This window comes from Alligator mississippiensis, chromosome 9, assembly GCF_030867095.1.
Source record: "Alligator mississippiensis isolate rAllMis1 chromosome 9, rAllMis1, whole genome shotgun sequence".
NCBI lineage: Eukaryota > Metazoa > Chordata > Crocodylia > Alligatoridae > Alligator > Alligator mississippiensis.
The window spans coordinates 57,806,068-58,382,783 of record NC_081832.1 but is presented as its reverse complement, the minus strand read 5'-3'; the positions used below and the strand labels follow the sequence as shown (position 1 = coordinate 58,382,783).

Here is a 576,716-nt window from a genome sequence, read left to right as displayed (position 1 = left end):
TTTTCTCAAAAAGCTTTCCCAGAACCAAGGTAAGACTAACAGGCCTACATTTTCCTGGGTCCTCCTTCCTCCTTTTTTTGAAAATGGGGACCACATTTGCTCTTTTCCAGTTCTCTGGCACCTTGCCAGAGCACCACGAGTGCTCGTAAAGCTGTGCCAGGGGTTCCACAATGACCTCTGCTAATTCCCTCAGCACTCTGGGGTGGAGATCATCAGAATCTGTTGATTTGAACATGTCCAGTCCCACCAGAAGTGCCCTGACTAGGTCCTCTCTGACCCTGGTCCTGGCTGTGCCTCCCTTAGGACCATCGGGGATCCTGGTAGGGGGGGATGACCTGGTCCTTGCTCAGAAAAATGAAGGCAAAAAAATTGTTAAATAGGTTAGCTTTGTCATCTGGTGAGACCACCAGATTTCCAAGTGTGTCCTGCAGAGGCACCACATTACCCGGAACCTTCTTTTTACCCCCTATGTATTTAAAAAAAGGATTTCTTGTTATCCTTAATCCAGATTGCTAGTCCCAGTTCCATCTCCATCTTGGCCTTCCTAACAGCCCCCCTACAATCCTGAGCAACAGAGGTGGTGATCCCTGGTGATGGCCCCTCCCTTCCATTGGGTGTACGCCTCCTTCTTAGCTTTGAGACATTCCTAGATGCTTTTGGTGAGCCATGGTGGCTTTTGAGCACTCTTGCTCCCTTTGATTCGTGTTGGAGAACATATGCTTACCTTCATGGGGAGAGATGAAGCCCATCCCACCCGAGCATGTCTCTCATCTTGAAGTATGGGTCATGGTCCAAGAAGCCGAAGCCTGCCTTCAGTATGTACTTAATGCTAAGTTTTGTAGTATTCAAAGGTGTTCTACTGGTACTTATAGAGTTTTCTTTTGTACTTTCACACAATTGTCAGAGACAGCCCTTTAGTATGCACCCTCAGGGCATGTCCACACATGCAAGCATGTGCATTTGCAGCAGCTGAAATAGAAGTGGTGCAAATTTGAGCCAGGGCTTTTTGCCTCAGTGCACATGCTCAGACATGCACTTTGTTGTGGAGCAAATTGTGCCACTTGGGGCAAAATAACCCTGCCTGGCTCCTCCCAGATCTGCAGCCAGGGGGAGCTAGAGCCCGAGGCCAGCATCTGTGCTGTCCCCAGCAGTATAAAAAGCTGCCCTGTCCTGGCCTCAGCAGTACAAAAACCTGCCCTGTCCAGCAGCTCAGAGTTACTTTACCTCAGGAGCTTCTGGGGCCCAGGCAATTGATATCTGAGGACACTAGCCCCTTGTGTCAGCTAAACTGCTGAGGCAGCATCCCAAATTCATTTTTTAAAATACCCCAAAATCCACATTCTTCCACAATTACAACAAAAGAGAGATAGAAAGGAGGATTGATCATATGGGCAATGTTTTATTTTTATATTTACAATGTTAAAGACATTTGGAAGCCTATCAGTATCTCTAGCATCGTAATAAAATAAATCCTAAATATCTATATGTTTTAATGTTTGCTTTTGGTTTCCTTATCACATGGCGGATGTATGATGGGGGGGATGTGGGGTTTGCAGGAGGGGGTGGGAAGGAGAGTGGGGGGATGTGGGTGTGTGTGGAGGGATGTGGGGGATGTTAGTCACTGTGTGGGTAAGCGTGGGGGGACTGTGGGTGTGGGGGATGCTTAGGAGGGGTGGGTCCCCTACATGAATGCTGCATGCCCCTGGCAGCTGGTGGGGCATGGTGGCATTGGCAGTAGTGGGAGCATGGTGGCAGTGGTAAGCAGGGAGTTCCCACAAACACTGCAGGCACTGTCAGCAGTGGGGGGAGGGTTGGTGAGTGGTGAGCACCCACACACACCACCGGCAGTGACAGTGGTGGTCAGTGGCAATTGCTGATTGCCTGTAGACACCACTGGCAGTGGGGGCTGGCAAGCAGCAACTGCCTACAAGCACCACTGACAGTGTTGGTGGCACCTTTTTTGTGGGGGTGCACTGCCATGTTCAGGGAGTGCACATGCACTCCCTACACATCACCAATGGTCCCATGCCCCCCACAGGGCAGAGCCTGCCCCCCACAGCACATGGACTACCCTGCCTGCAGGGTCCCAGGCCTCTGCAAGGGTGACAGTTCTCCCCCCACACCCCTACTGGTCTCCAGCCCCCTGCTCATTCCCCTGATCTTCTCCAGCCTCTGCAGAGAATAGGCTCTCTGCAGGAGAGCAGGAGAACAAGCAGGAGGCTGGAGAGAATAGGAAAATGAACAGGAGGCTCATTCCCTCCAGCCCTGATGGTTCCCCCTGCTCCCCATTCATTTCCCTGCTCCCCATTCATTTCCCCATCCACCGTTCATTCCCCCTGCCCCTGTTCATTCCCCCTGCCCCCTGTTTGTTCCCCCTGCTCCCCATTCATTCCCCTGCTCCCCATTCATTTCCCTGCTCCCCACTCAATCCCCCTGTTCATTCCCCCTATCCTCTGCTCATTCTTTCAGCTCCCTGCTTTCTCTCCCAGCCCCCCCAACACTCACTGGCAGTAGCAGAGAATAAGGAAGAGGCTGGAGAGAGCAGGGGAAGTCTCCAGCTTATCTCCAGGGGCTTGTCTCTAGCCTCCTGCTCATCTCCAGCACCCTGCTCCTTCCCTTGCTTGTCTCCAGCCTTGGGAGGGAGCAGGAGGCTGGAGACTGCCCTGGAGACATTCCCTTGCTGTCTCCAGTCCCCTGCTCCCCCAAGGCTGGAGACAAGCAGGGAAAGGAGCAGGGGACTGGAGACAGCTCCATAGGCATCCCCCTGCTGTCCCCTGCTCTCCTGAGGCTGGAGACAAGCAGGGGAAGGAGCAGGAGGCTGGAGACAGCCCTGGAGACATTCCCCTGCTGTCTCCAGACCCCTTCTCCTTCTCCTGCTCCCCTGAGGCTGGAGACAAGCAGGGGAAGAAGCAGAGGGCTGGAGACAGCCACAGAGACATTCCCCCGCTGCCTCCAGCCTTGGGAAAGCAGGGGAATGTCTCTGGGGCTGTCTCCAGCCCCCTGCTCATTCCTCTGCTGTCTCCAGCCTCCAGAGGTCTCCTCCCACCTCCTTCAGCTCCCCAACCCCCTGCATACCTGGCAAAAGCTGGGTCAGGTCCCTGCAGCTTGCACTGCCTAGCAGGGGCAGGCAGCATGCTTCAGGAGCAGGGAAAGGGCCAATCATAGAGATGCTCTGGCACTCTGTCAGAGCATCTCTAGAGGACTGAACCTCCAGTTGCCTGACCAGTTTTTTCCCCTGGGGTTTTTGTTTAACCTGTGGATATACAGGAGTCTAATTTTCTCCCTCCACTGCAAGTTTTCAGTGCATGGAACATTTTTTTCATTCCTGTACGTTCCTCTTGCCCTACCTCAAAGGGGTTTGAGATGAGGCAAGAGGAACATGCTTGCTTGTCTGGATGCACCCTCAGTGTGCTTCTTCATTGCTTCACATTTTCAGCAAATGGACCACATGGCTTTGTGGTAGCTCCTGATAGTATAGCACACATGTGGTTATTGCTATATAGGTACACACACAAATTATATTGTGAAATGGCTGTGATAAAAGAGAAATATAAAATAAAAGATTATATTTGCTATAGGAAAACAGTTAATTTGAATGATTTTAAGCCTGCCCTCCTTCCAAAGTTCAGATAAGTTCAGAGGCAGAGTTTTGGTGGGGGTTCATCTCCAAGAGATACATGTTTATAAATTAAGGAAAAATGTTCTTTGTGTCTGAGATAACTTTGGTACTTTACCCTTAGGAAAGACAGTTTCTTAATTGGATTACATATTTTTTGACCTTGGTTCAGTGCAGTCTTACCAGTGAATCTCTTTTGCCTAGAAGCATGTTATCTATAGGTTAATGGAAGAGGTGCTGAAAAAAGATAAATACTAACAGCAAGGAAGAAGGACAACAATGAGAAGACACTACATGAGTTTATGTCTTGAGTTCACTAAAGTGTAGGTGCTGTTTGACAATGTAAGTAATAAAGAAGCTTTTGATGGAGAAGTCTCACTGCTTCTTGAATAAGGTTAACAAGTTCTTTCATTCTACCGCTCCCTAAGAAACAGAACAGATTTCATTCTAGCTTTAGATGCAGAACTTGCAGCATTTCTCAACAATTTTTTGCCTACTGTTTACATTCAGTCAAATGATAAATTACTTGTATTTCATTAATATATAACAAGCTTGAAAGCCCCACTATGCTAAACAATGTACCAACATACAGCACAAGATATTCCCTGCTCCATAGGGCTTACCATCTAATAGACAAGTTAGACCAAGGGTGGTGAGAGGTATGTAAATAAAACCAAATAAGCAGAATGAAAAGTTTCTAGTCTATTAGTTTCAAGCTTCTCACCCTATTTTTTTTTAATACACATGCTATTAAAATAAAACTAAAATCCACCCCAATATTTTTTTTTTTTATTCCACTTAATTCTGGGGTGGGATTTTGTTTGATTTATTTGATTCTTGTTTACATTAAATGCACTAGAGGGCAGGAGTCAGAGGAAGGAAAGAGGGAGCTGGAGCCTGTAGCCAAGTAGCAGGTAAGAAAAAAGCTTTCAAAGGAAAACCAGGAGGAAGCAGTCAGATCAATGAGCCCCGTTGTAATTGATCCTGCTAAGTCTAGTTTCTCTGCCCTCAGCCTTAGGGCTGGCTCCACCTTAGAATTCACTGAGTTATTTGAACCCCAAGTAGCTAAAGGGAGATTGAGGGCACTGTGTATGTCTTAGCACCAAGGAGAAAAATGGAACATTTCCTGTTCACTTCTGCTGCTATGAGGGTGAGGTGAAGGGGTAAGCCCTTGTTAAGCCTCACCTTTGTTCCTTTATCTTGGTGCTATCCTACCTGTTGAGACTGTTTTACCTCTATTCTGGCTTGAGTCTCTACCTTTTTGGATCAGCTGAAGAGGGTTTTTTTTTTTCAGTCAGTGATGTACTGAATAAGTACTTAAGCAAGGATGCTGGAGTTTGGTTCAGAACTGGATTATATCAAAAGGATTTATGATGGCTTTTTCTCCTCAGGAAAGTAATGAACAAATAAATTAATAAAAACCCTAAAAGTTTGGCTTCAAGCACATATCTGAATTATACTAGGACAGCAGGATATGGCGTTTCTCTTTTACAGTTTTGTTTCTAAAAACTCTTTGATATGCTACAAGAGGTACATGCAGGGGAAAAAAAAAAAACATTCCCCATTGCAGCATGGGGGCAAAATTATACCTCTGGATATCCAGGGATCAAAAAATACCCTAGACAAAAAAAGTGGAGCAACCGGAGGTTCAGATCCTCCACAGAGATGCTCTGGTAGCCAGCCAGAGTGTCTCTTTGGCTGGCCCTTGCCCAGGTGCTAAAGCACACTGCCTGCTCCTGCAAGAGTCAGCTGCAGGGAGCCCCATGGGGGGTGGTAGCCCCTGCGGGGACTATGTAGCCTCTGTTGGGGGGGCTATAGTCCCTGTGGGGGAACAGTCCATAAGCTGTACAGGGGATCTGTGCCCTGTAGGGGGTAAGGAACCTACCCCTCCTGAGCAGCTCCCCCCACAGTCCCCCACAATCCACCCACACCTACCCACACACCCCACATCCCTCCACAACCACCCACATACCTCCACCCTTCTTCCCACCCTGCTTCTGCAAACTCCACATCCCCCAGCACATGCCCTGTGTATCCAGCTTCCAGACAGGATGAGACCTGCTGACAGGAGCTTTGCCTGCAGGGTCAGCTGTCCCCACATCCTGGTTAGTGAAAGGATCAGGGGGAGCTTTAACTGCTCTATGGTAAGAAAACCAAAGGCAAACAGCAAAACATATAGGTATTTATAATTCATTTTATTATGATTATAGAGACACTGGTAGGCTTCCAAGTTGATTTAACACTGTAGATATATCAATAAAACATTGCCCAACTGATCATTGTCTGTCTGTCTGTCTGTCTGTCTCTCTCTATATAGTGTTCTTTTGTTTTAATTGTAGAGGAACATGGGTTTTGGGGTATTTTACAGAGTGACATTGGGATTTTATCAGAGATTTTTCAGTTTTCAAATAGGGAGCACTAGAATTCCTAATAGGGAGGCAAATGTCAGGACCCAGGCAGAGGAGCCTGCCCAGAGCTGTCACCTTGGACCCAGCTGGAGGTGGCTGACCTTCTGGCCAGTTGAGGCCAGGAGGGCATGTTTTGACAGTTCAAAGCAGACCACCACGCTGGGAACATCTTTCAGGCGATAGCTACCCAGATGGCCGGGCAGAGGCCCACATTGCAGTAGCGCTGCACAAAGGCCAACTCTGCAGCCACAGCCCACTGGCAGCTGGCCCAGAGGGGCAAATGCCTCTACTGGTTGTGCAGTCCCCATCCAGATCTGGCAGGTGCACAGCAGGTCACAGTCAGGCAGCAGCCCCCACTGCCAGACTGCTGCAGAGGGTAGAGAGCGCAGGGAACTCTCAGGGCTGCTACAGCAGTCCAGCTGGCACAAGGGGTAGTGTACCCAGGTACCAATTGGCTGGGCCCCAGAAGCTCCTGAGAGTGAGTAGCCCTGAGCTACTTGCCAAAGAAGGTTTTTGTTCTGATGGGGCCAGGGCAGGGCAGCTTTTCACACTGCAGGGACAGGAGGAGTTGCTGGAGGCTGGCAGGTTCCTGCTTCAGTGTTCTGGGCAGCAGGGAGGGAGGGGAAGCTGCAGCATTGGGGAGAACAGAGGTCTGCTTACTGCTCACTCTCATGCTGCTCGAGCAGGACAGGGGAGTGAGTATGGATGGAAGAGGGAAATGGGGAGTGAAGGAGCTCACTACTCAAAGCCCTGCCAGGCAAGCAGCTATAGACAGGAGAGGGAATCAGCAGCAGACAGACTCAGAGAGCTGGTGATGCCATCTCTGCTCCCTGTCCCCCCCCTCCCCTCTCTTCCTATCGGCAGTGGCAGCTGATTCCCTCCCCTTTGCAGTGCTGTGAGTCAGGCAGATGTCGCTGATCTCACCCTTCCCCTTGCCCTGCCAGCAGAGGTGCTGGGCTTAGCCACGTGAGAAAGAGCAGGCAGGGGGGAAGCTCCCACATGCACACACCCAACCCCCCCACACACCTGATGTGCTAGTGTCTCCATTCAGCATGTACAAAACCGGTGGTGATGTGGTGCTGCAAGACCTGGGCTGGCTCTCAGAATGTATAAAGCCCCGATCTCGCAGCACCGTATAGCTGCCAGCTGTGGCTGCACTATGTGTCCATTCACAAAAAAGTTCCCACGCTTTTTTCACCCAGGGTATTTTTTGACCCCTGGATATCCAGGGGTCTAATTTTGCTCCCACATATTTTTGTTCCCACACATGCCTCTTGCAGTGTCTCAAAGGGGTGTGAGACACTGCAATAGGTATGTGCGCATTCATCTGGATGCGCCCTCTATTGATATTGATTAAAGTATATAGAGAAGTCATTTAATTTACTTGTTTCTTAATAACATGTTATTGAAACAATTATATTTTCACACAAAATACTTTTTGGCAAGGTAAACAGGCTTTCAGTGGAAAAGTAAGGCAGTCTTTGGTGGAGACCTGAAGAATATAATTTCTGAAATGATTGATTCTGATATACTGCAGCAATAAGGCTTCAGTTTATCAAAACAGCCAAGCATGTGCAGGAGACCCTACTTAGCAAGGCACTTAAGTGTCAGCTTAAATCCCATTGATTTAAAATTATAAAAGTACATGTAGAAGAACTTTTAATTAAGGTTGCCAAACTCTTTCCAGTCTAAAACTGTATTTAGATGCTTTTAACTTTGAAACATTTTAACTCTTTGGGTTGAAACATTCCAACAGGCAGATAGTTCTTGGAAAGTTTCAGCAAAAATGGGCCAGCTATATCTGAGGATAAGGTGAAGGGAAATACCTTCTTTTGGCCAAGTTAAAACAAATTCTGATAACTGTTCCATTGAGCAGCTCCAGTGCATAATAAAGATTTAAAATTTGCTTGTAATTTAGCTTGGTATTAGGCATGCAACCTTTGCTACCTATCAAATGAACCTTTGCTTTGTAGTTATAAATTTGGAGCAGAGCAATGCAGAGCAAGATTTGACTGCCTTTGATTGGTTCACACAACCTTCTTTTGGGATGCTTGTGCATATGTATTGCAGCACAGTCTATAAAAAATAGTCCGGTGCTTCCAGTTTACAATACACAGTTCCTATACTCACTACCTATTCAGTACACAAAATGAATGGTGCACAGGGAATGAATCAGAGTAATGCAGCTAATGAGACCATTATCTGTAGAGCCCTTTTCTCATTTGCTATGGAAGTGGAAGGTTGGTAGTGAATAAGGAAAATATCTGCAGCAAGGAAAAGGATGGTCTGACAATATAGGCAGTTGAGTGTCACACTAAAAAATGGATTTCCTTTCAAGTTACGCGATGACTTCTTTGATGAGCCTACACAAATAATTTAAAACTAGACTTTCAAAGGTGGCTATTAACACTGTGTTCCTCATTTTCAAGACCCTAATATAAGGCATGTCAGGTCTGACTGGTAAAGTACTGAGAATGACAACTGAAACAAGTCAGTGAGAGTCAAATTCTGTACCAATAAACTATTGTAAAAATGCTGTTTTCTGAAAAAATTAAACTGGACATCCCCATGTAGTGTACATTTTAAAATGAGTATCTTCATGCCTCACTTGCCCATCTATAAAATGAGAATAATTATAAGCATATCAAGTCCTAGGGGTGTATGGAAGAATAGTTCATTAAATGTTTTTTAAGTACTCGCATGCTACACTGATAACTGCCAGTGAACAGCCAATAGGGAAATTAATAAGTTTGTCTTCGGGATACAGTGTGATTAGTGTGTGGTAAATAAGGCATGGAACCACACACTGATTGATGAGGATAAAACAAAATATTAAATATCTGCTCATTCATTAAGCACCATCTGCCCAGTGCATTGAAAAAGACTGAGATCCTGTGAGTAAAAACAGTGTGTGATTATATAACAAAAGTTGTATTTTAACACAAACACAAAGAGATTTAATTAAGGCTTGAAATTAAGGAGAAACTCTAATTCTGGCATTTCCTGACATCTAAGTGCTTAACATTTTAATATAGTTCTACCAAATGTGTGTTTTTTGTACAAAATATATGTATTGGGTTGTGTTTGCAGGTGTATTTATATATTGTGTATACCTATGCATATGTACACTGTCTATATGGAAGTGATATCTGTTAATTTCCCAGCTAAATGCTTTATTTTCACACGTATATTACATATATTTCTATATTCTTAGGATTTATTAGTTAAAGTACATGTGAAAGAAACAATTAAAATGGTTTGTCATGACCCAGAATATCCAGTAGCCATTCTACAGCTATTCTTTATGAAGCTGCAACTGCTTTAACATCTGAGTAATGTTACTGTGGTAAAGAGTCTCATTGAACTGAGAGAGGATGTTCACATCACTGAAGTTTATTCCCATGTAAAGAATGAGCAAAATTGGGTGGTACGCTCAGGAAAGAGAGGGTTAATGAGACCCACAATTAAGTTCTGCTGTACCATGGATAAACACATCTTGGAGGACATTTGTAAAAGGCATGTGATTTAATCTGCCTTAAAAAAAAAGAATAAAACTAGTGTAAAAAGAAGTTCCTATCTAAATTACTTCTTCTGAAACACAACATGCTTAAAAATTATTCAGTGACAGGCTGATTTGAAATTAGGAAGTGATATGGTTGCTTGTGGTATTTCCCTCTGAAGTATATGTGAGAGGGGAAGAGAAAGCCCCTCCCCCTCCCCACCCCCATCTTATCCTGTGCCCTCCCTGACTCACCTTGTGCCTTCCCCGACTTGCCCAGGTACTCACCACAGGTGAAGCAATGAGCAACAGCTGCCAGGAGATGCTAAGATGGCAGGCTCAAGCACAGCAGTTATGGAGCTGCCTGAGCCTGCAAATCAGCAGTGAAAGGGGTGTGGCCAGATGGAGATGCAGACAATTCAAAAGGGAGCCAGGGCACAGCTGGAGAATGCCAGAAGAAGAGAGAGCATGACAATGAGGAGATGCCAGAGATGTTGCCGGGAGAAGCCTAGGGACAGCTGCAGAGCGGGGTACTGGGGAAGCTGAGGCATGCGTGGGAGATGCTCTGGGAGAAGGGTCTGGCCAGGCTACTGGGCGCAGTGAGGAAACTCCAGCAGCAGGTCATGGAGCTTCAGGAGGAGGCAGAAACCCCATTGCAGAGCATGGTAAGAGGGAAGCATGCAGTATGGGGGCCAAAAGGAGAGGGCTGAGTGTTGCAGCAGCACAGAGCCCACTTGGGGCTCATGAAGATAGGCAGACACCAGGGGCCACACAGGATGGTGCGATGCAGTGGCACAGGACCACAGTGCCATGACAGCCTAAGGCTGATCCAAGAGGGAAAGCTGTGTGGAGCGGACAAGGCCGATGACAAGAGTGGTGCTGGGAGTGGACCAGATAACCCAGCCTCAGTTCAGATGCAGCCAAGGTGGAAAGGGGCAGGGGCCCAGAGGAGGGCCCCACAAGATAACCACCAGGGGCACAGCAGGGAACTGCTGAGCCCAGCAGGAGAAATTTAAACAGGGAAAGAGAAAGTCCCAGCTGGGACCTGTAGCACCTGGGAGGCGAGACCCAGGGCACTGTCAGCATATGCTAATTATTTTATGTTCCATTATCATTGTCCTTAAGTCCTTTTTGGTTGCCATTGGTGTTACCCCTAAGATCCTGTTAACTCAAGATTGAGGTGAGTATTGTTGCAAAGGCCTGAGTCCATAGTCAAAGGATGTCCTATGAGGAAAGGACAGCCAGGAGGTTGGCACACTCAAGGTGTAGAACACTGCAGGTGAGAAGACATCACCTACAAGCAAAACCTCCAGAGATCAAGGGTCATCTTGGCCATGGATGTGGTAAGGGTGGGGGAAAGGGGAGGCTAAAGCCCCACGAAGAAACCCAAGTGTGAGATCCCATGGACCACCTGCGGGGAACTGTCTCCCAAGAGAAACATCAAAGGCATGGCAGGATAGCAGGAGCAGCAATCAAATCACATAGGTAGTGCCAAATTGGGATCCCACGCTGAAGATGCTGGGGTGCAAGGCACCAGTCAGAAAGGGGCCTAAGCCCTACAACACCTACCAGCCATAGTATAGGACATCAGTTTTAAAGTTAATTTAAAATGCAAGTTCTCTGATTTAATGTAGAACCTAATAACCTGGACCCAGCACATCAAAAAGACATTTTTGCAATATGAATGGAGAGATCATACATGCTTCTAACAGAAAACTGAAAGAGGACAAACCTTTTGTTGTTACTAGTTGTGAAAAGGAAAGGGTGCTTGTACATGCCACGGGAGGGGGGGGGGGTAATACAGTTTATTTCTTTCTCAGTTGAAACACTGGGTTTTTAAGAACCCACTGTTTCCTTCATTTCAGTTTAGGAAGAATTAAACCAAACTAAACCCCCATGGTGTGTACACAAGAGTGGGGGCCCAATCCTTGGAGTTTACCTACTTCTCTGGTGGTGGGGGGAGGAAGGGCAAGCTGCCAGTGGGCTGAGCACCCCATGAGCTGCATGGGGCCTTGTGATTACCTTGGTGGCTGCAGGGAACCTGATGCTTCCCTCCATGGTGGCACTCCCCAGGTGGTATCCCCCATTGGCACCTGGCCTGGGCAGTCCTGGGGGGTGCCACAGCCACAGAGGGAAGCACTAGGTCCCTGTGCAGCTCAGGGAGGTAGTCAGGCTCCAGGAGAAAATAATAATAAAAAAAGTTCAGGCTCCTTGCACTTTTTCTTTTTTTCTTTCTTCAGTCGAGCCTGCCTGCATGGGTTGCTGCCAGATCGCACAGCCCCTAAGTTGTGTAGGGCCCCGTGCTTCCCTCCATGGCTGTGGCGCTGCCTGGGACTGCCTGGGATGGATGCCAGCAGGTGCATGCCACATTGGAGGAGAGCACCAGAGTCCCCCACAGCTCAGGGTCTGTGCGATCCGCTGGTAACTCACGCCATCCCCACCCCTCCCCCCCACTGCGGGAGAGGCAGCACCGCTGCACCATCCCTGTCACCTTCCCGCTGCCTGGGACTGCCCAGGAATGGCTGGCTTGCCCCTGGGGCAGAGTGGCAAGGCAGCAGGAGGGTGACTGGGTGTGGTGGTGTCAGGAGATGGTGGTGGGAATTGTTCATGGGCCACTGGAAACCCAAGCTTCCCTGAGCACTTTGGCTTCCAGCACCCCATGCACTGTTGCACTTTGTTAGGTAGCAAACTAAAACACCTCGGAGGTGCAAGGTTGCTACATTATGAAGTCATTTAAAGTGGAATACGCTATTGAGCGTGCAAACAGGAACGCAGTTAGAACGGAATACGTTGCTGAGCGTGCAAACAGCAACACCATTGAAGTGGTGCAAAAGGGCATTTAAGCTGCTTTAAAGACCAATTTTTTGGTGTGTACAAAGGCCCAAAATGCATAATCGAAAAACTTATTTACACCAGAAATTCTAAACTATTATATTTATGTGACTCCGGATAGTATTTTCTAAGTGGTTTGAGAATGTCTTCTTTAATCTATGTCAGTGGTTCTCAACCTTTCTAGACACAGAGGACTCTTTATTGGACTCAAGACACCTCACAAAAATGCCTTAGTTTTCATTCAGTTTTTGAAATAATTAAGTAATGCTTCTGCCACAAATAACTCAGACCACAGAAGGTCAGAATGTTTTTAATGCTATGGATTCCTACTAGAAATCTTTGGGTTTAACTTGCAAATCATGTTTATACATGTATCAATACTAACTTTGTGTGGCACCCTGCAACACCCTTGAAAGGATCTTGCAACACCCTGGTTAGGAATCACTGGTCTGTGTGATATCCTCCATGGCCTTTGGCATGATATCTGGAAAATGCTTATCCAAGTAATGTACCAAATTATTTGTATTTAGCCTGAATAAATCATGCCCTTTTTGTAGACACAGAAAGGACAAATGCACTTTCATATATTTTGACTAATAGTAAAAAAAACATATAAACAAAAAGAACCCCACCCTCTGAATGAATGAACATCTGTTAATTAGAACATGGATTTTGCTAGGAGACTAATAATATACTAATAACTCTATTATTCTTTATTTTATTTCCTTATGTTCAACACATTACCTTATTTGTTGTTGCTGCTGCAGCATCTGTATTCTTATAAGTCAATACCACAGCTTATAGACCATACTTTCTAGAGCAAAGCCATTAGCATCAGTAATTTTAGAGCAAAAAATAACTCTGATATTTGAACATTTTCTGAAAACATGAAATATGTTAAAGCAAACTCTAGTTTTAAAATATTCAGTTTGGTAGACAAAGGGATGTCTAGACTGATTCATAAAAGGGACTGATCTGATGTGATACTGAAGGTTGTCATTTCCAGAAAAGGAAGATGAGGGCCAGAAGAGCTTAGAAGATGTGTCCCACTGCCACATTTTATTTAAGATGAGAATCAAGAGGAAATAGAATATTAGAAAGTTAGGTCTCTGATGGGCTATTTTAAAGGGATTCTTTGAGCTACGTTTGAGAGTATGTCTTGTCCTTGACTATTCTAAACCTGTTCAAGTACCAGGCTTATATTCTCTAGCAGTGATGGATTCTCAAGTTGCGGAAACTATTCTTATATCTATTTTTCAGAGGTAAAAGAAAGTGTTGCTACAAGTGTGATAAATATGTGGCACACAGGAGTGCTGGAAGACACTAATTCAATTTCCTGGCCCTTGTCACATGATGTGGGTAGTTACAAAAAGGGTGTATATTATTTTCCTTCATACAGCAAAGACTTGTATCCAATAACTGCAGTGACAAGTATTACAACAGGGAACTGCAATCTGACATGAAGAATGAAGTGAAAAACTACAAATCATATGGGCAAGAAAAGGGTGAAGACGATGCAAGCCAAAAGAAAGAAGCGAGGAAGAGAAAGAGGAGAGGCATGGGGTCTAGCATACCCACTTGAAGGCCATGAGCAAACTGCGATCATTTAGGCTGCATCCCCATGAGTGGGAATGTGCATTTCCCTGGGGACAAGTAGCGATGGCTACTTGTCTCCAGGGAATGCCCATGCTACTTATTCCCAGGTAATGCCCATGCCACATTCACTCCAGCGTGTGGGAGGTTACCAAGGGTGGAGTAGAGGAGGCTGGGGCTAGAAACTGTGCTGTCCCAACAGCCTTACCTGGGATCCTGGGGGCCTTGGGGAGCTGCAGCTGCAGTGCTCCTGCAGCAGGGAGCCTGGCTGGCAGCTGGAGTGTGGCTCTGGCTGGCTAGGCTCTGGCTTTGAGTGGTGCATGCTGCCACCATGTGCACCACTTCACTTTTTTTGATGAGGGTTTTTTGACCCTGGATCTCCTGGAGTCAAGAAACCCCACCCACACTGCAAAGTAGCAGGATGGGAAATGCCTGCATTTGCAGTGTGTGGTGCTGCATTACAGGTCTGCAGCATCACATGTATGTCCGTGCTTGTCTGGATGTGGCCTTAAAGGTCCATGCCCATTGTCCTAGGATAAATTCTGAAAAAGGTTTCTGGGATAAGAAGTGCTAACAGTTTGTCCCTGGGCACCACAAATTATGCCTGAACTGTTGTTCCAGGATTATATCATTGAATCAATGACAAAAAAGTAGCAGTGCATTCAGCTGCTCACTAAATGTCCACTGGAAAGGCAATGTATATGCATGCCAATCCCAGGTCTTTTGTCTTCCAGGACAAACACAGGCACAATTGGTCCTGGAACAGATGCACCAGGCGTCATCGACCTGATGCGAGAGCTCTACCACAGATGTACCATGACAGTCTGTACCACTTATGGAGAGACCACAGAGATCCCACTCTGGTCGGGGGTGAGACAGGGCTGCACCCTCAGCCCCATCATCTTTAACCTAGCCATGGAACAGCTCCTTCGAGCTGTGGCAGGCGGCCCCAGTGGGCTTGACCTGTATGGCCAGAAGTTGAATGTCCTGGCCTATGCTGACAACCTCATTCTCCTCGCCCCTGACACCACCCAGCTGCAGCAGATGCTGTATGTGACATCCAAGGCAGCTAGGTGGATGGGCCTGTGCTCCAACGTCACCAAGTACGTCTCCCTGCACATTGACAGCAGGCAGAAGAGCCACGTCCTGGACTCCACCTTCATGATCCAGGGCCAGGCGATGAGGCACCTGTGTGATGCCAAGGCCTACTGCCACCTGGGGATGCCCACTGGCCACTGGACCAAGCAGAGGCCAGAAGAGACCATCAACAGGATCGTGCAGGACACCCACAAGCTGGACTCGTCCCTGCTGGCCCTCTGGCAGAAGATAGATGCGGTAAACACCTTCCTCATCCCCTGTGTCATGTTCATTCTGAGAGGCTCGACAGTCCCCAAGACCCCCCTCAAGAAGGCGGACGCCGAGATCCAGCGACTGCTCAAGAAATGGTGGCACCTGCCACTAAGGGCCAGCAATGAGGTCCTGCACATCCCCTACTAGCAAGGAGGTGCCAACGTCCCCTGCATGGGAGACCTCTGCAAAATGGCAGTGGTCACCCACAACTTATGCCTCCTGACCTGCCTGGATGCCACAGTAAGAATCATTACTGCCAACGCCCTCGAGGAGACCACCCACAAGAGGATCACGAGACAGCCAACTGGACATGACTTGGCCACGTTCCTCAGCAGCTTGATGGTCAAGTATCTAGTCGGTAGCACCCTCCCAAGAGTCTTTGCTTTTCCAGCTGCTCTCGGTTTCAGTGTAGAAGTGGTTATCTCCTTTTGTTTCTCTGATCGGCCTATTGTTTTCTCTTTTAATAGAGACCTTTTTTTTCTGACCATCCTATTGTTTTCTCTTTTATAGGCCCATAGGACCTCAGTCTGTCGACTGATGTCAGGGACGAGTCCCAACTGGAGGTCCATGCACCCATGTCCTCGTCTGCCACAACTTGGTGTTTATAGGAGTAGATTCAGTACCTGGGCGTGTAGTTTCAGGTGGTTGTCATCCACTGTCCTGCTGGCCCTCCAGGTTGCTCTCAAGTTCTCCTGCAATGTTGCTCCACCTGGCTCCTCTCCTTCTGATCCTGCGCTCTCCCCTCCTGCCTGCTCCGGGCTCTTCTTTATAGAGAGGTTTGAATTCCCATCCCCTCCCCTTCAGAAACACCTGGTTAAGGAGTATTTCTGCCGGGCTCTTTGGGGCTTTGGGGCTGGGGCAGCTGCTTCTACCTTTGGCCAGTGCTCCTTTGCCCCCTGTGGCTCTCTCTCTCTCTCAGTGAGTTCAGCAGAGATGACGGGGACTTTGTCTTGCTGTGGAGCTGAGCCTGCAATGCCATGCGCCGCCTTGGGAAATGCATCAGCTGCACATGGACCTGGACCAAGGAGCTCCGGGAGCTGGGAGTTTCCCTGCACACCAACCACGTCACCGTGACGCCCCGCACAAGGACCTTCCTGGAGAGGTTCCTGAAGGATGCTGCCTAAAACAAGTATGCCAGTGACCTGAGGGCCAAACCTGACCAGAGCAAAGTCTTTGACTTCACCTCGAAGTGGGACTCCAGCAACCACTTCATGTCCAGCAGGAGCTTCATGCACTTTGCAGACTGGTGTTTCCTCCATCAAGCCAGCCTCAACTGCCTGCCTCTGAATGGAGCCATCCGCTTCAGCCACCGGGACAACAGGTGCCAATGGTGTGGCTATGCAGTAGGGACCCTCCCCCACATGCTGTGCAGCTGCAAGCCGCACACCAGAGCCTGGCTGCTCCGCCACAATGCTGTCCAGGTGAGGGCCATCCCAGCTGCAGAGGGGGAGATCTCCGTGAACCGCACCATCCTGGGCTGCGAGAGCCAGATGTGACCCAACATTGTCATCATGAACAAAGAGGCCAAGAAGGTCGTGATTGTGGATGTAACCATCCCCTTCAAGAACCGGTTCCAAACCTTCACCGATGCCCAGGCTTGCCAGTGGGAGAAGTATGCCCCGCTGTCTGACATCCTGAGGGGCCATGGCTATGATGTGACGGTCGACGTGCTCATCGTGGGAATGCTCGGAGCCTGGGACCCCAGCAACGAGAGCATCCTGTGTGCCTGCTGCATCTCCTGCTGCTATGCCAAGCTGATGCGCTGCCTCATGGTGTCCGACACCATCCGTTGGTCCTGTGACATCTACGTGGAACACATCATGGGCCACCGCTAGTACTCCGACCCCACCAGACGAACTGCTGCTGGACCAGACCCAGAGGGGACCACCTGAACCCCCCTCTGCAGCAGATGGACTTCACTTTGAGAGGGTTCTTCAGCAACGGATGACCCTGTTCCACCCAAAGAGGACCCCCGTGATGAGACCCTATATGGAATGAGACATTTCCTTTGAACCACTTCCTCCACCATTGCGGACCATTGTAACGGGTTTGTGTGTATCTATCTTCTTTCTCTCTCAGCGTCGCAAACTCCCTCCCTCCCCTTCCCCCATCCCCCCTTCCCCTACGCCCAGGCTTAGTTGGTTAACATTGTATTTTCTGTAACTTAGTTGTGTTCCCCTCCTCACCCCCATCCCTCTAAGGTTAGTCCCTCACTTGGGCAATCTGTATTTCCCTACCGGCTTTGTCTTTTTTGGATTCACAATCCTAAACATGTACCAATAAAAGTCAATCTGTTCCTAGCCTAAGAGAGATCTGATAAAGTGATTTGTAAAAACTGAACAGTGAAAAGGATAAATAATATACCACCCAGCTAGCTAATTATGGGCTTGGAGAAGCTGAACCTAAACTTCCAGGGCATCCTTTTCAGTCCCAGACTCACAGAGTACTTGCACAGAACTCACACACGCTGCTCTGCCAAAGAATATATAAAATAACAAAATATTATTGTTCTCACTCATGCAATTCACAGTGCTTTTCATTTTCCCAATTCCCTTTATAGAGCCATCTGCTGCCATTGGTTCTGGCTCATGTGGCACAACCTTGTGAGGCTAAGTTTTGGCTCTTTGACTTTTCCTCTATACTATTCCAGACACTGATTCTTCTAGAAACTTTTCTAAACTTAAGATGAAAAAGACCAGTGAGGTCAACTATCAAGGTGAGCCATATAACTAAACAAGGAGGTACAACATTCATGTCCTAATCATACTTGTTAAGTTATGAAGAACAAATTTAGCTTCTATAAAAACCATCAGTTCCACCAGCTGAATTTTCTAGGAATCTTTCTGATGAGTCTCTCTCTAGTGGTAATGCTCACATTCTTAGAAAACAGGGTATTTTAGAAACCATTGTACTGTAATGCTCTATCCAGTAAAAGCACAAGCACATGAACTTATGTTTAACTTACCCTCTATTATAATGCGAATGAACACAGAAAAAAATATTAAAACCAGTCAAAACACATGTGGATTACTCAAATACCTTTCACTTTTTGTTTAGTCAACACAATTACTGTATTTTCTCACATACAACACCCCCTCAACAAGCTACACATCTTGCTTTTGAAAGGCAGAATGAAGAAAAAAGAAATTATCTTTCCTTTAAAATACTGCTAAGTATCAGCTTCTGCTAGAACTGCCAGGGGGAAGTGAAATTGTCTCTAGACCAGGGGTCGGCAACCATTTTGGGTGTCAAAAACACCTACAACCTCAAATTGAAAGATGCTGGTGTGCCAGAGGCAGACAGCGGGGGGCCACAAGTGGCCCAATCCTTGTTGGGGCAGTGCAGCCTTCATCTCTTCCCCATCATCTGGCCTAAGGTGTGCATGCACCTGCTGCCAGCAATGAACAAAGCCAGGGCACTGTAGACACCAGTGCAGCCACTTGCAGCCTCTGGGCTGCCTGCCACAGCTGAACTGGGCTGGGCAGGCCCCTGCCACCTGCCATGGAGCCCAGGCAGTGGGGAGGCTGCAAGCATCTGGCCTGAGGTCTGCAGAGCCCCAGCCCAGCTTATGGCTGATGACAGGTGCATGCATGCCTCAAGGAAGAAGGGGCTGGGGCTGTCATAACAAGGATCAGGCCCCTTTTGGTTCCGCTGCTGTCTGCCCCAAAGCACGTGTGCCAAGCAAAATGCCTTCCCATGCTGCACTCTGGCATGTGTGTCAGGGGTTGCCTACCCTTGAGCTAGACCCTCTTTGGGTCCTGAAACTTTGTTTTTCCTCTGGAGAAAGAAAAACTGCTATTATTGTATTTCCTCACTTAAAATGCACATCCCCAATATCTAGTAGCTGGATTTCAGTAAAAAGGTATACATTGTATGTGAGAACATGTGAATCTGAATCAAAATTTGTAATAGTGTACTTTGCTGCCTTCTGAGGGAAAATATTAATTCCAAGGATTTGAGTTCAGCAGTATTAAGTGTCACACACATAGATGCTCAGTTCAAACCCTATCAAGGGAGTTAGATACATTCAGGGCCAGAATAACCCTTTAGTGGGCCCTAGGCAAACAGACTTGTGGGCCCAGTCCATCAAGACTCCCCTCCTCACCTTGGTGCTGCCACCCATGGGGAGCCCAACACATTTCAAAGAGAAGGAAGTTGGGGTGGGAGGTGTGTGTGTGTGAGGGGGCATTAAGAGGGTAGGATTGTGTGCGTTTGGGGGATAATAAGCTATGTTGAGCTGTATATGTGGGAGGGGGGCTGTAGGGGGTCAGGGTGTGGGTATGGGGGTGTGAGGGAGTGTGGGAGGTGTGCAAGCCCCCTGCACACTCTCTCCCCCATGGCTCACAGCCCCTGCCACCAGGAGCAGCAGCCCTTAGAGCACTCATGGCCTGGCAGGCACTGATGCCCCATCACACATGACTCTGGCCAGTGCTGCAAGGTGGTGGTGAAGATCACAGCCCCGTCCACTGCCTCTCTCACTGGGCTTCATGCAGCCCACATGCAGATCTGTGCTCCTGGGGAAGTCATGCAGGCTGCAGCCAGCTGCCTTCCCCACCTCCTGCTTTCCAGGACTTGCAGGCAGGGGTAGGGAAGGCAGCCAGTGACAGGCTTTCCCAGGTAGCGCAGAGCTGCACATGCCCATGAAACGCGGCATGAGAGAGGTGGGAGGAGGGGCTGTTCTCACTCCCATCATGCAGCGCTGGCTGGAGCTATGCCCAGGCCTGTGCAGGGCACGAGTGTCCCTAGGGCTGCTGCTACCAGCACCGGAGGGTGTGTGCCATGGTGGGGGGAGTGAGTAGGGGGCTCTCAAACCCCACACCCTCCCTCACATCCACACCCTGACCCCCAGCTTTGTGCTCCCTCTGCCCCCCTGGGTGTGACCTCTACGCTTCTGCCCAGCTGCAGCCCACCTTCTCCCCACCCTCTCCCTGCTTGGTGGCTGGAGTGTGTCGGATGCTGGGGAAGGCATGTAGACCCCTGGGGTGGCAACAGCAGCAGCCCTGCCCAGAAGCTGTAGACTGGCCGGGTCAGGCCATTCTGCAAGTCTGGTGGAGGGGAGGGGAAGGGAAAGGAAGTGGACGAGGCCATTCACGCTGCTATCGCAGGGGGAAGCACTGGGCTCCCCACAGCTTAGGGCCCTAGGCATGTGCCTAGTTTGCCTATGCATTAATGTGGCCCTGGTTACATTATCACCCCAGAAGTGAAACAGGCTAGTCAGAGCTGCAGTGACTACATAAGGTTTGATTGGTAATCAATCTACTGATGGTGATCTCATGGTTGGATCATACCTAATATTTGGATTTTTGTCTCCTGGATCTACAGTATCCTTGTCATTCATCCAGGATACTCACATTTCTATTTATAGACTCAATTATTGCTATTAGGGGAGGAAATAAAACTGGTGAGCAGTAGACTAACTGAATCAGAGATGCATAACTTCTTACAAGTCAGTATGCATATGATTCAGTTAGTCTATAAGGTGCATCTCTATCCTGCCTTGCATGTGTGAAGAAGATATAAGAACTTTTTCTTGGTTGGATTTGTTATTTTGGCAAAGAAACATTTAAAACACTCAGGAACAGACCCCAAAGACCAGAATTAGTTCGTAATGAGAAATGTGCATAACAGAAGCTGGAACCAGAAAGCAGTCTGCAAAGCTGTGATAACTTTGCTAATGTGGACTACAGTTCCCAGGAATCCCCACAGGCTGTGGTACAGGGGAAGAAGGAAGAGGAGGCAAGCAGGCTGGAGAGAGGTGTGTGGCTGTGGTGAGAAGAGGACAGTGTTTGCAACCTCTGGCTGGAGATCAGTTGGCTCTATATAGGAGTGCACAGTGGAGCTTGAAATCCCACTGGCTTGGTCAGCTAGGACAGTGTGGGCTGGACTCAGATGTGGTGGCTGCAGACTGCTTCTGTCTGAGCACTCTGGGACTGAAGTCTTGATTGGGGGCACCTCCAGAGGTGTTGAGGAAATTAAGTACGGGGTGTGTATTATCACAATTGTCAATGTTCCTTTACCTTTTATCTGTCCCCTCCCTGTGGCCCATTGGCTTGTGATCCTAACCCCTATGATCTTCTATATAAAAATTGGGAAACTCCCTCTGCCCCTCATTTCTTGTGGCAGTTTTTGGGGCTGTGGGATTGACACAAGTTTTACTTTCATCCTGTTGATATCCAACTCTGCATCCCAACACATGACACCCTTAAGAAACTGCAAGCAAGTTAAACCAAAGCTTGTTTGTTCAAGGTCATGGAAATGATGGACTATGTTGTTCTTGACCTGCTGGCAGAATAGGTCACGTTAGTATTGAATAGTTTGGTACTTAGCTCTGGGCCTCTTGTAATCCATCATTATTTTGAAAAGAAAAAAAAGACCCCCAACAATCCCTTGTGCTATGTTATGCTGAAAAAGTGAGATTGGTAAGAAAAACAAAAGAAAGTTTATTTTAAGAATGCTTTGGTAATGGAATCAGGGTTCAAAATGACAATTCTAATAACATTTCCCATTTTGTTTTAGATTTTCCTCAGGCTCTGGTAAAATAAATAAGGAAAACAAGATTATGTGAGAAAAGGAAAACTAGGGAAACTAATAAATAAGAGACAAAGGGGAGTAAAACCAACAACAGACTACAAAAACCTGAGAGTAACAGGGCAACAAGCATATTGAAATGCTAAAAATGTAATCAGGGTAGCCGTGACTGTAAAATGTAACACTTGGTAGCTGTGTTGGTCTGAGACAAAAAGACATACAAAAAACTAGAACTCTTGGTTCCAAAATGATACCTTTTATTAGACCAACTGGAAAATGGCAAGAAAATTGTCCTTTTCTGCAAGCTTTCGAGATTAAAGTCCCTTCATCAGGCTCTGGGAAAAGTGTAGATGGTACAAGATGGTAAAAAGTCCCCATAGGTAGGAAATAAACTTCATTTTTGCACAGAGGGAGATGAAGATGGAAGTTTAAAATCCAAAATTGGCTGAAACAACAAGGAAGTTTTTTTGCCTCCCTGCCTGCCATCTGACACCTCCAGGGAAGGAATTCTACCTGATCAACACATCAAAGAGCTACTCAACACAGCTCACAAAGACACTCTCATGGACCCAGAGGGACAGACTTCCCTCTTCAGCTCCCTTTGTACAAAAATGAAGTTTATTTACTACCTATGGGGACTTTTTACCATCTTGTACCATCTATACTTCTCCCAGAGCCTGATGAAGGGACTTTGATCCTGAAAGCTTGCAGAAAAGGACAATTTTCTTGCCATTTTCCAGTTGGTCTAATAAAAGGTATCATTTTGGAACCAAGAGTTTTAGTTTTTTGTATAAAAATGCAATGACATTAATAGGAGGATTTTTGTGCTATGGATTAGAAAGCATTTACAAAGGCAGGTAAAAGCTCATTAACTCAGGGTGGAAGCACAGAGAAATTATCACCTGTCTCAGGTATAGGAATGAGCGTGGATGTTATCCCAGTGTTTTCAAAGCTGGCCCCAAATGGTTTAATTCGATATTAAGTTTATATCATAAAATCTGCATACTGGAAGTTACCCAGGATATAGGCAAAATGGAAGAAGATTAATCAGCTCTTGAAATCAGACTGCTCCCCCCACCTGCTTCATCCCTCTTGTATGACTTGGGCTAAGTGGAAGTCCACCTTCCTCATAGAACCTAAGGCAGCTCAGCAGACATCGGGTGAAAAAACTGTTCACCAAGTTAATTTCTGAAGGGAAGGGAAACCTTTATCTTGTGAGGGACAGCAGGTTTTTGTTTTAAGGGTCTGAGGACTTTCATTGGAAGTCCTCTCACAGGCCAGGATAAAAACAGGGTACAAAATAAAGTGGATTTATTCCTCAATGTATAAATGTGTTTTCAAAGAACTCCGGGGTGTTTGCAACACCGTGTCCACCAGAAAGAGGAATAAGCCCTCTAGGAAGAGCAAACTGATGGCTCCATTAGTCAAAGTGCTAGGTTTTTAGTTTCTGTATGTTTATTACTTTCATACCTGGTCAAAATGATTTATTATCCAATCTCCATATTTTATTATTTTGTCTTACATAGCTTTCACTAAAGTGACTGACCATAATTCTCTGAAGTCCTTCTAATAATAAAAGAAGTCTGTTAATATGATTTTCTCCATAGACCATTAATATTCATTATACCTGGATATCATAAATGATTTATATACTATAAGTGAAAGAAAGAAACCTACAGATTGGTCTGCAAAGGAGATTTTCAGGTATCGTTAAGAGTGCCACATTATGTCTCTATTATGCCAATTGACTCGCTTTGACTTAAGATCCTGAGGATGAAAATGAGTTTCAAGCACAATGCCAGTGTTTTGTTTTGCTTAATTATATATGCAACTGGTTATATGTATTATATATGGCTACCTTTATGCAGATCTATTTGAATGACTGCAGTGTAATAAGTATACACACATAAAAGTAAAGAGATTTATATTGTTGAACATATAGAGTGAATACCTGGTCCCATTGACCTCATCCATAGTTTTACATTTTCAAGATTAGTGTTTTACAATCATGTGAAAATTTCTTGGGCTGGTTGATGTACTTGCAAAATATACTTCAGTATGCTCCAGAATATTTTGAGCACATAAGATATCTATTCTGGCCCACTCTTGATTTGTTTTGCAGTCAGAGTTTCAACTTCCCACTGGGATAGCATGTTTTAGGTCTTCTAAAGATTTTCAGACATCTTCAGAAAAGACTAAAATCTGAATGTGATTCCCTTCCTTCCCTCTAGTCCACTAAGAGTTCAGTAGATTTTTTTCCTTTCTTTGAAAAACAACTTTAGTACAGTACCAGACACAATGGGCCTTAAATGAAAGAAATATCATTTAAATGTAGGCCAGGGAATCCCAGTTCCCCCATTGAGCAAATACACTAACATTATAGTCCTTTTAATGTCATGAAAGATATGAATTAGTGCTGGAACTGGGACAAGGCAATGGTTTATCAGAAAGGAATATGCATTTATATGAATGTTTTGCTTACATTTGATTACAACTAGTAAAATGTTAAAATGAACCTCAAATTTGAAATATCTGGCTTGGGAGGAAATGCACTGTAGTGCTTCATGGCTACATCTAGGAACATAAGAGAAACCATTTCCGGAGTCTGTAAAAAAAACATTTCTCAAATGCTATCTTCTTTGACTTTCTATTTATTCACTATATTTCTTAAATTGGGGGAAAAATAAAAACATGCTATAGTAATTGCCATCTGCATGTCTGTGCAATCAAAATAAAATAAAGTGCACTTCTAGAAGCCAACTCCCCCCTCAACATGCCAAGGCACTTGATCACAACAGTCTTTTTTCTGGATAGTAACAAATACTTCAAGGGTTTGCTGGCCTTCACATGTATCACTTTTTCCTTTCATGGAAGTCCTCTAGGTCCAACATAACAGATACATCTCCACAGTTTTATATAACCTATGTTTATAGTATTTGTATGATTTGTTTCAAATATACTTTTAATACATTTTGGGCACCTATATGTGTGCTGGACATCTGCTCACTAGCATGCAATTAATGGAGTCTGCTGGAGGCATGCTAATAAGCACTCTCTAGTAGCCTCTGCACTCACATCTGTTCAGAGTCCCCACACTTCAAAATGGCAAGGGCACTTTAACTAAAGCTTGTCAAATGAGTTTTAGTTGAAGCACTCCCACTGCCATTTTGAAGCGTGGGATGCTGAATACACATGACACTGTGGGCACTTTAATTAGAGTGGCTCTCGGATCCACTTTAATTAAAACCCCACTCACCCCTGCCACTCCAGAGCACATGCATAGACGCCCTTTATTTTTTAGAATACATCTAGAGATTATTTTCAATATATGTGGGAGGCATTTGCAATCAACAACATTGGGATTTCAGTAGTACTATTTTTCCCCCTTAAAAAAAAATTCCTGAGCTTTATGTAAATATTTACAAAATCCCTGACATTTGTCTCTAGAGTTCTTCGTATGGCTCTCAATACCCACAGAACAAGTAAAACCACAGAAGCATGAATGGATTCACTGTGTGGTAGGGAGTTATGGTATGGAGTTCCCTTATTTTATAGAGGGGAAACCAAGGCTAGGATTTTCAAAGCTGCATAAGTACTGAAGTAGCATTACATTTCAGTACTGTTTGCTACTTTTAAAAACTCTATCCAGAGAAATTAAACAACTTGCCCAGTGTTACACAAGAAATACATAGTTCACTCAGGAATTGAATCCACATCATATGAATCTCAGTCCACTGCTTTAAACCACAAGATCCCTTTTACTATTAGGTATTGTTGGAAAAAGCCCAATATTTTATTTTCATGAAATCAGATCTACCAACTTCTATGAGATGGGTACACAAGAATTCTAACTACATTTCTTCTGCATTAGCAACAGGTTAGAGCCTTTGAGCACAATGGCCTGGAAACTGAACATGTGCATTTGGGATCACAGAGCGATACATTTTTTGCTATGACTTATGACAACAGTATTGAGAAGTCTGGAAGGAAGGAAGGACTTTTAACAACTTTATTTCACAAAAGATCAGGTACAGAAAGCAAAAACCACACCAAAGAGAAACCATTCCAGGCCATTCAGAACATCACACCGTGACAAACACCTTCGCAGTAATACACATCTTGTCTAACATGTTATTTATATATATAGCCCTTGAGAAATGAACAATTCCACCCTTCCCTGTCCCATAGTACACGTACAAAAACCTTCAACTTCTCACCCCGAGAAAATAAACAAAAGCAGCTTGGTGAGGGCCCAGGGCACGGCACAAGCCGGAAGCCACAGTCCGCCACCATGTCCGCCCGGTCACCCAGACCGGTCATAACATCAGAGCGCGTATTTGAGACGGCCGTCCTCCACGTGGCACACTGCTCCCTCAAGGGCCCAGAGTGCCTCGAAGGTGGGCACTCCCTGCCGGAGCACAGCGTGCTCAAACTCCAGCGAGAGGCGCGCCTGCACTAGGAGGCCGAAGAGCCGTGGGGCATCGTCTGAGCCGGTGCCAGCAAGCTGGTTACGGCGGCTCTTGAGGACGGCCATCTTGGCCTGGCCCAGCAAAAAGTTGGCCAGGCAGATGGCGTCCTGCTCGGCCGCCCGGTAGGGGTAGGAGCATATGTAAGTGGTCTCTGAGAGGCTGCTGCCCAGCGCCCGCAGCGGCAGCTCGAGGGTGGCAAAGAGTGGCCGCAGGCGGGGACAGTCCAGGAAGGCGTGAAGGAGATCCTCCTCCACGCCCCCAGGCGCAGGCCATTGAAGCGACTGGGTCAAAGTGGGACGCAAACGTGCCAGTGGCTAGGATGTCGTGCAGCAACCGCCACTGCAGGTCGCCAGTCTTCTTGGCAGTCAGCGGCTTATACAATGTGCGCCATGCTGGGTGGGCCGGTGGGGAAGCCGGTGGCCCCAGGCACCATCGCCATGGTGTATCGGGGCGGCCCGCCAGCACCTGAGCATGGCAGACACAAACCACCCAGGCATACAAGCTTCTACGCGATAGAGAAGCAAAGGGACAACCTGTGTCACTACCGGGAGGCATGGGGAGCCACAACAGAGTGCCCAGCCCACCGGCCAACTCCGCGGCCACAGCCGGGGTGACCAGCAGCGAAGGGAAAGCCTCGCTTGCGGCATCCGTGGCCCGCGGGATCTGGCGCACACGGAGATGTTCGTCCAAGGCGGCCACCGCCACCGGCAGGAGGGCGGCGCGGATGTCACGCAGGAGATGACCCATGGTGCGGATGGAGCGCACACCCAGCCGTGCGGCCAGCGCCTCGGGCGAGAGCCAGGCTGACCGAGCGGGGTCCAGGAGATGGTGCAGGCAGAGGACACGCGCCTGGATGAGGGTGGCCATGAGGCTGGCAGAGGCCAGGCTCGGCACGGAGCCCCACAGGGCTGAGTTGTGCACCAGAGGCTCCCTCAACAGCTACGGGAAACACAGTGTCCGGGCTCGAGGCTGGAGGTGGAAGGCGGCCTGCCAGGCTCGTACCACACTGCGATAAAAGGCCGGAAGCACCGCCCAGGTCAGGAGCGTGGGTGTCAACAAAAAGAGCTCCTGGTCAAAGCCAAGGGCGCCAATCCTCTGCAGGAACCGGCACGCCAGTTGTTGCCATGGCAGCTGCTCCTCGCTGTAAAGCAGTCGCTGAAGGGCCTGCAGGCGGAAGGCCGCCACCCTGCTGGCCAGGTCAACCAGACCCTGGCCCCCCCTCGGCAACAGGCAGGTGAAGGACGGCTCGTGGGAGCCAGTGGCGCCCATCCCAGAAAAAGTCCACCAGGTTGCGCTGGAGTCTCTCCAGTAGATCCAGTGGGGGGTCGAGCACGGCGCACCGGTGCCACAAGGTCGCTGCCGCCAGGTTGTTGATGACAAGGACGCGCCCCCCGGTAGGAAAGACTGGGCAGGCGCCAGCGCCACCGCTACCGCTGCAGGCGGGCCTCCACCGCCTCCTCGAGGTCGTCCCAGTTGCGCGCCATGAAGGTCGGTGGCTCCAGGAACACGCCCAAGATCTTGAGGCCCTCGCGGTGCCATGTGAGCCCCCCCGGCAAGTCTGGGGGGGGGCGTGCCAGTCCATGCGCCAAGCAGCAAAGTATCGCTCTTGGCCCAGTTGATGCGGGCGGAGGAGGCGCGCTCATAGGCACGCTGGCAATCTGCCAGGGCCCGCACGTCTTCCTGAGTGTTGAGGAAGATGGTGAAATCATCCGCATATGCCGACAGCCGGAGAGGAGGCCTAGCGGATGGGCCGGTGGCCACTGGCAGGGCCACACCACTCAGGCGGCGTCACAGCGTGTGCAGCAGCGGCTCGATGGCCAGGGCGTAGAGCATGCCCGACAGCGGACACCCCTGACAAATGCCCCTCCATGCGGGGAACAGAGCACAAAGCACACCATTCACCTTGAGCAGGCTGGAAATGTCTTGGTACAAGACCCGGAGGGCCCCGGTGAAGAGGGGCCCAAAACCAAAGGCCTCCAGAGTCCGGAAGAGATAGGCGTGGCCCACCCGGTCAAAGGCCTTCTCCTGGTCTAGAGAGATGAGGCCGATGTCGAGGCCAAAGAGCTCGCTAGCTATGAGTAGGTCACGCAGCAGGAACAGGTTGTCTTGAATGGTCCTGCCCGGCACGCAGTAGCTCTGCTCGGGCCCGGTGAGAGAGGCCATGACCGTGCGGAGGCAGGTGGCCAACACTTTAGCCAGGATCTTATAGTCCGCGCACAGCAGGGAGACCGGCCGCCAGTTCTTCATGTAGCCCAGGTCTCCCTTCTTGGGCAGCAGGGTCAGCACCGCTCGGCGGCAGCTGATCGGCAAGACCTTGTCGGCAAGGCTCTCCTGGAAAACGCACAGGAGGCTGGGGCTGAGGAGAGGCCAGAAGGTCTTGTAAAACTCAGCAGGCAACCCATCAAGGCCCGGGGCTTTGCCGGAGGCGAGGCTGGCCGTGGCGGCCGCCAGCTCTTCCAGGAACAAGTCCCGCTCAAGCTCTCCGGCCTCCAGGGCATCAAGACGTGGTAGGCCCTCGTGGAGTTCCTGCGTGGCCTCGGGGCACGACGGCTCAGCCGCAAACAGGTCACGATAGAAAGCGACAGCCTGTTTGCGTATTTCGCCGGGCTCTGTAATGACCCGGCCCTCAGGAGTCTTGAGATGGTCCAAGACTTTGCTCGCTGCCCTCCGCCGCTCCAGGTTGAAAAAGAAGCGGGTCGGGGCGTCAGTTTCCGCCAGTTCCTGGCAACGGGCACGGATCCTCGCACCACGGGCCGCGCTCTCCGCCAAGTCGTGCAGACATTTCCTGCGGAACCGGAGGCTCTCGCTCAGTGCTGCGTCGCTGCCAGCGGCCAGCAGAGCAGCCTCGAGCTCCGCCACGTCCTCCTCCAACTCCCAGATACGTCGGCGCGTCTCGTTCGCAGCCAGCTGGGTGTACTGCTGGCAAAAGGCTCAGATCTGTACCTTGCCCACGTCCCACCACAGCTTCCAGGAGGAGTGGCTCGATCTTGCAGCCTCCCACCTCCTCCAGAAGTGGGCAAAACAGTCCCGGAAATAGGAGTCCTGAAGCAGGCTGACGTTGAAACACCAATAAGGTGCCCGTGCACAGGCTCTCCCCGGCAGGCTCAGTTCACTGAAGGCTAGGTCATGATCTGACAGACCCGAGGGAGCGATGCAGCTGCTGCGCAGGAGTGGCAGGTGGTGCCTGGTGACATAAAGGCGGTCGAGGCGAGCCATGGTGACACCATCGGCACCCATCCTGGCCCAGGTGTACTGGCGCGCATCAGGATGCAGGGCTCGCCAGATGTCCATGAGGTCTGCCCCCTCCAAGGCAGATTGCAGCTTGTGAGCGGAGGGCAGGTGGGGCTCAGGCCCTGTGCGGTCGAGGCGCGGGGCAGTGGTGCAGTTGAAATCCCCACTGAGGAGGAGCAGGTCATCATCCTCACTAGCATCGCGCAGGAGGGCAGCCAAGGTCTCGAAGAAAACGACCCTCTCCTGACCATCGGAAGGCGCGTAGATGTTGATGAGCAGCAGGCGGTGTTGTGCGAGGGTGACGTGGACGGTCAGCAGGCGGCCGGGGATGACCTCCCACGGCACCTCCGCGTCAAGCTGCAGCTGTGGTGATAAGAGAGTCGCGACCCCAGCGCTAAGGTTGGTGCCATGGCTCAGGAACACCTGTCCTCGCCAGGCAGCCCACCAGGCCGCCTGGTTGAATCTGTCAGAGTGTGTCTCTTGAAGGAAGGCGACGGCCAGCCTCTTCTGTCGCAGGAGCTCCAGGACGGCTTCGCGCTTCACCGAGTCTCGACAGCCGTTGATGTTGAAGGTGCCAATGGTTGTGGCTGCCATGGATGTGGGTGTGGGAGAGGAAGAGCAAAGCAAGGTACAGGTGGAAGAACGAGCACCCAAGAGCAGAGCAAGGCAGTACAGACAGGTCAAGGAAGGCCTACTGTGCCCCACTCTAGTCGAGGGACCCACCCAAGTCCCACTCAACTCTCACCCTCTGGGCAAGCTTCTCCAAACGGTAAGCCATCTGGCGTGTGCCCAGATCCTGCTGCATGAGCTTGGCAGCTGCCCTGGCACCCTTAACAAACACTTTGGGGTCTGCGCACCACTGAGTGATGTGTCCTGCTACGTTCCTCTGCCCCTTAGTTAGCTTCAAGAAGGACAGGAGTCCCCCATAGTCTGGAGGGACCCAGGGGGGCTCCGCCAGCTTGGGGTGGATGTTGCCTAAGGAAGAGCGGCGAGTCCGCACCCCCGGCGGGAGCTCGTCCGCAACTGCAGCATCGACACCCTCTATGTCTAGACACATCAGCTGCCTCTCATCGTCCGAGTCAAGGACCGGCTCCACGAGGGCATTCCCTGTCTTCTTGGGGGGAGAGAGGCCATCCCGCTCACGACGCCTCTTGCGAGACTCAGTGAGCTGGACCTCCATCTCGCCAACTTCTCCATCTGATCCGCCAGGCTGGGGCATGACCAAGGGGGTAGCAGACTCTCCTGCCACCCCCGAGGCCAGGCCACCAGAAGAGAGGCATTTGCCACCATCCCCGCCGCCGCCCGACTCCGGAGGCTGGGGGACAGGCGAGGGGAGAGGGACCCCTGAAGCCCCCTCCCCCTCCGCTAAGTCTGCCCTGCCAATGGCTATGGCAGCCAGAGAGGGGCCAGGCTCTCTAGTGGGGGGGTCCCTCGGCACTGGCCGAGGAGGGTCCTGACAGGGATAGGGCATCCTGAGAGGCACCCTTCATCTTCTTCTCTTTGTCCTCCTTCTTCTTCTTCTTGGTGGTAGTGGGCAGCTGCCCCTGTGCTGGGGATGGGCCAGACTGCCCCGCCCCCCCCAGCCAGCAGGACCCCCGCTCTGAGGGCAGAGGGCACCACAGACGGGGGAGGCGGCGGTGTGGCCTGGGTTGTAGCACCAGCCTCTCCACTGGATGATGGTTTCACACCAGAGCCCCCAGTCCCCTGAGATGGAGTAGGGGTGGAAGGAGGCTGGGAGGAAGAGCTCTCTGCCTCCCTGGGCCTGCTGCATGCCCCAGAAGTCAACACACCGTCTCTCGGCGCTCCCGCAGGTGGCGATGGTCCGGCCGCCTTGCCCTGAGGGCACTGAGCAGCCAGGTGGGAGGAGCCACCGCACTTAAAACATGTAGTCTCTCCCACAGACAAATAGATAATATACCTCCGACCTTCAAGCATGAGGCTCAGGGAGCGAGGTAAAGACTGGGGGCCCTCCTTGAGGAGCATAAAGACCTGCCTCCAAAAAGACAGGATGTGCTTCCGCTGAGGGTCCTTGCTTCCCATCGGCAGCCGGCGAAAAGGACTCGTAAGAACTCCATAGGCCTCGAGTCCCCTGGCCAGCTCCCGATCAGAAACATGTGGTGGGATGTTAGAGATCACCACTATCACTGCCTGAGTCTCTAGGGGCGTGACAGGGTAGTGGATGCCCGCAATGTCTAGGCCCTCAGCACACACCCTGTCAACCAGGGCAGGCGTGCTCAAATAAATCATCGGGACCGTGTTCACACGACCCGCATAGCGGATGGTACGCCATCCCAGGAGCGCAGCCAGAGCCTCCATGCAAACCTCGAGCCCCACATGGAGAGGGGTATGAACCCTCAGGCCATGCATCAGTGGGAGGTCCCGAGAGACATCCTCATGCCAACTGCCAGGTGTAGGAGCAGCCATCCTCACTAGGACAGGGTTAATCTGCAAAGCAAAAAAAAAACTAAGGGAACGAAAAGAAAACTTAAACACAGGAGTTCAAGGCCAAGCTCCCGGGAATGTGGCCAAAACAGAAAGTGAAGATAAGCCACTGAAAGGGAGGGAGGGATTTGGGGGATTAAAAAAAAAGCATGGATAGAACGAAAAAAGAGGGGGGGGGGAAGAAAAATGCACCCCTCAAGCGGCAAATGATAATAGAGACCTCCCCACAAAGGGGGAGGAGGGCGGAGGGGAAAAAAAGCGGCAGGGGAAGGAGGGGGGGGGGTTAAAACAGCGAAAAGAAAAAAGAAAAGGAAAACTAAGGGGTGAGGGGGGGATGGAGGGTTAATTAAGAGCACCTCTGGAAGGCAGGCTAATGGAAAAGGTAACTCCCCGTAACAAGCAGACAGAAAAAAGAGAAAGAAAGGGAAAGAGACAGTAAAAGAGAAGGCTGCAAGAAGCGTCTCACAGACAAAGAAACCGGAAGCAGAGGGGGAGGGAAGAGAGAGGAGAGAAAAGTGAGGGAAAAAGCTGCAAAAAAGCAAGAAAAGAGTCAGAAAGCGAAATAAACAGAGGCTAGAGACCTTTAGAGAGGTGGGAGTGAAGGAAGAAAAGAGATAGGAAGCCGGGGAGTCTTACGCTCGGGATCGCCCCACGCAGCTCCAAGCAAGCCTGGTCCAAAGCGTCCAAAGCGGAAGGAAGGAAGGACTTTGACTTTTAACAACTTTATTTCACAAAAGATCAGGTACAGAAAGCAAAAACCATCAAACCACACCAGAGAAAAACCATTCCAGGACATTCAGAACATCACACCGTGACAAACACCTTCGCAGTAATACACATCTTGTCTAACATGCTATTTATATATATAGCCCTCGAGAAGGAAGGAAGAAAGAAAGACTTTTGACTTTTAAGAGACCTTTATTCCTGGGAGGGTGATAACTCGGAGCCAGTAAAGAGCATGTACAAGTACGCCCGAATCTCTGGGCCTCATGGACAAGGCCTGGGCTCATGGCCTGCAAGGCCTGCCCGTACACTCTAGATAAAAAAAAAAACAACACAACGAACATTAGGACTATTTACAGTATTTACAGTTCTGCCAGCGGGGACACCCATGGAGGCCTCCGGGGTCGACCCGCATAAACAAAAGTCCAAGGCCTCGGCCCGCTTGACGCGTCTCTGCAGCTTGAGCAGCCAGTGGCATCACAGTATGAGGATCAGGCGTCCCGCCTCGGCTCGGCACAGCGCCCCCTCGAAAGAAAGAAAGAAAGAGTCAAGTCCAAAGGTTTTTTCCCCCTAAGATGCTAATGAGGAAGATTTAAAAAATCTATCAGTACTGGGCTTTTAAGCCATACTTTAGTTGGAAAGAATTTTCATTTGACATTAGCCATAAAACCATGTAGCGCTACATGCTTTTACCTTTTGCATAATGTTTGAACAGGTTTTTGAACCATTAAAGAGGAGGGAAAAAAGAACATTAATAACCTCAATTTCTGCTCAGTGTCATGTTCAGTATTTTTATTAGATTCAACAACAGGCTCTTGCACAAAATAGAACTCTAATATTTTTGTAGGTTGTAAAATAATTATTACTGCTGCAGAAGGTGATCCTTTTCCTTTCAGACTTTCATTCAACATGCTTGTTGAAGCAACATGAGCTTTAACTCTTTGCTGTGGTTTAGTAGTGAGGCTGAAAACCTTTTGGCTTTCATATGTGCACCTCTCCGCAGCCTTTGATACAGATCACAAAGTACTGCTGACCTACTTAAAAGATGGAGAATGATGAAGCAGTGTTATGGCTTAAATCATTCCTCTCAAGCAAGAGCCAGAGACTGGAAATGGCAGTTCCTTTTCATCTTCTTGGGCCTAACAATGGTCTAAGTCAATGGAATCACTCCTGTTGATTTCGCTGTGCTTTGCATCTGGACGCAAGGGTTGTTGCTTACAATATTTCATAAGAACCAATATTGCACCCTCTCCTTTTCAATACCTGTCTGAAATGGGGAGTGGATCATTTTGAAAGCATGGGGGTGTGTGTGTGTGCGTGCGTGCGTGCATGCGTGTGTTGGGGAAAGGGGTGTTGCAGTAACCAAAGGCAATAAGGAAGGAAAGGAAAAAAAGAAAAAAGCTACTCAACTTGACTCAGAGTCAAGAAAGCCAAGTACACCATGCATAATTATGGAATTCTGACCATGCGTGGTGCGTTGAAAATGTGTAGCTATCAAGTCTTGATATAATTTAGATTGAACTAGGTAACAGCACCCTATCAAAGTCTGATTCTTCAAATGATACCCCCACACCTTCTATTCCACACATGCTTTACAGAAATTGATAAAAGAAGTCAGCCTGCCTTAGATTCCCAAGGGGAAAAAAATGGTGGTTTTCTATAATAAAAATGTCTCCCTTGCTCTCAAGGCAAACATGACTTTTTGTAATTACTTTTTAAAGTTCTCAGTGGGTCGCAACGTACACATTTATGATATTCCATTATTCAAACCGGCAAAGAGGGCATTATTTAAAACTGGCATCCCTTTAGATCTAATCCTATATTGCTTATTAAGGAAGCTCTCTACTGACTGCAGTGGGAATTTTGTCTGAACAAAGATGGCAGAGTCAGGTCCCTGAATACAAAATGATGATGAGTAAAGTGTGCTATTCTAGATTTACAACAAGTTATTTTGTCCTGTTAGAATTCAATATTTTTTTTCTATATTGACTTCATTGGGAGTCAGGGTTGTTGATGCTTATTTGCTGAAAAGTAAAATAAAGACTTTGAAATGCCTATTTGCTTTGTAGTGAAAAATCATAATCTAAATCTTGTAGAAGGAATCTAGACATTTGTACAAGGGGAATAAGCCTGAATATAACTATTTTCATGAGGATAAATTGCTAATATTGTATACCGTGACCAGACTGAGTCCCCAGTGGCAGGCGTGTCACCCCCTGGTGGCCATGTGGTTTCTGTCCAGCTCCACCTCTAACATAGCACTCCCTAATTGCTTGCCCACAATTCCTTGCTCTTACTGAAGATTAAGTAAGGGAGGCTGCCCACAGGTCTTAGAGTGAGCCTTAGTCCATTTGAATCAGCACTGGGCCTCCTCTAGATCCCAATAATTTCAATACAGCCTTTAAGTTCAATGGGCACTCAGCCTGCCTGTGCCCCTGCAGGGCAGCTGTAGCTTTAGGGGCTACATGAATATCTGTGCTCCTCTGGGGCCCTACGGGCTCAATGCAAGCCTCTGTTTCTCCTCTATACCACACTCCAAGCCTCATGGGTGTTCTCTTTGATGTTGTCTATACACTCAGCTCCTTTGGGCCCTTATGTGGTCTCCCTTTGAACTCCTGGAGCCCTGGTCCCACATGAAGCCCCTCCTCTGAGCTTGTAGATCTTCTGATCTGACTCTCAGCCCTTCTCTGGGTTTAGGGACCCTCTAATCCAGTTTATCCTACTCTCAACTTGTGTACCCTCTGGCTCATCTCAGCCCTTCTCTGGGCACATAGACCCTCTGGGTCCAGGTCTCAGCCTTTCCATAGGCTCCCAGACCCCTACTTGAGTCCCACTCTCAGTCTGTGGGCTCCTGGGTTACCAGTAGGGCTGCGCAAGGCTTTGGACTGCACTTGGGATCCAGGGCCACTTCAGACACTTCGGCATCCGAAGCAGCATGCCTGGAGTGAAGCACTGGCGTATTCAGGCTTTATGAAGTGGTTCGGAGTTTCCAAAGCACTTCAGAAAAGCACTGGATGCTTCAGACAAGCTTCAGAGGCTGAAAGTGAGTTAGAAGAGGGAGGGGGAACGGGGGAGGGAAAGAGAGCAGGGGGGAAGACTGACATGTGTAGGTGGCCAGTGAGAGGGATTTCTCTCTGGCTGCCTTTCCAATGACAGTGTCTGTGGGGAGGGCCCTAGGAACAGCATAAGAGCCTCTGTTTGGAGGCATGCTGTGCCTTTTGTAAGCTTGTTCTCTCTCAGGAACTGCATGAGAAAGGTACCCTAGCAGACACAGGTATCTCAGCCTGGTTACTTTACTCAGTAGTTGAACTTGCCTGCTCCTTTTTGTAGTTAGAAAGGATTGGGTACAATTTAGCTTAGCTTAGTTTAGCTTAGCATCTCTTAGTACTATTCAATTCATTTCTTTCAATTTATATTTGCTCTTTTTTTGTTGTTGCAAACTTTGAAAAAAAAAAGTTGTGTTTTCCCTGCCAGCGTGATCCATCACTGTGCAGGGAGGCACACAGATTGCATGCACTCACACACACACACACACACACACACACACACACAATATAAAGAAGAAAAATCAGATATTCATAATGGAAGAAAACAGACAGACAGCACACACTTTTTACATAGCTCTTAACACTGAAGCAAACAATCAAAGATGAGTCCAGTGCACTCACGCAACAGAGGGAATAAAACACACAACACCAAAGGAGTGACACACACACACAGACCTTTTGCAGCACAGGAAGATTAATATGAAGTGTGCTGAAAAGGCAGGTGCCAGGTCTTCTGGCAGGGGAGGGAGAGGGGGTAGGGGGGGAGCTAGAGCTGCAAGCCGCCCTGCCACGGACACATTGTCTTCCCAAGCAGCCATGACATCAGTGCTGCCAGTGGAAGCAAGTAGGTGGGAGCAGTGTCTGCACCTGATGTCCCTGCACCTGTATCACCTCCCCTCAGTCCAGAAGTAGGCACCAGGAGTGGAATCGCTTTCTCCTCCAACCCAATGTCATCTCTCAGCCTGAGCCTCCCACTGCCAGAGGAGGAGCTGGAACTAGGGATGCTGAGTGCGCTGGCTCAAGCAGTTCTGTGGACTGAAGGGGAATCAGAGTTTGTGCTCCACACCCCTCAAATTTCCCCTAGACCCAGGTCTCCTCTGGAAAGAAGCACCTTGGAGGAAGCTGGGGTTGTGGAGGCAAGTGGCTCAGCTGAGGCAGTTCCTCCTGCTGTTGAGCCTCAGCCGGCTGAGGAGTGGAATAAGGCAGGATCTTCACCCTCAACACAGAAGTGAGGGAGTAGTGTAGCATGGCAGCATTTTGAGCTGGCACATGATCTCAGGTTTGCCATCTGCCAGCACTGCCAAAGGCACATGAGCCATGGCAAGGATTTGAGACACTTTTCCACCATGGCAACACTGATGTACGTGAGGAGGCACCACCCCCTTGCCCTTCTTCCTGTTCAGCCTGGCACTAGTGCGAGACTGCTGAAAGGGAAGTCCCCTGCTCGCTCCAAAGCCCCCTTCCCCCCAAAGCAGAGGCAGGTCGCCCGGGACCAGTGGGGGAAAGGTGGACAGAAAGCGGGACACATTACCAAGGTGAGCGAGATCACCCAGAGCATTGGGGAGATGCTTGCTCTGGATAGCCAGCCCTTCTCCCCAGTCGAGCGGCCAGGGTTCAGGTGGTTCATAGCACTTCTGGCCCCATCTTACAAAGTGCTCGCATGCATCACCTTTAGCAGGACAGTGGTACCCTCGCTTTATGAGGCATGCAGGGAGTACTTGAGGGAGGAGCTGCGCAAGGCAGGGCCGCAGATATCCTTGCTCTTCACCTCTGACATCTGGAGCAGCTGGGGTGGTGATCACACCTACCTTTCCCTCACAGGGCACTGGTGTGATCAGTCAGACTGTCTGTGGGCTCTACGGCAAGCCGAGGTGCTGGATGAGTCCCACACGGCAAGGGAGATCATGGGGGGCATGAACCGCCTGGCACAGGGGTGGCTCGTTGGGCAGGCCAAGCTCACCTGTGGGTTCATGGTCATTGACAATGGGGCCAATATGGTGAAGGCTGTCTGTGATGCCAACACAGGCTGCACCTCATAGTGAGGGCTGCCTTGCAGGGGGACAGGGCTGCTGGTGATGGTAGCACCACCACTACTGCTACAAGCCAGCTGATTTTGAAATGCAGGAAGGTGGCGTGCTACTTCCACCGCAGCATCAAGGGGGGCAAGATGCTGCGGGAGAAACAGGCAGAGCTGAGCATCCCGCAGCACAGAATCATACAGGGTGTGGAGACTCTGTGGAACTCCACATACCTGATACTTGAGGGGCTGGTGGAGCAACAGAAGGCCATCCATGAGATGGCCTTGTTTGGGGAGATTGGGATCAGTGTCCTTCTGAACAGAGCTGAGTGGGGTACCATCTCCCAGATGTTGGTGGTCCTCAAGCCCTTTCTCGAGGCCACTGAGACCCTTAGCACTGGCGATGCTCTCCTCAGCCAGGTGATCCCCCTAGTGAGGGAACTGGAGAACCAAATGGAGAAGTTCCAGGGGATCAATGTTCCTGGCTGGGGCAGGCTGCTATCACCAGAGGTGCAGGCACTGGTGAGGCGGTTGAAAGAGGGCATCAGGAGACGGCTGGATCCCTTGCAGTCCAGTACAGTCCACATAATGGCGGGCATGTGTGACTCAAGGGTGAAGGGGAGCATGTGCACTGGCAGCCCCAAAACCCTTGATCACTGGACACAGGTGCTGGTGAACAAAGTCAGGGAGGCCAAAGTGCAGAGGTGAGGGTATGTGGAAGAGGGGGATCCATTTTCCCGTGCCAGCACTCCCAGCACCAGCACTGGCACCAGCCAGTCTCCTCCATGCCAGCCACTGCCAACATGGGCCATGGGTATGGCTTTAATGCTGGGGTCCAAACGCACCAGACCTCAGCCTTGGGCAGGTAGCACTGATGCTTCGGTGGCTACCTATCTCACTGAGGATGTGGAGTCACTAGACTGCAACCCCTTGGCCTGCTGAGCAAGCGGCAGCCAGATGTGGCAGGATCTGGCCACGGTTGCCCTGCAACATCTGTCCTGTCCACCAACTACCGTTCCAAGCGAGAGTGTGTTCAGCATTGCTGGGGATGTTGTGACACCCCACCACACCTGCTTGGATCCTGCTTTGATGGAGCAGCTGGTGTTCTTAAAGGTGAACCTCCCACTACTGGGGTTCCCCAAGCTCCACCAGCAGATGGACTGAATGCCACCCTCCTAGCTCTGCCTGCACCCATTTACTTTTTTGAGTTTTTTAAAAGCTGAGTAATGCCCCTCTCTCAGCTGGAGGGTGCACTAACTGTATCATCAGCCAGAAGGGGAAGAATATGTCCCTGATGAACTCATTCCCCTGCCAGGATGAACTTAGAGGTATGGGATTGGGGCTATGGGAAAGGAGGAGGCCCCAGTTCCTAGGCATGACCACTAAAACTGCACTCTGCCAGGGTAGGGAGGCTTGGTGGGACTGCTGATGGCACAGCAGTCCTGTAAATGCCAGGAACAATGATCCCCTGGTGAAAGGCAGGCTTTGTGGCCTCAGCAGGGGCCACCATCCCTGCAGTTTTCAGCCTGCTGCACCTTAACACACACAGGGTTATCTATGTCACAAGTTTTGCCTGTCAGCAGCTTGAGGTGTAGTTTCCCCCAAACCCCAGCATGTATCTCCTTGAAACTTGGTAGGCTTTGTGGCCTCACCAGTGGCTACCACTCCTACAGTTTTCACCCCCCTGTGGTGTAACACATACACATGACATGAGCCTTGCTTTCAAGAATTTGGGGTGCAGTTTCCCCCATACGCCTAAACTTATCTCCTTGAAGCTTTGCAGACTTTATGCTCTTAGCAGGGGCTATCACACCTGCAGGTTTCATTTAAATCAGACAAGAAACAACAAAGGTATAGATATTTCATTATTCCCCATTATACCCTATGGCTGGGTCTCCTAGGTGGCTCCAAAGCTTCAGAGCCGCTTTGGCTGGATCAAAGTGGGAACCCGATCTGGAGCTCTGGATTGGATCACTGAAATCTGAAGTGGCTGGCTCTGAAGCCGGATTGAATACCAGCCTACTTGCATAGGCCTAGTTACCAGTGTTTTAAATAAGCCCTGAGCCTGCCACAGCACAGCTCAAGGCTAAATCACCAATGCCACTTAAATAAAAAATAAGCATCTCAGCCCTCTGGCAGACACCTCAAACCCTCTCTGGGATTGACAGGAGGAACTAAGATGTTAAGCTGAAGCCAGACCCAGAGTAAGGTAAGGGAGAATGAATACCTCTATGGGAAAGGCAGCATGGGGATACACAGTGGGGGTAAGGGAGCTACCATCAGTGGTGAGTCCAATAAACCCTGGGGTTCTCCCTTAGAATGATGATCTGGGTTAATGACTGGAAAGCCCAGAAGTGAGGAAGCCCTTTTAATGAGTTAAATGAGGACCAGAGTCAAAACAGACTTAATCAATCTGTGAGATACAGAAGAATTAATTATAGTGAAAGCTGAGAGGCTGGTTCACAGACCAGACAGAACAGGGATAAGGGTTATAGGAACTGATTAATTGAGAGTCAACAGACATATTTATGGAACACTGAGGAGGTTGAGGAAATATAAGAAGAGTGATTGACAAGGCACCAGGAAACTTATTCATTTATTAAATATAAATAATGATGTTACACCTGATAATGGATGGAATGTAAATATGTATGAATTTACGTATCATGCTCAGTAACTAATAGACCTGGAATAAGGCCAGAGCTGAGCATGGATTAACTTGTTAATTGAGTAGTGAGGGAAAACAAATCAATTAAATGCTTATAGTTACCTGGAGGCAAGGGTAAAAATAAGGGCCTATTATGGAAATATCCGGTGGCAGCAAACTTCTTGGGCAATGAAGTAAAAACTTAGTGGGTGCTGTGAATCTAAGGAATGAGCTATTAGTGGTTGCTTTTTGTGAGCAAGAGACTAGAATAACTGGTCAACAATCACTATATCACATTTACTGTAAGGATGAGGCTGAAGGAGATCGCGGGCATGTGCCTGCATAGGCATGGTAAGGGCAGGGTGTAGGGAAGGAAGAGCCCTGTGAAGAAAACCCTTGCTTCTATCCCTAACACTAAGAATAACTGAAAGATCCCTTTTTCTTTTTCTTTGCATTTTCGAACATCAAGGCACGGTGGGAAAGCATTAAGGGAAACAATCCAAAGTGAAGAGGAATAGTAGGTGACCAGTCACCAGCAACTACAAAACTTTTGCATGTCCCTTCATAGGTGGATTCTTCCATTTAATTCATGCCCCTGTACTCTGCAGAATTATAATTGATTTTCTTATGATACCTTGGACTTTGGGTTTAACTTCAGATTTCAACTCTAAGTGTCTTACTATGCTAGACCTTGAAAAAAATATCATTCTAAATAACCTAGAGGGTCAAATAACATTTCCTAGCAGAAAGCTAAATGTTAGGACATTTGAAAAAGAGCTAGAGATTATATGTTGGAATACAAATATGTAAACATACGTATGTATATTATTTCAAACCACCAATGTAAACATAAATGCAGTCTGTGATGTGCTGATAAGATAAGCAAATATTAAATTACCAATGTGTTCTGACAGCATTAAATAAGAATGTTGTTAGTTATACCTCTTTGTTCAAAGTGAGGTACAAGCACTCACTTCCATAAGGATAAGTACTTGGAAAAAGTTACATAGGACTCAGAATAAAAAGGTACAATATCTGCTGTAGTTTGTGATTAATTCCAGGATGAAGGTACATAACCTTTTGGAGAGTGATTCTAATCATCTGCTTGGTTAGCTGCCCTACTAACCCAGTTTTCCCAACTTCAGTTTTGGAACACACTTTACTGGTTATTACTGACCTACCTAGTCTCAAACAGAGCTCAGCTTGGCCCACTTTCTCAGTATCATCCTGCTTATACAATTTTGTGTCTGCAACAAAGTACATTTTTATATGTACTCGGAGGGCAGCGCTTTAATTAGAGCAGCTCCAAGAGGCAGCGTCCCCATGAGCATTTGCCGAGCTTTAGTTCAAGTGCCCTGCCACCATTTTTAACTGTGGGGATGCTGATACACAAGACGCAGGAGGCTGCTGGAGTGAGGTAATTACCACGCTCCAGCAGAATCGATTAATCGAGTCTGCTCCAAAGCACTCTAATGACAGCGTGTCGGAGCAGCCCCTGCACTCATGTACGGGCACCCTACTGTTCTGTTCCAAGCAAAGGATTCCAAGCCAGAAATGCCTGAATTCCGATCCTAGAACTGACTTCCTCTGGGCATCTGGGCAGGTCACATAACTCATTTTTTCCAGCTATAATATAGAAATAATAAATACGGAATCTACCTCACTGGACTGCTGTGAATATCCTATAATATTTGTATGGCACCTTAAATATTTAACTGTAAATATTTTTCTAGCTGTACAAACAAAGATTCAATTTCTCCACAAATACCTTTGTAATCAATAAGGCTGTGCAAGGAAACAGGAGGGGGGGAGGGAGGAAGTGCCTGATAGTTTTTGAATTTTCCCCAAATTATGTATATGACAACAACCTTTACATACACAAGATCAGTGGTGTAACTAGGATGGGGTGACTGGGATTGCCAGAAAAAAACCCTGTAACCGCAGCTACACAATCACACTGGTGATGCAGTGGCTACCAGAAATCATTACTGCCCCTGCATGTGACATCTGCCCCAGGCACCAGGCTACATCATTCCCCCTGTGTACATCAGGTCAGGGCTCTTGTGCATCAGATGCATTCATGCTATGAGTTTCAGGCAGGATGATGTTTTCTGTTCATTTTAACTGAAATACTACTATGCCTCTGCAATGAGTGAACACCATTAGTGAAGAGTCTGCACAAGGAGCATTTCATTTGTCTTGTCAGAGTGGTACAGGGAGGTGTTAAACATGGTGTTGCATGTTAACTGTATGAGTAGCAGCTGATGAACTCTCCTAACCTCTTGAGCAAATGAATTTATCAGCGGTGTTTCAAGACCTGTAAAACAAATTGTAAGGTAACTCCTGTTTTGTACCTTTAGGTAGATGACATGATATTGCTGCCAAACAAAGCTTACAAGCTGCCATACCAGCTGGAAATACTTCTGTTTAGTATAACGTGTGATTCCGAACAGCTTTTATGGTTATGACTAATTCAGTTTAGGTTCATTGTAAATTAATGCATTGGGACAGCCAATAGTAAAGACATTAAATGAATGAAATGGCTATGGAATTGTCAAAATTTCTCCCTTAGCTTGCATTTAAAAAGACAATCTCAGCTACACAGGTCTCCTGTCAGAGGTAGACTGTTATGTGTAATACAGCCAAACACTCATAGAATTTCTGTAAGAAGAACTCCATGGAAAACAAAATTGTAAAAGCCACAAAATAATATAATGTATATGGATTTAAAATGTAGTTGATTACACCAGCATGACAAAAGGGCTAACACTAATTAGGCAAAAGTGCCTCCCATTAAGCAAAAGCCTGTCCAAGTAGGTGGGCTTTGCAATGCACTTGAAGGTTGGCACGTTCCAAGTTTGCAGAAATTCTCAGGGATCACATTAGCTTCTCTGCCACAGCTCCGTAGATAGAGATGGTGCCTGGGACACAATACACGTCTTAGGAAACCCAGAACTGACCTCTTGTATACAGGACTTTACTGGACCAATTAGGGTATATTTAACTCACCTGTTTGGATTTTGGTTAAACACACAGAAATTAAGGGGAGAAACATTTCTCAAATAATTTACATTTTTCTCTGCCTTCTGATAGAAGAGGTTTTTTTCATTAGGACTAATTGGGAAGAAAATGTAGCCTTTGAAGTGGGGGGAGCTAGATACTGATTTTGGCTGGTTATATGTCCAAATTTTCTTCTGAGGGATTTGGAATCCCTCCTTTAACTGTATTTAACATGCCCAAAGCACTATTTGTGGTGTGAGGTGTACTTGGTAGCTGTGTTGGGCTGATACAAGAAGACGCACAAAAAACTAGAACTCTTGGTTCCAAAATGTTACCTCTAATTAGACCAACTGGGAAATCTCAAGAGAATTGTCCTTTTCTGCAAGCTTTCGGGATCAAAGTCCCTTTGTGAGGCTCTGGGAAAAGTATAGACGGTAAAATACGGTAAAAAGTCCCCATAGGTAGGAAATAAGCTTCAAATGGACTTTTTACCACAGATGCCACACACACTTCATTTGAAGTTTATTTCCTACCTATGGGGACTTTTTACTATTCTTTACCATCTATACTTTTCCCAGAGCCTGATAAAGAGACTTTGATCCCAAAAGCTTGCAGAAAAGGACAATTTTTTTGTCTCTTCCCAGTCAGTCTAATAAAAATTATCATTTTAGAACCAAGAGTTCTAAGTTTTTTGTATATCTATTCGTGGTGCAACACTTTTGCATGGATTTTAAAAACCACAGCCTGTATAAAATAGGTCATACATAATGCATTCTAAAAACATACATCTGCATGGACTATTCTTGTTTTCAGACTACTTAAATAATAGCAAGCAATTTAGGCACAATGGGAAATTCACATCTGAGCCCATTTTAATTTCATTGGTTTGGAGACTGGATTTGAATTCTCAAATTCTAGCCCTTGATCAGATGTCAGATCGGCTGGGTTCTGCTTGAAGGCAAGATGTGACTTGACAAAGTTTTGCCTGATATTTCAGTTCAAAGTGAAGGAATTTCATAAGAGTGAACTCAGATTCATTCCTAACTAGTAACATTCAGTCCCCAAACCTAAACTCCAACCTAAACAATACGAACAACATGCTTTTAAATCCTTCTGTACTTGTAATATGAAAGGCCAGATTCTGTTCTTTGACTTGAATAGAATTGTCAGAGATTTATGCAGAGCAACAATGGAGTTTGCCCCAAATACCAGTATGAAAAATGTAAATAGGAAATAATTTTACTCAGTGATTGCAAAGTAGTTCTTACCAGAGTAACTGGTTCTAAATTAGTAATATGTGCATGCTTTCAGCTATTGTGGAGTCTTATCTCCTTTTTTTTTTTCTTGCCTTATAATTTCTTTGTTTTCATTTGATTTTTGTTTGCCTCTTTCCTGGAGCCTCAAAAATCCCATTTGAATAAACTGTACCCAAATATTTTGATATTTTCCCAAACAACCTAAATATCTTCTTCTCAGTGAAGTTTTCTTAAAGGCATTTATTTTGTTCCAGCTGATTCATCTCTGTTTTATCCTGCCTCCCTCTCTTCCTCCTCTCCACCCCCATCTTCTAAGGCTTTGTGAAGACTAAGCAAATGCCTAAAATTTTGAGAGAGATGTCCATTGGCTTTTCATGTAGTTACTATAACTGTTCAGATGAGGTTCTTTTTCCTCCCACAAAAGGTTTCAATGGAACTGAAAAAAAACCCTAAATTTCCAAAGAAAATTTCTATTTCTAATGGAATATTGATCATTTTTTTTGCTGAAAGGCCTGAATTTCAGTTATAGGAGCATTTTATTTTGTAAAAAAAAGTGAAATTCTCTTAAGAAAGCACATGCTTTCTTTGAAACAAATAATTTTCAAGATCCAGCTTTCTACTGCAAAACAATTTCACTGGAAAGCCTTAGATCAGTCTGGATCAATAACTTGCTACAATAAACCTCTAGTTCACTTAAAATTCAGAGCACTTGAAACTTCTAAAAAACTTTAAGAATCTTAAGGAGGTACCAATCTAGGGAGAAGCAAGAGATAAACAAAGTGAGGAGCAAAGAGGAAATGTAATGCTTTTTTGTGAGTTATTGGTTTTTCCTGAAACATTTCTTATGTTAATTAAATTACTATATACAAATTTATAGGCTAGGGAAAATGTGTGTCATTTTTGTTCAATAAAACTCACACCCGCCTTCCTAATTGCAAAGGAGGAATCCACCTTTGCTCATCTAAATACTAGGGCTGTGTGAAGCTTCGGGTGGTGATTCGTTTTAGAGGAGATTTGGCCTGATTCAGTGGCTGACTCTCTGAATCCACAAGGAATCAGGGGACCAAGTTAAAGGTCTGAATTGATTCAGAGCTCTCTGAATCTTTGGAAAAGATTTGGAGAGCTCTGATGATTCGGGCAGTCCCTGGTAGATTCGGGCAGTACCAGCTTGGAGTCCCCAACTCCAAGCTGGTAAGTACTAGGGGTGGAGACTCATGGAGAGCCCCTCATAAAATGGAGGGCAGTGGGGATTGTCCCTCTTCCTGGCAGCACCTGGTGGGCACCAGGGCTTTTTTCCCCAAAGAGCTGAGAGCTGGGGCAGGCAGGGCAGCCATTGCCAGGCTGAGGGGGGATGAGCCTGGCTGATTCAGCAATTCAGATTCGTATGCGGCCAAATCGATTTGGGACGGTGATTCATATCACTGTCCCCCGAATCAGCCAAATCCAAATCCAAAGCAAATACTAGCTGCTTTGCACAGGCCTACTGAATACCTCTGTAGTGCTAGGCCTCTGGAGAGCATCTTGCACAAACCTATCCCCAACTTCAAATAATATCAACTGCCATACTGAGTATACCATTAAGCAAAAATGCTTAAATGAAGAGAATTTATTAATCTTAACCTATTGCCAATGAAGAGCCCAGCTATAGTAGTAGTAAAGAACTGAAAATTGTAGCCTCAAACCCTTTAAGTAATGGAGTAGCTAATAGATTTTTCATTAGTGAGCAAGATATCTTTATATATTAAAAATGCATTTCACAAAGTTCCACTTCCTGGCATCCAGATATAGTAAGACACAGTGACAGTACTGTGTTCAGGAATTTGAGCCTGACCATATTTGTGATATCTGCTTAAAATTCAAAAGTCACTAAATCTGTCTCTGTCATCCTTCTGACAAATTACACCACGTTTTGTTCATTTAAGACTCTAGCTAGAAGACAGAACAAATGTGTTTCTAATAATATCTTGAAAAAGAACGTAGTAGAGGGACTCTTCAGATCCTCCCCAGTACTATATGTACCAAATGCCGCAGCAAAAATACAAGTGTTGACACACTTAGCTAATGAAATATAAGTTAGATACCAATCCCTACAAGACTTTGATTTCTGTAGAACCTGAAAATTAACTCTCACAAGTCTGAACCACTAAATTTAGACTCACATGTTGAAACTTTTCCCTAACCCACCCCATGTGGGTGGATATTAAAATCTGAGAGTTTGTTTCTTGGGATAACATGAACTCCTCTTTAGAACTAATCAGTTCTCACTTCCTTTCCAGTCTGTCATCTTTCTCATCTCCCCCTTATAGAATTAGCCCTTATTCTAGACATGCTAATATAAAGGTATTACACACTTTTTTGTAATGAAAAATCATGTGTACAGCACTAGAACAAAGCTTGGGAAAACCCACCTATCAGACAAGATTAGGAGCCTGTGGTGGGTTTAATTAAAGTCAATGAAGAGATCTTAAAAGAAAATTGAGGAGAAAAAGAACACTGAGAACTTCAAAGCGCTACTTTTGTTCTGATTTGATTTGAAAAAATAAACAGCTCAGTCCCAAAGAACACACAGACAAGCAGTTTCCAGACATCCTCTCATTTCAAGCCTATACAGCCAAGTGCCAATAAGATTTCAAGATTCCCCTGCTTCCAGAAGGCAGAAGAGAGACAGTGTCATGTTCTGCACTTTTTACTCACGTGAACAAACTTGGATGAAGTCCAAAATTAAATTAAACATAACCAGTAAACAACCTCCCTACCCCTCTCAAAATGATCCAGGGTTATTTCTTTATCTTAAAGGTCTTGACTGCATTTCAGATAGCATGTGCACAGAGCAAATAGCCAAGCTAAACAAAAAAACACTTTTCCTTTCTAAAATTCAAATGGGCAGTTTCCAAGGAGCGGGTGGAAACTGAGTGTTGTGATACTTGCACAGAATCAAATGATGGAATTATAGTCTCTTGTCACTTCGTGTGAACAGTGTTCAGCTTGCGACAAGTTATTTGAAATGCCTTTTGTAAATGCCGTTTTTATACTCCCTTGACCTGAGCTGGGAGTCTATTTCACTCTCTGATGAAAGAATAATTTGTAATAAAACATATAATCATTTCTCACATCAACCCAGTCTTCCCAACCATCGCTTCGTATTTTGCACACCTACTCACTGTGCCCCTTTCTGTCCCCACCCCCCTATTTTTGAGTATAACACCCAGACCCTGAAATCTCTGCCTTAGAAATGTGAAAAACAACATATTCCTTGACAATGTGACTCACTCCAGTGTCTTAGCCTCATTAGTAGGCAAGGCAGATGCCCAGCTACCAGTGTTCTCTGCAGCACATTACATTTTTATATAATACCTAGTTTTATATATATATATATATAGATATATAGATATATATATCTATATATATATATATAAAGTCTTGCCTTGGGAAGTGGGCATTAATTATTGGTCGGGCATTAGTAAGTAAGATTCACTTGTAAGCACACGTGCCTTGTTTATTTTATCTCACTGTGCGGTTTTCTTTTTTAATCTTGTCATGAATTATGCTTACTTAGAAGAAAGTAAACCCCCTTTGGGACCTTTCCCCTGAATGTATTGCATATTGCAAAATGTCAATGACAGAGCCTCTTACAGTGTAGCAGTTGACAGTCTGCATGCTTTAATCAGGCTAAAAAGTTTTAATTATACTGCTGGAGGCATCCTATTAACATTTGTTTTCTTTAATAAGGACTTAGTATGGGAGATAAAAAAAAGGTAATGCTTGCAGTTCACAGGAGAGAAAGAGGAGGGCACTCCTTGGCATCTTAAACACTGACAAATCTAAAAATGATCTTTGTGGAACAAAGCTATAATTTATTTTCCTATATAGCAAAGAAGAGAAAAATCATATGCTTGCTCCTATTAATTATAATCCATTTGGACATTGTAGCTGTTCTAACAACAGCAAGACCTTTAAATAAAATTCTTCTCCTCACCCATTTCCACTGAGTCTGTCTGCTGGCATTTAATATTGAGAAGGGGTAGCCCCATGTAGTTGGAACAGTGCACCTGAACAAATACATCTATATGAACAGGACAGTGTCTTGGCCTATTTAAACTCACCTTGAACAATGACGAGCCAGGGGATTTAAGCTTGGGAACTGGAGCATCAAATATGAAATCTCCTCAGACGCCTGCTTCAGGAAAGAGTATTCTGCAAAATGATTTCACTTTGCAATGCCTGTTGGTCTTTGAAACAGATTAAAGAAGAGCTTTGCTGTCATTTGTTTCAGTGAGAGATTTCTCCCCATTAAAACGGTAACATGTATTCTGAAGGGAATCTAATTCAGATTTAAATACAGTCCTAAGATTACCATTTTACCCGCAACTTCAGATTATTCTTGAAATGTATTTCATGAGAGAAAATATTAGTAATAGCACTCCCAAGAAACTTGATCCCCTTTACCTGCTCCCATTCTGCATATGACAAAGAAAAAAATGAGGTAGAAAGTTGCACCGCGAGAGCCCTCCTACCACCCAGTACCTCTTTTTCTCTAGTGTACCTGAGGTAGTAGATGGCACTCTCCAAGCAACTTTCCTCTCTCCTTTCTGGGTTAGATCCATGCAGAGCAGTACTAGGTGGGCAGGGCTGTGTTTCTTTGCATAAAATTAGATAGGAAGTTCAGATGACAAGCCAGGACCTCAAAGTGCAGAATCTGTCAGGGTCATACCACTGTTTATCTGGAATTTTTTCTAGGCAGATACCAGTTAAACCTGGTGTGCCTGACCATGCTACAGAAGGGGTTATTTTCTGCCTTGCTAAAATTTCCCTACTGTTTTCAGTTATTTTTCATTTCTTCTCATAAAAGCAGTATTTGCACAGTGCTACCATTACTGAGTACTGTTTTACTCTGTCTTCCACAACAGGAGTATTTCAGGGATACGAAGTATTATTCCTAGGCGATCAATGAAGTCTTTTGGTTCCTTGCTAGGAGAAAATTCCTATATAGATACTTTTAAATATATAATCACAAAATAAAGTAACAGGCAACTTAAATGACTTTGCATTGCTGTCCAACCACAGCAAAGATGGGATGGCCATCTGATTACAACTTTGGATTTAAAAAAAATTCAGATTTTATCAGCCACAGATTTTGTGTGAGACCTTGGGGATATTTCTGAAAACATTTTGAGAGACTGTAGATGCAGCTAGCCCGCTAAATTCAGATCCAAAAAGGAACTAAAATACAATTAGGTGCCTACATCTAAAACCACTGTCTTCAAAATCCCCACTCAGTTGTCACCTAATCAGGTGCATGCAGTAAAGATAGTGTGACCAATTGCATTGTTCTCCAAGTGAGATACCTCTTAAACCAACAGACATGTAGCCACCTCTGTGCTGTTCCTCAGGCAGCTGTATTAGCACTGGTGAATCAATTAGCCTATGTCCATTCTAATTAGCCCAAATTAGGATGCAGGCTGCAGCACAGAACAGTACGCTTGAAGGTGCTGTTGCCAGGCATAGTAAACTTTGCACATAGATGTGGTTTTGTTGGATCAGACTCTCCACAAAATGGAGTGGCAGCCACTGCTTATTTTTAAAGCACACCCAGATGGGTTAATGCTGAAGACTGTTTTCTTTTAAAAACACACCTGTAGGAGGAGCCAGAGCCTTACTATTACTCAATAGCTCAGTAATTAAAGCATTCACCCAGGTTCTGTTTGACAGGATTCAAGCCCATCTTCCACATTCCAGGAAAATGCCTGAACTACCAGGATATCACCCTGGGGGATAGGAACTCTCACTGTTATATCACTTTGCATAAAAATTGAAGTACCCCAGAGACAAATCTTGAGAGCAGCCATAGAGGACGTCCCTGGAGCAGCCTTACCACAGAATTTCTGGGTCTAGAACATGCAGGGAGCACTAGTTAGGCAAGACAAGGTCAGAAGCATTCTTGCCAGGGTGTAATGCTGCTGTGGTGTACATATACCCCTGAAAGCTCTCAAGTATGAGACACTTAGGGCACCTGTACACACCATGGGTTTTAGTCCTTATTAAATTAAATAGGTTTATAACATTTAAATGTGTTTATTTTGGAGAGTTGCATCTGTGTTTACACACACTAGGTTTTCAAACAAATTAAGCTGGGTCCCTGCTTGGCACTACAGGCCAGTGGAATGTTCCAATGCTGCCCCCCAGCCTGGGGTCCCCAACCACCGCATGCCCATGCCCTGCCATGCAGCTGTGGAAGCAGGAAGATGGCAAACAAGAGAAAAAAGAAAAAGCTACACAAGGAAAAAAAAAGTGGAAACAATTAAAAAACAAAAGCAATTCAAAGGGGTGAATTACAAAAAAGTCACAGCGCCATCTGATGGACAAAGAGGCTCATTACAATTCTTTGAGTGCCTTTGTGTTTGCACACAACAAATCCATGGCTGCCATGCTTTAATTCCCAGCGAGCCAAACTAAACCATATCCGAGGAGTTTTAATTTAATGCACAAGAAAGACTATTAAAGCACTGGGAAATCCCACTCATGCAAACAGACATGCAGTTGCAGTGCATGAAAGAGCAAAAATCATGGTGTGTACATGAGCCCTCAGTGAATAAGGTCTCAAGCACCTTGTCCCAAAGCACTTGCTGAACACCACAACCTGCACCTTAGTTTATCTCTCATTAGCTACTTTACAGCCCTCCAGGGATTCTGAGGATAAATTAATTAATTTTTGAAGTGCCCTGAAACTATAGGGAAGGGTCTTACAAATACCAAGATAAATTATTCATGTACTGACCTATTAAAACTTTTTAACTATGCAGCCTAGCCTTCCTCCCTCCTACCATTCAATTAACTGGAACTTATTTAAATCCCCTTTGTTTTAGGAAGCAAAGAAAAAAAGGCTTCTTGTGTTGTTTGAACCAGGATAACATTTTTCTGGAACTTCAGTATTGAAGCTATAATTTTATCCCAAATTGAATTTTGGATCTGTGGTTCCAGCTTGAATGTTACCACTTGTCAGCCTTGCTACTATGATTACTTAGTGATAAACACTTCCCAACTGGAAACAAAATTAATCTGCTTACAAATATTTGCTGTGTGGGTATTTTAGTTTTAGTATGAATTAATTTCAGATTCCTTAAAATGCAAGCCACATTTATTTTTTTTTAAACTATGCTTGCCCGTTAGCATGGGTATGCTACTTTGCTTTGCATATGGGGTGAGCCTGGTGTTCCAAATGCATCTCCACTCCTGCCTATTATGGCTTGGGATAGTGGATACCTTGGGGAATTATTATTCACATTCTCTTTATTTGGATCACCAGGCACCCTAACCCTTCAAAGAACAAGAAAGCAAATCTGTTTTACCTTTACAGCAGTGCCAAATCTTAGCCAGCTCCACTGTCTTCCATAATATTACATTCAGTTATGTTTATCTAAGCTACTTTACCAAAGTAAAGTTCATATTTTTCTCCCTTTCTTTTTGGCCATTAAATTGACCGTGTTATGAGATAATGGGGGCACAAATCCAAACTAACCCACCTTGTAGTGGTCCTTGAAACCTGTTAACTGTACTTTCCCAAACAGTTAAAATTCAACAACTTTGACTTGGCCTGAATACAACTCTCTCAGCTTCTTTCCCTTTCTAACATATTTTATGGCCACAGCAATTGGTACAGAAAGTTCATGTTAACTCTTTCATGTCTTGTGCACAAGCATCAGTATATCATGGAAGTTGAGGTGAAATGGATGTGGTCTTTTCATGCTCCAGGTTTCTCTCCTATCTACCTTGTCTGTAACATTCTCCCAGGAGAAACCACCAGTGTTCAGATTCTCAGGTTTTTTTCTGACTGAGTAAAATTGGCTGCTCCAGGAGATAAATAATCTGAGAACAACCAGTTTTTAAATCACTACCAAAAAAGTTTCTCCTAGGAGAGCAAATGGCTGTGTGTACTGTGGCTTCTTTCAGCTGAGAACATGAACACTGGTCACCAACAACCCTCCTTCCTCCCCCGCCCCCTGCCAGTCTCCAGGGAAACAGTATGTCTCTCCCTGGACTCTGCTGCTCCAGCAGGGAGCAGAACATGTACCCTTCACCCCTTCACAATTTCCACATTGTGTTACAGGGAAACTCAGGGTGACCATGGGCAGTCTGGGACAGCCAGTCAGGGCTGCCCTGTGCATTGCTATCACCAGGAAGACTAAGGGAGCCTGCAGAGTCTCCCGAGATGTGTGCATAGAGCCCTCCCTGGCTGCACTGTGTCAGCACTGCAAGCTCCCCACTCTTCAGGGCCTCAGCAATTGAATATCTGTACGTACAATTTTGGGTAGGATTTTTTTTACCAGGAGAACAAACCTGGGAGAATTCTTCCAGATTAGTTGAATGCATGAATGCAGTCCTTATTGAACCTTCAGTGGCTGGGTCACTGGGCCCTTAGGTTAAGTACATCCAACAGCTGAAGCAACACAGGGTCTCTAGAAATGCAGCCTCCTACCTCCTCTTAAGACCCATGCCGCTCCTCAGCATCTCTGGTTCATTGCCAGAGGAGGACAAGTTCCTGGGGAACTTGTCTTCCCCTAGGCCCACTCATCTTGGCTGGGTTCCTTGCAGTTTTTTGTCCTTCCCCAAGCCTCCTCACTGTATCTGTATTACAGGTCAAGCCATCTCCAGTGGAAATTCCTCTCTTCTTCCCTTTCCCTGCTGTGTCCTTTTGCATCCCTGCCAGGATTTGAAGGGTTGTTCCCTCCTTTCTCTTCCCATAATGGGGAAAACAGGGCCTGTTACATCACCCTACGTTCATAATTTGGCGTAAACATACAATAGCATGTAAAACGTCCTGATTTAGTTTTGATGTGCTCACAGCTACAGAGTAGTCACTAAATACAATTTAACTCATGGGTGACTGGTGCTGCCTTAGTCAGGGGGGCACATAGCTGCAGCCACTTCTGGGAATGGCTGCAGCTGCTTCTGGGAACAGCCTCTCCCAAAAGTGGCCACATCACTCCCAGAACTGGCTGTAGTTATCGCAGCGATTGGCCGGTGCTTGCAGGGGGGGCACCTACGCTCCCGCCTGCCCCCCCCCGGCCCATCACCTAAACATGGAGTGTGGCCAGTCAGGTGATGCACTGGCACTCTCAAGGAGTGCACCCCCTGTGCGTCACCACTGATTTAATTACTTATTGCAAAAAGGCGCATCTACACATGACACTATGTAGCTGTAGTGATGCATTATGATGACATAGTTACCATGTGTGTCTACACATGGCCAGCAGCTACTTCACTGTAGTGGTGCACTCCCTCATTATGGCACACCACTGTGGAGAAGTAGCAGCTAAAAATAAATGTGTGCCTGATGTATGGTGCAGTATGAACTGCTAGTGCTCTGTGCTTTAGTAGTACTAAAGTAGTACAAAAGGAAGTACTAAAGCAACATTGTGATACAGGCATGTGTACATGTGTCCATAGGATAATAACAGCCCATATAAATGGCTAGGCTTGAAACTGTCTAGCAGGCTCTGCTGGTTTTGCAGCCCTTAGCTTTTCCCAATAGTTTTCAAGTTGTGCTAGCGGGCAAATTTTACAAGCATCTAACAGCATCTGAAACTATTATCCTTGTATACAAAGTTACCTTCTCTTTTTTCATTTTAAATCTTCATCAGAAGTAATTTTAGTGGCTCCACAACTATCCAAAATTCTTCATCTGTCACCAAAATCCAAGGATTTTTAAAATTTATATTTAACAAAAAAAAAAAAATACAATAAGTAAAGCTAAATTGCTAATTTTAGTTCAGAACTTCTGGCACAAGTGGAGTTGTCTGCCCCTCTATTCACTGGTAAAAGAATTACCATATAATAAATATTAGCAGAGCATTCTGGTGATAATGATCAATTTGACTGTAACCCATTACTATGAAAACTATTTGTAAATGGTAACTGTACAGTCTTTAAGAAAGAAGCACAAGATATAGTTGATGCAGTCTACATTAAGTACCTATCTGGGCAATTTCTATATTTGTTGGAATTCAGAAGCTGTGGAACAACACTGCTTCAAGGAATGGGTTTGGATGGACAACGTATAATAGGGTATATTTCCTGTGGAATCCACAGTGTGAAGAACATCCATGTGTAACCATGCCTTCAGTCCACGTAGCCTTCTCTGCTTATCATTAGTCCCAAACCACTTGAACAGTGCCCCAGCTCCTCTTTCCTACATGAATCTTTCAGTGTTCTTCACCTTCCTTATGGTGTACACTGAGGTCAGGAACAGTTACTGTGATTGTTTTTGCAAGATCTGAACTAGGTATTTGTGCCAGGGGAGGGGTGAGAAAGGGCAATCTGGGTGTGAACTACTGGAGCCAGGTCAGATTCCAAGCAAGTAGAGGTGCACTGATACATCGGTTTGAAATTGGATCATCACTGATATAAAGAAAATTGATTGTATTTGAAATTGGCCTGATGTGGCCTATAATGTGGTCAATAAATGCCCTGTGCATGCATGGAGCTACAGTGCAGCACATAGGTGGTGAGGAGCACAGCCCAGCAGATCGGAGAGCTGCGTGCAGCTGGTAAGTCTGTTGTGGTGGAAGGGGAAGGTGCAGGAAAAGGACGTGGTGGGGGCAGATCAAGGACCCTGCGGTGAGGGAGGAAGTGGAACTGGGGCAGCCCCAGTGGGCAAGGTGGGGTGTGGGATGGAGCTGTGGCTCATTTGGGGAGCATGGGGAAGGGGTAGGCAGCTTCCACTGTTGTGTGCACCCTGAGAGGGCATAGGGAGGTGTGCCCCCAGGTCTGCATGGCACGGGGCAGGGTGGGGTGGGCTATGGCCAGGCTGCATGGGGCTCTTCCCTGAGGGGGCTAGGCTGAGCTGCACTCAGGGTGGATAGCAGTGGCACTAAGAGGGGGGGTTGGAGGGGCAATGGCAAATTTTGGGGTGGCTGCAGTCCCCCCTCCTGTAGCCCCCTCCAAGCACCGCCACTTTCCACCCTGAGCGCAGCCTGGCCCAGCCCCCACTGGGAAGACCCCCTCAAAGCCCTGGCCCCACCCCACCCTGCCCCACACAGATCCACAGGCACACCCCCATGCCCCCTGGGGTGCTCACAGTGGCGGGAGCCACCCGCCCCCCTCCCTGCGCTCCCAAGATGAGCCACAGATCCATCTTGTACCCTGCCCTGCCCCTGCTGGGCAGTGCCTGCCCCAGCCCCAGCCCCACTCCCTCCTGCACTGCAGGGGCCTTGATCTGCCCCCTCCATGCCCCTCCCCTTCCACCATAACAAATTTACCATCCAGACACTGCTCTTCAACCTGCCAGGCTGCATATCTGAAATTGGATTGGTATTGGCTGATATGCCTCCTTAAAAATCGGCTATCAGTATCCAAGTAAAAATCTCTATTGGTGCACCCCCACAAACAAGTATTAATATGTTGTGACAACTTGTTCATCCTGAAGCCTCTCTGAGATGATCAAGTGAATTTTTATTTAGAAAAAATAGCTATGCCTTTCTTCCATAAAAAAAAGATTTTAGCGGAATCACAGATTGGGTTTTGTTATCTTATATTCTGTGTTTATTCATGTATTTAGCCCATAGGATTTAGGACCATGTAAGAGCCTTAAGCCAGTAATATTTCTGTATAAGGAATCTTTTCCTTTAGAACCCCAACTAAATCCATGGCCTACTCTCTCCAGCATGTTATTAGTCCTACAATTTTTTTTTTTTTTTTTGCTTTCTTTCATCACTATTGGAATTTCATTTGTTTCTTGATTAGGAAGAATTTGAAGTTTCTTCTCATTCTCTCAACTTTTGTCTTGGGCAATTACTCAACAATGTATTTAGAATAAGCAATCTACATATGTTTGCAAACCTACATGTATTTACTTTGGCATGGTATTTATATTTAATATGGCATTGTTTAAACCAAAGCAACTTCAGATGACTGCAATTCCACTTAAGTCAGAGAAGAGCAAGTGACATGAACAACTAGGTATTACAAACGTATCTATGAGTAAACAAGTCACTTTCCCTAGATAAACATTACAAAGTGAATATCAACTCTGTTCAACAATCGGATTTATTGCCTGGAAAAGCCTGCTTAGATTTAGCCAATATTTCTAGTTGGTCACTAGATTAGTCACAGCATTCTGGAGAAAAACTACAAATTTAGCACAAAGAGCTGAAAGTTAAAGAAAAAGATAACAGGTGCTGTTTATTTCCTACTGTGCATCGTTCTCTGGACATTCATGGCAAGACAACTTCAGAGACCAGATCCCATTCTCACCAGTTCAAAGGGAGCCCAGGATCATGATCTGGCAATTTAAAAGCTGGGTGCCCAGTGAACTGGTGTGGTCCTGGGGCCAGGACCAATAGCTGACTGATAGTCCTAGCCCCAGGACCGCACCAGAGCCAGTTCAAAACTTTGATGGAGTCCCAGTGCTGGGACAAATAATCAGCTGACCAAGACCACACTGGCTCCTAGAGCTCCAGGGACTGGGATGTCGGAAAACCTCATGCGCAGCCTTCCTGCACAAGCAGTTTTTTAAAGATCTTTGTCCTTTTTTAAGATCTTTGGGATCTGAAAGAGGTTCCATGATTTCAGGGTCCCCATGTGCTGGGGATGTCAGAAAAATGTGTATGCAGCTGAGCTGTGCACACAGTTTTTAAATGTCCTGGTGCATGGGGACCCTGGGATCAGAGAATCACTCCCTGTCTCAGAGTCCCTGTGCCCAGAATATGTCAAGTGCCTTGTTCTGCAGTTTCCTGGGGCTTCCCACACCCTGGCACACCTGGCCCAGCTGATAAACTCCCCTGACTTGGCACCCTTAAAATAGAGGTGTTGCCCCACACAGCTGTCAGTCTGCCAACATCGGGGAGGGGACCAGCCAACCAAGCCCCACTATGCAGCCAGCATTAGGCTGCATGGCCAGGACTCTGCCACACATTCAGTTTATGGCACAATGGAGACCAGCTACAAAATTATTACACATTTTGAGGAATAATTTTGTGACTTGTTTCTTGTTTTCACATGCCATTAATTGCCTGGATATGTGGCCAGGCTACTATTTAAGATGTAATTAACTAGTTGATCATGTCTTAAGTGTAACATATGCCAGGGGCTTCTGTCTCCTTCTCAGTCTCTGTCTCCACATGGAACCAACTTCCAGCTCTTGACAAGCAGCTACTAGTATAGTGGCTGGTTATGCACCAGTACACTTACAGTTGTTTCCATCTAAAACACAGATGTCCATCCTGATACTTTGGTGACTGGTCAGCGAGCATAAAGATATTTTGAAAATTATCATGGTTGTTTCATAGACAGAACTGTAATTGCCACTAATTATGGTAATAATTTTACATAAAAAGTAAAGTGTGTGGGCAAGAGCTAACTAATTTTGCTTATCTCCTGACTCGTGTCACTAGGCTGTTCAACTTTCTTTCAAACAAAATCAACAAAATGTTTCAACCAGAAGGAGTACTAGAAATCCATGTAATAACCATATTTTAAAAAATATTTTCTCAATAAAGTTTTACATACGATGCAAGTACTTAATGGTTGTAAACTCCTTAATAAATCCCATTCTCCAGCTTTGAACTGATTATTGGAAAAAGAAGAACCTGTGAACGTGTTTCATGCCATCATTAATTTTTCAATTATGTGGTGATATATATTCACATGAAAATGGGGGTTATTTTGGTGAGGGGGAGGGGAAGCAGGGGTAGTAAGTACCACAACACATCATTAATCCATCCATCCATCTCTCAAACCATATTTTTTTCTCCTCTTCATTAACTCAGTTTTGGTTAATAAAAGAGAATAACTATCAGAGTTTTAGAAAGTGGGAACCGTATTAGTAGAAATGACTGCAGCCAACTTTTTTAGAAGAAGTAAAGTAAGTCTTATATATAGTCTTTGTTTGCCTAAATAAAATCAGTGCCCAGAAAGCCAAGATGAAACCAAAGACATTAAGAAATTAGGGGTAAAAGGAATAATAATAGATATGTTACAACAAAAGTAATACGAAAAATGATACTTTAAAAGACTTCAAAAAGATTCCAGACTGAGAGGCCTGAAAGGCAAATCTTCTTTTTGTATTCACATTAGAAGCAGCACAGGAAGCTTTTGTAGATAATGGGTCTCTGCAAGAGAAATGGGTGTCTGTAAAATTGGATTCTGCTCTTAAAAATAACAGTAAAATGGCAATCAATCTTTGTTGTTTCTCGGTGACTTTGAGACCCAGTGTTCTTAAATTTTTGAGTACAAAGATAATTGTTACCATTTGCTAACTCTGCCCACTTGTCCTCAGCTCTAAATGTTGTGCTTGGTATTTTCTGTCTTGTGCACTATTGTTAATAAATATTCAGTAATTCAAATTATGGCCTCATGAATATCCATATACATCCACTGGTTTCAAATTATATTTCAAGTACACCTTTGAGAGGTTGAACTTAATAAGTATCAGCACAGAGATAAAGAATAGATTTAGTCTTATCATTCAAATTCAGTTAAAAATTCTTTCAGCATTATATAAGCAAGAGTACATTTCAGCTCATTCTCTCATAGTTTAATAAGTGCTACAATATTTGCAGAGTGAAACAAAACAAAGCTAATTTTTATCACTAGTGTAAGAAAAATGACTGAATGACCAACACAGTGCATGAAGGACCTAGCTTAAGAAGTTATTTGCAAAGCAGACACATACTTCCACAAGGAGCACTTAAAAAGGTGACAAAATAGTCCATATTCATTCCCTTTAATGCCCTCAGTTCTCTCAAAAATGCTAAGGATGAATGCAGTGGTGTTTTTCAGCATGTGAACTCCTGCTCACAGTGCCTGCTCACAATGCCTGAACTAGACATGAGTGATTTCATATGGGTTAACAAATTGCTGGAAGATGATAATTTTTTACCTGCCATAGGATACGTGAAATGATTGGGCTTTGTGCTCTATTGCCACCCAGTTGAATCATCAAGTCCTTTGCTTATTACATTGAAATGTGGAGTCCAACAAGATTGGTGTATTTAGCTTGCACAGGTGCAAGTTGTTAAATGCTCTTGTAAACAACAGTTATCAAATACATACAAATTACATATGAAAATTATACATAGAAATATATTGCTTTAAAATGTTTGAAACCTCTCTCATTACCTTTTGCTAAATATCTTCTCTATAGCGCAAAGTTAGATATTGAAATGAAAATTATAATTTGTTCCATCATCATGCAGAAATCATGATAAACTTCTATAATCTCCATTGTAAATACTAAATGTCATGTTGCTAAACTTACTAGCATCTTAGGGAACTTTAGTTGTTGTTCTGAGCTTCTTCTGATCCTTCGTGTCCCTAAGTGTTCTTGAGAGATTAGGATAACCTTGAGTTAAATCAAAACAAAAGAAAAAGCAGAAGTAATTTATTGCAAGCAATACAACCATGGAGGGGATTATGATGATAAGGGAATAGCCCTGGAACATGACAAATGCAAATAAGTCAGGCAGTAATGTACTGCATGTTTAAGAAGGGCTTACATAATAGGTGAGCACTGAGAAAATTATTTCACTTCCAATATGGTAGGAGTTGATATGTTCTGTGAACAGCAATAGTGCTGCTCTTCAGTAAGCAATGCTGCTTATCAATTCTTTATTTCCCCATTTGTAAGAACGCTTGATAAGGACAAGGAAAATCAATTCAAATAAGCTATTTTGCATATTTTTAAAAGTGTGTGTTTATGAAATTAATTTTAAACGAGACAGCCAGTTCAAAATACATTTATGAATGAGTTATCACAACCGTATTTAGAGCAAGACAAGACATTCCCTAGGTTATTCTTTTACTGGTGAAAGGTAGTTATGGCAACAAAAAGTAACTTTAGGTTAATAGCTGAAAATGTTCAGAAAACAAAAATCCAATGATTTCCTTCTGTTGTGGTCAAAATGACCCAAAATAGAAGATAAGCAACAATAGGCTACATTTTTTGTAGCCTGTTCTCTAGCTTAACTTTACTAAATTCCTCTCCTCACTGGAAATCATTTCAGATTCCTCTAGCTTTTGTTGTTTGACTTTTGCTGGAATTTGACATGGCAATGTGCAAGTAGGGTATTACGTTTATTCGAAGTGGAAAAGACTTTTGTCACTACAGTAGATACTCTCTGTCATTCATTACTACTTCATATTCAGAGTTTTCAAGGCTGTTCCATTCTCTGTACTTCTATAAAACTGTTCCACTGTTGACAACTCTACAATGAAATTTTTAAATCGGGATTACCTCTGGCCTGGCAGGTATTCTCATACCTGAAAAAGGAATAATTCCAAAAAAAACTGGGGGCCTTAATAAATTTGACTGCTAAACTATTCCCTCACTGATAGAGACGCATCATTTTGCACTTGCTAGACTGCAAGTGCAGTCTTCAAGGCCATCTTTTAGCTGCTTGTTTCAGAGATTATCTGCCTCTGCGTAATACAATGATCTAATCCTTTGTTTTTTACAATACAATCTCCCATAGTTATTCACAGAGTTAACCAACAGCAGAAGTAGAAGGTAGATCATGAGGAAAGATGCATTTTCAGATGATATTTGAACAGCAGTTATTAAGGGACAGAGAGTCATTAAGGCAGATACAATTAAGTTCTTTAAAAGATAGAATGCCACATTTTGAGAAAAAATGGGACATAACTAACATACTCCTGTCTGCATTGTAACTTATTTTAAGCTTTTTTATGGCACTTATCATTGTAATATCTGAGCATTTCATTAATATCTAATGCTTGAATCCTACAACAGCATTTCTATAAGGTAAAGAAGAATCATTATTGCCATTTTACAGATGGGAAACTAAAGAACAAAGGTTATGGATTTGCTGTTCAGCCTTGCTAATTGCTGCAGCTCTGAAAATCTTCATTTGCATTTGGGGGTTATTAATGCTTCCAAAAAGCAGGCACTGAGGGGATGCAGGAATTCTGTCACAGCTATGAACAAAAACCAAGAGCCACAAAAGTTATCCTACCTCTCCAGATATTTTTGTTGATAGTCCTCAGAATATTAACCGTCTTTAGTAATACTGGAGTATATTGTTTCCAAGAAGTCCTGCTTTCAATGGCCCCAAATGTAGGCAAATCTATCTAATAATTTTAATGATTAAAACCATTATCAGGACCTGGTCTGTTTCTTTTCTCATGTAAATTTGCCCCTGAATTCTCTTTTAGCAAAACTGTTTCAGCTGAGTTCAGACTTTCAAAGTAAAAATCATACCTGCTTCTGGTTACCTTTTCAGATTGTATTTAACAGGGTTTGGCATAGCTGTTTGTTTGAATGTTCCTGTGGGTATACTGTGCTTTTGTCTACCCAAACAAATGTGGCTTTGTGCTATGGATGGATTTATCCTTATATAATTAAACCCAATATTCTCTCAGAAAAGCTCACTTTCAATCTTATGGACTTTTATCTCAGCTATGATTAAGTTTTCTAGCCGTATTCCTGGGGAGTATAGAAACTTCATTCACAGATTAACAATTGGCAGGGAGCTTCAGGTAATATCCATAGCCTTTTCAATTTATAACACACTGAAGCGGTTAAAGATATTGAAAGATAAACAACAACAAAAATTAAGAAGATTTGACCTTGATGGCTGAAAAGTTATGTAAATATTTCCTTTTCCTGTAGTGTAGTGTTATTAATATCCTGAAACAAGATCACACCTAGAAATATTCTAATGGTCAGTAATTTGGAATTGCACCCAGGTTTAAGGGATTTAGGATGAAATGTAAATAGTAATTTAATAGAAACTTTTTTCCCCTTTGTTTGCCAGGGGACTAGTTAGAGAAAAAATAATACCTCAAATACCAGGGAACTCATCATGACAATTTGACTAGAATTATGCAATGACTCAGACAAAGTGAGAACTGGGAGGCATTTTTGCAGGTACCAGCTAGAGAGAAAAAAATTCATTAGGAGCATTAAACACAACAAATGTTACTTTACTCACTTGTATGTTAGCTCTCAGTCTCCCTGTAGTTAGGTCATTGTTTGGCTTCTCTCTAGTTTTGTCTGCTTCTCCATCCATGCTCCATTTGCTTTTTTGAGACCTGGACTTTACCACTCAGTTTGAAAACATCTAAGAATTCATCCATTCAAAAGTACCAAAGAGAAAGTCCTGGCAATTCGCTAAACGAGCAAAGTATCACAGCAGTTTGCAAACCAATATTCTTGATCCCAGTAAAACGGATTCTGTGGTCTAATGGCTGTGTGGGAGAGCTTGTGTAGAGCAAATTGGGACTATTCAGATGCCCTATGCAACCCCTGTGCAAAAAGTATCTAGCTCATTATTGAAAATTGCTTTCAAGTAACTGAAATATGAAAGGTGCTATTATAGTATCAAATTCTACTCTATTCTGTATTTCAGATTCCTGATTAGAAGAGTATATGGGCTAGCAGGCCCCCTATTAGTATCTTACCTATGTACTTTACCCTTCATTTTCTTTCTAAATATCTTTTACCACTAAAGAAGGTTGATGACTGCTTATTCTAATAATTTGTTGTTACCAATTTAAATGATTCATTTGTTGTTACACTGGATTTATTATTTTAAAAAATTCTATTTAGCCCTCCATTGCTGATGGTAGATGCTTGTAAACTACTGAGGTGAATGAGAGTTGTGTGATTAGGGGCAAATCTCATTTTGTAACATTATAACTGTGTGTTCTTGGAAGTACCTCATTAGATGAACTGCACATTGTAGAACATGCTAGTATTGTGAAACCCTGTTTCTTATGAATGAATATACTAAATCAGTGCTGCTCAACCTTTTTGGCCAGTGGGCCAGATGGGTGGATGCCCTGTCTGTAACTAGACCAGATCTGGTTGTTGACCCAAAAACAGCCCCCAGGGCAGGTACAAAAGGGTCCCTCCCATCCAGTTTCAGGGGGATGGGAAGAAGGGAAGGAGAAGCATTCAGCCCCAACCGTCGTGTGCGGGGATAAAGGGATCGTGGCCCAACCCTACAGGGAGAAGGGTGTGTGGACTGATCCCAAACTAGTTGTGCAGGGAAAGGGGGCATAGCCCACCTCCAACTCTATGCATGGTGCTTGGGAATTTGGGAGTGGGGGAGAGCAGCAGTATTGCCACTGCTCCCTGGCTGCCACATTTCCTGACCTGTGGTGAGCCCTGTGGACCAGATGTCATGACTCCATGAGTCAGATTTGAGCTGGGGTATGAGCACCACTATACTAAATTATTTTAATACATTGCCGATTATTGACTCTAAATAAAATTTTAGTTTCCATTCATCCTGTGAAAGGAATATCTTTACTATCAGACAGTTCCACAGAAATGTTTTTTTCTGAGAAATACTGTTCACCTGTAATCGCCTAGATGTGGACAGGATGTGTTCTCTTACAGTTAGAAGGCAAGCTGAGCTGCCAAGAATTTTAGGCTCTGTTCTTGGGTCTATCATCGATGTACTGCATGATCTGAGCAAGTTATTCAAGACAGATGGACCTCAATGTGCTCATTTAGGAATAATGGCCATTCTAATTGTTCTCCTATATAAAGAACAACAGGGCTTTGAGATCTTCTGATGAGAAGCACTAGAAAATCTAAATTACTACTAGCATTTAATCACATCATGAAAACATTTTGTCTAAGGTTGTGGCAGATCACACTGCCCACACCCAGAGATGCTGTAGACAATTCAAATGAAAACTTGCAATATGCCCCCCTGCCAAGAACCTTTCATTTAAATCCAAGCTTGGTTTTCAGGAGTAATTTCTCTGCAATTTGGTAGTCAGGGGCAATGGATCTCAACTAATTTAAAGCTCTCAGCTGAGCTTTAAAAAGTGTCTATGCCACTCTTGAGAGGGAGCAATAGGAGTTTGCTATGCATAAGCCAAAATTGGGAGTTTCTCAGATAAAAGAACCTGTTTATGCTTTGCTGCTGCTTGCTTGCTTTATACTGCTTGGTATGGAGTAAAAATTTTATGCATTTTGAAAACAACACTTAAAGGGCCAAAGAGGATTTTTCATTTGGACAGAATTTGGAAGTTGCAAGTCAAAAAATCCTTGGAACCAAGGGTAAGGTGAGAGCCATAAAGCTGGGAAGCTGGGTCCAAGCTCCTGGCTCTGTAATAGGAAGTGTGGGAGCACCAAGCACCCCAGCAGAAGACTGATTTTCTGCAGCAGCGATCTTGAGAATCCTGAATTGAAGTGGGTGTCTCAGGCTTCGCACTCAAACATAGAAGCCATGGTTCTTGGGGCTTCCAGATTCTTGCTGCTGAGCCAGAAGCCAAACCCTGGCTCCCATAGCTTCCAAAACTCTGTTACATACCCTGGGTTCTTGTGCAGAAATCTGGAAGCCCTGAAGCTGCCAACTCTTAGACATTGCATAGGGCAGGGGAGCCCCATCTTGGATTCTCCAGTTCTGAAGCAATGTGAAGACCGAGTGTTTGGGAGCCTGGGTTCCTTAGTAGCTGGCCGGAACTGCAGGCAGGACACTGGGCATGTTTCTGGCAGCTCCCCCCTTGTGTGGGCTACTAGCAAGCCTGAGCTTCCAGAGTTTTCAGTTTTGGCAGACTGCTCCGAGCACAATGCTAATGTAACACACCAGGCAGGTAGGCTGTGAGTCACAAGCTTAAGGGATTTTCCGTTCATAGAACATTTTAAAACTTTCAGGTTTAGTTCTGAATTAGAATTAAACCAACTTCCAAATATTGAAATCCTTCATGAAACAGCATTACCTTTCTCCACGCAGCTCTAGCTATAAGGAAGAACAAGCAGAAAGGGGGAAGAATGAGTCAAGAAAAGTTACTGCTTAAACACTTGAGGGCTGTTAAAGGACAGTGACTGAATTACCAGTCAACCTTCAAAACTAACTTTGTCTATGAGAGCCAAAAGCTTGGGAACACAAAGAACAAAAGGGCTTTATCAGCTAAAAATATTTTCACTCTTAAAACAGCAGGGGCTTATCTGGTGAAAACAGGCCAGGTAGGGACATCTAGAAGGTTATTTGATGAAGCTCATCCTGATAAATTGTCATCAGAAGGCAGAAATCCTTTCGTTTGGATACACATATTTTAAAAACTATTCCAGCATCAAAAATTCTCTTGTTTTTTCCTAGCAATAAAATGAATACTTTAGTTTTAAGATGCCTGTTGTAACTGTGCCCTAGTCAGAGTCCCAAAGGGAAGAATAACCAGAATGTATACTGCAGAAAAAGCACAGGTAGTAGCACAAAACCTATTCTAAGAGTGTGAGAAGAGTAAATACACACGCTCTGACAGGTAAGGTTGTCTTCTGAGAGTGACTAGAAAGGTAAAAAAAGTGCAGTCAGTCCTGTACGCTACATTTCCCCATATTAAAATTATTTAGCAGATATCATTACAAATACCACAAGACAGAAAATTCCAGGCTTTGGGGACCCTTCTATCTTTAGCTAGAAACTGCATTAACACTGGAGTTTAAAAACCTGCAGTAATATGTATCATTTCAAACATTTCTTGCATAACTGGCCTCATATTTATATCTTTTTAAGAAGCCGTTTTGAATGAAGAAGCTATAGAAAACATGGTACGATCTATGAGAACTGTAAAAACATGTTGTAATCCTGCATATGTATGACAAGGGGCTGGGCTCTTTCAGGGGCTGATTGAAAGTAGGAAAAAGATATTTAAAGATGGGTATTTCATGTAATTGTAATAGAAAGGAAATGGCTTCTAGCTAGGTATGAGCAATCAATCAATTAGGATTCAGTCAGAAATCAAATTTTTATTTAAAAAGTGTAACGTGGCTGTTCTGTCACTTGCATTTGCCACCACGCTGTACAAAAATCATGGATTTCCCTGGTGACACTGAAATGGCTTTAGGCTACAATCTTTTCTTTTGATACAGGTAAACATGGAACAAAGTATTTTTTTAACAATGGAGGGGAAGAAAAAAGGTCAAAGCAGATTCTTAGAACAGTTTCCAATAGACTACTCCAATATCTATGACCTTTATTTATAAGCTGAGTCCAGTTGAAGTTTAGAAATACAAATCTTTCTTCACAAAAGATAAGCCCACATGAAATTTGTTTGGTTTTGTATTATGTTTCAAATGAAACCTCAGCAAAAGATTCATGGAAGGTTTAGGAACCTACCTAGCAAACACATGACTTATTTCAAGCAAACTGGAATTTACTAGGCCTATGCTAGTCAGCAGCGATCCAATCCAGCTTCAGGTCTGGCCGCTTTGGATGGCAGTGATCTGATCTGATTCGGAGCCCCGGACTGGGTTTCCACCTCGATCCAGCCCAAGCGGCTCCAAAGCTTCGGAGCTGCCTTGGAGATCTGGCCATAGGGTATAATGGGGAATCAAGGGAAGATCTATAACTTTGTTCTTTTTGTCCAATTTGGATGAAACTTGCAGGGATGGTAGCCTCCGCTGAGAGCATGAAATCTGCCAAGTTTCAAGAAGATCGGTGCAGGGGTTTGGGGAAACTGTACCCCAAATTTTTGAAAGCCAAACTCATGTCACGACTGTGTGTTACAACATGGAGGGGAGGGGGGTCAAAACTGCAGGGTTGGTAGCTCTTACTGAGGCCACAAAGCCTGCCAAGTTTCAAGGAGATTGGTGCAGGGGTTTGGGGGGAACTGCACCTCAAGCTGCAGGTGGGGGTGTTGCCAGGCTGGGCAGGTCTGGCCAGAGCCTCACAGAGTCCCCCTCCTCAGCCCAGCTTCCCTGGGGAAGGGAAGTGCTCCTGGGTTTCTGGCTTGAGCCATTGCAAGCATGTGCAGAACATTTATTCACTTGCAAACCAGTTCACTGTCTGCAGGTTAGACTAACCTGTAGAGACTGAATCAATTCCCCTCAGACTTTTTGAATGTCTGTCCCTAGCCCCAGTGCCCACAAGTCCAAGAAGCCAGTGGACTGGTGGGAGTCTGTGATGGAAGTGAGGTAACTGGGGGTGGGGGTTGAGAGCAGAGGGTCATTACTCAAGCCTCTGCGCATAGGTGTAAGTATATCTACCTGATTCAGAGCAAGCACCAATCCAAAGATTTTGGAGAAACTTTTTGCGCTGAACCCATTATTTGAAAATGGGACAGTAGTTGGGAAAACTCCTTGGTTTTGCAGAGTTGGTTTCTCTTGTCTTAAACTGAAATTCTATCCTGGACCTAAAGAAACTTTCTGCTAAGAATTGTGTGTATATTTTCATTAAAAGTTTAATTTTTTCTGAATTTACATTTTCTGATAAAAAACTATGTCATTGGACAATTTTCAGTAGAATCAGTAGAAAGAATTTTTCATCATTTGTTTTCAATCTCAGGCTTTGCCATTATAATGAAAGGATTTGTTTCACAAGATAAAGCTGTTCAAGAAACTAATATTGTATTTGCATTTCTATTAATTATTCTGATTGTGCATTATCTGGAAAAAACTGTATTTAATTACTGAATTTAATTTGGACTTTTTTCTTTTTTTAACTTTTGCTTATCCTCAACATGAAGATTGAAGAATGAAGAAAATGTGAGTAAAGACTTTTCCTATTCATATCCCTGTAACATTTAATGAATAACATTGCAAACCTTTTTGGTTATTAAATGAAACACGTTGATTTTCAATTCAATTTTAAAATCTGTCTTTGCCCATTTATCTTAGTCTTCAAAATATATTTTTCTATACCCAGTACATCGGTTATATTAGCAATTAGACTGGAAACACACGTTTTCTGTTTCTATATAAGCTTAAATATACTTGGACTAAAATTGCTACAACCGTGAACTATACTTAATCTGCCCTTTTAAACTTGCTTATTTGTAATTCCCAGAATAAATGCAAGCCATTCAGTTACAAAGACAGAACCTGCATACCTATTGTGGTTTGTCCTCAAGGTTGGGATAACAGCATACATTAATATGAGGAGAAAAATGGAAATGAGGCTATTTACAATTATTGGAGCTATCATAACAAGCTGACTGCATGCTCAGGTAGGAATCAGATAGGCTTGGTTGTTGCTTCCAAGCTTCTGTTTGTATCCATAAGGAATAAAAACAATCTAAAAAAATCCCTGCAATCTGAAATTTTAATTACTTTCAAGGCCAAGACTCCTAAGTGCAGGGTTTGTTTGTTTTTTTCTTGCAATGCTTTTCTTACAGAGACTTCCCTCCATTTGTATCCAGGTGAGTATCTTTTGTGGGATAGACATCAGCCTTTAAATAGGAGATACAAGGCTACTGGAACCAAGTATGGGAAAGTTGAGTATGGGGTATGTACAAGTCTTATGCTTACTGTCAGGGCCTCTGATCAATCAGGCCTGGCTAGGTCAAGGACATAAGCCATCACACCTACCCCCGATCCCTGGCTAACAAGAGTGCCATGATTTTCTGTGGAGGTGAACAATGAGATTGGCTGCTGCACATGATGGTCACTCTTATAAGCACTTGTGCAGTCTCAGGCTGAAGGCATACCTTAACACACTCTCTGCATGTTCTGGCAAGACTTGGTGTCACTACTCCTGATTCAACTTGGCTTTTCCTGACCCTGACCCTGGATCTTCCCTGGAACTAGATGTGACCTGGGTACATCCAATGGTGTCCCCTATTCTGAATTGAATGGGATGGGTAGGCAGGAGGGGGTGCTGTGAGAGGGATGCCAGAATTTCAAGCAGATCCCTCTTTCCTCTATAGAGTTAGCCCAAGCCCAAAGTTCTTAACTATATACAATTTATTAAGTTATAATATACTAACCAATAACTAAGCTCAAACCCGAAATAACACTATTTACAACATCACAATACAATGTTTCAGTTACAATATATAAGGTGCAAACTTGAAACAATCTTAATAATATCTATTCCTTAATATAGTCACTGACCTATGGCAAGAGATAGTCCTCCTTCAAATGGGGTCCCTTAGGGAAGTGTCCAGGAAGCACCAGGGGCCCCTCCCCTTAGGGCCTTGACTAGGTGGGGGGCTGCTCACCCAGCCCCTTCTCTGGGTTTTCCCTCTCCAAACGTCTTTCCCCTGTAGGACCCAGGGGTCCAATGACTCACCCTCCCTCAGGTGGTGGTGGTCAGTGTGGAACTTGATGGGGTCTCTTCTGCTGGAGCACCTCTCCAGGCCTCTCCTGCACTGCTGGGCTCCTCCCCACCTGTGCCCTGCTCTGGGCACCGACGGCTCAGCTCCTCTCAACTGCTGCATCACTGCTGCTGGCTCCTGGGTGCTGAGCCTTACACTGCAGCACTACCATTTCCCCATGCCCTGGCTCAGGACTGAAGGCTCTCTTAGCACAGGCGGGCCTTTCAGGCTCCAGCCAGGCATCCTCACACCGGGTGGCTAACCCAAACAGCCTCCGCTGCTCCCTGGTTCCCAAGGCTCAGGCCCGTGCACTGACCTGTGCACTGTGGAACCTGGCGGCTTGCTGGGAGATGGGACCTGAGCCGCCTCACTGCAGCCTCAAGGCCTTTGCCCTATGTGCTGCCCTGCACACTATGTGGTCTGTTGGCCCTGCTGGGGTTGCAGGCTTGAGCCGCTGCTTGCGGCTCCCAAAGCCTGGGCTCCATGAACCGAACTGTGCACCGTGATGGGCCTGAGCAGTCTCGCACTGCTCCCAGGGCCAGGTCTCCACGCACTGTCCCCGTGTGCTGTCAACCGCCTGAGCAGTCTCACACTGCTCCCAAGGCTGCTCCTCCAGTGGCAGCTTCAGGAGCCTTGGGCCTATTGCCCACTGGGGGAGAGCTCCCCAGCTTTTCTTGGCTCTGCTCTTCTTGAGTCCCTCACCACATCTGGCCCTGTGCTGGGCACGCAGCTCCTTTTATATGCTCCAGGGCTTTGTCCCTGAAGTTTTCTGAACCTGACAGTTTACAGTCTTCAATCAGGTCTGGGAGAGCTCTTCTCCCCCTTCCCTCAGGAAAGGGGTGTGACTTTACTTCTCCTGCTGCCTCCTGATTGGTGGATGGGCTCCACCAATCAAAACAGGAGGATCTCAAGCCTGGGACTCAACCCAAGCTCTGAAAGGTGAGCCTGCTACATAGGCACTGGCTCTCTGACCCCTAGTTTCTGATTTTGGTCTGCTTCTAGAGTATGTCTCTTGGATTTCCCTTTAATCCTCCTGGAATTTGGTCTCTGTGGTCTCAGCCCCTTCACCTGGACCCTGGTTCACCGCTTCTATAAACTGTGCTCTCATACTGCTAACCCCCTAGTTCCTCTGTAGGGCCTAAGCACAGGTACAGCCATATTTGTCCCAGGAAAACCCTCACACTTACGATTGTGCAGGTGTTGGCCCCAAAAATGGTGCACCTGAGCTAGATTAGTTTACCTCAGGGGATGAACTAACTTTAGATTGAGGAAAGGATTAACTTGATCTATGAAGGGTTAATCTGGTCCAGTGAATACCTGCATAAGTTCACAGCACAGCTTCAGGGCTGGAAAAGCTCAGACACTCATCCCAGCCCCAGGTCTGTGCTGATCCTACCCCACCCCCCGACACTGACCAGGCTATTTCTAGCCCCTCACAAGTACTCCTCCTAGGCCAAGTAATCCCTTCCCCACAGACCCACCAGCCCTCACTTAGACCCATTGAGCTACCCCCCCACCCCGTTCAGATTTGGCAGCTAGGGTTGTGGGAAATGGGCCCTATTCTATTTGGATTCAGCCTGAATGGTGGACAGTGATTTGATTAGTTGATTCAGATCACTGTTCCTGATTTGATTCGGCTGAAGATTTGATGCTGATTCTCTGAATCAGCAATTTGGACATAGACACAGCTTTAAATGTATTTTCTACATACCTTGAGGTACCAGATGCAGCTCGTGGATGCTGCAATGCTGGGGTGGATGGATCATCCTACAGGAGTGTGGGGGCCCCCCTTGTGCTCGGCGGTAAACCCAGAAGTGGACCAGAAGTACTTCCAGTCCACTTCCACGTCTGCCAGAGAGCCCTCCAGGGGCCCCCCCATACCCCACCAGCTTAGCAATCAGCCACAGGGGGACCCTGGGTCCCTCCCCAGACCCAGGAGGCACCAGTTGCTGAGCCAGAGGGGGCGGGGGGGCCCCCCACATGCTCTCCAGTGGACCCAGAAGTGGACCATAAGTACTTCTGATCCACTTCCAGGTCTTCTGCTGAGTGTGCTGGGGAGCCCCCTGTGCTTCTGTGGGACACTCTCTGTGCCCCAGCATTGCAGCACTCATGAGCCACCTGCTACCTAGAGGTATGTAGAAAAAACATTTAAAGCTGCATCTATATCTGAATCACCAAATCTTTCCGAATCTCTCCAAATCAGGGACTGAAGCTTCACACAGCCCTACTAGCAGCCCCAACCCTGGACTTTCCACCTTCCCCCCACGACACACCTGCCCTTCCCCCACATCAAGTTACTTACCTTGGGTTCCCCATGCCACTCCCAGCAGCAGGAAATGCCTGCACAAGCCACTCCTGTGTTAGATTTAAGTGGCTCAACATACCCTTTGTTGCAATTAAGGGGGCAGAAATAAGGGAAAATGAAACAGGATACAGGTGAGATCCTGCTGCATGTGTGTGAACCTGTGGAGCCTATTTTAATGCAAGTGTTATGCCATCCAGACCCATTGATGTAAGGTAGAGATAACCAAGCTAATTCAGGTATCAGAAGCAACATAGCAGTATTAGTATGGTATTATACTTAAACTAACTTACCTTGCCTCTCAGCAGATCTAATCAGCCTCAACAGAGCACCACATTATCATGCCCATGATGCTTCTGGCATCTGGGATTGATTGTTCAGCACTAGTTTGTGTGTAGTTATATGGCAGTTTATTGTTCTGTGTAGACCTACATTCAGGTCCTTTTTCTGAACGTATGATTAGGCTGTTCTCTGTTGTAAGAAGAATATCTGCTCTGTCTGGTATTTTCCTGCCTGTGTAGTACAGAAAACCTTAGATCTCTTATGTCAGTGGTAGAATAGTAGTTTGTAGAGCAGAGTTCTGTTGTCCTGTTTCTGTTGAGTACATCTGCTCTGACTCTTCGAAATTTCAAGGATTGCTCAGCATTATATTCACTACCTTATTGGAAATCCCAACTTTTTGACACTATAAAGCCATTTTCCAGCCCCTATTATTTTCTTTCAGAAGAGGTGGGCTGTATTTTTACATTGACTGGGTTTGCAGAGAAAGAGCAACGGAACATTCATGGAAATGGTAGAACAAATGGGGTCACATACCAAGTAATTCAGGCTTCAACAGTTACTGCTTGAGTTAGTGCTGTTTGATTCTCACTCACTGAAGGTGCTTATACAAGCACAACTGAGCCCCTAAAAGTGCTCTACAGCCATGATATAATACATATGCATGGCTGCAGAGCACTTTAAAAATGATTGATTATGCAAAAAATTAACTCTAGTCAAATGAAGTATTAGATTAAGGTGTAATAAAGCAAAGCACCTTAGGGAATTTGTGTTCCCTCCAGGGGTAATTTTTTCATGTGGGGGTAGGGTTGGGTTGGTGTTCATGCTGCTTATGAATGGCCAGAGCTGAGTGGGCTGTGGCAGAATGGAACGGAGTCCCCTTGCTTCACAGGCCACCCCCCCCCCCCCACTCCAGCTGGTGTATTAGGAGAGCTGAGCTGGGCCCATGAGGTGAGGCCCCCCCACCCTTTCCCTTCCCTCATCTCTGGCCATTCAGAAGTAGCTGGCAGCTCTGTGCTGCTGACCCCCACCTCACTGACAGTTCCGGGGAGGGATGAGGCTTTGGGGAAGAGTAGTTCAGCAGCCTCCTCAGAGGCTGCCAGTGCAGGCAGGCTCCAGCCCCTCTTCCCCCCTGCCAACCCAACAGGTAAACATCTGTTGGGTTTGGTGGGGGTGGAGGCTCTAACTCATGGTGCTTTACAAGTGCCATGAGTTAGAGCAGGGCCCTTATGTCTCTAGGCACCCTGTGACCTGGCACAGCTGATGCCACAAGGCTACTGAAAGCCCTTTTTTGCTTAGATTTCAGTTACCTTACTAACAAAGATCTGTGTATTATAGAGAGTGGACTTGATGGCCCAGGATCCCCTCTCCAGCCTTATGTTCTTATATATTTTTCCAAAGTGCAATAAATTAATACATATTGGAAAATTCCACACTGGTCTAGTATAAGTCACTTCTTTAATACTGGGTGACACATCACACTATTATATCTGAGTTGTATCTACTGTATTAATAATATTCAGAGTTTTTTACCCTAAAAGTTCTGGGAATCCTTGGACCTCAGGATCCATTGCTTTGATCTACTTGCATCAAGCAAGCAAAGTATTGTGATTTCTTTTTATTTATTTTACATAAATTACCAGAAGTTTTGAATGTTTATTATGAGAAAGTTTCCTCCACAGAATAAATCTTACAGGGACTGAAGTCTTTAGGAGAGAAAGTCACTTGGGAATTGTTACAGTTAAGATTCTTTTGGAAAATGAGAATTTTCATAACTTTAATTTTATAATGTAATTACTGTTTCTAATATCCAGGCTATTTTTTAATTATTTTGAGGAATGCTATAATCTCTTGAAGTGCTTTTCCTTTAAAGGTTTATTTAACAAAGGTTTGCTTGTTAGTTTGCTTTTTATCTCAGACTTTTTTTTTTCATTACTGGAGAAAGCCAAGTTATTATTTGATAAAATAGTATATATGGCATATTTTTTTCGACAAATAAGTTACTCTTGCATGGCTTAGAGGAAATAAAACAGAAATCACATACAGTGATTAAATCTCCCGATAAGAGAATAATATATTATAGATCAGCAGCAATGAGAGATTATAACAATCAAAGGGCAAGAACTATAAGCCCACTTTGTGACAATACATTTCATAAATCATTGAAAATTAATCTTATTAAAAATAAACTTAAAATAAGTGTTCAGCTACATATTCCTAAGGGTCCAACTAACTATTAAAGATAACATATTAAAGCAACTACAAATTGGAATACCATGCCAAATCAAGCTTGAATTTCAAGAGAACAACTCTTTGCATTGCTATTAATTTGTGTTAACTGATGTCCTGTGTTAACAGTCATTAGGGTCAATACCTAATGAACAAGTTTGCTTATCTTTTCTGAAAATTTATTTTCCTTCATGCCAGACTAAATCCTCAGCTGTTATAAATCAGTGTAGCTTGACTGGATTCCTTGCTATTTAGCTCTTTTTTATTATTTTCTTTAGAAATATATATGAAATACCATATTACTTGATTAGAAGATGAGAGTTTTTCCCCCATTTAACAGGGCAGAGGGAATCCCTCATTTTACAATCAAGTACAGGGCAGCTGGAGGCAGGCTGCAGCTGTGGCCCCAACCCAGGGTTGGGGCCAGAGCCACAGCCATAGCTTCTGCTTGCCCCCACGGCCTCCTTAACCCCTCTGCCACTTCCCACCCCCCCAGCCTCAACCCCCTGTGCTCCAAGTTTCACCCCCCATACTACTTCTTATCTTCTCTCCCCTTCTACCACACTCCACCTTACCTTTGCTCTGCATGAGCAAGCTGTATTCTCATTGCAGCCTGGAGCACCTAGTCCAGCGCAGACCAATATCAGAAGTGCCGGCTCCATCCTGCTGCTAGAGGACCAATCTGGAGCCATGATCAGTGTCCCAGCTGCAGTGGGGATGCATCTTGCCAGAGCAGAACAAAGATAAGTAGGGGGTGGGGGTAGAGGGGCAGTCAGGGGGTAGGGGCTTTAAGGGATAAGAGATGTGAGGAAGACAGGGAAGATGGTGAGGACCTATGGCTGTGGGAGACAGAAGCAGTGTGGGGGGTGGGAAGGGAGGAGGCTGGGGGAGGAAAGTAGGATCCTGTCCTGAGGCTACAGAGGGCAGACACAATGGTCGAGTAAGTGGGTGGTACAGCTGGCAGGGGGGAGCTGCCTGACTCCACTACTTGCCCATTGCTGCCCCCCTCATATCACCTCTTTCCCCCGCCACCTACAGTAGTGGACAAATTGAAAATGATCCTTCAACAATTAGATTCCATATATGGAAAATTATAATAAATTTATAAATCTTCCATGTACAGAATCTAATTGTTGGTGGTGGGGGGGGGCTCATCTTAAATTCAGAGTCATCTTGTATTCAGGTAAATGCAGTACTTTTCTGTAAATATATTTTATGTAGCCTTCAGGTCACCAGCATAATATTAAAGGTTAAAACCAACTGTGAAAGGTTAAAACAAAAGAGGCTGTTAAGCTGGAAGCAATGAAAAATGGTGAGGGATAGGGAGGAGAGGGAGTTGAGAGATGGGGAAAGAGAGGTGTAAGACTATTAACTGGGAATGTCCCATGTTGCCTTCCATTGGACCATCCAGGTTTATGATTCCTGGGGCAGAAAGCCTGTGATTCAAAGGGAGTTTTAAACCTCAAAGATGCTGTTTTTTGAAAGAATTGGGGAGTTCTATCAGTACATAACTGCACAAAAATCTGCTGTGAGTCTTACAGTCAGCTTCTTCCAGCTACAGAAGATTAATTGAGCTGGTATGAATTTGCAAATGCTTGCAAGAAAGATTATGCAGTAGGTAAGGACTGCGAGAACACAGGGCTGTTGTTTTAATATTTGCTCTGCTACATTTGAATAAATTAATAAATATTGCTATGTTTTGAAGGGGTTTGGTCTGAGTCACTTAACCATTCATTGTCACAAGCTCCCAGAAGGAAAACACTCAGGGTGCCAAAGTCATTTGGGCCTGTTTGGCTAACACTATTGAGCATCGGGAAAGCTACACCAAAGAGATTTAGTGTCTTAGACTGATATTACTCTTATTACATTTTATATGGGAGATTAGAGGGGCAAGAAGAAAATGGCCACACATTCGCACTATTTGTACCACTGAAAAAATGACAAATTGGATAGAAAAACGTTAAATCCAAGACAAATGTTTGTTATTTCAAAAATCAACATCTTTGTCACAGGAAGCTTCTCTGCCACATTTGATCTCTATGAGTTACCTAAAGTTTCCCATGTTTCTGCACTCCCCATTCTCCCCCCCCCCCCTCAAAGAGGGAGAGTGGCTGGGTCCCTGATAGTATTCCCAGTGTTGAGTTGTCAGGGTGCACAGAGCCCAGCCCCTGCCCAGCCCCATCATTCAGTTGTCTGGGATATCACATTTGCTAAATATGAATCTTTTTCCTAGTTTAGGAATGTATGGGAATTAACTGTCTTTGAAACACCACTTAATACCTAGTGTAGACAAGGAAAAAAAAAAAACAGGAAGAACCCCCACAGTCAATAGTTCAGTAACATGTTACTTAACATGTATTGGGTAATATGTTTGCTAAATACATTTTAGTCTTGCAGTCCAGACAAGACCTAAATCTCATCTTTCAATGTTTTCTAATTCTAATGCTTTGATCATTCATTTTACTTGCATAATTGTTAAATGAGATCTTGATCTTCTGCATATTCCTCCTGAGTCTGAGTATGAACATTTGCGATAATTTCTGTAAGCACCTTCAGGAGTTTTAGGAGATATGACAATGTCATCAGCAAATCACAGATTATTCAGGAAACTCTTGTCGATGACCTTTTCTCATTCAAGGTTTTTGAAGATTTTAGACAAGAGATGAAGCATTGGTTAAGACTGTCTCCTTGTCTAACATGTCGCTTCACCTTACTATCTTCACTTGCCTTGTCAAGTTTTAAAAGTTGCTGCACTCTTCATGTACATTCAGCAGAATTCAATTCCATTTAATTTAGTTTTATCTTGTGTCTTTCATACAAAGGATCTCAAAATGCTTAACAGCGAAAGATAAGAAATAAGAATGGATTGCTGAACTAAACTGGTTACAGTTGCTTTCATACAGCAAAAAACAAAGATTTTTTAAGTTTCCTGGGAAAATGAAGGCAGTGATTTAAAAAACAGTAATAATATAAATAATCTTGCTTGTACCCTAACACAGTAAGAAAATAAGGAAAAGTCACAGAAATTTGACGGCAAACTGCCCCAAACTATGTGCATATGCGCACTATTTGTTTACCCAATTTAGGAGTGCAAAAATGTCAAATATACACATGAGTTTTGATTTAATCTTGTATGTTGGCATTTGTAATGTAATACAGACATAGAGACCATATAGGAACTTGTTCAGTTTAGCACATGCAGTATGGTCAAGGCTCATGCATAATAGCCTAAGCATAAATCCTATCATCAGTTATGCTGTGCCATTACTCCTACTGAAGTAACCTAGGGTAGAATTTGGATTTATAAACTTTGTGTCTCATATCAGCTTGATAAAATAAAGTCAGACAATTCCACAGATGTTAAAGAGAAATTACCCCAAGTTTGGAGAGTGAAAGGGACAGTCTACAAGTAGGCATATCAAGAAAAATACAACAAAGCAATTTGATGGGAAATTAGAGAATATATTTGATTTGCGTTTTGGAATAGGCGGGAATATTCATGAAAAAGAAATAGGATGCTGAGACTGCACTTTTCAGAGACTAGTCTTTGTAGATTAACCTTTGTATTACAAGATAAATTGTCTTTGTATTACAAGATAAGTAGAGAAGATTAGTTTTCATATTATAGGATAAATTGAAAATGGAGTATTGGAGAGGAAAGATTTGGAATAACCATAACAGTGAGGAAGGTTATGGAAAAGACATGAATGGAGATCTCTACAAATCAGTCTCTTCAATTTAATTCTCACTCTACAGGCAATTCAAGTTTGAAAAAAATACTTCTGAATGTTTCAGGGATACTTAAAGCCCTAATTACTGTATTCTGAACAGTGGTTTGCATTGTAATTTGTTCCCTCTCAGGATCAGGCCTGAGAGACTGGAGGCAGAGTGTTTTTTTGGTGAGAAATGTGCCCCCGCAGGTAGTTGGGTTTTGTTGTCTTTGACAGATTCTGGTGTGCAGTTTGTGGGGGTACTGGAGATAGTTGGCAGGTTTTGTGTTTTGAGCTGTAGGAATTTGGCTTCAGTTCTGGTGATGAGGTTAGGCGTTTGTTTGAATGTACAAACCACTTTTCAGAGCTGGGCCTATGAACTGTACTTCATCAGCCTCCTAGGTAGTAGGTACAGAAACTCATGGACTCAATATACACAGTGGAGCTCTGGTACACCGCGACCTGCCGGACATCTGACACCCCAGGCACCTCTGCACTTTTACCTGCGTTGCTACATCCCCCTTACCCCCCTACCCCCAACCCCAGCCTGTCCCTCACCCCCTGACGCCTCCATTTCCATTTTTACTGACTAGCTTTCTTGTCTGCATTACATTGTTGTTCCTTCCATCCAGGAACAACTGCAGGTACTTCCTCAGCCTGACAAGGGGGTTTTCAACCCTAAAGCTTCCAAAGATACATTTTTTTTAAGTACTCCTTTTCTTCATAATAAACATATAGACATAAAACCACAAGATAAGCCATCACACACCATGAGTAACATCATGTGTCCAACACAACACAACCCAACCCAACCCAACCCAACCCAACACAACATCTTTACTTCTTCCTGTTAATTCCTTTATAAAACGACAGGCTCTGTGACAGTTCTGTGTAGGTACCTGTGATGGTGGCATGCCGCTGTCACAGGCACAGACAGGGGACAGAGAAGATTGGGGGGCAGCAACAACCCCTAATAAAAACCCCGGGCTGGGCTACTTACCCTCGGGAGGTACGGTGGCGTCGGAGCAAGGACCGTGGCAGCAGCTGCAGCCACCATTACAGCCGCATGAGCTGGCATTACGCCGGCTGTTTAAACAGCTGTTCCCAGTAAGGGGAACAGCTGAGCCAATCGCGGCAGCCGCAGTGGCCGCCGCGGGGAAGTTAAGAAACCCCAGCAAACCCCGTGGCAGGGGGGAGCCAGGGAAGGAGAAAGGAGACGGGCAGCACATTGGTGGTGCGGTGGCTCCCCTGGAGCGAAAGCCTCAGACAGGCAGCTCTGCATCAGTGCAGCAGCTGAAGCAAGAACCGGAAACCCCAGCAGGGGCAGAAGGAGTGGTCCCCAGGGCTTGCCGGGGCCAAGGTGTTGATCCGGGAAGCCTCCCCATCTCAGAGGAATATTATTTCTAAGATCTGGGGAGGAAAAGGGAGACGACCTGAGCTAGCGGTGGGGTCAGCAGGATTCTCAGGCAGGCTGACCGAAGGCGACCATTAGCCTAGGTCCATACGGTCAGGAACACCTACCAGCCAGAAGGCCTGCGAATGGTGGCAAGTTACCATCTCACCAGCACGGGATCGGTTGGTGAGTGGATGGGGTGTAGGGGTGGCGGAGCCCCGTGGAACAATGGAAGCCTCAACCGTGAGTACACCCGTGTCAGGGAACCCCTCTGGTAAAAGAGCTCCACTGAACCCCTCCTTCGAATCACCCATAACATCAAAGTCGTGGCAGGTGGGACGAGGGGAGGGGCTACCTGATGGAGGGTGTTACTGGATGTGAGGCTCCCCAATGTCACAGTGGTGCATTGGCCGGGAAGTCTCGGTGACAGCGTCGATACCCACGGGGCAGAGCCCCACCCGGGGATAAAACAAGATGCAAGCATCGGGGGTAGCCCAGGTGGAGGTGCTGACTCAAGCAATTCAGGCTATCGGGCAGCTATTGGCGGTCCAACAACTACAGGGGGCACATCAACAGGAATGGATGCAGCGCAATGCTGCTGTGTTTAGGATGCCCCATATGACTAAAGACGATGACCCCGAGGCCTACATTGAGGCCTTTGAATGGACGGCCATTCAGACAGGGTTGGACCAGAGCCAGTGGGGTCACCAGCTAGGGGCCCTGGTAATTGATAAAGCCCAAGCAACGTACAGGGCACTATCCAGGGAGGAGGCCCAGGATTATGAAACCATCAAAGCTGCAATTTTGTATCGGCTAGAGATTTCCCCCAAGAGTTACTGGCAGGCATTCAGTGCTTGCAAGCCAAGGGAAAGTAAGTGACCCCAGGGCTTACTGCAAACCCTCCGGGATGCCCTGCAGAAATGGCTGCTGGCAGGCAAGTTCGATCATGCTGGGTATTAGATCAAATATTATCAGAACAATTCCTCTGGGACTTAGAGGAAGACACCCAGAAATGGGTGCAGAGACACCAACCGCGGTCCAGGGAGGAGGCCTTGCACCTGGCGGAGGCCTTTTCTAACTCAGAGAAGGAGAGAGGGAGTGGACGAGGCTTCCAGGTCTCAAGAGAAAGTTCGGTGAGCGAGGGAGAAGGCCGGGCAGCCCCAAGGAAGGGTGCCCCGAAGGGGGTAGTCTGTTATAAATGCGGACGTATGGGACACATCTCCTGGGACTGCAGAGTGGGGCTAAGTGAACTAAACCAGGGTCCTGTGGGATATCTGCCGACAAGAGAGAAGGGCAGGGAGACAGCCACGGGTGAACCCATGGATTGTAGTGTGGGGTTCACCAGCCCGGAAGAAGGATGGAACCGTCCTATGGTCACAGCCTGGGTAGGCAGTAGGGCTGTGAGGGCAATGTTGGACATGGGATGTTCCCAGTCCTTGCTCCGGGCGGATCTAGCCCTGCTGGAAGGAAGAAAGGAGGCAGGTATCATCAACATGACCTGCATTTTAGGTGGGGAAATGCAATTCCGCTGCTGTTACGTACCCATTAGGGTGATGGAGTTCCGTGGTGAACTACAGGTGGGCTTGGCCCCCGCCTTAGCCTGCGAAATGATTTTAGGATGCGAATGGGAACCCTTCTACAGGGTGTTAGAACGGATGCGAGCAACTGAAGAGGGGAGGAGGCGGATTAAACGAATGGAAGGATGGGTGGCTGAGAACTCTGAACCTTCCCGTCGGGAAGGCAGGGAAGGCATTAGCGTGGAATCCCTGGTGAGCGTGGCACAGTTTTGACAAGCTCAACGGGAGGACCAGGAGCTCCAGCGGCTGAGAACCAGTGACCCCAGAGAGGGAACGTCTCGGAGGCAGGAAGGCTTTGAGGTAATAGGCGGGTTACTATATCGGCTGCAGTGGGAAGAGGGAGGCAAGTTGAAAGGGAGGCAGTTGGTGGTCCCGTCTCCCCTACGGCACCTCGTCTGGAGGCTGGCCCATGCATCACCGCTAGGGGGTCACCTGGGGCGTACCAAAACCCGGATTAGATTGACCCAAGAGTTTTTTTGGCCACACCTGCGTGAGGATGTGGATCGGTGGGGGGCAGCATGCCCAGAATGCCAGAGAGTCTACTTTCTTCAGAAACTATTAATCAGAAGGCCCTGAGGATCTGTTCCTTGTTTTTATACAGTGCATCTAAGTCTGGGTTCTACTAAAAAGGAGGAAACCCCAAAACTGAAGTTCGTACTAATTTCTTTATCTTGTGGTCAGCACTGGACTCCTCAGAAAATGGATGATGCAGTTTGGTTGAAAGGAAAGATCTCTAAATAAGATGTCAGAAATGATGGGATAGCAGGAAAGGGTGGGCCATTTTAGGACTCAGTGCAAACACTTAATACAAGTTATGTTACTGCCTGTAATACCCAAACACTTTATTTATTTGGTCAAATGCATATTTGTTCTATGGATTTGTGATGTGCTCATCATTTGTTCCTTTATCTAAATATTAATATTAGGGTTGGTCCTTTAATTTGCAGTCACATAGAAAGTTGTGTGTCTTATTTCTGGAATTTCTTAAACCTTCATTACATTGAAGGGAAACAAAATTGAGATAGCTATGAAATATAATGCAGGCAGTTTTAAGACTGCATAAAGAATGAAATGTAGACAAACATCCTAGAAGACTCTTTGAATAGAAGACAGAGTTAACTAATATGTCCCTAGTGAGGAAGGTGTCATCCAAATTCCAAATGGTGCTAATAAGATTAGAGATTGGCTGAATAAAAAATACAAGAACCCCATGAAAACCTGAAACCTGTTGTTTTATTATTTAGTTTAACATAATCCAGGATGTTTAACCCAGAATTTAACCTGGGGAAGAATCAATGCTGTTACATGTCCAATTATACCGTGTTCATAAAAATGTTTGGTAAAAACTACAGTGAATAATAGTACATGAACCATCTCTAGGGTGATTTTTGTTTGGATATAATATTTATCAAATCATTCTGACCAGGCAAATTTGTAAAAATCATAGGCTTTTTTGCAGGTAGTCTATGAGCAGAAAAGAGCCTGAGTAAACTGTTAGTATTAATAGTATGCACAACTGTACCCAAGAGAAACACTTCAGCAATAAAATACTGTGTGCCTGTGAATAAAAGAAGATGAGAATTCAAGGCAGAATTCTCCTTCTAGAACTGTATTACTCTGTACAAGTGCAGAACTTAAACGTATATTGTAAAGTCAAAAGTATTTTCCATTTTGCAGCTCAGAAAAGAGTTTCCACATACTTAGGAAGGGGATGCTTGTAGAATCCTCTTCAATGTTTGAGATGCTACTATAATATGGCAAGAATAAAGAAACAAAAACTATCTATGCATTGTGAAAACACCATGACAGAATCTTTTGAAACAGAAGTTGGAGGTAAATTATTGTAAAAACAATTTTTTTTAAACCTGTTATATTATTTAGCATGCTGCAAAATCTGATCGATGCTTTGATCAGCAGGAATTTTGCTCTTGGTACAGATAGTTTTGGACAGTGGACATTTGAACTGTCACATTTGAACAGAGTGGTAACAATAAAGTACAGTGGTCATGGTAAAGTACAGTGGAATGTAACAAGAAATCATAAAAAAAAATATTTTCTCTATTAATTAAAAAAAACCTAAGGAGCATAATAACATACCATAATTTCTCACATATAATATATTTTCCCAAAATTGAAATTGCTGCTGAAAATTCTGAAGAGCATTATAAGTGAGGAAATATATTAATAGTTATTTCTGCCTCTACTGGGGAGAAAATGAAAGTAATGCTGCATGCGGGACTCCCCAGCTGCTGGCTGTGGACAATTTTTTCTCTTTCCCTCTGGCAGAGGTTTCTGATGCAGGAGCTGCTACTAAGTTACTTACTACTCTTTACCAGTATTTTCAAAATAAGACCTTTTTTCTTCATTTTGCCTTTCTAAAACAAGGGGTTTATCCAGAGGCATGTTCTATGTAAGAAAACATGGTAGCGGTGAGAGATAAATCCACACCTATTATAAATCAAGGTAGCTCTACCACATTTAGTGAAACTATGCTCATTTAAAGGATCTGGCCCACTGTCTCTGTGAAAGCTTTAGAAGGTATCAGAAGGATCATAAATTACAGCTTAAAAATTCAGGAGTTTTTCTTACCTTATCTGACAATGAACAGATGATGTACAGAGGATTTTGGTATGGGATTGTAATGAAATACTTATCCCAGTTGAAACTGCAGTCTCTTCCATTCCACAAGAAATGTAACAAACAAACACAAATTATTTGTGATTGCATTAAGAGTTTTAGCATTTTTTCTTCCTTGCTCCAGAGGCAAGTTTCATTTTTAAGCACTGAAAATATTTGAATGTCAGTTTACTAGGATTTTTCCAGCTGCACTGAAAAAAAATGGAACCAACATAGATTTAGAACATGAATTATTATAGGTTTATTATGCTAAATATAATTTCAACGAGCAAGGGACTTAATGTATAAAGACGGAATAACCAGTGCTCCTTTCAGTACCTCATTATTTAGAAAGAAATTTGACTTAATGAGCGGGATGAAAAATGGTGTTTCAGATGATGGAGGAGGGAGTCATTGATAAGAGTACTAGTGGAATTTAGGCCCTCATGAAATAATAGCATCCAGCAAACAGCATTACATTTTATATCCAATGTGAAATAAATGAAACAGATGGATGTAATCTTTCAGGCTGACATGCATATAGATGCTGTATGGCATTTTGGCAAAAGTGCAGTTTGCTACAATTTCAACTACTTTGGCAGCCAAGGCAGGAAAAAGAAAACCACAGACACAGGGAAGAAACCCAAAGCTACCTCCAGTATATGCATATATAGCCTGTAATTCCCACCAGTAATCAATTATGCTTATGTGATGCTTGGAATCAAAAAGTGTGTTGCAACTAAAATGCAAATATCTGCTGAAACACAAGACTTGACTCAGAGCATTATAATGTTTGTGTGTTTAGAGGAATAAGAAAACTATTAGCTACAAATGCAGCCTGTGTGACAGATCAAGATCCTGTCTCCAGTTCAGCGACTAACTTCAATGGAAGCAGAGTATTACCCAGAAAGTCCACCATGCATATTGCCAGGAACTTTATTGCATCCTTGAGAGCCAGAAGACATATCTGGTGCCTCATCTCTCATAAGCAAAGTCCAAAGAACTTATTGTCGTGGAAACACACACAGAGTACTTTTGGGTCAGGTCAGCAGAAGCTTTTATTCAAAAGAAACTACAGCTGTAGGGGGAGTTCCAAAGTGACATGGATTTCCCAAGCACTTGGAAGGGGTCCCCCCCCAAGAGCAAAATCAGGAGGCTTATATACTTTTTAACAGTCGCTTACAACTCACGTGATCATATAGTGAAATTAGCATGAAAAGCGGCTATAATATTACTTCATTATTTCTTTGCTGTTATCAGGATGGGAATTATGGGGGAGATAGGGTTAGTTCACAAACCTCCTTCTTGCACCTGGAAATCTACTTTGTACATACTTTTTTTTTTTTTTTCTACCTTCAAGGCCGCGGTGAGCGAAGCATTTGCAGAAGAGTTACAAAGAACAAACACTTGCCCTTATCTGTTCTACTGTACCGAGCCAGCAATTCTACACAAAGCGGTTATGTCATCTTATAGCTAAAATAATCAAAGTTTAAGGCATATATTTTTTCTGATTCCACAGCCCCCCCCTTTGAGACTATTTAGTCTCACTTTAGCCTTAAATTTCCATTCTCATGAGCCTCTCTATTTCATCATGCAGCCTTTCATGTTTTCTTTCAATCTGCTCACACTTTTGTAACACCATTATTCTAGACTCTGCTGTGGGTTTTCTTGCCTTGCTAAAGCTTCCCCTGCTGGCTTTCACGCAGCAGAGGATCAGTTGCATTAAGACATAGAACATTATCAGAACTATCAAGACAAACAATATTCCATACAGGATTTTCTTGCCAAGGGCCCCGAAATCTGGGAGCCAGGAGGTTAGCCAAGACCACATTTCTTCTAGACCCCAGTCAGTATTTTCTGAGGCCACTTGATGTAGGACCCTTAACTGATTTCGGATTTTGCGAATGTCAGTTTCGATTCGCATGTCCTGATTGACATAGACACAACAGGTGGAGTTTACTAAGGCACATACTCCTCCCTGGGATACCAATAGGTAATCTAGGGCTATGCGGTGTTGTATAGTTACTTGTGAGATCTGGGAGATCTCTTTTTGCAGAGCCTGAATTGCATCCGCAGTGGCATTTCCCATAGCTTCCATTGTGGCTGAAATGTTAATTATGGCTAGTTCCAATTCTCTTACTCCAAGCCACGGTATGAAGGTTCTCACAAATCGATGGAACCCTGTGTTTCTGGTAGCTAAGGGGTTAACCGCCCTTTTCATGTGATGGTTGAAATTTTTTACTTGTTCCAGATATATTGCACTATGCATTTCGAAACCAGGGATAACACGTCCAAGAGTGCATGCCCCCACCCAATTCCAGGGCAAGATTTTATGAGCCCTGTTTCCGCAGAGCCAGTAAAGGCCTGGGGCAGAAAGGGTACTCAAATCTCGACAGTTGTTGTGCCCTATCCGGCACTTTCGATTGATATGCATCGTATAGGACGGTCCACGTTCAGCTGTTATTCTGCTGGACCGAGATATATTACAAGAAGTAAAATTGGAGTGAATGTAAAATTCTGATCTGTTTGCAATGAGAGCAACATGAGGTTCCTTAGAAAAGTTGTAGACCATGAATCCTGTACAATTGAGAGAGGGTACGTTACCCAACAGGATTCCACTGGTGCTACTAGGGCTATAATCTAGAGTAGTTAGGCAATGAGGGTAGTGTCCTACAGGTGTGGCTTTATTATAAGCTCCGGTGTTGTTGGATCTGTAACAGAAAGGCGCCTCTACTCTTGGGGAGATTATCCAGTTAGCAGGGGCGGCCCTCCATTCTTTAGGAGCGGACCGATGGGCAGCTAACGAATAGTGTCTAACGAAGCCGCCGTTTATTGTTCCCCATTGCTGGAGGGATATTGGTACTCCGATCATTGGGATTCCTTGGTGTAGGTGTGCTGGGCTGTGAGAGCATATCCAGCAGTCACTTTTATTTCCAGCTTGAGCCACTGCATGGGAGATCTGCAAATACAAATTTTTCTCCCACCCCCCTTGGGTGATACTGAGATACCCAAGTGTGATATATAAGGATATCAGTGCCATTTTTAGATACAGGAGGGACAAAGAATCTTAACAACAAACATAACCAGCACCAGTAAGAAAAAGAACACTACCAGCCAAACCCAGGATGGCAGCCAAAGTCTTTCTTCGTCCTCTGGGCTCAAGTTACCTAAAGGACTGATAATGTCGGCTCTTGGTCTTGATCGAGGTGGTGATCTTCCGAATGGGAGCATTCACTTTCTTCGAGGCCGAAGATGATATCTTCGTTCTTCAACTGATGAATCCGGCTGGGCTGAGGTGTTGGGTGCAGGGGAGAGGTTACTAGCACTTGCACCCTGATGCTCCTCACTTGCCTGAGTGAGGTCCTGAGGGTCTTTGTCCTTGGCCTCAGGGAAAGATCCCAACCTTGGTTGGAATACAGCTGCTTCGGGGTCCAATGGAGGTGATACCTTCTTGCAGTGCGAGGCGTGAGTCCACGTTTGGTGACCTTGGCAACGAACAGCAGAATTAGTGGTTAGAAGTACCTGGAAAGGTCCTTTCCATCTGGGTTGAAGTGCATTTTTCCGTTGATAGACCTTTACGTAGATCCAATCCCCTGGTTCGAGGTTGTGACAGGGAACATCCGGTGGTTGAGGTAAGGCTTCTTGGACCTGTGAATGAACAGACCTGGCATACTTCATTAATGCCTTGCAATAATTTAGTACAGTTTCATCAGTTAATTGTAGGTCTGTTTGGTGAGGGGCAACAGGTGGTGTAGCTGGCATCCTCATGGGTCGTGCCATGAGTATTTCATAAGGGGTTAGGCCATGTTTTCTGTTAACAGTGTTTCTAATGTGCATAAGAGCAATGGGCAGTGCATCAGGCCATTTGAGGCCTGTTTCAGCACAAATCTTCGAAATGCGCGTTTTTAAATCAGAGTTTTTACGTTCTACAGCACCACTTGACTGTGGATGATAACTACAGTGTAGGTGTTGCTGTATGTTGAGTGCTTGGCAGATGTTTTTTACTATCTGTCCTGTGAAATGGGTGCCACGGTCACTATCTATTGTGAGAGGCAATCCAAATCTAGGGATGAATTCTTTGAGCAATTTCTTTGCTACAGTGATGGAATCAGCACGTACGCATGGGTAGGCTTCCACCCATCCAGAGAACACATCAATAATAACAAGAATGTACTCATAAGAACAGCACTTAGGTAGCTGCACAAAATCAATTTGCAGATTTACAAACGGTCCCCATGGAGGGGGATGGGCTGCGGGTGTCGTTTTTACCCGTTGCCCAATGTTGTGAGCTAAGCAGATGGGACAGGAGCTACAGTACTGTTGTGCCATGGAAGGAAAATTTGGGGCAAACCAATTTCTTTGTACTGTAGCAATCATTCCTCCCTTGCTCGTATGGGCCACAGAGTGGGTTAAACGAGCAAGATGTGGCAAAAGCTCTCTAGGCGCCACCAGGCGGCCGTCCGGGGAGCGCCAGAGAGAGTCGGGGTGCAGTGAACATCCTGCACGCAGCCAGTCATTTATTTCCTTTTTTGGGGCCTGATTTTGAAGAAGGGCCAGACTTGAAAGGCTAGCCAAAGGAGACTGGTCTGCTGAAAAACACACAAAAACAGAGTTAGGAGCCTGTGGGCCAGAAAGGGCCGCATTTCTGGCAGAACGGTCTGCCAGATCATTTCCTCGTGTGACATCATCAAAGGGTTTCTCATGAGCTTTACATTTAACAATAGCAATAGCAAGAGGCAATTGAACAGCTTCTAAGAGCGCTTTTACATAACAACCATGACTGATTTGGGTCCCTGATGAAGTGAGGAACCCTCTTTGTTTCCAGATTTGTCCAAAATCATGAACAACACCAAAAGCATACTTAGAGTCAGTATAAATGGTTGTGGTTTGATTTTTTGCAAGAATGCAAGCACGTGTTAAAGCAATGAGTTCAGCACCTTGAGCAGAACGAGCTTGGGGTAAAGAATAGGCTTCCAAAACAGCATACTGAGTGCATACTGCATATCCCGCAACTAATTTGCCTGCATCATTTCTAAGACAGGAACCATCAACAAACAAAACAAGGTCAGAGTTCGGGATAGGAATGTCCTTGAGGTCAGTTCGAGGGGTTAACAATTGAGTTGTGATAGACAGGCAATCATGAGGCTCACCATCAGAGGCAATAGGCAGAAGTGACGCAGGATTCAGAATTGAACAGCGATTTAAGGTTACATTTGCAGCTGACAGTAGAAGTTTCTCATATTTAGTAAGACGGGAATTGGAAATGTGCTGAGTTTTGCCCTTGAGCAGAAGGGCCATCACAGCATGTGGAACTGCAACGGTTAAAGAGTGTCCCAAAACTAGAGAATCTGCCTTTTCAACCAACAAGGCAGCAGCTGCAACTGAACGGAGGCAAGGAGGAAGTCCCGCAGCTACGGGATCAAGGGCAGAGCTGTAATATGCAATTGGGCGATGCTTTTCACCATGCAGCTGAGTGAGTACTCCTAAAGCGATTCCTTCCCGTTCATGACAAAACAAGGTAAAGGGTTTCTTATAATTAGGAAGTCCAAGAGCAGGAGCAAGAGTGAGGGCTTGCTTAAGGACCACAAATGCTTGTTCGGCTTCAGGAGTCCAAGGGAGGGGTTCCGGGGTGGTATCATGAGTGAATGCTTGCAAGGGTTTTGCGAAAGCAGCATAACCCAGGATCCACTGTCTACAATAACCCGTTGCACCTAAGAATCCCCTCATCTGTTTTCTAGTCATAGGTTTGGGAATGTTGAGGATAGCTTCAACTCTACTAGGGGAAAGGTGTCGTTCTCCTGCTGAGATATCATGCCCTAAATAATGTACCTTAGACTTGCAGAGCTGCAATTAAGATTTTGAGGCCTTGTGGCCTTTCTGAGCTAAAGCTGTGAGGAGTGTCAAAGTATCTTGCTCACAGGCCTCTAAAGTGGGTGAGGCTAACAATAGATCATCAACGTACTGAACAAGGGTGGACCCCCCTTTGAACGTGATAGGATCCAAATCTTTTTTTAGGATCTGGGAAAACAGGGTTGGGGACTCTGTATATCCCTGAGGGAGTCTTGTCCAGGTATATTGAAATCCCTGATAAGTAAATGCAAACAGATACTGCCTATCCTTATGAACGGGGATAGAGAAAAAAGCAGAACAAAGATCCACTACTGTGAAATATGTAGCATCTGAAGGGATACAGGAAAGAATAGTGGCAGGGTTAGGGACCACGGGGAAAGCGGGTAACACAGCGGCATTTACAGCTCGAAGATCTTGCACAAAGCGATACGTATCTTTACCAGGTTTTTTGACAGGTAGGATAGGTGTGTTGCAAGGGGAGCGTATTGGGACAATAATCCCTTGCTCAAGGAGTGAGGAAACGACAGGCTTGATCCCTTCCTCAGCTTCCTTTGAGATGGGGTACTGTGGGACACGAGGAAGTGGCTTGGCAGGGTTCAGGATGATACGCACTGGTTCAGCACTCAGCATGTGCCCCACTTCATTCGCATGGGTGGACCACAGCTGTGGAGGTACTCGTGCCAACAGTTCCTCTTGCAAGAAGGAAGTGTCAGAATCAGAGTACTCCTGGGTTAGCAAAGCCACAAGCTCGGTTTCCCTATGTTCCGGTACCTCAAGGTAAACACCATCTGGGCTACAATAAATCACGCATCCCAGTTTACACAGCAAGTCCTTACCAAGAAGGTTGACAGGTGCACAGGGGCTAAGAAGAAAGGCATGATTTTCAGACAAAGGGCCAATAGAGATGGAGACAGGTTCAGAGACGGGATGTGGGATAGGTTGTCCGCCTATACCGACAGCATTTACAGTTTCAGGAGAATAAGGTAGAAAAGGAAACTCAGCAGCCTTTAGCGTGGAGCGGGACGCTCCGGTGTCGACAAGACAGGAGACAGGTTTACCAGAAATAAGGCATTCAACAAACGGACCAGATTGGTCAGTAGCAAGCAAAGGAGCAATGATGTCACTGTCCCTCAGGCTGTCCTATTCAACACTGGGAAAATTGACAGGAAGTGGAGGTGGGGGCTGGGGTCTGGGTCCTTGGCCAGGGCGGTTGGGGCATTCTGATTTCCAATGTCCTTCTTGCTTGCAATAATGACATTGGTTCCCATAGCCTGGGTTTTGTGGGCTCAAGGATCTATCTCTTCCCCTGAATCTACCCGGGCCTCCCCTTCCCCGTCCTCGTCCCCTTCCTCTACCTGGACCCTGCAACTGAGAAATCTGTAAGGCCATTAACTTAAACTCGGCACTGTCTTTAGACCGTTCCAATTTGTTATGAAAATGGTTAGCCGCAGCAAGGACTTCGGTCAAATCTTTAGTTTCCCAGCCAATAATTACTGTTTGAATTTTCTCAGCAATTTTAGGGTTAAGTCCCTGGACGAATGCTGCCACTATTGCTTGTTTAGCATTTCCGACTGGGTTATCCATTCCTGAGTATCGTTCAAATGCCTGTTTGAGGCGTTCTAAATAGTCACTGGGGTGTTCATTTTTGTTTTGTTTACAGGTATTTATTTTGGTCCAGTCTGCCTTTTTTGGGCAAATTGTGAGAACTGCCTGAACCAAAGCATTTCTCTTGTCAATAAAGTCTTGGCCAATCCCTGGGTTTTGATCTGGCCAAGTACAGGCAGCGTACAGACGTAGCATAGTCTCCTTGGGCAAAATGGATCGCATGAGCTGATTAATGTCAGCCCATGTTGGATTATAACAATTTATAACAGTCTGCAATTCTTCCTGAAATTTTTCTGGGTCTTCCCTGATTTTTGGGAACTTTTGAGTTAAATTGTAGAGATCACCTGGAGTCCAGGGTGCATGCACAGTTACTATATTTTGTCCATCGGTGCCAATGCCTGGCATTTGTCTTAGGGGGTAAACTTGTGCAGTTCGGGATCTCAGATTGATGGGAGATCTTTCCATGCCTATTCCCATTCTTCTAAATACACCTGTGGTGGGTTGTGACCCAGGAGTAAATTGCCACACTGGTGATGATTGAGTGGCAGATATGGTGGATGAGTCCGGACTATTAAGCTCCGTGGATGGATTTACTGAAGGAGCTTCAGCTAATGGGTCACTAGCCTGGGCTGCAGCCTGATGTTGAACCGGTTGTTGCTGATGTGGGAGTCCCAGGAGAGCGGGGTTCGAACAAAGGTCAAGGATATCCTCTGCTGGCTCCGGTGGTGGGGGCGCCCCGGGCAATGCTGGATACATTGGAGCGGTGGCCAGCGTGTAATTTGGGGGAGCAGCCAATTTCTCCCGAACAGCTTTTAACTGCTGTTTTAATTTTTCTTGAGAGTCTTTTAGGCTCCTAGTTTGAGATTCTGTCCGCCTTTTGGACATCTCATCATACCAATAAAAGAACGCGTCCCACTGGTTTTGTGGTGTTTTGGATCCACGGGACTCTAACGCCCCTCTCAAGTGCACTATTTTATCCTGATCAAATGTTCCTTCCTGTGGAAAATGTTTCACAGGATCATCCCTAGTATACCAGTTCCACTTATCCAGGTACTTGCAAGTCTCGGGAGAATAGTGTGTGTACATAAAGTACGCCGGAGTCCCCTTAGGGGGGACAGGAACCTGTTTAGACTGACTTGTTCCCATTTTCAGTCACACAGGGAGACGTAGGAGAGGCTTATTTAGGATGTCCGGGCCGCTCAGTGCCTTGCCCCGCAGTTTTTCACTGCCCAGACAAAAGGCTTCTGACCCGACACCGGCTCATAAAATGGAAATGGGGAGGGAAACACTAGAGGGATCCTTTCACTCCTGCTTTCGGCAGAAGCTACTGGGACGAGGGGTTTGGAAAAGACAAAATCACTCAGACGCCCTGTCCACTGGGTCACGAGGTTCCAGTTGGGTCCCCTTGCTTTCAAAACTGCCCTGTCAGGCAGAATTGGGGCGGCTGAACCCAACCGTAGTCTCAGTCCTGGTCAGTGGCTCATATTTCTAAATACACACACACATGCACATTTATTCAGTCAGCCAGACCTCCTACCCCACACCGCCTTAGTTAATTAACTGCAAGCCCGAAGTGCTGTTGGATGAAGGTGCCTCAAACAGTTTCTCCCTAAAACGTACGTTACCAGACACAAAATGGGATCCTTTACCAGACAGAAAATTTTAGCCGGCAGTAAGGTTCAGACTGACCTGTTTTAACAAGGTTTAGATCCAGTTACCACGGCCAAGTTGGGAGCCTACAGGCAGTCCTCCTCCGAAACCCCAATAGAGATTTTGAATTAGGTCTCTTACCTCTCAAGTTTGGCGCCTCAGGGTTCGGGGGGGGGGGGGTAGCCTGCGGTCCTCCTTCCTCAGCCTGTGTTCTGGATCCGAGTCACAGCACCAGGAATTGTCGTGGAAACACACACAGAGTACTTTTGGGTCAGGTCAGCAGAAGCTTTTATTCAAAAGAAACTACAGCTGTAGGGGGAGTTCCAAAGTGACATGGATTTCCCAAGCACTTGGAAGGGGTCCCCCCCCAAGAGCAAAATCAGGAGGCTTATATACTTTTTAACAGTCGCTTACAACTCACGTGATCATATAGTGAAATTAGCATGAAAAGCGGCTATAATATTACTTCATTATTTCTTTGCTGTTATCAGGATGGGAATTATGGGGGAGATAGGGTTAGTTCACAAACCTCCTTCTTGCACCTGGAAATCTACTTTGTACATACTTTTTTTTTTTTTTTCTACCTTCAAGGCCGCGGTGAGCGAAGCATTTGCAGAAGAGTTACAAAGAACAAACACTTGCCCTTATCTGTTCTACTGTACCGAGCCAGCAATTCTACACAAAGCGGTTATGTCATCTTATAACTAAAATAATCAAAGTTTAAGGCATATATTTTTTCTGATTCCACATTATATTTCAAACAGGCGAGACAGAGGAAAGATAGGAGGCATGTAAGCTAAAGTAATGGACATGGCTGGAGTGAACAGGTTCACTTCTAAAGAAGAGAGCTTACATTAAAGTTTGCAATGATCTTAATCAGCACAAGTACTCTTAAAAATAGTGAGAGCTAATGATGATAGTGTCTCTGCTCTCAGAGTTTTAAACACCCTCACAGAATGGTGTGCATTTGAACATAATAGACTAAATCCTACTTCACATTCACAACCTTAAGTGACACATATCTAGCCACATAGCTACATCTATTCACATTTTCAGATTCAGTGTAGGTAGGCTAATCCTGCATTTTATTTCTGTGCATGTTTAGTAAGCTACAGTCTGGCTATGTAGGTGTCCAGGTGAAACAGAATTGCCCAGGTGTGTTTAATGTTGGGCAAATCTTGACACTTAGGTTGAAGAAAACTCAGAACTAAGTGGAAGCTGGACTCGCTGGCTGTATCCAGACGAGTGTGGGCGGTGACATATGTGGTGCTGCAGACACGTCTGCGATACCACATATCAAACATTCAGCTGTTTGCCACACTGCAAGGTGGCAGCATGGGGTGGAGGGGAAGGGGGGTGGGGTGTTGACCACAGGAGATTCCAGGGCTAAAAAAACCTGTGAGAAAAAAAGAGCAGCATGCATTGGCCAAAACCAGAGCCTGGCTGGCCAGAGCCATGCTCTGGCTTCTAGCCAGCCTCCAAGCAGCAGGATTGCCACCACTGCAGCCTCAGGAGGCCCCCAGAGCCCCAGGTAATGTTCATGAGGCCAGTCCACTGCTGGCCCCAGCCTCCCTTACCCAACCCAGGGTAACCTGCTGCGCACCACAGACCCCTGGCACAGGCATTACCTGAGGACAAGAAGCAGTGGCACAAGGTATGTTGCTGTTTCTTGTCCCCGGGAAACAAACATCCACGCTCATGTGGATGTGACCGCTAGCTCAATAGCTATCATGCTTATTCAGAGAACAGGAGCCCCAGGGTCTGGGCCCCTCATCCAAAGGGGATTTGATCCTGAATCACAGTAACATGCTCTAACTACTACTAAGTCATACCCAGCCTGCTGTGTAGCCTTCTTCCTGAAGCTGACTCGCTAGGCAGCAAGGATGGAAAGACATGTGAGGCCAGGAAGAAGAGAGTAAGGCAGAAGAAAAGTGGCTTAGTGAAGTGGAAGCTTCCCTGGAAGGAGGAAACCCTAGGTTCCCTAAACAGAAACTATCCATGTTTTTTTTATCCACTGAATATCAAATGCAGAGGTGTAGGTGGGGATCAGCTTCAAAATGAAGGCAGAAAGTGCTCTGTGTTCCTGTTCTTGTGGCCAGGTGCTTACAGCATGTGGCTGGTGAGTAGAAGGTGCAGGTTCAACCCTCTTTGCTGGATGAGGATTAGAAGCTAAACATCCTGCTCTCTGGTCATGTGCTCTAACCACCAATTAACAGGCTAAAAGGTAAGAGCCTCTGTTGCTGCTTTATATGGTCTAAAAAGTAAGAGGACCTTTTGTTTGCTGGCTCATATGCAGAATGATTATATTCTACCAAAGGTGGAAATAGAATCCAAACTGCACAACACCCAAAAATTGACTTTACCAGTAAGTAGGCATGTAGAGGTGAAATAAGATTTGTCCCATTAAGTCCACTAGACTAAACGGAAAAAATATTCTCTCTTTTTATAGCTACGTTGCAACACCTTTCAGCAGTGCCAAGTAATCAGAACTTCTTTTGGGCATCAGACAGGACAAAACTTGCCTGGATTTATTCTCCATAGGATAAAATTCAAAGATGGGCACAAAGCCAGGTGGAGATGGAAAACTGGAGGCATAAAAAAGCAAAGATGTAATTATAACAGAACTGGTATATAAAAGAATGTTTGAATGTGGAAAGTTATTAGAGATTGGATGGATAGCATTTGAAGAGACAGGTCTAAGGTCATGCACTTAAGTTGCCTTACTAGGATATGAGATAAAAACAGAGTAAGAGTTTATGTTGTGTGGAAACTGCTATTGGCTGCAATGACTTACTTACAAGAAGACTTATTAGGGTACGCATGGAAAATCTTGAATGTGACCTCACCTGGATTTCAACTAGAGAGTTACCCTATGACCTCTTCCCGCTTTTATAAATATTAGTCACCTGCTTAGAACTCCAAGGATATGAACTCACTTTGTACAGAACCATTGCACTGACATATATACTGGGTGCATATACGTGGGACACTTAACCGCGTGGTAGTTTACTGCACAGTAAGCATGCACGTCTACATGTGCACACACTTAATGCACAGTAAAAATGCTTAATCACAAGTACATTTTGTACCTGCAAATGCAGATAGCAAATTTGCTCATGATTAGTTACTGCAAAGTTACACACATGTAGATGCATGGGGGAGAGAGGGGAAGGGGGCAGCCCGAGGCTAGCCCCAGGTCTCCGGGGCTGTGAGCCTCTGCTGCTGCAAGGCTTGGCTGCCTCTATCGCAGCCTCTGCCTCAGACTTTTAAAAGCCTGCAGGCACTCATAGCTCTGGAGCCTGAGGTCACTCCAGGTCTATGTATCCCCCTGGGCAGGCCACAGATCAGCTGCCCTTGCCTGCCGGCACTCTGGCACCACTTTCTGGCAACACACTGCTGTACAGGTGCCAGGCCCCTGGCGTCCAGGCCTGCAGGCTGCTCCAGGATGCTGCCAGCTCCGGCCAGGCCTGCCAGCCCCCAGATCCAGCTGTAGGCAACTTCTGGCTACTGGGGTGAGCCTGACCTACCTGCAACCCATGCCCAGCAGTCTGCTCTGAACTCTCAGGTGGTGAAGGCCAGCTTCTGTCCCATGACTCTACAGGGCCTGCAGCTGCATTCAGGGGAGAAGCCACACTCGGCAGGCAGGATGCAGCCTCAGGTTCAGTGCCACTCACAAACAGGGCCCTGTGGATGTGCCACCTCTACTTGAGGAGGACCAGCTGAGTGGAGGCCTTGTGGGAACAGAATGCCATCCTGGCCTGGAAGGTGCAGGCCACAGACAATGACCAATGGGTGCTGGATACTGTTCTGGCCCTGGTGTTCACCTTTGTCCTGCTCACTGCCTGGCCTCTGAACCTAGCCCCACCTGCCTCTAGCCCACCTCCCCCCTACAGTCACCCAACTCCCAGCAGCAGAATCCTACCTGGGCCTGGGAAGAGGTCCTGTGCTGCCTCCTGCAGCCAGGAGCCCCTGGCCTGGCCCCCATCCCAGGTCCAATGCCACCCAGCCCCCCCTACCTGGGACATGCCCCACCACTTGCCTTGGGTCCATGTGGGCATTAAGTTGGAGCTGTCTGCAGCAGGTCCAGAACTGCTAGCCCTACAAACCAGCTGCCAGATGGGGAGCCACCTGTACCAGGGGGAGCACTGGCCACTGTCACCCCTGGGTGAGCTCTCCAAACACTGCACTCACCATGGTGTGGACACCCACAGGAGAGTGGCCAAAGACTGGGGTGTTGGCCACCTGTTCCTCAGCTCTGCCCCTTAGTCACCCCCACCCTGGGATGGCACAAAAAGGACATGGAACTAAGTTTTCACAGAGAAGAAAGTGTTTTACTGTTGGTGGGTGGGTGGGTGGGTGGTGGAGGGGCTCTGTTTGTTGATGGGGGAGGAGGGGCTCTTTGTTGTGGGGGCTTTACTTGCCAGGGCAGAAGGGGGGAAGGGGAGTCTTTTTCATGTGAGGGGAATAAAAACTTGTTCTTGCAAGATGTGTCTGAATTAAATGAGGTGCTGTGGATAGGCAGGGGGGTGGGGGGTCCATGAGTGGCAGGGCAGGTGGTCTAGAGCAAGGAGTGCTGGAGAAGGTGGTTAGCCAGTGCCTCCTGCACCTGGTACCCTGGCTCCTGCTGGTGGGTATGTGGCTCTCCGGGGGTCTCAGAGGGAGTGGGAATCTGTTGCCATTGTTGCCACAGATGGTGCTCCCACTGCCAGGTATTCTCTGCGTGGCATACCTCCTTCAACCAGGCCTCATGGAAGAGCTCCACCTAGGCCTCACAGATATTATAGACTCATAGATTCATAGATGTTAGGGTCAGAAGGGACCTCAATAGATCATCAAGTCCAACCCCCTGCATAGGCAGGAAAGAGTTCTGGGTTCAGATGACCCCAGCCAGATGCCCATCTAATCTCCTCTTGAAGACCCCCAGGGTAGTGGAAAGCACCACCTCCCTTGGGAGGCTATTCCAGATTTTGGCCACTCTAACTATGTAGAAGTTCCTCCTAATGTCCAGTCTAAATCTGCTCTCAGCCTCACCAATTCCCCCCTGTGCCCCCATGATGAATTTATAGTCAGCCGCAAGGTCGCCTCTCAACCTTCTCTTGCAAAGGCTGAAGAGGTCCAGGTGCCCTAGTCTCTCCTCGTAGGGCTTGGCCTGCAAGCCCTTAACCATATGAGTGGCCCTTCTCTGGACCCTCTCCAAGTTATCTACATCCCTCTTGAAGTGCGGTGCCCAAAACTGCACACAGTATTCCAACTGTGGACTGACCAGTGCCCGATAGAGGGGAAGTATCACCTCCTTGGCTCTGTTTGTCATGCATCTGCTGATGCATGATAAAGTGCCATTAGCTTTTCTGATGACTTCATCACACTGATGACTCATGTTCATCTTGGAGTCCTAGTGGACTCCAAGATCCCTTTCCACTTCCGTGCTATCGAGCAGGTAGTTTCCTAGGCAGTAGGTGTGCTGGACATTTTTCCTCCCTAGGTGCAGCACTTTGCATTTCTCCTTGTTGAATTGCATTCTATTTTTTTCTGCCCATTTGTTCAACCTGTCCAGGTCTGCCTGTAGTTGTTCCCTGCCCTCTGGTGTGTCCACTTCTCTCCACAGTTTTGTATCATCCTCAAACTTGGACAAAGTACACTTCACTCCCTCATTCAAGTCACTGATAAAGACATTGAAGAGTATCAGTCCAAGGACCGAGCCCTGCAGGACCCCACTGCCCACGTCCTTCCACGTCGATACCAACCCATCCACCACCACTCTCTGGGTATGATGCTGTAGCCAATTTGCCACCCATTGGACTGTATAATCATACAAATCACAGCCTCTTAACTTGTTCACCAGTATGGGGTGGGATACCATATTGAAGGCCTTCCTGAAGTCTAAATAGATGATGTCAACCCCTACTCCTGCGTCCAGGTGTTTTGTAACCTGGTCGTAAAAAGAGACTAGATTAGTCAGGCATGATCTACCTGCTATGAACCCGTGCTGGTTTCCCCTCAGCATAATTTTTCCTGCTGGGCTCTTGCATATATGAGCCTTAATAATCTTTTCAAAGGCCTTGCCAAGGATGAAGGTGAGACTGACTGGCCTATAGTTGCCTGGATCCTCCTTCCTCCCCTTCTTGAAAATAGGGACCACATTGGCCCTTTTCCAGTCCTCCAGGACCTGGCCCATGTGCCATGAGTGTTCAAATATTCTTGTCAGTGGCTGTGCAATGACATCAGCCAGTGCCTTCAGTACCCTCAGAAGGAGCTCATCTGGGCCTGCTGACTTAAACGCATCCAGTTCTCACAAGTGACTCTGCAACATCTCAGGGTCAGCGCTTGGTAGTCTGGTGCCCTGATGTTGTCTCTCCACAATCCCATTGTGAGACTTATCTTGCCCATCATTTAGGAACACTGAGGCAAAGAACTAATTGAGGAGTTCAGCCTTGTCCCCCCTGTCTGTCACTAATTGCTTTTGCCCATTTAGTAGAGGTCCTATTCCACCCTGGGCCTTTCTTTTACTCCCTATATATCTAAAGAACAATTTTTTGTTATCCTTAACTTGGGATGCCATCCTCAGCTCCATGGTAGCTTTGGCCTTTCTAACTGCCTCCCTACAACTGCGAGCTGAGGAGGTATACTCCTCTTTAGTAATCTCTCCCTGTTTCCACTGCTTATATGCCCCCCTTTTTGCCCTTAGGTTGCTCTGGTTTTCTCTGATCAGCCAGGGAAGCCTCCTGGCCCCTTTCCCCCGCATTGGGATCATCTCCCTCTGTGCCCAAAGGATTGTTTCCTTAAGGTACAGCCACCCTTCCTGGGCTCCTGTCATGCCAAATCTCTTACTCTGCAGTGCATCATTGACTAAACGCCTGAGTTTGCTGAAGTCAACCTTCCTAAAGTCTAGCGCTTCCACCCTACTAGTTTACTTACCCACTCTACGCCTTGTGATGAATTCTATTATTTGGTGGTCACTGTCCCCCAGGTGACCACTGATCTGTAGGTCCCCTACCATGTAATCCCCTGTTGCCAATACCAGGTCCAGTAAGGCTGTAGGATTACACAGCAGTAGGATGCAACAATGACCCAGGGGAGGTTGTCCTCCGCGAACTCAAGGTGGGCAGTAAGGGTAAGCCAGTGGCCCTTAAGGTGGCCAAAGGTGAACTCCACCAGGGCACAGGTCTGGTTGAGGCAGTGGTTGAAGTGGGCCTGACAGAGGTCCAGGTGGCTGGTGTAGGGCTGCATTAGCCAAGGCTGGAGTGGGTAGGTGGAGTCCCTGAAGAGGAGGGGTGGGACCACCATGGCACCCAACTGCAGGTTGGGCATCCCCAATACAAAGCATCCATTCTGCACCAGGCCCAGCAGGCCAGAATTCCAGCAAATGTGGGCAGCATGGGTGCTGCCCACCCAGCTGGTACTCACATATGTGAAGGCCCCTTGATGGTCCATGATGACTTGGAGAACCATGGAGTGAAAGCCCCTCTGGCTGTAGTAGGGGTGGTCTCTGTGGGGTGGACAGGTGCCAGGGATGTGGGTCCCATCCAGGGCCCCAGTGCTTTAGGGGAATTCCAGAGCATGGGATCCCACTGCCACCACCAGTGGGTCTTGCATGTAGAGCATGGTATCACCCAGTATGTCCTGGAGGGCTCTGCATACCTTTACAAAGTCCTCCCCAGTGGTGCCCTTTCCCATCCCAAATAGGTGGTAAATGTACTGCAGGTTGGCGGAAGTGGCCAGCTTCATCAAGGCAAGGACCAGCTGGGTGTTCATGGGGAAGGGTGGCTGCATGCCAGTGTGCTGCTGCTCCAGGTGGGGCAGAGATGCCCCAGGAAGTCCCAGAAGGTTACCCAAGTCATGCGGAAGGCCTCCAGCCACTGCTCAGTGTCCCAGGTGTTCTGGGCAACATGCTGCTACCAGCCCTGGCTAGCCCAGTGGACCCAGAAGCAGTGGGACTGGAAGCCCAGGAGGGTGACAGCAGCCTTGGCAGCGGCATCCTGGAACCCATCGGTGGTATCCCTACTGTGGTCCATCTAGGTTGATGGGGTGGAGGTGGAAGGTGTACAGCGGCATCCCTGGGATGGCAAATGGTGGGCAGCCAGGCAGTTGCTGCATGTGGGGGAGCCAGGAGGGGCAAAACAGCATGGGCCAGCCAGTGGGTGGTGCAGTGGGCCAGCAGAGACTGGTGCATGGCAACCAGTAGGAGCGCGGGGCACTGCCAGGGGCAGGGACTGGAGCAGCCATAGCTCAGGGAGGCAGAGGCAGTGGGGAGAGCACTGCCACTTGCTGTCTCTGCACTTGGCCCATTGCTCCTGACTAGGAAAGCGGCTGTCCAGAGAGCAGCCAGCAGGGTTACCTTTTGAAGAGGGCTGCCACATGCTGGCAGCTGCAGCCAAAGCCTGGAGCTCCCCCTGGTGGCAGCAGTGGCCCATTGCAGGGCCCCGAGAAGTGAGAGCAGATTCCCAGCAAATCTTCTTCGGCTTCCCTGCATGTGTAAACAGTTGCCCAGCACCTTTTAGTCATGAGTAAACTGGTGCTGCATCCAATGCATGTGCAGACATGCGCAAAAAGAGCAGCTGCATTTTGCAACCTGAGGCTGGTCAACATGCTGCTACACTTGAAAAGACAATGCATAGATAATAAGGAAACACAATAAAAAGTTCAATATACATCAGCTAATTGAAAGCAGCTGCTTGTGGAATGTATGGCAGAGATAAAAGATAATGGCTTAAAAACTTTTAATGCTACAACATTGAAGAACAAGGAATACTAATTATGAGACATTACATTAGTGACATGGTAACTCCAGAGTTCAAAACTGAACAGTTCATCTTAAAATGTAGGGGCACCTATACATGAGGGAGGGGAAGGGGAGACAGGAGGATGCTCCTGAGAGCCACTCTAATTAAAACATACACAGCCTCTTCTGTATTCAGCATCCTGCATTTCAAAATGGTAGTGGGGGCACTTTAACTAAAGCCCATTCAACAAGCTTTAGTTAAAGCGCCTACACCACTATTTTGAAACATGGGAACGCTGAATACACAAGATGTTGGAGCATGCTGGAGCGTTCTGATCATAACTCTCCCGCAGACTCTCTTAATTGAGTCTGCTTTGATGCATTCTAATCAGAATGCACTGGAGCATGTGTAAAAGTGCTTGAGTAGTCCAAAGCTGCTGACTTCAACAAAGAGCTGTAGATTGCAGCTAAATGCAGCTTGTGAAGTTAGATATGCATAAAGAATTGTTAAATGCAAGCTCTCTTTACTTTTACTATAGCACACCAGTCAGACACTCGACATGGAAAGGGAATCATAGGACTGGAAGAGGCATCATGAGGTTATCTAGGTCAGCCCTCTTCTCAAGGCAGGATCATTCCTAACTATACTATCTCAAGTCAAGTATCTGTCTAACCTGTTCTTGAAATTTCTCCAGGGATGTAGAAATGGCGCTGTTTCAATGCTTAACCACCCTCATAGTGAGAACATTCTTCCATATCTCCACCCCAATCTCAACCTAACTTGGAGGAATAATCCATCCCCAAGTTCCAAACGCTCACCGTCAAATGATTAATTTAAAAATTAACTTTAATTATAATGGATCCTATATAAAGGATCTAATCCTAATCCTGTAGCGACCAAAAAAATTACAGATTTATTTGCTTGTCAAAGTTTGAACTGATCATATTAATAAAATCGCTTTAAGTAACAAAGGCAAAAGCAAAACATAAATTACATTAACACAAATCTGGCCATCTTTCACCACCTGATGACATTTGAATCTGTAACATTTCACCTCAGCATGACATATTTAAATCTGTATCTTTTTATGACAATTATCTTTCCAAGGAGGCAACATACAGTTTTCCTATGATACTAGAAACTGTTACTATATCACTATTCCTGTCACATACCATATACAAGAGGTGATAGTTGCTGAGCCTTTTGAAAAAAAAGAGCAGAGGCTAAAATGAATTCTCCCCTTCTATTCATTACCCGTGTTCTAGCCAAACATCCATTTTTTGAATACCTAGTTAAAGGTTTCCTACTGCTGCTTATGCCTGCGCCACCTGTTCCCACCACGTATTCAATCAACACTTGTTGGCAATGTAGTTGTCTTGGCCAAGAGCTTCTGTTTATGAAAACACTATTTCTACATGGGGCATATGCAATAAGCGGTCCCACTCACAGGGACAAGTCACTGTTATAAATTTGCAATTTTAAATGGATGAGGTGGATCAATGAGGATTACAGTTTGGTCCCACTGCACCTCATTTCAGATTGATTTCAAAGAAAAAACATTGGTTTAGAATGAAAAGAAAAAATATTGAATAATCACACACTGATTCTCAAGGTAATGGGAGCAAAGGATGCTAGAGCTTGGATAAAAGCCTAAGTGGTAGTGTCACGGTAATATGGAAAGTTGGAGTGAGGAGCAAAGAGCAAGTGGATAACGGCAAATGAAGAGAAATAGTGACTGATGGAAAAGAAGAATACATTGATAAAGAGCAGTCATTTTGGTTCATCAGAGAGTAGCACCCACAGTGAAGATCAAGTGAGAAGGTTCAACTAACAGATCGGACGTAATATCAGTAAGGGAACGGAAATCACTGAGAGCTGGGATGAGAAATTGCGATGAAAGGAAAAAATAGATAGGTTTCAAACTCAGAGGGAAAGGTGATGGTTACATTGCAGGGGAACTTACAGTAAGATCTAAAGGGGCTATTCAGCAAAACCTACACCAAGGTCCTTTTTGATCTATTCATCTCATGGCATATGAGAGGAGAAGCCACTGAAGGAATGTCATGAGATGGAAGGAGTGGTATATAATGGAGATACTGGTGATCTTTTTAAAGATGCTGTAGAACGGGACAAGACAAAACACAGGATAAAATAGGGAGATAAACGTCAAAATAGGAATAAAAGAATGTAAGGAACCTCTTGGGCTATCAAATCCAATTCCCTGTGATTGCAGGTACCCCTGTAATAAACTTTTGTCCACAAGAACACCTTCTCAGGCCCCTCTTGTATACCACAGCCACACAGCATCTGCTAAAAAACAAAACCAATACAACATGCCATAGGAAGGAAGCAGGAGAGACAAGAGCAATGCCAGTTCCTTATATCTCTTAATGTACATGAACATAGGGTGGGATGGAATAAGGCAAATTCAGAGAGACACAATTGACAGAATTATCATCCAAAGTAAGTCAGAAAAACAGAGGAGAATATGAAAGCAGGTTGAAAATCACAGTAGGTTCAGATGAAATATGATAAATGAAGGGCAGTAGATGCTGCAAAATGTGAATTAGGAAGAAAAAACTGGTATAAGTCAAAGGATGGAGAAGGGAAACAAAGCAAGAGGAAATTAAGATATGGGGAATGTAGGGAGCATGAAGTGGCTGTAGATTCCCCAATAGATTGTTGACTTGATGGTGAGAGAAAGAGGTGAGCAAATAATATGGATAGAATGAAGTGGCTGGAAAAAAAATTATAATGAATGGAAACAAGTGTTTGTACAGCCTGTTCATTTTCAGAACTGTCTAGTTTTAAAAGTTCTCTAAATTATGAAAACTGTATCACTGTTCACACCTGGCTTCTGGGGACCCTGTTGGAACTCAGTCATCTGTAGCTTAAAGATCTCAGCTGGAGCCAAAGCATTTTGAAACAATCGTCAGTTTATTATTATTATCATCATTATTTTGCTTTCTCTCCTGATATAAGAGCCTCGCTGTGTATAAAACTTCTGTCAGGCAACGAGGCTGGATTTTTTTTCTGGCTTTATCTCATTATTTCAGACATTACCCTCTTTCCATAATTTAGCTTCCTCAGCCATGAGGTTTCATCTCCATCTCAGAATCTTTCAGCTAAAAAGGACTCTTTACTCATCCAAATCACTGTGCCAGGCACATTGTGTCAGCAACAGCAGTTTATTCTATCAGGGCGCTGTTCTCTACCTCTCTATGTATGCAGACAATCTACTGCATGCATCACCACATTGTGTGCATCTAACTATAAAAATAAAGAAATAAATGTGATCTCATGGTTTCTTCAGTTTAGCCCTGGCCTGTGCTGCCCTGTTCCCAAATGAGTCATGTCCCTCTCCAGGACCTAGACATTATAGGGCCTCTGGGAGGCATCCTCCATGCTTTTAGAATCTATAACCTGGAATGCTCTTCCAGGGCTAGGGACAGAAGTTACACATAAACCAGTTTAAGTGATCAGAAACTGGTTTAAACCTGTAACAGAACAGAAGCTCAGTGAGCTTAAGCCAGTTTCAAAATGGCTGAAACTGGTTTAAGGTAAACTTGTCTGAATGTAGTATCAGACTTAACTGATTTAGGTCAAACCAATTTATGAAACTTCTGTCCCACACCCCTTTCTGGTTCAAGTTAAATTAGAGCCCCTGGCATCCCATCATTTTGCAATTCTGGGCTGTGCTTTCTGCTCCAAAGGGCAGGGCTGGCCCTGCCCCTCTGCTCCCTAACTGAAGCAGTGAAGACTGCCTTACTGGTCTCAATGACTGGCTCACTGGCCTCCCCAGGCAAACTCTAGCTGGGGTGTGGGGCCAGGGAGGGGGATTAAACTTCCCTTCCCCCGAGTACAGAGCTGCCCTGCCCTGCTTGTTTAGTGCTTGCTGCAAATGTGGACTACAAATCCCAGAGACACTTGGGAGCAGGAAGAGAGAGTGATGAAGACTCTGCAGAGTCCTGTTACAGTGATTCTGGACTGAAAATCCCAAAGACCTTGGGGGCAGCAGGAATAGGAAGTGAACATACAGCCCGTGCTGGCTACTTCCAGAAAGCCATGCTCTCTGGCTTCTGACTTGAGCCACTGCAGGCATGTGGCTGCATTTCCTGAATCAAAAGTGAATGTCTGTTCATTTGCTTATTGACTCAATCTTTGCAGCTTAGACTAACCTGCAAAGACTGAATCAATTCAGTCTTGGGCCTTTTGACTGTCTGTACTTAGCCCTGATGATAGGCACCTACAACCAAGAGGACAGCTATAGTGGAGTCACATTTTAATGTGCATATTAAACAAACATAGACTTTCTCTCCATGCTTGTAGATGTCTTTAGCTTAATCTGTAGGAGTTACCAATGTCTAATTTCCCATTTACCTTTACATACTTTGGCTAGTTAAGTGTAAGATAAGATATGTCTACACTTGTTTTCAGTGATGTTATGACTTGCTAGCTCACATATTTTAACAAGTGTACTCTTGGCTAGTGTAGATAAGCCAAGTTATAAGTTACCTTCTGTTGAATGGTTGAATTGAGGGGGGAAGTTGAAATCAAGGGGTACCCAGGTGGGAACTTAGGCTTCAAAAGACATATCCAAATCACTGAACAGAGAGATGTAAGGTAAATCACTGAGGTCATGGCATCTTAAAGGTAAGAAGCATCTCAACACTTCCAACTCACCTATTCCTTTATGACTAACTCAAATCCCAGATGCTCTGGACTATTCCACTGCAGCTACTCTCAAGACCTTTGGGTGCAGACAGAAGTGCAGCTCCCCACTGTAACTGTGAACACTTTGCAGGAAGTTTTCTGAGTTACAATGACCCCCCCCCCCCCGACCAACTAGAAGTTCACTGTTGGTTCCAGGTGGGGGAGGAATCTAGTTGCTGGCTGCCAGCCTGCAGCCAGTTTCCCCTAGCAATGCTCTCTCCTCTCTCCCAGCCTGTCCCTGTTTCAGAATGGGATGGGTGAAGAAAGGAGAGGGAGCTCATTTTAGGGGTTCCCCAGCCTGCACTGGAGGTTGGGATGGGTGAATTGAAGACCCCCCCCCGCATTCAAACAGCTCCAATATACCCAACTCCACCCTCCAGTGGCAGCTGAAAACACCCCAGACTGAACTCCCTCTACTCCCTTTTCCCCTCCCATTTTGAAAATAGCTCGAGGCTGGGGGGCAGTGCAGACATAAGTTAAAGAGGATGCTCGGTTTTGAAACATCTTCATCTGACCCCTCATACAATGAGGGTTCAGATTTTCACCCAACTGGCCATTTTTTAAACAGTCTGCAGCCATGCACTTCTGTTTAGTCATAGCTATAGACTGCTTTCTGTGGCATGATCAGGCAAAAATTATCATTTCTGTCTGCATCCTTAGATTTTGTTCTCTCAAGGAAGCCAGAGACTAAAATCTTGACACGGGCTTGGAGGGATGCGCCTGGAGCAATCTCACCAGCATATTTCTAGATTGGGAGTGGATGGATGGCCATGCTCAGGGTGGCTTGCCACTGCCACAGTGCCCCACTAACATACGCTAAGGTGCAATTTGTCTTGTCTTTTAAATGTTGCAAAAGTGTCAGTTAGAGTGTATTAGGTAAAACATTCCAAAAAACCTCTTCTTTACCTCAGTCAGACCAGCAGGCAAAAATGATTTAACTTGCTAAAAGAGAGACATGAAAAGCAACTAACAGTAGTTTATGGGAAAATTAAAGTCTAGCTCCTTCCTTTGTAATGGCTACCAGTTTTCACTGCCTGACACTTACTCCTCCATTTGGAAGTAGGCATAAGATGTTGCTATGTTGAGGGGGAAAAGTGTAATAAATGTTCTTAATTCAGCTGAAGGAATCTACTAAAAAGTGGGTCCTACTTTTCTTTTCCAAGCAAAACAGATGCTGAAGCCAACACATACTGTACCTGACCAGAAATGCAAGATTGGTTTATTGACTAAGTGTACTTGGACTAACTTGCCACCAGTTGGCAGACAAATACCAATATGTACATGTGATGAGACATGCACCACACTTTGTAGAAAACCTGCAATGTTTGTTAGGCTGAAAAAATCCTTTATACTTCTTACCAGCTAAAAAAGAACATAAATCAAACAGGTTCTCCTTCAACCACCTTATTTTGTTATTTCTTGATGCAAATGGAATGACTACAATTTCTATGCTTCTTGAGGCCCAGCCATGTCATCTTCATTTTATTTGCCCCACTGGAGAGAAGTCAGTCTTCTAAGATAGCATTTCTTTTTGTTTGAATCTTTCCATCAATACTGAACACTTATGCATGTTTTCTACACTTTTTGACATCATCAGCCTGGCAACTGTCTCATCCAATTACATGGAGCAAACCATGTTACTGGCATCACCTTCCCAAATGGTAAATATCATTACTGCATGTGTAACAACTAAGAATGTTGCCCACAGTGTCTGCCCACGTACTTAAAAACTATCTGACACATCCACAACCTGTCAGCTACTAGGAAAGCGAACAAAAGAATTAGATCTAGTTAAAGTTAACTGGTGCTTCACCAATGGTGCTTCAACACTCTGCTTCTTTCAACAAATGAGGCTGAAGTGAGAAATTCACTTATATTACCCACACTCACCTCCTCCAAACCTGCAAAACTGATACAGAAACTGGGGGAAGAAATTCTGTCAAATTTCATGTAGTTACGGTTGCTTGGGAAACCACTTCCTTGGTAACTACAATACATTCTCAGCACGTCTCTATATCAATTTGTCTCTTACTCTGAGAGAAGCAAACCTGTAGTATAGTGTGAGGGGAAAAAAGGATCTGGGATAAGACAGAGAGGGAAGAAGCAAAAAATTCATGATTTTTAAAATGTCTGTAAATTAAAAAAAAAATTAAAAATATCAAGAAGAGATAAAGTTGTTTTTTAACATTATTTAGGGGCCAAATTGTGAATGTATAGCCACACATGCATTGTGAACAGGAGGTCAAACTAGGTGCCTATGTGATACTGAAGTATTAATGTAAAGAACATAGCTATAACACAGCAGCTGCAATTGTAGTTGATATTTACCCAAGTGTATACCATAATTCAATAATTATTATATTTGGTGCTAGTCTATTCTATGTTACAGGGCTGAGTTCTGAAAACATCTGTTAAAAATAATTCTAGCCTGCATGGTACCAAAGAAAATCATCAAAGTATGAACAGAGTGTGAGCCCAGGTAATCCTCTTCCTGACTGCAGAGACTGCATAAAAACCATTAAGAGCAACGTGAATTCTCATAAATATTTATATTAGAGGTGACTCTGAAACCTACTGATGTCTAAATGTCAACATTATTAAATATTTGAGGGTTATTTTTTTCTTTAGAAGTACCTAACTAATATATTTTCTACTTAGCCCCAAACTATGTATACTATGCCTTCTTGGGTACCAAAGGTCTAAGCTTTCTGGGCACCTATACACGTGCTCCAGGGTGGAAGAGGCCACTCTAATTAAAACACGTGTAGCATCTTGTGAATTCAGTGTCTTGCATTTCAAAATGGTAGCAGGGGCACTTTAGCTAAAGCTAATTTGACGTTTAATTGAATCTGCTCAAATGTGTTCTAATCAGAACACGTTGGAGCATGGGTGATACCAGAACCTCTGTCTCTTCCTTGACAACCTCAGTAATAGATACAGCCAGTACAAAGATCTGGAATGCAGTAAAACTGTCTGAGCAGCACAAAAAATGGAATTTTATTTGCACACAAAATAAATAAGAAAAACTTTACTGATGATATTACTCTTTTAATTAATTTAATATTTGGTGGTCCTACTGGGTCTTCACATCACAACCACCTATTGGCCAGTCCCACCGTCCAAAATAGGTAAGTATGGTTTATGAATGGAAACAAAGGCTCAGAGTCTTTCTCGAATTCAGTGTGCTTTGCATATCTGCAATACAAAATAGGTATAAACTGGTTTGCAAGTGTAACTGAACATTCTTATTTTATAAATTCTTGTAGCAAAGCACGAGTTAGGATTCCTCTGATGCTCTCCTTTGTTTTGCTCACCCTAGGATTGCAGACTATCTCAATAATACCTTGTAATGCCCCAATAACGTCCTTATAAGTAAGTAAATAATGGCATTATAAATATTGCTAATGATTTATTTGTAATATTTTGAGGGTTTATTTAAACATATTCTCTTATCTCTACATGGAAAATATTGTGTCCTTAAATTACTTTTTTATAGAGAAACTAATTAAGTTTGGAGTCTCTCTTTTAGAAGGCACATCATTCAATAGCATTAGCATTGTCAATTCAACATCACCTCCAGCTTGCCCTTCACCTCCACTTCAAATGGTAGAGGCTGTGTTTAAATTACAGCTTTCACAGCAAGTTGGTCCTTTACTAAACATCAGTGGAAACTGTAATGCTAAATGCAGGAGTGTATTCATTCCACTTCTAGTGCTATTTCTCATTTTCTGTATGGGAACTAATTCAGAACTCTGTAACATCTCTAAAACTAGAATGAACTTTTAAAAGATGCCCAATGTGTATACAGCAGATTATACTGATACTTGCAATACAGCAAAGGGTTTTAGGGATTGGATTACATTTCATTTTTGTCTGCCAGTCCTAAAAAGAAGACAAAAGGATATAAAAGGCATGTGTGATGGTGGGGGAGTTGGTGTTATATCTGCATTGTGCCTGTCTGAGTTAGAGCTAATTTTTCATGCTGTCTTCTTCAACAATCCCTAGCAGCTGAGGATGAGTCTTCCATGTTTGTCTTATCTGTGTGTCCAAAGATGGCTGATAAGGCCTATGCAGGATCAACAGACTCTATTGCAGCTCAGATGTGTTTCTAGGTGGGGTGGGCAGTGCTGGATTCCTGATTTGGTCTGCGACACACTTTCTGCCACTCCCACTTTTCCATCTTCTGTTGTTGTTGTGAGGTTTCAGAATACTGAGATCCCTGCAGCAGACTCTTCCTTCATTTGGGTTGGTCCTGGGCAATAGTCACCCATGAGTTGACATTAATGTTGTATTTTTTTAAGTTGGCCTTGAGAACATCCCTGAAGCACTTTCTCTTCCCTCCTCTTAAGCATATCCCTTGGTTGAGCTAGGAGAACTTGTTTCAGGACTCTGGAGTCGGACATCCAGATGACAGGGCCAGCCCAATGAAGTTGATGTTGGATGATCATCACCTCAACACTCATGGTGTTTGCTTGCAGGAGGATGCTAACATTGGTGTATCTGTCCTCCCAGTGGATTCAGAGGATCTTCTTCAGGCAGTGTTGATGGTATTTCTCCAACAACATTCTTTATCTTCATGTCTCAGTTCTGTACAGGAAAGTGGGGATCACAGATGCTTGATAAACCAGGAGCTTGGTTTCAGATCTGATGTTGTGACCTTCAAACACTCACTTTTTCAAGTATCCAAAGGCTACAACTTTTGAGGTGGTGTTGGTTTCTTCATTGATGTTAGCCTTTTGTGACAAATGGCTTCCGAGGTACAGAAAATACTCAATGTTCTCCATAGTCTCACCATGGATCTGAATTACCAGAGTTGGAGACTGTTCATTAGGAACTTCTTGGTGGAGGACCTTAGTCTTCTAAACATCAAGTGTCAGTCCCATTTTCTTGTATACCTCAGTAGAGATGTTGATGATTGCCTTAAAGTCTTCTTTTAAGTAAGCACACATTACAGCATCATTAGCATACTGAAGCTCAATGATTGAGGTTGAAGTGGTCTTGGTTTTGGCTCAGAGTTCACTGAAGTTAAACAGCTTACCATCCATTTAGTAGTTTAGCTCCATTCTGGCTGGAAGATTGTTAGTAGTTAGATGTAGCATCACAACAAGGGATATTGAAAAGAGTGTTGGAGCGGTGACTCAGCCTTGCTTAACTCCCATTTTAACCTCTAAGGATCTGTGATAGATCAGTTACTAAGAACCATCACTTGCATACCATCATAAAGCAGGTAGAGAATGATGACAAACTGCTGTGAGCATCCATAGTTCAGAAGGGTCCTCCACAACACTTTTTGGCTGACAGAGTCAGCTGTTGTGAAGTCAAAGATGACCATGTAGGGAGGCTTATATTATTCCAGTTATTTCTCTTGCAGCTGGAAAGCTGTGAAAATCATGTCAGTTGTGCCTCTTGATGCCCTAAACCCACACTGGAGAGTTTGGGAGGAGTACTCAGTAAGTGGAAGAAGACAGTTCATCAAGGTTTTCACAATTATCTTTCCTGTAGTGGACAGAAAGGTGATCCCTCTGTAGTTTCCACAGTTGGACTTTTCTCCTTTCTTTAAGATTGTCATAATCATGGTATCCCTAATGTCATCTGGGATTTTCTTATCATTCCAGATCCTTAAGATGAGGGCATGAAGTTGTGATGTGAGCTCCTCTCCCCTCTGCTTGAAGATTTCCACAGGGATTCCATCTGCTCCATCATTCTTCTTCTGCTTGATGGCTTTCCTCAGCCCATCAAGGGCTGGAGGGATTCTGAGATCATCTATGACTGGGTGTTGTGGGATGGAGTTGAGAATACTCTCATCAACAACTAAGTCTCAATTGAGGTTTTCCAAATGTTCCTTCCAACAGGCATAAGTGGCCCCCTTTCCTTGATCAGGTCTCCTCCATCCTTAGGTCTCAAGGGGTTGGTCCCTGAGTGCTCAGACCATAGATGGCTTTGGTAGAACTGAAGAAACAATGCATATCATAGATGTTGCAAGATGTTGAGTCTCCTGTCATCATCCATGCCTGGGATCACAAAGATGTCCACATCATCCAAGCTATGTTAGGAGCTGAAGATTGCTGGACTGATCACTGACTCATCCACTTGGTTATGGCACTCAAACTGGCTTCCAAATGATGACTGCAGCAGAAGCAATGCTGATGGAAGATCAGTGATGAAGGACTCAAGGACCCAAGCAAGTGAGACCTTTTCCATCAGTGCCTCAGTGAAAAACTGGTGAATTCCAATCAACATGGGAGAAGGTCAGCAGCATGTGGGGTGCACTCAAGGCTACCATGACCAGTGCCTGTGAAGAGACACTTGGATTCTCTACCAGGAAACATCAAGACAATTGGTCACATCCAGACAAGCAGGGGTGTGCACTTGCAGTGGCACAAATAGTAGTGGTACAAATTTGTTCCACAGTGCACATTCCTATACATACCCTTTGTTGCAGGACACATTGTCTCACTGTGGAAAAACTGCCCAATTCCCCACTTTGCCCAGATCCCAGCTGGGCTTCATGTGCTGCGGAGTGGCTGGCTGGGGCACAGGGTACATCATGCTACATGTTGTGCCTGCCCTTGCCAGACGGCACCACATGTAACACCTACTCTGGGAACCGTGCTGCACACAGCATCCTCTCTGGCCGGTCTGGGATGCAGTATTTGTAAGTGCCACATGCAGCACAGTCGTGGAACAGCTAGAGAGGGCAGGGTGCACAGCATGCATTGTGGGTTCTGTCTACAGTTCTAATTTGGCATCTGCTGTGCCCTGTACGGGTTGGCTCAGATTCAAGGACAGGGGCTGGAGAGCATGGCTCAGCAGGCTGAATCTGGCCCATGGGCCATTCGTTTGACACCCCTGGCATAAGGAAATAAAAATACACATAAACGTAAAACAAAGGAATAGATTTTCAGTCCTTCTCTTTGTTGCTTTAGGAGCTTGTAGAGAGTAAACTAAATAAGTAGCACTCAACTATATCGTAGTAACTCATCTTCCAAATATCTCTTCTACTCTTCTTAGTAAGCATGACAGTCTTTTACCTGTAGTTGCAGGATGAAGACAAAGGAAAAGAACAGGGATTAAAATTCTCTGAAGATTTAGGTTCTGTAGTCCTCACCAAGTTATTAGCATGAATTAAGAAAATATGAAAAGCTTCTTCAATAAACAATTATTTTTCAGATACAATTTAATATACCTACATATAATAAAATGAATTGATGCTTCTTGCCATATGCATGGAATAGAGGCATGTTTAAATTTTTTTTAGCAATTCTTGATTTCTAAACTTAACTCTAATCACCAAAGTCTTTGTATATTTACAAATAAGGAGTAAATGGACAGCTCGATACTGCCTCATGAATGAAAGCATTTATGAACATAATTTTTCTTTCTGACATCCTGTATAATAGCACTAGCATATGTTACCACCTCAGCAAACATGATTAATGTCAGTTAGAAATGCATATATACATATATATATATATATACACACACACACACACACATGCACGTTCTAACTGACATTAATCATCATCATATGTGTATGCATGTGTAGTCTGCATACACACACACACACACACACATATATGTTAGAACAGAGGTTGTCAATCAGGGTACACATACCCCCAGGGGTATTTTGGAGGGCTCTAGGGGGTACACGGTGGGGATGGGTGAGGGCAGCAGCGGCCGTCTATGGGCTGTGAAGATGTGGGGGGGAGAGGGGGGAAGCTCGCATGCAGCAGCTGCTGTCACTTCCCACCATCCTGCGTTACAGCCACTCCATGTCCAGCTGCGCCCCAACCCTGCCTACCGCTATACATCTGGGCATGCGCTGCCCTCCCGTCCTCCTGGTTCTGCATCTGGCTGCACACCCACCCCCCCAGCTCTGCATCTAGACACCCTCCCCTCCTCCGCTCAGTGGCTGGGGGTATACTGCTCCATGTCCAGCTGCCTGAGGGTACAATGATTAAAAAAGGTTGAAAACTCCAGTGTTAGAACATCCACACACAAACACATACCTATGAATGTTATAATTTAGCCCTGAATGCAGCCTGCCAGCAGCCCAGGAAAGCAGGCTCTGCCTAAGAAAAGCAACAAGACTGATCTTTGCTGTCCCCACTCCCCGGATCCTGCCTGTCTGAGCTGTGTAGGGGCCCGGTGCTTCCCTCCATGGCTGCGGTGCCCCCTGGGACTGCCCACCTGTGGGTGGGTGCCACTTGGGGGAGGGGGCACTGCTGCCACAGAGGGAAGCACCAACTCCTCCCCTCCGCAGCCCAGGGACCACTCTTCCTGCTGACAGCTTGTCCTTCCCTCCCCACTGGAGAGGAAGGTAAGCCAGTGGGGTGTGTTCACAACATGGGGGTTTAATAAGCCCTAAATTGAAACGGTACTTTAAAAAATCCACTGTTTCAATTTAGGACCCCCGTTTCATCTACACATGCCCCTTAATAACATGTACTAAACAAAGTGCATCATAATAGGCACTACTGCGTATTAGCACTGGCATATGATTTTTAAGTGATGCTAATGCACAGTAGAATTAGTCTACTGTGCTGGTAACATCTTGTGTGGACGCATCCTCTATTTCCAAAATCAGCTCACTGCAAGACTCCTGAATTATTAAGGGCCAGCTTCTGTCACCCTGAATTAACTTCAATAATTAAGATAAACTGAACTGGTTTGCATGGGACTTCTTAGAGTACTCGTGGTTACTGTTAAATACAACCATTTATTTTGGTACACAAGATTTTAGGAGCATAATGGGAGCTCGATTTAAAAAGTATGTGGGCTATTATCTAATTATGGTGGGGCTTTTTGGTTCTGTTTTGGAACCAATTTTTAAATGTATATTCTTCTGCATTATATGTTGTTGGCAAGCAAATCCCTTCAGTAATTTAAAAGATTGTTTGTTGTGTTTTTAATTTCTCAGAGGGTTCAATTATATCTAGAATCCACTGAATTTAATAAGATGACTGTTCTTGCCTCACTTTGGGCTTACATTTACAGGTACATCCACCTGGGATATAAGAATTCGTAAATGTGCATTTGCCATAAAAATGAGGGAGGAGGTATTTTATCACAAAATAAATAAGCTAAGTATTATTCTTCTGGAATGCTTGATATAGAATGATGGGCCAGTCAGGTTAGCTCACAGAAACCTAAATAGGACTTAGTTTGAGCACCTAAAATCCAGAGAGTTATTCAAAAATCCACATCCCAGCAGCCACAATACTCATTAAGTAACCTGTGTTTGTTAGATGCATCCATTTTGGACTGCAGTATTCCTTAGGGGTCTACACTAAGGCTTCTTCACATATTCAAAAATAATTAAGATGAATGACTCCTACCTAAGCTCCACTGTGATTCAAATAATTCCTTGGAGGCATCTAAAAATCACCCAAGTTCCTAAAAACAAAGGAAGGAGAAACTCATGTTAAATTCACTTTGACACAACGAAATTCACTTTCAATGTTAATGTGTTCAATAGTTTGGTGGGAGACCACTACTTCCTGAGGTGATGAACTCTCCTACTTCTCAGGAGAATGCCCTAACCACGAAACTATAAGAGAGGCAAGGTAGAGTGACTCTTTACCATTCCCATTGAACTTGGGCTACTGGGCAGCAAAGAGTACAGATTTCAGAAGGAAGGAAGAAGGAAAGGAAATAGGTGTCTTTGGTGGTTACAGGGCTCCCATAATGTTAAACGCATGGCATAACTGCCACTGTGGCTAGTCTACCAGATATTGGTTGCTTTAAACACATCCGAGCAGAGGCAGGATCCAAAGGAACCCTAGCACATTGTATAAGGAGCTTCTTTTTGCAGCACTCAACAGGGAAACAAAAAGTAAGCTTTCATTGCTACATGACTGTGAGTCAGGCTGGGATGTAATTCATGCTATGGTACAGCAGGTGTGACATAGCAACCAAGCTTATGAGACAGGAAAGGTTGCAGCTATCACTTTTAGCAATAATGGGCCAAAGGGGACAGAGAAGCCTGTGGAATGAAGTAGGGAAGGCACTAAGGAATGCTTTCAGGGAAAGAGAAGAAAGTCAGACTCCTGGTGAATGGAGGTCTGGTGCCAGCTAATTAAATATGAAAAGAAAGAAGAGATTGATGGCCTGCCTACTGTGGAGTTACTCTGATAGTCTATCATGAAGAAGGGCTAAGGCAGAACCTGATGCTTCACCTCCACAGTGTTAGGCCTTCCTGGTTCCTAACAGCTTCCTTTTCCTAGCACCCATACAATATGACATTTGGGGGCATCCTGTAGTGATGGTGCAGTTTGGAAGTGATCTAAATGGTAGGGCACTGAGGCAAATAATGCTGATAGACATGGGTGCTTCATTTTCAATTGTGAGTGTAAAGGAAGCTCATTTCTCACACTAAAAGTGAGAATGGGAAAAATGGCTTGAAAATTTTAATGGAAAAAAATCATTAGTCTCCTTCTCAAGCAAAGCAATTTGGAAAGGGACCCAATAAATCCAAAGCACATTTGGAATGATGAAATGAGGACAGCAAGGAATATTGGGCATAGATAGCTTAAGAAAATTATTCATAACTGTAGACTTGGCTGTTGCTGGTAGGTGTTGTAGGGATTAGGCTCCCATTTGACCAGTAACTTGCCCCCCAGCAACATCAGGGTGAGACTCCTAGTTGGCACCACCTGCATTTTCCAATTGCTGCTCTCGCTCACCTTATTTTGATGTTTCTCTTGGGATATGGTTCCTAGTAGGTGGTCCATGGGATCTTACACCTAGGTTTCTTCATGGGGCTCCAATCTCCCCTTTACCCCACCCTTATCACATCTATGGCCAAGGCAGACTCCACTTTCTGCAGGTCCTGCTGATGGATGATTCCATCTCACCAGCTCCATCCCACTTCCAAGGGTTGGTGACCTTCTGGCCATCGGTTCTCTGGAGGCTGTCTTTCATCTATGTACCATGGCCTTCACAACTAAATGTGCCCCACTCTTGGGATAACAGCAAAATTAGGAATCTGATGAACAAAAAAGGTTAGCATCTGCTGATGGATCCCTGGGATCTTGTCTCCCAAGCCCACAGGCCCCATTTGGGGTCTCTTGGCTCCCCTTTCTTAAGAGTTGCTTGAGAGGTGCAGCGGCTCCCCACTGTGCCCCTGGCAGCCATCCTGTGGGGCCATCCTCTGGGTCCCCACCCCTTCCCGCCTCATCTTCATCTGACCTGAGGCTGGGTTGTCTGGGTCACACTAGCTAGTGTGCCCATCGCTCACTTGGTTAGTTTAAGCTGGCTTCCTGATCAGCTCAGGTCCCAAGCTGTTGTAACCCCATTGCCCCATGCTGCCACTGGTCTTGTTGCCTGATGCAGTCTTCAGCCTTCACCCCTCCTTGGAGCTTCCCCACCAGTGTGGTGAGTCAGAGAGATGCTGCCCGCTCCTCCCAGCCCCGGTGCCGCCCACATGCTCCCACCTCCTGAGTAAGGTGGCACCAGTTACCCATGGCGACATCTAACAGAGTATCTGAGTCAGATATGTAAGCTCCTGAAAGGGACAGGATTTAATAGTCTTTCTATTAGCTATCTTTGGGCACCCAACAGGGTTTCTGAATTGCCCTTTGAGGCTATCTAACCTTCCCACTTCTCAGTATGGAGCACATAGATGCCTGCAGCTGAGTCACTTTGAGACACCTCTGAAATTTTGCCATCAGGATCCTAGATAGCTAAACCAAGTCAGTCTGAATCATCCTCATGGGGAGGGTACTCAGAAGTTAGGCAGGGCAACACCTAAATCAAGACACACAGTGAGACATTTTGTATCCTGACTATCATATTACATTACACTGCAAGACAGGATGCATAGCTTTCTTTAATAGGAAAACTATAATTTTTTCAATAAAACATAGCTACACTATATCAAAGTCGGGTGAATGCCTCAGAAGTTGAGTGCTAGTACAAATAGTTCTCTCTCAAGTTGTGCCTTCCTGGACAGCCACTGCTTAAAACAAACAAACAAACAAACAAACAAACAAACAAACAGATCCAGAATCCACTGGAGTGCATTAAAATAGCCTTACTTTTAATCACCCAAGTTGCTAGGATCACCTTTGGAAAAAGCTCATTTGATGGTTCTTTCCAGTGCTTCTCACTGGTGACAGGTATTTACTATTCACATAATAGTCCCTGCTGGAGTGCATAAGCAACTAAAGGCCAAGTATTTGTTGCCAATTTAATAATTTGAGAATTTTGCTCACTAAGCCAGTTAGCAACATAATTCAATGCTAGTTTCCTAGATCCAATAGCTCCAGAGGAAGACAGACAAAGCAACCTTTGAAACAATAAATTCTCCTTCAGACTGTGTCGAATTGTACATTTCTATCAAACATTTAGGTTTCGTATACACACCTGTCTCTAGAGCATTTGTAACAATACAACTGTTAGGAATTTTTTCATGAGAAAAAATTCTCATTAGCAAATGCTGATGAATCAAAAATAGATTTTTGAAGAAGTGCAACTTCAATGTAACTTTCATTTTCCAGAGACAGACCCACACCAACAATCACAAGGAAAGCAGGGATTTGGACCTGGATCTTCTGCAGCTCAGCTAAGTGCTCAGACTGTCAGTTATTGATCATCCAGGAGGCAAATCTTATCCAAATCTACTCCCACTGTACTCAGCACCGATGAGACTGCAGTTGGAGTACTTCATCCAGTTCTGGGCACTGCACTTCAATAAGGACAAGGAAAAATGTGAGAGGGTCCAGAGAAGAGCCACCTGTATGATCAGGGACTTGCAAGGCAAGCCATATGAGGAAAGGCTGAGGGACCTGGGCCTCTTTAGCCTAAAGAAGAGAAGGTTGAGAGGAGACTTGACAGCAGCTTACTGTTATATATCAGAGGAGTACATCAGGAGCTCAGTGAACAACTGTTCACTGGGGCACCCCTGGGGAAGACCAGGACCAGTAGACATAAACTCCTGGAAGGCCGCTTCATGCTTAATGCCAGGAAAACCTCTTTCACAGTCAGGGTGTCCAGACTGTGAAATAAACTCCTTCCAGCCCGTAACAATCTATAAATCTATTAACCAAAATGATGCTCAGCTTTTCCTCAGTAGTCTAGATTTGGGTTTTAGGAAAACTATACCCTGTGGCAGTTTGAACTCTCCTACCTCTTAGAAAAATGTCCTAATCACTAAACTATGGGATAAGACAAGGTAGGGTATTTATCACTTGCCCCTTCCCATAGTATAAATAGCTAATCTATTCCAGGGTGACTGTCTCTTTCTCCACATCCATCAGAGCTGTTATACTTTTATAAATAATTAACTATCAATTGATTTTAAAAGAGAAGCTGATTCTATAGCCTGGAGGGAGGCAGTGTTGCCTTCAGACCAACATGGTTAACTAGCCTGGAGGTTAGGATATTTGCATTAGAGGTAGGAGATTCAAGTCTTTTTCTGAATCAGGCAGAGGAAGAAATTTAACTTGAGTTTCCCACATCCAAGATAAGAGACCAGGTTAGTTTAAATTTTTACAAAGAGAAAAATATGAAATCTCTATTTTTCTTCCAATGAAGAACAAAAACACACAAAAAATTTCATGACACATACTACTGTTTTCCACCTACCCCTACTGAATAGCACTTAGAACATGAAGCAACCAAACCATGGACATTTCAGAGAACTTTCCAAGTTCTTTCTCTATCCTATAGTAATTGGCTCCCTGTTCCAACCGTCTCCTACGTTACCATTCTTTCACCTCTTTCATTCCACACAAAATCTTCCAACCCTCTTTTCCTTCTGCTACCCACTTCCTGTCACTTTTCTTTAAATCTAATGTATTCCCTCCTAAATAAATGCAGCCCCTCCCCAACAAAAAGTAGGAACTACTATGACATTTGGTGCTATTACATTGTTCACTCTGCTTCTCTCATCTTGTGCCTCACTTCTTTATTAAAATTGTAAGCTCTTGAGGGGAGATTCTGTTTATTACTATGTGGAAGAGGTATACCCAAGCTAGCCACAGAAGCAAGGAGCTCACCATGGGCTAATTTACACTAGTATTATGGAATCCATTCTTGATTATTATGCATAAGTATAGTAAACCATAGTAACCCCAACAGCAACACAGTAACCCCAACAGCAACAACCATATTCCTATCACTGCCCCACCTCCCAGCTTGGAGGCAGCACCCAGCTCAATCTAACTGTTTCCTGAGCCCACCCAGGGATCAGCGTCTAGTGGGCTCCCAGTGGGTGAGCTCGGGGACCAGTTGGATCAGGCGAGGTGCTGCCTCTGAGCTGGGGCAGCCCCTGGCCTGCTAGCCACCCACTTTGGTGGCCCCAAGGCATACTGCAGCCATAGAGAGAAGGACCAGGGCCCTCTGGAGCTCAGGGGTCACTCAGCCCTCCAGAAGCTTGCCCCCCCCCCTTCCAGCCATGGGGGAGGCAGGCAGGCTCTGCCAAAAAAAAAAAAAAAAGGATCAGCTCCCTCACCACTTCTGTCCGAAGGAAGAAGTGGCAAGGGGCCCAATCCTTTTTTTCTGCAGAGCCTGCCCATCTCTCCCACAGCTGCGGGGGGGGGGGGGGGGGAGCTGACAGCTGCATCCTTACATTTTACAATATTGCAAACTAAACTGTTAGGATGACTATATGTGGATTTTCAGGGAGCACTGGATACGCAGCTGAATATAAAGGCTTTAACCTCTGTGTGATTCTGTGTGCTGTGAATGAGGTGATGTTTTAGGAATGTGGAAGATGGTACAACATGAGACAGAAAAACAGACGGGAATGTGAAAAACAACACATAATTGGTAACAGAATCTGAGATGAACATATAAGAAAAGGTGAATGGTGATTGGTGAACAAGCCTCCAGAAGCTTCCAGGTTTTGGTCAAAGTCTGCCCATTGACCGAAGAGAAGGAGTCAAGGTCTTAGACATGCAGAGCTTGAGATAGGAGGAGAAATGGGTGGAACAAAAGGAGGGACAGAAGTGGAATGAATTTTAATGAGTATAAACCAAAGCATATAAATGTGGAAAAAAAACACAACTATTGTTCAGTGCAGGTCCCCTGGTTCATGGGCTGTGTGTCTGTGAGGGACCCTTGCCCGAAGCTGTCTCCATTCTGAATAAAGCTTTTGTGAGCAATGTGTGCTGGTGTTTGCTCCCTGTCTGCTCTGGCTAATGAGTACCAGGATCCATGAGCAATTGACCCATTGTCTCCCTAGTCGTTGGATGCCGCATGAAGTCAGGGTCTAACATAAACTACGTCCAGATGTAGTTTAGTTTGTAATGATGCAAAGTCATTTAACTCCCTGTGATGCTGGTGGCCTTATGTATGGTGTCACCCATCGGTAAGGTAGCCCCTTCCCTCATCTTGCCTGTCACAACTTTGCTGTTAAATTCTTACGAGAGGGTTCTAGTGGAGATCTTCTTAGAGGGGTTCCCCGATATGGGTATACTCACAGTTGTTATGTGCGCTTTTCCACGGGGCTCCTCCACCCCTACACCCTGTCCACTCACCAACTGGTCCTGTGCTGGTCGGATGTTAACCTTCGGTCCTTTGCGGGCTTGTTCCACTGTAGGTCTCCAATGGAGGGAAGCGCACTCAGCTGAACAGCTCAGCCGGCCCATTCCCTTTTTCTCTCTCGGTTCCTTGAATTTCCTTCCTGTATTTTTATGGTCTTTTCTCCCTATCTTCTTCAGAAATAGTATTCTCCTAGGGAGGAGTGGGCCATGGAGCTGCCTTCCCTTCCCCAACAACCTCCAGGGGACTCTGCACCCTTCCCCTGTTCTATCTCTCCTAGGAGAAGTCTTGGCTGCAGCAGGGAGCTTCTGTGTTCCCCTTGCTCCCTGTCTCCTAGGGGAAGTACTGGCCTCTCCCTGCTCACCTTTTGTTGAGAGCTAGGGTATTTCCCCTGTCCTGCCTCAGCCAGGGGCTTAGAGGCTTCCCCTGCCTCTCGTGCCGGTACGGCACAGGCTATACTGTGCCTCTCCCTGGCAGGAGCCTCAGCACCAGGTGTGCTGCCAGCTGTCTCTCTCCCTCTCTGGCTCCCCCTCCCTACGGGTACTTTCAGGGTTTTTAAACTTTCCCACAGCGGCCATGCCAGCCGCTGCAATTGGCCTGGCTGCCTCCCTCACAGGGAACAGCTACTTAAATAACCAGCGTAATGCCGGCTCATGTGGCTGTAGCTGTGGCTGCCACCGCGGTTCCAGATCCGGCACCGCCGAGTTTTCTGGAGGTAAGTTTCCCCCTCTGGGGTTCTGCTTCGGGGTTTTGTGTGCCCTGCAGACCTCCCTCACCTCTTCTCGTGACTGTGGAGGCACGTCGCAGCCACACTCCCCAAACTGGTGCATGTGTAACGAGTGATGCCATTAAGCCACACAAATTACGTTTTCATCACATGCACATTGTGATGACCATCACAAGTACAAGTGCCCTAAGATTTCCTTAATGTTTATTTGTATCAAACATAATTTTGTGTGGATGGTATCACAGTATTGTCTAAGCAATTCTTAAACCAATTACTCTAGCACTAATGTTAATAAGCCTGCTGCTTCCAAATCTGCTATGTATTATTAGGCTATTTGCTTTTGCTTTCTAACTTCTTTAGTAGTACTCTGATTGGAGAGTGCTTAAGCTTAGATAATACTTTTATGTTACTTTTGTAACACTTGAGCAACAGCAACAAAATCAATGACCATAAGCTGAGTAGCATTGACCTTGCCTCTCACACTTCAAAATATAAGCAGTGTTTATAGATTCAAACATCCTCTTAAAAAATACAAACAGAGCTGACTGTGCCCTACCCCATATAGATGCACAAAGCAGAAGAGATTTCCAGGAGCTTTTCCAACCACTCTTTTGCATGAAGATAAGTTCTATTGTACATCAAGGCACTAAGCAGGATGGCTCATTTTTGCTAGTCCTCAGAGAGTCCACATTGATTTCCATGCAGTTCAGGGTCAGTTCTCCACCTCTCTTGCTGCTACAGGTCCAGCTGATCCTTGCCAGGTATCAAATATCTACCATCACTAATTCAAGTTTATTTGGTCTTCAGAGGTTAGGAGATAGGACACACTGTAGCCAACCCAAACAAGACTAATAGAGTTAATACCATGTCCTCAACATTTGAATCTCAGCCCAAATAACCAGGTACCTGTTTTCAACTGGGTCAACTGGGATCTGTGGGGCTGTAGCGAGACATCTTTAATCCTTTAGTATCCCATATAGTTGTAATAAGCTTCACACCATTCAACTTCCACTTAGAATGAAGTGTTCAGGAGTTGATAGACAAGTCCATGTATGTTACCCTGATTCTCTGTCTCACTAAAGTACTAACTCTCTTATCACCAGGGATCCTGGTTTTCTCCAATTTAAAAAAAAATCCCCAATTTTTGGGTTAAAAAGAGTCACCCCATATCCACCTTTTTCCCCGTGATTTAAATGAGACACTATTATTATATATATACTTATAATATATATTAGTAACCCCAAATCCACATTCTGTTTCTGGAGAAAACCAGGAGATATATACATACATACATACATACATATACATACATACATACACACACATATACATATATATTAGGGCTGTACAAAATTTCACCAGCTTCATTCTGAAGCTGTTTCAATGTGTTTTGAGCTCAAAACAGCAAAACTGAAATGAAATAAAAGGCCTCAAAATAGCTTCAAAATGAAACAAGGGCACTCAAAACATTTTAAATTTTCAAAATGGTTTGAGTTTCAAAGCTGGGCTTACTTAGCTTCAGCACCAGTTCCAGTTGCCAGTGGCAGCCTCCTCTCATCCAGCATACAGATCTGGGGGCCTGTGCACCCAGGAGGGCTGCAGGGCTGTGCCAGGCTCCTCCTGGGGGTGTAAGCCCCTGGATCTGTGCTGGATGAGAGGAGGCTCAGCCAGCAGCAGCAATCTTCTCCAGTGTTGGGCATGGGCTGTGCCCAGTGCCAGTCCCAGGCAGCAGCGGCAGACTCCTCTCATCTGGTGCACATATCCAGGTGCCCAAACTCCCAGGAAGAGTCTGGCACAGCCCCACAGCCCTCCTAGGGTTGTGAGCCCCCAGATCTGCATGCCAGGTGAGAGGAGACTGCTGCTGCTGGCAAGTGTCAGGACTTTTGCTTTCAATAGTTTGAGGTGTAGTTTCCCAGAAATATCTGCACCTAGCTCCTTGAAACTTGGTAGGCTTCATGCCCTCAGTAGGGGCTACCACCCCAGCAATTTTCATCCAAATCAGGCAAGCAATGACAAAGTTTTAATCATTTTCATGATTCCCCATTATAGCCATGAGCGAAACGTTGAAACTCATTGAAATAGCAAAACAGTCTTGATGAAACAAAATGGGACAGTGCTTTGAAACTAAACAAAATGATGAAATGAAACACTGTCACTTTGAAATGGTGAAATGGATGTTGAAATGAAACAATGGTGTTTTGCACAGCCCTAATACATATAGAGTGATGTTTCATTTAAATCATGGAATTTGGATTTGGAGTTGCTTTTTTTAAACTAAAAATTGGGGATTTTTTTAAATCAGAGAAAATCAGGATCCCCACTTATCACTCATTCACTTTTTAAAATTAAAGAAGTGGGTGAGAACTTGTGGAACTGGCAGTTTGAGGTAATCATGTGCCATTTGATTATGGGTAGCTAGAGGGAAGTGGGGGAAGTTAGGGGAAGTGAGAAGATGGACAGAAAAGATAAAGCAGAGGAAACCACTTTGATAGCTGTTGGCATGGAATAAAGCTGGATTTGTAACCAAGTGGACAGGCCAAACTGGATAGATACCATGGTAGGAGGGAGGGAATCAGAGAAAATTGTTGGCAAATGTTCACCTGGATAAAACCTAGCAAATGGGTGGTACACACTGGTATCAAAGTGAGCAGAAGGAAATGAGTAGGAGGCAAATGAAAAACTGTGAGGATGTACTGAGCAGCAGCTGGCTGACATGGAGTAGAAGGGAATTATCTCTGCATGTAGCTTCTATGAAAGCAGCAGCAAGTCAGCTGGCAAAAGGGGGATGTGGGGTAGTAGCCCGCCCATTGGATTTTGAAATGTCAACATTATTACTGCCAAGCTTTTGTGTTGTCAGAGCTGTTGAAACTAGTTGGCATGGCACACTGGATTCAAGGTTAAGCCTGAAATGAGTTGGTCCTTAAATTTTATCTACCACAATCAGAATTTTGAATACAGTGAAACACAAGAATTGGAAAATAAGATGTTTAATATATCCTAATAGATCTATCCTTAATACTTGATCTTAAGTTTCTAATTAGATTACACAACACAAATAAAAGTGTCATCTAATTGAAAATCAAACATTGCCCTTTTTAATTAGGTCTGTAATTAGAACACATTAATTGTGTAACTGTAAATACAGTATATGCATATAGCTTTGACAAAGGAAAGTACTTTTCTGAGCAGTAAACTTAGGGTGCAAACAGAAGCGACAATTTTTGCCTGATCTGGCCCCAGAAAGTAGTCTACAGCTGTGACCAAACAAAAGTTCACAGCTGCAGACCATTTTTAAAAAGCTGGATTCTCAAAAATCTGAATCCTCTGAGCTCCAAAACAGACCGCGTTATGTAACTTGTGTCTGCAGAGCTCCCAGACTGTCACTGTTTTCAGAATGGGGAGGGAGGGAAGGAGCACTGAGAGTTTGGTCTGGAGTTTTTTCAGCCACTAATGGAGGGTGGCGTGGGATTGAACCACCCCTGCTCACAGGAGCTCCAATCCATCCATCCCATCCTCCAGCACTAGCTGGGGAACCCACAAGAATGAGTTCTCTCTGCTCCCTTACCCACCTCCCATTCTGTAAACAGTGTGCTCACTGGGAAGAGGGAATGGCATTGCTATGGAGAACAGGCTGCAGGCTCCCAGCAAGAAGCTGGGATCCCCATCTCCTGGACCCAACAGCAAACTTCTGTTGGGTCTGTGGGATCGTTGCAACTCATAGCACTTTTTGCAAAGTGCTATGAACTTCAATGGGGAGCTGCTCTTCTGTCTGCACCCTTCATGATGGTATTCATAGTTCAGACAAGATAATGCTAATTCTGTTGAAGTTTCTATACAGTCATCCATGAAATGAAAAAACAAGAAATGAACCTAGTTTAAATATTTTATTACAAGATCAATACCCTACATGAGGACTGCATCTACACAAGACACTTACTGCACAGTCATTACTTGTATAAACAAGTACTAAATGACTGCATTACCCAGTTACTGAACAGCTGCACCAAGGAATGGCTTCTTCGTAATGGTGACTGGGCAGTAGCTCATAACTACTGAACACTAGTATCGTATTGTACTTCCTGCCACGTGATACTACTGCACAGTAGTCGTGGACTACTGCACAGTCAGCATCTCATGGAGATATGGTCAAGGATCCCTATTTTCCCAAGAAAAATCTTTTGCCTCTAACTCTGTGTTCAGCTATATTCTCTGATCAGTGCTGAATAATTAAATCTCAGATTAACTTTACCCTATATCAGGATAGGGCTTTGAAAGTTATGGCCTATTTTTTATCTTGGATTTTACTAGAGTATATTTGGCTTTTGAGGTCTTTCAGTAATAGAAAATTCTATTCCTCAAAGAAAAAATAAATGATATAAGAATATGGAATTCAGCTTGAAGAGGAGTACTCTTAAAACTGAATTCAATATTTTCATCCCATTTGGCAGTATAGGTGTTCAGGCAGGACCCTGACCTTTTCACTGTTCATTTCTATCTCTAATTTTAAAATATATTCAACATAATCAAGCAAATGATATCTTGACTTTTTCAGACGGTCAGGGCTTGGCCCGGTTAAACTTATGGTCACTGTCACCAGATACCTCCCTATGCTTGACCGTCAGTCTCATGATTACTTGCCTGTATTGCATAGTGTTAGTCCTGACTTTCGTCTGCCATGTCTTGATGTTTTAGGATGGTAACAATCCTAAACAATCAGGAGGTGGTAATTCTTACTGCCACTGGACAACAATTATTCGATGTAGGTCTCTTTTGGGAGCTACAGCTTGTTTGATGATTTTTATTTAAAATACCCCTGCCATCATTTTTCAGTGCAGGGACACCGATACATATGATGCTCTGGGTGCTTTAATTAGAGTGGTTCTAGGAGCCGGTCCAATTCAAGTGCCCCCTCCTCACTCCCAGAGCACATGTAGAAATGCACATTATTTATGAACTTTCAGATCACGCATGAGCTTTCCTTATGTCCAGATGTCAAGAGAGGTGCATTTTATTTCCCAAACTTTAAGCAGCTTGCTTGGGAAATGGAAGGTGGAAGCTTTATTAGGAGAAAATCCTTAAAAATCCATCTGCTTCCATCCTCCCAGACACCTGACATTTTCTCTAATGTCATTCATAAGAGTGACATTTACACTGTAAATTTCTTTGAGTGTGACTTGGTTATTCCCTCCCAACCCAACTCTCTAAGGCCAGCAGGACTTGGCAAGCATGTATATAGTTGCATGTTTTATAGAGACTGAGACACATGGGTAGGAATTGCTCAAAAAAATAAAATATTATTTGAATCTCTATTGCATCCACCAGATTTCTCTGAAACACTATCCTAATTTTCACTCTATTTTGGAGATGTTAAATGCAGGTGCTTTGTCTTCTCCGTATTGTTAGAAATGGACAGCCCAATCTTACAAGCAGCATTCAAATAAACAATGATTTGAATAACAAGATTATACACATGCAGTTTTCCTATTCTCTTTAGATTGGCTTGATAATATTGTTACCCGAAGAATGAGGATGGTAGGGATACACAGAACATTGGGGAAATGCAATGTATCACCATCCAGGCTTACCTGATAGTTATGATATAAAGGTTTTCACTTCCCTTGTGTGGTAGCATTTGGAGCTGCTGTGTGATCTGAGTCAGTATCTGGAATCACTGCTCAGGCAGATATGCTTTATCCAACCTAGAACATAAGACCTCTAAATGTAATGATTTGATCAGCATTATTGTGGATTTGTCTTTATTGAATATGAGCCACAGATAAACAAAAATGATCTATGGTCTTTGGGGTTTTGTGATATTCTTTGGGAAGGAAACTGGAATAAAACAGTGTTAATTGATGTACTAGAAAGTCACTAACCTCTCTGGGCTTGCTTAAGATTTCTCATGGTGGTCAGGGACAGGTCAGCGTATAGCAAGAAGCATATGAATCTCATTATGAAAATTAAGTCTGTTGTCTTTTGTCACAGATAGTATATACATCTTTATAACCTCATCCTTTAACCCCAGAAGGGGAAAAAAGGCCTACCTGGTTCTATTCATATCTGACACTACTGGTACAAACAGAAGTGCAGCTCTCCACTGTAGCTGAGAATGCTTTATGGGAAGCTCTCTGAATTACAATGATTGTCCTGACAAAACAGAAGTTCATTGTTGGTTCTGAGGGGAGAGGAATGAGCCTGCAGCAGGTTTCCCCTAGCAATGGCTTCTCCACTCTGCCAGCCTGTCCTTGTTTCAGAATGGGAAAGGGAAAGGAAATGGAGAGAGCTTCTTCTAAGGGGGTTCCCCAGCTGGCCTTGGAGGGTGGAGTACCTCAGGGGGGGAGGCTCCAATTCAGCCACCCCACCCTCTAGTGGGGGCTTAAAAACCCCCAGACTGAACTCCCTCCACTCCCTTTCCCCACTCCCATTCTTAAAACAAAGACAAGCTGGGTTGAGGAGCACTGAGAAATTTGTGATGATTTTTGCAGATTGAACAGACCAGCTTCCTACAACTGATGCTTTTTTTGGATAATGAAGGTTCTGGACTCCTAGTTGACTGCCACTGAATGTAATTTTTATGAGGATGTTTTTGGTTTTTTCCTTTAAGTCAAATTGCATTTGGCTTCTGCACCCTTCAATATGTAAAAAAAAAAGTGGAGTAGTTGACTTCCATGACACATTTGCAAAGCTTGACATGAGACAGAATTCTAAAAAGTCAGAATTCTGTAGTGGGACCAGGGCTACTTTCTGTGAGCAAGTATTATGGCTCAACATAATACCATGGTAAGTAGGTTGCGTCCAATATACCAGGGGAGCTGCTTTTTGTGCACCCCTCTGCCAAAAAAACAAACAAATAAAAATCACCCATTCTTCTGTTGTGCTAGGATTATGTTGGCTTTTTTTTCCCCCAAGACAACTTTTTTTCTCCACTTACTGAGATGAAAAACCTTTCCTCACCTTCCTCCCTAAATTCACTTCTAAATGTTTGTTAATTTAAATATAGCTTTAGTTTCCATTGCCAGAGTAGGTAGCCATATCAACCAATAGTATAGCTATGTGGAGAAAGATTCAGGATAAGGGGTGAAACACAAAGATGACTCACCCTTGTCATTTGCCTTAGATGAAGCTCCAGATGCTGGTGTGAAACAGGGCTCTGAGCAGTACATGCAAAGTCGCTGTTTCCTCTAGATTGGCAGGTGGCAAGCACAAGGAGGTATTTCCAGCTCCAGGACGGGGCCACCAGGGAGCATCTGCAGCGTCAGTGAGGAAAAGACACCAGCGGACTCTCCCAATGGGAGGTGCATGCAGCCGGTGACAGCGGAGGAGTATAAGCTGCATGTGTGGGTGATCAGAAGATTGCTGAATTAAACAGATGTGAAAGCCAGAGTGCCGTGACAATTATAAGGACTTTGAAGGATGGACACCTACAAAAAAGAGTCAGGTCAAATGTAGCTGGGGTGAGCAAAGAGCAGGGGAAAAGTCACCTGGTATAAGGAACTAGCTCAGTGGGGTTTGCCTACCTCAGTAGGACTGTGTAAAAAGGCAACTCAGAGGGGAAGGTCTCCCTCGTAGAGATGTTTATTTGAGTGGAGCAGAAGGCAGCTCAGAAGGGGGTCACCTGCCTCCCGAGGACTCTAAACTCAGCTATGAGGGAAGCTGTAGGGAGGGTTCACATTTTCCCTCTAGGGGCTGGAGTGTGACTGGTAACTGAACCAGCCCAGAGAAACCCACATCACTCATAGGACTGGAGATTAGTGCCTGAAGGGTGGCACACAGACATTTGTTGTTTGTTTTTATGGAAGTCTGGACCTCTCATCCTCCCCCCTTTTCCCCCCAAATACCATTATCTTCAGCTCTTTGTTTGGTGGGGCTGATATAAAGGGACCCTGAGTCTAAGGGCTAATCTCAATCTTGTTTGCCTGGCCAGCTTGGAGGCTGCTTGGTGGTACAAATTTATAATAATGAAAGCTGGAAGTGATTCTAGAGCAGGCTTGTGGCACTGGTGGTGTTGGGGGAAGGGTTGGAGCCTTGGTTTCCTCCTTTGTTGAAACCAGAATACCATCTAACATTGAGGAAGTGGTAAGGGTGGAGTCTAGGGGAGATGGAGCCCCATGAACACACTCCTTCAGCAGGCCTAAAGTATCAGTCGTGGGAACTGGCTCCCCAGTAAAATCAAGTCAGGGCAGGAGAAAGGGGGAAATCCTAGAGCACTCGGGTGATATTTTGGTTTCCCATCCTGTTGTCACCCAATAGAAAGACACCAGGCTGAAGGGGACCCTAGGCCCTACAATACCTACAGTCGACAATAGCATTCATACATCATTATTACCTATTATGGAATTAGTACTGTACAATATTGAAGCCAAACTTATGGGGGAAGTTTTTCATACAGCTAATGACTGATTAACATTTGAGCTGCTTACAGTTATTATGGGCCTGTCTGCTCTCTTTCCCTAGTGTATAAAATATTAAATGGAACTACATTAAGTTAAACCAATGTAAATTCTGAATCAAGCCCACTGACATATTATTCTTTGTATGAAGGTTAGAGCGGGGAGACTTTTCTTCTTATGCAGCGAATTAAATAAACATTGCTTTTTAAATTGTATCCTGTGGCATTTTTTAAAATTGCACAACTGAACTTTCATAACCTGTATATCAGGACAACTTGTATTTCACACACCAATTCTACTGTCTTCTTTAACATCCACTGTACAAACTGCTTAAGAGCAGAAGAAGCTATGAGCTCCAGGAACCAACCTGCTGCTGTCTGTTTATATATTCCTACAGACTTTACATGGCCTGGAAGAGAAAATTGCCCTTTGCATGCCTTGTCTCTAGAGGAAAATTGGAAGTATGTCCAGTTCTTATAAAATAATGACAATCACACTATAGACTGAGCACAAAGAACAGATTTTCCAGGCCAGCTGCTCTGAACTAAGGAAAAATGTGGCCTGAAAGAAAATGAAGAAAAACATTTAAAAGGAAAAGAAGCATCCCATTTATGTATCAAAGTTAAACTAGGTCATTCTGCAACGTAAAGTACACTTTTAGTGGGTATAAATTTAGCAGCTTTCGCAGCATTATGCATGACAGTAGTCTTGTGATATTTCAAGTACAGAACAGGTCCCTGGAGACACTGTGTAATTTATAATGGACTAACTATAATAAATTGTAGCAGCCAGAAAATGAACAGGATCCGATGAAATGAGGCATGTTGGTTTATTTGTCTTATAGGGAAGTCTTGTTGAAGCTTTAACGTATCTGAGGTCAGAAGGAAACAATAGGGAGTTTTTCAAAAGAAAAAAAAAAGTAAGAGTGACAACTCTTTCTCTCCATCTCAGAAAAGTAAATAATTTAAGGAAAGAAACTGTGAATACAAGAGATTCCAACACATTTCCCCAGCAAACTCATAAACAATGTCACTTCCCTTTAAGTGCATAGCAAATGACTTACTGCCTCTGTGCGGGAAATGTTTATTTTAATTGGTATGGTAGCAGTACCCAGAGATACACCTGAAGGGGCATCAGCACTGCTTACCTCAGCTCTCCTGCAAATTAATTAGGTCCAACTGTTTCTATTTTCAACATATCTGTAACTGTATTATTTCATACTGTGCTTGCAGGCATATTAGGGATTTCTTTTTCTTTGACTGCATCAGTACTAACCAGGAGATGGCAACTTATCAAGCACACATGGAAATTTGAACAGTCGAAAAAGTTTTAACTTGTTCATTCTAAAACACTGACAAAGACATAGATATAGCTAGAACAATCAAATTATCTATCTGTCCATCCATATCTATCTCTCTATCATCCATCCTCAGAATATGTCTCTATAGACTTTACATGCAAAGACAACATAGTTAAGCTGAGCTGAGCATCGCTTATAGCTTGCAAAGCTTTTATCTACATGTTGGACATATCTACACATGCACTTAATGCGCCTGAATAAACTCCGGAGCTTACCGCTCTGGATTTTTTTGCTCCTAGGAGCGCCGTTTGAACGTGAGCCTGGGAGCAAAAACTCTGGAGCACATTGCTCCAAAGTTTATTTGTGCGTAGCATGTGAAGCACGGTGCAGTAAATGTCTTGTGTAGATGCTTACAATTTTCCCTGTATTTACAGACACATCTATAAGTTTACGCATCTGTATTTCCAGAGCGTGTAAATACAGACACATCCTGTATTTACAGATTCTGACCCCTCACAGGACTGAATGCTAAGGGCTTGTCTAGACCATAGCAGTGTATCAGCCAGACCATTGCTGAACAAGCCCGTCTCGCCCATTTCTGTAAATACACTGTAAAAATGCTGCTGAAGATGCTCTAGGGCAGGGGTGGGCAATTATTTCGGGCAGAGGGCTGCTTACTGAGTTTTGGCAAGCCATTGAGGGCCACATGACAGGCAGCAAGGGACAAATACATATTAATTTTCTAATTTTTTAGGGGCTCCATGGGCCAGGTAGAATGGCTGCATCTGGCCCGCAGGCCGCATTTTGCCCACCCCTGCTCCAAGGTCTTCTTTTGCAGCCACTCTTGAGACGTTTTTGAGACAAGGCAGGGTTTGTTTTCATAATTCTGTTTCCTAGCAGACAAACCCAAGCAGCCAGCTGGGTTTTAATGCTTCAGATGGACTCTTCTGCTAGCTCCATTGGTATCAAACAAACTGTAACACTTTAATCTTCCACCCCTCCGAAAACAGAATCAAAATGAAGGTATAAAGCTTGGAAATGGCTTATTGACATATATTTTGACCAATTCCTGCTAGTTATAGTTAAAGAATTTATGAAATGCCAAGGTAGTTGGCCGTGGAAAATCTCCATACAGGAATTCTTGATATTGTTAGATATTGTCTTTATATTGGTTTTATGGTGTCTTGAAATAGCAATATTGTGCAAGTTGTACTACAATGTCTGTCTTATGCAAATGCTAAGCTATTAAATGAAATGTCAACTAAATTAATTTGTTGTCCATTGTATAAAAGTTATTTATATACATCTTAATAACTGACTACTGAAGCACCTAAGCACTTGGCAGTACTAAAGATATGTTAAATCAAACTTAGTATTTTCTCTTTTTTCAAATGATACTGGATCCTCATAGGGCCAATTGTAAGTATTTCAGCGATAAGATTAATATAGATTGACTAGAAAAGGCTTGATTTGTTCATGAAAAGTTTAGACTATTTTCACAAGTTCTGTAGAAAAATAGGCAACTTTTATTCCAAAGTGCCCAAAATCTAAACATCTGTCAGGAGAATTGAAAAATATTTCATTGTCAGATTTCTGATAGAAAATTAAAAAAAAAAAAATTAAGGAACACATTTGAAATTTTTTTTATTGAAACATGTCTATAACATTTCTGTATACTCTTCCATGTAAAAGTTTTGAGGTATAATATACTACATTTCCAATGTCAACCTGAAATCCTTTAGAAGAAAAATTGCATTGGAAACTGTATTTTAAGAAATATTTTATATGTCAAACCAGCAGTATATTATCTGTGCAAAAAAGTTTGTGATGGGCACATTGGTAATAACAGAAGAACTGCCATTTACTGGGTCAGACCATAGGTTCATCTTGTCCAGTGTCCTGTGTTGCACAGTGGCAGAGAATAGATGCTAAAAGGGAGACATAACCTGGGTTTTTCCCGTTTCTTTGCCACATGCAGCCTCCAGGTCTAGGAAGTTCTGATTGAGATGCTGTACCTCTACCCCACGTTAAATCACAAAATATGGAGTGCATCTACATGAGAGACTTTACTCAAGATTAGCACAAATGACTGCACAGTAAACATCACTGTCTACATATGCAAAAATGTACTGCGCAGTCATTTGCTCTAATCACATGTAAATTTGCTACCCGTAAATACAAGTAGAAAATTTACTCAAGATTAGTTATTGTGCAGCATGGCACATGTAGATGACCAGTCCCCACCCAGGGAATCCGCAACCAGCAGGAGCTCACTACTAGCTGCCCCACCAGTGGATTGGGGCAGGGATCTGTCCTTCCCCTGCAGCTTTTTTCAAGCCTCCTGCCCTTGATCAGAGAGCTGGGGCTGGGAACTCCCTGCTGTTGGGGTAGGGTGATATTGCCCTGAGTGGGCTAAGGTGGCAGAGCCCACCCCAGCAGCTTCTGCAGGCAGGGAGCAATCTTCCAGCCCCAACCAGGAGACAGCTGTCTTCTGGCCCCATGTTCCCTGCCAGCCCCTGGGGTAGCACTCAGGGGAGCCCAGGCTAGATCAGGGTTGGAGCAGACAGGAGCAGACTTCTGCCATGAGTAGTAAATCTGCTTCCGCATGCCCACACGTGTAGATATGTGTCTGAGGTGGGTTTACTTTAGAGTAATTTACTCTGGAGTAAAACCACCCCACAACATTTGCATGTGTAGATGTGCCCATGGAGAACAATCTAACAACCCACATTTTAAACTGAGGACAAAATTTCTCTAACAACTTTTTTGCAGTTATCATAGGTATTTATTGGACTTGCCTGTGGGTTTGCTATTTAGTCAGTCTACACTTCGGATTAACTCCATGTCTCAGACTTAAATTGAATTGTGGGTAATATGTGTAACGAGCCTTTGTTTACACAGAAATGGTTTACCACTGGGCAGATGAAAGCAGAAGTCAAAGTTCTGTAAATATTGCTTTGAATTTGTCCAGTTAGGATTTGTACACTTCTCTTTCACCATTGAACTTTTATTAGCATAAGTACTCACATAAAGCAAATGCTACGCTCTTGTGCTGGGACATTCATGGCAAGCTTTATATTTTATTTCTCTATGTATTCTTATTAGAACTAAGCTCATCCGATCAAGGAGAAAAAGCTCAATGTAACGTATGTAACTGATTGAACTAAGGAACACAGTGTAACAAGGAAGCAAAATTCATAAAAAATCCTCTAATATCTTCAAGTGGCAAGAAATGTAGGAAAAATTCAGAGTTAGACATTTCTTTAACAGGACTATAACTACAATTCAGCTAATAAATTATTTATTGCAAGTTACTCACTGTGGTCAGGCTACGACTAGAGAACTCCCTTCCTCTTTCAGAGGGATAACAGTGATATTAAGAGGCATTCCAAACCCCTTAATCAGCTGGCCCAATATGCACCCACTGCTCAATGTGTCATGTAGATTTGGAGTTTGCACGTGCATCTCTGTTTACAAATGTCCATTCTTGGTGAGTACACCATTTTAAGAACATCAAATTCTGTATTTATAATATGAAACATGCAAAGGACAGTGAAAATGTTCACAGTAAGTTGGCAAAAACTAAGACTCTTCCTGAAAAATGCATTCCAGACTGGGTTTTTTTTGCTTTTTTTTTTGTGTTGTTTGTTACTCTGCCATTTTAATCTCTTTCCATTATACTCTTACCTGAAGGAATGATTACTGTACAACGCATTGAAAACAGAATACCATACTTGATAATACAACCACATTTGTCCTCCTGTTTCTCACTGACAGTTGTGCTTAATGTTTATCACTATACCTTGTCCTTTTTTGGGATTGTCAAAGAGCATATGCAAATTAACTTGTACTTATTTATGAGCTCCTATTTGCAGTATGTTCATGAATGTTAATGTCAGAAAATATGAACAGACACTTGATGATCAAACAAAACATTATCAGATTCTTCAAGATATGTCTTTGTAAATTTCTAATATGGAAAATCAGTACTTTTCTGGGACTATAAGCCTCTGCCTCATGTTACATATCTTAGACAATTAACTGGATAATTGCACAATAAATTTAGACCAGTCACACATGAAAAGTAAGACTGGCCACATGTGCAAAGTAATTATCACACAATTAACTGGTTAACTGAGCAATAAATTTAAACCAGCTACATGTGCAAAGAAATTATCACACAGTAAAAGTGAGTATCCAGCTACAAAAAGAGCCAACCAGCTATAAAGTTAGTGCTTGAAAATGTGTAACAATTCTATAGCTGATTTCTATACAGTTTTCATTTGAAAGTGTAGCAGAGTCCTTAACAGGTCTGGCAGTAAGCTCTGTGCTCAGGTAAAATGCAGTGTGATTAGACTTACCAATTCACACATAAATGTTCTTAATATTTTGCTTCATGAACCATTAAAAGTAATAGAGTAACCCTGTAGTTGCAAAAGTGCATAAAAGTCAGATTGCACGGGTTTGTTTAAAATGTTTAGCTAGAAAAAAAAGCAAAACACAGGAAGATCTTATTTTTTGAATTGAATTGTTTTGGAAAAAGAAAGTTTAAAGAAAGTGGTCACAGCTGGAAGCATCCCATTAGGTATTATAGCACCAAAATGAATGCACTATGTTAGGTCTGGCAGCCTGTCAGAAAAAGAGAAAAAAATACTCAGATCCACGGGGTGAGATGTGTTCAAAAGCTTGTTCCTGAGATATAAAAACTGTGCAGGATGAGCCAGAAGGTCACCTGGTGTATAACAGAATATTTTTACTGACTTTGGTGACTTTTATTAGTTGAGGTTCTGGTTCTGCATATAATTCCTATTTTTTTTATTATGCTTCATTTGATAAGCATCTCACTAAGCTGGCCACACTAAATACCCTTTAGCTATACCAAGCATTACAAATTAATAATGTCATGCTGGGCATTGATTTTTATGGTCAAAGAACTTATATTAGTGAGCCTACTCCCTATTTATGTATCCATGTTACATTTATTAATGTTTAACTGGTATGATACGGGACCAAGTCTAATGGGTTGTTGCATTAATGTTCAGTATTAATACCTGATGTAAGTGCAAGCAAACTCCTTTAAATAAAAATTGAAGTTTAATTCACAAAGGAAGTTGTGGGTTGTAATAAGATAGTGTCAAAGTTGCATACAGAGCAGAGTAAATGTTAATAACAACTGTGCAGTGTTTTATTTCTGTGCCATTGACTAGATCTTAAATATTGGAAACAACATGTATGCTAGCGATTCTTAACCAGGGTGCCATGGAACCTTGGGATATTGTGAGATCCTTTTAAGAGGACTGTGCAGCATTAGGTGTGCAAACACCTAGGCCCCCTCTATCTATTACATTTAAACAATTAACGTGTTGATTGCTGCATACATAGTAAGGATGCTACACAGGCACCTAATTTAAAATGCCATAAAATGAGGAGCAAGCCATAAAGATGTTCCATATACAAGAACATTTCAGACTTAACATTAGGAAAAACTTCACAGTTAGGGTGTCTAGACTGTGGGATAAGCTCCCTCCAGAGGTGGTGCAATCACCTACTCTGGAAATCTTCAAGAGGAGACTGGACAGTCACCTTGCTGGGGTCACTTGACCCCAGTTGTCTTTCCTTCTAGGTGCAAGGGGCTGAACCCAATGATCTTCTGAGGTCCCTTCCAGTCTTACAATCTATGAATCTATGAAAAATATAGAACATTTTTATGGTTCAGGTGTATGGCACCTTAAATTTAAAGTGTGACCAGTGACAATTAGCTGGTTGTTGGCCTGGCCAGAGGCTGGGTGGGATGGAAAAAAATCAAAGGGTTTCCTATGCTGGGGACTTTAAACCCTGGGGAGCAGAAGCTCCTGGTGGGGCTGGGGGAAGTCTTCAGTCTCCTGGGACTTTAAGCTCTATGCTGAGCAGTTCTGGCTGGGAAGCCTGGCATGGGGAAGCAAAGGCTCCCCACACTGGGGATGTTAAATCCTACATTAATTAGCTTGATTGACTGAGTCCACAGTAAAATCTGAAAAAAAACAGGTCATAGTCATTCCAGAAGAAGGTGGAGTTAGGGAGCAGATCAGGTGGGAAGGGCAGTAAGAGAAAGAGGCACATGGACGGCTTCAGAAAGAACTACTATCTGAAATTCCTTTCAGGAAAGGAAATTGCCTGATATAGCATAGAGATTTGATATCTCCCTCCAGTCCCTGCTGAACATTTATTCTCCTTTCTGATGCCCCCACATTTCCATGTCCTCTGCCTAAATATGCTAACCAGAAGACCAATGTATATGTATGATGACATTTCAAAGTGTCATGCTGCATCATTCCTACACAATGACCATAGACAGTTGAAATCCCTGCTCTCAGAAACCACACTTTCCTTGCACTGATCTGCCCCTTCCTTTGGACACCCTTACAGCTCTGCACTAACACAGAATCAGGGTGGAATACTGCTGGTCATTGACTCTTTCCTCACCAGCAGCAAACATGATCTTTTAGGTTTCTCTGGAGCTGATACCAATAGTGTTTTCAATCTACCAAAAAAAGATAGACAGCTGCCAGACTTTAACAGTGCACAGCTACTTCTATATAGAACAGAAAAGTCCAGAGGAGGAGAAATAGTTTACATCTTCATGGGTATAAATTCATCTCAGTTTTACTCAAGGAACTCCAAAGGATGTAAATGCATGAAGACATATATCACGTTTGTTATAACTCAACCCAATCTTTGAGTTGCACATGTAGACTGCTCTTAAATCTAGGATGATCCTTACAGAAATACAAATGGCCAGGGACTTTGTTGATTGCCCCTCTATCTATTCTGGGTTGTGCAGTTATTCATTCTGTGAAAGCAATGCTCCATTGAAGCCGTAGTATAAGGTTCTTCCTTCAGACATGGCTGCTCCCAAGAGGAATTAGAGAACATTACTCCAAACAGTGCTACATCGGTGGGGGCCAAGGTTCTTGTCATTCTTAGCCACTATTCTCTGCATAGACACTAGAACCAAAAGAGCTCTATAACATCTACAGAATCAACACCATGCAAGCACAAGACACATTGCATTAGGAGACACTCAGAGGTCTCCACTTAGAGTCATAAGGCTTCATATAAACCCCCCCCTAAAAAAACAAACCCCACTTTGATGCCAGATGTGGACCTTAGGAGGAAGTCCAGAATCACAGTCTGAAACACCCCTGTTCAGGTACTGCCTAATCATGGAGGTGTTGATGCTTCTACAGATGCCTCAATTTCTACCTGAAGCTATGCTAAGATTCTGCTTCTGTACATGCCCAAAGTGTCTCAGTCTTTAGAACAGTAATTTGAGGTCAATTTTGTGTCTAACCCTATGTCTAAGCAGTCCAGCATTGTGCTGGAAAGAGAGAGCAAAACCTCAGAATTTGAGGATCACTATATAATAGTGCTAGAGCCTTCAGTGTGGTTTCTGGTTTTTTTCCCCCAAGACCTTTTTAAGTATTCTGAATGAAAAAGGTATTGGATAAAATAGAAAATAATTCTGAAACAGGAACTCAGGTCTCATTCCTTAAAGTTACTGCTATAATCACTAGACTGTAGAATAATATTCGCATTTTGTCTTCTGGCCCAGTGAACTGTGAGTTTCAATGGGACCACTAGTCTATAGTTTAGTAATTAGTGGAATTCAAGCCTACATATATCATGATCACTCTTTAGGTGGTACGTGTGTGCTTGAATTCCATCAGGCAGAGGCATGAATTAAAACAGGACCTCCTACATCCTAGGCAAGCACTTAACCTTTAAACTGCTGCACTAAACCTTTAAACCTTACAACCTCAACACCAAGCTGTGGCTGTCATGGTTTAAAAGGAAAGAATGACCCCCTTCTCTGTATTTTCAGGAGAAGATTGAAGGTAGCCAATCCTGAAAGGATGTTAAATACCTTCCTGCAGGATTGAGCAAAGTGTGTAAGCCCCAGAGAGAGGCAGGGTTTAAAACTTCCTTTCCTGCTGTCCTCAGTAGTTCTGTGTTGGCTAATTCTCGGTGTTCCCCTACTCAGTGGGCATATCTACATGTGCAATTGCAGTGAATGAATAAATTGCAGATCTTATTTATTGCTCCCAAGTGCATGTTCAAATGGTATGCTTGGGAGCAATAAACTCCAGAGCAATAAGTTCCACAGTTTATTCACAAGCAGCACATTAAGCTGGGCAGGAGCAGCCCCAGGCAGGGGGCCTGGGAGGCAGCCTGCCAGCCTGGGGCTGCTCCCCACAGCTCAATGCACTGTGAAGGGGCTGGCTGAGGCATGAGTGTGTTTTAGTGAGAAGCTAGCCAGCAGGCAGCCCTCATACTGAAGCACCCTTGTGCCCTAGCCAGCCCCTCCAAAGTCCCCATGTCCGCTGCTACAGAGTTTTTACTTGTATTTAGTCATTTGCAGAGTAAATTAGTTCACTCCAGCCTAATAGGGGTGTGTGTGTAGATGTTGAGATGTTTACTGAGCAACTAATTAGTCAGCTGCACAATAAGTGTCTCATGTAAGCGTGCCCAATAGACTGGTCCTTTTTGATTCTATCTAAAGGCACCTAACACAAGGTTATGGACTGTCCTATGTGGCTGTGTACTTGAAAGATAGATGTCACAACACACACTGAATACTGTGGTGCCTAGGTCCCTCTTTAGATTTAATCCATAGACCAAGTTCTGTCAGAGGCATGACTTCCACAGGATTAGGGGCAAAATAAAAGCTGATGTTCTCTATATTTGACCTTATTAAACTATGCTGTATCTAACATCCCTCCCAACATAACACGACTACACATACATTCTGTTAGGTTTTCTTTATTTATATTTTTTTAGTTCAAGAATTACACACTAGCCAACATTATTATATATTTACATGCTGAAACTGGCTGCAATAATTTTAAATTCAAGAAAATATCTCTTATGTGCTACTCATTTACAATCATCATTTTACTACCTCATTTATCCCAGAGGTTAGCAGTCCTTTTGAGAAAGACATGAAGATCTGATGCAATGATATCCACTAGTATTTTGCATTTTCTAGCCATTGGAAAATGTGCATCATGTGCATATAAGAAAGGCTACAAGGTCATTAGTAAGGCTGATGATTACTACATTATGAATAAATAGTACTAAGTAAAAAAGAGATAAATCAGAACTGTGCAAAGACAGTACTAACAGAACCATTTAAACACCCATGCAAATAAAAATGTGAAGGAATTCAAATCATAGGCAGCTTGTTAGAATTAATTATGCTTTGTGTGGTCATATTGTTTTTAATGCAAAATAATAGGATGGACCATAAATGAGATGTCTGGTGAATATCAGTCAAATGGCAGCAACAGTGCAAACATACAAAATGTTTATCAAATTGGAATAGATAACCTCATGCTGAAAGAAACAGTAAAAAAGAAAAAGAAAAAGAAAACCAAAACCTAGTATGAAATATAAGATTTCCATCATTTCAGATTCATTTTTCTATTCATTGTCAAAGCACTTACAAAAAAATATTTGATACACACGAGTTGTTTTTGTTGCATATACTTGCAGAGATGATCTATTTCAATTTAGCATTAATAATGGATATTTAAGGTGTTGTTATTTTTACAAAGTAGAATAGGGCAGTAGTTTTGATTAACATTCCATTTTCTTCCTAAAAATTTAGACAAAGTTCCTAGTGCATTTTATTAAACTTTACCTTTGGTGTTAAGCAGTGACTTACTAGTTTTCCCTTTTAAACAATTTCTGGAATGAAGATTCTTTGGCTTTGGGGCACTATGCTATCTAATGACAATCAAACATTTTTTTTATTAAAGTCTAGTAATACATAGCATAAAGGATACAGATTTTAGGAACAGACAGACACTTCCCAAATTTTCATTTACCTTACTACTCCTTTATATCTCCACTCGCTAGAGTACTTTACAGGAGCTATAGTGCAAGTGAAAATCAGATGATATATTTTTCTTTTAATCTGAGTACTGAGTGCTGAACTACATTCTTCAGCTGCTGAAACATTTTAATGATACAAAAGAACCTGTTATGCTAGCAGTAACATTGTTGCAATGGCTATTTTACACCACAGTACTGCCTCTTATTTTTTATATTAAAACTCTTACCTGGAATCCAAATCTGTTTATGCGAAAGGGTGTTTAAATTACTCTGCTAGAGCACTGCAATTATTGTACTTAGTAAAAAAAAGTCACTAAACAATTACTTTATCTATTGACTGCTCATTTACAGCTTATTTAATTATTTACATAATTTTAGAACACATTAACCTAAACCATAAATAGAATCAGCTTTTTGCCTTACCATAAAGTACAAATTAGAAGTTAAAAATGTTTAAGAAATCTGATAATATTTACAGACGTTCAGCTTAAATTATGGTTGCTCACATTATATGTTCTATGTACACATAGCAAAATGTTATGATCACTACTGTTATAGTATTGTACCCTGGCCATCCCACCCTATATTACTGTTCTAGAAATATTTAATATTTTTGCTTTTTTTTCTTGCTGTCCTTAGGACTTTTGTTTTGAAAAGTTACTAGTGGACAATGCTGTTATAAAAAAAGAGAGAAGAAATAGGCAAGCAATGTGAGGACTATTCTAACTTCAGATGCTAGGAGGTACAGTACTATCATAATGTCAAACTGTGCAATGCTTCATACGAATTATATGCATTGATCTGATATAGAAATGCCCAGTTACCCTGTATAGTTAGTTTTTTTTTAATATAATAATTTGCTTTCTCAAAAATTATTCATATACTGGTTGATGGTAGAAACAGAACTTATTAGCTTATTCCTTTAACACATCACATATGAATGCATGTGTGTGCGTATGTGTGTGCATGCGTGTGTGTACACACACACACGCACACTGAGTGTGTATGTATATATATGTGTATATGTATATATATGTATACACACACACACACATGCATAAATAGACACAGTAATGTCTATATACGCATATAATTGGATAATGTTTAACACTTGCTTGTTTCACTTGTGTTCAGTACTGTGTTAATTATGGAATCGGACCATAGTTAAATATAATAGTGAAAATTATTTGAGCTCTAATTTTTATACACATTTTGCCTAAAATAAAGAGGATTTGTCCCCAGGTATAAGCCCACCCTTCACTTTCTCTATGCATTGTGCTTTTGTACCTGACAGATTTTATGTATTTTGTATTATAACTCTCTGAAGTAATCTTGAACACATTATTACTTAAGACCCTGTTTTCCCACCCTGGGAATGATAAAAGAAATGTTCAGAATGACATTGCTTGAGTCTTTCTTCCCAGTTGTTAAACCGCAGTAGGATAGAAACTTAACATTCCTTATGCAAACACAGAAATATGTTGCATGAGTTTTCAGTTCTGAAAATGCATATCGTTCTTACTAGCAGTCATATACAGTATATATTTACAGATTGATCTCAAAGATTTCATTAAAACTGTGCCATGTTGTAGTCATAATTTGCCCATGAATTTCACAAAGATGAAAAACACCTTAATTGCTGGCTATTATGCATAATGAAACAACAAAATGTGTAATTATATTACAAAAATGATCTAAATTTTAATTTAATATTTTAGTTAGTGAATCTAACAGTGGAAAGGAGCAAAAGGATCTATAATATTCACTTCAGGTCAGTTCTAAGGTAAAAGCAAGGTTAGTTATTCTAATCCATTGACAGGGTAGTACACATAAGAAAATCCACCTCTTTTGTATGCTGGCATAATTTATCGTTTTCATACAGGTGACCCAAGAAGAAGAGTAATTGATCAAGCCTTCTTAGGTTCTGGTTCTTCTATACCAAGGTCTTGTCCATTCTTCTTACCTTTACCTTATTCACATCACAGTGTTTAGCCTTAGTACAAAATGTAACTGCTCAATTTTGGAAGGATCCTTCCACTTTTGTTTTAGATATAGAATATTAAAAGTCAGCAGGATCATGTGGAAGTTAAAGTGCTCCTTCCTCCTTTGAAATATCCTTCATAAATGACACCTGAGCAGAAACCAGACATTTCATTTCACTCCCTGAATAACATCATCAGAGAGTATTATGGCTTGTACTGTAACTTCAGAAACATTAATGCGCAGTATTAGGATCTGAGCTCCATGGTTTTGACTACAGCTGATCTGCTAAACCAAAGCAGAAAATAAGCATATTCTCTGTTAGGTTTTATGTTTGAGGTGTGCCTACCACATATGTGCTTGATGCCTTCTGTATTCAAATTATGTTTCTATGAAATAAAAAGTAAAAGGCTCTTTGTGAAAAGAGTGAAAAGAAATCTTGCACACAAGAGCTTGAAATGTCTAACATAATATTAAACTGGATTAATCATAAAAGGTGCCAAAACTAAAGAACAGACTTCAAAGAATATTACTGATTTCTGGACTGGATCCTTTTCTTAGAAGTTGGGAGGAATTTGCATACATGATTCATGTATAAGGGTAACTTCAAATACACCTACAAAATATACTGTTTTGATTTATGAAATGCCCTCAGAAATCAAATCGGTGAATGATAAAGCAACTTTCATCATGGAAAAGCTATCATATGATCAAAAGTTTGACTCTACACACATTTCGGTGTTTGACCCTAGAGGCAGTGCTGAGTACACACAATTGCCTTGATGGTAACTAGAGATGTAAATGCTTAGTATACCTTACTTTCCAGTTCTTAACAAAATAATAGTCAAAGCTATTTTTCTCATTCTGAAGCAAAGCCAATGGTAATGTAGAAGAGAAGTAAGAAATTACAGGGCAAACTAGGTCATTAATTCTCAAAGCTGTTTTTCTCCAGTCATTTTTCACCCCTTTAAAAAAAAAACGAATAACATTTCCAAAAGAGATGTTAATTTTTAAAGGATAGAACAAGAGCAAAAAGAGAAAAAAAATCTGTTTTTAATGAAAAAATGTTCAGAAACAATTCTTAAAGTATTTCTAAATGAATCTTTAAATAGGGAAAATGAAGCTGTTTGCATATTTCTCTGTTATTCAGAGGATGCTGTAATTTGTGTTCCTTTTAGAAGGCTGGCTCTAGGTGAGAGGTAGCGCAGACACAAGGGATTATAGACATTATTCTAGCGACTATCTTCTGTTGAACTCTGAAGACATCTGTAAAATCTGTCAGGACTTGATGCTTTTAGTTACTGGACTTAATTTTTCATTATACAGGCAGATTTTCTACAATGGCACAATAAGCAACTTTTATTCTATTACCTTGCCCACCTTTTGGGAAAAGTCTTCCTATACAATATAAAGTTAAATGGAAAAAACTGTATTCTTTTTTTTCAATAAAAATATATTTTCTAAAGCAAAACTTAGTTTTTTCAGTTTTAAAGGACATCGTTAGACCTTCTAAAGTAGGAAACGCTGAAAAGTATAATCAATCTATTAAAGCAATGTTTATTGAATCCTTTCTTTTAAAATAGCTTATTGAGTTTACTAAAAAAAGTATTGTTTAGCTCAGCTTGAGAAAATATCCTACCGGCCAATTATTTTGTACTAAAAGATGTATGATTGGAAACCTTCTGAATCTGAACTCTGAAAACAGCTAAGATAATTCCTGTAATTGTCTGCTTGACACAATACATCTTTTTGTTCTCTCCTGCTGGATGTTAGATGCTAGATATAAAAGCAACGTCAGGTGTGAAGCTTGAAAGTTTGCAAACTTGAAAGAAAACACTCAACTCCATATGAACAATTTGGACTAATATACTTACTATGATTGACAAAATTCAATTGCACAGTATATATTTATAGCTTTCCCTCTCTTAATGCTATATCCGGAAATCATTCCTTTTACCTTTTTTCTACCCTTGGAAGGGCAGGGCACCAATGGTCTCCTTTAGCCACATATAAAGTTACTGTTTGTCCAACCAATGTTTGGCACTTCAGACAAATGACTCCCTTTCCCAAATGTTGAGTGTAACAGGACGTCTACCCGTTTAGGACATGATGGCTTGGTCCATCTCTAAACCTGATTTCCACGCTCCCTTCTAGATCACAAATGTGATGGACTGTGATCACCACCCTATGCTGCTGCTTTAAAATAAAAAAAAACCCCTGGCTTCAGTTTCTAAATTTCTGTGCAAACTCCTGACCCATTCATAATATCAGTCAAAGGTTTAGTTCTTTCAGTAAATAACAGGAAATACCTGAATACAGTTGGGACACCTTTGACCATGATCATCCTGGTAAGATGATAGGCACTACTTGTTTTCAAGTTTACACATTTTAGAAGATAAAAGTGTGTATGTTTCATAAGCATGACAGCATCTTAGAACACTCTCTCTCTTTTTAACTATAGATGCATATGTACTTGATGTGCAATTTCACAAAGAAATGGCACAAGCAGTGGTTAAAACTTAAACCTGTCTTCCAAATTCTCTTTTTTTAATAGCTTGTGTGTTTTAGCTCATATGCATGTTACTATATAAAAAAAGAAGAAAAGAAATGATCGTTAGAATCAAATTTTACCTCCACACTTCAAATGCACTAATATTTTAATGGGGGGGAATGTGTTCATACTGTAACTTAAGAACAGATTAACAGTTTAGCAGAAGTAACCCAAATGTTAGAAAACAGACCATAGAGTGGGCCAGCAACTAAGGTGTTTTAAAATAACTTTTGTCCTGAATAGAATTTTTCTAAGTCCCACTTTTGGCTGTACAACCGATTTGAAGAGAAATCCAGTTCTTGCTTTCTGTGTGGCTTTGTTTTTTAGTTCACATAATAAAGCCAATAGACAATATTGAAGAAGGAAAAAACAACAGGGAAGAATATGCGCGACCATCGATCTATGGCATTTACATCAGTCAAGTCAGGAATGGTAATTTTCAGTTGAGAGGCACGTCTCCGTAGCCTACTTTTCTTTTGTGCCACATGTCGTTCCAGGGCATTGCGGCCAAAGCTGTGTCGGGGCAAGCCAGCTTTCCGGTACTGGATGCTTGAAGTATCGTAGGCAAGCATAGTGCTTCTAGGGTCCCCAAGCCCCATAACAGCCTCAGAGGCAGCCATCTCATTTTTAATTTCAAGTGTGCTCAACAAAATATTTTCATGTGGATCCATCTGTAAGAAATAAGACAGCAGACTTAAAATAGAGTCAAAGAAATCCACTAGATGCCAATCTAGTTTAAAGGACTTTTAGCCCTGTCCTTTAAATAGTGAGATGACAATATTTATAAACAGGAATCTGCATATTCTAAGGCTAATCATGCCTGTTCTGTATGTCTAAATAGAAGGTATTTGCTGGACTTTAGATTTGGAGAGTAGAAAGAATACGGAGTGATGGCACAAGGTTGCTGGTTATTTCCTAATCTCATGCATGTAGAGCATAATCATTTGAAAAGTATCTCTGAACCAAGAGTTCTAGATTTTTGCATTAATTTTGTCTCAGACTAACATGGCTACCAAATACTTCCCTGAAATATGGAAAATGCCATATTTTAGACGATTTTGGGTAATAAACTTAATTGCTGAACAACAAGAAAAATTTCTACACCTCCCTGCTTGCCATTTGACACCTCCAGGGAAGGAATCCTGCCTGATCTGCACAACAAAGAACAACTCAGAACAACTCACAAAGACACGGACCCAGAGGGACTGATTTCTATCTTCAGCTTCCTCTTTACAAAAATGAAGTTTATTTCCTACCTATGGGGACTTTTTACCATCTTTAATTTTCCCTGAGCCTGATGAAGGGAATGTGAGCAAGAAAACTTGCAGAAAAATATATATTTTTTGTGATTTCTCAGTTGACCTAATAAAAGGAATCATCTTTGAACCAAGAGTTCTAGATTGTGCACACATATCTGGGCTCAATAATTTACTGAGGTTGGATTTTTCTTTCTTTTTCTTCCAGGAAGTGGCAGCCTCCACTGTGACAAGATCTCCAAATATGCACAAAATGCAGACAAGAATGCCATTCTCCAACATTTACAAACTTCATAAAGCACAGTGCATACTGGGAGATTTCATCAGACGAGAACACTGGCAGATGGTTGAATATTAAAAGCAAAAAAAATCCATGTATTTATTCCAGAGTGTAATCACATCAAATTTACATTGCACAGTAGTTTCAATGAGCACTTAAAAAGACAAATAAATGCAATTCCATGAAGAAAAACCTATTTATGTGATGTTATGATTAAAAATGTGACTACAAAAACTTCATTCAAAAAGGTTAGGGATAAATTCTGCAGTTAGTTACCTTGGCATACATCTGAGGTAAAATATGTCCCTTAAAAACTTTCCGTAAATATCAGGTTACCTAAGGTTTTCCTTGTAATTCTCATCAGTATTTTGAATTACTTAACCACCAAGGTTAACTATATGCAAATACTTTGATTAATTCAGACAAGTGGCAAATGAAGAGCCAGTTATAACTCCACTGACTTCAGTGGATGTACTCCAGATGTATACCATCTTAAGTGAGAGATACACTACCCCATTGTTTCCTGAAAAAACAGAAATTCAGCCACATTATGTATTCATTATATACTACTGTCAATATGTGTACAAAGGAGATGAAAATAACTGTTTTTGTGAGGTTTTCAATGATAATATTAAATTGACATTATTTTTGCAGCTATCTCACTGTGGTGTCAGAGATAGCACAGCACAGCATTTGCCAACATTCAGGGAATAAAAATAATCTTTTAGCTGCCATGGTGTCAGGATGGATGGAAATGATTACTGTTTAATGGCAATCATTTTACAGTGTATTTAAATATTAGCTTAACTAATAGCATACACATATACTAACTGATAGCATACACATCAAGGGGACCAACTTTACATAAAAGTTATTTGGACCTATTGAAACACTGTGATTTGAGTGATTACATCTGTGTTAGAACTGTGTCAAATGCAACAATTTTGGTTTGCCAGGCTTTCCTTTAAATTGTAAAGACTAAATGACTTTGCACCCCTCTAGTTCAATTGAATTTTGCTTTGGAGAAACCTAACAACTCAAAATGAAACTCAAATCATGATCTTTCAAAAACTATACAGATAAATATAGTGAATTAAGGGAGATGGGGAGAGTGGATTTACCATGCATAAGGTGATCCACAGGAACAGTTTCATGTGTCAGCTGTATTATGCTATAAGTGGAAACTACGTTTGCTCACCACTGAATGATTACCATGGATTACTTTGTACTTACCATGGGATAAAGCAGACACATGAAACAATTTCTATGGATGAGCTGACATGTAGTAATTGCTCCATTCCCACCCTTCTTCAGTACAATTTCCTGTCTATGTTTTTAATGTGATTATGAAAAAATAATACAGAAAAAATTGCATGGATTTAACCTGAACTCAAGAAAATATTTAATCACAATACCTGGGAAGTCTATACGCTTTTAAATAAGACAAAAACTAGTTCCCTGCTGCCCAACTGAAAAATCAGAGACTTACAACTTCTAAACAAGTCTATGGAATATCTTCCAGCCTCTCAACAAACATTTGTCTGGAATAATTTTCTAAAGCCTTATATTTAATCATTAGTGATTTCTGGGGCAATATGTTTTGTTTGAATCACCACATAATCTCATACCCTACGAGACCTCTAAGGCTCTGAATATAAAGAAAAGTATAATCAGTATGACAGTATAATACGACTGCAATAATGATTAACAATACAAAGGGAAGTAGCACATAAGATGGGGCTGCAAAGACTTAAAACACTAGGTCCATGTTGTCTTAGCTCAGACATGAGGAGTAAAATTCTGGCCCTACTGAAGTCAATGGGAGATTTGAGACTGATTTCAGTAGCCCAGAATTTCATGCTAAAGATTAAATGAAAGCAGGTTGTGAATTTTTTTCAACTGAAAAGGAGAAGAACCTTCTTAATTGTTAAGAATCTACCTTGGGTTCCACTAACATGGCCACACCTAGAGTCCTTTGCAGCTGAATGGAAACTGACTGTATTATTTCACTGACTTGTACTGATAGCAGATCACAAGGTGTTCTTTATGGAATATTATAGAATATACTTCATATGGAACACACAAATGCAAGAAAAAATCTGATCAATTTAACTTGGATTTAAATATTTCACAGTATTCAGTATTCAGGTTTATTTTTCTCCAGTTAACTGCTATCTTTTTCTTTTGCACTGAGTCCTTGTACGGTTGTTATTGACAAATATTTAACAACATTGAAATGTGAGTGTGTACCTGGTAAATTTGTCAACACAGCAAGTCTTCTACATTTGGCAGCAGTTAAGTAGGATTAATATCACTAAACAAAAAAGAAATCTGTGCCCATAATATATTATGCTTTACATGCTTTATTATTTTAACCTCCTAGGGGAAAGTGTCTTCTAATGAACTTAGCACAGTTGTATAATGAGAGCTGGAGCAGAGGTTTCCAACACCTCAACAACTTTTTTTGAGGAAAAGTACAAACAACCCAATATTTAGTGAAATTAGTGATGGGCGAACCTCCAAATGGTAGAATGGTCAGATAAGCACCCAGAAGTTCATGTGCTTCTCTAGTACTTAGTCTGACCTTCTGCATCTGGAACAGTGACAGAACATTGCAGAGGAACTGAATATTTCATGGTATGCAGATCTCTCATTTCCAATCCAGTAATGCAAAAGGACACAAAAATGAAAAATAAGGAAAAGTAAATTAACTTTGCTATTGAACCTCATAAAAGACAGTTTACTGTGAGGTACAAGACATGGTTTGGAGCGTCATTGTCACCTACCTGGTTCGCCCAACCCTAAATAAAATGTACTTTGGTAACTAAACTGAAGCCTGAGAAGATGATAACAAATTACATTTACTATATACACTTTTTATTCAAAATGATCCCAAAGCGCTTTCCAAACTTTAGAAAGAAAAATCACTTCATGTGCCAGTGAAGTGCAATCACCTCTCAGGTGAAATGTGGTGACTGTATAACAGTACAGAACAACACACTTTATTTTCATAGAGGAAATGAAGAATGCTGTCGCCAATTGAAACTATGGGGTGGGTGGGTGGTGGTGGGAATGTTAGGTAAGCAGAATATAGTTACATAAATTGCAATTTGGCCAGAATGCTTGGGGTTGAGATGCCTATGCTTACAAAAAGTGCCATGGGATCTTTAGTGACCACAAATGGTCAGGACCTCAATTTTAAGTCTCTGAGGATAAAAACATGAGAAAACAATGAAAGATACCTTTGTTGAATACATTTCTGGACAATGATATGTGCCAATTATTCTTCTGTCCTGTAAGTTAATAAAATCAAGACCAGTTTCCTTAGAGATAAGGTAGCTGTTATCTTTCAGTAAAATTAATGCACTATAGGGTATTAATAGGATAATTAATTAAAGTTACAGGGCCCTCTGAGCCAACAACTAGCATAAACGTATTCTGGCTTTAGAGGTATAATTAGTGCTTTGGCCCTGCTTCTGTAGGTAACATAAATTTGTGATGTAAATGTATTTTTTTTTCCAACTGGTCTTTCTGACCAAGGAAGACATGATGATATGAAAAAAAACTGTTGAAATTATTTTGGGGGAAAATAAGTGTACAAGTGGTTTTAACAGGTGGTAGGAGAAGGTTTAAAAGATTTCTTGGTGCTGAAGGATTGTTCAGCCATAGAACTGGACTTTTTTATGGTGAACAATAGAGTTTAAACAAAATGGAGAAATTCCCACGGATAGGAGGAATTGAGTATGAGAAGATGAAGAAAAAGCATCAGTAAGAGCCATGGAAATAAAAGGTGAATTCACAAGTGGAAAAGAAGTGACAGGAGTGCAGCAGACATGCAAGTTTTTACTATCAGTTTAAAAAGATGGATGGCAAAATAAATGGCATAAATGGTATTCACTGTAGGTCCAGGCCACCTGAAACTATAAGACACCAGGAGTTGGTTGCTGATCTTTTCAGATGGCTTCCCAAGCAAAGGAAATACAGAGGAGAGTATTTAAATGTTACCATTATTTATTCCATTTGCTATCTAGAAGCTCCAAAATGATGGCTATCTAAAATAACTCCTATTGCAATTTTTCATTAACTTGCTATAAAATATATTACATGTACAACTTCTGCACTAATTCATGCATATATACACATTTTACTTTCAGGAATATTTACTTTCACAAGTGATTAATTCTCACATTCTCACATCAACAAAACTACTTTCTTGGTTTTACAGCATTATCTCATGCTAAACATTTTTTTTTCCAAAAGGAACATTTGTAACCAATAACTTAGCACTTCTAAGCACATATCATCAATGACAGATTTACTTTTTAGAATTCAGTCTCATTTAATTTAATCTACATAGTAATATACAATTACTTGCAGGCACTGATTGTTCATTTTAAATGCAGAGTGGCACAGGAGCAATATATAAGAAAGATAGGATGGCTGGTGTTTCTGATTGTGAAATCTGGTGAAACAAAAGACAAGTGAGAGCTGCATAAAAGTCAGGAATGATTAGGTAAGGTTACCCCAGACAAATCAAAATGGTCCACTATACCAGGACAGGGAGAACAGAATTGCCTAGGTTATTACAAAGTTCAAACACTGCTATCGGGCCTCAGTACTTACAGGTATGGTGAGCTGGAGCACTAATTAAGAATCTACTTACTAACTGGAGCTGAGAGAACTATCCCTTGGAAGGGCATAGTCCTAAGATGCCAACAAACAGAAAATAGTCTGTCTACAAAGAAAGCCACTTAAATTTTACTGATATGGGTTAAGGCACATAAAAAGATGGACATTATTGCAGTAGCCTCTAAAAATACTGATTGCTAATCTTCATATCTGGAGTACATTCAGTGGGCAAAATACTTAATAAATGCTTCATAAATGACAGCCCAAATATGGGTGTGCAGCTGCTATGGAAGTACACTACCCAATTAAAAGAATGCAAACTGAGAAAAGAATGCATGCCCAATATTTCAACATCTCTAAATATGAAAGCATGCCATTAAAATGCACATATGCTGCATTTTGTTTTCCTGGACAAAAAGTGTTTTTTTGTTCAAAAGATTCAGAAATTGGTTTGTAAAACAGAATAAAAGAAAAAACAAAACAAAACGAGGGAGGCCATGTAACTAACCAAGACTTGCATAAGTTTAGATTTTTCAAAAAGCTTTAAATCTGAATCAAATTCACAGACCTGCAGTAATCTGGGGTGAGATGTAAGCCAACTTGAAGTGATTAATGGCTTCAGGTGCCTTTGCTTGCTTGCAGGTCAAGGGCAATACCCAGCAAAACTTTGCGATTCAGTTGAGAGCTCTTCAAGTTATTAGGTTTTTGGAAGCCCTAAAACTCAAAATGAAACTCGAGGATTTGAATCCACAGAGAGAACAGATAAAGAAAAAAGGGGGAAAAAGACATAAATAAATAAATGAATAAATAAATAAATAAATAAATAAAGGAAACGAAAGAAAGAAAAATGGGCACATGGACTGAAGCATTTTATACTCCTCTAACTACTTCTAACAACATTCCTAAGAATCAAATTTTGTGCTCAGGTGGTGTGTTGTTTCTATGGCCGTTAGTGGTAATGGTGAACATGTATGTATCTGAAGGCAGAATTAGTCACAAATGCTTTAGTATCCTGAACACACAAACTGGTTGGGGGTCACACACCAGGACAAAAACCCATCAAATGTTGACACTAACTACATGCACAGCATTCCTGACTGTTGCAACAAACATCTGCCTACAGGACTTGAGAGAAAAAAACAATGTTCTTTGGGGATAAGAGCCAAATCTTTGCTCAGTAGCCTAACCAAGGCAGGGCAACCAGGGCAGCTGCCACAGGTGCTGACTGGAAGTGATGAGCAGGAAAAAGAAAAAGAAAAAGAAAAACCACTGCTGCCACAGCTGCATGATTGTGCCAGCAACACAGCATTAGCTAGTAAATTGCTGCTGGCCTAGGCACTTGGGCACATTGTTATGATTCTACAGGGAGTAAAATAACACTCTGCAATTTGAAGAAAAAATTCCATGCTACAGCTACATGTCTGACCTTCCCGTACATGTCCAGAGGGCTAGTGAAAAGACTAAAAATTAGCTGAAGGGGTTTTTAAAACAGGACTTGAATTTCCACTACAGCTTGCGCTGGGAAGGAGAACAAGAATGGCTTTCTTGTATCCAATTCTGGTTCCCACATTCCCTACATTGACCATTTTGTGAAATACCTGTTATCCTTGCCATTTTCAGGAGTAAATGGAGATAGATACCTGGACCATCCAGTGGAAAGAAAGATTAGAAATAGGAAGAATTCTTGTTTAGGTACATATCTTAGTCTTTAAAGCTATAACTTTTCCATTCCTAATTTCTATGTCTAAGAACATTGACCAAGGTACATTTGGCCTTAAACTATGCCTTATAGCAAAGTAGGGAGAACTAGACAAAGAAATAAGGCCTTTAACTTGTATATTCAATTTCTATTTCCTAACAGTAAGTTTAATTGTAGTTTAATAGTAAGTTTTAACTGAACCTTCAATCAAAACGCAGATTAAGAAAAAACATCTGTATTCAGGACACCTCGTAAGCAGATATTTATCTTCAACAAGACTTAATCTCATGTTTAAGTGCTCTCCCGATCTCAAGCCTAATATATCACATGCAAATTTATAACAACGATGCACATCAGCACATTAGTCATTAGCTGCAAACCATGCTCAGTGAAAAGAAATTTGCAAGGCAAATCAGTTAACATATCTATCATAAGGGTAAACTAACATGCAAGGAAAAAATATTCTTCGAAAGGAAATAGTTTACATACATGTAATAAAGAGATTTTTCTATGTCTATGAACATTTGATGATTTAAATACTGATATTTTAAAAAATCTCTTCGTTTAACTTATAACTTAGAAAGAAGAGAAAGTATACAGGTGGAAAAGATCACTAAAGTTTCATATCGATGGTGTTTAAAGGAGGTTGCAGCAGAAATAAATCTACAACATAGATGTTTTAAAGGAATAACAAAGTGTGACATCAGAAACTATCATCACCAAAGTAAAAAATCAACTCCATTTTAACCTCTAATAGTTCCATTTTAAAGATCCCCTCACCTCCCCAAAAATGTGAGCCAAGTTTTACTAAATTGCATGTACTAAAGGCTGTTTTCCTGGCTGGAAAGGTTTTATGAGGAATGTTTTAAGATTTAAACATTGACTGATCTGAATTACCTCAGACCATTTTTTTGGGACAACTTTTTGGTGCCCATTGGGAAGAAAATTCAATCTTTTATTGAAATTAAGCATAAAACATTTTAATACAAATTGCATTTAAATTTTTCAGTAAAGTTGTAAATATGTTGATACGTTTAGGAGGTACCAAAGATATAGACTTCAGAATGGAATTTATTGGGACATTCTAGCTAGTGATGGCTGTGTTCAGCATATAGCAGAGAAACAAAATACTATGCCTCTAAGATTTCTCACTAAGGACAATTATTTATTAAAATCCTTACTCTAATTAAATGCATATATTTACCTCTTTGGGGACCCATATAAAATGCTGTGTTTGTACAGTAAAATCTTCACATTTTCTCTTTAAGATTAATAGATTGTAAGGCTGGAAGGGACTTCGGAAGATCATCGGGTCCAGCCTCTTGCACCCAGCAGGAAAGACAACTGGGGTCAGGTGATCCCCGCAAGGTGACCGTCCAGTCTCGTCTTGAAAATGTCCAGGGTAGGTGATTGAACCACCTATGGAGGGAGCTTATTCTAGAGTTTGGACACCCTAACTATGAAAAAGTTTTTCCTAATGTTGAGCCTGAAACAGTCTCCCAGGAGCTTGTGACCATTACTCCTGGTTTACTCCAAGGTGCTCTGGTGAACAGTTGTTCACTGAGCTCTTGATGTACTTCCCTAATGTAATGGTAAGCTGCTACCAGGTCCCCTCTCAGCCTTTTCTTTTAGGCTGAAGAGTCCCAGGTCGCTAAGCCTATCCTCATATGGCTTGCTGTGCTAGTCTCCGATGTTAATCTTAAGCAGAAGATTAATTGAATGCAACATCACCCTAATACTAACATCATACCATTCTAATTTTAAAAAGCACAAGGATTTTATGCTTTTTCAAAGGAAATCAAGTATCATTTTAAAAAATGTTACCCTTTGGTTTGTGAGTAGCATTACTCATGATTATTCGCTGGAACCTAACTGAAGGCAATGACAGGCTGAAAGGCTGAAAGCAAATGTGGAAACATATCATGAACATTTTCAGGATCTAAGAGACATTTTTCCATGCACACTTCTGAAATATTATTGTACATAAGGCAATACTCTCATGGCTAGTCCTCAGTAAGGTCAACAAAACTGGACTCTTGATATTATTTAACCTTTTGAAATACTTCAGCAAAATGAGCATACATCAACGTCCATTTTAGAAAGACAGAAAAGCTCTTTTTAACTGAACCTCTAAGTTGCAGCTCTTTATATAGTTTCCTAAAAAAGAAATATCCAAGGGACACTTGGTTATTCTCACAACTGGTGGCAGTGACTTGAAAGGTGTATACAAAGTTATTTAGGGATCATTTGGATACAGTTGTGTTTCTGAAACACAAGCCAGACAGCCAAAGTAATGCTGATGAGTTTTGGAACATCTAGCCAACTCTCTTAAAGAGACTTGTATAAAATATATAGGTGTTACTTTTCTTGCATGAAGTCAGATACAAGTTTTATTGTGGTAAACAATCAGGGACGATGGAATTTTTATATCACAGACTGAAAGACCAGAAACTGGAGAGTATGACAGTACCGAGTTCCATACCTTTTCACCACCAAAATAACTTTGATGTACACACAGCCTTATGATTATGAGGGGGGAAAGAGAAATGATTCCTTGGGACCCAACAGAAAGATTAAGAGATGATGGTCCCATATTTCATGAACTCAAGAGCAGGGGTGTCATGGGCTGGGGGATGGGCTTGGCCACCAGATTGGTTCCATCTGACCCAATAGTAGTCCAGCAAGATACTACTGTAAGTTAGGGGGGCAGGGCTAGTAGGTATGGTCTGCTGAAAAATTCAAGGTGTCTGTATCCCATTGGATGAGACTTTGATATTGGCAGAGAGGGGAGGAGTGGGTGAAGGGATACAGGAGGTGTAAGCAAGGGTTATGCAAATATAAGCCTTATTTGCTCCACTTCTGTCTGATCCCTGCTGCCAGCCCCTGGACCAATGATACCTTTAGGAATCCTCAGCTGGCAGACCTGTTGCAGCCACTGCTAGACCACAGGTTTAACCTAGGAAGAACCCTCATAATCTGGATCTGCCCAAGACCCAGGATCAGCTTGACACCCCTTCTCTAGAGGAAGGCCCCTAGGGAGCAGTGACAAACACTGACTAAAAATATGGGGTGAAATCCTGTTCCAAGTCAGCTTGTTATGCTGGTGGAGCCTCATCTAGAGCACTGTGTCCAGCTTTGGGCACTGCACTTGAAGAAAGATGTGAACAAATTGGAAAGAGTACAGCTGAAAACAACAAAAATGATTAGAGGTCTAGTAAATATGATTGACATAAAAAGGTTGGAAGAAATGGGATTATTTACTCTGGAAAAGGATGAGGTGGATACTAGTCTTCAAATACATGAAGGTTGGTTATGAAAAAGATGGTGATTGACTATTTTCTGTGGCAACAGGGGACAGGGATAAGTAATAATCACCTTAAATTGCAAGAAGGGAAATTTACATTGGATATTAGGTAAACTTTCTTACTGTCAGGGTGGTTAAGCCTTGGAACAGATTACCTAAAGAGGTTGCAGAATTTCCATCCTCCAAAATACTTAAGATCCGGTTAGGCAAACAAGTGGTCGGGATGGTTTATGCAGGAATGATCCTGCCTTGAGCAGGGTTTGGACTCCTGAGATCCCTTCCAACCCTATTTTGCTACAATTCTATAACAAAATTCCTTTTGACCTCAGGGGAGACAGAATTTCTATCATGATCTTCATGGAAAAAATCATTGACAAATGTTCACCCAATGGAAAATGTTTACATTTTGACAATTATTTTCAAAGTTAAAAAAAAAAAAGTAAAATAATTTGAACAGCTCTTTGCCATAAAATGTGTTAGTATAACTTGAACAATCATTTGTGATTTCTTCCAGTCTAAAATTTAAAAATATTGAAATTTAATTGAAAAATGAAAGGAAAAATCTATTTATGGTGGAAATTTTCTATACATGTCTATAATGTATAGTTATGACATTTCATGGATATATAAATTTCATATGCAACAGGTTTCCCCAAGAACTTCTTGTTACAGCTGCATCTTTTTAATATATTTAAAAATATATAGGATTTAATGCCAGCAAACCAAACTGACAGCAAACCAAACTTCTTATCCAAAGATCTCATAAAGCATTAACCCCCAGCTTCTGACCTGGACCACCACAGACATGTGGCTGCATTTCCAGAATAAAAAATGAATGTCTGTCCACTTGCTTATCTGTTCAATCTATGCAATTTAGTCTAACCTGCAAAGATTGAATCAATTCAGTCTCAGGCTTTTTGACTGTCTGTACTTAGCTCTTGTGTTTTTGTGTTCATTACTCTTGATCTAGTTCTTCATGCAAGAAAAGTAATGTCTATATAGACTACTGCAGTGCAGTTCCACATTAAAGGCCTCCCAATAATCAAAATTTTCCAGAAATGAAAGCTATAGTGGCAACCATTTCAGTTATTTTGAAATAAGGAAAATAACTCTGCAACAAAATCTGACACAGCAATTTTGTTTCTCAAAAAATATTGAAAGTTTACTTGCTTATTCTAGACAAAAGACTCATCTGTTTATGGTGGCAAAAATAGTTTTCTTTGAAAAGTAAGCAGCTAGACAGGTGTTCGAGGCCCCAACCACACCAGGTTTTTGTGATGTAGGAGTTTTTAAACTGAATTTTTTGTTACCCTCAAACATATGCTGTAATGCTCTCTGGTGTGGTTCAGTTGTACTAACTAAATAAATATCATTATATGCACTTGCACCTGGGAGACTGTCAAAGCTCAGCTCTTTTTATACCGTCTACACTGTTCTATGATTCTTCTGACTTATATTAAATAATATCTTACTCTACAAGTGTCCCCACTGATTTCAGTCTGACTGATTAAATGGCAAGGTACTTTTCAGTGAGAGTCAGGGTGGCAGAAAATGACCCCATGTCCCATCTAACCTCCAACACTAAAGGAACTCTACCTTTTGCAAAGCCCTATAATTCCCCCTACCTCCCCACAAAAAGTTTCCCTTCATCTAAAGCATGGCTAGGCAAAATGGCCGATCTGGCAAGCAGCCAGACTCCATTTCCAAGCGCCCCCTGCCCACATGGCTGGGGTCAGTCTCCATGGATACCCCAGCCACAGCTGTGTGAGAAAGCTCAAGGCTGGGGTTTCCATGGAGACCAGCTGCAGCCATGCTGACCCTGTGCATGACAGAGCAGGGAAGGAGGCTGCTCTGGAGCTGCTGGGAACTTGCAATGGGGGCAGCTTGTTCTGGAACTAGGCCAGAGCCTCCAGGCAAGCGACGTGCAAGAAGGGGATCAAGGCTGTGCCCCAGCTACTTGCAGAGGTGACAGCCTGGTCTGGAGCAGGGGCAGAGCCATGATCCCCTGCTTGCGCACCCCTGCCCAGAGTGTGCAGACTACAGATCGTGGCTCTGCCCTGGCTCCAGAGCAAGCTACCCCCATCGCAAGATTCCAGTGGGTACAGAGCAGCCCCCTGCTCTGCTCTGCTGTGCGCATTGCCAGCATGGCTGCAGCTGGTCTCCATGGCAACCCCAGCCCTGAGCAACTGCAGCTGGGGTCTCCATTATAGTTTATTTATAACAGACCAGATCTGGCCTGTGAGCTGGATTTTGCCTGTCCCTGATCTAAAGTAAGCATCTTTCTCCACTTCATTTCTCCCATTTCCACCTGTCTTTTTAGACTCCCTCTGCTTATAAGAATTCCACTTCACTACTTGACAATGGATTATGGAGTCCAATTTAGCTTATTTTGTGCTGCTCAGGATGGTGCAAAGGGGCTGGGAAAGTTGTAAAGAAAAGTTTGGAGATTCAGTCACCATGAGGAAACCTGCAGATGGCAAAATGCAGGCATAGCCAGTAGGGGTGTGCAAAATGGGCCGTATTCAATTTGGATTCAGATTCAGTCCAAATCATTGATTCGGTCCGAGTCATTGATTAGGATCGCTGTCCCAATTCGATACAGCCAAATCTGAATCTGAAGATTCGATGCTGATTTGAAAAATCAGCGATTTGGCCATAGACTCAGCTTTAAATGTTTTTTTTCTACATACCTCAAGGTACCAGGCACAGCTCATGAACACTGTGATGGTGGGGCAGATGGAGCATCCCACAGGAGTGTGGGGGGGCTCCCTGTGTGCTCAGCGGCAAACCCAGGAGTGGACAGGAAGTACTTCTGGGTCTGCCTCTGGGTACGCAGGGGACCCTCCCTGCACCCCCACCCCAGCTCAGCAATCAGCTGTGGAGGGATCCTGAGTGTTCCCTGACCCAGTTGCCAAGCTGGAGATCAGGGAGGGGTCCAGTGCATGCTCCCTGGTGGACCCAGAAATGGACTGGAAGTGCTTCTGGTCCACTTCTGGGTCCACTGCTGAGCACACTGGCGACCCCCCCCCACCAATGCTCCTGTGGGATGCTCCATCTGCCCTAACATCTCAGCATTCATGAGCTGCCTGATACCTTGAGGTATGTAGAAAAAACATTTAAAGCCATGTCTATGTCATTGAATCTATCCAAATCTCTCCAGATTGAATCAAAACCCTCCAAATCAATTCAGCGAGATTAAAGTGTCTCCTGATTTGATTTAGATTCAGAGATTCAGCTGCCAAATTGGGCCAAATCTCTGCCGAATCAAATCAGCGACTGAAGTTTCACACAGCCCTAATAGCCAGCTCTACCCCTATTAAAATCATGGGATATTTACAGATGTAAACCCTCCTCCCCCAATTGGTACTTTACTTTAAACTCCATGTGCCCCTGCACTGAGCCCAGTGCATGCCCAGAAAAGGCATTGCATTAGTTGGACCTGGATCACCCAACGTCTGTATAGATTGGGCACTCTATTGGAGCTTTTGGGAGGCTTTTACCTAAAAGCTGCGGCTTTTAGATAAAAGTGCCAAAAAGCCCAGCTGAAACACCTGATATATACAGACATTACAGACCCAGGTCAAACTAATGCGGTGCTTCTTCCAGTAAATTGTGTCCCACCGTGCACACGCACACACACACACACACACACACACACACACACACACACACCTGTCAGTGCCCAAAATGATTTAATGGGCACTATAGTTGGTACAATGAAGCACATGGTGAACATACTAGAGCTTGAGCTCTTGAGCTGCCTGAGCTTTGTGGGTTGGGATATGTATGCATGTATATTTACCTAAGCATGTGCACAAGGACACCTAGTATGCCTCTCTCCAAACCTGCTAAGTAGGGGAGTACCATGTCTGCATCCCCTGCTTTCCTGTATTTCCTCAAGTCAAGACCTGTAGTCCATGGGGTCCTAATGTAGTATCACCACAGTGTCCACTTTCTGGGGGCTTTATGGTATAATCTGGCCATGACCTGCTCAGTAACTGAAACAGATTTGCAAAATCCATTGTTCCATTAAGTTGCACAAGCACCCTTAAAGGGACAACATTGTGATTGAAATCTATAAAAAGGTGGTTCCAGCTGAATATCACATTCTACACAACACAACCTTTGGTCTCTTGTCTCATTCTCTGATGTAAATTACCCTCTGTCTAATCAATCTATTTGGTTCTGACTTGATGTTTTGTAACAAAAATGTACTGCAAATTTAGACATGCTGACTTTGAGCATGTTGCATAGTACAACAACTTCTGAGTAAGGAATTATTTGTTGTTTTAAAAATACACACCATATACTTATAAAATGCCTTTATAACCTTATAAAATACCTTAGCTAACATGAAAATATTAGCCATATCAGCTGACATTAAAAATAAATAAATAAATAAATAAATATATTCTGGCTCAACAAATGTATATAGACAGCCTTACAGTGTTTCATAATATACCTATCTAGGTTTGGTTTTAGCTGTCAAGGGGGAAATTGCTGCATTAATGCTTGCATTAAGAAACAATACTAGATGGATTACAGTTTTGAGGTCAGGCTTTTATTTTTGTGTCTTAATGTACCATGTATTGTAGATTTGTAACCTGTATAATTATAGCACATCTGTGCTTCTAGCTATTCTGAAAGTAAATAGGCTCTAATTATAAATAAACTATAACTTGAGAAAGGGAACTATTGCGCAAAAGTCAACACAAATTTACATTGTGAAAAAAAAGTTCTGAATATTGAAAAAAAATATTTTGAACTAAAGCAGCAACATTATAATTATAAATCAGCTTGTTTTCCCATTAAAATTTACACTATCTGCCTAAACAATCTGGCTAATTTATATTGGACCATCAATGCATGCATGGAGAAGTAGCTTTTCTTCTGGAGGTCTGTGTTTTTTGAAGTATATTTATGTATTTTCTACGCTGTAATTTTGCAAATGAGTGAATTGTGGAGAAAGGAATAAAAAAGGTATAATATCCTTCAGTGTATTACACCAAAAGTAAATATTAGAATTCAGAAAGTGACTAAACACCATGTTTTGACTTCAGTGTAGTAGCCAGAGGCCACATACAACCATTTAGTTTCTCTTGGGAGAGTGACTGCTCTTCCAGGAGAAGCCTGGAAGTTTACAGTTATTTAGGACTTTTCTCCAAGAGAAAAACAGGCCACTCCAGGAGAAAAATAACCTGGGATAGTTTCTCCTGGGAGAGGGCATGTCTGTATACATTCTCCTCTGAGAGAAGCTGCATATTCCTCCTGCATTCTAGGGTGCTTTGCTTCTGTCTCCCTACCCCTACTCCCAAGGAGGCTGTGTGTCACTTGCTAGACTATCATTCCAGCAGAGCAGGAAGCAGAACATGCTCCCTTTACATTCCCCACACTGTGTTGCAGGAAGACTCAGGGCTGTACCGATACACTGCTGCCATCTGTCTCCAGTAAGACTAAGGGTGCCCATAGAGCATGTTGAGATGTGTGCACAAAGGCCCCCTGGCTGCTCATTTGGAACACTGCAAGCTCTCTGCTATTCCGGAGCTGAGCATTCTTTTCAGGCATCTCTGGGTAATTTTTTCTACCAGGAAAATAAACCCAGGAAAATTCTCCAGATCATTTGAATGTGTGTATGTAGCCCATGAGCCAGCTTTATCTTTCCTATAAACAAGATCCCCCACAGCAAAAAACCAGTAGAAACAATCCAGACAAAATATAACTTCCTACATTATCTACAGTCCCTCCTTAGCCAGTTCAACCTTCATTTTTTGAGTATTATTTCCCCATTCTCCTAATAAAGGACAGTTTGTAGCTTCTTTCCATGACCACTACAACCTCTGTTGCCAAACTGTAGTTTTGAAGGAAGCAAGCTTAAAAACCAGTTGCATTTAACCCTATATGTTTGTGTGGTTCACTGAACCAACTTTACCAGCCATTAAATTATCATATGGTTATGAAGGAGCTTTGATAATTTATCCAGAACAATGGATATCTCAGTGAATATTTACTGTTCAAATGTATATTTCTATTTTAATTACACCTCCAGAAAAGTCAATAAAATAAGTACTAGTCTAGATAAAGTAGGCTCAATTAATAACAACGAGCACCATGGAGAAAGCATTGATGTTTCTGAAGGGCATAATAATAGAGGTGCAGCATGCCAAACCACAGGCTACTGGGATGAATTTAAAATGAAACAGAAACTCTAGTGGAAATAAACTGCAAAGCAAACTATCCTGGAAATACAATTACAAATCTTATACCCAGACATGATTACAAGTCCTGAATCAGCAAATGAGGAGAAGCAAACACAGTAGAAAACGCTGCTTATAAATGGACGCAAATAATAAATGCATCAGAACAAAGATAAACCACAAACAAAACCTCTTTACCAGTCATGTAACCTTGGAGTGATGATTCTGAGAAAGTAGAACTAATGGATTTGTTAACCCTTTAAATTAGTGGTGCTCAACTTTTTTCCAGCAGGCTGGCACAACAGGGCCCCATCTGGCTGTGTGGAAGGGGGCAGGAGGCAGCAAAGCCCCAACTCACCACCAAAAGGGGAAGGACACTTGACATAGCCCCAAACTGGCCCTATGGGGAAAGGGGGGTATTCCCCCAGGTCCATGGCAGGGAGAGGGCATTGGTCTCAGCCTAGCTCCATGATGGAAAGGTTTAGCTCTAATCTGGCCCTGAGGGGGAAGGGAACATGACCTCGCCCCAACCCTATTCTGTGTGGGAAAGGGGGCATGACCTGGCCCCAACCTGGCCATGCAGAGGGAAGAGAGCTGCATGGCCCAGCTCTGATCTGCTACAGGGCTTGGGGTTTGGGAATTTGGCAGCAAAGGAAGGTGGCCATATCAACTGCCAACACTCTACTGCTGTGAAATTTCCCAAACCATTGGGAGCTCCACAGGCCAGATGCCATGGCTCTGCAGGCCAAATTTGGCTCATGGGATAAAGGTTGAGCACCCCTGCATAAATAATTATGAAGACAGGACTAATAGGTGCAAGAAGAGATTGAGATAGTAATAACATGGCTAAAGGTTACTTGAAGACCTGGGTACATGCAAGCTAGTTGCATAGAGATCTACACCCCAGAAATCATGGGTATGGAAGGAGCAATCTGTACATAAACTCTGAAGACCTAGAGAGGACCAAGAAGAATGTAAGTATATTGGTATACAATTGTTTTTACTTTAAAAGATTCCCATCCATCCCTTGTAAATGAATCAAGCAAAGTGGGAACAAAATTATAAAAATTGTGAAGGCCCTTCATAGGCTTTTCACAACATGAGTTAGATCAGTAAAGCATCTGAAATGGTACTGTAAGTTTCAGAGGAGGGGAGTCAATATTTGAAGACCTGGGCATAAGCACAATTAAATTGATCAAAAGCTGGCTTTCTGGACCTGGTAGGATAAAATCAAAATAATAAAAACATTAAGGAACAATAAATAAAGAGAGTAATAATAACTATGAATTCATCTAGTTGGGAGAGTGTTTTAAGGGATTCCAGGGATCAACATTCATTTACTAGCTTTATAAAAGAACTGGAAGACAAAGTAGAGAATAAGTGACCTAAGTCTGTAGATACTAATTAAGGAATAATGGTCCAAAATGAGAAGGCCCCTAAAAATGCAAATATAATCTTTGAGCATTAAGGCTATACTAATAAAAACTAGATTTTAAATTCAAATGGAAAAGGATAAATTTGTGGTTAAGTGATCCTTAATAAAATATCATTCCAAATGTCTATACAAAGTGGTAAGACAGGTCTTACCATTAGAGCTACAATTAAATGTTAGAAGAGTTAAAAATAAAATAACATACCATATTTACTTGAATCCAAGATGAGCTTACCCCTCCCCCCCATTCAACATGGGAAAAAAAGCCTTTCATCTTAAATTCAAGTGTAAGTGCTTGGGAGTGTAAGGGAAGAGAAGAGACATGGTGGCAGAAAGTAAGACACCAGGTTGGAAGGGTGCTTGCAAGCAGCCGTACAATCACCAAAGCTACACAGAGCCATGCAGGGCTCCTTCTTCTCCTGGTGTTTCCAGAGGGGAGGAGGAAAGAACATGAGCTCCGCCATAAAGAGAGACTTGGCGCAGACAAGGGAGGAACCACCAGAACTGGAAGTTCCTGAACCCAACAAAGTGAGAGTAGGAATGGCTGAGAGCATTCAGGAGGCTAAAAAGAAGGTTCTTCAGGGAGTCAGCTCAAGTAAGAAAGCTGACAGGGAAGAAGCCAAGGCAAAGCAGCTTTCAGGTAACCTGAAACCTCAGCATGGCAGCCCGGGGAGAAAGACTGAGAAGGAGGTACCAGAAAGACCTGAATGGGTTACCCTAAAGACCTGAATAGAAGGATAGAGATATGTTGACTTTGTTTTCTCCACCTGAGGGAGGAGGGAAATAATCCTCTTTGATGCAGAGCAATAGTGAACAGTAACTGTCTGCACCTAAGATGGAAGGTTGTTTAAACTCAAGACAGTTCATTTTTTTTCTAAAGCCCTAGCCAAGACTGTGTAGTTATGCCTTACTTGAGCCAGAGGTATAGGAAGGACTCTGACAGACTCTGGCAGAGTATATAAACAATAAGTTAACACCTGGTGGGACAGGAGACGGTATAGGAATTGGTGGAGACCTCACTATACTAAGGCAGGCATAAGGACCAATTGTGCAAGAAGCTACACACCCAGACATTTCTTCTTTTCTCCCTTATCAGCAAGTCATGGCAGGCGAGAGTGTGAAAGCTCCTGGCAATCTTCAGCTAGCCAGATGAAGAGCAATGACTGCTTTAATAAAAAAAAAAAAAAACAGAAAAGGAAAACCTCACGGAGAAGGTGATAACTTTCTGAGACTAATTGATGACCTAAATTGAGGTGAGACTGACATCAATTACAAATTAATGTTCATCAGGAATGGACGGGGAGGGAGAAGGCAGTGACTGTAGTTCTGACTCAAGCCTGGGGTTGGAGTCAGAGAGGCTCCCCCTGCCCACTGCAACCTTTAAACATAGAAAATTATAACAAATGTATACATTTTCTGTGTCTAGAATCTTAAATTCAAAGCTCTCTTAGATTCCAGTAAATATGGTACTAAATTAGAATGTCATAGTAAATGACATATAATAAAGTCTTCAGACAGCAGAGATAATACTCTTAATTTGTAAACAAATATGGGGGAAGGGACCGATTATAGTCAGAGCAAGATTGCATTGATATAACCAATAGTAGACTTACAGAGATGCACTTAGGCTTGATATATGGAGAAGATTGCTAGAAGAGTTAGAATAAAGAACAGGTCAGCTGCAGTAACTTCAGCATTAAATACTGGCAGATGACAACCAGATACTTACAGAAATACAGTAGGGACATGTCTGTATACTGCAGAGCTTTAATCTTTTCAGCCAGAGGTGGTTATAAATAAAATGGGGCTTGTCAAACAGTTTGTTTTAATTATCCCATTATGAAGAATTTGTGGGAAATCCATTTGAATTTTTTCCTCACCCTTTGTGCTTTTGAACTTTGCTTGGTTTTTGGTATTCTAACTGTATTTTATGAAAAATATTGCATGTATGTTATATCTTAAATCAGGGGTTCTCAAACTTTGTGATACTGCAACCCCGAGTGCTGGATGGTGGTGGTGGGGGACAGGGAGCTTGCACACGGCAGTCACTGCCACCATCCACCACTCCATGCCACTGCTGCGCACTGCTGTGTGTGCCCCCTGGAAAGTTTGTGGTCCCCTATTAAGTTACTTGTGACCCCCTGGGGGGTAACGATCTGCAGTTTTATAATCCCTCTCTTAGACCAAAATGTTGCAATGGGCTGGGTATGTCAGACTTTGTGAAACACCACCATTTTGTTTCAATGTCTTTTTCACTGTTTCAAAGGGACAGTGTTTTGTTTCATTGTTTCATTTAGTTTCAAAGCACTGTTCCATTTCATTTCATCAAAACTGTTTCGCTGTTTCGACACGTTTTGATGTTTTGCCCATAGGCTATAATGGATCATGAAAATACCTAAAACTTTGTCATTTCTTGCCTGATTTGGATGACAATTGAAGGGATGGCAGCCCCTTCTAAGGGCATGAATCCTGCCAATTTTCAAGGAGATAGCTGCAGAGGTTTATGGGAAATTGTACCTCAAACTGTTCAAAGCAAAACTCATGACACTTGCCGGCAGTGGCAGCCTCCTGTCATCCAGTGCACAGATTTGGGGGACTGCACCCCTGGGAAGAGTCTGGCACAGCTCCACAGTCCTCCTGGGGGTACAGGCCCCTGGATCTGTGGACCAGATGACAGGAGGCTGTCACTTCTGCCTGGGGCCAGCGGCAGCAGCAATCTTCCTGGTGCTGGGCGAGAGCTGCACCCAGCACCATTCCCAGGTGGCAGCAGCATTCTCCTGTCATCCTGCATGCAGATCTGAGGCCCCATGCCCTTGGGAGGGCTGTGGGGCTGTGCCAGGTTCCTCCCCGGGGGTGCAGGCCCCCGGATCTGCATGCCAGATAACAGGTGGCTGCTGCTGCTGGCTGGAAGTAAGCCTGGCTTTGAAACTCAAAATGTTTCAAAACTTTCAAAACATTTGAGTGCCCTCATTTTGTTTCAAAGCTGTTTTGAAGCCTTTTGTTTCATTTTGATTTCACTGTTTTGAGCTTGAAATACATCAAAACAGCTTTTAAATGAAACACCCGGTGAAATTTTGCACAGTCCTAGCATATAGTACAAAATTATTACAATTTTAAATTATACTGAGCCTAGTATCACATGGAACATCCCACAGGAAGCCTTGGTGGTGTTCACTCAAATGAAACAAATGGGAGGTTTCTTGTTCTGACTTACTAAATTTTCAAGTTCTCTAGGGTTAGGGACAGAAGTTGCAAACAAATTGGTTTAAGTGATCAGAAACTGGTTTAAACCTGTAATAGAACAGAAGCTCAGTGCACATACACTAATTTCAAAATGGCTGAAACTGGTTTAAAATAAAACTGATTGAATGTCGTTTCAGACCTAACTGATTTGGGTCAAACTGGTTTATGAAACATGTCCCAGACCCTTTCCTGGTTCAAGTTAAATCACAGTCCCTCAGCATCCCAGCCTGTTTTGCAATGCTGGGCTGGGCTGTATTGTCTGCTCCAGAGAGAGGGCTGGCCCAGCCCCTCTGCTCCCTAGCTGGAGCAGTAAGAGCTGGCTGGTAAGGGGGTAGAGGGGGCAAGCCCAGTTGAGGATACAGCCAGTCTTGCAGGGGGGGAGTGCCCCCCAGGCAAACCCCAGCTAGTGTCTTGGGCCAGGGAGGGGGATTAAACACCCCTTTCCCACTCAAACTTACTGCTGGCTGTAACTGTGAACTACAAATCCCAGAGACACCTGGAAGCAGGAAGAGGAAATAATGAACAACCCTGCAGAGTCCTCTGCTGTGATTTTGGACTGCAAATCTCACAGAACTCAGCGGCAGCAGGAAGAGACAGCAAGCACACAGCCCATGCTGACTACATGCCAGAGAGCTGTGTTGTACCACTCCCTGGCTTCTGCCCTGAGTCATTGCAGGCATGTGGCTGCATTTCCTGAATCAAAGGTAAATGTATTCACTTCTGTTTTAATTTAATCTGTGCAGTTTAGACTAACTTGCAAAGATTGAATCGATTCAGCCTTAGGCTTGTTGACTGTACCAGGAGATTCTAGTGGTTCCATCTAATGGTAGTAATATGTATCTAAGTGGAGACCCAGTGTCCCTGTACTGATACTGGAACTTCTTTATTTCTCTACCAGATCTTGGAACATTGTGAATGGATGTTTTCTATAGTTTGTTCCCTTTTGTAAATAAAATATTCCAGTTTATTAAAGAAGAATCTGACTTCTGTTGTTTGCCAAATGACATGAGTCACACTTTCAAATACATCAGCTGATACAATGAATACTGCATTGTTTCAATGTTATTTTACTGCTTTTTTGCCAATCTACTTTTACTTTACTTCTTAATCCATTGTTAAGGGAACTGCAAACTGTTCTGGACTCTCAAAAGGTACTGGGTTACTCTGGTAAGATTGCAGTAACCTAACAAAGCTGGCCAGCACTGGTGGCGGACTCAAAAATGCCAACTACAGTTAATACAGTTATCTCTAAATGTATTTCATACAAGGCAAACCCTGAGTGTTGTTAGCTTCTGCTATTCACAATAAAGTTATTTATCTCCTGTTACTGACTGTGAGAAGGGAAGAGAGACCTGAGAGAGCTTTCTCCATTCCCCACAACAGGTGGGGAAACACTGGGATGGCAGGCTCAGGTGTGCTGGTTTCAGAGCAGCCTGAACCTTCAGACTGAGAAGAGAGAGGCATGAGGCCTGGGATCTGAGTAGGCTGAAGAGGAGATGGCCAAACGAGTGGCTGGAGGGAGAAGGGGGAGTGAGCGAAGAGCAGTGGGGAGACACCACGGAGAGATGAGGCCTGGAGTCAGGAAGCCATGCCCAGCCCATAGAGGGAGCGGAGCCAGCTTCATGCCCTGGCAGGAGCATGCCAAGAAAGAACCCCAGGAGAGGTTGCTGAGCCCAGGGGAGAAACAAGAAGGAGCACCAAGCACAGCCAGAGTAGGCTACATCTGGCTACACGGGTACCCCTTGAGGAAGTGCGGGGAAGGGAGATGCAAGGCACTGCCAAGTGAGGTGGTGAAGCCACCTAGGACCATGAGTCTGAGAGAGACAGACTGGGGGATGATGGCAAATTCTACCACTGAGAGGCCCCTGCAGAGGGGTGGAAATTTGAGGGCCGAGTCAGGCCCCCGAGCAACTGGCGACGCTGAGTGCTGGGTCATGGCTGAAGGGGTGGGGACCCAGAGAAGGGACCCTAATGAAGCTGCAAGGTCACAGCAGAACACTGCCAAGCCCACAGAGCTTATGGTATGGAAGCACAGCCCCACATACATCTCAGTGGAAGGTGCTCATTTACATTTTTACTTTGGTTTATCTGAGTTTCCTTTATAAGAAAGCAAGGCCATGGCAAATTCAGTTACAGGTACATCAGCCCATAGCCAAAGGATGGCCAGGAGGTCTCTCACCCCCAAAGGAGGGACGTACATGTGAGAAGTGATCACCTGGAAGTGGAGCCTTAAGATGACAATGTCTGTTCCGGCACTGGATGTGGTAATGGTAGGGCAAAGGGGAGGTTGCAGCCCCAGGAAGAAACCTTGGGTGTGGCAACTCGCAAGCCACCTGCTGTAATGGTTTCCCAAGAAGAACATCAAGTCATGGCAGGAAAGCAAGAAAGGTGACCAGAACCCACAAATGGCACTACTTTGAGTCTTAGCCTAATGTTGCAAGGAGGTAGGGTACTGGTCAAGTGAGGACCTAAGCCTTACAATACGTACCAGTGACACTGACATACAGGATTTTGAATTGAGAATTCAGGATTTGATTCATATCTATGTTTCTTTGCTCTTTAATTCTGAGTTTAAAATGGTATGATAAATGGCCCACAGAGTGCCATGGAGCATGATTATTTTTCTTTTCATTATATGGCTCATAGATCTACTGTATAGGTAAATATGCAAGAGCTAACCAATGAGAAATTGTGAAATAAAGATATACAGTGTAAAGCACACATGATGGCTTTGTGATATCACGGAAATGATAGACCTGAGCCTTTCAATTGATATTAGAGGGTTTTGAACCAGGCTTTAGGTTTGATGGTTACATCAGAACCCAATGACAAACTTAGTCACAAAACTTTTGTGTTGTGTGCATTTTTTGCAAATTCACGCGGGGGGGGAGGGGGGGAGATTGGTAGGCATAGCTCTGATTGTTTCAAGGAAAACCTGTAACAAAAATATTGACAAGTGAAATAAAATACTTGTAACTGTTTTGTTTTTTTTTTTTTTTACACATTGATGGTTTTAATTCAGCTTGATCATGAACAATGGGATAGTTAAGTGTGAGTGGAATGAATTATGTACTGTGACATCAAAAGTAAATTGCCCAATCATCATGCATTTGTCTTAATTCATTCGCATACCATACTCCTATAAGATAAAACAATTAGATCTTTTTCACATTAAAAAAATATAGTTAGTGGACTAACTCTGAGACATGAAATATAATCTATCAATTGAAAATATTTAATCAAGTATAATATTTAGGTGTCAATTGATAGTGGACATAGATGGGTATCCACACTTCTACTACACTTACACTCAGTTTCTAACTACACAAGTTTCTGGGTACATGTGAAAAAATTCACCTCTAGAGCTGTATGAAACATATCAGTTTCCATTCATAAACATCTGTAGAAAATGGCTTTCTGGTTTGAAAACTGTAACCCTTTTAGTGTAGTGTTAGAATGCATTCATGGAAAAACTCTCAAATGGAAAAAGGGAAGGGAAAGGTTATGTAGCAGGGGACAGGGTTGGACAAAGAGCTGAAACTAGTACATTTCACTTGGATTTAAACTGATATTTTAAGAAAAAAATCAGTTTTTATTTTATGAAAACATTTTTGTAATATTGCATTGGGCATGATTTGCATTCACCCCAAAATTTGCTTTACAGGAAATTTTGCCAAAATGTATACATTAAACAATTTTTAAAATATATATAGCAATGGCTTCATTTCTACTACATCCATTGGACTGCAAACACTCTCCCCACATGGTTCAGATTCAGACCTGAAATTAAATGTATAGAAAACTGATGATTATATTTGGGTAATTTAACATTTAACAAAGAATATTTAGGATGCTTCCAGCTGAAGCCATGAAAAGATCTCTGAGTTTCAATTATTTCCTTTAGTCTATGGATAGGCCTAGGTTCCCTTAAAGGTTTATAAACTCTGTTTGAGTTTTGTTACTAGTGTTTCATACAGCTCTTTTTTTGCACACCAGCTTATAGCCATCATTTTGGATTTATTCTTTTAAAGAAAAAAAAAATTTTTGTGGATTTCTGCATTGAGAAAAAATCTCTGAGCACATGGCGAGTATCTGCTTTTGGAAGCAAGTTCTAATATTCACAGCTCCAGCTAGAGGGTGGCTTTCATTGCTGAGATAGCTAAGTATAATGCTCTGTACAGCTTGAGTAAATTTGTGGTAACTCTACTACATTTGTTCTACATAAGAAATATGGTTTTGAATTCTGTAGTGGCCACTATCCAATGCTAAAAATATACCCCCCATTTCAGTTTACCTTATTGACATCCATTCGCAACTTCTCATTGTTGGCACTGGCAGCTTTTTCTGCTGCTTTCTTTTGACGCTGGGGTCCCCTGCCAAAGAAGATGTAGTTGACCAATGCATACTCCAGCAAAGCCATGAAAACGAAGACAAAGCATCCCATCAGATACATGTCAATGGCTTTCACATAGGGAATTTTGGGGAGAGTCTCTCGAAGATGGGTATTGATTGTTGTCATGGTGAGCACGGTTGTGATTCCTGGAAAAAGATGAAAGGTTTATCAATTATTTTCAAGTCAGTCTTCTGTCATTATAAATCTTTAAATGCCAGCACCCCACAGAATATGAGAAGGCAGTCTTTTTTCCATGGTGGGGAAAAAAAATAGTGCATTTTCCTGATTTTTCTCTTTTCGAGATACAAATTGGTTATTTTTTGGAGCTGAGAAAATTACAACTACAATAAATTATATTAAATCAAATACATATCTTGGGTCATGCAAATATACTTTCTTAAGGGTGTAACTGCAGCCTTTTTAATGATCCTAGCTATCAGTTGCCAAAACAGAGCTACTGTCTCATGTCTCAGTGCTATTCTTTTTGTCCATGCTTATGTTTGAACACCTAAGGAGAATTCTTAGTCTCTTGGAAATGAATGGCAACATTTAAAACAAAATTAACAGAGTTGGATATCAACCTCTAGATTATGCTAATTTTCCCTAGCAAAGGATTATTCATCTCATCCATAGTTGAAGGGGGTACTAGTAGAAATAGTTTTTGAGTTAACTTTATGCTGGGATACTGTGATAATGCTCACGGTATCAACAAACACAAACGATTAATGATGAGATGCACTCATATAAAATAGCCCTCTGGGAATTAATTATGAAAATGGTTTTGTTTTTGCATTTAAAGGTAATGCTAAGGAAGCAAAGCCATATACCTATAGAGGGGAACATTAGTCATATGTACAGTCCTACTTCAAAACTAATGTATACTATCTAATGTATACTCAAAAGAAAAAGCAATTTATATTCCATAATGCATCACTGTACTTTTGTTCTGGGTTGCCATGAACTCAAATAAACTAAAAAATTTGCCTTTTAGATGAAATGCAAGTGCAATAAAAATCACCAAGGCAATTAGCCTAATTCCAGTTACAATGATTATACAGTTAGCTAATTCAGACATGAAATCACTTTATATTTTATTTAAATTGTGATGATTTAAATGCTGATTCAGATAATGCGAAGCTTAACCAGCTAGACAAAAAAACTAGCAGAGCTTTACTTTTCAAATCAAGCATTACGCAGTAAGTCAGAAGAAATAATAAAACTATCCAGCTAATACACGTGGCATGAGAGGAGTAAAAATGCCTACCTAAAGCAACTCTTGCAGCTGAAGCATCATAATTAATCCAGAATGAAACCCAGGACAGGATAGTGATCAGAATAGAAGGCATGTAGGTCTGCAGAATGAAGTAACCAATGTTTCTCTTTAGTTTAAAGCTCAGTGACAGCCTCGGGTAGGAACCTAAAAAGGGAATATTTAGGTATGGTCTTAAGTTATCCTGTCATTTCAATTTTACTACTTTTACTGTATTACAGGCATAGTTTACACAGATACTTGACATACTTTGAAGACGACACATTCTAGATTTTATAATGAGGTTCAGGTGTTTATGCAACGTTCTAAGGTGTCTAGGCAGTAACAGCTTCACAGCTCTTGATAATTAAAATCTTTAATCTACAGCCAAAATACATCTCAGGGTGCCCAAACATACAAAGATCTCACTCTTTAGCGGCTGTGTTATTCTGTGTGTGGTATAATGCCACCTCCCACTTTCTCTTTTCATCTTTTGAACAAGTGTAGCACCTGTTCTGTGCAGTACTTATGTCCTTAATTGACATAAATGGTTACTAGGCACTAGTGAATATTTACCCATTCCAAGGAGTTCTCCAGGCCCATGCACACTGAAATCTAATTTGAAGACTTCATAGTCCACACAAGGGATTTTAACTTGCAGTGAGCAAGTGAAAAGAAAAACAAAGTACTTCTGTTTTCTCCAGTATACAGTGAATCCAAGTCTTCTGTACCCACATGGATCCGACCAGAAACATTATTCAACTAAACCTTATTAAAATATTCAAATAAAATAGAAAACTTGGCCCACCATAACACATCCAGTGGTTCTTCCTTTCTTTTGTGTGTCCTTGTGTGACAAGTTATTTAGCAGAATTTGCAGATTTATTGGATTCTGACAGGGCTGCTCCATGAGCACTTCTGCTATAGCCTTGAATTTGCACCCTCTGGGCTGTCAACCATGGGCCTTAGTGCCTGTACCACCCCAACCCCCACATCAAGCGGTGAGGAGGAAAAAATAAAAATCTCTGTGATGAAAATAGAAGGCAGACCAAATAATATAGAAAGTATCTTTATTTAATAGGTTTAACAAGAGCTATACCCAGGCACAACACTGTTTGCATATGACACTGCCTTGAAGGCATAAGTACAAAGAAAATGCTAATAGTAAGGCTTTATAAGGGCTCCACACACCTTATGGCCCCAATTCACAGAAGGGGAAGAAAAGAAAATGATTTTAATGCATAGGCTGCCAATCCTGTTTCCTCTCTAGGGACCACAAAGCATTCAGCCTGGACCTAGTGAAAATCATTTACTTATAGGAAGAGAGAGAGACTTAAAAAAGTTGTTGCATGAGGGTAAGGATATTCTGTAGTGAGAGGGAAGAGCTGATCTGCAAATAACTCATATAGCTTGGCAACAAGAAGTGGGAGAAGGCAGACAATTTTCTGTTGATTGAGTAATTTCTTGATGAGTTCATCTGGCTGAGATGTGCAGCAAGTTTCCTTGGCTTTTACTGACTAACTTGCCACAGAAGTTAGAAAATATAGCTTACCAGAGTGAGCCCTAACATAACAGAGAGGCTTCTTATTTAGAGTGAAAGGTGACAGGAGCCAAACACACAGAAATTGTCCGTATCAGTGTGGCAGGGACATTACACTTAATACCCTGTGAATTACTCATTTGAAAATTCAGAATTGCTTCTCACCACTCCCTCTCTCTCTCAAATTTTCACACTGATTCAGGAGTGCAGTCTGACACGAATCAAATTCTAGGTTTCTTTTCAGAGAGCAAATACACTTTCCCATAAACTCCCTTTTTACAAACCTGTAGAGAAAACAACATTCTTGGTGATAAGCTTGTAGTCTACAATGGAGAATTGTGGCAGTTCTATCTTTGTCACTCCTGTGACTGCATTATCACCCCCACGCCAGTAAAATTCAATGTCATCTGTTGTATAGCCATCTAGAAAACAGGGAGAAAGGGTGAGAACATAGAACATATCATGAAGATGGTTAAAGAATGTTCCAGCACACTTGTTCAGGAACTTTTTGAGCAATTTCAACTGTCTTCAAAAGAAAAGACTAACAACGTAACAGATAAGTATTTGGACACAGCAGATATTTGTGTATGCACAGGCATGCCTAGTTAGAAATATTATCATTACTGCTAGTGTAAATGGCAACTTTTGATATCTATATTTTAAAAACATAAATATTACTGCCAAAAAACAAACTGAAAAAGACTGAACTCTTGACATAGGTAGAAATTTGCTTGTTGTACCATGATCTAGTCATTGGTCTCTACACCAGGTGAAGTGGGGAGTGCTGAGCCCCAGGCTAGGCACTCAAGTGAATAAAACCCCTAGGTTACAGAAATTGGATTTGATTATTACAGCAGCAAAAAAAAGGCATGGAAGAGATGTACGTAATACGTTAGTAGGCAAGATGTAAGTAATAAGAGATGTAATTATAGCATCCTTCAAATTTATATAATTAATCTTACCTGACAAAACAGTAAGTAATGTATATTTATCTTTGGCCAAATGTGGTATTTTAGATTCTGGGTTCAAACCCATTTATTTTTCTGTTAAATGTAGATGCACCAGTTTACTGATCAGAAATTAAAACCAAACAGTAAAATATACTCCACTGGATCTTAGAACAAGGCCTGACAACAGGATTTCCTATATCTTGAGCTAAAAAGCCAGCTCTACAGCTGGCTAGTGACTAAAGCAGATATGGATAAACTGGGGACAGAGTAAGATGGAAGCATATAACACACATGGATGTGAGATGTACACATTCCTGAATAAATCTAATACAAAAATAGGGGGAAAAAAAGACACAATGGCTGCATTCAGACAAGCATGGCCATGTAGTATGTGGCACCACAGACAAGTCTGCGGCACCACATACTGCACTGCACCACATACTGCGGCACCACATACTGCACTGCAAAGGAGCAGTACTGAGGGAGTTTTTTGACTCCTGGATATCTGTGGGGAAAACAGTAGAGTGGCACATGCGGTTGCAGCATGTGCCACCCAAAGCCGGAGCCACACTCTGCTGCCAGCCAGGCTCCATGGAGCAGGATTGCCACTTCTGCAGCCCCAGGAGGCTCCCAGAACCCCAGGTGAGGTTGCTGGGGCCAGCCCCATGGTAGCCCCAGCCTCCCTTACCCCACCTGGGGTAACTTGCCACATGCCAGAGCACACATGGCACAGGCATTTCCTGGGGACAACTAGCAGCATTTACATGGGTGCCTGGGACCACAGCATGTTGAACCACAGTGGTGCAGCCATGCCTAGAAGAAGGCCCAGGGGGTCAGCCTGGCAGCCTGGAGCTGCTCCACCCTGGCTCAGCCTGCTGCGGAGACTGGATAGGGCATGAGGGTGCTAGAGTGTGGGACTAGCTAGCAGGCAGCTCCTGCACTGTAATACCCTCATGCGCCAGCCAGCCCAGCCCCAGTAACCATCTACACATGCACTGCAGTGCACTAAAGAACTCTGCTATAGGTAGGGACTTACTAAATTCATGGCAGCAGTGGGATCTGCAACTACTCCTTTAATCTTTTGTGTTCCCCCATGTGTCCCCCCCCCCCCCACACACACCACTGATTGGCAGAGGGGCTCCACCACTCCCTCCGTATTGTCAGGGGAGCAAAAACCATGGTTTTAAACATGGCATGGGTTTTGCCTCCCCATGGGTCAGCAACAAGCATTGGGGCTGCCAGGGCCCCTCAACCAATCAGTGGCAGGAGGCAGAAACAGCACCATATTTAAAACTGCAGAATTAGCCTCTGTGACAATCAGGAGCAAGCTGCAAGTGCAGCCCCTCCACCAATCAGCAGTGGAGGGGTTTGCAGAGGAATCTGCAAGATTAAAGCACACCCCACTTTTGCAGTGAATTCGGCAGATCCCTGGCCATAGGACAGTACTTGTGTTGGGCAGCACTATCCTGTTCTGGCCTAATAACACTGCACATATAGACGGTAACGCTTTACTGCGGCGCTAATTAGTCAACTCCACAGTAAAGTGCATGTGTAGATGCCCCCAGTGGTTTGTAATGTACTAAAGCTACCACAAAATGTCTCCTAAAAAGAGAGGACAATTGTTGTAGGGAAAGACATTTTATCCATATGTCTCGAAAGGAACCTGAGTAAGAAATCTTGATCTACTGTAGAACTTGATTTTAAAATCTCACCTAAAGTCACGAAAATACCTTGTACACTGCTTAAACAGGGCTTCATTTAAAAGAAAATGGAAGCCTATAGCAAAGCAAAAAAACACTGCACACTTCATGGCTGCTCAAAAGTAAAGAATGGTCTTCAAACATTTCTTAATTTTTGATCAGACAACTGTAAAATAATGGCAGTTAAAATGTTATAAAAGGAAGGGAAATGTTCAGTGTATCATCAATTCATGAAGACAAGAATTCTGCAATCCCTAAGAAAATTAGGGTGGAATGCTCAACAAAAAAAATCAGTTTTTAAACTGTTCTCATACTTCTACCTTTCCCTTTATGATTTCATTCTGTTAACTTTGACTTGAAGTGATTACTCATTTTTTGTTTTTAATGGGGCTAATTGGAAGTCAAAGTAAGTCACTGAGGAAAGGAAATTTCAGAATGGCAAAAACAAAAAATATTGGAAGTTTCCTCTGATATAAATGGAATATTTTCCTTTGCTTTGCCCTCCACCTAATGAAGTCTTCCCTATGAGGTGATAAACCCCCACAACTAATCATCTTTGCAGGACTAATCTGCCAGACCAAAAATTTGATGAATTATATGCCAACAATTAAAACTTTGTTGTAGTTTTTGGAGATTCTCCAAAGTTGGTTAAGTAAGGGAAGAATGCATTCTAACATGTTTTAAACTGATCTCTTATATTTTATTCAAAATATTCATGTAACTGAGCTAATTCATTCCATTAAGCCACTTTTGTATTAATCCCTTTGGAAAACTCCACACATTGTGATTTGTAATTTGAAGACCTCCGGGGGGCGGGGAGGGGAAGCATTCTACTTACATTGTTTTAAAGCAATAGATCAGGAGTACAGATCTTGGGTAGAGAGACATAAGCACATGAAACAATCAATGTTGAAACCACATTTCTCAGATTTAGAATTGGTTGGAAAACCAGATTTCCTTTCTGTGGGAAACTGCAACATTTAAAAACTTACTTTCATTCAGAATTAAAATGGCATGTTGAAATTCCTTGGAGGAAGTTAATTCTGAAAAAATTCAATTCTAAATAATGAAAATATCTTCCTTCAACAATGCTTAATATTTTTTCTATGATGCATGATTATAATACAACACAATACATAATGTTATTTTATTGTGTGATCACTATACATGAACATACTACTAAACTTATCCAAATGCAAGTAAAAGTTAAACATGTCAATATAATCAAAACAAAGAAAGATATTCAAAATAAATAAATTTGACTTTTACTAATTTAAAATGTCACCAATAGACATGTACCTAAAAATGCTTTTTTACCAAAATTCATTTTCTAATGGAAAACTGTTTTCCTCATTTATTTTTAACAGTTCTTAGATGCTAAAAAAGTATATCTCTTTGTTTCTTAGTACTTATTCAAACACACAAACAAGCTTTAAAAAGAGTATTTGGACATCAAAAGACTGTTGTCCTGCTCACAGAACATGAAATAACTTACAAAGAGAATGGTAACAATTAGTAACTGTTACTGTTTTTAAGTGACAGCTACGATACATTAAATAAATGCATATAGATGCTAAAAAATGTTTGCTTCTGCCTAGATTTTTTTTTTTTTTATAATAGGTCATATTTCCACAAGACTGCTGTACCCAGAGACTCTGATTTAGGCCCCTAAAGGAAGAAGCTAGATTTTTGAATGATCAGCATCCTGAAATTACTACTGTGAACAGGAGGAACTACTAGGCACTGAACACATGTGCAAATCTCCCTAATTCATTTCAGTGACTAAATCACCTTAGTACTGCTGAAAATCTAATACTTGTATACATAAGTAAATAACAATAAATAAGCACGATCTGGTCATATTTATCCAAGACTATTGCAGAATTCTAAGAATGATATATCTAAGTTGCTAACAAACTTACCCAATTTCTCATTAAAACCAATTATACTGGACAATGGAATTGCGATAAATAGTGTGTGTGTGTGTGTAATTGATGTGTATTTGAGAGAAACTGGGATGATTTGGGAGATTAGAGGTCCTAAGCATTACTTCAGTACCAGATAAACTTCTTGAAATTATTATTAGAAATAAAAATATAAAACAGAGATGAACCTAGATTCCATCAAAAAAACCATGATTTGCTAATCTATTAAATAGCAGATAGGGTAAAACCTGTTCATATATTTATGCAATTTCAAAGACTTTTAACAAAGGTCCTAATAAGAAGTTGGTCAAGATATTAGGCAGGTATGCACTGGGCAGTAAAATGCTGACCACAATTTGAAACTGGTTAAGTGAAACACTGAGGATACCTCAGTTTTTTTCATTGTTAAACAAATAAGGAGCAACCAAAAGGGCAAAAGAAGAGTATAAGGAATTCAGAGTCATCCAAATATTCACAGATATTCTGGTTTTATGAGTTAAATTGTCAACATCATGAAATGGCTTTTTGGTAGAGGCTGAACATGTGCTTCTTCTAAGGTAACCGCACTGAGAATATGACTTGTCAGAACATGGAGGAGAATTTGTGTACATATTTCTGAACTTTTGTTCTTTTTCTAAATTTCATATTTGTCAAAAGTATCTTTGATTGGCACCTCCATGAGCAAAAGACTCAATACTTCCCCACTGGGCTTTACCAGGTAGAAGCATCCATCGATAAGCACTATGATATTCTCTCAAGACACCCCAAACTATCATAATTGACCCTTGCTTGTATTCCAGGACAGAACCCAGAATGAAGATCTTTCATTACAGAAGATACTTTCTCTCTTTGGTTTGCTAACAGACCTTTATCTCTTGACATCTGTAGGTTGTGAAGGAGGAGCAAGCTCTTTACACCATGTTATTCACTTACAGAAGATTCTATTCCCAAAGGGGGTTCTACTTCATTTCCTTGCCACCATTTTTTGTTTTTTACTTATCCTTTTTAACTTATGAAGCTGCATTGTAAAAGTAGACATGTTAATAGTTTTTCAGGGACTCAAGTGAGTTGGAATAAAGTTGCACTTCCACACCTAGACACCTCAGTGCCACTTACATGTGTAACAAATGGAATAGGGTCTATACTCATAAGTATCTTCTTTTTCTTTGCATATGAGCTAGACCAGGGGTTGGAAACCTAAAGCCATTTGATTTAGCCTGCAGACCTGGGGCTTCAGCAGCATTTGGCAGTAGGGGGATTTGGCAGCAGCTGCTTTTCTGTGACACCGTGGGGGAAAGTGGCAGCAGTGGAAGCTTTCCCCATGCCTCTGCAAGGAAAAGGGGATCTCTTCATGCATCTCTGGGGCAAAAGAAGTTCTCCTTGACCACAGGCACTTTCACTGTGCTGCTGTGGGGAAATTGGTGGTGGTGGCTCGGTACTAGTGCCTGTCTTTCTGCCCTCTTCTGACCCAAACTGGGTCACTCTGGCCTGCAGCCTAAAAAAGCTGCTGACCACTGAACAAAGATAATGCTATGAAGAGACTTAAAAGTAGCAAAATTCGTCTAATGACTATCACCTACAATGGATTTTTATAGAACAGGAACATCATGGAAGGTTGTACTTTTTGATACTTACAAACATGGTAGATTCTGGATGCTGTTTAAAATAATTTAAGTCTAAGAAAGAGCCAAGGTCTTTCTATCTGCTAATAGAAGTCTGATCCATCATATCCAATAAACACCAAGGATGATTGCAAAATAGGTCACATTAATGTTCTTTAAATGTTCTGAACACCATAATGAACAGTGACAAATCTGATTTTTGATCAGTGTATTATAGATAAGTGCTTAAATAATAAGTAACATGGTGGATTTTAGCGTTTCAGAGGATTAATGAAAAGTGTGTTGTACTTAATTAAACAACATATTTTTAGAATGAAGAAAGATGTTTTCCCATAGATAGCAACGTGTTCTGGATTAAATAAAAATTTCATAGTTTAGACTGGAATTATTTTGATAATGTTTTACAATATTAATTATTTGGGGAAGAAGACCCAAACCAGAAAAACAGAAAACAAAACAAAAAATTAAATGCTTATCTAGGAGACTGGAATTCTTTTGTTCTCTGGGGGTAATACTGTATTTTGCTGCTTAATTATGCTTCTCTGGAAACTGCCTAATTATGTGACAGTCTCCCTATGTCTCATTTCTTCAATTAACCTTGTTCTATTTTTCTGAAGCTTAGAGATATCTAAAGGTAACATTATGAAAGAAAATATACTACTTTGAGAGTTTCTTCCCTACAGAGATAGCCTGAAGCACTTTTAAGCATGTTTAACAAATGCAGGGGTAAGGCAAATTTTGCCTTTTCTTTTCAAGGTTTGGTTCTGTAATTGAAACTCCTGTACTTTCTGAAGGAATGCGCTCACTGTAATTTACATGGAATGTGTGCCTTGATAACCCTTGGAAAGGATTTCTTCTTTTATATTCATTAATCCACATTCTTACTCATGGTAAAAATGCATATCAGCCTCCTGTTTTGACACTCTAACATATTACCTTTCTGTTTTTTATCATCATTAGGTGTAAACACTGCCCTGGTAGGGTTAGGTCTTTGGCCCTTCAGTAGCTGCCTGTTTTTGTATTAATTTTACTTTACCTAATTTGCTGGAGGGGGCTGCTCCTCCAACAGTTATCTGCCAACTGATCCCAACAACAAAATGTGTTGTCATTTCCTCATATTACCAGTAAGTAGGAAGACTTTCCTAGTATAATCCAGGCACTGCATAACAACAACAACAAAATAAAAGTAATAGCTTTGGCCTAGCAGGGAAAGAAAAATAATGAAAAAAGTGGGGTACTGGATAACAAAAAGCAGTTTCCCTGGATGTCATAAATAACATCACCTTCCTTTAGTGCCTTTCTGGGGCATGCATCTCCAAACATGCAGGCCTCTCTGAATTAGTCCATAAGGTGCTACACTATCCTGCTTTCTGCCAAGCAGTTTCTACTTTGTACAGAATTCTTAATGTGGCTAGGAAACCTGCTTCATTCCCAATACAGAAGAAAACACTTCTCACCAGAATAAGGGGTGATAATATGGAATTAATTAATTAATGTGCAAGCTAAATCTCTTGTAGTGTTTTTCTTTCTGCATACTTGAATGAATAGATGGTTTATTCTGAACACAAATCCCTTATTCAGTGTATTTGGTTTTCTGATCATTATTTCAGAGCCTATAAGGTATTTCACCAATGATGCTTTGAAGATTTTGCATATCTGAAAAAAGACCAGGTCATTGTGGTACCCTTTCCTTTTTTATTTGTGAGAAAAGTGAGCACTTTAATGAGATAATCTTTTCCTGTTTATCATCGTTGTATTATTTTATCAGTCAGCTCTCTAGAGCTTAATTTAATGTTTTCAATGGTAAGAACTAAAAATGTAGGAATAAATAAATATGCCAGAATTGATTAGTAAAGAAAGGCAGTTATAACAGTATGAAAAAGTAAAACAGTATCCTTTGAGGGGTTATGAAGAAGCATTATCCATGATTTTTTCTATGGTTTACTATTATTTTAGAGAAAATAACTTCTGTGGATACCTAATTTCATATTAACCCTTATTTAATTTAGTTATTAAGTTTAGGTTTCTGAGATATCTCCCCGATTAAGAGGATTATTGTAAAATAAATAAAGATCATGTTCTGAGGTCAGACTTAATCGGTATACTGCAGACATTAATAGATATGCGATTTCCTGGTTTTCTACTTTTATTCCCCTCTTTTATATGCTGTTTATTAGACCAGAAATATTGTTAAGAACATATTTAAAATACATGCTAAGAACATGTTTGTTTTATTAAGGAAAATGAATATTATTTTTGTTTATGAAACACAACTGGTAATTAGTACTTTTATGCATCTATGCCTAATAGATATTTAAACCCGAGTCTCTGATCCAAAAATCTGTTGGATTTTTCTTCTCTGACTTTATGAAGTGTTCTAAGTTTATCCTTTTAGCCCCATGAGAAGAAGGAGGTCAGTGAAGCACTCTGGATGTTCTCACTGTGAACTTCTTAGTGTTCAGCAATTTTGAAAATCTATCTACTTCATTTAAGGACCCTTGAACTGAGCTGAACTCTTTAAAAAATATTGTCCAAAAAGTAAGTAAAAGATTCTGACACATGCATATCTCAGTTGCTATGGAAAAGTTGAGTAGACCTCCCCTATTGTTTGAGACACTAGAGAATAAGTCTTAGACAACACTCAAAAATAGACTCTGAGTTAAAATTTTTCTAGTCCACATCAACACTAGAAATAATTTTAGGAGATATTTACAGGGATTCAGACTCCCTTTAAAATATTTTTCATCTTCCCAGTAGAATTTATCACTCCATTCATTTCTTTAGGTGGAAGAGGAGAAGAGAAATACTACAGAGGAACTGCAAATGAATTGCATTGTATATTGCTGGAATAACTACAGGTAACTGGATCTAAGCCTATTATATGAAAAACATAAGCTAGTAAAATGAATGGGCACATTCATGCCTTTTGTGGATGTTTTACAGGTACTAGGTACAAATCCTAATCTATCTGTTCATATACAATACAATATCGATGGGTAGTTAGGTCTGAAGATATCTCTGTTTACTAGTTCAAATGATTTAATGTCTAGCCAATTGTAAGGTGTAATCAACAGTCTAAAAAGAATCAGCTTATGGCACATGGCAAAGAAAAGATCAGATGAATGAATAATAGATCAGCATTCTAGATTCTCAGAATCTTATCAATTCAGCAAAACATTCAGTGCCCCAAGTCTAATGCCTCAAATTCATTTAGTACAAACCCCTTCTAAGAGCAGGTCCTGTCTATTTGATTTCAGTTCTAATGAAACTACAAGGCATTTTATTTTCTTGTAGGTTAGACTGTGAAAGTGTGTTACTACCACACAGAAAAAAAAGATATTACTTTTCCCCCTTAAATCATTTATATGCTGTGATGCCAATGATGTATTTCACATTTAGAAAGCCCTGTTTCTCAGTTTTGTCGCATGCCAAACATCAGCAGTAAATACGGAGCCCAGTCCTGAGAGGAGTGAATCTTTCCCAACATATACACTGGCATGGACAGACAGCTCACCATAACTCAGTATCAGAACTGGGGGAGGAGGGAAGGGAAACTGTTTTAAGTCAGTATGGCCCCTCCCTTCAGGAGTCTTTATCATGGCAGAGGCATCCCCGGTCCTATCTGGGGGAAGAGGAGGGGGTGGAATGATGCCCACCACCCTGGGAGGCTTTGCCTTGGGAAGCACAGCTCTGCAACCCTAGGGGTGGGGGCCTAGGGAGCCCCCATGGACCTGTCTCAGTAGCAGCAGCCCAAGCCTCATTGCTGCTGCAGCAGCAGTAGCAACAGCTGCTGTCCAAGTGAGGAAAGCACCAGTAGCTAAGGCTCCTCCCCTCTCTCACCCTTCCCTCTTCCCCCACCCACTTGGTGATCAGCATTACTCCACGCCCCCCTTCCCCCCGCCCCCCCCCCACACCCCTCTGACCCAGGCACTAAAAGAGCTTGCTAGGCTTCACCCATTACTAAGGACTTCACAGGAAAAGGGCAATAAACTGTGATGCATTTCAGAAAAATACCCCAATAATTAAAATATTACAAACTAAAGGAACTCAAGTGAATAAGCCTATTGCTCCCTCCCGCTGCTTACAAACCAGACCCACTTCAGTATAAGCAATAACATAACAGGACCCTGCACTGAGAACATCTCAACCATGGAACTACTGGGCCCTTCTGTCATCCATGGGTTATTCCTGCTCTGAGCTGAAATAAATAGTAATTGGTAAATTCTAAAAGTGTGGATGATGATTGCGGCAGATTACAACCAGTTTCTTTCCATGCCCTTACCCTTGGAGCCCCAAGGTAGAGCCACAGCTGCTGTTGAATGGCCAGTCCTGTCCCCTAAGGCTTCTTTAGCACAGTGAAAACAGATACCTAAGAGTTAGGTTTTGAAAGGAAATAATATTCACCATACCCCCGCACTTTATTCTCAATGAAGAAGCAGCTAAAATAAATACAATTATTTATTTCTTATTACAGAAAAAATATGATAATTGTTAAAAACATGTACATTCCTTGCTTGAATACAAGACAAGGTTTTTTCCCCCCACAGTTGGCATGGGGAAAGAAGGTCCCTCATCTTATATGTGTATACAAGAAAAATCTCACGAAATACATTGTCTATCATTAAACTGCTGCCAAAAGCAGCATGTATTCAGCAATGGAAACCAATCATGAAGTTGATTAAATGCAGCCAACGCTGATTATAACTATAAAACACATGGCCCACATTGGACAAATATGCTGATGGGACCCTATTGTAAGATGCAAACTATCTGAATAAAACATATAGTAATGCCCATTAATTGAAATCCCCCTTAGCACTGATTCTGTTCAAGTCCTGGTGAGCCACTACATTACATACATTTCAACTTCCTCTTCACACCCACCTGAGTATATGTGGTTAATATGTCATAAACCCAGCAGCTTCTGTGGAAGTTATATATTGTAGTAAAAGCATTTAGCCTGAATGTAATTGTATTCTGCTTTTACTGAAATATTTTGGGACGTTATTTTCTTCTGGTTTTGGTTTTGGATTGCTCAAGAAATTCAGGTGTCAGAAGCAGGGAGGTGAGACCTAAAATATCTTTGTATCTTTTTCAAAAGTGAATAAGTAGATTTTTGTGTATTTAAAATTATTTTTCTATAATTCTAACCTGAAATACACTTATTGTATTTACTCAAATAGAGGATGACCCTGGTTATAAGACAAGCCCCCAGTAACTAGATTCTATATATGGAAATGTATAAATATTCCATACCTATAAATATAAATATTTTATATAGCTCTATATCTATATATATATAAATATAGACAGATATATAATAGTGCAATACAAATACAAACATTAAAATATTATATTTATAAATATAAAATATAAATATATGAACATTTCCTGCTCTCCCTCAGCACACAGAAGTGAAGAGCAAATTTGAAAACAATAACTTTGAAATTGAACATGGCTATAGCAATTTGCAAATAGTACCTATACACTTAGTTCATCAGGAACTGATGCATGTTACCACACAAATGTAAGATGAGGAGATTTATTCCTCATGCTCAGTGGGGTCAGAGGTGGGGAACTCATCTTATATTTGAGTAAATGTGGTATTTAAGTGTGTACTGCAGTATAAAAATCTGATTCAAGAACTTGACACTTGTGATCCTTTACCATAGCATAAATTGTACAGAAAAGGGAAACACATTTCTAATGCTGTTTATGGATGAGATCATTTCTCTTTAATGAATGACTTTCTCTGCATAGAGAGTACTTGCTTGACTCCTTATGGGTGCTTGGCTCCTTCTTAAAATCTCAAACAGCACATATGAAGCACATTGGTGTTTCACTTATAAAAATAGAATACTAAACTTAATTATGAAAGATATTCATTTATCTTGATATCAAAAGAGAACATATTCAAATAAAATGTGGAATATAAGGTAACTGTACCAGCTTTGACTGTTCAATGGATAAATCTTACATCCACAGGGCAAACAGTGATGGTGGCAGTGGAGATGGCAGTATTGGGGCAAGCAGCCACTTCATTCCTACAGTGGAGGCAATACAAGTGGCAGTGCCAGTGGCACAAATGGCATCCGGCCAAGTTGTTGTAGGACAAATGGTGGTGGGCCAAGTCATGGCAGACCAAAGTGGCTGCATGGTAAGGTGGTCTGTGTCAGCACATCTCTTGCTTGCCCCTTGCTGCCAAGGGCCATGTCCAATAGTGCCCTGGATTCCAGGTCAGGCCCCATCCCCACCAGCCCAAACTCCCCCAAATACCCCAGCTTGCCAATTGTCCAACAGGCCAATGGATCTGGCCAGTTGACAATGTGTGCGACACCACTGGCTTAAATAATGTCTCATAGTTTTCACAGTTAAAAGCAGCCTGATTTTCTATCCAAGACACTTCTTTATCCTGCAAGGTGCTCATGCATGTCGACTTCAGTGAAGTCAAGGAGACTGCACAGACAATTGACACTTACGATAAGGGAGCTTGCAAGGTTGGATCCCAAATCTGTATGTTGCAATGCTCTGTGGATCCTATAGCACTGCAAATCTATCCATGAGGTCATACATATCTTTAGTTGCATGTTCAAACATGGGAGCTATGTACTTGTTTAATTTGCATCTAAAAATCATGAGCACAGAACAGTAACTGCAATAACAACAATCTCTGCTTTGCATCAGTACCTTTGAGTAAAGAACTTTACTATGCTATTTAAAGATCATCACCAGGTTGGAGATGAAAAAAAGATGCATATACTGTAGGATATTCATGAACTGTTTACTTGAAATATTTATTATTCATGTGTAATACTCAACTGAAACATATGGTATATGTGTTTAGATAGCTATATTCCTTAAATAATTTTTCTTCTTATTTCTCTAGGCTTTTGGTCCTAAACAACCCCCCTGCCATACAAACTTCTGGTTGCAAATTACATATATTAGGCCTTTGCAAAGTGGCAAGTAATCACTTCGGATTTGGATTCAGCCAATTTGGAGATTCAAATCACTGTCCTGATTCAATTCAGCCGAATCGTATCCAAACGATTTGGCACCACTTTAGAGAGTTGTCCATAGACTGAACAGGCAGCTGACACAGCTGGTAAGTCTGTTGGGGTTGGGGGAGGAGGGAGGGAAGGGGCATAGCTGAGGGAGGGATTGGGGCTGGGACAAGCTGCCCAGCTGGGGCGGGGGGGGGGTGTTACTAAGGGAGTGGGGGGGTGCAGGACACAGCTTCAGCACTGCTTGGAGTGAGGGCTATGCCCTGCTGCTGCTGGCCCAGCGGGGGGGGGGGGGGAGAGGGGGCAGGATGTGGGTGCAGCTCACTCCAGACAGAAAGGGGCAAGTGGCAGCAGGGCATAGCCCCCACTCCCAGTGCTGACACACCCACATCAGTGCTGGGAGTGGGGACTCTGCCCTGCTGCCACTTGCCAGCCGGCACGGAGGGGCAGGTGTTGGCACTACTTGCCAACCAGCAAGGAAGGGCAGGAGGGAGCGTGGCATGCAGGCACAGCAGCCCTGGGAGCAGGGGCTATGCCCTACTGCCATTTGTCCCCTACCACCCGGAGTGAGCCATGTCCACATACCGCTCTCCCTACCCCGCTGGCCAAGCGACAGCAGGGAATACCCCCCACTCTGAGCAAGAGTGAAACTGTCCTACCTATTTTAAAAAAAAGTTGGTGACCTTTCTTTTGAAGAGCCCAAGTTTTCCTATGGCATGGAGCAATACTTAAAATAGCAGAAGAAAGGACTTTTTTGTAATCCCCATAAAAATCCACTCATATGTAGGGTCAAATAGTAAGTTCTTGTACATTCTTCACACATGCTTAGACTTCTTAGGCTTTAACAGTTAAATACTGTCAGTGGCACTATATAAACACAGAACAAAAAATTGTCCTCAACCCCAAAGGCCTTATAGCCTGAGCTGTATAAGCTGAAAAAAGGTATCATTCTTTAGTTCTAGTATTTGCTCCTCTTATTTCAGATTGTACAGCATCCTTTACCATGCTGCCTGGGCCCTTGCAGGAAGCATCAGAAAGAGCACAAGAGAAGTAGCACCCCTGTTCTCAGTTTAGGAGACTGGACCTAGCAGGGCTAAAGAATGATACCTTTGTTTCAGTTTATACAGCTCAGGCTGTAAGGCCTTTGGGGTTGAGGACAATGTTTTGTTCTGGGTTTATATAGTGCCTAACACAAAGAGCTCCTCATCTATGATGAAGGTCTCTGGCATGTTACAATAGAAGTGAAATGAATGAGATAGTGAAGCAGTAAACGGTAACACAGCACATGTTAATCACCCAATAACAAGCTACACATTGGCTATCCAGCCACAAAGATGTTACTAGTGAAATTAAAAATATATTGGTAGCTTGTTTGTATTGCACTTTAATTTGAAAGTGTGTAACAACAGAGTGATATTTGGTCAAGTCCTATAGCACCCCCTGCATACTCTCTCCCTACCTTCCTGCAAAGGGACTCTCTTCTGTGATTCATGCTGAACTGTATTGCCCCAGGGTGCCTCAGCAGGAGATACAATGGCTCAGCCCCCTCCTTCTTTTCCCTAATCAGCCTTCAAAGCTTTTTTCAAGGAGCCATTAGCACCTCTTCCCTGCGAGAAGCACAGTGTAAACAGACATTCAATATTACATGCTTTACTTATACAGAATAGTAATCTAAGACCGAAGGATGGAATTTGTTTGGAAAACTTCTGAGAGGAAAAGATGGGGAAAGAGGAAAAGCACATACAAAAAAGCCACTCCTGTCATCCCCTCCAACCCTTCACATAGGTTTCCCTTGCTCTGTGCAAAGGTCAGAGAGGCAGCTCTTTTATCCAGGGGGAGCTCAAAGCTCACTTATTAGCATCACAAATAAAGGTGTGGGAGAAGGACTGACTGTCCCTGCCAGCATTTCTCCAGCTCCCCTTGCTGGGAAGTGCTAGGAAACCAAGTTCCCAGGGCCTTTTTCTCCTCTCTGGATAGGTGATCCTGTGAATATGAAGCAGGTCATATGGCATGATAGTTTCCAACAAGCTACTTTACCTGTTGGTTGACAGAAATATGTTCCAGGGGCCTAAGGCTCATAAATGCTATACCACTACTATTACTAAAGAGTCATATGGCTAGATAAATCCCAACATTTTTGCCAGTCCTAATGGTCACACACGAGGCTTGTGTGAAGCGGCAAGTATTCATTTCAGATTCAGCCAATTTGAGGGACAGTGATTTGATTGGCCCTGGAAAAGGGCCAATGTGGTCCCCACCTTCAAAAAGGGAGGAAGGAGGACCCAGGAAATTATAGGCCCATGAGTCTTACCTCAGTCCTGGGGAAGCTTTTCAAAAGAATTATCCTGGCATATGTCCAGGAAGGGCCAGCAGGGGAGGTTATGCTCAGGGGCAACCAGCAGGGGTTCATTAGGGGCAGGTCTTGTCAAACCAACCTGGTGGCCTTCTATATGACCAGGTCACCAAATCTTTGGATGCAGGTGTCGCAGCGGATATAGTCTTTCTGGACTTCAGAAAGGCCTTCGACATGGTCTCTCACCCCATTCTCAGTAAGAAACTAGGAGACAGTGGTGTTGATGCCTACACGGTCAGATGGGTCACTAACTGGCTGGAGGGCCACACCCAGAGGGTGGTGGTGGACGGGTTTTATTCGACCTGGAGGGATGTGGGCAGTGGGGTTCCGCAGGGCTCAGTCCTCAGGCCTGCACTATTCAACGTCTTCATCGGTGACTTGGGCGAGGGGGTAGAAAGCACTCTGTTCAAATTCGCAGATGACACTAAAATGTGGGGGGAAGTGGGTACACTAGTAGGAAGGAACAGGCTTGCAAGCAGATCTAGACAGGTTACAGGGGTGGGCCAATAAGAACAGGATGGGGTTCAACACTGACAAGTGCAGGGTAATGCACCTGGGGAGGAGGAACCAGCGGCATACCTACAGGCTGGGGAACTCCCTTCTCGCCAGTGTTGAGACAGAAAAGGATATTGGAGTCATCATTGATGCCACAATGAACATGGGCCGACTGTAGGGACGCGGTCAGGAAGGCCAACCATACCTTGTCATGTATCCACAAATGTATCTCAAGCAGGTCCAGGGAGGTGATCCTCCCCCTCTATGCGACATTGGTCAGGCTGCAGCTGGAGTACTGCATCCAGTTCTGGGTGCTGCACTTCAGAAGGGATGGGGCCAATATGGAGAGGGTCCAAAGTAGGGCCACCCGCATGATCAGGGGTCAGCAGGGCAGGCCCTATGAAGAGAGGCTGAGGGACCTGAGCCTGTCCAGCCTCCAAAAGAGAAGGCTGAGAGGAGATCTAATGGCAGTCTACAAACTAGTCAAGGGGGACCAGCAGGCATTGGGAGAGTCCCTGCTCCCTCGAGCACTCCCGGGAGTTGCAAAAAACAATGGACACGAGCTAGCGGAGGGTAGTTTCAGGTTAGACGTTAGGAGGCGCTATTTCACTGTCAGGGCAGCTAGGACCTGGAACCAACTTCCAAAAAAAGTGGTGCTGGCTCCTACCCTGGGGGTCTTTAAAAAAAGGCTGGACAAACATCTGTCCGGGGTCGTTTGACCCCAGTACTCTTTTCTGCCACGGCAGGGGGTCGGACTAGATGATCTCCTCAGGTCCCTTCTGACCCTACCAACTACAAAACTATGAATCACTGTCCTGAATCAATTCAGCCAAATCTCATTCAAAGATTCAGCTGCTGCAGAATCGGCTAAATCTCTGAATCAGAAAGGCTTCATCCCCTGCCCAGTCTCCCAACCCAGTCAATGGCTGCCCTGCCCGGCTCCAACTCCCCACTCTTAAAAAAAAAAGAAGCCCCCAGTCACTGGCTGATGCCAGGCATAGGGGTGATCCCCACTGTCCCTCACTGCCCCACACTGTGTTGGGGGGCTCTGCCATGAGCTTCCTGACCCCTGTCCACTCTCCCAGCCCCCCGCAATGGCTTCCCCACCTGGCCCCAGCTCCCAGCTCTTAAAAAAAAAAAAAAAAGCCTTGAACTCATTGGCTACTGCCAGGTGGGAGGGGGGGATCCCTGCTGCCCCCCACTGGATGGGAGCTCTGCAATGTGCCCTCAAAAGGCCCAATCGCCACTGCAGAAGCTGGTGAGTAGGATCTATTTTTTTTTTTTTAAAGAACTGGGAGCTGGGACCAGGCAGGGCAGCTATGGGGGTGGGAGGGCTGGGAGAGCACGTGGGGGATGGGGGCTCATGGCAGAGCCCCCCACACAGCATAAGGTAATTGGGGACAGCAGAGATTAGGATTATACCCCTCCCTGGCAGGAGTCAGTGAGTGGGGGGGGTTGTTTGTTTTTTTTTAAGAGCCAGCAGCTGGGGCTGGGTGGGGCAGCCATGGGGGTGGGGGCTGGGAGAGCGGTCAGGGGTCAGGGGGCACTCAGGGGGGCTGGGGAAGCAGGCAGGGAATGGAGCCTAGTGGGGGTCCCCCCAAATCCCTCCTCCACTCCTCCAACTCCCTCTCCCCCCGCTCCCTACTTACCAGCAAGGAGTCCAGGTTCAGCTCTCTGTAGCAGCGAGTGGGGACTGCCTGAATCTCTGAAGCTTTCTGAAGCTTTTCTGAGTTGATTCAGAGAGCTTCAAATTGATTCAGACCTTTTTATTGGTCTCCTGATTCAATTCAGATTCAGAGATTCAGCCACCGAATTGGGTTGAATCTCCTCTGAATCGAATCAACACCTGAAGCTTTGCACAGCCCTAACACACAAGGCTTGAAAGAATCATATTCTAATCAAGATATGTATTTCTGTCAAAAGCCAAAACGAGGGGAAAAGAGCTTGCAAGGGAGGGTTTATATGACTGTAATTGTATTTTAGAAGACAACCAGAAAGAATCTTCAATTGTGGTGGAATAGATTCATAGATTCATAGATGTTAGGGTCGGAAGGGACCTCAATAGATCATCGAGTCCGACCCCCTGCATAAGCAGGAAAGAGTACTGGGTCTAGATGACCCCAGCTAGATACTCATCTAACCTCCTCTTGAAGACCCCCAGGGTAGGGGAGAGCACCACCTCCCTTGGGAGCCCGTTCCAGACCAATCTAAATCTGCTCTCTGCTAGCTTGTGGCCATTGTTTCTTGTAACCCCCGGGGGTGCCTTGGTGAATAAATACTCACCAATTCCCTTCTGTGCCCCCGTGATGAACTTATAGGCAGCCACAAGGTCGCCTCTCAACCTTCTCTTGCAGAGGCTGAAAAGGTCCAGTTTCTCTAGTCTCTCCTCGTAGGGCTTGGTCTGCAGGCCCTTAACCATACGAGTGGCCCTTCTCTGGACCCTCTCCAGGTTATCCGCATCCTTCTTGAATTGCGGTGCCCAGAATTGCATGCAGTACTCCAACTGAGGTCTGACCAGCGCCCGATAGAGGGGAAGTATCACCTCCTTGGACCTATTCGTCATGCATCTGCTGATGCACGATAAAGTGCCATTGGCTTTTCTGATGGCTTCGTCACACTGCCGGCTCACGTTCATCCTGGAGTCCACTAGGACTCCAAGATCCCTTTCCACCTCTGTGCCACCCATCAGGTCATTCCCTAGGCTGTAGGTGTGCTGGACATTTTTCCTCCCTAGGTGCAGCACTTTGCATTTCTCCTTGTTGAACTGCATCCTGTTGTTTTCTGCCCACTTGTCCAACCTATCCAGGTCTGCCTGCAGCTGTTCCCTGCCCTCTGGTGTGTCCACTTCTCCCCATAGCTTTGTGTCATCTGCAAACTTGGACAGAGTACATTTGACTCCCTCGTCCAAGTCGCTGATGAAGACAAAGAATATCGGTCCAAGGACCGAGCCCTGCGGGACCCCACTGCCCACACCCTTCCAGGTCGAGACCGACCCATCCACCACGACTCTCTGGGTGCAGCCCTCTAGCCAATTCGCCACCCACCGGACTGTGTAGCCATCCACGTCACAGCCTCTTAACTTGTTCACCAGTATGGGGTGGGATACCGTATCGAAGGCCTTCCTGAAGTCTAACTATACAACATCCACCCCTCCTCCTGTGTCCAGGCATTTCGTAACCTGGTCATAGAAAGAGACTAGGTTGGTCAGGCATGATCTGCCCACCACAAACCCGTGCTGGTTTCCCCTCAGCATAATTTGCCCTGCCGGGCTCTCACAAATGTGAGCCTTGATAATTTTTTCAAAGACTTTACCAAGGATGGAGGTGAGACTGACTGGTCTATAGTTGTCCGGGTCCTCCTTCCTCCCCTTTTTGAAAATGGGGACCACGTTAGCCCTTTTCCAGTCCTCCGGGACTTGGCCCGTGCGCCATGAGCATTCGAATACTCCCGCCAGTGGCTCTGCAATGATGTCGGCCAGTGCCTTCAGCACCCTCGGATGGAGCTCATCTGGGCCTGCCGACTTAAAGGCATCCAGTTCTTCCAAGTGACTCTGCACCATCTCAGGATCTACGTATGGAAGTCTGGCGCCTTGCTGCTGCCTCTCTACAACCCCAGTGAGAGACTTGTCATGTCCCTCACTTAGGAAAACTGAGGCAAAGAACTCGTTGAGGAGTTCAGCCTTGTCCCCCCTGTCTGCCACCAATTGTTTCTGCCCATTTAGCAGGGGTCCTATTCCTCCCTGGGCCTTCCTTTTACTCCCAATGTATCTAAAAAACAATTTCTTGTTGTCTTTTACTTGGGTTGCCATCCTCAGCTCCATGGTAGCTTTGGCCCGTCTAACTGCCTCCCTACAAGCACAAGCAGAGGAGGTATATTCATCTTTAGTGATCTCACCTTGTTTCCACTTTATATGTGCTCCCCTTTTGGCCCTTAGGCTGCCCTGGATTTCTCTGGTCAGCCATGGAAGCCTCCTGGCCCCTTTCCCTCTTTTGCCTCGCTCGGGGATCGTCTTGCTTTGTGCCCGAAGGATCATTTCCTTAAGGCACAGCCACCCTTCTTGGGCTCCCATCCCTTCAAAACTCCTACTCTGCAGTGCGTCCTTGACTAATCACCTGAGTGCATTGAGATCAGTTTTCCTAAAGTCTAGCACTGTCACCCTACTAGTTACCTTACCCACTCAACGTCTTATGGTGAATTCTATTATTAGGTGATCACTGTCTCCCAAATGGCTACCAATCTGGAGGTCTCCTACCATGTCATCCCCTGTTGCCAATACCTCATCCCCTGTTGCCAATACCATATTCAATTGAATAATCTATTTCAGTATATCAATATTTCAATAAGGTATAATAATCTATTTCAGTATATAATAAAAATCTATTCAGTATAATAATAATTTGTTCAATATATAATAATCTAATAATCTATATTAATCTATTTCACTATATCAATATTTCAATACATTTTGATTCTCTTGGTCTTAGGTACATTTTCATTTCAATTCCTTATTTTTGAATTTCTGAATTTTATTTGTTAATTTACTTTTCATCTTATAAAGAAGTACATAATACAAGTAAAGATGTCACACTGAACACAAAATATTTCCATTACCCAAAATATGTTTCCCAGAATTTTTCTTTAAAGAGAATGACATTTTTTAAATTTAGGATCCGATTTTGAATAAAGCCTCATTTTGAAATACATTGTGAAACAACTTCGGCCCTCCACACAGCTCTTCTCATCACTCCTACCAGCAATTTTGAAACTCTCAGGCATAAAGAAGTGACTAAGGATTTGTTTTGACCTGACTGGCTTCTTTAAATACAGCAAAGCCAAATCACCTTAAACATACTGAAGTCAGTAGGATAATTAAATCAATTTGTTAGCCCTCCAACTCACCTAGCATCAAATATATGTTTTGAATGACTGCTGTCCTTTCTGGTATCCTAAGAAACAGAGTTTTCCCTAAAATATTTGATCTTTCTACCTAGACCATTAACATTCTTTTTGCATTTAACTTAAAAAACAAACAAACCTCTCTCCCCTCAGGCTCCAAGGATTAAGACACAAAGAAGGGTGTACAATTTCCTAACTACAGTGAAACTCAATTGATTTTCAGATTAAATTGGCAACCTTCTCAAAACAACTTTATCTTGATCGAGTTACGTAAGTGGCTCCTACTATGAGGAGCCCTAGCATAATATCCCTAGGATAGTGAATATTTATTATAAAGACATTTTGATAGACATGTGGAACAACTACACTCTAGGACTCAAAGTAAAATTTTCACATAGTTAGCAAAACTGAGTTTAACTTTCATGTGGGCATACTAGGCCTGATTTTTATTTGGAATAAACTTAGCAACTCTTATGAAATAGGTGGTCCTTGGTGCAACCCAATGAAGTTCACTGTCAATGTTTTGTCTAATAATATCAATAAAAGTCACCTGCCCCTCGGTGTATTTACAAGTAGTTTTCTGCAAAGCTCCTTAAAAACTAAATTCAGATTGTTAAGACACTTCTAAGGAAAGAAACTGAGAAAAGTGTCAGACATGTTACAAAGACATGCTATATGCTAAAGACTTTTTAGCCTTAAATAGTGCATTAACTATTTATTTCATAGTAGCTGATTTTCAAAAACCTAGTGAAAGTATCCTGTTGAAAACGTGGATTAGGAATCTCTAATGTAGTTGGTTTTTTTCCACACATGTCAACAGCTACTTTTCTAGATTGAAACATAGCTGGTCCTTATCACTCTTTATCCCCACATGCTGAAGGCTGCATGTTAGTGTCCTCCCTCTACATATAACAGCGTCAAAGACACCTGAAAATTTTCCCTTAGGGTCCTTGTATGGGGATCCTAAAGTGACAGAGTGTTACAAGACTGTCTTTGTTTCCTTTCCTTACAACCATCAGTGCAGAGAATGGCTGTCAGGAAGGGAGTGCAGTCAAGAGAATCTTTAGTTGCTCTAACAACCCTTTGGGATCATTGGAAGATCCAACATAGCTTCTTTGGTATCAATGTGGCTAAGGGCCTGGTCTAGCAGCAAGCAGACTTTTGAAATCAGGACTAAAAAGAAGGATTAGAGCTGACTCCCTTTTAAACCATTGGTGATGTGTAGGGGGTGTATGCAGGTGCACGTGCACCCCCATGACATTGGTGGTATACCCCCTGCCAGAAGCGCTGCCAATGCTGCTGGCGGTGCCTGCAGGTCATTGTCACTTGCTACCCCAACCTGTCCTTGCCACTGACACTGCCAGCAGCATCTGCAGGCGATCCTTGATTGCCACTGGCTGCTACCAACACTGCTGGCAGTGTCTGCAGGTAGTCGCCAACCACTGGTTGGCGCTTGCCACCTCCCCACCCCTGCCACTGACACCACACTGTGGCCACCTGTGGGAGCTCCCCACTAACTGCTGCCACGGCCCTGCTGCCACCACTACCTTTGGGCAGCTGCCATGCCCCCACCCAGCCTCTGGGGCATGTGTCATTCATGTTTTGAGCTGTACTGCACAGTCTCTGGCTTCAGGTCAGGAGCTAATGCTTAGTTTCTACAATACAACTAATCTTCCTCTGTGTAAACTGAGTTGCAGAGCTTTCTTAGAAGATGATGATCAAAATTCAGAAATATAAAAGAGAGAAATTGGAGTAGCCACCTTTAAAAGTCATCAGCCTTTGCTAGACATCAACCCATGCTGATAGCCTTTTCCCAGGTCAGTAAAACAATAGCTTGTAGTGGTGATAACTATTTGCACTATTTGACTGACTTATGACCATGAGACCTACCTGCCTGAATTTCCAGGATATCTGTCCCTGCTGTAACTCTAGCATCTTATTTTTTAGTGTTATATTTAAAACCACTGTCACTTGCATTCTCTGAAACCATTTAAGAACCAATGGTTTTTTTTATACTAAGAGCTGGAAAATCTAGAGATGGGCCTCAAACATAGCCAACTTCCACAAAGTGTTCTGAATTAAAATGCAGCTTGTGTATGTAGCTTTGCCTGAGCTAATCAAATATTCTGTTAGTTGTTCATCCAGGTGAATACCTTCCTAGAATTTTAAAATCTCCCTGCTTATATTCAGTCCAACAAGGTGCATTAGTATTTTATGTATTTCATGCTCCTTTCTTCTCAGAGAGAAAGCGTCTTTGGTCAGTCTTTATTTTGACATACCTGCTCCTGGTTTTCTGAAACCTTAGGATTTAAAAGGAAGTCATATTTCCCCTTTGCATTCCAATTTCTAGACTGACAGCTGCCTCAGACACTTACAATCTTCAAGACTAGAAATATATACATATTTCAGCTCATTTGCACAAACCAAGAAACTGATCTGGCTTTCAGCTATAACAGTATGCAGAGAATTTGCTGTGCTTGCATACACTGGGATTTTTGAAACTGGCTAAAGAAATTCAGCTGGATAACCTCCTACAGTCTCATTTAGAAAATGATTTTTTCTCATAATTTATTAGTAAGTATTTAAGCAATTCTCTTTTCATTGCTAAGGTGAACTCAGCTGAGACTTAAGAGCATTTGCCACACTAGTAAATATTCCAACATTTCAAGCAGCTGGAAAACACCCTTTTCTAACACTTCTATCACTTCACTGATGTAGTTATGATGAGTTCAAGACACTTTAGTTCTTTCTTGAATTTCATTTGAATATTGACTATATAGGCGTACTGAAAACACACATTCACTATTTTCAATGTTTTAAATTCAAATATATCTAAATTATTCAATTATTCAATTTTATATGCAAGTCAAGAGACAGCTTTCTTAATTCAGAAAATATATACTTTATCCCCACAGGTTGATCTTGATCTCTTGGAAACATTACTAATGCTACTGTACTCTCATATCTTCAAATACCTTTCTGATGAGTAAATGGTTCTTATGGATAGCTTAGAAGAGCTTAAATCAGAGGATAACATATGGAGTCTTATTTTTATTTTTTCTTGTAACTTGCAACATTCATTCTTGTTTATATGCACAAAAAGTTACCAACGTGATGTCACCGTGTGCCATCCAGAAGGGTGCTTGCTTGGGACTGCTGTCACCTTGTCTGGTTGCTGAGAGAGTCCCCTAAAGCCCCTACGCTTGGCTTCTAGAGGAAGTAGGGAGACCAGGCTTTCGGAGTCTGAGACCTTGACCTTTCAGTCTCTCACCCTACTTGTTCTTTGTGGCCTTAGTGTCCCATTCCATTCTTGAGAGGCTTTGCCTCCTGCTGGCATGACCCAGTGCAACCTACAGTTCCAGCAGACAGTCTTTCCAGTACAGGTATTTACTGGGGCAAAGGCCAGTCCCAAGCGACATCGGGGTGAGATCAGGCTCAGGTGCCACCTAGATGGTGTGGGTGCTGCTCCTACTCACCTACCATGTCTTCAATGTTCTTTATTGGGGAGGCAGTTCCCTTCAGGCAGCCCCAGAGCAAAGAGGTCTTGACCCTGGTCTTTCTTCATGGGGCTCCAAACCTCCCCTTTACCCCACTGTCACTGGTAGGTGTTGTACGGCTTTGGGGACCCCTTCATTGGCACCCTGCCCCTCAGCGATGCCAGGGTGAAACTTTATTCTGGGGCCCCCAGATGGTCTGGGCACTGCCCCTTTTCTCACTTGCCACATCTTCGGTGTTGCTGTTGGGGAGGCAGTTCCCTGTCAGGGGACCTGGAGGGGTCTTGACCCTGTGGGTGTCTTCATGGGGCTCCAAACCTCTCCTTTACCCCACCTTTACCACATCCTCAGCCTGGGTAGATGCTGCTCCCCGCAGGTCTTCCCACACTACCCACCTTGATAGGGCCGGGTCTTCCTGGCCATCAATCTTTCGGGGTCTTTAGGTTGTCTCTGGGTTGGCTTCCCCTCTCCTGAGGAACTAAACCTGCCCTGTCCGGGGTCAAACTGTAACTAAAGAACTCAACTGAAAATGACTGGCTTATTCATAGATTCATAGGTGTTAGGGTCGGAAGGGACCTCAATAGATCATTGAGTCCGACCCCCTGCATAGGCAGGAAAGAGTGCTGGGTCTAGATGACGATCTTATGATGGCAGGCTCCCAAGATTCCCTCTCTCTGGGCCCTCAATTCCTTGGGGAAGACTTGTCTGTCCCCTTTATCTTACTAGCTGTGTGTACTGGCAACCGCCCTGTGTCCAGCCCTTGTCGGCTCTTCTGTCATCACCTCCCTGGGGCCTGGCTTACCTGTGGTCCTGTTGCTCTGGTCCCTCCAGCTGGCGCTGTCTACTCCCCCCTCCTGGGGGCTTTTGATTCCCTGTGCTCTGCCTGCTGTAAGGCTGTCTGGGGATGCCTGCGAGCCTGAGGAGCCATCCCTAGCCCCAGCGTCTGAGCTCCTAGTCGAAGTCCCTCTGCTTCCTGGCGGTGTCGCTTGAGGCTGATGCCTCTCAGTGGAGCTCCCTTGCCCCCACTGGCCCCCAGGGATGCCCTTTGCCTCACCTGCCTGGGTCCAGCAGGCACCCGGCTCCTTCTCATGGCAGCTGGGGCTGGAGCCAATCAGCTCTGCAACCAGCATCTCCCAGCTGGCGTTCTGCTCCTCCCTCTGCAGCACTGGCTCAGCTGGATTCCCAGCTGCCTTTTGAGCAGCCTGCATTGCTCAGGAGCCAACCCCCCAGCTCTCAATGATACATAGGCTCAAACAGCTGTGAAACTGCAGAGCCTGCTTTTGTGTCGGCGGCGGTGTTCAGGTCTCTCTCCAGCTGATGCCCATCTCTGTTCCTGGATTAAGTATCAGGGCCTGCTGATCAGGGTGCAGGCTACTCTGGGGGAGTCTTCTGCCTCCCCTCTCACACCCACCCTTACCACATCCACGGCCTGGGCAAATGCTGCACTTTGCAGGTCTTCCCTTGGATGATCTCTTCTCATCCAGACTGCCCACCTCAAAATGGGTCAGGTCTTCTCAGCCAGCACAATCTTCCCCATGGCCGGTCCCTCAACTTTGGGCCGGCTTGGGCCTCTAAACCTGCCCCAGCTTGGAGCTAACTGGAACTAAAAATGCATTCAACAGAAAATGTCCAGCCTCCACTGATGGACCCCTGGGATCCTGTCTCCCAGTGCTCACTTGGTTACTCAGGAGGGGAAAGAGGAGAAGAAAGGGAACTTGCCCGTCCCTTCCCTCCTAGTTGTTGTGGGGGTGGGCAGCCACCCCATGCCCCACCCTGATCCGTCTTCCCAGCATGATCACCTCCGGGTCCCCGCTGACCTGTAGTTGGTCTCCTGTTCTTTCTGAACCAGTGGGGATCATGGTTCCCATGCCGGGCTGTGCCTTCCTCCCCACCAAGCTGCCCAAGAGGGCTAGCAGCTCCCTGCCACCATCCCCAGCCACCATAGCTGGATTCCCTGGTGGGGCTGCGATGTTGCTCCCTCGTGTCTCTGGGTCTCTTAGGCTTGTGCTCCTTGTCCAGTCTGCCAAAACCCTCCAGCAGATGCTCTGCTCCACTTTTCTGCACTCAGGGCTTGTGATCCCTGGCTCTGAAGGCAGTGTCTCCTGGCTGGCATCCTGCTCCTCCCCCACTGGCTGCTCAGCTGTGTTCTCAGCTACTTTTTGAGCAGCCCGTGCCTCTTTGGAGCTTTGCCCCATCAATCATGGATACACAGGCTCAGGCAGCTCCTGAATTGCGGAGCCTGTATCCATGTTTCTCCCTGGCTGCCACTCATTTGGATTCCTGTGGTGAGTATCAGGGTGCGTTGGGCGGGGGTCTGGGACACAATAGAGGGATTTTTACTGCCCCTCTTACACTAAATGTTGGTGCATGTCTTACCACTGGATTTGAAGGATTATCTTTAAGCAGCATTGATGGTACTTTTCCAATGACTTGAGGTATCTCCTGTATGTTACCTTCATCTCAGCTTCATACAGTAAGGTGGGGAGCATAACTGCTCGATAAACCATGAGCTTGGTTTTGGATCTGATGTTGTGATCTTTGTACACCCATTGCTTCAGGCATCTGAAGGATGCACTTATATATTTGAGGTGATGTTGGATTTCTTCATTGAATGTCAACCTTCGGTGAGAGACGGCTTTTGAGGTATGGGAAATACTCAGTGTTCTCCCCAGTCTCATCATGAATCTGAATCACTGGAGCTGAGGACTGCTCATTAAGAATTTGTTCATGGAGGATGTTAGTCTTCTGAATGTTAAATGTCAGTCCCATTTTCTTGTATAGCTCTGTAAAGATCTTGACAATTGCCTGAAGGTCTGCTTCTGAGTGAACACACACTACCGCATCATCAGTATACTGGAGTTTGATGATTGAGGTTTGGGGTGGTCTTGGCTTTGGCTCAGAGTCAGCTGAGATGAAACAGTTTATTACCCATTCAGGAGTTTAGCTACACTCTGACTGGAAGCTTTTTGGTTGTCAGACATAGCATCGTGGTAAAGAATACAGAGTCTCTATTTTATCAACAGTTGAATCAACTTTGCTTTTGTATTTCAAATTATTTAAATATAGGCTCACATAACAGCCAATCTGTTCTTTTTTTCACAGCAGTGCCCAATATAAAAATACAAATACATCTTATTCCTACAGACCCTGCAAAACATGAAGAAATATTACCACTTCATCTGTAATAGTTTTTCACAGAGGTCAAATAAACCCACAAAAGTGTAAAAAAAAATGTTTTTTCATCATCATAAGCCTTGCCATGAAACTTAGCCCCCCTGCCCCCCCTCCCTTGTATTTGTTTTACTATAGTCAGAAGAAATAAGGTTTGAGAAAAAACAAACAAAATAAACCAACAACAAAAAACAAACTGCTTCTCACCACAGACAATCTGTGAAATGTATTCAAAATTATTAATATTAAACTATCCATTTTGGTAATCTACAGTAGCAATCTCCTGCTGAGATCATCACTAGTGCTGCAATCTAAATGCAAACTACAGAGTGGAGATATCAATCTAAAAGGTAAAGAAAAATAAACACACTGAATGTCCCACTATCAAGATAAGGAAGGATGACACCTGGAACTTCACAGGGGCTATCAGCTCCTGACCAAACAACCAATTCATCCAGAACATCAGTATTACTCAAATGTCAGAACTAAAGTAAATGAAAATTACCATTTTCATCATTTCTTATATTTTCAATATTTTTTTTTTTGCAAAAATCTTGTTGGGTTAATAAAAGATATCACCTCTACCATGAGCCCCAATTGCTTTTTCCTCTAGACCAATATGACTACAACCTGGATACCTCTTCCTAAACTATACTTCAACGTTCATGGAACACTTATTCTTTAAAAGGACTAGAGTATAAACTAGATCCAATCCATTTTTAACTTTCCAAATCTTTAATAGCCCATAATTTCTGTCAATAATATCCTTGGAAATGGACTGTATTAGAAATATATGGTGAGATCAGAGGTATAAAACTAGGAGGTGTGTAAACAACACCACACCTATGAAAATTACTTAATTAATATAAATAATATTGTCTGTTGAGAATTGAGGAGTATCCCGCAATTCTTCTTATTTCCAAGTTACATACACCCATTCTTTTTTTTTTTGTTTTGTTATTTTATTATAGCATACATGCCACATTATTTCCTGCAACCTAATTCTCTACTTGAAAAAATGCTACAATTGAAAGGAATTTTAAAATAGAAGTGAGCTAAAGAAGAGTTTCCAATTTTGTGACTCATTGAGAATGCACAGGCAATACCTCTTTTGTATATGAAGCACACTGGCTGCTGTCATCTAGGTTCCCCATAACCCATCAACAGCCTATGGGTCTAAACCTGACATATATTAAAACAAAAAAAAAAACAAAGAAAAAAATGAACATCTGTCAACCTTAATATATTAGTAGCAAAACTGCATTCATACTTCACTTTGCTTAATTATTCCACAGCTATATTAAAAATCCAAAGCCGCAAGGAGAAAAACATAATTTGTAGAAGAAAGCCCTGCTGACTGGTATTCGTGCTGTTTGTTCAATTTAGGAAAATATTTATTCATTAAGATATGTTCACTTGCAATTATGCATGAGGCAAAGTTATGGAAGATTACTTTGTCCTTACCTGTAGTATTTAGGGCATTACAATGTCAAAGAAGTCACATCTTTAAAGTACATATTTGATTATGGGGAAAAGAGGAATGTTCCTCTTGTGTAATCTCAGACAAGAATGCCTTAAAACATCATTGCGAAGACTTAATGCTTTAAATACACATCAGCTATTAAAGAAAGAAGCCACATTTGAATTAGAATTAAGAGTAGTTTTAGAACTTTAACTAGGAGTTCCTTAACATTATTTTTAACTAGTAAGCATGTTATAATGAATACTCCTTTTAAAGTAAGTTGTATGGCATATGTTTGTGTGGCTCTCACAGTGGAGAAGGGGTATAGTACCTGGTGTAAGCAAGGGACAGAGTAAGGGGGCAGATGAAGCACCTGGAAGAAGGGACTAGGCCCTGCTACCAGTGAAGAAGAAAATTGCTATGCACAGGAACAAGCTCAAGAGCAGCCCTGAAGACAGTGGCTAAGGTTGGTACTGAAGATATAGAAGCAAATTTCCCAGTGGATTTTTAACTGATCTGCTCAGAAAGAAACTAGGAATATCTCCAGAAACACATGGCAGTGGTGAAGGCAGCCATAGACGTGAAGAAAACAAGCTTTTCCTAGTCTGAAATCTGGAAATTTGATAAATTGAAGCTCTCACAGCAGATTGTAATATCTGATGATTGATGGTCACTGCTCTGTTGTGTTTGCACAATTTTATTAATGCAGGCTTTGTCTGGGTAATTTCTGTCATCTAATAATATTTTCAAAGAGAAATCCTAGTACCCTTGCTATGGGGAACTATTTGTACACTTTTATGTGTACAAAGTAGATTATGGCTATATTAATTAGATAACTTGGTCTCCTTGCTACACAATTTCTTCAAAGCTGCCACGAACCTATAAACTTCCAGAAATCCCTTCAAATTTTGAGATGTCATCAGGTTCCTGCTGCCTTCACATGACCTAAAGAAGGGTGTCGTGTACCCAAATGCCTGTCAAACATTGCTTTCATTTATACAGTTGCTCCAAGAAAAGATATCACCAAACAAGCACACAAAAAGACCAAACAAAGCAAGCCAAACCAAACCAAAAAAATCTTTGTTTCTTAGAAGCAAAAGAATCCCCGAAAGCTTCCAGTAACCAAGGAGAGGAACATATTAGAGGAAATTTCTGCTGCCAGTACTTTGAGTTTGCCTTACTTAAAGTTGAGTCCTGACAGCAGGCCTGGGGCTTCTTGGGGAAAAAAAATCCTCCTGCCACTGCTTAGCATAGTTATCTGGAGAAACAACCAACCAGTCAGTAACTCTCATCTTCACGGTCTTTGTCCCATCCAAGTCCTACACTCTCATGACAGTCTTCTCCTTCAATGACAAGTCATTGAAAGCTTCCCAGTGACCTGTGCCTGGAAGCCTAACAAACATCTTCCTCAACTAAACAGCTGATACAATAAAATTATTGCAAAAAAACCCCTTGTCTTTTGTAAAGTTCCTAGATTCTCACTGCTACAACAAACTCCAACCTCTCCTGTTCTCCCACAAGATAAACAGGTAAAGGAGGACAGAAATGAGTAAAAGGTTTATTTGAAATTTACAAAATTTTACTTTTTTTTTATTTCAAGACTCTGAAAACAGAACAATATATTTAAAATAATTGCCCGCACCTGTTTTAAAATTAAGATTTCTTTTGCTCAAAATTCTCCCTCACTTTCTAGTTTTTATCTTGCTAAATCAAGGTGAGACCCCAACCCCACCCTACCCTTTTCTCCCCCAGACGCCATCATTTTCAAAATTCAGACAGCACCAAGTTCTCCTTCCTTACAATGACAGAAAAAATTATAATACACTACTGCCACTCACAACTCACCCATAAAATATTTTTTTGGCACATATGGCTAAAGATTGTGCCTATTTAGTGAGGTAGTCAACATCAAGTCTTGGTGATGGTAACCTTTTAAAGAGCTTTATTCTGCCAGTGGATTTTAACTGTTTTTGTTAACTTCTGTTTTCTTTAAGTTCTAGTATCGTAAAGTATGTCAATATGCAAATACATGTTACATAAGATTGCCTCCTGGGCTGGTAAAGCAGGAAATCTACATGCAAATGTTCATTAAAAAGAAACTAGTAACAATATTTCAACATTACATAAATGGGTATCAAATGGGTATCAGCCTCAAATACATAAGTTAAAACATGGTATCTTTACGCTGAAAGACATGTGCACTGCACCTTATTCATCACTCTGAAACAGATATATTTTATTAAAAATGCATTAATGTATAATATGAAATTCAGCAATTAAAATAACATTTGTTATCTTCCAAAGCATATATTTATATAGCATCATTGATGAAGGAATTGGAATTGATTAAGAATGAATTTGTATTCTACATCATAGAAAAACTATATAGCAACTTTTTCAGGGAAGGTCCAGAGCCACTTAAACCTGTCTAAATACTCCCCTTATTTCCTATCTATTCTCTTCTGCTCAGATTCTCTTGTAACATCCCACCTTTTGTTCACAATGCAGTACTTACCTACATCATATACTAGCTGCTTGCATTTTGATTGCTATGTCCTACTTTTTCCTGTATTGAAGCATGTTACATTATTTGCCTATAAAAATCATCAGCCCAGAAAAACACTACCTGTGGAAAATGAACGTAAGAAAGTAGGGTCATTTCAATTAAGTTTCTTCAATGTAAACATTGCTTTCCTCTCCTGGATCTAGGGTAGTTTAAATCCTCAAATATGTCTGGCCCTTTGGGAAGTGGTCAAGGATGAGGAGTAAGAGCTAGGAGCAGATTTCTGGTGGTGAAAGGTTATATTTAGGCTGTTGCCAAGGTTATGTTTGTTTATCCAGGTAATGCTTCAGTCATTTCTTTTGAGATTATGTATTTTTATGATTTGTTTTACTAATGTTATTTTACAAAAGAACCATTAGTCCATGGCTCCTAGAGTTTGGGATAAACAGCCTTTTCTGTAGTAAAGAATAATGTAAATGCTTTATGTACCCCACAACACTGTGAATACAGTAATTATATTTCTCACTCTTCTAGCCTCTTTACCTAATATGAACCCTACTTATTAAAACTCCTTTAACATCAGCACCATTAAGACAAGCTGGGAGAATGGAAGGTGCCTTAGCTACAAAACTAATAGGAGAACATATAATTTCTTTAAAATTACTAAATGCTAAACAGATGATAACTTATCCACATTCATTCCTTGCATGTTTTTTTTACAAGTTATATACATGGAATAAAACTTCAAACACAATTAAAATAAACTTAGTCAAATGAACTGGAAGTGTGGAATACAGGGATTAAGCGCTGTTGTTTTTCTTATAACACATTTTAAAGAACTTGTTCATAATATATACTTGTTGCACTATTTATACCAATCATTTAATTATACTGTTAATATTATTTCTATAATTCAAAGCCCTGGGATAAGTTAAAAACTACATTAAAACTGGATATAAGGGAAGAAATAGGGGAACGAGATTTGGCTGCTGTTATGGTTCTGTTAGCAGTCAATACTGAACATCACACAACCTATTTTTAAAGTTGGACAAAGAATATAGGAGATAAGTAATGAATCCCTAGCTATAGTATTGATTAGCTGCTTTTGGCTACTTTAATAGTTATAAGAATATTAGTAAAGCCTAATTTCTAATCAATGTGATAAATCGGGACCATTGAATATTAGCAGGGAGAATTAATTCAAACAGGGAAAGAACTAGATCATTTAAGCCTAAGCTAACTGATAGCACAAACAGACCAAATTCAGAAAACCCCCCCCAACTGTGTTGTAGCAAAGATAAACAAGAGTAGATATTTCCTAGACTGGTATATTGTTTGTAATGCAGACTGGGAAAGACATACCAGAAAGGATTAACAAAATATTTTCCCTCCCTCCCATCAAATTGAGCGCCTCAGCTTTTGGTTAAGTAAGTAGACAAGTTGTACAGCATTATACTGGCTAAATATAACGGAACAGAAAGAATGGAGTATGTGCAAATATATACGTAGTATAAGTTTTACCAAGTAAGTGCTGACTTGTGAATGTTCAAAAGCCTAAAAAAGACTTAGTTAGGTTGATGAATTGTGATACTATACTTAAAAGACTTGTATTATTTCATGGAAGATACTGTGAATGGTGCATCTTGGCTCATTATAAATTTATAAGGTAGACAGTTCTAAAATGATTTATAAATGTGGACATGGGATATTTTTTATGCCTCAGACAAGAATAGACTACTGGAGATGTCTTGTTCCTGCATTCTATTGGGGTAATTCTCCAACATTTTTAGACAAACGAGAAATGGGGAAAAACACGTCAAAATCCTGAAGGATCAAGAATAATAAATGATTGAGGAAGATCTTATAGTTTGTACTTGCCAGCATTGCCATCAATAATAAATATTCCAAACTTTAAGCAGCAATTTTCATTCAAGTATTTTAAATCCCCTTACAAGATGGTAAGTCTCTTGACTTCCCTGCAACTCAAATGAGGTGTAGCTAAGGAGTAGCTCATCTGCTTCTGAAATGCAGCACCTATTTAGCTGTACACAGCAAAATCACACAACAATTTGTGGAAGATAGTGAAGAATCCTTTAGCCAAGTAAAAGATCAGGGGGAATTTAACTGGGAAACAAATAAGTATGAAGGTCATGTTTTACCAGAAAATTAAGTAGCATGTTCTTGAGTCCAAAGTAATATGGAAAACAGAAAAAACAACCTGCATTAAGGAAACGAATTCAGTAGTGAGATATGAATCACCACTATTTACTGTAGCAAATAAAAAAAGGTTCCTTGAAAAATCTCCATTTCAAAACCTGATCCAAACAACCAGTGGAACTAGGCTGTTAATACTCACTTATCTTCATGTTATTGCAACAACTGAACTCACGCTTATTTACAGATTTTACCTACCACTCGTTTACAAATGAAGCAGCAAACACAAATGGCCTGATTTTTGCACCTACTTTGCAGTTGAGTAAACAACTGTACAAGCTGCAGAGACAACAGCAGGTAATCAGGGCCAGAATATATGTGAAGCACTGATCATTTGGTAGTAGGTTATTAGAAGATTCCAGTCTAATTCTGGTTCTGATGCTGACTTGCTGTGAGAATTTGGGTTTATTATTCCCCTGTGCATCTACATTCTCATATGTAAAGTAGGAATAATGATAGTGACCTATTTCTTTAGGGCAGTGTCAGGCCTAATGAAATAATCTTTGTACTTTATTATGTAGATGTTATATTTTCAGAACAATGGGATTTTTAAGAATAAACAAAAGAAAAAGTAGATGGGATTTTTTTCCTGCATGTTCTTGTCATTTTTTGATCAGCTCTGAAGAAAACTTAATAGCTCCTGATTCATACTGAAATGAAACACCTGGGAAAACCATTTCCTTCTTTTTCAAATATCAGAAATAATTTTTGTATGGCTACTTTACAAAGAGTATGTTACATTTGTGGATTCAGATCTTAATCTTAATTTTGCCTTTCTTCTCCCACAAAAATGCTTAGAGACAAACTGGTTCAGAAAGACATAAGCTGTTGTAGGCAGCAGTCTTCTTTGTCAGACATTTATTATAACCAGTTAGTTTACTTCTGGAACCAGGTAGTTTCTAAGGTGCTACTCTGCCTTGCCTTCTGCCTGACTCCAAATTAACAGAATTAATTTTCAGGATACAAGTTGGGCCTCTCTACAACAATGCTTGCTATTACTATTTTGCTTAGTTCTTTTGATACACAATGCTGTAAGTAACAATAAGTCATTCAGCTTTTGCCATATGTTTGGTGACTCAAGTCAAAGTTGACTCAAAATATGAGCTAGCTGTCCGTATCATTTAATTTCTACTGATGACTTGGAAAGAATTACCGACAGGAGTCCAGTACTCATGATTAATTCCACCATTAAACAACATATTTACTTATGCATTGTAGGACAAGAGATCATTGTGGCAGGGCACACTCGGTGCCTGCCTGTGTCAGCACTCTCAGTGCCTGCCACTTTACAAGCTGGAGCAGGCAGCCAGCAGGTGTGGGTCAGCTGTGATGAGGCGGCCATTTTAGGTCCAGGCAAACAGGGCACAGGCATCAGTTTGCCGCCAGCCACTGAAGGAGCAACAATACCAAGCCAAGCTGCTGCTCATTTAACACCCTGGAGGTAAGGGCACTAGCTATTGGGGATGGAAGGAAGCTCCTGGCCCTGGGTATGACTTGAAACTGCACCCTGCTGGGGAAGGATGACCTGGTGGGGCTTATTGTGGCAGAGAAGGTCCCCAGAAGTGCCAGGCCAATTGCCTCCCCAGTGAAGACAGGTAGGGGAGCCTTAAACCCCAGCCATACACCCTAGTGTGTTACTCAGGATTGGGGCCAGGCACATCTATGGACACCTGAGCCCATGTGGTGCAAGACCCTGGTGGTGGAGTCAGGGCCAGGCACATCTTTGTGACACTTGAGGACAGGGGGTAGCAGACCCTGGCAGAAGGAGGCGGACAGGCATGTCTCTGTGATACCTGAGCCCCAGGGGGTGCAAGACCCCAGTTGAGAAGTGAGGGCCAGGCACATCTCTGTAATACCTGAGCCGATGGGGGGGTAAAGACCCCAGTTACCTTAGTGGGGGTGGGTAGTAATTCAAATATAGAGTGGCCTGCCTAGAATAGGATGCACAAGGACGACCCGAAGTGCTGGGCATGTTTTGTGTAGAGTAGGGCCTGACTATGAGGGCCTGAAGGGCTGCACTGGGGTGTGCGAAAGAGGGGACATGAGAGCGACCTGAAGGGCAGCACATGGACCAACCCCCATTAGAAACTGATTTGAGTTTTGGTAAGTCTACAGAAACCTGAGGTGGTTGTGAGTAAAGCCTAGGCAAGTCTATGGATGCCTGAGGTTGTTGTTGGGCCAGAGGCCATGTTTATGATATTAATAAGCTTGCCAGTGAGAACACAATGACTTTCTGCTCCAGTGGGGAGTGAAAGTCCCAGTGAGACTCTGGAGCACCGGTCATGGTGTGAGGTATTATAATAATTTGGATGCCATCTGCAAGGCATGGGACACAATAAGGGAAGGTCAGAGTCATCTGTATACCTCCAGGTATCAGGGTATTAAAATGGGCAGCCTCCCACATTTTCCACCAATTAATTATCACAACAAGTTGTGGCAGGAAAGTTTTGGGTGGACTACCCATAAACAGGTGTACGGGCCGAGGTGAGACCAGGCCCTGACTAGTCACCCTGTTATAATCATTAAAATTTCAATTTCAAACTTCTAAAAAGCTTAGTACATAAACCACGAGAGAGAAAAATAATTTTGAAAATCTTACAGATATATCGCATTATTTTTAAGTTTTACAAGTTAGAAGTGAAGAGAGTGTTTCACAGGAAGAAGGGTGTTTGTGCCTGAAAGCTTGCAAAGAATATTTTTTCCAACAATTTAGTTGGTCTAATAAAAGATATCACATCTATGCAAAGAACCTTGTCTGAGAGTGTTTCACATACATTCATTGTTACCTTAAGACTATCCTTTCTTTTAATAGAGGAAGCATAGTGCACACATTACTTTAATTCTCATTCAGCAGTCTGAATCCAATATTAAAATGAAATTTTTCATCATAAAATTAAGTTAGAAGCTTTATAGTTCTCATTATTTTTATTAGAAGAAAAAGAAAATCTCTTGGTTTGGAAAAGATAATACATTGAGTTAAGTCTATGTATCACTAATGAGAATCATGAACACATGGAAAAGTAGATTTCCCAAATCTCCAGCTCCAACCAAGTTCCTTAATAATAATAGGGAGGGGAGGCGGAGGGAAAAAAAAAAAAGAGAAGGTCTACGATCAGTGAGGTGGTAGGAATTCATCAAAATGACTCCAGATTGATCTTCGATCTTTCTTTTCTTGCAAAAACTTTGGGACTAAATTCTACAATCATCTCTCAAGATTACCTATTCCACTTGTAGTTTTCATATTGTTAGTGAGGGTAGCAGAATTTACTAAGATAAACAGAAACTTGTAAAAATACCTGCTATAATACAGATTCATTGTATTGTTTATTCATTGAATTGTTTAGTGCTAGGTGTTAAATTTACTATGCTGTTTCAACCCAGATCTAGGTGACTGGTGGTGGCAGAGGTTAGCACAACTATCACTCACCTCACACCACTGATACGAGTTGAGAATGGGCCTCTGCAACCCCTTACTTTGCCAGCAGGCCCCATGCTTGCGTGCTCTGTAATTCTTGGCCCTTTTACCAGCCCTGCAGGCCACAAGACATGGCTCTGTGAGCAAGAGTTGGCCTGTGGGCTGAAAGTATGACAGCCCTGGTTAAATGCAAAAATACCTGAGGTGCTTTGTGCTTATCTAACAGATAAGGAAACAAAGACAATGGATCAGATAGACTTCTATAACCCTGACACATGTTAAACCCAGCCCATATTCCTGGAGTTTGTCTCATAGCATTTTAGTAAGGAAAAGCAGAACTGGGTGAGCATCAAATAGGGATGACCATAGACAAGCTTCTCTGAGTAATCTTGACCACCCAGAATTCAATTTATACTGCTGCTTTGAGATACTGAATATCTATACCTCAACATCCAACGGAATGATGAAAATATAGATTTGAGCTAGCTGCATTGCAGTCTTCAACACAGGCACAGCAGTTATTGATTTCAGCTACTGTAGAACATGGCTCCTTGTGAAACAGGCAAGTGAAATGTATGTAAAAAGAGGAAATATTTATATTATAGCTTCTGTGGTTGGATAGATTAAACTTTTATTTATCCATAAACTTGATTTTACACCAAGACAAGCCCCTTGGAATGCAATGGATGTGCAATGCAACAGACATGATGTTAACAAGCTTTATCTCTGTTCCACTGAATGATACAGAGGAAACCTCACGCAGCAGCAGCAGGCAATGAAAAGGTAGTCACATGATTTTGTAGATGGACTTCTGCAACAGTGGAGGAAAAAAAACAACTCTAGAGATGCATCTAGTTCAGTTAGAATGAGTGGTGTGGATGCTTGGGGGGCCTTCAATGAGTTCTTGAATTGAAATAAGTCATGTCTTGTAAGACTCTTCACAGAATCATCACTTCAGTATAAATGATTTGATCATTTTTGCTACAGCAGGTTTTTAAATGAATATACCTTTAACCAATAATATTTATTTTTCCACGCTTCTTCAAAGGAAAGTTTTAAACATGCTTTCATATGTATAAGGAAATCTTTGAGGCATAACTTGTGCTGCAAAAATGCCACCTGTCTATATGCTGAAGGCATTTTCTTTCCATCTCATTGCACATCTACAGCATTTCATTACTGTAATTCAACTCTCAACCAGCAAATGAAATTAATTATCCACTATAAAGTGGCCCTGAGCTGTTGGTTAAGAAAATAACATAACTCCTGTGCTTTCACCTAATATCAATTATAAATATGCGTCAGTAAAATTACGTATTTTAACTCATCCCATTGCTGGCAGCTTTCAATCCCTATGGATATGTAGAGTTTACATTTGCAAAATAGGATAAAGATCTTGGGTATGAAATTTGAGGCATCTTAAAAAAGGCTTGTCTCCAGTGGCTTGGGGACTAGAAATTAGACCTGACTCCAGTGGCATGGGCAGCTCAACATTTGGAGAAGGCTGGGATCTGTAGCTTGTCATCCTGGAAATTTCCAGGATACTTGGCTTGACCCTTACACTCCCTGCTTTGATCATTAGATTAGTGCCCCAGCATTAGACTGTCACTAGTAACTGATATGGTAATTATTACTGAAGCTTTTAATAATAAGGCAGTGTGATGGCAAAATGACAAACAATCTGACAGCTGAGCATTATGGCTGGCCAATGGTTTAAATAATAAATTACATGGTGGATTATGTCATCCATTTTTGGGCAACATGAAAGAGAATTTGTCTCATTTCATTAGGTGATTTGGGGAATACAAAACCAAGACTTTTAATCTAGATGTAGTATACCACTTTATGCTTCAGTATATACTGAGAGTTGCTTTCCTTTAGGTCACATCCTCCTTTCCACTGATTTTTCTATGCATTAACATTTATAATTAAGTAAATAGAATTTTAGATTACTACTTGAAAAATGGCTCTCTCGTTACAGTTGAATTAGGCAATAAAGGACACTTATGGAGAAAATTAAAATGCTACCACATGTACTATATATTTATTGAATCTTTTTATATCTGTAAAGCAAACTGCTTCCAAGGCTATCATTATCTTATTTACAGCTTTCTCCATTGAGTGTTTAAAATTGTTGCCCTCTTCTCAAGGTGCACAATAGACTATTAGAATTAATATACAAATTTCTAATTATCTAAGGACTCAACAGGTCTATAAAAAGTCAAAATGATGTGTTTGACCAAGGCATAAATCTCAATTAGCATAAAAATTGGGACATGTTGCAAAGGTTCTTATTTACTTAAGGGTAGGCACTCCTGCAGATAGACCAATTACTAATGCAGATCAGTGAATCTAGACTAGGCCAGCATTTAGACAAGGCATTAGTCTAAGTATCTTCCCTTATCAAGACAAGGTTATTACTAATATCTATCTGGGTGTGTCTACACAAGACAATTAACTTCATATTAGCATAGTTTACATGCACATGCTTACTTTACAGTAAGCCACCCTAATCCAAAATAAATCTGCTACTTGCAAATGCAACTAGCAAATTTGTTTGGGATTAGTAATGGTGCCATAGCAATCATGTAGACACCTGACCAGGAGCAAAATCGCCTTTTGGTCAGCCATGCACCAGGTGGCAGGAGGTAGCTTGCCCCAGGAGCTGCCTGCTGCCAGGGCAGGCTCTGCCACAGAAGCTCAGGCAGGGACTATGTTCCTCTGCCCCAGCAGCAAGGAACTCCAAGCCCTCTGCTTCTAGACCATGATTGCAGAACGGGGGCTGGGAGCTTGTGATCATAGAGCAGGGGCTGGGACCTGCCTCTGTCAAGGACACTTCCCAGCCAGCCCCAGGCTGCGCAGGGAAACACATGCAGCCTGGAGGTGTCTGGGGACTGTCCTGTTTCGGATAGTCCCCAGGCAGCACATGCAGACCTCCCCACACAGCCTAGGGCTGGCCAGGAACTGTCCCAGTCAGGGGCAGATCCCAGCCCTGTGCTCCAATCAGGTGATCAAGGCATGGGGCTTGGAAAGAGCTGCAGAGGTGGGGTAGGTTCCAGCCCCCTGCCCCCTCTGCCAGTGGGGCAGATAGCAGCAAGCTAGCTGCTCTATTAGCAGATCAGGGCAGGGGTTTAGGAGCTGCCCCTCCCTTGCAGCTCTTTCCAAGCCCCATGCCCCTGATCAGGAAACCAGGGCCAGGAGCTCCCTGCTGTTGGGGCAGAGGATCAGTGTCAGCAGATAGACCCCCAGGGCCAGGAGACAGCTATCCCATGGTCCGGTGCTCCCTGCCAGCCCCCAGGCTAGCACCCATGGGGAGCCATGGATGGCAGGGGCCCATTGCAAGGCTGCAGGGAACTGGAAGAAAATCTCCTCCCTAATCTCTGCATGTGTAGACACCTACCCCAAACCCCTTAATCTGGTTTAGTTTACACCAAAGTAATTCTAGGCTGGAGTAAATGAATATGTAGATATGCTCTCTGTGTCTTATAGTAGGCACTACAGTATAAACAATGTAAAGGTTTTGAAGTCATATTATTTAGACTGAAGTATCATAATTACTTGATTCCAAGATGAGGTTTTTCCCCCCATTTACCATGGGGGGGAAAAATCCCCTTGTCTTGGTATTGAGTACAGGGTGGTAGAGTTGGACAAGCAGCTGCTCCAGCTCTGGCTCCAACCCTGGCTTGTGGACAGAGGTGCAGCTGTTGCCTGGCCTCTCAATACCTCTGATGCTGCCTCTCTCCCACACAGGCTCAGACTCTGTCCCCCTCACCTGCCTGCCTGCCTGCCCCCGTACAGTCTTGGGTTCCCACCTTTCCTTCCTCCCCAGTTTTCTCCCCAAAGTCTCTGTCCCTTCCCTGCACCCCTCCACCTCCCACTGCTTACCCTTGCTGCAGCAGGCTTCTTCCACACTCCAGACTGCTACTGGACTGAGCTAGGACTGTGCTCTGTGACCCAGGCTGTAGTCTATTTCATTTTGATGCTGTTTTGACTCATTTCCAGCTCAAAATGGTGAAATCAAAACAAAATTAAAAGCTTCAAAACAGCCTCAAAATGAAATGGGGGCAGTCAAAATATTTTGAAAGTTTTGAAATATTTAGAGTTTTGAAGCTGGGCTTGCTTGCAGCTGAAGAAGAACTAAGGTGAGGGAGGGTGAAAAGGGGGGAAGGACTGCTCTGATATTGACATGTGTCACTGGCCAGTGACTGTGATCCCTCCCTGAGGTCCCTTCCAATCCCAGTGCTCTGGGGGAGGGATGGAAAAAATAGCATAAAAAGCACGGTTAGAACTGAACTTTCTCTGTGCCTTCACACTTACAAGTGACACAAGTTTTTCTCTGAACAGTTTGATGTGCAGTTTCCCAGAAACCCCTGTACCTATCTCCTTGAAACTTGGCAGGCTTCATGGCCTCAGCAGGGGTTACCATGCCTGCAGTTTTCACTCTGCTGTGCCTTAACATGCACACATGGCACGAGGTTTGCTTTCAAGACTTTGAGGTGCAGTTTCCCAGAAACTCCTGCACTTATCTCCTTGAACCTTGGCAGGCTTCATGGACACAGAGGGGGCTACTATCCCTGCATCTGAATCAGGCAAGAACTGACAAAGTAATAGGCAGCTTCATGCTTCCCCATTATAACCTACGGACGAAACATCAAAACAGCATTGAAACAGCGAAACAACTTGAAACAAAACACTGTCCCATTGAAACAGTGAAACAGAAGTTGAAACAAAATGGTGCTGTTCTGCACAGCCCTACCAGGCTGGAGTGGGATGGACCTGCCAGTGTAGGAGCAAGGGTTAGTTCAGGGGCAGGGGTATGGGGGCAGAAGTTGTGGTGGGGGGCAGGTGGGGAAGGAGGTGGGGGCTTGAGGCTTCAGGGAGGGAGAAGTGATGCAGGGGAGGTGATGAAGGGGAGAGTAAGTAGGAGGGGATAAGAAGTGGGGGGGAAGCTGCTTGTCCTCCCCAAAGACCTCTCCCCACTCCAGACTCTACATCATCTGCCCCCTACTGTCTGTTCCTCACTGCTCCCCCGCCACCTGCCTTACTGTGCTTCTGCACTACTGCTTTCCCCACCAAAATGATGGGGATGAATTTAAGGCAATCTTCCAAGAGATGTCATTTTCATCAATATGTTTCAACTGTCCCCGTATCCAGTTAAACTATCAGATGGTGACTTTCAAGTTTTACTGCAGACCGGTAAATCTTTGTCATTACATTTGTATCATATTCACAAACAAACCCAATATTTAAGTGAGTGCATGCTGATATCCATTTACACATACAGTTACATGGAGTCAGGGTCTTTTTAGGCACCTAAAACCCAAGGCAATCTGATTTAAGGCCCAGATCTTCAGTAGGTTTTTGATACCTTACTCCCATTTAACGTCTTACTCCCAAGACACGGCTATGGAGCACTGACTCCAACAATCTGGATGTGTGCCTCATTTGTACCTTTGCAAATCTTCTCTTACTTTTATTTTCATAAAACAGGGCTTCTCTTATTGGGTGAAAGGGCTCCTAAAGAAGCTTTGGTTTCTTTCCGAAGTCTACCATGGACATCAAAATAATTACCATCTGGGTAATATTTTGCCATGTTTTACTGTTTTTCTTCAATTATGTCCTGTCTTTTCACTCTTACTAATACTTCCTCCTGGACACTTCCTAGCATTAACATAGGAAGAGATTACCTACTATTCAATGGCAAAGCTCCTTCTACATTTTCAAAGCTGTTCTTTTTCCTGTTTTTTCCTTTGCTTCATTTCCAAAAAGCACTTCCCATAGTTTACTTTTCATTCAGTTTGGTTCCAGTTGTTTCCCAAGTGTATTCTAAACTACTCTCATTCTGCATGTGCTTAATTCTGAATCACTGTTTCTAACAAGGGCAAAAGAACAGAGAACATGAGAGTATGCTACAAATGAAGGTCCAAATAGATCTGCTTCTTAAATGCTAGTCAACTTGGAGGGTGAAGTGATAATACTGTGACTTGTGGCAGGTTGATGTAGTTGATGGTCCTGCTAGGAATGACAGTTTTCTCTTGCTGATCATTGGTTTAGAAAGACGCATGATCCAAAATATTTAGTGGTCCAGGAAATAATTTGCACTAGTCTACCAGAGTAGTCCATATCTTGGGAAGTCATAAAATACTGAAACTAAAAGCAATCATTAAATCCTTTACATGTGGGGACTGTCCCATAATTTTAATAGGCCTCAAACAGGTACAAGTTAGAAGCAAAATCAAAGATAAACATTTTCCACTATATCAACTCCTCTAACTCAAGTCGGAAAATGACAGAAAGCACCAAGCTATGAGCCTACGAAACTGTGCAAATATTAGCTGCAAAATCATGGGGCGCATCCAGACTAGTGTGGACGTTTGTGTCCACCTTGTGCTGTTGCTACTTGTCCCCAGGGAATGCCCATGTCATGTGTGCTCTGGTGTGTGGCAGGTTACCCCAGATAGGGGAAGGGAGGCTGTGGTCAGAAACTGTGCTGGCCCCAAGCAGCCTTACCTGGTGTCCTGGGGACCTCTTGGAGATGCCGCCATGGCAGGAAGCCTGGCCAGCAGCCAGTGTGTTTCTGGCCAGCAAGGCTCTGGTTTTGGGCAGCATGAGCTGCCACTTTTTTTCGGCATGGGTTTTTTTGACCCTAGGATCTCCCAGGGTCAACCCCCTCCCCCCACTCCCCACCAAGCTGCAAGGTAGTAGCACAGGGAACACCTGCATGTGTAGTGCGTGGCACTGCAGATGGGTCTGCAGCATCACATACCTCACATCTGCACTTGTCTAGATGTGGCCATGAAGGGCAAAATCAGTGAAGTTTTGTTCAAAATTCTGCCCTAAGGCCTTTTTTTTCAATGGAACATGAAAGTATGGATTTGGATACAGTAGTATTTCCCTGTTGTTTCTTATACCAAACACCTATTCTTCATACATTATATTCTCTGCAGTTTAAAAAAAATAACATTGAAAAATCCAAGTGCTTTTCAGAGATTTTGTGAGCTACAAAACATCAGATTATTTTTCTCTTTTACATTTATCATATTCTCAACTGAGAATATTTGAAGTGGAAAGTTTCAGAGTGTTCAGCAGCAGTGCAGGTTTGCTTCCAATGGAGTTAAGTATAAAATGTCCCAATGACATCAGTGGAAGCATAAACAGACAAGCATTGAGTATTTTTGGAAATTCCACCACCAAATCTCTTTGACTGCAAAATGTAAGTGTTTGATTTTTAGGGATGTTTTTCATTTGCAACATAGAAAGACATTGAGGAAATAAATGTAGAATCACAGAAGAAATCTTATGGAGAGAAATTAAACAATGGGGATTAGTGCATTTATATGTTACAGATAAATACAGTTAAGTACAGTTAAATACAGATGCAGAACATTTAATTCTCCAGAATGGAGACACCCACTCCATTTTCCAAACCTTATCTACAGTGAAAATCTTGCTAGTTATCTTAAATTATTTACAGTCCATGAAAATGAGATGCTACTGACTTGGGTTTATCTTTTCTAATGCAACCCCTGTAAGTTGTTAGCGAGTTTTTGAAATAAACGTGATAGAAATATGAGCTGTTAGCAGTGCTCAAGCAAGACATTGAAGGTGTAAGTACAAATCTTTAGGAAGAGAAAAAAATCATTAGAGGCCATTTATTCCCAAATGTTAACTTACGTATAGCAGCTGTAGAACAAGAACCAGTCAGATCCTCTGAGCTCAACTGCTCTATGAGCAACAATTAGGTACAGAAGAACAGGTCAAGGTTTTACTGTACCTTCAGTAGTGACTCAACAGCTATTTTTGTATTTAAAAGTTCCAGTTACTTATTTGAAAACTCTGCCTTTAAACCTCTCTATACAAGAAATCAATATCTAAAACTATACCAGTTCTGTTCTTGACAACATATTATGTTTATAGATATGTCTCCAGATACTCTGCTTCCATAAATAGCAATCGATCCATCTAATAGTTATAACTTTGTTGTGGATTGATTACCAGAAAAAAGAAATTGTAATAATTCTGTTACGTTAGCTCAACATATAAAAAATTAAGTGCTAGAAATTCATAAGCCTCCTGAAAAAACCCTGAATGGTTTTTCCTCAGCAACATTATATCTTGCCTGCATCACAAAATGTAATCTCTCATCCAGTGTACTGGATGTTCCCATGGAAATGATGAGGATGAAACTAGACAGGAACTATGAACCAAAATGTATTCCCACAAAAATATAAAGGACACACGAGACACGTGAAGACTATTAGGACATTTTTAAAAGAACAACCACTCCCTCTCTGATGTCACAATTCTTGTGCTCAAAGAGAATTTACAAAACAATTCCAGAAGATGGGTCTGGGGAACTTAATCTCAACTCTACTAGACAGTAACAAAATCTGATCTTAACACAGACATTGGCTTTATGGTTGCTAACAACCTTACAAATACTGCCAATTATCTCTTTGCATTTACAGATAATAACTACTCCCTTCTGGAATGGTCTTGCTCTGCTATAATCTATAGTGCTTATTCTACTGCTCTGCTTTTGTCCTAGAATGACTCTTCATTACACTTCTTCTTCCCTAGCTCACAGACCTTCTCGTTCTCTCCAAGCAGATTGTCTGCACTTACATGGAGTCTTTTCTATAATATTTAGCTCATCAGTGCCCCTTCAGACTTGAGGAAGAGCATCTGATTCCCAAAAGATTGTCCAACAGTTCTCCCAACTACAGTTGGTTCAATAAAAGAGAACACAGAAAAGCCTTGCTTCTTGGCATGTTGTCTATAAATCCTCAGTTGCCCCCAGTGTAAGGTAAGAATGGCCTGTTTATATTGTATACAACAATTGGAGGCAGATCCCTTTGCAACGTAGCAGGTGCTTATAGAATAAATTAGTGGGAGTCAGTCTGAGCAATATGCTGATATTATCACTCTGTACTATTATGTTGTACCATTTTCTAATCAGTAAAATATTATCATAACTACATACAGATAAACCCTTGTTCCAATTGAGGACATATTGTGCAGTAACATTTAGCCAAAAAATCTGTGTGTTTAAGCAAGATGGGGAATTATGGTGTTATTTTATGTTACACCTAGACGACAATAAGGGCACTTAAAAGCCAAGCATTCTCATTTTAAATCTCCTTAACATGTGGTAAGTACCCTCTGGGCATCTCAAAGTCTCACCATTTCAGGCAAGGGTTAACTCAGAGCCTAGCTCGCATTAAGGTAACTTCGGTCTGTTCCACAAAGATAAAATGAACTTTTTGTAGTCCTCCAGCATCCCAAATTGCACTACTCTCAGTCCCTCCCTACCTTTCCACCCAAAGAGCAGGAATGGATTGTAGGCATTCTGGCTCCTACCTGGGCTCCCAATTACCAGCCCCCTAGTAGCAAATCAGAGCTGTATAGGCAAGAAATTGTAATAATTCTTAATATGTGACTGCTTGCAGCATGTTTTAACTTTCGACAGATTTAGTGTGGTCTAAGTGTAACATGTAACTTCACCCTTAGAAAATGGGAGAACTACAGAGCATGCAATGATCCTTGTCTGTGACCACTAACATTTCCTGTCTATAAAAATAGGTATCTCTTAATCTTGTGTAGTATTCAATCAATAATGGAAAACACTGGGTTACTGACATTTAAGCCATGGCTCATACTGGGCACTGATGGGAATGAATAGCTACAAGACACCAGGGATCCTAGCTGGATCTGTCCCTTTTCCCAAGTACTCTTCTGGGAGCTCCTGGGAATATGTTGTACAGTTTGGCATTTTTAAAAGGATTCAGTATGAAATTCCTTCACCTGTCAAATCAGTCCTGTTAAGGGAGTTCCGATGATGCTGTCACCATCTCCCATTTACTCTGATCTCACTGGGAGATTAATATTAACCCCAAACAGAGCCAATTCTTATTCTTCCCAATAGAAATGGACTTGTAAAGGAATGATACCAGCAGTGGCCTAGAGTGGTAATGTAAACACAATTAGGTACAGTAAGCGCTGCATTAACTGGCATTTTACTGACTAGAATACTCCATTAACTGGAATTTCCAATATTCCCCAGTACAAATCCTCACTTTAGTAACCAGAATCTTTGCCAAGTCTATCTGGCATGAGCATCAAGTATTTCTGTTAGTTACATTAGTTAGCGATGCTGCTGACAGAGGAGCTGCCGGGAGTCTGTGGAGGAAGGGGCAGGGGGAGGGGAAACGGATCTGTGTGGGCCAGGGTGGGCTGCCACTGCGGGCTGGGGCCAGTATAACTCTCAGATAACTGGAACTTTTAGCTAACCAGCACCCCCTTACTCCACTCATGCCAGATAACAAAGCTTTTACTGTAATTAACTTCCATTTCAAAATACTGGAGGCAAAAACAAAGCAAATGCAATATGGGGCTACATAAAAAAAGTCAGAAAATAAAAGGATTGTTAAACCCTAAACTGTACACAGAATATTGTTAATGATCTTGAGTACTGCATACCAGAAATATCAAACTGAAATAGCCCTTACAGTAGCAATAAAAAAAAAAGATTAGACATTAGTGGAAATGCCAGATGACACAGAAAAGCTCTTTAATCATGTCCATGTTTTCCTCTACAGCACAATGAAACTACAATGCCTATATTTATATTACTTGTAGTTCCAATGGTTTTTTTTTAAAGTACAGGAAGCATTTAAAAGTACTGAACTTAGATGATGGGCTCAAATATCAGCTAGCTATTCTTACTCAGAATTCAGCAGTATATGATCTTTCTCCTTAAAATATTTCCAAAGTATAAAAACTATGCACATCAAGAAGATTCAGTCTTAGATACTACTATTAAAGATACTGCTACTAACTTTCCAGAGATATTTCAAAGAAGGACCACATAGAAATTTATAGGACTAGCTGTTTTACAGCAGAATATATGCTACTACTTGGAAATATATATAAAAAGAAACTCCTTATGCATACTGTACCATTGCCCACTTGGACACCAATAAACTCCATTTATTATTTATTTGTCCTTTCTTGCATCTCAGGAGACAGTGTATATCTTGCACAGGAAATGTAACACACTTTGTATCAGAAAACAAAATAGTCTGTATTGTGTACTATGCCTACAAGTAGACCAGAGAAGGGAAGAGATGAGAGAAAACAACAGTCTCTCAAACAGCAACAAACACTGCTAGATATTGCAGGTGAAGGCATTTATTTTTGTTTTGCAACAGATGGTAGAAATGAAAAAAGGCATGAATAGTACCTTTTCTGTGAGAAATTTACTGGAGTGGGGTTTTAAGAGTTTGTCATGTAGACCACCTTATCTTCATATAAATTGCTTACCTGAAAACAAACCTACAAAACCAAAGTATGTGTGATTTTGTGTTTTGTTTTGGGAGGGCGGGGGGGCAGAGTTGTTTGTTTTTATGTCCTATCCTCAAGCATAAAACTGTGCTTTCTTCTAATTTAGCTCTTCACCCACCTTCTCTCCCTGCCATCAATTCTATTCTGTTCACCTATAACCCAGACCGGCTAGAATCAGTTTAGAAGTCAAAAGACAGTCGGCGTTTTAGTGTGACTTCAAATGTGAACTACCTATATTGCAAATATTAGGAATTAGCTGTATAGCTTTGTAGACTAGAGCCTTGAATATGAATGGGAAATCATTTTGTATTCATTTATAATAATTACAATTTCTACTACAACGCTCTACTGCTTAGAGGTGCTTTTTCCCCCCTTCAAGATAATGTTTCAAAATTAAAATGACCAGGCTGACCTTGTAGGTCTAGTAGTGCAATTGTGCTGGAAGGGGCCCCTGAGGATCCTTTGGCAGGGAGTTTAGGATTGTAAGTAAATACTCCTTTTGCTGGATTGCCAGACTTAAACAGCTTTGTGAACACTCCAGTGTGACTATTATTACAGGAAACAGGAGGAACAATACTCCAGTTGGAGATATTCACATGGGCACCACTGCCCAACTAGCATGGAATCAGGTTTGAATAAGTACCAAGAGCCAGATGGAGCATGTACACCACAGCAGGGTGGTAGTTACAAATCAGGAGGATTAGGAATGCAGGTCACACATCTCCCTTAGGCTGGGATTCAGTTATAAGAACTAGAGCCACTGAGTACTGTATACCAAAAGACAGGATGGGCAGTGATAAATGGTATGGCTACTTGGGAGTGTTTCCTGATTTAGGCTGCTTTTCCAAAACACTAAGAGAAAATACTGAGAGTATAATGCATAGAAACTTTTGTAGAACTATACTGAAAGGGAACTATACTGAGTCCTTTACATTATTACAGAGCAATCTAGGATGGGAAGTAGAAGGTGAAAGGACAAGGTTGTTCAAAAATCTAAATGTCCTAAGATCACTCATTACTAGGAAACTGGCCAGTGGTCTCTTTTTTATAGATGTTGGTGTGGGATCTTACAAACACCCAGAGAGAGGCTCAGCCTGATTCAAGAATATGGACATAACCTGCCAAACCTAAAATATATTTTTGGAGGCAGGGCATGGGTCCATTATGATGTGGAATTCAGAGTATAAGGAATATCTACAGGAACAAGATTACAATTCAGAATATAGCCCCAAAGATATTACTGACCTTATACACTTCATCCTCACACACAATTTCACTTTTAATAATCAACACTTCCTGCAGATGATGGGAACAGCTATGGGCACTAAATGGCCCCACAGTATGCCAACCTTTTTATGAGCCACCTGGAAGATGACTTCCTCAAGAACTGCACCATCAAACCCTTGCTATACTTAAGATATATCGATGACATCTTCATCATTTGGACTGAAAACCTACAATCTCTGATTGAATTCCATCAAATTCAACAATCACCATCCCTCCATCCAACTTTCTCTAGAATACTCCAGCACCAGCATCTCCTTTTTAGACACGATGATCAGTATCCAGAATGATAAAATACAGACCACGTTATACAAGAAACCCACAGACCAACGTACATATCTGCACAGAACCAGAAATCACCCTAAACACACTAAAAAAGATGTGATATCAAGCCCTCAGATACCACTGCATTTGCACTGAAGAGAACACCCAGGATCGCCACCTCACCAATCTCAAAAAGGCTTTCACCCAACAAGGACACTCCTCCAGAGAGATAGATCGCACGTTTGAAAGAGCCACCTGGATACCATGTGAAGAACTGCTGCAGTACAGAAGAACCCCCCCCCCCCCCCAAATCGCACACTGCTGGTTATGACATATCACCCCTCCCTTGAACCTGTACGGAAAATTCTCAAACAATTGCAACCCATACTAGAAAGAGACCTATTCTTAAAAAAGATCTTCCCAGAGCCACCCATCCTAGCCTTCAAACAAGCACCAAACCTCGCCAATCTCATCACCAGAAGCAAACTTCCTCAAGCCCAGAACACACCGAATGGATCCAGACCGTGCCATGACAAGAAATGCAAAACCTGCCAACACATCTCCACCACCCCCACAATTACTACACCCCACAACAGAGCCATCAGCATTCCTGGATCTTACAGCTGCACCTCCAGAAATGTAATATATCTCGTCCAATGCACCAAATGCCCTGATGGAAAATACGTAGGAGGGACCAAACAACAACTGCGCACCAGAATGAATGCACACCGGAAATCTATCAAAGACAGAAATACCCAATTACCTGTGGGGGCACATTTCTCACAAGAAAACCACTCTCTCTCCAACCTCTCAGTCCTGATCCTCAAAGGAAACTTACAAAATACTTCCTAGAGACAAGCCTATGAACTGCACTTCATCAACCTCCTGGATACTAAAAATTATGGACTGAATATAGACATTGGATTTATGACACATTATAACCTTCCTGACATCTGACTCCCCAGGTATCTCTCCACTTTCATCCCCCTTCTCTCTCTTTCCCACCCTCCCCCTCCCCAGCCTGTCTCTCACCCATTGACTCCTCAATCTACATTTTCACTGACTACCTGTCTTGTATGCATACCAGACCAGCCTCTGGATTCTTTACGCTTCATTCCATCCAGAAAGAGCACACACCAACTGCTGAAACTTCCTTAGCCTGACGAAGGGTTTTTGAACCCGAAAGCTTACTTAATAACTATTCTCCAACTATTTGGGTTGGTCTAATAAAAGATATCAGATTCACCCAAGGAACCTTGTCTGCCTATGTCCTTAGACCAACACGGCTACAACTTACACCCCTGAGTAAAAGGAATGACATATAGAGGAATGAGGCAACAACAAGCAAATACATTAACTCTGGTTATAAGAGATTATGTTAATTCACAAGGTGATAATCCCACATACTAATAGTGGTTTACTGCTTTAACTATATATTCATTAGAACCCTGATTCTCACAATAACATATTATGAGTCTTTAATGAAGTTGGACATTGTTATAATACTTGCAAATAGAAATATGCACTTCTAGATGTACATTGGTGCCCACGGGGGAAGGCTCTGGTCTAAACGAAGGCACAGCATTCAGTCAGGTGCTCCCCTTCTTCAGTGGCCAAGAGACTAATCGACTGGGTCATGAGTAAGACCGTTATCCTTAAAACTAAGATGCTTAGCATACCTTAAGGAACAGCAAGGTAAGGTACATGGGACACATTTATAGAAGAGATTTACATTACAATTCAAAATAGCATATAAAGGGAATTAGGATTCAGATAACATCTAAGGTAAAATCTATAGAAGGCTGGACTCAATAAATTATCATTAACAGAACCACAGGGCCTGTCAGATGCTTTTCTTTGGGAGTTCTTTTCGCAAAAGGCACCCGTGGAAAACCATTTTCTCCTCCACTTATACCTATGGGCCACTTCAGAGAACAATGTATTAAGCTAGAAAAAATGTTCAGTATGACATGACTCATCAAATGGTAGGGTTTGTATCTCAGGGACAGTGAAAAGATGTAACATTCAGTCAGTTTTTCAGCTGGCACCAGTACATTCCTCAGATTTTAAACTGTAAGGGGTTTTGTTTTGAAGGTTAATTCTATTTTGACAAAGGCATGCCTGATGGACATCCAACATCATGGTGTGCATTTGAAAAGTTCAGAACTATACTGGAATGGGTAGTGGTATGTGCATTTGGTATCTACCAGGTGGTACACTACTTGGATTACTTTGTATGTGCAGGCAGTGTGGATTCTCAGACATGTTTCAGCCTACTGGCCTCATTTCAGGCAGTGAATGGGAAGCTGGAAATGTCTAAGAGAAGAAAATACCAGAGGCAGGGGATATGCCTCTAATAAGGTGACCTACTTAGGAAATTAGTTAGATAAACAGATTGGTGTCTCTACACTCCTGCACATAAACTGGCTTAACTAAGAGGGCCAGAGCTGCCAAGAAGGTCATACTGTGTAAACATTACACTATTATTGGTCAACTTAATTTTGCATGCTGAGTTCTGGCCCCACAATGGGTATTTTGTGTCCAGATGTCAGCTGCCACTTTTGGGATAGAAAATGAATAAAGAAATAGAAGGCGATGCATTGGTATGAAAATGGCTTCTAAATCACTTTCATGAAATTTCCTTTTGGATGGGAGTATGTATGCTAGAGGCACACCTCAAAAAATTACTAGGAAGCACCCAGAGGGCATTAAGCTTCTTTCTTTTTTCTTGAGCAGAGAGTATATGCTCTGATATGGCCCACTGACTAGATACAAAAAGCAATAATATTCCTGGAATTCTTTCCCACTTCAGTCACAGTCACCTCCTGGAGAGATGAGTTAACAAGCCAGTGAGTGCTCTTGTACAGTCGCATCCTGGCCATGCTACACATTTGCAATGGACAGGGGGCTGTGTTGGTGAGGGCCTTTGGTTTTTGATGTATTACATCTGTTTACTGGTAAATGTGCACTGTGTTTTTAATAATGCCACAGTTGATGCTCTGTCTCACTTACAGGTGGACAGATGTCAAGACCTGGCACTGGAAGCAAACAGGAATCTGAACAGATGATGCCAGCCCTCTGGAATCTTGGCATGTTGGATTAATTAAGAGATGAGGAACACAACAGTAGCTTATGACAGAGGTCATGGAGAATTTAATCAATTTTGGGTAAGGATGGATCTGCCTTTGATCTGACACATTTCTGAAAAGCAGGGCATTCATTATGTAGAACAGTGAGTGCTGGCATCATTGGCCATCCCTGGCTTGCATATGATATATAACATTTTCTAGGATAATAAAAAGTTAGTCTTTTCTTTAGGTCAGTTTTCATTTAGGAAGCTGTTGAAGGAAAGTGCTTATGGCAAAGGCTCAATCCCAATGACTCTTCAGATTCTTAGGGATTTCATGGAAATTCTTCACAAGTTATGACAGGCTTATTCCTGATGTCATTTGTACAGCATTTAGTTTTGTGAACTGGTCCCTGAGTCAGCAAGGGCATTTCAGGTAGGGCTTTAGAGCTTTAGGAATTACCAAGAGATTGTCAAAAGTTGTGTCTGGCAAAGTAAGTGCTACAAAAGAGTAACGAGGCAGAGATTTAGCCAAGGGCTTATGCAGCTTTAAGTCCAGCTGGGAATTGGTCACTTTCATTGTGGTGCCAGGAGACTGTCTGACAAAATATTACTGAACGGCACTCTTGAAAAAGACCTTAAAATGCTAGCTTGTCAATAACTACTTAGTGGGGCTCTGACCCACACAGAACTTTGAGCATCACACATGCAGATATGTAGCATTCAAGATCAGGCATCAGAGTCCAATTATGTGAGTGGAGTCTTTGTATCTATCCAACTTTCAGGAGTAGGGAATGGGGTATGCAAGCCAGTGTGGATACACTGACACAGTACTGTGCATTAGGCACAGAAGCAGCAGAGCAGTACACCTGGAAGCTTACAGCTGAGCCCTGACAGTGAGGGAATTTTGAGTTGTTATGGTAGGAAAGGTATGTATTGGAGAAAATGATGTACTATTTGCCACTCTGGCAGAAAGGCAGAAGCCAGACAGGCTTGATTATTATACAGATGGGTGACAATTGTTTGAAATTTTATAAGCAGGTTGATAGTATTCAAAGGAAAGACATTTAGAGTACCTCTTCTTGTGAGTAACTACACAGTAGTCTGAAATGCTGCAATAGAGAGTGGCAGAGAGCCACCAGGTCTCCCTGACCCCTGTGGGAACATGTGCAAATTAGGAGGTTGTTACCTTGATCATTAATTACCTATCAAAATATGATATTTGATCCCCAAGTCATTCAGGGCAGATGAGATACACTTCCTCTGATTCAGGAATAGATACGTTTTCACTGATGGCAGAGACTTGCTAAATATTTAGACTGGGGGGACAGCATCCCATGAAGAAGCAAGGAAATGAGACTGGAACTTCTATTGGCTCAGACAGCAAAAAAAAAACCCCTTAATCTTCATGTGGTGGTTGAGGAATATGTAGCAGTAGCTAGCTTTGGAGGAATGATGGGGTCCGAGACCTTCACAAATAGCTGGACAGGACCAGTGACTTGTACTGAATGAGCTATTAGCAGGTGAGTTAAAATAATAAAGTTCTTAAACAACTTAATAAACTATACCTCCTGCATCTTATTGTTCTTGCTGTATATTGGGAACAAGGCCTACTGCATTTAGCTGTTGTGGTAAGGAAACATTCCTACTGTTCACAGAAATGTAAGGAAGAGCCCTCCAGAGGTCATTCCCTCTGCCAGGGGAAGGATCATCTCTATTCAAACCATACTATACAAATCCATTGTCTAACCTATTAGCAAAACTACCCAGTCAACACAACCACAAGATATACAACCCTGTTGTACAGTAAGTTCTCAAGTCATTGAAGTTATGAATCCGTAAGCCCTAAAAGCCCATTAAGTTCTCCTTGCGATATGATGGGTTGAGAGGGTAGAACAGAGGTCAGCAATCTACCACATGCAGGCTGGATTCAGCCCAGGAAGCAGGGGCTTCAGTGGTGTTCAGTGGCATGGGGCTTCTCCTGCACAAGGCCACAGCCAGGCAATTCACCTGTGCCATGCCACAGCTGGGCAGAAGAAAGAAGCAATGGTAGTGGCCAGGTCCTAATGCCAGCCCACCCTCGATTCAACCTGGGTTATTCCAGCCTGCTGCTGGATAACATTGCTGACCCCTGAGGTAGGGTATAACCTATGGAACTTCTAAGATTTCACTTATATGAGCTATGACAGGGAAGTCTCAATGCAAGATGATCACCACAGTCCATATTGCACTGCAAGTATGAGGGGAAATGGAGTGATAGGGAAGTTAACTAAGTCCAGAATAATGTTAATGTTATCCATAAAAGGGACAGCTAAACCAGAAAAAAAAAAAAAAATCAATGGAAGGAAATCTAAAGGATAAGAGCCATGCTAGACAGTTGTTCTGTAAAAACAAAAGGGGAACACAGCTATAAATCTGAATGGTATAACTTGAATAGATAGGGTGAAATGAGGTTCCTTGTTGCTGTTAACTAAGTAGAGTTGCAAAACTGATGCTCTCCCTGACCTTTCTTTTCATGAGGACAGAAGTAGGGAGACCAGAAAGTTCATATTCTTCAAGCAGTGGAGATAACTATAACTATCTTCCTAATTTTTTAAAATCAAACTTTTAAATTAAATTTGGAAAACTTGAAAATCCACATATTCTGCATCAGGTATAAAGCACCTTCTGAAATGGCTGGAAGACCCAAGAATTTCTTATGGTGATATCTTATAGTGGACCAACTATGTAGTTAGGATAAAGTTAGACAAGCTTTCAAATGTAAGATGTTCTTCCTCAGGTCTCTGATTATAGGAAGATACACATAGCAAGCGAAGTGAAACATAGCATAAGGGTGGGGAGCGCTAAGAGAAAATCTCAGGTGCATCAGACACACAGTTAGGAGAAGAAAAGATGTTTATTAGTGGGAAAGATCAAGGCCTATCAAGAGGTGTGTAGGGGGGGCTCAGTCTCAGTCTCATCTTCCTTCTGTGGAAAGAATTCAGGTGTTGGATAACTTATAATGGGCCATAAATCCAATATCAATGTTTAGTCCTTGGTTCTTAGTGTCCAGCCAGTTTATGATTTTTTCTTCCCAAGTTTATCTTTTAAAGGTGGTAAGTAGATAATCCTTGAGCACGAGAGTAGCGAGGTCAGAGATGGAGTGGTTGTTCTGAGACACGTGCTCCTAATGGTGAGTTCATATCTCCATCCTTTATATTTTTTTTGTAAAAGTTCATTCTCTTTCATAGTTGCTGTACAGTTTCACCCACCTAGTTGCCATGAGGGCATATGGTACATTGGATCAGGTAAATCACATTTTGGGGAAGGCATAATTAGGACCATGGATTCTGATAGGTTTTTAATAGGGGGTGCTGACAGTAGTGATAGTGGAAATGTGCTGCTAGGTTAAGCATTTTTGACCAAGGCATAGTTGTGTTCTACTTGATGTCTGATGGACAGTGGAGACCTCATGAAGAATGTATTGTGTTTAAAAAGCTTGTCTAACTTGATCCCAATTACAGTCCAATAAAAGATATCACCCTAAGAACTCCTTGCCTCTGACATAATTTCTGGACCATCACTGCTACAATATCATTCAAGGACTGATGTGCTTTTCACTTTTTCATGATAAGGGAAGTGAAACTTATACTAAAGCACCACCTCCAATAGGTCAGAATACATGCAAGATTGCCAAAATATTCCCCTTCCCTCTATGACCCCCTTCCTCCCCCCACCCCCAATTTCTTAAAGAAATCAAACAATTCTTCTGGTCCCCAGTTGTTTAAGAGACACCATTCAAGACACACTGAACAGACAAAGATGTGGTAAGTACATGACCAAGAATAAGAAAATGAAATAAAGTTTAAGAATTCTATCTGATACTATATGATTGCCACAAGACAGAGCAATCACTGCCATTTGATGAAAAATGGTAATATCTGACCACTTTACAACTGTTAGTCTCCACAACTTCCCTTTAAAGTAGAAAAAAGGAACAATAGGTGAGGAGAGACCAATAATCGACTTTGTAAGTGAAAAAAACAGTTAAATAGCATGTTCTTCTTTTAGTAAAAACCAGCAGGCACATCATTTTGCTTGTATAACTTATATTTTTTCTCTCACAGACACATGGTATAAATCTATATGTATTTGCTTGCAAATAAGAGATTTATACATTCACCTAGAGACATCCATCTAACTGTGTACACAGACCTCCCATGCACAACCAAACAGTAAAGAATTACAGTTGAGCTAATGGCAGCCAGTAAAATTCTGAATATTTTCTTACTGAGAATAAAGTTTAAAAACAAGATATAGTGTCCCATGGCACTAGGCAAATGCCATCTTAGTCCCCCTACCTCTCTGATGTCTTTTTAGGTGGGTATTGCTGCTTTCTATTAAATAAATATGAATGGATGATTTCTTTCCCAATTAAATTAATGAAAGATGGAAAAAACAAACATTTTTATTTGCCTAGATTTATCAGAAAATTGTCTATTCAAGGGTTTAGATGCTTCAACAGATCATTAAAAGTAAAAGAAAGAAAGAAATCCAGCACTCCTTAAGTTATCAATGTAGACACCTACATAAATTCTCTTTCAGCTCTCTTCAAAGATACCTGTCAAATAGGGTTCCAGGATTATATTAAATGAGCCATGTGTGTCAGCAGCATCTTTTGATAAGAGTATCTATCCCCAAGGAACTGCATGAATAATCTCATATTGACATCATCCAATGTTAAGAATTCTCCATCAGCACCATCGGCCAGATTGGAAGCAGAGTCTTCAAAATTAAAGACCATTTCCTTTTCTATATTATCTGAGCCATCTATATTGATTTAGTGTGCAAACAGCTGACTACTGACTGCTGCGTACAATTAATATTAATCATTCCATGTACTGGTATCATTTTAAGGTTGCATCTATAGAGTAGGACAAGTTGTGTTAAACTCCTTTTCTACAAGACAGATGGAATTCCAATCTTATATCTATGCTTCCAGGTGCCTTGTAATGTAAAGATACCTGAGCTACCTTATGTAGTGGAAGCAGTTTGGAAATTTGCTCAAGCTAATTTGCCCTGCTCTTCAGCACCAAGTAGTTCTCTCTCTCTTTCCCCTCTAGGCAACTGAATCAGCTGTTTTGCTCCAATATTTCCTTACTAAATATTTATGACATTACTGAGCTTTCTCTTATGCTCAGAAAAATAATTTAGATCAACATTGCCCTTAAGTAAATATACTAACACCTTCCTAGTGGTCACTTGCATAAGAATTTAAGGATTACCTTTATTCTTCCTAAGCTGTTTTCAGTCCATTGTGACTAAATCTCCAGACATGATAATACTTGAACTTTTGGGTTAAGTTTACCTTTTGGAAGGTCAAACACCATGAGAAAAATCAGAGAAAAGCAAATTTATATTATTTTCCACAGTGTTAGGACTTAATACCTTATTTAAACCATAATTCTTTATCTCATTTACCATGTAGCTAGTTTGTTTTCTTGGCTTTCAATGGGACTCGTGTTAACTTATGTTTGAATGGAACCAATGCAACTTTATTTTCAGCTCAGCTGGAATCTTCCTAGTGGGCTTTGCTTTACCTTCTGGCTAAAATACTTTCCAGAACAAGCCAAATTCCTAAAGAGAAAGGAGTTTTTTAAAAATAAGCAGTTGCCCTGGGTGGCTTAAATCACTGTATTTCAAAGAAACATCATTATATTTAATGACATTTCTTATATTAACCCAGTACCAGCAATGAATATTACATTTTTGCTTGCTGCACAAGTAGGGGTATCTTGCAGTTCTGAAATGACTGGCTGAATATTATGGTGTTACTTCTGAATGGCATTTTTATAGTCTGAAAATTGAGAAACATATTGCAGGGATCACAGTAACAAGGAGTTAGTATGTGATCCTGGACTCAACCAGGGAACATGGTGCATCTGCACTTTTCCAGGACAAAGAGAAAATGTTTTGTAGCAGGGAAAAAGAAATGATTTTACAAGCTGATGAAGATAAGCTATCATGTAGAATTTCTTTAACAGATGGGTTCCCAAATGCAGTGGAAGAGAACAACTTCACCCTCACTCAGAGAGCCCAACATTTAAAAGTTCTCTATGGTACAAACTATTTTTCTAACTGTTTAATTTTCAGCTTTGGCATTATGACATGTTCCACACAGCATAGCTGCAAACCCAGTGAATTTAAGACTGTAGGAAGAGGATCCTACAGAATTAGTGCATTACTAGTAATGAGATTACAAGTGTGTTCTACTAGGCCATCGATAACTTAGACCGCCAAGTGAAAATTACAGCACTGAAATCTAGTAGGCACCATCAATGCCCGTGGATAGGACACTGAAACTGCCCTTTCAACAAAGAAGAACCCTGATCTCAACTTGCAGTATGGTGTAGTCTGACCATGACCAAAGTGTAGCAGTATACTTAAATAAGCAGAGACCCTTATTACTGATACCCTCTGCTCCCAAGATCAAACCATAAATGAAATAAATGGTACCAAATTACCTATTCAATTGCTTAGATCTAAAGTTTGCTTTCCCCAAGGTCCTCAAATCCTAGGATTCTAAAATAATGCACTCTTCAGGTTGCAATATCTCTAATATAAACTGATGTTTTCTGTCTCTTACCTTCCAAGTACCAAGTATAAAATGGCTACAGATGCTGCAGCTGCAGGCTCAGACAAGACTCAGGTACAAGTTCTGATTTATACAGATCACCACCTCTTCCATAAAGTCTAATCAAGCAAAGGTAGGTAGGAAAAAAGAAGTCTCTCCCAAACATTCCTTGCTACACTGTGGGGTAAGCATATAATTACTTTTGGGGTTTGCCCTGCCACTAAAATCACAGAGTCTGGGTGCCTGAGAAATTAAGGCACCAATAAATAAATGAATAAATCTAGCCTCAGATAGCTTAGTTTTCATTCAGTACAGTAATATGCCCAGATAGGTATTTCAACTCAACAGCCAAATAAAGATAAACATCACCATCAGGATCATGTAAACGCTTGCAGCAGAGTATCTCAAAACAACATTTAATTAAGCTGTCAAGTGATCATTTGCAGTGTTATCATCCCAGTTTTACAGGTGGAAAAAATAAAGATCAGTTACCATCAGATCAAATGTTTTTCCACATACCTATGAGAGGTTTTAGTGCTTAAACTTATGTCAGTATTAATTCAAGTTTTTCATTATAAAATGATGCCACGAAAATTGTTCAAGAAAGATATTGCTGTCTTACTGTATTTCACATAAATACATAATAAATAAACCATAACATGAAGTGTCATTTGCTCATCTTAAAAAGCAGTTACTTTTTTTTCCCCTACAAGCACCCACAAGGGTTAAATTGACAACATTTTAATAAGGTTGGTAAACCACTAAGATTTCTTTTAAAGTACTCTTAAGTCATTATTTTAGGTCATTATTCAATTACATTAAGATTTTGCCTCTTCACGTATCATAGACTTGAGGTAAAACTATAAGAAAAAAACAGTGTGTGTGTTTTTAGACATACTTAGAAGAATAAACTTTGTATATTGGGTGGGCTTTTCAAAAACTGTTGGTTTAACTCTTGCTCACATGAAATTATATGGGAGCTTTACAATTAAATTTTACTGGCTGTAGATTTGGACCAAAACACTTTTGAAAAAACTCTACAGGTGAAAGGTCTTCATTAAGTATACCTGTCATGTTTCTGGAAATACTTTCTTGACTTTGCCTGGAAGGTAAATAGCCTTTAAAAACTGCCATTTTACTTAAGAAAACCTGACTTAAAATAAAACCAACAGGCCAAATAAAAGGAAAAATAAACCATTTAGGAACGGAAGAGACATTGACACAATCCTTGACCTACAGAAAATGGAGTTTAACAAGCTTTGTTGTCTTGTGTACTGCAACTAGAACATGACTTGAAATAGTCTAATTTTAACGAAAGTAGTTAAAATTTAAATATCTGTAAATATTAATATCATGAAGCTGTATTTTGAAAGGAAAATAATGTTGCTGTTTGCATGTTAAGGAAGAATAGCCACAGTGATTTATTTTAGCCTGGGTGCATTTTTTTTTCTTTTTAAAAAGAGGGCCACTGTATTTGTACCAAAGACGAAGCATCTGAATTACTTCTTAGTTTTCTTAGTGCACAAAGCAAAGTTGATGGTTAATCTCTAACTTTTGATAGATATAGTCCTCGCTAAAAGGGACATATTACTGAGTATGGGTAGGGCCTGGTTTAAATCGTGGGCACAGTTTGTGGTGTGGCGGCTTCTTTAATCTTGGAGTCCTTCCCCCACCCCTGCCAATGTGCTCCTTATGCCGCAGATTGGCAGAGGGATCCATCAACCCCGCTGCTTGCTCTTGATAGCTGGGAGGTGAAAACTGTGGTTTTAAATATGCCGTAGTTTTTGCCTCATTCCGTTTGCTGCTGACCAGATGGGAGGCAAATGCCACAGATATTTAAAATGGTGGTTTTTACCTCCTGGCCATCAGGACCAAGTGTGGCAGGGAAGGTGTGCAGAGGGAACTGCAAGATTAAAGGAGCTGCCATGCTGCAAGCTGGGCCTGCAATTTAAACCAGGCCCTAACTATGGGCCTAGCCTGACCTTTTGCTTCACAGTGGCCTCATGTGCTGTGTTATATTTGAATAAAGGTCAAAATTGGGCTTTATTGGGCTGAAACAATATAATCTTTTAAACTACATTCCTCTCTCATATGAGAATAAGGAATAGGGAAAATTTTGAGAATTTGTATTGAGAATCACGATTTGGAATAGCTAATACTTTTTTGTACTGAAATTCCAGAACAAAATGTGGGTCTTATGTAGTAAAAAAAAATCGCTGGCAACCTCTGCCTAACCATGGATGAACCCAGTTAGTGGAAATGGTCTATAATATAGCTCTGAGTGCACTCCAAGCCCAAATAAGATTTGGCATATATGTAAACACATATAATTAAGAGCCCATATTCTTCACTTGGAGAAGCATGGGCCTTGATAGAAGAAAGGTATGTAAGAATTTGAAATTCCTCACCCAGAAACAGATAACAGAGTGATACACAATCCACACATGCTTCTAAACTACATCACTTCTTGTCCTTTATGCAAATCCAACCCGATAGGTAAAGAACAAACTGCCAAAGATTCGTGGTCTCCTATTCATCTCTCTGCTTCTAGCAGGCTTGAAAGCTTTTCATATTCAGTGGACTGCAAATGTGGGCTTCTGAATTTAATTTTAATTAAACACACAATTACAACAATAAAAAAAATGAAGCTTTATTTTTAAAGCAAAGTAAAATATTTAGTAAATGCTGTATATCTCTCATAATGAAATTAGCCACACAAACATACTGCAATCTCAGAAGCAAAGGAACGAAAGGGTAAATGGAAAAATAAAAGATTATACTCTAAGTAAGGTAAAATAGAGAGCTTGGATACCATGGGCATGTCTATAGCACTGAAGCATGGTGGCATGAGGCATAGTATGTCAACTTTCCACAGGCTGCTCCCTGAAATGCAGGTAATGCAGGAGCCTTAGTGCAGCACATAAATATACACTCAAAAAAGTGGGATCATTAGCTTGTATCTACTTCTTTTCTGAGGTGGCCACAATAGTGCATGTGTGCAGATGTGCTGAGCATCACTGTGGCATTTCATACTCTGATCCTGTGATGGTGCAGCCAAGCCCAGAGTGAACTATGGACTGTTTTGTCTTCAGAAAACACCCATTTACTTTAATCCAGCCTGCCCACAATCACTGCACAAAACCCCCAAATATATAGAGCCCAGTCCCTGCAATAATATAGTAAAGGGAGAAGTACTACACCACACAAACACATCAGCTACAATAATGCTAACACACTGGCTAGATTGAGGATGGATTGAGGAAGAATACCATGCATTTGCCGACCGATCATTGCTCTCAGACCTTCTCAAAGTTAAGGCCTGTTATTCTTGAAATCTGAAATGAAAAGAATTTCCTAGTTAATATATTAAAAAGCATACTCTCAAAAGCACTCATGTCAACATCACATAAGGAATGTAAAAGGAACTCACTCAGTAGATTCACTTCCTCAGGACAGCTATTCCCTTGATATTTAGCAGTCTGTGGTATCACTTGTTCAGTGGCAGCTGTGTGTGAAAGGCATGGAGGCTGCTTAGCTAGAAGCCCATCTCCACAATAAGCTACTGACAGAACTGGATCCCTTACTACTGTTTATATGACTATTGCTATGATTAATTTGTATCCTGCAAGGAAAAGAGAAAAAGAGACTGTTGTTAGGTTAAAAAAAAAGTGGGTCCTCAAACTGCAGCTATATCCAAAGTATCACCCATTAAAAACTATGGGACTTTGGCTAGAGCACAGCCTGCCACAGCTCAGTCATTGAAGAGGAACAAAGGGACATCCAAAACCAACATATATAAGCAAGTGACTTACCAGGTGCTTTTATATCGCTCCGGTTATCTGGGAAACATCTGGGCATATGCCAGGCTTCACACAGTGAGCTGCTAAGGAGTGGCTGCCATCCAAGACTGAGGTGGAATGAAAGAGTTTTACTTCTGTTCTCTTGTACAGCATCAAAACTGTAATGATGTGCTCCTGCAGGGCTGGACAGGAACACTTGCTGGGGTTAAATAAAACCATTTCTTGCTCCAAACTGCTTAAGGGGTCAGTTGTGAACATAGACTGATGCTGATACTGAATTTACCTAATACTTCCATCTATACAAGACTATAGATAAGACTGATCTTAGCAGGGGAAAGTTGTATTAAGGTATAAAGAACAGCCTGAAAAACATGCGTTAAGGATTACAATGATTGGAGGAATGTCACCTCTTAGTATGGTCACAGGAAGTGGGATATCTTTTATCTCGTCTCTTATGGTACTCCAGTTGTCACTCTTTCTCTCTTCTTCCTGAGGGATTCTATATACAAGGGATTTGCATCAAAGGAAACCCCTTTATCAAAGGAGAATCCTTTGATATATATGTGGCTGAATAGTGATTTCCATGTTCCTTGTTTGTGTATGGCTTTTTCTTGCACATTTTGAACAGAACTCACGTAAGACACTATCTCAGAATCTGGTGACCACAAATATTGTAAACAGTATTGTGAATCAGTCATAACTCTTCTAACGTTTAATAAAGTATGCCTGAAGCGTATCTCTAATACTTGGTAATAATATACTTTATATCGAGTATTATCCCTGCTGCTTGATGATAAATAACAACGTTACACAGCAAATTTCCAAGCCGTTAATTTGTTGAAGGGTATTTCCAGTATTTTCTCACAGAACTATCTGTCCATATTCATGTTCTATGCACAATAAAGGTGAATTGTATTTTGGATCCAAACCATCACTGTAAATGGCAACCTCAAGGGAGGTCTTTCCAGATCCTTATCAAGTATGCTGGCCATAGATGGTGAATGTAAGAAGCTTTCTTACTACCTGATTTGCACTTAAACTACCGCACACTTTGGTAAGATAAAGAGGCCCTTAAAGCTGATGGAAATTACATTTATACTCCTTTTGGCCCCTTGTACATTACTTGAGACCTGTACAGGAGCCAAAAAAAAAAATGATCTCTGTGTTTTCTTACCAACAGAATGAACTGCATGCAAATAGAATCTTAACAGTTTGATTGTACTCATGACCAGTAAAATAAAGGTATTTATTTAAAAAAAAACACCTAGTCAAAAATAAAATCTGCATAAAAATTCCCTGGATGATTAGATATCTTTCCTTTTTAAATGTTCTTTTGCAATGCAGTGGTTTTTGTGGTGTATGGTGTCACAGAAGTACTGTATCAATCTTTATGTTTAATGCAGTTATGATTCAAAATGAATACAGGTTGTATGAGACAATCTACATTCCAATCCAAAGCTTTGACAGAACAAAAAAAAATTCATAAAGAAATATCAGCTTTCTGAATTACAATTAAGATGGTCTGCCCATGTCAAGTTTATATAACATTGATATTTTACCGTGTATATTTTTAATTTTCCCAGCTGGAAGAATTTCTTAGTAAAGTATTCCTGTTGCAACTTGCATGCCAATACGTTCTAGCAAAGTTTCAATAGTATTTTCTCACATCAATTACAGTAGTTTCAGATCGACAGGACATGACAAATGCATCCCCTAGCACTGTTAAAAGTTAGATAAAGCCATTATGGTATTCTCTTTAAATGAACTACTTCTATCACAAGGCAGTACTAACTCTGAACACTTTATATTACATAGACTTAAAGCACAGGAAAATGGGACATCTTCAAATAACAAAAAAGTAGCCTACATTTTCCTAATACAACAGACCTTGGGCAGGCTGAATTACCAGTACAAAGAAACATGATGAAAATGAACAAAAATAATTTCACTTCACAGTATGCTCCATCATCAGAAAGATGCCATTTAAATATGTCATCTGAAAGGGATGGTAAAATAAATCATTATGGTTAATTTTTGCCTCTGCTATTCAAAATCTTATGACTGATTGAACTGACTGAGCTCACTAAGGTTTGTCAGGCTTGTCATTGTCTACATTTAAAGGTCAGCATTAGGGCAGGGCAAATAGTATATTTTTCAATTTGGCAGCTAAAGCAAAACAAGTTGGAGAGAAAGAAAGAGATTTGAACAAACTGCATTTCTTTTCTTTTCTTTTCCTGAAACAAAAGTCTGAAACATTTTCTGTCAAACAAATATTCTGTTCCACCAACAAATGAAACATTTTGGTTTGGGGATTTAAAAAACAAACGGGAAACAAGAGGCCAGTACACACAACCAACAAAGGAATTGTGTCCCTTCTTTGAGAAAAGTCCCATTTAGGACACATGAACAACACGGCAAAGGTTCAAGTCCCTTCTCTTTCATGAAGGAATCTGAATCTACATTTCCTACATTTTAAGAAAGTGGCTACCCCACAATAGTATTGGCTACTCTAAGGGGGTGCTTCCCTTCAATCCTGTCCCTTGGAGAAGTTCCACTTTCCATAAAATACTTCAATGTGTACTGAAACAGAGTGAGAGAAAAAAAATTAAACTAGCCTGGTGATCAGGACACTCTTCTGGGAGGTAGACAGACTCTGTTCTAGTGAATGCTTAATTATATACTAAATAGAAAATCATCAACATTGTAGCCCATCCCCCAAAAAACTAGGATCTAGTGAAAGTGCTGTGCTATTAACATTTCCTCAGGCAGAGAAGAAATTGAACCAGAGATCCCACAGCCCAAGGGAGTGCCCTAAGCACCAGTCTATTCGATAAGTATGGGTAGGGAGCAGGAAAAGTGGCTAGCACCACAACCGTTTTTCCAGCCCCAAACTGGCAGATTTAGCCTGAGTTATTCTGATGATTATAAACCTGTACTGCTCGGTGAATTGTTTCTAGATCTAATCTAGCACCCACTGTATCAAAATACAGGCAAGGCCCACAATGCATGCAAACATTTACAATCCTGATTTTCAATTCCATACTCTGTACACCAGTTGAAATCTAGGACTGTGTTTCTTTAAATTCATAAAATCTTAACTAAAAAAAATGAATTATTTTCCATGTTCATAGTAGATACAGTGCAGTCAGATAATAGCAGCTAAGGAGCAAGAGTTAAGTTCACCATTGCTTTTTCTCTCCAACTGTTCAACTGACTTGCTTCTGAGGGAATGGGTATATTTTCAAGACATGTCTTACATGTCTCAAAGCATTATAACCATTAATTAGTTATAGCTAAAATGTACTTCCCTAACTGAACTAGAAAACTACTATATAAAGCTACAGATCAGTTCATGCCAAATTGAACATTTTTCTATAATCTACCCTTTTATAATGTTTCTTGCTTCATATCCGATAGGTTTCAACGTAAACAAAGATAAATTATGTGCTTTATCAAAGAAACGTGGTAAGTTATTTGTGTTCTACTTTCGACTCAGATTAACAGAAAATTTGAATAAAGTCAGTTTGAAGTATCATTTGGTGGTTATGAGTTACTATTGTCTTTTTCAGTGTTCTCTCTATGTGCAGGAACAATATAAAGCTAAAGGATTATGCCACATTTTTCCTAACTAAACCCTTATGGAAAGTAGGCAGTAAAAACGTAACTACTTTTTCCAATGGGTGAATTCTTACACATATTGATACCCAGCAAGATTTAACAACCATGTTTATAATATGGATATGTTCAAGCAGCCTTCTGGGTTAGATGGAAAACACTTCTAGGAATAGGAAACAGTATATAAACATTAAGCAAACAGTCATCCTATGGTCATATCTGAAATGAACAACACTGTTGGACCACTGCTGCAGGGTAAATGAAACTCTGATTTCTGTAGCTTTCCAGTTTCTCAGGATGTAGATCATCTTAAATCAAAAACAGTTTTCAACCTTTTATACCCTTAACAATTAAAAGTTGTAAAATCAATATTGTAGACAAAATGTTACAAAATATACTCAATCAAAGTCCTAAATTCATTTTCCTTTCTAGCTAAATCAAAACCTCCTCTTTGTGAACCATGCATGGGTTAGGTCATGGAAAAAGCTTACTTCTCAGAGTCTCAGAAATTCCATGAAAATGTTAATACTAAAAACTATTTGCCTATCCTGCAAATTTCATACTAAACATACCACACAAACTATTCAAAAAACCTATGATTAAATAATCACAACTATAAAAATGCTTTCCTAATTTTCTTAATGATATGAGCTGTTCTGAAAATACCGTTTAAGAATAAAGAGTAGGCATCTGTGAGTCTAAGGGTGTCAGCAGAGATAAAAAGTGCATTCGCTCCAAGTTTTCCTACACATTTTTGCTTGCTAAAACATCAAGAGATGACTGCCTATGAGGTATCCATGTTTAGAAAATGAAACCAAACAACAAGTTTCAATTTCAAAACCTGAAAATAAATTAATCCAGGGTGTTTACTTCATCCAAGCTGTAGAAGTATGCTTATTTTTGCAAAAGCAGCTTTTTATGACAGTGAGATTAGAGGAGGTATAGCTAGATATTTCTGTTGGGGCTGTGTGAAGCTTTTTTTGACAATTTGATTCGGAGGAGATTCGGCCCAATTCAGTGGCCAATCTCCAAATCCAAATTGAATTGGGAGATGCATTAAAAGGTCCGAATCAAATCTGAAGCCTCCAAACCAATTTGGAAAAGATTGGGAGAGATTTGGATCAGCTGGGGAGAGACTGGTACAGTCGGGCGGCTGCAGGTTCTCCCACTATGCTTCTGCTGTGCTTGCCTCTCCCTGGGTGTGGGGAGCCATGGGAGTAACCCCCATGGCTGCCTAGTTTAGTGTTTCAGCACTTTAAAAAAAAAACAAGCCCCGCACTTTTAAAAATTTTTCTAAATTTTTTAGGGGTCCCGTGGGCTGGATAGAATGGCCCGGTGGGCCAGATCTGGCCCGCAGGCTGTATTTTGCTTGCCCCTGATATAGAAAGACAAACGAACACAAAAATCTCCTTAAGAAACAAAACTGACTTTTTTTCATACAAAAGCTCTTCTTCCACTTGCACAATTAAAGACAGACAGACAAACAGACAGACGAGTGAAAGTCCTGGAGAACGCTCATTGGAAAATGTCAATTTGGAAATCATCTGCGGTTCTTATTTTTCCTAATTATTCTCCTCCCTGAAGATGGATGAAGGAAAGGAGGAAGAGCCAAGACAAACTGGACCACCACCATCAAAAACTGGATGGGATTAAAACTGCCTGGTTGTACAAGGATTGCAAAAGACTGGTAAGAATAGAGAACATTTATTACTACATCAAAGGAACCCAAATGGTTGGTGTGGCCTCAGGGCTGACTTGACTTGACTTGATTCTCCTCCCTGCTGTGCCTACAGCCAGATAGTTTTAAAAGAATAAGTCTCTAAATAAAAATATCCTATAATAAACTAACTTACAATGTGCAAATCTTCATGGACAGATTACATGTGTGTTCCCATTATAGCCTGGCCTTTAATTTACCATAACAACTATTAAAGAAAAGTTTGCAACTGTAATGAAGGAGAGAAATCTGAGTTGATCATAATCACAGATATATTGGCTGATCAAGACAACCATTTCCTTTTGTAACTGGTATGAAACAGTAATTTTTCCTTCTTTTATTCCCCTTCTTTTTTCTGTAAACAACTAGCATTACAGTTTCAGGTTTAATTCAAGCCATATCATTCTCCCTTTCTTCCCACCCCAAATGCATATAAATAAATGATGACCAAACTGAGCTTACTACATGATGCCCTAGCTCTGAATAAGCTTTGTTTCAGTCAAATCATGCTACTTCAAACATTTATATTTCTCCCTTGTCTCCACAGATTTAATGCATCATCCAGGTCTGCTCCTCATGGAGAGCCTAATGGATGTAACTCAGCCCAGCATGAAAAGAACAGGCCTGTTAGCCTGGAGAGAGAAAGCTATAAAGCTTTGAGTGAACTGTGCAAGTAAACTCAAGAGTTGAGAAAATACTTAATTCTACCATCAGAAAAAAGTGTTACATTAATTATGTGTGCGTGCATATTGCGTACAAGTGTGAGTGAAAAAACAGGTGTTACACCATAAGCCAAAGTAGCATTAACACTTTTTTAACTAAATTAAGGATAAGTACATAATTCAAAAAGCACAAGTGAATTATTCAGGTCATCCAAACAAGTGCTGATTAAGCCCGTGTGCTACACCACCTCTTCCTGCATTCTGTATATGCCACATATTACAGGAAACCTACTTTTTAATCGGATGGTAAGATAGATGTCTTAGTTATGAACTCAACTATAACAGATTCATTATTAACCACAGAAAAAAAAGTCTCTAAAATTACCTATAAATACCATGGATTTAATGTACAGTATCATTTGGTATTCCAAGATTAGAAACAAGTGTTTTTACATCCCAGAAAAAAAAAAAAAAAGACTTTTTTTTCACAAAGTTAGGATGCTCCCTGTTCATAGGCCTGTAGAACAACAGAGTCAGCTACAAGGTTTGAAACGTCTAGAAAAGCTGTCATTGGACTGAAAAATGCTCAATACTTTAAGACTTTTTCTGCTGCAAATTTTAGGAGACAGGGAAGGAACACTTCTGAGACAAAAAGTGGTCAGTGGCTAAAACTGCTCTGAAGTCTGGAAAGGTATAATTTCTGGGTAGAGCACAGATAGGGCTGTGTGATACTGGCTGAAAAATATGAATTAGATAAATTAATTTAACATGTGGATTTGTAATTTAGCACATAAATATGACCTCCTTAAGTTTTTGTGCATGTTAGAGATGCATACAATGAATGTATTATTACTTTCTTGCATGTATTAGCATATATACACTATTATACAGACAGACAGTGACATGCAGCTATCTAAGTAAGGCAAACCTAGGTAATGCTAGCTCTTTAATTCAGTGATTGGAAAACTGCTTCCCTATCTGATGTTATTGCTTTTTTGAAAACAATGGCTTACAATTGCCAGGGCCCACATTATATTATCTAATATGTCCTTCTCCCAGAAGGGAAGATGATGCGTATCAGCACTAGGTATATTTTTTCTGCCCCTTGAGGAGATTTGTGTGGACTCCATTGCAATTTTACAGTTACTAATGACCAGCTCTGGCATTCTCAGAAGCACCAGGCACCAAGTGAAAATAGAAGGTAAGCAGACTTCTGTTTGACTCAGCAATTGCTTTTCTCCCCAAACTGAAGTAGAAGACCTTGGAGGAGCGGTGTCCACTACTGATAAATTTAGCTTATTCCAAAAATGGTGCTTATATATTGCACACTGACTGAAACATGAACTTTAAACAGTTATGTTTTCAATACAAATGTTCTTTACTTTTTTATTTTTAACTATATAGTATTTGCATTCCATTGGGAATATTAGAAAGTAACAGCTTTATATTGGATACGATCGAGATCTTAGACATTTGCCAGTATATCAGTATCCTAGGTTTCTTTGTGAAGTCTCATTACTCATCTACACAGGTCAGAGATGACCAGTTCAAGATGTTTAAGATCAGACTTTTTATAAGAAAAAAATCCCTGTAACTGTTAGATGTTATTTTTAACAGAGCTCATTTTACTTAGTAACTATTCAATTTATACAAATAATTGAGTTAAGTCTTGAAATACTCAGTCCTCTTATAGTTTCAAATTGGGGCAATGAATTTGACTTTTCATCCTTTCAGTGATGGTAAGAGGTAAGCCATGTGGTTTACCACATGCATACACTGATGGAAATCTTTTCTGTGAAGTTCCTACATGCTTAGCAGAACCTTCTAAGAATCAGGGTGTACTTAAATGTTGCTACCACCAACATATTTTTTTCTTCTGTGCATTAACTCTCTTCTTCACTATCAGAGTATTGCCTAAGAGATAGCTGCATGCATTCCTGTGTGGATTGTGATTTGTACAGAACTTTGGACATCTTTGAGAAAAAAAAATAAAGTGTAAATTTTTAAAGCAAAGGACGGTGTGTACTGAATTTTATTTGTACATCTTCTTTCTCTCTTAAATACCATGTATTTATATTCCAAGAGTCTCTTTTCACTTTTGGAAATTTCATTATAAGATCTCAAACCAGTCTTTAAGCATTAAAAACAAAACTCCCACTTTGGTACTAATGCATGCTGGGAAGGAGAGGGAAGAAGAGGTCAGTGAGTAGGCAGTTCTGGGGCCACTGGGTATGTAGACTGGATGATTCAGTGAAACCAGGAGGAAAGTATTCTGTAGTGATGTTATGCCTGCTCCAAAGAGGATTAATGAGAGTTACACAGCAGTACATGCTGCCAATTCAAGCATGTGTGCAAGTGACCCAGGTGTTTGTGAAGGTCTGGCTAGATGGCCAAGCACTCGTAAGAGTGCAGAACACTGCTGGAGATTTTAAACAGGCATTCATTCCAGCATTCAACAGAGCAGTAAGCACTAATCTTATCCTTTCATTGAGATGCTAACTTGAGAGCAAATTAGTTTTCTGCTATTTCCTAATGCCCTTCAAAAGAGATCAGAATTTTGAAAAAAAAAAATAAATAGCATCTTTAGATAGGGCAATCTACAAGAGGCAATACCCCCCCCATCCTCCCCCCCCCCCTAAAAAAACCCAACAACTCTGGCACAGAAGGGTTATGAGAATTACCTGAACATAAAGCAGTACGTTAATGCTAGAGCTTGGAAGGGTAGCCACATTTCTAAATTCCTGTCTTTAATGATCAGCATTTGATGCTGTTTTCTGCCAATGGGATTGACCCTTCTGCATGTGGAGAATGTCCTTAGAGCAGAGAAACTGAAGAGGTAAAGAAAAAAATCCTGAAAACATTTGAATTTTTTAAACCATTGTGCTCTAAGCAATCCAAACATAGTAAGAAACCTAAGCTGACTTCGCATTAAGTATGGAAAAAGATACCGATATTCTGCAGACTTTTTGTTTCTCAGCTTATTCTTTGTGACAGGAGGCCATACTGCAGCATATCTCTATGTCAGCCTACCAGTCTGTCCTGGGCAGTCCATCCACCTACCTCGCCTGCCACACCTTGTTGTAATGAAAATAATTAGATGGTTCTAGGTGAGAGACTGCCCTCTTGATCCTCTAATATGCAGGGCATACTACAAAACTCCAACCTCCCCTTATCATGCCCCAAGCCTTGCAGGTGTTACTTTGCTGTTCTCAACTCAGGGTTCCTCCCCTGGTACCAGACTCTGGCATCTGTCTCTTTGTGCCTCTCTGGCAACTTTCTCTCTGACCTCGGTTCTCTGCATCTTTTCCCCTGATGCCCGGCTCTCTGTGTCTCTCCCTCTGATGCCCAGCTTTCAAATGTCTCTTTCTGTGGCACCTGGTCCTTGCCTGGCTCTCTGTGCCTCTCCCTCTGATGCTTAGCTCTCTGCTCCTTTCTCTCTCTGGCTCCCAGCACTCTGTGCCTCCCTCTCTCTGGCGCCTGATTCTCTGCGACCATCGCTGGGTTCTGCCCAGATCATGTGCTCCTTTCTCTGAGCACTAATGAGGCCTCCAAACCTCCCTTCTAGCCTCATCCTGGCCCTCTGATCTAAACAAACACAAGCATTAGCCCCTAGGCTATAACATAAATACTAACAATAAATATAACACTCTGTCTCTTTAAAAGGACAAACTTCCAACCTTCTGTCCTGGAGTACCTGAGAAGCTCCTGGAGTTGTACTCTACTTAGGTAGTCAAACAGGCAGCACCAGGCCTCAGGTAACTCCCCAAGCAGTAGCTCCTTTCTCTGGCGGTTGGCAGACAGAGCCTCCTAGCTACCTCCAGCCTGAGATTTATGCATCCACAGGGCCCTGCTGCTTTCCTGGTACCTAACTGCCTGCTGGTGTGACCCAATTGCTCCATTAGGCTGTTCCCCTGTAACCCACACCTGGGGAAGCTCTGCTTAGCTCATAGAGCTCCTGGGTCAGGCTGCTTCAGCCTTAAAGGAGCAGGAACATCTTACTGCCCTGCTACACTCTTAATACCTGCCATGTTGCTCAAAACACTGTAATATTTGTGGTAACTTCATCGCAGAAAGCTTATAAAGGATTGTAAATAACTTTTTATTTCTATTTGTTTTAAATGTCATAAGTAAAAGGAAGCCAAATGGGCTCTATATTTTGTAGAAGTGTTTGTAATATTTCTGCCTGGCTTTGCCAAAAGCAAAAATGACCTACTTCAATTATCTAGCGGTTCTTTCCTTTCTTCCCTCAAGCCACACCAAAAAGTTTAGAAAAACAGAACAACTCTGTAGGCACCCTTGGCAAAGCAATACTTCTACTATATAAACAAGGATGGCACAGAATAAACTTGGAAGATTCAGTAATAATAAAACCCATGCTCTGTTTTAAGATACCTACCACCAGGGGCTCAGGACTGACACACTTCCATTCACAAGCTGAGTACCAAGGTGAACAGTACCTTTAATTTCCATTTTTCTCCTTTTCTTCCTCCATTAATTCCGTACTCCGTGTGTGTTGTTTGGTGCAGTGGAATCCAGCGTTCAGATACCACTGTCTAGGGAAACTACCACTCACATTGCTCCAGGGGTTCTTTCACATGACTCAGCCGAGCCTGCGGTGTTGTTTGCTCCGTAGCTGAGCTCTCATCCAAGGTCCTCTGTAGCTTCAGAAAAAGCCATCAATATGAGACATCCACTGCATTAAAGCAGGGGTGTCAAAGATAAGGCCCACGGGCCAGATCTGGCCCATGGAGCCCTATCATCTGACCCTTAGGTCTTGGACTGCATCCACACACTACATGAAGCATGTGTACTGGATAGTTTTCACACACAGTGTGTGGGGCTGATCCAGGGCATGCACTACACATGGCATGAGTGCCAGACAGGCCTGCTGGAACTGCTGAGTTTGACACCCCTCCTTTAAAGCCTTTGCAAAAAAATTCTTCAGTGCCGGGGCAGATCCAGAGGGGATGCAGTAGTGCATCCACACCCCCACTTTTGGATTGCACCCCACCATTGGAGCCTTTTTAAAATCCCTAAGGCATGTGAAAATCCTCCCTCCCTTCCCTTCCCTTCAAAGGCACATGTCCTCTCTGCCCCTTCACCCCTCCCCCCTGCTGCTCCACCTGAATTTCCCTGCTGCCCTGGGGGTAGAGCAACACCAGAGGTGCTCCTGTCTGCTATGCAGGAGCTGGTCTCAGCTGGGGATGGGGACAATGGCAGTAGGAATGGACCAGGGTTCCTTCCACCTACTCTGGGCAAGCTGGGGGCAAATACTCTCCCACTATGTTCTTGCCAGCTCTCTGGAGCCTCCTTGCCCTAGAGCAGTGGAGAAATCAGCAGCAGCAAGCAGGGCAGTTAGGGGGATGGGGAAGAGGAGAGGAGGGTGAATGCCTCTGAGCAGGAAGTGGGGGGAGGATTTTCACCTGCTTTAGGGACTTAAAAAGGTCTGCTGGCATTGGTAAGAGCAGGAGGCTGGGACCAGGGTGTGCAGCTACCCCTGTGGCATGGATTGCTACTTCAGAGCCCCATTTTGGGAAATTATCGATCTGCCCCTATTCAGTGCCATCTGTTCGTTTGTTCTTCAGAGGGATGAGCAGCATCGAGGCCCCTGAATATACTCCCTGACACCACTGTGTCCTGTCTTTTGTCAGGTTTTGCTACCCAACGGTTTCAGCCTGTAGTTTTGGGTACAGCACACTTGGTGTGGTTTTCTTGCTTTTTAGTTACCCAACAATGATTGTACTTTATATATCCCCACACTTCAAACTTCACTGTTTTAACCAAAGATGTCTAAAACCATCACATAATGGAAATGTAGAAAATCATCTCCCACTGCTTGCTATCACACACTTCCATACACAGCTTCTGTCCCTCTGGAGTTGTGAGCTTCTCTTTTTTCTGGTCAGCAGGGTGTTAATAACAAGTTCTCTGCTGTTTAAGGAAATGCTTCCCAATCTTCACTGGCCCATGGACAACAAAGCTGAACAAGCAAGTCACTGAAGGCCAGATCATATTTTGTTCTTAATAGTCAACCTCATTTTAATTTAATTTTCTGTACCCATAAAAAATGCTAGAGGGTCTCATGGGAAACATATTGTCCACAAGTCACACGTTTGGAACTAGTGCTTCAGGCCACAGGTCTTACTTCTTTAAAAGTTTATAGAATAATTTTTTTAAAGATAGTTTTTGAAAGCATGTTTATAAAGCAGCACCCACGGGGTATATATTTTTTCTTTTTGAATAGCAACACAGAAACAGAAGCCATATGACACTGGCAGATTCAGAACGATATCTCTGTACAGATGACGCGTGTCTGCAAGATACAATGGCAAGAGACTTGATACCAGTGTACTGAACAAATTAGTATGCAATGAAATGAAAAAGAAATGAAATGAACTTTAAAGCCTGTAGGTGTCATTGTGTAATTGAAATGGATAAAGGTCCAAAGGCACCAGATGACTCTTGAATAACTTCATACAGTGCATGTGAATATACTCAGAAGAATCCATAATCACATTTCTAGCACAGTCTGAATGATTTTTAAGTGAAAGGCTCAGTTTTTTTTTGCCATACACTGGCATATGTGGATAGTGTCATTTGAAAACCAGAGTCCAGCAAGATGTGCAGTAAGGTATCTTGCTTATTTATTTAGTTTAGTGATGGGAGACAGTGCTCTGTGAGCTCCCCAAAACATCTGTTTGCCTCTGAGCTCCATCTAGTCTGGTGACTAACACACTCCTTTCAATCACTAGACCTGAATATCCACATGAATGGAGGGAAGAAGGAAATAATGATTAATTTAGGATGGAGCTGTAGGAGCTGAGCTAATCATACAACAGTGAGAGAGAGAGAGAGAGAGCAAAAAACAGAAGTAATGTCAAAACTTAATCTCTATTCTCATTATCCCACTGAGAAAGCTAGAGAAAAGGATAAAGCCAGGGAAGCTGACATCTCTCTAATGTTACAGTTCCTTTCCCAAGGGATGGCTTGTTGATTGGCCACTGCGGGGAAGGGCGGGGCAGTGAAAGTGTGACCTGCCAGTGATATGAGACCATCATAACAAAGCAAACAGATATTCAATACACACTTCATAGATGAGCTGAACAAGTCATGATCACAGGAAAACAAGGATCCATCCCCATACTATAAGAAAGTAGCGTGACTCATCTTCCAGATCAATATTATGGAGCTCTTTGAATGAATTGCTTTTTCTATTTACAGTGTACCAGTATCACAGTGCATTAGGCCTACCTTTAAACTGATGCTGTCAAAATGCCATTCTCTGGTTCTCTTGAATGATGATGCCATATGGCTGGGCTTGTATTTTTTTCTAACAGTGAAACACTGTTGCCACAACTTCTGAATCCTTACTTGCACAAAATAAATATAACGGGACTTTTTTGTGGGGGAAAGAGGGGAGATTTGTCACAACTTTCTACACGGAAAACTAATGCGAGGGGAAAAAGTGAGGTAAGTAACTATATGTTTAATGAAATCAAGAGTCAACGTGATTTTAGAGAAAAATTAGAAAAAAATTAATAATTAAAGACATGATCAAACAAGGTAAAATGCAACATGGGCTTGCTAAAGCTACTTGCCAGCATAACCCATTTAAAATAACTTGTTTTTTAAACAAAGGAAACATGGTAGATCTAATGTGGTCCTCAAATATTTGATATGATGCTACATGAACAATTATGGATGAAGCTAGGGAAACTGTTGACTACTGAGGACCTGTAAAGTGGTTAGAGAACTTATTAAGGACCTTTCTTGGGACCAAAACTTGCTTAATGTTTAATGACCTGGGGGGAGAGGGTGAAACGAGCGTACTGATTAAATTTACTGAAGATACAAATTTGGGAGGTGCTCTGAATATGAAGGAAAACTGAACTATCATGCAGACAAAAAGAGAATGATCTTGAAGACTGAAGTAATAGGAAAAGGATGACTCTCAGTAGCACAAAATGAATAGATCACACATTTAAGGTCTAATAAAAAGAACTTCTAGCATAAGGTGGGAATGACAGGGAGAAAAATTACCGTTGTGTACTAGCTGATTATAGGATGACCGTGAGCCACTAAGATGATGCCACCATTAAAAGGCAAATGTGGTCCTACAACATATCACATATGTTATTTCCAGGAAACTATTAATGTCAGTGTACACGTCATTCTAGAAGCATCACCTGGAACACTGTGCGCAATACCTGTCATTGTCAAGAGAGATGAATTGTAACTGAAATGGATGCAGAGAATTACTATTAGAATGAAAGGAGAAATTAGCGGTTTGTCTTATGAGAGGGGACTAAAACACCTTGGCTTGTTTAGTATAGCAGACTGAAGGCTGAGAAAGGTTGGCAACTAGGGTGACATGCCACTACGGGGTGCTATGTGACCACCTCATGGGTGCTGTGACACAGATACAGCTGTGGTGGTGGCAGCCAGGTAAAATGGCCCCCACACTCATGCTTGCAGCATGCATGCACTCCTGCTGCCTTAGGGCTCTGTGATAATGCCAAAACACACAGAGCTGTCTGAAGTTATTGCCCTTCCCATTCCAGCCCCTGTCATGCAGTTCCACCCATGAGCCCCTGTTTCCAGATGGAGCATGAGGGTGGACTGGGAAGGACTACAGCCAGAGATAACTTTGTCTGCTGTAGAGTTATGAGAGCTCTAATGCAGGAGGAGCATGCACACATAAAACAGCTTTTCCCAGGCAGGCTGTGTAGCAAGCACGCAGGGCAGTTTTACCTGAAGGCATAAGTACCCAGTTGAGAAGTACTGAGGTGTACTGAGGCAGCACTAACAGTGGTTCTCAATCGGCAGTCAAAAAAATGTGGTGGCAGGTTGCCATGACTGAAAAGCTTGAGAACCACTGTTCTAAATACATTGGAAAAGTAATCAGGGAGGGAGAATAGCTGTTTACAATAAAGACACCCTTATATTGCATCTGCAGCGCTTTCAAAAATGCAGCTGAGGTCCATCCACTCTGTGTTCCCCAAACCCAAAAGTGTGGCAGCAAAGCTATTCAGAGGGTGTCACCTTCCACTGCTCCACTCTAAAGCAGTAGGAACAACCTTTTTGGTAGGTATGCTACAAATTAGCCCCACACACTCTCTGAACCACTTCCCTCTCCAGCCATTCTGAACCACCTCCCTTCCTTGATCTGCTGCTCTGCTTTCTGCTCCCAGCCCTTTGCTCTCTGGCTTATCTGGTGCTCTGTTTCCTGCTTCCTTCCTGGTGCTCCCTGCAAATCTGCTACTTTGCTTTCTGCTATTGGTCATTATGCTCCCTGCTTCCTCCTTGATGTGCCACATACAGAGGCTGCCCATGCCACTTGTGGCACTCATGCTACATATTAGCCAGCCCTGGGGGGAGAGGAGAGAAAGGGGGGTCTAGGTACTTAGGGTAGTTTCACTGCTTTATTTTCAGTTTGGTAGTCTCAGTATGGGTATTAAATATTTGGATCAGATGGGTAAAGGGTAGTTCTTGGTGGCATTCTTAAGAGCACCATGGAAGTAGTATAGACATCCCTGAAGGACAATGACTGCATAAGTTCAAATGAGCATAAGGTCACCCTTCATAATTTCAAACCAGTGGTTTTCAACCTGTAGTCTGTGGACCCCTGAGGGTCCACAGACTATATCTAAGGGGTCTGCGAAAGATGACTAAGATCAATCAAAAGTATGTGAATACCCACACTTACAATTCAAGGGGGTCCACACCTCCATTCAAAATTTCCAAAAAGGTCTTCATCTCCACTTGATTTTTTTTTTTAGGAGTCCACAAATGAAAAAAGGTTGAAAACCACTGCTTTAAACTGAAAGTCAATAGACTTCTAATCATCAGAGAAGTGGATGTGTGAAAAAGTCTTAACCAGAGCAAACTTTCCTCAGGCTAAATACATGGTGCTGATGCACCCTTTATCTCTACTAGTTGGGTGCTTAGGAAGGAGCCAGGTTCAAATCCTATCTCTGTCTAATTTGGAGCAAAGATTTCATAGAAATATACTGTAATAGCAGTTGGTGAGCCTACACATGCAACTAAGTCAAAGCAATAAACTCCAGAGCATATTGCACCCGAGTTTATTGCTTACCAGGCACCATGTTTACATGTGCACCCAGGTAGATAGCATGTTGATCCAGGTTAGAGCAGTGGCATCAATTTTGTTAAATTTAAGGAAGTCTCAACTATAACAAATCTGTTGCTGTAGATGGCAATCCACTCAATATATAATAAACAGCTATCGCTAGAGAAAGAATACAGACTTTGACTTTTAATTCCTCTCTCACAGAGAACAAACCAATGTGTGTTTGCTGTTTTAATCATTTTAATGAAGAGAAGTGATAATTACTTCTCAGAATATTACCAAAATTCAGGCTGTAAAGTAACAGAGCATAATAGGAAGCTCATAACTAAGAATTTGACTTTGTTACTTATTTTGGATTTCTCTACATAATACTGCTAGATTTAAACTAGATATGTAAGCTCCAGGGGGCATTCCCTGCTGAATTATAACAATTTTAAGGTATGTCAGTTTTGCGGCCTAAAGTGGTTGGCAGTGCCCCTTTAATTTTTATACTTTCCCAAGTGTGTACTACAGAAGGCACTCTTAGAGTTTATGACCTAATTTACCTACTTAAAAAAGCCATGGCATTCCCCTTACACTCAGGCAGTTGATGCAAACTAAATGAAATAAAAGGCATGCCATCCTGCTGATACCCTATAAAAGTACAGAGCTGGCAACATTTCTAATGGATTGTTAGTAAAAGATTTTCTGAATCGGAAGAAGGGAGGGGATGAAGATTCCCTTACTAAAACATTTCTTTCTTTCTGTTTTTTTTAAACAAAAAAAAAAAATCGGTTCTTATTACAGAAGTAATTAAATGACACTGGCATGAAAAAGTTGAGCCATAGTCTACTGGCAAAATTCCTGGACATCATTGTAGTTATGTCAGTGGAGACCATGCCACTTTTTTCCCCTTCTTATTAGTAACATACTTGCACAAGCTGTACTGAACTGCACCGACTTTGTAAATTAAGAATTAAATCCTGATCCGAAGGAATCAATGAGTGGTGTTCCAGGTTGAAAAAGGGACTAGACAAATTCACAGATGATAGTTCTATTAATAGCTATTAAACAGAGATATTTCCTCTGGCATTTCTAAACCAATGATGGTAGATGTCAGGGAGGATAATGAATTGAGGATGGATCACTCCAGATATATCCAGGTCAATGCTCCCAGAAAAGCATCCACTTCTGCCATTGTCAGAGGCAGGATACTGGGCCACATGGACCATCAGTCTGACCCAGTATGGCACTTCTTATGTTTTTATGTTTCCTTTATAAATTATTTTGATAAGTATACTCATGGGATTGTAACTCAGCAAAGCTCTTATGTGCATAATGAAGTGAATAGTACTTGAACACAGGCTTGAAATTAAGTACATTCTTACATGCTTTGCTTAATAGAGGACAGAGCTTTTAAGAATGTGCGCATATTCTTTCAGGATTGAAGCCTAGCATATGCCAAGGAGTAGCTTAATGTACAGACATAACACAACCATTTTAAAATAAACTGCTTATATTTCAAAACAGGTTTGAACAAGTGTAACAGATTTCATATCTTTTAAAACCATTCCAATTAAGGTTTCATTTTCTTGCAAATCATTCAATAATTTTTTTCAGTGCTAACGAAATGCCATATTTCAGTTTAATGATGGATAATAGTTGAGTTTTTATTGAAAAAAGAAGCTTTTCATGGAAGTACTGTCATAATCTTAATTATAATGTCAAGTAACTCATGTCTGTGTTTATAAAGTGATTGCAACTTATTTTGTTCTCTGATGTATTACAATTCTCTAGAGTTCTCAAGGTAAATAGATCTGAAATTTGCTCTAAACAGCACAGTTCCATTTTATCTATACGGAAAGCTTGACCTTTGATGGAGATACCAGTTATTACAACACTGTATATAATAGACTGACATCATACATAAGTGATAGTATAACTACAGCATCTATGACAAAAATTAAAAGCAATCTATTGCAAAGACAAATCTTAACTCCTATTTAAAAATGGAAAAAAAAAAAAACAACCCAGCAGCCCAGTTCAGCAGAAAAAGATAAAGAACCTCTTGCTCCTCAATGAACTTCAGCAAGGCAATTGAATGAGACTTTTAAGGATGTAAATTATCTATCAAAACAGAAACTAAATTCCTTTAAACCCTGTGCCCTGAATTACTAATCTATGTGGAAAGCTAAATTTATTGCACATGTTTACAAGGAAATAAATGTCAGACAGAAAGACAACTAGGTTAGTATCATTTTGTTTTTGGTTTGAATTAAACTTCTGAAACAGTTTGATCATAAAGTAAATAGGATTTACAAAACTACTTACAGCTCTCAATCTCCAGTGTGCAATTTTGTTCATCCAATGGATATCTTCGTAGGTCCATCATACAAGCAGCTGTTGTTGTAATTCTAGAAAGAACATATGAGAGCTTCTTTACTGTTCCCTAATCAAATCTTTGATTAAACATAGCTGGAACACTCCTGCCTGTTTGCTTATTACTAAAATATGGCTTATGCTGATTATGTATAAAGATTAGCACCACTACCAAAACACCTCTAAGAAATCTATCTGATGGCATCCCAGCTCACTGGACAAGTGGTCAGTTTCTATTATACCTCTCACTCCCATCACCAGAGGATCTTCAAGTGTCAGAATCTGTTATATGTTTATCCTGACAATCCCCTGGAGAGTAGGACAGTATTATTCTCCATGCTTTAAGATGTGGACTGGAACCAGAGAGAGATCAGTTACTTGGCAAAGGTCACTCAGGAAATCTAAGGTGTGGTAAAGAACAGAAGGCAGGTGGTGGAAATCCTAGATTAAAGCTCTAGCTGCTGGATGGCAAGCCCTCCCTTGTGCAACATGTTCTTAACTGTTGTGAGCAGGACCAAATTAGCATGTTAAAACAGATTGTGCGCAAGAGAACAATTACTAAAAATATTTATTGTCTAACAGCAGTAGATATGAAAACTTAACATGAAAACTTTTTATTCCTTTCATCTGCTCAATAATGCTCTTAACTGGGACTTATTATGTATGGTATGTAAGTAGACTAAAATTATTTTCCAGATTGTTTTCACAGAAGAGTTTTAGAGCACATTTTCACCTGCTGATTACACCAAGCCTACTAACCTTAGCATGTGGGAACTTTTTACAAGTTTGTGGAAATATCCATACCATATAGCTTGGTTGCAGGGAAGAAGCTTGCTTGGGGTTCGTTGAGCTAAATATGAACCAAGACTTACAACATAGGAGCACTGTCTTATTAATGGTTTTCCTTTCAAGGCTTTCTAATGTGGGAGCAAAATCAATTCTTAATCTTCCCCCCCCCCCCAAACCATACAATGTTTTACAGAACTCTACTGTACGTGAAAAACGGTACAATTTGGAATCTGCCAATATACAATTAAAATAGAGTATAGTCTATGGACTTTCTAATCTGAGACACCAGAACCCTACATGATAGAGGGATTAGTTTACAGATTGGATGCACATTCCTAGAAAAGTTCATAGCTTCCTCTTTCTTGCATAATCTCCTCCTGTAACATCTATTTTATCAGTATTTGATAAGACGGGGTATAAAGAAATGACAAGGTCTAAATCTCATTTAATAGACCTGTTCCTCAATGTCTAATATCAGGTTTATAACAAGACTTCCTGGCAGATAAATTCTCTACAGTGTCTGTCTGAATCAAGTACAGTCCTTTTCCTCACAGCTCCTCCATGACAACAGAACTATAGATGTGCTATCCCTTCATAAATGACTGAGCATTCAGTCCTTTGGCTGAAGCAGTGGAATATGACAGGCAAGTCTTATTTCTGGCACTTTTTAACTCTCAAATTCTTGCTTTGCAATCTTAATATTGCTATAATGTAGTGGCGTTGTGTGTATGTGACCTATACTACAAGAGTGTGTAGAGACCTCATGTAGGATTAGAGCTCCATGTATCAAATGCTGTATGAAGACATACAAAAAACACAATGTCTTACCTCTTCAGAAAGGATATAAAGAAAAAAGTGGCAATTAGACCAGAAACCCAACCTAAATAAGGACTTTGATTGGTGTGCATGATGGATAAGAATAACTAATAATGCTCTTAATTGGGATTGAAATAAACCAAACAAGAAAAATTCACCTTAAAATAATTATTCTTTCCTCTCCCATGATTTTGCCCAAAGTTTTATCTTCTTTCCTTTGAAAGCATTGATAAAAATAAATGTTTACCTCTTCAAAGACTTATTTACTTGAACAAAAAATTAAATTCTTTCAAACAGCATCCACAAGTGGCACACAACTTATTCTGGTGTTCAAAACTAAATTGAGAAATTAATAACAAGCATTTTCAATATTCCACAGAGTTCAAGACATAAGATATCCAACTAAGCGTTTAGAAAGAGATGAATTGAAATCTGTTCTTTATACAAACACCTGAAATAGGCACACCTCTCTCTAAACAGCAACACTTTGGTCATTTTTACACATGTAAGTGTGACAGTGCTGAGCGCTTTGAAAAGCACTTGGCGCTGTGTGTCTTGCAGTTAGTTGTATAAGCAGAGAAAGGTGTGTCAGTGCTGAGAAAATGGCAGTGGCGCACTTTTGAACTAAAACACAAAGAAGGCGCTCTAGTTCAAAAGTGCATCGCTGCCATTTTCTGCACACTGATGCACATTTCACTTCTTATACAACTGCACACAGTGCAGTGCAGTTCGTATCAGCTCATGTGCAGAGCAGATTCGATTAATTGAGTCCGCTTCGAAGCAGGGGATCTTCGGCGCATTGCAGGACAAAAAAGTATGTGTATAAATGCCCTTTGGCTTTCCTAAAACCGACTGAAAAAAAAGTTCTAACTTCATGCCAATTCATAAAATAAATAAAAAAAACTTAACTTCCTACAGCATACTCTTGTGAACTGACCACTGCAAATAAAAGCTTGTCCTCCCTTCCAATGAAACCCACTGTGACTCAATGTATTAAGGTCATTAGTGACGGTAACCATACACAATGCCCTCAAAGAAATCCTGCATGAAAGAAAAACAACATAGAAGATGTCTAGTAGGTTAACTTTTGATCAGCTTTAATGAAAGACTTTGATAAGAAGGCTTCTGATAGTCCAGTGACTAACAACAAAAACAGGTTTCAGCACTCTAGTTTATGATACACAATTCCAATGAAAGATCATTTCAGAGCATCCCCTTGTATAATTTTTTTTAAGTTAAAATGACTAAATAAAATTCTATAAAAATACATAAAATACTACCCAACAACACTGTATTATGGAGTTATCTATTCCAATACACAGATGTACTGGATTTAGATTCAAAGGGGCAATTAGATATATGTTTATAGGTAGATCATATGAGTGTAGAAAATCTCCCCTTTTCAGTCGGGGCTGCAGATCATTGTAGAGTGCAAAGAAGAACTGCAGGGACTTCTTTCTAGCATGCCTCAATGAAAGCAGGGACACAAGGTAGTTTGGTATTTGTTCTGGCCCTTGGTGCAGTCTAGCTACCCTCAGGGAAGTAAAACTGAATTCTGATACATTTCCAGAATGCACTTTCCCAAAAGAATGGACCTGCTGTGTAGTTATGTCTTGTCCAAGATGTATGCGAGGTTCTGCAAAAGGATACTCAGTGTTAACAGCTACAATGAGGCCCTTCAGTTGCAAGGCTTTTTGCCAACCAGTAACAAGAAAAAAAATATATAATGCATAACCTTCTGGTAGAATCACAATATTTACTTTGCCTCAATACCATTCAGTTTCCTAGCCCTGCAAACTCCACCTAGGATCTGAAAATCGAATTGGGATTTTAATAGTACTGCCATCTTTACAACTAAAGATGTCACTGAAAGTCGGATGGACAACTCAATTGATGTGTGAATTAAGGCAGTATCTGACTGCCTCTCATAGCTGTATTGACTCAATAGGGCTAACATGAGTAAGCAGTAACTGAACCAGATCATCTCCCCTAACACAAGCAGCTATGACTCACACACAAAGGAACAGAAATGATGAGCAAGATGGTGACATCATTATCTAGTTTCTCTAACCAAAATGGCACTTTTCATTTCTTTTTCTTGGAGAACTATGAAGCAAAGTGAACTATCACACCTGTTTTGAAGCTGACAGGGATAAGTCAAAAAAGCTATGTGAACAGGAAATTGAGGAACAAGAAATCATCTGCAGATTGGATTTTGGTAAACATGTTTTAAATGTGGACTATGGATTTGTATCTCATTACCTGAGTTAGCTTTCATGACTCCATTGTTCCTATGGGATTATTCCTTGCTTGTTTGCCTCTCCCAGCACAGCCCCCTTGCACCTCTCCCTTCCGCTTTTTGTATTCATATTTCTCTCTCTTTCTTATCCACCAGTTTGTGCACATGCTTTCACAGCATCTGATGAAGTGAGTGTCAGCCCACAAAAGCTTGTGATACACATACACATTGGATAGTTTAAAGGTGCAAATCTACCCTGCCTTCTACTTACATTCAGACTAACATGGCTAATTAAATCTTGATAACATGGATCCCATTGAAAACAAGGGCAAAATCATCATCAGAGAAAAGTACATGGGCCTAATCTTCCCTCATGTATGCAACTCCAACAGCAGGCAAGAGGATCTGACTTTTAATTAGCAATTTCAGTATCAATCCCACAAGACCTTCAATGTAAATTATGTTCTGTAACTGACCATGTCTCTTTATCACAACCCTTATCAAAATCCTTTGTGCATGATAACTAAGAGTCAGTGACTCTCTGTCTATCTGAATTAGTTACTGAAGCCATATACTATAGCTGTGCTCAGTGTTCACTTCTGCTTCTTGGAAACAGACTTGCTGTGTGACAGTTGGAAATGTTGGCAGCAGTAGGGAGCAGACCCAATTACAAATATGTGGAAATCTGGAGACAAAACTGCATTGTGATTAATCTCTCTCCTGTACAAGGATACCAGCTTTAAACAGACATGATCAAGGTTGTTTGAAACAGCATTTGACCTACTTTAAATTAAAATATATTTACTAGGTGCCCCAAAATCTACAGAATCCGCTTTTCTTCTCCTCTTGCCACCAAAATGAAAGTGCTTCTCCTGTATAGTGATGGGGTAAGGGCTGCCTTTAGCAAAACATAAATAATAGTGACATTTCTACAAGTACGTTCAGAAAGCAGAACATTCTGTGACTGGCGACAATGAGATATAGAGCATATGCATTTTGCTCCCATTTTGCTCCTGTATAGTATAGCTTTATGAAGAAAACAGCAGATGAAATTACTGATGGCAAAATGAGAGGCAATGAAGTTTCTAGACTATTACAGAAGGTACCATTTAAGTCAACCTAGCTTTGCTGCTGAGGCTTCATGACTATCCTGGCACAGACAGTCTCCTAAGCTATTTTGCATTCTCTTTTGGAAATGATCAAAGCTCTGAAACGTCGCTCTAGGAATAAGAAGTGTTGGTAACAAGGTGGGAAGAGATTTTAAAACTATTACTGGGCTAATAAGGAATACAGAAACCTTGAACTCCTCCTGTTCAAGCTTGCATGTTTCTGGGGTTTCAATTTGGAAAGGAGTCCAGTGCATTATACAGGATATCGCACAGGAGTCTAAGAGAATCAATCTGTGATTTTTTATCACAGCTTTGTAACTCTTTGCTTAAAAAGCAGCCTTAGTTTTTTTGGAATGTCACAATGTAATAACCATTACCCTGCTGTGCCTACCTCTAAACAAACCTGGAAATGGAGAATTGTGCTGTTTTACAATTAAGGAATATATTATTTTGGTAGAAAGCTTGCTAGTTCTTAATTAAATCAAAAGCAGTGCATCTCCCCACAAATCCTGCCTAAAATTCTCTAATAGAGAATAAAATTAATTAGACCAGTGATTATCAACTGGGGTTCTGTGGCACCCTGGGGTGCCATGACAGCAAATCCACAATTCACAGATTAAACTCAGAGATTTAAAATAGGAATCCCTAGTGTAAAAACCATTCTGACCTGTCATGGTCTTTCTGAGTTCTTTGAAATGGAAGAATTGCTCTATTATTTTTTTGTAATCAAGAAACAAGCAAAAGCCAAGAGACAGTATTCTCTGAGGGGGTGTCTTGAGTTTAGCAAGGGGTGCCTGGAGTCTAAAAAGGTTGAGAACCACCACATGAGACAGCATTGTCCATTAGGTTGAACACACAACTGGAAGCCCAGAACCCAGCCATGACATTTATTGTTTAAATCCTTCCAAATAATGTCCATCACACTATTAATAAAATCTACTGGTACAGTTTGCTTGGCTCTGGATGTGTTTTGTAGCTATTCTGATCTCTTTTTGTTTTACCGCACTCTGATCCAGATGATACAATCCACCTAACACAATGAGATAACCATGTTGGAATGACCAAGAGCAGCACTTCAAGGTTTTAATACTTCATCATGAAGAAATGTATACATGTCTGGAAGCATTCACTTCATTTCACCATTTAAAAAAAAATTAATATGCTCAGCACTTGTAGAAGATTGGAATAACATGAGAACTATGGCAGAATGACTCCAAATAAAACAAATCACCTTGGAATAAAGACCACACAGCATCCTTCAGGAACGTGCAGTTCACAGATCTGTTACTTTATTACTGACACTGGAGAGCTGAAAGTGTATCTTCAAATATTGTTCACAATACATTCCTTACTCTGCTTGAAAAGAGTACCTATATATTTCACTGTGATAATGTGCAGTGAAATAAAGAATGCATCATTTTAGTTCTTTTCTGTTGGAATTTGACACGGTTACTAAGCAAGTCACGTTTCATGCTTCTTGCCGCTGAGAAAGTATTACAGGTCATTTATACAAAGCAACTTTGAACTAATTTCCTCCGCCCTCCTCTACCAGGGAAAGTTACTACTAATAAAGTCCCAGGAGTGAACTGTTTAAATTAATGGATTTCAGCACACATAAAGCATCTTCCTTGCAACCTTTTTAATTCTGTACTTTTTTGTAATTCAACTCCAAGCTATTAAGATTCAGAAGAACATATAAAAGGTAAAACATGAAAGCAATCTGTTAAAAAAGTATGTCATATATTTTATTACATTAAGCTTATTAGAGACCCTTTTGACAAACTACAGCACAGCTAGTTGGGATTTTCAAAGATGACTCAGGGAGTTAATGTATCATGTTCCATTGAAATAGGGTACCTACTTTCCCCAAGGTCCTGTGGAAAACATGGACTATGTGCCTGCATATATTACAAGAAAAAATACTTTAAGCTTAAAAACTGAATTGAGAGTACAGAGTTATTTAATGGTTACAGGGACAATACAAGAATATAGTACTTAAAGGTGTGATGAGATCTGACCCGATTTCAACAATTTTGCCTCCTGCCATGCCACATGCCATGCCCCCCATGTATGGCAGGAGGCACAGCTGTGGAATTAGGAACCAGATCCCAATCGCACCATATTGCTCATGATCCTAGTCTCCTCCTACACTGGTAGGCTGGGTGCCTGACAATCATCAGCTGGCTCTGGGGCCATGCGAACTTCACTGTGGTCCACAGAGCTCAAATCCTGGGGCAATCCTGATCTCCCACCACCCGGCAGGGTTCAAAGGGACCACTGTATCTGCCAGCTGATTGGGACCACTCTGGGGCTCAAGCCCTGGGCCGGAATGCTTGCAACACATTCAAGTCAGACAAACCAGCCACAAAAATATTACAATTTTCCCAAGTAATATCTTTGTGGTTGGTTTAGGATTTTATGGTGCCATAAATTCTGTAGACATGTAGCCGGTGCTATTTCTGGCACGATTAACACCTTAATCGCTCCAGAAACATAACATGTGCCAGGGACCTCAGTCACAGAATTTATAGGTTAATTTGAATGTTATATGTATTGCCAGAATGTGAAGAGCGAACAGCTGTAATAATTAACTTTAACACTGCTCACCAGTGTGCTGAAATGCTTGTTTTTTGGGAAAGTTCCTGTTGATCCTAAGGGTGCAGTTACATGTTACAATTAGCACCTGATAACTCCAAGTAATGTTAGCCACTGTTAAAGCTAGCATGTGCTGTGAGCAGTCACACTTTAAGGGTTAATACCCTCTCATGTGCACAGCTCTGACCTGCTACTAGAAATCTGCTGATCAGGGCCATGGCTGGGAGCTGCCAAGTCAGCTCCATGGCTGCCCCACTTGCCCACTTGCTAGCAGTGGTACAGGGTGGGGGGAGAGAAGGAAAGGGGGCCCCCATGCTATTCTGCATTGCTCAGACTGCTCTGCTGTCACCCTGTGCCACTCCCCTTCCCCACTCCCCACCCCCCATGGAGCTTTTCCATGTCTCTATGCTCCCCTGTGACTGCCAGTGCTATCCCCAGATTAAGCAAACTTCCTCTCCTGTTCCAAGATCTACATTTATCCTGAGAATAGTAGTGGCAGCAGGGGACAGGGGGTTGAGTTTCCCCTCCTTGTCTGCTCCTGGCCTCCCTACAGCCCACACCACCCCTGCATGCCTGGGTCCAGTCTACACCACCCCTGCTGGACCATGGATCGGGCCATGCTGTCCCTATGTTTCCAGATCCAGCCTGTGAGCTCCTGCCAGGCCACAGATCAGGCCACACTGAACCTGTACACCTGGATCCAGCCTGCAGGCCCCTGGCAGGTCATGGATTTGACCATGCCAGACCTGCATGCCCCCTACCCAATGACTGCCCAGCAACTCCCTGTCTTCTCCCATTTCCCCCTCTTCCTTCCCTTCCTTTCCACTCCCTACTGATCTATCACTACAATAAAGCTACTCATCTGTTAATCCAGGGCACAAGAGTCTGGGAGAACAGCTACTCTACCTAGGAACAGTGCCTCCTGGGATATAGGATGATGTAGAGTTGATATTTTCTCTCAGTGGAGCAGCCTGACATTAAGGTAACTTGAGCTGGGTAGCACAGTTCAAAGATAATCCTTGCCTGAAGTGTTGCAACTTTAAGATACTTAGAAGATACTTGCACTTGTTAACCAGCTTCAACATGCAGATGATCATATGTTAAATCCCCTTAATTTTGTCTGAGTGTAACATATAGCCTCACCCTAAGAAACAGTGTACGGTCCTTGGTAATCCTGTCTGCCCAACCCTTATAATACTTCTGCATTCTCAAGTAATCCGCAGCCAATGTTATCCCAACCAAAGAAATCCCAGGGACCTACCTTAAAGATGGGTTTCTCCACTGTTGTTGGGGGACAGGATATGGGAGGGGTCCATAAGGTAAAGAAAATAGCAGTTTGGAGCTGTATTACCTTTCTCTGTTAATGAAGGACTTCTGCCACAGAAGTCCCACAGCCCAGGTCCCCATACAAGATGGGCTTGTCTTGTCCATACAAACTATGCACCATTTCTCATCATATAGAACTAATCCTATGACTCCTTCTGCTGTGCCTTAAGCAAGCAGCAGAAAAACAACGGTTGTATGACAGTGTAAGAAAGGGAAAGAGGAAAGGCATGTGTGTTGGGCAGGCTGACAACAAGGTATTTTTCACATTTTGGAGAATAAAGTTTTTACTTGAATATCAAAATTAAAGAAAAAGTCAAAACAACCTGGGGAAGAAAAGACACATTCAGCTTTTATGAATGCAGCTTATTTAGTAATTCTTATGGAAGAACTATGATAAGACCTTAAAGCTGCTATTCTTCTGGCTTTTGTGAGTCAGAGTAAGAAGGCTGGTTTTCCAGAGGGAAAAGTCAGTAGAAAAAATAGGTTTAAATGGACTCTCCATGAAAAGACCTACTCTCAAATCCAAAAAAGTCTAGTAAAAGACTCTACAACAGATCTTAAATGACCACATACATCTACCAAGAGTCTTTATAATAGGGCAATAACCTACCCTGCTGGTGTCCTCCTAAAATTCTAAGACCAAAGTGAAATGCACTCTTCCTGTCTTAAAGTTGAAGTCATCCTTTAAATGCTGTCGATAAATGAAAGAGTCAAAGACTTAAGGAAGGAGGTAACAATCCCCTTAGGTATTGCTCCAGCATACTGGAGTGAGGATAAACAAATTGTTCCTAATTATAGCAGTTACTGCTAGGAATCTAACTTTATCCCAACTACAGGTTGTGAGTAAAGCCCCACTCTTTGTTCCCTCTTTTATTTTTCACTATAGGAGGGAAAAAATCTTTAACTCTTTATCTCCTTGCACTGATAAGTTTGGCCAGAGTAAAAAACAAAGAATTTGACCCTTATTTCTACTTCAAAATGATAGTTTATTTTCTGATTGGGTGCACAATACTTTAAAGCTCTCTACAACACTTCTGAACCTTTTGAAATGGTACTTCAAAGGATATATTGTACTGAGTAGGGTTTAAGAAAAAGAAAGCCTTGCTACACATAAAGCAGAGAAAAGGAGATAGGGCCAAAGATCTACAGCTACAGAAGAAATAGACTGAATGTGGCCTCTGAAGAATATAATGGTACCAGGATATTTCTAATGCCAAACTTACATGATCATTTAAAATAAATGATGATTTATCCAATGCTCAAAACTGTTTCTGGTTTTGAACAGACCTACAACTTTTTTGTGTATTTCCTCCAATTTCCTGTTACAGCCAACAAAATAAAGATGATGCCTATTGTCCTGCCCTCCCCACTCCCCCCCACACACTTTAAATATTAATTTCCCAGAAATTTAAATTCAGAAGATCTCACCATGGGAAAGAAAATGGTACTCACAGGCTTTGGATACAAAGTAATCACTAGTTTTATTACATACTATATACTGATATTTAAGGGCCCCTGCCCAAGTATGCAAAAACAATTAAACAAATAGCTTACCACTTCCTGTATCACTCTTTGAAGAAGCTGAGCAGGATCTCATTGAGATGCTTTGCCTGCTAGTACTCTTGTGGCTGGAAAGAGAAATTCATCCTAGATGTAACTGCTGAAATGAACAGAGTTACATCAGGGATAAATTAAGAATGAGCTACCTAAAACAGGAGAGAGAGAGGAGAGAAAACAGCAGTGTGGGCTGAAAGCTACCAGGAAGAAATGTTATTTGACTAAGGTAGAAAAATCGTAGCTTTTCTTGCTGCAGTGTAGCATTCTGCACCACCTGATGACATGCCTTCAGAATGCAGGATAGTTACCTTTAATGATTATTTTCTCTCCTCCTACCCAGAAAGTAAGGCCAATTCTAATGAACAAGACCTAATAAAATCAGAGAAAGAAGACAAAAGTGTTTTTTCTTTATTCCTTGATGAAAGTTAAAAACTTAGGTACTAGTTTATTCACACAACCTCAGAACAAAGTGTTTGTTTAATCTTGAATTAATGAAGACAACTATGATTCACCATCTACTGAGTGGGGATAGGTTCATTACAAGTAACACAACAGGGAAAATAATTTATGTATACACATAGGTTGCTTGCAGACATTAAAAAAACCCCAACAACACCACCACACTTTACAGGAAACAGTAGTGCATTACTTCAACCTGGCTCTGCAGCATCTGTATAGATCAGGAGCTTCAGCGAGGCTTTTTGGCACTTTTATCTAAAATGAAGTCAATCAACTATTAGATAAAAGTGCCAAAAAAGTCCCACTGAAGCCCAATCTATATAGATGTCAGGTGAGCCAGGTCCAACTAATTTGCTGCCTCTTCTGGGCATGCAGTGGCCGCAGCATGGGAGCATGTGGAGTTAAGTGCCTTTTTCGTTTCTTTTTTTAACATCTGTGAGCAGCCATAAATACACACTCATCTGCCCCACCTTTAACAATCCCAAACTGTCCAACCTATCTCACAGTAGATATTCACAGGGAGAATGCTGCTGTTATTCCAAGATCTCCTCACTGTCAATGTTCAGCAGCATTGAAATTATTTTTCATTTCCTACTTAATACGTGAATAAAAATTGGGTCCAGATTACAAGTTGCTTGTTTTGTTTGCTCTTTCATGCAGTTGTGTAGCATCAACAACTTGCAAACTGTACTTCCCAACTGGACGGTCTGCCTAGATCAATTATGGACTACTCTTAACAATCCCTGTGCTTGCTTCCCTCCTCAGACCTGAAAGCATGCATTCAAAAGCTTGCCTAACTTTATCCCAACTACACAGGTGGTCCAATAAAAGATATCACTACCCCAAAATCCCTGCAACTTGTGGGGGACAATTTATAGATTAAAAAGCAAATTGCACATGCACATCTATATAACCCCAGGAGACTTTAATACTCTTCACTGATTCGTGTGGATTCTCCCTGAGACATCTGCATTTTTCATGTTTTATATCTATTTTCTCTATGGTGTTTGAGGTTGGAAATGAAGCTCCTACTGTATTTCACAAGAATGTTTAAGGCACTGGTTCTCAACCTTCTGAACCTGAGGCACTGCTCCACAACTTTTATGAACTGAGAGGCACCCAATTGCAAAAACAAATATGTATATTACAGTGCTTGTCTCCTTGCAGAGGGGGCAGGCAGTGGAGAACTGGCAAGGCAAAGACGAGCCTGAGCCTGTATTTACCTGGTTACCACCTCATACTCATGACATCTTTCAAGGGATCTGGTAGCACTCCAGAGTGCTGTGGCACCATGGTTGAGAATCACCGGTTTAGATAAAGTTACACTGCTTAGCATCTTTAATCACAACTATATATTTCTATAATGTCTGTAAATCCAGAGATTTCAAAGCACTTTACAGACATTACCTGGAATCAAAATTCATATGCCAGGCTTTAGGCCCCCATTCTAGCCCACCCTCATCTTCAAGAATCTCAGACAGCTTTAAGAACTTCATTTGATAAGAGCTATTTTTTGCTTTTGATATGAATCATATAATACTACTTGCTGAGCTTTGATATCAGAGACTCCTACCTACTGCTACCTTTAAATATATAAGCAGAAATACCATGAAATGAAGAATAGCATGATAGACCAACAAGAATTGATTGGTTTCGCTTCAGCGTTGTTTCAATTTCCACATGATTTGTTTTGCTTGTACTGAACACATCAGGTTATTTGTTATCCAGGACAGACTATTATTTAATATTTAAACAAAAAGTAGATTATTTATCAGCAAGTCACTTGGGGCACAGACAGAAATACAGCTCCTGGGTCTAACTCATAGTGATTCATAGAAAGCCCCATGAGTTAAACCAGTCCTCCTGACCCAACAAACATTAGCTGCTGGATCAGGAGGATTGAGGATTTGGAGCCAATCCAGGGAGACAGGCTAGGTCTGTGCAGCCTCTCCCCTTAGCTCTGTTTCCCCCTTCCCCCTCCCAGCTCTACTGCTGTCTCTGGATGGGAAGGGAAAGAAGGCAAAGAAGGGAGGTCTATTCTGAGGTTCTCAGCCCCACTGGAGTGAAGGGTTGGATAGACCGGAGCCCTCCTAGGTGAGGGACTTCAATCCACCCGCCCCCACAACTCCAGCAGGGCTGAGAATACTCCAGAACAGATCACCCTCCCCTGCCTTCTCCCCCTCCCAACCAGAGGCAGCATCTAGGGCTGGGCTGTGCTGCAGCCGGAGCAAACAGAAATGAATGATGGTGCTGCGCTTTGGAGCTCCTTTCATTTGAACCCTCAAACAATGAGAGTTAATTTGTTGTGCAACCAGAGTGCTCTGCAGCTGCGCTCTTCAGTTTGGGTACGGTTTTAGAGCACTTTCAAGGGGCTGATTGTGAGACAAATGTCAATTCTGTCTGGGCCCTTAGTGCTTACTCCTTAGTGCTTATTCTTTCAGCTTGCTCAGAAAAAAAACAACCAGTTACACATCCATGACGAAGTGATCAACAATGCTAACTGCACTTTATCATGCATTAGCAAATGCATGACAAACAGGTCCAGGGAGGTGGACTTTTCACTGGCTCTAGGCCTCAAACCAAAAATGAACGTTTCATTTGGGTAAATTTTACCCTTTAAACTTACAATATTTCTAAACAAAATAATCTATACTATACAACTGCAGAATCTCCTTTGCAACTACTTTCTGATTCCTCTATTTTTCTCTTTTTCCATGAAATATGTGGCCAATGCCATGATAACCTAAACCAGCAGAGAAAAAAAAAGGGGGGGGGGGAACCCAAAAAAAAAGCCTCAGATCATTTAGAGCTGCCTTTCATCATGCACCAGCAGCCTTTCTTGCTCCCTGGCTTTCTCAGTGTTTGTGAGGGGACATACATTCCCAGCAAACTCATGTGTCATGTCTCTTCAGTTTAAGACACAAACTACATTTGTAGCTTCACAGGAATTAAGTTATTTTCTGTCTTTTTCACTGTCCACTGAACACATTTTCTGTTCTCTCTCTATTATTGTTTGAGATTGTATCAATTTGAAAATTGGAAGAAACATTCTGCTTTAATTTTTCAAGTTGCATAATCTAAATTTTCCTGGAGTTACAGTGCACTGAAAACTGAATATGACCTTGTGAGTGAACAGCTTGCTCGGTTGTATTAACAGGGTAGTTGCTTGCAAATCAAGGGAAGTGATTCTTCTACTCTATTCAGGGTTAATGAGGTCTTACCTAGAGTATTATGTCCAGTTCTGGACACATCAGTATAAGAAAGACTTAGACAAATTGGAAAGCATCTAGTAGAATGCAACAAAAATAATTAGAGGTCTAAGAAACATATACAAGAAAAGGTTGGAAAGAGAAAGATTATTTAATGAGGAGAAGAGAAGATTGAGGGAGGATCTGATAACAGTGTTCAAGTAAACAAAGGGCAGTTATACAGGGACTGGTGATAGATTCTTCTCTGTGGCCTCCTGTGTAAGTCAAAGAATAACAGTCTTAAATTGCAAACAGGGAACTTTAGGATATTAGAAAGAACTACCTTACTGTGAGAATGATTAAGCAAAGGAACCAATTATGCAGAGAGGCTGTGGAATCCCCACCCTGGCAAGGTTAGACAAACACTTAGTTGGCATAGTTCTGATGGTAGTGATTCTGCCTTAAGCAGTGGGTTGGGCAAGTTAACCTCCTGAAGTCCCTTCCAGTCCTATTTTTCTGTGACTCTAGGGAAAGGATTCCAGGAAAAGATATTCTGTGCAGGGCAAAGATGTGAGTTTAGGATATCACATGGTGTAAAAATATGCCTGTTACCTTGTACTGCATTATGACTGCTGCCTGAGCAATGATTTTTTTTTCCCCTAAAACTATTTTTTTTTCTCAAAGGAAATATCATGGGCTGAAGCTCCAATTTTTAAAAGCATAAAGAATAACTGAGTGAATATCATCTACCATCTTTTCATTCATTTTAAGATCAGCTTATAAACAGTGGCAATTGTAGTTTTCATTTTAATATGAGCCAAATTCTATATGCAAACTATGATGGGGTAATCCAATAAATTGTGAGCATATCACCCCTACCCTGCCTTTACTACACCACAGTAACATTTGACTGCTGCACATTCTGTAGTCATTATGGTGAGGACCCTTGCTGACCTGTATGGCCCGAATGCCAGAGTTCAGAATTCAGCTTCAAGAGTATGCTTCAAAATTCAAATAAAAAAATTAACATATCTGGACTCCAGTACCTGTGCATTCCCAAACAACATACAGTTGATTCAGTAGGCTAGATTCTGCTGTCAGCAGGTGCATCTACACATGCTATTAGTGCACACAAATAAACTCTGGAGCATATTGCTCCGGAGTTTATTATTCCCAGGTACTACATCCATACCTGTTCCCAGGACCACAAACACTGAGCTAGGTTGGAGCAGCCCTGGCTGGCAGGGAGTCCAGGGGGTCAGCTTGCCACCCCAGAGCTGCAACCCCTGGCTCAATGTGCTGCAGAGGTGCTGGCTGGGGCATGGGGATGCTTTAGTGCAGGGCTAACTGGCAGGCAGCCCCCACACTGAAGCACCCTTGTGCCCCAGCTAGCCAGGGAAGCATCTACACATGCACTGGTTACAAGTTAGTACCTGTAAATACAGGTTAGTATCTGTATTTACAAGTACTATTTTGCTGCAGAATTAATTTATCTACTCTGGTCTAATAGGGGTGCATGTGTAGGTGCATTACATTTAGTGCACAGCTAATTAGTCAACTGCGCAGTAAACATCTTGTGCAGACATGTCCAGACAGGCTCAATCTAAGAAATTAAACTGACTCTAATCAGTATTGAATAAGGTCCATTCCCCCGGTAGCCCTATCAGGACTGTGGGTGCTACTCCGTAGTATAGCTAGGGCTGAGCAAGAGGGGTACCAGTTTGGGGTGCCAGCTGCACCCTGGCAACAGTGCTCTTGCAGCTGCAGCCATTGCACAGACAATGTGCTTCTGCTGCTTTAAAGCAAGAGCCAGGGTGGGTAGAGCACATGGTAACTGCAGCAGCAGCCAGAGACTGTTTCATGTAAGACTTGATGCCCACTCCCCCACTCTCAGAAACTGTCCCCTCTTCCACACACATGCTGTGCTGCAGGTTTACCCAGGGTGCAAACCCTGTTTTCTATACCACTGATGCTACTTAAATGTTTGTGTGCTTAGGTCCACACTCCTAGTACTTCAAACAGCAGTCTAAGTTTCTGAATCAAAAGTCAAGCTAATGTGTGAGGTGGATGTGAAAAGATGTCCCAACCTGATATTGTTCATTTTGTGAACTCTATTTAGAAAATGTCTCTCTGATTTTCATGTAAGCCAGGTGGCTTTGTTACTCATGAGCCCTCCTTTTCACAAGCTAATGAGTCATGACCCTTCTAATATAATGGGTAGATATAAATTTGACAGTCAGCAGAAAAAGTTTATTCCTAACCTACTTATCATACAGTGAAATGTTCAGCCGAGTCGAGTCTTATCTGTGCTTTAACCATTTTCTTATGATAAAGATGTTTCAAATATTATGCAAAGCATATTTTATACTCTTTACCATATTTTACACTCATAATCTCGACACATATTGTAATATATTTTCAATGCTTTGTTTTGAAATATTTTAGCGAAAAAAAGTTAAGGGTAAGAAAATGCCCCATACAATTGGGTAAATCATCCAATGAGTGTCTTTACCATTGTTGTAGCCTAGCAACTAGAAACTTTACATTACGTGGAATGCACCAGTAGTTTCTTTGAAATACCAGAAGGGGGGAAAAATGGCCCTAAAGAAAAGATTCATTTCCTCTCCAATGCGTGGCTCCTGTAAAAACATCACTTGTGTATAAGTATTGCATAAACCAGAATAAGGGTAGTTTTTTAGGAACACTAATAGATCCAGTAATATAGAATACACAATACTTTTTTACTCATTCTCAGTGGAGGTGCTGGAGAGGCAGTTATTAAGGGATAGAGGAAATCTTTACTCTGTGCTTGGGGAAAAAACAAAACAAAAACAGTGGATTATTTTCTGAAAAGTAAGTCTATTTGCTTGGCGTTTGTGAGAGGCAATTTTCAACTACATAGGAAACACTTCATATGATTCATATATAATAAAAGAGTAGAAAGGAACTCATGTAGCATTTGCAAGGAGTTTCAGTTCTAATTTACATCACAAGAACCTCCCTTATGCAAAGCATTAAACAGTAGGTTTAAATATTAAATGCTTTTTTCACATTCTGAATGCCAACCTGTTAACACTGATGGTTGATGACAAACAATGGTGACAGAAGTGACCGTGTAAATTATTTTGTTATCACATGCCTGAATATATGGCCAGCCAGACCTCTGCATTTCAATGCAAGGACTCTGTTCCAAGCAGAAAAAACATGTTTCTTTTATTCCCTTACTGCTTCTCCAAATTACTTCCTAACTCAGCTTCCATTTAGTTACCTGGATAGCTAACTTCAGCAACAGGCTGCAGGAAGTTATTCTGTGCCATTTTTCATCCTTTCTGAATCTCCTTTCTCTATGACCTGCAGTCTTCTTAGCTTATGTCGAAGGGCCAGAAATCAGGTCTAGCTTGTAATGTACCTAACCCCTTAGTAGGTGGAGGCATATATACTTGATGACAGGAGGCTTGTGATAAAACAAACTCAGACTAATATCACCAAGTAAGGATTCTCCCCAGAAATCCTATTTATATTTCTGACTTTCACTCTGAACTGAGACTAGACATTTTTCTGTTGTTATTCTGTGGTTTCTCATGTCTACAATATAAGATTTCTGATTTCCAACATAGGAGACAAATACAAAATAAGGTACTTAGACAAAAATGGATAGAAGTGATACTTGAAGGATGTAGACAGACAAACAAATTGTACCAAGTTAAAACAGAAGTTGGGTGGGAGGGATGGGGGTAGGGATTGACACCTACCAGATGCTCTGAGGTGACTGGTTCAAGTATCTGTTCCTATTCCTTGCTAAATGAAAGCTAAACATAGTTTATCCCTGAATGAAATGGGGCTAAATTACCATGGTTTAACTTAGAAATAAGAATGGGAATATGACACAGTTAATGCAAATATTGTGTGTTCATACCTACAGACAAATAAGCCTTGTAATAAGCCTGGCAATGGCACACAAAATGGGTAAATAATTAACATTTTAAAAAACAACATTTCTGAAAATGTAAAGTCAATACTTTTAATATTGCATATTATATAGCATAGACATTGCAGCATACAATTTAACAATTTAAACATTTAAAGCTTTGATGTTTTAGTGCAGCTTTTTATAAATCACTAGCACTACTACTCCTGCTCATACTAGCATGGTTGTTGCTTTTTTAGGGTTTTTTTTCTTTTGCACAGAACCATAAGGTTAAACAACTATAAGAGGGGCCGAATCTGAAAGAAAATAAAAAAATAAATACTCAGGACTTTGGATTCTGTCATGTACAAACTGACTTTGCAGTGAAACAGAAATGCACATGAATCTTGGCTTAATTTTCTGATTTAATAAAGTCTGTGGATCTTTTCAGCAAACTAGGACTGATTTACAGTTATGCAATATAATTTTGCACTGTAATTTCACACATTGTGCATAGGATAGATGATGAAACCCAATGGACCTGACTGTGATGTGCTTTGATATTTGGGGGCTATTTGAAGGGAAATCCTGACATAGGTATACATGGACTTGGTCAGAGGAAGAAAGTATGCATCAAAATTCTGTCTCTTAGCAACAACATAAGGCTTTGGTTTCAAAGATAGCTGCTGAATCATGTAAAATAAACCATACATAACATGAATTGTTTTAATAAAATAAACACTTTAAATGTTTAAAGGCATTACACTGGGAGTTGTAATATGAATTTATAAAGAGGAGCAGTGAAGCCACCAGCTGTACAATTATAGTCTAGCATTGTAGGTGTAGGAGGGAGTAGCAACCCCATTTATAATTATATTATCACTAGCTGAGATGCTGACTACCATTAGATAAATTATTTAAAACTCATCATTGACTGAAGCTACCAGAATGGCCACTGTCTTGTTCTAAATAAACCCTACATAAAGTGTAGGTGGATGAAACACATTATGTCCACATGGCACCAGTCCGCCTATGGTTAGTTCTGAAATAGTTAAGGAGCTTCTGGAGGAGCTGGATGGGTACAAGTCAGCAGGCCGGGATGACCTCCATCCACAGCTGCTGAAAGAATTGGCCAGTGTCATAGCTGAGCCACTGGCACAGCTTTTCAAGCACTTGTGGTGTTCCAGCCAGGTCCCTGAGGACTGGAGAAGGGCCAATGTGGTGCCCATTTTCAAGAAAGGGAGAAGGGATGAGCCGGGTAACTTTAGATCAGTCAGTCTTACCTCTATTCCTGGGAAAATGCTAGAGAAAATAATCAAAGAACACGTTTGTGCAGGCCCAGCAGGTGAAACCAGCACGGATTTGTCACAGGTAGATCCTGCCTGACAAACCTTGTAGCCTTCTATGACCAGGTCACACACTGCCTGGATGCGGGAACCGAGGCTGATGTCATCTTCCTGGACTTTAGGAAGGCCTTCGACACAGTTTTGCACCCTATCCTTATTGGGAAGCTAGCAGACTGTGGAGTGGATGACTACATGGTCAGGTGGGTGGCCAACTGGCTTAGGGACCCCACCCAGAGAGTGGTGGTAGATGGTTCCTTCTCAGCCTGGAGGGAGGTGGACAGTGGGGTCCCACAGGTTTCGGTCCTTGGACCAATATTATTCAATATCTTCATCAGCAATTTGGACGAGGGCGTGGAGAGCACCCTCTCCAAGTTCGCTGATGATACCAAGTTATGGGGCAAAGGTAGTACACCAGAGGGCAGGGAGCAGATTCAGGCTGACCTGTACAGGTTGGATCAATGGGCAGAGAGAAATAGGATGCAATTTAATAAAGATAAATGTAAGGCATTCCACCTGGGAAGAAGGAACCCCCAGCACACCTATAGGTTGGCGAGTGTCCTTCTCAGCAGCTCGGAGGTAGAGAGGGATCTTGGAGTCATAATTGACTCCAAGATGAACATGAGCTGGCAGTGTAGTATGGTCATCAACAAGGCCAATCGCACCTTGTTGTGCATTAGCAGGTGCATGACTAATAGAACAAAGGAGGTGATGCTCCCCCTCTATGCAGCACTGGTCAGGCTGCAGTTGGAGTACTGTGTCCAGTTTTAGGCGCCGCACTTCAAGAGGGATGAGGGAAATCTTGAGAGGGTCCAGAGGAGGGCCACTTGCATGATTAGTGTCCTTCGTGATAGACCCTATGAGGGGGGAGGTTGAGAGAGCTGAATCTCTTCAGACTTCACAAGAGACGGCTGAGGGGAGATTCTTGTGGCTGCCTATAAATTTATTAGGGGAGGTAAACGGGGAATAGGGGAAGCGCCGTTTACTAAGGTGCCCCAGGGAGTGACTAGGAAAAACTGGTGTAAACTAGTTGAGAGTGGATTTAGGTTAGATATTAGAAAGAAATTTTTCACAGTAAGGGTGGCCAGGATCTGGAATGGGCTTCCAAGAGAGGTGGTGCTAGCACTTAGCTTGGAGGTCTTCAAGAGGAGGCTAGATAGTCACCTGACTGGGGTCATCTGACCTCGGTCCTCTTTCCTGCCAGGGGCAGGGGGTCGGACATGATGATCCATTGTGGTCCCTTCCGACTCTACAATCTATGAATCTATGAAACTCATGGCTTTGCAGACTAACCTGAAACTAGGGTAAACATGGCATCAAGTTACATTCACAGACTAATATTAAGGGCATTTGTACATATGCTTGTGCTGCAGTGCCGGGTACTTTTAAAAAAGTGACAAATGCTGTGGCACATGCATTTGTATAAATGGCAAAATGCATTAGCGCTGATAAAATGGCAGCGGTGCACTTTTGAACTAAAACACATCATAAGTGTTTTAGTTCAAAAGTGCGCTGCCACCATTTTCTGCACACTGACTCACATTTTCCCACTTATACAATGGCACATGATAGCACAGTGCACGTCAGCTTATGTGCGGATCAGACTTAATTAATGGGTCTTCTCTGATCCAGTGTGTTGCAGTACAAAAATGTATATGTATAAATGCTCTAAGAGACAAAAAAAGATATAGGACTTTGAATTAGTTCACGTTAAGGAGGACATAAAAAAGGAACATTGTAAATTTCAAAGGAAAACAATGGCTCAGGGGATAAACAAGGTTGATAACTGAATGAAAAACAGAGTCCAGAATCACAACTAGTGTTCCAAAAGATTTACAGATTTTACCACCCTTACGTTAGAAGACTGCTAAACAGAAAACGTGGATGAAGAGAGAATGATGAGGGACACTGGTAAAGAATGTTAAAGCTGGAAGGAGAGAGAATGAGGGATGTTTACAACAAACAAGATGGAACAGGATAGGTTTATGTTAGATGTGAATGCATTTTCATTCGCATGGGACAGATCTTCTTGGTAAAGGCATAGGGTCCTTGCCTGCAAAATTGGTGCATCATAATCCTAGGATGATAGGGTGTGTGTAGATGAAACAGGAGTTTACTTCACTCTAAATTGAAGCAGTGAGTTTTTAAAAACACCATTTCAATTTAGTAAACCCCCAGTGTTGTGTACACCTGTGTATTACCTGCCTCTCTGGTGGCGGGGATGGGAGGGCGAAGTGGTCCCTGGGCTGCAGGGGCGGGGGCGGGGGGGGATTGGTGCTTCCCTCCCTGGCAGTGGTGGCATCCCCCAGGCAGCACCTGGCTCAGGTGGTCCCGGGGGGCACTGCAGCCGCGAAGAGAAGAACCAGGTCCCCGCGCAGCTCATGTAGGCAAGTAGGCTCCAGGGGGAAAAAAAAAAGATCAGGCTCGCCGCTTTTTCTTTTTTTCTTCAGTGGAGCCTGCCTTCCCGGGCTGCTGCCAGACTGCCTGCACACACAGCCCCTGAGCCACGTGGGGCCCGGTGCTACGCTCCATGACTGTAGGGGAGCAAACTAAAACTCCTTGGAGGTGTTTTAGTTTGTTGAACCGCAAAGTTATTTAAGGTGCATTACACTGCCAAACGTGCTGCAGCGACTGGAATTAATGTGCAATACAGTGCTGATGCATGCAAACACCAGTGCCATTAAAGCAGTGCAAAAGCATTTAACCTGCTTTAAAGTTTTATACATACATGCCCCTTGTTTTGTCTTCACATGCCCATAGTCTATAGCACTGAGTACAAATGTCTTCCTTTGGCTATTCGTTAAACCCAGTATGACAAGAATCAAGTTACTGATTGTTTGCTTTTCTCTCCTAGCACTACCCCCTGTCCACTCTCTCTCTCTCTTTCTCTCCACCCTCCCCCACCCCACCCCTTCCCTTATCTTTTGTATTTCAATTCTTTTCTCCTTATACTCTGCTTTCTACATGTCTTTTCACAGCATCTGATGAAGAGAACTTGGGTTCATGAAAGCTTGTGCTTTCTCTATATATCTTATTTAGTTGTCTATAAAAGTGCGTATCTATCTACCCTGCTTTCTGAGTGACTTCAAACTAATACAGCTAACTACCACTCTCAAAATGAAGTTGGCCAGTTAATGACACCAAAAGAAACAAATAGTAGAAAATGATAAAAACGTTTTTATCAAAAGTCTCGTTAAGTGAAAAAAAATTGAATCCCTAATCTTCTGAACATTCAACCCGAACCCAAACTAAGCCAAATGAAACCCAAACTTTTTCTGTTGAATTTGAAAATGATAGCTCTTTTTTTTTTAATCACTTTTGTCCATTTTTGTCTGTGCTATAAAGAGGCTTAACACATGATTTGCAACCCAAGTTTGAAAACCTAAGAGGTCTATATGCTTCAAATTAGCACCAGCTACTTATAAAACCTAAGATCAACTTTTCAGTTTCTACATCACCAATACACCTAAAATCAGTCACAATTAGGAATATATCCCTGAAAAATTTAAGTAGACATATTACTTGACAAAGCAAAACTAAAAGCTGGGTTTTGTGTGTCCAATTCTAAAAAGGCAATAAAAAATCTAAAAGAAAAATGGCTTAATTGATGCTCCTTTTCTTCAGAACATAACATGATGATTAGCTTTTTTTTTCACTGACCCCAGTAATGTGCAAAGCCCATGAAATTATGCATTATACAGATTAGTTGCATACTATACATCACATTTTCTATTTCTAAGTGCTAAACTGAGGCATCTTGTATAACTTTCTCTAAATGATATCGTGATCAAGTTATGTACTAATAATACTAATGGTAACAGTTACTGCTTATTTTTATTATGAAAACATTATCTAAATAACCTTTGGATTTTACTTTACATGCCCTTTCTCCTATTGCTCAGCTCACTAAGCTCACTGTCTCTTTTCCCTCCTCAGTCTTCCTGTTATTTCTGTGATCAATCTGGTGCATATTTTCCTACCAGTTCCACAGATCACAGATTTAGATTGTATTTGTATTTTAATTAAAACTGAATTGAATGGAATAAACAGATGGAAATGAGGTGAAACAGACAAGAAGTGACCACATGAAACAAATGAAATTGTTGGAATCTCTGTCTTTGCCCCACATACATGTATAAAATGCAGTGTAAACAGATGTTTAAAACTAATGCAAAAACAAATATTAAAACTATATAGTAACCGACTTCTCACCAATGTCCCTGCACATATGTTTTCCCTTTTGTCAGTTTTTTTGGCATGAATCAGGGTAAACCATACAAAATTGAATATATTAACAGAGTATATAAAGTGATATTACCATTTCTGAATATTTTGGATTTAGATTTTACAGAGTAAAGGGGGCCAAAGATGTAACTCAAGCATTAGTGAAGATGTGTGTGTGTGGAAAATTCATCATTTGAAGAGATTTTTTTCCAATATCAAGTATATGTGTAGAATTTCCTTAGTTATTAAATCTGTTTGCATAGGGAGTTCATGATTGGTTGGTATTCACTCATAGGCACATCCTTGTGTAAGGCAGTGCATGAACTGGATTGCCCTGGGGGTAATCTTGGCAAGCAATAAGAGACCCCTTCATCTAACTCTGGTTGGAATTGGGTGCTGGGCAGTCATTTGTGCTAATTCTGAGGAGGGAATCATCTATCTTCTCTCGGGTATCCATTCTACTCTGCTAGAGAATGGAGAGAAGGGCAGACCTATGTATTTACTCATGGGAAGTGCTGTCTTGAGGCACATGGTGTTCAGGTGGCCCCTTGCTCGCTGTTGCTTTCAGCGGTCAAGCTGCTGGTGTCTGGGCACTCTGGACGGCCAGTGCTATCAATAGACCTTTCTGTGCCAAAGTAGGGTTTAGAAAGAATGACCTGAATTTGTTTTTCATTTATTGTCACTTGGAGCCCTTGTATACATGATGGGGATTTAGTCCTTTGAAGTTTCATTTTATGCCCCCTAAATTGAAACAGTGGGTTTTATTCTTCAGTCACTATTTACACGTGATCCATCTTAAATCTTATAAAATGCTCAATGCACTATTCAAAGTAAATTACTGCAGGCAGTGCTGCATAACAAGCCATCCCACTGATCTCTTCATCCTAAATTATAGCAGGGGGTGCTGCACAGCATTAACCCCTGCTATAGACCAGTGATGTCTATAGCTCACAGCTCACTGTTATGTACAGATGACTGAAAGTAGTACAATTAAAATAAATTAATTTAAGTGACATTTCATTAATTTAATTTTACACATATTTAAAAATGTTTTTGAATTTTTTACACCAATATTTTAAATATATATTCTTATTTTATTCTTTTCATTCCTATCTTTATTTCTATTCTTATCTTATTTTTATTTTCCTATTTCTATGTCACCAAGTAAAATTTATTTCGTGGGTATATCTGCTTGGGTTTTTTTTTACTTCACTCAAACAACCACCTCTATGAACAGGGCATTGAAATTATCCAAGGGCTTTTTATATGTACACAAATCTGCACCCCATGAATTTCTTATATATATCTTCATATGCACATTGGAGTATTGTGGTGAGCAAATTGGAACTCTGATAATGACCTCCCTGCACTGGGGTCCCAATCCCAGAAGGCACCTGCAACCCTCTCCTTCTGCTGCCACACTCCTGCACTCACATTCCTGCACTGCTGGGGGCTATTGTTTTGTTCAATGTTTCCCTTCCATCCCCAGACACCGCTCTCCACTTCTCTGTTCCCACAGCCCAAGTCCCAGTTTTCTCAGGCTGTCCCCCATGCTCCACCTGCCAAATTCAAATCCATATACCAACTATCCAAGCTCCTCCCCACCCCAGGCTAACAGGAGGCCCTGGCCTTCTGACTGGACATACCACCATGAGGGAGATAGAAGCAGATGGCCACTTCATTATCACCTCCCCCTTCTCCAAACAGGGCACTGAAATTCTCCAAGTGCTTATACTATGTGCACGAATCAGAACCCTGTGAATTGCATTCAGCAGTCATCTGACATTTGCTGAGATAGTAGTTGAATATCATTTTTTGCTGGTCAGTAACTTGCCCTCCATATGGCTTTATGAGCCAGGGAAGGAGGGGGTAATCCACATCTGCTATGATAAGCAGGGACATTGCAACACTATGGATCACTGCATCAGGGACCCCGGGTGCCTATTGTTCTTCCATCATGCCAGATAGTGGCGAAGTTTGAAAGACACGTGCATCATGCGTGGTACCTGTCCAGCCTGTATAAATGTTAGTGAACCATCCTCGGTGATCAACTGTGGCCTGGAGGATCACCAAGGCAAATTCCTTCCTGTTGATAAATGAACAGCTCCCTGTGATGGGGATAGGACTGGGATGTGTGCTGCCCAGTACACTCATGCAGTTAGGGAACCCCATGGCCTTGAAAACTTCTGCAACTTCCTTGGGGTTATGGAGGCAAATGAAGCTGTTTGCCACAACATCCTGTAGCAGCTGGCTTACCTCATGTATCACCACCCTGGCTGTGCAGGGAGCCACACCGAACTGGTTCCCGATGAAGTGGAGGCTGGTAGGAGTGATCAATTTCATGATGGCCATAGCCACCCTCTTTTCTGGTGCAGTGGGGTGATACATGGCAGTGTCCTGGCATTCAGTGTGCAGCATCATCTGTGAGACTATGTGCAGATATGTGTCCCTGCTCATGCAGAAGCTCTTGAGCCACTGTTGATCATACCAAATTGACAGTACAATGCACTCACACCATTCAGAACTGCTCACGTAGGTCCCAACCTTGTGATCGTTGCTCTGTAAGTTGATCCACAGAACCCTGTCAGCCTCAAGATCCATGGCTTCCTCTCAGTTCTCCAATTCCAGTTCATGGTCCATTGACTAGCATAGTAAGGCCGGAGAAACTGCTACTCTGTGTTAGCGCCTTTGTAGAAGGTCCATCAAAGTCTACATTGCATTGAATAGCAGTATATCTGCATTATTGAGAGCTTCCATTCTCCAGTTGGACACCTGCAGGGCATCCAACAGCATCTGGTTCTCCTCACAGATTCCATCAGGATTCATCAAAGCCATGTTGTTACGCAGGAACCAACAGCAACTCTTTCACTCAGAGCACCAATTGCTTGTGTTAAGTGGGTTGAATAGGCAAGGATGTTGAAAACAGTTAGCATTACAACAGCACTGCTCTTTACATACCTTGAGTTCCTATTACCGTCCTTCCTCTAAAAGCTTGGGGTGTCCTCTGACCGCAGAAATCTGTGATCCACCCAGGGCTGCAGATAATAATGCTTAGTGAAACAATGAATAGACCTGCCATGAAGCGTCAGTCCAGCAAACACACCCAATCCGGAAGAAGCCAGGGAAGAAATATGGGTGTGAAGTCCCTGCATTGTTTTTGAATAGGTCCTGTTAGCACATCAAGAGCTATGCCAGACATCAAGTTGCCAGAACCACCAAGTAATATCACAATCACAGATGTCTGAGATTTCCCTACACATGGTTTTCAATGACATGAACTCAGTGAAAAAAGGCAGGTGATGAGCAAAACACTGAAACGGCTGAAGCCCAAATTAAGGGATGCTGAATAGGGATATTAGCATTAACAGCCCTGCTTTTTACTTTTCAATTCCTACACACCTCAGAAGAACTGGCAGATTTGACTGACATTTGGGGGGAACAAAAGGTTCTGGAGCAGCTGGAAAATCAATTAAATAAGCCAGTCTTATGGCCATTGCCCAGGAAATGAAGGTATGTGGTTACAACCCAGACTGGACACTACTGCAGCAAGATGAAGACCCTGAAATGTGCTTTCAATTGGGCCAAGAACCAAAATTCTTGTTCGGGGCACGCCACACAATAGCTTCTTTCTAAGAGCAGCTGTCCTTAGTCTCACAAAGGATGTAGGTGACACTTACCTCTGGTCCTTTGGGATGATGGGAGTACAGGAGGCCAGTGTCACCTAGTCCACAAGAGCCCACAGATTGTCCTACCACTATGGTAGGCAGTGTGACATGCACTGCACAGCCTTCAGGAAATCAGTCAGAGGTAGCGGATGAGTGCTCACAGCAGCTGGAGGACAGGGACAGATAAGACAAAACTGTCTTGCCCATGACTCCCACTCTCCCCAATGCCTTGCCTACATAAACCACCTCTAGCTAGGAAGCTAGAGCTAGGAAGATGCATCAGATTCTATGAAGATACTGTTCTCAGAATTGTGAGACACACCAGAAATTCCAGAGACCCAAAGATCAGTGTTGGTGCTGGAGACACCTGAGGATCTATGCTTGGAGACTTGTAAGTTATGGGGAAGGGGCATTAAATCAGTTTGGGTGACTATGGCTTAAGTGGATCAGAGAGAAAGAAGAGCCTATGATGGGTGATGGCTTTTTATTCGTTAGAGCTGTTGCTTCTGTAGGAAATTGGGGAATAGGCATTGTGTTCCTGCATTATTTCAGTTCTACTTCAGTTACTGACAATAAATGCTTTTGTGAAATTAAAGTGAATTTTCATCTGCGTCTGTCTGCTGTAATGGGAAGGGTGGTAGAAACGTAGGTTGTTGGGGGCAGCAGGGGAGGTAAGCCAAACCAAAGAAAACCAGGCTTGTTTCAGACACATTACACTAATGAAAGAAGACACGCCCACCTCTGAACTTTACTCTCTTACACAAAGGGAACATGAAGTAAAGAATCTAACAAAGCAAATAGAAAACTTTATTTACAAACCAAATGTTAAACATAATTAAACAAACCACAGAACAGCTTTTATAAGATAACAATGCATAATTACTACAACAGAGGAATTTCTTTTTACTACCGTAATGATGCATGATTCATGAAAAAAAAATCAATCTAAGCAATAATCATTTCTAACTAAAAGACCTTGGCTCTAAGGTGGACTTTCTGAGCTTGACTGCAAACTGGTGGATGGCGGAGTGCTCCCAGGCAAGAGCAGGGCTGACAACCAGTAGGCATAGAATCATTTCAAGGAGCCCAGCAATTATTTGCTGGTCCTCCAGCATCTGGGGATGCCTCCTGGACTTGGAGCAATTCCTGTTGCACTGGATAATCATGAATCTGCCTATGGCCAGATGGATCCATTTCACCATCTCACGTAGCCAATGCTCACATGCCCTGAGGGTGTTCACGATCCTGTCTGTGCATGCATTGGTGGCAGCCTACCTTGGTAGCCTGTGTCTTCTCAGAGGCGACATTACAAGTGGAGCTGAAAATCAAGAAATGCAGGAAATAGAGTGAAGTAAGGAAGCTTGGCACTCTAAAAAGACACGCTCGGTGAATCTTGTCAGTGGATAAGAAGCAGTCAGCCCAAAATGACTAAGAACGGCTGCCTGGCCCTTAGTGGCTGCAAACAAGTTCCCGCCCACTTTGGCCACCTATGTGCTTCCCTGCTGTGTGTTGCCCTGTACCTCCCTGGAATGCCCACTAACTCCAGGGACTTTAAAGCATTGTCCTATGCCATCTCCCGCCCCCCGCTTCACCTCACAGACAAGCCTAATCACAGCTGCCAGTTCAGGTGACAGGTGACCTAAAGGATCCCTGCAGCTTTACATACCGGATAAGAAGATTGAGCTCCACCGTCTATCCTCCTCCTTGGAAGTGGCAGGTGACATGACCAGTATCCTGTCACTATCTTCTTTGCTTGAAGCCTCATGATTCACAGTAGTGGTTGGTGATGTCTCAGCAGGCAAAAATGCCCTTGAGGCCTCTGTCCCTGTGTGTTCACAGTGATCCTATTCCCCCGTTAGCAGATGGAGGTATCTGTAATGGGCCAGGTCATCCAGTGGGTTGCCCTGCCACTGTCCTCTGGTGACATCCCTGCAAAAAGCGGCCTGCAGCATCTTTGCCTTGACATAGCACTGGACTGCTGTCCTGTTGTGCCCCCCCTCGCCCATTCTCCTGGCAACATTAAGCTAGATATGCCAGTTGGCCTACAGGCTACAGATGAGTTGGTGCACAATCTCAGGGTCCCCCAGCATCTGCACCAGGTTCTTTGTTTTGGTGATGGTCCAATTAGACTTAGATCTATGCACCCCAATCCGCTCCATTCTCCCCCAAATGTCTGACATCTTGGATCAATAAGGGGTATTCCAGGGAGCTGTGCACTCAATTTATAGGTCTTGAGATGAAAGGACCAAGGGAAGTTCACCCCCCTCCCACCCTGTTGTTACTGGATAATGTTTGGACATCAGACGTGCTGGCGCCAGGCAGGGTCAAGGCAGGGAGAGGGGATCTGCACCAGTGGCAACTCTGTATCTTATGAGCATACTTATTCTGAACATCTTTTAGCCTGGTAATTCTTTTAGCCCTGTGCATGCAATAGTAGGCTACTCAATGAGCCACGTACTGAGTTAGGCCCTTGATGGGCACCCACAGGCTCCCTGTCAGGGCATGGCACAACAGCAGGCTACCCAATCACCCATGTGTCAAGACACCACTCTTAGCAGGACATGGTCTGAACTGCTGAGCAGTTCAGACATAGCCGGTGAGGGAAAGAATGCTGACAGAACTCACCCGCTATTCATAATGTAGGCATGCTTAATGCTCATGCAGGCTAACAGAGCTCCACTTGTCAGGTCTACATAAAACCAACAAGCGGAATAATGGCATTAGGAGGACAATTGCACCACAGCCAGCTGAAAAGGGATGTTCTTAGAGATTCAGGGTGGAGTGGCACGGGGTTTCCTCATGGCTGTTGCCGGGTGAAGTCTGGGGATTTTTGCTGGGCACACAAGAGCTATTCACTGCAGCTGTTGCAAGTTTTGGCGCCAGTCAGCAGCAATCACCAGGGCACTCACCAGAGCAAAAACATTCATTGCACACAAATACCTGCAAATTGTAGTGACACTTGAGCTAAGTACAGACAGTCAAAAAACATGAGGCTGAATTGATTCAGTCTTTGCAGGTCTAAGCTGTAGAGATTGAACCGATAAGTAAACAAAATACATTCACTTTTGAGTCAGGAAATGCAGCCATATGCCTGCAGTAGCTCAAGTCAGAAGCTGAGATGGAAGGAGTGGGGGTGCTAGAGCATACCTGCCAGCCACTGGCAAAGGGAAGAGAGCCCTCCAAGATGATAGGTGTAGGGGAACCCTTCAAGGATTTTGGTGCTCATTAACTCATTATCTAGTAGCTAGCTACTGTGTATTGAGCTGGTCCCTGAGTGAAACATGATTGATGGTTGACACAGTAGCTAGTAAGGATAACGAGTTAATGAGCAAGGATGAACACCTACAAAAACACAGACTAAGGAAAGGAAAGAATCAATACAGAACCAGGAACTGCTTCTGCTCCAAGACAGAGACAGTCAGTTGCACAAGGACCAATGTCATGCATTTTGCCTGTCAGCAACTAGAGGTGCAGGGCCCCAGAACCCAGAAGCCCCTGTACCTATCTCCTTGAAAGCTGGCAGATTTCATGGCCTCAGCAGGGGCTACCAGGCCTGCAGCTTTCATCCTGCTCTGCCTTAACACACACAGTATCACCCATGTCACGAGTTTTGCTTGTCCACAGTTTGAGATACAGTTTCCCCCAAACCCCTGCACCTATATCCTTGAAACTTGGCAGGCTTTGTGGCCTCCACAGGGGCTAGCATGCCTGCAGTTTTAACCCTGCTGAGGCTTATCTCATACACATGACATGAGTTTTGCTTTCAAGAATTTGGGGTGCAGTTTCCCCCAAACCCCTGCTCTTATCTCCTTGAAATTTGGCAGGCTTTGTGGCCTCAGTAAAAGCTACCATCCCTGCAGTTTTCACCCCCCTGTGCCTTAACACACGCAGTGTCACTTGTGTCATGAGTTTTGCTTGTCAGCAGTTTGAGGTGCAGTTTCCCAGAAATACCTGCACCTATCTCCTTGAAACTTGGCATGCTTTGTGGCCTCAGCAAGTGCTACCATCCCTATAGTTTTCACTCCACTGTGGCTTAACACACACACACACACACACACACACACACACACACACACACACACACACGTGACATGAGTTTTGCTTTCAGGATTTGAGGTGCAGTTTCCCAGAAAACCCTGCACCTATCACACCTTGAAACCTGGCACGCATCATGCTGTCATCTATTAAATAATAGATATTTAATTGAATCCCCATTATACCCTATGGCCAAATCTCCGAATCACTGAATCTTTTCCAAATCTATTTGGAAGCTCCAAATCGATTTGGAAAGCCTAAAGCTTCCAGTGATTTGATTCGGATTTGTAGATTCGTCCTCTGAATCATCTGAATCATCTCCGAATCCAAATTGTGATCTGAAGCTTTGCACAGCCCTATCAGACTCTAAGCTTGCTAACCTATTTAGCAGTCAGCCCAACTCAGTAAAACTCCCAGAACAAGACAGAAACTCTTTGTGTTAAACATGCTCTCCTATACAGCTACAAGAAAGAAAATGTGATACCCCTATTTATGCCCTAAATGCCCAAGTTTTCATGTAAAAGAGTATCTACGTTACTCTCTAAATTTCTATTTCTACTTGTCTCTGCCAAATTCACACCTGGGCCCTTTGCTACCTCTGCACCTGCCCTTATTCATTTTACTTTAATCCTACAACTCATTTTCTCATATCAGCCTTTCTGCTCATGTATAGATTTTTACTTTATTACATTTCTTCTCAGTTCATCCATGGCCAGTACAACTTGTTCTTCTCAAACTTCTTTTGAAGTCTTAGCATAACTACAGCTTAGCATAACCAGAAGTCCTTCAAGAGGGTCACCAGCAGCCCCAGAAGACTCAAGCTGGACTGAAGAACCAGGCAACACTTTTGTGATTTGTACCAGGGGAATGCCTTTAATGATAAGGGTCAGTAAGGTTATACTGGAAGAGAACTGCAGCTTCACATACCACATCAAACCTTCCTGTTTGATTTTTGTTAAATACTACAATATAGCAATATTAGTCAATGCAGGAAGTCCAGTTCAATCAGGAAATCATATTATATATCAGAATTCCTTCAAAGGACTATACAACATTCTCATTCTGAAGGTGTTTATCAGGGCCAATGTCCCTATCATATTAACAGGAATACTCATCTTACAGCCTTATTGCTGGTGAAGGGGGAGCCCAGGATTGGGTTTCCCCTGCATTGGCAAGAAGCAAGCTCACTTAGCTGGAGACCTGGGTCAGTTGATGGGGCTTCGAAGCATGGGGGTGCACCACTCTTGTGGCTGATAGTCACATCAGCTTCTGTGTACTCCCAGCTACAAGGTCACCAAAGGGGTCCCCACAGCTGCTGCAATTTCACAGCTGTGGAGGCAGGAGGGCGTTCCACGCACGCTGTGACTGGGAGACTGCAGAGGTCTGCCCACTTGCTCCCTCACAGCTGGGAGCCTTGTTAGCTGGTAGCTCCAAGACTCAGGGCTGCACATGTCCCCCTCCCCCCCTCCCACCTCCCCTCCCTCCCCCCCCAGCTGGGATCTCTGAGTAGCTCATGGAGCTCCCAGGCACAAGGGTCCCAAGCCACATGTTCAATTAATGGTATGATAGGAATCAGCTACAAAACTATTACACATACTTTGTGAAATAACTTTGTAGCTTATTCCTCTTTTTATCACACCATTAATGGATTGAACATGGGTCCAGGTAACCACTTAAGGCATGATTAACTGGCTAATCATGCCTTAAGTGTAACATGTAGATGAGTCCTGTATGTGACCTGCAGCAAATCTGGAAACACACAAGCAGTACAATGGCAGATAAGGTAGGGAGCAGAAAGCAGAGCTACAGATGGGACAGATAGCACAGGAAAGGAAGCAAAAAACAGAGCAGCAGATCGGGCAGGGAACATAGGGTAGAAAGCAGAAAGCTGAGGAAATACAGGCACTCCTCACTTAACGACCGAGTTCCGTTCCTGCGACTAGGTCGTTAAGCGAATTGGTCGATAAGTGAGGAGCTGCCCCTTGATACTGCGTGCCTTGGCTTGAGACGCCGTGCTGCCATTTCCACAATACGTTTCGTACAATACCAACTGCTCGGAGAGCTGGTTGTAAGTCCGCGTGGTTGTTAAACAGGTAGGTCGTTAAGTGAGGAGTACCTGTAGATTGAAGTAGCACTCAGGGAAAGTATGCGCTAATTTCTGACATGCCTGCCAAGAAGGGTGGCCCCTCTGATTTACACAACGCCTTTAGCACCTGTTATAGAGACCCAAGTTGTATTGGTCCACTTCAGTGGGGCCACAGCATAGATTACTATACAAACATGTATCAGAACAGCAGATCATCTGCTCCAGCACCTTGTTTTCAACAGAAGCAACTACCATACCCTTCCTGATCAAAGAAAAAAACAACCTCCAGTGGGCATCTACAGAACAGGCTCTGCAGAGAGAATGTTTCTTCTTGATTCTTGTTTGTTAGGAGCTGGTTTATACCCTTTCCAAAACTCCACCATAACCTGTCTTCTTATTGCTTTATTACTATTGAAGCTGGTGATACTCTGGTTGCCCATTAATCCTCTTTGGAATCCTGATAATTCTTGGCTTGACTACAGCTATTATGAAAATGTGACATTATGACAATATCTCCACGTTAATTGTGAGAGTAATATATTAGTCCTAGGGTGCCAGTTTTATATATCTGTATCATATAACATAAAAGTAATATATTATTACGTGTAAATTAAGACGACCTTTCTGAAAAATAGCCCATAGAACTGTCATCTGTATCCTTTAGGTTTAATGACATTGCAAATATTTCCTCTGGTATCTGTTATTCTTTACATGGTATAAAATATTTTACTGTACCATTAACAAAACTTAACACAAGAACCTACAAAAATTAGTTGACCCTAATCACAATATTTCTTGTTAACATTTTTACTATCACTTATTTAGAAGGAATTATCCATCTCAATTTAGACTGTTCTTTATATGATGTAATTCATCCATGAAGATAAACTTATTTTTCAATTAAATGCTAAAACTTATTTACTTTGAAGGTATACAAAGAATGTAAGAGGACAACATGCCTAATGAGATGCATCTTTTGTGGCTTTGTACTATCTCTTAAAAATAACCAACAAATCAACCAACAAAAAAACCTCTCTCCTTTATGCTAATTTAATCTATGCTGGCTGGACAGGATCACAAATACCAAAATTTATCCACTCTAACAGAATTGCTAGGAGCTCACCAATACACTGAACAATTCTTGAAAGCATTTAAACCAAAGCTCTATGTGAATGTTTGCTCCATGGAAGAAAATGGATCTTGGGAGATCTTTACTTGCAAAAACATCCTAAAAACCAAAAAAGCTTTAAGAAACAGAGTAGAATATGGGGTAAGCTTACAAGAAAATGCAATGTCTACATTGCAAAAATAAAGCATAATTAAATGTGTAATAAAAGAAACATGAAAAGGAACCTTTGAAGTTGCCACTCATTTCTTCCTGACTTTTCTGTGCTTCCTGACTTGTAGGGTAGAACTTAAAGAAAATCTACATCTGTTACAAAGGTCTTTATAGTCTCAGCTGACCACATGAAAACGTGCTGTAGTTATTCAACTTAGGGATATTCCTAAGGTCTATCAAAGTGGCTTTTACTACCTAAAATATATGAGGGTCTACTTCATTGGCTGTTATGCTTAGTATACATGTAACTCTATTTAATGGAGAACTTATATGAGCAGCATTCAAGATGCCTTTTAAAACCAATAAACATTTTTGGGGGGTTTTCCTTGACACATGCAGTCCATCTAGGAATTTAATATGGTATTTTCCGCTGTACCCCTTTAGCTGAATGTATCACTATATCTAAGCTTGTATATTCTTTCTACTCTTAAGGATGTGCTATAAATCTATATAGTCCAAGGTTATAGGAAATAAACTATTATTGTGTGGACAGTGTGCATAAAATGAGAATGTTTTGGAAGGATTTAGCTTCTTTCTTGGGGAATTGAACAGGGGGCTGTGGGAATTTTCAGGTCCCTAAACATTCCCCCAGTTCCTGGTTGGATTCCCCAGCTCTCTGATCACTTCCCCCAACTTTTCCCAGGGGGTGTGAGCCCCTGGATGATGCGAGATGACAGCAGGCTGCCACTGCTGGTTGGGACTGGCGCTGGGCGCAGCCTATGCCAAGTGCCAGGAAGCCTGGTACTGCTGCTGGCCCCAGCTAGAAGTGGCAGCCTGCTGTCATCCCACGCGCAGATCCGGGGGCCTGCACCCCCTGGGAGGGCTACAGGGGTGTGCAAGTTTCCTCCCAGGGGGTGTGGGCCCCTGGATCTGCACAGGCAATGACAGCAGGCTCCCACTGTCAGCTGGGGCCAGCAGCAGCACCTGAGTCTGCCTGGTGCAGCCCGTGTCAAGCGCTAGGAAGAACCAAGTGCTGACGCTGGCCTGAGCCAGCAGCAGCAGCATGCTGTCATCCTGCATGTAGATCCAGGGACCTGCACCCCCTGGGAGGATTCTGGCTCAGCCCCACAGCCCTCCCAGGGAGTGCGGGCTCCTGGATCTGCGCACGGGATGACAGCAGGCTGCCACTGCTGCCAAGTGATCTGAGTTTTACTTTGAACAGTTTGAGATGCAGTTTCCCAGAAACCTCTGTGCCTATCTCCTTGAAACATGGCACACTTCATGCTCTCAGAAGGACCTACCATTCCTATACTTTCATTCAAATCAGGCATGAAATGACAAAGTTATAGGCATTTTCATGATTCCCCATTATAGACTATGGGCAAAATGTCAAAATGTGTCAAAACAGTGAAACAGTTTCGACGAAACGAAATGGAACAGTGCTTCAAAATGAAATGAAATGATGAAATGAAACACTGTCTCTTCAAAATGGTGAAATGGAAGTCGAAACAAAATGGTGCTGTTTGGCACAGCCCTAGTAGATAGTAGTAAATAGGACTTTTCCCACTGACTTTGGGGTCACTAGAATTTTACCCAGAATGTTCAGGAGTGGGCTAGATTGAGAGTAGGGAGATATAATAAAATGTGGAGCAAAGAAAGAGAAAATGCTGCATAGTAGAGAAAACTCAGTAGGACATGCACCAGCAAATTCAAAGCTAATTAATCCTAGGAAAGTTGCATCTCTTAATCAAAAATCTAACTGATCTAGTTGAACCAGTGCAGAGCCCTAATGTAGACACCCTTCAACCAGATTCCCCCTTGCTTAAACTGATTTAGCTTGTCATTAAACAACCAAATTGAATTAAATCCTCTTAAGCAAAGATTAAACCTACTTAAAGGGTCTACTGCTGGGGATTGCACTAGTTTAACTAGATCAATTTGGTTAAACCAGTGCAACTCTTCTAATGCAGACCCGACCTTAAAAGAGATTGAAGGATAGAATAGTTAGATGTGAGGAAAAGAAAAAGTAAAACCCATATGTTTTGTGCTTTCTTATAAAAGTTCACTGGAAAAAAATAGGATAAAAAAAAACAACACACGACTTCCCTAAGAGGTGGTACATAACAGAAGGAAGACCTAACATTTTTGCAATCTTGACCCACATCTTTTGGCTAAATTCAAGAAAGAAATTTCTTCTACTGAAACACTTGATTTTTTCACTGATATTCATTACACTGTAATGCAACTGATTACACTTGTGATATTCATTCCCCCCAAAAGCCCTCCAATCCAAAAAAAAAGTCTCTCAGAGAAGGTGGTTGGGGAGGTCTTCAACGGAGCATTGGTTGGAGTATAATGAAGAAATGGAAAAAAAATGGTATGTCTAGTGTCATCTCACCTGCTCTCCTCAAACAATCCTCAGATATGCCGATACAGGAGTGTAAGTCATTGGCAAAACTTAGTGTTGCTTGTCAGTCAGTATAAACAACAGCACAGCCAGTCTTAAGAAAGACAAGGCTGTAAGAGATTTTCTGACACTTTCCTCATACTTCAACCTCTTGTTCAGAATAGAACTGACACAGGGGGGAAGCTGCCCAAATATATATTTTTTAACTTCTGGCTCTAAGATATGTTGATAAGAATTTCCTATAAATGTTTTCAACAGAGCTGATAGCTGGACCTTAACACTTCCTACAGCAAGATAAAATATAATTACTCTCTTATCAGCAGTTCCAAAAGGGTCTTTCCTCTCAATTTTCTATAAAGTACCAAATGTTTAGCTATAGGATTCCCAGTGGTTCTATAAGCCCACATACTTCTCTGAAAAAAGGAGGAGAGGTTTCTGCATAAATGCAAAAGTCCCTTAAAAGTTCATCTGTCTTTCACTTTTCAAGAAAAATTGTTGAAGCATTTTTTTAAATGTCAGGTTTTTGAAATGCAGTCTCAAGAGAGAACCCCATGTCAAAAAAGGAAAATATAGTTAGCAGCTGCAACTTTTCTCATATGACATTTGTATATTGACAGACTCTGCCAAAAAATAATCATGAACAGAACCTCATTGAGATGTGTCATGTACGTTCTATAGTCTGCTCTTTCTAAAGTAAAAAAAAAAGGGACTCTAGCTGTGCATTCAGAAAAGATATATCATTCCTTCTAAATATGGAGAAAGTGTAACTACCTTTCAGTTCAGAAATGAAACAGGGAAGATCATACACTTCTGCGTTCTCTCATATTTATAGTTCATGTGTAAGATTAATGGAGGTATTTGAACATTTGTTTTGGGCACCTGCCCAAAACTGAGAGACATCACAGACTGATTGCCACAGGGCGCTATAATAGTGTTGATTACAAGCCCTCATAACTTCTTCTGCTTTACAGACAGCAGTTTTTCAGTGACCAATGCCTAGGTCAGATCACTGAGGTAATACCAGCGCCTGGGATCCATTCTGCTCTAATACTACAAACAAAACTGCATGTAGTTCTTTCCTTCTTGTTTGATCTTGGAGTCTCCCTCTGGCCCAACAACATGCTTCCCATCTGTTCATACAGGTGGCATCTTCAGCAAAGTCAAAAGATCTGGTATCCCAAACTACTTCTTTATTCAATCCCTTCTACTAGCCCAGAAACCCTCTAGAATAGTAAAAGTGGGAGTGTCCTACATACTATGATTAAGAGGGAAAAGGCACTAAGAAAAGATGAGAAAAAGAGTATGGATTTTTTTCACACAGAGAGATAATTTATTAGAATGGAAAAGTGCATTTTGCACCGGATGGGATTTTATTCCCATCAGATGGCTACCTGATACATCAGTCCTTTTGATATTAACCAATGATGGTGAGAATGAAAACAACTGTTAGCTCTAGATGCTTCTCCAGCTCTACTATATCTCTGAAACAAAGCTTGAAATAGCACTGGTACTGTATCTCTTGTAAAATTTACATCATTTTTCTAAGCAGGTCTAAAGTACTACTGAAGTAAAACTTCTCTGGGAGCCCTTCTGTACATCCAGGGTCAGATGATATTTAGAATTCCAAAGAAATGAATAAATGAAAAATACTTCTGATAGATGAGAGAAGAGCAGTTCATTTTTTATTTAAACAGAAAAAATTTAGCTTTATTTTTTAGGATAATTTTTATTTTTTCCTGAATCCACCTCAACATTGCTGTAAAAGATGTGGGGTTGGATATTGAAGAGGTTTTGCCTCCCATTGTCACTCAGGATACAGCTTTGGCATGCTCCTGGAGAAATTCAACCTGCTGGTTTTGACCTATATGGCTCTAAATGGTCTGGGCCTTACATATCCAAGAGACCACTCGCTCCCCTATGAGCCAGGTCAGCCAAGAGCAGCCTCCTGCAAGTACAATTCATACATCAGCTTGGTGTGGCCAAAAGACATGAGCCATCACCTTTAGCGGTCACTCTTCATCTGTGGAACTCCTTCTCTCTCAAAGCCTTTTAAAAGAGCTGTAAGACTTTGGCAGAAATTAAGCAAACAAAGCCAGACTGGGATTGTGTTTTGGAGATTTCTGTGTGTGTTTATACTTTTGCTGCCTTTTAAACGGTTTTTATTTTTTGTCTGATCGCTTATTTTATAAGTTATTCTGTTCTCTTACGGTAAGCTGCCCTGAGCCTATATCATCAAGGGTGGCATATAAATCAAATAAATAAATATATATTAAAAAACCCACAACATAATGTGATTACTAAGCTGGGTACATAATGAACAAAAATGTTCATAGGCACGACTGGATGCCATATAAAAATGTGTATAATATCCACCTTATTCTATCAACAATACTAATATAATAAAAGGCTTAGTCTGTGTGTCTGTTTGTCCATAATGCTTCTGGGCAACCGCACATGTGCCATTTAGAGGGTGGGCAGCGACTGGCTGCATGGCCCAGGCTGCACAGGCCCAAGTTTGTGCTGCAGCTGGGGAAATTTGGCAGCAGGGCATACGCCCTGGCTAGCTGAGCAGCAGGGCTTTCCCTTACCTCCCTGTCTGAGGTGAAGCGGGGATCCCAGTGGCAGCACCCCCCCACCACCTGGCCCAAACACCCCCCAGAACAACTTGCAGGGAGGGGGAGACAGGCGATCGGGGAGGCGTGCAGACATGGGCCTGGTAGATATGGAGTGGTGGGGGGAAGGGGATGGAGTGCAGCTGGACCCAAAGCAGCAGGGGGAAGGCGGGGAGCAGGGCCAGACCCAAAGTGCTGTAGGGGAGAGAGGGAAATGCGGCTGGACCCAAACCAGCAGGGGGGTGGGAGTGGAGCAGGGTCAGACCCAAAGCGGTGGGGAGAAGGGGAGGAGTGGGGTTGGACCCAAAGTGGCAGCAGGGCAGGGGGTGGAGCAGGGCTGGATCAAAATGGGGGGGGTGGAGCAGGCTCAGACCCAAAGCAGCAGGGAGAGGGCAAGAGCAGGGCTGGATCTGAAGCAGCAGGTGGGTGGGGGTGGAGTGGGGTCAGACCCAAAGTGGTTGAGGGAGGAGGGGAGCAGGGCCAGACCCGAAGCGGCAGGGGGGAGAGTGGGGATGGGGGCAGACCTCTAGCAGTGGGGGGATGGGGATGGAGTGGGGTCAGACCCAAAGTGGTGGGGGGTGGGAGGGGGAGGAGCGGGGCCAGACCCAAAGTGGCGCCGGGGGGGGGGGGAGCAAGATCAGACCTGAACTGGTGAGGGGGGAGAGAGTGGGGTCAGACCCCAAGCAGGGGGGAAGGGAGGGAGCGGGTTGGGACCCGAAGTGCTGGAAGGGGGGTGGGAATAGAGCAGAGCCGGACAAAGAGTGGCTTGGGGGGGGCCATGGGGCCGGATGCGGGGCTTCAACCCTGCCGCCCTCTCCACGTCATTTTGATGGGCAATTTATTAGTATTTAAATAACTCTAGTAACTTAAAGAAGGATGACTAAACAGATCATTTCTTTTGGTTGACTAACAGAAAAAAAAATAAATGAGACAGACATCAAATCTGTACATCATCTTTGAGTTAATTTTTCTAACAGTCACAAAATTTTACAAATTTGCTGAATATGTTCTCTATGACATTATCCCACGCACAATGCCTAACACAGTATCTGATAGATAAATACAAAAAGAAAGCATCAAGGTCAAGTAGATTAATTAGCTTATTCTCCAGTTGGGGAGGTTTTCTTTTTTGAAAAAAAGAAATCACAAAATTTTCAGGCAATTTTGTTAATGTGGCAGTAACACATTAGAGTAATCTATAGGAAGGGAATGAGCATGCACTGGTAGGAAAAACTGATGGGTGACTTACAGTGATGTTTAATTTATATGGGGAAAAGACTACCCTCAGCTGTATTGAGAAAAAAAAAAGATATAAAAGAACTTAGTTATACAGAAGGGGCAAAGAAAGAAATGATAGCTTCCGTAGTTTGTTTCCCCACTGTGTTTCCAACATACTAAAGAATCCCTTTCATCAATAAATAAGGAACTACAAAGGCTAGCTACAGTCCATAGAATAATTTATTTTAGGGAAGCACAATCTCACACTAGTTTGTTCTCCTGGAAAGCAGTACCCTCCTTCTCTATCACAAAATCTATGGCTGCTTATACATGTACAAGGATGCTGCTCTGATGCGCTGTAATTGCATGCAATTCTTGATTAATCTAGTCTGCTGAAGTGTGCAAATTAGCGTGCTCTGGCAGCCTCTATGTCTCATGTATTCAGCGCTCCTACATTTCAAAATGTCAGCAGGAGTGCTTTAACTCAGAGCTATTCTAATTAAAGCCCTCCCCCCCCCACACACACATCCAAAGCACGTGTAAAGACACCCTTATGTATCTGGTATGCTGTAAACTGAAGGAAACTTCTAATGTTTTTCATCCCCTGTGACAATTTCTCCACTGGAGGAGGCACCCCATATCTATAATGTTATGTCTACAACAAACTGGCTCCACAGTGGGGTACAAACCAATATACTAATATAGTTAAATACAGCAACATATTTTTTTCTAACTTTTCAATGTCCAGGAAATTGATTAGTGTTAAAATGTAGTTAGGGCAAGAAGTGTATTGTGTGGGTATAAATGTGTACACACACACAGTTGTTTACAACTCTACACATACGCTTTCAAACGCTATTGTGTATTTACACAAATACACATTCATATTATTGAGCGTTAGAAACATTCTATCTCATTAAGAGAGTCTTGGACAAAACATTGTCCAATATAAAGTTACCATGGACATATTTCCTATGCTAAAATGTACTTACTATTACATTCAGCTGCAACAGCTTTCCTTTTAAATGGTACTTTAGTACCTGACAGTGAAAAAAAGGACATTCCTACAGCTGAGTCCTTACCACCAGGGGCTGACAAACCGCAGCAAAGGTAGCAATATCTCAACTGCCTATACACTGGAGTTGGACACTCCAAAGAACTAATGAAGTGGGGTTATATCATTGGTTCAACCACCTGTGACTGTGGCACAGAGCCTCACAGTATGTAACACCTGCTGCAATTGAGGGGACATTACAATTAAAGCTCTTGCAAAGTACTATAAACAAGCACAAGCATGTCTGACAAAATGGTCAAATGTGGTGTAGAGGTACAAGAAGAAGAAAAAGTTTAAATGGCACTGTAAGGAGACTTTTATTGAAAAGGCATTATTAGATAACAATCATGATGCTGCAGTTTTAAGTCATGCTGATATTTAAGTATCCTTTTAAGATTCTGGGTTTGATGACCTGTATTTGCTTTTGGAATAAATCTAATCTAATATCCTTAGAGAAACTTAACCTATTACATGGTCCCATAGCTGATGTAGTTTCACAGTAATAATGAATAAATGCCACAGCTTGTCTGTTAGGCAATGAAAGTCTGGATTTTTTTCAACTTTAGTGCAATGTAATAATCTTGGATAACAGAGGCCTTCATGGCAGAGGTTCCTACAACTTAAGGTTGTTTTTTTTTCTATGCTTAATTGAACGAATTATTCATATTTTTTGCGATTTAACATAATTAATGATTTATGAAAGTGAGAGACCCTAAAGATACATATTCTATATTCAGATATTATAATAATGATGATTATCATTATGATAATAGTAGGAGTAGGATTAAAGCCAGATATAAAGATGTCTCCACATGATTTTAGAAAAAAGAGGCATACCCTACTTATTGCTGATGGAGGTGTCCAGAAGATAATACCAATAAAAACTACAGGAACCCCCAACCCCCCCCCAAAAAAACAAAAAAACAAACAAAAACAAAATCAATCAGATCAAGGGAAGAAGACTTGAGAGTCTTTAAATTAAAAAAAAAGATTTTTGTGGCACTTGATGATCCTTTGTTTACTGCAAATTTTCCCCTCTTCCCTTTATTGAATCCTTTTGTAAATTTGTTCCTATAAGCAAAGAGTTGGAAAATTATGGTTTTGGGGAGAATAAAACAGTTTTGCATCCATAAAACAATCTTCCCAAGGTGCATATGAAGGCTGGCATTTTGCAATACTTCATTATAATGCTTGGCATTTATGTATCATTTTATGGGATCAGAGCACTTTGCAAACCAATTAATTAATCTTCACAACCCTCCTGTGAGGAAGGTAGGTATTACTATTCCAATTTTATAAATGGAACAACTGACAAAGAGGAGTTACATAATTTGCTTAATATCACAGAGGGAGTCCAAGTCTCATGGCTTCCAGTTCATTGACTAACAGAAATAATAGTAGTAGTAGCTTTATGGTTAATTAATCGTAGTCTTTGATGAGGCTGCTCATGTAAGTAAAGACACCAGGATCTGGCCCATAAAATCTGTAACTACAGATGACAGCTTGTTTAATTAACAGTAAATCTACAACTACTTCTATTAAGCAACAGTTTGGGAGTCAAAAGTCCAGAGTCCATTCCCAGCCCTGGATCTGATTCACTGCCTGTTCTCTCACCCCAGGGATGTTTGTTTACAAAGTATTCTGAACCTATGAAGTAGTATATAAGAGGCAAGTGTTCTTATTAGGGATTTCAAGGCATCACTATTCCTGACAGCTGGCTATGTTCACTTTCAGTTTGAAGTTTTATGGTTATAACATTTATCCTTGCAATCATGTTTATCCAGTTCTCTGATAAAGGCCCAGTCTCAAAGAGTCCTGTGAACATTCTTTGAGAAGTCTTATACTTTTGCAACTATCAGAATTTGTATCCAGAAACGTAACTCAATTCACAGACTTTGGAAGTCCATCTTCTAACTTATGTACATGTAGGTGTTAGACTATCAAAAGTGCTTCTTCAAGTTCTGGGATCTCAAAGTTTGGTAACTGCATATATATGGATAAAGGTGCCAGGGCCTAAAATTTACCCTGTGGAGTACAAACCTACTGGAAATGTGCTCCCTGATTGTTCCAAGGGCCAATGATTCAAAGCAACCTTGGCCTCCTCCAGCACACTATGCACGTGGGTGTTCTAGCTCCTTTAAAAAAGGGAAGTGGGATGCTGCATCAGTTGTTACACTGTAATTTTATACAGTAAAAGCTGTGTTATCCATGGTGAATTGGAAGTGCCAGTTAATCAAATTGCCAGTTATCTGAGAGGCATCTTTGCCTGTTCGGTCCACCGCCCCGCCTGCCACATCTGGTGTGCCAGGGCTTTCACTCCCTGGAGTCAGTGTGCCGTAGGCCAAAGTTGACAAAGTGGGATTTGGCAAAATTGGAAGTGCCACGGTGGGACTTCTGGTTTTGCTTTTGCCGCATCGATCAGCATCCTGGTTAATAGAGCATTCCAGATAACACAGTGCTGGATAACACAGCTTTTACTGTATCTATATGATCCTGTAGAGATACCAACGAAGCACTCTAACTTTGACCCTGAATGAGAAGAAGTTAAAACTGGAGTAGATTTGCTACACCCTTTTACATGAGCTAGGTAGAAATGCTAACAAAAACAAATGTACATACATTTATACATAGGTACATATGTATACATGTATAAAAAAGAGATGCATGTAAAAAAAAGATAAAAGCCATGGCTAAACATTTTGGCCAACAACATTTTCCCTTTGACACTAAACAGTTTCACCCATTTTGTTCAACAACCTCTAAAAATGTAGAGATCATGAAACATTTTTCATCAGGTAATAAGTGTAAGCTGAAGTTTTTTATTAAAATTAATATTTGTGCATCTTCATAGAGGGCCGGTTTGAGACACCATTGTCACTTTAGCCATAAAGAGGCTCATCATCAGAGATGATAAACTGCTTTAAAATCGGAGTTGACGCCCAAGTATCAGAAGATCATGAGCCTCAACACTGGTGTTAACATGCCCTGATATTAATTCAGAGTCTTGCACGCCTCAAATCATCCATATGATAATCTGGTGTCACTAAAATTAGCTATACTGTCACAACCTCAGGGCTCAGGCATGACATTTTTCAAAACCTCGTTACTAGCAGCATTTTTGGACATGATATTTAAAGAAGAATTTATGACTCATATCAACATACTACAGCAGTGCCATAATGTTTTCACTTTTTCCTTTCTATCTTTTTTTTAATGCTGCTGAAATTTTCTATACATTTTTCTTCCCTCCCTCTATGAAAACCCCAAACTGAAAATCAGGCAATTGTAACTGAAAGAATTTCTGAGAAAATGTTGGTTTTGGATATATATGAACATGTTATTGCTCCAGGTTCAAAATTTCAAAATGCCTGGTAGTTTTTAAATTGCCTTGGTAGAGCCAAAATGAGATTTTGAAATCCCTATCTAACAGTGCACAACTAAAATTCTCACAATCAGTGATGAGAAATTGTCATATATATATTTATATGACAATTCCATATATGGAAAATTTCTCATTACCGATTGTGAGAATTTTAGTTGTGCGCTGTTAGATAGGGATTTCAAAAACTACCAGGCATTTTGAAATTTTGAACCTGGAGCAATAACATAATTATAATTCTGACCAACAGCACTGATGGAGAAGTGAACAAGAATTTTCCAGCTGAGAGGTAGAGCGCTGTTTCCAGCTTTTTACAGCTGTTTTTCCTGCTGCGTCTAAATCCATTACTATTCCTAAACTGTAAAGACAAAATCATCTTTTCAATAACATCTTGTGTGAACAATTCACCTCTGAATTAGTATGTCCCTCTAAGGACTTACAGTAACTTAGGAATGAGCTTTTTATTCTTTTCAATACATTTTGCAGATAATGAGCTGCATCTAAGAAGTTAAACTGCTAAAGAATGTGATAATACACGAGTTATTAATGTAGCATAAATGGTTGAGATGTCATATGGAAACTTATTTTGTCTGTACTATTTCTCTGCATGCAGTGACAACTGGAGGGTAATAATGAAGAAACTGTAGAACTTAAGAAATACTTTCAATTCACATCACTAAATGCTAGTAACAAGAAAGAAAGAGAGGACAAAGTAATACTACTGTGCACATAATTCTACCTTCTAATAACAACTATAAAGTTGTGATGAAGCCTGCTTTTCTAATGATTAGGAATTGCTGTCAGTTTGCCTGGAAACCCATAGTCAGAGCTTTAAAATTAGTGTTAAGTTAGGTCTCTGGATATAAAACTGTTGGGCGCTGGTGAAGCAGCTTATGGTAGGGAAATGGAGGAACTTGTGCCGCCCATTTCTATTCCATCCATACTTAATTCTGCTCTTTTCAACCACCTTTCTCCCTTCCAACCCTCCTCTCCCTTAGGAGATCCTCATATAACATTCTTCATCATCAAGCAGAGGGAAAGTTGCAGGACATAGAAAACTCAAAGGGTCTCTCCACCTACTCATTTCAAATATTGAGAGACAGAAATGCCTCAGAAATTCCAAAAGGGCTGCAGGATAAAGAAATTCATAAGTTTTAAAGACAAGTACCAGTCCAACAAGACTGACAGAAGCACTGAGATTCAATATATTTTTCTTTGTTAAGTTAATTTTTCTTTGTTAAGTTCTGAAATAAGAAACTAGGGAGAAGGCTATGAAATGTCCAACTACTGATTCTTTCTGTCACTAGTACTACATGTGGTCACTGCAGTACAGGGCAGGCCAATTTCCAAGCAGATGGGGGCAGCATGTTGAGCAGCCTGCACCACTGGGGCCACACTTGAGAGCTACAGGTAGCACCACACTCCCCTCATGACCACTGCATTGTGTGGGTGGTGATAGGGGGAAGGTGGCTGGATAGGAGCCTGGGCCTGTTGAGGCTGCCAAGTGGATAGTCCTGGTATATAATGTGCAATACAATTTTAGCCAAACTGGATTCATTAGTCAAAGCACATACAATTACATATATTACATAACAAAGCATTAGCCAAGTTTCCATAAAACAAGTGTTTGCCATTTTTGTAGATTAGAATATTTGCTTCATTTGAGTCAGTATATTTAATGTTTGTATCCACAGTATGAAATTCACCTTTCTGTACTCAACTCTCAGCATAAAATCACCACACTAATTGATTATTAATCATTCCAACTCCCATGTCTCTAGGTTCTACTGATGTTCCACACGAATCAATGAAACATCAAAGTACGCAGAACTTGGTATGTTTTGGCAACCAAAGAGAAATTTTCTTGACATGCAATCCTAGCAGCAGTCAAGTAGTTCATACAATGGGAAAAAAAACCCCTACTATCTATAGAGGCTGTGTTATAAAGACTATCAAAACATGTAATACAACCTCATTACAAAAAAACCCCACAGGATTGGGAGAAAAAAACCATTAAAGGGAGGTGTTATTATAATGTGCACTATAATAATGAAAAATTTGGTTCTTGCTGCTGGATGGTTAAAAGTTATAGTGTATCTCCAAAAGATACCCACTTGCTTTAATTGAAACACTAAGATCCATCCAAATTTTCACCTTCTTTCTAAAACCTTGATAAAGTCCGGTATTATTTGAAAACATAAGTTAAGATACCATCTTTTTGTGAAGGGAAAAGTACAGCCACAAAACTCATCCTTTTTTGAAATATAAATATTTATTTTTAGAAGGCTAATGGCCAACTGGTATCCCATTGACTATTTACTGCCTACAACTGGCTATATCTTAGTTCAGTCCTTTATGTAATACCCAATGGTAAATGCTTTCAGGGATGGAATTCAAGGATAAAAGTAACTAAAATCGGGGATGTCAACATTTATTATTGACCATCTTTTTTCTGTCTTCCTTCCAATGACAGGACAAGCCAGGTAGTTACAAAAGTGCCTCCTGGCTCCTGTCAAGTCTAATTAGAAGTTATATACATCTGATCACATAATACATACAGGTGGTACTAGGAAAACCTAAAAGGTGAACAAAGTCAAAGGATTGTCAGACACCAAAGAATAAGAAGGTGAAATAATGGGACAGCCAGATTTATATTTTTTAGATTAGCACTATCTTGATAAAATTAAGGCAACATAGAAAATTTTAACAAACACAGACCTATAGAAACATACACAGCCCACACGTTTATTAAAAAGGGGGTTCGAAATCACAGTAAATTCCTCTTTTATGAGGTAAGAGCATGTTATTGGATGGGCCAGGAATAAAATCAAGTAAATTACTGCAGCAAAGTAACAATATTTAAAAAAAAAAAAAAAAGTAACGTGTTCTTTTAAGGCATGTGGACATATGGATCATAGATGGGCATTCAAATATATTACCACTGCACACTTTATATGATTTTGATTAATTTTTTAAATAACCTTCTTATGTAATAGTGGTTTAAAAGACTACAAGCTGCAGTATTTAATACCAGAATGCTAGAATCATTCATGACAAATGTCACAAATTTCCAGTCTTGCAATTCAAAACAAAACACAACCATCCCCTACACCCCCAAAAACATATATGTACATTTCACCTGGGGAAAAAGATCCAACAACTATTAGCAGAAAATAGAGATATTTCTGGGAAAGTGCTGAAGGTTTATTTGCGGATAAATTATGAACTTTGAAAGTATATGTAATGCTACAGATGAAAAGCCCATGAGTTATTTACTCTTCTAAAAAACTTGTTAGATACAATCAAAATGACTCTTAAATAAGGATTATTTTTTAATATTGTATATGGTGATTTTAAATGTTTTGATTTTTTCCAGATCTTAACACATCATGAAAACAAAAAAACAAAACCTAACATACAAAAAATCAAAACCTAACATAATACAATCATCTTTTCTAGTTTTATTTCTTATTAGTGATTTTTTTTCCCTTATTTTCAGGGTGGAAGCAGCAAGGTTTTCTCTATAAATTGATAAGCATTCCTACATGTATATTTGTATTTGTAGGACTTTTAAATAAAATTATTCCTCCACCACATTTGAAGTCAAGGCCTTTGTTAAATGCAAAAGGTAACACCAAGAACTTGACCAATGCCATATCTTTTAGTTAGGTAAAAGGCACATGGACTAGCACACAAGGAATTGTTACAGTTAAGAACCATATCATTAGTCCTCTGATTTATATAAGTGAGCATAAACATTGCCTTATTATTCGGACTGATAACCCTAACTTGAAAGTGTTCCCAGGGATAACATCTATTAGCATACTGTTGACCTGAAAGGCCACACACACTCTATGTTGTTCAGCCATTAACAAAGAATCACTGAGCTAGAATCCAAATTCAAAAAAGTAAGCAAGGGTACCTTGAAGCTAAAAAAGGTTAGGAACCACTGATCTAGCTGGTGCCACATAAGAGCAGCAGGGGCAGGACCTAACCCTGTCGTGCCCTGCTCTTTCCACCGTTTGCACCCTCCCCACCTGCAATCTGTACTGCATGGGACAAGGGCAGCCCCCCCCACTAGTGAGGCTGCTCCTATGCAGTCTCACAGGCCAGCAATCACCCCCACAAACCTTCTTACTGACCTCAGGAGCCTGGGAGAAGTGGAGGGGATGATTAGGGATGCAAAGAGTGTCTACGGCTCTCTGAATACCAACCCATGTGCACAATCACCTGCAGCAGAGCATGCTGCGGGAGCATGGGAGGTAGGCAGAACAGGGTTTGAAATCTTCAGAGAAGTAGCTGCAGCCACAGCAGGGATAGCTGGGGTAGGCTCAGGGAGCTGGACAGGGGGAGGAAAGCATTTTACCTTTTCACACAAGGGTTAGACACTCTGGTTGAGGGATCTCACAGCACTCTGGTTGATAATCATTGTCCTAGGTTGTATTGGTTTTGCACAGTTGAGCCCAGGATATTTACTGGCTAGTATTTTAACTGTATCATAGCACCCCATGTTATTTTGGTTTCTAACCAAACAGTGGAGAACACTGTCAAAGAAAGAAATCTTAGAAGTGAGGTCTCTTTTTTGAGTTGTGTGCCTCTACACAACCGAGGTGTCACAAGACAGCATTTATTAAGGGAAGCTGCTGCAGACGTTCTTCCCACAGAAGTGCAAAGTATGAGTGATATACAACATGACTGCAAGAAATTGAAACTAAAAAGAAGAACCAAAATGCTTATTGTTTAAACTGTAAAATAGAAAAAGACTTGATTTAACCTAGCCTCAAGAAAAGGAGGATTATCTCGACCCAGAACAAGCAATGGAGTAATGAAGCATGAAGCTAGTGTAGCTGAAAGTAGAGTTGAACTTATTACACATTATTTTATTCATATAATTTTTTGCAAAATTGTATGTGTGTGTATATAGATAAATAGATAGATAACTATTTATCTACATCAATATATAGTGCTATATGTCAATATATAGTGTTATATATTGATATGTATATCTATATATAGATATCTTTTACAAATATTGCATCTGTTTTGAAAAAAGTGAGCCAAAACCCTCTACAATGTACCTAATTTTTGGTAACAAAACTAAATAAAAATGGCCAAGATTTTGTTGCCTGGTATCTGAAAATTGAAGAACTTGGACAAACTTATTTTCAAAAGCTTATGAAGAAGAATTGTCTCAGAACCCTTTCATGTAAACAAAATACGTTTTTCAAACACCTTTGCTTATCGTGTGCAAACATTTCCTAAAAAGGATAATATTGTAGTTTTTATTAAGCAATCAAGTTAAGGTACTTTCTCAGAAATAGCAATGAAAAAATTATAAACACTGAAAATGTCAAATCTTATGTTTAGTTTATCATTGGTTTGTGGAAGACTAATAAATATGAAGGTTTAAGTATCTTGTTGAATTGAAAACATTGGCAAAACCTTATCCAAGATCTTGCTACATTACCACTATGATATGAAAATGCTAATTTAACTCATGTTTGAGACTACACAATTTTATTTTAATTGTCTTTTTTGCAATGGAGAGACTCAAGTTTTTGCTATTTCCAAGAAGCAATAACCTCTACTTACACCAAAAAAGGAAGGAAAGAAGAAAGGATGCCCCACCCCCCTGCAGTAAACACAAAACACTACTAATTAAAAACTACATAGGTAAGCATCTAAGAATGTGAAGAGCACAACTTAGTATTTTCTTATACAGAAAACACACTACTAACAAAAAACACGCTAATTTTAATATATGTGCATTAGAAACTAAAATGGCATACCTGGACTTGACTGTAACTTACACCTGATTGGTAGTTATAAACCTACCAACAGCAAACTGTTTCTAACAGCTAACAAGGCAATACCTAGCTTGCATTAATGTTCCAACAAGGCACTTCAACTACAGTAGAATAAATTGTTCTGATTCCCGTCAGCAAAAAAGACGACTGAACTTTGCAGTTTTCATGCAATTTCCTACCAATTTCATGTTTCATTAGAAATCATACACCACTGCAATTACAGATACAATTTATATAACCACCCCACTAAGAATGTATTTCATGTAGGTCACATTTTTATTCTCTACCACATATATCTAGTTGTTAAGAATTGTTGTAGCACTTATACTAGTTTTTGTTGGTTTTTTTGGGGGGGGGGGAAGGGGCTGGTGAAATACTAATCTCTACTCAGACAGTAAAGAAGAGGCAGGACTGTGCAGTAAATTGAACATGGATCTTGCAATCCAGAAGAAATGTGCTTCTTTATCCCATCCCCACCAGTCAATAATTAAAAAGGCATGCCTAAATAAACAGACACAACTGTATAGAGAAAGTGAGTTAGGCACAAACTTTAGTTATAAACTGACTGCAATAAGGTCTGCTGCAATTAGAAATCAGCTATAAGATCAAGTTGTCCCCCAAATACTATTCTATACATATACTTTTCTATACAATACATACTGTATTAGTAAGCTGTACATTAATTTCTCTCATTTTTCTTTTATGTGCTCCTTGCTCCATACCCCATATATTCTGTTAATGTATCTATCTCTTTCCCCATAGCCCTTTCATTCCTCTGGTTCGCTTTTCTCAAACCTTTATTTTTTTGCAAAGGACAAGATGCATATTTCCCCTAATTATTCCTAAGCAATAAAAACACAGTAACTTTCTCAATAAAAAACTTGCTGTGTAGTTTTTTATTGAGAAAGTCACTTGAACTGGTTAAACAAGGCTACATTCAAACCACTGGCTGTATGTACTGCCTCTTAAGCCGTTATTGCAAAAGAAATAAGAGGAGGAATGAATTCTGATGGCCTTCAACTTGACTACACACCCCACCTTCCTTTGTCTCTCCTCACCTTTTTCTTACAATCTATTCTGCTTCTTTAAAGCTCTTTATTCTGCTTCTTTAAAGCATAACTCAACTTCTTGCCTCTCTTTGCAAATACTCAAATCATCCTCCAAACATATTGTGAGTTTAGCCCTCCCTAAACCAAGACATAAGAGATTTTCCTGTATTAATCTCCTATTTACATGCTCATTCTCTCTCTCCATGTCCTGGAAGCTTTGGAAGACCCTGTCCAATCCAGGAGGCATTCCTGTTATAATGCATTTGTTCAGCATTTCACCTTTCAAACTCTTTGGGACAAGACTAAGTTATCTGGCATATTGTATAGCCTAACATATATACAGCTCGATGTGTTACCACTAATAAAACTGGTCATTCTGACCTGCCACAGTTGGACATGTTCAGCTTGGACACAACAATTTTTAACAAAGAGGAATCTGATGCAAATTTTCCTTTTGGTAATTAGTGTCCAAACAATTTAGAGTTCCTTGCATGTTCATAGTGTAAATTCTAATTGCACTCTTCATAAATCAACCTGTATAAATTACACATATTACTTGAAAGTACTTTGGCAGCTCTGTGCCTATTTTCTAGTTATCTGTATTGATTCTTCTTAGATTCACAGTGCAGTAACTAATCAATATGGCAGTGTCCGCACATGGTGTGGATGTTTGGTTTCCCAGAGACAATTGGTAGCAGCGCACCTGGCAATGTCTCTAGTAGTTCCTGGGGAATGACTGTGCCACACATACTCTGGCATGCCGCAAGTTACCCCAGGGGTGGTAGGGAAGGCTATGGGTTGGCCCCAGAAACCTTACCTGGGATTCTGTGGGCCTCCCAGGGCTACAACAGCAGCAATTCTGCTGCATGGAGCCTGGCTAGGAGCCACAGTGCATCTATCAATGAAACAAATAGAAAAAAGACATTTTGGCTTATAAACCATCCTACATAGTTCAATGTGCCTCAAACTAGTTTCTAAGAGGTCACAGTTATTTCCATATCTACTGAATTCTTGGAGACTTTGCTGAAAAACTACGATTCTCAATAATTGGAGATACATAGGATATGGCCTAAAGAACTTGCTTCATATAGGTCACTGAATACCCCTGAAAGAGTAACTACATTTGATCATGTATAGCTTGGACTAGAAAGAGAAAAAAAAGACACCAATGACATCACAGAACAAAAAAGACAAAGGACTTTGTAGAAACATAGCCATTAGGGCTGTGCGAAATTTTGCCGGCTGTTTCATTTCGAGGCTGTTTCGACTAGTTTCAAGCTCGAAACAGTGAAATTGAAATTAATCGAAAGGCTTCAAAACAGCTTCAAAATGAAATTAGGGTAGTCGAAACATTCTGAAATTTTCTAAACATTTTAAGTTTTGAACCTGGGCTTGCTTGCAGCTAATGAGAAACTAAGGAGAGGGAGGGGGATGAGGAGGGAATGACTGCTCTGATGTTGACAAGTGTAGCTGGCCAGTGACTGTGATCCTTCCCTGAGGTCCTTTCCAATCCCAGTGCTCTGGGGGAGGGACAGAAAAACAGCATTAAAAGCATGGTTTGAACTGAGCTTTCTATGTGCCTTCACACTTATAAGTGATACAAGTTTTGCTTTGAACAGTTTGAGGTACAGTTCCCCAGAAACCCCTGCACCTATCTCCTTGAAACTTGGCAGGCTTCATGGCCTCAGCAGGAGCTACCATCCCTGCAGTTTTCACATATATGGTGAACTGCTGCTCCTTAACATACACACACACACACACACACACACACACACACACACACACATACACACCCCCCCACAAGTTTTGCTTGTCAGCAGCCTGAAGTGCAGTTTCCCCAAAACCTCTGCACTTATCTCCTTGAAAGCTGTCAGGCTTCATGGACTCCAGTGGGGCTACCATGCCTGCAGTTTTCACCCTGCTGTGCCTTGACACACACACGTGACATAAGTTTTGCTTTCAAAAATTTGAGACGCAGTTTTCCAGAAACCCCTGCACCTACCTTCTTGAAACTTGTCAGACTTCATGGCCTGAGAAGGGGCTACCATCCTTGCAAGTTTCATCCAAATCAAGCAAGAATGACAGTTATAGGCAGTTTTGTGTTTCCCCATTATAGCCTATGGGTGAAACGTCGAAACAGCAAAACAGTTTTGAAAAAAAGGAAACAGAATAGTGCTTTTGAAACAGGACAAAACTCGAAACAAAACACAATGTCCCGTTGAAATGGCAAAATGGAAATCAAAACAAACCAGTGCTGTTTCGTACAGTCCTAATAGTCATACTCCATCTTTGCTTTGTTCAATAAGGGCAGGACAACATTTGGAAACATGTTTATAAAAAGTGTGCTGCACTCTAACCACTGTAAGCAGAATGGTATGTAATATATTGCCGTCTGAAGGAATGCTGTTCTATATGAACTACAACAAAAGGCCATGCCTCACAATTGTCAAGCCTCCATATGAAACAGTGAAAATATTCCATGCTTTGCCATTGCTTTGCTTTTAATGTCTGATCCAGTTATCAATGTAAATGATATTAAAAAAAAATACATAGAAATCTTCCTAATCCAAATGTACCTCATGGATATGATGAACATTTTCCTTTATTAAGACAGCTCCTAGTTTTTCCTGGGGATCTTCTTTCAAAAGTTGTTTAAATAATGAAGCATCTGACTAGCAATCAGTTTAGACATTGTACATATTTTCCTTTTTTATTTGATCTCTCTCTCTTTTTCTATTTTAGCTCCTTTAAGGAGTAGTTCTAACAATGACAGGAAGTTTTTAATGCAGAAATCTTATTTTAAAATGCTTCTATTGACTCATCTTTTATTAAAACAAATATGTAAAGTCTTACTAAAAATTATAGCTAATTCTCTCAGATTATCCAAAATGATTTTAACAGTTTTATTGATCATTAAACATTTAAGTATAAGTCATTTGCAGTTGTTAGGAAGTATGATAGTGAAGAATATAAAAGAATACTTATCTATCAGAAACTGTTATTAAAAAAAAAGTTTTAAAAGGATGATACTGACCTCAGACCATATAGGACAGTCCCATCTGGATGCAAACGAATCATTCTGTTCTTCACAGTGACCCCATGTACAAACGACTTCTTGTCATTCAGAAAGTAGGTATCAGGAACCCAAAGCTGATCAGCTACTCTATTGTCCAGCGTAAGATTTAAAGGTATTACGTTGTATGATAGCCGCTTATCCCTCCAAGCTTGCTGGAAATACATTGTCAAGGTATAGTCCTGCAAAAATAAAAACAGGAAAAAATATTTACATTGAAAGAAGCTATACACACAGACTTATGAATTACAAACATATAAAAATGCAGTTGACACTTTGAATCTTCAGTTTAGTATTTCAGTCAGTCAGTATTTTCATAGCTGTCCACATATGGAAGTCTCAGACATGTTCAACATTTCCCACGCTCAATAAAATGGCTATTTAAAGGTATCTACAATTTATAGAGCAGCTCTTCATAGAATTTGATATGCCCTGTGTATTATAGAATACAAGAATTTCTGAGATTCTAAATGACTGCTTCTGCATCAAGTTGTGTGTTAGACTTTTGTCGCATGAAATTTACTGAATTTTAATGATGTGACATGAGATGTGCATCAACACAAAATCATGCTTTAGAAACAAAGCCACCCTTTTCAGGTACTTTTCTAATTAAAAAAAAAATATTATGAGCCTGTTAAGCTGCATTTGAATCACTGAAATAAATAGATTCTTAACCCCTTATCGGCATACTTAATTTTATGGATTAAGTAGTTTCCTTGAAGCAAATGACAAAATTCACCATATATGTGAATACTTATACATTAATGTTTGAAGGGTAGGAGACAACTGATTTCTATAGGCTTTGAGGTAGTCCTTTAAATAAGGATGTTGAATAGATGTTGAAAAGAAAACATATTCAAAAGTTTAAACACTTAATTTCAAAAGGCACACAATATTAATTATATAATAGATATTCAATCCTCTCCCATATTAATTAACATAGAAAATACCTGGTATACACATTCATTCTCTCCATGACTCCCCAGGAAATAATTGCAAAATAGTAAGGAAGACAGGCATAATTTTTTTTTAAAAAAACACCAGCCTTTTTTCCTTTTTTTCAAAATAGAACCAGTCTCTAAGCATTTTGGTTAAAAATTCAAGTTTCTTATGATTTGTAGTGCTTGGTTATAATTATTAGTTAAAGAAGTGTGATTATTGTTCCTTTGAGCAGACACAATTAGTGTAGTTTCCTTGATTACAAACACCCCTGGGATTTAGCAAATTCATTACATAACTAGGCCATGTGTCTATCTAGCAGCCTCAGAAAGTTCTGGACATGAAACCCATTCAATTTTGAATGCATAATAATATGCCGTGACTGTATCACATTGTTTTTCCACCATTTGCAAATACAGAGAAACTTAAAGATACTTTTGGATCAAACATAGGTTACACTAAAAACTATTACATTAATTCTTATTAAATTAATTTTAAATCTGTATTTTAGACCAGTGGTTCTCAGTGTTTTTAGATTCAAGGCACCTCTTCGAGAATGCCAGCTCTTAACTTTTATTCTGGGTACAGCGTTATAATAGAGAAATTTTTCTGTTGCAAAGGACTCAGAAAGACCACAGCAGTTCAGAATGCTTTTCACACTATGGATTTATATTTGAAATCTCTGGGCTCATGTTATCATTCATGATTATGGACCTGATAGTGCTAATACTGTGCAGCATCTTGCTGCACCATTAAAAAGATCTCAAGGCACCTTAGGGTGCTATGGCAGCCCAACTGAAAGTCACTGCTTTAAATAATCACCAAGGAGAAAGACTACTGTGGTACTGATTTACATAATGAATAGTAGAGAGATGTAAGAAATGTTTTGTTTTTTGTTTTTTCTTTCTTATTTCCAACTGAAATACTCTAGGCCCCCTCTATACCTAACATTCATGCTTTGATTATTAATGTGTTAATTGAAGCCTAAATGGCAAGGGTGGTATATGCACACCCAATCTAAGGTGTACATATACCCATATAAGGTATACAAGGCATAAAAATATTCTACATTTAGACCCCATGTATCAGGCAACTCTGGCTGGGACCTTCTGATCCCCTGTGTCCAGCAGCCTGGCCAAAGCTACCCAGCATGGGGTTTTGACAATTAGTTGATTGTTGACTCCCACCGGACAGTCCTAGGTTCAGGTCAAAACCTAGGAGTCTCCAGGGACTGGGACTGAATCTGGAACTGGTCCCAGTGCAGTATGGGCCCCAGTCAAAAACCAACTGATTGTAAGGCTGAGATTGCACCAGGATGAGCTTGAATCCCTGGTGTGGTGCTGGGGCAGAAGCCACCAATCAGCTTGCTTTTGGCCCCAACCCAACTAATAATCATCTGATTTTCAGCCCAGGCCTCCATCTGCACGCGCTTATTTTTCAATTTCTTGGAACAGAAAGAGTCCAACTGGAATCCGATCCCCCAATTCCAAAATCATGCCACATGCCATATCCCTGTGTAGCATGGAAGGATGTGCAATTGTTGGGATCAGGTCCCATGGCACCTTTACATGAAAACGTACCAGAGGCCGTAGTAAAATATCAATAATAAAACAACACTGAAAAAGACCTTTCTTAGGTCTGTTAGTGGTGCATGTTTATGGATACATGAAATTTTATAATGTTCATGGATAAGAATTATTTGTCATAAAAGACAAAAAAAAAAGAAGGGCCATTAACTTCACAGATACATTTCCTACTACTTTGTATTAAGAGATGGATTAATAAATACAGGTATAAAAAAAGCCTGGTGTCAAAAAACCCCAGAAAAAAAGCAGGGGAAAGCATGGTCCTGTTCCATGCCCTGAGGCAACCAGAGGCTGGGGTTCATCAAAGTGATGCTTTGGTACCCGGCACTGCCTGTGCCACATTGAGTGGGCATGGACTAGCTCAGTGCAGGGTTGTGTACCTTCGGGCAGTGTGGGCTATCACCCAGGGCCCAGTACCGCTTGCAGGGACCACATCTGACTGTGCCAGGAGGGTGCTGAGTGCCCCAATGGCTGCTGCTGCTGCTGCTGCAGGGTGGCTGTGGACCATACAGGGGGAGGGGCGTGTGCCCTGAGGGGGCATGTGTATGGTGTGGGGAAAGATGTGGGCTCTGTGGGGAGCATGTGGACCATGCCCACAGGGCCCAGTGGAGGAAACTGTGGCCCTGTGGGGGGCAGGGAGGGGCAGTCAGTGTGCTGTGCAGGGGGTGCTGCACCCTGTGGAGGGGCAGGAGACACATCGCTCCTGACCAGCCCCCCAGACCCAGTCCCCCCACAACACCCACGCCCCTAAGCCACCTCCACAAACCCCTCACCCACATACCAAGGAACAAGCCTCAAACCCCCACACAAGCCCCTGCCTCAATTCTCACTCTCACGCACCCTACACTCACCCACAAACTCCTCCAACCCCACCTACAAATTACTTTACACTTGTAAATATATCAATAAAACTTTCCCCAACTGATCTCTCTATACAGTGGCATTTAATTTTAATAGCAGAACACTATTTGGGGTCTTTTAATGAGAGAATTTGGGTTCTTTATGAGAATATTTGCAATTTTAAACAACGATCACCAGGATCTCTGCTGGTGAGACAAGTGGTGAGACCTGGGCAGAGGAGCCTGTCCAAGGCCAGCACTGGGGACCCAGCTGGAGGATAGATGAGGTGGCTGACCTCTTGGCCATTTGGGGCCAAGAGGACACACTTTGACAGATCAAAGCAGGCCACTGGAAGGAGCACATCTTCTGGTTGATAGCTGCCCACATGTCATCTGGGGGCACCCCATCTGGGTCTGGCAGGCACGCAGCCATGGGGCTACAGGTTGAAGGGGGCAGATGCTGTCACAGGTGGCAGCAGCCCCCACTGCCAGACTGCTGCAGTGAGTAGAGGGTGCAGGGGCCACTCCAGGTTACGGCTGCTTCAGCAGTCCAGCTGGCACAAGGGTTTGTGTCCCCAGATAGCAACTGGCTGGGCCTCAGAAGCTCCAGAGCCTGTTGCCCTGAGTGGCTTGCCAGGGCAGGATTTTATATTGTTGGGGCCAACACAGGGCAGGTTTTTATACTGCTGGGGCCATCTCTCCTTGGCTGCAGATCCGGAAGGACCTAGATAGGGTCATGTTGCCCCAAGTGCCACAACTTGCCCCACACCAAAGTGCATGTTCAAGCACATGCACTGAGACAAAAATCCCCAGCACAAATTTGTGCTGCTCCTATTTGAGAAAGCACACGTGCGTGCAGGCGTGGATGTGCCCCATGAGTAGTTATTTATCTGTCCCCAGCTGAGTCTATCTGAAAGAGTTTTAAAGTGCTGCTTGAAATTTTTCTGTGTGCTTTTTATGGATCTGGTCAAATATTGTCAACTGAGCAGTTAATTGACTGCATATTTTAACTGGTTAAACAATATAGCAATTTTACAAAAAAAAACAACCCCTACTTTTTGTAGTTTTCTTGACAAAAAAACCCCAAAAAAACAAACAAAAAAAAAAGATTTTAATTGTTTGTACCCATTTCTTAATGGAAAAATCTGTGCTTTTTCTGTGTATTATTTGGATCTAGCAAATTTTTTTTCTTATAATTTCTGACCAATATTTGACTGGTCAATTGATTGAACTTTATTTGACCAGTTAAATACCTAACTCTATGTGTATATACTCCAGCAACCCCAACAAAGGATCCATGTGCTAATTAGTACCCTACTCATGACTGGAACTGGTTGCTCTAGTCACTGGCAGTCCTGGGATCCTCTGAAAATTTATATGCAGATGAGATGCAGGGCAACCTGGTTCAGCTCCACTTTGTGGAGGGCAGGGCTACACTAATCATGTGTCCGGGGGACAGAGGGATCCTGGGTGAACTGTTTGGGGCCCAGGTTGGTAATGTTCGCCAGACATTTAAGGCTGGTGAAGAAACAGGAATTATTGGAAATGGGAGAAAGAATGGCACAACTCAGCTGTGAAAGTGGAGAAGTTAAAAACTTTACTGGAATGTCTTTCTCTTCACCACATAATAGAAGGGTGAATTCCTTCTGCATTCCAAGGTTAATCAACTTTCAACCTGCAGAGTTTATATGAATTTCCTGTTGATGGAATCACACATATCAAAGCAAAACAAGGAATGCTTTATTGTTCTCCCAGCAATATTTTGTTTTGGTAAAAAAGTCATCAAATATCAAAGTTAACATATTTTCCTAGACTAATGGGTATTGCACACAGGTAAATAAAATATCATTTTTCAAAATCTTATAGGATGTATTTCTCTTACAAATAAGCCAATGGATTTTAACAGTTTGAAATAAAGATGCTTTTTCTAAAAACACGTTTTTTAATTCACTATTAAAGATTTTGGTCCTTTTACAACAGAGCACACATGTCAAATGGGGTATCATATTAACTATTTTATTTTTCTGCTTTATGATAGCTGGAAAGTTTATTTCATGACCAGACATCAGAAGCTGTTTGGTTATGCATTGCCAGTAAGAAAATGCATTAGCCTTCATTATAGTAACATAACACCACATTTCTAAGTTTATGAACCATGGCTTTCTCTCCTCCACTGTCCTTGGAAAGTTTGGTATAGCGCTCTACATTCTTATTCTAATTTATGAACTACCTGCATTTTCATGTCTTTCCCTGCAGCCACTACAAAAAATTATTTAAAAAAACAAAACAAACCCCAAGATTCCCTCTACATATCAAGATAGGAACAGAAACATATCCACAGGGATTAACACCTGAAATAGTGAACTTTAGAAGCTTATTAATTTGGCCATTATGATGCCAATCAAAGAAAGGGAGCACTGTCACCACTCTGAAGTTCAGAATCAAATCCAAAATTAAAGAGCTTCAGACCTGATGTACCTAGTTAAACTCCCTCCAATCAAAAAGGCTTCATTTTTCGAGTCTGAAAATTTGGTCTGCGCAACTTGAGACACCCTGAGAGAGGTCATATTTAGAAAGCACTGAGTAGTAGGGGTGTGCAAAATGGCCCATATTCGGTTCAGGTTCAGCCCAAATTGGGGACAGTGATTCAATTTGTTGATTCGGATCACTGTCCCAATACGATTCAGCTGAAGATTTGGTGCTGATTCAGAGAATCAGCGATTCAGCCACAGACACAGCTTTAAATATTTTTTCTAGGTACCTCCAGGTACTAGGCATGGCTTGTGAATGCACCTATTGTAGGGCGGATGGAGCACCCAAGAGGAGCACGGGGGTCACACAAAGCAGCAGATCCCCGTGTCCTGTCCCCCCCCAGCACCAGCCACTGAGCCAAGTGGGGTGGGGTCCCCCATGACCAGGAAGTGGATTGGAAGTGCTTCTGATCCACTTCTGGGTCTGCTGCCAAATGTACTGGGCACTCCCTGTACTCCTGTGGGATGATCTATCCACTCCACCATCTCAGCATTCATGAGCCACCTGGTACCTTGAGGTATGTAGAAAAAAAACATTTAAAGCTGTGTTTATGGCTGAATCGTCAAATCTTTCCAAATCAATTTGGAGGGTTCCGATTCAATTCAGAGACAATAAAGGGTCTCCTGATTTGATTCAGATTTGGCAATTCAGCTGCCGAATCAGGCTGAATCGAATCAGCGACTGAAGCTTCACACAGCCCTACTGAGTAGCTACCATATGGAGTTGGATCTTGTTTCAGGTAGTGCACCCAAGAACTTAAACATTGGTTACAAGTAAGGCAGAAGTTCTCACATAAGCTGCAACTCACAGTTGACTAAGAAATAAAAAGCCAGTTTTTAAAACCTCAACCTCAGCTGGAAATAAATGCACAATGACTTCTTAGTTACAATGTAGCTTGTCATTTGAACATCCCAAGGCACTTCACACTTTGCAGATTATCAGCACACACAGCCAGAAGCAACATTAAGCAGAAAGAGATCCTTAATCTTACGATTAATAACTCCCCTTTATTAATTCATCTACCCAATGGGTAAATATTCTACCCATTGGGACTCTCCAATGTCCTATGGGTCGAGTACCAAATAATAGGTAAGTGTTTTGTCCCTGCAGAATGAATGACAGAGTGCTAGAAAAAACTGAAGGATTGAAAAAAGGACCAGTGTGGCTGTTAAAGGACAATTTACTTTGACAAATGAGATAGTAGAGTCCTGTGAAATTACCACTAAACATAAAGAAGAGTTGTTACAAGGCAGATAAAATGTGCAAGCAAAAAGAGCCAGTGCATGTGCAATGCCTGGCACAGAAAAAATAATTATATTGGGATGAGTGAAAGGTGAAGGATGATTTCTACCTCTGCTTGTATGTGTATGCATAGATGTAACCCATGTATGTGCAGATCTTTTTATACATACCTATGCATAGAAATATATTGTGCATATTGAGCTGTTCATCTAATTTTGAAGACACTTCATTTCAGTCAAATTAACCTTTAGTTCCAATTAGAAATTCTTAAAAGAAATAACAAGCATCTCATTTTAGAGCTGAGAAAACCTTGAGGAATTCTGAATCCTACAATTGGGATTGAAAGAGGTCAGAAATTAAGCTTATTTGAATTTGCTGACCATCATTAACGTTTTCAGCAACTTCTGAACCCAACTCTTGCACCAGTTAAGAACTTCATAATTTTTCTTGGATCCATTTGCTCTGAGATAACTTCATCCTATTTTCTAATGTAGGCAGTAGTCCTTATAGTTACCTTCAACCATTAAATTCCTAACCCCCAAATAAAATACTAACATGAATATATCTGTTACTCTCATTCATGATAATACAGGCTGAAACAAAGTGTATTCAAGTCAATATGGTATTCAGAATGAAGTTTTTAACCACCAAAACAGCATGGGTTGTGTGGTTGTCTTATAGTCACATACTAGGAAACAGCATTAAATACATTGTCTATCATCAAGCTGCTACATAAAAGCAACCTGTGTTCAGTCATGGAAACCAACTACAAATTCATTTAAATGCAGCTAACATGAAATATGACTATAAAACACATGGCCCATATAGGGCAAACAGGTTAATGGAAACCTACTATAAGGATAGGTTAATGTAACCCATCTGAATAAGATATTCAGTGCCCATTGAGCGCAGTTCCCCTTAGCACTGACTCTTTTTCAAGTCACAGTGAGCCACACCACTGAATATATTTCAACTTCCTCTCCACCCCCATTTCCAGTAATTTCTTGTTTCTTCTCCATCCTTAGATGTCTGGCAAACATTACCAAACTGGGCCCCAAACAGTTCACCCAGGATCAGTGTTCCCTCTAAGGTGCATGCATGCACGGCCGTGCACAAGTAAAAATCTGGTCATGCACAAACTTTTAAAAGCCGCGCACCCACCCGGAGAGGAGCTGGGAGTGGAGTGCAGTGGAGGCACCAGGGCCAGTGTGGGACACTTACTGAAGGTAAGCTCCTCACTCCTCCTGCAGGGCAGGCAGTGGCTCCTCCCCGAGGCAAGGAAGGGACAGAGACAGGGACAGGGGCTGGTGGCTGGTACAGGCTCCACCGGCTCTGGGGAAATGCTCTGCTCCCCTGCATCACCCCAGAAAGCAAGGAGGCACATGGCATCAGGGCTGGGGAGTGAAGCAGTTCCCCGGAGCTGGCGGAGCTGGAAGAGCATCACGCGGGGCAGGCAGCAGCTCCTCCCCAAGGTGAGGCAAGGCAGAGACAGGGGCTGGGGCTGGCACAGGCTCTGCCAGCTCCGGAGAAATGCTCCACTCCCTGGCCCTGATGCCATGTGCCTCCTCGCTCCCTGAGGCGATGCAGGGCAGTGGAGCAGTTCTGGGGGAAATCACCATCAAAGTGAAACCACTTGAGGGAAATTATGAGACCTGATGGTCACAAAGTTCAACAATGTGTAGATAACACCTGACTCTCCTATATTCATTTCTAACACAGGTAGCAGTGTTATCCAGCTAGTACAGTACCTACCCAACATCAACAAGTACATGATAAACAACTGTTAAAACTAAACCTGAGGAAAACAAAGGTAAGAAACAATGCAAAGCAATGGTAATAAAACATTCTGAGCTAGCCGGAATCATAAGGCCAGATCCTATTCTGTTCTACACTATTCTACCTCCTGGGCATCTCAGTGGCATTTAGGCAACTAAGTGTGATACTATTCCCATGTTCAAGTCCCTGCAAAACCATTGATTCTTCTACTTTTGCAACACTGCTTCATCTTAGCCTTAATGCAACCTAGTTTTAGCTGTACCTCTAAGTCACTAACATACCTGGGAGGAACCCATCTACCTTTTGCATTATGATTTTACTGATTCATGGCAGAAATAGCTTGTTCCTTGCAGTACTTAGTTCCTGAACAGGAATATGATCTGGCCCAGACTATTTTTCTTTAATGATTGTTAACACACAATTTGGTCCCTAGCATAAGAGTCCTTCTGGACTTCCCTGTGTCTAAGGGATTAAATAGATAATTATACTAGAAAATACTTTTTTTCCAATCCGCAGGTACCAAATAGACTGCATGTAACCTGAACTATGACAAGATGACATGGGCACTTTGGGCAAGAAGATGGAGCTTGAAGAGATGCTCTTCAAACACATGTTTTGATAAGTAGAGAAGAAATTGCCTATTGCTGCTCTCTGAATACAACCTGTAAAGGAGGGATTTCTCTGACTCAATGCTTCCAATTATTCTCTGATATATTTTCAAGATGAGATTAGCATAGAATGATTAATGGTTTTGAACATTAAAAGAAAGATCTAATGTTATGTGAACAGAGTTCCTCCTCTCATCAACAAAGAGGGAGGTTATAAATTCCACATTAGTCCTTTCCATTCTTTGTATTAGCTTGACTGTAGAAGCTGTGGGATTTTTGTGATGGACAAGTAAGATTAAATATGATTTTCTTTTCCAGCTATAACATTTTTCCTGCCAATAGCTGGGATCAATGAACAGTTTTACCAGCAGTTTTTTCCCCTTCAAAACCATTGGTTTGACATGGTTTTAAGAATGCTTTTTGCTGGATTCAGATAAGAGAAGTAAGTATTAATAATCCCATGTTATAAGCAGGCAAATCAAGTCGCAGTTAAATGATTTAAGCATCTTTCAGAGGAAATGTGTCGCATAAGTAGAAATATAACCTAGATCTCCTGCTTTCACTTTAAACCATAAGACCAACATTAGATATAGAAGCTTAAGCTACTGTGCCCACAGCAGTTTGCCCACATTGGATCATATATCATTATGACATATCATAAAATTTAGCTGGAAATTGTTAACAGCTATAGTACCAGGTGGTCAATAACAACACTTTAGGAGGACTCTGAGGGGTATACCTTGATTAATAGATGCAATCAAGTATGGAACATATGAGTGACAAGAAGACCCTTATCTAGACTCCAAGTTTAGAAGACTTTAATTAATTACCTATTCTTCTGGGCCGGGGGGGGGGGGGAGGGGGGAAGGATCGAGGATTTCCCCCCACCCCCTTAACCCTATTCATTCACTCTATTTGACTAACCCTGAAAGTAAAATGCGACTTGTGCTTGTGAATGATCAAAAGATAATTCCACTTCCCACTTCTTATACCATTTATTAACTAGATTCACTGGTCTGCAGTATTTTCCAGCAAATGGCACTGCTCTAAGCGCATGGCTTCTAGAACTGGAAGTAGTACAGCCACATCTGTAGGGCATTTTAAGGGCACTACTGAGCAGGAATTTTTTCATTTTAAGGAGAAAAACCTGAATTTTCTCCTTTAAATGAGAAAAGAAAGGAAAATGGTGGGTTTCCCCTTGCAGGCTAGCAGAGTTCCAGCCTGCAAGGGACTGGGAGGAGTAAGAGGAGAACAGCCAGCAAGGGGCACTACGTGTATGCACGCAGGTACATATGTACATGGCCATCAGGCAGCCTGGAGAGCAGCTCCCTCAGGTAAGTCTGGTGGGGGGGGAGGAATTGATGCCCCCATAGGGAGGAAGGGAAGGAATTGGGCAGGGTTGGGCCTGGGGCTACTGCCTAGCCTGGACAGTACTGGGGGCCACAATGTGTGGCCACAGGGTCCAGGTGGGGAATGCGATGGGGCCACAGGTGGCTCATGCAGGGGCAGAAGGGACTGGTTCCCCACCACTGCGCATAGTCCTGGGGGGCATGATTTGTGCGCAGGGCAGCGGCAGGTGTGGGCTGCATTCCATGCCCTGCTGCCCTGGCCCCAGGATCTTCATGGCCTAGCAGGCAGAACCTAGTGTGCCAGGGCGGAGAGGTGCAAGGAAGCTTGGTGACACCACCACAAGCACCTTGCCACCTGGGAGAGATGCCCTCTTCTTTGTGATGAGGCATCTCTGGGCTCTGTGATAATGCAAATTACATTGAACAAAGGCAGAAGCAGGGCCTTAGGGTACAGATGGTAACATTTTCTTCCTCCTTGTAAAATTACAAAGATTTAATTATTTTTTAAAATCAGCTAAAATTTGGTATCTTTCATGTGTCAGGTAACAAATTTTACCACCTGTAACCTGAGACCCTGCTCTGGCCTTTGTTCAAGGTAATTCACATCATCACAGAGCCCAGAGACACCTCAGCACAAGAGAGTCCTGCCCAGAAGAGCATTCCATCTTTTACTCTACTGTGAAATATGAACCATCATAACCAGAAGGAAATATAACTACATCCTGCTTGCCACCAAACAATTTTGAGGTAAACAGACTATTCCAATTTTCCTCTGAGCCTAACCTGCATAAAAGGAACAAACAGAAGATTTTACCACACCTTTAACTATCCTATGAAATATGAACTTTCATTTCTACCTAGGAAAACTTTTACAATCACTTCTCCTATGCATGAAGAAGGGTGCTTGTGCCCATAATCTTGCATTAAATACACTTTATTGGAAAAATCTAGTTCGTGTAATAAAAGATATAACCTCTATCACAACTTCTGCTTCCTTTTACCACTAGACCAATATGGCTACAACCTTGATACCTTAGTGACTGAGGCACTGGTAGGCTTCCATATTGTTTTAAAATCATAACTATATAAATAAAACACTGTGTTCAACTGATATTTTATATATATATATATATATATATATATATATATATAGCGGTGTTTCATTTGAATCACAGAAAAGTGTAGATGGGGGAGGGGGGGTTAATCAGAGAATTTGCAATTTTAAAACAGAGAAAACCCAGATCACTGTGATGAGTGACAGTGCCAAATAACTTGTCTTGTGCTAATTAACTTGTCTACATCACTGCATGGATACTAGGCCTGTGTGAAGCAGGTAGTATTCACTTCGGATTTGGATCCAGCCACTTCCGGGGACAGTGATTCGATTCGGTGATTTGAATCACTGTCCCAAATCGATTTGGCCAAATCTGATTTCATGATTTGACTACCGCTGAATCAGCCGAATCTCTGAATCGAGCAGGCCCCATCCCCCACCTGCTCTGCCAGCCCTGGCAGTGGCTGCTCTGCCTGGGCCCAGCATCCCGGCATAAAAACAAAACAAAACCCCACACTCACCAGCTCCTGCCAGGTGGACAGCAATCCCTGCTGCCCCCCACTGCCCCATGCTGGGGAGTGGGGGGCTCTGCCATGAGCCCCCAGAGGCTGCTGCAGCAGCCTGTGAATGCAGGTTTGGTTTTTTTTGTTTTTTTTTTTACTTTCTGGGATTTGGGGGCGGGGCAGCCATTGATGGGACTGGGAGAGCAGGTGGGGGTCGTGGGGTGGTCAGGTGGGATGGGGGAGCAGGCAGGGGATGGATTCTGGTGGGGGTCCCCCCATGGACTCCCTCCCTACTCTTCCAGCTCTTCCTCCCCACCCCCTACTTACTGGCATGGAGCTCACGTCCAGCTCCCTGTGTCAATGAACAGGGACTGCCCGAGTCCCCAAATCTTTCCCAAATCTTTTCTGAATCAATTTGGAAGCTTCAAAATCAATTTGGATCTTTTTATCGGTCTCTCGATTCGATTCAGATTTGGAGATTTGGCTGCTGAATTGGGCTGAATCTCTCCCAAATTGAATCAGCACCCAAAGCTTTACACAGCCCTAATGGATGCAGTTGCCTTACTTCTGATTTAGGGAACCATTCTCCTGGGAACCTCTTCTGAAGCACAGCAGATTTCCACTGTAGTTAGCTTAATTATTTCCAAATAATAAATGTTGGGGATGGACAGGTGTTAATTGGACAATTAATGCACAAATGATAAGAATACAGAGCAACTAGGACAGCCCAGATTTTTTGCAAACATTTAAAGCAGGAGAGGACCCAAGGCAAAAATAAATTTCCTGTTACAGGCATGGTCAAACCTGAGGTAAAGATCTGCTACAAAGGATTGATTCAGGTTCAAATTTCTGCCACATATTAGAATATTCAGGTCTGGGCACAACAACATATAAAGCTTAATCGCTTTCTTTCATATTAAACAAAACTGGGAGTCATAGTACAGCTTAATAAAAGTGCTGACACACATTTTAACTGGGAGATCACAGGGGTTATTAAAACACTTTGAAAGTAATAAAACCAAGCCATTTTAGGAGGAATAAAATAAATGACTAAAAGGAACATTTTGAGTCGTATAAATACAACAAAGAGCAGCCGGGAGTAGAATAAGCTATTTATTTCTATTCATTAGAAATGACTGAAGAACTCATTTGTGGTTTGGCTTGAATCCATCTCTCATAGGTTTCGTGGTTATTCCTAACTTGCAAAAATAAATAGCTTTTTCTGCTCCCCACTATGACATATGTCAGCACATGGACATTTTATTGAGCACATAAAAAGTGGAAACAGGGTGAGATCACTAAAGACGAATATACCTCCTCTGCTCGTGCTTGTAGGGAGGCAGTTAGGCGGGCCAAAGCTACCATGGAGCTGAGGATGGCAACCTAAGTAAAAGACAACAAGAAATTGTTTTTTAGATATATTGGGAGTAAAAGGAAGGCCCAGGGAGGAATAGGACCACTGCTAAATGGGCAGAAACAATTGGTGACAGATAGGGGGGACAAGGCTGAATTCCTCAACGAGTTCTTTGCCTCAGTGCTCCTAAGTGAGGGGCATGACAAGTCTCTCACTGGGGTTGTAGAGAGGCAGCAGCAAGGCGCCAGACTTCCATACGTAGATCCTGAGGTGGTGCAGAGTCATTTGGAAGAACTGGATGCCTTTAAATCGGCAGGCCCGGATGGGCTCCATCCGAGGGTGCTGAAGGCACTGGCTGACATCATTGCAGAGCCACTGGCAGGAATATTCGAACGCTCGTGGTGCACGGGCCAAGTCCTGGAGGACTGGAAAAGGGCTAACGTGGTCCCCATTTTCAAAAAGGGGAGGAAGGAGGACCCGGGCAACTATAGGCCAGTCAGTCTCACCTCCATCCTTGGTAAAGTCTTTGAAAAAATTATCAAGGCTCACATTTGTGAGAGCCCGGCAGGGCAAATTATGCTGAGGGGAAACCAGCACGGGTTTGTGGCGGGCAGATCGTGCCTGACCAAACTAGTCTCTTTCTATGACCAGGTTATGAAACGACTGGACACAGGAGGAGGGGTGGATGTCGTATACTTAGACTTCAGGAAGGCCTTCGATACGGTATCCCACCCCATACTGGTGAACAAGCTAAGAGGCTGTGATGTGGATGACTTCACAGTCCGGTGGGTGGCGAATTGGCTAGAGGGTCGCACCCAAAGAGTCGTGGTGGATGGGTCGGTCTCGACCTGGAAGGGTGTGGGCAGCGGGGTCCCGCAGGGCTCGGTCCTTGGACCGATACTCTTTAATGTCTTCATCAGCGACTTGGACGAGGGAGTCAAATGTACTCTGTCCAAGTTTGCAGATGACACAAAGCTATGGGGAGAAGTGGACACGCCGGAGGGCAGGGAACAGCTGCAGGCAGACCTGGATAGGTTGGACAAGTGGGCAGAAAACAACAGGATGCAGTTCAACAAGGAGAAATGCAAAGTGCTGCACCTAGGGAGGAAAAATGTCCAGCACACCTACAGCCTAGGGAATGACCTGATGGGTGGCACAGAGGTGGAAAGGGATCTTGGAGTCCTAGTGGACTCCAAGATGAACATGAGCCGGCAGTGTGACGAAGCCATCAGAAAAGCCAATGGCACTTTATCGTGCATCAGCAGATGCATGACGAATAGGTCCAGGGAGGTGATACTTCCCCTCTATAGGGCGCTGGTCAGACCGCAGTTGGAGTACTGCGTGCAATTCTGGGCGCCACACTTCAAGAAGGATGCGGATAACCTGGAGAGGGTCCAGAGAAGGGCAACTCGTATGGTTAAGGGCCTACAGACCAAGCCCTACGAGGAGAGACTAGAGAAACTGGACCTTTTCAGCCTCCGCAAGAGAAGGTTGAGAGGCGACCTTGTGGCTGCCTTTAAGTTCATCACGGGGGCACAGAAGGGAATTGGTGAGGATTTATTCACCAAGGCGCCCCCGGGGGTTACAAGAAACAATGGCCACAAGCTAGCAGAGAGCAGATTTAGATTGGACATTAGGAAGAACTTCTTCACAGTTCGAGTGGCCAAGGTCTGGAACGGGCTCCCAAGGGAGGTGGTGCTCTCCCCTACCCTGGGGGTCTTCAAGAGGAGGTTAGATGAGTATCTAGCTGGGGTCATCTAGACCCAGCACTCTTTCCTGCTTATGCAGGGGGTCGGACTCGATGATCTATTGAGGTCCCTTCCGACCCTAACATCTATGAATCTATGAATCTATATTTAGGGCCAGACACTATCTTTCAGAAAATGTTTAAAAGTGGCCATTCTGCCTGATTATTGCATGCTATAATTTATTATATATATTTATGAAGGTGCCTATCTCTGACATATTCAAATTTAATTTACATAATTAAATAAAAAATAAGAATATTTACCTACAGAGGAAACGATCTGTACCAATTTACTTCAGATAGAACTGGGAACTTACCAATAAAGTGACTGCTTTCTTCAGGGGAATACACAACATGAGTTACCACCCAGTGTTATAGGAAAATAAAGTAAAACAAGAAAAAAAAATGCCTCCTGTAATAGTACCCCAAAATATAGTGGCAGACTTCTTTCAGAAGTGAACTATGGTATAAGCAGAAGACCAGCACTGAGAATCCCTAATGTCTCTTTAAGACAAACAGCAGACGTGCCTGGTGTTGAAAGTAAGAGAAAATACTTGAAGTGTGTGACCTTGAATTAGCAGGGAGACCAACAAAATGACTTACATAAGACAGGATGAAATTGTTGATTCTTTTTCACAACACATGATCCAAAACAAATGCCAACAATATCCTAGAAAATTATGTCCTTTCAAAAAAGTACTAACTTCACTCTTAAACATATGCTCAATGGTCAGCTTGTACCCAGATCTTTATATGAAACTAGATTAGAAAATCCTCAGTTTTTCAAAGTCCCTCACATGCTGCCAAACCACATAACTTTCACTATAATCATTTTTCTTAAAATCAGATTTTCCTAAATAGGAATTGCATCATTATGCCAAAAACCAGGGATCCCAGCATACTGCCAAAATGTATATTCTGAGACAGATTATCCCAGAAAATATATTTTTTAAATGTACCATCTCATAAATATGTGGAAAATTCAAGAGAAAATAGTTCTCTCTGGGTTATTCAATAGTAGAGAGAAGACAGTATTGGTGAATCCATCAACAGGTTTACAGGATGAACATTAGAGCACAATGAAAAAAAAATGTAACAGATGCCAGAGCTTGAAACTTGGATAGTTAAAGCATTTCCACTAACACTAGGAAGGTGGTAGATAAGTGCATGTGGCACTTTGTCTGATCAGGTAGTAGCCAGTGCTAGCATCAATTATTTATGTTGGGGTTTTTGTACAGTTATTTACACCAAGTCAGAACACTCTATATATAGTTCTTAAGGCCATGAAGTGGCATGCAATGAAGGCTGTAGCTTTTTCTGTTATGTCAATTAGCTAATTGTGATGCTTGGTTTTAAGCCTTTACAGTTTGCCCAGATAGACACCGTACCACGGCAGAGTACAGAAATCCAGGTGAAAACAACTGCAGCATGCCTTTCAGTTCACTTGTTTTCTGCCTCCTGACAGCAAAAGACAATGTGATAAAATAGGATAAACTGACTTCAGAATCATGGAAATCCAGCTCTGCTACCAGCTAAATTTAAGGCCTCAAGCAAGTCAGTGAAATGTCATTTCTTCAGTTTTGCTATTTCTTTTCAAAGGAGTTAGTCATCTTTATGAAGAATTAAACATTTTTCAGATGAGAGACAGTATGTAAGGAAAAAGTCTTAACATTAATTTTATTCAACGTTTACTTTAAAGAAAATGATCTCATTATTTAAACATTTTCTTTTTCATTAGACAAAATTATTCTGTGTCAGTTGATACATTTGTGAAGTACTCCAAGAGGTATTAATCCATAAAAGGTCAACAAAAAGTTATATTTCATATTTGGATATCTAAATTACTTGACCCTTATTTATTTTTTCTAATTTTGTATTGCCACATTAACTAAAAGGCCATTTTCCAAAAAGGATGGAAGACCTCTGGCTTTAAAAGCTATTTATTTTGTTGTGTAACTGTACAATAACAAAATTCCTCTAAAGAGGTAAAGTCATGTAATACAAACAGTAACTAAATTAAGAATTTAACATCATCAGTACTGTAGGTGAAGTCACATTGGTATAATAACTATTTAAGTCTTAAAAAAAACCCGCAAAAAACCAAACATTCTGGCAGGGTGAACAGAACAGATGTTCAGCCTGCAGCCACTCCCTCTTCCCTGCTCCCCTCACTTTTGTGAGACTGGGGTAACCCCAATCCGAGGAAAGCATAACCTGCTCCAGTCCTGCTGCTGGAATAGCGGGGTAAAGCTTTCACATTAGGGACTAAACCCGACAGCAAAGCTGCAACCCACGCTATGCACTTGGGGGGGGGGGGGGCGGGATCTGGTGCAAGGAGTAGGCAGTGGATTTAAGGTGCTTTTGACTCCACTCAGCTTCTGAGAGCTAAATAGAGGGAACGGCAAGGCAAAGCCCCTGACCTGCTTCTTAATCCAGAGCCCCTGAAATGAGAAGGAAGCAGGGACTATCTTATGACTGCTCCCCTTCTCCCCACCCAGTTTATGGGAGGGGTGGGAGCAGTTGCCCTCTAAGCCTTCTCCAGATCAGAGTGACTCCAGGCTGTAGAAGGCAAAGCAGCCTTTCCCCGTGGCTCCACTTCTCCTGGTCCCTGGGAGGAGTTGAGCCAGGGGAAAGCATGCAGACATTCAGTCTCCTGAGAGAAACTCTCCCAGGAGCAATTTCTCTCTCATTGTAATCTGGATATTTTTCTCGGAATAGCCATTTTTACTCTGGGAGAAAAAGCTGGAACATCTGTATACATGCGGTTTCTACCAGAAGAGTAGCGATTCCCCCAGAACTAAAAGACTGAACAGCTGCATGTGGCCAAAGAGATGGGTAATTTCTATTTTTGGGGGGGCGGGGTTGGTTTCAAGGCTTGAATGGGGGTGAGAAATGGGAAAGATGGCATAATGGAGTGTAAATAGAGGGTTCCAAGCACCTGACTGCTAAGATAAAAAGATACATGTTATGGGGGGAGGGGAGAATCAAGTAAAACACATTGAATTTAGAGTTAAACCTTCTCACAGTAACACTATTTACTGCAACACATTATCAGATGCCGAGTTCCTGACCTTCTAGACATTTTTTGGGATGTAAAAGGATGCTTACAAATTAATAATCACATTTTTAGAAAAGGGATACCTCCTTGTACAAAAATGTTTTAAAAAAAATCTAATTTTGCAAAATCAGAAATCAGTGCTCTCCTGATAAGAGTATAAATCTCCCATCCATCTTTGCCTCTTACCTGATGTTTGTTACTTCATATTTATTTTATTCCTCTATTTCCCCTCCTAAATTTTTTTTTTATCTTGTCTATTTAGATAACTAGGTCTTATGGGCAACAACTGTTTTCTTTTTGTTTCTAAAGAGCCTAGCTTAAAGAAGCCCCAAGTCCAATTGGTAACTCCAGAGACAATTGCATGATTAGCTTTATAATATATATATTTTTATTATTCAAAATTTAGAAGCATGTCAAATAAAGCTGAATACAAAAAAAGTCACCTCTCGTGCGTATATACCAGAGGTGGGCAAAAAATGACCCACTGTTCGGATATGGCCTGTCAGGCCATTCTATCCAGCCCAAAAGGCCCCTCCAATATACAATTATTACCAGCCTGTGGCTGCCCCTCTGGAAGACTCACATGGAGCACAATGGCGTGCAACTGGACAACTGGCGAGTAGGGAAAGCAGCTCCCGGCTGCAGTGCCAGGAGTCCCACATGGAGCCACGGAGTCAGCCTCGGCCAGCCCAGTAGCATGTGCTCCTGGCTTCAGTGCCAGGAGCCCCATGTGCTAGTATGGAGCCAACCTGGCCAGCCAGATGGTACATGAACCAGGAGTTGTGGGAAGTCAGATGCTATCGGGCTGGGAGGGCTCCATGCCACCATGCAGCTCCCAGCACTCCTTCTGGGAGTTGCATGCCATCGGGCCAGCTGAGCTGGCTCCATGCCTCTACATGGGACTCCTGGCACTGAAGGTAGAAGATGTGCACCATTGGGTCAGGTTAGGCCAGGCTGGCTCCGTGCCTCCATGTGCAGCTCCCTGCTGGAGTGCTGGAAGCCCCGTATGGAGGCAGGAAGCCAGTCTGACCTGGCAGTGCACAGCTCCTGCTTGCACTGCTGGGAGCCCCACATGCTGGCACAGAGCCAGCCTGTTCTGATTCAAAGGTGTGCACCAGTGGGCTGGGTCAGGCCAACTCCATGCTATCACATGTAGCTCCCAGGTTTCAACTGGAACAATGCACTGCAAGGGGGATTCTACCTGCCACAGGTCATGAGCAACCCAAGGGCCTGCTGCATGCTGTTGCTGCCACTGGCAGTGGGGGCTGTGTGCCATGGGGGGCCCACACCCACCTATAAACCCCACACCTACCCAAACAGACTTCCACTCCCACCCACAACCCCTACACCCACCCACAACCCCCCAAATTGCATCCCCACACACCCTTTCACAACACCCCAACCCTCCCCACAAACCCTAGACCCACCCATACACCCCCATATCCCTTCACAACGTCTTCCCACAAACCCTTTACACAAAATATACAAGAGTAAGATTTTATTCTGAGTTATTATGCAATCACCTCTATATACACTACACGAACACATGTAAATAAGGACAAAATATTTTTTAAATAAAATTAAGACAGGTTATAGCACATGTTTGATTTTTAGTATATGGTTTGTTTTTGTTTCTGGTTCTAAGATGGCAAACCACCCTCCCAAAAGGAATACTTGTGGGGGGCAAGGAGAAGGACTTCAAGCAGCAAAGGTCAGGGGTTTATGGGTGAGACTTCCAGTCCCAAGATGGTGGTCAGGGCACAGGATACCTGATAAGGGGTGGGGCTAACCTTGCTCCATTAGCAGCTGTCTAGTTGAAATAATTGCCCACACCTGTTATAAGTTATCATATGCTCCTTACAACTGTGATCATCCCCCCCACCCCCTTACATATACTTGAGTGCCTAAGGTCATTTTAACCAGTTAACCAAAGCAGGCTGCATTTGATTCAGATTTGGCCTGATTCAGGGAACACCGATTCCATTAGCTGGTTCAGATCACCATCCTGATTCAATTCTGATTTGGAGAATCAGAGATTCGGCCACAGACACAGCTTTATATGTTTTTTCTATGTACCTTGAGGTACCAGGTGCGGCTTGTGAATGCTGAGATTCTGGGGCACATGGAGCATCCCACAGGACTGCAGGGGAGTCCCCCAAGTGCTTGGTGGTGGACCCAGAAGTGGACTGGAAGTACTTCTGACATAGAGCCAATCCCTCTGATCAGCTGCAGGGGGACCCCAGATGCCCCCCCCCCCCAGACCCAGAAGGCACCAGTTGCTGAGCTGGGGGGCAAAGGGGGTCCCCCACGTGCTCAGCAGAAATACTTCTGGTCCACTTCCAGGTCTGCTGCCAAGTGCACAGGGAACTCCCCTGTGCTCCCATGGGATGCTCCATCTGCCCCATCATCTTAGTATTCACGAACTGTGCCTGGTATCTTGAGGTACGTAGAAAAAACATATAAAACGTCTATGGCTGAATAGTCAAATCTCTCCAAATCGATTCGGAGACTTCCAGTTCAATCCGAAGAAATTAAAGGGCCTCCTGATTCAATTTGGATTTGGAGATCTGGCCACTGAATCGGGCTGAATCTCCTTCAAATCAAATCTATGACCAAAGCTTCACATAGCCCTACTAATTAACTCTACTATAAGATAGTACAGTCCCCAACAGTACTCTCTCACAGCAATGTAATTAACTGTGCTGAAATGCACATGTAGACAGTGACTGGGCAGGGCCAGACTCCTGGCTGCCACCTAGTAGCAGGGTCAGCACCCTCATGCCCCAGCTAGCCCCACCGCCACCTGCTACCACCATCTAGACCCTGGAGCTGACCCCCTATGCTCCCCACCAGCCCAGGCCTGCTCTGCCCCAGCTCAAATTGCTGCTATCCCAGGTACACACGTAGACACTGCACCCAGGAGCAGTTTACTCCAGCTCAAAGAGCTCTAGTTTACTGCTTCATCTTAATTTCACAGGTAGATGCAACCAAGAAAAGGTAAGTGGAAGTACATCACTAGGTGGTGGTTTAAAAGTACAGCAGAACTGCTGCATCATCTGGCCTGCTTTGTTCCAAAGGAAGTGCACAGTGAGGATACACACATTTGTGTCTTGTGACCTGGGGCTTCTTTAATATTTCCTCCAACCAAAAATGATTTTGAGTTTGCATAAAATAACCGTACCTTTTAATGTTCAAATCATAAATGAACCATTTTAATCTGAGCCAGTCACAATAAACAGAATTATAGATATCTACTTTAATTACAGCATTCGGTTTTGACCCATCCATTCTGATTTGGAAGTCAGTATTTTTTCTATTACAGTTAAAATAAAATAAATATACCATCAGCAGTAGGCCCTTATTGTGTCATTTGATTTTCAGGCACATTTGTGAATTGTCTTCATCTTCCTAGATGCACTAACTTTGATCAGTCTTGATTTTCTTAAATTGTCCCAACCTTTTTCTTCTTTCTTTTTACACATATAAAATACTGCCAGTGGCTTCTGTTTGTTTAGTGAAATCTATGTTATCATTTTCCCTATTTAAAAAGAGTGAATGAATATTTTTTTAAAAATTTGTTTAGTGCCTCATTTCCTGCCCAATATGTTCTAACAGCTAATAGTGTTTTAATTTCTGAATAGTCTATGAAATAATCCTTGTGCATAAAATAGCTTAGAAATTATTAGTTTCTTTAAAAGGAATATTCACAAGTAACATACAATGTGCTGAATTTAAAGAAATAATGGCCAGCTCTGTTATGACTACATTGCTGGTATTGGAAGTGACACTCTTTTCATTTAAATATAACACTAAATGTAACATTGTAGGCAAAACATTCACAACAGTTGACCACTGTTTAGGTGACTTACTACAAACATTAAGTTTGAAAACTTTAGCCTTTGTTCTGTTTAATCATAATCCACATAGTAATACATTATTTATTTCCTAATACACAGGCCACGTATTTAGAATACCAGTGTCTGTTTTCCTTTGACTGTTCTTAACTTCTGGGTATTTCAACAGTCTTTAAACTGCCAAAGTTAACCAAGATGCTCCTAAACATGTCATTGACTACACTGTAAAGTAGCAAAATGTTAACCGAAAGGTATTTGTACATAGAAAATAAGTCTATTGGCCTTCTCAACAAGCTTTCTGTCAACTTCTAGGAGATCTAAAATCTTTATTTATTTATTTACATGTAAAATAATTCTTCAAATCTAAGTTTCTTATCTCATTTTATTTTACTCACGCTTTAGTACTGCTTAAAGATTATGATTTAAAAACAGGATCTTTAGGTTCACAATCCATTTTTCTCCTAGCTTATTTCCCTTCCAATGTTATCAACCTATACTCAATTTCTTCACAGGTTATTATTGTGAAGAAAGAATTATAATGTTATTTTTTGTCCAAAAACCCTGAGAAATGACTCAGCATGCCATTGTGAATGTAAGCAGCCAATCAAACACAGTCTTAAAAGCACTTTATGGCAAATATGTCAATTACTCCCAAAACTTCCCAGAGAGGTATATATTAGCATTATTGTTTGTACAGTGCTAAGTGAAATGTAAGGGTGTTGTCCACACATTAATTTTAGGCAGCTCCTAGAGCTCTTAACCCCTGGATTGACCCCTGGAAAATATCTGAAATGAGTTCTAAGCACAGTTTAGATAGCTTAAATTTATGCCACCGCATGGAGGTTTATCCCTGATCCATGTTACCCAACGCATGTTACAATAATGCATGGCCACTCTACACAGATGAGCCACCCTAGTAACAGTCCTTCAGTATCACAGGATGCAGTGTCCCTTCTCCACCCTCCTGTTCTGGGTGGACATCTTTCCACCTTCTGAACTGCCCAGGGGGTGGTTCTGCCTTTTCAGGGACCTACTGCCCCTGCTCCAGGAAGGAAGCCCTAGCTCATGGGGAACTGATCTGGCCCCCTATCTTGTTTTCCCCATCACACCCCTAGATCCCCAATCCCTGTGACCTGGTTAGCTACATCAGGTAGTGGAGGCTCCTTTCCCCTCTCTGCTGTTGAGCTGCCTTTTGTGCCTGTGTGGTTGGGATGTGTAAGGCAAAGGATAGCTGTGGGAGGAAGACAAGATAAGACAAGAATCCTCAAAACAAAGAGGATGGCTGGCAGGAAGAGACACATGGAGTACTCTTTGGTCTCTAAATGTCTTACAGCAGCCCCATAAGGAGGTATTTGAGGGAGGGAGAGTGGAACATCGAGGACTTCCAAGTAACAACTCACAGAGTTGCCTTTCCTCTGTGCAACTTATGACTATGGAGAGGAGAAAGTATCAAGATTTGATCTTAAAAAATCATAACCCCACCGTCAGTCTGATTAGATTTTGTATGCTGTTTCCTTTTTGTTTGCTTTTGTACAAAAATATAACATCAAGCTTCAATATAAAGGGCTGCATCCATTTAAATTAATGCTTCCCCAGCACTTTTAGCAAACACACTGAGCACCTATCTAAGAATGGAAATGTTTCTAGGATACTGCAATTTGTCAGTTATTTTTTAATGCCATTCTCCAACTGCAAATGAAGCAGCACCAGCAGCAGTTCATTACTGTTAAACACTTTCACTGATTCTGCTGCTCTGGGTTTCTCTGGCCTGCTGATTCCCAAGAAGTTCTCTAAAATGGTTCATTAATCTGTTAGAGACAAACTGATGCCTTCAAAGAAGCAATGTACTCCAGAGAGTACAAATCTCCCACAGATATGTTCCTATGAGTATTTATATATCATGGTCTAATACACCAGAGACTACATCCCGTACCTCAGACTAATGTTTTTCTTTCCTGTTTACATATAATTCCTGTAGGAATAGACACAAAAATATCTGGTTTAGCTCTACTTCCAGCCCAATAATCTGTTGAATCTTGCAAACTTATGCAGAGATTTCATGAGGGTTGAACAGTAAACAGCATGAAGACAGAAAAAGACACAGGAGCAGCATCTTCTCATGTAGGCTTTTTCCAAGGTTTTAAATACTTATTTTTTTTCTTTATACAGAATGTTCTGGGCTTATTCACTGTGAAATGTCACATGCTGCAGAGAGCTGACAGCTCCAAAGTAAAAGGACAATTTAAAGTATTATTTCTTTCATAGTGATGACAAGTCTGTTGAAACTGATAGAAAGTCCAGTTTACACACCAGCCCAGCATTTCAGCAAAGGGAATACATTTTGTGTAGGTACTTCCAAGAGAATAAGTGATGTATTCACATGAAAAAGAAATGCATGTGGATTATTCTTTAGAACATAAAATCTGCAAAGAACAATAAAGTTATTTCAGGTGGGAAACTATTATATATTTATGTAAATATCATATCTATGTACTTGGTACATCCCTATAAATAAGGGTACATCCCTATAAATAAGTACAAAAGGACAATTTTCTTGCCATTTTCCAGTTGGTCTCATTTTGGAACCAAGAGTTAAAATTTTTTGTATTCACATATTTATGATTATTATAAGGCAAAACCAGCACTGGAATTATGCCAGACTAACCCAAGGCGAGGTCCATTACCTTGTAGAACAGAAGGTCGAAAAGCAAGCTCTATTAGTTTTATTAACTATATTTCAACATTGATTTATATCAACATTGAAATATAGTTGGTATATACATAGTTGGTATATACATAGTTTAGGTGTGTACACACATGCACACCAGTAGGAAATATGCAAGTTTCAGATAGATTAGTGGATCTTTATTCATTACACCCACTTTTATAATCATCGAGCATTAGCGAGTATGGGCATACACAAACCTCGCCCCCCTCCAACACAGATGCAAAGTGAGAGCGTGCTATGATGCAAGGCCACGGATTAAGAAACCCTCCAACCCTGCACACTGAAAAAGCTCTAAAAGTATTCTCTACACTGCTTACCAACCTGAACACTGGGCAGTAAGGCTGCACAACACTTTGGCAGCCATTTCATTTCGGAGGTGTTTCAGCCTGTTTCAGTGCCCAAAACACCAAATCCAAACCAAAATGGAAGGCTCTGAAACATCTCCAAAATGGAACGAAACCATCTGAAATGTTTCAGAAAATTTCAGTGTTTTGGAGCCAGGTTTGCAGGGAAAAAGAAACTAAGAAGAGGGAGGGAAAAGAGGGGAGGAAGGACTGCTCTGATATTGACATCTAAAGCTGGCCGGTGTCTGCAATCTGTCCCTGAGGTCCCTTCCAATCCCAGTGCTCTGGGGGAGAGATGGCACCCTGCTGTCATCCCATACACACATCCAGGGGCACGTGGCCCCCGGGAGGAGTCTGGCACAGCCCCACAGTCCTCCCAGGGGGTGTGGGCCCCTGGATCTGCATGCGGGATGATAGCAGGCTGTTGCTGCTGGCTGAGGCCAGTGCCAACACCTGAGTCTGCTCAGCGCAGCCCACATTGAGTGCCAGAAAAAACCCAGTGCTGGTGCTGGCCTCAGTCAACAGCGGCAGCCTGCTGTCCTCTCATACGCAGATCCAGGGGCCCACACCCCCTGGGGGAGGAGTCTGCCACAGCCCCACAGTCCTCCTGGGGCGGGGGCACAGGCCCCCAGATCTGCACACAGAATGACAGCATGCTGCTGCTACTGACTGGAGCCAGCAGCAGCACCAGTCTTCCCAGAGCTTGGCATGGGCTGTGCCAAGCAGTGGTCCCAGCCAGCAGCAGCAGCCTGCTGTCATCCCATGTGTAGATCTGGGAGTCTGTGCCCCTCAAAAGGAGTCTGGCACAGCCCCAAAGCCCTCCTGGGGGTTGCAGAGCCCCGGATCTGCATGTGGGATGACAGCATGTTGTCGTTGCCAGCAAGTGATATGAGTTTTGCTTTGAACAGTTTGAGGTGCAGTTTCACAAAAACTCCTGCACCTGTCTCCTCGAAACTTGGCAGACTTTTCATGCCCTCAGAAGGGGCTACCATCCCTGTAATTTTCATCCAAATCAGGCAAAAAATGACAGTTATAGGCATTTTAGTGATTCCCTATTACAGCCTATGGCCAAATCACTGAAACAGCATAGAAACTCCAAAACAGACCTGGCCAAATCGAAACGGAACAGTGATCCAAAACACTGAAATGGTAACAATCCCTCCAAAATGGCCATATCCGAAACTGAATTGAAACATAGCCACTTTGTACAGCCATACTGGGCAGATATCAGTATGTACAAGAATAATTAATTCAGCATGGTAGAAGAGACCACCTGATCCTTTTATTATCCTAAGTTCTTTATGAATTTTGCTTCCAATATAATTCTGGATAATATTTGGCTGAACAGATTGGTGAAGCACTGTGCTAACATTATATACTGAAAACCCATAGGAAACAGAGTAAAAAGATTTAGCATGCAGGCCAGCAAGTTTTATACATACTGTAAAGCACAGAAAGCCCTTTTCCCCCACATGCCCCCAAAACAAACTCCTCCCTATCCCCAAATGTATATGCTTATCTCCTGCAAAATGTCATTTGTTATATTACTATTATTGTCAATTTTATCACCATCTTCCCAATGACTGGAAGAGCCATATGGCCATAGCTACTGTTACTGTGAAACAAAGACTGAAAGTAGCAGTTCACATTAGTCTATGTTGCTTATTTTATATTTTTACTTGTTAGTGTTGCTTGCAGTGGAGGTGGTGGAAGTCCCTTGATTGAAAAATATTCCTGTTTCATTTAAGCAAAACTCATTATACAAAAATGTTAATTTCAATGAAAAAAATCAACATAGAAGCAGGAAAAACTCTAAATGAATGGATTCTGGTTCCAAAACTTAAATAAAAAAATGTTTTGGTAGAAAATTTCCATGTCAAAGCAAAATTTAACCAACATTTTTCCAAAAAAATGTTACATGAAGTTAGCAAAAAAAAAAAATTGGTCCATTATAGTTTTGATATTTTTATCTTTTCTTCCTGATTTGACAATTGGGATATTGGAATTTTTCTCAAGACAGAAATTCCATTGATATTGATAATGCTGTTTTCCTCAGTAGAGATGAAAAACAAGCTAACAACAAGATAGTTTGGTTGATGTCTTTGAAATGAAAATGCAGGTTGGTGTGTCATCCTCCTGAGAGAGAAAGTCTGAAGAAGTAGGAGTTCTTCAAGCAAGGTGTTTGCAGACCTGGACCCTATTTCATTTTAGTCTCCCTTGCTCTATATAGCTCATAATACCCTTCTAACAATGGAGGTTGCTCTTATATGTGAAAGAAAGAACTTTTAAACTCTCAACTAAGAATCCATTTGTAGAACTATTGTACTGTAGGTGATGGCAATCTAAATAATCTTTGAACACTCAACTATATCAATTTGCCTTCATTTATTCTTCCCTTTCCGTCTTTATTGTAGAGCTATCTGACATCACCAAAATATCCTGCTCTACTTAATACTTCATACTCATTCATGTTTTCTTTCTAATTATTGCCTTGATAATTCTTTCTGGTCTGCTGTCACAAACCATATACTCTTAACATGTCTGAGATGCTACGAAACTAATCAGTTAAAGTGGTTTTAGAGTCGATATGCTTTGTTCCTTCTTTTTTGAGACCATCCCTAATTATGAGTCACCAACACCTTTTTCACTGCTAAAACTTCCTCTTTTATCCACAAGCTTTTCTAATTTCTTTCTTTTTGGAAAACTTTTCAGTTGCTCTCGTTTTTATATATCAATTCTCAGGAACATACTCCTACAATCCAAGCTGATAAGAAGCCTTCTTCGTGGTGTGGATATAATCTCAGGGTTTTTTTTAATCTATTTCTTTCTCCATATTTCTGTATCTTTCCCATAGCTGAAGCCTGGCTTGTAGATTGACTGTTTCCTAGAGCCCCATTCATTCTTTTTTTCTCTGAGTAGAGGAAACAGAATGTATTAAACATTCAGTAGCTCCCTGGTAAACTCACATACTTGGAGCTATCAGACATTTTAGCCAAAGGCTTTCCCATTTCCCTTGCTTCATTTATTATAGTTCTGAGACAAAAATTCATCTGGGTCTGATGTTTTATCAGCTTTTAAATAGTTAGAACAGCCTTATCTGTTCCAGTAACAGTAAAACCTTTCAAAATCTTACGGTCCCTCTGAAAATTGTACTGTATCTCTATCTGCAAGATGTTTGTTTCAGTTCTATGAATATGGAGGGAAGAAATTATTTTCACCTTACACATTACAAACTAACTATTACCAACCCCCCTCCCCATGCACACACAGCTCTTTTTCATAAATAGCTTAACTATTAGTAACTTTGGTACAGCATATTATATTTATTTCCTTCTACTACTATGAAAGAGCTACAGGAACAAGCAGAGTCAACGCCAGAGATGAATAGCTCAGTGCCTATCACATATCTAAGCGTGATTAGAGTTGTCAAAATAAAGACTATGTAGTCTCTAGAGAGACCCAGTCCAGTAGGTGTGTGCAAAGCCCTTCTAAAGCACATATTCATGACCATATCAGCATCAGCAGCTTCTTTAATTGGAAAACACATCATGGGGAAGAGATGGTTCTTGTACTTCCTTTTAGGTAACAACCTAAAGAACTCGCACAAGATATAGGAGACCTGGATGCAAAGCCATACCTCCCACATATCCCAGGAGACTGCCCTGACCACTTGGTAAAAAATTGTAGGATACAAATAGTCTGAATTCCTCCTCGAAGCTCTTCTACTTCACAAAAAATATTCAAGACCAATTGTTAAACACAAGTAGCCTAGCAGCTCCTTGCCCTAAAGACCATTTATGTACTTAATCCTATGACCAATCAATGTAAAACATTCTGTGCTCAGCCCATGACAATACTTCAGTTCTTTTGTGAAATTAGACTCAAGTAACTTCTCTGGTGAGGCAGAGAGCTGTTTTTGGACTCATGTTCAGCCTCTCAATTCCCCAACCCTTACACCATAAACTGTTTGACCCTGCTTTCTCTCCATCCCCCCTCTTTTCCAACCACTAACCTGAAAACCATGGGATGGCTTTCTAACACCAGCCATAGTGCCAATTACACCTCTCTGCCTCTGAATGGCATCTTTCTGTTCTTCTCTTGATAGCTCAGTGTTCAGCAGAGCTGCTTTATCACTAAAGCTAAGTGACATCTTCTCATCAAGCACTAATATTACTGAAAAATGAAGTTTGGTCATTCCCAAACTACTGACAATTATTAGCTGAACTGAGAAAATCTTTCTGGCTGCAAAAGAAGTTTCTTTGGAATTAAATTCACAGAATTGGTGGAGGATGAAGAGATGGTCATAGCTTTGGTGCTCCCTTTTCATTTAATTGACTAGTTGTTTGGCTGGAGTGCTCACCCAGAGTGTGGCAGAAACAGGTTCAAGTTCCCTGTTCTGTCTGAGTGTCTTGTTATAAATTAGTTTTAGGCTTCTCCTGGGTCTCTTAATATGTTGACAATCCAGGAGTTCACAACTAAAACAAGTTCTAAGCACCCTTTGTTACCTTAAAGTTACATCACTCCAGCAGGTTTCTCTCTGATCTGTCACCCAGCTTATGTTCCATTAATGTGATGCCACTCCCCACAGATACACAGACAAAATTTCCACTCCCTGAACTCTACTGCTCAGGGGGCAGTTCTCACACCAAGGCAACTCCCCCTCCTGCCCCCAAGGGTGTAACCTTCCCATCCCCAGGGGCACAACCCCATCCAAACAGCCTGCAGAGGGCATACCACCTCACCAGGTTGCAGGACATGGATGGGTCTGGGAGTGGGTCTAGGGTTGGGGGGCAGGGAGACAAGGTAGGGAGCCAGATCAGGTCCCCAGTGGAGCTTCCTTCCTGCGGTAGGGAGAGTAGCTCCCCCCTAAATCTCCTTTCTTCACCACTCCTACTTCCCAGACACCTCTGGAAACACAACCAGCACCCCTCCACATTTCAATCCCAAATCACAATTTATTAAAACATGAGACCTTCTTTAATTTACTTCCTATTCATTTCTTTCTGTCTTTTTTTCCTCACTTTTTATTTTATCCCTCAATGGCTAGCTGACTATTTCCCCATTCTTCCCCCCACCTCTATTTAGGGTAAGCACCAGTCCTTAATTGGGAGGGACAATCCTGGAATGGGAACCTCATGTCTCAGTCCTGGGCTACATGACTCTAGGAACGTATTTGTCTTCGATTCACAGCATTGTGCAGGGATCCATGGGAAATGGCAGGTTTCCCCTTGCAGGCTGCCAGTGTTTCACCGGACAAGAGCAAGACACAGGAGTGCCACGTGCATGTGCATGCCCAAACACATGCACATGGCTGGGAACACAGCCATGCAGTATGGAAAGCAGCCCCCTGCAGGTAAGTCTATGGTGGGAGGGTGTCAGACAGAAAAGAGAAGGAAATAAACAGGAAGTAAATTGAAGAAAGTCTGTCATGTTTTAATAAAGCAGATTGAGGCCCCCACAGTGAGAAAGGGAGTGGGGAAGGGGGTGCTGCCCAGCCAGGGTGGTGCATGGGGCTGGAGTGTGTAGTGCAAAAGAGCTGCAAGCAGCTCATCCAGGGGCCACAGGGCATGGGGGTGTTGGCTTCCCACCACTGTGCACACTCCTGAGAAGGCATGGGGACACATGTCCCCCCAGATTTGTATGTGGGGTGGGGATGGATGCAGGCTGCCTGCTGCAGATTCAGGGCTCCCTGCCTTGCTGCCCTCTCTGCAGAAGCCCCATGCCTGCCACAAGCCCACCTGGAAGCAGCAGGGGTGGCAGTGGCATGTAGTTGTGCCCACCGCTGTTGCTCTCGCTCCTGGTCAGGTCCCTGCTCGCCAGTCCTCTAGTGGCAAGTCACAGCTGTGCAGGTGGGGGACAGTCAGAAAGTTTTTAGCTCTAAAGCATGACTGCTCTAAACTCGAGCACTAACACTGATTAACTTCTGAGCAGCTAAAATTATCATGTGTAACAAGGCCCTGAAGCTCCCACCTTGCAGTAAAGCACCATAACCACCAAGTTACTGGGAGCTAATAATCTCACTTGTGGAAACTGGTAACTTAGTATAAATAATTAAATATTCCCTGGAACAGAGACTGGAATTCATGGACTAGAAATTCATGCTGCTACTTCTTGCTGCTGCATATGCCCCTGTAAGTATGCTTTGGTGAGTGGTAAAATGCCCCAGTCCAGGGAAACTTCCATTTCCCTGCTTCTCCTAGTTCCTGGAGTGCTGGAAGACCCAAGGTAGAACTAGAAGAGGGGAGGCACTCTGGCCAGCAGCCAGAGCATTTCCCGGGAGGACGGAGCCTCCACGTCTACCAGCATATGTTCATTTCGGATGCACCACGATGCTTTTTTTTGTGGCTTTTTTATTTATTTTTTTACTACCAGGATTTCCCAGTAGCAATTTTTTCCCTGCACTGCAAATACACAATGTGGGACACATTTTAACAAGCCAGGTGTGTGGTTTGCGGCACCACAAACCACATGTACCTGCATGTCTGGATCTGGCCCATGTGTCTAAATTTTCAAGTGAGTGTACTCACCACTAGAACACCAAGCTAGAAACAGAAATGCTCTCCTGTTTCCTGCATAAATAAATATATAAGTACTTTGTACAAATGCAATTGCTTCAACCAGAGGGCTCTATAGAGAACATCAAAATATCACATAGGTTGAAGGTTAGGAGACTTAGATGGGGGTTGGAGACTTATTTTAAATCTATTTTCTGGGTAAGATACCACCTCCCTCTTTGCAAGGGGCATTGTCCAGTCTCCCACCTCAAGCAGCTTTGTGAAAGCAAACCTCAGTTTCCCCGGGGGGGGGGGGGGGGGGGGGTCTTTTAAATTGCAAAACACCTACATGTTTTGTTTTGAACCAAATATTTAGCAAACTTTTTTGTTCAGGATTTCAGAGGGAGAGATTGAAAAAAATAACAATTGGTTTGTTATGAACCATTTTTTCTTTTTTCTGTTCAGCAGTAAAACTAAAGAGCATTTATTTGCACTGTTCTATATAGTGAATAGAAGGATTTAATCAGGAACTTCATTGGGATGATGAGACTGATGGAGTTGAGGTGTTTTAGAGGGGCTAAAGACTATATTAGGTATGAAGTAGGTGCAGAGAAAAAGAGATGGGAGAAAGAGGAGAAAAAAAAATACCTGAATGGAAGGTAGAGAGATGGAATGTGCCTTATCATAAACAGCATCTATAATTCATTAGGCAAAATGAACATGGGAAATATCTAGAGCAAGGCAAAAGCTCAACTTATCTGATAAAAGGTAAGTAAAAGAAAAAGCAATTAATTAAACAAGAGAGGAGAGGATCATGTATTTGCCATTTATAAAATGTGGAAGGAAATCTGTTTTCTTTATTTTTGAAGGGGCTTTTTCCATGCTCACTCCTTCACATTTTAGGATTCAAAACCTGTAACAAAACCATCATCTTCTTTTAAAAGTTCTTGTAGAATTATCCCTCAACTATTGAACCTAAAATGGATAAAATATGAGTAAAAATAAGCAAGGACACCGAGTTCAGAACTGCAGTAGAGAACATCCAAGTACAGAAATCAGATAATGGAAGATCAACTTCTAACTCCTTTGGTCTGGTAAATGTTCTGCAGCAACCATAGAGGGCACAATCAACCTTAGGAGTCCTTCAGTTGACTCTATAACCCTGTGAAACTCATCTTTTCTTCCTTTAGCTCTCCAATTGTACATATGACAAGTTTCTTTTTATGGAGAACCAAATATGAACTACATATAAACATTTATTCCTACCAAATCTTTCCAAGACAGCACGATAACCAGGAGCATGTTAAAAGAGAGAGAACTGAATCCATAAAGAAAGGCTAGTAGATGGCTTTACCATTTTTAGAAATTGAATCAACAGTATCAATATCAAATCTTAATTGTGCTAACAAAGTATATATATTGCCATAATAGAGGTTATTACTCAATGACCCAAATAGCCCTGCAAGTTCAAGTTTCATTTAGAGGAGCTTATTACACACCTTTTGAAATTCAAATTTCCATAACCAAGACTAACAACGGTCAAAATTAGTCAACAGTCACTGAAACCAGTATAAACTTACTTACAAATCAATGAACTATTCATCCATTTAATAACACTAACTACTATATATTATGGCTACACTGATATTTTTTCATGGCTGTAGAGAAAAATTTTAATTTAAAATAAAACCACTTCTTAATACATAGGAAATAACATGAATACAAGAGATTGTGTAAATTATTACAGAAGTGATTTTCAGTAGGTTTCAGCACCGACCCAGGTATGATCCCCTGAATTCGGTGGCAAAATTTCTGTTGTAAAGGAGCTGGATTAGTTTTGATGAGCACTTCTGAAAATCCCACTCTTATATTTGATTTCTGGGTTGATTTTGCATCTCAACTACAACATTTTGTTTGATATGTTAGTTCTAAAACCTTGGAAAAAAATAGGCAAAACATTTTATTTATTCTCTGAAATGATTAGATTTTTTTCAATAGCACTGCATAAGTGCATATTTTCAGCAGGTGTTCAACAAGCAAAATCTCAGGCAGCCCACATATTTCTAACCACTACTTCCTACATGCTTTGTATAGTGTTTCTGCTTGAGTACGCTGCAGGTTAGTCTGCAAGCAGAGCACATTGATTTGAAATCCACTGGTTTGTAGCAAGTCGATTCATGCATGAAATGCATACATTTATACACCAACTCACTGGCATTGTTTGTGACATCTCTTCTTGTTAAGAGAACAGTAGTGCTTCTCAAAATCATACAAATACTTCTCCACCTATTCTCAATGTTGTTGTACATCGTCAAGTTGAAATTTAATTTAGAGAGATTCTTATAAGAAACAGATTCTCAGCTATTTCCAAATGACACATAAGGTCATTGTTAACGTTTTTCTTTTGGCATGGAATTTCTTCCAATCTGAAAACATGAAACCTAAATACAGCACTTGTCAAAAGAAGCTTTATACTGAAATGCCAATGATCTCTTAGGCTCGCTCTCTCTGACTTAGAACTCTGTGGATAAAATTCACCCATTTTACAGCTAGCACATGGCTCTATGAATCATGTAAGCCCCCCACGGCAGACATGAAGATGTTCTGGCTGACAGTGGCCTATTCTCCTATTCTGGCTGGAATTAGTTCCATAGCAACCCACGAGGATGGTTGTCATGGAAATAGTCTGTAATCTCATGCCAAAGGCCACAATGGGGAATGAAAAAAAATTCAGATCCATAAGTACAGGGATGCTGTGACCTGAGCCCACCATTTAACTGGGTTAGGGTTTAAAGTACTGATTGAAAGCACTAGAAGATTTTACTTTTTCAACATGTCTCCATTCTTATCTGCATATAATATGAGCCTGCTGTTAGACAGCATCCTATGTTTCCCCATATGGCTCCCCCATTATTTGAGTGCTGTTGTAGCCATGATAATCCAGGAAATGAAGAGGAAGTAAGGGTTTTTGTGTTATCTTTTATTGGACCAACTATACAGTTGGGAAAAAAAGATACACAAGCTTTTAGGCACAAATTGCCCTTCCTCATGTCTCTGAGAAGAGCAGAAACAGCTTAATCTAAATAGCAGATATAACAAAAGCATGTGTATTACTCCATATGTAAAGAAAAACAGTCTTCTTGAAGGAACGGAGAAGGGCTATAAACTGGGAGGGAAGAGATGTTATGACAAGTGATTACAAGATAAAAGTAGTACAGTAGATAGGCATAAAATCATAGGCCACATCCAGACAAGCACAGCTGTGCGGTATGTGGTGCCACACACACATCTGTGATGCCATATATTGCACGTTCAGCTGTTCTCCACACTGGAAAGGAGCAGCGTGGGGTAGGGGTGGTTGACTCCTGGATATCCATGGGTCAATAAATAAACAAACAAATAAATAAAAAAACTGTGCAAAAAAACCCCAAACAAAACAGAGCTGGGCCAGCTGCAGCCATGCTGCGGCTGCCAGCCAGGCTCTGAGTGGCAGGATTCTGCTGCTGCAGCCTCAGGAGGCCCCCAGGACCCCCGGTAAGACTCATGGGACCAGCCCAGTACTGGCCCAGCCTCCCCTACCACATCCAGAATAACCTGCTGCACGCCAGAGAGCGCACAGCATGGGAATTCTCTGGGGACAACTAGCAGTAGCACAAGGTGCACTGCCACTAGTTGCCCCAGGGTACTAAACGTCCACGCTCATCTGGGCGTGGCCCTAGATTCCAAAATTAGGGTTGGAAGGGACCTTAGGAAGTCATCTAGTCCAACCCCCCGCTCAAAGCAGGACCACCCTCAACTAGATCATTCCAGCCAAAGCTTTGTCTAGCTGGGTCTAAAAACCTCCAAGGATATTCTACAACCTCTCTAAGTAGCCCATTCCAGTCCTTTGTTACCCTCCTAGTGAGAAAGTTTTTCCTACCATAACCTTCTCTTGCTGCAACTTGAGATCATTGTTCCTTGTTCCATCATCTGCCATGACTAAGAAAGAGACTAGCTCCGTTCTCTTTGGAACTACCCTTCAGGTAGTTGAAGGCTGTTACTAAATCCCCTCTCAGTCTTCTCATCTACAAACTAAATAAGCCCAGTTCCCTCAGCCTCCCCTCATAATTCACATGTCCCAGGCCCTTAACCGTTTTCGTTGCTCTCCACTGGGCTCTCTCCAATTTGTCTATATCCTTTCTGTAGTGGGAGGCCCAAAACTGAACACAGTACTCCAGATGTGGCCTCACCAGTGCCAGAGAGAGAGAAGAATAATCACTTCCCTTAATCTCCTGGCAATGTTACTACTAATGCAGCCCAATATGCTGTTAGCCTTCTTGGCAACACGGGCCCACTGTTGGCTTATATTCAGTTTACTGTCCACTATAACCTCCAGGTCCTTTTTGGTAAGAGCTGCTGCTTAGCCAGTCAGTCCCCAGCCTGTACTGGTGCATGGGATTGTTCCATTCTAAGTGCAAGGACTTTGCACTTGTCCCTACTCAGCACCATGAGATTTCTTTTGGTCCAATCCTCCAATTTGTCTAGGTCTTTCTGAGTCCTAGCCCTACCCTTCAACATATCTACTACTCCCTCCTGCATGGTGACATCGGCAAACTCACTGACAGTGCACTCCATTCCATCTTCCAGATCGTTGATAAAGATATTGAACAAAACTGACCCCAGGAGCAACCCTTGGGGCCCTCTACTTGACCCAGCTGCCAACTAGACATCGAGCCATTGACGAGTACACTCTGAGCCCAGTGGTCCATCCAGTTTTCTATCCACTTTACAGTCCATTCATCCAGCCCATACTTCCTGAGCTTGTTTGTGAGAATGTTGCGGGAGACTGTATCAAAAGCCTTGCTAAATCAAGGTATATCATGTGTACTGCTCTCTCAGCATCCACAGAGCCAGTAATCTCATCCCAGAAGGCAATCAGTTTGGTCAGGCATGACTTACTCTTGGTGAATCTGTGCTGACTATTCTTATCCACCTTCTCCTCCAAGTGCTTAGAAATACATTCCTTGAGGACCTGATCCATGATTTGCTAGGGGCTGAGATGAGGCTCACCAGTTTATAATTCCCCGGATCCTCTTTTCTCCCTTTCTTAAAGATTGATGCTATATTTGCCCTCTTCCAATTGCCTGGGACCTCTCCTAATTGCCACAAATTTTCAAAGATAATGACCAGTGGCTCTACAATCACATCAGCTACTTCACTCCACAGCCTTGGGTGCATCGCGTCTGGCCCAATGGATTTGTATACATCCAGCTTTTCTAAATAGCGCTTAGCCTGTTCTTTCACTACTGTTAGCTACTCACTTGCTCCCCAAATTGTGCTGCCAGGAGCAGTAGTCTGGGAGCTGACCTTGTCTGTGAAGACTGAGGTAAAAAAAGGCATTGGGTACTTCAGCATTTTCCACATCATCCATCACTAGGATGCCTCCCCATTCATTAAGGGACTCCTGATCTTCCTCCTGTTGTCGACATAACAAGAAGAGTATGTCCCTTGCTACCTGCAACTCCAATTGTGCTTTGGCCTTCCTGATTTCATCCCTGCACACCTAATTATACTCCTCTCTAGTTATTTGTTCAAGTTTCCACTTCTTATAAGCTTCCTTTTTGTTTTCAGCTCATTGAAGAGTTCCCTGCTAAGCCAAGCTGGTCTTCTGCCACACTTGCTAGTTTTCCTGTGTTGGTCTGGTTCATTCCTACAACCTCAGTAAGGTTTCTTTAAAATACAACCTACTCTCCTGGGGCACTTGTACATGTGACACCTTTATCATGTACATATGATGAAAATGTTACTTTGTGTAGCTTAATGGCATCACGCTGTACACGTGCAGGAGTTTATTAATTAGAATTATTGCAAACTAAACTACATCCTGATGTAGTTTAGTTTGCAATGTTGCATTGCAGCTATTAGTCAGCTATCCCCCTGGCCACAGGAGAGGTGGGCAGGCTCCACAGGAAAAAACAAAACAAAACAGTGAGGAATCCAATTCTTTTCTTTTTTTGCCCCAGTGGAGATTGCCCACCTCTCCTGCAGCTAGGAAGCAAGCTGCCAGAGGGCTGAGCAGCCTCTGAGCTGTGAGGGCCCTAGTTCTTCCCTCTGCAGCAGAAGCACCCCCCAGACCCACCCAAGTGGGCTGCAAGCAGGCTGGGGAAGAGTTGGATCAGGCCAGTTGCTGCCTCTGACCTGGCACAGAACCCAGCCTGATAGCAGCCCACCTGTGCAGCCCTGGTGGGTGCGCCACCACAGAGTGAAGGATTCCCCCTACCCTCCCCCCCGCAGCTCAGGAGCTGCTTGGCCCAGCAGCAGCTCATCCTCTGGCCACAGGCAGGCTGTGCTTAAAAAAAAAGAAAAGAAAGAAATTGGGCCCCTCATTGTACCAGTGATGGAAACCCCTAAATTGAAATGGTGGGTTTTTGATTAAACCGTTTTAATTAAAACCCACCATTTCAATTTAGGGGACATAGAATGCAACCCTACACTGCTTGCACACACCACAGGGGTTAAATTTGGTTTAATTCTACCTAAATTGAAGTGGTGGGTTTTTAAAAACACCATTTAAATTTAGGGCAAAATAACCCCCTGTGGCATGTACATAAGGGTTGGGTCTGATCCTTACCTGCCTCTCTAGCAGCAGGGCGGGGGAAGGGCAAGCTGGCGGTGGGCCAAGTGGTCCTTGAGCTGCAGGGGTGGGGGAGGCAGTGCTTCTCTCTGCAGCAACATCTGCTTGCAGGCACCCAGCCCAGGCAGTCCTGGGGGACACCGCAGCCACAGCAGGAAGCACTGGTGCTCCTGCAGCCACGGTAGGAAGCACTGCCCCTCCCCCGCCGCACCCACAGAGGCAAGTAGCGGACCCCTGTGCAGCTCAGGCAGGCAGGCTCCAGGGAGAGGGGGGAAAAAAAACTAAAAACAAAAACAAAAAAATCAGGCTAACCGCTTCCCCCACCACCCTGTCAGTGGAGCCTGCCTGCATAGCCCCTGAGCTGCACGGGGCCTAGTACTTCCCTCTGAAGCTGTAAGGTAGGAAACTATAACACCTTGGATATGTTTTATTTTGCTGCATCCCAAAGTCATTTAATGAGCACTACACTGCCGACAGTGTAAACACCCATGCCGTTAAAGCGGTGCAAAAGGGCATTTAAGCTGCTTTAAAGGCCAGTTTTGTGGTGTGTATAAAGGCCCCTAAAGACTAAATTCCCCTCGCATGTACAAGTGCCCCTGCACTCCTTTTCCTCTCAAACTGGCCTCCCGGGGCATCCTGCCCATCGTTTCCCTTAGTGAATCAAAATTTGGTTTCATGAAGTCCAGGGCCCTTACTCTGCTGCTCTTCATCCTTCCCTTCCACAGGATTATGAACTCTATCATCTTATGGTTGCTGCTGTCCAAGTTGCCATCCACTACTACATTCCCCACTTGCACCAGGAAGTTGTCCCCAACACCCTCCAAAATCTTCCTGGATTGCCTGCATACTGCTGTACTGCCCTCCCAGCAGATGTCAGGGTGATTGAAGTCCCCCATGAGAACTAGGACCTGTGATGGAGAAAACTTTCTCTAGCTCTTTGAAGAAAGTCTCATCCACCCGGTCTGGTGGTCTATAGCAGACATCTACCACAATATCCCCTTATTTCTCTCCCCTTTGACCCAAACCCAGAGCTCTACCCGGGGTTCGAGTCCTGCAGTTTTTTTTCTTCCCGTCGTCGAAACCCCATTGCGACGTACTCCTGAGGTTTTTGTTCATCTCCCGTCGCCGAAACCCCATTGCGACGTACCCTTACATTCTGCAGGTTCGAGTTTTTTGTTTTGTTTTGTGACCACAACTCAAGCAAGTTTTCCTGCCTGCACCGCGACCATCTTCGGTGTAAGTAAAATAATCTTAAATCAACCACTAAGTGTCTGTGCCTAATTCTAGCGTGCCGCCTGTCTTCCCCGACCCGGCGTGTCCGGGCTGCTGGCCACAGCCCGCCGCGTGAAAAATGGCCTCGGACCACTCCCGGCCCGCACACAATGTTTACCAGGGCACCCATCAGGGTAACTAGAAATAATGGCCACAAACTGGAAGAGAGAAAATTCAGATTGGACATCAGGAAAAAATTCTTCACAGTGAGGGTTGCCAAATATGGAATACGCTTCCAAGGGAGGTGGTATTGTCCCGTTCCTTGGAAGAATTTAAAAGGAGATCGGACAGACACCTGGCCAGGGTCATCTGACCCCAGCATTCTTTCCTGCCCAGGGCAAGGGGTTGGATTCAATGATCTAATAGGTCCCTTCCAACCCTAACAACTATGAAACTATATTTTAGATGCTTCTCAGTATTGATATCTCCAAAATTAGCCCCATTCTAGGGCTGGAGGTACAGGTATCCAAGATGCTATATCAAAGGTTGTTTTAAATTTTTTATCCCTGTATTGGACATTTTGCAAAAAGTGCACAATAAGTTAACTGCCTAATTTCTTTCATTAGACATCTCGTTATTAACATAATCAGTATTACAATTAAGTACTCCTCTTAAATTATCTTCTAATCTTTGCAGTGTTCAGAAAGTCAAGATGAGACTTCACTTGGCCTAAGGCATAACATGCTGATCTATAACATTTTATAATTAACAAATTACAGTTACACTGCATGCTCTCTCACATGCTTATTTACAGAAATCACTGTAATATGAATCTTGGTATCTATTCATTTGAGCTATTCAGTGAGGAAAACCCATAAACAGATGCTCTCATGATCGGAGTGACTTAGTAGTCCTCATACAGAATGGAGGAGGAAAAAAAACAACAACCCTAAGTTAATTACAGCAATGTTGACAAAAGAAGCAGGCAGGTAGATACATTTACTGTTTGGAGAAACATGCCTTTCAATGTAACCACTTTTTAAGTGCATGCTTACTATGAAGTATGTGCGTTAGTCCCGCTGAAGTCAATGGAATTTAAATGCACAGGCTTAAAGATGGAACACATATTTACGCACTGTCCTGAATTAGGGCTTCAAGGAGAATCTTGAAAATAAACGAAAGTGAAAAACAGTTGTTTGAGAGGTAAGGTTCAAAATTTACAATGTGCTACCTTTTTTTTGGAACTCCATGGGCTTATTGCATATGAATCACTTTACCCATATAGGGCTTGATCCTGCACTCACCAGTCACTGCATAATGATGAGTGTAAGATGAAGCCTATAAACAAGACTGAATATCTGAGTAGCTACAACACGTGAGTGGTCCCCAAAATTAAGGCAGAAGGTCATAAAATATTTTAAATTGCATTCTCATAGCAACAAATCTCATTGAAATCTAAACTTTAAATGCAGATGTATTTGTTTCTATTTAGGATTTCTGTTTGGTCAATTTATAAAATAATTTTTCCTTTAGATAGAAAATGATGCTGATCCAAATATCCTCTCAGTTCAGTGCAGGGGGAATACTGTATGGTTTCTATTTGATTGCTAACAATTCAATCCGATTTGCAGCATATTGAAAATTCTGTCATATTGTCTGACATGTCATCAATTAAATATTTTCTCCTAGCACCTGCATTATCTTTAAAAGCCTACACAAAAGTGATTGGATTCAGTAAGCTAAGGGAACAGGCTTGTGATTCAAAGAAAAGCATTAAAAAGAAAAGTAAAAATTATTGGAAAGGTGCTGAATGATAAACAAGTGGAACACATGCTATTATAAACCTTACAACACACGGACACACACACACTATATATATTTCACCTAGAGTAGATGTCTTAAGAGAACAAATTTATCTCTACAGTTAGCTTTTGGCAAGACACATAAAGGCAAACATCTATCAGGATGATTTCATAATACACACACACGCACACACACACACACACACACACCCACCCACCATGTAGCTAAGCCTCTCTTTCTGAACACATCACACTGAAGGCAGAAAGCTTTACCAAGACTTCATTACCTCCTACTGCAATATAAACTTACAATGAGTCAATAATGATTACCCACGATTAATAGCGGGTAATCACTAAATACATTACATTTCATTTTAAAGCACAATGGATGTCATTATAAAAGGGCTACACTGTCTCAGTTTCTTTTATTTCAACATACCACATAATACTTTAAACACAGAAACAGAAGAACCACTATACTAGATTGGACCAGTCTTTCTAGTCTAATATCCTGCCTCTGAACTATCACTGGCAATTTTTTCAACCAAGATTAATGTTTTTGTAAAAAAAAAATCATCCAATTCAAATCAGGAACTGATTCCAGGAGTCCTATAGCCTATGTTATACAAAAAGTCTGAACAAATGATCATAAAGTGAACTGTTTTATTTTACCAGTTTTTTTACTTTGATATTGTAAGCTGACCTGAGCCTTTTTGGGAAGGACTACTTAGAAATCAAATCAATAAATAAAGTTTCCCTCCATCTTCACAATTGATGAATGTTAAAAATGCAAAAAGGCCCTAAATGAGCATCTATGCAATAATCTGCTCAGAACAACAGTGAGAATCTCCAGTTAACTGCTCTTGGACATTGTAGTCTGGAATTTATCAAAAGATATATTTTTCCCCTGGCATCATCCACACCTTCTAGTATTCTGATTGCTCTCCTGTTCTTCAACAATAGCTGCCGTCGGAACATGTTTAAGTACCTTTCCTTGGACAAGGGAAATTCAATGTACCCACTAATGGATACTTGTTCATATTGGATAACAGAAACACACAAATTTGCCACAATTTAACAAAGCTAGTCATTCCTAGGTTAAAATAAGTACAGAAATGAAATGGTACGGTTAAAACACAAGTGGATTCAGGATTCCAACCACAGTATAGCTTACAAAAACACTAATATATATATCTATTATTAATCTATTATTAATACTAAAAAAACATTTTTTTTTAAATTGGATGCTGAAATCCAATATTTCTGGCCACCAGCCATGCATAGAAAACAGACAGGCTAATGCTAAAGAAAACAAATTTTTATTCATTTACCTTCTGTGTGAAATGAACTGTGCAGTGAATTATTTAGAAGAGGAAAATTGTAATTGCATGTGTAATAAAGCTGAAAATTAAGGAGAAGCAGATGGAAGACTAAAAGTTCTTTTTTGTAAGTGATAAGAGGATGATTCATAAGTATTTGACATTAGTTAAAATTACTTATGGAACAAATGTTTATGGAAAATATGTTCTCCTTAGGATGACATGCCATCATTTTACCACCAGAAAAAGATATCTCAATAGCGACACCCCCCACCACATACACATGAGGAAAGGAATAAACACATAAAGAGAAGAAAAAGGTATATGTACTTTTAGAAACAATTCTGCCTGAAACTTCAAGAACCAGAACCCTTGCCTTTTGCCTCAGAAGACCTGGGCACAACCGTTTCCTTCATTACAACGATTCAGTGACTAGAGCCATTCCGTCTAAAACATAGCATGATATTTATATACCAGTCATAGCTGTTTTGTGTTGCCATATTCACTGAAGTTACCCACATTCACATTAACCTGTCTTGAGCTGGCCTAGACAGAGTAGAGCAGACACACCACTGAACATTATCCAAGGGGCTCAAATCAGGAGCACCAAATAACCAAGTCCCCACTTTAGGGACAGCATCTCAAGCTTCAGCCCACACCACTGGCAGGCAAGATTGCTTAATTCAAAGAACTGCGCAACTCAAGCTAGAGATTTCTGCATACAAGCAGGAATCAGGTCAGAGACAACTGAGTCATATGCTGAGCTGAAAGTATAGCATAGGTCAGGTCCTGGGCAACTGTTACATGCATTTCAATTTGCAATAATTAAGTATTTTTATCCTTTTACTTTTCATACCATTACGTTTTAGACTCACTGATCTACAAGGTTTCCTTCAAATTCAAATAAATTAGGCATTAATCCCTGTTCATTGTAAGCAAACACTTAGAAGGAGATCCAAAGATTACCTGGTATACTGGTACTTCACATCTATCCATGAGCATGTCTATAATGTGCATGTACCAGGCCAGACAGTAGTGCTGTCATACATATCACATTGCTCCGCATGTGCTAGCTGACAAATCAGAAGCCATGTAGGCATACCCATACGTTGTTAAAGGCTAACTGGCATTACTGAGACTCAGGGGTAATTTGTCTGGACTCAACACATAAGCACAGTTTTACTGCTTCAAGTTGGGGAAAAAAACCGAGCAGCTCAGCCTGTATGATGTTTTCTGGCACAATAAGTTTGGATATAGACACACTGTAAATAGTTTACTGATAACAAAGGACTGTCACTTCAGATTTCAGTGGGGTGGGGTAGGGAACAGATGTGTGCAAGATCAACATGAAAGAGATAATAAGTGTATTGACTTTTCTCCTTACTTAATGACACAGATATTAACTCTGTGCTGTTGTTTCTTTGGAGGTACCCAGACATTGACATTTATTTTAGACTGAAAATAGTAAATAAATTCCTAGGAATATATTGTACTTTTACAGTCTTTGTATTAATTTATTTCGGTTACTGAAGTGTCTAATTTGAGGCAATTTTAATGCGATTTGGCTTCTGTATTAACCTGCAAAATGCCTATGGCAATCCTACTACTTCTGAAGGACTTTTTTCAAGCTTCCAGTTCAGAACAGAAAAATGACACTGGGTTTGGATACTTTTGTGCCCTTATAACCTACAGACTGTCATAAGTAGAGGACTGTCAAGAACTTATAACTGCAGTGACATTCAGTCTTGCCTATGCAAACATGTGCAGCTGTAGGTGGTGATAAAAGGTCCCACTACAACTGATGATAGATGAAGAGGATTTATCCAAAAAAACAAAAAACAAAAAAAAAAAAAATCTAGACTTACAAAACCATTGCCATGGTTTAGTTAACAGCAACAAACGAAACCTAAACTTTGCTTTCTTATCATCATCATCTAAAGTACAGCCTGGATGCCCTATATAATTTTCATGATAATTTAACCCTTTGAATCCATTTATCCCCTGTCTCCAGAAGTTTGCCATACAAGGCTTCCTTAGAATGCAAATAAATTAAGTATTGAACTCTAGCCATTGCAAATAAATACTTAGAATGAAATGTAACTATTAGTCTATGTACTAGTGTCTCTCATCTGTACTGTTCATCTTTGGACAGCAAACGGTTAAAAGAAGGTAATTTGCCACATTACCCACATGGATAGTTCATGTGACACTGAAAGAACAGAGATTTGAAAGCTGAGGAAGCAGCCAGAAGTTGGAGGTGGACTGTGTAAGATTTACTCTACTGTAAATACAACCAAAGTAATACTTCTAAAGATACGTTCTAAAATGTTTTTGGTAGACATATCCTTTGTGATGTTGTTGGACCTAGCCTGTTAACTGTAGAAAAATACATCAATTTTAAATACCCTTGCTTTGTTAATATGCTCACTGGTACGTGGTAAACTGATCAGTGCAAGAATCAGTCATTTCACCTTAGTTAAAAGTATATGGTACTGTGGAGGCACCTGTTATATTTCTGACTTCTAACTTGATTTTAAATAGTTCATCTACATGAAACATTTCATGATAATTATTCTTTTATGGCCATTTGGCAGCACAATTCTGTAGGATTGATATATTGTTCTCCATTTTAAACTATTTCAGCTTCTCTCCCCCCCCCCCACTTTTAAAGCATAGCCTTGTTCATTGAATAGCTCTTATTATAAGATAGCTCTTATAATGTTCCCATAATTTATCTTCTTCCCAGAGAAGGCCCAGTACCTTAGGGCCTTGTTACACAACAATTTTGGGTGGTTCTTAGAGCCCTTAACCCCTATGTTGTCTATACATTAACACCCAAACCTAGTTTTAAGTACTCATTATGCATGCTTAAAAGTATACCACTCCACAGCAGGATTGTCTCTGATCTGTGTTACCAGGACCCCTGCACTGGACCAGATTGGGCTCATTGCACCTCCCTGCCACCACACTCACTGCCCCTGCCCCTAACTTATTTGTGGCTGCCTGCACTGTCTAACCTAGGGAACAGGCAGGAAAGGGTTTCTGAGCCAGGTTTAGCCCATAGAAGAGCAGCAGTCTGGCAGCAGTGGTGGTGGGAGATGGCCAGGCAGATAAATCCTTCACTTCCTTCTCCCTTAGGACAGACAAGTAAGCCAAGTGAGTGTGTGTGTGCGCAGGGAAGTGGCATCAGGATTAGCCCCCAGGAATAGGAAGCAAGCTTGAAATGGAAGGGGGGAATTCCAGGCCCCTGCTTGCCTGAATGTATGACTGCTTCAAACTCAAGCTAGCACTAACACCCATTAACACTTGAGCTGTTCACAGTGTAAGGCAGAAGTGGGCAATTATTAGAGATAGAGGACCACTTAAGGAGTTTTGGTGAGCTGTTGCAGGTTTGGGAAGTACTGACCTGACCCAAAGCAGCTGGAGGTGAGGGGTGCTGACCTGCCCCAGTGCAGCAGGGGAAGGGAAGCCAACTGGTTCTACCTAACCCTGCACCCATCTGTCCCATGCCTACCACCAGGGGTGCCAGATGGGTCAATAGGGTCCCAATTCCTGCTCCTGCAATGCCAATTATGACAGTCATAAATACTCAACTGTCAGCTGTTTACATTACCAAACACTCAACTGTGCTGTACCCTTCCATGAATTAAACATGTTGAATTAAACACACTTACTTTTATGGTTTTATGGGAAGTTATAGATTGCACTAATAAACTTGAAGGGTCTATTAGGAATATCACTCTTCCTTATCTTCTTTCCTCGCTTATTTAAGTGCGAGAAGTACTGGGCCTTACCTTTTCCATTTTGCAAATCATAGGCAGTAGGGCTATGTGAAGCTTTGGGTGGCAATTCAATTTGGAGGAGATTCGGTCAAATTTGGTGGCCGAATCTCTGAATCTGAACTGAATCCCCTGCCTGCTCCCCCAGACCCCACTCCAATGCCTCCCATTCCCCCAGACCCTCCATAGCTGCCCTGCCCACCCCAAATCCTGGCCCTTTAAAGAAAAGCCCCTGTGCTCACTGGGTGCCTCCTGGTGGGGAAGTGATCCCTGCTGCCCCCCACTGCCCCATGCTGCATGGGGGGCACTCCCCAGCCCCCCTATGGCTGACCCACTCGGGCCAGCTCCGGCCCTTTAAGGAAAAAAAAAAGCAGAGGAAAGCCCAGGGACTCACTGCTCCAGCAGTGGCCTCAGGGTTTTGGGGGGCTCATGCAGAGCCCCCCCATGCAGTGTAGTGCAGGGCAGCAGGGATCACCCCCCGCCAGCAGGAAAGGTGAGTCCAGGGGTTTTTCTCCATTTTTTTTTTTCTTCTTAAAGGGCTCGAGCCATGGTGGAGCAACCATGGGGGGGGGGGGACTGGGGGAATGAGGGGGGGCAGGGGGCTTGTGCAGAGCCCCCCCAATAGCGTTGGGAAGTGGGGGGCAGCAGGGATCACCCCCCGCTCGGCAGCACCTGCTGAGTCAGGGCTTTTTTTTTCTTTCAAAATGCCAGGAGCTGGAGAGGGTGGGGCAGCCATTGCCAGGCTGGGGGGATGGGCCTGGGTGATTCGGAGATTTGGAAGCAGCCAAATCTCAGAATCAGGATTTGGCCAAATCACTTCAGGAAAGCAATTCAAATCATCAAATTGAATCAACTGTCCCCTGAATAGGTCGAATCTGAAGCAAATACTAGCTGCTTCACACAGGCCTAATAGGCAACACACATCAGCAACAGCAATAAAAGCATGTTTGCAAAGTGTGCGTTATGCATCTATATTGCACCACAATATACTTTCACATGGAAAACTTCCTGGGGTCAGTAAGTCAGAAGCAGGCATACTTAGAAAATGAATCATAACTCTTAAAATGATTAAAGATTTTTTTTTAATTATTCTTTATACAGAAAAACCTACAGAAATACACATTTTAAACAGCAAATTATTTGTCTGTAAAAGCATACTAATGGCATTTGGTTTGCAAGGTAGCATTTTCTAACTGCTGGTCGAAAATTAAGGATGACGTAATTATGCACCAAAAGTATTTAAAAGGGACATGTATATCAAATCAACGGCGCTGAAATTTCCTTATGGCAAAATAACCATAATGGATATTTTGCTATCTGGGCAATGAGATGAAGATTCAGGGTTTTTCTTCTTCTAAAGCAGTCAAGGATATTTAGCATCTTTCCCTCCCCCCAAAGCAGGTAATGTTCTGATATGTTTTCACAAAGTTTGCTTTTACATTGGCTTTCCTCTTTCCAGTCAAGTCTTCTTTTACATAGAATGATGCTTAAGACTATGCCTTATGTTTGCTTTTATTCACCTGTGATGTAAAAATGGCAAGTGAACTGCTAGCCCTCAAACCGAAGGCACCAATATACCTAGACCAAATATACTTTATTTTTTTTTTTTTTGGACACAAAACTGAAACCCTTGCCAGAGATCTACAGCATGTCACATTGTTCAAATGGCCTATCTAATTATGGTGGAGAGATTATAAATGCAACTTTGCTGGTAGTTATCACATATATATGCCAACTACTTAAAAACTGACTTTGATATCAATACTGAAAGCTTTAAAATTAAATGGTTCTGCATTGTGAATGACTTAAAATTCCTCTATTACTGCAGAAGATGAAGTGAATGATGCCATTCCTACAAAAGAACAAGTAATTGCATAAGCAAATTTTGCAGAGAAGGAGAAAAATGAGTCATGAATAAGGACAGTCTCTGGGGAAAAAGAATATTCTCTAGGTAATTCAGCCACACTGTGCAGACCTTCGGGTGCATACAAAATGCCACAAGCAGACCAAAGTCAAGAAGTTTTCCCTTTTAATTTTTCTTTTTAGATCCAGTAGGAAGAGAGGCAATACAAGCTGCATGAGCTACAGTATACTCACCATTACTAAATTTGGTATTAAAAAAATAATATATAGAGAAGCAGCTAAAGTCTGCCTTTCAGATCCCATGTTACAAAATGATGGGATCTAGGACCTTGAGTATAGATACACAGGGTTTGTTTGGTTTTGTTTGGTTTCTGGACAGTCTTCCCAATATCAAATGCTTAAATCTAAATAAAGAGGAGCAATCCACATGTGTCACTTAGGTCAGGAAATGGAAGTTGTGTGCACGTGCATTATTTTGTATCCTTGAACAAATTATTGTTTTTAATAAAAGCATCACCGCTACAAAAGGATAACTGCCCTTGCTTCTGATTCTGGGTCATGCCATATCTTGGTATGTGGGCTATATGAGTGACAACCTAGTTATTGATACCAGAATATTATACGTATACACACATATACACACAGGCTGGGAATTCTTCCAGGTTTGTCCTCCTGGCAGAAAAACATCCCCAGAACCAAGGGCAGATGAGAGGGTTCAGCGGCATGGCTGCACACTCCTTTTCCAATCGTACTGCTGGAACATTTCTCCCTTCCTTTGCCTCCGTGCTCAGACACATCCCCTCCTCCCTTCCTCTCCCTCCAAGATGGGGATGTTGGGGGGTGCTCCAGCTGGGCTGCATGGGGGTTGCACTCAGCCTGGGACTACAGCAGCAGCAGCAGGCAGGCAGGCATATTACCCCTTCCTGCCTGCCACCAGGTTTTTTTTTTTGTCAGGGGATGTACAGAGCAAGAACATGCCCCCTGACCACTGCCATGGCTGCTGCAGTCCCAGGTGAGTGCAAGCCCCATGAAGCCTACATGGAGTAGGCAGGAGCTCATCTCACTTCCAGAACAACACCTGGCAGTGGCAGGCAGGAAAGGGTGGGAAACAGACAGAAAGAGGAAGGAAGTGGACAGGACATGTCTCTAAGCACAGAGAGGGAAATAGAGGGAATACTTACCTTCCTTGGGATTTAAGTCCCTGGCTGCTACCCCTGCAGCACTGTCTGCCTGCCCTGGGGAGAGCACGGGGAGGGGGCTGGGTGCAAGGCTGCAGCAAGCACCATATGTACAGATATTTGAATGCTAAGGCCCTGAAGAGTGAAGAACTTGCAATGAGGACCCTGTGCAAACAGGAGGGGCTCTGTACACATCTCAGTGTGCTCTGAAGGCTCTCTTACTTTGCCTGGCAACAGATAACAACAATGCATAGAGCAGCCCTGACTGGCTGATCCAAACTGCCCATGGTCAGCCTGTGGCCATTTTTACTCTGGGAGAAAAAGCCTGAATATCTGTACATTCATGGTTTCTCCTTGGACACCAGTGACTCTCCCAGGAGAAAATGAATGTCTGCTGAGTGTCTATACAAGGCCACGAGACAAGAGAGAGAGCAAGACCGAGCAAGAGAGAACACACCTTTGGGTGCATGCATGCGGGCACATATGCACCTAAGTGTTTCTATACCTTGTGCTTACCTTTTTGTCCATCTTCAGGAACTGTTGGAAATAATACTAGGGTACAAAACATTCCAAATCTCACAAATCTAGATGACTATATCTCTCTGATGATAATATATATTTTGCACTCCACTATAACTAGATAGGACATTTGAAGAATAGATACATACATACACACACACACATACACACACACACACACACACACACACCATCCCATTTATATATTTACCATCCCATTTCTTTCCTTTAATGTTTAATTCCTTTTCAAATAAATGTCTTAATTTGCATTCTAAGGACTCTGTTATGAAACACTTACAGGCTTGTGATAAACATTGTTTTTATCATCGCAGAGATATTATACAGCAGGAAAGGCATGTCAATTCACGTAGGTATTCAACCAAAAGTCTTTCTACAGGCCAATGGCTGATGGGTAGGTTCCCAACTACGAGCAAAATAATCCCTCTGAGCAAGAAAATTAAACCTTAAAATAAAGCACTGAATGCTATATCTTATATTCAGCAATGAAGGAGAAATCATCCCCTGAAAATGGCAGACATAAAGGTTGGTTTGACAGTCCAGTAGAAGAACCACTTTCATTAGTACCCACTCATATTATTAGTTTCTGTTCCCAGGCTCTCAAACACTACTATCTTCATAAAACACTGGTAGAAAGGGATGACAAGTCATCCTAAAAATGGGAAAGATCCTCTTATACTGCTGAAGAAGAGCCAAATCTTTTAGGGAAAAGGTTGAACAACATGACCAGATACAAAACACAAAAGCATTATCAACTACAGTAGGGGCCATGCAACCAAATAACAGAGGAGGGATTGTCAGGACAGAACAGAGTAAGTGCAATGAGTTCAGGGCTCACTTGGGATCCATGAAACTGCAGTTACACTCATGGATCAGATGTCATGGATCAGCAGAAGCACAAATAAATAAATAGCTTCATAAAGCTTATTTATTTTTACTTCGTTGGGTTCTTTTTCTTAGAAAATAATCTAAAATATTTTGTGGTCCTCCCCACCATAATAGTGTGTTGCTTAACAGATGTTGCCAATGAACTGTCCTAAAATAATGGTCACCCGCTGCTATTAAATGCCAATGCAAAGCTAAACCATTTATTTTCAAAGCAGGAAGTGTTTAACAAAAAAAAATGTTTTATTGAAAATGACATTTCTGTTAAAGTGAATAGTGCATGTTGATTTAATCATGTAATCTGGTCCCTCCTTGTGCAACAGTGTACTATTCTGAACCTGTAGCTTTTCCATTGCCTATCAATATTGCCTTGCCCTGCTCCAGTTTAGTATCTTTCATCCAAGATTTGAAAACACCTGTAACAGAATATCAGCTTAGTTTCCAGCAATACCTGTAAAGTGTATAAGAATTTTTATACCCATTTTATAAGCAGGGAAACTAAAACCCAGAGCAATGAGGTGACCTAACCTAAATTACATCACAGCATAGCATCATAACCATAAACCATTGGAAAGGTTCCAAAGTAGCTAGAACTCTTCAAAATGCACCGACTATACAAATATAGATATAGATACAGCTATACACACACACATGCTTCCTGGGCGCACACATGCACCCTCATATACATCATCCACTGCTTCATGCTCACAGGTTCTTGGGCTTTTACCAGCAGTGCCTGCATGAGTCATATGCACCTTGAGATGTCCTCAGTTTTGCATAGGTGCCATGAATGTTACACTGGCATCAACAGATAAGGTTCTTGGGGCCAAGACGTTAGGAACCATGGCCCAGAAGACTGATGCCAAATATTCCACTCCCAATCTTGGGATGATTGTATTTCCCTCCTCTAGGAAATCAAGAAAGGTAGAAGGGACTCTGGGACTGTATCCTTTTAAATACACAAAGCCCCAGCTATCACTTGAAGCTGTCAAGGAAGAGGACAAGAGTGAACATATTAGAAGTGCCATCAATTGTCTCAGGGTTGATATAAATGCTTGCTAAGCAATGGGCTGGGGACTCTGGTGTCATCAGCAAGTGAAGGGGAAGAGCAGTGGCAACTCAGGCTCCTAAATAAAAACTGCCAGTACTGGGAATCTGGTAACTACCACTGACTGGCTTATGTCACACTGAGATGGCAGTTGTTTTTCTCTTGGGCTTTTGCCTTGGTTTGCAAGTCTGTGCCATGGGTGTCAATGCAAAGATAATCTTCAAAGCTGTCACTGCTGTAGAGTTAGAAGCATGTAGGATATAGAAGGCTTTTATTTTTTTTGGCCTGCTGCAAACACTGGCCAAACACTTCAATATTGGATTGTTGGAAAAAACTACTCCATAAGAACTTCTTGGTGCTAAAGAGTACTGGTAGGAGGGTAGTATAGGGACACCGACCTCCTTCAAGAGGCCTTTCCACAGCAAAGCTGTGTCTGGAACATCTGTGGTTTATTTGAAACTATAGGCCACATCCAGATGAGTGCAGCTGTGTTGTATGTGGTGCCATGGGCATGTCTGTGGTGCCACATACCGCATATTAAGGTGTTCTCTGAGCTGCAAGGGGAATACAAATTGGAGTGGTGCACATGGTGGTAGCATATGCTGCCCAAAGCCATAGCTTGGCTAGCCAGAGCCCCACTCTACTGCCATCAAGGCTCCACGCAGCAGAATAACCATGCTGCAGCCACAGAAGGCCCCCAGGACCCCAGGTAAGGCTGCTGGGGCCAGCCCACTCCTGGGGTAACCTGCCGTGCGCCAAGTACACGTGGCACAGGCATTCCCTAGGGACAACTAGCAGCAGCACAATGTGCCCTGCTGCTAGTTGTCCCCAGGGAAGCAAACATCCACGCACATCTGGATGTGGCCATAGAGTTTTCTTGCTTGTTGTCAGTGTTCATACTGCAGGTGCTCTTCACGGTACGGGGTCTCTATTGGTATTCTCAGGCTTCCTGGAGGCACATACAAGACATTCCTGTGACCCTGGGTCCAAAAGCAGGCCTGAAGACTTGTCTTAAATATAAATGTGAAGACTAACCTTCTTGTTCTGACCTCTGAGAGAGATCAACACTTATCAGATAGTGCTTTTTCTCATGAGAGTTTTCCAGGCATATTCTCAACATCAGAAGTGGACAAAATACAGCCAGCAGGACAAATCTGGCCCACCAGGCAATTTCATCCAGCCCACAGGAGCCCACCCATTGTACCCCACCCAGCAAGCACACTTCACCCTTATGGTTGTGAATGGAAGGGCCTGGCCCAGCCAGCACGCACAGCTTCCCAACAGGCTGCTGCTGCCGTGGCCTTCAGCAGCTCCTCCTGCTCCTGTCCCTGCTTCAGTGTTGGCTCTGGGCTGCAGGTAGGGAAGTGGCTGGGGAGGGAGGGGGACTAGCTGCAGCTGGGCAGAAGCACAAAGCGTGGGGCTGGCAGGCATGCAGAGCCGGGTGACTGTGCCCAGGGTAGGCAGGACTGCAGAGCTTGGGTGGGCAAGGAGTGGATATGTGGGGTTTATGGTGTGTGAACGAGGGTGGGGTGGTTTGGGGACCCCCTCATACACTCCCTCCCATTGGACACAGCCCCTGCTACCAGCAGTGGCAGCAGCAGCAGGGGGCAGACCCTTGGGATGCTTATGGCCTGCGCAGACTATGGCACCTAGCTAGTTCTGGGAGTTGCACATGGCAGCAAAGATTGGAGCCAGGTTAACTTTCCTCCTTTGCACGGGGCTCTCCACAGCTCATGTGCACCTCATGGCACTCTCACACCACCAGGGGGAAACTCCACATAATGGGGCAGAGCTACCCTTGTGGCCCTTGACAGCTCACCAAAACTCATTAAAGCAGCCCTGCAGCTGAAATAATTACCCACCCCTGCTCCACATCATTACCTATGCAGTCCCATCACAGAATAAGCAATAACAAGTGACTTCACAGAGACTACTCTAAAGACAGAGCTGGGTAAAATTTTGTTACATAATTATTTATTTTAAAAAGCTAATGGGCTGTCAGAGGGGCAAATTTGGCAACACTTACAGATTAACATAAAAACAGTAAGAGCTGGGGTTTCCTTTGGTCTAAGCACAGACAGCAAGAAACCCTGGATCAAGCCAAGAACTGGCTGAGAGGAACTGAGGCATGTTCAATGGCATGCAGCAGAGGAACCTCACAATGTATGCATGCCATATGGACACTGTTGGTCCAAAAGGCTCTGAGCTTGAGAGCCTGAGGCACACTCACACCCCCTGTGAAATACAGACAAATTACTGGAAGGTGAAACAATATATAGATTCTCATTACTTTACTCAAATCATTGAAGCATGCTTATTTTGATGAATTTGAGAACTATTTACTAATAAAATATCATTTAAAAACAAAACTTCAATTTTTTTAAGCTTGCTTCCAACATTATTTGCTTTGATTAGTATACATGCATACAATAGTCGATTGGCTAGCATAGAGTTTTTGGAAAAATTGGTTGTCTTAGTTGTAGGGCCCATATCAGAAACTTCAGTTCTGTGATACCTCATGAAACTATTATACTATTAAATATTGTTATGTGTTTCTTCTTTCAATTCATATTGCAAGTGCTGAACTATTCCTCTGGGGACTTTCCTAGTGAATACAAGCACTGGGCACATCATAAATAAAAGCATCCATGTGAAACAAAGCATTTCAAGAGATAAGTTATGTCATCACTACACATCCAACTGAAACCAGGAAAGAACCTGCATCTAAAGAGAATGTTACATGCAGGCCTGAAATGCTTCTTTCCCAGGAAACAATAAGGAATAAAAATTCCTTTTTGTCTGCTTTTTTTAATCTGAAAAGTCAAGCAGGCACACTGTGTCCCTTAAGTGATTATCTCTCTTTACCTTTGCTCTGGTTCTTCTTTCCTGGTTCCCACTTTTATTTGTTTGTAAAACTAGAATGGCTCTGGCTGCTTCTCAACATCAGATCTGTTTTGAGAAGAGAGTCCAAAACGAATCACCACCAGCTCACCCCAGAAGAGGTTGAAAAGCACGATGTTTTGCCTATTAAGCTCATGCTATTGACATGAAAGATCTGAATTCAATTCTGCTTTCTGCCACAGATTTCCCAAGTGGCTTTGAGCAAATCATTTAGTTTACTGTGTCTCTTAGGGCTCCAATATACGAGTGTGGAGCCTGCTCCAACACAGTGGAAATCCAGCACGTCAGAGCAGTCTCAATTAATCGAGTCTGCTGGAGTGTAGAAATTGACTTGCTCTGGCAGCCTTCCACATCACATGGATCAGCTTCCCAGCGTGTCTGTGCGGAAAAAATGGTGGCAGAGCACTTTAAAATAAAACACATTCAATGAGCTTTAGTTCAGAGCATCCCACCGCCATTTTTTCAGGGAAGGCATGCTGATATATGTGACACACAGCCACTTTTAATTAATGCAGCTTGCTAATTAAAGTGCCTGGCACCGCATCCCACAGCACATGTAAAAATGCCCTAACCAAATGGTATTTCCTATATTACAATGATATAGATGCTGTGCTAAAAGGGATCCTGATAGATTGATGTGTGTGTATATATTATTACACACACACACACACACACAATTCCAACTATATATATAAAAATTTGTGTGTGCGTGTGTGCATGCATATTGCCAACTGGGGAGAGGGAACACTAAGAAATTATAAATACAGCTTTGGGAGAAGAGACTAAAATTTTGCATGCACATACATATGCATTTATATATGTCTAGATAAATAATTTGTATTTACTATCTTATGTACCCCACAGCACAAGGTAACTAAAGTAAGCAGCACCAGGCAGACCTAAAAATTGATCTTGTAGTTCATTTCAGGGTTTTCCTACAGAGTCTTTCATTAATAGTATGCAAAGAGTGAAAACTTAGGTAAGGTGGAGTTAATTACCATGCACTAGACCCTCAACCAGCAATCCATAAAACAGCTGGTTAAACGCTGCCCTTTTTGCTTTGTTTTTAATTGCAGTAACCTGCTCTGCTTTTCTTATTTGTTTTATTTGATTATGTGTCCTAAATGTTAAAGTGCATTCTTCCCCAGTAAGCGTTTCCTGCTTTATAAAATGTTCACCTGATCATCTCCCAGCAAGCACTCCACTGCTAATGTCACAGTCTAATAAATGTTATAGAACCGAGGGCATTTTTTTCTACCTTAGATGATTGTAAAAAAATTGTATTAAAGTAGAAAAAGTGGAAATGCTCTAACATTTACATGGAACACTATATAAATGCATAAGAAATACAAATCTTTCTGGAATCAGCTCCTAATTTATAAGTAGCATTTATTCTTAATGGCATTAGTGTTGAGCAAAGGTTCTTTACTGTTAGCTTTAAAGGCTAAAGTTCTTTCTACATAAATTACAACAGAAGCTCAGAAACATATGACACCACTACAAAAAGTCTAAATGCTAGTTTGCAGAAACCATTGCTAGAGTATGAGAATGGCACACCTGAAATCAATCTGTGTACTTAGGACCGTTTGCAAAAAAAAGAAAAAGAAAAAAAGAGGTCAATTATTTTACTTAGATTTTACCTGCAACTCTTAAAGACTTCAAACCAAATGGTTCCCCTAAAATAATCTCCTTGATCACTGACATGAGGAAACCACGGTCCCCTAGGAAGCAATATTGGGGTGAATTTAACATGAATTGTATCAAAAGGATATATTTGTTGTTTGTCAGATACTGAGGAATTAAAATATCTCTGCAAAACCAAGGGAGTCAAGTATTTCCCACTGAACAACTTTTCCTCTAATTCTATGACTAGTGACATCTTTGCCTTCTACCATCCTAAATCTAAATGGGTCTTTATCCCCCCAAATTACCAGTAATCTAATAAGCATTCTAAAACCCAACAAAGCAACTACATAACCTTTAGTATTACCTTTGCCTGCTCCATTTGTTATCTCTTTTACTAAGTCTAATTTTAAGTGAGAAATCTTCAGGGGGTACAGATATCTAAGTGCCTAAGCTCTTAGCATTCTTTTGGTGATATGTATATAATAAATAGAAAGTAAAGCTTTCCAGGTGTTAAAAGGAGCAGACATTCATGATCTTCACAGAAATTACTGAATAAATAGCTCTCATGTGCAGCTGGTGACTGTAATGCTGCCCTCATCAGATAAATTACCGGCATATATTATTCACTTAAGTTAAAACTTATTGATATATTACTTTATCTTTCTTATATTTTCCCTAATGTAGCATGAGGTGCTATTTTTGTAGGTTTTTTCCCAAAAGAAATTCTTGGCTACATATCATCCTTTTCTGCCTTTGTATGAACTTTTTGTATCTCAAAAGAATACAGTGTAAAATGACAAAAAAGGCATCACTGTTGCTGAAATGTTTAGTTATATTTCTAGTTAGTTAGAAAAAGAATTATTGGCGCATAAAAGCTACACATGGCACTTGATAGCTGAAAACAATTCAGGTTATAGAGACTTTAGCAATAGCTTACAGGTGAACTTTAAAGTACGGCTGTGTGCATTAATGAGTCATCTTTATATATTCCAGGTGCAGAGCCCTGTGCACTGCCATAAATCAAAGAACAAAAAAAGACCAAACAGAGGAATCTAAAAAGAAAGCAGTCATCAAACCACTACATAAGTAGGCTTTATTAATGTAAAACTTGAGGTTCATGATCTTGCAAATGTAAAATAGAAAAGGAAAAAGTAACAGAGTGGAGCATTAAAAGAAAGAAGATACGGAACTCTGAATTTTAATCTCTCTCCCTCCACCCCACCCCCTGTCAAAACTGCCTTGAAACAGCAGAAGTGTATAAGCTGCTTCTGATCATTCCCTTAATTCCCACTGTGGTAGATATGTGCTTTTCAGGGTGAAGAAGGAAATTAGATTTCTTAAATCTGATAGTATAATGATGTCAGTGTTTCTTCCAAACACGGCTACGGTCGGATGAATTGGCAGCTCAAGATCCTTGTTGGTGCATCAGGAACTGCTCTCCTGTGGTTCAAGCAATGCATAAAAAAATGCAGGGATCAACTGAACATCATCTCTGAAACATTTGTCTCACCAGGTCCTGTCTTATCTTCTCAGAACATAAAATGACTAAATCGCACAAAACAAATATGAAATTCTGGATTGTATCCAATACCTGACTGTTTGTACAAAAAGTAGTCAAAAATTCATTTGGACCATATCAAACAAATGACAGCTATATTCAAATAACCCAATCTTCTCTCTATGCTGATGTCTTCTTAACACTGAGCTCTGTAGGACGCTCCACAGGGGAGTGCAAATCCTTCATGATGTATCTACCTGTTTCTGTCCGTCTTGAGATGCTAAATGAGCCAGTGCCTTGAAACAGGATTCATCAGCCATCTCTTTTTTATCCTAGTATAACTACACATGCATTGTGAAGTAGACTAAAAAAAAATCAAACACACAACAAATAATTTAAAATCCATCTTTTCAGAGCAGTGCTGAAGCAGCCCTGAAGGTCCAACCTTGTCAATCCTGCCCATTCCTATGTGGCTAATGGGTCTTGCTTTGGCCTGACAGGCCATATATCTTCCTGAATCTATTTCTGCCCTATGAACAGGGCAGGGGTCCACAGGTCTTTTTCTGACATTGCATGTAGAAGACGCTACACTTTTTAAATCCGAGTGAAACAATAGATTTTCCCAGCTCTAAGTATTGCTGCCATACACCTTTCTCAGGGAAGTTGGGAAAAGACATTAAAGTTTCTTTCCCTATTGATTGCAGGAGGAGGTAATGCAGAAAGTAGGGAAGTAAAAGTTAAAAAAGCATCCTTAGCACTACTGATGTGAAAAATTGTTTTTTACCTTTATCTGTGGCTTTCGATTTGTAACTGTTGCTAATGAATGAATCTTAATACTTCTAAAAAACATGAGAGGCATAGTGATTACTTTGATATCTGCAACACGGATGTTCCTCCTGCCGAGCACTGACTCAGTCTGACTGAATATTAAACATGAAAGAAGAAAAACTATTACAGAGGAAGTAATACAAATATTTGTATGAGTGTTGCCTTCACTGGGAGGGCAGGAACAAAAAAAATTCTGTATCACAGAGTGTAAACTTATTAAGAAGCATGAGAATGCTTACAAGAATGGCATTAAAAACTACATCAACCAATCACCATTTTTCATTTACATAACACAACCCTTGATAGTGTCTATTTTTTCCTAGGCTTGCTCCAGAAGACACTACAAAGCAATTGTTCACTAATCACCCATTTCTTTTTTAAAAAGTGCCCTGCAAGTGGCCACTTGTGCTATCTAACTAATTTTCTAGCATATCTCATGCCTTTCTTTGTGCGTGCCTAGCGTGCCTTTCTTCAAATGCATTTGTTTTGTTGTCATTACTGCAAGACTTGGAGCTAGGGGATACACATACATTCCTTTTTAGTTTGTAACCAAAACCACAGGGATTCCTGTATTGATGCAGCTGATGGCCCATGTCTAATATTTTGGTTAGATTTAAAAATTAAAATGACACAATCAGAGTCTTAGTCTACAATAAATCTCAAAATGAAACAGCTATTGCTTACTGCTTAAAAAACTCACACAAAGCTAAGTCTTTCCTGGGTAAGACTTTCTGTCTTGGACTTCAAAAGGAGCTAGTTTGAGAGTAATGGCACACCAACATTAATATTTATTTGTATTACCTAGCAGCTCTAACCTCCATTATACTTGGTACATACAACCATATAAAAGATGGCCCGGTTCCAAATTTCTTGTACAATCAGGATCCATATATTCAAAAGAGCAATACTGGGCATGTGAAGCAAAAGTCACAAAAGAACAATGATCATATGACTTAAGCCACATCATTCTTACTAGTCTTTCTTTGGCTTGGCTTGCTCTAACAAGTACACCTGCAACTCCAGGATTAGTTTTTACACTCCCCTCTTTCTGCTTTCTCTCATGCTGTTCTCTCCCTTTGACGCAGGGCTTTTTTCCTTCTGAACCACAGTTACTTGTCTTCTCATTCAAACAACTTCTTTAAACAGACCTCTTTTCTGAAACAACATTTCAGTGCTTCCCTCTTGAGTGTCACTCGTTTTCTTGTAGATTTGAGTTCAAATATTGGCCATGTACAGCTATTCAGTTTCTAGTAAAAACAAGAACTGTACAGATATTAAGGATTTCCCCCCCCAAAGCAAAAATGGCCTCTCCAAGATTAACATAACTTGGGAATGACCAGGGTTAAGCTGACTCCTAGGAAAGTTTATCTTAGGAGAGAGAACTTCTGTCTACATTCTCTTCGGACAGAAGCTACAGCACAATCCTATGGCATCCCAATGTGCTCCTAAACCCCCTGCCCCAATAGGTCCAGGGAGACAGTGTGTCACTCAGGATGGACTTGACTGTTTCAGTTAAGCAGGAAACTCCTTCACAATTCCCACATTGTGCTGCAGGGAGATGCAGCATGCAAGGCATTCTGGGTGATCCAATCAGGTTTGCCCTGTGCACTACTGTTATCTGTCATCTGGCAGACTAGGGAGTCCAAAAGCACATTAAGATGCATGCATAGGGGCTCCCTGGCTGTGCAGTGGCTTGGCTCAGCATCAGATATCTATTGCATTAATTTTTTCTAGCAGGAAAATAAAAACTTAGAAGAATTCTCCCAGATCATTTGAACATGTGTACACAGCCATTAAGCATAAACAGGCAGAGATTTGTGGAAGCGCATTGCACCCCCGTGAGCCCCGGGACCCCCAACAGGACACCCAGCCTTGCTGGAGGTAAGCGGGGCCCATGGCAGAAGGGACCTATCCCAGTTGCAGGGAAACAGCTGAGAGGAGCTGAGGAGGGTCACACCCCTCCCCCTCCGGCTCCTACTCCACCCAGCCCCCCCCGGCAGCCACGTGACTGGAGCCTCATGAAGAGAATGTGCAAGTTAGCATGGGAGTTTGTGCAGGAAGGCATGTAGGAGGGGCACAAGGCCCTAGGCTGTGAGTCTTAAGGGAGCAGTTGGCACAGTAGTAGCCAAACTACGACCAGTGCAATGGTGGGTGGAATGCGTCACACCCCGAGGTTGCCCCCTGTGGCTGGATCCCTCCCCTCTGGTCATTCTGAGGCCTCCACCCAGATGGAACCCATGGTTCTGGCCTCCATTCACACAGAGCCCCTGGCTCTCAGCTGTGGGGGCTACCTGGCACAACTCCAGGCACATGGGATCAGGAGCACTGCAACCTCCCCTTGTGAGATTTGCTCCATATTGGAGTGTCTGGAATCCCAGATAATGCAGCTCCAGACCATGGCGCAGAAGCTATATGCCATCAGGGATGACAAACAGGAGAGTGACTGCTAGGCCCTTCATCCCAGGGAAGAAAAAAAGTGACCTAGGTTATCTGGCAGGATCAGGGAGGCCAAGAGGCACTCCCATACTGTCAAGCCAGGGGCCTGGACAAAGGTTGTCTCCAGCCCCAAGGCTCACTATACTAGGGTCACCACCCCCCTGGATCTCTGCAACAGATACGAACCTCTTGCAGAGCCGCCAGCTACCACAAGTGAGGAATAAACATGACCATCTATCATCCCCAAGATGAAATATGGAGAGGTCATTGTGGGTGATTGAAGGAGGGGGACTGAGGGAGTGATCTGTTGCCCCAACCCCTTAGCCCAGGAGGCCTGCTGCCTCCCAGGAACCAATGTGGCTGAGAAGATCCCAAAACTTATCAAGCCCTCTGACCACTACCCTATGATCCTTATCCATGTGGGCACAAATGACATGGCTTAGAGCAATCCCAGCCAGTCCATGAGTGGCTACAGGGCTCTGGGAATGGGGCTCAGGGGTTTGGGGACGCAGGTGGTTTTTTCCTCAATCCTTCTGGTTATGGGTCACGGGCAGAGAAGGGAGAGATGAATCAAAGCAGTAAACAGAAGACTACGACACTGGTGCCACCATGAAGGCTTCAGCTTCTTCAACCACAGTTCACTTTTCAGACAGAGAGGCAGTGGTCTGTTAGGAGTGAGGTGGAGGCTCTCTTCCACTGGGGAAGAAGCTCTTCTCAGCCAGAGTGGCTGACTTGCTTGACCGGGCTTTAAACTAAGCCCACTGAGGGATGGGTGGACAACCACCAGAGCAAGCTCACCAAGCATCAACCATGAAACCAGCAGGTTACGATGCTCAAGGAAACCCACTCCTACCCCAGCCCAGGAACAGAGCTTTTACATGAGTACAAGGAAACCTAGGGCCTCCAATGGCGCACACACTTGCCGGTACACTAATGCTAGGAGTTTGGGGAATAAACAGGTGAAACTGGTCCTTCTGCTAAATAAAAATGACTACCATCTCATAGGGATCATGAAGACCTGGTGGGAATCCTCCTATGACTGGACTACCAGTATAAATGGCTATAACCTGTAAAGGATAGATCATGTGAAAACAAAAAAAAAGGGGGAGGTGGGAGTGTAGCTCTCTATGTGAAGGAGAGCTACACGTCCCTACAAGCTGAGCTTGGCACCCAAAGAGGATGACTGGAGACCCTTTGGATTAGAATACCAGGGGAACGTAGTGAAGGCAATACAATGGTAGGAGCCTACTACTAACCTCCAAACCAGGAACAAGTGGTTGACCAAGAATTCACCAGGAAACTGACCAAGGTTGCACGCTCTCAGTGCATGGTTGTCATGGGAGACTTCAATTACCAGGACATCTCATGGGATGAGAGCTCGGCCAAATCCGATCAGTCACAAAGCTTCCTTACATACGTGGATGAGCTCTACCTGTCCCAAGAAGTTTATGAGCTGGCAAGAAGCAAGGCTCTGCTGGACCCGGTACTAGCCAAAGGGGATGATCTAATCAGCAACCTAAGAATTGAGGGGAAGCTGGGTGACAGTGACCATGAGTTGTCACTTTCACTATTCATCACTAAGCTGACAAGTCAGCCAGCAATGCAGTAGCTCTTGACTTTAGGAAAGCTGACTTTCATAAGCTCAGGAGGCTTGTTCTTGAGGCCCTGAAAGGCCATGATTTCACAGACAGGGGAGTTCATGATGAGTGGTTGCTCCTTAAGGAAGCAATCCTAGAAGCACAAGGTGAGTCCACCCCAGCCCATAGGAAAGGTGATAAAAGGGCTCAATAACCAACCCCTTTGGCTCAACAGGGAACTCATGGACCTCCTCCATTTAAAGAGAGAGGTGTATAAGGGATAGAAGATAGGAATCATCACTAAAGAGGAGTATACTGTACTGGTCTGCACCTGCAGGGAGCAAACTAGAAAAGCCAAGGCTGCAACTGAACTCCATCTGGCTACACGAATCGAGGACAATAAAAAGTACTTCTTCAGATATGTGGGGAGTCAAAAGAAAAACAAGGGCAACACTGGACCCCCCACTAAACCAGCTGGGGCCATGCGATTACTGACACCCAGGAAAAAGCCAAATCTGCTTAATGATTACTTTGCGTCATTTTTCACGAGCCCAAAGGGACTGCCCTGCTTAACATGATGCAGGATGACCAGGGTGAAGATGAACATATGCCCACCATTGGTGTAGATCTTGTGAGGGAGCATCTTGAGAGGCTGGACCCTCATAAATCAGCTGGCCCAGATAGGTTACACTCAAGAGTGCTAAAGGAACTGGAAGACATCATAGCATTGCCACTGGCAAGGATATTTGAGAACTCGCTCAGGCAAAGTATCTGAAGTTTGGAAGAGGGCCAATGTGGTGCCTCACTTCAAGAAAAGGGAGGAAAGAAGTCCCTGGAAACTGTAGACCAATCAGTTTGACCTCAATCCCTGGGGAGATTTTAGAAAAAATTATCAAAGAAACCATTCTTGACAGGCTAAGAGAAAGCAACATTCTGAGGGATAGCCAGCACAGGTTTGTTGCAGGTAGGTCTTGCCTGACCAATCTCATTTCCTTCTGTGATCAGGTAATGTATCACCTGGACAAAAGGGAGGTTGATGTCATATTTGGACTTTAAAAAAGCTTTTGACCTGTTGTCCCATGAGGTCCTCATGGAAAAATTGGGCAACTGTGGCCTTGACTACTCCACAGTCCAATGGGTGGGGAACTGACTCTGAGGTTGTATCCAAAGAGTGGTAATTGATGGAACTGAATCAACATGTCACTCGGTGACTAGTGGCGTCCCCCAAGGCTCCATTCTCAGATCTTACTCTTTGTTTCATAAATGAGCTGGACACTGGTGTTAAAAGTGGACTGGCCAAGTTTGGTGTTATCAGCAAACTTTGGGAAAGAGTGTCCACACTTGAGGATAGGCTAATGATCCAGGCTGACCTCGATAGGCCTGCAAGGTGGACGGGTGAAAACATGATGGCATTCACTATGGAGAAATGCAAGGTGCTCCACTTCAGGAAGAAAAACCTGCATTACACTTACAGGCTTGGCAATGCTACACTTGCTAGCACCATGACCGAAAGAGACTTGGGGTTATAACTGACCACAAGATGAAAATGAGCCACCAATATGATACCACTGCTGGCAAAGTGAACAAAACTCTGGCTTGCATCTCTCAAACAAGACCCAGGATGTCATCTTCCTGTTGTACTCGGCCTTGGTGAGGTCACAGCTGGAGTACTGCATCCAGTTCTGGGCTCTACAATTTACAAAGGATGTGGAGAAGCTTGAAAGAGTCCAGAGGAGAGCCACATGCATGATCAGAGAGCAAGAGAACATGCCTTATGAAGAGAGGCTCTCAGCTATGGGACTCTTCAGCCTGGAGAAGTGCAGGTTCAGGAGTGAAATGGTGGCAGCCTATAAAAACATAAGGGGCATGCATTAGGATCTGGGGGAACACCTGTGCACTAGAGCACCCAAGGGGATGACAAAGTCCAACAGTCACAGATTCCTGCAAAACCATTTTAGGCTGAACATAAGGAAAAACTTCTTTATTGTCCAAGCCCCGAAGGCCTGGAATGGACTCCCCCCAGAGATGGTGCAAGCACCTACTCTGGACACTTTCAAGAAGCATTTGGATGTTTATCTTGCTGGGATCCTTTGACTCTAGCTGACTTCCTGCCCCTTGGGCAGGGGGCTGGACCTGATGATCTTACGAGGTTCCTTCGAGCCCTAATGTCTACGAAATCTACAAAAAGTCTGTGTGTGCACTCCACAAATAACAATTTCCTACAACATTAACAATAACAATTTCTATTTAAAATTGACTAGTACCTTGTTTTTTTGGTCTTAACTTGCTTATTTTTTTAACTAGCAGAAAAACACAAAATGGAGAAGCCAGACAAGTGGTAAAACTAAAAAATAAACACAATTTGGGGAAAATGCCGAGGCTTATGCACTCACTTTTGATGCATTTAGTGTCTAATAAGGAAGAAACCTTAATTCCAACTTTTCTGTACAAGTATAGTTTTGTGTGTGAAAACACCTTGACAAGTTCTAACACCTCATGGTCTGCCAACAGCATTTGTTACAAATAAACCAGAACCATTACAAATAAACCTCATCCATTAACTGCCATATCATGAAAAGCCAAGAAGTCTGCAAAAAGCAAAGATAAGCCAAAAGGACTACGAAAAGCAGAAATACGCAGAGGTAGAGAAGATAAGCAGCAGTAGAGCAGGGAGAAGATGCTAATACCACAAATACAGAAGACACAGATACTTCTTTGATTTATCCCTGCCAGTGTATGAAATGGAGAAAGAATGGCATGGCAGCAGCAGCTGATGAAAAGAGGAAGAGACTTCAGCAAAAGGACAGGTTCAGAAAAAAAAAAGGTAGGTCCACAAGAGGCAACCACTGTGAAATCTTCTCTTATCATATATCAACAGCAGCAATTCATGATCTAGACCCACTCATGGAAGACTTCATCATTGTCATGTCTACTCACAGTTGGAGATAGGATAGAAGATTGAGTAGGACAAGCAGGGTCCAAGCCAAAATACAGAAACTTAATGAAAATGACATGGATAGTGAGATCAGTAAAAGAATCATTAATGCACAAAGGAGACAGATTTCAAACTGAGGAGGACCTGTCTCCTAACTGTCACCACGTCACTTCAGCTTTAGGTTGCCTACAGCAACAGTGTGTCATAACTAATTTTAATTTGTTCAAGTCAGCTTCATTCATTTCTCCAGCTCTTGGTTCAGTTGACTTAATGGCTGTCATAAAAAATAAAACCTAAAATATCAGAAAAACAAAGACCTTGGCAACCGGGGATACAACAAACTAAACACACAGAATCAGAACTCGTAGTAAAGGTGATCTTTTATTAGACCAACTAGATATTTGCACACAAAAATATTTTTAGTTGCAAGTTTTTGGGTGCGCACACCCTTCTTCAGGCATAGAAGGATGCAAAGATTATAAAATTTTTCCTAGGTGGAAGTGAAAATTTGTATTTCACAGGACAGCTGAGGGTCCTGTAAGGTCTCCTGGTTGGAATAGTTCATTTTGTGCAAATTAGGCTCAAATAAAAAGTTAGAACAGTCTTTTTACCTCAAAGTTGTCAGGCGGCTAGCAGGATGTAGAATTATTTCCTTCCGATTATGAATCTAATGTGACGGCATAAAAGATCATATATAAAGTGCAATTGCAATATCTATTAACAGTTTATTAACAAAATTAATTAATTATGGTAATCTGCCTGAGGAACAGATGTATAATAATTAACAAGTACTAAATATCTAGTGACTTGAAGATGTGCAATTGAATGATGGAATCCTTAGGGACTAGCAAAAAAGTTGGTTTGGTTCAAAGAATGTATTTACTTTTAAAATGTTGTTTCCCAAAATGATCCAACATGCACACATCAATCTTGTGCCACTTAAATTGTTCTATTTAATTTATTAGCTACTTTATTTGGTATATAAACTTATGGGCCTGAGCCCAGATCTCTCAAGTTGCAGTCCCTTGCATGAACCACGTGATTAATTCCTCCTCTAAACCTGGTCAAAAGGGAGTGCACAATGAAAAACAGTGCAAGGCTGACGCTGAGAGAAGAGGCCTACATAGGTTAAATATCAAGGAAAGACTCCATGCAGTCTTCAACTACCTGAAGGGCGGTTCCAAAGAGGATGGAGCTGGACTGTTCTCAGTGGTAGCAGATGACAGAACAAGGAGCAATGGTCTCAAGTTGCAGCAAGGGAAGTTTAGGTTAGATATTAGGAAAAACTTCTCAATAGGAGGGTAGTAAAACACTGGAACAGGTTACCCAGAGAGGTTGTGGGCATTTCATTCTTGGAGGTTTTTAAAAGACCCAGCTAGACAGTCTTGGCTGGGATGATCTAGTTGGAGATAGTCCTGCTTTGAGCAGGGGGTTGGACTAGATGACCTCCCGAGGTCCCTTCCAACCCTAATTTTCTATGATTCTATTTCACAGGAAAATGAGGAGATGGAATGCTGTCCTGGGCAAGGGATTTCTCTTGTGGTGATGTGCCTCTAAGCTCTGTGAAAAAGCAAATTTAGTTCGAACAAAAGGCAAGTAGCAAGGTATCAGCTTTCAGGTTCCCAGGTGGTAAATTTTGCTTCCTTCTTGTAAAATTATGAAGCTTTCATTTTAAAAACTTGCAAATAAAGACGAATTTTTGAAAATATCTAGTTGGTCTAGTAAAAGAGAATACCTCTACCATGAGCTCCGATTCCTTTTGCCTGTAGACTAATACAGCTACAACCTGTATCCCTGAAACATGGAAGGTATCACATTTAGCCATTTTTGAAAGCAGTTTATGATGGCTATATGCTTTGAAAAAACATCTATTGTTTTAAAATAAAGAATATGTTATGTTTCTTAGTCTTCTTTTTGGAAAATATTTCTTTAGAAATATTATGGAAACAAAGTGTGAAAATAAAACACAGAATTTTGTACCCTGAAGACTCTGCAGCAGAATTACTCAGTCCTGAATTGGAAGTAGATTATGGCATGCAGGTGCAGTCAAGAGAAACTATGCATTAGTGGAACACTTTTGCATTTTGTTATGGGGTGTCACTTTAGTTATTAAACAAGTCAAATTCTGGAATGATTCAATATACCATTAATTCCACACTAGATTTCAGTTCTTTTAAACTCCACTGACTTTAATTACACTGCAGATGTGAGTTCCAAGTATTTCCAAATCGAGCTCCACAGAAAAAACTTCTCAGGGAAGAAATTATATTTTTAGAAAAGAAGATTCATAGAAGAAGAATCTTCTATGAATCTTCTTTTCTAAAAATATATTTTTTCCCCTCCTCTGTGTCAACTGCTATGTCTGTGCCCAATCCCATGAGTAAGGAGCACTTTGTAGGAAGTAGTGAACATCATTAACTTCAATTTACACTGTGAGAGCACCTGGCAGGGAACTAAACCTTTAAGAAGCTGGTGTCAACTGTTACTAAAAAGCATAAAGCTTAACACACATATGGACAACAACTCAGCTATCACCAATGACGAGGTTAGTGAAATTACTAACTTTGAACATAGCAATAAACGTTAATAATCTCTAAAAAGGGTTTGTGGGTTAAGAGCTTATATGCAGACTTTTGCAGGGCAGTTTTTCACAAGTTTCATCCCTGTGCACTGCACTGAATATAGACCGAAATGGAAATCTGTCCGTTGCCTGTCATCGCATCATTTGTCAGCTGCATATTGCCCTAAGCAATGTGCATGCCTTTAGCCTGTTACTAATTTTAGCTTCTTTACTCATCTTAGCTCATTTCTTTTGTCTTGGGTCATTTCATTTATTTGCTGTGACTAAATAAATAAATGCATTTTTGATAAAGAGGTTCTTTCTAAAATTTCACCACTCTTCAAGCATCAGCCATCACAGGATTAGTTCATTTTAAAATTGCTAAGCCTGAAGACTGCATACTCAATTTTTAAGATGCTTCCCAGAAAAAACATGTTTATATGGGTTTTTATATTACTAATTCATGTTTATATGGTTTATAGTACTAATGCAGGCACTTAACTGGCTAGAGAATGTTTAGATTCGGCAACTGTAGGCCACACAAGTCTTTTGTTTGTGAAAAATGGATTATCAGTACGCTGTACATAACAACTGAGGGCTAACATTTGGTATCGCCTTATCCTTCAAATAGGCAGAACTGGGATTTCACAGAAAGCAATACCAAGTACAGGTGTTGCAATATGACTAAGTGACAATTTGAGTTTTTGTAATTTCCTATTTCCTTCAGTACTTTTTTGAGCATTATGCCAGTTTGACTGCGGGTTCTTTGGGACAGGGATCCTGTATATTTATTATATACACAGAGTGGTGCTTGGTCTCTCACACATGCACACACTTGTATATCAATATATGTAAACAGGAAAGGGGTGTTAACCCATGAGTTAGAACGGTGATATCATCAATGTTGTATTTTCAAATAAAGTATAGAAGCAAGGTACTGGATTCTAGTTGTAACAATTAAATATCTCTATCTGTTGGTTGCAAGCTAGCCTCAGTAGTCCATCTAAATTCAGATAAAGGTGATTATATTCTATTTAAATTTACTGGGATATAACAGTCATAGTCAATTTTTTCTGCTCATCTTTACAATAATATGAACATGCCACAATAGAAATGACAGTATATGGCATATCCCTTATCATATAAAGAAGAATCTGACAAAGTGGACACCAGTTCATTTCTGAAGTGCCTCCTTGGCCTACCTTCCACATAAATGGTGTCTAAAAATTTCTTTCAACATCTTTGATGAACGGTGTTTGATGTGTTATTTATCAAGCACCAGGAGCTGGATAAACTTAATAAAGGATGCCCCATTATTGTAAATGCCCCAAGATATTTACAGTTTGGTTCCAGACATGTCTATATCATGAAAAGAAAATCATGGGTGCAGCAAGGGTGTTAAACATGGCCTGCAGGTCAGGTGTCAGATCTGACCCACTGGGCTCGGAAGTTGAAGTGTGGAGCCTATCACAGACTTTGGAGCCCCTGGGTCATGACAGACATGGCCACTGGCAGCAGGGGAAGCAATTGAGGGCTGTGCAGATACAGCCCTTTTTCACGTAAGGTTGGTTGGTCCTGCCAGTGCCCACAGACCCACAGTGGCTACTTTGGATCAGGCCAGGGTAAGTTTGACACCGCTAGGTTGCTGAACAGGAACTTGAGACTCCTACTTATATACACAACTGTAAAAACAAGTAAAAGTAAAACAGAAAAGAAAAATGTCATCCAAAATAATGTTAGAACAGTTAAACTGAGAAATATATATTTTAAAATTAAAATGTTGGAAACCCCCCCAAAAAATATAGGTTTAAAAGTCTGGAACAATTAACTAATGAAAAACTGGTGTTTAAAATATTCTGATAATACAAAGGTGATCTTGAAAGTTTAAAGCCATATTTCTTGTTTCTTTCTTTGGCAGGATTACAGCTGTATTTACATGCACACATGCAATATATAGAATGATGTGTTAAGTATTTTAAATGAAACATGCAAGAGCAACTTAACTGCAAAATGGCTTTTTTGTATACTACAATTTATTTGTTGACCGTCTCAATGATCCATACATGGTAAGGTGTGTGTGTGTGTGTGTGTGTGTGTGTGTGTGTGTGTGTGTGTACACACACACACACACACACACACACACACACACAGGGTATAATAATAATACAAGATTTTATCTTTCCTAAGGCGGCAAGAAAAATCCAATAAAAATGCATGAACCCTCAGAGAACAACTGGGAAGGGGGAAGAGAGATTACACTTGCTAAAGTGTACAACAACAGAACACAATAGCAAAAGGCAAAAGGGATGACCTTCTCAATTAGGTCAAATTGTTTTCACATTTCCACAGCCAATGGATTTTTTCTTATCCACCTTGCTGTTTATTTGTTCATGTATTTATGACAAACACACACACACAGTTTTATCCAATAATGCACTTCATTAAAGGTGCACAGCTTACCTCTAGCCAGTTCTGTTGGTTGCAGTAGCAAGAACCTAGTTGGAAGAATAAACCCCAACTGCACTTAAGAAAATATATACGTTTGTATGTTATAGGCATGAGCCACCATGTCATATTCCAAATATTATAAAGTCTTTAGGGAAATTGCATGCAAATATCAAAAGATGTTATCCTTCTTGTACATGTCTCTCACAACCAGCTAGCAAGTGACAAAATCTGTTGCTATCATACTTTCTGATGCACATTAACAACAACATTAATAAAATTATTTTAGCAATATGATACATCAGATAATGGTATGCTGAAGGCTGTTGAAGCTGAAAATTATGTTCTCCCAGTGGCTCAAAAGATAAATTAAGCCACATGCACAAAAACAGTAACATTAAGGCTCTGAGATAATCCTGCAGAAGGAAGAATGACACATTGCCCTTAGTGTGCACCATTCTGCATTTTTTCTCTTTAGAAGCAGCCACTTAATTGAAGCGTCGACCCAGATATTTAGCTGGCATTCAAAATTTCTTAAATCCTGCAGTGCTGGATCTCTTTTCCTGTAGTCATTATGGACACTTCACTGAAATTAGCAAAGACCTATGTATGTATAGTAGCACAAAGGCAAAAATAGCATACCCTCAATGCTTTATTATCATAGTTTCATTCCACTGATTTTGTTTATTGGTGAGAATCTTAGGAAGCATTATGGGGAAAACAAGCAAAAGAAAAAAGATTGGATAATTTATAAGTTATTACTTGGAGCAGTTGTGACCAGATTCTTAAAAATCTGTAAGTATTTTACTTGTCATATCTATCCTGTAAGTAATATAATATACAGACACATATATATAAAAAAACCCTAATGATTTCTTAAGCAGTTTCACTGTAATTATGGACAGCAAAATGGAGGCAGAGAGGTTATGTTTTTTATCCAAAGCACAGAGGTTATATGTCTGGAGCCAGAATTGAAGTAGGAAATTCCCATCTCCCAGTCACTTACTTGAAAAACATAACCATGGATGCAATTCTCCATTCCAGCGAAGCACAGCAAAAATGGCAACTCAGAGGAAGGCAGGTGCAACTCTTAGATTCTAAAGCTTCTAAGGGAAAATGGAGTGGGTCCCCTAAGCCAGCACTGCTCAAGCTTTTGATGCCGTATGAGTGGTGTGGGCCAGTCCATGGGCTGAATAGGGCCCCATGCATCAGAATCAGGACCCTTTCCAACTCCTTGGTCACACAGCGCCAACCTGGGGCCTGCGCTGCCAGACTGGGGCTCCACACCACTTGCAGTCTGCCCCTGGTGGGATCCAGGTCACGTCCACATGCGAAGCCAGCTATCTATCTATCTATCCAGTGGAGCTCCCCAGGGGTCCAGAAATTGGGCAGTAGGGAAGCAGCTAGCTCTCCTGCCACCAAATTGCATCTGTGGGGATCCCTCTGGGTTGGATGACATGACTCTATAGGCCAGATCTTGCCCTCAGGCCAGGGGTTTTGAGCACCCCTGCCCTATGACAATTTAGGGCAGCCTTAACAGGTGCTCTGTTGAAAGTACTGTGACCTGCTGCAATAAGCCTCCATGGATTATTTTATCAGCTCAAAGTTTCTGGAGCACAGTGGATTTCTAAACATGTTTCTCCCCTTTGCTCGCTACAGCATTGGCATACTCCCATACCAAACACTTATAGCGAGAGGGCACGTGGGGTCTTCAGCTGGCTATGAACCACTGGGGAAATGCTTCTACACTGAGCATACTTGAGTGAAAACTTAGGGTTTTCACACAAAAATCACAGAATCTATGTCCTTTTTCCCTGTTTATGAAGTACATTAATGATTATAGGGTTTTTTAATTAAACTATTCAAAATTAACTTTAAAATGATTTTAAAGTAAAGTTTTGATTCATTAAATGGCACCTGAAAAGTCATGGGTCTAAAATTCTGACATGGTGACTTCTCACATTTATTATAGTATCAGTTCCCTTCTTCATCAAACCTGATAGACACTTATGTGAGAGGTTAAAGGAAAAAAAAAAAACAAAAAGGAAGATTAGAAAGACTAGTTCTAGAACTGGTTAATGCAACTCAGGGAGACAAAAAAGTAGTGATATGAATGATTTACATGATCAAAAGTTACTGTACATTAGGGGGGAAAGTTAAATGTGCAACTAATGGGACTTTTGAAACTAGGAAAATAATCTAAGAACAGAGAAAATTCAAATCACGATGACTACTAGGTAGAAAAATATTTGTTTTATTTATATATTACCAAAATGCTAAGGTTTGTGGAAAAGGTGTGCCTTGTTTTTATAGTAGGACACATTCTGAAAGCTAGGTTTGTTAGCTCTTCTTGAAGCATTTTCACCTGGCTACCTTACTTTAACTATTATAGGAGTGTCAATTTTATTACACCACCTGAGAATTGCTAACCAGAATCTGTATAGTGTAGGTCATGATTCCTTTCTTAATCATTTTCCACATTGCAGAAGATATCTGTATTCCTCCCACCCTTCCAAAGCTTACTCTGGTCAACTGCTAGTTCAGCACTCTCCCCTTGTATGACGGTTAAAAAGCTTGGGAAACAGACTTGTCATAGCAGACATTAGGAACCCCAGCTTAGCTTTAATTAGAAGATGCCTGCCTCCAAGCCCACTACCAGCTCTAGTTAATAATGTAACCAGCCCCTATATAGAACAAGTATCTGGGCTGAATCCCTGTCACAATGAAGTGCCAGAAATTGGCATGGCTGCCTACTTCTCTGGCTCCCAGCCAAGTTCCCAAATGGGTAACAGTTCACTCCTTAAAATCAGCAAAAAGTATATCTACTTCCTTGTCAGAAAGGGTGAAACCAATTATGACCAAATGGCTCAGGTAACAAACGTACTATTCATAGTGCGATTATTCACACCTTCTGGCCTTGTCAAACTATGGACCCCTCACCACTCCTACCATGCACTCCTTGCTGCAGCATTTCAGACCATATTTATACAGCCACTTGGGAAAAGTGCTTGAAACTGCCCTAACCGTGCTCAAAATAAAATATAAAATCCAAAATCATGTTCACACTGGCATACAATAAATCAGTTCAGGCAGAAGTTCCCCAGGTGCCAAACAGTATGAGGGAGACAATCAGCAGGTTACAAAGGATGCCCATTTTGCCATGCCAAATCAGAATCACCTTATCACTAAACCCAACTATGAACCTATAGGGGAAGCATTTGTCTACCTCTAGGAACTGTATTGTCTTGGCTATATGACAAGCCAGTGCCAAGTCAGAATATCTGCAAATCATGCCCTCTACACTGCGTAACAAATTTAGGTCAAATGTTGCATTAAACCAGGGGCGGGCAATTATTTTGGGTGGAGGGCCACTTACTGAGTTTTGGCAAGCCATCGAGGGCCGCATGACAGGCAGCCAGGGGCAGATAAATATTAATTTTCTACATTTTTTAGGTGCCCCACAGGCCAGATAGTATGGCCTGGCAGGCCGCATCTGGCCTGCGGGCCTCATTTTGCCCACCCCTGCATTAAACCCTACCACTATATAACAACTCTTCCACATATCAGTTCATGTATTTACTTAATTTAACACCTTCAAACTTGGAGTGTCCCTATTAAGACCCATCTTCATCAGCACTTCCTGAGATTAGTTTTGCCTAGCCTAACTTTGTCTCTAGTTCCTCTCCTGATTCATGCCTAGAGACTCCAGCTCCTCAGTCACACCCTCCCATTTGGTCTCAGCCTCAGTATAGATCAAAAGTTTCTGACTCTGACTTGTTCCTCAGACCCTCAGCTTTCAATCCTACCTTAACCATTGCTCTGGACTGCAAACATTACAATCTCCGACATGGAGATTAAAAGGCAGTTTTTATGACCCATTCCCTTAATCCTGAAAATGGTGAAAACCAAAAAGACATACCCACCTGTTCAACTTCATTTTAAACTGGTGCTTCATACAACTGCATGTGTATGAGTCCTAGTGACTAAGTGCCTGTACCATTGAACCTCATGCAATCTCAAGATGGGCACTCATATAGTTTAGCCACCATCCAATTTACCCAGGTCATCACCCTGACCACCAGCTAAGGTCATGGGTTTCTTTCCTTCTTTTTTCTTTAAAACTCTAAATCGTTTCCCCTACAATAATCTGTTTGTATAGCTTCTCTGGCCAATAATGAGCAGGGGCATTCACTAAGCCCATGGCATATCCTCCACCCATGTCATCTCAGAGCTACCTCACTGTCAAGGCCCTGTACTATATTTTCACAGAGAACTGGCCATCTACCTATGGGCCAAAAGCACAAAAAATGTGTCCATATATCCAATTACCAGCTTCTGTACTATATTCATAAGACTCTGAGGAAGGATTCAGCATATATAAATAATTGAATTATCCTCCCCAATCAACCTGCGTATATTTGTATGCAGTATTCAGTGCCTCCACTGAAAGGCATAACCCACTGGTCTTTTATTCTAAGCGCTGTTGTGGCTATAATCCTTCAACCTGAACAAATGGGATCCCATCTCAGCCTTTTCTGAGGTCATTCCTTTCCTTATGCCTGGCACCAGTAACTATAACACTGGGCAAGTCAGTCCTACCTTTACTGGACAACTCTGTTAGCTCAGTGATTCACCATTCTTAATTAGTATTTTTTGTGATTCTAGTAAGAATTAAATATCACCCCATATCTCATTTCAGACTCCTAAGTTTCCAAGTCATATTCACATCTCTTTCTTAAAGGAAACCAGTCCACTGTAACATCACAGTTCATAATGTTACATTCTAATAATGTTCACCCTACTCTCCAAATAAATATGTTTTCCATACCTTCAGTATATACCATAATGTTCAAGCTTTTTTGCACTAAGAAGAAAAAACAAGGTTCCAGAGATCTAATGAATTACGTAGCATACAGCAGACTTCTGTACTGCCTCCTTGCACCACATGTTGATCCAGGTGAAATAAGCAGGGATCGAGAACCTGGATCCCTGCTTATTTCCATTTCCCATGGAAAAAATGGAGAAAGTCATGGAATTCCCAGTTTAAATGAGAGAAAAAATAGATTTTCCCTTTTAGCAGGGAAACCCACAGATTTCTCCCTTTTGTAAAGAGCTCTGCAGGTCAACTGAGTTCCAGCCTGCAAGAGCTGTTTGCAAAAGGAGCAGGAAACCCCCAGCACTGCCTGGAGTGGGAAGTGAGAGGGGGGAAAAGGGCAGGGCCCAACACTCTCACTTACCGCAGGCTGCCTCAGGATCACTCTTTTTCATTCCCAGAGGTAAGTGGGACTTAGGGGTTGCGAGGCAGAGCTGGGAGGGAAGCTGGCTGGCTGAGGGAGCAAGGATGTGTTGGGGGAAGACACGGAGTGCCTGCTGGCTGACAGGCACTCCTGGTGGGGTTTTCCCCAACACCTTCCCCTCTCTCACAGATGCACTGCTCCTCCCCAAATCTCAATCTTCCCCCCACAGTCCCTTTTTTTCCCCGCCATTCTGCCACACACACCTACCTACTGGGGATGGGTGGGGGTGTGTGAGGCACTAGCAGGGCTGGGGGGGTGCAATGGGGGGGCCTTTATTTTTTAGTCCAAATTTGGGGGGGAGGCATTAATCAGAGAATTTGCAACTGCTTAAATCAGGGAAAACCAGAATCCCTGGTAATAAGGATAAGAATGAATTATACATTATATATAATGCAATCACCTTTCACCTAGATCAACATACATATGCATATATGGAAAGTGTCACCCGAGTTCATATGAACAGGTCATGGGCCTTTGTACACACACACACTTTTATGTCTAAATGCCCCTCAGTGTACAAAGGCCAATGAATTATCCATAAAAGCTTGTGTGACACTTTCCACTTACCTATGGGCACCTTTCTCTTAACTCTCGACAAGAACCATTTTAAGGAGACAACTCATTTTTTCCCCTCACAATTCCAACTGAAGCCCACTTGTTTTTGAGGTTGTAGGTTTACAATAAAATGAAAGCAGGTAGTCCAGGCTCTTTAAGATATCTGAAGTGGATGTCCGTAAATTCATGCACCCAAAATTAATAATTATACTTTAAAAAATTCTGTTGTGTTCCAAGATTGATCTGATATTTTTCCCTGAAAATTAAATACTGACATTGTTCGGGACAAATCCCTTTAACCATCATTTTTGTGATTTTATATTCATTTATACAATAATTGAAAAATGCTTTTTTTTCTAGAAATGTTAATGCAGATGGCTTCAGGAACAGGATTAGTGATGAGTTATATTTAGCAAATACGAGGGAAACAGCCTGACATAGCAATTCTTTTCTGCTGCCAATGACTTCCTTTGAGACTAAAACAACATGGCAGCTATTCATACCTTAATGAATAAAGATCTATGTAAATTCCATCTCTGAATTAGCAATCAATATTTATAGAGGAGAGATATTTGTTATTGTTAATTCTTAAATTTAGATGCTGCAAGGAACATACTTCTAAGCCCAAAAATATCACTATGTAACCATTAACTACAGATAATACATTTTTAGAATTTAGCAGTCTTGTAAAATGTTGCATCCAACATGTATTTATAAAACAGGTGATCTGGTAACTAGTGCTACAGGGTAGTATTATCTGTATATGAGAGTATCGCTGGACTCCAGCATAGTAAATAGCCTTCAATATGAAAGTTTTCCAATAAAAGCCTACAATTGGATAATTTATAGGTTGATATTGGTGCAAGTCTCACTAGAGACTTTAATACCTTTTTCAACAATGAGGATTTGGATAACAGGCTGGTGGGACACAAGCAACTCCTGAGAGCCACATTGTTCAATGTTTATAAACTTTTTATTAACAATTAAGATGACTATTAACAACATTTGTGACTGATCATGAATGAAAAGAATCAATTATTACCTGGACTGTAAAGCATGTTTATTGTGTGGCTTTATCATCTCCATGATGCTTTCCTATAAAAAGTTTCACTGGTACAAGGAAAAGAGGATAAAAAAAATATGTTAATAGATTCATAGATGTTAGGGTCGGAAGGAACCTCAATAGATCATCGAGTCCGACCCCCTGCATAGGCAGGCAAGAGTACTGGGTCTAAATGACCCCAGCTAGATACTCATCTAACCTCCTCTTGAAGACCCCCAGGGTAGGGGAGAGCACCACCTCCCTTGGGAGACCATTCCAGACCTTGGCCACTCGAACTGTGAAGAAGTTCTTCCTAATGTCCAGTCTAAATCTGCTCTCTGCTAGCTTGTGGCCATTATTTCTTGTAACCCCCAGGGGCACCTTGGTGAGTAAAGCCTCACCAATTCCCTTCTGTGCCCCCATGATGAACTTACAGGCAGCCACAAGGTCGCCTCTCAACCTTCTCTTGCAAAGGCTGAAGAGGTCCAGGTGCCCTAGTCTCTCCTCATAGGGCTTGGCCTGCAAGCCCTTAACCATACGTGTGGCCCTTCTCTGGACCCTCTCCCGGTTATCCGCATCCCTCTTCAAGTGCGGCACCCAAAACTGCACGCAGTATTCCAACTGCGGTGTGACCAGTGCCCGATAGAGGGGAAGTATCACTTCCTTGCTTATGTTCGTCATGCATCTGCTGATGCATGATAAAGTGCCATTAGCTTTTCTGATAACTTCGTCACACTGACAGCTCATGTTCATCTTAGAGTCCACTAGGACTCCAAGATCCCTGTCCGCTTCCATGCCACCAAGCAGGACATTTCCTAGGCAGTAGGTATGCTGGACATTTTTCTTCCCTAGGTGCAGCACTTTGCATTTCTCCTTGTTGAATTGCATTCTGTTGTTTTCCTCCCATATGTCCAACCTGTCCAGGTCTGCTTGTAGTTGTTCCCTGCCCGCTGGCATGTCCACTTCTCCCCACAGTTTTGTGTCATCCGCAAACTTGGACAACGGAGTGAAGTGTACTCTGTCCAAGTCGCTGATGAAGACATTGAAGAGTATCGGTCCAAGGACCAAGCCCCTGCGGGACCCCACTGCCCACACCCTTCCAGGTCGATACCGACCCATCCACTACGACTCTCTGGGTGTGACCCTCTAGCCAATCTACCACCCACCGGACTGTGTAGTCATCCAAGTCACAGCCTCTTAACTTGTTTACCAGTATGGGGTGGGATACCATATCGAAGGCCTTCCTGAAGTCTAAGTAAACGACGTCAACCCCTACTCCTGCATCCAGGTGTTTTGTAACCTGGTCATAAAAAGAGACTAGATTAGTCAGGCATGATCTACCTGCTACGAACCCATGCTGGTTTCCCCTCAGCATAATTTTTCCTGCTGGGCTCTCGCAAATGTGAGCCTTAATACTTTTTTTAAAGACTTTGCCTAGGATGGAGTTGAGACTGACTGGCCTATAGTTGCCTGGGTCCTCCTTCCTCCCCTTCTTGAAAATGGGGACCACATTGTCCCTTTTCCAGTCCTCCACGACCTGGCCCGTGCGCCATGAGCATTCAAGTATTCCCGCCAGTGGCTGCGTAATGACATCAGCCAGTGCCTTCAGTACCCTCGGATGGAGCTCATCCGGGCCCGCCGACTTAAATGCATCCAGTTCCTCCAAGTGCCTCTGCACCATCTCAGGGTCTACGCTTGGTAGTCTGGCGCCCTGCTGCTGCCTCTCTACAATCCCAGTGAGAGACTTGTCTTGCCCCTCACTTAGGAACACTGAGGCAAAGAACTCATTGAGGAGTTCAGCCTTGTCCCCCCTGTCCATCACCAATTGCTTATGCCCATTTAGTAGTGGTCCTATTCCACCCTGGGCCTTCCTTTTACTCCCTATATATCTAAAGAACAATTTTTTGTTTTACTTTGATACTATTGGTATTGTTTTTCCAAATCAGGATATGCTCTTTTTTATTATTTAAACTAGCTCTAGGGTGGTATTAGCATAAGTCTGAGATGGATGCATCAGTCACAAGTGGTAGAGCTATAAATAATTATAATATTGATTCATCTTACAGGAGTGTTCTGAGCACAATACCATACTCATGTTCATAAACATCTTTCAGATCCTCAGATAGAAGATTCATAGACATTAGGGCTGGAAGGAACCTTGGAAGATCATTGAGTCCAGCCCCCTGCCCAAAGGGCAGGGAGTCACCAGGGGTCATAGGATCCCAGCAAGACAGACATCCAAATGTCTCTTGAAGGCATTCAAAGTAGGTGCTTAAATCACCTCCGGCAGCAGTCTATTCCAAACCTTGGGGGCTCGTACAGTAAAGAAGTTCTTCCTGAACGGCCTGAAACAGTCACGGAGGAGTTTGTGACAGTTTGATCTCGTCATCCCTTGGGGAGCTCTGGTGAACAGATCCTGATGAGCACCCCGATAAACTTATAGGTGGCCACCAGATCACCCCGGAGCCTGCACTTTTCCAGGCAGAAGAGCCCCATAGCTCTCAGCCTCTCACTGTAAGGTCTGTTTTCCTGACCTCTGATCATGCGCGTGGCTCTCCTCTGGACTCTTTCAAGCTTCTCCACATCCTTTTTGAATTGTGGAGCCCAAAACTGGATACAGTACTCCAGGTGAAGCCTCAGCAAGGCCGAGTACAATGGGAGAATGACATCCTGGGATTTGCTCAAGAAGAGGATCTATGGATGCAAGCCAGTGTTTTGCTTGCTTTACTAGCTGCAGCATCCCACTGAAGGCTCATGTTCATCTTGTGGTCAATCATGACCCCCAAGTCCCTTTAGTCTGAAGTGCTAGCCAGTGTAGCACTGCCAAGTCTATAAGCCTGCTGTGGGTTTTTCTTCCCAAGGTGGAGAACCTTGCACTTTTCAGTGTTAAATCAGGTTTTTGTCTGCCTACTTCTTGAGCCTGTCGAGGTGAACCTGGATTGCCCTCCTGTCCTCAGGTGTGGATGCTTTACCCCAAAGTTTGGTGTCATCGGCGAACTTGGCCAGTCTGCTTCTTACGCTAATGTTCACATCATTAATGAAGATGTTGAACAATATAGGTGCACGGACAGAGCCTTGAGGGACCACACTGGTCACAGGGCACCACGATGATTGACTTCCATCCACCACCTCTCTGGGTTTGACCACGTAGCCAATTCCCCAGCCAGCGGATTGTGGAGAAACCGAGGATTCAGTTGGCCAGTTTTGCCAAGAGGTGATCATGAGATACCAGATCAAAGGCTTTTTTAAAGTCAACATATATGATATCAATCTCTTCCTCCTTGTCCAGGCGATAGGTCACCTGGTCATAAAAGGAAATGATATTGGTCAAGCAAGACCTACCTGCAACAAACCCATGCTGGCTATCCCTCAGAATTTTGCCATCAGCCAGTCTGTTGAGAATGGTCTCTTTGATAATCTTTTCTAGGATTTTCCCCAGGACAGAGGTCAGGCTGATGGGCCTGTAGTTTGCTGGATCCACTTTCCTCCCCTTCTTGAAGATAGGTACCACCTTGGCTTTCTTCCAATCTTTGGGCACCTCACCTGAGCACCAGGAGTTCTCAAAGATCTGTGCCAGGGGCTGGGCTATGATGCTCACTAGCTCCTTGAGTACCTTGGGGTGTAAGCTGTCAGGGCCAGCTGACTTGAAAGTATCCAGCCTCTCAAGGTGTTCCTTCACAAGGTCAGCATTGATGGAGGATAAGGAATCTCCCTCATCCGGGCCTTCCTGTCCTGTAATAGGCAGGGGCATCCCTTGGGACTGGTGAAAGACTGACGCAAAGTACCCACTTAGCAAGTTGGCTTTTTCATGGGCGTCAGTTGTCCATCTGGTTTAGCAGGGGTCCAATGCAAACTGGTCTCTACCCTTCTATTATGCAATAGCTACACTTCTAAAAAAACTGTTAAAGGTAGTTCACCTCACTGTCTATTCCTGCACACTTTTAAAATGCCTTCATTATGTCTTTAGTTAATAAAGTTGCCCCATTGGTCACATTAAACTTGTGGAAGTTGGGGTGGATATAATTTTAGAACAGCAACAAGAGGAAATTGCAGAAAAGGCTATTTCACAATACTTTAATAGTTCCTTTCATCTAAGGATTAAATCACTTAACTCTAATAAATTAATACTACACCCCTTTTACAGTGGTGTCACAGTTTATATCACATTCTTACACTATCTCTCTAGTAAGAAACAGAAAACAGAATTTGGGATGTCTAGCTTTCATCTTTTCCTGATTTAACTTGCAAACATATTGACTCTCAATATCAGTTTCTCTTTTCTGTGAGTATTTATGAATATTGTGTTTTCATACTGTCTGATATATATAAAAAGTGACAGACCCCGGTTGCATCAAGGAATATGCATAAGCATTAGGTTTAATTATTAGTTAGATTACTTCATGTTTTTCCATTCAATCCTGTATGTTCTGTTCACACATCTGATACTAGTCACTCTCAAGCAGTTTGCAGGACCAGTTAAGCCCTAATGCTTTCTGGTATTGCAGTTCTTCACCCCTATATATTTAAGAGTAATAGCTTCAAGAAGAGTATACTTCCTTTAAGAAGAATGTGAAAAAGCAATTAATCATTCATTAAGTCTAATGAACATTTAGAGTGATTTTTAAAGAAATCTTTTACCTCTCTTAGCTTAGGTATTGTTCATGTCAAATACTTATTTTATATCATATTTGTTAGTCACATACAAATCATCTTTGTATGCTAACATAGTGCACAAAAGTGATAAGAAAGCATTACTCTGTACATTTTTATTTCTGTTTTATAAATAAAACACTACTCCTGCCCAAATTTAAAAAGTGACATTAACATGACAGAACAAAATGGTGTGGATCAAAATGAGAAGGAAGCTGATCAGAGGGATAGTGAGTTCCTTGGATGTTTCAAGAACAGATGATGTCTCAAGGAACATTTTGGAAAGTTCTACACAGAAACAATTCTACTTGATATACCATTTATTATCTCTATTTCTCTTCTTCTGTGCTTATCACCAAAGATATCTGCATGAAAACAGATATTTTTCTCTCATCTTCCCCTGCTGCATACCCTTAAAAACACTGCAAAACACTTAAGCTCATACTTAAACTTAAGTATGCACTTTAGCACCTTTGGGGATAATTACAACAAAGATGCAACTAGCATATGTAGATACACCTTTGTTAGCTGGGTAGAGTTAATTTGTTGGCAGAAGCTGGGGGTCTCTACATGTGCATTAATGTGCTTTAGTTAATACGCACTACATCTAGTACCTCTGAATGCCTATATACGAGCATGGAGGCTGCTCTGATGCATTGCAATTGAGTTGGCTGGAGCATAGCAATTGCCGCACTTCAGCAACCTCCTGCATCACGTGTCAGCATCCTTGTGCTTAAAATGGTGGTGCCATTTTTAAGTGCAGGGATAGGGACCCATAAGATGTGGTGGTGCTTTAAAGTAACTCTTGAAGCCACTATAATTAAAGCACCGTCCACTCCCCCCAGCCCTGGGACACATGTAAAAAGTGCCCATGATTGTGCAGTACTAGGAAAATGCACATTAGACTACCTTAATGCACTTTAACTATAAAGCACAGGACACTTTTACATGTACTCTGGGGGTGGGGGAGGGGCGTTTTAATTAGAGTGGCTCTGAGTCACCGATTAAAGCACTGGAGTGTCTTGTGTATCAGCATCCCCACACTTCAAAATGGCAGTGGGTACACTTGAACTAAAGCTCATTCAATGAGCTTTGATTAAAGCGTCTGCACTGCCATTTTGATATGTGAGGATGCCGATATAAGATGCGGAAGCTGGTAACTACAGCACATCACAGCAGCCTTGCTCTCAACTCCATCCTGCAACATCCATCAACAACAGATTGGATTGAGAAGGTCTTCAAAATGCTCTTTCCAACAAGCTTTGATGTCTTCCCTTTCTTTGGTCAGGTCTCCGCCATCCTTAAGTCTCAAGAGAGTTGGGTCTCTGAGTGCTTGGACCATAGAGGACTTTGGTAGCACTAGAAAAACCATGCATATCATGAATGTCAGAGAGATGCTGAATCTCCTTCACCTTGTCTTCCCCACCATCTGTTCTTCATACCTCAGGTCCTCCTTTGAACCTCTGCCTTGGCTTGTTGGCGATTCAATTTATTTTGCTTGTAGTTGATGTCATTCTGCCAAGCAAAAGGCATTGTGGCTGCAGTCAATCACTTCTTAGATCTCCTGGTCATTTTCACCAAACCAGCCTTGTTGTTTCCTGGTAAAGAAGCCAAGTGTCTTTTCACAGACACCAATGACAGTGAACTTGAAGGCACCCCAAATGATGTCGACATTCTTCTATTATTGTTGATTGGAATTGACCAGTTTTTCATTGAGGCACTAATGAAAGAGGTCTTGCTTGATTGGGTCCTTAAGACTTTTGATGTTGATCTTTTGTCAACATTTCTTCTGCTGCAGCCATTTCTTGGGAGTCAGTCTGAGTAACATAAATGAGCAAATTTGCTGCTGATAGGTCAAGTAATCATCAGCTCCTGTGATAACTTGGGTGATGAAGACACTGTTGTGGTCCCAAACATGAACAACAAGTGCTATTCAGCAATAGTAACTGTGACTGAGCAGCCCTCTTCAAGATCTACTCTCCCCACCCCACATGGGGAGGGGACTAGAAAAGGTGCTACCTTTTTCCTGACTGGATATCTGTATCCCGTGGGATCATCTTTACTGGGGTCAAAGTCAACAAAGACACAATCAATTCTGGGGCCTGGAACATCAGGACCATCAAGGATAATTCTAATAGTAAGTGCCCAGAGTGCTGCACCACAATTACAGCTCAAGAACTCAGGCAACACAATAGTGACATTGCTGCACTTAGCAAGACCCAGCAAGTGGGAGATGGGCAGCTCAAAGAACAAGCAAGCAGCTATACCCTTTTCTGGAAGGGTAAACAGGAAGTAAAAACCCAACTTCATGGAGTTGGTTTTGCCATTAAGAATGAACTCATAAACCAACTCAACAAGTACCCTTTTGGAATTAATGGCACCTCATGACTCTCCATCTGAAATTGATGGGAAGCCAATATGCCACTGTCATCAGCATGTGTGTCCCAACTCTTGATGCCAGCAATGAAGAATTTTCACCAACCTTGACCCTTCTGACATTACAGAGGGAGACAGACTTATTCTGCTCAGCAATGTCAACATCAGAGTCAGAAGGGACTCAAACCTCTGGAACAGAACCATCAGCAAGGAAGGAGTGGGAAAAGTCAACTCCAGTGGCATCCTCCTCTTAACCAAATGTGCAGAACATGGACTTACCATTTCCAATACCCAGAAAAAACAGGTGCAAAACTCATAGCAACACTTCTGATCTAAGCAATGGACTATATATACACACTGCTAAAAACAACAACTGGTAAACAAACAAACAAACAAACAAACAACCCCTAAATTTGCCTGTCAGTATAATTACATAATCTAATTTCTTTTATTACAAAATGACATCCTATTTATCCCTTCTTATCAAGCAAACCAATCACATTGTAACTTAGACTGGCATTCTTTCCAAAATCTTTTAAAAGAAAAAAGTAATGCCTTCAGGCCAAGAAAACACACTGCTTTCCCTTTCTCCCTTTTTTTATTTTGTGTTTTTAAGGTGGGCAGCTATAGGACAGTTCAAACCTTCCTGGTAAATGTAATTTAAAATCACTTATCTTATTTGTACTTACCTTAACTATAAGTACCCCTATGATTTTTTTTAAACATTTTGTTTTCTTCAAATAGGAACAGTCTGAACATTTGCTTAGATAGCATGAGAAGATTCAATGAGTACAGTAGGGGACCTTGGTTCACAGATATTAACCAATTGCACACATTGTACTGTGGCCAGATATATTTAAAAAGCCAGAGTTTGGGCATTTTAGAAATAAATGGTGGTTGGTAAGGCCAATACCCTTCACAGCCTCTGAATGAGGAGGATCAACACTGTTAGGCAGTAGGTATATTCTGTGGGCTGCTGCAGAATTGTTGAATGTTGCAGAGAACTGAAACATTAAAGGCATTGATTAATTTTGATTTGCTAACTGGCATTACACAGAGAAGGCATATAAACTAGAATCTTCATCATTTCTCCTATCAAAAGATAGGATTCCTGTGTTCACTGGCATGTTCCTATGATTTGATTCTCTGGTTTGAGTTGGGAAACAGACAGACCAGTTTCTCTTCAGCTAAATATGGCTTAGCCTTTTCCTACCTGCAATTTTGGATACGCCAAGAAATACCTAGGTTCCTGATAATACTTTTTCACTTTACACAATTCCTAATCTGACTCATTAGTACCATATTTACTCAATTTGAAGATGAGGTCACCCACATTTAATATGGAGAAGAAATTCTATCTTGGAATTGAGTATGAGGTGCCAGGGTGGGGGGTGTCAGAGGCAGCTGCTACTGCCATCCCCTTCCACTTACCCTGTTACCTCTGCCACTCTCCCACATCCTCCTCCTTTTCCATCTCCCTCCCCATGATGCTTCTGCACCTCCCCTCTCCCGTCCTCCCCATCTCCTCCTGTACTTTATGCCCCAGGCTGGAGCAGGGATGGATCCTGCCAGTGCTAAAGCAAGGGTAAGAAACAGGGGGGGAGAAGGGGGGAGGGGAGGGCCAGGCAAGGGTTAGAGGATATAGGGGGTAGAGAGGTAAGCTGCTGACTCCCTCACTGCCTACCCCTTACCACCTGTCTCTCACCACCTCCCCTACTGCCTGGCCCCCTACCACTGCTTTCCCCACTATAGTGGCAGCAGGGATGAATTGAAGACAATCCTCCAATAATTAGATTCTATACATGGATAAATTATAACAAATGTATAAATTATTTATACATAAAAACTAATTATTGAGGGGGGTAATCTTAATTTCAGGTTTGCCTTGGATTCTGGTAAATACAGTAATTATGAGCTTCATCACTCTGACTGTTCTGTTATTCTGCAGTAATTACCTGATGGTATACCTCTTAAAGTGGTTTCTTCAGATTTAGTGTAGTGAATGTATGTTTTGGGTAGAGCTCTATCAGAAAAAACACAAATATCTAAGGAAATAACAAGGAAACATGCAAATATCAAGAACAAATGTTAGAAAGGTGAATTTCTAGTAGATCCATGCCTTTTAGAACTACACAAGATGAGACATGCCGACTTCAGTTCCGTACCTGATGAGGGTCCAACGTAACAAACAACCTTGTATGTTTGAACCTCTCTAGCTGAGTGTCACCCTGTAAATCCAGACTTCTGCAAGTATGCTGGTTTTTTTATTAAGGGTGTTAGAAAGTCTCAGTCTTGGTCATTGTGGCTTCTGCCAGACAGTGCAGAAAAGAATACAAAACAACTGCCTGTAATGGCAGTTGAGGGCACCACTAGAAGCTGTCTCTTGTGTATGTGCACTGCACTAAACTGATCATAATTTCATGACCCCAGCCACATATACAGTATCTGATATTCAGATTGCTCAGAAAGCAGGATCAAAGAATATCATAACAGTAGCAGGAAAACAGACAGCCCACTTTTGCAGTTAAATCCATGCATTCTTATCTTGTCTTCATTACACTGAGAATAACTAAAGGAAAGGACTACTTTATTATATCACTAATGAGCCAGGTGGTTCACATGAAAATCCTAACAGAACAACCCCTGCAGGAAAAAAATTACTATTATCCTATATAGTCACTGTATAATGATATGGTATACTTGGATATAGATAAACTACTGTACTTACTTCAATCCAAAGCAAGTATTTTTCCCCATTTAACATGGGAGAAAAAGCCCCTTGTCTTGGATTTGAGTACAAGGCAGTGGCAAAGTGGGATGGGGCAGGTGGCTGCTGCAGCTCTAACTTCAACCCTGACCTTGGCTTGGGCTCAGAGTCACCGCTGCTGCCCCCTCCCCCCACACACACACACACACTTTTGCCCCCTTCCTCTGTCTGATTTGCCCCACTGCCTTTCTCTCCCTGCTCCCCACATACCATTTACCACATACCATTTACGCTCCAGCTATGGCTCTGTTTCAGCCCCAGGAACAAAGCAAGTGGTTGTTCTGGCTGCAGCCCAGGTTCCAGCTTCAGGGCCCAGCTGAAGCTGCCACCATCACAACAGCTGCTGCTCAATGCTGGAGCAAGGCTGGAAAACTGCTAGATCTGGGAGATAGGTGATGGTAAGGGGGTGGGAAGGGCAGTTGGAAGGCAGGAAGTGTTGGGGGGAGGTGCACAGATGCCATGGGTTGCAAGCATGTGGAGCAAGTAGCAGGGGTGCCAGGAGGGCAGGTGCTGGGGTATGCAGGCACTGGAAGGGGGAGGGGTCAGGCTGCTTGATACCCCCACTGCTTGTTCCCTTGCCACCGCTTTCCCTGCTGTAGCAGTGGCAGTGGGGGGGGGGGGGGAGGAGGGGAGAGAAGTGCATATTTAAGCTAACCCTCCAATAATAGATTTCATACAAAAATGGAAGTGTGTAACAAATTATATATGTTCCATGTATAGAATATAATTACTGAGAAGGGTGGGTCATCTTAATATTAGAGTTGTCTTGAATTTGGGTAAACATGGTATTGGTCTTGTAAAAACTGACAACTTGCCTAGCAAAGGAAGTAGCACATTATATAGAAATGTTAGCACAGACTTTATAAAAGGAGCAGGCTCTTTGTCACTATTATTAGTGAAAAACCAAATGGTCTAGTTGAATGAACTTTCTCTCTTGGGAAACGTACATTTTAAATCATTGGAAGCATCCTGCTAAGATAACACCACAGGGTATATTCAAATGTATCCACAAACAATATCAGGAGTTGCCATGGGCTTAAGGTACCTGCATCTACACATGAACCTAAATAACAAGCGATAGATGGAGAACTTTACTTAAAACAATCCCAGAGGTACCTGCCATGGTATCAAGCCCTACAAAAGGATCAAAGATAATTCCTTCCTTGCTCCTAAGAAGAGTGATCCTAGACTCTACCTTTCAAGTTCTAACTCCTCTATTACAGTGTCTTCCTGAACCTCATAGATCTGTACAAGATGGAAAAGATGCTGACTTTAAATCTGTTATCTGATGAGGGTTCAATAAAACTAATAGACTTGACAGTTTACAGTTGAATCTCTCTAGCTGAGCATCACCCTGTGGACCTAGACTTCTTTACTTCTACAAATTACACCAACTCTTTGACTAGGGGAGTTTGAGAATGACAAATCAAGTTTCTTGGTCTGTTCCTCCTTGCTGCACTGAGAAGCAGTAACAGTTTGACTCTCAGACTTTCTATAGGAGTGGGCTCTTTGAAACCCCACAAAAATGAGGTTGGAAAGACCCTTAGAAGGGAGGGGCTCTGTAAGGGACTCTGCTCCATCTTTGGGTACCACAAATGCTCAAGAAAGGGCTATGCTGATCCACACCTTGTTAAATATCTCTCCATTTATTTTTTTATTTAGTTATTGAACATCTCTCTGAAAAGTATTTTGTGATATTCCATATTGTGGATTCCACAGAGAAATGTATTTTATTATACGAGTTTTATTAGTAACTGGCATTTATAAAGCATGCTTTATCCATGGATGTCAGTGAGCTTTACAGAAGTTTAATGAAGGTTCACAGATCACTGAAAGGTAGGAACTATTCCTCTCCTATGATGCTCAGTTCCCCCCTCCCCATATCTCTCTGGCATGAAAATGCAGCAAAAAAATGTTCTATAGTATAATATTTTCTAATACAATTTATATTACAGATAGAAATTAACAAATCATAATCTGAGGTCCAATCCAGTATTTCCACTAATTCTTTATACCTTTGTGGGACACTCAGTCTCTCTATTCCTTAAATTTTTCCATTTATGAAAGGAAAATAATGCTTAAATGCCTCAATATGATGTAATTAATTTAACTGACTTAAACTGAAATTAGAATCTTGTTCATCATTTATAAACAGCCATGTTTGTTTTATTAGTGAAATTAGAAACACCTGTTTTGATAGAATCTCAAAATATTTTAAGAACAATAATTCTTTAAGTGCTTTGAACTCAAAGTAACACTTCATTTCAATCTGATTCTTCCAGATTAAAAAAGATACAGCTGATATTGTTATCCGTCTCTATAGTTTTCTAATCTCATATAAAGCTTGCATAAGTGTCTTTAAAGACCTCATAGAGATACTTCCTGAATGTCTTTTTGAAGGAAACAAAACCCAGAAACCACAAGATGATGGAATGGCACCAAGGTATGAAAACAGTAGGCCACCCAAAATAAACTGGAGTGTTTGTCTAAATAAGAACTTATAGAAGTACAGATACCCTCAACTATTCACCAACTATTCTGCAGTAACTTCTGACCAGTCCTAATATCAACCCAATTATCCTTCATGAATTGTCTTTTGACTAACCATATCCTTACCCCAAAAATTATAACAAATAAAACATGAAATGTGAAGTCATACCATGGATGGATCTGAAATCAGACATGTATCTGAAGGTTTTATTCTTTATACTTTGACAATATTTGTGTAGCTTCTTGTGTCAGTAAAGTCTCAGTGAACTAAAAATTTTAAATATATGATTTCTAGATGTACCATGATAACAACCCATCTTACTGTTACCTAATGGTGTGGTCCATTAGCAGATATTTCTTAGTAATGACAAGTTATGCATTTTAACTAGTGCCTTCGATGCAGGTAAGCTAACATGAGGTCTCTAAGGATATCTACCCACAACTCAAAGTAGATCCATCTCATAAATGTAAAAAAAGCCCAATCACTACTCATTCTGGTGCTCAGAAGCAATATACAAGTAAGCCATCTTGGATTCTACAAACACACATGTGGCACACAACTGTAAACTATCTACCCTAAAAAAGGGGTAGGAAGAGGAGAAAGATGGAGACTGTGATGAGAAATGGAGCATAGCTGAGGAAGGAGCAGATCAAGAAAAGAATATGAAGTTTGCCCATTTTGTGACAGAAATTTTGTAACAAGGATCTGGAGCTTTTGGATGAAAAAAAAAAAAAAAAAAACCCAACAAACAAACCTCTGAATCTAGGATATCAAAATCTTCCTTATTCAGCGATGATTTTTGAAGAGGCTAGACCAAAAGCCTGAACAAAGAAGCCCTAATTTTTGTATAGCACACAATAAATGCAAGCTTGTATGACCTAAACTGGAAGGAACATAGCTAGGGATGACGTTTCAAACTTTTCTTTCATTTCAGGCTCATCTTTCAAAGAGACACTATTTTAGTGTGGCAGTTTAGCACTTAGACAAGAATAATGATTCAACCCCACCCTACCAATAAAACCAGAACCCAGAAGCATACAGCACATAGGTACTTATTTCCTATTTAATTTTCTCCCCAGAAAAAAGTAAAGTATACTCAATCTGTGGTTTGTTTGTTTTTTTTGGGGGGGGGCACTGTTTATCTTATTTTGCCTGATTTTAACAATCTACTGGCTTACTTTGAGAGACCTATTTAAAATTAAGTGTAGCTTTGACAACAGAGACAAAAAAAACCTAAGTGCCTGTTGTTTAAATACAATTTAAGGCACTAAAAATGCAATTGTTAGTCCTTTGTCACTGCTCTCTACAGTAATGGATGTTTTATGTTGTCCATCAATCACTATTCCTGAGGTTTCATTAGTCTTTAAGTAGACACTAGTCAATTAAAGATGAAGGCAGATGATCCAAACCATTTACACAGTATTAAAAATGATCCATCTGAAGGTATTGGAATAATAATGAAAAATTAGAGAGCCTCCAAGGCCTCTCTGAACATAAAATGTTATGATTACTTTGCCTGTAAATATAAACACTGAACTTTTCTAAGGTTTCTTGAATGCAAAGAAAATCTAGGTTGAACAATATTTCCTTGTAATATATTACCTTATATAAAACCAATATGACTAAGCCAAACATCCCAGTATACTCAATTACAATTTATCTTATTATTATTATTTATTTTCTTACATATAACCTGCACTTTCCCCACTCCCCCAAAACCAATTAGGCAAATTGGTATACGAGTAATACGCGAGGAAAACGACACTGCATGGCTCCAGACATGTGACTACGACAGTAGAGGGGGCAGAGCAGTGACAGTACTAATTTCTGTGGCTCTGGGAGGGCTGGAGCCATCACATGACTCCCAACCCTGCTGTAGCCTGATCAGGCCCAGACCTGTCACATGGTACCCCATCCTGCTGTGACTAGATTAGGTCCCAGTGTGTGGCCTGTGTGCTGACATGGCTGGTTTTGGCTGGGCCATGGGGTCAGAGCTAGCATGCCTTGAGCCCAGGTATATGGCTCTCTAGTTCCCAAAACTCTAGACCCAGAATGTGGTTCCCAGTTCCCAAGACCCTAGACCTGGAATGTGGTTCTAAAGCCCCTAACCCTCAGCTCTTAGGTATTTACCTATATTTCAAGGTAAGAGCTTTTTTCCTTCTTGGGTCATTCCAAAAATAGGGTGCATTATATCTGGGGGTATGTTAATTGTGAGAAAATAGGGTATTTTTATTTACGCATGTGTATTAGCAAAGCCTATTCCAAACTCTACTTCTAAAATAGGACACCCCCAACAAAAGCTACATACACAAGAAAATCTCACATTACTACATTACTTGGCCAAGCTTGCCTCCATTCCTTCCATGAGACCTCTTCTATGCTTCTTACTCCTGCTGACACTCATAATTATTAAAAATCACATTCCTCCTCCACAAACTAAGCCCTCGCAAAGCAACCCCCTATTCATCTGCCTTAATCGTGCCAATTTAGGCAATTCAAGGAATTTTATCTTAATTACTAGAGACTGGGTGCATTTGTATGTGCCATTAAGGGGCAGGAATAAACTGCAGAGTTTATTACTCAACAGCTTATTGCTCCTGGGAAGCTCCCGGATGTGTAGTTTACATGTGTGCCTGCAGCACAGCACACTGAGCTGAGTCAAAGCAGCCCTGGCTGGCAGGAAGTCCTACGGGTCAGCCTGTCAGCCTTGGGCTGCTCCAGCAAGGCTCAATGTGTTGCGGTGGGGTTATCTGGGGAACAACAGTGCTTCAGTGTGGAGCTAATCAGCAGGCAGCCCCTGCACTGAAGCACCCTCATGCCTTAGTCAGCTGGGTCAGCATCTACACATGCACTGCTGCACATGAAAAAAACCTGCAGCATACAAGTCCTACACTGCTGTAGAGTTTATTAGTTTTGTGAGCTGTAATAGGGGTGCATGTGTAGATGCTGAGACATTTACTTCACAGTTAATTAGTCAACTGCAGAGTAAACATCTCATGTAGACTTGCCCATATATGGCTAAATAGAAAAAAAAATTGTGATTTTTTTTTTTTATACTATTGCTAATTAAACTTAGTTCTTTAAGTTATTATTGCTTTCACTGAAAGGACAAAAAAAGGGAGGAGGGGGGGAAAAAATCAGCTAAAGAACTAGCAAGTATGGAAGAATTCAGCACTCAGAGTAAGGCATTTGGAAGGTTTGGGGAAGACCTTTTGCCCACAGATTCCAAAAGAGTTGACCCTAAGAAATTAAGTTGACTCTCAGAAGTCATATGCAAGAATGCCCCAAAACTTGTCCGACCTCTCTCCCAACTATATAGAGGAGCCAATAAAAGATATCACAAAGACCTTTGCCTCTTGGTAAATCTAGAAAAGTTGTTGCATATTCTTTCCTTTCTACATGCAACTCATCTATTTGATGTAAATAATTGGGGTAGAATAATCACCAAATCAAATTTGAAAACACTAACTCTATTAAATAACCTATTCTAGTTATTAATGGGCATGCTAAAAACCATTCTGTTGGGATGAGACTGACAGTTTTTTGTCAGCATGCCATGCCAACACTTCTTTGGTTGCCCTTCAACTTTGGCAGGGTCATAACAACGCATTTCTGAATAGAAGTCAAGGCCTTCCATTGCACAGAATCTGAAAACAGAAAGCATGGGATATATTTTAATCTGTCACACCAACAGAATTACAGCAATGCAACAGAGTAAAATTTAGCCAATAGTTAAAAGTAGTAGAAACCACCACCAGCCTTCCATAAATCTCAGGCATAATACTGTTTTCTACTTCGGTATAGAACATTTTTATTAGAAACATTCAGAAGCTACTGTGGACCTGCAGGCAGATTTCCAGATTGTGAATGGAACAAAAGGATGGTATCATTTTTTTATTTTTCTTAAAATCCCAATTTGGCTTCAGAGACGTGAAAGATAAAAAAAAATGGGATTTGCTCTCCCTTCATCTTTGTACCAATTGACTAGTTACCTTATAAACTATAGGCTGGTTGCAGCCATCCTACGTCTCTACACACTATGGAAAAATGTCACAATAAATGACATTTCACTTGCTGACCTACAGCTGTTACATTTTTTATTTATTAGGAGCCCATTGGCCTTATTCAAAGCTCACTGAAGTCACTAGCAGGCTTTCTGTTGACATCAATGGCCTTTGGGTTGGGCACTATTACTTAAGGCTTATCTAGAAGAAAGTTTCTTTAATGAATGGTTCTAGAGACTATGGAACTGGTAGAAAGCAGGCTGATTTCAGACAAGACACTTCCACATAGGAAATTTCAGTTTTCTTCTGAATTATTAGTCACAATAATAATAGTCTGATCCAATACTGAGTTTCCCCTAATCATACTCTCCCAGTCACTAAGACTGACGACAACTGTTCTGAAATAGCATCTTGCTATGATTTTTCTATCAGTGCTAAGGACTTGATTCTGAAACTATGGTGCGCGCAGAACTCTTAACTTCATGAATCTGAGATTCATGCCCTTATAGTCTCATTGCAGGCCTTCATGTTTCACATGTTACTTGGCTATGTTTCAAAGACTGAGGGATAGTATGTAACACTGACACATTCTACACCGAGATCAGCGTCACTATCAGAATGTATCTTATATATTTTACAAAGCTGAAAGTATGAAATCCAGATGCCTAAATGCAGTATGGCATAGAAAAATGCTGCTGCTGTTTCATAAGTAGATCTGGATCTTCTGTAAATCAATGACAAGTGTTGTATATTTGAACACAAAAGCACAGTATCTGTGTTTTGGCTGCACTCTGAAGCACAATGGCAAATAACCTTTAGGCATCTGAGTTGTTTTATATACATTGTATTTTATGCTTAGGCCAAAAAACAGAATGTGCATATTAAGGATCCCTGTTCTACCAAAGTAAATGCTACAGTTTAATTCAAAATCAAAAACCATAACTCCTTCAGTTTGGGAACTCAGAGAGAGGGTCAGGTATGAGACTCTTAAATCCGGTGTTCCACCACACTCAAAATTCTCACACCCGAAATAAATACTTCTCTCCATACCGTCTTTCTGTAAAAAACTCAAAAAAGCCACAGAAAAAAGGTACATTCTCTGTAGCAGATCGTCAACACAGTACCTGTGCTCTTCTTTCAAAAGCAAACATTTCTAAAGTAGTTCAACTATAGAAACTATGGCAAAAATGGCAGTAGCAATCCTACAATTTATTCAAAAGTGCAAATGTACAGTGCTGTCAATGTTCGTTCACTCCCAAAGAGCAAAGAGAACAGAGCTGCAGATGTCTAGCTTTAATAAAGCAAAGTGGTCAAAAGAACAGATTGTAAGTGGGGAAAAAATAAAAGAGTTACAATAAATAAACAGACGGAAACTGAGTAAGAAAGGTGAACTTGGAGGTAATAACTTCTCTCCTGCTTTTCCCCCATCCATGCATTTTTCTTCTACCCTGTCAAATATTTCAACTCCTAACTACCTAGGAGAAGCATGAAATCTTTGTTTATATCACAGTCAATACATATTATTTAACATCATGGCAAAAACAATACAATCATTCTTTAACAAAATACACTAAACACCATTTTGTTCCTCCATACAGTTTCATTTTTTTTTAATTTTTTTTTTTTTACTATAACTGGTTTCCAACGCATATTGAAAAGAATAACCATAGAGGAAAAAATAAAAATAGGCTTATTCTACCTTTACCCTTTCTCCCCAGGAATAGGTTCGTTTTGTAGATTTCTTATCTATAAATTACATGAGTAAAACAAAAACAAACAAAAAGACTATATTATTTTAATTGATTTCCAGAGACACTACTTAAAGAAAAAAGTCAAAGTATGTTTTATATGAAATATCTGCATATAAAATTAATAGCTTCCACAAATATCCATACACACCAACATTTCTGGTATGAAAAAGGCCTTTGTTTTGATAAGAAACTTTTATTTTGAATCTGCTCTAGATAACTGCAGCCTTTGCACTGAGATGGTTATCTAGTCAGTATATACTGTAGAATTGATGCCTCATAACTAAAATGTCAAGTGACATATCAAACGTTCATACATCATCCTGCTCTCAAAAAGTCAATCCAATTAAAAAGTTAATCAAAATTAAATTTTACTCTCAAGTCCTTTCATTAGCACACACCTCTCCTAAGACAGTGCTGTGATTCAGAGCAGGAAGGTTTATTTTTATTAATTTATTCGAAGTGGCAAAAGGCAACAACAAGATATAGCTGGAAACTAAAGTCCTCCATTTAGTGAGCAGAATGGGTTTAGTGTTGGCAAAAGTCATGTAGGCCCTTTTCACTTTGCTCCACTACTGTACTTTATTAATGAAAATTAAGGGAGAAACTCTAGAAGTGACAGAATAGCTCTGTGCCAAGACTCCTGAGGTTATGTCACCCTCCTAAAACTGCCAAAGGGAGCTATGTATTTTCTGATGTGGTCTTTTTGTCAAGTAGTAAGTACTGAGACTACCCACTCACTTCACAACGAGCAACTGACAGCAACGGGTATGAAACCTACTGACCCAGTCCATGCTCAGACTTAAATTTCTTTGAAGTGAAAGTCAGTTAGTGGTCTGAATTTTATGTCAATACAATATGAAATTCACCCTTGTCCTGATCCAGCACAAGAAATTAGCATTATTTTAAGACTCCAAAATAAGGCTTATATGGGATCTGAATTGGCAGAGACATGTATAAGTCCTTTGCATAAGGGAGAACATATTTTAACTAAATCTTCTCTTACAGCAAGTTTACTGAAATTACTATTGTTTCTTTGAAAACAGTTACTTGTGCCATATTACAGTAGATCAGTGAAAACTATTAATTTCTAGGCATGGAAATTAACAAAAATAATTATAGTTGTGTCTCATGGCATGTCCATTACAAACCTATTTTCAGGAGCTTATGAACCAACTCTTATAATATATTCTTGGCTGAAACTTGGTATGAAAGCTATACTTAACTAAAATATATTTTAGTTAACTGCAAGAGAAAGCTGAGAGGTGATTTTGTGGCCACCTACAAATTCATTTGAGGGACACAGCAAGGGATTCAAGATTGTCTGCTAAATCAACAATTAAAATAAAATAAAACACTGTCTCCCCTCACTGGTCCTCACTGCTGGGTAGGGGAAACTGCCAATTGGCATCATGGAACGAAGGGCAATGGACAAGGTGGCAGCGGCTCACCTGTCCCACCTCCCCCTACTGAGCCTCTCCAAGATGGTGGCTGTGCCTTCATCCCTCCTCTACACACACACCCCTCCAGGGCTTCTCTGCCAATCAGCACTCAGGGATGGGACAGCATGAAGAGCAGCCAGCAATCAAAATGGCAGCTGTGTACTTGTCCTTCCTCCTTCCCAGGGCTTCCCTGCCAATCAGTGCCAAGGGGCAAGGCCGCATGAAGGGTAGCCAGCCATCAAGATGGCAGCTGCCCCCTCCTCCCTGGGCATCTCTATCAATCAGCACGGGGGGGGGGAGGGGGAGGGCGGCATCTCCACCAATCGGCACCAAGGAGCCGAGCCACTGCAAAATGCCTATGAAATTGGCTCTGTGTGCCATGAGCAGGCCACAAAGAAACCTTCGTCTCACAACAATTTAGGTAGGTGCCTACCTACAAATAAAACCTATACTTTGCAAACATTCCTAAGCCTTAAGAAGAGCTTTGTTTAAAATTGAAAATAACAACAATTTTCCAAGTGAATGAGTTTAAGTATTTTATCTTGAGAAAACTAAGGATCTTTACAAAACATGCACCTAACAACTCTACTCTTCATTCGAGAAGCAATGTGTGTGTGGACCTCTCATAATGAAGTGAATATTTTGAAAAATTGCAGAGCTGATTCAAACAACATAGAAATTTAGAATGAAATGAGCATCACTTCTAAATTTAGGAAGGATTTCATTCTGCTTAATAGTTAGCTGTAGATAGGCTTCTTTGATAATTTACATTATAGCAAAATAATGATGGAATTAGTTGCAATATACTGCTTTTCACTTGTAAATATGACAGATAGGTATATACTTAACCATATTTCTCCTCCTCATTTCACAAATGGAAAGAAAAAAAATTGTTATAGAGTAACATATGGAAATATAGAAATATTCCTGAATCATTTCATTTAGGAATTCAGTTTGCAGCACCTGAAAACTAATTTTGTTTTACTTTAAAACTTATGGGTGCTTTCAGTGCATATTTGCCAAGTATGGATTAACAGTCACTGTGACAGCTCCTACGGAGCCAAGAGAGCCTACTGGGTCAATAGTGCTTGAAATAGGAAGAATTTTCACACTACGCTGCAACGACTCCTTTGGAAGTGCTAGGTCTATTAACTCAAACATATAGTTTGTAAACAGAATATAAATATGGATTTACACAATGGACCATAAAGACTTTTGGACTATTGAATTATAAGCATTATGCAAACCAAATACATATTTACTCTTATGGATCATAATGGCTTCAAGCTATTTCACTTCATTGGTTAAACAGATGTGGTAAATTAGGTATTTAATTTCCACAACCTTAAATGCATACATCTTTCATTCCACAGACTAGAATGGATCTGTGCCTCAAGTAAATAATTCATGGTTTAAACACCTATAAAAGATTTAATACATACCAAAGTTTAAAGGGCCAGCATATCAAAATGGTTCTGTACTCACAAGTGAGGCCAGGTTTTCAAGAGAGTTGAGATCCCATTCAGGAACTTAAAGAAAACTTCAGGGCCAGTTTTCAAGTGTGGTCAAAACCTACTAGTCCTGATGGAAAATCATGAACTTCAGGTCTTAAAACCAATGGAAGTTGCTGAGCATTGCGATCTGAAAATCTGGCCCATACGCTGTTATTGCTTTCAGACAAACCAACATGAAAGAGAAAGTTCAGCCTAAAAGTCCTAAAAGTCCTCAAACATTTCTTGGTTCACAAAACTTTTTTTTTTTTTACATTCCAAATATGTTAATTATGCCCCTTTGCCAAGTTGCTGCTTTCTGTTTTACCCGTTATCTAAATGTCTTCAACTCTAATTGCTTAACAGGGGTGTCAAACAAGTTCATCTGGTAGGAAGACAAGGCTTGGAAATCTAGAGTGCTATTTACATGGAACTGTAACCAAGAAAAAGATGTTAGTTAATGAGTTAGGGAAATGAATTAACATGGGTAAAAATGTTTACAAGGATGATGCCTGCATTTATCAGGTCACCTTAATCTATTACTATTCTACTTATCTTGTTGCAAAATAATAAAGCAAACATCTCCTTAAAAACACCGAGTTCTTCTCTCAGTGACAAGCTTAGGCATGTCTGATTAACTTAGTCTAACGTGCACCTCTATGCTGCCTTCTGCCTGATCTCAGACTAGCATGGCTAACTACTTCTCTCTGCTAATTTACCTATAGAAATATGACATGACTGAGAGCTGAATTTGTTGCATGCAATAGGCAGTCTTCCTATGATATGCTCAAGATGAATATCGCAAGAGAAACCATTTTTTCATTCAATTAGTAGCACCTTTGTGAGTGGCCACATGCTGTTCGGCTGCATTTCTCTTTTGTTGGAGGAACAATAAATATCCATTCATTTAACAGAATTTAGAGGACTTAATGCAAAAAGCAGCCCAGGACAGGCAGAGATGAAACAGTTTTGTTTGTGCCTTAAGCAGCATCAGACAGAATAGGAAGATTCAGATCCAAACATAAGCTTTGAAGGGTATAAACCTATATCCCAGTGCACAAATTCTGTCTTCAGTCCCACCTATGCTATCCTAGTGAAGTTAATGAAATTCTGTCTTTGGGGACAGAATTTTGACCACATTTTCATTTTTGGTTGACAAGAATTTAAGTGCACACTTGTTTGTGCAAAACTAAAATTTGGTTTAAAACAGGTCCCTAAATATGCATTTTGAGCTTGATCCAAAGTCAACTGGAATCTTTGCTGGTTTCAAGGATGTTGTCATTTGAAAATGCCTATCTCAACAGAGAACATTCAAAGATCTTCTGTAGACAAAACTACCAAATGAGTCTGCTAATTTGAATTTACATACATGTAGGGCTCTGAATCATGGCACTCAAAGATAAAAGAAAGAGTATTTTCTGCACTGGCCTATAATATTTTTCAGTGGCCATTATTATTTCTATACTGCTCTTGCTATGATGGTTACAACATCTCTTTTTAGTGTAATATTGATGTTGAAAAAAAACAGGGGGGTGGGAATGCTCATAGAAGCGTATTAGAGAATAATTACATGAGAGCACAAGGCTGCTTCTATGCTGTTTATTTTTTGTCAATGCATAATATCACTATAATGTTAATATAGTAATGCTTATTTATTTTTTAATTACAAGTTGCAGTGTGCACACAACAGCCAATTTTTCAATACTAAAAACTGAAACATTTTATGATGTCTCTTTTAAAGTCTTAGTCCTGATTTTAAAAAGTGGTAAGATATTTTTTTTTCATTATTTAAAATTGCTGTTACAAAAATATAGACAAGGGCATCCCCCATGTATGGATTTTTCAGAAGGAACCAAAATCCTGCCCACCTTAATTCACACAAGGAAATCAGCTGATCTCATTTAGATTAGATTCTATTGCTAAATAGAACTGAAATAAGAGGAATGATTATGCATTGAAAAGTAGAAAAGAGAGTGTGGTGGAGGAGAAAAAGGGAATCCGAGATTATTCATGCTAAGTTTCAACCCAATTCAACACAGATTGCCTAATAATAAACCTTGGAAAAAGGAGGCTAGGAACACTGAGGAGTCATGAACACAACCACAAAAAGCACTTCAAAACTGTGACAAGCTTGTAGAGCGTGACGTGTGCATATGCTTATTTTATATATAATAAAATAAGTGTTTTCATTTCACCTTACAGTTCATTTGTAAAGATTTTATGCAATTGCCAAGAGAAAAGTTATGTAATAAAGCAAGCTCCATACCAAGAGATAAAGTGTACTCCATGTGCTTTCCTACATTTTAACACCAAGATTTCATCCATAAAACATAGCAAAGACTAATAAGTCTTCTTTTCTATGGCAGGAGCCAAATTACTTAAATATTTATGGATACATGTTAACCAAAAACAAGACAGCAGTAATTATTAACTCGGTTGTACAGATCATCTCCAAGGCAATTTCTTTAAATTTTTGGCAACTAGCCATTCATCTGCAGAATAAATCCAAAATGATCCATTTAAAAATAAACCTCTTCTGTGCAAAAAGACTGAAATACTTTAGTACATAGAAAGTGATGTTCAATTAACAAATCAGACTCATTGAAAGAAAAGAAAAACAAAATTTGATTCTGCCATTTTCAAGGACATAATTGCAAAATTATGTTGCATTTACTTTAGATTGAAAAAAAAAAAAGATGATACTAAAAATCATGCTGAATGTTACAGGCCACAATCCTGCAGTATGTTGTGTGCAAGATGAATGGCTCATGCAGGCAGAGCCTCACTGCCTTTAATGGAGCAAATCAATGGATGCAGATGTCCCTACGCACAAAAACGAACCCCTGTAGGATCAGGGCTGCAAGGTCCAATATTCCTTGTGTAAAAAATTATCCCACTTTAATCACACACTTGAACTAGACACTATTGGCCAAATCCTATTCCACTTATTAGGTACATAAGTGGATTTAGATGCCTAAGCATAATTTTATTCTAGTCTTCTTGTTTGGCAAAAAAAAGTTTTTATACAAAAAAAGCAAGTGTATTCTCCTCTTCACTTCTTTTTGTGACTTTAAGGTTCAGGGGCTCAAACAGGGTGAAATATGATTGCACTTAAAAACCTAACCCCCCAAAGGAACCTAATAGTTAAAGCAGGATCTCGCTCTTATGGTCTTCCTTAAAGATCTCTAAAAAGAACATGCGTTTAAATAATAAAAAAAATATTATTATAAAACAAACTGACACATTCATAGGACTCAAGATTAAAGATCATTTGTAATATACTGAGGTATATTTCTGAAAGTCTACGCAAGCTCTGCATGAACACTGGTCCCAGCAAAGGGCCTACACACTGGTAGTAATACATCCTAGCAAACCCAAAGGCAAGATGTATTTGGACAACTTTCCAGAGGACTTCCCAGGTGGTGGCTTTGGAAAAAGATACAAACCTGGACTTGATTAGATAAAACTATCTTAACTAGAAGCAAAATATATCTAGCTATTTGGATGAAGTACAAAAAGACAGCCAGTTCCAAGGAGCAATTAAAAACTGGGCCACTGATAATAACTTATAAAATATAAAAGTCACCAAAGTTCAAGGTTGGTAGCTATATTTTCCCAGCACATATCTTTACAGATGTTTCTGCAATAGAATAAGAGCTAACACTTCATCTTTTTCACTTTTTCACCTGTCTTTTTTTAAATAAGCAGTATATTGCCAAACAACACATAATGAGTAAATTTGGTTTTGACTGGTAATATTGAAGGAGGTTTCTTGTGTGTTCTAGGAGACCCTTAGGGGAGGAAAAGCAAATAGGCTGTAGCTCCCAAATCATCCATTTGAAGGTAAAAAAGAAGCTTACAAGGAGATACAGCCAGAGACTGGTACCAACATAAAGACAGCTCCCTAACATAGGCCAAGGAGTTAACAGTTAAATGCTACAAACAGGGACTGTAGATCTATAAAATGACCATTTTTTATCAAGGGTGATATCTTTTATTAGACCAACTGCATAGTTGTGATAGAGTTAGACAACCTGATGAAGAATGTCTTGCAACTGAAAGCTTGTCTAACTCTATCCTAACTATGCAGTTGGTCCAATAAAAGATATCACCCTAAGAAATCCTTGCCTCTCACAAAAGCCCTAGACCATCACAACTCCAACATCACTCTGTTATCATTTTTATAAGGGAATTATCCTTCTCTCTCTCTCAATCTGTTTCTGAAACAGCCCCTGAGAGCTGTGCACCTGTCAGAAAAGTGTTTTATATATATATATATATATATATATATACACACACACACACACACACACACACACACACACACACACAAATAAAACTGCTACTACAGATAGACAAAAATATTTAATTTTCAAAGCTCAAATTGTAGGCATTTAAAATAGAACAGTTTACATTATAAGTATGCATGTTATATAGTGTGTACAATTTGACCCACACATGGTATCCATGACGGCACTCACTTTTGAACTAGGTGCTCATTGATTCAAATCTCAGTCCATCATTGGAGGGCCTACTTAGTTTTCACATATGAGAAAAGAAACTGCATCACAAGAGTATCCTTCACATGAAAGGTTACATTTAACCCTGTTCTGGCTCAGAAGTTACAGATCTGCTATCCAAAACCAGCACTGGGTAAACTTGATATTCAAACCAACATGCCTTCTCTTTGTACAGTGGCTCTCAACCACGGTGCCCCAAGATCCTTTGACGGGTGCTGCTGAGGTATAAGGAGATAAGACAGGTGTGAGCAGATAAGCTCAGGTTCAGGCTCATCCCCACCTAGTCACTCCCTTCCCCTACTACCTGGTATTCTGCAGGGAGGTAATTAAGCACTGTAATAAATAAATTAGTTTCACAAAGTTATGGAGGTGTGCTTTCAGTTAAATGAGGGGTACCTTGAGTCTATAAAGGTTGATAACTGCTATCTTAAAATAGATTGTGTCCCGAGTTGCGTGAACTCAGCAGTAGCTTTCATGCAAGTCACTACTTTTCTCGATGGTCACTCTACACCACCAGCTGTGCCTTGTAGTTATGGTGGATTGTGGAGTCCAAAAAGCTCTAACTCTACTATTTCATACATAAAACTTGAACAATTCACACCCAAGTTCCTTGGGAAGAAGCAGTTTTCTTTTTATTTATTTTGTTATGTTATGCACATCTGTGACGATGCAAAAAGAGCAAACACATAATGAGCAAATAATCCACTATAACCTGGAAATCTTTTCAGATCACAAAGCTGATGCTCTCTCAAGATCCACCTGAACTTCACTTTTCATATTTTCATGTCATATCAGGCAAAAGAAATGGCCATTCTCTACCACTTCTCTGTACCATGATTTCCTATATGTAAATAGATAACTCGCAAGCAGGCAGGATTTTTTTCACTTTCCTACGACCCCCATTTGCTCTTTATATACCTTGCCTTTCCCCCTCACTCTAGCTCCCTCCCTCTAATTTTTCTTTTCTTCCTTTTCTCCTTTTTTCTCTATAAAAGTTCTACCCCTTTTATTCTTTCATTCTGCCCCTTTCCGATAGGTCTTGTTTCACCCTTCCTCTTTTTCCCCCTGTATCAGCATTACCCACCACACTCCTCATCAGTCCTACATACAGGAAAGTTCAGAGTATGTGAACAACAATCTCCCTGCCTGAGTTTTGCTACTTGAAACATAAGATCCCTCCTCATTCTGTTCTCATAAACCCAGGCTGCATCTGTTGATCCTTTACTGATGCTCCTCTCCATCACAGATTACTAAAGGAAGTTTTATAGATTTTACAAGAGCCCAGGGGTTCTGTACTATTGATGAGGACTCAAAGTCAGAGTCCACCACTGCTCTATCTTAGCTCTGTTCTGGGCTCGCTACATTCCAGTGTACCTTACTTTTTAAAACAATTTTGGGATACCTTGAGCATAAATGCTGAAATTTAATATAGAAAACCTAACTCTGTAAAGCTAGGAGCTCTTAGGATTTGTTGTGTAAAATTTGGCATGCTTTAAGAAGTGAATCTTACCCTGATAGACTATAACAGCTCTTTTGTTTCTGTAACTCCTGCTCGATGGAAAGATTATACACTCAATCAACCATAATGGCTCCCACTAAGACAAACCAGTCTATTGTATCAATTTTACTCCAAGCATGAATACTAAATCCATGCCAAAATCTGTCTAGTAATACCATACAGATATTTTTAACCAAGTAATCTGTTTGCATTCTCCTCACACGTTCCATGATAGCAACGCATTCATTAAGAACAATACGTCAGTTAATTAAATGAAAAATCCATTATTTAAATAATAAATCCATTATTAAATAACAATGACTTATTGGATATAACCACAAACATACATCAGACCATTTCTTTTTTTGTTTTAAGATGTTCTATAATAGAATCCCATATTAGCCATAGACAATAAAAAAAAAAATTGTCCTCTGAGACCCATATAGAAGACCTATGTGCATAGAATATTTGCTAAATACACCATGTATGATCTTTATAAAAATTGGCAAACAATTATTTCCCAAATTTACCCCCAATAGTCCTAACAAACCAGTAGCTAAAAGCTTGTTTTCTAATCACAATGCATGATGGAAATGTTTGGGGACAGAAGACAGAATCTCAGTTGCTAATGTTAGTCTAAAATACTGTTTCAATTATTATTGAAGAAGGTGCATATTTGGAAATCTGACATCTCAGCTGGCATTAGTTATTTAAAAATAGACTATTAAACCCTCTCGAGATACAATCTTTATAATGAGTCTGATTATTATTAGGGAAAAGGAAGCTGGGAAGGAAATTCAAGTACAGTAACAAACACCTGGAAAGTCTCCTGAGACTTTCGTATTTAGACTCACTGAAATACAGCTAATCTTGAATTCATTATCACAGGAACACCGTTTTGGTTTAAGTAGTTATCACACCTCTTCATGTTTATTTTCAACTGTCACCTGAAATCAGAAATGTCTAAGGATATCTGCAGCATGACTGGCAAAGAAGCAAACTCTTAACTAATGGTAATATAGTCCCAAGCCAAAACTGAATGAAGTAAATGGATTAAGATATAGTTACTACTGCACTGCACAAAGTCATCACCTAAGATACTTTATTTCTGTGCAAAATGTGAAGAATGAATGCAAACTGAAAATGACATTTGCTAACTCTCAAGTAGGTCTGAAAACCTGACTTTATGAGCCTTCATTATGGCCATGGTTTGGAAAGCATTATTTTTGCCAGCATATACACAATGTTTGAACTTGGGTTTTGAAAATTAAATATACATCTGTGTCCAGATTTCTTACTAGAAGAGATTAAAAATAAATGAACTGCTTCCAGTTTTAATTCTCTTCCATACAAAATGCTCTCTTTTGAAGGCAACCACAAAACCTGATGTCCTGTTGATCATTTGTGAGGTTCAGTCTTCCTCAGCTCTAGGCTGATTTAAAAAAAAAAAAAAATTAAAAAAATATCAAAGTTATCCTTCTCTCTGTAGAGATACATACGAGGTGAGGAGGAAGGGGAGAGATGAGAAACTTATAAACTATGTGAATGTTGAAATTAGATGAGAAGATCTCTGTAAGGGTGCCTACTCTCTTCTTAAAGGCAAAAGCTTAATTACCTTTAATGTACATGCACACAAATGGACAATCATTTATCTTCAGTTGAAGTCAACAGGAATTTTGCCTTGACTACATTTTCCATTTTCTATGAATAGGAAAATGATCCCTTATATCACAAAGGATTTCTCTGTAGCTTTCGTTACTTCAGAAGACTGAATGCCAGATAGCAGGCCATACGCTTGGGCTTGATTTCTACCGAAGTCAAAACTAAACCTTCCAATGGATAAGGAAGATAAGGTTCACTATGTTGAGTTCATGTCTTCCAATCTTTTCTTGTACACCTGTCTTTCCATTTATTATGGGTCTTTCAGGTCATATTATTGCATACAATGATTTCTAGAGAACTGTAAATTAATTCTCATATTTATTTTACAGTGAAGTAGGCCAAGAAATTATCCTTATTATAAATTAAGAATTTTTATCAAACTAAAAGAAGAAAAAAAATATTTCAGACAAATGTGTTCTGTTAAGAATGTGATGTCACATTCAAATTATTTAAGCAGAACTCCCTTTATATACCATATTCAGTCCATAACTCTTAGTTATGCTTGATAAAATTAACCACATATCAACAAACCCTGTGCCAAGTTTATCAGATTGTCTAACAAGGCTTTACACGGTTTCATGTTTTTTCCAGAAGCTAGACCTTTCATTAAAATACTATCAAGAACAGCTATAAAATGTTCTCAAACCAATACCAAGTTTTCCACTCATTTATTTTGTGTGTGTGTGCATGTGCACATGCATCTGCACATGAGCACATTTGCATAAGTCACACAAACTAACACTCTTCAGTAGAGATAAACTTTAGCAGATTCTCTACTGTCATACACACACACAGACCACATACTATCTCCAGCAAAAAACCTTACTAGTTTGATATGGCTAGTAGATATTTATAAAAGGCAACTATTTATCTCCATATCTGTGCTACCCACATTACAATCTACTTTTCATTAAATGTGGTTTTGTGTCTGTGGCACTTAAACTTTCTGAAAAGACCTTGGCACTAAATTCCATACTGATAATTATCTAAATTAGAAGTCCATAAGTTTTCTTAAAAGAAGCATTGTATTACATATTAGTTAATCTATTAGAAATAAAGATTAGAAATATGGAGCCTACTCTTGGCGAAACTATTGGAAGTTTTACCGTTTTCCACCACAGCAGGATCAAGCACTCTATTAGCAAGTCTTCAAAGATAAACATTTAGAAGCTACAGCATATAATTCTATGCATTAGGTCTAATGGTATCATTATACTATGGATCATTTTTCCCACAGAACTTCCTCAGTTTATTAAAAATAACAGCACACTTGACAATAGCATTAGACTGAGCAAAACTGCATTTTTAAACGATACTAATCCAGGCCAGAGCAATGAACTATTTGGAAAAATACATCAGTGGATACAGAAGTCAGCATAAGAAAGGAGAAAAAAAAAAAAAAACCCTGTTAATATAACTTTTTTTTTTTTTTAAAGAAGAGCATGTACATCATTAACTACCAACAATGTTCCAATGACCATGTTTATTTTATCTTGCAACTATCTGCCAAGAACAGTAACAAATAGGAAAGTTTGTTTTAAATGTGACACATCTCCTTATTAGCCCATGTATTTGTTAATAAGTATTTAACATGTAACATTTGCTGCTAGCACATTTTAGCATCTGTATGGTGCCTATATTCCAATAAGTACCTGCAAACACAGGGCCAAATTCTGTGAGTTGACAAATAAAGTGCTTTAGGATAGAATCTGAAGGATCCGTAGAAAACTGTAGAATCTGACCCATAAACGTTTACATGGAAATAAAAAGACTGCTAAACAGTGTCAGCATAATCCTTGAAGAGCTCCTCGGCCTTATGATAGTTTCAAAGCTGCTGCTATACTCTCAACAGTTCATTAGCCTCCCAGATAATGAAACAGAACACACAAGTGATTTAGTTAACTTATCCCATGAGCAACTTCATCATTTTAGCAACTATAGACCATTTCAACTGTTTTGATAACGGATACAAAGAGCATAGATAATTAAACTTATAGCCTAAAAACTTTTTTTTAAAACCCTTCTTTGGCTAATAATGACCACTGGAAACATAAGTTAGGTAAAGAGAACATTTCATTTGCATTAAAAAGTAGAAGAGTGTGGGAGTTTTCTAGCAGTACACTTCATAAAACACAAAATCTTACATTCCTAACAAGCTCAGAAATGAAACCAGGTCTGTGAGGGGAAAAATAAAGCCCTCAGTCTGACCTCAAGTCCAGCGCCAGAGTCAGAAAGATCTGTGATAAAGCACAAGGCCAACTTCTGGTGACATGAATCGGCTATTCCTCAACGGGCCTTCAACTCATCCATTGCAACACAGCAGGGTCCCACGTGGAATTCAGCTTGGGAAAAGGGATAAAGAAACCTGCCTGGGCAGAGACTGAGACTCTGGTGCACCCAATTCCCAACCTTCCCCTGCACATTTCAGCACTTTTGGCTGAGTGGCAGGAGGAAAGCCTGTAGGTTTGCAAGCGTTTGGCAGGCAGACTCAGGGCTCTGGCTCGGGGAAAGCACCTGGGGTCTGAGGGCGGGGCGGCTGCCCATCGGCCACGACTTGCAAGGAAAAGAAACCAGGTGCACGAGGCTGCGAGCAGGAAGCAAGGTCCTCGGCCGGCGCTCCGGGCTGCAGTGCGGCCCGGCCGTCGGCAGGGGGCGCCCTTGCACGAGCAAAGCCGGGCTCGCCTGCTTCCCACAGCCTGGAAACTCCGGCGCCCGCTCCGCAGCGCTGGCTGCACGGCTCGAGCGGTAGCAACTACATAGTAAGACTGTCAATAAAGCGCACAAGCTTTGAACATGCTGTGAGTCATAACATAAAAATAACCCTTAATGTCTCTATTGCAGATGATTAATCTACCGGATGTTTTTCCCCTCCTTGGGGGTTCATGGGCCGTGCACCTGAGCAGCCGAAATCCCACCCCCTCCGGGTCAGTGTGTTCCCCGGGAGTGGGGGGGGGGGATGTTTTATCCCCCCCCCCCGCCATCAGCAGGGAGGTTTCCATTGGTAACGCCTCCTGTGCCGTGTAGGCAACCAGGGCCCTTGCCAGCATCTCTCCGGGCAGAGAGTAGAACAAGTCCTTAACAGGCTTAACATGCACAGGAGGGAAAGAACAGCAAGAGACTGGGGGGCTGTTTTGATGACCTGGAGTCGAAACCATCGCACAATGTGGCCAAATGAAAAATTATCACATCCCTCCCCGCCAGCTTCTCATCATCACCATCATCATCGTGTCTTCAGGAGAGAAAGGGGGTGGGGGTGGAGGGAGCTCAGTACTCACCATATTGACTTCTGAGACCATATCTATACTGGCAATGTCTATGTTCATACCGACAGCCACGGGGGGACCTGCAACCCAACAAGATGGTCCGCAATGTGATCTCTGAGAACTTAACTCGTTCTTCCCACACTTACCAGGACTCATCACGCGGCGAAATGGCGTGAGTTTGCCTTTAATTAAACCCCAAATCCCGAACACCCCCCGTCCACCCCCCAAGCCAGGCTCGCATTTGCTCCACGCCAAAGCCATCAGTTCACGGTATGTTCACCCTTCGCCTTCGCCGGCAGCTGTGGGGACATTTTATGTAACATGCACACACGTGTGAATAATGGGGGCTGTGGATCCCCCGGCTGGAGCCACACACACACACCAGATCACTGCCTGAACCACTTCGACCTGATGCCGGGATGGGGGATGACTGAACATTTTAACTCCTTCTAGTCAGTACATGCGATGTGCAAAGTGAGAACGGGCAATTGCAGCTGAGCTCCCAGTGATTTACATCAGGCTCTTAGGTCTGGGCTATGTAGCACTGGCATAATGTATGAAGGGGGGTATCAAAGCTAGACCGAGTGTCCAATGATCCCCTGGGTTTTTAGACTAAAAAAAAACAACAAACCCAACTAGTTCAAAGTAGGAATATACAAGGGGTTAAATGACATTTTTAACAGCACATCTTGTACTCAAACAGCACGGATCACAGCCACGCTAGGATCGTTGGAATGAACGCTGGATAAACTTAAAAGATTTGCATCTCAATAAAGCCAATTAACTAAGGGTTTAATTACGGGTTAATAAATTATCCGCGCAAACACACACTCACACACACACGAGAGACAGAGAGAGCGATTACAAACATACAGGAGATTTAAATGATCGCATTAAGAGCGCCCTGGGCTAAGAAAATTGAGTAACAATTGGCTTAACTTTAAATCAGCTTGCGAAAATGGTAACACACACACACACACATCCACAACACGTTTGGGAGCACACACACACAGAGGACACACAGCCCGGGTATGTAGCATCTCTTATTCAAAAGCAAATTACCTCCAAAATCTGGCCTCAAGCGAATGTCATAGCCTTTCAGCAGTCTATCCACGGTCTCTTTTACCAGTGACATATTGCTAGGGTCATTGACACTAAAAAATAACAATAACACACAGATCTTATTTCTCAGCTCCAATCTGCACATTCCTATTAACAGCCAGTAGCATACAGTGCAATTCCAAGTGAAGTAAAAGAGAGATCTCCATCACTCACCTCTGAGCACACACCACTGCTATTATTAAGGGGAATGACCAAATCCCAAAGTAACCCTTTCTCCGGACTCTCACCATCCCTTTGGCTTTTGATATGATTTTGGGTTTCAGTGAAGAGAAGAAGAGATCCAACTTATTCTGGCCAGTGCAGTAATTCTAATGTGAGGCGCATGCGCACGGCGTACCACAACATCAAAAGGAGCAGTGGTTGCTGCTGGAGATCGAGCAAATTTCCTTGCCAAAAAAAAAAAAAAAAAAAGAAGAAGAATTAAAGGGGAAGAAGGAAATGCATTATTTAAAAAAAAAAGTCATCCACAGGAGGATCAATTGTATTTTTGTTGTCCTTTTTTGTTAGTATATAACATTGACTACAGCCAGCCTGGAAGTTTCAGGAGTTGCAGGGTAGAAGCAGTTTTGCAACCTAGTTTAAAAGAAGGGGGGGGGGGGGGGGGAGGTTGTGCAGAATCGGGTTGGAAACAGGGGAGAAAATAAGGTTAAAAAATAGGCATGCAAAGCATACATATGGTACAAGAAGCAGAAAAGGTGGTGGTGGAGGCAGGGGGGGCGGTGTTTAACTTTATGCTCCCTGGAAACAACAGCCTAAATGGCAGATGAGGTGCACAGAGAGGGACCTGGGTTTGCAATGGGCGCGGGGGCGGGGGGATCTGAGCCTCCACTATTTCTCAGGGTGAGGGAAAAATTGAAAGGATGACGAATAGTTTCTTGGGAGAAGGGATCGCAATGTTTCCCACCCCTCCGGCGGGGCTGCTCGAGGGCAGGGGGGCTGGGGGGGGGGGGTCCTCTAATGACGTCCCTGCTTAGGCAGGTCTCAGGGTTATTTATAACGTGCAAGAGGGTGACAAATTTGGAAGGAAAAAAAAATGCTAACGTCTCCCTTCTATCGCCTCCGTCCTATTTTCGCCTGGCACCTCCTAGAGCAGCTCCAATGGCTCGGGGGGAGCTCGCGTTATATCACACATGCAGCGCTACGGCTCTGCCTTGAGCAGCAAGGCGAGTTCCTCAGGTAGATGCAGCCCGGCCGGGGGGGGAGGGGGGGGAGGGGCGAGAAAAGACCCCGCCGAGCAGCCCGGGGCTTCGGGCTCAGCCAGACCCGGTGCAGCTCCGCTCGCCGACCCGCCTTACCTTTGTGGGCAAAGCACCAGAGCTGCTGAAACGCAGGGTTTGCTCGAATTAACGCTTCAGGAGCAAGCAGAGACGAGCAGGGAGCTGATTTGGGGATGTTTTGAGTGACATTTAAATCCCGAGCAGAAGAGAGAGAGGAGAAAAGGGGGAAAAAAAAAAAGAGAGCGAGGACTTAAATCATTCCTTGCAAATCTGTCCGCTGCTTGGAGCTCCCTTTACACCTCCTCCTCAGCTCAATACCCACTTGGCCCCGCGGATCTGTGCTGCTTCACTGAACGGATCCGGGGTGGGCACACGTCCTCGCCTCGCCCGGCTGGCACGGGGACGGGCATGGGGCAGGACCGCTTTGATTCCTCAATTAACAAAAGAAGTGTTTCATTCGCTGCAGGGAAGGGGGGGCAAGGGCGCGTGCTGCACAGAGAGACGTGAACCGCGGCTGGGGAGCAGAAAGCCTCGGCTCTCCCCTGAATAAACGTTTAGTCATCCCGCGCCAGGAGCCCCACGGCGGGCACCCCGCGCCCTCGCGCTGAAGCCCGTGGCCGGGTGAGAGGCCGCCCCGAATGCGCGCACTTCAATCTGCCAGCAGCCGCCTGGGACCGCCGGGAGAAGGCTCGTTTTAAACAGAGGCCTCGTTTAATCGTGCAGCTACACAGGCGTGGGTGCATGGGACGCACGCCCACGGGAGCGCGAGCGGGGCAGCGATGCCCGGCCCGTTGCCTGGGGGCGAAGCACCGGCTCTGGCCCCGGCGGCACAGCCGAGCCGAGCCTCTGCAGCTGCAGCGTGCGCCAGCCACGAGCCGGTCCCCGCGCCCGGCCGCCCACGTGATGCCCAGGCAGCCGCTCGGCGGGGCCCTGGGGCCCGGCTCCCGCGTCACCGCGGGCAAGAGCGCGGGGGGACACGCGGGAGCACCGCCGAGAGGAGAAATGAGGGGCATGAAGAGCCCTGGGAAATGGGCTGAGGAGTAGCAGGGATTTCAGAAAACAGCGCATAGGAAAGGGGAGGAATGAAGGAAGAAAGCCCTAGGTAGAGAGAGCCAGGGGCAGGGAGCGCTGGGGGGGCGCTTGCAGGTTTAAAGGCGCAGGGGGAAAGTGCAGCACTGGACGCTTTGAAGGAAGCGGGTTGGGAAAGGCTAATGGGTGCCAAACCAGGCAGCCCTTTAAGAAGAGTCTGCAGGCTGGTAAAGAGACATGCAAGCCATTGGCGATGAGTAGGGGTTGCTCGTGCACCCCCTGAAAATGGCAGCGCACCCCCTGTGAAAAGGTGGCACTGACACTGCCAGTGGTGCCTGCGGGCAGTTGCCACTCACCATCCCCACCCCTCGCTGCCAACACCACTGGTGGCATCTGCAGGCGGTCCATGATCACTGCTGGCCACTGCTGACATCTGAGGGTGATTGCCAAAAGCCCGTCAGTTGGCACTCGCTACCTCCCCCCCGCTGCTGACAGCGCCAGGGCAACCTGCAGGAACTCCCCGTTTACTGCCACCATGCTCCCGCCACTGTCAGCGCCACCACCACCTGCAGAAGCTCACCATGCCCCCCCAGCCTCGGGGTGGGGGGCACACGGTGTTCATGCTGCAAGTACAGTGCTCAAGTCTCCTGGTTCCTGTATGGAGGGCCAGGGTCCACCCTGGTTTGGCGTCAACTGATCATCTGTCTGCCCTTCAAAAGAATGCCTTAGAATAACACAGGTTCTCCTTTCAACAGTTGGGCACAGGCCACAGGCACAAGATGCAGATCTACCTCCATCTTCCAAACATTGACTGAAGCAGTAAAATACACTGATCAAATAATCGATCTGGATGGTCACCTTCCACAGAACGTCACCTTCAAAAGGAACAAATGCAGCTTTTTATGAAAGATTTTTGCTTCCACTGAGAAATGTAGACCCCCCCACCCCTTCCTTCTTTTTGAAGGATGGAGGAGAAAGAAAGGCAACATTTTGATTAGGAAAACTCAGACTCAGCTCCCCATTTTGGCAACTGGGGAAAAATTATACTTCTGAACTCTTAAGAGTAAGAGCTGAAGAGTGTTTAGTAAATCAGAAATTTCTTACCTGTGCATTATAAAAAGAACTTTATGACTACTGTATTTCATGGTATATAAGTTGAGTTTTTGAGCCAAATTTTTAACCCTTAAAATTCAACCTCAACTTGTACACCATCCCCTGCAAGCAATGCTACTGGGACCCCCCTGGGAGCTCCCTGGCAGCTCGGGCAGCGCGTGGCCTGCTGGCAGCCTACACAGCAGACCCCAGGGAGTGTTGCTGCTGCAGAGGGGAGAAACAAGCCCTGCTTGCAGCTTAGGTGCTGTCCTCACTGCTTGTGCCTTCAGCAGGGGCCTGCGGCTCATAGGACGCCTGGCACCACCCAGGAAGGGGCTGGCTTGCCCCAGGGCAGCATGGGGCGTTGGGCAGCAATGCCTGCCAGCACGCTGCCTCTCCCATAGCCTGTTCGGGCTTCCAGCACCTCACACACCAAGGCGGGGTTGACCTATACACCAGACATACAAAAATTCTACCTTTTTTTTACCGAAATAGGGGGTTGACTTATACACTGTGATGACCTATACACTATAAAATGTACTAAGTGAAAAATGTCCTTTAGGTAATTGTTACAATCTCAAAGGGCATTATTTCTGTTCAAGCTTGAGAAATACATGAACTTTTATTGCATTATGGCTACTATAGATCCATTCACCCTATTTACCAGTGGAGGTATGTATTCTCACATGACTGGGATACTTCATTGCCAAAAGTAATTGAAAAATGACCCCCAAAGGCAGGCAGTGGATGTTTTCTAAAACAAACTCTTTATTCATACAGCTATGTATGATAGGCATTTAGTTCTTTCTACAACCATTTGTTAAAACATGCAGTCTCATGGTGAAATTCATTGATCTTGCCAATTTGTTCTCACCTGAAAACACTTCTATTCATACCATATTTGATGCTGAGTTATTATATGATCTTTGATATTATCATCATATTTAATTGTCATTCAATCATTCCATTGTCCCTATCTTGAGCATGAATCAGGTGAAGGCCAGAGGTTCACAAGGTGCTAGACCAGTGAAAGTTCTCTCTCTAATGTCACTTCACATCAGGGCTAGAAATATGCCATGGGTCCACACAGGAGAAAAATGAACCAAATTCATATGGTAATGATTCCAGTCTTTATAGTGATTTTCTAGGTGAACAGATAGCAGAACTCAGAACAGTGCTATACTTAAGCACTGAAAAGCAAATATTTTGTTTATGAATGTGTTTACAATAAATATGAACCGGTTGCAATAGTAATGTGTATACAGTATGGGCAAGCAGCAAAGACATTTTAGAAAAACAGAAAGTATTGCAAGTAAATTAGGTTTTTTTAGCCATCTCGGGATGCAAAACAGTCACCAGAGTCTCAAAGACTAGTCATTCCCTTTAGCACTCCCATGAGTGTTCTGCACCTCATGGAATCAAGTCCAAAGATGGGGTGACACAGAAGGAAGGTTATGAGAAAAAAACAGTACTTAAACTGTAATGTAATACCTCTAAAGAAATGCATTTTCTCTAAAATGTATTACCATTTGCAGACACATAATGCTTCTACTGTACATTTGGAAGGAACGGCATCCCATACAGGAAGCCTCACACAAATTAGGTTGGTAAAGTAGGATAATTTTGCCAATTACAAATATCACCATTACCTCAAATTTGGGTCACATAGATATTTATAAAGTCAGTCCCAGTTGTGCAGGCATGCATGCATGCATGCATGGGCAAACACAGGCATATATATCATAATACAGTGATGATATCCTACAGTAAAATACACAATAGTCATCAAATACTTTCTTGTATGGTTCCACAATTTAACATTCACTTTTGATTGTCTTTTTTGCTCTCTAATCACTGGTTCAGAACTACCAGTGTATTTTGAACCACTTAGCAGCTTCAAAAAAGCTACTATTCGCTATAAGCTTCTCACCAAAAGACTTCTTTTCCTCCAGTGTGCCTGTGTGGGGTGGATGGAGCAGCAGAAAAAACACCACTTGTTTGGACAGGTCACATTAAAGGATGTGAGGGCCCTACATCATGCCACATTTCAGGGTCTTTTCTACAGACAAAAAAATCCCAGTACAACTTAAACTGTAAAGTAATTCTATATTCATTTTCTGTAACAGAAATAACATGCTGTGGTGTATATAGAATAAGAGTTTTGGGCCAGACTGTCTGCTAGTATAAGTCAATGTGTTTCACTGAAGTCAATGGTAAAAGATAGGCCAATTTAGTCCAAAGTGATCTGTCACATTGTTTCTTTACTTCTGACTATACCAATTAAGAATAAAAAAGGTCAGACTTGTTTTGATAAAACCTTTATATAAACACTTCATCTTCATCTTTATACAAATGCACCCTTTCACAAAAGTAAAAGACCAGATTCTTAGTTTTTTTGCTAAGATGAAAGGTAGTATCAATTTAATAGCTGATGTGCTATATTTAGAGTTGGTTTGGGGTATGACTATAAGTTGCTTTTGACTGGAAGGTCTGGTGACAACGTAGTGGGACTACTCGTGATGGGGTAGCTCTTATGGCTGTGCGAAGCTTTGGTTGCTGATTCGATTTGGCAGAGATTTGGTCCAATTCAGTGGCCAAATCTCTAAATCTGAATTGAATCAGGAGATTCATTAATGTCTCCGAATTGAATCAGAAGCTTCTGATTCGATTCGGAGAGATTTGATGATTTGGACAGACACAGCTTTATATGTTTTTTCTACCAGGTACCAGGCAGCTCAAAGTACCAGGCGACTTGTGAACGTTGAGATGGTGGGGCAGATGGAGCAGCCTATGGGAGTGCATGGGGATCCCCAGTGCACTCAGCAGTGGACCCAGAAGTGGACCAGAAGCACTTCCACTTCACTTCTGGGTCTGCTGCGGAGTGCGCGGGACCTCCCCCTCATCCCCCAGCTCAATGACTGGTACCTCTTGAATCTGGGGGGAGGGGGGGGCACCCAGGGTTGCCCCGCAGCTGTTCGCCAAGCTTGGAGTGTCACTGGGGGAGGGGGGTCCCCCACGCTCTGTGTGGCAGAACTGGAAGTGGACCAGAACTACTTCTGGTCCATATCCAGGTTCACTGCTGAGCATGTAGGGAGCCCCCCTGTGATCCTGTGGGACGCTCCATCTGCCACACCATCTTAGCATTCATGAGACATGCCTGGTACCTTGAGATAAGTAGAAAACACATTTAAAGCTGTGTCTATGGCCAAATTGCTGATTCTCCGAATCAGAAGCAAATCTTCGGGGGGTCTGGTCAAATCGAATTGGGACAGTGATCTGAATCAGCGATTCGCATCACTGTCCCGTAAATCAGGCCGATCCCAAATTGAATACGGCCCACTTCACACATCCCCAGTAGCTCCTATTAAATACCACAATGTTGCAATCTCCAGAGTAAGGCAAGTAGAGGGCACCTCAAAACCATAGCCCCCACTGGTTTGTGGGTACTCCTTGGTTAGAGAAAGGCCAAGAAATATCACCCTGACACAAATGTGTCTTTGCTGAGGCATTAGGCAAATCAGCAGCAGTTCTTATCTGTTGCTTTCTGGCAGAAACTACAGCGATTAAGGCACTGAACGTCTAGACTTGGTCCGGCCTTTGGATTCGGTCTCAATGATCTAAAGGGTGTGGGGGATAGCCTCCACTTCTGCATATTGTCACCTACGCATACGCATTGAAGCTCCTGATGTGATGATTGTAGGAGTCTGTGAAAGCAGATTCACAGGCACCTGACGCAACCTCTTATGTGTACACCATGATCCACAGGATCAGCGGTTGCCTACTAAATATACCCAAAGTTATACTCATCCATCAGCAAATATATTCTTTGTCTTGGATTATGGATATAAACTGTATTTAAAGAAAAATGTTTCTGATGATCTATTTTAATAGGTTGTTTCCAGTTCTACTTTTAAAAGGCATGGCTTCAGTGAATTTCAATTGAGTGAGAGCAGGCCCTATCTTAGATAAAAGGTAATAAAATTGCAGTGTATTCTATCATTTGGATTTTTTTTCCATTTTATGTTTAAAAGTTGAAATGACCAGTCTTTTTCATGGGTTTGGTCAGAAAATATAGTTTGTTCTCTGAACAAGTTAATACAGGGTGTACTATACTTTATTTCAAATGGGACAAAGAGGAGCAAATAATAGATATTAATTGTTCACCCTCTGATATAAAGTATTCTTTGCTGAGGCTTATTATTTTTGTCATTTTAGGACTTACTACACTGTAACCAGTAGAGGTAAAGAATACAAAGAGTGTATATAACAGGCAAATGCTGATCATCTCCCAGATTGTAAATCAACCAATAGAAACTGATAGGAAGCATTAAAGTACATATTACTGCATATCTTTTAGCATCGTTCGTGGTCAATAGATCTTAGCAGCACATTACAGGAAGCCTTTTAATGCAAAATTAAATTATGTATAATATAAAAATGGAAGTAAAATGGTTGTATGAGAGCCACAAATGCTTTGATTGTAGACAGTTGTAAGCAACTCAGAGGACTAAAGGAAAATACAGAATGCCTGGCATCCAGAATTGCCAGAATGAAGTATAAAAGTCTTCTTATTTAATCATGAAATCATTAAAAAAGAAAAAAAAATCTTATACCCTTCAAAGTGATAGAAGAAATTATAGTTAGACAGCAACTATGAAGTTCCATAGTCATTGTAAGGTGTTTCTCAACTTGATGGGTGAGGCCACAGATTGTAGATTTCATGGCCCTGACATCAGAATTTCCCCAAAAGGAGCAGGAGAAGTTGCTCTGACCATGGACCTACCTTACTTTCCATTGCAAACATCACTTTTTTTTTAATATTTGAATTCTTTATGGGTTTTTAACTTTAGGCCTTAATTCTGTAACAAGAGTATACAGTGATGTACTTGAAGTCAGTGTAGGATGTGTCTGCACAGATTGCTTATAGGATCAGACCTTTATTCTGAAGCACTTTGGGCAGGAGCTTCTCTTCTTAAATGATTTTGCAAGTATCCAACATGCTCTTGGACATTATAATAAATACAAAAAGTGTTAGTAATTAAGAAGTTAGAGCAGGGGCAGGAAAAATATGGCCTGTGGGCTAGATGCAGCCCACCAGGCCATTTTATCCGGCCCACAGGGCCCCTAAAAATTTAGAAAATTAATATGTATCTGGCTTTGGTTGCCTGTCAAAGATGACAGGAGCCAGGGGCAGTAGGACCCAGGGAAAGCCACTGACAGGACCAAGCAGCTGCAGAAAGCAAGACCAGTCCAGCCCTTCCCAGTTCCCAGCTCCATCACCCTCAGCCAGAAGCCCCTGCCTAGCAAAGGGTTCTGGTCTGGGACTCTAGGTCTGTTCCTATCTCCCTGCACTGGAGGGAAATTCAGATAAGAAGTAGGGGTGGGGAGGCAGGGGAGACCCATGGATGGTCAATCCGAGCCGACTGCTGAGGTCCTAGTGCTGCAGCCAGGAACCATGTGCTACTAGAGCGACAGGAGCAGCACCAGCCATTGGCAGGGAAGTGGTGAAAGTGGCACCAGGCAGGGGATGAGTTGGAATAAGTGGGTGTGCAGACCACAGCAACAGCTGGGCAGGAGCGTGGGGCCTGCACTGGTGTGCTGGGGCCAGAGCCAGGGCCAGCGGGGCCCAGAGTGGGGTGGCAGGAGCACGGGGCCTGGGCTAGCAAGGGCTTTGGAACAGGGCTGGCTCCTCCTCTCCCTTCTGGCACACACAGGTCCAGCTCCATAGAGCCCCTGCCACCCCAGGCCCCACACTCCTGCCGCCCCACTCTGGGCCCTGCTGGCACTGGCCAGTGCACCAGCACAGCCCCACACTCCCACCCAGCTGTTGCTGTGCTCCCGTGTGCTCACTTGTTGCCCCTTCCACCTGCCTGCTGCAGCCTTTTGTCCACTGCTACCACCACTCCCCTCCATCCCTTTATCTGTGACTTGGAGGTGGGCATGGAAAGAATGCTGTCCAAATTAGCTGATGACACAAAGATGTGGGGAGAAGTGGGCACACTGGAGGGGAGGGAAAGAATCCAACTAGATCTAGACAGGTTACAGAGGTGGGCAGATGAGAACAGGATGGAATTCAACACAGAGAAGTGCAAGGTGCTGCATCTAGGGAGAAGGAACCTGTAACATACCTATAGGCTAGGGAACACCCTTCTCAACAACACAGTGGCTGAAAAGTATCTTGGAGTCATTGTTGACTCCAGGACGGACATGAGCTGCCAATGTGAGGAAGCAGTCAGTAAGAGTAACCACACCTTGTTATGCATCTACAGATGCATCACAAGCAGATCCAGTGAGATCATCCTTCCCCTCCATGCAGTGCTGGTCAGGCTTCAGTTGGAGTACTGCGTCCAGTTCTGGGCACTGCACTTCAAGAGGGATGTGGCTAACCTTGAGAGGGTCCAAAGGAGGGCCACTCACATGTTCAGGGGGCAGCAGGCCAGACCCTACAAGCATAGACTAAACGGCCTGAATCTATTCAGTGTCCACAAGAGAAGGCTGAGAGGGGATCTGGTGGCCATCTATAAACTCACTGGGGGGACCAGCGGAAAATAGGTGAAGCCCTGTTCCTCAGGCACCACCTGGAATAAGAAGGAATAATGGCCACCAATTGTTTGAGAGCAGGTTCAGGCTTGATATCAGGAGGTATTACTTTATGGTTAGGGCTGCCAGGCTCTAGAATGGGCTCCCAAGGGAGGTGGTGCTCTCCCCTACCTTGCGGGTCTTCAGGAGGAGGTTGGATAGATATCTGGCTGGGGTATTATGATCCCAGCACTCATTCTTGCTCAGGGCAGGGGTTTGGACTTGATGGTCTATTCAGGTCCCTTCTGACCCTAGAAACTATGAACCCCACTCCCCCGCCTGCTGCTCTGGCACTATGTGGTTTCTGGCTGCAGTGCCAGGCCACAGGATGCAGCAGGAGCTGGCCTGTGATTATCAGCTGGCTCCGCCAGGCCAGTCTAGCTCCTGCTGCATCCTGCAGTCTCGGCCGTGCAGCTGGGATGTAGTGCCAAAGTGGCAACCAGGGAGGATGGATGGGCAGAAGTGGCAAATGGGAGGGGGAAGTGGCTGCCAGTGGGAGAGCGGGAGCACGGGGGCGCCAGGGCCTGGGGTCAGGAGCAGCAGGACTGCGGAGCTTGGGCTTGGAGGAGTACTGGTGGAGGCTCTGCCTGCTGCAGGGGGGCTTTGGGCAAACCCTTCCCCTCCACATCCACCACAATCCTCCCCAGCCACCCTCTCCCCACACACTCATAGCCTCCCACCAACCCCATACTCACCCACACCCCACACATCCACATGCTCCCCCACCCCACATACACCCATACCCCCCGCACCTATCCAACCCCACAAACCCCCCACACAGCCACACCCACCCACAAACCTATACCCACCCCCTTCAAACCCCTACAATATACACAAGTAAGATTTCATTTTTAGCTATTATACAATCACCTCTATGTACAGTATACAAACACATGTAAATCAGGACAAAAATATTTTTTGAAATCAAATTAATGAATTGTTGTAGTAGATGTTTGATTTTTAGAATATAATTTGGTATTTATCTGGTTCCAAGATGGCAAACCTTTGCTGAAAGGAGTACTTCCAGGGAGCAAAGGGAGGGACATCTCGTGGCAAAGGTCAGGGATTAAGTGTGGAACTTCAGGTCCCAAGATGGCAACCAGGGGGCGGAGCACCTGTCAAGGAGCAGGGTTACCCTTACAGGCCTTGATGGTTTGCCAAAACTCAGTAAGTGGTCCTCTGCCTGAAATAATTGCCCACCTCTGAGTTAAAGCTCAGGGATGGGGGTGGGGGTAGAGATCTTCTTTGGTTGTAAGGTTGGTATGTGGAAGTGAGGGCATCAGGTTGAAGTGAGAAGGTTTTCTATACCTAAATGTGAATGGAGGTTGGTTTGGGATAGGTCAGAGGTTTTGTTCTTCTGAGTGACAGGCAGTGAAATGGGAGTGGGTGGGTTAGAGGTGCTGGAATCTTTGGGATGTTGTTTGGGATGGTCTATTTTTTTCTTTCCTTGTGGGTTTTCTGTCTTTTATTGTAATCTGTCTTGAACCTTTCTGGGTAAAGTGGGATATAAATTGACTGTGATTGATGATTATAGCTGAAGATGATGATAAAGAAATTGGAAATTAAAAAAAAAGAAATGTTGGGAATTTTCCTGCTTGCTCCAGTTTTAGGAGCAGACCACATGTACAGGTAGGCCAGATCTTAAAGAAAGAATAGAAGTCTAGTATCCATAATGCTCTCACTGTACTCACTCAGCTGGGAGATTCACCAACAACCATCTCAGGATTCATCCTCATCCTGCTGGGTGCCAAGGGCTATTCTGATGAAAGACAGAATTAAGAATGGAAGCCACAAGAGGGTGGAAGTTCATCCAAGGAAGATCAAGGAGAGAGAGACTAGAATCAACTGTGACACACATTGGCACAAAGGAACACAGGAAGATGGAACAGAAGGGTGCTACACATAAATATGGCTAGTCCTTACCATTCAAAGATCCCCATTTGTAGTAGCACACAAACAATAAAACAGTTTCTCTCTTTGACTCAGCAAGGTGCTAATCACAGCATCTGTATTCAATGTTTTCCCCCCAGATGCAGGATGTTTTCCGAAGACAGTGCACAGGGATTCATACCACTAAGATACCAAATATGGGATAAGTTTTGTCCCAGAGCAGGTGGTTTGAGATGTAACAGTTACGCAGTTGTTCCTGTGAATTAGGAAGTACATTTTCAATCAAATTTACATAGTACTTTTCATTTATAGATCTCAGATATCTTTACAAAGGTAAAAATGTCAGCAACCAATATACAGCAGGGGGCATATCATCAGCCAGTGTATTTTCAGAATACGAGCTATTTCCCATATTTGATTGAAAAAGATAATGCTACGTTCAATACACTTGCTGGGGAAAAAAAGCATACATGTCTGTTCAAAGCATTGTCTTAAGCATTGTCTTAAGCCAGTGATTTGCAGCTAGGCTGCCATGAAACCCTGTGGTGCCTTAAGATCCTTTCTAGGATGCCACAAGGTGTCATGCAATTTTAGCACTGTTATGTGTGCAAACATGATTCACAGGATAAACACAAGAGATTTCAAATAGGAATTCATAGTTTTAAGCAACTTTCTGACCTGTTGTGATCTTTCTGAGTTCTTTATAATGTAAGAATTGCTTTATTATTTTTCTGTAGTCAAAACTTGATTGAAAATTGGAAGCTGATATTTTTCAAAGTGCCTGGAGTCTGTCGAGGGGTGTCTTGAGTCTAAAAAAGGCTGAAAACAACTGTCTTCAGCAAAACAAATAGGTCAGAAGCAGAAGAACTAAGAAAGAAATTTAAATAGGTGAACATTTGTTGGCCTTTACTTTCATATGTCATATTTGCTTTTCAAGGAGTTAGTCTGAAATATAAATTCTGAGAACATTGCTTTGTAATTTTCCACAAAATAAATTATAGCTGCCACTTTTTATTGGTATGCCAGAAGAAGAAAGCAGTGAGGCCATCTTCTTTGCACAGCTGCAGCAGTGAGACAAAATGCTGCTTTGAGCCTTCACTGTGAGGGGAAAAAAGGTCAAACACTGCTCCTTACAATGTGTTATATCTTAAAGTGAGATGTTGCCAGCTGAGACATACTAACAGCCCCTTTCTCTCAGTCATCCCAAAACCTGCTAGTGCAGAGGTAGGTAGGAATGTATCACACAAATATACAATTGTCATAGCACATTCCACCACACCCCTCATTCATTCCGCCTTTGTCTTGTACAAGCAGAATGCTCCTGAGCATCAGTGTTTAGACTTGCATGTCCTCAGTAGCCCTTAGAGTGGGGAGACTTTGGCAACGAATTTCAGAATTTAGGACTACATACTTGGAAAATTCTATTCTGTAATAACTAATCAGAGCAGAAATAATTTAGCTAACTTTGTGGTTGTGTTGTTGTTAAAGAGCTGCCTGATTGTTTGCCAGAAGTATATTTTGATTTAACAGTTATATTTTAGTAGTGCCCAGAGTCCCAGACAATAAAAATACAATAAGTGCTCCTAAGAGCTAACAGGCTAGAAAAGAAGTTTAGTAGTATGAGGCCACCTGGAACTGAAAGGTTGATTAATAAATAAATAAATAAATAAAAATCACTTTAATGTGAGTAGTTTTGAATTTGGTATCCATAGAAGAGTCAACTTTGTAAACCCAGTTGACGGAGCTAGCCATAGAAAAAAAACAGAATGTAAAATTAGCTTAGTGCAGATTATACAGATGCCTGCCTCAAAGGGAATTACTAGTAGAAAACAAAATAAAATCAGGTAAACTAAACCGAATGCCAGGCTAAAGGGAGAACAAAAAAAATCAACAAAGAATATGTGCAAATAGATTTAGGAAGCAGTAGACTGAACAGAGCATAGTTACAATAATAATATTTTTGTAGCAGTTTTCATCCAAAGATCTCAAAATACAGGTATATAATAAACATTAATCATTAATCTTCTCAAGTACTAATTACTATTGTTCCAGTAGTACTCATTCACACTCCATTAATCTACGAATCTGATAATCCCCATCAAAATGGCAACACTGTTTCTAAACAAATTTTTAACAATATAATGATCTCACACATTGCTAAGACTTGTCAGTGTTGAGCTGTATAACATTAAATTCATATTGCTTATTTCATATTTTATACAATTAAACTAAATCAAACCTTACCAAACTAAATTGACAGAGCATATTTTATGATGAGTTATCCTTCATTTCCCCTTTCTGTTTTTGTAAATTTAGTGGTTTACAAGCATTGTTCCTCTCAAATTCATTAATGCCAATTTCACAGATGAGTTACATAAAGTACTGATTAAGGGCACCTGTACACGTGCCTAACATCAACAATACATGCTAATTCATCAAGTCTGCTGGTCCAGCATGGTCCAGCAGCCTCTACATCATGTGTATTCAGTGTCCCCACATTTCAAAATGGTGGCAAGGGCATTTTAACTAAAGCTTTTCAAATGAGCTTTAGTTAAAGCATCCTCACTACCATTTTGAAGCATGGGACATTGAATACACAAGATGCTATGGGCACTCTAATTTAGGGTGACTCCTGAGAGCCACTCTAATTAGTGTGTCTCCCACTCATAGGCGGTGGAAGCAGGGGTTAACAGGGCTCATCTCCCCCAAACAAAGGCAGCAGGTATGGCCCCATGGCAGCCCGACTGCAGGCTGCTGCAGCTGGTGGGGGGGGGGGGCAAGGGCACACACACTGAGATACCCTGCACAGTCAGGACCATAGCCAGCCTTCAGGCAGGTGTGTTTCTTTCAATCTAGCTTCATTTTGATTGCCTGGGCTTGGGGGGTGGGGGGGCAGATCAAGACTCCCACAGAGCAGGAGGGAGTGGGGTGAGGCGAATCATTCACCCCTATCCTGCTCTCTCCTGCACTGTGGAGATTGTCCCATGACCCAGCCCAGCCAGAGCCCTACTCATTGTGAATGGGCCCCCAGCCAGGATGGGTCATGGGGCAATCAGAGCCCAGTGGCTCATCCAGGGGTGCGGCATGGGGGAGCCAATGGGGAGGAACATGCCTCCCTCCCCTGGCTCCCCCACAGTGCACTCAGCAGTGGGAGCGACCTGCCTAGGCTCCTGGAGGAGTTGCTGGGCTCCAGTTTCCCCACAGCCCGGCCTGAGTGCAACCAGACCCCGCCCCCCACCGGAAACAGCCTGACACAGCCCCAGCCCTGCCCCCAGCCCTTTATCTGCAGTCTTTCCTGTGGGGAGGGGAGGACACACACTCAGTCCCCCGCAAAAAAATTTTCCCTCTGCCTATGCCCCCAGCCACCATTGCGGAGTACATGTAAAGATGCCCTAAGGGCCCTGACTTCCCTGAAGTCAATGGGATATTGACATTGGCTTCGGTGACAACAAGATTAGGCCCCAAAAAGACAGAAGTAGGTGGAAAAAAATGCAGGTGTCAGACACCTAGATTCCTAGACTCTATGCTCTCTCTCTCTCTCTCTCTCTCTCTCCCACACACACACACACACACACTCATATAAAGAGAGTGAATGTGCTGTACTACATTGACATAACACAGGACCAGTGATCAAATGCTGTGGCTGGAAATGGATGGAACTTTTGCTCTGGATAGTACTGTAAATTGCAGTATTAATTCAGTTAATTTATCCTTTTAGGAGAAGGAGGCAGCTGATGAACATCAACGTTTGATTTGTTACCCAGCAGAATCTTCAAGTACTGTTCTCTGTATGAATAGTAAGTATGCATAAAATGTATAAAAATGGCATCTTCTGACTCATCTGATATCTGCTTTCTGGGTTCATTTCTGATATCACTTAAACTGAAGAGGTACTTCTGATTTACACTGGTATATCAGTGTAAAAAAACAGCTGAGTTCAGATCAGACCCCTTCTGCACGCAACATATACGAGTAGTTCATTTAATGACAAAATTAATTTTTACCAAAACTTTGCTTCTGTTATCCATTTTGGCTCACCAAAACTCTCAATATCTAAGTATTAGTTACTTCAACAAACAGTTTTTTATATTCTAAGTACATATGCGCAAGAGACGCAAATGAAGACAATGGTTCTGCACAGATTCATTGAGTATAAGAAATATAAGGGCAGGAAAGAAAGGTCTAGTGAATCATCCAACTTCTAATGCCACAGGGTGCATTTACATGTGTCCTTAACTCATGGAAATAAACTCTGGCACATATGTTGCCAGAGTTTATTGCTCCCAGGCTCTGTGTTTGAACATGCACCCTGGAACACGGAACTTTGAGCTGAGTAGGAGCAGTCCTGGCTAGCACAGGGTCTGAGGGATCAGCCTACCAGCCCAGGGCTGCTCTGACTTGGCTTAATGTGCTGTGGAGGGGCTTGCTGGAGCACAAGGGTACTTCAGTGTGGGGCTAGCTGGCAGGTAGCCCCCGCGCTGAAGCACCCTCATGCACCAGCCAGCCCATTCAGTGTCTACATGTGTGTTGCTACGGAGTAAAAACTTCTGCAGTAGGATAGGACTATTGTTTGCAAGTACGCATCTATGGCAGAGTTTATCAGGTTTCTCCATCCTCAAAGCACTGCATGTGTAGACATTGAGATGTTTACTGTGGAACTAATTAGGCAATTCTGCAGTAAACATCTCATGTAGATGTGCCTACAGAGCCTTACTTTTCATCCTGGTACCTTTTTATATTGTTCCCATTTATGTGTTTATGATGAAGAATACAAAAGGTCATGATTTAAGACATTAAGGGTGCATCTACATGAGACTCTTTACTGCGCAATAGAGCAAATTATTGCACAGTAAGCATCACCATCTACATGTGCAGATATTTACTAAGCAGTAAATTGCTCTACTGGGCAGTTAATTTGCTACCTGTAAGTAAAAGTTAGCAAATTAATTCCTGAGTAGTTACTGCACAGTAATGCACATGTAGATGCTGACCAGGAGCAAATTTGCTCCTGGGCAGCCCCACCACCGGGCTCTACCCTCAGCCTAGCCCTAGAGACATGGGGCTGGGAGTTTCTCCAGCCCCAGGGCTGTAGCAGCTTTTTACCTACCCCAGGCCCTTAAAAGCCTGTGGGGACACTGGGGCCCTGAGCCACCTGCAGCCATCCTCTGGCCTCTGTGTGTCACAGCAGAGGCCCCAGGCTAGCCACAGTAGCCTGCCCAGACTCCAGTGCCTGTCCTGTGCCTCTGGCCACTGGGTCCCACCCCAGCTGGCCCCAGGCCAGCTGTAGCAGCCTGCTTGGACTCTGCTGCTGAAGCCTGGCACAGCAGCACTGTGCATCTGCCTGTTCTGCACTGTGCCCCTGTGCTGGGCACTGCATGCACCTGCCCAGGCCCATCAGCACTGGGATGGCTGCATGGAGGCCCAGTGAGTCATCAAGGGAGCAACACTGGCATCCTCCCTGATGCCACACGTCACCTCCCAGGGCTGCATCTGCTCCCAGGAGGAGACCAGAGACCTTTTGGTGCTGTGGGGTAAGGCCAAAGTCCTCAGTCAGTTTGAGTGGAGTAGGTGCTCCAATACATGCATAGATGAGGACCTGTCAGGCCGCATGCAGGAACACAGGCATGACTGGTTGATGTCCCAGTGCCATACAAAGTTCAAGGCATTCCAGGCACAGTGGGTCACCATCACTAACCACAACTGCCAGTAGGGGGGTGCCCACAAGTCCATGCCCTTTGTGCAGCGGCTGGATGACATCCTTGGGCCATGCTGTCTACACAAGCACAGGTGGCCTGTCTGAGCCTCTGCTGCAGCCTAATTGAGTCTCCACTGTGGCCTGGCACCTGTCGTGATACATTAGCAGGGGAGGGCCCCTCAGGCTGCCAGAAGCCCCTTCACACTCCTGACCTCATCAAGCAACTCTGGGAGCCTGGACCAGCACCTGTCCCACCAGCACTGGGTGCGCAGCTCTGCCCAGCAGGCCAGGCTGGCCATGGCACCACTGGCCCTCTGCAGCTCCAGCTTCTCCCTGGAAGGGGCCTCTGCCCAGTCAGTGAGCTGTCATACCCCTGTGCCTCAGGACACTGCCAGGAGCCACACATCCTTGCTGCCAGTGAGGACAGATTCAGGCCACTGAGCATGCCTGCCACACCCACCTGGCAAGCCACCCACTGGGGAAAGGGCCCTCCCCCCTGCCCCTGCCCTTCCTCTCTGCCTAGCCTGGCCATGTTCCCCCTGGCCCTGGGTTCCACTCCCCCATGGCCTGCAGGGAGGCAGAAGAACTGAACACCCTGTGCCCCCTCAGATAGGTGGAGGAACACATCAATGCTAGCAGTGACATCATCCTCAGCTGTAGGGGGCAAAGATGTGTAGCGCAGACACAGGTAGTCCTCCAGGTGGCAGTGGAGGTTGTGCGGCAGTGTGGGCTTGATCTCCACATCATCAAAGCTAAGGGTCCAATGCCAGGTTTGCAGGTGCACCTGTGGCATCAAGTTGATCAGCAGCAGCAGGGTGCAGTGGGTCAGATACTCCTTGGTCCACGCAAACAGCTCCTTGCAGCGCACCTTGGACATTATCAGCAGGGGCACACTTAGGGCGCAAAGCCAGTGTGGCAGGGGAATGGCTGTGTCCCAGGGGAGCTGGGACACCAAAGAAACCCCGGGGCAGCAAGGAGGCTTACTTACCTCCCACAGGTCTGGAAGAGCCGGGGGAGGCGCGCACGCCAAAGACGCTGGTGCGGGCAATCAGCTGGGCCTTTATCCTGCTGCAGCTCAGCAGCGGGGGCAGAGGACACATCCCGGAGGGAATAAGGAGCAGCCCCGCCGGGACTGCAGGGCGGTTGCTGAGGGGAGACCCTGAGAGGCAATCCCAGCACGGAGGAGAGCAACCGCCGCTCTCGGCCGCTCCGAGAGCAAGGGGCGGAGCCAGGGCAGGCTCTGAGGAAGCTGGCAAGGCAACCGGCAGCAGGCTGGATTGCGGAGCTGGCTACAACGCCGGCAGTGAAATTGACGAGGGTGCACGCCATAGAGCCGGTGAAGGAGCCGGCGGCATCTGGGGCACCGAAGCCCCCAGAGGAAATTGACGGCAGGGAATGCTGCCGAGCTAGTAAAGGAGCCGGCGGCATTTGGAGCGGCAGAGCCAGTGAAGGAACTGGCTGCACCACATGTAGTGGCGCCGGTGAAGGAACCAGCGGCAGCTGGAACAGTAGTACCGGGGAAGGAACCAGAGGCGTCCCAGGTGGCAAGGCCGGTGGAGTAACCGGCTACTTCGGGAGTAGGAGGACCAGGGCCGGGAAGAGCGGCCAGATTCAGGGAGGAGCCGAGGGAGAAGGTCTGAGGCAGCGACCCCGGCAGACGCCATAGTGAGCCGGAGACCTGTACGTAAGCGGGCAGGTAGGAGGTGAGACAGCGGCAGGCCGAGGGCAGCAGTGAGGCCAAAACAGGACAGAACCACAGGTGGCGAGTGGCTGGGGTGTAGGGGAGGACGGAGCCCCAAGACCACCCGCTAGGGACCGCGCCAACTCTGGTGGCTACCCCAAGGGAGGACCCCCCACTGAGATTACATTCAAAGTTGTGGCAGGCAAGTTCAGGGGTCCTCCCAACCTCAACAGAGGTAGCCTTAGGGGCCCATCTGTAAGCCTGGGGTCCATAAAATCTAGGGACCGGGCGAGGGCAGCGCGGAAGCACCTGCTAGAGCGGAGGCGGGTACAAAGTGGTGCATTGGCCGGGAAGATGGAAGACCCAGACCGGGCGGCCTATGCCGCTGCCCAACCCGTGCCTATAACCACGGCCGATATCCTCGGGCAGAACCTGCAGGCTCCCACCCAAATAGTTGATTGCCAGCAGCAAATGTTTGACCGGCAGCTGGAATGGCTCAGGCGCAGTCAGGTGTCATTCAAGATGCCAAAAATGACAAAGGATGATGACCCCGAGGCCTACATCGAGGCCTTTGAACGCCATGCTCTGATGACAGGTCTTCCCCAGGACTACTGGGCCAGTCAGTTGGGGGCCCTGGTTGTTGGGAAGGTGCAGTCTGCCTATCGGCCCATCCCGAGGGATGAGGCCTGGAACTACGAACGGGTAAAACAGGCAATACTTTACCAGCTGGAGATCAGCCCCGATCACTAACGACGCCTGTTTCGGGCCAGGAAGGGGCCCGACAAGAGACAACCCCGGGTACTATTGTAGCTGCTTCGAGACCTCCTTGATAAATGGGTGAACCCCGTGGGGTCTGACTGTGAGGATCTGGCCGATCAAGTTATTCTAGAGCAATTCCAGAATGATCTGGAAGAAAAGACGCAGTGCTGGGTCCGGCAATATTCTCCACAGAATTGCGAAGAGGCCTTAAAACTGGCAGAGGCGTTCGCGGCCGCAGAAGCAAGCTATCCAAGGGAGAGGAGGAGCCCAGGGCCAATGCCGGCGGTGTCGAAGGAAGCCGAATGGCGGTGCCCTCCCTCTCGAGGGCCTGGTAGGGAGGTAGTGTGTTTCCGTTGCGGGCAGAATGGACACATCTTGCGGGAATGCCCCAGTCAACCTGCTGAGTGGTGGGTTCCGGCTGACAGACCCTGGAGCTTCCCTGACCGGCGCTGCAGCCAGGAGACGGGGGAACCCATGGATTGCAGCTATGCCAGCTGTGAAGGTAACGCAACTTGGACCCGCCCGGTGGTTAAGGCCTGGGTAGACGGGCGCCCAGTGGAGGCCACTCTTGATTCCGGATATGCACAGTCCATGGTAAGGGCGGATGTAATCCGGCGACAAGCGGGAACAGAGGTCCCGCCGGTGACAGTAGCCTGCCTCCATGGCGAAGTCAAGCGGGTAGGACAGCAGTGGGTCCAGCTGCATGTCATGGAGCACCAGGGGGAACTCCTAGTGGGAGTAGTGCCTAAGCTGGCATGTGAGATGCTGCTAGGCAGGGACTGGACACCCCTCTACGATACTTTGGAGCGGGTGAGAGATGTGGAGCAGGCCCGCAAGAATTTGGGAAGCCGTGAGGGTTGGCTGGGGGATTTAGAGGGGGACCCCGACGCCACGGAGGAATCAATAAGCCTCGACCTAGACGGCATTGCCAGCAGTAGACAGTTCTGGGAGGCGCAGGCCGAGGATCCAGAGCTCAGAGCCCTCTGGAGGCCACCCCACAACGAGAGGGATGAGGACAGACCATCAATGGAAGAGCACCCCTGCTTTGAGGTAAGGAACCACCTCCTCTACCGGGTGCTGGGGCATAGGCGGGGGGGCCCAGTAGAAACTCAACTGGTGGTACCGAGCCAATTCTGCCAGGTGATCTGGCACTTAGCCCATGAGAGCCCCATGGGAGGCCATCTAGGGTGAGATAAAACCCTGGCAAAGGTAAGCCGGTGGTTCTTCTGACCCGGGATGGGGGAAGAAGTGGCACGGCGGTGCACGGCCTGCCCGGATTGCCAGAAGACTCAGACCGAACGTCCTGCCAGGGCCCCACTGCAGCCAATGCCAGTTATAGATACTCCCTTTTCAAGGGTGGCCTTAGACGTCGTAGGACCTCTACCCTGCAGCAGTTCCGGCCACCAATATATCCTTGTCATGGTGGATTACGCGACACGTTACCCAGAGGCCATCCCGCTGCGGACAGTAACTGCGCCTCGGGTGGCTGAAGAACTAATAAAGTGGATCGCAAGGATGGGGGTCCCAAGGGAAATCCTGACTGCTCAGGGGAGAAATTTTATGTCAGGCGTCATGAGGACGGTGTGCAAAACGTTGCAGATTCAGCAGATACAGACCTCGGTGTACCACCCTCAAACCAATGGGTTGGTAGAGTGCTTAAATGGTACCATTAAGAGGGTATTGAGGTGGTGCATTCAAGGAGACCCTCGGAAATGGGATCTACTTTTGCTGTTGGTGCTATTCACCCTTAGGGATACCCCACAGGACTCCCTGAAGTTTTCCCCTTTTGAGCTGGTTCTGGGGCATCGCCCCCCGTGGATGGTTGCAGGTCCTACGAGAGGATTGGGAACAGGATAGTGGAGCGCTGCAGAGCCCGGCGGGGTATCGCCAACCGTTCCAGCACAGGATAAGAACGGCCCAGGATATAGCCCGCGAAAATTTGAGAGAAGCTCAGACGTGTCAAAAGGAAAAATACGACGCTAGCACTAAAGAGCGGGTTGTCGAACCAGGACAATGAGTACTAGTACTGCTCCCTACTTCCACAAGTAAGTTCCTGACACAGTGGCAGGGCCCCTTTGAGGTTCTCCGGTGGTTCAGGCCTGTAGACTATGAAGTTCACTGGCCTGGCCACCTGCGAGAGAAGCAGATCTTCCATGTAAATCTGCTACAAGAATGGAGAGAGCCGGCGGGATGGGTTACCTTCGTAGAGAATGATGAAGAGGAGTTGGGGCCCCAAGGGGCGAAACCAAATAAGGCCCCCCCTGAAGGGGTAGAACGGTTAATAGGAGTAGGGGAGGACTTGTCCGAGCTGCAAAAAAAAGAGATGTGGAAGGTAATACACGAGTTACAGGATGTATTCTGTAAAGAGCCAGGGTGGGTTCGGGGCACAGTCCATACGATTAAGACTCCGCTAGGAGCCATAGTCAGGGAAAAGTGGAGACCCATTCCCCACCACTTACTACAAGTCGTACGGGAGGAAGTGAGTTCCATGTTAAAACTCGGAGTGGTGAGACCGTCCTGGAGCCCGTGGAGGAGCCCGCTGGTCCCTGTACACAAGCCTGACGGATTGCTGAGGCTGTGTGTCGACTATAGGAGATTGAATGCACTAGCAGTCTTCGACGCATTTCCCATGCCACAAGTGGACTAGCTGATAGAAAGAATTGGAGAAGCCCAATACATTTCGATGCTGGATCTGGCCAAGGGGTACTGGCAGATCCTGGTGGCCCTACCAGACCGGCTGAAGACGGCCTTTGGCATGCCCTGGGGGCTCTATGAGTTCGTGAGGATGCCCTTTGGGCTGCATGGAGCGGTGGCAACGTTTCAGCTATTAATGGATCGGCTATTAGCCCCCCACGCCGGGTACGTGGCAGCTTATATTGACGACATCATTATATACTCACCCACATGGACACACCATAAGCAAGCCATCAGGGCTGTACTATCGGAACTAAGACAGGAGGGCCTTACAGCTAACCTTCAAAAATGCGCCCTGGCCAAAAAAGAAACTAAGTATTTAGGGTTCCTGGTGGGCAGGGGCACTATTAGACCTTTGGCCGACAAAGTAGAGGTGGTGCAAAATTTTCCAGCTCCCCAGAATGGTCGCCAACTACGATCATTCTTAGGGCTGACCAATTACTACTGAAGGTTTGTGCCGCACTTTTCGGAGCTGACAGCCCCGCTTACGGAGGCACTGAAGGGGAGGAGGAATGGGCTGGTGAAGTGGACAAAAGAAATGGAACAGAGCTTCGGGAAGTTAAAACAGGCACTCTGTGAAGATGTGATAATGCATACCCCTGATTTTAAGAAAACTTTCATTTTGCAGACTGATGCATCTGAGACTGCAGTAGGAGCCGTCCTCACCCAGGAGGAGGGGGGAGCCAAAAGACCAATAGCATATGCCAGCCGCAAGTTATCGTCGGCAGAAAAAAGGTATGCCACAATAGAGCGTGAGTGCCTGGCCATCCGGTGGGCTGTAGACCACTTCAGATACTACCTAATGGGCCGGGGGTTTAAGTTAATAACGGATCATGTCCCTCTCCGATGGTTAACCACCGCTAGGACGGATAATGCCCGAATTACCCGATGGGCATTGGCCCTGCAACCCTATAAATTTCAAATTATATACAGACCAGGAAAGTTGAACACAGTGGCATATTTCATGTCCAGATGTGACGGTGAAAGTTTGGACGAATGGAAGAAGCGTCAGACAGAAAAGCTCGCCAACCCACCAGGTATAACACAGAAAGGTAAAATGGAAGCGCCCCAACGCATCTTGAGGGGGGGTTGTGTCCCAGGGGAGCTGGGAGGCCAAAGAAACCCCGGGGCAGCAAGGAGGCTTACTTACCTCCCACAGGTCCAGAAGAGCCGAGGGAGGCGTGCACACCAAAGACGCCAGCGCGGGCAATCAGCTGGGCCTTTATCCTGCTGCGGCTGAGTAGCGGGGGCAGAGGACGCATCCCAGAGGGAATAAGGAGCAGCCCCGCCAGGACTGCGGGGCAGCTGCTGAGGGGAGACCCCGAGAGGGAATCCCAGCATGGAGGAGAGCAACCGCCGCTCTCGGTTGCTCCGAGAGTGAGGGGCGGGGCCAGGGCAGGCTCCGAGGAAGCTGGCAAGGCAACCGGCAGCAGGCTGGATTGTGGAGCCGGTTACAACGTCGGCAGTGAAATTGATGAGGGTGCACGCCATAGAGCCGGTGAAGGAGCCGGCAGCATCTGGGGCACCGAAGCCCCCAGAGGAAATTGAAGGCAGGGAATGCTGCCGAGCTAGTAAAGGAGCCGGCGGCATTTGGAGCGGCAGAGCCAGTGAAGGAACTGGCTGCACCACATGTAGTGGCGCCGGTGAAGGAACCAGCGGCAGCTGGAACAGTAGTACCGGGGAAGGAACCAGAGGCGTCTCGGGTGGCAAGGCCGGTGGAGTAACCGGCTACTTCGGGAGTAGGAGGACCAGGGCCGGGAAGAGCGGCCAGATTCAGGGAGGAGCCGAGGGAGAAGGTCTGAGGCAGCAACCCCGGCAGACACCATAGTGAGCCGGAGACCTGTACATAAGCGGGCAGGTCGGAGGTGAGACAGCGGCAGGCCGAGGGCAGCGGTGAGGCCAAAACAGGACAGAACCACAGGTGGCGAGTGGCTGGGGTGTAGGGGAGGACGGAGCCCCAAGACCAGCCGCTAAGGACCGTGCCAACTCTGGTGGCTACCCCAAGGGAGGACCCCCCACTGAGATTACATTCAAAGTTGTGGCAGGCGAGTCCAGGGGTCCTCCCGACCTCAACAGAGGTAGCCTTAGGGGCCCATCTGTAAGCCCAGGGTCCATAAAATCTAGGGACTGGGCGAGGGCAGCGCGGGAGCACCTGCTAGACCGGAGGCAGGTACAGGCTGGCCCCAGGATGCCTCTCCTGAGAGACCCTCTCGGGGGAGTACTACCAGCTCTGCATGCCAGGTGGCCAGGACCCCCCTGCCCCCCAAAGCCCAGGTGCTGTGGGCTTGGCAGCAGCACAGGAAATAGGCTGGGCTGCAGGAGGAGAAAGGGGTTGTGAGAGTGGCTCTGAAGATGTGGGTCTTTGAGAAAATTATCCAGGTGCACATCTGCAAGGGGCAAGCAGGGGAATGTATGCTTAGGTGTAACAAACATGGGTTCATTAGAGGCAGGTCCTGTCAGACCAACCTGGTGGCCTTCTATGACCAGATCACAAAATCCTTGGACACAGGTGTCGTGGTAGACGTACTCTTTCTGGAATTTAGGAAGGCCTTCGACACTGTCTCTCACCCCATTCTCATTAAAAAATTAGGAGATTGTGGTGTTGATGCCTACACAGTCAGATGGGTCGCCAATTGGCTGGAGGGCTCCACCCAGAGAGTGGTGGTGGATGAGTCATTTTCGACCTGGAGGGATGTCAGCAGTGGGTTCCCCCAGGGCTTGGTCCTTGGACCCGCGCTGTTCAACATCTTCATCAGCGACTTGGAAGAGGGGGTGAAAAGCACCTTGTTCAAATTCGCAGATGACACTAAGATGTGGGGAGAAGTGGGCACGCTAGAAGGGAGGGACAGGCTACAACTGGATCTGGACAGGTTACAGGGGTGGGTGGATGAGAATAAGATGGGATTCAATACTGACATCTGCAGGGTACTGCACCTAGGGAGAAAGAACCAGCAGCATACCTACAGGCTGGGGAACTCCCCTCTCGTCAGCACAGAGGCAGAAAAGGATTTTGGAGTCATTATAGACTCCAAGATGAACATGGGCTGCCAATATGGGGACGCAGTCAGGAAGGCTAACTGCACCTTGTCATGCATCCACAGATGCATCATGAGCAGGTCCAAGGAGGTGATCTTCCCCCTCTATATGACATTGGTTAGGCTGCAGATGGAGTATTGTGTCCAGTTCTGGGCACCGCACTTCAGGAGGGATGTGGACAACATGGAGAGGGTGCAGAGGAGGGCCACTCCCATGATCAAGGGGAAGCAGGGCAGGCCCTATGAGGAGAGGCTATGAGACCTGAACCTGTTCAGCCTCCACAAGAGAAGGCTGAGAGGGAATCTGGTGGCCATCTATAATTTGGCCAAGGGAGACTAGCAGGCAATGGGAGAGTCCCTGTTCCAACGAGCACTACTGGGTGTAACAAGGAATAACTGCCATAAGTTGATGGAGAGTAGATTCAAGCTAGATATCAGGAGGCACTACTTCACAGTCAGGGCGGCTAAGACCTAGAACCAACTTCCAAGGGAAGTGGTGCTCGCCCTGGGGGTCTTCAAAAGGAGGCTAGATAGACACCTTGCCAGGGTCTTTGACCCCAGCATTGTTTCCTGCCCAGGACAGGGGGTTGGACTTGATGATCTGCTCAGGTCCCTTCCGACCCTACCAACTATGAAACTATGATACTAAGATATAGCAGCAGGTGCTGTCAGGGGCCAGGCCTGTCCCAGCCTCGGAAGGGAGAAGGAAAGGAAGGCTGCTTGTGGCACCTACCTGTGGAATGAACAGGGATGCTGGGATCAGCCATCAGCTGCCTTGCCAGGGCCTATCTGGCCAATTTACCATGGTCCCTGGGCACCCATGCATACACAACCAGTGATCTAAGGCCGGGCAGCAGACAGTCCCCTGCCATAAACTCATACAAATTTAGGTTTGGAAGGGACCTCAGGAGGTCATCTAATCCAACCCTCTGCTCAAAGCTGAATCATCCCCAACTAGATCATCCAAGCCAAAGCTTTGTCAAGCTGGCTTTTAAAAACCTACAAGGCTAGGGCTTCCATCACCTCTCTGGGTAACCTGTTCCAGTGCTTTACTACCCTACTAGTGAGAAAATTCTTTCTTATATCTAACCTAAACTTTCCTTGCTGTAACTTGCTCCTTATTCTGTCATCTGCCACTACTGAGAACAGTCTAGCTCCATCCTCTTTCGAACCCCGCTTCAGGTGGTTGAAGGCTGCTATTAAGTCCCATACCAATCTCCTCTTCTCTAGACTAAGCCTAGTCTTTCCTCATAAGTCATGACCCCCAGCCCCCTCACCATTATTGTTGACCTCTGCTGGACTCTGTCCAATTTGTCTCTGTAGTGGGGGCCCAAAACTGAACACAGTACTCCAGATGTGGCCTTGTAGTAGAAAGGCCCCCTTTGTACATTTCCCTTCTGGACATGGATATAACAGAAGCCCTTTCTTGACTTCACCCCCTCCCCACCCCCCCACATTTTGTGCATTTCTTTTCCTTGTAAGTATTGGCAGAGACCTAGCACACTCATTGCATGGGTTTGGCAAGACTCAGAACAAGCCAAAAAGCTGAAGTGGCTTTCTGTAGGAGAAACCTAGAAACTACATCTACATATCAATTAAGATCAGTGCCACTAAAGAAAACAAAAGGACTAAAATATCCACAGCAAAGACTGTAAATATATCCTATGCTAACCTAACTCACTTACTGTCCCCAGTAGCCTTTGACCCTCACTACCTCACATTGCATTTTTATATATTTCTCACAGTACATTTTCATATTTCATCTGTCTCATCTTTACCATGGCATTTTGTATTTTATATTTTATACTTTTAAACTCTTAAGGAATGTACTCCCTGTAGAATGAAGTTACACCCTGGATCATTGTTAAAACTGCATTGAAATTGTAATTGTAAAGTGATAAAATCTGTTGAGCAAATGCAAGTGAATGATGATCATCAGTAGAAAATAGCCTAGCTAAAGGAACTCCATTTTAAGCTAATCAATCTAAAGAACTGATTCTTGGAGCTTGAGCACTCACCCTATGGACTATTTCTGTAAACCATGACAATACAGCCATTAAGTCAATAAGTCAAGGGTGAACTCCCAAAACTTTAGGTACCAGCAGGCAGAGACCGCTATGACTAACAGCTGTCAGTTACTCTTCAAGACCCATGTGGGACAGTGATCTCCGGATTGGGTAGCCAAGATAATGCTGGGGGATTACACAAGTCTGCCAGAAAGGGATAAAAGGCAGTGAAGTGTGACCCTCAGTGGCGCCCTCTCATCCAGCACCTGACCTACCGAGACAGAAGGACAAGCAGGCAACCCCCTTTTAGAGAAGACATCACCTTGAAGGAAGCTGAACATCAACAGCAGACTCCAGGGCCTCAGACAGGTAGATACACTGACACCAGTGCCCACAATCACTACGGCAGCCACTACACACTATACTACATGGGTTTGAATAAGTGAGCACATGTGTGTGCGTGTATGCAATGCGTGGTACTGGTCACCTTAAAAATCAAAGTTTGCATTTATGATTTTATTGGTAACTTCACATCCCATCCAATAAACTAGAATTTATTATGATCCTGTGAGTTGGTCCTTTGAAGCTAACAGTCTCACCAGTGCTAAATAGAGGGGAATAATCACTTCCCTTGACCTGCTGGCAATATACCTACCAATACAGCTAAGTATGCCATTAACCTTCTTGGCAACAAAGGCACACTGCTGCCTCATATTCAACTCATTGTCCACTATAACCACCAGGTCCTTTTCTTCAGAGCTGCTGTCCAGCCACTCAGCCCCCAGCCTGCAATGGTGCATGAGATTGTTCCATCTTGAGTGCAGGATGTTGCACTTGTCTTTGTTAAACCTCCAGAGATTTCTTTTGGCCCAATTCTCCAATTTGTCTAGATCACTCTCAATCCTAGCCCTACCCTCTAGTGAATCTACTACTCCCCCAGCTTAGTGTCATCAGAAAATTTGCTGATGGTCCACTCTGTGCTATCTTCCAGGTTGTTGATTAAAATATTGAACAAAACCAGCCCCAGGACTGACCCTTGGGGCACTCCACTTGATACCGGCTGCCAACTAGACACTGAGCCATTGATTACTACTCTCTGAGCCCAAAGCTTCAGCCAGTTTTCTATCCACATTACAATCCATTCATCCAGCCCATAATTCCTTAGCTTACCTGGGAGAATGTTGTGGGAGACTGTACCAAAATCCTTTCTAAAATGAAGGTACATCACATCTACTGGTCTCCCCATATTCACAGAGCCAGTCACCTCATCATAGAAGGCAATCAGGTTTGTCAGGCATGACTTACCCCTGGTGAACCCATGCTGACTGTTCCTAATAACCTTTTTCTCTTCCAAGTGCTTAAAAATGGATTCCTTGAGGATCTTCTTCATGATTTTTTCCAGGAGCTGAGATGAGGCTGACAGGCCTGTAGTTCCCTGGATTCTCCTTATTTCCCTTTCTTAAATATGGGCACAATGTTTTACCTTTTCCAATCATCCAGGACCTCTCCTGATCACCATGAGTTTTCAAAGATGATGGCCAATGGCTCTGCAATCACATCAGCCAACTCCCTCAGCACCCTCGGGTGCATTCCATCTGGCTCCACGGACTTGTACACATCCAGCTTTTCTAAGTAGTCCCAAACCTGTTCTTTCACCACTGAGGGCTGCTCACTTCCTCCCCAAACTGTGCTGCCTGGTGCAGTAGTTTGGGAGCTGACCTTGCCTGTGAAGAGCATAGTATCTCAGAAATGTTGCAAGCTCTCACAAACAACCTCTTCCTCTTGGTGCTGTAGGACCTGCAGCTGCATGCAGGAGAGAGGCAGCAGTTTGCACCTGGGATATGCCATCAGGGTCACTTCCAGTCCTGGCCTGGGCCTTGCATATGTACCAGGTTGGATAACACAGGACCCTGGACCAGACTCAGCTTCTGGTCCAGCTAGTCACCATGGCCAAGGAGCAAGTGGTGGTCTCGCAGGCCTGGCACATGGAAAATGTCACACATGAGTGGGAGAAGGACTGGGCAGACCAGGAGTTCAGGGACAGGCTCCCGGCCATAAAGGAGAGGCATCTGCAGGGGCAACGCATAGGGGGTGCACAGGGGTGTACGTGCACCTGCTGAGAGTGGCGGTGCACCCCCTGCAAAAAGGCACCACTGACACTGTCAGAGGTGCCTGTAGGCATTCGCTGCTCACCACCCCACTGCCAACACCACCGGTGGCGTCAGTTGGTGGTCCGCAATCACCGTTGGCCACCATCAACACTGCTAGCAGTCCCTGTACGTGGTTGCCAACCCCTGGTCAGTGATTTCCACCCCCTTCACTGCCAACAGAGCTGGTGGCAAGTGTGGGAGCTTCACACTTATGGCCACCGCGCTCCCGCCACCACCAGCGCAGCCATGCCCCCCCAGCCTCCATGGGCACACGTCGGTCATGGGCACCTGGTTGCCCAGGAGTGGCAGGCTTCCCTGGTGGCCAGGGCAGTGGAGGTCATAAAGGAGGACTACTTGGTGCTTGGCACCATTCTGGCTCCGGTGGTTGCCTTCGTGCTGCCTGCTGCCCTGCCCCTGGCCACAGTCCTGCCTGTCCCCTGGCAGCTGCCTGGTAGCAAGCCCCCTGTGGGCCTGAGCTGAGGTGCAGTAGCCAGGTGCCCCCGTCCAGGCTCCTCCACCACCAAGCCCCCAACCTGGGCCCAGCCCTTCCCCTCACCTCTGTCCCATGCAGCCCTGGAGAAGGAGCTGCTTGCAGGGGGGCCAGCACTTTGCATGGACTTTGCTGACCCAGCCCACTGGCTGCAGGAGAGAGAGCCACCCATGCTGGCAGAGCAGCACCTGTCATTTCCCCTAGACAAGCCCCTTGCCCACTGGCCTCACTGCAGTGTGTGCAGCCATGGTAGTGCCTCCAGAGGCTGGGGTTCTGAGCACCTATCCCTGGGCTCCACCCCCAGGAGCCCCCACCCCACTGCCCCCCATCCTGGAAGGGAAACACAGCACTGAACAGGGTCTGCATGGAGAAGAAGGTACTATAGGTAGGTAGGGTAGGTGGTGAATGTGCTCTGTGAGAGAGGGAGAGGGGGGAAACAGGGCCTTGTGTGGGGGAGAGAGAGGGGAAGGGTTCTGTTGTTGGGTTCTGTGTTTGTGGAGGGGAATAAAGTGCTCTTGTGAGAACTGTCCACAGTGAGCATGGTGCTGGGGGTGTGCAGTGGGGCTAAGGTCCATGGGTGACTGTCTAGGTGGGTGACAGCAGGGAGTGCAGGAGCAGGGGGTCAGCAAGCACCTCTCATATCTGGTGACCTGGCCTCTGCTGGCAGGTGAGTGGGTTGCCCAGCCTCGGCAGGGGACCCCACAACTATCACTGCCACTGCAGCTGGTGCTCCCAGTGCCAGGCATCCTCTGCCCTCTGCATCTTCTCCTCCCAGTCCTCATGAGACAGCTCCTCCCAGGCCTCAGAGGCGTTATGCAGCATGCAGAGTGCAATAATGACCCAGGGAATATTGGCCTCTGCAACCTCAAGGCGGGCAGTGAAAGTCCCTTATGGCACCTGAAGGTGCACTCCATCAGCATGTGGGTCTGGCCTCGGCTCCCGTTTAAGTATGCCTGGCTGGGATCCAGCTGGCTGGTGTAGAGGCACATGAGCCAGGGGACGAGTGGGTAGGCGGGGTCTCTGATGAAGAGGGGTGGGACTACCACTGTATCCAGCTGGAGGCCCAGCACCCCTGGCATGAAGCACCTGCTCTCCACCAGCTGTGGCAGGGTGGTGTTGCAAAAGACATGGGCATCATGGGTGCTGCCTGCCTAGCCAGTGCTCACATTAGTGAAGGTGCTACAGTGGTCAACAATGCAAAGGAATGCAACAAAGTGGAAGTCCCACATGCTGTAGTAGAGGTGGTCACCATGGGGCAGGCAGGTGATGAGGATATAGGTCCTCGCCAGGGCCCCAATGCACTGGGAGAAGCCCAGTGTGCAAAACCCTGTCATCGCCTCTAGGGGGTTATGCACCCGAAGCACGGTGTGTCCCAGCCCATCCTGGAAGGTGCTGCAGACCTCCAGGACAGCCTCCCCTGCAGTCACCTTGCCCATGCTAAAGAGGTGGCCAACGTAATGCAGGCTGGTAGACATGGCCAGCTTGAGCAGGGAAATAGCAAGCCAGGTTTCCATGGGGAGAGGCAGTCACATGGATTTACTCCAGAGTAAATTACTCTAGAGTAAACCCATCCAGCAGCATTTGCGTGTGTAGGCCCACCTTAACAGATGAAAAAAATCACTAGGTCCCTCGGTAGTTTGTTCTGGGTAATCACCCTCACTAATAAAAAAAAATGCACCTTGTTTCCAGTTGGAATGTGTTTAACTTAAACTTCCAGGCATTGGTTCCTCTTATGCCTTTCTCCATGAAATTAAAAATAAAACTGAGGATATATAATAGCATATTTTTATTATCAGTGATAGTGTAAGAGAGATCTCCTTTTTAAGGAACAATGTTGACATTATGGGGTTCTGATATATAATTATTTTTTTAAATTCTGAACCAACTAGTTTTGAAAGGATGCTTTGCAAATCTTGCATTCATAGTCCAATAGGCAGACATAGCAAATGCATATGGCTTTGACCAGTAGCCCCCTTCTGTCACACATATCTAAGTGTTTGAAAGACTGTGGCAAAAGTCTATTATGTCAACTACATGCACACTGGATATTAATACTATTATAACACCTTTACTGTAAAAGTGTTATTATTTGTTCACAACTTCTGCAGTTCAATCTAACCCATTTTGAAAAAAATATATATTTTTCCATCTTTAATATAAGAGAATATACTGAGAAGTTATTCACAGTTATAAACTAGAATACAATAAGGATACAATTATTGTGGCATCATGATATTATGACATTCCTATTAATAACCATTTTTTTAGATTCTCATTACTACAGGTTGGTCCAGAAGAAAGATAATAGTGGACAATTAATACATAGATTGAAAAGAGATACATAAAATAGATACATCAATATAAATAAAAGAGTCAGAAGCCTACTTGTACCTATAAACAAGCTTTAAAGCAAGATATTTTTGCTTGATATTGGGAGAAGACTCTACCTAATGTGTATTTCTGAAGTAGCATGAGCTGAAAACATTCAATGCAGTGCCATAACTGTGCTATAAACATTATGAAGACAATACATTCTGTGTACATGTTGGGGAAATGTATTGTGTTGGTATTATCTATACATACACCTCTACAGACCGTATCCTGACATGAAGAAACTGTGACTCAAAGGAGGGTTTTGCAAAAGTTGCTTAAAGCACTTGGTTGTATATTTTTGATGCTGATACCATTCTATGCCTCGCTGTTCTACACTCTGCACTGTTAGAGAAGTTTGAAGGCTGCTCTAATTTGTGCCAGCCTTTAATACCTCAATAAAAATATAGCTTGGTATTATTTGGTAATTGCATCTACATATGCAATTAGCATGTAGCAATAAACTCCGGCACAGTTTGTGCCAGATATATTTCTCCTGGGGAGAGTGTTTGCATATGTGCCTGGGATCACGGTACGTTGAGCCGGGGCGGAGCATCCCCAGCTGGCAGGGTACCTGGGGAGTCATCCTGCCAGCCCAGGGCTGCTCCACCCTGGCTCAATGTGCTGCAGAGGGGCTGGCTGGGGCACAAATATGGTACAGTGCAGGGGTAGCTGGCAATGGCCAGCCCCAGTCACTGTCTACACATGCATTTCAATGCATGTAACTGCTTTGCTGTAGGATAATCATTGTCCTGGACAGTATTATGTTACAGCAGAGTTAATTAATTTACTGCCTCCTACTACAGGTGCATGTGTAGATAGTGATGCTTTACTGCAGAGCTAATTAGCAGCTCTGCAGTAAAATGCACATGTAGGTGCACCCAGTGTGATCTGGGGGCATCCCACTCATTCTGTTTCTTTCTCACTACAATAGCACAGGGAGATGAGGGCACTTAAATTCCTAGCTCTGCACTCTGCTCCCTTAACTCAATGGTGGTCTTTCCAAGGCAAATTAAGATTTGTATATGACCAAGCTGTGCAAACCGTGCAGAGCAAGAAGGCTCTTTAAGATTTGTTGCCAAGCATTAATATCTGTATGAATGCACATAACACAGGTGGAAAGAATACAATTCTAACTGCTGACTTCTCTGTTAGTCTTCTGATTATTGTGAAAGACCAGGGAGGTGCTAGGAGTGTAACATACTAATGGGTTGGATGTCACATAGCAGCATAATTTGGAGAGACAATTCTGAATGCAGTAAACAATTGCATCTTGGAACAGCTCATTCTGAAGTGTACAAGAGAAAAGGCTATTCTTGAATTTGCCCTGAGTAAGTTTCAGAAACAATTATTTTATGTAACCATGGTTGAGCCAATAAAAAGTGAACATAGTATAATTATATTTGACATTTTTACTGAGATCATACTATGAGGTAGTGCTGCACCACTAAAATTCAAGATGGGAATTTTAAAAATTGAGGAAGCTAGAGTAATTAGAATAACATTGAAGGAAAAAAAGATAGTCAATTAAAATTCATGGAAACCAGCATGGAGGCTGATGGAAAACATTCAGAGTCATAGAAGAATTGTAAAAGCAAAACCACAACTAAGTAACAAAGGGAAGCTAAAATTTCTAGGAGAGGTATTTTACAGCTAAACAGCTAAGTGCACCATTTTTAGGCTGCAGAATTCTCTCTTAAAATAGAGCCAAATTATTGCAATAGAAACAAACATAAACAATGGATGAGGAGAAGGTTAAAACTGAAGTACAAATAGCTGAAGAAGAAATTATTTAAAAACACTGGACTTCAACAACCTATTTAGCTTGGTTTATTAGAGTCTATTAAAAAGAAACAGCTTGCAAGTGAGGCAATTTTCTCATCATTGTTTAATCCCAGTAAATATTAGGCAACAGAAGTTACAGGCAACAAAGTTTACAACAGAAATATGGGATAAGCATCTTGAGGATAAGACTTTGTCTGAAACAGGTATAGTAAGAAATATAAAAAAGATCTGATGAAACAAGAGAATAAGCTAAACTTAAATCACTATTTCATTCATTAGTTTATTTAAAACTCTTGGATGAACTTGAAGGTGGTGAGCTTTGGCACGAGGCAAAATAATTGAGATGCTCACTGGAGGCAAAATTGTAAACTTTGTACTGAGTTCAAAATCATGAGAATGAAACAGAAGATATTTTCAAGATAAATTGTACACATTTAATCTGTTAGAATTCATTGAAGAGTTGACAACATAGTGGCAAAACAGAACTGGTAGATTTAAGCTGTTTGCAATTTCTTAAGGATTTAGATAAATAGGTTTTATAGAAGATTGCAAAGAAAACTTAGCAAACATGAATTGAGAAGTTAAGCCCCATCCTGAATTCAATTTCAGTAAGTTAGTAGCAAAGAATAGGAATCCTAGACTGACCAGTTTTCAACATATTGATAACTTGTGAGCTCTCTGAGGGCCTAATACAAAGTTAGACCTAGCAACAGATATATCATTATATTTGGTAATAATAATCTGGAAATGGGATTGAATTGATGTTTTGAATTTTGACAAAAGCACATTAGTATTGAAGTTAGTCAATACTAGAGCAGCTTCTGAGCAATATGGGGTTGGAAGTGACTTCTTGTATCATTGTGTAGTGCTCTCTGCTACTGCAGTCAAGCACAATATATAATCCTTGGCATAAACTGATGAAGCTGCATCTTAAAACCAATTAATTTTGCTCCCCAACTACTTTTGCTAGAAAGCTACTCTAGCTCCTCACTGCTCCAATGATTAGAAACTTTCCAATTTCCAACTTGAATTTTTCATGATACCCATTTGTTCTGTGCCAACAAGACATTTAGCTTAAATAGTCCTTCTCCCTCCCTGGCTTTACCCTCCACACAGTATCTTTACAGAGAGCCTCACCTGGTATGCCCTAAGATTACATTTTCCATTGCAATGGTCTCATCATATTGGTGGCTCATAGATGTCCTGTGGTCAGATAATATACCCAGGTTTTTTCTCCTCTTTTCTCATTTCCAGTGATGAGAGTCCCTGGTCAAAGAAGTCCTGTGCTGAAATGCCTGAATCTGCACTTTGTACTATTGAATTTCATGCCAAGACAAGTATCATTCCTATATTGCAAACAGGGTAAGAGGTTGCATAAGGTTACTTCTGGGAGAGCTTGGAACAGATCCCAGGATTCTAATATAGTGGCATTGAAGTCTCATACATTTTGCTGTATCACCTTTTAAGAATGAATACACCTATGTGTTTGGCTGGACTATAAACAACTTTTAGACCATATTCCCCTTCAGTGCTAGCTGTTTAACTCAACATTATTCAGTTCAAAACATTTTCACTTGTAGTTATATTGGCCATGCTGTGAACCTATCAGGCCTGGGTCCCAGGCTCTGCCGATGATCCACTGAGTTTTAAGAGAAGGTAAGTGCAGGTACCCTAATGGAATATCTATTATTTTGGTTTTCTGCTTTACAAAATTCAAACCTAAAAAAAAATATTAAACTATTTTTAAAATAGTGTAAAAGCATGGACATCTTCTAAAATCAAGTACTTGGAGGTTAGGAATTCCAAAAATTAAGGCTAACTGAGCAGTATTAATTTGCTCTGTTTTTGCATACAATTTTAATTGTATGATGATAATTTTTTTCCAACAGAACACTACCTCATTCACTAACCTCTCTAAACAGTTCACATGACAGAGGTTTATAAGAAAAGCAAGGATGTTCTTTTTGTTTAAGGCACTGAACTGGGACCCAGGAGAGACTTCCTATAAGAATGAGGTCCACAGAGACCTAATTAAGTTTCATAGGGAAGCTCAATGTTTTCTCTTGCTAACTTTTTAGTGCTTAACTTTGTAATCTTAACAGCTTTAATACAATTTTTTAATAATATTATTACAGTGCAGTATTATCAGTATAAATGATCTCCAATACGCAGAGGAACAATCAGAGCCCTATTGATTCGCACAAAGGTCTATAGAGAGTTAGTATCAGAACAGGGAGTTCACACTTCTCTCCCTTGTGCTTCTTGATTCTGTTTCTCATATGCTCATGGGATTAGATTGTAAAATTAAATTCCAGATTTAAATTCCAGATTTAGGGTTTCTGTTTAAACACCTATAACTGGCCATTTCGATAGATGGATCACTGATCTATACAGATTTGTTTATTGCCTTGTTAACTGCAGATTAAGTATAAAATGCAAATTTGGAGGTAATTTCTGTCCAAATGCCATAGACTGGGAAATGATGATAATCTGGTTTACTTTTGGGTCCACATGTCCATAATGACATAAGGTATGTAATAATTACATACTGTATGTAATGTTTCCCTAGGTATGGCAGATGCATAAACTAACACTTGTAAAGTGGGCCAGAAAGAAGCCTGCGTGTTACCGAAAACTCACTGAAGCTCTGTCTTCAAGTGTGATCCAAGTAGAGCATAGGCCTGTGTTTCCCTTTTGCAGGGTGCATCTATACTGCACTAACTGTTGGGTAATGCACAGCTACCCAAGCTAACTTTAAACTAGGTAGCTGAAGTATCAGCCACATTCCAGCCATGGCAATACAGATCTCAACACAGGGTATTTTACCCTACTTCTTGAGCAGATTTGCAGCATGTACTGAGCTCTGTGCTGCCACATATAGATTGCTGCAAGTACTTCCGCTACTGGGTCCAAAGTTAGTTTAGGTACATTTATATGACCTCTCAGGGTATAGACAGGCTTCAGTTTTAGTGTTACAAAGTATATTGTCATGTTGTAGCACTACAAGAACGTAGTGCTATGAACGTGTATAGGCATTTCAACCCCTGACTAGAGAACTACAAAGTCACTGACCAGGTGAACTCTCTAACCAGGGGCTAATAGGGAGCTGCTCCTTGGATCCTCTCACTGCAGGGAAGCCCACTAATTCAAAACCTGCCCTCTCTCCTGGTAGGGAAGGGGCCATGGTGTCAATTGTCATCTGGCAGCTGTTGAAAAGCAGCAACTGAAAAAGAGATCCTCCACCCTGGATTTAGGGATGTCATATTGAATGTAATAGTTTGAATGTTTGTAATAGTTGCCCATTAGCCAGTTTAGAAAAAGACAAGATTCATCTTCTTATCTAGGCCATTGTTTTGGCCTACGTGCGGAAGGTCCTAGCTTTGCTCAAAGTCTTAACTTTTGAATTTTATCTTTAGAGACCTTTAACAAGGTTAACCTAAAAATTACCCTTAAGCAAACATCCCACATTCTGAGAAATCAAACCCTAGGAGCCTTTGAAAAGGTTGGAAAGAAAGGAAATTCCCCAAAGTAATTAAAATGGTCAAACAAAAGAAACTGAACCCAGCAGAAATCTGTTGAGTAAGATCCAAGCCCAAAGTTGGGAGTAGTGACAGGTTTGGGTAGGAGGGGCCCATGATGGCAACTCACTCAATAAAAACTGTAGCCTACTGTCCCAATTTGGAGGTAACCTCACTTGCAGAACAATGAAGGAAGAATCGCAAGTGTAGGCCGGATCAGACTGATCACCTGAACCACCCTCTCTGTGAACACGAAACTCTTAGTTCACGCTGAAGCTGCGGAGCGCCCTAAAGGGACTGAAGGAAGGGGACTTAGTCCTATCAGTATTGAGGCCAGCCCATTGAACTGTACTACTGAGGCCAACCCATTAAATTGTACTACTGAGGAATGAAAGCATATCTAGGTGTCTGGCTTCTCGGAATTCTAGGATTGTAAGTATATTATGAAAAATAATAGTATTGATTAAAATTATATAGTTAGTTGTAATTGTAATTGTTTTAAGGGAGTGCATTTGGAGCATTGTTTCTGATATATGTAGTTACTGTGTTCTTAATGTTTGTGGTATTTCTTAAAGCTAAGCAGTGTTATGTGCGTAGCAAAGAATTTTAAAATAAAATTGTGTTGTATGAATTAAGTGTGTAATCATTGTGAAATCGTGCAAGTAGCTAAAAAATTTCCCCAGCCAGTGCATTAAACAAATCAGTAAGTTGTGTGCGATTTTCTCTATTCCATAACCCACTAGAGACAAGGGACAATGGGAATTGCTTTCTGCTAGCTCCAGTAGTGCAGCTGCCAGAGCACCAGCTCCTTACCAGGGATCCTGAAGTGGTGAAAGGAATTCCTTCACCATAATTCTAACCCAACCATTACCACCACCACCATCCAGAGTGCCAAACCACTCTATCCCCTCTCCCCACCTGTTCAAGCACTGGCAGGAAGCATTCCCTCCCCACCACCCACACACATATCTTGATCAGTGCTGGAAAGAGCTGAGACTGCTCAAGTGGTAGTGCCAGCAGATTTCTACTGGGGCTCTCTAGTAACTTGCTGCTGGAGTTAAGGGCCACAACCATATGATTGAACACCTGTCTGTTTCAGCATCTCAAAGTCATTTGAGATGCTGCAAGAGGCACATCACAAATGAAAAAATGTTCCCTGCACTGCAACTGTGCATCACAGACTCTAAGTTTGATACTAACGAAACCCAATATCAAAAGACAACATGTCAGAAAAAAAGCAGCACAGGGTGCACTCCTGGAACATGCCCCAAAGCAACTGGAGGTTGGGTTCTCCAAGTAGACAGTCTAGCACCTGGCCAGAGTGTCCCTATGTCTGCTGCATGCCCCTGCTGCTCCAGCATGCTGCCTCAGCATAGCTGGCACAGTGGCTAGGAGCTGACTGGGGCCCAGGCTCTGTCCCCAGTAAGGAGGGACATGGGGTGGGGGGGAATGTGTGGGGGTTGGGGAGACTGTGGGGGTGGGAGGACTGTGTGGGGGTGTGGGTCCCCCACCATGGCACACAGCCCCTACCACTGACAGCAGCAACTGATGACAGCAGGCCCTTGGGGCACTCATGGCCTGCTGCAGGCAGATCCCCCAGGCACGTGGAGGCAGGAGCTGGGCCAGCCCAATGGTGCACAGCTCCTGCCTGCAGTGCTGGGAGCCCCAGGTGGCAGCAGGAGCCAGCTTGGTACTGCTTAAAGGTGCACAGCAGTGGCTGGGCCTGCTCCATGTGCCACATGTATCCCCTGGGACTCAGGTGGTACCATGTGCCATCAGGGCCTCTGCCTGCAGTGGGCCACGAACACCCTGAGGGACCACTGCTGGCTGCTGCTGCCAGCACTGGTGGCTGTGTGCTGTGGGGGAGGGGGCAGAAATAGATAGGAGGGCATGTGGCAGCCCCCTCCACAACCCCCCCCACAATCCACCCACAAACCCCACACCCCCACCCACAACCCCCACAAACCACCCTCACAACCCCCCCACCGCCCCCAAGCCCCACACCCACCCCTATACCCACCTACAAACCCCAAAGACTCCCACAAACAGCCCCCTACATCTCTCCCTACCCCCTGAAGACCCATATATCTCCCACAAATCTCATACCCTGCATGCCCAGCTGCCAGATGGGATGGGATATGCTGGTGGGAGCTGCAGCTGCAGGGACAACTGCCATACTACAGCCCTGCCTCCTGCTTGCATTGGTGCTGAGACATATGGCCCTAGCCTGGGGGGTGCTCCTGGTCCCAGGAACCTCTTGGGAGGTGTGATGGGCTGGGGGAAGGGGAGGAGGTGGCAGCAAGGGTTGGTGATGGGTGGGGGGAGAGGATTGAGGGGGCAGTGGGGTCTATGGGTGTATGTGATGGGCCAGGGGTGGCAGCAGGGGTGTGTAAGAGAGACAGAGATGGGGGTGGCAGATGGGGGAAGCGCTCCAGGTAGGAGAGGCTGCCAGAGCCAGGCTTGGAGCCCCCTGCCTCCTAAAAGCAGCCTGCGTAGGGGGGAGGACGGTCTCAAATGGAAGGGCCTTGCCCAGCCCATTCTCTGAGCACCAGTCAAGGGCTTCCCAGGAAAAGCATGGGGATCACTGGGGCCTGGGCATAGGTGCAGGGAGCGGAACAGTAAGGGCTGGCACTGCTTGGAGCCACAAAGCAGCAGGTGGTACAGCTGCAGCTGGGCACATGTCTTGGTGCTGGGACCCATGTCCTGGTGCATCTGGGAGGAAGCAAGTGGGGGGTAGGCAGGCCCTGTGGATCAGAAGGGAGTGGCACTGGCAGGGCTGTGGGTTGGGAGTTAGGGGCAAGGACAGGGTCAGGGCATATCAGTGCTTCTCAGCATCACAGAGCAGTTGCAAGTCCAGCTGCAGCTGTCCCAACATCCTGGCGAGCGAAGGGGGCAGGGACAGCTCTGAATTTTCTATGATAAAAAAACCAAAAGCAAATGCCAACGTGTATAGATATTTAGAATGTATTTTATTACGATGATAGAGGCACTGGTAAGCTTCCAAATTGCTTTAAAATGGTAAATATATCAATAAAACATTGCTCAACTAATCTCTCTCTCTCTTTCTCTCTCTGTACATACATAGATATAGAGGTATTTCATTTTAATTGTGAAAGAACACTGATTTGGGGTATTTTAATGAGAGAATTTGGTTTTTTTCATCAGAGAATTTGCAATTTTAAAGGAGGGAACAACAGGATCCCTGCTGGTGAGACAAGTGGCAGGACCCAGGCAGAGGAGTCTGCCCAGGGCCTGGGCCAGGGACCTAGAGGTGTCTGACATCCTGCCCATTTGGCGCCAGGACAACACACTTTGACAGTTCAAAGCAGGTCACTGAACCAAGCACATCTTCCAGGCAAAAGCTGCCAAGATGGCAGAGCAGGGACACCAGAAGACACAACAGCAGTGCTGCATGAAGGCCAACTATGCAGCCACGGCCCATCAGCAGTTTGCCCAGAGGTGCAAGTGGCTCTGCTGCAGTGCCCATATCACAACTTATGCAGATATGCAGTCCCTGTCCAGGTCCGGCAGGCACGCAGCCATGGGGCTGCAAGTTCAAGGGGTGGATACTGTCGCAGATAGCAGCGGGTTACAGCCAGGCAGCAGCCACCAAAGCCAGACTGCTGAAGTGGGTAAAGGGTGCAGGGGCCACTCTAGGTTAGGGGTGCTTCAGCAGTCCAGCTGGCACAAGGCACTAGTGTCCCCAGATACCACCTGGCTGGGCCTCAGAAGCTCCTGAGGGCAAGCAGCCCTTCTCAGGGCAGCTTTTTATACTGCTAGGGCCAGCACATGTGCTGGCCCCAGCCTCTAGCTCCCCCTGGCTGAAAATCTAGGAGGAGGTGGGTAGAGTCAGGTTGTTCCAAGTGACATAATTTGCCTCACACCAAAGTGCATGTTCAGGCATGTGTGCTGAAGCACAAATCTCCAGCACAAATTTGTGCCCCTGCTACTTGAGCAGCTGTAAGCACATGTGCCTGCAGGTGTGGACATGCCTAAGGAGTCAGTTGCTCTCCCTTCCCTTTTCCCTCTTTTTTGGAGGTGGGGGGGGGAGCAGAGGGCTGTGGGATACTGTGAGTCCAAGTGACACCTACAGCATTACATGTAGAGCTAGAAATCTTTGTTCTCCAGAGAAGTTACTTTTGGAAATAGATAACATTTTGTAGCAGAACTGCCATGTTTTTTCCACCACAAAATACTTGAATGCTATGCTGACTTTTTGCAGGGCTAAAATGGCTTATTTCTAGCCAGAAATGTAAGCTTGTCTATGGTCTCAGTCACACAGTTTGCACAGTGAAAGCAGCAAGTTTCCTTTCTCCCTTATTAGTTAGTTCTAATTATTGATTTAACATTTATAAAAACAATGAAGGATTATAGGACTCCTTGCAGGCAAGCATGCTTTTGGCTATAAATGAAGAACATGTGACTTAGATAGTGACAAGTGTGTCACAGTCTCAGTGGTATCTCAAACAGAAATAGCAGGTGGAATAGGTATTTCACTTCAGTGAAATAAATGCCACATGCCATAAAATATTTCCACCTTAACTGTAAAAAAGTGTAGTACATCCTGGCTATTCATTTAGTATTGTTGTATAGTAGCAAGGTATCTACAAGTTGCATTTCTTCTGCTTTCAGCTTCCACATTTTCAGCTGAAAGTTTCCCACTGAAAACCTAGTCACTAATAACAAAGACATGCTATTTAATTTTATGTTAATGGAGACCAGCAATTATTATACACTGACTGTTCTAGGGTGTTATTTTTATAAACAAAAGAGGCTAAATAAGAACCAAAGTTATCATTAGGAAATACATTGTCTTTAAATTAATACACTTTAATTTAAATTAATACACAGCACAGCCACATATGCGTGTGCCCTCCCTCAGTACCATGCTGTGGGAAAATAGGAAGAGATCTCCTAGTGTGCAGCACTTCCTGCATTCTTTACCATATGCCTTCTAAATATGCTCCTCTGTATCAGTATGCTGCTTCTGTATAACCTAACATTCACAGTGCAGCCTGCTGACTTTTGGCACATCTGATTCTTAGGTATTTTATATCTTACAGGTACTAAAAGGTAGCTTAGTTGATAAGTAATTTAATGTATTAACCTATGATTCCCAACAACTGTTGTACACTGGTGACACTGGATGCTCCAATTATTAACACATTTGACTAATTGGAATGATTTCCCTAAATTTCTTTATGCAGTCCAAATAATGGCCTCAGTTCAGCAAGGAACTGGAAGAATATGCCAAAGCCAAGAACTTAAATTGACTATAATGAGAAATTTGCTACAGTGAGCAACATAAATTGACAGTCTTCTTTACTGAGAGATACAAAGAAGAAAAGCTAGCTTAGATTTAGAGAGGGTGGAAAGACTATGGGAACCCATACACCATTTTGATTAGGAATTAAACACATTTTTATTACCAGTCTGGAGAAGTGATAGGTTCCCTAAATTAACAGAAAGTTAAACTGAGTTCTAAAATATTGCAAGCAGAAAGAATAAGAGCTGAATAACAACAAAAGTGTGAAGAGATAGTCATAAAGGAGAATGGTAAAAATGACAAATAACCAGTTAAAAACCTGAGGGTAAACCAAGACAATTATTTTAATATAGTACAATTATCATATAAAGTGTAGCTTTTCAAAACTGTGTACAAAATATGTGTTACATAAATTGTTACACAAACTAGGTTGGCTCCCTTTTGAACATTCCAGACTAAATAGTGTTCAAGCATTACATTTCTAGCAGGAGATTCACAATTGCACCAGTAAAAACTAAGTGTACAAGTGTTCAAGAAGTTTCTACAGGCAAAAATGGCAGGTCTGGTAGAAACTTCTACCTTGCCCAATGAGGTAGAATTGGCCTTTGATAGAATTTCTACCAGAGAGACAAATGTTTGCACACTTACCTCTGAGAGAAGCCTCCACGGTGACACTCCTGATAGGGCCATGTCTGCTGTTTCTGTATGGAAGCAGGCAAAGCCACTAGGCCTCACCCACCATACCCAAACAGCATAAACACAACCCCTGGAATAGAGCCCATCAACCCCTGCCCGCTCCCCGCACTGACATGGACTGGACTGACCCCATCTCCACTTCATAGTTTCATACTTGGCAGAGTCGGAAGGGACCTGAGCAGATCATCAAGTCTGGCCCCCTGCAATGGCAGGAAAGAATGCTGGGGTCAAACGATCCCGGCAAGGTGTCTATCTAGCCTCCTTTTGAAGACCTCCAGGGTAGGAGTGAGCACCACGTCCCTTGGAAGTTGGTTCCAGATCCTAGCAGCCCTGACTGTGAAGTAGTGCCTCCTGATATCAAGCCTGAATCTACTCTCTGTCAACTTATGGCCATTATTCCTTGTTACACCCAGTAGTGCTTGTGGGAACAGGGACTCTCCCATGGCCTGCTGGTCTCCCTTGGCCAGTTTATAGATGGCCACCAGATCCCCTATCAGCCTTCTCTTGTGGAGGCTGAACAGGTTCAGGTCTCATAGCCTCTCCTCGTAGGGCCTGCCCTGCTGCCCCCAATCGTGCAAGTGGCCCTCCTCTGGACCCTCTTGTTGTTGTCCACATCCTTCCTGAAATGCGGCACCCAGAACTGGACACAGTCCAACTGCGGCCTGACCAACATCATATAGAGGGGGAGGATCAACTCCTTGGACCTGCTCGTAATGCATCTGTGGATGCATAACAAGGTGTGGTTAGCCTTCCTGACTGCGTCCCCACATTGGCAGCCCATGTCCATCTTGGAGTCTATAATGACTCCAAGATCCTTTTCTGCCTCTGTGCTGATGAGAAGGGAGTTCCCCAGCCTGTAGGTATGCTGCTGGTTCTCTTTCCCTAGCTGCAGTACCCTGCACTTGTCAGTATTGAATCCCATCTTATTCTCACCCGCCCACACCTGTAACCTGTCCAGATCCAATTATAGCCCGTCCCTCCCTTCTAGCGTGCCCACTTCTCCTCACATCTTAGTGTCATCTGCGAATTTGAACAACATGCTTTTCACCCCCTCTTCCAAGTTGCTGATGAAGATGTTGAACAGTGCGGGCCCAAGGACCAAGCCCTGGGGGAACCCACTGCCCACATCACTCCAAATCAACAATAACCCATCCACCACCACTCTCTGGGTGCGGCCCTTCAGCCAATTGGTGACCCATCTGACTGTGTAGGCATTGAGACCACAATCTCCTAATTTTTTAATGAGAATGGGGTGAGAGACAGTGTTGAAGGCCTTCCTAAAGTCCAGAAAGACTACATCCACTGTGACACCTGCTTCCAAGGATTTTGTGAGCTAGTCATAGAAGGCCACCAGGCTGGTCTGACAGGACCTGCCTCTAATGAACCCATTTGATTGCCCCTAAGCATACACTCCTCTGCTTACCCCTTGCAGATGTGCACCTGGATAATTTTCTCAAAAAGCTTCCCCAGAACCAAGGTTATACTAACAGGCCTATAATTTCCTGGGTCCTCCTTCCTCCTTTTTTGAAAATGGGGACCACATTGGCCCTTTTCCAGTCCTTTGGCACCTCACCAGAGTACCACAAGTGCTCGTAAAGCTGTGCCAGGTGTTCCACAATGGCCTCTGCTAATTCCCTCAGCACTCTGGGGTGGAGATCATCAGGACCTGCTGATTTGAACACATCCAGTCCCACCAAAAGTTCCCTGACTAGGTCCTCTCTGACCTTGGGCCTGGCTGCACCTCCCCTAGGACCATCAGGGCTCCCAGTGGAGGGGAATGACCTGGTCCCTGGTCAGAAAAATGGAGGCAAAGAAATTGTGAAATAGTTTAGCTTTGTCATCTGGTGAGACCACCAGATTTTCAAGCATGTCCTGCAGAGGCCCCACGTTACCCGGAACCTTCTTTTTAGCTTCTATGTATTTAAAAAAGGTTTTCTTGTTATCCTTGATCCGGGTTGCTAGTCCCAGTTCCAGCTCCATCTTGGCCTTCCTAACAGCCCGCCTACAATCCCGAGCAATGGAGATATAGTCCTCCCTGGTGATGGCCCCTCCCTTCCATTGGGTGTACACCTCCTTCTTAGCTTTGAGATGTTCCTGGATGCTTTTGGTGAGCCATGGGGGCTTTGAGCACTCCTGCCCGCTTTGATCTGTGTTGAGATTGCCACCCTTTGGGCTTGGAGGTTCGTCTCCTTCAGTTGGACTCCAAACTCCCCACCCTTCCAGGACCTCAGTGCCTCCTCGACTAGTCTCCTTAGCTCAATGAAATCCACCTTCCTGAAGTCCAGGGATGCTGTCTTGCTGCAGGCCTTTGTCACCCTGCGCTGGCTGGTGAATTCCAATAGGCAATGATTGCTATCGCCCAGGTGATCAAGCACCCACAGTTCCCTCACCAGGTTGTCGCTTGTGGCCAGGTGACTTCCACTTGGAATGGAGCCTCCAGGTTCCCCCCCACCAAGGCAGCATCCAGCCTGCCAGGACGTGACCCTGGCCACAATCACCTGACCTGTCCTAGAACTGGGTCTGTCGGCCAGTACCAAAAGAGTAAGGATCCATTGCAGGCTCCTAGAGGGGGAAACTGACAAGCTTGAAAAGATAGCAGATATGCTCTGGGTCTGCTATCTCAAGCCTGAGAGCTTAGAGGGAGGGAGGGGCTGTTAGAAGGGCCATGGTCCCCTAGAGAAGCCAGCGAGTCAGCCCTGATTTGTGCTCTCAGCTGCTGCCAGCTGTCTCCAGGCAGACAGTAGAGCCTGGAAAGCATCTTGGAATGCATGAACTGCCCCCCATCCCAGCTGGGTGCTGCCATCAGTGCAGACTGTCTACAAAGAACCTAGCCAGGCTCCATAAGGCTTGTACAGTGCTAAACTTTACAGCCATTTTAACTAAAAAGCACTAAACTTCCACTGTTTCATTTAAATGCTTCCATGCACCCAGAGACTTCTGAGGGACCATTAAAAAGGTGTTAAATTAAGGTACTATCACTTACGGGGGGGGGATTAAATTCAATTAATCTTTCTTTTGGATTTGTATGTGATATAAGAAATATTAACAGTCCAGCTGTAGAAGAGCTATATGAGAATTAACAGGAAATGGAAAAGATACTAATAAAACAGTAGTGAGCAAGTAGTGAATAAGAGTAAAGCTGTGATAAGTTAGACTCCACAGATCATAGATGAGATATTACTGGAAATTAACAAGTATAATTAGAAAATCTTTGGACTTGGGTGCCAGTTGATTGGAAAACAGAGATCACATTTTTAAAAACTGTACGAAAATTAAGACATGGTCTTCTAACAGCTTTGAGTCTCGTAGACCTTATCTGTGAAGAGCACCACAGAGAAATTGTAATGCAATTTCAGTTTACAGTTTTCTGAAAAATTTCACCCATCAATGAAATAAAACAGGGGCTGCAAGTGTGGATTCCTTGACAGTTACTTGGCTTGGGGGAAAACAGAGAGTATATATGTAACAGCCACTTGTGCCCAGTAGTTCCACTGGCTATTAATGACTGATGAATATTCTATTTATTGTAGAGTACCCAATGCCTGGAATCTATTAATTACTAGTGATGCTCAGACCTAGCTCCAAAATTGGATCTAAATCATGAGTCAGTATTAACGGACTCCATGTACATACAACAACAGAAAAGGAATAAGAAAGCCCATAGATGTAGAATTACTTAGAGATGGGTATAAACATCACACACACACACGTGTATATATAATATGGATATTATTGCAGTAAAACATAGCTAAAATTAAAAGATAGTTAAATACCTCAAGGTAGGGCTCAATGTTTTCAGGTCTACATATACCATCTGTAGTGGTTGTGTATTCCTAATGAAATAAATTAGATAGGAATACATATGTTTATAACTGCATGCAGTGCAATAAATATCAAAATATTTTAGTAATCATTTTAGAGGGGACAGAAAAAGAAAGTCTTCATTTGTTAGCTGCAGACAAATCTGGGGACTGGTAAATATTCACCAAAGAGATATCACTCACTCTCACTAGGCTCAATAGAATCCATCAGAAGCTCCTGCACACAATGTAGAAAAGATAGGATCTAAGTTAAGAAGCTTTTAGTATTTAGAAGGCTGAGTATAAAGTAAATCAAAAGATAAGACATCACATATTCTATTAAAAGGACACTGAAGATGCTTAGCTCTAAAATTTGACCTAAAATTTGATGGTGGCAACAACTGTCATGTCTTAACCTTTAGAAATCTATCTTGCATTGTTTTGGAAACTGGCATATGCCATCACCATACAGTACATAAATAAATGGAGATATAACTTTAAAATTCACAATCAACAGTTCAATTCATGTGTATCACACCTATTACATTACATGTTTTTAAAATACTAAACATATACCTGATCCAAGGGCTTTCTAGGGTGATATATTTTATTGAGCCAACATAGTGACTAGCTGGTCCTGTGATCAAAGACCTCACAAGAATGTCTTGCATTTGAAAGCTTATCTAACTTTATCCCACCTACATAATTGGTCCAATAAAAGATATTATCCCAAGAAATCCTTCCCTCCACATAATTTCTGGACCATCATAGCTACAACACCACTCTTACCAAAAATATACTTGGTATATCATTCAAACAGTAAGAAAACCCTAGAAACATCAAAAAAGCTATGGTCTAATAGAAATGCTGTTGGTTACTTTTGACTTTTCTGGTTTTTTTTCATTTTGTAGAGATCAATACACATACAAACTGATGGATCTAAGGTTCTTACTTACAGTGACCTCCACAAATCCTTATCCCTATATTTGCTCATAGTTATTATGACTTCAGTGAAGCTCCACATATGTTCAGGAAGGGACTTGTACTTAGAGCTATCATTGCAGAGTTAAAGCCTAATGGGCTAAGTGATGGGTCAGATGTTTAGGCCTACAGAGTCTGTGCTCAGTTCTGCTTTCAAGTCAGAAGGGCCCTGGACTTTGAGACTTGAGCTTATAACTGTCCACATGTTATCTGTAACGGAAGAAACACTTCCTAAATGCAGCACTACATACATGTACTTACCTGCTGATTGAAACATTTCCTTTACAAAAATTGATGTCCTTAATTATAATGAGTAACATTGCAAATGTAATGTCTTATGTTACCCAAACTGATATTTTGAAACATTGGGAGACGCAAAATACATTAATGTGTGGCAAGTTGTTTGCATACACATTCAAAATGGTTATCTAATTTCTACTTACCCAAAACATTGTGCATAAGTGTGTGTATAATACACACATGCGCATGCACACATACATACACACGTTAGAATATAGGACATCAGTTAATCTATGTGATTCTGTATTTTAGAAGACAATTTTAGAGATCATCCTGATGCCACTTTGAAATGCGCCCCTTAAAATCATTCCTGATACATAGATCCTGTTAAGATTATTTTTTATATTACTATAGGGAACAATTTCATAATATGTACTTACCATGACCTTATTCTATACAGATCTTTATAACTCTACCTTTTATTTTATATCACATGCTACCAAGTCTCTAGGTTCTCAAGCTTTCTTTGGTTCCAATAGAGCTGGTACTGTAAAAATCTGTGTGTAGAAATAAAGCCCTTTTAAAAATGCCTAAACAATACAAGAATTGATGTTCAAGTGCTGTGCTTGCAATGGAAATAGTTTGAGAAATACAAAGCAGTGTGCTAAACTATCTAAATTGTATAAAATTGCAGGATGATTGCCTGCCCTTGAAGGAAGTTTAAACAATAAATCCATATGTAAGAATATAATCTTTTTAAAAATAAAAAAAAAAACCTAAAAGGAAATACACTGATGAGGATGGAAAAATAATTCAGGGCTAACAACCTAATGAACTGCTGCTTAAGGTGGTTTAAAAAGTTAAAGGGGCATGCTTTCTCTCATTCTCTGCTTAATGACCCCTAAAATTAATTGCACTGTTATACTGGCTTGTCCCTATCATTTTCCCTAATACATACTATCATAATAACATTTTACTCACAAAACATATTAAACTGAAAAAGTTGACATACCCTCCAAGCACCACAGTTAAATCCGGTATTTTCACTACTCTAATAAAATTCTACATTTACTTTAGTTCAATAATGAGTGAAAATAAAATCCTAAAGCCAACACAAATAAATTTGCTGTACACATATAATCATTGGTTACTTCATTTTTCTAGATTTTCCCTGTAGGTATACACAGCATGCATGGAAAGGCAAATCTACACCACCTCAAAAGGACTGCACTTCCCGTTATTAAGTTTATATAATTCTTATTAATGATTGTAAGATTGAAAAAGATTAGTTGGTTCCTTTTCCCACCATTATTAGAGTTTGAATAACTTTCTGTAGTCTGCTTTGCTAGCATATTGGAAAAGCAATTTGCATAGACCAGCTTCTGGGACAAATCAAGGAATTTCATTTCCATGGCCCCAATCCAGAAAACCTTTTAAGCATCTGTCTCTTAGATGCTGATCTTAGACTATAAGCTGTTGGGGGTGAGGACCACCCTTTTGGTCTGTATTTGTGAACCACGAAGTATAATGGGAAATCTAAATCACAACTGGGGCTCTTAGAATATATCTATATTGTGTCTTCAAATGTGTCCCAGGAGGGATGTTCACAAGTGCATCTGATTGCACACTTCCTCTTGCATGGGTCAAATACCTTTCCATGGGAATCTTTCCTATAGCCACTCATGAGAGCTTGATTTCCAGAATACTTGAATTTGGTAGTTGGGGATGTCACTGGATAAACATAATTTCTTCATTTCCCCTGGAGATGGCACCTGCGAGTAGAAGGGGGTAAGCATAGTGCACACCCTAGTCACTGTGCATTAAGTTTAGTACTTAGTTAACCAAGCCCTAATTCACTGCACAGTAACTTGCACTACTAATCAGTAGTGCCAGAACACGTTTTTTTAGTGACAGTTACTGCACAGTAGCCTAATAACACTGTGCAATAGTGTATTAGCATGGGTTTTGCCCAGAACACTACTGCACAGTATTATTAGGCTACTGCACAGTAAACGGTTCATGTAGACATGCCTGCGGAGACCCTAGAGTAGATGTAGCATTAGAGACTAAAGTTAGTAATATATATAACAATAATTAAAAACAAACTGATTTTTATGCACGTAAATACTTTCAATGAAGACACTGAAATCCCTTGTAAACTAGGAACATACTGAAATGCTTTGGTGGATCAAGGCTAGAGTTTATTTAATTTAGGGCGCAGATACACATAGACTGGTTTAAAGCAGTTTAAATGACAAACATTCAGATGTACCAGCCAGTTTAGAATGGTTTAAACCTTCTTAACCATTTTGAAACTATACTTGGATAATGAAGTATTATTTTGATCTGTTTCTGCATGAACCAGTTCAGTATTATGTGTGGACACCAAACTCTAGGTAATTAGTGTCTGGTCAGTCAGTCTTCCAGACATCCCACACTGCACTGCTCCTCAGCCTCCCACCCCAACTGCCATATGGCAACTGGATGCTCTAATACACAGCTAGCCAAGAGGAAAAACAGAGGCCAGGAGGGTATTTGCAGAGCTGGGTACCTTGCAATAGTCCAGCAGGGTGGAGTCCAGCAGGGGAGACAAAGACACTCTTACAGTGGCTAGACAGCAACAGTAAGCTGCCCTGTGGTGAACCCAGCAAGCCTAATCAGAAAGCACCTGTGGATAGCTGCAGAGATCACCTGACTGGAAAGGGGCAGGGCCTGAGAGAGATAAGCCTAGGGCTGAGCCAGGGCAAGTAGTCTGTCCCTGGAGGGTGCGAGGGAAAGAGCTCTGCAGAGAGAGATACCAGCTTCTGGGTGACTGATTAAGAGCCTGAGGGGTACATTGAGGTTAACTGCAGCAAGATGCCAGTGGCACATCACTGTTTTGGAGCCCAGCTGGGGCAGGAGCTCTGGATACAGACCAGACTTAAACCAAAAGGGGGTGAAAAAAGTGGGGCTAAAGCTCAGGCCAGGTGGAAACCAGACTGGGGACATGGGGCCTTCTTGCCCAACAAAGGTGGAGACCAGGGCCAGGGGCCCTCTTGCTGAGAAGGACGGAGACCGGGGTCAGAGGCCCTCTTGCCCCATGCCTGACAGGGCAGAGACCAGTGCCCAATGCAGTGGGCCTAGGCAAGGACACGGCTAAAGGAGCAGAGTCTGGGAAAACTGAGGCCCTGACAAGGGAGTAAAGGCCTAAGTTGGCCTGGTAGTGGCTTGAGGCAAAGTACCCTACCTAAGTGATATCTGTTAACACCTGCGAGGCATGGGTACAGCTATAGGGAAGGTTTTAAGGATCTGAATAGCCCATAAGACAACGGGTGTCCTGGGGACACATATGGGCCAGGGAGGCCCATTTTGTGTGAGGACAGGATTTGAGGCTAGTGGGTTTCGAAGAAGGGATCTGCTGGAGAACAGTAGGACTGGGGCTTGCTCTAAGATCCTTAGGTGGCCTCTCTTTAAAGATCAACCAATTACATCAAGGCATGGCAGGAAAACGTTAAAAGGAGCATACCTTAGAGTGAGAGCCAGGCAGTTGCCTTTTGGCCACCAGGGGGTGTCATAACTGTTCATGGGCCTGGTACTGTTACAACTGCACAGAACCCTGATCAGTTAAAAATGGCCACAGGATGCTTTATCTAAACCTCATTTGATGAGGTTTAGATAAAGCACCCCAGCAGCCATTTTTAAATTTGCAGGGACTTATGCACATAATGGTGAGGCCATGCTGGAGCATTCTAACTAGAATGCAGAGCAGACTTGGTCAATCTAGAATAAACTCTGACACGTTCTAATCAGAATGCTAACCAGCACATATATAGGCCAATATGATAAGTCTTGATAAACTCCAGAAGGTTTTTAGAAATTCATATCTGAAAGATTTCCCATCAAGCAATCTACCTCTCATGTCACCGTGCTCAAAGAACAGAAACAGAAGAATATGGCATGTACATGGAATGATTGTGTGCTCGCCTTGCTTTGAGTATACGCTCATGTGCTGACGTGGCGCACCTGGTGATGGGCACAAGGAGGTTTTGTGCAACCTCTGACAGGGACCCCGATCACCCCGGGGAGAACCCTAGAACTCTCCTGCCATGACTTTGAGTATTCCTTCACTGGTGGAATTCCCCATTGGCAGTCCCTCAAGGTTGGGTATTCCTCCCAGCGGATATTTGTGGGGCTCCACCTCCCCTACACCCCTTCCATATGCCAGTCTCCGGTGGGCCACCTGATTTTGAGGCAGCCATCCCTCTGGTCTTGATGACCCTTACCTGTCACCCTTTCCAGGTATTGGGATTTTCTTCTTCTCCTGATGGACTCTGACTCCGTTGGATATTTTCCTCTCTTGCGGGTCACCCTTACTTTCTGTTGGGTGACTGCTGCTTCTCACGAACAGTCCTTGGTGTCTGACAGTCACCCGGACCCTTCACCGATTAGTGGCCAACCAAATAAAAAAGTACAAAGAAAGACAAAAGGCAACAGAGGAGTAGGCACAGGTTAGTAGGAAACAAAAGGGGAAAACCACACCAGAAAAAAAATAAAGGCAGGTAGGTAAAGGAAAACTTACGATAAGGCTGGACAGCCTTATTAGATGGAATTTACCTAATGCCTGTGCCTAGCAGCATCCCTCAATGCTGTTCAGCTCTCTGCCCTGATTGAGAGCTTCCTGGGTTTCTGTCCTGTGGCTAATTATCCTCCCCTGAGCCAGTCCATACATGCCTGGCATGGGGAGTGTTGTCGGCTTCCCCATCTCCCCCCAGCTCTTCCTGGAATGGGGTCTCCCCCCACATGCCAGTTCTGCCCATGACCAGCGTGGGGTTCTTTGGCAGCCATTGCTGCCTGGGCATTCCTGCCTGATCAGCATATTTTTTGTTGTGCTGGCACTGATTGCCGCTGGCGTGAAGAGCATCCGCAGCTCCTGCAGCCTCTCCTGCTCTCTCTGGCTCCCAGCTGCTGCCAGCTTTTATCCTGGCTGGCTGGTGATTATGTGTGACGTCACCCGCCGGCCCCAGCTGTATATAGAAGTGGTTGACAAACTGTGTGGGTTTTTCTTATTGGTGTCTCTCTTCCGGAATCTGGAGCCCTAAAGCGGGAAAGTAATCTTCATTTTCTGTGTTCCCCTTCTGGCATTTGATGGTGTGAGGGGAGTGACAGCCCAAGAAGAGAAGCTGTGGCCATTCCTGGCCAGACGATGGGCCAGTTCCCCTAGAAGTCCCAGGTACCGGGAATGGGGTACTGGCTAGCAGGGATGAGGATGGAGAGATTTATAGTGAGAGTGACGAGGAGGTACCTCCATGCCCTTGCAGGAGGGCTAGGGTAGGAAATGAGACAGACCCTCCCCAACTTGTGATTTTGTTTTCGTTCTTTTTTCTTTACCCCCTTTTGGAGGGGTTGTGCAACGGGAGCAGCAATGCCGGGGAACTAAGTCTCCTAGTTAGGAAGGAAGTCCCTGTTTGAAGGAATAGTATGCAGAGTAAAGGCACTGACAAAGCAGCTCCTTTCCACCCTTTCTTTTTTCCCTTTGGTTGTTGGTAAATTTTCAGGTCCCAGGCCTGAGGCAGCTTAGGGCAAGGGGAAGATTAGCTCAGGCCAGATAACGGATCAATTGAGCAACCCCAGGAAAAAGTGCTTGGGATACAATGGGCTCCAGAGGATGTCAGGGCTAAGAACACAACTGCATTGGGGAAGCGACCGATAGGAACCCGTGACCAGGCTAAGGTTGGTGTGAGGCTGGGGTGTAGGGAAGGTGGAGCCCCATGCCTGACAGACGACCCACTGCAGAGGAACCCCTGGTGGTTCCCCCCCCCCCACTGAAATTACATTCAAAGTCGTGGCAGGAGAGTCTGGGGGTGGCCACCTAGTTGATAAGCATCTGCATCTCGGTTTACAAGAAACCTTGGGACATCTGGTGCTGACCGTCTGGGCCAAGGCTGCACGCAACTGGCTGTTTGAGGCCAGGTGGTAACACATATCAAAGGATATGAAGAGTTTTAAGGATTCTTGCTGTGTACCTCCTGCACCTTTCTGTGTCAGAAAGGGACATTTCTCAGACCAGTTGGGTCAATACATGAGTCTGAAACATCTTTCAACATCAAACCTTAGGGTACAAAACTAGGTGATGCCGAAGTTACTGTTTTGTCTTTTTTGATAAGGACACAACATATTTTGCATTCATCTTCCATGCAACTGCTGTATTAGAGACACCTATTAGTAAATCTTCTGTGTGGGTTTTAGGCACATAATTACCAAAGCAGCAACTAAAACTCTGCACAGAACTTTGAACATTTAACTAGTAAACAAGTTTTGTGATGTCACCTCTTATGCAATTCCTGTCTATTAGAGGTGAGTTATAATATCCTGTTCAAATGAAAACAGCTTGCTGCTGTTGCTAAATCAAAAAGTTGTTCTATGAATTTTCCACCACGAGGAAATAGTGTTAGAGTCAGGTTAAGCATAAGTACAGAAATGAGAGAAAATGCCAGAGATTAAAAACATATACCTTTGATTGACCATGATTTCCAGTTTCCTGCAATTCTGTAATTACTTTTTTTTGTTTGTTTTTTTTTAGTAATATATAGAAGTGTTTATATATTTTAGAGCAACTACTCATTCTAACATCAGTCAAGCTTACAAGGATTTCTGTTATAATTCTGTCTGTAAAAAACTGAGCTAATGAGTTCTGGTTCAAATATTATATTTTTGCACTCCTTTGTCCGATTCATAGACAAACTTTCAGGTCCATAAAATATCACCCACAAAAAAAAAACCAAGATGTAGAACTTTGAAACTATGGCCCTGTGTCCATTACTTTGGAAGCACATATGATGGACTGAAAATACACCTGATGTTGCTGAAATGTTAGGGATGTCACAAAGAGCTCATTACTGGTTTTTATTTTAGTATTTTGAATGAGGCATATGAACTTTGCTTTTTTCCTGACAAAATGGGTGCTGAATCATGTCCAATCAATCAGAATCTTCATAGTCACAGCCAACTTTTAGCCTTGTCAGATCTGTTATCCAAGAATAATAAGAACCATATATCTGATTCCTGTGAAGAACAACAACAAGAAAAGAAGAGGTAGATGATGGCACTAAGAGTTTGATACCACCATTTGTATGCTTTCTGACTATGTCTAAATGCAACTTTGTGCTGTCATAAGCTCAGCCTACTCTTTCCTATAAACCCACACCAGAGTAAATCATATTTCAGTGATCAGGTTTTTTTGCTTCAAGCAGTCCTTACATTCAGTCTAAACCCTATGGTAAAGTTTTCTTTTTCCTATTGCCACCAGCTGCTGCAGCTGCTGCATCTACCAACTTGTCACAGTGATGTTTCCTAGGAGTAGGCTGTGTGGGATGCAAGTAAAATTAGGCTGAAAATTCCACTGCTGTGTTAATTAGTGAATGTCAGATTGAAATGAGGGTCTGACCTGCCAGCTATCAGCTCTCTAAGTGTGTTCACTTTTTGAAACAGGTAAGGTTTGAAAAAGTGAGACACCATTTCTCAATATAATCTATATTGAAAACACCACCAGGCTGCACCAGGCCGGGTCTTGTGTGCACAGAAGGAGACTGCTTAGAGGTGGCACCCGGGACCTAGCTGGAGGTGACTGACCTCCTAACCATTTGGGGCCAGGAGGACATGCTTTGACAGTTCAAAGCAGGCCACCATACTGAGAACATGTTCCAGGCGATACCTGCCCAGATGGCAGGGCAGTGGCACACATGGAAGTAGTACTGCACAAAGGCCAACTGTGCAGTCACAGCCCATTGGCAGCTGGCCCAGAGGTGCAGATGCCTCTACTGGCCGTAGAGTCCCATCTGGGTCTGGCAGGTGCGCATCCTTGGGGCCACATGTTGTTGCAGGTGGCAGAAGGTCACAGTCAGGCAGCAGCCCCCACTGCCAGACTGCTGCCATGGGTAAAGGGTGCAGGGACCTCTCAGGGCTGCTTCAGCAGTCCAGCTGGCACAAGGGTTAGTGTCCCCAGATACTAATTGGCTTGGCACCAAAAGCTCTGGAGAGCAAGCAGCCCTGAGCTGCTTGCCAGGGCAGTTTTTTATACTGCTGGGGACAGCACAGGTGCTGGCTCCAGCCTCTAGCTACCCCTGGCTGCAGATCTGGAGGAGCTGGGCAGGGTTATTTTGCCCCAAGTGGCACAAGTTGCCCCACAGTAAACTGCATGTCCAGGCATGTGCACTGAGGCACAGTAGACACTGAGCTGGAAATTGGTAGTTGTACAAGGTGTAGTGATTACCCAGTTGCTGTCCCTACAGACAAATGAATAACAATCCCAAACAGTAATATATATTACTTGATGCCTCAGAAGAGCTGGTATCCTAAAGTCGAGGAAAATGATGAACAAATGACAGGGAGAAAAAATTCAGAAAGTAAAAATATAAATGAAAAGAGAGCTATTTATGAAGAGATGATTAGTTTTCCACAAAAGCCCCACATCAACAATTGAAAGTCAAAAATGTTGAAAATGACTGATAAGGGAAACTAACCAGAGAAAAAACCAGTGGCTGCTGTGGTTATGGAGACTAAGCATATAAATTTCAGATGTCTATATACCAGTTGCTTAAGTTCAGCACAATGAAAAAAAAGGCAATACAGGATGTAATCCACACAGAATTAAAATACTGGAATACAAATAATACTAGTCAACTTGGCTTTATAGAAAAAAATGTTTTCAAGATACAGAACAGTGGTGTACTACAGAAAGGAGGGTTCAAAAGCCAACAGTGCAGGTTAGAAATTGTTGGGTAAATTATTTGATCTAAGTCCCAGCATTTCACTGAAAGAAATGTAAAACAGCATATTAAAGACTCCACCCTCTCCATATGCATGCTGTTATAGATATAGTTGATACCTGAACCCATAAATAAAATCATTGAAGGGTGGAACTATGAGAAAATTTGCAGGTAAGCTTGTTTCGCCCTTCTATGGGTAAGGTTTGTCTGATGTATTCACAAGACTCTTCAGTGACTTGTAAAAAAAATGGTAAAATGGCTTTCATTCTCTCCGTGCTAAATCTTAACTATCTTAATCATTATATATAATTTATACTTAATATGGTCAGAAAGTCTGACAGAGGCACACCTGAAGAATGTACCTCATCTGAAAGGCAGAGGAGGGGGAAAAAGGAGCAACAATAAGATGCAGCTGCAAAGCAAGAAAAACAACAGAGAGATTTGAGCCTCCAGGTACTATCTTAAAACAAATAACAATAAAATTTGTCCTAAACATCATAATTCCACATTGTGGCGAATGCCATAAAAATGTCAACAAGCGCACAAGACAAAAATAGACCTTCCATGCAGCAGCAGTCTTTCCTGTAAACAGTTTTGCTTCTAATGCTTTGTGTCCCATCTAAATCACTTTTAACCTCCTCTTGCCTGTTTCTTGTCATTTTCATTGCAGTTTCCCTTCCTTTCTTCCTGTCCATTTCTTATGGTCCCCAACTCCAGACTGACTTTTGTGTTGTTTCCTTCCCAATCATCCACATCTCTTCTCCATCCCCCTCAGAGTTACTGGTCCCATTCTCTTTCTTGACCTGTCTGCCAAAACAGTCATCATGATCCAACAGGTCAACTTATATGTAATTAGAACATCAGAAAAAAGAAGCAAAGAAAGGAAAGCCTCCCAGCAGTCCATGTAGGAAATGTCAGTAGGGTATCATTAGATTATTCCCCCTCTGTGGCCTATTTATCAAGACCAGATCCATTATGTGAGCAGGGCAGGGAATGAAGTCTTTGGCAAGAAGAATAAATGGAAAAAAGAAAATATAAGAACTTATGAGACAGAGGATGCTAAGAGTGAGGAGAGTCCTTCTTGTTTATTTGTTTATTTGTATTTCCTCCCTTTTCTATAGCATTTGATTTTGGTTCCCTCAAGCAGTGTAAAGACAGTATTCTCTGTATATACAGCCTGTCCCTGACCTGACACCAAGGTCTTGATCTAATCAGGTCAAGAACCTATCAGGTTCATGCTTAAAAATCAAGAAATAAGCTGTAGATGACTCAAGATAAAGATTTAAATATGTGTAGAAGAAATGAGAAATACAATGCAGAAAAGACAAATTCTCAACCCATTACTCATTTCCAATCAAACTTTTCAAAGGTATGACATACCTAATATTCCATGCAGTTTATTTCAAAATAAATTAAATCTTAAATTGTGAATCATTTAGTGCTACTTACTTTGTGCAACCTATGAAATGTCTGCCACTTGAAACTGCCCACGACTTTAATAATCAATCTGAAAACACAGCCAATCAAATCCCATCCTACAATAGTTTCCTAGGTAACCAACAAAGATACTGACATGGATTGCACACAGTAGAAAGAAATGAACAAAAAAGCTGCAGCATTTTCACTTTTTTCAATACTTTGATTGTATGTTATAAAATGCTACAAAAGCACAGTATTGACAAACACAGTAACAAAAAGAATACAGAACTGAACGGCAGCGTGTAGCACTTCTGTCTCCTGTGATTCTGAAAGGTTGCCCAGCCCACTTTGCCTCTTGGAAACCTCAATATGGTCCTTCCCTTCACTTTCGAAATGTTGAGGCTAAAAGCAGCATCTGATTGTCACACATCACTGATACACTCTCATGGTTTTTTTCCTCCAAATATTTTATTACATTTATACTTGGGCTTCACTCCAGTGTGGATCACTAGATTAGTGTGCGGTTTGAGACATACTGATTTATATGTGGATTTGTACTGGATAATCAGCTGCAAAGATAAATATCAATAACTGTTTAGTCAAAGGGAGGAGCCGCTGAGCCACTCAAGAGAAAACTCCCTTTCCCTCTTCTCTCACGAACAAACCACAACACCACTTTCCTATCAATTTTATAGCAGTAGAAGTGGTGAGGAATAACTTGATTATTATGTTTCTCCCTAGTGTCTGAGCACCTGATTAAAATTTGACTAACTTGAAAAATTAATAAGTCCTAAGTAAACTTATATGGGTGAAATTAACTCTTACGCAGAAGGGAAACTTAAATCCTCAAAGAATAGCTTCAGTGTGCAGAGACTCAATTATGAACAATACGCTGAGTACTAAATGTGAGCACTGTCCATAAGCATTCAGTTGCATCTTCAGAGTTAATCATCAGAAGCATGATGCTTAAAAGAAGGATGGGCTAGTAGTTCCGATTTGAACAAGGTTCCCCAAATAGCTTAGAAAACATGTTACAATCCTGACTATGCTTTTCGAACTCTGACATTCTCCTAGACAGAGTCCAGCAGTCATGTTCTTGGCACCAAACCATACAGTGGCTATACAGCTTGTCCGCTAGGGGCTATGATGACATCAACAAAATTGCTTTCCCCTTTTAACACAGCCAGAACTTAAATTTTACCCTCCAAAAGCATAAGGCCAGCCTAAAAAATTACTAGATTTATTAGGCCTACAAGATCACATATAATTTCAGATACCTTGTATAAAAGCTAAAAGGACAAAGAGGACTTATAAAGTAGGTCTCCCCAATGTCAGATTACCATACTCTTGCACATTCCCTCTGTGATGGTCATTTTGGTCTCTTCACATATCTCTGCAATTTTGAAATGAATATCCCTTGTTCATGTTGATGAATCCTTCATGAAGGAATTTAATTAGCATTTGCATTTGGATGACACAAAAGCTGCTTGTGAAACTGACCCTTCAGCATGCAGATTGCTCTGGGTGGCATAAAATATGCTGCAAACCTAGGAAGGCTTTTAATGATTTAAGTCTATCTGGCAAGATTGTTAAATTTAATGACCTCCCTGTAGCTGCTAAATATTTAAAAATGCAATAATATATTTTTAATTATAGAAAATTTAATGCTAACACTATTTAACATAACCAAACTTACAAGAAGTAGAATATATCAAATCAGGTAATCAAGTTGTAATTTTAATGACATGTAATTCACATTAAATCTAGCTATAAAACACTTTGGTGAAATGGATTCATAACATTATATTGATTTGTTTGAATTCTACAAATATTACAAAAAAAGGGTGTGGGAAATCAACTGCCTCCATTATTTAATATCAGTTCTGTAAATAAAATGAAAGCCAAGTTTTCCAAAGGAGGATCGTTGCAATGAGACTGCAATAACCTTTGTTTGCACATGCAAGATGGATAACTGCAGCTTAACCATCTGTCAGCAAAAATACAGGCTTTTACAGCAAGGTACTGTTTTCCCTGCCCACTTAGAAAATTCAGCTGTGAAACTGTTGCCCTTAAACTTCATGGAATATATTAAAATTTAGGCTTCATTTAAAAATCTCTTACAAAACATAGTAGCAGGGAACAACACAATCTCTTGAAAATATAAAGAAGCATCTCTCTCAACTTGCCCGTTTACTGTATATTTAGTTCATCCATTTCAATTCTATAAATGAAAATCAGAGAATATGTTTATTAATAAAATGTATAAGAACAAATTGACCCAAATGTCTGTTACTAAAATAGATTATTTAGCTGGAAAGGAGTAGGTTCAATGCATCAGCATGAGCCTTCAGAAAATGTCAAATCATATATATACATTTTGATGCAGGATAAGTCTGTGGAACAGGTTTATTGGAAAAACCACAGTTTTAGTACAGCATAGTACATAAGGCTTGTAGAAATGCCATTTTTTGTAATTGCTAACTTCTTTCACAGTGGCGATTTTGGACTACCCCTATTTATTGCTACTTGTAGACAGCAAAACAAAAACACCTATTTTTAGGTAATTCTCTCAGGTAATTAATCACTAAAATTAGCAAACAGACAATTGATGTGGCAGATTATGCCTTTTGATACAGAGGCCCGATACCTGTAGATGTTCTTATATCATTCTCCAAATATGAATGCACAACAGCTGTTTTTTAAGGTATGTGATAATGCATAGTTACATGATAAAGAGTGAATGGTGGTACTAAAAGATCTTAAAAGCACAGATGAGTCATTACCACCACAATACAGTATATTTTGGATTAAGCTTGAACACAGTGCAACTTGATATAAGGGCAAGGTACCTGGAGACTGGAAAAAAGCCAATGTAATGCCCTTCTTTAAAATATGGGGAAGAAAGGAGGACCTGGGGAAGGGGAACTACAGGCTGGTTTGCCTCACCCCTTGGAGTTGTCAGAAACAACGGCCATAGACTGATGGAAAGCAAATTCAGATTAGACATCAGGAAGAACTTATTTATGGTAAGGGTTACCAGAATCTGGAATGGGCTTCCAAGGGAGGTGGTGCTCTCCCCTACCTTGGTGGTCTTTAAGAGGAGACTGGACAAGTACCTAGCTGAGGTCACCTGACCCCTGCGCTCTTTCCTGCCCAGGGCAGGGGGTCGGAATCAATGATCTGCTGAGGTCCCTTCCAACGCTAAAAATCTATTAAATCTATGAAATCATGTCAAACAAACTGGATCTCCTTTGAAAAAATAACTACTTAGGTGGATGAAGGGAATGCTGTGGATATTGTATACCTGGACTTCAGCAAGGGTTTTGAAAAGGTCCCACATGAACTTCTCACAAACAAATTGGAAAAATGTGGGCTAGACAAAACTACTATAAGGTGTATAGAGAACTGGTTCAATAACCACAAGTAAAAGGGTAATTATAAATGGATCCATGTCAGACTGGCAGGAGGCTTTGAGTGGAGTCCCACAGGGGTCTGTCCTGGGCCCAGTGCTGTTAATCATGTTTATTAATAATTAATGATAATGATGGAACTGAACTTGAGCAAGTTTGCAGATAGCATGAAATTGGGAAGCACTGTGAACATGAGAGGACATCAGTGGGATTCAGAAGGATCTCAATAGTTTGGAAAGTGGGGTGGTGCTAACAAGATGAAGTTCAGTGCTGACAAATGCAAGGTGCTACACCTTGACATCTGCTGGGAGGGGAATACAGGAGTGCATAGGCAATTCAGGAAGTTTTTGGAGACCATTGAGGACAACTTCCTGGTGGAAATGTTGGAGAGACCAACTAAGGACCATGCTTTTCTTGACCTGCTGTTCACAAACAGGGAAGAATCGATGTGGGATGTAGAAGTGGATGGCAACTTGAGCAGCACTTGATTGAGTTCAGGATCCTGAGGTAAGGAAGAAAGGAGCGCAGCAGAGTATGGACCCTGGACTTCAGAAAAGAAGATTGTGACTCCCTCAGGGAACTGATGGGAAGGCTCTCCTGGGAGGCCAGTCTTAGGGGAAGAGGAGTCCAGGAGATCTGGTTCTATTTTAAAGAAACCTTATTGAGGGTGCAGGAACAAACCATCCTGATGTGCAGGAAGAATAGCAAATATGGCAGGCAACCAGCTTGGCTTCGCAGAGAACTCTTTGTTAAGCTTAAATACAAAAAAGGAAGCTTACAAGTAGTAGAAGCTTGGACAGATGACTTGGGAGGAGCATAAGAATATTGTTTGGGCATGCAGGGTTGAAATCAGGAAGGCCAAAGTGCAACTGGAGTTGCAGCTAGCAAGGAATGTGAAGGGTAACAAGAAGGGTTTCTACAAGTATGGCAGGGAAAGTATGGATCCCTTACTGAATGGGGGAGGCAACTTAGTGACAGATGATGAGGAAAAGACTGAAGTACTCAATGCCTTTTTTACCTTGCTCTTCACAGGCAAGGTCAGCTCCCAGACTATTACACCAAGCTATATCAATGTCTCTGCTGGGACTTAAACCTAGAGGTTCTTGGCTAGAAGATCTTGCCCTTCTGTTCAGAGTCAGACTGATTGCCACACCTGGGGTCTGGAAGGGATTTTTACCCCATGGTCAGATTGGTATGACTGAAGGGGTTCTTGCTTTCTGCTGGGGTCATGGGGTCATGGTCCTCTTTTGGGGATCTCTTGAGTGTATTTTAACCACCCTCATAGCAGAAGGATGCTGGCTGCCATGGCCTTCTACCTTACATGTGGTAGATACCCCCTGCCTTACCCTTGTGGCTGTGTCAGGGTTAACTGTGTGTTTTGCTAATGATGTTAGATTTGTATGGGATGGTTTGGATAGAGAAGATCCTGCCTCAGGTAGGTGACTTATAGAGGTCCCTTCCAGGTCTACTTCTCTATGGTTCTATGAATATCTATAACCAGAAGGCACAATTTGTTCTCTACTATTAACCTTCTTCCTTTTACCCTTTTCCTTTCATTCTGTAACACTAACTATTCAGCACATTTTATTATTTTTATATTATTAATTTTGACATTCAACCTAGATCAAGTTGGGTAGAGCCACTGAGAGCAAAGATAGTCATTATTAGCAAATGGATGTCTATTTCTGGAGAAGAGCAATCCTTCCCATCTTTCCAATCTTGAATTGTCTAGGATTTGCCAAAAACTCACAACTTTCTGCTTTGCCACAGAGAAAAGGCACCTGTTTTTCTTTCTCCTTTTGTGCTCATTTTAATGTGTGTTTGAGCTGATTGCATTTTCCTTTTTTTAAAACCTGCATGGCTAAATATAAGAATTCTCTGATCTCCTGCATCACACATAAGGTGAAAATGTTTAGGCTTCTATACACCATTGACATTTGAAAGCAAAAGAAGAACTGAGGCTGATTCTAAAACTATGGAAGGCAAATGGCTCTCTGTCCCAGGGACTTTTCCTTGAGCCTTTTTTGACTATACAGCCACTTACCTCTGCCATTTAGAAATGGGTTGAAGTGTTGCTAGAGCCCATGGTCAAATGGAAGTTGGTATCAAGCAAGCCATGTGAGGAACTGATGACTGCTGGACAGATCACCAATTTGTCAGATCCATTATGAACATCCAGGTTAATTCAAAACACCAAAAATAGACAAAAGCTATGCAAAGGACTCCTTAACATCAAATATCTTCAAGATCCAAAGGTCTGTAAGGATCTCCAAAACTGTCTCCATGAAAAGCTCTCTGCCCTGCACACAAATGAAGGCAACATGGAGGAATTCTAGGAAGGGTTTTAAAACCACCTTTCATATGGCCTGTGTTAAATACATTAGCTATGTTACCTGTTGACACTGGGACTGGTCCAATGAATGTGATGGTGAGATCCAAACCCTCAACTGGAAGAGAAGGGCTCATTTTGCTTGGCAAGATGACACCTTATCTCAGAAGAAGGAGACATATCAGCTCCTCAAAGCCAGGGCTCAAAGGAGTCCAGAAAATTTAAAATCAGTGGTGACAGAATAAATTCAAGGAGATCACTATGGTGACAAAGATGACAGATAGCTCTTTAAGGAACTGAAAACTATCTACAGATCAACTTCCTGTGGTCCTATTTTTGTCTGATCACAGGATGCCTTGAGGCTTCTCAAAGACAATGAATCTATCCAAGCTAAATGGAAAGAGCACTTGAGGCATTTTTTAACTGCGTTTACTGTGGCAGATACCACGAGTCCATCATTCAACACTCTGAAAGAGGATCCCTCGCCAATCCCTCTATCCTAGAAGAAGTTTGGTGTGCCAGCAAGGAAACCAAGAACAAGGCTACTGGACCGGATGGCATAGATGCTGAAATCAACAAGAGTCTACTAAGACTCCATGAATTTACTCTTCAAATATGGAACAATAAAGGGATCCCTGGGGACCAGAGGAATGCCAACATCATGACTATCTTCAAGAAAGGAAGTAAGTTTGTATGTGGGAACTATCATAGTATCGCTCTCCTTCCGACAGCAGGGGTAATCCTTGCCTGCATCCTCCTGAATCGAGGGATTCCTTAAGATGATAGAGTGTTGTTGTACATGTGATGGTCCAGGAAATATATGAGAAGCATACATACTGGACCATACTGGACTAACTGTATAGTTGGGACAGATGCTAAATAAGCTTTCTGGCAGAGTTGGTCCAATAAAAGATATCACAAAAAAAAAAAAAAAAAAAAGAAAAGAAAAGAAAGAAAATAACCCTTGCATTTAAGGATGTAATCTGAGATTTCCTCCTAGTCCATGAGACTTCAGTGCCTGCACTAGAGTTTATGGTGACCACAGGGTTGAATCAACTTTTTGCGCAAAGCAGTCACAGAGCGGAGTGGTGCAGACAAAGATGTTCCCTGTATTGCTTCTTCTTATCCTACTTATGTCATTGTCATAGCGAAACATGAGAGAAAGTGCAAAACCACTGAAAGAACTCTCCATCCAAATCTGTAGGGTCCAGCGGATGGGTGAAGAAAACTTTGTGGTCAATAGGGGGCCATCTACATATGACACTATGTCACTGTAGCAATGCGCTAGTGACGTAGCATCTACAGGTGTTTACACATGGCCAGCAGCAACTTCACCATAGTGGTGCACTCCTCTGTTAAAGCATACAGGTATGGTGAAGTAGCTGCTAAAAATAACTATGCACCACATATACAGTGCAGTGCGGCCAGTTACTGCATCATGCTTTAGTGTTTCCAAGAGGAAATACTAAAGTATGGAGCAGTAGCAATGTTGCCACAGGGCAATATGTAGACACGCTCAATTATCCCAAAATTTTAGACAAAAAACACTTTGGATACCTTATCCTTGTCAATCACGAGAAAGGTATAATCAAGAATTTATGTCAATATCTTTGAACATCACCTGTGTTTGAAATAGAGCCAAGGGAACAATTCACACATTTAAGCCTTGTTTTTGTATGAAATTGCTTCATAAATAAACTGATTGTATGTATTTTTACTAATTTGTTAGCGATTCATAGTTACCCAACAAACGTTTTGTACAAACATATGTTAGTCTCCACCTTGCTTACAAACTCTTCAGTGCGCTTTTGCTTCAAGTAATTACTATACATAATTTCTTGCTTACCTAGCATAAACCATCATCTAAGTCATATTATATTGTTTCTGCTTCCTGATTAGACAACACCCCACCTCACAAAGATGATTGCACAAACATTGGTCCTACAAATACTTATGAATGGACTAGCATCTAACAAACTAGGCTGTCACTCATGAAAGCTTATGCCTCTCTGAACCAGTCTTCCACCCTGCCCTGCCTTCTGCCTGATTTTGGACTAACCTCTCTCTACAAATACTTTAATGTGAATACCTAGATTCATAGACATTAGGGGCTGGAAGGGATCTCACATGATCGAGTCTAGCCCCCCTGGTAGGAGGTCTGTTGGGGTCAAAAGATCCCAGCAAAATAAGCATTCAAGAGCTTTTTGAAAGTCCAGAGTAGGTGCTTGTACCACCTCTGTGGGGAGTTGGTTCCAAACCCTACGGAATCGGACAGTAAAAATGTTTTTGCTTATGTCCAGTCTAAATTGGCCTTCCAGGAGTTTGTGGCCATTAGATCTTGTTATCCCTTGGGAAGCCCTGGTGAACAACTGTTCTCCCAGATCCTGGTGCACCCTGCCTTATATACTTATAGGCTGTCACCAAGTCCCTCCCTGAGCCTTCTCTTCTCCAGGCTGAAGAGTCCCATGTCCCTCAACCTCTCCTCATAAGGCTTTCTCTCCTGGCCTTTGAGCATGTCGGTGGCTCTCCTTTGGAATCTCTTGAGCTTACCCATGTTCCTCCGGAAGGGGGGGGGGGGCGCAAAACTAGATGCAGTACTCCAGTTGTGGCTTCACTAAAGCCAAGTAAAATGGGAGGATCACGTTCCTGGTTTTGCCTGAAATACATCAGTGAATACAGGCCAGAGTTTTTGCTTTCCTGGCTCCAGCAAAGCATTGGTGGCTCATATATATCTGATGGTCAATCAGGACCCCCAAGTCTCTTTCAGTCATGGTGCTAGCAAGCGTAGCACTGCTGAGCCTATAAGTATGATGCTGGTTTTTCCTTCCGAGGTGGAGCACCCTGCACTTCTCTACATTGAATGCCATCAGGTTTTGCTTGGCCCACCTTGCGAGCCTGTCCAGGTCAGCCTGTATCACCAGTCTATCCTTCAGTGGAACGGCTTTTGCCCATAGTTTAGTGTCATCCGTGAACTTTACCAGTCTGCATCTGACACCCGAATCCAGATCATTAATGAAGATATTAAAGAGTACTCATCCAAGTACTGAGCCCTGGGGGACACCACTGGTAGCCTTGTGCCATGTTAACTTGCTTCTGTCATAGATTCATAGATTGTAGCTTTGGAAGGGACCACAATGGGACCCCCTGCCCCTGGCAGGAAAGAGGACCGAGGTCAGATGACCCCAGCTAGGTGACTATCTAGCCTCTTCTTGAAGACCTCCAAGCTAGGTGAAAGCACCACCTCTCTTGAAAGCCCATTCCAGATCCTGTCCACCCTTACTGTGAAAAATTTCTTCCTAATATCTAACCTAAATCCACTCTCAACTAGTTTACACCCATTATTCCTAGTCACTCTCTGGGGTGCCCTAGTAAACAGCACATCACCTATTCCCCACTGACGTCCCCTAATAAATTTACAGGCTGCCACAAGATCTCCCCTCAGCTGTCTCTTGTGAAGACTGAAGAGATTCAGCTCTCTCAACCTCCCCCTGTAGGGTCTTTTCTGAAGGCCACTAATCATGAGAGTGGCCCTCCTCTGGACCCTCTCGAGATTCTCCACATCCCTCTTGAAGTGTGACACCCAAAACTGGACACAGTACTCCAACTGCGTCCTGACCAGTGCTGCATAGAGGGGGAGCATCACCTCCTTTGATCTATTAGTTATGCACCTGCTAATGCATGACAAGGTGTGATTGGCCTTGTTGATGGCCTCGTTACACTGCCGGCTTATGTTCATCTTGGAGTCAATTGTGACTCCAAGATCCCTCTCTACCTCTGAACTGCTGAGAAGGACACTCGCCAACCTATAGGTGTGCTGGGGGTTCCTTCTTCCCAGGTGGAATGCCTTACATTTATCTTTATTAAATTGCATCCTATTTCTCTCTGCCCATTGATCCAACCTGTCCAGGTCAGCCTGAATCTGCTCCCTGCCCTCTGGTGTACTACCTTTGCCCCATAACTTGGTATCATCAGCGAACTTGGAGAGGGTGCTCTCCACGTCCTTGTCCAAATCACTGATGAAGATATTAAATAATACCGGTCTGAGGACCAAAACCTATGGGACCCCACTGCCCACCTCCCTCTGGGCTGAGAAGGAACCATCCACCACCTCTCTCTGGGTGCAGTCCCTAAGCCAGTTGGCCACCCACTTGACCATGTAGGCATCCACTCCACAGTCTGCTAGCTTTCCAATGAGGATAGGGTGCGAGACTGTGTCGAAGGCCTTCCTAAAGTCCAGGAAGATGACATCAGCCTCAGCTCCCACATCCAGGCAGCGTGTGACCTGGTCATAGAAGGCTACAAGGTTTGTCAGCAGGATCTACCTGTGACAAACCCATGTTGGTTTCCCCTCAGCATCGTTACCCCTGCTAGGCCTTCACAAATGTGTTCTTTATTTTCTCTAGCATTTTCCCAGGGATAGAGGTAAGACTGACTGGCCTGAAGTTACCCAGCTCATCCCTTCTCCCTTTCTTGAAAATGAGCACCACATTGGCCCTTCTTCAGTCCTTAGGGACTTGGCTGGAGCACCATGAGTGTTCAAACAGCTGTGCCAGCAGCTCAGCTATGACACTGGTCAATTCTTTCAGCAGCTGTGGATGGAGATCATCCAGGCCTGCTGACTTCATAGATTCATAGATGTTAGGGTCGGAAGGGACCTCAATAGATCATCGAGTCCAACCCCCTGCATAAGCAGGAAAGAGTGCTGGGTCTAGATGACCCCAGCTAGATACTCATCTAACCTCCTCTTGAAGACCCCCAGGGTAGGGGAGAGCACCACCTCCCTTGGGAGCCCGTTCCAGACCTTGGCCACTCGAACTGTGAAGAAGTTCTTCCTAATATCCAATCTAAATCTGCTCTCTACTAGCTTGTGGCCATTGTTTCTTGTAACCCCCGGGGGTGCCTTGGTGAATAAATACTCACCAATTCCCTTCTGTGCCCCCGTGATGAACTTATAGGCAGCCACAAGGTTGCCTCCCAACCTTCTCTTGCGGAGGCTGAAAAGGTCCAGTTTCTCTAGTCTCTCCTCGTAGGGCTTGGTCTGCAGGCCCTTGACCATACGAGTTGCCCTTCTCTGGACCCTCTCCAGGTTCTCCGCATCCTTCTTGAAGTGTGGCGCCCAGAATTGCACGCAGTACTCCAACTGCGGTCTGACCAGCACCCGATAGAGGGGAAGTATCACCTCCTTGGACCTATTTGTCATGCATCTGCTGATGCACGATAAAGTGCCATTGGCTTTTCTGATGGCTTCGTCACACTGCCGACTCATGTTCATCTTGGAGTCCACTAGGACTCCAAGATCCCTTTCCACCTCTGTGCCACCCATCAGGTCATTCCCTAGGCTGTAGGTGTGCTGGACATTTTTCCTCCCTAGGTGCAGCACTTTGCATTTCTCCTTGTTGAACTGCATCCTGTTGTTTTCTGCCCACTTGTCCAACCTATCCAGGTCTGCCTGCAGCTGTTCCCTGCCCTCCGGCGTGTCCACTTCTCCCCATAGCTTTGTGTCATCTGCAAACTTGGACAGAGTACATTTGACTCCCTCGTCCAAGTCACTGATGAAGACATTAAAGAGTATCGGTCCAAGGACCGAGCCCTGCGGGACCCCACTGCCCACACCCTTCCAGGTCGAAGCTGACCCATCCACCACGACTCTCTGGGTGCGACCCTCTAGCCAATTCGCCACCCACCGGACTGTGTAGTCATCCACATCACAGCCTCTTAACTTGTTCACCAGTATGCGGTGGGATACCGTATCGAAGGCCTTCCTGAAGTCTAAGTATACAACATCCACCCCTCCTCCTGTGTCCAGGCGTTTCGTAACCTGGTCATAGAAAGAGACTAAATTGGTCAGGCACGATCTGCCCGCCACAAACCCATGCTGTTTCCCCTCAGCATAATTTGTCCTGCCGGGCTCTCACAAATGTGAGCCTTGATAATTTTTTCAAAGACTTTACCAAGGATGGAGGTGAGACTGAGACTTGTACCCATCCAGCTCTTTCAGAAGCTCCTTAACTATTTCAGAACTGTAGGTGGACTGGTGCCATGTGGACATCTGTCAATGATCGAGGTGGGGGAATTGGCTTGGTCAGTACTTAAAAATACTGATGCGAAGTACTCATTGAAGAGCTCTGCTTTTTTCCTTGCATCAACCACCAACTGTCCTGATTTGTCCTGCAGGGGCCCTATGTTGCTCTGAGCTTTCCTTTTGCCCGCTATATACCTGAAGAAGGACTTTTTATTGTCCTTGATTGTTGAAGCCAGCCTGAGCTCAAGCCCCGCCTTGGCCTGTCTAACTAATTTCCTGCAGTAGCGTGCCAGGGAGATATATTCCTCTTTGGTGGCTTCCCCCTGCTTCCATTGCCTATACATCTCTTTCTTTGCCCCCAGCCTCTCCTGGAGTTCCCTGTTCAGCCAAGGGGTTTTTTTTGCCCCCTTACCTCCCTTCCTACATAATGGGATAGACTCCTTTTGAGCCCCAAGGATCACTCCCTTGAGATACCTCCAACCCTCATGGACCCCCATTTGCTCTATATTCTTGAGTTGCATCCCCTCACTAACTAGCCTTCTAAGCTTGCTAAAGTTGGCCCTTCTGAAGTCCAACACCTTAGCCTCACCAGTTACTTTACCCACCCTTCGCTGGATAGTGAACTTGACTAAGTCCAAGTCTCTAACTCCTAGGCTACTGTGAACTCGCATGTTCCCCACAAGATCATCCCCTGCTGCTGAGACCAGGTCAAACGAGGTGCTACCCTTGGTGGGACTAGACATCACCTGGGTTAGGTGGAGGTCCTGCACACAGTGTAAGAACCTCCATGAGCGGCTTGTTTTGGCTGTCTGCTCCCCGCAGCAGATATCTGGGTAGTTTAGATCTCCCATGACCACCGCCTCCCTCGCCTGTGTGGCGTCTGTTAGCTGTCCAGAGAATACATTGATAGCTCTTGATCCTGTTGAGGAGGCCTGTAGTAGACCCCCATAACCAAGTCCTTTTCCCCTGGACCCCCCCTGGATCCTGACCCACAATGCTTCGGTGTTCCCCTCCTCTACCCCCCCTTGATGGTGGAAGATGTATACTGCTCCTTAACACAGAGTGCTACCCCCCCATCTTTCTTCCCCACTCTGTCACACCTATACAACCTATACCCCTCAATGCCTACCACCCAGTCATGTGTAGAATCCCACCATGTCTCGGTTAGTCCGACTAGGTCATACTGGGTGCTAGCAAGCAAGAGTGTGAGCTCCTCTTGCTTGTTCCCCATGCTCCTGGTGTTTGTATAAAGACATTTTAGTTGCCCAATGGGGGCTCTGGGTGCCCCTGTACCTTGATGGTGTGTGTTCCCTTTATTACTTACGTGGTGTGGTCTGGTGCCTTGTTTATGGCTTACTGACCCCTTAATACTTACCTGGTGTGATCTGGCATCTTGTTTGTGGTTTACCAGCCCTGGGCTCTCTACAACCACTGGTTCCTCGACCCCCATCAAGCCTAGTTTAAAGCTCTTCGGAGGAGATCAGCCAACCTGTGGGTGAACGGATACTTGCCCCTGGGAGAGAGATGAAGATCATCATCTCCCAGGAAGCCTCCTCCCTGGAAGTGCTGGTCGTGGCTGTAGAATCCAACTGTCAACTAATACTCTTTGGGTCTGACCCCGGAGCCAGTTCCCCAGGCATTGGACCATGGGATGGTTGAGGCCACAGCTCCCCAGCTTAACTATGAGGACATCATGGGAGAGCAAGTCAAAGGCTTTCTTGAAATCCAGATATATGACATCAACCTCATCTTCCTTGTCTAGGTAATGCATCACCTGGTCATAGGAGATGAGGTTGGTCAGGCAAGACTTTCCTGCAACAAAGCCATGTTGTTCAAAACTTGTTCCCTCTTCATGAATATTCTTGCATATAATATTTTTCTTGTCTAATATTTGTGAGAAAATTAATAATGGTGAAGCTAAAATAGTGCTGGAGCAAATTTGATATTTTTTTCCTAATAAAAACCACAAACATGCTTTTTCTAACATGTGGCCAGCTCTCAGTTAAATCCATGGTAGTAAAGAGCAGTAGATTTGCATGTTAGAGACTGCTATGTAAGTGTAAAGCTATTCATTACTAGAGTACAGGTGCTTTAAAAATTGGTAAATAACCAACATGAGACCACATCTTGGCAATGTAAATCATTAGGGCACAACAGGGGGAATAATAGATTACAGGCTTTCATTCTTCAGGCAGCTGGAGACAGGCATCCTATTTTACTTGCAGAATTTTAGGATCACAGAACTGAACCTTGGAACTGCTGAGAAATTAAGTCTGCTGCAGGCCTGATCTGGCCCGCCCCTGGGTTAGAGGATGGAATGGCTAATTGCTCTCTACCTGAGAGCTGCAGCTTTCAGTTGGCAACAGCTTTGGGTCCTATGGTCTTGGGGCCTCATGGGGACTTGAAAGGAGATTTCAGGCTAATTGTGTATCTTGAGAAGGTACAATAATAAAAAGGAAAACTTGAATATTAGTCCCCTCCTTCCCATTTGCTACAGAGGCCATCTGTCCATGGAATTTAGTACATTTGTATGAAATATCAAAAGTAGTTTCACCTTCTATTGCCAGTATCAGACTCTTTTTTCTCCTAAGCACAATCTTGACAGTTGGAAAGGTAGAGAACAGTAGCCCTGGTTAGCTAAACATCCACATAGATGGTGTCTTACTATTGCTGGACAGGTTCTAAAGTTCTAGTCAAATCTACACCAATACATTTTTACTTTTTAATGACTTGAAATTCAAAATTATTTTGTACAAAGTTTTAACATATCACATCATGTCTTTTGAAACACTCTTTATATTCAGTAAGATAACATCAATGAAAACCAAAAAAAAAAAAAAAATACTAAAAAGACCATAAGAAATGTCTGTGTGTATATATATATATATATATATACACAATATGTATGAACAGCATCATAGCACACATATAACTAGTTGTTTGTTAAATAAAGCCATCCAAGGACTTTGAGGTTTGTTTTTCAGTTGTGAACTTTGGTGGTCTTTTTTGCATCCTTTGTCAATGCTAATGCATAAACTTAAAAAATAGAAAAGATTAACATTAGTGTTAAAAAAATCAATCTAATTGATGTCTATCTACTCTGTAAAATACATTACTTACAAATTTAAGTGAATTCTGTTTCCACAAGGAAATTATGATTCGATTTATGGTTTGGCTTTTATTAAATTGACTAAACTTAGAATTAGTATTAAACCAGAAACATTCAATACTTTAGTCTCCAATGGCACTTTTAGTGAAGAAAAAAAAAAGTGTGTGATCATAGCTGTGGTTATGCTAAATTAATTGTGTTTGTACATATTATGTACACTGACACTTGTAACAGGTCATCATCTGACTAAATGTCACAATTAATTTCCATATTCTCATTGAGCTACAAATCTCAAAGGTTGCAGCTCATTCATTTGAGCGCTAGCCTTACAAATCTGATTTTTTGTTCATCAGAGGAAAAAAAAATTCTGTCCACCCATTTCTATTAAATTCCAACCACTGAGGTACCTTTGGGGAACATATGACTATATACCAAGTTATATAAATGCCTAAACTACAGATACCAAGCTAGGTAACCCAATACCAAAGTGAAAGTTAATGGAATTTATGTGTTTGATGTATTTAAGCACTTCTAAATAATCCTATTAGGCTCAAACCTCCCTCTAGAGATGCCTAAATATCTGTACAAGTATCTCCCATTTTCTTCATTATAAGGGACAACTCTTAACAAAAATTGTAACTGTCTACTGATCATGCCAAGTTCAGAAAGGACTAGTGATCCTAGATGCCTGATTTGAGACAGCTTAAGAAGCCTTGATTTTTACAAAAGGCAGACCAGTTTACCCTCCCTCTGAAAGTCACATTTCTTTTAAGTGTCTGAAGTCAAGTACTAAATAGTAAGAAGACTATTGCCATGACTTATTTCTGAATTCTTGACCAAGGGCTTTAATTTGGTGGAAGGAAAATCTACTTAAGTTCCAAATCTTATCTAATGACACATAAACCAAATTATTTCAATTACACTAACTTAATATGTGTTGATGGCTACATTGACTTCATGGCTTTTTATATCATGATGTTCTATGATAATATTCAGTAGTATAATACAGGGTAGGTGGGAGGGGCATGTCTCCTGGGCACTAGAAGGAAGTAGAGGAAGTGCCTAGGTGGTTTTTTGCCCTGTCAACATGGGCTTCACCAGCAAAAAAAAAAATGAGGTGAAGGTTGCTCTGCCTTATGCTGAAACCCAAGGTATGGTGTGGGGAGAGCTTGAAGTGTGAAAGAGGACTGGCTTGGATGCAATTTTCCTCTATTATGCCTCTGGTCATATTAAATCATCTGGCCTGTCAAAAACAATATGTTATCATGTAATTAAAGACTGTGATACAATGCATATACCCCAGTGGGGAGCCTTAAATCTGACATTTCCTAACTTAGAAGTGCTTAACTTTCAGAACTTAATTTTTAAAAGTATAACATTTATTAATATTTTAAACAGTGAAAAGGTAAAAGCAAAATCCATCAGCCCAGAACCTCTTTCAGTGCACCCCATGCATCGTCAGCCTGGTCATATCAATAGTACTAACTTCTACCCATTTGAAGTACAAAACTACTTACACTAGCTAATCACAATAGGAGGCTGTTATTGTCTGTGCAGAGCCCTAATTCTATAGATCCATTGCAACATTTTGAAAAGCAGCCCTGGCTTATGAGACTTTATGGGCCCTGGGTAGGGGTAAAGAGGGGGAGCCTGACCCATGTATCCTCCCATGTGCTTGCATAGCCCTAATTGGCTGGATGGTTGGCTCCCTACCTTCACTTTCTGCTGCCAACTCAGTATTTGGTTAGAGCTGGGATGGGCAAAATGGTGGATCCAGATGGTGGCTGAACTCTATTTCCCAGCAGCCCCTGCCCACATTGTTGTGGCCAGTTTCCATGGAGACCCTTGGAGCAGTAGGATCATAACAGTGCAGGGCCAGTGTTTTCTTGGAGACTGGCCTAAGCAGTGCTGGCAGGCTACGTGGATGGGGGTTGCTGCCTTGGTGCTGGGATTTTGTGGCAGTATGCTGTCACTGTGCTATGTGACAGCACAGTCCAGATCTGGGGCAGGGCTGCAATCTGCTGCCTGTATACCCTGCCAGGGCAGAGCCATGATCTGCTGCCTGCATGCCCCTCCCTGCCCAGGGTATGCAGGCAGCAAATTACAGCTCTGCCCTGCCTCTGGCCCACACTGTCACAGCCATAAGATCCCAGACTCAGCCCCAGAGCAGCTCCCTGCCCAGCTGCACACTGTGCCAGCACTGCTTGGGCTGGTCTCCATGGAAAAACTGGTCCTACACTGTCACAGCCCCACCACTCCTGGGGTCTCCATGGAAACCGGCTATAGCAATGCAGGCAGGGGCTGCTGGGAAATGAAGTCTGCCACAGGCGCGATCCGCCCACAGACTGAACTTTGCCTTCCCTTGGGTTAGAGGATGGAATAGCTATTTGATGTGCTCGTTTTCAAAGATATTGTGCTACTACTGACAGTGTATCAGAGTTGAGGGGTTAGGAGCCAGTCAGGAATCAACCTGAGCATTTGGTCTCCAAGGCATGCACTGCATGTGAGCATCAGGGGAAACGGAAACAAATCTATTACTCTAGGACTGAGTTGCTGATGCTAGAGGGGCCACTGAAACTGTTTGTAACTGCCAGAAGTGTAGCTCCTTTTGGACATCTTGAATTTATGCTGTAGTTCCATAGCCTGCCTTCTCGTTGCAAAGATGTTAGGGTTTCTCTGTGTTACTAAATCTTTTCAGATAGACATGTGCATTAAAAGAATGTTTGAGTGACTTCCTGATGCACAAAATAAGTCGTTTGACTTTGGAGCAACCTAGAAAGAGGAAGCTCCACAACACCTTCTGCTGCTGAAACCAACTACTAGAAAAGAATATAAGCTAGACAAGAACAAAGACACAGTAGGTTCTTTCTGAGAAGAAGTGTTGTTCAATACATGGGATTTGAAACTGTGGTATTAGAAAGCAGGATTCTAATCCTAGTTTCTGTACTCAGTGGCATATGAGCCATTTCTTAATAAGAGCTGTGAATGATAAAGACTTATTAACTGCTGTCAACATAAAAAAAAAAGGCCTAGAATTTCTCTGTCTCTGGTGCTGAGTTATTATTTTTATGGAATTGTTACATAGTGCAATACCTAAAGGAAGGCCACTAACTCTTTGGCTTGTGTTGGGGGTAGACACTGGTCTGGAGGAGAGTAGTCTAGTCTTCTCATTCCACCTTCTTCCATTGTAAATGTTCTAGAAGGAGCTTTACTATGTATCTACTTTTGAAGGCTCCCAGTGCATGATGCCATGTGTTGGCAAGAGGAGCCCAGCTTTAGACAGTCTGGGGGTTTTGTTATACTACCAAAGCAATAGAAATGTCAGGCAGAGCAGGCAAAAGGTTATTTTATAATCCCAAATGAGAGCAAAATGTCATGTTATAAGCAAAATGTGCCTCTTAACTGTATCACTTTTTGCCCAACAAAGATTAAACATTGTATTGTAGACAGAAGTCAAACTTTTCAAATAAAAGTCTGTTCTAATGTAAAATGTTAGTGATTTTTTTGCAAACTCACACAGTGAAATACAACAAAACATATGCATTTATTACCCCAGATCTAATAAAAAGTAACCTGGACAAAATAACTGTAAGAAAAAAATGAGTCAACCCCTCCATCAGAACCAACATCATTGCTTCTGAACCCCCAATTCCTTACAAGCATGAGAGGAAAGGCTGAGCACTTTAATGTTTCTGGAGGCTAATATACTTGGGCTATTATAAACCTGGGTGGGAAAGCATTTTTTGGCATTAGCCAATGAATTTGCCTTGGGAACCTAGTACGTCATCTCTGCTGAATGAACTTAGTATTTCTCATAATTCTGAAATTGTTTTTAGAATTCATATTCTTAATTTTTCAGGCTCTCATGAACATGTTCACATTTTAAAAAACACTGTTATTAAGGGCAGTGGACCTGACAGTTCTAAGACAACTACATGTAGTAAAGAGTTTTCCAGTACTGAAACATTGTATTATTCCCTTGTGTTTTTCTGGTTTCATTTTTGTTTCTTTCTTTTCTTTTTTGTTAGTGGTTGCCTAGTTATACTCTACAACATTAGATACAAATGTCATCTTGGCAAAATTATCTTTTAAAGCCCAATTCCTATGTTTTCTCTTCTGAAGTCAGCAGACATACCTGACAAATGAATATTTTTTTAAGGAGTTTGGATAGAAATATTTATCACCCTACAATCATTGATAAGAACATGATGTAACCTGCACTAAATTTTCCTGATAAAATAGTTTAAATTACAGTTTTGAAATTTCACTTTTACTCCATTTCTTAAAAGTTAAAAGGCATGAACACACCTGATGAGTAAACCTTGTACTGGTAAAGGCGAAGAACTTGTATTTTTTCCTTTGAAAATTATTTTATCAAAAGAAGAAAATGCAGCAAAGTAGAAAAAAAGCTTTAATTTTCTTAAGGGATGACAGCAGTTTGAGCAAAGACTTAGCTATATATGCAGAAAATACTTTTGACCCTACAATGACTTGTGTATCTTTTGTAGGTGTAATAATGGCAGCAAACAGTTAGAATTTATCCAAAAGGGACATGTACTCTGCTCTTACTCTGAAAACTACCTTTGGTGATAATGACAAATCTATGAACGACAAATCAATGTAAGCTTTATACATTCCAATAAATCTAATTTTCCTTCAGTGACTATTAGAATCCATGTGGGATATTTGAATGTATAGGACCTAATCACCTAAGCAGCTGGAAAGAAAATAGAAAAGGAAATAAGACTGGGGCAAAAGGAAGGTTCTTTTGATAGAGTCGTGTTGGAGGAGATGAGATAGTTCTTAAAAAGACTCCTGAGACTCTAGTTAAATTATATCCTATGTTATCTTGATTGTGGATCAGCTAATGATTTTATTGATCCACATTTATGCTCAGTGTTTTATGGTTCCCTGAATCAGACTATTAATTTCCTAATTAATTTACCTGCAGTTCATCTAGAAGGATGCCTTAATTGTGCCAAGATTCTCAAAAAGAAAAGAAAATGTCCTTCCTATTACAGGTAAAATTACAGAGATATTTAAGGATCCAGAGGGAAAACTGGAGGGTTAAAATTTATACTAAGATAGTAATTTTTTGTGGATCATTTCAATTTTGCTGTCAAGGTAATCCCAGAACTTAGAGGTTTTACATGCTGGTTAGCAATAGCCACTGCTGAGATAAAAAAAAGCTTAATTATTTGATTGGGCTAATAGTCTGCAAATATTATCTCAGAGGTATTTCTGGAAACATTACATGAAAAAGCCAGGGTGACAGGATGGGTTAATAATTTTAAAAAATATTTGTGGACAGACTGAAAATATATACAGGTTCATATAGTATTACTGAAAGTATTGAAAAGTTTATAAAACATAGTAAGAAACTTATTTAACAATTCCTAAAATATTATTATAAGAACTATATTAACATGGGAATGTAATGTATTTCATATAGCATTGGAATTTTTAAATGTATTGTCTTTAGCTTTTATAAAATATATTTTATTACAGACAAATATAAAAAAAATCTAATTGTGTACAATACTGCTTTTTGTATATGACATGCATTTTCAGTAGACAGTAAATTTTCTATTGATTGAATCAGAAGAATATTATCATCGGTATAGTTGATACTGACCAACGCAACATGAATGTTAAGTTGGTACTGATTTCAACTAGAACTATAAATGCATGTGCAAATAGCAACTCCATGTAATCAGAAATTGTTCTGTGAAAATTGCCACTTCAGAAATCAAGCCTCTTCCTTTACAGCCATGGAGAGCTCCTAGCAACAGAACTTTCCTATCTCTCTGTATTGATCATAGGCAGGAATTAAATTCACCTCTTGCAAGCAAAATCACTTTTTCAGTAACTACATCTTTATCCCCTAAAACTGGCATTTGTCCTCTCAAATCTTCAGAATCAGTCAAAAACAGGTTATTCTATGTTTTGTTCTGCCCATTTCCTTGTTATTCTCCAAGCTACTGCACAACTGAAATCTTGAGCTAGGTACAGACATTCAAACAGTCTGAGGTGGAATTGTTCACCTCTACAGGGGTTTCTGTAGGCTGCGTAGGTTAGATAGGGAGTGAACAGAACAGAAATTGCCTTTGGGGATGGGGGGTGGGGAGCAGGCAGACTTCCTGTAATGGCCAGTGGGTTGGGGGTGCTCAAGCATATCTCCCAGCATGACTCATGGCTTCCCTGAACTGCCAGAGATTGCTGAATGTCCCTGTCCCCGCTTCCCCAGTCGGCCTCAGTGACAGGCATCTCCTGCCTGGTCTACGTTCTGTCACTGTGCCTGCTTGTAGGGGACATGGGGAACCCTGAATGGGCTCCCACATGCCCACCCAGGGGCCCCCATGCCCCCCACAGGCCAGCAAAGCACCAGGGGGCTGGGCACAGCTGAGTGTACCTCCCCTGTCCCCCCATCAGCATCAGCTACTGTGCTGACTCAGCTGTGAGAGCCTGGGGGCATGGCTGACTGGACTCTTGTCTGGAGCACCTGAGCATGGCTCTCTGTGAGCGGGGGTAACAGGGACCTTCAAAGGTGTGTAGGATGCCAGCAGACACCAGCTTAACTTGATTTGCAAGCAGACATGGTACTGAACTTCAATTCACCGGTCAAACCTAGATCAATGCCGCTTCCATCCACGTCTATCTTGGACCAGGGTCCAACATTTCTGAACCAGTTTATGTGCTCTGAACTTCCGTTCTGTTACAGGTATAGACCAGGTTCCAACCACCTAAACTGGAAACAGTGTAATGTCTATACTTGGCCTTAGTTTCTTTAGAAATGTAGAAAGTTTCCAATTAGTCAAAGGAAGAATTTTAAGGGATATTTTTTTCCCCTTTGGAAAAAATATTTCCTTCCCTATCTCCTAAGCAAAAGGTCTTTGGATGTAAGCCCTTTCTCCAAAAAGTTTGTTTTGGCAGGAGACCAATGTTTAAACCAGTAGAAAAACACAACACAGTGCATTTAATGTTATAGTTACAAAAGCCTTTTTAAATAAGATTATCTTCTTCAATAAAATAATTTGTATGTGTTATATGTAATGTATCACAATTGTTATCCATTAACAAAACCTACTTCAGATAGCATGTGGTCACTCACTCCTGAACTTTTCAGTGATTAAAATTAACAGTGGAAAATATGACAAAACTTAACAAATCTAGAACTCTTGGTTCAGGGATATACCTTTTATTAGACCAACTAAGAATTCACAAAATTCCCTGAGCCAGATGAAGGGCATGTGAGCCTGAAAGCTTGCAGAAAAAGATTTTTTTTGGGGGGGGGACTTCTCAGTTGGTCTAATAAAAGGCATCACCTCTGAACCAAGAGTTCTAGATTTTTGCATTTCTTTTTGTCTCAGACCAACGGGGCTACCAAATACATCCCTGAAACTTGGAAGATAGCAAATTTTAGCCAATTCTGGATTTTTAACTTCATTGCTGAACAACAAGAAAGATTTCTAAAACCTCCCTGCATGCCATCTGACACCAACAGGAAGTAAATCTCTCTGATTTGAGTAAGAAAGAGCAACTCATGGAGGCACCTGCATGGACCCAGAGGGACAGACTTCCATCTTCAGCTCCCTCTGTGCAAAAATGAAGTTTATTTCCTACTTATGGGGACTTTTAACCATCTTTAATTTTCCCTGAGCCAAATGAAGGGCTTGTGAGCCCAAAAGCTTGCAGAAAAAGACAATTTTTTTTTACGAATTCTTTGTTGGTCTAATAAAAGACATCATCTCTGAACAAAGAGTTCTAAATTTTTGTATTTCTTTGTCTTAGACCAGCACAGCTACCAAATACATCCCTGACAGAACTTAGAGTCTTGTGAACCTATTAGATTTTTTTTTCAGTTTGCAGCATTCATCTGGCTTTGTGAACATTTTTCTTGTTATTCAAGTCCATTCCTTTCCCAGGTCTGGTTCACTTCAAAAAATCATCATACCTTATGAAAAAACCCTCTGATTTATTAGGGATGGAAAGTACTTGTGATAGAAAAAATAGTTTTTATAATCCTATCCAGTCTTAAGGGACTGTGACTGAAAAAAATTTTCAGCACTTGTGTGTGATGCCCCCTTTTTGCAGCATTTCTACTAGATTTCCAAGAGCCCTATTTATTTTTTTTTCCATATTCCCTTTGATATTTTCCCTTTTCTGGCTTTCCTGTATTTGTTTATTTTTTAAAATGTATATTTGATCAGGTATCATCTAACTAGAAAGTTACCCTCAAAATATTACATTTGGTTCATATTTCAAATTTAAGTTCTGGAGCATTTTTTTAAATGTATGATCTAAAGGAGTGCAATAAAATGAGGTGTATTCACTTGTTTGCCTAGGATGGCACAAAGTCTTCCATATTCTTTGTTTTTTGTGTTTGTTGAATTTCTTATGAAATGATTTTGTATGTTTTCAAATGCATTGCATTTCAAATAAAGTCTTTTTTCAAATCAGAGGAGAATAATGAGATTGACAAAGGCATAAGAGAGGTGTTTCACATGAGTGACTAGAGTAGTGAGTCTCAGCCTTTTAGGCTAAAGACACCTCTTCTTTGTGAACTTTTGTGAATTGAGCAGCACCCATTTAAGAAAACATATTTATATTTTACAGTGGTTACTTCCTTGCAGATGGGCCAGGCAGTGAGGGCAGGTCAGAGGCCAAGCAGAGAGAGGCCTGAGATTGCACTTAGCTTCTTTTGTCTTCCCAGCACCCTGGTTGAGTCTTTTAAAAGCCTACAGGGAAAAGGAAGATGTAAAGAGGCACAAATGACATTTTCAGCAATAGCGTGCAAAGATTATATTGTATCTGATTCAAAACTTAACATGAGATTCCATTATACGTATTCCTTTGCCTGGTTTTTCTATGAATAACTTGCAATGGTGCTTCACACAATGGAATCAAGGAACTTGGTTTGATTCAGGGAGATGAAAGCAGCCATCTGATAATTTACTTCACATTTACTTTGTCGTGAGGAAAGGGTGGCAATGGCAGGGGAGAAAAAGATAATGCTGTACTGTGCTTATACCAACATACTCATCAGTTTTCCAGGAGTAAAAGAGCTGTGGCAGAGCAGAGATGGTTGTAATAAGCTAAAAATAACAATTTGTGTGCTAAGCAGGTGCACTGAACAGGGTGAAGCAATCTATACTTGGAGACTGGCAGCATCTGAGACTCACATGGTCACACTGCAACAGATATGCATCATTAGTCAGACCACTTAGATCACTGGTACCAATAAAAGGCTTGCATTTTCTACTTGGACTCAAAGAATTGGACATTTCAGCTGCTGCATTGTTTTAGCAAGTGTCAGAAGAAAACTTGAGGGAACTTTAAACACCTCCTGGATTGCAAAACATTTGTCTCCATCAGTGGGGAATATCTTGGAGTATGCAATATGTATACTTATTCAACAAACCCTGATTGTGTGGGAAAAGACATGAAAGAGAAAACATGGTATATTACAGGCTTCCTTATTATGACAGCATTTATAACAACTAATGAAGGTTTTGTAGGTTTCTGGTGCTCTTACCTGCTAACCTACAACAGCTCCATAATCAGGGATGGCCAAAATCCAACATTTCCATTTTGAAAAGAATATTTGGGTTTCAGAATTTGGTTTTACAAGTTAAAAACAAGCAAGCAAGCAAGCAAGCAAGCAAACCAAAAATCCCTACCAAGTGGTTCAGGAGTTGAAGTTTATTTTGGACAGATGTATTTTTTTTTATTTAGTGGGAGTGGCAGTGTTGTGAATAGAAAGGCTAGGGATAGAAATTACACATAAACAAGTATAAGTGATTGAAAACTGGTTCAAATCTGTAATACAACAGAAGTTCAGTGCAAATAAACTGCTTTCAAAATTGCCGAAACTAGTTTAAGATAAATCTGGATGGATGTCGTATCAGACTTCACTGATTTAGGTTAAATTGATGTATTGACCTTCTGTCCCAGATCCCCACCAGATTCAAGTTAACTCACAGTACTCCAGCATCCCAGGATGCTTCGCACCTCCCTTGTAACCCCGGCCTTCCTCTCCCCCTCTTGTAGGGTGGCTGGACCAGACTTGGTCCGAGCTGTCTGCTCCAGCTGAGCAGGGAGACATGCTCTAGTGCCCCTCCAGTTCTGGCCTGAGCCACTGCAGACATGCAGCTGCATTTCTGGAATCAAAGTGTCTGTTCACTTGCTTATCAGTTCAATCTATGCAGCTTAGACTAACCTGCAAAGATTGAAATGATTCAGCCTTGGGCTTTTTGACTTTTTGTGCTAAGCCAAAGTGACCAACCCCAGAATAAAAAAAAAAAAATAATAGTCCACAGAAAATTCACACAGCAATTCATTCCCCCTTATCCCAGATTAATTCTAAACTAAGCCAATTCATACAAAGCTAGAGAGTCGTTCTGTCTCTTTGGTTTAACAAGTATTCAAAGTATAAAAAGGTTTTAACACAGAGAGAAGGGGTGAGAAACCTATTCTATAACCTGGGCATCTTTGCTCTGTCTGTTTTCAAGCAGAGGACTCCAGCATGGGCCTCCACTTCCTGTTTATTGCTATAACCATCAGGCTGTTCAGGGGTCTGCCCCTTTTTCTCCAAATTCAAATCTTGGACATATATCGGTCAATACAATGCATTTCCAAAACATTGTTCATTTTTGACAAACCAGCTTTTTCTAACACAAGCATTGCATTATATCAAAAGTTCCTAAGTCAGGTCTCCACATTCTATGGAATAATGTATTAGGCCAAATTATCTATCTTGACAGAACTCTGTTTGGCAGAGGATGGAGAATATGAAGACACTGGACACAGTTCTGACCTCAGCACAACTCTTGAGTTGCCCAGTAGCAGTTCCAGCCATGAAAAGGTATAGCACAGGCCAGGAGGTGAGTGGAGCAGCATACAAGCATTCATTCTTGTGAGAGAAACTCTCTCGCAGGGGAGATCAACACCTGGAAGATCTTCATCCCAGAGGAGGCATGTTTTATCCAAGAGAAGTTGTGAATGAATGCTTGTATGTGCCTAGTTTCTACTCAGAAAGTGACGATTGTCTCAGTAGAAAAAAACGGCCTGTATGTGACATTACCGATACAGTTATTAATAGAACCCATTTCCAGTGGAGGATAGCCACAGTAGGGAGAGACTCCAGCATGTCTATTATGGTCTATGTGTCCCACAAGTAGTGGACACTATGTAACAGTGCAGAGCAAAAGACAAAACTTTAATTGCCTGAAGCAAACATGAACTGCACATCAGTTTATCAGATTGTCCCCTTTACCAGCAAAGAGATATGGTACAAAGACAAGTTTTCCTCTTTGATCATATGCTTCTTACTAGATACGTACACTAATTCTATAATAGTTCCATTTCTGACCATCTTTATCTATTTACTTCTACTAATACATGTCATGAACAAAGATTCTGAAGACAAGTTGCCAAACACAGCAAGAAAGACTCTAGTAAATACTTTTTTTCATTATAATCTAATTGTAATAATTTGCTATGTAAGAGGATACATGATTCTTTATATTCAGTATAGCTGGAAATTACTTCGTTTTTCCCATAAGAAAAAAACCCACATAAATAAAGCAGGCATAAAAGAATGGAAGCAAACCTATGGGGCATTTATAATCGGACATATTTGTGCATCTAGCTAAGATAAGAACTCTTATACAGTTTAAAATGGGAGACCTTGAAATACAGTAGAATACAAATGCTTTGGTGCACAAATTCTAGATGAAATTCATTTTTTGACATACAGATTCCCATCTTCCAATACAAGAACAGAGAATACTGTTTTACTGCTGACTACCTTAAGAATAAAATAGGACATATGCAAGACAATCTCCATTTACACTGGCTTTATGATGACCATTTTAATTCATCATTGGCCGAAATAAAATTAATAATAAAAACAACAGACTTTAAAGCTTAATACAGTCTTCTTCTTCTACTTCATCATATGATGGTTTTATAATATTGTTACTGGCTTTTGATCAAAGTTAATAAATTCATATCCATGCTTCATAAAAACCAAAATGAAGCATCCTCATACATTAAAAAATACGCATCAGAACTCCAATTTGATCACAGCTCTGAAAACTAGAAGCACAGGAAAATGATCCTAATCATCTTTATGAAAACTGTACAAGCAAAGTCCAGGCACGGTTCCAAAAGAAATCAAGATCAGGCCTCTTAGTTGAGTTAAACTTATTCATGTAGTGATATTTTAGATCATAAAAATGTCTTGAACACTCCACAGAAGAACAGAGTTACAGCAAGCACGCTACCTTGATTTTCTTTTTTTAAAACAGTCATAATTGGAGTTCTGTGGAAGACAGTCTTTTGTATAGTTTTCTATCCTTGATAGCTCAGGACACATGCAAACAAATTTCTGTAGCATTGCATTTTTCAGTCCCCTCAAACCTGGTTTGTGATGAACCATCAGAGAATGCAAGTTCCAAATCTAGCAGCTGCTGTATGAGAATGCTCACACATCCCACGTAATGCAATACCAGCAAAGATCACCAAGACATCCCTAGTAGATTCAGTTACAAGATAAAGATATCTAGCCCTGCCTCATCTGTTTTAACAAATGAATTAATAATTCATTGTCCATAAGAATGAGAAGAACTACTCATTAGAACTCTTCATAAAAATTAGGAGACAAGGGACAAGTTTCTACAGCTGTGGAGATATTTTCAGGCCAAAATGGGTGAGCTCGTTTTGGAGAAGCTTTGAATAAAATAATAATAATAATTTGATTCTCAACTAATGTTAAATCCCTTTAACAGCTGCTGTTGTTTTTCCCTGCCCTGGTTTACTGTTGTAATCTCATATGAAGAAAAGTTTAACAGGGTTTGTTTTTTTTTAATTTTATGGCTTGCTAATGCTATAAATGAATATACTTTTGTTGTTGCTATAGCAAAGTATTTTTGTACAAGTGCTATGCTTTGCTTTAATAATGAATTCATTTTACTATAAATAAAAATGGATCAGTGATGCATGCCATTTACACATTGCAAGTCAGTGATGCTTTAACATTTGTGATAACATGAAAATTATTTATTTTCCATGTTACTCTAAAAGTTTGTAATTGTATTTTAGGGTCTCAAAGAAACTCAAAATCATCAAGAATGTTTCTGGGAGACAATACGTGTGACAAACATGCACGTTAGATTAATTCAGGCAAAACTATCACATGCAGTGTATTAATCTGATAGATACCATCAGCATTTAGTGAACATCAAAGTATTACCGTAAGTTCTTTAATGTCATTTTGCAACCAAATATATCAGTTCAGATAGTAGAGTATTGTGGCCTTCTTCTTGCATGCGAAGATGATGGAACAAATGAAACAAATAAAAAAGAATGTAGTGCTTAAATGCAAAGTATCACACATGGTTAGGGTTTGTGTGTATGCGTGTGTGCGTGCATGTACACACATGTCCTAGCATGAGAATTTAGGTTAGATTGCCTCTTTATAAATTTTCACTTTTTAGGGTAGTTTTACTCCCTCCTTTCCTTAGGTCAGTGATTCTCAATTTTTTTGGATGGGAGGCACTCTTCATTGGACTCAAGGCACTCCTCCATAACTTTTGTAAATTGGGTGACACCCAATTTCGAGAACTAATCTAATCTATTTTTTTTACAGTGCTTATCTCCTTGTGGAAGGGACAGGCATTGGAGATGGGGGATTGCCTGGGCAAGGGTAAGCCTTAGCCTGCACAGCCTGGTTGAGAATCACTGCCGTAGGTACTCAGGTACCATTGAATATTAGCACTTTTGAAATTCAAATGTAATTGAATGAATATTCATGCTAAGAACATATTTTTACTTCCCCTTAGGCCTCTGGCGCATGTTCATTTAATGACACAATGGGATCTGATTCTTGATCACAATGATCATGCTCCTTGCCACAGTACACATGCATGACAAGACACACAATTCTGAAATTGGGGATCAGATCCCAGTCATGCCATTATTACTTGCCAATGCAGGGGGAGCCTAGGATAATGATTATTCTGGGCTTCCCCTGCACTGGCAAGTTGAAAGCCAGGTGTCGCAACTGCACACGGTCCAATTCAGAACCCAGGGCTGTCCAGGCATATGACAGAAAATCAACTGACTGTTCATCCCAACCTTAGACAGTCCTGGGTCCAGGTCACCCTTGGCTGTCAGGGTAGGGGTTTAAAGTCCCTTTGATTCCCCTGCCAGGAGCATCTGAACCCCTATGCCCAGCAGCCTGGGTCTGGAAATTTGATGGTGGGCAAGTGGTGGCAGTTAACACTTCCACAACTTCCCTGCCACCAATTTTTGAAGCCCCACATGGCTGCATCAGGCTCTAGCTGGGCTGTTTCTGTGTGGCTGGATTGGGTTCCAGTTGGGCTAGCACCTTATGCTGCATCTGATCCATGAACAGTTTGACACAGCCATGGGACAGAAAAGTTGGGTATCACTGTTTTACACTATATGTGAAACATGTTTATGGCTTATTTCTCATTTTATGGTGTCTTAAATTGGGTGGATGTGTAGCACCCTTCCCATTTATGCCAACATTAACACTTTAATCACTGCATGAATGTAACATGTAGAGAAGGCCTTAGTCACCAATTTGATTTTTAGCTGGTTTACATTACACTAGATGTGGACTGATTTTTTTTTCTCCCAAAAGGCTGAATATTTAGCTATTTGTGGGAGCAGCATATGTAATTCTTCCTTTTAGGGCAGATAATTTTCTTCGTGAGGATTATCTGCTACTGCAATTCCTGTTTTGAGAATTAAAAAGAGACAGATTGGAAGTTTTGGGTACTTAAGTGCTTCACTGATGACACCAAGCCAGCAGTAGACCCAAAACAAAGAAGATGGAGATCAATCATATTTTTCCCCATGTTTAGACCTTAATGGTGCTATATGTTGAGAAGATTTGAATTATTCCCTACCTTTTGGGAACAAAGTAATAGTTTACCTGCCAACATGTCACCCTGCTCAGCCTTCTGCTTTACTAATATAGAAAACTGCAAATCCATTTTTCTAGTTAAGTGAGATATTAAGAGTTGAACTTAATGGAAGTGTCAGCAGAGAAGGGAAATAAAGGGAAAAAACGAATGTCCATGGAAATGCTGTGTAAGCAATAGAACTAATAAGAAAATCTTTTCCCTGGCAGAGAGTTTTTAACAGTATTTTCAAGTTTTTTTAGTTTTTGTTAAAACCAAAGCAGATTTTTTTTTCATTCACTTTCCATTACCAACTAGTTACCAATTTTTTAAGGAAAATATACAATTTCCATGATTTTTTTCCTAGTTAGAAACCCAATATTCTGTTGGTAAAAGATTTTAAGGGAGACTTTTAGACCAGCCTTCAAATAATGAGGAATTATACTGACAGTTATTTCTTTTATAATAATGCCACACAGCCCAATTGTGCTAAATGCACAATGTCATAACTTTTTTTTTAAGAACAGGCCTTTCCCCCAAAATGTGTACTATAAATAAGATGGACAGGCTGACCAATCAAGAGGAGAGAGAAAGAAAGTATTATTTAACTGGATGTGAGAAAAGGTATTTCTGTTTCATAGAGAATTTCTGTATTTTGAAATTTGATTTCACTCTTATTCAAAATGAAAACTAGAAAATTTTCCACATAACCTGCTAGGAGGAGCTGCAGACTCCAAGTCTTGACTTCATGGGCTGCCCTTGGATGGCTGCCTGCCAAAGCTTCAGACGTGGGAAGCTGTAGGAGGCTTAGCTGCCAAAGACGTGCAGAAGCCTGGGAGCTTTGGAGTCTTTTAGCCAGGCATGTGGAGGTGCTGACAGCTTGGAAGAATGGGCTTCCCCAGAAGCTCAGGCAGGTTGCCAGAGAGCTGAACAGGCAAACTGCAGGAACCTGCCTGGGATCCTTTAGAATCTCATCAAAACTGGAAATGCAAAAGTTCCAATGTTGATGAACTGGCTGTTATCAAAGAAAAACTTTCATCAGAACATTTCCAACTATCTTCAATTATTATCCTTTGGTAAGAATTCAGGGCAATTAAGTGACTCGATCAAATCCATGCACACACATGCTTGTAGTACACCTGGGAATTTTCTGGGGCAAATATTTATCTGGTAAGTACTGATAAGGGCATCCTTTCTTCCTTTCAGAAATAATGCCTTTATCATCCCATGTATTCTTCAACTAAGGAGATGATTGAGAAACTGAAGGACTAAAAGAGGATGCAGTTTGTTGAACTTCCAAACAAACTAAAACAAGATAAGTTGAAGCAGTATCTTAGAGGAGGATGCTGAGTCTGCACAAGGAAATTACATTTGGCTGACAGATAAAAGCTGATAGAAGCTATTGGATTTGATAGAAGTTACAGAAAATAAATGTAGTCAAGGTGATTACTGACTATTATTCCAGCCCTTTGCAGCGGGTATTTTTAAATTTTATTTTTCAAATAATAGATGCTCATGGGAAAACTGGTACTTTGATCACAGGGAATTCTAATAATTTATTCTCATTGGGGATAAAAAATAAGCAAGGAGATGTACTCCCAAGGTATTGCAGGATAGCTACTCTCATGCAGTTTGTTGATAGCTTATTGGCCAGTGTGAATTCTGGATCTAATCTAAGAAAGAGGGCCAAGTAGGATAAACCAGTTGTCAGAAAGTGTGTCTCATAAATTATTACAATAATTTTGCTTGCAAATTTTTAAATAAAATACATGGTTCATACGTAAAGCTCTTTATCTGTAGGTCAGAAAGCACCTTACACAAGAGATCAGCAGCAGAAACTGAACAAAAAGTCTTTAACTTCTGGAATATGAGCTTGAAAGAATACTGTAGAGGTTTGGATGTTATTTCATATTAGATCTTGTAAGTCCATTAAGAGAAAATTCACAGTGATTCATGATGGGAGCAATATCAACTCCTATTTTATCTGTAACGTCACAGTATACAGAAATCTATTGAAGAAAGTTGGGCAATAATTAATATGCAATTAAATACACTGGGCATGTCTACATGTGACACTGTCACAGTAGCAACGTGCTACAGAGATATAGCATCTGCAGACACAAACTGTGATGCCACAGCTATATCGCTGTAGCAACGCACTCCCTCATTATAGAGCATTTTATGGTGATGTAGGGACTAAAAATAACTGTAAGCCACTAGCATGGTGCGGTATGGGCTATTACTGTGCTATCATCTAGTACTTCCTTTTGGAAGTACTAAATGACAGCGCAGTAACAACAGTACCTTAGGGACACATGTAGATGTGCCCAACGATATGGAAGTGTGTTGCAAAAAAGCAATCTTAAGTCTTAAGTGATGCAGCTGAGTCAGGTAGCCAAAAAGGCTAAATGAAGATGCAAAGTAATGTAAACATTATGCAGGAGTTTGTTTGTTTTTATAAAATAAAGGTGATAAAGAATCTTGTGAGAAGCCAGATATGGATAGCTATAAAATGAGAAGCAAATTAAAAGGATAAATTGACAGCAAGGAGAAAATATTTTATATTCACAGCAGGTAGGATGTAGAAAGCAGGAAAATTATCCATAAATAATTATACTGGGAAATCAAATAAAGGGGATAAAAACAGTAATTGTTGGTTATTTTTCTATGTTTTTTACATATAAAGATAAAAAGATGCAAGACAGCTATATACTAGAGCTGTGCAAAATTTTGACCGCCATTTTATTTTGGCGGTGTTTCCAGCATTTCGATGCTCAAAACTCCGAATCTGAAACGAAACAAGTCAAAATGTTTAGAAGATGTTTCAGCCTTTCAAAGGTGTTTCAAAGCTGGGCTTGTAGGGAAAGAGAAAGTAAGGAGAGGGAGGGGGAAGAGTGGGGAACAGATTGACATCTGTAGCTGGCTAGTGTCTGCCCACTGTCCCTGAGGTCCCTTCCAATACCAATGCTCGGGGGGGGGGACCTAAAAAGTTTAAAAACAGCATATGAGCCTGTGAGTGCCTAAGCTGTCAGCCTTTGTCAGCCTGTCTCCTGCCAGAGAGCAGCATCTGAAAGGCACTGACTCTGACTGCTTCCTAGCTGCTGCTTTTTTTTTTTTTTTTACCTGAAGAAAAAGAAAGCTGTGTTTTGCCTGACACTGTGATCCCTGGGCACTGTTCAGGAAAGCACACCATAGATTAGATAGATTGCACACACAGACACCTACATATACACACACTACACAAAGTCAGACACCTTTTCCAGGACAGGAAAACATGAAGAGTGCTGGAAAGGCCGGTGCTGCCAAGTCTGGGAGGGGAGCGAGAGGGGGCAAAGGGAGAGGTGTCAGTTCCCTGCCACCCAGGCTGAGATGCAGCTTCTTTTCAACCAGTCATGAGACTTCTTCTGGTACTGGGAGCAAGGAGGTCACAGCAGTGCCTGTGGCTGAACCCCCTCTGACACCAGCTGTGATAATAAACCCCAGCACCAGCAGCATGACAACAAGCAGCACCAGCAGCACAGTCTCCTCCACCCCAGTTCCAGGTCCCAGCATGAGCCTCCCACTCCCAGTCTTCATAGATTCATAGACATTAGGGCTGGAAGGGACCTCAGAAGTTCATCGAGTCCAGCCCCCTGCCCAAAGGGCAGGAAGTCATCAAGGGTCATAGGATCCCAGCAAGATAGACATCCAAATGTCTCTTGAAGGTGTTCAAAGTAGGTGCTTGAACCACCTCCGGTGGCAGTCTATTCCAAACCTTGGGGGCTCAGACGTAAAGAAGTTCTTCCTTATGTTCAGCCTGAAATGGTGACGGAGGAGTTTGTGATTGTTCAATCTTGTCATCCCTTGGAGCACTCTGGTGAACAGGCATTCCCCCAGATCCTGATGAGCACCCCTGACAAACTTATCGGTGGCCACCAGATCACCCCTGAGCCTTTCCAGGCTGAAGAGTCCCATAGCTCTCAGCCTCTCATTGTAAAGACTGTTTTCCTGACCTCTTATCATGTGCGTGGCTCTCCTCTGGACTCTCTCAAGTTTCTCCATGTCTTTTTTGAATTGTGGAGCCCAAAACTGGATGTAGTACTCCAGCTGCGGCCTCATCGAGGCCGAGTACAAGAGGAGAATGACGTCCTGGGCGTTGAAACTCAAAAACAGTTTTGACCTAAATGAAATGAAACAGAAATTCAAAATGCCAAAATGAATCACTGTCCCATTGAAATTCCAAATCCGAAACCAAAACGAAACACAGGAAATTTGGTAGGCAGACTAAATACTTGCTTCAGAAGAGGGACTTCCATATGTTTTTTGCTGATACTGCTGATTTTGTGCTTAAGATAAGTGATGTGTCTGAACTGTGTGTTTAAGATTAGGAATGTGTTTAAGTATCTTACAAAATTAGGGTCATTATCCGCCATTTTTAAGAACACAAAAACAGAACGAAGCAATTTCTTAAGAAATCTGCATTTATCATTTCATTTAACCCTGTTGCTACATATAGGAATCATTTTAACATTATCTTGGCGTACTTTGTTGTATGTAGTTTTATAGGATTCTTTTCTTTTACCTCTTAAAGTATGCTTTCAAAAGATTTTCAAATGAGCCAAAACAGTTAGACTCTCAGATCCCAGTGAATTACCAAATGTGGTAGGAACCCCCGCCCCCCCCAAACAAACTATATTTATTAGTCACTTTTCCAAAGGAAAAAATCTCTTATCTAAATGACACAGCTTTTACCATGGTCTAGGTGGAAGTTACATAATTATAACTGTCAAGGAGTAATGACCAAGTAACTAACAAAGAATAAATTAAACTAATTTAAACAAGGAGATAGGAGTGCAGGCCAGAACAAAGTAGGAATGAATTAAAAAATATTTGGGTAACATAGATATAGTCAAGTCTGTAGAGTCTGATAAAATTTATCCCAGAATATTTTAGCAACTGGACAAAGTAATCTATGGATAGACATAGAACCCATTAATCTTTCTGGATCATGATGTATGCATGAAAGGTCACCCAGACCCTTGATGCATATGCTTAGGCAGGAATATGGAGGAGTGAAGGCTGCTCAGACTTTCCATCCCACCCTCTTTAGGCCATTGAGACAGAAACCAAAGGCCAGACTATGTCCAGATATTTGGTGCCTCCATGTCTACAGTTGTAAAAGCATCTAGGAATTGAATCTGGGTGTCCTGTGGGGCAGGCAAAGATTCTACCACTGAACCACAGGGGAGTAGTGATTGGCTTCAAGAACTCATGAAGGAACTTTACGCAAGAGATCTGTATCTAATCTAGTTTTTAGACAAAGTAGCTCCCAAAGTAATAGAATAGGATATGTGTTCTTAAATAGGAGGGTGGGATGTCAGCCTAACTTTGAACTCTGGAAACATGCTTGAAAAATTGTTAAGCAAGCACTGGACACATCTACACATTCATTAATGTGCTGTAATTATGGTACATTAAGTTTAGTACCTGTAATGACAGTAACTAACTTAATGTACCCTAATCACCACTACTGCACATTAGCGCAGATGAAAATGTTTTGTTGTTGTCACTAATGCACAGTAGACTAAATCTACTGTGCACTAGTGCATTAGCATGTGCTTTGCCTGCCGTGCTAACATGCAATAGAATTAGTCTTCTGTGCATTAAGTGTCTCATGTAGACAAACCCACTGGGTGCACCTACACAGGATTTTGATTTGGGATCAGTTTACTTGTGAGTTAATGCTCCCAGCCAGACATATACACACGCAGGGACGTGGGAGCAGATTTGCTGCTCCTAGGGGCAAACTGCTCTAACTTCCTGAGGCCCTGAAATGGGCCCCAGCCAGCACCAGGGGGAGTTTTAGGCTCCCCTTGGGTCCTAACCCAATTGCTAGCAAGGAGCACTAGGCCAAGAGACAGCTGTCTTCTGGCTAGGGCTGGGACATTGCCCCCTGCCCCCAGGGGGCTGCCTGCCTGCTGCTATTCAAAATCCATTGAAATGTATCCATTGATGACATATTTATGTTACTTTCTATTGCAGAAACATCTTTTTTTTTCTTCCCTTTAAAAAAAAAAAAAAACAGCGCAGGAAGCAACTGTATTGCATTAAAATAGATCTGTCAGCTGCTTGAGGAATCTTAATGGACATTAAAATCAGTGACAATTTGTTAATTTGTTGAAGGTACCAATGAAAACTGTATTTGTTTCTTTTGGTTATATATTTTAACCAGGGACCATGACAAACAACATCTGACAATTATTTGAAGCAAACAAATGTGGGTTTTATCTTCTCTCCTGTTTTACTTCTTGCCAGCTCTTTATGGAAGTGCATATAAATATGTAGAAAGCAGCTGTTATAATCAGGATTTCTATATTTTACACCCAGTGACAAACTACTGATTCTAATACATTCATCTAAGAAATATGTTTTTGTCCACTATAAAACACTGATAAAGAGTTTGGTGCATAAAACCATAGCTATAGTTTATTGAAAATAGCAATTTGAAATAAATTACCAGCATTTCAGAATGCTTTTCTATTGGTATGGCAGATGATACTAAAAATCCTTAGAGCTGTTTAGCACTGTTAAACAGCTGGTGAATTATTTAAAATATTTACAACTGCTTCTTGGAACTAGAACATATAGAATTGCCTTTAACTTAAATATCGTATAACAAATGGTTGGTTGTTATTTATATTCTCCCTTGCTGTGCAGACACAGGTTTCATTATAGTCAGCGGAAGATACTTGCATAGTCAACACGTCTACAATATGCACCCTAATTACTTTACATTAGTATTAAATCAATGCTTAGTAACTTGTGCTACTGTGCAGTACTGCCAGCACATGGCTATTTAGTGATGCTTACTGCACAGTAGTCTAATACTACCGCGCAGTTAGCATGTTTTTTGCCTGGCACACTACTGCACACTATTATTAGGCTACTGCACAGTTAGTGTCTCATGTAGACATGCCCAGTGTATCCTTTCTGAGATAAGGCTGTGTAATTTTGTTATCTTTTCTGTTACTAGTATTTCATTGGACAGGAGTTGTTTTGTTATATTTTTTCCTGAAAAGTGAATTATGAATTTGGTTGTGTTTTTTTTCTTGAATCATCTCCTTGTGTTATTTTGCTATTTGATATCTAGTATGCTTACTTAGTATGCTGGATCAAAATATAATTATTTCATATATGCCTGGAAGCATCTTAATATACAGCCTCCATTTAAAAAATAAATTAAGAAATCTTAAGAAATAAACCAAATTGCAGGAATGACTGGTCCCATAGTTACATTTTTAGAGACATGAGTGTTCAGTATCATTAATCTATTGCTTTCAGAAATGTTGTATAACCTAAAGTTGCTTAGTCGGATGCAAAGAACTCCAATATTAGATGTACATATAGTCTAGTTCAGGGATTGGCAACCTCCTCCATGCATGCCACAGCATGGCATGTGACGCCATATTGCTTGGCATGCCACTACCTCCCTGAGCTCTGGGCAGCTGGTGCTAGCCACAGAGCCCTGGCTGCTTCCAGCAGGTGGCTGGGAGGCTGCAAGCTCTGCTGCAACCAGCCCAAGCTCCTTGGCTGGCAGCAGCTACACAAAGCCTGGGCCAGCTGTAGGGGTGGTGTCAGCTTCTTTTCAATGCAGTGAGCTGGGGGGGGAGGGGGGTGGGCTGCACTGTGCATGGGAGCAGGGAAGGCTCAGAGGCATGGGCTGGGTGGTAGTGGGCCAAGTGGTGCTGTGAGGAGCTCACCTGTATGGGGCAGACAGTGGTGGCCCGGGTGATGCAGGGAGTGGTGGGCAATGGTGGCCCAGATGGTGCTGGAGGGGTGGCTATGGTGGGGGGCTAAAGTGAATTTTGGGGTGGCTATAGGGCCTCCCCCCCAAACCCCTCCCTAGCACCAACCCTGTGCACCAGGCTCCAGAGCCACAGCCGGGTTTTGTGCCAGCAGCGGCTGCATGCACCCCTTTGGCATAATTAATCTTTTCAACTTTTTGTTTTAGCTACAACTTAAATGTACTGTCTCAGATCCAGCATTCTATCTAGACGGAGTGAGGCTTAGAAGTAGGGGAAGCAGGTTTTGTTATCTTCAGACATAGTGAGGTAAAAGGATTTTAAAATGTTTGAGCAAAGGAAAATAAAGAGAAGCCACTAAAGGTAAGTTAATGATTCACAATGAACATTTATCTGATAAATTCAGTCACTCTCTCTGCCTAGTGATTTCCAGTAGCAATTTGCAGTTTCATCAACATATTTGTATACTAAAATGGTCAATGCAATATTTTTCTTACTTTTTTATTCCATGTAAATATTCCTCTGTAAACATTCAGTGCTTAAGTGGTTGCTTACTTAGAATTAATTGAACAAATGGCATGATACCCTCTCTTTCCCCAACTGAATGAATTCATGAGTGTCACCACTATGAACATTGCAAATAGAGGGGCATGCAATTTTGAAATTCATGCCAACCTACCTAAATTGCACCAACATTCATGGGAAGAAAATATGACAATGTATTTGGGACAAAACAAATTCATTAACATTTTTGAGTGAATATTCATGGGAAATGGCAGTATTTGCCATGCCACAGAAATCAAGTTCTAACTAGAGTCAACATGCCATAGTTAAGTGGTATTCAATTTGTTAAATTTTGTGTAATGGGCTTCTTTAAGAAATACAACCTCAAGCAAGCAGTACGGAATTGTAGGATTCTCTAGAAACATAAAAAAATATATATTTAGTTAATATAGTGTTCACTTAAGCCTGCTCTGGAAACAAAGAGGAATTTTTGGGCACAACCAAGAACTGTAATACAGAATTAGGCAAAACATCAGGCAGGGATCTGAAAAAAATGAATAAAGAATGAGAAGCTTGTCCAATATAAACAGAATGATATCTATATTTTAAATATAAAATATTATGATTTTAAAACTATACAAGGACATTTGATAATGTGAAAAGGAATTCGAGACAGGTGGGATAAAGATTCTGAATAGAATTTACATAAACGTCTAACTGATACAGGAACCTAAATGACTAAGTCACTTGAAAAAAAGTCCTCTGCATTAACTCCTTGCACTCTTCCTTGGAACTCAGTGGACTGTGGCATTAGTTAAAGAAATATTTTGTTAATTATTTTAAACTGTGTATTAGTTAATTTTTGGGTTGACTTTTTTTTTCAAATGATGATTCACTTAATTAATTTTTTTCCAAGTCCAAAGTTTTGACCCTTTACAATATTTTATATTTCCCCAGATGCATCAAGCTGAGAGGAACATTTGATGGAAGAATCAAAATTTTCAAGAGATTCAAGAGGCAATCAGAACACTCAGGAACAGCAAAGCACCAGGTATTGATGATACTCCTGTTGAGTTATTAAAAAACAGGAAGGGATAAACTCACTCAAAGATTTCATACATTAATTTTGTTGGTTTGGAGGTTTGAAAAAAATTCCAGAGGAAAGGAAGGACTCCGTCATAGAAGCAATTTCACAAAATGGGTAGAAGGGGAAAAGGAAATGTAATAACTATATAATCTCTCTCTACTCATTATAGCCTATAAAAGCCTATTTTTGGTATTTCATGGTGTACCCTTTTCACAGATGGAGTAGTAGGAAGGTATCAGTGGTCTACCATGGATCACATGTTTTTAATTCATCAACTACTAAACAAAAATGGGATCAGAGAAGATCAGATCGAAATACAAGAATAGTTTTTATAGGGTGTTTTGTTTTGTTTTATTTTTTAAAAGCATGTGATTGTATATTATGAAAAGACTTGACTGCAATGAAAGAATACAGAATCTCAGGCATTATTAGGATTTTACATCTGTGTTCAAAAAGTGGAGTATGACTAGGGGTGGAATCTCTGCTCCATTTGACATCAGTAGAGAATTAAAACAGGAAGCTATACTATTCCCTGGGCATGTTTACATAAGATGCTGGCTGTGCAGTAGCCAGATAATACTGCTCAGTAGGGCATCACAGCATAACCAGTGACTGCACACTATTGTGCAGTATTGTTAGGCTACTGCACAGTAGTGTCACTAGATGTTCACCAGCACTACTGCACAGTAACTCCAATTACTGTGCATTTATTTAGTACTTCTACAAATACTAAATAAATTTCCAGTAACCACTGTGCAGTAGCATCTTGTGTAGACATGCCCCCCTGTATCTTTTTATTGGGCTATAGACAAAGCAGAATCAGTCACTGCAGAATTATCATGCTAGAAAAAAATTAAATGGCCTGAAAATGTTATTTTTGGCTCTGTAGGTTTGACAGGAAGGAATCACAGGAAGGACAGAAGTTACGATACAATGTATGTTTAAGACTTGCAGGAAGTTGTACAAAAAATGAAACTTAAGATTATTAAAGATAAAATCAAATACATGATTGTAGGCTGATGATTATCTAGCTGTCTGCAACCATATACATCAACAAGTTAGGTACATAAGAACATCTGAATTGCCATTTACTGTGTCAGACCATAGGTCCATCTTGCCCAGCATCCTGTGTCAACAGTGGCAGAGTGGATGCTGAAAGGGAGCAGTGAACTGGGTCTGACCAGGGTTTTCCCCACCTTTCCTCTCACTTGAAGCCTCCAGCATGTAAGGTCTAAGAAGTTCTCATTCATAGGCTGTACCCCAAAATCCCATGCTCGATAGTTACTGATGCCCCTTTCCTCCAATAATTTGTCCAGTCCCTTCTTGAATCTGGCTAAACTGTCAGTTTCCTGAACATCTGGTGGCAATGAGTTTCACACTTGACCTACACACTGGGCATGTCTACACATGCATTTGATTCAGTTTAAGTTCACTCTGCTATAAAATTATCTGGAATAAGCACTTTCTGGCAGGTGTCTACACATGCAGAAATTAGGGAGCAGATTAGCTGCTCTTTGCCCCAAGTTTCCTGCAGCCCTGAAATGGACCCCTACCGCCACTGTGAGGAGCTCTAGGCTCGCCCTGGGTGCTAGCTCAGGGGCTGGCAGTGGGCCACTTTCCCTGGCAGCAGGGAGCTCCTTGCCCTGGATCCCCAACCATGGGCTGGGGACTAGGAAAAAGCTGCATAAAAAAGGCAGGTCCCAGCCCCCTGCACCAATTCACATGCGGGGCAGCTAGCTTGCTGCTGGCTGCTGCACCAGCAGATTGGGGCATGGTGCTAGGACCTACCCCACCCCTGCAGCTCTTTCCAAGCCTCATGCCTTGATCACCTGATTGGGGGATGGGGTTGGGACCTGTCCCTGACCAGGTGGAGACTGGGTGGCTTGTTCCCCACTCAGTTCCATAAGCATGGAGCTGGAAGGAGGGGGGATAGTCTGGGGGTGGTGGGGGTTCCTTGCTCAGGCTTCCCTGTCCCCTCTGGCAGGGAGTTCCCAGCACCGGCTCTACAACCATAGATCTCCCAGCATAAGGGTCTCCGAGCACTGGCCTCATGGTCATGGAGCCAGCACTGGGAGATGAGTCTCCCAGCCCCCGACTCCCTGATTGCAATGGTGAAGTCAGGGCTGAGACATAAGGATTTTTCAGCTTCCACTCCCTAATTGTGATCTCAGAGCAGGGGGCTTGGAGCTCCTTGCTGCCAGGGAAAGATGGACATGGTCCCTGCCCAGGCTCCTGCGGTGGAGCCCACCCTGACAGCAGGCAACTCCTGAGAGTAGGGAGTTATCTCCCACCTCCTGGTGGATGACTGACTGGGAGCAGATTTTGCTCCCAGACAGGCATCTACATGAGTGCTACTGCACCATTACTAATCTCCAGTCCATTTGCTACTTGCATTTGCAGGTAGCAAATTTACCTTGGGATTAGGGAGGTTTACTGCATAGTAAGCATGTGCACATGTAGACACCCATGCTTACTTCACAGTAAACTATGCCAATGTTCAGTTAAGTGTCTTGTGTAGATGCGCCCACTATGTAATTTAGTTTAGGTTGCTTAAATATCCCAGAACACCACTCAAAAATTCACTGAAGGAAAAAATGAAAGTATGTGTACAGAGCAGAAATGCCTGTTATTTTCTGCTGCAGAGTATCATCAGCACCAGCTATGAGGAAAAGCCAGGCAGTGACAGCAATGACAGTCCTCAGAGGAGCAGCCACAGGCACTGCTGGGGTAGCCGGGGCAGGCACAGGGTGCCGGATGGAGGAGGAGACACACGGGGGGAACCTCCCAGCACATTTCTGTTGGTCTTGCAGCACACTACTGTGCTGCAGCGTAGACTTGGGAATCACTGCATTAATGAAACGGCCCTGTTAAAAATCTGTCTATCTCCTGTTATGATCTTTGACCACTTAGTTTGAATCGCTTGTTCTGTTTCTTTAATAAGCAATATAAATTTGTTAAAAAGCCTGTAATATTATTAAGAATAATATTCAGTTACGTTACTTAAGAATGACAAATATAAAGCAGATGTGTTTTATGTATTAAACATGATTTGTTATTAAGAAGACAATTCTTTTTGATTGTGTTACAATGGTCAACCATTTCCCCTTACCTAAACCAACCATCTTTATAACAGAGGATCATAATATAGGATCATAGGAAAGTAGGGTTTGAAGGGACCTCAAAAGTCATCTTGTCCAGCCTCCTACTCAAGAAATCGTTCCAGCCAAGCATCTCTCTAGGTTTTTCCTGAAAACTTCCAAGGATGGAAATTCCAGATTTTTTTTTTATTTATTTTTTTTTAGGTAGCCTGTTCCAATGCTCGACCACCCTCAGAGTCAGAAAGTTCCTCTTTATCTCCAACCTAAGTTTCCCTTGCTGAAGCTTGATGCCATTGCTCCTAGTTTTTCTCCCATGGCCACAGAGAAAAGCCCATTTCTATGTGTTCAAGTTACTTGGACATCTATGTTCAATAGGCAGGGATTATGAATAAAATGTATTGTTATTTGTAAGCATACCTATAATTTGTTAAATCCATACATTTAAGTTCTGAAATAGAACACAAGCAAACATTGTCTCATTATAACTTCATCAATTTATTCAGGAAATAATTCTCAATCATTTCAAACAAAAATATCAGCATCCTTTTTTGAAAACATCTTTGTCTGTAGGAAGTTGATTACTTAGGAAAATACAAAGGTAATGAATTTGTAGACATCTCTGATGGATTTAAAAGGGTGTCACTTCCAAGGAACTGTTTCTGATGGATTAGATAGGTTAAAGTTATACAGGCTCCCATCTTTCATTAATATGAAAGAAGCTGAAGAGCTTGGTCCTTCAGACTAGACAGATTAAGTCTCAGGATATGACAAATTAGTAGTGGTAACTATTTTTGGGGAGTCTATCATAACTCTACACTGCCAGGGGTGACCATTGTAAAAAGATGCCCCATGCATTTGCTCCACTCTAAGCATGTTAAATGCCAAAAATGTAATATAGCTCCTATTTGGCATATGCCAAGGATACACCCAGCACTGTTCTCAGGCTCTTGGCCTTAGCCATATTTATTACCATGCAGTGAGTGTTGCTTCAATGGCAGCTATATTACATTTCTTCAAAGATTGCCTGCAGAGAGTGGGAGTGAGCAAACAGGGAGAATTTTCATAGTGCTGTTCTTTATCATAGTCAAAGGCAGCATGGACATAACTCTCGATGTCACATTTTAATGGATTTATTTTGCTTACCTTAAAGCCATTTAATGTTGTGAGAATGCCTCCTATGAACTGTGTGCGCAAAACTTTGGTACTATCAGTTAAAATTAGATGGGGCCCCCTGAGGTGGAATGTCCACCAGGAAGAAAGTCTAAAATGGTATTATACATTTTTGTACTAAGTGATAGAAGCTGGAGAGGCTCTGGGAATAGGATCAGACATCCATAATCTATGCCAGAGCATGTAAAAAAAAGAATAAAGCAACAACAGCAGAAATTGGAACCAACATGCCATCTAATATGGACTGAACCAAACAGGTGATTGGGGGGCAGCCCCTAGCCAGACTCCTTAATCAGCTATTTCATGCTTCTTCAATTCTCAGCATATTCTGCTGGACAAAGCCAAAGAGTCTGGTAAAGATAGTGGCCACATATTGGAATAAACAGTGATTTGGGAAGAACTTAAGAAGGTGGAGAATGTGTGAGAGCTTCCGCAGGTTACTGTGCTTCTGCAGGTCCAGAGGATTTTAAGTTAACATGTACCATTTGCACAAGCTGTAGATTTTGCACAGCCACTGGCTTTTAACATGTGAAATAATTAACACTTCTGAAGTGATTCATGTATATAGACACTGTCATATGATACATGCATCTCCTTTCCAAGATGCACTCAGCACCTTATAAAATATAGCCATACAAGAAAAAATTGGAGTCTTACAAGTCTATTTTCAAAAGCATCCCTATCAAGAGCATAAGTCCTACAGACTAGTAATGCATTTTTAAATACATCCTACCTGATTGTCTGTGTAATAAAACTATCTGGAAAAGACTGGTTTGGAAACAAATTGGTCAGTGCTTGATTAGTTTTCAAATGGTCTTCATTGTACTAAATTCTAACTTTTTATCACAAACCAGAGAAACATCTCTCCCTACCAAAAATCAATTAGGTGTTAAGTTCCAACTTTCACATCAGACTGTCTTTATTTTATGAATTACAAAAACAGACTTTCAAATAGGAAAAGTATAATAGATGATACTCCTTCAGTACAAGATGACTTTAACAGTTTTCCTTCTGCTTTTTGGACTGAAACAAAGTGTAGAAGAACAATCTGAAAGGATGAATTTATAAGAAAGTTATCTGTATTTGAAAATAGAGTAGCAAGCAAAATCAGACATCATTCTAAGCTTTCATTTTGAAGTGCAAGCTATATTATGTAAAAATATGGTAATTAAAGTTTATTTAATAAATGATCTTACATAGAAAAAATAAATTATCATGCCCTTAGGTTTCTCTCTCTAAATGCGCACATACCAGGGAAATTTATCTAAGGAAAGAGTATATATTACTAGAATGATGATCTGTTATGTATACACTTGAATTACTTGTCAAACATTATCTTGCCCTGTCCCATATATCTTTCCTGAATATGCTTTATCTTTACATTATGCATACATGATATATAGTAAATATAGAGGAAAAAAATGTATTTCTGCAAATTTCCATGTTTTATAACAAAATTAGGATTCCTTGATTCTCATTGCCAAATAAGGAGTAAGAAAATAAATATACTGCATTTCTTTCATGGGTGTGTATGTGAGGTTTTTTTCCTAAAGGAAGTGGTAGGAAAGACTGACCTCAAGAAAGCATTGATTTTGAGGGCTGAAAAGTGTGGGTTGTTTTTTTTTTTAATCTGAAATGTGGTGGCAGACTGCAGTGGCTGGAGAAAATCCTTGGTAGTAGCTGCACAGTATAGTGAAGATGACAGATGGAAAAACTTTAAGGATTAATATGATGTTTTGTTTTTTCCCAAATACAGTTTCTGGACAGTGTTGAAAGAAAGCCACAGCTCATGGCTACAATGAAACTACTAGGGCCTCCGAAATCAGTCCCTGCCGTTGTAAATCATTGATGACGAGGAAGGATTTCTCTTTCACCTAGTACCGGGCTTACACTGATGCCTTCATTAAAAAAAATAGTCTGTAGATAAAAAACCCATGCGTGGAACCTGTTTCTGTGCGTCTTGTGTGAAGCACAACTCAGCCAAAAATTAAGATCTGTTTTCCTGCATAACCATACAAGTTGGAGCTATGTGTCTGCAAATGCATATGCCTGTGTAATTTCCTATCCTTTGATGAAAAATTCTCAGATATTGAGAATTGCATTGACAGTCACACATGGAAAACTTGCTTCTTTTGGATGCTATATCTCAGGGATGGGCAAAATATGGCTTGCAGGCCAGATTTGACACACCAAGGGATATTATCCAGCCCATAAGAGGTCCCTTGGCCCTGCTTGGCCTAGACACAGGGGACAGCCAAGGCTGTGGTAAGGGCAGCCCGTCCTGCCAGACCTGGGCATGCAGCAGGGCTGGAGTGGCACTGTGGTCGGACTCTCCTTCCTGGCAGCCTCAGCAGTAGTGGCTCCTTCTGGCTGCTGTTGCCCAGTATTGCTGCCACTGCCAGCCCCACTGCCTGGGTCCCAATGCCCATCTGCCCTGTACCCACTGCTGGTGGTGCCACATGGAGTGGGTGGGCAGGCAGGGTCTCCAAGGAGACTGGCTTGGGATCCCCACAGGCAGGGTATGCTCGGCCGGGTGTATGGGATGGGACAACAGGCAGCAGGGAGCAGCATCCGGGAGCAGGACAGGCAGGAAGGGGCAGAGATGGGGCTGGAGCCAGGATGGCATGGTGGTGGCAGTGCGGTCCCATGCTGGGAGCAGATTGCGACTGTGTTCTGGACCACCGCCCCATGATCCCAGCCCTGTCCTACTCCTAGACACTACTCCCCAGCCCCCTGCAGCCCCATCCTATCTACCCGGCTGCATGCACCCTGCCTGCAGGGGCCCTGGGCCAATCTCCAAAGAAACCTTGCCCATCTATCTGCTCTATTCAGCACCCCCAGATTAGTGGACTAATCTATCACTTAGGGACATTTGGGGAGCTGTTGCAGGCCAGGGGAGGGGTGCTGATTCAGCCCAGTTATGGAAGCAGGGGAGGGGGCTGGCCTGGCCTGCAACAGCTCACCAAAACTCCCTAAGTGACCCTCCAGCCCAAATAATTGCCCACCCCTGATGTAGCCGCTAGCTGGTATGACTATGGACAACTTTGTTTTGGGTCAGGAGGAACTAGAGAACATGATGGGAAACCAACATTTTCATTCTGTTCCGATCTGTCATGATTCATTGGTCATTTCTCATTAAGCTTTCCTGTAAAATACTCAGAGTAGGAAGAAAGTTTTAATCTGAATCTGAATCTTAATAGCGAAGAGCTGCGTAAAGTCATTACATTGTGAAATAATAAAACTTACAACATGTAGCAAAGTAAATGTAGCTGATGGATCAGGTTTTTTATTTTAATATTACCACACTGTAGCATTGAAAGAGGAAGCATACCAAATTTCTTTCTGCCATCCTTCTAACTCAGAAATTGTTTAATAATTTTGGGTACCCAAAAATGTCTTCCAACAAAATTTAGGCTAACTTTGGGAGGAAGCAAATTTTTACCCACTAGAGGCGTGCATGTATTTCCCACTACTACCCCTTTCGTGGTAATGTGAGCATTCATACATCACCTACCATTTAATAGTTATAGTCTCAGCAACACCTTCAAGAAAAAAGTGGGGGTTACTCAGGCAAAGAGCATCCAAAGGTGTTAATGTTGCTTCCAAAGTAGTATTAACTTACTGCCCCCCTAATGGCTTTTCTTTCTTTTCAATGTGGAGGGGAACAGTAGCTGACATTTGGCTAAGAGGGTTTTGTTTTTACAGACGGTCCAACTTCACAAGAAGAAGAGAGTTTGCAAGAAGTGAAGAGTAACTTGTATAACTTTCTCTCTCTCTCTCTTTTTTGTGGCCTCTCCTGGGTCACCATCTGCAATTGTTCACCACAAAATGCAGCAGGCAGCCCTGGGTGCCATTTTCTTAAGCTATCTATTGATAGCAGAATAGACAAATGATCACATTGCTCAAGAGGTGGCTGTCAGCTCCCAGAGCAGCATCCATAAATACCTACTGCATTTCTCAGGAACGGTTCAGTCATTATAATGCCCAAATAAATCATTCATAAGGTAAAAACTGAGAAAACCAGGCAACAATTCTTTCACTGCATTGTGCAGCACATCAGTTGCATTGGTTGTTCCTAATGTCACAGGTGTCTCTGATGTCATTAGGATGAAAACTGCTAAATGAGAAGTCAGTCCTCTGTTCTTCAAAAATGTGTAATGAGCAATTTAATTTGCTTCACAGTAGTGTCTGCCAAAAGAGGTGTCTTTCTCCTCTGAGGAAATATTTACTCTGAATTGCACATTGAACATTGTTTTCAAACCCGCTTGAGATTTGTTTTCTGCCAGTTTGGACCTTTGATTTTGCTGGATGTAAAACAAAATCTATAGCTCAGTCTTTTGTGAACTAAGACTCAATAGCTGAGCATTTTTCATAAAAAGATAGGAAATTATGCATGCATATACATTTGCAGACAGATAGCTCCAACTTGTACGCGTATGCAGGGAAACAGATCTTAATTTTTGGCTGAGTTGTGCTTCACACAAGACACACAATCTACTTTTATGTTTGTTGAGTCCTCAAGACAACTCTGATTTGTGCCAGCTACCCACAGTGCTGATATGGCACTGGTGCAAGAATGAGTCATCCATGCTGTCTGCACTGAGGGCTAGGAAAAAGGTGACATAAGATGGTACTATATATCACTCCAAGTTTGCCCCAGACAAACCCTGAAGGGCAATTAGGTTAGTTTTAAAGGTTGCTTTGTAACATAAAGGTATGAGGGTAGGGACAAGGATCAGGACATTTTTTGCACACCGCTCATACATGCAGAGCTTTACAAGTGTGAACATCAATCTTTATATAGTTTCCCTTGTGTAGCAAGAGGTAGATGGAGTTCTTTCCCCTAGAAAATAATGGTAAAAAGATCTGAAGTCTCAAAGGGTTTGAACGAACAAAAATGGACGTTTCATGAAGAAGTTTGTTCATTTTTAATTCAGCATCAGATAAATTATTTCTTTGACCTTAAAAAAGTATCCCACCTCTTCCCCTTACATAAAACAGCTACACAGGCCATTTCTCTTGCAAGGTAAATGGGGGGGGGGGGGGGCGGGGAGGGAAGAAAGGCACCTCCTATCTTGAGAAATTAAGAGTTTCCACATTAGCCACCTTTAGCATTTTAGTATCTGCAAATACTTGACACGTAACAGGAATTCTGTAGGCACACTGTATTCAAAGAGCTGCTCAGGAAAGACTAGCCTAAATATATTTTCAAATAGGGGTCTTGTTCCAAAAAGTCCCTCTCACGAAACGTTCTGCAAACATTTAAGCATCTCATGCACTTTCAGCAGGTAGACAAAGAAATCATCCCCTCTTAGTAGTAGTCCCTAAATGACTCAGAAGCATTATCTTTCATTGCCATGATAATGACATTCCATTAAGCAACAGAATTAGTAGTTTCACTCTTTAACTTTGCTATTCAAAAGCTTCACATTTAGACCATGTAGAGTAGACCATTTATAATCATTTCCCAGTGTCAGTTCATTTCTTCTTACCAAACTTCCAAAGTGTTTGTCTAGTTATGCACAGAGAGATTGTGCTGCCAACAAAACCTTTCCAAGATCAATATTTTCATTACTCTCATGAGATCCTTGTCATCCCAGGGAAATTCATTTCTTGACTCTATGCCTAGCTCTCTTTCCTAACCCTGGCCCAAGTCAGTTAAAGCTGTCATCCTAATGAATTGTCCATTCAGAGGCCATTTTCATTTAGAACACATTTGTTTACAAACTTCAGTCTTCAAAATCCAGAATCTGGTGGCCCAAAACCTGACTCTATTTCCCTGAGAGCGGAGGAAATGCTTTTTGACAGAATACTTCCAGCTACTATTACTAACAAAAAGAATCATCTGCTTCAAAGTTTTGAGACCCACAGAGCAAAGGGGCACTTCTGCTTCCTTCTTGGAAATTCCAGGTCAAAAGGTTGAGAGAACACAAGGGGAAAAAAAAGATTTGTAACTTTAACAGGATCCAGGTGAAAATCTGCCCTCAGGACTTTTCCATAGCTCATGGAGGGGTGAACAGAGAAACAGGGACTCCACATCTTCATTGCCTGTTATAGTCCATGAAACTTTCTCTTCCCGTTCTTCCACATGCAAATAATGCATTTATATATGTTTAAAGTGAGAGATCACCTAACTGCTCTGAACACCCTGCTCACATAAAGTCCTCTATGCAAATACCTCGCAAATAACTTGGTCAAATTATTTTGCTTCTAGGAACTCTAAAACAAGAATCATTTGCAGCATCGTGATGGGGGATTTTATGTAGCTTGCTATATATAGTGGCAGATGTGGGAGGAGGGTTAGGGGTGTGGTTGCACCCTCCTTTGAATTCCAGCTCCACTGACAGTCCCGTTTGTATTCAAGTGGAGCTGAGGGAATTAACTGAGTTCATGGTTCATTATTACCTACTCGATTTCTGCTGATCTCAGCACTCCATAGGTGCTAAATCCTTTGATCTTCCTCTGAACTACAACTATCCCACTGGTTATCCACACATAAGGTTTCTCTGTTCACCCCACAGGACGCCCAGTAAAGGTGGGTATGCTGCTATCTAGGAACCTGTTTCTAGGTAGCTTTGTTCCTAGGGACTAAAACATACAACAAAACAAAGACAGAGAGGGAAGGGTAGGGACATAGCTGAGCTAAAAGCAGGTTGGGTTGTGCAGTTAGAGGCAGAAAGGAATTGCTAAGATGAAGCAAAGACATAAGTTACTGCACTGACCCTTTCCTTGGTTATTCATTGCAGCAGATGACAATCAGTGGAAGAGAGGAGTTGGTTTTCCTGGGCCTGGGCACTGCCAGCAGCTGAAGCAAGTTCTCCCCAACAGGCTGGTTCTGTGTTGGAGGTGGAAGGAGGTGGAAGCCAGTTACGGACATGCTGTGATGAGGGAAGCAATCAGGGGCAGGGCAGTAACTGCCCCCCGCTGCCCTTGCTCTTCCCCTCCTCACATCAGGGAAAAGATTCCCAGAGGTCATGAGGGGGTGAACGGAAGTCATGAGCACCAGAGGCCTGTGGGAGCATGAATGGCAGAGGATATTTGGGGCTGAGCAGGGTGGTGGGGATCCGTGGGGGTGAAATGGAGTGTAAGAGGATTGGGAGAAAAAGGGATCATGGGCAAAGGAGGCCTGGGAGTTAGAGGGGTGGTGTGAGGAGCTATGAAATGTGGATGCTCAGGAGGGCAGGCGGGGGCTCACTGTGGTGTAAGTGGGGTGAGAAAGGGTCCAGGGGCTGGGACATGGTGGGACTAAATCTTTGCAGGGTGCACTGGATTTGTGGGAGCAGTTAGGGGACAGAGTAGGACTCAGTTTGATGGAGTGAGGCTGAGCAGGAGGATATATGGGACAACAGGGAACAGAGTTAACCAAGGGACATTTGATGTGGCCAGAGCAATGCATAGAAGGAGCACTTTGGGGCTATGGTGGAGTGTCAGGGTGACTGGTAGGGGGTACAGGGAGCAGTTGTGTTCGTGGCCAGGCTGGTGAGGGGGTAACAGCTATACCCTCCCTGAGGGAGGTAGCAGTTACCCCTGCAGATTCAGTTAAACTAGTTTTTGCTTTGCTCATAAACTAAACAATACAGTCCTGGGCCCCTAACATATTGTTAAGTTTCTAGTTTCTTTTTAATTGGAGAAAAATATGGATTGTGTTATGGGAGAATGTACCACACCACCTGCATCCCTCTTTCCAAAACCTTAGATCCACCCATGGGCATGTACATGGCATTCTTGAAAAAGTTAAGATCCTGGCTTCCTCTCTCACTTTTCCATTTATCTTATAATGTCTGCAAGTGCTAGTAGTGCAATTAAGAACTTCCGCTTTTGTTCTGTAACAACAATTTCCTTTTCCTATTCAAAAGGTGAAAGGACACCATTTTAGAAGGATCCTTATTAAGTCAAGCATATATATAGTTCTGTAAGGAGTGTAATAAAGGATGAAAAAAATTAAGACAAACATTACATGTTTACTAGTAATGGATATATATTTGCCAACAGTGCTGACCCCAGCACCTTTACCTGCCTAGGCAGGGGGTCGGACTGGATAATCTGTTGAGGTCCCTTCTGACCTTAGCATCTAGCATGTATAAGAAATGGTACTAGTGGTGTTAAAAGGGTATATGCCATTAATGTCAATTAGAGCACCTGTGCACAGAAGCTGCCAAAAATGTATCAGTACAATCAAGCTGTATCTGAGAAATGGAGGCAGAGTTTCAAAATGGTGGGCCTGGAATCCCAAACCAAATCCAAACGATGGAATATGACCCTGTGGTATGACTTTTAATTTTCTGTTTTTTCCTGGCCACATAGTTTAATACTCAATATCCTCATTTTGTAAATTAGGTGGTGCAATTCTTGCACGGTAATTTCATGCAAAAAGAGTCTTGATATTGTTAGAAGTCATTATTTTTACTCCACAACCCAAAGGCCCCTGAAGATATCAACTCATGTTGGAAAGCCACAGGAAGCCAGAACCATGGCCGTGTACCACCAAGTAAGGCCATGTAGATTATACAACATGGTTGTGATAATATCAGGAAACTGGACTCAATGACATAGACAATCCCTGCTGGTCATATGCTTGTAACCATGCTATCTATGTTTAATAGGATTTTCCCATTGTGTTGAAGCCAAAACTTCAGAGGAAAGAACTTGACAACAAACATTCAAATGAACACTCACTCCCAACTCATGGAATCTCAATGCATTTTGTGTCTCTCAAGGGGAACTTAAACATAATTGCTCAGAGCTTGGTGACATCAGTTTATTTTATGCAAAAATAATAAAAAAATAAGATCCTTTGGTCCAACAACCTGTTCTCCTGTCTTTTACTATTAGCAAAGAAAACACATCCAATAGTTTTGTTTACAGAAGAGCTAAAAAGGCATGGATCCTGTACAATTAATTGGCTTTACAGGGAACAGTTTTGTTACTAAAAGAGCTCCAGAGGCCTGATCTTGCTTTCCTTTTGGGCTAGTTATATTAAGACATTTACTGAAGGGTGTCATCCTAATGATCCAGTTAGTACTTATCATTACAAAATTAGTAATGATATACTGGCAGCTAATAGCAAGTAAGTCCAATTATAGCAGAAGTGGCATGCTTGCCAGTGCCCTGGCTTCAAGTCCCAGAAACTTTCTCTGTGCAGTTCACTAATATAAAGGTAAGTATTTATTTTTTAAAGCCCTTTGAAACATGTACGTGACTGTGGGCTTCTAAAGCCCCATGTCGTGGTTTTAAACCTGTTGGGAAAGGTCAGAAAACAACTAAGTGAAAAATGGTAGACTTCTTAAGGTTCTAATGATGCATGAGTTGCATAGTCATAGCTGTGAACCACAAAAATAACACACGCTGAAGCCATTCCTAACATAATCTCTATCAGCAAGATGCCAGCGCGCTTCCAGATTTCCTAATGGGGCCTTGCTAACTCCATGCCAAAACTAGCAGTAGCTTGCTTCCTTTTAATCTCCCCTAATGCCTTATTTGATTATTGTCACTGCTCTCCAACCGTGCTCGTCCTTTCAAACTCTAATTCTCCAAATGAACCAGTCAGATGAGGCTAGAACTCGGTAGAGGAATCAACTCCACTCGCCCACACATACAAGAGGAGGGGGGAGGAAGAGAAGCAGAGGAGAAGAAGAACCACAACACTCTACCTGCCCTTTTAGATCATCAAACGCTGGACTTGCTGGGAAAGAGCGGGAGGGAGGGGCAGAAAATGGGTTTGAAACTTGCCCCAGGTGACTAGGACATTTCAGAGGCTGGAACCAAGGTATGGATTTACTAATCTCTTGGATCTGCATCACTCTGTGGTGAGTAAACTTGTCCAGGGGACTAGATAAGCCCCACACTAGTCCCCTGCATGCCTGGGTCAAGGAAGGGAGATGGTGCACGCTGTACTCTTCCTATGCACAGGGTAGTGACTTGTGAGGTCACCCACAAGCAAAGGACCTGTGGGTTGATGTCAGTTACTCCTGTGTCTGCAGTGTAGACGAGGTGCTGGGGAGCTACAGTGAGGACAGCAACGTGTACTCAGAAAACATCACCCGCATTCTGGACAAGCTCTTGGATGGCTATGACAACAGGCTCCGACCTGGGTTTGGAGGTAGAGGAAAACCCATGGCCCTAGCTACTGCTCTCCTCTCTTCTCCCGCCCCCTCCCTAATATTAACACCACTGCATTTGTGAAGCAGTGGGGTGTGGGAAACCAGGTCTGGGTGTCTCGCTTCTCCTATCCCAAGGGAGATTTGAACACACAGAAGCTCTGCGGCGATGCAGCGACTTGCTGGCTCTTCTGCTACCTCCTTAATGGGGCTATTTGCAGGGGACACATACATCCAGTCATGGAATGGTGCCCCTACCACCTCTACCCCCTTGATTTGGCACAAACTGCCCGGTGGACAATCTAAGTTGTTTGATTTAACATGTTTGCTTTGTAATGCACTGGGTGGGAGAGGAAGGCTTCTCTTCTGAAGCCTGGCTCTGCCTAGGGGTGAGCTTGTAAAATCCACAAGCCAGGACACATGTCCCCCATTTCTGGATCTGCCCCTGCCCAGTCTTATCACTGTTCTGGTTATCTTCTAGGGGTTGTGACAGAAGTCAAAACGGACATCTACGTGACCAGCTTTGGTCCTGTGTCAGATGTGGAGATGGTAAGACTTATCCAGACTTCTTCCCACTGGGAGATCAAGAACATGCAAATTTCTGCCCCCTTCTCTGCCCACAAGCCATGGAATAGCTCCAGCACAGGGTGCTCACTTGCCCTGGGCTTTATGGTGCTATCTGAGCTTACTGAGCTTACCAGTTGACTAGGTTTAATCTTGCCAATCTCAGCAAGACTTTGGGGATACCTCAAGCTCTTGTCACAACTTAAATCACTCCAGAGACAGGTAATGTGAACAGGTGCAACTAAGAAAGCCTGAATGGTTTTGCAAAGAAGGTGGAAGAAGTTAGTTCTGTGTTGGTTTGCGATATGTTCCGTGTGGATGGAATAGGCATATATATAAAGATGCAGTGATTTAGAGGGGGGCTGAGTGTTAGGCAGCGCACTGATAGGCATTCTGTAGTAAAACAATGTGGGCAGTGATTCAGAAAGACTGAAGCAGTCACCCAGTTCTTTTTTTTCAACAAAAGATCCCATGCTATATTTGACACCATCCAAACACAGGTAGCTGTAGACCTGAAAAGCTTACTTGCCATAATGCAGGGAGAAATGTACAGCAAGGGTTTAGATCATCTGAGAAAACATACTGCCAAATAATCATGAAGCATCTTTTCATTCTGGGAACTGTATTCAGTTTCTGGTTATGTGTCTGTTTTGTTACTTGAACACATTAGCTGACTATTTTCCAGCTTGGGTGTGTCAAGTTCAGCATTTGAAGCTCCAGCTGGACTCCTGAGTAACGGTGCCTAACCTTTGTGAAAGTGTTGGTCATTACTACCAAAAAGCTCCTTGCAAAAATCAGTTTGAAGTATTAGGAAGTCATTTAATAAATGTCATGTAATTTTGCTACCTAGAATGTTTCTGACATTAGTCCACTGTGAGATTTTTGTTCTGGGTATGCACAGTAAGCTCCATGAGATATACTGAACCAAAGGATGCCTTCAATAAGTGAGCTCTATGGGCTTGTTTTAGCAGAGTTGTAAAACATACAAAATTAGATACTTGTGTTTCTTTGAACCTCAGTCATTTGACTTCAATCAATGTCTTGTGAGAGCATAATGAACATTCTTTTTATTCACATCAAATTATCTATTCACTGATGAATCTGCAACTATTCCTTAGGACAGTAAGAACCTAGGATATTTTTGTAAAGAGCAGCTTTTCCCCTAACTATTTAATGGTAATAAGATTAAATAATTAAGTGGTAAATACAAAGTAGCTAGCAGGTCTCTTAGCACCTGCTCCCTTCCCCCCCCCCCCAATGGAGATACTGTATGTACAGTAGCTCACCATTGCTGACCCTCACTCATAATGGGTTCATCTTCCTACAGGAATACACAATGGATGTTTTCTTTCGGCAGACGTGGATTGATGAGAGGTTGAAATTTGGTGGGCCAACAGAAATTCTTAAACTGAACAATCTGATGGTCAGTAAGATTTGGACACCAGACACCTTTTTTAGAAATGGAAAAAAGTCAATTGCTCATAACATGACTACCCCTAACAAACTTTTCAGAATTATGCAGAATGGAACTATTCTCTATACAATGAGGTAAGTCCCTATTTTGTTTCCTATTTAACTTGTTTTCACCTGATAATCATGTAACCAAGTACCAGGTAATTTTAATGTGATTTACTATAATATATTTTAGACTGACGATTAATGCCGATTGTCCTATGCGACTGGTAAACTTCCCTATGGATGGACATGCTTGTCCACTGAAGTTTGGGAGCTGTAAGTTTTGGCTTTTAAAATTTATATTTGGGTTAAAAAAAGTATTTTAGGCGTGTTACCATTTTGAAAAAAAAATGAAATTAAGGTTGTAGTTATATAGGCTGCTGTGTGACTGACCTGTACATAGGCATGGGGTACAATACTGGCAGCTCTCATGGCATACCTTAGACAGTATTGTTTGTTATTCTCATAGATTCAAGTCTGTATGAGATGTTACATGAATGCATTTCATGTAGCCTAGAAAGCTTGTTGTCATTACACATCTTCACTTAAGGAACCTGAAGGCAGAAATATGCTAAAGGATGTTGTGATCAACGTGGTCATGTCATGAGGACTAAGGTTGAAATTCATAAGCAATTGCTAAGATGTTATCCTCATCATATATATCCCCTTCCGCTTATTGTTTGTATTTGGTCTTTAATTAGATTAGATGCCCTTTAGGACAGGGCTCAGGTCTCCTTGTGTACTTGAGCAGCAGGACAGTTATAATATAGCCATTAGGTGTTACTGAACAATTAATAATATCCATTCTTTCCGCCATCAATCAGATGCCTATCCAAAAAGTGAAATCATTTACACATGGAAAAAGGGACCTCTTTATTCAGTAGAAGTACCACAAGAGTCTTCTAGTCTCCTCCAGTATGATCTTATAGGACAAACAGTGTCTAGTGAAACAATGAAATCCAACACAGGTAAGATGTAGCCTCATGCAGAATGCTTACATACAACAAACTCTTCTTCTGTTAGCCCCAAATCTAAAATTGCTGAAAACATAGTATTTTAAAAGAGGCAGAGAAATGGTATTTAAAAATGCAAAGTGTAAGTAACTTTCAAGAACATTGCTTTTCATAGAACAACATTAAAACAATACTGACAACACCCCTTTTCTCTCTCTCTCTGTTGATTCAGTTCAGCTTTTATTGATCAGCTAAGTTTTATCATATAGAAGGAAGCCAATTATTGCTTTCTTCAAAAGACAGCATATTATAGTTTAAGACCTTCTGAGGTTTACTACAGTAATATTTTTTCATATGTTGTCAAAAATAATGCTGAGATACTTATCTTCTAACAGGTGAATACGTAATAATGACAGTTTATTTCCACTTGCAAAGGAAGATGGGCTACTTCATGATACAGATATATACTCCCTGCATTATGACAGTCATTCTCTCTCAGGTGTCTTTCTGGATTAATAAGGAGTCTGTTCCAGCCAGAACAGTTTTTGGTATGACAAATTAAAATTTCTACACTAGCTCAGCATCACGTTCTATTCATCCGCCACTTTCATTGGTTGTTTATTTTAGGCAAATACACACTTCAGCCCTATTTCTTTCTGTAAGGGGAAAAAGGCTACTCTTACTCACTCCTGTGTTCCAGGTATCACAACAGGAGCCCTGTCTAGTTGTGTTTTAGATCAGCAAAGGATCTGTTCCAGTAGGAACCATGACTGGCAATCAGATCTTATTTTAAGCATGAACTTCATTTATTGTGTTGAATCCACTTTATGGTAGAGCTGCCAGATTATTTTTATGTAGAAAAAGAGAAAGCTTAGAGGTCCCAAGGAACAAAACTAAATGAAGTCAAATAAATAATGTAAAACAAAAAAATCCCACTAGGACCAAAGTTTATTCTCAGAAAATGTGCAAGGCCAGTCTTCACTGTTATTTTGTGCTTCCCATGTTTAACATTTGTAGACACAAGAAAGGAGAATTTCAAAGTTAAGGTCCATCAGTCAGATGTAAGAGAAGTTTGCTTTGATTTGTATTCTGTTGAAACCAACATTTTGATTAAAAAAAAAAAAAAAGTTAAAAAAAAAGAAAAATAATCTATAGCATTAACTTAGAAAAACTGTATTAAAAATCATATAGAAGGTCTGACAAAAACAGGTCTTAGTATTCATTTCTGCCTATATTTCATGTCACTGGACTGTTTTCTTTCCAGAGGCTTGGGTTAAGGGTGCACCTTCAAACTGTACATTTTGCCTCAACTCTGACATTTTTGACTGTAGTCAGTTAGAGTCTTCTTTTTATTTTGTTACTGAGCTGGGATCCATGCTGCATCCAATATCAAAGGTAAAAACTCCCACTGATCAATTTGTTAAATTAGGCAGGAGTATGCCAATAGCTACAGTTTGGGAAAAAATTGCAATGAAAAATTGAGAAAAAAATAAATTCATAACTTTTTCGTGCGATCCACCCTGCCTGACACACTTAATCACCTCCAAGTAAAGTGCTGTAATGTTATTTGAGCTAGTCCTGTAGTCTTTGTACAGAGCATATTCCCATTGTGAAATATGCTTTTTGCATCACGACTGCAGAAATATGCTTGCTGTGCTTAAATGATTAGTCAAATAGAGAAAAAGAAGCATATATTTCTAGTTACCCAGCCTCAGGAAAGAGATCAACATGCTCATCTACCTTGATTTCAGTAGAAATGCTGATGTGTAAAGGTATTCAGGGATGTCTTTGTGGAAGTGGGCTGTTGGACACTTTTTACCAAGTCTTCACAAGTGCTGAATACAAAGCACTAGTGCTTGTTTATTCTTGCAATCCCGACTGCAGTTGGTCATCATAAGACATAGATAGCACTTGCCAGATGAAATGCCATATTTGAAAGGTTAGAAATTACTTGTAAAGCATTCAGATGAATATGAAAAGGATAATCATGGAATTTTATATAGGGCATCATATTGGAATGGTTCCAAACTGTTATTCATAATATGCTGTTTGGTTAAATTAATATTATTTACCCAGTATTTTGAACCTGTTTGGTCTATTCAGCAAGTCTGGCTTTAAATATATATTTTTTATATTTACAAAACTCCCCTCTTTGGATGCTTTTTATGACCTCTCACCTCCCCACCTCACCCCACCTTCCCCCTTAAAACCCCCAAAGTAAAATACTTTGGGAAACACTAAAAATGCAGGTTGGAGCCATGTTGGTTTGCAGGCAAAAGTAATCATAACTCTTGGGGAGATTATATCTTTTATTAGACCAACTAGATAGTTGCAAAAAAACCCTGTATCTCTGAAACATGGAAGATACCACAAATTAGCTGTTTTGAAATGAAAACTTCATAATTTTACATGAAAGAAGCAAAATACAACACCTTGAGACTTGAAAAACTGACACCCTTGCTGCAGCCTTCTGTTTCGAGCCAAATTTGCAAGCTCACAGAGCAGTCTCAACACAAGAGAAATTCTTTACCCAGGAGAGCCTTCCATCACCTATCCTCCTGTGAAATATGAAACATCATAACAAAAAAGAAGTGTAATTCAATGTCCTGCTTGCCATCAGATAACTCTAAGGTAAATAGACTTCTCTAACTTTTATCTGAGCCTATTTTGCATAAAATGAACTTTCCCAACCTGGAGATATTACACTACTTTGGCTTTCCTGTGAAATATGAATTTTCATTTCCACCTGGGAGAAATTTTACAAATCTTTACACTCTCTTATGCCTGAGGAATGGCACATGTGCCCGAAAACTTGCAAATAAAGATTTTTTTTGCAACTATCTAGTTGCTGTAATAAAAGATATCACCTCCCCAAGAGTTCCAATTATTAAAAGTCAGCACTCTTTCTGGTTTTGCTGAAAATGAATAATGCTAATCCTAAACTCTTTTATGAAAAGGACTAAGTCCATCTCATGCCCCATATTCAGATGCCTCAATCTAATAAATTCAGTGGAGTTTGGGAGTTTCAAGAGAGTAAGGAGGATTTTTCTCAGTGACTGTGTGGCCCTATACTTCTATTCAGAGACAATTCCATAGACTCTACAGTGTTTTACATGTTATGGAAAATGCCACGGGCCTATGATGGAACTGAATCAAGGGTCCTAAGGATATTGCAAGTGAACCAGAGTGCATCTACTAGGGCTGAGAAGCTTCGGTCCCCAATTTGATTCGGCGGAGATTCAGCCCAATTCAGTGGCTAAATCTCCAAATCTGAATCAAAACTAAGGACCATGTAATCTCTCTGAATCAAAGTGGAACCCTCTGAATCAATTCAGGGATTCAGACATAGAAACAGCTTTAAATGTTTTTTCTACATACCTCTAGGTAGCAGTGGCTAGTGAGTGCTGTGATGTTGGGGCGCATGGAGTATCCCACAGAAGCACAGGTGGCTCCCCAACACACTTGGTAGCAGACCCGGAAGTGGACCAAAAGCACTTCTGGTCCACTTCTGTGTTGGCTGGAGAATGCACTGGGGAGCTCCCCACATCCACCCACCCAGCTCAGTGACTGGTGCCTCCTGGGTCTGGGGGGAGTACCCAGGGTCCCCCTGTGGCCAATTGCTGAGCCAGAGGGGCACCAGGGGCACCCCTGCACATTCCCCGGCAGACCTGGAAGTGGACTGGAAGTACTTCTGGTCCACTTCTGGGTTCACCACCGAGCATATGGAGGCCGGCCCCGCGCACTCCTGTGGGATGCTCCATGTACTCCAGCATCACAGCATTCATGAGCCTCACCTTATACCTCAAGGTATGTAGAAAAAAAGCTTTTAAAGCTGTGTCTACATCTGAATCGCTAATTCTCTGAATCAGCAGCAAATCATTTTTGGATTCGGACGAGTCTAATCAAGGACAGTGATCCAAATCAACTAATCGAATTGCTGTCCCTGATTCCGGCTGAATCCAAATCGAATAGGGCCCACTCTGCACACCCCTAGTATCTACTTGTGAATTAATGCAGAGCAGTAAACTCAAGCACAGTTTGTGCCAAAGTTTATTGCTCCTGGGTACAGTGTTTACATGGGCACCCAGAACCCCAGCACAGTGAGCCAGGGCAGAGGAGCCCTGGTTGACAGCATCCTGGGGAGTCAGCCTTCCATCCCGGGGCTGCTCTGCCCCAGTTCAACATGCTGTGGAGGGACTGGCTAGGGCATGAGGAGTCTATAGTGCAGGGCTAACCAGCAGGTAATCCCTGCACTGCAGCACCCTAGTGCCCCAGCCAACCCTAGTCACTGGCTACACATGTGTTTCAGTGCACTAGACTCCATTGTAGAATAGTACTCATCCAAGACAGTACTATCCTAAAGCAGAGTTCATTAATTTACTGAGCCCTAATAGGGCCGCACATGTAGACAGTGACACTTTACTGTGGAGCTAATTAGCCAAATCCACAAGAAAGCACGCGTATAGATGCACCCACAGAGTATTAGATAGAAATGACTCTGGGAAAGTAGTATTCCCTTGGGTTTATACATGGGTATTCTAAAAAAAAAACAAACAACTAGTGGATTACCTATATGTGCCCTTCACCATCTATGTTACCCTCAGACTTGAATGGACCAAGAGGCTTAAATCTAAATGTGCTCCATTAAAGGTCATATGCAAGGTTGTTTCACTCTTGCTCTTACTTATGCGCTGTCTTGCCTCAGAACCCTGCCAAGCAGTCTCTCTTTTGAATATTTAGGCAACAGATGCAGCAATAGATATGCTAAGATTGTTTCCTTGCTTGCATAACCCATTGAGAACCAGGATTTACTGTTGATCCAGTATATTTATTAAAATCTTAGATATAGGAAGCAAGGGTTTTTGTGGGTGATGTTTTTAATTGTATCAATTGCGTGGGCAGGATAGACTTGGACAAGCTTTGGAATGTAGTACATTCTTCAGGTCAGGATGCATTTTTTTAATATGACATCATCCAGAAAAAAAAAATATTTCCTGGACTATCTTGGCTACAACATCACTCCAACACTGCCAAAACTTAAGTATGGGAAGATTTTTACAGTGCAGTTAATAGAGGACAATTCACTTTAAACAGGAATGTTAACTGACATCTCTAAAAATTACCGAAAAGTAATTCAAACTTAAAGGCAAAGATAAGCAGGCATTGATTACACTTTTCCTCAACTATATTTTAGCATTTTGTTAGATAAGAAAGGTTTCAGCAATCCAAAATATAGAATAATGAATTTTCTTACAATCGTAATTCATTCCTTCCCAATGGGGATCCTGAAGATTCCCAAGTTTAAATTCTAGTCATGGTATGCTTTTATTCAGATACTGAATACATCTTTTTATTACTAAATAGCACATGGCCTTGTTCTAATCTCATAATCTCAAAAACTTCAGCAGGGAAGTTTAGCCTTAAAATGTAACAAGTACAAATAAGCCTGATTGTACAAAAGTATATGCAAGATTTGGGGAACTGGAGGTACTATTATTTTCTGGCATCTTGTATTTGCATTTTTATTAAAGCACGTTAGATGATGATATTGGAATAGCAACGCTTATCTTCAGACAGCTGGCAAGCCACATCATGTGACAGCTGCAAAGAAATCCTTAAAATAATCAAGTCATACTGTCCTGATGGTTCAGCGAGATGTTAACATTAGTATGCAGTGACACTGCGCTCTGCATCTGTAGAGAATGCATACCAGCAGTACTATACATTCACCTCAGATAAAATGAAAATGAAAAAAAAAGCTTAGGAGGTATATGTTCAGTAAAAAAAGAGGTGAAAAGTTCCTGACCCACATGTCCTGTTAGAATAGATGTAGTCTTTAAAGGCTATGGGGGTCTTTTCCATCTTTACCTCTTTGGCATGGGTGGGATGTGGGGCACTTAATCACATAGAATATGTAATTAATCCATTTTACAAACACTTAAAAAAAGCCCCACTTTCCTACAAAATTAAAAATTCTGTGTCTGGGGCCATCCCTCAGGCTCTTCCTGTTTTTAGTTGAAGATTTTCAGGCCACTAGTACTGACTTCCATGCAAAATTCCCATGGATTTCACTAAAATTTCTGTAATGACCAGTTTTGTCCTACTGAGGTAAACCCAAGACAAAAAGAAAGGATAATAAAATGATATTTACAGCATGTAAACATAGACTTTTGTTATAGACGACACTTATAAAGTCTTAGGTAAAAGTAGGTGTTTTTGAATCCTTAGACCGAATATTATATGCCTGTTTTTCAACATTACCAAGAAAGTATCACTGTTCAATAGATGAGTGTCTTCAGTTTTAATCTCTCCAACTTTTGTGAAAAAACCATGCTGCAAATTAGGGCAGTTTATTCAGAACTGTTAGATTTATAAAGAATGGTTTTAAGCGTAAGGAGTATTTAGCAATTTTATAAAGTTAGCAGGTTGGAAGGGTGGTAGTGAAACAATAGGAAGTTTAAACCTTGTATTTATATGGATTTTAAAGCAATACAGGTAAGCAATTTCTAATTTCTTTATTTTGTTTTTGTTATTTTAAAGGGATAACTACAGTCCTAACAATGACCACTTTAAGCATCAGTGCCCGCCATTCTTTGCCCAAGGTATCTTATGCTACTGCCATGGATTGGTTCATAGCTGTGTGCTTTGCCTTTGTCTTCTCTGCACTTATCGAGTTTGCAGCTGTCAACTACTTTACCAATCTTCAGACTCAGCGAGCACTTAGGAAGGCAGCCAGGGCAGCAACACTAGCAGCAGCAACTGTACCGGCAGAGGACGAGATTGTCTTGGTAATTGCTCACTTTTCTGATAATAAGCATCATACAGGAAGAGACAGACAAAGTAGTGAATGCAAAACAATTGAACAATATTAAAGTGATCTTAGTCTGGAAAGGTTATATAATCAAGTCACATCAACTCAAAAATCAAGGAAGTTAGTGTACTACCTGCAGAAAGTGAAATCAGTTAATTTGTTGTTGTTGGGTTTAAATTGAGATATTATTCTTCGGTCATTCAGATTTGAATTTCATAAAATATAAAAGGAAACATTAGACTGTTAACCATAAATTCTCGCTCTGAGCAATTTTATAGGTACTATGCTGAGGCAATAATAAATGTGCTGAGGCAATAATAAATGTGGACCTAATCATAGTGAGAATTGGTAGGGCACCATTCAAAAGAATGAGAGCAGGTATTGGACAGATGATTACAGGAGCATAAGAGAAGTGGGTCATCTAGAGGAAGAAGAATTAAACTTTAAGTAAACTTGGCATCTGTTACTTCCATAAAAACGGTGTTGGTGAGAGCATGGGGAAGGAGCAATAGAACTAGAGTTTTAAGAAAGGGATTCAACAAGGGGCAGAGATGCTTTTTCTTCTCATTAAAAAAACTGATTTTTAAATATTTTCATTACATCCCAGGCTTGTTAATGATCCCATATTTGAAATAATTTGCCCACTCAGCACTCCTCTGTTATAAACCAAGATCATTAGCATTTCTACTTTTAGATGAGCAACTGAAAGACTAATAAACTTTGCAAGCTTACCCAGAAAAACTGGTAGCTAAACTGTGAACGGAACCCAAATCTTTTGAATCTCAGTCTAGTGCCTTACCAACAAGACTATCCTTCACCCCATTTCAACTCTTCAAGTACCCACCTACAGTAACTCTGTATTACTGTGTTTAACAACAGTTTAGACTAAAAAGGTTAAATATACTCCAAACAATTAAGCAAATAAACAGCTAAGTTTACTAATAATGCCTGTTGCTACTCCAAGATTGAAGAGCAACAAACTTATCCTTGTCTCCAACAGGAGATTTATGTTTATGAGCCAAAGCATATTTCAGTGAAGCTATTGTTTTTACTGTGTTGTTAAATAATAATCCATGATATTTTGGGAATACAAATGAAGAGAAAATAAACATACAAATGAACCCCAGCTAAGCCTTAAACATGAAGTTAAACTTTCATACAAGTTGTGAAACAAAATAACTCTGTTATGCATCACAACTCAGAAACTTACAGCTTTTCTAACAAGATTGCATAAAATGAGACACAAAAGAAAAGCAAGCTTTGAGAAAAGTGAAGTGTGTGCGCTAGCTTTTGCTTTAATTTAACAGTAATTCTGAAGTGACTAATGGAAAGGTCAGCTGAACTTTAAAAAAAATGTAAGTAAATTTGAACAAAGTACATCTAGATGTCTATATAAAACATTTTTATTAGTCTAAGGAATCCTTAATAATATAAGCTTCAAGAATAAAAAACAGAATAGATTTGTAAATGTTAAGCTAATACTAAGAAAGTCATTTCTTTCCAAATGTCATGACATTTGAGAAGGACTTGGCTATTATGACTGAAACATCATAATTTGCCTGGAGGGGGGTCTTATAGACCCTACAGACAAGGGATTGTATAACGCTGTAAATCTCAAGACCGGGTCATTCTTAATATACAGCGGCGCCCATGTAGTACAAAATGGCACAAGAAGGCTTGGTGGGAAGTCTTGATGATTTACATTCCTATTGGCTTTCTAAGCCACTTAAAAAAATGCTGGGTAAGAGAACATTAAACTAGATGCAATTGTTCAATCAAATATTAAAATCCAGCAAGCTACATGATTTTTCTCATTTCCTTCCTTGTTTCGCAGAAAGTGTATTCAGAAGCTTTACAGTCTAGTATGACAGGCCTAATTCTCCTCTCTCTCAGTGCCAGTTCACGTGTATTGAGTCAAGTGTGGATGAAGAACTACAGAGCTTTCTCAAAGTTACATCTACTGTCAAGAGCTAGCCTGCATTACTGGGGAGGGGGAGGTCCCAACTTCAGAGAAATATAGCTATATAGCTCCTGATCATTCAATTTAAACTTTTGACTGGGTGACAGCACCAACAAATGCTCATAGGGTTTGATCTCCAAAAGCACATTGTGTATCAAGTGCTTCTGCCACAGTAAATGGCCAAAGAAGCCAGTTACGGAAGGTAGTTCCCTATGGCTCTTTCAATTTGCTAGGACTTTATTTGGGTCAGCGTGGTTGCTCCCATAGCTCTTGAGGAGTTGTGCAGCCAGAGTTAAATACAGGTGAAGTTTTCCCTTGAAGGAATCACTACAGCAAACAAAAGTTTGAAACCAAGTTTGTCAAGTTGCTCTCTCAAGGGCTTCAACCACAAGCCAGCATAAAACTAAGTAGGATAAATAATGTTCCCTTCTGTAGTGGATTAGCAACAGTAACCAGCAGCTGACTACCAAAACATCTACAGGAGCACACTCTACAGCTCTGTCCTTAAGAAACCCATCTACCAGTAATAAACACCTAGACCTAGAAAATGAACAAAACCAACCAGAAAAATAATATAAACTGCAAACCAAATCCCCTGGTTTCTAAAGTAAACCTTACATGAGCATCAAAAAAGTATGTTAAACTTCCCTTCTAGCAGAGGCCATATTTCACATCAGTGTTCTCTGGTTTTAACGAAAAGCATTAGGCCATCATTTCTGAGACTAAGCCATTCCCCTTAGGAATAAGTAAGGAAAAACCCAGAATAACCCATTGAGTACTCACCACTTTGAAGAAGAAACTGCAGCTTCCAGACAACTGCAGCTGCTTGACTGCCAGATTTAAAGGTCAAACTCTAGAAAGGCATGCTGGGGAAAATATTCTGTTAGAGAGTAATCCTGTTGCAAAAAAACTTAGTAGATTCTAGAAAGTCTTTAAGGAACAGATTTCTGGAAAAGGAGGGTGAGGGCTGTGTGCTTTTTATTCTGTCACTATAGATATTTTCACACTGCAGCTCAATGTGTGACTGCAGCTCATATAGATGAGCCTGAGCACAGTTTAAACTAGTTAGCTCAGGTACCAGTAGCAGCGTATCAAGAACACAATGTTCAGTCATTTGACTATTGAGATGGATTTTGCAATTTGTGTCGGGTTCTGTGCTGTTGAGGCTTTGCTATTATTACATGAGCTAACTAATTTAAAGCTAGCTCTGGTTTGTTTGTATGTGCTGAAATCACACCTGGTTTGCAGCAGATATATAGTCTATAGCACTCTTCTATTTTCCTGTTGTAGTTTTGAGAGCTTGTCTTTTGAAAGCTTTCCTTTTTTCGATTTTTTGGGTTTTTTGTTTTTTGCTTTTTGGCTGTTCCTGGGACTCTCTCCCTTCTTTTATTTCCCAGTTTCTTTAGATCCTTATTCTTCATCTGTTTCTAAGTCTTCTCATTACATTTTCTAACATTTCTTTTTATTTCTTTCTGTTTGCTTTAAGGCACATTTCTTCTTGTTCTATATCCATAAGTAATAATTTCTTAGAGCTTTATATCTTCTTTAACTCTTCCTCTGTCTGTCTTTTTTAACTGGGTCTGACAGAATTATCCATGAACATATTTTACAGGAAAAAAAAATCTCTCTCACTATCGTTCTTAGTAAAGTTCTCTCTTTGTTTAAAAAAATCCCCTAATTATTTTCCCCCACTTTCTCCTGTGCCCTTGGCTCTGCTTTTGTGTTTTTCTATTCTGTACTTCTCATGGAGAAGAAAACCTTTTTTTTCCACCATGATTTTTTGTGCTGACTATTAGGATTTTAGGGTTTGTGTGGAAATAGGAATGCTCTTTGTCTTCTGTTTTTATGGTGCCAATCACCATGCTCCTGAGTGAACGTTACAGAAGGTTGCCTATATCTGACTGTGACATTAATGCTTCCATGGGTAGTATAGCAACATGACATTTCACCCAAAATTCATTTGTAGTGAAACAAATTCAGTGATAAGAACTGGCATAGATGAAAATTTCAAAAATCCAATTAAAAGCTTTAGTTGCTTGCATATACTTTTAAACCCATCAAGATGAGGAATATATTCAGTTTTCCAAAATTCTAAATCTAATTAAGTCTACTGCAAAAATCATTCAGAAGTTTCTCTCACCCTTCGTTAATTTTGTTCAAATTCATTCTTAGTCAAATTATTTTGTTCAGAGTTTCTAACACAGGGGTGGGTAAAAAGCGGCCCGGGGGCTGGATGTGGCCCACCAGTCCATTCTATCCAGCCCACGGGGCCCCTAAACATTTAGAAAATTAATATTTATCTGTCCTGGGCTGCCTGTTATGCAGCCCTCAGTGGCTTGCCAAAACTCAGTAAGTGGCTCTCTGCCCAAAATAATTGTCCGCCCCTGTTCTAATATAATCCCCAAACAAAACTATTTAATCTCAAAAATGAAGAAGGAATTCTGCACTGCTACAGTGCGAACAACTCCACTGAAATCCTGAGACTCCTTTGGTTTCCATAAGATATACAATGGGCTGAATTGTAACCTCAAGTTAATTAGTGTAAACCTAGAGGGACTACATTGGTTTCAAAGGAAGCACTTTTATCTACCGCAGTTAACTGAAAATGCTTTGGCACATTGATTCTGTCAACTGCAAGCGATCCCTGTGTGAAGTACAAAACTGTGGGTGCTCCACTCCAAAACATGACAGCAACAACCTGGGAACTCATCTGTGCCTTAAATAAATAAGGGGGGGGGGGGGTTCTATTATTTTTTGGCCACCATAATCGCATTTGTTTTAGGCCATCAAAACCAGATTCGAAACCTATAGCACAGGAAAGCAGCTTGGCCATTAGATGCTTATTGCAATTAAAATGCACATTTTACATGTGAATCACATTGTTTCATCTTTACAATCATCTGTAGTGGAAAGGCTCCAAAATCCTGAAAGTTTTGCGTGGGTAGATCCCTGGCCCTGTCAGCCTCTCTGACTTAAATGTACTTTGTCCAAGAGCTGGGGTCCATTTTCCAAGTGGAGAGTGGTCTACTTTAGTTTACGAAGAGTTTTATAGAGCTTTTGCAATAAGGGAGAAAGAGAGATTAATTGGTGTTATTTCCCAGCATGGCTTGTCAAGCGTCTTGATGAAAAACATTGCACACCAATGAGATGTTTTTGTTGAAAATTGTTTGTTTGTTTGCTTGCTTGCTTGCTTGTTCCCCCCACCCCCTTTTCAAGTATCTCTTTCCCCTAAGGCACAAAACAATACAGCTTAGACAGCAAGGGATTCTCATTCTGTCTTTTAGCAGCTCCCCCCAACTGTACTACAGCTGGATGTCATTCCAGTATAAAGGATTTGCGTCCCTGCAGTTCCCTGTTTCCCTAAAATTACACCAGTGCCTTTAACGAGCATCCTTGTGTAGCTGAAAGCAGAGTGCTTCCTTTTAGATTGTCAATGACGCTTTGTAAAATCATCTTAGGAACATCAACATATCTACACCCCTTAACTGAAAACACAGTGTCTTTAATCAAATAAGGTAGGGGCTTACCCTCCTTCCCCTCGCCCTCCTTATACAACTTCAAATTAGCAAGTAGACCAATAAAACACCTTTCAATTATATTGAGTTTTTGTTCCTCCTGCAGGAGCACATAGCTGATTATCATTTGGCTCTGCCTGTTATATGTCTCGCAGACATGTAGCTAAGAGGGAGGGCAAAAAGAGATCAGAAAGAGTTTAAATCATATAAAAATATTTTAAATTATTTTTTAGGATACCCAAGAATTTTATTCTTCTGCAGCATTTAGGATTTTTTACAGTGTTACAGTGCAATATCACTACTGCATTTTGTAGTCACAGCAGCACATATTAAAATGGAACAAACAACTGTAATTGCAGAGTCCAAAGAATGATTTTTATTTCTCTTTTAATAATGGCTGCAACAATTGCACAAAGTAAATGTAATGGCTAGATTATGATCATAGGCCCACTGCTTTCCTGTAAATTCCTGTTTACATTTATGAAGTTATTTGACATTGATTATCAGTGTATATCTAAGAGCAAAATTTGGCTTTAAATAATAACATAAATATTTTGTAAAGACCTGTACACTATCTATGTATTTTGCTCTGTTACATCATAGAAGTACATGGTTGTTACCAATATTTCCCAGCCAAGACCTGATTTCAGTGTTTTTCTTGTAATTTTTAATTCTAGTTTTAACAGTTGGGGGTCCAATTTTGCAAATGTCTTATACTGTTTAGATGTTCATGATGGAGTCAATAGCTGTAGGAAAAACACAAATCCGGAATGAAGTTTAATATATGTGGGCCAGTCTGAGAATGCTGATCGCAGCGCCAGACTTTTAGGCATTTTACCACTTCAGTAGACCCTACACAGCTGAAGTAGATACTTAAGCTCTCTATACTACATTTTGAAAGCCAGCATGGACAACCCTCAAACTGGTACCAAATCATTTTCTAAGTAATCTTTTAGGAGAGGGATATATCTTAATCCCACCACTCTCTGATATCAAGGCATCTCCTTCCACTTGTGGCTCACCTCTGAACCTTTCTCCCACAGTGAAACACCTGTGCCAGTCCCTATTCACAAAACACTGGAAGAGAAGGTTACAGCATCAGTTAGGGCAGATAGAGTTCACATGCATCTTCTGTGTCAATGGTGATTCTCAACCAGGGTGAAATGGTTGAGCATTGTTAGCAAATAGGATTCACAAGATAAACCCAGATTTTTCAAATAGGAATTCCTAGTGTTAAAATCACTCTGACCTGGTGGGACCTTTCTGAGTTCTTTGGAACTGAAGAATTGCCCTATTATTTTTCTATAGTTAAATTGAGTGAAGACCTCCAAGGGGTGCCTCGAGTCTAAAGAAGTGGAGAACCACTGTTCTGTAGGAAACTTATATTTCCTACCTTCTGGAGGAATGTTATTAGCACTAGACTATACAGTATGAGGGATGGGGATACTAGTTCCTTTCTTGAACCTGTTGCACTTCTCATTATATATATATTATCGGGGGGGAACAAGAGAAAAAATAAACAAGACTCTCTCAACCAATGCAAAGACCTTTGTTTCTATATTCCACTGAATGTATGCAGATGCACATATTTACTTTGAACAGTAATTGAGAAATGATTTCTTAGATATGTAGTATGTTAGACAGTTATGCATGTTCTTGCTTACTCAGAAACAGATCTTTAGGTGTTCAAAGGACTTTACTGGTGAAAATAGAGGTACCTAGAAACTTTAAGCATATTCAGGGTTTTTGACTGGTCCTCAGTAGAAACAGGAGTTTTGAGGACCATAATTTTGAACTTGTACCTAAACTGGAAGTTAGATGGGACTTCAAAGCCTTAGTTAAGTCTTTTATGGCTCTAGCCAGAAACCTGTGATTTCATTTATTTTACATAATACCTGTATGAACTCTACACATCTATTAGTGTGCCAAAACCATGAAAACAGAAAAAGAATAGGAGATAGAATTGTGTTGTTTAATGTTCTGTATTGTCCAGTTATATTGACCCTTGGCATTACTTTTGTAATTCAATATGATGAAAGCAGAATTCCATACCCTTAACCTAATAAATTTCAAAGGAAATGAGCAAAAATATATTTTTTTCTGTTTGAAAGTTTAGAGTATATTGCCATTGATTTCTTTTTACTGAACTGCACTGACAGAAAAGTTATATAATGTTTAGTGAATAAGAGACAGAAATAAGAACAAATATACATTTGTTAGTTTAAAATTTGATGGTGTCTAGGCACATCCATTAGATGCTCCTTTTTTTACTGCCGTACCACATGCTGCACTGATAGCAAAATAACGTATTGACAGAACAAAGAATGAGGGTCTATAGCAGGGATGGACAAAACACGACCCACCAGGGGAGCCTCTCTCACCTGCAGTGGGTTCCTTGACCCCACCTGGCCCAGACACAGGAAGCAGCTTGGGTCTTCGTTTCGTGTGGCCAGCCCTGCCACCCTTGGGCACACAGCAGGTCAGGGGCAGGGCGGTGCAGCGTGGTAGTTGGACTCAGCTTCCTGGCAGCTCCCACAGCAGTGGCTCCTTCTGGCTGCTGCTGCCAGGATCACCACTGCTCCTGGACCCAACCTTAGTGCTTGGGCACCCCGGCCCTTCTTCCCCACACCCACTGCCAAAGGCACTGGATGGAGTTAGCAGGCAAAGTCTCCATGGAGACTGGCCTGAGACCACTGTGTGCATGGTTGGCCGGGCAGATGGGATGGGGATGTGGAAAAGTGGGGAGCAGCATCCAGGAGTGGGCCAGGTGGACAGGGCTGGGGCCAGGATTGTGTGGGGCCTGGGCAGAGCCACGATCCACTCCCCACATGTCCCTGCCCATGGACCTGGACCTGTCACAGGGAGTGCCTCAGATCTTGGTCCCATGCTTGCTCACCCATCCTGCTCCTGGATGCTGCTCTTTGCCCATCCACAGTCCCATCCCATCTGCCCAGCCAAACATAACCTGCCTGTGGGGGTCCCAGGTCAATCTCCATGGAGATTCCCACCTGCCCAATCTGTCTGACATCCTTGGTGGTAGGTGTGGGGGAGATGGACCAGGATGGATAGGATCAATTTCTCCCTCATGCTGGGCTGGGCCCCCCCCCCTCCCCCACTGCTCTGGACTGGGTCAGCACCTCTCTGCCACACTGGGACAGGTCAGCAAGATCCTGGCCTGCAACAGCGCACCAAAGCTCCTTAAGTGCCCCTCCAGCCCAAATAATTGCCCACACCTGGTCAACAGATGCATTTAAAAATACAATATTTTTATTAGAAATATCCTGAGAAAAATAATTACACACATAAAAATCACTTATAAAACAGTTACAGCATCCAGATAAAGTTATAGAGGGCTAGAATGAAGAATAACTTAGAGTCTACAGCTGTCTTTGCTCTCTTTTCTATTTGGAGTTAAGGCCCTGATTCACAGTTTGCGGAGAGCTTCCTGAGATACACTGAGCATGCATAGATCCAAGGAAAGTCAATGATAACTCATGGACCTTAGTCCCTTGATAGACTAGATGAAGCTGCTCTGTCGACTTTATGAGGGATTTGGTCAAATGAACTGCAACAGCATACATAGATCCAGACTTCACCTTATTTATCTCCATGACATAGCACTTCCTTTTTAGTTGTGTTCCATTATGTGCCAAATTAGGCCCCGATCCTGCTGTGCAGGCCACAATGCTGGACAGTTAATTGCACATGGAGTCCCACTGATGGTAGCAGTACTCCATACTGATACAAAGGTACATTCACATGAGTCAAACTGCAGGAATAGATACTTTTGTTTAATTTCAGTATAAAACAACTTGTCCCTACCTTTAAAAGGGTTATGTCCTTTAACACCTAGTGTCTTCAGCAATTTGTAAAGCAATGCACTGCATTTGAGAGGCTCTCTTAGGGGTGCTGCACAAATTTGTTTAGTACATTCTGCCAAAATAGGAAACAATGTAATACCCTAGAAAGTACTCTTTCCTTAATATTTGGGCCGAGATCTTAGCACCTCACTGGAGGCTACAGTTCCTTGTCAGATAAAAACACTTCAAAGGGAAAATCCAAATAAAGCAAATCAATGACTCTAGCCACATCCCAGAGTTCAAATGTCACAGAGCCCATGCTTTTGCAATTTAGTTTGAATAGTAGGTCCAGACTGTTACCTCCTTTTGCTGACCTGAGCTAACGGGTCCTTTGTCCTTTCTATTCATGTCCTCTATATAGCTTAGCAGTACAAAAGAAATGGACTAATAATATAGTCCAGACTTTTAATCTGATATCAAGGATTTTGCAAATGAAGGAGGTAGACAGTTGGGCCATCCAACAAAAAACAGAAGTTAAAATGGGAAGAGACCACTACTCTGACTAGGAGACACTAGCAATTCCTCATGGCAAAAGCCTCATAAGTTCTCATTAGGGCAGAAAAAGACATTCTTTCAGAGCAAGTGGAGATATTTATTTATGAAAATTCAGGATACACAAAAGAAAGAATTGTTCAAATTCCATTTTACTAAACAATTGCCAGAATTGTCTGGAAAGCCCAACCCCCACAGCAGTATTAATAAAACTGCAAAGGAGAATAATGAAATCTTTTACCATATGGGCAGCAAATGCTACCCTCAAGTGGCAGGGGCCTATTTCTGTTCCTGTTTATACCAGCTGGGCAGTGCTATATTTCTGTTACTGCATTGAAGCGATTCTCAATATTACTTAGGTAACCGAGAGAAGAACATAGTCTAATGCACATCATAATGTTGTTGTATGATAATTGGCCCTGTGTAATAACAAATTCTCTTTAATCTGCTATTCTCCTGAACTGTAGAAAAAACAAGCATTTCTGGAGTAAAGCAAAAGACAAGCTACCTTGTAGGAGTAACATTCCAGATTCAAAGCAGAGGAATTACAAAGCAAATGGTATGAAAGTAATGGCTTGTTCTCAGTCAGTTTGCAGAGAGGAGGATTATTTTTATGATTTACATAAGTGAACATGTTTCTGTGACATCTGTATATGATCCCCCTCCAAAAGCAGTTTCCGTGTACCTAGAAAATACATAATCATACATGTTAACTATATTATGCCAGTGACTGATTTATCACACAATACATTTAGACTAGCCAATTGTACAAAGTAGTTATTATCACATAATAAAAAAGATTATCCAGCTATAAAAAGAGCTAGGCAACTATAAAGTTAGTGCTTCAAAATGTGTAACAACTCTATAGCTGGTTTTTATCCACCTTTAATTTGAATGCGTAGCAGGGCCCTTAGATCCAGTTCTATGCAAAATGTGGCATTCACCGGTTATTTGACTTGGTGTGAATAGGGAATTTGGCACCCATGAAAGAAAAGGTGACAGGGTAAAGAGAGAGAGACAGAGAATGTTACTGTCTTGTACAGAAAGGAATGTATTTCTTGCCTCTGTCTTCTTTATAGCAAATTATGCAGAGTCAGAAAACTGAATACAGGTCTGTCTATGATTAGAGCTCTAATCACTGGCTCACCTTTCCTATTTAGTCAGTGAATCCACTGCCATCTAAACTTGAGGGGAAAATATCAACTACAGGAAACCACATAGAATGAAAGTAGCATTGTGAATAGGCACATCCTTGGCGATTAGGGAGTCTCAGGTGAGTTCATTCAGCTTCACTGCATTCAGGACCTGCTTTCAGCTCTTCTGAAACAGATAGGATGGAAAAGTAATAAACAGAACTCTGAATTGTTTGGAACATGTCTACAGGTCCAGCCAGATATTAAAGATTTCATGGCTAAGTTGCAAGCTGAGGGCTCGTCCCCACAAGTAGGGACATGCATTTGCAGTGGAAAAAAAAGCACAAATTTGTTCTGCTACTTTTGCCATTTCACACACCTCTACATGTGAGCTCTGGTGTGAAGCAATACCCTGCTTCAGGGAAACTGCTGTTCCCTGTTCCTCCTGGCTCGCAGTGTGCTGGAGGAACCGGGGCAGAAATAGAGGAAGGGAGATGCTCTGGCCAGCAGCCAGCGTCTCCCAGGAGAACGGAGTCTCCATGTCTGCTGGTGCATGTTTCTGTGGTGTGTGCCACACTGCTTTACTCATGGCGTTTTTTCCTACCGGGGTAGCATATTTTGCCCCCGTGCTGGAAATCTGCAGTGAGGGTCATGTTTCAACATGCTGGGCATGTGGTTTGTGGCACCACAAAGAGGTTCACAGAATCACTAACCACACATTGCCTCATGTCTGGATTTGGCCTCAGAGGAGTGGGCTTTCATAGGAAAGCTGCAAGGGTTAATGATGTTCTACTAAGTAGTAGAGACAGCAGAATTTACTGTCTTTTGGATTAGTAATGCCAAAAAAAAGAGAAAAAAAAAAAGTAGACAATCCTCATTTGAAGAGGATCCGAGAAATCCATATCTCAAAGATAAATATCTCTTCTTAGCCTCAGTTCTCATATCCAAGTGATAAGCATCTCTCCTCATCTTTTTGCATACATTTTTTGTTGGAACGAAAGAGACATACACATCTGTAAGGGTTGAATTCCATGTAGACTAAGGCACTAAAGGCAATGTCTCAAGCACATATTTAGTTAATTTCTTTTCATTTGCCATTTTTAATCTGTCTTCTCTCTTTTAGGGTACATCTACACCGCAGCACAAAGAAATGCTAACATCTCACGTGGACATATCTGAGCTAGCTTAGGTTGCAAATAGCCGCATGAGTATAGACTTAAGCCAGGGCTGTTCAGATGGCCTCCCGTAGGCCACATACAAGTCATGAGGGGTTAATTTGTGGTCCCCAGTTTCCCACTTGGCACTGTTTCCCCCCCATTTACAGCTGCCTCCAGAGGCTCAAGACTCCTGTTTCACCTGTCTTTTACTTCCTGCTGTGACACAGGGGACAGGGCAGGGCAACATGGCAGACCCCATGGTGCTAAGAAAGCCCATGGCATGGGGTACTGGCCCACTGTCACAGTAGAAAAGCCTGTACCTAGGGAGTTGGAGTGGTTGAAGCACTTGTGCACCTGCAGTGGAGTGGGACAGGGAAATGACCAAATGCCTGGTGCAGTGGGGGAGGGACCACCTGCATGCCCAATGCAGCGGGAGGTAGGGAGCACTTCCATGCCTAGTGCAATGAGGGAGCACCTGGAGGTCTGCACTGGTGCAGCCCATGGGGCATCATGCATCCCCTGGCCACTAAGCAGCTGGACAGCCCTGTCTTAAGCCATCAAGTATTTACCTAAAGTCCTCAGCACGCTGATGTAGCCATGTCTCTGGAATTCCTTGTAGACGTACCCTTAATTTTCTCTCCTGTTCAGCTACATTTTTAATCTTTACCCTTCACCCAGCCTCCTTATATAAAGACGGTACCACCCACACATGTGTAGAGGAATTTTGCTTTTATCCTCTTATGTCAATGTTTTTGAACAGATGTCCTCAGATGTGTTCGTGTATGTCTCATGGGAATTGTGCTCTTGAATATAGTTGACAGGTTCTGGTCATTAGCATGTGTGTATACATCAGTTGTATGTCTATGCTGTGCTGAAGTAGAGGAATAAAAGAAAATATTGGAAAGACAAGTAGAAGGGCATCAGATTGCAAGATGGGTGATTTCACTATTTTGAAAGAAATCTGTAAATGTGCAAGTCAAATCGCAGAGCCGAGAGTCTGGAACCTGTATAATAAGCATTTTTCTCCCCCCAGCCCTCTCATTCCAGCTGTAACCTGAAGAAGCGAACAAATCCCATGACATCTCAGGGAAACCTGTCTCCTGATGCCAGTATAATGCCTAATACCGTGTATCGAGTTCAACCAGCATCAGTTCCTCCACCAGCTCCACCACCAGAACCAGAAATTGGAAGCACTAGTAAAATAGACCAGTATTCCAGGATCCTCTTTCCAGTAGCATTTGCAGGATTCAACCTAGTATATTGGATTGTTTACCTTTCAAAAGACACTATGGAAGTGAGTAGTAGCATTTAATTCTTGTAACTTTCGGGGGAAAATAGGTGTTGCTATCAATCTATAATAGTCAACTGTAAATAGCATCTAGTGACAAAGATGTTTTCAATACAGCATAGTTATTCTATATGGAAGGCCACATCTAAAACTTTTATTTCTACTTTCTTTTGACTTTGACCAAGACCAGGACAATTGTCTTTGACTGCATTTTCAGCAGTATTCTCAACAAATATATAAACCTTATTTTTCCATTGCTTAATCTTTGTAATTGAAGCAAGGAAGGTATTTGCTGAAGCAATGCAGCAGAGGAGATAAGAACCCTAATATCTCCCAAGATTTCCTCAATAGGATAAGTAAGAGTTTATTTTAGAATGTCCGTGTAAAATGTTCAAAATATTCTAAACATTTTCTGTTGGGGAAAAAGGGACTTTATGTACAATGGATTCTTTCTGAATATGGATTCATTATTATTATACATTTTAATCCCTATGATCCTTTGTTTATCTTTTCTCTGACACACACACACTTTTATGAACTTTCTTTAAAAAAAAAATAGTTTTATTTGCATTAAACAGAGAAATGACTTCTCCTCAGTAGTCCCAGCATTATTTTACGAGGTTTAAGAGGTTCAGCAATGATGCATTTCATATAAACTGCATTGTGGGATAATGTTTTGATAACGAGTTTATCATTTCTATGCAGTCATTACACTTTTACATCTTTCTTTTGACAATTTAAATTCTCATGACTCCCCATGTCCCTCTTTCTCCTTCACCTAAATACAACTCATTGAACAGAGGAATGATACATACTATATTTGTTTGTTTCATTACCATGTTGTCTTTCAACCTCATATTTTGCAATGCACATTGTAAACTCACTTAGCACTTGTGATAAACTGTCGCATTTGGACAAGACTAAATAATCAGAAATAGAACTAAATGTTGATATATTAAAATATGTATTGTATGCACATTTGAATATGTATTCAAGTTCACCTAAAGCTGTTGTGTTAGATATGTTAGTTGTTGTGTATAATTATTATATATACTTGTAGCAAAGCAGTTTAAGGACCAGGTCTCTAGTTACCACTCTCAGAGATAGCTCTGTTGACTTCAATGGAGCTCTTCTGATTTGCAATAAAAATCCTAATTTGAGGACTGTAAAATTAATCAGTGTTATTGATGGTTTTCCAAAGTAGCTATGAAATATTTAAACTTTTATATTTTATATAATATATATATTAGTAAATAGTATAATATAAATAGTAAATATATGTTACTATTTCTATTAACCCCAGATTTTTTAAAGGTTTCTAAAAACCAGAAAAACAGTGCAGACTATAACTGTTTTTAATGTATCACTCTTAAACGCTCCCAAAGTTACACACAACTAGGAAATTCTCTTCACTACTTGCTTTATACCATAGCAGAAATCCTCCACCACAGCTATAGTTAAAAGGGTACTCTGGTAAACACAGTTGGGACTATAGTCAGGGTTTGTAGGATTTGTTTCAATATAGATAAGTATAAATCAACTCAATTTCAAGACCAGGTCAAAGTAATTAAGTATGGAATATGAAATAAATTCCTTTAACAAATAATAAAAATCATTAGGATCATAAAGTAGGACTAGAAGGGTGCTCATGAAGTCATCTAATCCAGCCCCCTGCTCAAGCCAGGATCATCCCTGACTGAAAACCATTTCCAACCAAGTGTTTGTCTAACAGTATACTGGTACCTAATAGTACTCTGATGACATAATTTACATAAAGTAGCAATGAAGCTTAATCCATATACTTGAATCTGCTTCATCAAAATGATTCATTCTAGTTATAGTGTTTTAATCTTTAAAAAAAAAAGTGAACTATGTGTATTTTAATACTGTTCCCTAGTTTATTCAGTTTTTTACAATGATAATTATACACTGTATTTATGAGGTGTTTTCCCCAAACAACATGGGGAAAATAAAGCTTCATCTTAGATTCAAGTACTGGTTCAGGGCAAGAAGCTCCAGCTTTGGCTTTGGCCCCAGGCCTGGAGTGCAAAGGGAAATGCAAGCATAAGTGTTTTGTAGGATTTTAATATACAGATTTACATCTCACTGATGTAAACTGTTGTCCAGTCAGGATTGGTGTTGTGCAGATTTCCCAAAGGTATAATTTTAATTGGCTTCACAAATAAATGCAATGTCTATACTTTGTGTAGTCAGATTTTATGAAATATCCACATTAAATGATATGCCAATTTAAACAGGGGTGGTCTGAGAACGTTTCTGATTGGGTGACCTTTACGAAAGTCTTAGCATAGGCATAGTAATAAAGGGATTTGGTGTTTTTAGGGGCTAGAACTTCTGGCTTTTTAATGTATACAGAATCAATACACTGATATGGTGAAGATTGTGGCTACAGCTTCAGTCAGATCTTCAGCTGTTTTAAACTAGTGTCTTTCCAATGACTAATTCAACAGAGGGAATGCAATTTTAGGTAGCTAAAGATCTGATACACCTTCTTTTGGATGAGTAATAGAAATGAAACTCTGTCATTCATACTTACTAAAGCTTCTTGGTACTTTTTGCAAAAGCAAGGGTGTTAACATTGGTGCAATGGAATGATAGTTATATTGTTCCCAGATTTGTCCCTTGCTTTCAGTAAGCTGTAGCATTCTCTCTTACTTCAGTGACCTGGTTTCAGATCATCATCTGGGTTGAGTAATTTCAATCAAGATAAGGATTAGGTCCCAAAATTCTGTGCAGTGTTTCTTTGCACCATTAAATAGTTACATTTATTGCCCAAATCAGAGATGGCTGCATTTCAGGAGCTAGTGAACCAAGTGATTCTTGTATAGTTTATTTAATGTATCAGATAATAAAATTTGTAAAGTACTTTGGGATTCATTATGGTGTGCAGTGCTTTATAAAATGTAAAATTGTTACCATTAAGCATTTTTCTTATCAGGAATAGTACACTTTTGCAAAAATGATAAGAAGGAAAATGAAATTAATATACGGGATATACAGAGACACTAGAAGTAGATTTCATTTTCTCACATATTTTTTTCCATCTTTGCCTTATTCTGAATATTATGAAGAACAGCAAGTATAGTGAACCTACCCAACTGAGATGATCCTAGGACAAACAATTGCAGCAAATCCTAAGACAAATAAGGGGAAAATACTGTTTTAACATTGTATATAATATTCACTGGGTGCATCTACACATTCATTAATGTACTACTGTAATTACTACACATTAAGTTTAGTACTTGCATAACTAAGTACTAAATCAATGCACTGTAACTGGTGGTACTGTGCAAGTACCAGCACACAGGTTTACAAAGACACTAAGGGTGCGTCCACACGTGTGGACATTTGGTTCCCTGGGGACAACTAGCAGCAGCACACCTTGCACCGCAGCTACTTGTTGCTGGGGAACACCTGTGCCATGTGCTCTTTGGCATGCAGCAAGTTGCCTTGGGTGAGGTAGGAGAGGCTGAAGCCAGCACTAGGTTGGCCCCAGCATCTTTACCTGGGGTTCTGGGGGCCTCCCAGGGCTGTAGCCATGGCGATTCTGCTGCACAGAACCTGGCCAATAGCCACGGAAGAGGTCCAGGTGGGCCAGCTCCGTTTTTCAGCAGCACTTGCTGCCCAAGCATGCGCTGCGCCGGTCCTTTTTTCCCATGTTTTTTTTTTTACCCCTGGATATCCAATAAAAAAGGGGATATCCAGGGGTCAAAAAACCCCATGGAAAAAAAAGGACCAACACAGCGCACTCTTTGGCAGCATGCCATTGCAGCACGGAGAACACTGGACTGCGTGGTATGTTTTGTGGCATCACATACTGCACAACTGTGCTCATCTGGATGTGCCCTAATTATGCAGTATCCTAATACTACTGTGCAGTAGCCTATTAGCACAGTTTTTGCCTAGCACACTTCTGCAGAGTGTTATTGGGCTACTGCATAGTTAGCATCTCATGTACACACACCCACTATGTGCCAAACCGAACAACTTCAACAAGTTAAAAAATAATAATTGTGCATTTATGCCAAATGATCAATATATAGTATATACCAAAAACATTGCACTAGATTCGTGGTACATTTGCACCAGTCCATCAGTGCAAGGTATTCACAAACCCAGTAGATCCAAACATTGTAGTAATTTCTTTGCATAGTGGAATCCTCCCATGATAGATCATAAGATCTCTCTCCAGTGTCTATCCAGTATAGTATGGCTAAAGAAAAGATGGACTACTGGGATGTCACTGAACCCTTCTGAAACCTGGCTGCTCAAAGCAAACCTTTGGCAGCCTTCTAACTGGCTTGATGTTATTTAGTTGATCTTAATGATGTCAAGCCAAGGGGATAGCCAAAACAGCATAAAAAAGCTGAACTCCTGTCCTGCATCTCTCAAGTTGGTCTTGAACTAAGCACAACTCTTTGGATCAGACAAGCTAGTGCATCCCTTCAGCAAACTTTCTGTAACTGTGCTTTTTTCCTGTTTAAAAAAAAAAAAATAGCAGCATCTTCAGAAACAGTTGGAAGAAAATTGTAGATGTTTTAAGTGAATTTTCTGTTCATGGAGAAGATAGGGAAAAGTCCTGCCCTAGACTCTCCTGGTTAGGTCATGAGTAGAAATGAGTTTCCTTTGTCCCTGAATATCAGTTATCTACCTCATAAATCCATCACATGATTTGCTGCATTTGAAATAATTGGCTATTACTGCTTAACAGTTGTTCAGGACTAAAGTACCCATGGTGTGGCAAGTCAGCAGTTATAATAGCAGAGTAGGGCAGTGAATCTAACACAATGTTCTGTCTTCTATGTACTAGGTTTTATGATTAGTGGTTACTAGTCTCCAACTTCTTTTTTTCCACCATAATTAATAATGAAAAAATAAAGTATTTAACATTTTATATGAAAGACTCCCAAGCCATAAATTTAGTATTAGTTTTTAGACTATAGTAAATTTTGATAATTTTACAAGTCTCTGGAAGTGCTGACAGATGCTTAACTGTAGCCGCATGAAAAAAATACTGCTACAGTTTGGTACATATTTATAATATGAAAACAAAGCATTTAAAATCACTATTCTAAGAGGACTTATTCCCTTTCTCTGTAAAGTCAATTCATAATTTAAATGGAAGGAATAAAAATGTGGTGAAACTGGAATTCTGCCACCTCTATTTCCATGCTCATAATATTGTGTTGAGGAGGTACCCATTAAAAAAAAAAAGACAGCAAACAAGAAAAAACAATAACCTCACCCCTTTCCCTCATAAGAAACAAAATAGCATACAGCCAGGCAAACAGCCCAGATACAGACATTTCTAAACGGAAAATGAAAAAATAAGCTTTGGGAAAGAAATAGGGCAGTTTTTACTGAACCCAAAGAAACACTAACTTTGGAAAAAGTTATACAGGGATGATAATTTCCTCCATATACATAGCAGGTCTCCCACAGAACTGGGTGACTAGGTTTCAATGAATAACTTATAGGAATTACCATTAAGGAATGGACCACAAGCTCATCCAACCCAGTATGCTCTTAACAAGGCAATATACCTTTCAGAGAAAGACGTCCTAGAGTAGACAGTTATGGAATAATCTTCTCACCATCACTAACAGCTTGGTTTATGACTTGAAACATGAGGTTTTTGTTGTTAAACCAGTCCTGATTATTGTAGGTCTAGATGTCTTGATAACCATGTAAATGTCCAACTCCCTCTTGAGTCCTGCCAAGCTCCTGGCTTCATTATACTTTTTGGCAACGAGTGCCACCAGCTAATTGCATGCTGTGTGAAAAAGAATTTCATTTTTTCAGCTTTAAATTTACTGCCTTTCAATACATTTAAGTCCCTTGCCAAGTGCCCAATCTTACTTCTTTGTTGTATTCATTATTTTGTATGCTCTTTGCCACATTACCCTTTTATGCACTGCCTTTCTAGAATAATCAGTTCTGCTCTTTCTACAGAGTTTTTTTATTCTATTTTAATATATTATAATATTGAACTGTTTCAGAAGAGTCAGTTCTGAGGAGGACTTGAAGGAAGAGTGTTACATGGCAAAGAGGCTACATTTGAGGCAGAGGTCAACTTTTATAGACACTTGAAGAAGAAGGGAAGCAAAAGGTCATTAAGTTAAAGTGCAGGGCATGAGGTAACAGCAGGAGAGTAACTGGAGGTGGGAGAGCTACATGGTGAAGTGAAGAAAAATGTTTTTTCTGAGGACTGAAAAAGCAGAGTAGACACTAGCTAAGGAGTGAATGGAGCAGAGATGTGACAGGAATTAGTTTTTGCAGTAGAGTGGATAGATCAGAATAGAGACGTGAGAACTGAAAAGGCATTTAACATAAATAATGTGAGAATATTCGTAAGGCCTAGCTGACCTATGCAATATATATCATATCATATTTCACTTTAAACGTGGCCAAACTAAAGTGCAGGAGGGAAAAAAAAACTGGAATCATCATGATGCATTCTTAGATCTGAGCTTCACTGATCCAAGTAGGAAGTTCTGCTTCTACACCCCCCCCCCCCTGCAAAAAAAACAACACAAAAAACCCCAAAACACCTTACTTCTGGTGTTTCACTGTTTTAAGCCCATTGCTACAACTAGAGATCTAAAGCAGATGAGTTCTGTTGTTGTTTAACTTCTGCATTGCTGGCAGCACAACTGACATTTCTGTTTGAACCTTTTCTTTCAGGTTTTTGAACCCAGTGCAATGTATCTTCAAAATGACTATGAGCCCAACTGATGAACTCAATACAGGTCTGACAAATCAGCAAAAGTCTTTTAGGATATGTACCTGTCTTTACTTGCTCTCAGTGTCAAACATTGTGCAACTATATAAGACTTTCCCTGGAAATTTCAACTTCGGGCATTTTAAAGGGACAGATTATTTGCAAATTTTTGGTTTTAAGGATAAATTATGTCGATTCTACTATCTGTTCTTTGCTTATTCAGTATATGGTCCAGAACTGAGAATTGTGTATGTTCTGATTCTTTCATAAATGTATAAGAGTTTACCTTTAATCAAAAGTCACATTAGTTCTTTAATCAAAAGTCACATTGGTTCTTAAATACTGTTAATAGTTACTAATAAAAGACATCTTAAGATGATGACACAATGATGATGTCAACTGTGCCAGTTTACACCAGCTAAAAATTTGCCCTAATATCCACTGAGAGGTCCTATGAAAAAGGACTGCTTTTCAATCACTTTTTCTTAATGAATGCTTAATGAATAATGGATGTTGTATATTGGATAAAAATAACGGATGTTGCCCTATATCACTGTAGTGATGTGCTATGTCACTGTATGGTGCACTACAGCAACATAGCTGCCCATCATCTGTAGACCCATTTGATTGCTATGTCACCCTGGTGGTGTGCTCCTCCATTTTAGGCACCATGTAGATGCGCCCTGTAGCATTGTTTACCATCTTGTTCAAATGTAATTTTTAAGTTAAATGTTTGTTGGATATTATAAAACACCAACAAAACATAAGGAAAAAAGAAAAAAAATATAAGCTCTTGATCTGGTGAATTTTAGTTCTGCAAGTTATCTTACTGATGGCTTTATGGAGACAAAACTCAGTGCCCCTTTTATCACTAGTAAAGGTGAAAGCATTATAGTTTGATTCACACTCTGTTTAATGCAAGGTCTTGATGTGGTATTTTTGTAACATATTTCTCCTGTCAATTCACAATATTGCCACCATTCAGCTCCAGCACCTTTTTTAAGATTGTAATTGAAGAACACTTACCTAATAAAATAAAGAGTCTTCTTTCTTGTTAGATACTGTTCAGGCTGAGAAACAAAGAATATACAGTAGAAAAAGGGTAAGAATGCTGACATTGGTAATGACCATTTTACATCTAATTTGAATTAGCACCAACAGGAAAATTAAATTTGACACTTTTGTAGCTGCAAGTATTGTAAAGAATCTCTTGCTTCATTTAAAGCAGGGCTGTCCAGCTGGCAGCCTGTATGCCACATGCAGTCTGTGAGGGGTTAACATGCAGCCCCTGGGTTCCCACCTGGCCAGTGCTACCCCTATTTTTTCCAAAGCAGCAGCAACCAAAAGCTCAAGGCATAACACAGAGCATCCTGAAGTGCCAGGGAAGCCAGCAGCCTGGAAGGCCCATATAACACAGGTGAGGTGGGGCGCCATGCTGCACAGAAGCATGCCTCTCTGCACATATGCATGGTGCACCAGCATAGGGGGCATTCACCTGCATGTGTGGTGCAGCAATGGGAGAAGAGCCTACCTGTACACATGCGCATGGGATGTGCAGCCTGGGTGGCCCCCACGATCCATGGTTCCCCACTGGTGAGGCCCCTGGGTCAAGTGGCCCCCCAGCAGCTTTTGAACTTAGACAGGCCTGATCTAAACCAGCCACCTGCATTAAAGCAAGATGATAATTAGGGACTAGATACCTCCTGCAAGTTGTCAGAGTGCCTTTGCATTCACTGAAAAGACACCATTTACATGAACAGAGCATATGGTTTTAGTTGCCGCATTGCAGCTCTTCCCAGTCTGGCAAATGAGACTGAATGCACTAGGTCATGGCTGTCTAACAGGAAGCCCACAGGCTGCATCCAGCCCATGAGGGATTAACATACACCTCCTTGGGCTCCTGCCTGGCCTCCATGTCCCCATGGGTCCTGCCCAAGATATCCAAACTCTTCTTCCCTCAGCTCCTGGAGGCAGTGGGAAGGCACTGACCAGGTGGCAGGAGGAGACCTGGGTTGCCCATATGGCAAGAGATGGACTGGGTTGCCCATGCTACCCACATAGCTAAGGAGGGGCAGTGAGGAATGTTGCTCAGGCAGCATGTGGCCCGTGGGTCTATGGCCCATGAGGCATGTGCCCCCCTGCTACCCAGAAGCTGGCCAGCCCTGTAATAGGTTATATCCTCAGACTTCAAACTCCCTGTTCTATACCTGCATAGAGCTCCAATGCGTGTGATTTATGTAGGTGGAGTAAATTTCAGTGATCAGTACATGTGGGCCTATATTAATTGCTGCCTACACAGAGATGTCATATACACAGTTTATTTTATTCTATTGGCAGCAGTTTGCCTTTTCTATCTATACTTGCCACTGAAATGATTTATTTTCTGTTTGCTTTGAAACCAGAATGGAGAAAGTTCTCCCCATATTTTGCCTCCAGACACTATGCTTATTTAATAAAGACTACTAAGTTCATATTTTATCATTTGTTCTTTAAAGATATAATGTTTTTAGAAGTTGCATCATGGGACTCAAATGTTAAGACTATTTTAAAGGAGTATTTGGCTTCTGTGACTACCTTTGTAAATGTATTCATTTTTGCTTTACAAACATATTTACTATTGTATTTTTAAATAGCTGTTTTTAACTGCCAGTAGCATTTGTTCTTTAAAAATCATTTTGTTTATAAAATAAAAATATATCTAAGCTGAAGGGAAAGCTAGATTGAAATAGTAGAAATTAATTTTCACATTTCATTTCTTTAGGCTAAAGAAAAAACCTAACTATAGAACAAAAATTGAGAACCCCTAAATACCTACAAACCCTACTGGTTAGAGAGTTGTAATTAATTAATAACATCCCAATCACTTTAAGAAAAGCACAATGTATTAGCTCCTTAAAACTAAAGAAAAACTTTCAGGATTTGATTTGATCCACGTATATTCAACGTACTGTGGACTCAGATACTGGTCTTCAAACTTCAGCAACATTCATGGAGAGGAGGAGTTTCTGCTTTATATCTGTTTGGATGCTAGTGAAGAAAGATTTAGTTTGGCTATTAGATGCTTTGTGGAGACATGTTACTTATGGGTGTATTGAGTACTTTGTAATAATGTTAATAATGTCAAGTTATATTTCAGAATCAATGTAGGTGCAATTAATGCCAGTTCTTAACAATCCTGGATGTATTCCAGCACTTAAAGCAAGAGCAAATAAGTGCAGAAGAACAGATAAATAGGAAGGTCTAGAGGCTTGATCTTGAGCTTAAGGAAATTAAGGGATACAGTTAAGTTTCCTGCATTTTCTAAATGGGAACAATCCTGCTTATAATTATTACTATCCATGCATTTTTAATTTCAGAAGATAAACCGTTTTAAGGAACATGGCCCTTTGAAAAGCTAGAGTTGGACTGCATATATACTGGACAGGATGCTTGACAAAGAGATACTAGAACCTAACAGGCCAGAACAGAACCTGAATTTTCACACTCTAGAGAAGGTTCACTATAGACCTAGCCTTTTCCTGTGTCTTACTAGATAGCGAGCACAGTTTTTGTGCCATCGATTCTTCAAGTGGATCTGAATGTATGAATGAGAAGCAGGTACTAAGGTCAGTATGGAGAAACAAAATCTAAGTAAAAGAGAAGCCCCCCTCGTAGCAATAGGAAGCAGGCCTTTACATTAGTGGTGGTCTGCATTTTTTCTTCATGGTTTCTAAATGGAATACAACTCCAGTTGGATATTTAAAATGTGGAATACAGGCACCGCCATATTGGATCCAGAACCAAGGTTCAGCTAGCCAAGTAGATCTCCAAGAGTGGTCAGTACTAGAAGCACAGAGGCCTGAATTCTCCAGGCTAGTTAGTCTATAAAGGTGCCACTCTGCCCTGCCTGATCCCAAATGTTCTCTCTCTTCACATAAATGATGTGAAAAGTGACTGTGTTACATTTCTTGCCTGATTTTACAGAACAATAATAGTTCCCCCATTAATCACAATACAGAACCAGCATAGTTGTGGACATAGTTTGCTATTCTGTCATCCATTTCTTCAACAAGACTTTCACCTGATTCTAGAATAGGTGCGCTAGCAATGTTGTCCAAAGCATAAAGGTCACTGCTTGATTTTCAGAGCACAAGGTAAGATTGCAGCACTGGCAATTATGTTAGCTAAGCACACTGGACTTTGCAAATAATGTCTAAGTAAATGTGACACCGTAGCTATGCCATGAATGAGGGGGAAACTATGCATTAATGGTTATATTTTGAACAAGTATGCAAGGAGTGGAGAGAGAAAGAGTCCTTTTTCCTTGACTGTAACATGCACCTGCCTATTTAGGGTCTGCTTCTCTGGTCTAGAGTGCTGGACTCCTGCAATTTCCATCGAGTTCCATGAAGGTTGGAGACATTCAGTACCACTAGGATCAAGTCCTTGCTCCCCTAGCTATGTGATGGCCATCCCAATGGGGTAGGTTAAATAAGAATGTTCCTAGTGTGGAACTATTTCCCTCATTTCCCCAGTATGCAAGATTTTCTTGGAGGTAGCATATGTTTACCCTGTGCTAAAAAAACCAACAACAAAATGTCCCAGAAGGAAGGCTGGAAAGGAGTTGATGGGAAAAATAGTCAATTAAACATTTTATTACAGGAGTTTTCCTTTAGTACAGGTCTAGTATAGTTATAAGCTTCCCTGATTAAAAACACAAATTGCAGTCTGATTTTCAGGGAACAATCAATGATTATGACCAGGGCATGGCTCAGCCCATGTGTCTAGAATTTTCGAGCTCTTCAGGATCCTGAAACTTACTTAAGGCTTCTAATTTCTGAATCCTACAGTTCGACAATCCTCTTACTGACCTTATAGCTTTGCAGCTATCAAAACCTGGGATACCTCGACCTTGGGATATCTCAACATCAAGCCCTGGGACACCTGTGCCTAAGATATACAAATAAAGAGTGGTATTTTGACTGGCTAAAGTAAATTTTCAAGTTCCTTTTTCAATCCATGCTGGGTTTCTTCCACCTTCACACTGCACCAAAATGCTTTTCAGTTACATATACATGAGTAATACAAACTTTTAAACAGACAAGAAAAATCATGAACCATTTTAAATTAACATACCCATACAACACTGCTGCACCTCAACCATTACAGACCCAGTTAAGATATTTCCTAGTAACTCTATTACTATAACTTGCTAAGAACAGTAGGAGGAAGAGAAATAATGTGTAATTTCAGTGTAAAATGTTGCAATAATTAGATGAATTAGAACAACCTTCTCCCCTCTACAATTGATTGGAGAAAACCAGAACGTGAAATAATGATGTATACTAATATCTAAATTATCCGTATAACATTTCTGTCATTGATCTTTAGTCCTTATTGGATCAGTGCTTTTTACAAGGTCATTAGTGCATGAAAATACAATCTGTTGGGTTTTTTTTATTCTGGTTTGCTGTAGTCCTTCTATTGCGCTGCTACCCATATTAGAATCCCCATTCATATTTATATATTCTGACAATTTGGAGCCACTCGGAAGTCAGGCATTGAATCATATCCTGTTTGTCTTAAAAAGTAAATTATTCTTCTTTAAAACAATGAGTATTCCATATACAATCTTTGTTGCAAGGCTCTCACTGTCTTTCACACACGCTGTGCTATAAAAAAAGTAATTATGGAGAGGATGTGAATAATTTTGGATTTAATAAAGCTAGCAATTCATGTGTTATAGCAAATTTGAGATACCATGGTTTTTGCTATTACCAGTAGCATATAGGTACAAGAATTTCAGCCTTGTACCCTGGCAGCAGAATGCCAGTTTTGCTACAGTTAAGCAGCAGTTACTGTTCCAATTGCTCTAAAATTTACATATATATTCAGATTGCTTCAAACTTTGCTGTGCCTAATTTGGGTGTAAAGCAGGGTTTGTGACTCAAATTTTGGGGACTTTTGAACAAAAGGTTTCTGATATATAGTCTGTCCCATGCTGCCACTTTCCACCAACTTCCAAAGAAAGACCCCAGGATTTCATAAAATTCACAGCTTTAGCTAACATTTTTTAATTCCTATAGCTCAAATCGGGGCTTCAGTTATCAATTCCAGCTAGTCGGTAACAGCAAAAAGTGAAATAATATTGAAAGTTACTAAAGGAATAATTTAGCTCTCTAGATGTGCACATGGATTGAAACAGGTAACAGAGGGGACAGGCTATACAGAAAGAGTTGCAATTAGGGAGAATATCTGACCTCTGTGTTTCCTGGTTTTCAGAAATGTAAATTTTGAAATACCTCAGATTATAAAATTCTGGTTTTCAAAGATCTGAGTTTTGCTGAACTGATTACATTTAATGACCAAAATTCATAACTTTTAATAAACTATAAAATTCATTTGTGTCTAGAACACTGGTTATCAAATAGTTGTGACTGAGATTTAGAGATCAGTACAAGAACATGATTCAATCCTGACACCTGCATACTCAACTTTAGACACTTGAATATCAAATATCTTTGTAAGTGAAGACAATTTTGAAAAGATAATGGTTTCTTAGATAATGCATTGGAACTTTTAGGTAAGTAGTAATGGGTGTTTAGTAAGTGGTTTGGATGTTTGGTAGTACACATGAAAGTAACTTTCTAATATTATTTTACTTAAACAAACAAATGCTGTGCCAAAGACCACAATGGAATGATCCTTTCAGTGCTGTTACAGGAAATCAAACATCTTTAGGAAAAAAAAAGTCTTCAATATAGAGATGAGACAAGATCCTGAGCTAATGCTATCTGGTGAAGTTAATAAAACTTTGCTGATTTATATCAGCTGAAGATCTGCCCATTTTAATATACTAAAGGGCTTAGTCTGTCTGTCGCTCTGTCCGTAACAGTCTTGGAACGCTGCTTGGTTACTGGAACAATCAGGGTGCTCCAGGTGTGTTCTGGACAGGAGGTGGTGGTGGCAGCGTGGCAGAGAGCTGCCATGGCAGTGGGGACAGGGTGGGGTCGAGGCCAGTGCTGCTTTCCTCACCCCCACCCGGCCCTGCTCCTCAGAGGTGGTGGCAGCATGGGATGCAGGCAGAAGGGGATGGAGGGGATAGTGGGTGGGGCAAGCTTCCCCTCTCCCCACCTGCTCCTCGGAGGTGGTGACACAGGGAGTAGTTAGGGTTAGCTAGCTTCCTTCCCCCCACCACCCCATCATTCTTGATGGGAAATTTGCTAGTAATATATATTAGCTGTATTTTTCATTCACTATGGCCCCATTTACATGTTGCATTTAAGGCATGATTTACCAATTAATCGGCTACCCAGCTACACATTCAATCAATGAATGGCCTGATAAAAGAGGAATAAGCTACAAAGTTATTTCACAAAATGTGTAATAACATTGTATCTCCTTCCTATTATGCCATTAATTGAATGTGTGGTCAGGGGCTGTGATCAGAGTTCCTACCTGGGGGAGCGGGGGTGCCCTGAGCCTGGGAGCTCCTTGCTGCAGGACCTCCACATCCCCCCATGGCTCTGAGACCAGCTGGTGTAATCTCCCAGCCATGGAGACACACCCAGGGGCTTCCAGGTACAGGTGCTTGCTTCTTGCCAGTGCGGGAGGAGGCCATGATTGTGCTCCCCCTGCACCAACAAGACATGATGGAATATGATTTGTGATCGCACAATCATAACTCCTGCCTTGCATGTGTGGCATGGCAAGAGGCATCATTTTGTGGATTGTGCATTAGATCCTGTTGCACCTTTACCTGCAGGCCACACAATGTAGGTGAGACCACATATGCAGCATTAGGAGGCATTATTATGGTTTCTGATTACAATTCTCAGGTCTTAGAATTTGAACTATCATATCTCCAAGGTTGGTATCATTATTTTCATGAACCTGGGTCCCAAGATTTGGCTCTCTGTGAATCAACCATGTTTATGCAATAGGTTGTTCCTGCTGGGAGTTTTGAAAGCGTAGATTACAGAGACCCCACAATGCTTTCTTAAAGGTATTATTTAATTTAACAGTAGGAACAAAACATAATCGAAACAGACTTAAAAAATAACAAAATATACTCACATGTCTTTCTTATGCAATACTTACTAGCCTTCCTGTTGGAAGTAAAGCAAGCTGAAAACTGAAATTTACATTTTGTGAGAATTTATTTCATTATAAATTAGAAACTGTATCATTTCATTATGCACACAAAACAGGAGATGCTTTGATCTAGAGAATAAATTAAATGTTTTAATTTGTACAAAATAGCAGCTGCTTTTTGTGCATTTAAAAAAGTATATATAGAATATATCAACTGTAAAATTGGCATAGAATGGCTTGTATATCATATGAGAGGACTTGGCATAAAAATATAAGTCCTATTATTCATTTCTGGCATATCATGAAATAATGTGTGATTATACATACAAAATAAATTCATATTGAAATAAATGTTTTCTTTTAGAAATATTTATTTTATGGGACATAAATATGATTTAATGGAAAAAAAATCAGTTTAACAGAAATACATTTTCTAATGGAAACCTGCTTTGACAAAATACATTTTTAACAGCACCAAGGGAAACTATAAGACCTAACTGCATCAGACCTTTCAAAGTATTCCCCGCAAACACCTTTCAAGAGATTGTCACAGAGGTGGATATGGGGGAAGTGAGGGGTGCAGTTATATCCACCCAAAGTTTAAAACAAACTGCCTGGCAATGGCAGCAACATTTCTATTTAGGCAGTAGTAAGGGAGTCAGTTGACATTATGACTCATTATAATCTACCTGATTCCTTCAAACTCTTCATTCCAGAGTTGTTAACAACCCTCTCTCCTTTTTTAAAAGCCTTGATGTTCCAGTAATCAAGCTATTCTTTCTTCTGTAGTTCTGCTCTTAACTGATCCTGGTAATGTAGCTCCTGCTTCACAGCCCTGCAGGCTGGTGTTTATTCAAGTTAAAACAACTCACATGTGGAAATAACTTTTAGTGAAGCATGGGACACACTGTTAAGATGCTCAAGAAGGCTTGATTTTGTTTTATGAATCTGAAAGAGATGTACATTTCATTCTAATACTGTAGGTTTTACTATAGGTTTAAAGAAACAGCACCTCATGATTGTTTGTGGGCTTACCTTCCTTCTTAGCCAAAAACTTATTTCATTGAGTTTTTATTGTTTTAATAGGCACATTAAAATGCTTGTGGAATTCATGGCCAGAATTAAATCTGTATTAAATACAAATAAAGGACTTCAAAATTTCTTCTAATAACATGTTGACTTTTTATGTTTTCAAGAGTTTACCTCTCCATTTTAGAAATGGATAAGGACATACAAAGACAAGTAGTCTTTAACTACTTCAAGTGCACTTTCTAAATCAGTCTCAATGAAAATAAGCTGTTCTTTTCTATCTGATAAACATCTTTTGCTGGTCACAAATGTTCAACAACTGAAGACCTGATATCGCATTTAAAAGATACCAAAACTGAAAATGATACAGACACAGTTTTAGATAAATGTGGACGTAAGATTAAGTTTTGACTCTTTTCTCAGGGTTTGATTCTGATTTTACTTCTAACATGTAAATTAAGAGTAATTTTGTGGAAATGAATCAAATTAAACCAGAGTTAAAAACGTGTAAGAGAAACTGGAACTGGGGCCTTATATTTGAAAGCTGTTTTAAATATAATTTTTTATGCAGTCTCTTAACTGCAACAGTACTACGCGCTAAATCTAGTGATGGACAATCTATTATAAAAGTTAAATTTAAGTCAATGCAATAGCTAAAAAGACCAGTTAAATAACATCTACAACCATCTGTTATATGAATTAAGGCAAATGGGCCTTTAAAAACTGCAATTAGAAATGCCTGCCATTACATTACATGCCATTCTTTGCATATAAAAAATATAAAGACTTCATGTACAATGTGAAGGCAAAATGAGGAGCTTGTAACACTCCAGCCAAAAAACCCTCAGGGAGCAGGAACTGAGGAGTAATATGAAACCACAAATGTCTGTATAAAAACTGCATGTGATATATCTATTCATTAATATGTTTTCTTTGGGCATAAAAGAAAATAAACAAGTTTTT

General features: G+C 42.2%; 2 protein-coding genes and 1 long non-coding RNA gene across 6 annotated transcripts; 1 reads left to right on the top strand and 2 right to left on the bottom strand.

The window, feature by feature from the left end:
- Positions 1-140,993: 140,993 nt before the first annotated feature.
- On the bottom strand, positions 140,994-425,781 carry GABRB2 (gamma-aminobutyric acid type A receptor subunit beta2). Of its 4 annotated transcripts, XM_014597681.3 has the most exons (11): positions 425,338-425,781; positions 424,196-424,428; positions 423,983-424,074; positions 422,933-423,000; positions 313,028-313,248; positions 257,803-257,885; positions 176,118-176,255; positions 174,309-174,461; positions 172,946-173,190; positions 151,393-151,443; positions 140,994-147,285 (listed from the first exon to the last, which is right to left on the bottom strand). In XM_014597681.3, the coding sequence occupies exons 2-11, from the start codon at positions 424,270-424,272 to the stop codon at positions 146,938-146,940; spliced, it is 1,476 nt and encodes a 491-aa protein (XP_014453167.1). In that variant the 5' UTR covers positions 424,273-424,428; positions 425,338-425,781; the 3' UTR covers positions 140,994-146,937. The 4 variants fall into 4 exon arrangements, with proteins under 4 accessions (XP_014453167.1, XP_014453168.1, XP_059589455.1 ...); XM_014597682.3 differs by lacking the exon at positions 151,393-151,443 and having other exon boundaries at positions 425,338-425,780; XM_059733472.1 differs by lacking the exons at positions 423,983-424,074; positions 424,196-424,428; positions 425,338-425,781 and having other exon boundaries at positions 422,933-423,293.
- A 110,608-nt stretch (positions 425,782-536,389) lies between these two features.
- On the top strand, positions 536,390-566,665 carry GABRA6 (gamma-aminobutyric acid type A receptor subunit alpha6). The gene is made up of 10 exons (XM_006274650.3): positions 536,390-536,427; positions 536,602-536,720; positions 537,200-537,267; positions 538,610-538,830; positions 538,931-539,013; positions 539,562-539,705; positions 540,086-540,238; positions 546,231-546,478; positions 559,652-559,912; positions 566,615-566,665. The coding sequence occupies exons 1-10, from the start codon at positions 536,390-536,392 to the stop codon at positions 566,663-566,665; spliced, it is 1,386 nt and encodes a 461-aa protein (XP_006274712.1).
- Positions 555,222-568,310, bottom strand: LOC109280886 (uncharacterized). Its single transcript, XR_002087344.2, has 5 exons — positions 568,183-568,310; positions 567,678-567,721; positions 565,474-565,703; positions 563,022-563,061; positions 555,222-557,013 (listed from the first exon to the last, which is right to left on the bottom strand). It is a non-coding gene; the product is annotated as an uncharacterized LOC109280886 (long non-coding RNA).
- Positions 568,311-576,716: the final 8,406 nt, after the last annotated feature.

Coding starts and splice junctions, on each gene's coding strand:
- GABRA6 (XM_006274650.3), top strand. CDS start 536,390: ATGGATTTACTAATCTCTTGGATCTGCATCACTCTGTG. Junction 540,239..546,230: donor TCCAGCCAGAACAGTTTTTG/GTATGACAAATT, acceptor GTTATTTTAAAG/GGATAACTACAGTCCTAACA. Junction 559,913..566,614: donor TTTCAAAAGACACTATGGAA/GTGAGTAGTAGC, acceptor CTTTTCTTTCAG/GTTTTTGAACCCAGTGCAAT.
- GABRB2 (XM_059733472.1), bottom strand. CDS start 423,181: ATGGCTTTGGCGTGGAGCAAATGCGAGCCTGGCTTGGGGGGTGGACGG. Junction 313,249..422,932: donor TGGTCTCAGAAGTCAATATG/GTGAGTACTGAG, acceptor TTATTTTTGCAG/GACTATACCTTGACAATGTA. Junction 174,462..176,117: donor GAATGTTGTTTTCTCTACAG/GTTTGTAAAAAG, acceptor TTCCCTTTTTAG/GTTCCTACCCGAGGCTGTCA.